The 576,716-nt window shown below is 46.1% G+C and overlaps 1 protein-coding gene and 2 pseudogenes across 3 annotated transcripts; all 3 read right to left on the reverse strand.

Moving 5' to 3' along the window:
* Nucleotides 1-103,781: 103,781 nt before the first annotated feature.
* LOC144755937 (amine oxidase [copper-containing] 3-like) lies at nt 103,782-470,932 on the reverse strand. 3 transcript variants are annotated; one of them, XM_078645346.1, is made up of 4 exons: nt 469,302-470,932; nt 155,499-155,784; nt 128,749-128,878; nt 103,782-110,015 (listed from the first exon to the last, which is right to left on the reverse strand). In XM_078645346.1, the coding sequence occupies exons 1-4, from the start codon at nt 470,875-470,877 to the stop codon at nt 109,728-109,730; spliced, it is 2,280 nt and encodes a 759-aa protein (XP_078501472.1). In that variant the 5' UTR covers nt 470,878-470,932; the 3' UTR covers nt 103,782-109,727. The 3 variants fall into 3 exon arrangements, with proteins under 3 accessions (XP_078501472.1, XP_078501470.1, XP_078501471.1); XM_078645344.1 differs by lacking the exon at nt 469,302-470,932 and adding an exon at nt 348,898-350,531; XM_078645345.1 differs by lacking the exon at nt 469,302-470,932 and adding an exon at nt 281,828-283,452.
* LOC144756729 (28S ribosomal RNA) lies at nt 297,513-299,990 on the reverse strand (annotated as a pseudogene).
* LOC144756872 (5.8S ribosomal RNA) lies at nt 300,437-300,571 on the reverse strand (annotated as a pseudogene).
* Nucleotides 470,933-576,716: the final 105,784 nt, after the last annotated feature.

Genomic DNA, 576,716 nt, shown 5'->3' on the forward strand with positions numbered 1-576,716 from the left:
AACAGCAGTGACCTGAGGGATGCTCCAAAAGACATGCTTGAAGAGAGAATCAAATGGAAGCTTAATAAAGATGGGGCAGCTAATTTGTTTCTCATCTCAGTGGATTGCACACTCAGGGAAAATTGTGTTGTTTGTTTTTGTTTTGTGCGTGTTAGTGTGCACGCGTGTATTCATTTGTGCATGTGTGTGTCCATCTCCTGTTCGCTCTGGCATGGTTGTTGTCTTGTTTCCTCTTAAGTTAGGCTTACTGTTGTCAGATGTTTAACTGGATGTATTTTATATTTTGTTTATACTTTTAGCTTATTAAATGTTATTAACCTGCACTTGTAAAACATTAGCACTTTTAAATAAAACAAACATGGCACATATTCAGTTCTTGGAAAGGTCTCAGTGCTTCCAACCAAGCACATTCCTAAAATGTCCTTGCTGTTGTCTTTAGGAGTTAAGCTAGCCTTTCCTGACTCTGCACAGCCTGAAACAGCTCCAGGGTTTGGAGCAAGCCTGCAAATGATTACATAATCCTCAAGGGAACTAGATCTAGACTCCAGGATGTGACCTTTGACTTCTCCCCCAAGAGGTAACCACTTCACAGCTTCTTGCAGACTTGGTTAAAGAAAGCTTGCCCATGTGTGATGGGTTTGTGGGTGACCTGTTGTAGAGGTGGCTTGTAATTGCCAGTAGTCCAAATAGGTGCTGGAATTCAAAAGGAGCCTCAGACCGCGAACAGAGAAAATATGAGGTAAGCATGCATGCCAACATCACATGCACACAAAGGAAATATTCATACAGCTGTACGTAATATATGAAAGGAACTAAAGTGATATAAATAATACATGATGATTCATCCCTTGTACACATCAATAAGGCAGAGCCAGGTAGATGGAACAAGCATTCATAAAGCCAATAGACCGTGACTATGCAAGATCTACTGGCTTTTTAAATGTTTTTTTTAGCCATGTCCAATAGCAGCATAACTATTGTGCAGCATGATTAAAAGTAAGCTAAAACAAGCATCGGCGATGCCAATAGGTCTCCTCTATATTAGAGCTATTGGCTATGCCAATGCCTTTTAGCTATGTTGTCCATCAGCGTGCTTGCTGTTCAGCATGATTTAAAATTAGTGATGTGGCATGGAGTAGAGTGGAGTGGCGAAGATTATAGTGGAGTGGCGTAGAGTAAAGTGGAGAGGAGTGGCGTAGAGTGGAGTGGCATGGAGTATAGTGAAGTGGTGTAGAGTGGTGTACAGAATGGTGGTAGGGAGTATAGTGGCATAGAATGGAGTGGCGCAAAAGTATAATGGAGTGGAGTGGCATAGGGTGGAGAGGAGTGGCGTAGAGTAAGGTGGAGTAGAGTGGCATAGAGTGCAGTGACATAGTGGAGTAGCATCGAGTAGACTGGCGTACACTTGAGTGGCATAGAGTGAAGTGTCATAGAGTAGAGTGGAGTGGCATTGAGTAGTTGAGTGACATAGAGTAGAGTGGAGTGGCGCAGAGCAGTGTGCAGTTGTGTATATTAGAATGGCGTGAAGTAGAGTTGCATAGGGTGGGGTGGAGTGAAATAGAGTGGTGTGGTGTGGTGTGGCGTAGAGTCGAGTGGTGTACAATAGAATTGATGGTGTACAGTACAGTGAATGTCAGAGTAGAGTGGCGTAGGATGGCATTGAGCGCAGTGGCATGGAGTAGAGTGGCATAGAGTAAAGTGGAGTGACATAGATTAGAGTGGAGTAGAGTAGAATGGCGTACTATGGTGTGATTTGTAAGCAATACTGCATGTGCTGTGTAGGAGAGACCTAAAAACGGGCTCTGGGACACTATTGGGAGCTTCTCCCTTGGCCTGAGTCCCACTGGGGGAAAATACCAGTGTGGTTGAAAGGTCAGTACACCACTTAGGGTCACGCACAATTCACCTTCTTATCCTAAAGTAAATGTTCAGTTATGTTATCAAGAAGTGGCCATCGTAAGAGCAAAGTTCAAACATGCACAGGGTCTCATGGTGTCTCAGAGAAGCGTCCCTACTTCCAGGCTTCTGCCCTTTCACTGCACTACGAGGACACTTGCATCACAAGTCTGTGCTTACAAATAAATAAAGCTCAGAAAAAGGAAGTGCTTCTGTGCCACCGACTTCCTACCTCATGATCTCCTGCTTGGGGAACTAAACTCACGCTCCCAAAACAGTAAAGGTGTTGGGCACCGTTGTCACTTTATGTGAGAAAGTTACACACAAGACCTGTCACAAGACCTGCCCTTTGAGCAAAGCAGCATAACAAAGGATTGCTTTCCTCTAGGCAGCTCTATGTCTGGTTTTAGGCCAGGGTTTGTTTAAGGGTCTTGGCCTTCCTGAGGCCTTCAGTGCTGCCTGTGCACTGATCTTTAATGTAACGAAGTGGTGTCTTCTGTTCTGTAGTACACAGTAGGTTGTATAGCAACTCATCTCCTAATCTGTTGCACCTGGGTACCCATGAAAACAACAGTATTTTTACTCTTGCACTATTGTTATTTTCCAGAGTTAGACCCATGTAGTGAAGCAGTTTATTTCTTACATTGTCCTATTTTCCAGCAGTAACCTTTTGCACATATTTGCCTTCATGACAATGGTGGATCAGTTTCCCTGAAACTAAACTTGTTTACCCATCTAGCTTTGCGCAACATTATCACAATGCCCTGAACATCATGTACAAGGTCTCTTTTTGTACTATGAACAAATGCATTTCTATCTTCATCCACGGGTGACAGTGCTATCTAGCGCCAGATCAATGAATTTATTAAGGTTTTTACAACCTGCTTTTCTTCTAGTAATGCCTAGTATGAAATGCGCCCCCTGAGTTGGAATTGTGGTACCAGTTGTGGCAGACAGTACATAGAGACCATACCCCAGTATATTATAATGCTGGAGCAAGTCCAGACCATGTGTAGAAAGTACGCACCCGTGACATGACACCTGGGACAAATGTCCGTAGAGGTCGAATACATACTCGCCAGTCTGTGCAGAGTTAAGTACGTGTGGTGTAAATAATAAATTGCGTACATTTCAGACGGGCATTTGTTGAGATGGTCTTGGGGTTTCCAAAGCGCTGTTGCCATTGCGTATCAGTGATGTTGGTAGAGAGTGCCACTGCCCAGTATTCACGTAGTGGGGTCAGTGAGGGAGCTGTGTCTATTCTTGTAAATAGCCGTAATAGCTATCGTGCCTGCTCCATGCAACAACAGTGTCAGCAGGGCTTCAGAAGTCGGTGGAGTCGTACTTACATCCCCCCAGCCTTTTATTGCATGTTGCTTTAGTGGCGTGAAGAGAAGGAACGTTCCGGGTGCAATTCCGTAATTGTCTCTCAGTGATTCAAAATCACACAAAGCAGAGTCGACAAATAAATCTCCCCACGTGGTCAGTCCGGCTACCTGCCAGTCAGCCAGTTCCAGGCACCGTAGCCGAGTGTAAGAACCCGGAGCTGTCTCAATGGGGAGGTCTGGGCCATATAGCGGGGGCGACACCAGGATGCCACATAATGCAGTCAGGTGCTACGAGCTACCCCTAGAAAAGTGCAACCCTCTGTCCTTTGAAGCTGAGTTTGAGAGCCCAAGAGCCACACAATCAGATCTGACCTTTATAACGTCATTGCCCAGAGGATGAGTTCAGCTAGCTTCTTCTTAGCGAGCCAGCTGAGCGGCTGCATAGTACAACTCATAATTGGGTGCGCCCAGTCCTCCCTCAGATAGTGGTCGATAAAGATTTGAGAGCACTACCCTCACCCTGGAGTTGCCCCATATCAAAAACACAAACAGTAATTGTAAATCGTGAAACAGTTTCTGAGGCGGTCTATAGGGGAGAACGGCAAAGTGATTTAGGAGCATAGGGAGGAGGAGCATTTTGGATATGGCTATCAGACCCATAGGAGATAATGGAAGGGTGGTCCAGAACGGGAGGGATGCTCTGGCACTGATAATTGCCTTCCCCAGATTGCCATCCATGAGATCAGACGAGGGAATGATAGACCTGGACCCCAAATATTGAAATGTGTCATATGCTCTTTCAAGTGTGGCATGGGGTTGTCACTGCCTATATGCAAGTGGGATGGGTGACATTGGGAATAGAATATATTTGTCCCAGTTGACTCTCAAGCTCGACAACTGTGCATGGGTGTCTAAGAGCTCAACTAAGCCTCGGAGCGCCTCGTCCTGATTGTACAGGTAGATCCGAGCATCGTCTGCATAAAGGGAAGAGTCGACCGGGCGGAAAAGCTGCTAACATGGTGGTGGTGTCTGGGATACACCACCATCCATATTATCATGTCTGCGGGTACATGCCTTTCCGTGGCGGCGTTGTCAATCCATTTTGTTCCATTCAGGAGTCATCCGACAAATGTTCGGAGAGAGACGGACGGTCAGAAAACAGATCGGAAGAGCAAGACAAGCTGAAAAGGGATACACATCGCATTTTGGACTACATCACTAAACAGAAAGACAAACAAAAGACTTCTAAACCTCATTTTAAAAAGAAGGAGGTAGCCGGGATTCAATATAGAAATGGCCAGGCTACTGAGAATGCAAAAGGAACAGGGAATGGGCAGTGACTATGTTAGACAGCGCTGCAGAAGTCACAATGGCTCACTAGTACTTGATAGATTATCTGGCAGCAGTAGCACTGAGTGAGCATATTATGGTGGAAACACCTGATGCTGGGGTAAGTGTCCCGGTGCACAGACAGAATATCGAGTTTTAAATGTCGACATCCACATATATTGAGTCGGAAATATCGTGATGCAGAAATAAAGACAGCAAGAATATTGTGGTCAAGAATATCGACTTGGAAGTAAGAAATATAATTTTTGAAAATATAAAAGTCACATCCATCAAAGTTTTTTGCGAGCACAAATGGTGCGATTCGCAAAAATCGACGTTTGCACCCGCAAAAACTCCTATTGCGATGTATTAAAGCGATAGAATTTATTGCAATTTCTTAAATTGCGATTGCATTGAAGGAATCACAATTTGCTTAAATGCAATGCTATAAGCACTTAGAAATTGTGAATTCGCTATTTGGGGTAGCAAAATACAGAGAAATTACTCTGGTCTGTATTTTGCAAAGCTTTAAAAAAAGCACTAAGGTGCATTTTTCAAGGTTTTAGGTTACACACTCAATTTCCCTTGCGGCATGTGTGTGTGCAACATGGAAGCACATCACAATTTCAGGAGTGCAACAGGGTGTCATTTTCACACCTTTGTCCCCTTTAAATTGCATGCGTCATTTGCGAGTACCTATTGATACTCACAAATTGCGCATGCAATTTCCCATTCATTCCTAAGGGCCTGAAGGCCCATAGTAATGAATAGGAAACCATTCCTTAATTGCGACTCGCAATTTGCGAGTCGCAATTAAATAATGTTTAGGAATGCATAGGCTTTTGAGAGTCCCTAATTGCGATTCCTTAATAATCGAAATTAAGGACTCGCAAAAGCATTTCTTGATGCATGTACCCCATAGTTGTTTAAAATATCAATGTTTTAATTAATTAATGTTATGTATTTCAGTATGTATTTTAAAACAATGTGAACAATTTTTTTGTATAAGTATTGCTTTTGTTTTTTTACTATATGTGTTAAATTTTTTGTAGTTAGCCTCATCGCGCTGCAACGTTGGCCGTCGCGGCCCCGCCCATGCAATAGAACGTTCCGCACTAGCGCAGAACGTTCGGCATAGTTAAGAAGTTTTATGTATTAATATTTATTTAATTTACATTTATTGTGTTAATTGTGGGAATTAATTAATTAATAATTCTTTATTATTGCTTGTTAATTATTATTAATTAATTGATTGGTAATTCATTATGTTAATTGTGTTATTTTTTCTAGGAGGCGGTGGTGGGGTTTATAGGGGAATAGGGTGGGATTTCATTTATTTATAAATAATTAATAAGTATTTGTTAATTAATGTTAGTTAATTAATTAAAATTTAAGTATGGCTATTGTGTAAATAATTTTAGATGTGAGTTGTGGGGTTTATAGTGGTAAAGGGTGGGGAGTAAAATATTTTAAATTAATTAATAAGTTGTTAATTTCTATTAATGTATTAGTGTAAAATTAGTTATGGAAATTGTGTAATGATTTTTTAGATGTGGGTTGTGTTTATTGAGAGTGGAAAGTATTTTTAGTTGATCATTAATATTTATCAATTTATAAATATTTATGGTAATTGTTGATTTTTATTTTGTGAGTGGGTTTCGGTATTATAGAGGTAACATTTGGGGAGTAAATTAATTTTTATCTGTTTTAATTTGTTTTTAATTAATTATATTTCTTTAATTGGTAATTAATTATGTAAATTATGGAGGTAAATTAAAAAGAAATTGATGTGTGTTGTGAATTGTGTGGTGTTATAGGGTAGGAAATAAAAAATTACATTTACATTTAATTAATTTTAATAATTATTGTTTTTGATTATAAATAACTTCTATTAAAATTAGTTATCTGTAAATTATTTTACATTTAAAAAAATAAAATCTTTTGTGGTATTTGTTAGACATTTTTAACATTGTAATATGTTTTATCTTTTGTAAATTTTTACAATATTTTTTATGTTTTCGTTTAAAAAAAAAATCTTTTGTGTTGTAGCTGATATTTTGTTTGTTATAATTTTGAACTGACTCCAATGGGAATATAAATTTTTTACCCCTTTGCTATCCAACACTTTCCCTACTTTTGCACTCACTGGCGTGGGAATAGTAATTTTTACTCCTCCGCTATCCAACACTTTCCCTACTGTTGCACTCACTGGAGTGGGAATAGTCATTTTTACCCCTCCGCTATCCAACACTTTCCCAACTGTTGCACTCACTGGAGTGGGAATAGTCATTTTTACCTCTCCGCTATCCACCACTTTCCCTACTGCGGCACTCACTGGAGTAGTAATAGTAATTTTTCCCCCTCTGCTATTCAACATTTTCCCTACTGATGCATTCACTGGAGTGGGAATCGTAATTTTTGCCCCTCCCCTATCCAACACTTTCCCTACTGTGGCACTCATTGGAGTCGGAAGTTATTTTTACCCCTCCGCTATCCAACACTTTCCCTACTGTTGCATTCAATGGCGTGCAATATGTAAGTTTAAAGACTATTACATTTTTTAATGTTTTAATTCATAATATAATGATTTTTATTAGATTTTATTTTATATGTGTGTATATATATATATATCACAGCACCAAAGTTCCGGTTCAAACCAGTCACGTTCGCGGGTGGGTCGGCGTAGGGTTACCGGTCATCCAACGCGTTGTTTTCCTGCCATTAAACTTTCGTGCACAGCATTTTCCTGAGTGTCGGTGACGTTTTATTCCGACGAATGAAGTTGCTGTTTGGATATATATATATATATATATATATATATATATATTCACTGAAAAAACCATAGGTTTCACACCAGTTATAGTTAGGTGGAAATTTTACTCGCATAAAACCATTGAAATTCCCACGTTATGGTTAGTTGGACTCACTATAACCTGCGCGTGCAATGCACTGCTGATGACGTCACATATTACATCACTCATGACATGGTCAGTGACATCACTCATGACATCACTGATGACATCTCAAATGACATCCCTGATGACAACATCCTTGTGACAAAGTGGCAGACTTCCGATCAGCATAAAATAACCTTTGACACACACATTCAAAAATAGAAACTAAAATTTTCTTAAAAAAGGAGAAACCAATACCAATTACAACAACTTATTAGGTAATTCCAACATCTACATACACATCCACTCATTTACCAACAGTTCTATATAGTCACTCATGCATGTACTTACTCATCATATGTACTCATACACCTATACATCCTGTTACACACTAATACTCATCCATATAGTTACTCACACACAAATTCACACATGCAAATAAACTATCAAAAAAACATTTACTTGATTATACTGCTATATACACACCACTACACATACTTCTACAGAAACGGAAACATATTTACTCTCTTAAACAATCAATTATAAAAACACATACTCACTAACCCACCCATACACACAATCATCCACCCATACAGTCTTGCACACATGCTGTCTTCAAAATACATACAAATAGTGAGTCACTCATTCATGCATCTGTGCTCTAAGTAATATCCCCCACCGAACCATACAGACACTGATACTGATACTCAAAAAAACAACTAATAACCCATATACACACTCATGTAGCTACTCACAACCCATGCAGCCACTTATACACAAAGTGAGACACAGATACAGATATTTAAATATTTAAACATTACTCGCTAATATATGTATTCACTAAGATACATTTAATAAGTCAGTTAACCAATCAATTTTACACAAAAAAACATCCATTTAGACATTTATTTATCCATTTATTCTTCCATCAACCTTTAGATATACATATATAAAAAATATTTATTTTTCAGAAAGATACACATTCACTGGATGATGTCATCAGTGATGTCATTTAAGATGTCATCAGTGATGTCATGAGTGATGTCACTGACCATGTCATGAGTGATGTAATATGTGACGTCATCAGCAGTGCATTGCACGCACAAGTTATAGTGAGTCCAACTAACTATAACGTGGGAATTTCAATGGTTTTATGCGAGTAAAATTTCCACCTTACTATAACTGGTGTGAAACCTATGGTTTTTTCAGTGAATTTAATAGGTTTTTTAAATGCTAATTCCTAACTATAACTGGTGTGAAACCTATGGTTTTTTCAGTGAATATATATATATATATAGATATATATAAAATTTCTATGGCAAAATGAAACCCTACATTTTGTTCCTTTTCAAATTAAATGTATTAAGTGTTACCACTTTATTCCAATCAAGATGACTTCAGGTGTGCCATACTTTTGTCATAAGTAAGACTGTTAGCGTTCTAGTTGTTCTTTAGAACACTCTGGGACATTCTGTCATTGGGCTATAGTTGGGCTACATCTGGCTGATATTTGGGCTACATTTGGGCTCTTTTGTCTCTGGTGGCCATCTTGGGAGACTGCATATCAGAATTTTTTTAATGAAATATAAGAGGATTTGAGAAGTCACTCAAAATGTGCCCTAATTTTTCTTTCTTCAGCACTAATCATAATTTCTATGGCGAAATGAACCCCCTCATTTTGTTACTTTGCAAATTAAATGTTTTAAGTGTTAACACTTTATTCCAATCAAGATGACTTCAAGTGTGCCATACTTTTGTCATAAGTAAGACTGTTAGCGCTCTAGTTTTTCTTTAGAACACTCTGGGACATTCTGTCATTGGGCTATAGTTGGGCTACATCTGGCTGATATTTGGGCTACATTTGTTTTTTTTTGTCTCTGGTGGCCATCTTTGGGCTACATTGGGCTACATTGGGCTACATTTGGGCTCTAACATATATATATAGCCCAATGTAGCCCAATATATATTTTGTCAAAGTTAATTTTCGTAAAAACCACTGGAGCATATATCTTGAGACATAGCAAAGGCACATCGGGGTACCAGTCCCTACAATTTCGCCAAGTTTGGTAGAAATCCATTCAGCCGTTCGGGCTAAAAGTGAGTCCAACCCCCCAATGGAAATTAACATGGGGAAAACACGTTTTGGGATCCCCCTTTTATCTCGACCCCCGCTTGACGGATCCCCCCGAAACTTTCAGGGAAGGAGCAGAGCGCAGCGAGGCAAAGTTAAGGAAAATTACAGGCAGATCCCTCATTCGGCGCCAAAGTTATTCCCAATAGAATGTTGCGGATTTCCTATGAAAACGATCCTAACTATAACTACCTACTGGCGACCGCCAGTAGGTAATATATAAAATTTCTATGGCAAAATGAAACCCCTCATTTTGTTCCTTTTCAAATTAAATGTATTAAGTGTTACCACTTTATTCCAATCAAGATGACTTCAGGTGTGCCATACTTTTGTCATAAGTAAGACTGTTAGCGTTCTAGTTGTTCTTTAGAACACTCTGGGACATTCTGTCATTGGGCTATAGTTGTGCTACATCTGGCTTATATTTGGGCTACATTTGGGCTCTTTTGTCTCTGGTGGCCATCTTGGGAGACTGCATATCAGAATTTTTTTAATGAAATATAAGAGGATTTGAGAAGTCACTCAAAATGTGCCCTAATTTTTCTTTCTTCAGCACTAATCATAATTTCTATGGCAAAATGAACCCCCTCATTTTGCTCCTTTGCAAATTAAATGTTTTAAGTGTTAACACTTTATTCCAATCAAGATGACTTCAGGTGTGTCATACTTTTGTCATAAGTAAGACTGTTAGCGCTCTAGTTGTTCTTTAGAACACTCTGGGACATTCTGTCATTGGGCTATAGTTGGGCTACATCTGGCTGCTATTTGGGCTACATTTGTTTTTTTTTGTCTCTGGTGGCCATCTTTGGGCTACATTGGGCTACATTGGGCTACATTTGGGCTCTAACATATATATAGCCCAATGTAGCCCAATATATATTTTTTCAAAGTTAATTTTCGTAAAAACCACTGGAGCATATATCTTGAGACATAGCAAAGGCACATCGGGGTACCAGTCCCTACAATTTTGCCAAGTTTGGTGGAAATCCATTCAGCCGTTCGGGCTAAAAGTGAGTCCAACCGCCCTATGGAAATAAACATGGGATAAACACGTTTTGGGACCCCCCTTTTATCTCGGCCTCCGCTTGACGGATCCCCCCGAAACTTTTGGGGAAGGAGCGGAGCGCAGCGAGGCAAAGTTAAGGAAAATTACAGGCAGATCCCTCATTCGGCGCCAAAGTTATTCCCAATAGAATGTTGCGGATTTCCTATGGAAAACGATCCTAACTATAACTACCTACTAGCGACCGCCAGTAGGTAATATATATATATATATATATATATATATATATATATATATATATATATATATATATATATATATATATATATATATATATATATATATATATATATATATATATATATATATATATATATTGTTGTACATTTTTATATATTTATTACTGTGTTTTTATCTAGGATCCTAAATCGATATTCCTATTTTATGCACTTGTCCGGTTATAATCAATAATATCCATACAACGGCATAATAATCATATCCATATTCAGTTGTAGCACATGCTGTCACATTAAGCAAGGCTACTTCCCCGGCCCCCTAGAAAGCACAACGAGTTCTCTAAACAATCCAAACCTCCAGCAACCTGGGAAATCCCCCTTGCTTTGTTTTGATTTCATCCTAGAACTCCTGTAAAGCAATGTAAGAACGGCCAGTTCTTAGTGACATCTTTATTGACGTCTTATGTGCAGCCTTACGTCAAACCCGGCACCTTACAGGTATAAATATACCAACGTTGCCTTAAGCACACACACGGTGGTGGTTTTGGGAGCAGCTATCTACTTGCCCGAGAGCCCAGCTGATGCGAGAGCCCACAGACGCTGCCCCTCCCTTTTGGCGCACTGAGAGAGACGCTGTCTTTTCTCCTCCTGAGAAATCCAGCTCCGGTGTTTCCAGATACCTTCGCGGGTTACTGGGATATCGAGTCCTGAGAAAGAGATACAGGACCTCCTGCTTTCTATTACCCAGGTACGGAGCTGACTAAACCCTTAAAGAGAATTCTTGAGTTAAATTCTTGGCAAAAACCAACTTAACTTAAACTGCTAATTACTTACTCCTTCCCACGTATTAGGCTTAGGTCAGGTACACAGGGGTAGGCGTATTTAGAAGCACCAGTTGACTACGTTAGTCAATGTATATATGTATATATATTTTATCTATTTTAAAGTATCATATGGCTAAGAAACCATATCAATGCTTTTACAGTATTATTTTATAATCCTCCTTTTACTGTACGCACTTTACTTTACTATGAGTATTGCAATTGTGGCAATTCATTTCTCTTGTATGAGGAAGAAGTCTGCTCAATAAATTACACCTTTTTATTGAAAACGCCCGTCTTTCTTTTCTCTGCATTCTGGTGAAACTAAGTACGCACATTTGACTGAGTGAAATAGCTGTCTATTGTTTTCACACGACTCTAGAGATACACTCTTATTCTGGGGGAGCAAAGTTGTCATGTTATATGGTTGTCGGAAGCTAATCCCTTCTTGTCTAATCAGGAACGTTAATTCCTTCCTGAACATTCGAGAAAGTTTCTAGTGACCTCTGAGCTAGCTGGCAAAACTTAAGTCTAATATAGTCAGTAGAGACCTAGTCGACCTCAGTCCTACGTCTACACTGCTGAATATATTATTCCAATGCGCAGAGCCTATTGGGAATATAGGAACTACACTACATGGCGCCCAACGTTTGGTAAGGCGATAAATCTAACGCAAGACGTTAGAGTAACTTAGTCGTGCTTTTTCACACAGACCCCTTTTCCCGTAAATACTCCAAAAGACGTCTGGAGTGGGTAAAAAGTTAAAATCCGCCGGAACTTAGTAGGAAGAGATTTCTATGTATAGTTTTTAGGGCTCGCCTGCTGATGCGCTTCAACGCATAGCTGGCGAAGCTCTATAGGGGCTTATCCAGTGTTTAACCACCACTGGCGATTCCACTGGCGATTCCTTCAAGTGCATGTGCTTTTTAGGTCATTGCGCTTGCGCAAGCCCTAAATAGCGCGTGCACAATGCCACCAGCCGCCTGCCTGCCTGCCTCGCATTACCACATCAAAGGCAGCCCTCCGAGGGCATTTCTCACCCCCTAATTATTCACGGCCGGCCGGCAGGCACATCAAAGGCTGCTGCTGCCGTGACTCGCATTTCTCCTCCCTCCTCCCCTATCACTGCCCAGGCCGGCCATACTTTCTCTTTACAAGGGCGCCCATTCCTGAATCACTTGAAATCTCTCCACATTATTTGCATTTTGTTAATTAAAAAAATTAACTACAACACAGCGTTGCACATTTTTCTCGACTTCGGAAGGATGAGTCCCAATCTCATTTGTACAAAGTGTTGTAATGGGATTATTGGAGAGTTAGAGAAACGTGCTCACAATACTTTTACGCGATGCTTGCTTCATTCGGCATTATGCTCAGTAGTGGATCGGATACTTTAATTTATCATGTAGGTCTCCGCTGCCAAAGAAATTCCACATGCCCGACGGCGTCTCTATCAGCCACACATGAGGCAAGGTTAATGTTGATATTTTACCGGACATAAGACTGTATCAACATGTACATGTTGCTGCGCTATGTTTACTGCGCTTTTCAAATAATTTGCTGCGTTTTAACAGAGTGCATCCAAAATATAAGCTGTATGTCTCACTGCTTGTTAAAGTTTTCAATTCTTCTCTACCTTTCCAGAAATTTTCGTTAAGTTGTCTTAAGTGCCATCAATTGGTCACCATCACCGCCCAGGTCGGCCGTACTTTCTCTTTACACGGGCGCCCATTCCTGAATCACTTGAAATCTCTCCACATTATTTGCATTTTGTTAATTAAAAAAATTAACTACAACACAGCGTTGCACATTCCAGAAATTTTCGTTAAGTTGTCTTAAGTGCCATCAATTGTTCACCATCCCCGCCCAGGTCGGCCGTACTTTCTCTTTACACGGGCGCCCATTCCTGAATCACTTGAAATCTCTCCACATTATTTGCATTTTGTTAATTAAAAAAATTAACTACAACACAGCGTTGCACATTTTTCTCGACTTCGGAAGGATGAGTCCCAATCTCATTTGTGCAAAGTGTTGTAATGGGATTATTGGAGAGTTAGAGAAACGTGCTCACAAGTTACATTTTTATGCAAATCATCTGAGTAAATAAACAATAGCATGGTGCCGTTTGCGTCCTTGACTTGATCTGGTTTTTATTTTTATTTTGCTATTATTCTCACAAAGGCTAAGAAGGTCTGCCTACTTTAGTATTAAGTGCTATACGTCGCATAAGCAACAGCTAACCATTCACTCACCCACGCAACGCCACTCACCCATGCAACGCCACTCACCCACGCAACGCCACTCACCCACGCAACGCCACTCACACACGCAACGCCACTCACACACGCAACGCCACTCACACACGCAACGCCACTCACACACGCAACGCCACTCACACACGCAACGCCACTCACACACGCAACGCCACTCACACACGCAACGCCACACACACATGCAACGCCACTCACACATGCAACGCCACTCACACATGCAACGCCACTCACACATGCAACGCCACTCACACACGCAACGCCACTCAACCACGCAACGCCACTCACCCACGCAACGCCACTCAGCCACGCAACGCCACTCACACACGCAACGCCACTCACACACGCAACGCCACTCACACACGCAACGCCACTCACACACGCAACGCCACTCACACACGCAACGCCACACACACACGCAACGCCACACACACACGCAACGCCACACACACACGCAACGCCACACACACACGCAACGCCACACACACACGCAACGCCACACACACACGCAACGCCACTCACACACGCAACGCCACTCACACACGCAACGCCACTCACACATGCAACGCCACTCAACCACGCAACGCCACTCACCCACGCAACGCCACTCACCCACGCAACGCCACTCACCCACGCAACGCCACTCACCCACGCAACGCCACTCAGCCACGCAACGCCACTCAGCCACGCAACGCCACTCAGCCACGCAACGCCACTCAGCCACGCAGCGCCACTCAGCCACGCAACGCCACTCAGCCACGCAACGCCACTCAGCCACGCAACGCCACTCACACACGCAACGCCACTCACACACGCAACGCCACTCACACACGCAACGCCACTCACACACGCAACGCCACTCACACACGCAACGCCACTCACACACGCAACGCCACTCACACACGCAACGCCACACACACACGCAACGCCACACACACACGCAACGCCACACACACACGCAACGCAACACACACGCAACGCAACACACACGCAACGCCACTCACACATGCAACGCCACTCACACATGCAACGCCACTCACACATGCAACGCCACTCACACACGCAACGCCACTCACACATGCAACGCCACTCACCCACGCAACGCCACTCACCCACGCAACGCCACTCACCCACGCAACGCCACTCACCCACGCAACGCCACTCACCCACGCAATGCCACTCACCCACGCAACGCCACTCACCCACGCAACGCCACTCACCCACGCAACGCCACTCACCCACGCAACGCCACTCAGCCACGCAACGCCACTCAGCCACGCAACGCCACTCAGCCACGCAACGCCGCTCAGCCACGCAACGCCGCTCAGCCACGCAACGCCGCTCATCCACGCAACGCCGCTCATCCACGCAACGCCACTCACCCACGCAACGCCACTCATCCACGCAACGCCACTCATCCACGCAACGCCACTCATCCATTTGCAAAACGAAAAATGTCAAACTCTTCTATTGCGAGACCTATTGCATTTTCAATGCTTGTTGGTTTAGTCAACGTTGAAGGATACAGTGTTCCAAAAATATTGTGCACCTAATCTTTGTTTCCTTGAAACTTGATCTGCAAACAAAAACCTTTCTGCCAGTAAAATGACAGAAAGTGAAGAAGAAAGGGAGGCAGCTAGAATAGCAGCTCAACTCCTAGCGCAAGACACAAGTCTCCAAGACAATGACCCGAATGCTATACTCATTCCGGTCAACATAAGAAAAACTATAACTCTTAAACTTATAGAAAATGGACTAACACCAAGAGGTCAAATAGTCGTATTCGTAATTGAGGCTCATGAATATCGGAAGACAGAGGTATTCTATTCATGGATAAACTTTCCAGCAGCAAACGCTGTCACACACGACTTCCACTATTACAAAATAGAGGAACCTCCGGATGAATACCCCCCTTTCGAGGAGGTTGAAATCCCATTAAAATACCAAGAGCACCTGCTCTGGTTTAAAGGCGCCCTAAAACATAATAATCACATCACCAGGCTCGGTCCACTAGGTAGACCAGGAGCAACGTGGCCGGTTCTAGCCAGCTACACACCACATCCCGACATTGAAAAAATATCAAATGAAGAACTTTTAGTTAAAATAAAAGAATTAACAATGGCATATAGAGAATTAGTTTAATTGGGGACAGCGGACATAACATACCTCCAGAAATTGAAAGAAACAGATATAGCAGACCAACCAATTGAACTTGCCAGAATCATAGAAAAATCCTATGAAGAACTAGGAAGAGATAGTTTGGGTGGGAAACCAGTAAAACCCCAACTAACTGAAAATCCTGAAAAGATATTTATTAAAAATAATCTAAACACTCCAAAAAAGAGCTGGGATGGAAATAAACAATCCACTCCCAAAGAAAAACGATTTCAATCCAGAGGAAGGTCTCCTCGGCGGAGAGAAAGATTTCCGGACCAAGGACACAAGTCTCCCCAGAGGGAGCCCTCTGAGAAAAGATACAACCTTAGAAATAGGGATAATCTGAAGAAACCTGATAGATATCAAGATATTGATACACGTCCCTCTCGATCTTTTCAGACTTCCTCACAGAAATCGGAAAGAAGAGGACGGTCATAACACAGGGAAGAGCACGTCAAGTCCAAAGACAAGGAACCTGCTCATCAAAGTAAAAAATTACAATTTCTAAGAAAGAAGGTAGCCAGCATTAAAATAGTTAAACATGCCGAGGATACTGAGGACACAACTGAAAAACGGAGAGTGGGCCCAGACAATGCTAGACCGCGCAGCAGAAGTTACCATAGCTCGCAGGATCCTGATGAATCATCTGGAGAGAGTGGACACGAATGAATACATTCAGGTGGAAACTGCGGATACCAGAGTTAGCAAACCTCATAAAATATACGAAATAACATTACATATAGAGGGAGATAAGACTAGGAAAGTAAGGGGTCTATTTTGGGATAACCTTTCAAAAGGCTATGACATCCTTTTAGCTGAGAAAGACTGGCCACCAGAGTTTGTCAGGGAGTGCCCTCATGGCGAAGAAATGATTATGCCTGCCTTCTCAAACGATATTCCAATTCATAAAAAATATACATATGCAAGAAAATGGGCAGTAGCCCACGCTCCAGCATTATATAAAAATCATGTAGGATGGGATGAGGACTCTCCTCCTCACAAAATCCAGTTAAAATGTCAACCAACTGCACAAAGACAGTACCCAATTAAGCAAGAAGCTAAAAAACAGGTCAGGGAGATCTTAGATCAACTTGAATACCAGGGGGTGATTGAAACATGCACCTCACAAATGAACAATCCTTTGTTTCCTGTCTCCAAGCCAGACGATTCATATCGTCTAGTTTTGGACTACAGACACATTAACTCATGTTGCAAGACATTTGCAGTACAAAACTCACACAGTGCAGCACTAATGAATAACATCGTGCGGAAAAAATACAAAACAACATTAGACATCTCTAATGGTTTCTTTTGTCAAAACATAGCACCTGAAAGCAGGTATTTGACCGCTTTCTCAATAATGGGGTCGCAGTGAAATTTCTGTCGACTCCCACAGGGATTCAAGAATAGCCCAGGATTATTCTCAGCAAGGGTAACAGAGTTACTACAAATGTATGATGATGAGGCATTATCTTATGTCGATGACATCTATCTCACAGATGATGACTTGGATACTCACTTGAAAAGAGTGAACACCATAATACTTGGGTTCGCAGCAGAGGGTTACAAATTCAACTTTAAAAAGTCACGAATTGCCCATATAACAGTCCTGTTATTAGGATATGAATTATCAAGTGAAGGCAAAAGCCTAGCAGACAATTTCTTAGAGAAGTGTGCTGTACTCCAAGCACCTAAAACGCTGAAGAACTTAAAATCAATACTAGGTTTCCTGAATTTCGGAAGAACTTACATTTTAAATTATGCCGAGAGGGTTAAACCTCTCTATGAATTAATAAAACCTGATTTTAAACCAATCAATTGGACTCAAAAACACACAGAAATTTTGAGATCATTGCAAACAGACATGTTAGCTAAAACAAAATTGCAAACTCGCGATAACACACGCAACCTTGTAATCCGAGTCATCCCAGGAAGATGCGGATTCACGTACCTGACCTCTAATGAGGGAGAAAAGGTACCAATAGCTTACAAATCACACTTGTACACACAAGCTGAAAAAACATTCAGTCTTGCAGAAAATGTTGTAAATACGGTTCAAACAGCTGTAGCAAAAGAAAGAGCCCCGGCCCAAGGCAGACAGATTACTGTTTTTAACAGCAGAATCAGCCTTCGAGGCATTAACAAGCCCATGTAATTTAACTACCGTGGCATTAGATCCAAAATGGATACAATGGGAAAATTCTCTTGCAACAGAAAAAGTGAAATACTATTTTGACCCGGAAATGAAAAAACTGAAAGATCTAACATATGAAAAAGAATATCCTCTGCCAATCGAGATTCTGCCTCTACAATTTTACGCCTGTGTAATATATACAGACGGATCTGCTCAACCCTCAGTTTGGGGAAAGCAAGCTTACAATGCTACTTGCTCGGTTGTTAAAAACCGGTGGCACGGAGGTAAATTGAGACCACTGGTAACTATGTCTCAATCCGTAAAAGACAATTCAGGTCAACGAACTGATTTATTAGCTTTAAAAATGGCGCTCGATATTACCGATCGCGAATTCCCCACACTAATAGTGTGCGATTCGCATTACTGCGTCAAATCTTACAATAATGACTTGCAGAACTGGATTCAAAATGGTTACAAAGATGACACAGGTGCCACAATAAAGCATAAAAAGCTTTGGGAACAGGTAGTTCTTTTGCAGAAAGAACTACAAAAGACTCACGTGATACATACACTGAGTCACTAGCATGATGGCGTTCACGCTGCAGGGAATTCATTGGCTGACATATCCACAGCGGAAGCAACTAAACGGGCTTCCGTAGCCACAAAAAAGCATTCAGAAAAATACATAGACGGGGAAACCATGCTGGCGGTAAAAACATCTTCAAAAGGCGACTGTGCAGCATTACCCGTGAACTATCCACTCAATTATACATACATAATCGATGCAAACTCCGTTCCTTTTGCTCAAATCCCTGGAGTGGGGGATAGAGTAATTCCAAACACGAACAGGAGAATCTTCTTAATACAAGAAGCACATATGGGATTAGGTCTAAGGCATCAGATGATCAAAAAATCTCTGACAGAATTACAGTCAGAATACTGGTGGCCGGGAATGAGCTTGCATAATCACAAATTTGCAATAAACTGTCAAAACTGCAACAGAGATCGCAGTGGCGAACCGGCCAAAGTAGTGCCAGAGCACCTAATAGACAGCATAAGGCGATCTATACGCAAAATCAAACAGGAAAAATGTGTCCCAATGTATATTATTTAAGACTAGATTCACTTAAAATGTGGCCCCAGTGCTCGGCTGACGCCAGAACTGTTATAAAAGATTTGCGAGTCTATATCGGCACATACGCAATTGGCATGCTACATTCTGACCAGGGTCCTGCTTTTAGCTCTCGAGCTTATAAGGAGGCCATGACCAGCATGGGCATTGCATTGCGGTACTCTTGTCCCTTCCATCCTGAGGGAAATGGGATTGTGGAAAGAAAAAACCGAGACATAAAGCAATCTATAACGGAGAGGGTATTAGCTCCGGGTGATGGGCGGCCCCAACATTTAACAAGTGTCCAACGTAGTCTTAATAATCTGCCAAGAAATTCTATGAAAGGTTTCAGCCCGTACGAACTATTGTTCGGTACTAGAATGCATATTCAGGACTTAGATAGTCAGACTTCAGTGGTAGAAGAAAAATGCTTTGATATCAAAGATCGTTTGGCTATTTTACAGGACTTAAATGAAACAAGAAAAGACCTGAGCAACATAAAGCTAAAACAGCAGCCAACAGCCACTGAAGAGAAACCACCTGTCCCAGCAAGGCCTGTCTGGATTCCAAAGATTGGGGATCTAGTCAGAGAGAAAATAGCGGTGAAGAAGGAATTTGGGCCTTCTTACAGAAAAGCAGTACCTGTCTTAGCTTTCAACGGAACAAGATCAGTAGTACTACCGCCCCTTGCTGCTAAAAAGGAGAACCGAGTTGTATCCATCGACCTGGTAAAACCACAATCATGTGGCCAATAATAAGTAGTAGGCCCAGTGGACTCCCAAGAAGTAGCAGAACACCAAAACTTGCTACAATACAAGAGGTTCAAACTGAGGGACTAATCACATTTGAAAAAAACTGGTTGTATAAGAAAGGACTATGCAACAATGCCATGGAACTTGTGCCTCTTGAAACCCAAATTTCAACTGTTCGTCAAGAAACACCTGTCTACAACGATGTAGCCTCAGACTATGCTAATGAAACAAAAGAGGCAAAAGCAAATAAAAATCCGGAAGCGATTCCAACAATTGACAGAACTGCATCTGGCTACTTCATCAATTTTGATGACTTTTCTGAGGATCCAAGCGAGCCTGAAGAACAGCCAACAACAAAAACTTTTAAAGACAAAGTAACAGAACTCTTTCATCAACTCAAAGAAACCTATCTGATTTCTCCATGGATTGAATTTTGGATTGTGTTAGGTGTACTTTGCCTCCTGCTTTGGCTCATCATGGTTCTCTGTTTGGGAAATTTTATTGAAGGAAAATACAGTACAATGGACACAGCAAGTCAGAACATCAACTTGGTCCTAAAGCCACACAAGTCATCTCACATCGAGAAAAGAGAACTATCATCCGTGAATGTCACAGCCAATCCAATACCCGGTGGGGTAGCTTGGGACAAAACAGATTACGAAATCTATGGCCCGTTCGAGCTCTTGAAGTATCCACACCAGTTTAAGGTTTCATTAAGTGACTTTGTAAAACCGAGCACATTCTCTGATGATTGGGACTTTGAAAGTATTAATGATATGATGTCAGATTTAGTTATGTCAGCAAAATTTACAGAACATGATTACTTGCAGGGTTCATCGAATTATGAAGAAATGTACTGCTACAACCACTTTGCACATCATTATTTGCATAAATCTGCTCAACCTAGAAATGTTTTTAATTATAATCAATGGGAACATTGTGCAACTCCACCAAAAGGCAGTTCGAAAACATTTTACTAGAAATTCACATACTTCTCAGGGTTTAACACAAGTGATGCAGAAACGTTTTATTTTAAAATATTAAATAAGACAGGAATGAAAACAATGCTGACAAACACTAAAATAATCTATTCAGAAGCATTTTATGAAAAAATGACTACATTTGGTTTTGATTTCTGGAAAAACAACATTGGAACAAAAACCATCTGGGGTACCAAAGATTGGCAGGTCCAAGGTTTAGAATCATTATTTAGAGCCTGCATGATCCCAGAACAAATTATATTCTTGAATGACACCATTCAACAGACAACCTGTCTTGGCCTAGCCAAAATTAAAGACTAAAACAAACCGTCTATTCCAAAGCCAACACCTGACAGTAATACCACTACAGATGTTGAGATAGACGTATCCCATATTTTTAACCAAAACAGAACACATCCTGATTGGAAAAAATGGTTGATCTGGCCCACAGACACAAATAGCTGTCAAGATAGATTCCTGAACAAAATACAGGGGTTCAAATTGACCAGGCCAGACCCTAGATACTCCCAGAGACAACATCCAGGGATAGTTACAACATACAATGTAGGAAAACTCTGCCTCGAATGGCTACACACATCCACACTGGCAGAAATTAAGCAACACTTGACTTTACTTAAAGACGGTGCTGACTTGCGTGATTTCATAATGGGACCATGCAAACAGCGTCAAAAACGTTTCATAGCGGCCGGTGTATACGCTGCATACAACGAAGCTTGGAAAATAATGCAAATTGAAACAGCAGAAAAAATACGAGAAAGTGATCGTATCAATTTGGAAAAATCACTTTCTGTTGTGGACAATAGGTTAATGACTCTGTCTTCCAGAACATATTCACTGGACAGTATTTTATTATCTGCTATTGATATAATAGAGCAGGACTTACTAATGTTACAACACGGTCAGTCCCAATTGCGTTCTATTGTACAGCTTGGCTGGACGTTGCAAAATCTGCGTTCAGGCTACGTGCCCTGGCGTTTAATCAACACAACGTCATTATTCTCTATCTTTAACCTTACTGATACACAAATCAGTTTGGCACAAAAAGGAGCAGAGTATACAATTCTGAGCATTGAAAAACTTGAGAGATTACCATTGACAATGTCAGAGAGACCTGTTATTGAATGGATAATACACGGAATAATAACAATTCCGATAACAACTTTCCAATTTAAATTCTGTCAAGAATATATACCAGCAGGCCAGTATGAAAGGTTGGGTAAAGGGTACATTAAGTCATCATGGAAATTACCTTACACACACACATGTTATAGTGCAAAGGAACAGAATGTATTTCTTAGTGGTAACATGGGGCCTGTGAGGGGACTTCAAATTACCTTTCATGTCACCAGCATGGCACACCTGCAACTCGAATAGAGGCGTTCTTTAGACAGCTTTCTAACGGGAGCTATATTCTAATAGTGGACCACAGATGTTGTGGCATGGTGCCAGGAAAAGCTTATCTCGTGAGCGTTAGTTCCATGGTCACTTGCTGTATGCAAGTATTGTATCCAAACAGCACTCCAGACACGGAGGCGAAGATTTGGCCTTTTTTTAATATCTCTTTTATTCGAATTGATACTTTAAGCAGAATGAAGTCTGTTCTTCTACAGACAACTGTGCCCTTGACGTCATCAAAAGAAATGTATGATCTTCAAGTTGCAAGGACAACGGCAGAGATACATACACTTTTATCAACAAATTGCCCCCTGCATTTCACAGAAATGCTAAGCCAAATCCTAAATATGTCTGATACCAGCGGTATCCCACATATATTTAAGACAATTTTTTCGGGACTGTTAACACCCTTCCAAACAGTTCTGGGCATTTTTCCTAATTTTGTCCATTCTGTCTTTACCGGCCTACCACTTCTGTTGGGACTCGTAGCAGGCATTTTATTTTTGATACTTCTGCTTCGATATGGCAAGCCAAGTCGCAGACAAGACTCCAGCAACGATGGAAGAAATGATCCTAGCTATACGCTATCGGGACCGCATAACTAAAGTCCTTGGATTAGCCCCGCTAAGAGATCTGAATATGACCTGGTTTCTTTCATTCAGACCCATCTGGCAGAATTGCACCTTACCTGTGCTTCGATGTATGCTATGCGGAGAAGAATGCGTGTTGGACGTCTGTCTTACACTACCATCAGCAGTACCATTGGATACAGATACTTTGCTAAGTCCTATAACGGCTCATGCATCGTGTTGTCCCCAGCGGCTACTCATTCTGATGACGGCATTCGTTGAGACTTCACCACTGCGATTAGAGGGTAGTGAAGTACGAGATGAGAGCAACATCACCCAGGTACGACCTTCTGTGAGCATTGCTGATCCTGGCATCGATGATAGCAATCATTCTTACGACTGTACAGTTGCGGCATTTTCGAACTTAATCGAACTTTCACCTGAAGCCGTAGACAACTTTTTTGCGAGTCTGTCTGAAATGATGTTTTCCCCCGAACAAAAAGAATAACTTTTTAAGCAAACTAGTACACAGCATTCCCTGAACTCTGAATTCGGCCTTCGGCTTTGATAAACAAAAGCTACTGAACATATTTGGAACTATATTTTTTTTCTCTCCACCATGATAGCGATTTTTTTTTTTCCCGATTCCAAAATATTTACCTTTTTTTCTGGCACATGTAATCTGCTTGAAGTAGAACTATTCTTAGAGAACAGAGCCTCTATTTTAGGAACTCTAAAGACAATATATCACGTCAGCCTCTAGCACATTTACAGCAACTGTATTTATATGTGATGGAATGGTCTCAACCTTTTTTCTGTATTAAGAGCCATTTTCATGTGTAAATTTCGCAAATCATTCATGCCGATATATATATGCATCCTTTCTAATGAATGATTACACTGCTTGAATAAGCGTACAGTACCGATAATCATTTTTTCGTGTATACCTATGCACCGTTTCAAATGCAAAAAAAAAAATGTATTTTGGGGTGGGTTGGAATACACATGCACCTTTAAATGTTTTCTATTGCTTAGTTTTAGTAATGATGGACATTAGATCGTGGAGTGGGTATTGTGTTTTTATCTAGGAGCCTAAATCGATATTCCTATTTGATGCCCTTGTCCGGTTATAATCAATAATATCCATAGCATCCATATCCGTAGCACATGCTGTCACATTAAGCAAGGCTACTTCCCCGGCCCCCTAGAAAGCACAACAAGTTCTCTAAACAATCCAAACCTCCAGCAACCTGGGAAATCCCCCTTGCTTTGTTTTGATTTCATCCTAGAACTCCTGTAAAGCACTGTAAGAACGGCCAGTTCTTAGTGACATCTTTATTGACGTCTTATGTCCGGCCTTACGTCAAACCCGGCACCTTACAGGTATAAATATACCAATGTTGCCTTAAGCACACACACGGTGGTGGTTTTGGGAGCAGCTATCTACTTGCCCGAGAGCCCAGCTGATGCGAGAGCCCACGGACGCTGCCCCTCCCTTTTGACGCACTGAGAGAGACGCTGTCTTTTCTCCTGCCGAGAAATCCAGCTCCGGTGTTTCCAGATACCTTTGCGGGTTACTAGGATATCGAGTCCTGAGAGAGAGATACAAGACCTCCTGCTTTCTATTACCCAGGTACGGAGCTGACTAAACCCTTAAAGAGAATTCTTGAGTTAGATTCTTGGCAAAAACCAACTTAACTTAAACTGCTAATTACTTACTCCTTCCCACGTATTAGGCTTAGGTCAGGTACACAGGGGTAGGCGTATTTAGAAGCACCAGTTGAGTACGTTAGTCAATGTATATATGTATATATATTTTATCTATTTTAAAGTATCATATGTCTAAGAAACCATATCAATGCTTTTACAGTATTATTTTATAATCCTCCTTTTACTGTACGCACTTTACTTTACTATGAATATTGCAATTGTGACAATTCATTTCTCTTGTATGAGGAAAAAGACTGCTCAATAAATTACACCTTTTTAATAAAAACGCCCGTCTTTCTTATCTCTGCATTCTGGTGAAACTAAGTACGCACATTTGACTGAGTGAAATAGCTGTCTATTGTTTTCACACGACTCTAGAGATACACTCTTATTCTGGGGGAGCAAAGTTGTCATGTTATATGGTTGTCGGAAGCTAATCCCTTCTTGTCTAATCAGGAACGTTAATTCCTTCCTGAACATTCGAGAAAGTTTCTAGTGACCTGTGAGCTAGCTGGCAAAACTTAAGTCTAATATAGTCAGTAGAGACCTAGTCGACCTCAGTCCTACGTCTACACTGCTGAATATATTATTCCAATGCGCAGAGCCTATTGGGAATATAGGAACTACACTACATTATAAACTGTAAAAATAAATTACAATTAATAGTTTAATATTTATTTTAAAGTAAATATATATATATATATATATATATATACATATATATATATATATATATATCACATTTTATATATGTATGTTTAAGATTTTTTTTTTTTTCAATCAAATTTATTAAATCTAATTTTTTTAAAGTTAATTTTATTATTTAATATATTTAACATTATTGTTTACATATATAAAACACATCATCAAACATCAATATTTTTATACTATATAAATATAAGATTTCGATATTTTTGACATCGATTTTTATGACTCGATATTTGTGTATTGGGATATTTTGGGTGTCGATATTCAGTGAACCATCGTTTATAAGATATAATGCTTAAAATGGAGGGAGACATACCCAGGCAAGTAAAGGGTATCTTTTGGGACAACCGGACAAAAGGTTACAACATTCTTTTGGCCGAAAAGTACTGGCCACCTGATTCCATAGTAGATTGTCTAAAGGGGCAAGAAGTTATTTTACCTGCTTTCTCTGATCATGTACTGAAATTAATAAAAAAGTGTTATGCGCAGGAGTGGGCGTTAGTACTAGCTCCTACACTTTACCGCAATCATGTTGGGTTAGATGATGCACCACCTCATCACGTAATCCCATTAAAATCAATTCCTCTACCACAGAGATACCCAATAAAGCATGAAGCAAAGGAACAAGTAAGGGAGAGCCTAGATCAACTTGAGTACCAGGGTGTGATAGAGAATTGCACCACACCTATGAGTAATCCCTTGTTTCCGGTAATGAAACCCGATAATTCATATTGTCTAGTCTTAGACTGTAGCCATTTGAATACTTCCATATGCACATTTGAAGTATAAAATGCAAATAGTGGCGCACCAAACATCGTGTGGAAAAAAATATAAAACAGCATTAGATAGCTCAAATGGCGGGCGGAGCTTAGCTGAGCAGCGAGATGGCCGCCTGATAGAGGGGCTACGCTGGCTGAATACATAAGCAATTTTTATCCCTGTGCATCGGAGAGTTAATAACACCTGCCTATGTGTTACTGACACCTGGCAACCCCATGGGGAGTCTCGCCACAAATCGGACAAGAGGCAGAGGCGAAGGCGGGCCCTAAAACCAGGCCTGGCCTGGCCGGGATGTGTGTGCGGCACTGGTGTGTCGGGCTGTCGAGGCTGCGACTAGGCCCGCAGGAACCTACTGCTAATCCTGGTGCTGACTGGGCCGTACACTGCTGGTTGCGGTGGCCCCTCTATTCCGAGTAGTAAGTCCCGCGGTGCCACCTCATCAGAGTATTGGCCGCCATCGTCTCATAACTACATCTTGCTACTTTACTGTTACAGCTGTGTGGAGTGGTGGTGGGGCGGCCCGGATCGAGTGCTTTGGTGGGATCTGGTGATCTCCGTGCCTGCGCCTCTCCCCCTAGGCGGCTGTGGTTGCCTCTATACAGCAATATCGCAATGCCATGGGTGATCTGTGTCTGCCTGCATCATGAGGCTTTACCTGTGGCCTGTAGCCTGAGGTGAGGAGTGCCTTTGGCGAGCGAGTGGGAGCAGATGTAGTGCATTCTGTCAGCTATTACGACCCGGGACCCCTCGTGGGGCTGTCCTGCTGAGCGCTGGTGATTGCCTCGGTCGCTGTTTACCCGCTGTTGCTACCTGAGTGATACCAGGCAACCCTGAGCTGTGAAGCATGGCTGAGCCCTGTGTGACCTGGTGTAGATCCTCCACTCGGTAATCCTCTACTGTGCGCCCTTGTGGGGGGTGGGATGTGGGGCCTCCCCCTTTCCTGGGGCCTACGCTGGTGTGTGACCTATCCTGTGCCTGCCCGCCTGGGCTGTCTTGGCGCTGTAGCTGCGTAGCCGTCGAACGGGCAACTACGATAGAGGATTGCAGATGCTGCAGAGCTCTTTGCTTCCTTTCTCGGCATGTGGGGCTAACTGTTGACCGGACCTTCCAAAATGGGCAAGCCTAACACGCAGCAAACCAAGCTTCCGTTTGACGGTAAAAACACCAAACGTCAGGCGGACAATGAGCGACGTGGAGTCCAGGATTTGGACTCCTCTACGAGGGTGGCGAGCCACGATGACGATCTCAAGGAGATCCTGTTGGACGTCAAAACCAGCCTCAGAGCAATTGACGCTAAACTGGATAGCATGGCGCAACCCCTCAACAAAATGAGTGAGAGGGACAACAAACATGGAGAGTGCTTAGACCAGCTTGAAACTAGGGTCTCCAACATCAAGGACAATCCGACCGTGGCTCGTGAGCAACTACTCCGCATGGACAGGGTCCTCGACATTACTCAAGCTAAAACTTGGGATTTGGAGGCCCGGTCGAAGTGGATTAACTAGCGCAGTATAGCCTTCCAGGGTCCATGGCTATCAACAATATGGAGGACTAAATCACAACCATGCACAAGGAACTCTTTGGGACCGCTCTTTCCTCAGTGTTCATCACTGAGCGGGAGCACAGTTCTCTGGTGCCGCGGTGCCTCGGGCGCTCCGGTGCGTCCTGTAGCTGGACGCCTCCTCAATTACTAGGATAGAGATGTGATGTTGCACCTTGCCAGGGACCGGGGAGAGGTGAAGTTCCGGGGTAATGTAATTTCCTTCTACCCGGACTGTTTTGGTCTAGGCAGCTCGGCAGGAATTCCTTCAGAACGAGAAAATTCAGCAAAAGCGTAGATTAAATACTCCCTCCTATACCCCGCCAAACTGAGAATCGATCATGCAGGCAAACCACACTTCTTCACCAGCGCAAAGGCAGACCATAATTTTGCCAAGAGTCTGGCCCCAGGTGGGGCAAGAGGGTCTCCGTGCCGCGTGGAGGCAGCAGTAATGGACGACAATGAAGAGTGTCTTTATTTCTGCGGTCCATGCTGGGACTCCTCGGAGCTAACACACGATGACTTAGTGCTATTGACAGCGGGACACATTTGATGATTTAATGTTGCATCCTAAATTTGCTGGGTGTCCTCTCTGATGTACAACACCGTGAGTGACAGGTGTCAGTTCAGATACCCAGTCTTGTCTTGGTTGGGGTGTACTGTTTGCCTGGCTTCCTCTGTCCCCCCTGGGATGAGTTCTACTTCTATGGGATTGTATTTGAGTTACTGACTACTTGGTATGCAAGTCTTTGTGTGGATTTTTGGGTCTGGGATGGGATCTGGTTGGGTTTGGGTATCTCAACCGAGTTTGGGGGTTGGAGTGGGTCGGGGTGGGTTCTTAGTTTACACTGTGTCATTGGTTAATGCACATGTTGAATCTAGCACAGGTCATTTCCTGTTCTTTTTTCTCTCTCCCAGCCTCTAAGAATAGAATGAGAGAACTGCTCTTGATTTTGCTTGCATCCTTTGTCCGCAGGATCAACGATGTCCGCACCATGAAACTGTCCAATGCATGCACCTATGACACTAGTTGCACTCAGGTCAGTCATTTCCTCTACACACCAGCATGACCACACAGATTAAATGTCTCACTTGGAACGTCCGCAGGCTTAACAATGCCAGAAAAACCCACCTCGTACATGCATACTTCATACGTCATCAAGTCGATAACTGCTTTTTGCAGGAGCTTCACCTCATTTCCTCTAATACTGCTTGGCTGCGCACTCATTGGTGTGCAGAGACACACATCTTATGTTACTCTAACTATGCCCGGGGGGTCACTATATTGATTCGTAAAAATCTACCATGGCAACTCACGCAAGCTAAGTTAGACTCAGAAGGTCAGTTCATGTTTCTGGCTGGTACCCTACACAAACCTCTAATCATACTTGCTTGTGTTTACGGCCCCAACACTGACTGCCCCGAGTTTTTTTAGCAAGGTATGGCACCACATTGTGAATCTAGGCCCTGGTGCGATACTCAGGGGATGTGTTTTTATTGTTGTTCTGGACCCGGATATGGATAGGTCAGCACGTCATGCCGTCCGCATCCAAAGGCAGTGATACAACTCCACACCATAATACAAGACCAGCACTTAGTTGATGCTTGGCAATCTCTACATGGGATTCGCAGAGAGGGTACATGTATTACTTCGGCTATGGGAGCATGGTCACTCATTGAGTATTTGCATGTGACAAGGGAAGTCTGGACGTGGACCACCGACACTTAGATACTCCCTGGTACACTCTCTGACCATTCTCCAGTAATGCTGGAATTGGTGCTACCCCAGGCAGTCCAGAGGGCTTTCTCCTGGCGTTTGGTGGCTGGCACATAGCACGACCAGGTCCACACATCCACAGATGTGTGGACTGCTATTGCATACTATTTTGTACTGAATGTTGGTTTGGTCGAATCCCCATCTGTGCTCTGGGAGGCCATCAAGATGGACATAAGGGGGGTCTGTATTGCTAAGCAAGTGGGCATATTAAGGGATATCCATGGCTGGAGTCCTTAGTAAGAGCGATGGAGATTGAATTGTATCAAACTACTCACAGGGGTATTTTGGCAGGAATATGAGAAACGCTCACAGGGCCCGATTCTGATCTCGCTAGGAAAGCATCCCGACTGAATCGGATTGGGAATGCATTCCGTATGATTCGAGTCTTCCGTTCGAAGGAGTACGATGCATTCCATGAGAAACACAACCGAACCGTACAGAACACTATCATTCCAAACGAAGGCTCCGTAAACCACATCAATTCGACCAACATGTTTGTAAACGTTCAAGATTCGCATGCCGGTCACGATTCGGACTTATATCAACACGCGGTGAGATGATGTTTCAGGAGAATTGGTTATTGAACCGTGTTGGTCTGTGTTAATCAAATGTCAATGGAGGAAGTAAAAAACACCCAAAAAAAGCATTGGCAACTCCCCCCCCAAAAAAATATTCGCACCCACAAATCCACCTATATAAAGGGCCAGCACCATGACCATGATCCCTTGCCACAACTGCCAATACTCCCAAGGAGCTTTCACCAAACATTCCTCGCTCTCTGCCTCACACACTCACACACCACATACCCTGCACAGATTCCAATTAATAAAAAACACATAATGACACACCTTTTTACTGATTCACACTAACATCCACACTCACCCTCACCTTCACCTTCACCCTCATCATGTCCGAAAGGAAGCATCCACGTTTTACAGATAAGGAGTTGGAAGTGCTTGTATATGAGATTGTTAGAGTGGAGACACAGCTATTTGGGAGCCTAGTCCAACAGACCCCCCTTGCCCAGAGAAATAGGATGTTGGAGAGGATAGTTAACAAGGTGAAGGCTCCAGCACCTCCCTTGCGCACAATGGAAGATATCAGGACCAGGTACTATGATGTGTGAAGGAGGGTCAAGAAGCTGATGGCCAGGGAACATTTCCCTGTTACAGCTAGGAAGGCCCTAGTCCATGCTTTGGTTACTTCCAGGCTGGACTATGGGAATGTCCTCCATTTGGGAGCTAACGTGAAATGTCTCCAGAGACTACAATATATCCAGAATGCTGCCGCCCGCCTGGTGTTGATGCTACCTAAAAGAGCCGCCTCAAAAAAAGCCTTGGAATCGCTGCACTGGTTGCCCATTAGGGAGCGTGTTCTGTTTAAAGCCCTCTGTGTTAGTCACAGGATTGCGCAGGGGAAAAGGTCCTTGCTTCCTTCGCAATCTGCTAACATCTTACACTCCGACTCGGCTGCTGTGATCGCAAGGGGCTGGCATGATGGAGCTTCCCAAAATTAGAAGGGCCAGAATGGGAGGAAGATCCTTCAGTTTTTTTGGCTGCCCGGCGCTGGAATTCCCTACCCCTTAGGCTTCGTGTGGAAACCTCTGAGGTGGTTTTCCTTAAAGAACTAAAAACCTATTTATTCCCTAGGGACTAGATCCTTTGGGGCGGGCTGAGGGAGGCTGTAACAGTTTGGTGTCTGGGGGCCAATGACTAGCGCGGGGACACACTGGCTAGTGTAACCAAGCGCTGTATAAGCTCAGCATTATTATTATTATTAAATGGGACAAATAATCAGTTCAGAATTATTTCAAAGTTAGAGAATCGCTGTTGACACAAGTCATCTAATACAGGAATCAATTTGTTATTGACGTAGAATGGGGAAAACAAATGACCATAAGACTTTCAGTGCCGATGCGCGTTTTGGTGGGTGACACCGATGTGGGTCTCACCTTCTTCAGGGCGCAATTTTACAAAACAAGCGGTGTATTTTCTTGTATTTTCTCTTATGTTAGTACAGCTAACTGGGCAGCCTTGTTAACCCACTGGCATAGTTGGGGGGGGGGTGAGGGGAGGGGGGCGGATCGCCCCAGGCGGCACTATCTTGAGGGCGGCGGCCGCGCTACACTGGCACATTGCGGCGGCCTTTATAATTTATTTGGGAACACTCACAGTGTCCCCAAATAAATTATAAAGGCACCCGCAATGTGCCAGTGCAGCGCGGCCGACCGACGTTGGTTTAAATACAAGCGCTGCGGCTGCGTACGTGACCTGCTGCTTGTAAAAAGCTCCAGCGCGTGACGTCTAGAGCAGAGCTGCCCACTACGATCTTCAGAAATTAATCCCCTCAGCCCCGTGCCCCAGTGCCCCTCCCACCACTTATATCTGAGGCCTGCAACGCCACTGGAGCCTCGTGGCCTGGACCCTTGAGAGAAGATTGAAGAACAAACGCAGAGGCAAGTGAAGTTAGTTGATGTACTTCAGAGGCGCAACTAGAGCCAACTTTCAGGGTGGGGGTGTTCGGAGGGGGAGGGGGGGTTGCTGAGAAGAAATTTTGGGGAGAGGGGGCTGAACCTTTAATCATTCGGCAGAGTCGAGCTGCAGGGGTTCTGGGGTGAAACAACAGCAAGGCCCCATTAACATTCAAATGGTCTTTTAAAGACCTGTGAAGGGCTCGGGTGCGGCTGTGTGCTGGTGATGGCCCGGGATCTGTCTCATCCCGGGCTGCCACACACGACGGGGTTGGGGTGGGGGCTGCAGCCCGGTGAGTCAAATGGGTGTTGCACGCCTGATGTACTTGCTGCTTCATGTTCTTATGCTGAAAGAAGGCCCTCGTACTGCTCTCAGAGTTACGCGTGTGTTTAGGACGGTGCACTGAAAGCACAAGCACGTAATAAAAATCCAGCTGCAACTCGCACTAGTGACAGATTAATCACTAGTGTACACTCCTCTGTGCAGCACTCTGCTCAGATGACAGTAGGACCGGACCGGACCGGCTGCCGGAGAATCGCGGTGACCGTGGGACATATTGATTTAGGGCTCATTCTCAATATATTTCATTTAAAGCTGAGCGTGCATCTGCATGAACCTGTAGCTCGGTGCTTGTGTCCTCGGTTCCACTGAAATTAATTGTGTCTCTGCAGGCTGGGCAGTGAGGTCAGGTACAGTGGCTCTAGATAACTGATTTATATTATAGCAGCTGAGATCTTTTACTGCGTAACATGGTGACGTTTTGGGAGCAAAGCTAAAGTCCTGCTTAAGATGGCTGCTAAAATATGTTAGCATCCTTCCATTTTGCTGCTTTACAACACTTTATAGAGCTTCTTAGAGTTTCTTGTTGCTCAAATGGGTCTAACTAGAGATATTTATATATTTACCTCGTCCTCATTGCTTGATTTTGCACGTGAGAAAGTGTCACTCATAGTTGTTGAAATGTCACTCATAATTACACCGAAATTATGAAAATGTCACACAAAGTAATCTGAAACCTTGGCAGCTATGAGGGGCAGATTTACAAGCCCCTTGCACCTCTTTTGCGCCGTTGTTGCGTCACTTTTATGATGCAGCGGCGGCGCAAAAGATGCACCATGGTGCGGGGTATTAACAACGTGACGCATCTGGGAGATGCGTCACGTTGTAAAGCCCTGCGCCAGAAGGAGGGGTTCCATCGCAGGGGGGGCGTTCCTGCGCAGGAACACCTCCTAAAAGTGGCTGAGTGAAATCTACAAGATTTCACTCAATCAATTTTAGGCCAATGCTGCGTCAAAACCCTGCACCTGCTTGAAGCAGGCGTAAGGCTTGATGCAGTATAGTCCAGATAGGGCCCCCCAAAGCATTGCTGGAGCTGCGTCACGTTTGCGACGCAACTCCAGCAATGCGCCGCTTTTACGGCACATATGCATGACGCATCTGTGCCGTTTTTGCCCCATGGTGCGCCGCATTGTAAATGCGGCGCATCATGGGTGGCGGAGCTGCGGCGCACAATTACTGGCGCATCCCTGCTGATTTGCAGGGATGCACCAGTAATTGTAAATCTGCCCCTGAGATCCGAGGTCGCTAAAAATCTTTGGGGTGGGGGGGGCGGAGTTAGAGAATTCTCCACACCAATATTGTTCTGACCTCTCAAACTATGCTCCTCGGGATAAAGGAGGCATGAAGGGCTAGAGGGGGTGATTCCTTAATATATGTGGCCATGGCTGTTTTAGTATGTGCATCGCTTTAGCGACCACAGCCTCACACGTTTCAGCAAAGGCAGGGGGCTGGTTTTGCCTATCCTGAATTTAGAAATCGCATTGTATGAGCACAAAGGAAGAAGGTCCAGGCAGAAGGGAAAAAGAATATGGGGGCCCCTGTTGGATTGGGTTTATGCTCTCTGGCTGGCCCCGGATCCTTGGGTAGGATGACCTGCTTTTGAGCCTAAATGCAGGCATGGTTTTTGCACTGTATGGATTTTTGTGCTTACACATGTAAGAGTACAGCACTTTATGATCAGATTAATTTTGATTTTGGTTATATTATACGGGCAGGCTGCTTGAATCTTTTGCAGAGGTGTATATTAGACTCTATCGGGGATTGTGCTGATGTTTTGTTTACATATTTTATTCATGTATGTAGTCTCAAAAGTCCATGCTTTGATAAACGAGTTCTAATGGCCCCTACAGTTTTTTAGTACAGCATCAATTTCGCTCAGATGCTTTTTGTTGTTTTATTTTTGCTTAGTGAGTCTTTTGTGTGCTGTTTTCATAATTGATTACTTACTGATTATGATTCGATTCTTGCTGAATGTGCACCCTCTCTCTCCGTTTACTTATTGTATTGATAAAGTAAATGTTTAAAAGCTTTAATAAAAATTATTGGGAAAAAAATGAAAGGGGTATTCAATTGAAAAAGCAAGAGATCTACAAAGTCAAGGGAAAACAACTCAGGTTGGAGATGGTTCGAATAAAAAGTGGTAATAGAATGCATAATTAAAGGAGTGCTGAGGCGAATTGGACAAGGAATAAATTAGAGATTTAAGGGATACTCTGCCAGGCACACATTTTACTTTAGCTTGTTCAAAGGTTTTAAACTGTTGATGTTGACGTGTGCATGGTGTGACGTGCTTGCTTTAAGGTTGACCATTGGATCGATATGTAAAGGATCCTGAGTGGGCCAGCTGGACAATTTGGTGCGGATTTGAATGCATTGAACTCTGGATGTTAGTATGTTGGTGAAAATGTGGTTGAATGCCTATGACTGATTGCATGGTCTTAAATATATCCTTGACCCTAAGTTTCGCAGTGGACTGAGCATGGTAAAATTATCTAGATGGCATGATGACACTGTCAGTAGTGATAGTAAATGGCACATCTCAGTTCTCTTGGAAGCATGCCAGCAACTCTAATGTATGATTTGGGATGTTTTGTGTAACATGCTTTGTTTCATACAGATTTAGTCACCCCTCATAGCCAACTCCACAGCGTATCTTTATAAGGGATGCTCTCTGTAATGTACTTTATGTGTTGTCTTTTGTTGACAAGTATGACGTGATATGATAGCCAGCTGTAAGGTATGTAGTTATGTTTCTGTCTCTGCACGCACTTGGCATGCTGCAGAATGTGATGAAAATGCAATGATTGTTGACACCCCTACCACCACTCCCCGATTACGGTGGATGAATCAGCTATGGTGCCTGACACCCCCGGATAGGACCCAGATAGGACCTGTTCCCTTGAAGTGTCCTACTGTGCCGCAGGTGGGGTGGTGGGTAGTGGGAGGGGCACGTGGGATGGTTTCTACTGAGCTCTCATGGGGGGCTTGGGTGGAGCGAGTAGGCTTCCACTGCAGGGCTGGTACTGCCCCAACTGCAGAACTCAAGTTAGTCTTGTGATCAGGTGCATTGGACTCACCTGTAGTATTCTGAAGGTGCTGCCAGGGGAATCGTGGTCAAACCCAGTGTGGTTGACTGGTCTGCAGACATTACTGAGGTCTTGGACGGGGCAGATAGGGGACAGGGGCTGTGATGTTATGAGTGAGATGTCACAAACAGGGTAGGTAGAACTGATGTTAGTTTTGGGTTTCCTTCTGCTTTTCCATCAGCGGCATAGCTAGGTGGGGGTGGTCCGCCCCAGGTGGCACTATTTTGGGGACGGGGCTGTCTAGCCCTAGACCGTGTCATGTATGTGCAAGTAACTTGCATGATCAAGGTAACTATTAGCGGCGATACTATGTGTCTCTCTGACCTCTTTCAGGTGTTCGCCGTCCTTTTTCCCCAGCACCCCCCCAGGGGGGCGGCAATCTGAAGGATAGCTCTGGGCGCCACAAGCCCTAGCTACGCCTCTGATGAGATCCCTGCTGGTGGGATGTCTGTGCTCGAGCGCAGCCATGGCCTCCTTTGCCCCCCCCCCGTGCCCTGGGCTTGCATGGTGGCGAGGAGTGACCACCTTTGCGGGGATTCCGGTCGTGCTGCAATCGGGTGGCCTGCCGGGTTCGCTTGGGGCCTTAGTCAATGGGGATTGCTTGCGAGGTGTGGTCCGGCGGATCTGGGGTCAGCAGAATGCGGGTGGACACGTCGAGACTGGCTGGAGACTCTAGTGTCGGCTGTCCTGGCACATACGGGTATGTCTGCTGCCGCCCGTTACCGGTCATGGTCCCCTGATTCGCAACGCTTCCATTCTTCGTTGCGGCGCTCCCCCCCATGAATATTCTGGTTGGTTGGGCTTGCTTCCATTCGTGACACATTTCCAGTGTTGTGGGGTGTGAGGCGGGTGGACCATGACGTGCACCCAATGTTCTGCTGGGCTAGTAAGGGGGGGGGCACGTGCCCAATTCGGCGTTCAAGGTTTAAGTAAAAGGTATTTTCGCCAGCCGTAATAAGGTTACCGTACTGACAACCCCCAGAAACCACCGCAGATCCTAGGGGCTCCCCATCAATTACATTGGATGTGTTGATTTTGGCTCAATTTTAATTGTTAGTGGCGATTCCTCGCCTCACGATAGGCTGGGTAGGCCCCCCAGCCCACCCTTTTTTTGGTGCTTGTACATGGGGGCCTTGTAGGAGATATCTTGGCCCTCACCCCCTGAAGTATGTATCAAGCATGTTTTCTGTGGCGCCGCCTTGTTACGTGACTCAAGAGGGAGTCCATGATACGACAATGCCTAACAAAACTGCTGTCTTTGCCACCCCCCCACAGAGATTATCCTCAAGTGCAGCGATTGAGGATCCTGGTGCAGGCAAACAGTCGAAAGCAAGGCAGAAAGCGGGACAGGGTGGCAGACATACAGAGGTATTCGGGGGGTGACAGGCAGAGTGGGGGGCCTGTTGTGTCAATTTTTCACCAAGGTTACGGATAAATCGCTCATGCCCCGATCAGGGGGACGGAAAGAGGCCACCTGGCCGTGCAAGCGTCTGAATCAGTGAGTTGTGGCGGCTGTGCCAGCTGAGGCTGAAGGGCAGGGCGGGGGGTTGTTGTGGTACCAAGCCACCATGGAATGCCCGTGCTAATCATTCTTCTTTCAGGAAGTTGGTGTTCACGTTTCACCCCTCAAGCGAGCCAACTACCCACCGCTCCGACCCGTTCTTCCCGCGACCGTTCAAGAGTTTAGAGTGTGAGGAATCAAGGGAAGTAAGTACCGGGGACACACGCCGGGGATTGGGAAACAGGGATCCCTGTGGCCCAGCAGTGGGGCGACACCCTCAGGAATGGAATTGATTGTAGTGAAGTGTCTCATTCCATAATTTGAATTGCAGCAACCTGATCACCCTTGGTTCCGTTGTCTTGGCCGACTCGCTCCCACAAGTACGGCAACTACCCACCGCTCCGACCGTTCTTCCCACGACCACTCAAGGATTAGAGATCAGGAATCTAGAAGGAACACGTCTAGGCAGTCGGCTTGACAATCCGGAGCCATGGACAGCCAGGGAACTTCCGCCCCGTTGTTCTCACAAGTCAGCTGTGTAGATGAGTCCCAGCCCAGCACGTCGCAGGAGGCACTATGGGAGAACTTCATTGCCAAGGCTCAAGGACCGGAATGGGCACAAAGATTCCTCGATGCCAGAGGGCATGAGGATTCCGGGGTGGTAGCTGACATCCCACCGGTGACACAGACGGGGCTCGTGGATCAAGGAACAACCAGATCCAAGCGAGTGCGCAAGCCCACCAACAAGGACTTTCCTGTGGACCCCCCCCAGCGAAAGCCAGGGTAGTGATCACCCCGCGAGAACCACAACCCACAGGGGTACCGGCGGCCGTACCGAACACTAGCGAGGCAGGCACTGATAACTTTGATAAAATGGGTAAGATGATGGATAATATGCTGATGGGGAAATTTCAGACGCGGCTAGACGCCATGGCATCAAAGCCTCCATTGCTGGCTGCATTGCCCACGGCACCGGGGGCACCCACAGTATTGCAGGTTTGGGGGGGCCAGGAAAATTGCGCGAATACAGCCGCCTGGGTAGTGAGGTCTGGGGCTACTACGGGTTTAGGGCCAGGGTCCGACGCAGCGTTGGCCTCAGACACCGCAGTACCAGCCATTTCTGCCACTGGCCAGGGGGACAGCCAACTGGCAACCCCCCCCCCACCAAATGCGAGGCCTGGCCGCGAGCGAAAGCTGAGATGACACCCTTCCTAGCACACCTATGGCGCATCCTGCAGTAGAGCAGCAGCTGAGATCGCTGGGGGAACGCTCCTTGGCACCAGGAAGAAGTACAAGGCCCAGATCGACACATTCATAAGCGTTACAGAAACTCTAAGCACAGGCTTGCTTGCCTTGGACCAGCAGGTTCAATTGTTTGTTTTATGGGCCAAAGATCAAAGCCACTCGTGGGTCTGCGGCCACCTGGCGGCGGTGAGCCATGACACCAAGCTGATGGGGGGGGCAGGGCCCAACCAAGTCCTTCTTGATCAGAGCGGCCCTCAAGGGGTGGGCCAGAGATGAGGTTAGGACACCGGATCCCAGGGGCCCCATTGACTTTCCCAACCTCCAGGGGATGCTTGATGTAGTACACCAGGTCATCCAACTCAAAATTCGAGGGCAAGCTATTTTCAGCAGCCTTCTGCCTGGCATTCTTTGGGGCTGTCAGGATGGGCAAATTGGTAGCTAGGTCAAAAACAGACGCGTCTGGTGCTGCCTTGAGCATCCAGGATGTCAAACTAACTGACAAACTAGTGATACGTATCAGGCGGTCCAAATCAGATCAGGCAGGGCGTGGGGAAGATGTAGTTCTGGAACCGCTAGGAGACCCAAGTTATTGCCCAGTGGCCAGGGTTAGGGATTACATGTCCGTGCGTCCTGCGGCACCAGGGTACTTCCTGATACATGCTGACTTGGGTCCCCTGACAAAATTTCAGATTGACCGGATCATGGCCGCCTGCCTGGCTCGCACGGACCTTGCCTTCCCCGACAAAAAGTATTCCAACCACTCATTTAGAATTGGAGTGGCTACAGCGGCATCTAAGGCGTGCATGGAGCCGGAGGGCATAAAGAGGGTTGGGCGCTGGCAATCGCGCTGTTTTGAGCTGTACATTTGCCCATGAAGGCTCAGCATGTAAATATAATGTTGAGTGCCGTGGTTTGTAATGATCTTGAAAAAGTATGTTTCATAGATATTAAACAAGTTTGTAAAAGATGACATCCGTTTATTCATCAGGTTTTTGATCGGCCATTCATTAGTTGCCAGGATGGCTCAGTAGGCGACATGCAGAAATTAGATGCAGGGTTTACACAAACACAGTTTGTCTGGATGGGCTTCCCTGGAATGAGATGGAGCAGCTTCACTAGCAGACTAGAGCAATGGCTGGCTCTAGGTGGCGCCCTCCCCAGCATCTTGGTGATCAACCTGGGGGGCAACGACCTTATTCCCATGGGTAGGAGGGCACTACAAACCATGAAGTCTGATTTGGGGGAAATCAGCAAACGCATGGGTCAATGCAAACTCTGGTGGTCGGAAATTATCCCTCGCAGGAACTGGCACGGGGTCAGGTCCAGCAAGGCGGTGGAATATTCACGTAAGAGGGTCAATGGTGCCATGCGTAAGTTCACAGACCAGAGGGGCCTGGGCTTCATCAGGCATGAGCTGATTCAGTCCAGAGTCGAAGGATACTTTGAGATGGATGGGGTCCACTTATCTCCTGTGGGGATGGACCTGCTCCTGCTTGACTTGCAGGAGGCTCTGGAAATAGCAGGTTGCAGGTGACAGTATAGCTTGTATCTGGCGATGACGGGAGCCACCTCCAGAGCTGTGGTGGGATTACAGGGCGATCTGGAAGCAGACGGATACAGTAAGGGTACCTCTGCCGCAGACTGGTACAGTAAGTGTACCTCTGCGCAGCACAGTAAAGGTGCTAAAGCCAAAGACTAGTAGCCCAGGGCAGGTTCCTGGAAAACTGCGACGGTGCCCCGTTAGTCCTTCGGGTGGTTGGGGGGCCTGACTGACCGGGGGTTTGCCCTGCTATGCTCCACCCTGAAAAGGGTGTGAGTAGAAGAGACCAACGTGTCACGTGATCCGTGAGAGGATCACCGAAGGTAGCACTGCCAGGGTGTCCTACAGTCAGTGCTGGCTCAATATGGCGGGCGGGGGCAGCATAGGTTGGCACCACTGCCCGACCTCGCATCGCCCGTAAGATAACCCACATATTGCATACTCTTGTACGGAATAAACCTGCAGCAATATTTTCCCTGAACAAAAGTTGTCTTGTGTATTTATTCAATCTTGCATGCTCAGACCGGGGGTGGGAGAAGTTGCCGATAATGGCACAATACTTCTGTCCGCAGCCCCTGGCGGGGGCCACTCCAGCAGGGCGGCCCTTTAGTGGCATTTCTGGCACCGCCCACCAACTCTAGTCATTGGGGGGGGCTCCGGAAGAAGTCCTGTCGCCAGGTCACCACTGTGGCGTCAGTTCCGGTGTGCCAGGTTTGGGGAGGGATATAAGCCTCCCCACCCCTCCTGGTGGTCTCTGTCCACTAGCCACGCCGTCTCCCACCCCTCCTCTTACCTGGCATCCTGGCTGGTGGACAGGGTACTCTGAATGTTTTAATGTTTTCTTTTGTGTTGCAGGCGGAGTTACAGGGCAATCTGGAAGCAGACTGGTACAGTAAGGGTACCTCTACCCGCTACAGTAAGGGTGCTAGAGCCAAAGACCAGGAGCCCCAGGGCAGGTGCCTGGAAAACAGCGACGGCGCCCCTTTAGTCCTTCGGGCGGTTGGGGGCCTGACCAACCTAGGGTTTACCCTGCTACGCTCCGCCCTGAAAAGTGCGTGAGTAGAAGACACCAAAGTGTCACATGATCCGGAAGAGGATCATCGAGGGTAGCACTGCCGGGGTGTCCCACAGTCAGTGCTGGCTCACCAGGCGGAGGGCAGCATAGGTTGGCACAGCTGCCCGCCCTTGGATCGCCTGTAAGATAAGCCACATATTGCATGCTCTTGTATGGAGTAAACCTGCAGCAATATTTTCCCAGAACAAAAGTTGTCTTGTGTATTTATTCAATCTTGCATGCTCAGACCAGGGGTGGGAGAAGTTGTCGATAATGGCACTATGCCACGGTCTCAGACCCTCGTTCAGATGCAGGGGAATTTCACAGCTGTATCACTGACATTAAAAACAGATTCAAGAAAAGAGGTTATCCCATACATAACATCAAAGGAGCTGAGAACAGAATTACTCACATGAAAAGGGAAGACACGCTCAAAACCAAAACACAGACACGTACTGAGAATAATAGAGTACGCCTCATCACAGAGTTCAATGCCACACCCTTAGGAGGAGCCTGAACAAACACTGGGGCATCCTACAGTCGGATGATACACTGAATAATCACATCACAGCCCGTCCCTAAATCACTTCAGACGGAGAAAAACCTTACGCAGCCGACTCAGTCCTACAGTTCCACGTCAGGACAACTTGTCCTCATGGCTTACCTCACGCACCATTGGATTCTATAAGTGTGGCAGCTGTGGAGTGTACAGATGGGCTAAACATGGGACGAAAAAATTTACCAGCTACAACAAAATAACCTATGACATTAGATCTAACATCAATTGCACTACTAGATTTGTAGTCTACATAATTGAATGCGCATGTCAGAAACAATATGTAGGCAGCACGATCAGACCTCTTAAGGACAGGATTGGAGAACATATCAGGGCTTTACACCAACAATACGCTAGATACCCTGTCGTTTTACATGCAGCACCATGTCCCTCCCAAAGTCCACGCAAAAGCTTCACCTTTTATGGTATTGAGGTGATAGAACCCAGCTTACGTGGAGGGAACAGAGAGCTGAAACTGAGGAGGACAGAGGCTACTTGGATCATGCGCGTGCACACTGTGTGACATGGGTTAAATAGCGACCATGCAATGCAGTACTTCTTGGGAGATTAACACTGAGATTGTGGGATCGCGAGGATGCAGTGTTGTTGTGCACCCCACTGTAGTCTTGAATGAAATAATTGCTCTAATGATGTCCTATGATGTCCTATGTACATTGTGTTTGAATATGTTTTAGTAACTGGATTCAGTGTCATTTAGAACTATCTTTGGCCTACAATTTTGTATGCTTTATATATGTCACCTTCACTACACTGCCATCATAATTATAATTGAGTTATGAGTGTTTGTATTGCCAATACTACACCATGGTCATTATTATTCTGGCACCATGTTTGTCATCCTACTTGTTTGCTCGACACACTAATGTAGTGACATTTCAATTTTCTTTGACCTATAAGCTTGCATTCATTAAATAGGTCACCTTCACTATACCACCGACAGAAACATAATTGTGTGATTTGACTCTAATTGTAATCAACACAGCGTTGTTACTATTATCCCCTGTTTTGATTAGTAACCCCTGTGGGTTTCAACCTTACCACCTTACAGTGGCTTTCTCTATATAGAGGCCCTGCAGGTCCTTTCATTTGTACCCAGTCTGATGTACATATTTTGTTATATGAGGATGTGGTTACTGCTATATGCTTTTTCCCGCGTACTTGTTCCCCCCCCACCTCTTATTGTCACCTGTCATTCGAGAACTAGTCCTGTTGGAGTCAGTTTTTTTTTATAGTTTTCTCCTTTTTTACTTCGCTAGGGTTTGCCCATCGCCCTCATGGTGTTATCTGGGGTCCACGATCACCCACGTAGTCGAGTATTCCAACACACTCTTAATGAAACTGTCAGTTGCAACATTCTTAATTATTGAAGTGGAGTTTTATTTTTTCTTCTTAATCTTCCATTTTGAGATATACTCATTCCCACGGAAGTCACTGTCATGGAGGTTTCATACCCATACTCGCTGTTATCATCACAGTGGATGCAGCCGGGAACAATAAAGTTCCGCCTTCCGGTTGGCGGTGCGGTTGCACACTCTGGCCTTTGGGTGAGCGTGACTATATAGACACTTCCGGATTTCGTCCCGCCCCAGACCTTGAAGCCACAAACGCGAGCCACGGGATCACGCTCCACTGCTACAATCCAAGTAAGAGCTTTAGATGCACCCGCATTCTCAATGTTTCACATACTTTTAGCAAGACTTTTATGAGCCTGGTGACACTGGTCATGACCCAGGATTTGCTCTTGGACTTTCCTCTCCTTTTGTTTGCAGATTGCAAACCTCCTGACACACAACCGGGTCCCTCCTGTGGTCTCCACTTTGATGGATTCCGTATCCACACATGGCGCTACAGGTTGTTGTGTTGCCATACTTCATTAGTAAGTACTGTTGAGTGCCCATGCGGTTTTATGACACAGGTCTCAGTCTCTCACCGCTCACTGGCTGGTCTTCGTTACTCCAGTCTCCACCCCATTTGTATTCTTTTTTTATTTTAGATCGTTTGGCTCAAAGATACTTACCTGTGTATCTAACCGTGGCGTCCCTTTAATTTCAATTACACTTTCAAGGTATGACTTGTTTCTTACGGTTTCTTTCACATCTTTACTTTCAACCTGTGAGATAACAGGCTGACCTAGACCATTGTTCTTATCCCTGTCATAGATCCTTTTGTACTCGGTCACGTTCTTTCTACTTGCAGTCCAGACCAGCCGGGTTGGAATTATCACCGGCTTGTCGGTGAGTTGTGTCTACATCGACCTGAATTGACGTTTGGCACCTGGCTCTAGTGACTTTAATCACCACTTGTTATTCATATTCCTTTCAGATTCTATTGATCCGCTCACCACACATACTGGTAGACAAGGCATGCTACGTCCATTATCCTTTCTACTCCCGTCCACTCCCTTTCCTCCCTGTGAGTGTTTCCTTTCACTTATCCAGATTTCTTTTCCTTTTCTGTATTTACGCAATGTATAGACATATCACTCTTCCTTGAGCAGATGCTTTCTTCTCTGGTTTCGGGAGAATAGTACACCATTGCAAGTTTTCAGTTTTCCGTTGGGAGAGTTTCCCTTTCACGCTTGCTAACTCCCTCATTTATTTATTTATTTATTTATTTCGCATACTTTTAGAGCGCAGACCTGTCACCCAGAGGGCATCCTGGCGCTTTGATCAGAGAACCCACCGCTCATACGTTTCTAAGGTCACATAGTCATTTTCCCTGGCCTTGAGTCTTAATCCGTTTTACTTTTTCATAACTCTTTCAATTATCTTCTTTACACACTTCCGGATATACAGATCAAGGATCCTTTTTTGGGCCTTTCATGGTCAGCTGCACCACTTAGGACTTCTCCCACAGCCTTTGGCCCTAGTCACCCTATCCCACTTGCATCGTAATTTTACTCTATATTCATTTGTATGGTTCTAATCTCCACCCAATAATGTTAAGATTGTATAGCCTACGTGTAATGTTTTTCTGCGGCACACTCAGGCGCGCTGCACTTCGGCCATGCACATATTTGAGCACCACGTCACCTTTACAGCAATAATTCTGTAACATTATAATGGCTTATGTTGAACCATGTCACGATCCATGGGTTGTTTAGGGTTTCCACAGTAAATGGGTGGTGTGTCACCTATGACTTAAAATCCCTGAACTGGCTGCCTTTTGAAGCCAGAATACATCTGAAAATTGCCTGCATGACACACAGGGCTGTACACCACAACTCACCCGGCTACCTCACTCAGAAGCTGACAATATCTGGTGGCTCAAGAACCACTAGAAGCACAAAAAAATCTTCTTCTGAAACCTCGAAGATTCCGGAAGGAAAAAAACATATAAACGCTCCTTTTCAGGAATGGCACCCAGGATCTGGAATACACTCCCTCCAGAAACCAGGCTTATCTCCTCCACTGCATTTTTTTAAGAAAGAAGTAAAAGCTATCCTCATGGCTAAATTCACCTGAACTTTTACTTTGGATCTATTTGAGACTCTGCACCTATTTGTACTATTTGTTTATCTGATTGTCTACTTGTATAATTGGTTTATCTGATTGACTATGCTCCCTCATGTACCTACCCTATTTTGCTACTCATTTATTACCTACAACTATTCTGTGCTCAAAAGTCTGTTAATCACTCTCTTGTTTTCTTACCCCTTGTTTTTGTAAAGCACTCTGATATCTGCAAAGATCTTGTTCGCGCTATATAAAACTTTCAAAATAAAAATAAAATAAATGTCACCTAGTGGGAGAGTTTACTCTCCATTGTGATTTACCACTCCCTATGACAGAGGTCTTCAAACTTTTTGATGCTGAGCCCCCTTGTCAAACCTTTTTAGGTGTAAAGACCCCCTTCTGACAAAAGTTTCCAGAAACTGGTACTCCTCATCATCAGCAACTATTGACAACCATAAATGCGCCTGTTAGACCTGGCATCTTTTGGCATGTTTCCCCTGTTTTTTTCCTTTCTGAAATCCAATGTTGACTCTTTTTTTCTGGTTTAGTGTCTGAGCAATTTTTCACTGCTGTTCAGTGCTAAAGTGCAAGTGCTCCTATTGTAAATTGTATTATGGAATGGTGTTTCCATGATTGGCATGCTTGACTTACTAGTAAGTCCCTAGTAAAGTGCACTAACGGTGCCAGGGCCTGTAAATCAAATGCTGCCGGTGGGCCTGTAGCACTGATTGTGCCGTTCACCAAAGCAGCCCTGAAAAGGGTTTTCAGACCTGCCACTGCATTGTGTGTGTGCAGTTTGTAACTGCCATGGTGATCTGGCAAGTGCACCCACTTGCCAGGCCCTATTCTTCACTTTTCTTACATGTAAGTCACCCCTAAGGTAGTCCCAAGGTACCCCTGTGGGTAGGGTGCCATGTATATTAAAGGTAGGACATGTACTGGTGTGTGTGACATGTCCTGGAAGTGAATTACAGTGTGTTTCATTTTTCACTATGGAAAGGCCATTTGTCCCATAGGATAGAATGGGAGTTTACTTATAACATTTTTCAAGCATATCTTCCCATTGGGACAAGATGGGGAAATGGGTTTTAGTATACCTGAACTCAGAATATAAAAATTAATCTTTTAGTAAAGATGATTTTTATGTTCTATGTTTGGAAATAGCACTTTTAGAAAGTAGGTATTTTGTTGCTTAGCCATCCTGTGTGTCTTTGTTGGGTTTGTGGATTGACTGTCTGGCTTTGGAGTGACAGGGGCTGGGGATGTGCATTTTCATCAGACAGCCACTGGGAGGGGGAGGGGGGGTCAATGTGTGTTCAGCCTTTCCTGGATGAGTCAGGGCTGTGCTAAATAGACCTGGGCTGTATTTATAGTAGTGGGAGGAGATTTCCTGGCACCTGAATGGGCCTGGTCTGCCTTGGACAATGCAGTCACCACCTCCTGCCAGGAAGCTGGGACAGAGGGGATGGAACTGGTTTGGGCTTGGCACCGGCACTCTCTGCCCAAAAGCACAAAGAGAAACTGAGTATAAATATTGGGGCCCAGACTCCAGAACTGTAGAACTCGCTGCAATCAAGGAACCTGCCAAGAAGAAGAGCTGGAAGAACTGCCAAGACGAGTACTGCCCCTTTGCTGTGTTGTTGCTTTGTTGGGTTGGCTGCAGTTGCTGCTTCTGCCTTGGGCAGTGAAAGGACTGGACTAAACTTTCTTTACTTGTTGCTGAGTATCTCCAAGGGCTTGAAGTCGAGCTTGCCTCCTGTTCTGAAATCAAAGGGACCGCAAAGACTTCACCTACCTCTGGGTACCGCCTCTGGAACCGTGGATTCAGTTGCCACAGAGGGGGGAAAGCAACCGACTCGTCATCGACTCTGTCGTTGGCTCCGTCCCTGGCTCTGTGTAACGAAGGCACAGCAGAGGGCACTGCCGCATCTCGCACTGCAACCCTGGTCTCACTGACAACAACGACCACCGAATAGCTGCTGCTTGCACGTGACCTGTGGCCACCGCACTCTGCACCACCTCGCTGCACTTTGCCGCCCTGGTCTCACCAACGCCGTCGCTGACTTCGAAAACCATGACCACACCCTGGCTTGGGGGCACTGCTCGCAAGTCTTTGACACACCGTCGCGTCCCACACCGCAGTCTGGACCGACCAACACCAGCTCCTCGCAACTAGCACTATTACCTGCACCGTGATCTGTCAGCACAGCAAAGAGCACCGTCTTCACTCCGCACCTCAGCCCTCCATCCATACATACATCCTTCATCCATCCACCCTTTCATCCTTCCAGCCATACATCCATCCTTCACCCATCCATCTATCCACCCATCATTCATCCACCCACCTTTTCACACATTTATCCATCCATCATTCATCCATGCAACCTTTTATCCATCCATACATCCACCCTTCATCAATCCAACCTTTCATTCTTCCATCCATACATCCATCCACCCTTTCATCCATACACCCATCCTTCATCCACCCACCCTTGCATCCTTCCATCCATACATCCATCCTTCATCCATCCACCCATCATTCATCCACCCACATTTTCTGTGCCTCTTTCATGGGGGTGTGGTCAGTATCTCTCTGCGTCTTCTTCCTTCTTCTTCCTCTCTCATGGGAGGACATCTCTGTGCCCCCATGTGGGGGCGGGGGCAGACAAGCTGTAACAACATCTCACAGTGAAGAACAGACTCTCAGGCACATTATCCCCGCACAGGTGCCAGGTATGAGGGCTCGTGGGACTTGAACCAATGATACATGGGACGTGTCGGAGGGGGAGAGGACCTTTCACGTGCTTTACTGGCTGGACCCACAGCTCCAGGCGCGCAACGCCCATTGAACTCAAAGGGCTACAGCCTCCTCCCCCTGCCACCCCCCCTCGTGTATGTGAGCCCGGCTGAAACAGCTTCACGAACACACACAAAGCCACACCTGAGTACTTCACAGGTCTTTAAAAGACCTTTTGCTTGTTTATGAGGCTTTGATGTTTTTCACCCCTCGGTGTGAATTAGACTTCCGCCGTGAGCACGCTCAAAGCAGCCCGACGCCACATGCTCTCGACTGGCCCCTCTATGTGTGTACAATGAGCACAGCACCACTGCGGGAACCTTTAAAAATGCAGGTATGGCGCGTATGGGTTAAGGCAAACCACGAATTTCAAGGAACTGCACGCTCTGACAGAATCTGCGACCCCCTTCCCAGGATTCCACGACCCCCCTGGGGGTCGCGCCCCACATATTGAAGACCTCTGCCCTATGAGTATATATATGTATACATAATGTTTCATATCATTACTTATATCATTCCCAGCCCTGAAGAAGTCGTAAGAGTATCCTCGTAGACGAAATACGTGTCGGCTGGTTGCTTTTGCTGGTTTTCGTTCTACATGATATGAATTAAAAGAAACAAGAAACAACTCTTCTGCGAACTTTATGACACATGAACCCCACACTCCACAAAGATCACATTCCCTCACAAATAACCCCGAACTCCACAAACGTCACTCCCTCACATGCAACCCCTACACTCCACAAACATCACACTCCCTCACATACAAACACACACTACTCTACAAACAACACGCTTCCTCACACACAAACCCACAACCCTCCACAAACACCATGCTCCCTCACATACACAAACATATCAGTCTATCTCACACTTGTCTTATACACCCCACTCTCAGTCACATGTACGCATGACGTGTTCTCGCTGACACATACATGACTCACACCAAACTCTCTCTCACATACAGCTTCTCACATACACACACCACAAACAATATACGCACACATAACTGTCTATCACACACACCCCAGTCTTTCGCGTACCCACAACCCAAAATCCCTCGGTGCCACTGCCCTGCACCAGCCCCAGGTCCCAGAGAGGCCCCATTGGCTGGCACTGTTTACATGTGCTTCACAGACTGGCTCATAGCAACCCGAAACCTTCTTATAACAAGCATTGAAAATGTAATAGGTCTCGCCTTTGATTAAATTAAAGCCATTTGCTTTGCTAATTTTATTGTATAGGAAAGCAAATGGCTTTAACTTAATGAAAGGCGAGACCTATTGCATTTTTAATGCTTGTTCTGGATAAGCCAGCAACCTGCTAAGAGTAGCGTTATGTACCATACACACAATTTTGAATCTGAACTTGCCTTGTACTTTTAACCAATGGAAGGAACTATACCCCTACAAATCATGACCAAATGTATAGATGCCTAGGACCAGCCTTACTCCCACGCTGTATGCAACGTGCAGTTTTTTCAACACCTGGGTGACAATTCCCAGGTACAACATCATCAAACGAAAACCCACTGTCTCCCACCACCACGGGATGGTAGTGTTAGGGAATGAAATGAAACACATGTAAATGCCCAAAAGATAATAGAATAGGGTTTCACCAACTGGCTAATTGGGTGTCTCATAAATAGTTCTACATCCAAGTATGCCCAACATTTCTTAATCTTCTTTTTAGCCAACAGCTCAGGAAAAGAACCGCTTTATTTGGTTTTCTAACCATATTTTTGCTTCTGAATAGAGTAATCTCTCTCTTTGCCTCTTTTCTCTCGATCCAGTGAATATTCATTCAAGCACAGAACTGGTCATGGCAACCCAGCAGGTTCTCACCCTGGTTGTTCTTTGTTCTGTTCTTTACCTAATGTTGAGTATCATTTCCTTGAGACTGATCGAGCGGAATCCAATATTTTATCAAATCTTGGATCAGATGCAGCATGTACACTTTGAAAAGAACTGGAGACATTAGTTAGCCCCTGGGGCCCCAGTATTTCAGTGATGAGGGAGATACTGCATACTTTTGTGAGTTTGAGGCTCACCAAATATTGCTGAGTATAGGGTCAAGCGGCATGATGTCGGCCATGTGCTTTGTATGCTTAAGTAAATTGTGCATATTTGATTTAAACAGACGTATTTATTTCATATTATTAATTTTATCTATTTATAAATAATACTAAAACACCTTTTAACAAATCAATAGAAGGCAAATATTGACCAATTTGTCTCAATGCCTGTATGGCATTTACATAGTGCGAACGTGAGGTAGATGTACTTAAAGACTGGTCACAAAATTCGATTGCTAATTGTGCACCAACGTTTTGTGAACGGTCTTTCGTTTTGCAATGCAGCTTATGCACAAATGGGTCACATCCCAAATCACCTTTTGCAGAATGACATACCTAATAAATATTAATTATATTTAGGCTTTCCTGTTTTCAGTTTCTATTTTTGGTAAATTCTGGTGGGGTTTTTTCAGTGTTTTCAATATCTTAAAAAACAGTTGTTATCAGTGGTTACACATTTTCCCGCCACTAAAAACAACAGAAAAAGTGTTTTTCCGGTGTTTATGGAACGCTTTGCTTTTATTATTGCTTGCTTTCTACACTGAAAGTACATGGTATATAGACAGTGTACTTATAGTGTATATGAGGTCCAAATAGATTTTTGCAAATTAATCTTATTGTAGTACACCATACAATACTTCTTCAGTGAGTCTTTGGGTCATGTGCGCATGCTCAGCATTCTTAGCCCATTTGGCTGAGAACCAGCAGCTAAGAGACACCGTTGGGATGACTCTTTCTTTGATGCCACATAAAGCACGAAATGATAAATATTTGCGGTGTAGTTCCTGTGCATTAGAAACCAGTGCACCAGAATGGACTAAAATGTCAATAGCATCCCTCATTAACTCTTAAGATTGTAAAGATGCTTTCAGCATACCATCTAACAAGTGGCAAGGATCTACTACAGGGAATCACTTCAGCTCGCGTATCAATTTTGACAGGTCACCACACAACTTTTTTATATACGTAGCTGAATCACTGCAAATACAAACAATATCACTCCAATCTTTGTTGAACTTGGAAAGAACCTTTTTTTGCAGAGCATTACAAGTGACACTGCGTTCCATGTTTTCCAAAAGTCTGGTGTCATGTTTTCACCACTATCCCAGATGCTTGGTCATATATATACTTGTCACTATACCTTGCATTGAATGTTTAAAGCCTGAGGTGTTGGCAATTCACCTACTATCAATACTGACCCACTAGAAACTATAGTCTGATGTATTAAGGGTTTTTACCCATTCTCTGTGGGTAAATGTGATGACATATATTAGGAAAGATTTTTATGAAACCAGCCATTTTACCTATCAGTGAAAGAATCAAATGCAGGTAAAATATCAAATATGAGTTTGATATTTCCTGATTCTCTATCGTTTATAAAATAATTAAACTAGACCTAAAACATGAAAATAAACCCTGCTTCTTTAGACCAAAGCCACAAAACTGAAAAAGGAAAAGGAAGAAGAAACAATATTTTAGTGGCATCCCTAAAGAACAAAACTCAATCAGAATAATGTTAGCCAGTCTTTCTGACTGCTAATTGTATAACAAAGTTACATTGTATTGACCCCTTCAAGAAGAAAAAAATGACTTTCACTCTGTTTTTCCTTTCTTTGAATGGCATTTAGTTTGTGGTTGTCCAGGTGTTTTTTCAGTGTTTATATGTTTTCACCGGTGAGGGCTATTTTTCTTTCAGTGGGGTTTTATCAGTTATTATAGGTTGAAACCTAAAACCCCACAGCCTAATTATATTGCTTTTTTCAACCACCTCTGATTGGCAACAAACATATGGACAACTGCCTGAAAGGAACAGAAAAGTACTATGCAGTGTTTACATTTCCAAAAGAAGGAATCTTTTTCTTAAGAAGCACCCTGTGTTCCCTGTGGTCCAAAAAGCAACTGGTGCTGCGGAAACGATTCACAAAGTGGAAGGTGTCACATTCCCCTTTACGAATCAGTTAACATCTTTTTTAAGGTGTTGGTTACTGATCATTCAGTAACTGATCAATAAGCAGAATAAGGTGCTTTATAAAAGCAGGTACAATTACAAGTACAATAATGTTGATGTGGCTGGTGTACCTTGATTTATATTTCCTAGAATCAAAACCTATCAACTCAATAAAATAAGGAGCCAGCTGTCAATCTCTGCATGTCACCACATTCGGCTATTTTTAAAAGGCACCACCGTTTTGGATAGCATTAACCTGCCCCCCATCACAAGATGGTGGCAGCAATCTCTTGGATCAGACTATTCAGTATAGTTGCTCCCGACAGCACTTTATAGCAGAGGGTGTCCCTGCCAATCATTCTAGTGTTTCACCTGATCTGGCCTTATTCATAGCTGTAGTCAAATAGATTGCTTATGATGCCCACCAGGGCTTTATACCTGCCCTATATCATCTGATGACTGTATTCGCAGTCTCCTCTCTCTCCTCTCTCTGGCTGGACCATCTGGGGGCTTTCAGCACATAATTCTCTTTTCCCTCAGTCTTCACTAACTTCTGTTTATCTGGCACGGATCTCTTGGTAGCCCAGCATCCCATCTCCTTTCTGTCTGCATGGACCACATGGCGACCTGGTATCCCATTACTTCTTTCCACTTTGTCCACATGCACTTCATGTCGGCTCTTTACTTCCTCCCTCTCTCCTTGATTTACTAGGAACTCCTAGTGGCCCAGCATAGTTCCTTCTCTGAATCCCCCCATTTTCCTAACTCCTTTCCCTGCACGAGCCTCCTGCTCTTCATGCATCACCTCACCAATGATCCTGCAAAAACCAGGTGGGCACTGTCAGCCACCTCATGACTCCTGCACAGACAACATAGCCACTGTGCATCACCTCTAGACTACAACAATGATAAAATCATAGACTTAATAAACACCTTTTATTAATTATGGTTCCAACTTGAGCAGTGCAGAAAACACATAATAAATCAAAATATAAGCACTTGTACATAGGTTTGACCTAGATCAGTGCTTCCCAAACTTGTTAGAACCACACCCAATTGTTAGAACAACAATCTTTTGCAACACACCTAGCTTTACATGAAGCGGGTGCTTTTTGTATTTAACTAAAGCATGGTGTGGTAGTGAATTGTCTTTAACAAGCAGCACATTTTCCACTGTTATGGACAATGAGTTTACTGGTAAAACTATGTGTGGAAATCGGGTTTCAGTGTATATTTACCATTTGTTCAACACCAAGTAAAGTGTTTCAATCCTGGCAAAATCTTTGTTTCTAATTTCCATCAGACTTTAGAATTACAAAAAATGTGCTTCATGTTTGCTTTCCTAACTGCTGCTTAATGTGTACAATTAATGTACAGGTATTTGCATTTTGTTGTGAGTTGAAAAAATAACATTATACAGCCTTTCCTTTCACACTCTCTGTACTGTACCCCAGCAAGACTGTCACATAATTCACTTTACTTTTTTCCCTGATAGCAAAGTGAAAAGAGTTTGTAAACATCAATCCCCATGTGAAGAAATATGAGCAGCAATTTGTCATAAAACATAGCCTGGCATTTGACCTCTGTCTTTGAAGTGCAGCAAATGTGACATGATTATTATAGAACTTAAAATAATCTTTATTTATTGCTTGGACTTTCGAGACCCACTAAAAATCCACCCAGGACCCAAAGTTCAGGAAACGCTGACCAAGATGTTGGTGGATGCACTACCACATTCCTCCACCACAACCAATCTTTCTTTAGGTGCATTCCTTCTGTCCATGTGTTAGCCAGGCTTTTTCTAACAGTATGTTTATATCTATACACAAACAATTCCTCTGGTAGTCATAATGGATGACTGCAAATCATTAACGACCAGTTCAGCTCTTAAGAGGCTATAAATGCTGCCACACTTTCTTGCTTTGTTCATGATCCACCATATCTAAGCATTGATGGTGACTGCAGTTTAGATATATGGGAGCATCACCAGGCTTAATGCATACGGGACCATTAAGAGTTAGGCAGATCAAGAGGGCTGGTGGACATTGACGGTGCTCCCGACGCTCCAAACTCACAGCTCCCCCATTCTATGCAGTCAGGGAATGCACTGTGTTGAAGATGACATAGTCTCAGCTGGTCCTGCTGCCAGAAATGTCTGAGCTGGCATGCGTATTGCCTGAGGCTTACTAGGTTACAGAAACTGTCCACCCGATTTAAGGGGCGGGTCATCGTCACTCATTTTTCCTGCCCATGTCTGCAATGCTCTACCTACACAGGCAGTAAAATTCATAATGGGGGGGAGTGGCTTGGGTAGCCATCATGGTGGACGTAGCCTGATCGGGCTCCGTTCACCCACGCTGAAATCCTTCGCTATCCTCCACTACTCCTGCCCAGAGGAGTGCATGCCTGTAGTAGCCGATGCCCAGACCACCCGGGAGTGTCGCGATCCGTTCTCACCAGACGCAGCAGTGCCCTAGCGGTGTTCTCTCGGCGAAAGGCGCCGTGGGCTGGGCTGGGTTTTCCCATGGCGGCCTGGCCGGGTGCTACTCAGAGATTCGCAGAACTCTAGCCTGCTTGTAAGCGAGGGAGGTGACTGCGGAGTACACCATCGGCTGCCCTGGGTTCCTGGTGAAGACCGTAGCAAAGACTGAGACCTGGCGCAAGGGTGCAGCCGTCGCTCCCCCAAGCCCAAGGATCCGCCATCTTCTCCACCCGCTCGGCCGCGAGCGCGACTTGGCCGGCCCCCAGCAATGGCCTGCCTTCATCTTGCCGATCGGCTGCCCGTGAAGTCGGGATCCAGCCGGCGCCCTCTGTGACACCGGGGCCAGCTGGACCCGCGCGAGGGACACAGATGGGTTCCGGAGGGCCGAGATCCGGCTGTAAACAGTGTGGATGGCGCTGGGGCTGTTTCATGGCCTTGAAGGGTGAGTGCTGAGCCCTTATCCATGTACGCTCTAGATACTGCTGCTGGCGCACCGGGGCTTCTCCCCCCTCCATCTCTGGGTTTGGTGCTGTGACGTGGAGGACGGGGGTGAGACGCCCCTCTGATGCCTGAAACGCAGCGAGGGTCACCCGAGTGGCCATAAACTCAGTGAAGAGGTGCCGTCGCCACATCCGCTTCACTGGTGAGCCGACATCTTCAAGTGACGCAGGTCGAGGACACAAGTCAATTAGTATTTATTATGATTTAGAATTCCGAAGAATTCCACATAAAGTACATAAATAAAACATCATTCATTACATACAAGAATGCGGAGTAAAAATACAAGTACAATTTTATACTAAGATACCAACAATTAAAAAACAACACCTTTCATTCAGTAGACTAAGCAGTACACTGGGCAACATCATATCAATGCAAAAAGACTTCTTTCAGTTAAAACACACTATGGTCTATCAGGAAAACCTACTTTAAAAAGAGGTACACAGAAGAGTTAACAACAGTTATAGTCGGGATTTAGGGAAAAGGGGAAAGCACTACCTTATCATACAAAAGTGAAAGTGCTCTGTGCCATTTCTGGAGGAGTGTTGACCAAAAGCTCCCCTACAAAAAGTGCAAGTGCTCTGTGCAATTTTTTAGGGCAAATGTTTCCCACCCACCACTAGCAGCAGTATAGATGATTTAACATTGAGATATTGTAAGTTCTCGAGTCCCTTAACAAACGTCTTACAATTAAAACACACTATGGGCTGTCAGGAAAACCTAATTTGAACACAGAAGAATTAATACCAGTTGTAATCGGGATTTAGGGAAAAGGGAAAGGCACTTCCTTATCATATAAAAGTGCAAGTGCTATGTGCAATCTTTGGGGGAGAATTTACCAAAACTCCCCTAGCAGCTATAAAAATATTCTAACCCAAAAATATTAAAAAAGGACCATTTACATGTCATACAAAACGTGCAGGTGCTCTGTGCAATTTCTTAGAACAAATATTTCCCACCCTCCCTTAGCAGCAATATAAATGATTTAACATCGAGATATTATAAGATCTCGAGTCACTTAAAAATGTTCCAATCCTAATAAATATTTAAAAACTCTTTGAAGAACAGAAAGATTTTAAAACACATCAGTTTGGATGGAGGGTACAGAAGACAATTACAGGTCTGTTCAGCTGTTGAGATATTATACTTTAAAAAAGCAAACCTAAAATATCTTCGTCGTATTGAGTGGAGTGCAGGACACACAATCAAGACATGATTAAGATCTTGTATACCGCAATTACACAGATGACAATATCTTTCATTTTTGGGAATTCCCACCCAGGCACCTGTTACAATTTTTAGGGGTAATAAATTCATTCTTAACAACAATATCACCCTCCGAACTCCGTGTTCCAGGTTCCATAGAACATACGGCTGGGGTTTTTTAACAATAGAACTTCCAACAATGCAGTCCATCCTTCCATTCAGTGAACATAGAATCAAATCTCTTTTGCGAGAGACCACATATATTGACTTCTTAATTATATGCTTTGTCGAGCTTTTACATAAAGCTGCAGCCCCTTCCTTATCTAAACCGAATATACTTGAAGCCTTTGTATAATTTCTAAAAATAGCGCTTTCCCCCATCATATTTACAAATATTTCCCTGTGCAGTGCCTCAATAAATTTTCGGGGCCATTTATCAAAGCATTACACCACCTTAAACAGGCCGCCATTGATAGCACATATGTCGAGAGAAGACCAAATTCGAGCCTAAGTGCCGCGATTGGCGCAGCATAATTCAAATTACATATTTGGCGCCAAATCTTTCCTGCCACTTTCTCAAATTTGGTCCATTCACACTCATCTACAGTTTCACTAGCATAATTCAAAGTTGGTGGGATGTTTATTTTGTAAACCGAGATGATGTGGGAAAAGTGTCTTTTCCCACATTGCATATACAGGCGATTAATAGCCGAAGCTTGTGAAATTGCCTGCCCTTTACAATGGTCCATATGTTTTTCCCTTTCCAGAAACCAACTCAGATTTTTTCTAACCTTACACCCTTGATAAGTAAAAATCATAACTTTGCTCTTTAAAATGTTTATTTTTAAAAAGTGCTCTTCTGTGTACCTAACCAGTTCTCTCAATCTTCTTTGCAGCCCAATAGGTGTTAAATCCATTATTATTGCATCATCTGCGTACAACAGACAACTTAGTTTAAGAATACCTAATTGGGGAGGGTCCCCTTTACTCCGTCCTACCCGACCCGGCAAATCTTTGATATAGATAGAATAGAGTAAAGGGGCCAAAAGGCACCCCTGCTTCGGCCCATTGTGTGTACATATTTTCCTTGATAGGCCTTGAGATCCCCCCAACAAAATGTTTGTCCACGTCAAAGAGTGGAGTGCAATTATTAATCTTAAAAGGTTCCATGGGATCCCCATTGTGACCAATTTGCTCCACAGCGTCCCCCTATCTACCCTATCGAACGCTGAGGAGAAATCTATAAAGGCAGTATACAACGGGACCCCTCGGCCCACAGGATATTTTTCAATTAATGTTTGTAGGGCGGAGATGTTATCCAGAGTACTGTGGTAAATTAAATTTACTTATTACCTCATTTCTGAATTTCTATGCTTAATTAATCATAATTTCTTGTCAATGCAAAGCGAGGAGTCCGTGGTGCTCAAATGAAGGAGGAGAAGACCAATAACTCGAGTTAAGGGGAGCGCTTCCAGCACCAAGCGGGCACAGGAGCAATCTCTCAAGTCCCTCTCTTGAAGTGGGGGGTGTCTTTATTTTCAACAGCAGAATATTTATACAGTCTTGGTCACGAGGCAAAATAGAGGAACAAACAGGTCGTGGCAGATAGAGGAACAAAGATCAGCAAGAGGAGCAGAGTGTGAAGAAATGGGGGCGTGTCTTAGGCTTCGTGAGGGGACTTGCGATGTGAAATAGTCCGACAGTTGGAAGGGGAAGGCTTCCTCATTTGGGGGTTTGTGCTCGTGCTTCATGTCAGAAACATGAACCATCTCTGCGGGGGAGCAGGAACTCATGTACTGGTTTCCCGGACTTGGCAGAAACCACAGAGACAGATGGTGAAAATGAGGAAGGCCAGGTGCAGGGGTGTTGTGCTCGTGCTCGGGGTCTTGGGACACCAAAGGGTGAATTAAAAACAAAATGGTGCCGGCTTTTAATGTGGGCAATTATTAATCGCGCAAAGGGGATCGCGCAAAGGGGCATAATTAGATCGCGCAGAGGGCAGCGAAGGGGCATAATTATAGATTTTATTTCCACATTCCCTCCTTGCCCAGAGTGTACCTACATTATATCTCAATTTGCATGAGATCATTTATACATTCTTGTAACATGATTCTTTCCCTTTCTCTCTGCTGGACAAGTGGTTTAGGAATGCATTTTGCAGCGCATAGACCGCACAGGGCAGGACCACATTGGATGCAAAGGCAGCATCCAGTTATTATCAGGAATATTATACCTGCTGCTGACAGCAGTTGCCATCCCCAGGACGATATTATCTTCCAGAACCAGTCAGACCACGTTCAAGTGCCAGGTTCTTGATGTAAACTTACGGCTATCTTGTGTAATTTTGTTATGGCCGTGTATACAGATGGGGAATTATCAGGAATAAATATACAGCAGCTAGAGCCTATAATTTTACAGGCTCTGCCTCTGTCAGCCAAGATGATGTCAAGGACAAGGCGATTTTGGAGAGTAACCAATCGTATGGCAGACTGCTCCTGGGTTAAGCTCCCCAGGGCAGACGCCGTCTGGTTTACAACAGCCTCTAAGGTCCTTGTCAACCTGCGTATAAGCTTGCTGTTCTGTACAGGGCCAACAAAGAAGAAGAACCCTTTGTTAAAATCTGTATACTCTTCCCATGAGGTTTCCGTTTGGTCAACCAAGGAGGTATCGATCGTTCTTTTATGTCTGACATAGGAGGTCTCGGTGGTAAGTGGATGGGGCCACAAAGACAGGGGGTAACAGGAATGCTATATAGCAAGTTCCCCCCCCAGTTCAAGGGCAGCTGCACATAGGCCGTTTGGCCACAGATGAAATAAGTATGGTGAGATGCTAGAAATGAGGACTTTCCTCTGTCTTCAAAACTTATAGTGGTATGACAGTCACTGTGTCCTAATGGAACAGAGCCATTTTTCTGGATGCACAGGTGTCTTTTTACTGGTGAGACCGAGATGGAAGGGGGACCAGCATTCTTTTTAGGTTTGGTATTTAACATCTTGTAGGACATGGTCATGTTCCCTTGCTTGTATTCTTCACTTTCTAGGACTGTACCGGTCGCCTGAGGATCTCCCTCCTTATTAGGGTAACAGGCAGTATTGAGTACCTTGTTTAAATCCCCCCAAGGCCACCCATTCTTGCATGAATTATTTCCGTCAGGGCAGGAGGTGGGGGTAGTATCGTCAGCTGTTATTAGGGCGAACCAGGCTTCACAAGGTCCATTATAAGAGAATGGGAAAGGAAAAAGAGGCATCCCTCCCTTTTTCTGATGAGGTGGGATGCGGCCACATATCCAACAATTGATGCTATTACTGGCCTGCTGAGTGTGGTGTAGCATCTGTATGAAGGTATTGTTTCGCAAGGCTAGTCTATGGGCTTGTTCATGAGGGGGTAGGTCGTGATAGGTGTGTTCCTGAGTGCTGTTGGCTGTATGAGAGGTGTGTTGTGTTGGAGGAAAAACAGTGTGGAGAATCCAACCAAGACACGTCATAACTGCCATGAGGAAAAATAATACTGTCAAACATATAATAGGACCATTATGTCTTTTTCTAGAGTTCATTTTTTTTTTCTCCCACATAGTCAAGGTGTTAAAATCCATTCCCATGCTCCAACCGCTTCACCACTGGACCGACGCCCAATGGACTTAATTAGCCAGAGTCCGAATGGCAGACCTTAACTTTGATTTGTAATCCTGTTGTGGGGTTAGTTCCAAAGGCAATAAAGATTGTTCAGTCACAATGTCAGTGGGATTGGCAAGGCCATCAGCAACAGTGTCTTTTTGTCCAAAATGTTTCCGGCAGTGGCTTGCGTGGAGCCAGCCCTTCCTGCCCTCAACCTTCACTTCTGTCCGTGTTGTTAGTAGTACGAGTCTTGGCTTCTTCCACCTGGGCTGGAGGGGACTGGTCTGGTCGAAGTTCTTCATGAGGACCCAGTCCCCGGGTCGGATGGCGTGTTCTTCCGGGTTGGTTTTGTCAGGGAAGGTGGCAGCAACCTGAGAACGACAAGATTGGAGTGCAGACATCAAGGAAGCCAGGTAGTCAGTCAGCATAGTACTGTCAACATCAGTTATTCTTTTAGGCCTTGGCGTACCTCACATATTTGGTGGTCTGCCAAAGACCACTTCATATGGAGATAAGCCAGTTCTGGAATGGGCTACCATACGCATGTAGAAGAGGGCAACCGGTAAGGCTACCATCCAGTCCACGCCTTTGTCAGTGCATACCTTGGCCAATTTTGTCTTCAAAGTTTGGTTGTGCCTTTCTACTAGACCTGCTGCCTGAGGATGTCTTACACAGTGAAACTTCCAAGTGTACCCTAACAGAAGAGACACTTGCTTCATGAGTTCAGAGGAAAAAGGTTGGCCGTTATCTGAGTAGATGACACGGGGCAACCCATACCTCGGGAAAAACTCTCTAACTAATTGTTTAGCAGTTGTCGTTGCAGTGTAATCTGGGACGGGATAGGCTTCTGTCCATCTGGTCAGAGCACACACTACAACTAGCACATACTTGTGACCTCTACATCTCTCCATCTGGATATAGTCTATCTGGAGAACTTCAAATGGATGGTCAGGGGGTTGGAATCCTCCCTGTTCCACCTTTGTGCCTTTTCCTGGGTTGAACTGATTACAAATCATGCACGTTTTAACTTTTTGTTTGGCTGCAGCTCTCAAATGTTTGTTGTGCCATATATTCTGTATGCTGTCTAACATTGCTTTTTCTCCAAGATGCGCTGGTCCATGTATGGTGTTTACCATAACCTGTACCATGGCATCCGGTAGAAACCATACTGCCCTTTCAGGTGTCATCCTGCCTTGATCTGTAAGGACCCCTCCTTTTTCCTTCCATTCTAGCAGTTCCTGTGGTGTGGCGTGACTTTGCACATCCTGGATGTCAGATAAGGGGTCTCGTATTGTATATTGGCGGTGTGGTATATTTAATTCTGTGTTTGCTGCTAACTTGGCTGCACTGTCTGCAGAATCATTCCCTTTTGATATTTCATCTGTTCCTTTTGTGTGCGCTTTACATTTTAGCACTGCGATTTTCTCTGGTAACTGACTGGCCTCTAAGAGGGCAGTGATGAGTGTAGCATGCTGTATTCTGGACCCATGTGATGTGAGAAATCCTCTCTCTTTCCATAATGTACCGAAGTTGTGTACAACTCCAAAGGCATATTGTGAATCAGTGTAGATGTTAACTGACTTTCCTTTTGCTAAGTGACATGCTCGTGTTAGGGCTATGAGTTCTGCTGCCTGTGCCGACAGTATCTCTATCTTGTGTGCTTCTAAAGTGTCTGTACCATTTGTGACGGCATAGGCTGCTGCTAATTCTCCTGTGGGGAGTCTCATACATGAACCATCAACAAAGAGTGTCATTTCTGCCTTAGCAAGGGGAGTATCTTGTAAATCTGGTCTTGGTTTGGTCACTAAATCAATTATGTCAATACAATCGTGAATTTCTTCAGTAGGAGAGGTCAGTGGCAACAGTGTTGCTGGGTTTAAAATGTTGCAGCGTCTAATCTCAATGTGTGGCTGAAAAAGTGTCATCTCATATCCGGTGAGTCTGGCTATTGTCAGATGCTGTGTTTGTGTTCTGTTTAACAGAAGTTCTACAGCGTGTGGGACCTGAACTATCAGATGATGTCCCAATACAATAGAATCGCTTTGTCTAATAGCTTGTGCAGTAGCTGCTACTGATTTTAGACATGCAGGCAATGCTTGTGCTACTGGATCTAATGTACTTGAAAAATAACCACATGGTTTATGTTTGTCTGCTTGAAGTTGGGTCAGAACTGATAGTGCTGTATCTGAGTTTTCTGTTACAAATAATGTAAAATCTTTGGTGTAATTAGGTGTTGCCAGCACTGGGGCTTGACACATAGCTTTTTTAAGAGACTGAAAGGCCTGCGTGTGTTCATCTGTCCAGGGTAATTGTGGAGTAGCGCCAGCTTCGAGTGTTGTCAGCTGCACTAACGGTTTGGAAATGAGTGCAAATTGTGGGATCCACTGTCTACAATATGAGGTGAGACCAACAAAAGCTCGAACTTGTTTCTGTGTTGTTGGTTGTGGTATTTGTTGTATGAGTTGGATGCGTTCCTGTGTAAGCTGCCTACCCTCCTTTGACAGCAAGTGCCCTAAGTATGCCACTTGCTGTAAACAAAATTGGAGCTTACCAGGGGAAACTTTATGGCCATTTGCAGCTAGGAATTCTAGTACTAGTAGTGATGCTTCAGCACATGCTGCGTCAGATCTGGCAGTAATGAGGCTATCATCAACATATTGTAGTATGGCTGTATCCGTGGGCATTTGAACAGTATCTAGTTGTCTTTTTAATGCTTGGCTATATACGCTTGGACTCTCTGTGAAACCTTGAGGAGCTCTTGTGAATTGGAAACTTCGTCCTTGTAAGGAAAAGCCAAAAAGGTATTGACTGTCTGGGTGAATAGGTATGCTAAAGAATGCGTTTTTCAAGTCAATGACTGAAAAATGCGTTGCTTCCGCATCTATGGCTGTGAGTAGGGTGGAGATGTCTGGAACCACAGGGTGTTGTGGAACGACACATTTATTGAGCTCTCTCAAATCCACCACTAGTCTGTAGACAGGTGGTGTTCCTGGTTCCACTTTTTTATGAACTGGTAAAACAGGGGAATTGCAAATGTTAGAAGTTGTTTCCTTAATCACACCTGACTGTATTAGGTCCTGAATAATTAACATTAATGCTTGTTCAGCCTGAGGTGGAATTTTGTATTGCCTTATGCGTGGTAGTTGGGCTCCCTCTTTCAGTGTAACCTTGTGAGGTGTTATTTCCATACATCCTACTGTGGTGGAATCAGTGGCCCACAGGGTGTGTGGCAAATCTTTCAAATGCTCATCTAATTCTCTACTTGTGTAGTGGCCCTTGAAATCTCGCAGAAATAGTCTGACATCTGTAGGTGAGCAAACAATGACAGCTCCTAATTCTTTCAATGTTTTTATACCAAGCAAGTTTTCTGGACATGATTTTGTCAATATAAGATCTGTAGTTGTCATGAGGGGACCAACCTGCAAGGGCAGTGGCTTTGACGTGACGTTTGTCACAGGTTGTCCCGAGAAACCCAGAGAAATACTTTTTGAACCCGAGAGAGGAGCCTCTGGGACCTCTTGATGGCTTATTGTTGTTTTACTGGCCCCAGTGTCTAGTAGAAACTTCCTATCCTCCCCAAGAAGTCGGACCTCTATAAATGGACCTGTCTGATCTACTGGAATGGGGATTAGGGGCAGTTTGTCATCTTCTCTCTCTGGGCAACATCATGAGAAATCTGGATAATATTCAGTGTAGGCGCTGTCTATAATATTCATTTGGGCCATTTGTGTTGTCAGTGGAACTGAAGGTGTTGAACTGTCTAAGGAACCATTCTGTTTTGGCTGATATGGGCGTGGCTGGGTCTTACCAGTAGCCAAATTGTGCTTTAAGACAGGGCAATCTTTAACGAAGTGTCCCATCTTTTTGCAATAATTACAAGTGCTTTTTATATTTGTCTGGCTACTTGGTGTCTGTTGACGCTGGGGTGCAGTTTGGGCTACTAATGCTTTCATCTTTGTGTCTTTAATGCGTTTCTTATCATTTTCTTCTTCATCCCTAATGCGATTCTGGTGATATTGTAGCATTTGTAACACCTGTGGAGGTGTATGTGCTTGCCAGGTACTTTCTACTTATAGTACTCTGTCCTTAATGGCTGGCAAGGCGTTATCTACTAATTTGGAAACAAACAGATGCGGGTAAGCTTCACTTGTCGGCGTAAGGCCGCTATTTACCGCAAAACACTTTTCAAGTCTAGTGTAATAATCTCCTATGTCTTCACCATGTTTCTGTTTGCAGGAGGAAATGGCATCCCAGTCCTCCTTTTTCACTGTTAGTAACTGTGGTAGCACCTTTAAAATAGTGCCAGGAAGTGCTTTTAGTCTGTCTCCTATACCTTGACCTGCTACTCTAGTATTTTCGTCATTCTGAAGTTCAGTCCATCTAATGTGTTCACCTGCTACTTCCCAATCTTTTTCTCTTAGTTTGTCATATATACCTGATGGCAACAATAATTTCAGAATTGCTGTGATATAAGAAAGAGTATATGTTCCCATCATTAATACATCTCCTAATTCCTTAAAGAATCCAGCAGGATCCTTTGAGTGGGAGGGAACCATCTCTTTAATCCTTAGTAACTCAAGTTTTGTCAAGGGTACATAAATGAAGACGCGTTGTAGCGCTCCATTTGTGTCAGCTCTGGGGTGGACCTCTCTCATGGGGAACTGGCGTGTTTGAGGAAGTCTATTAGTTGATCCACACGTATTATGGGGAGATCTATATCCAGTCACTTTCTGGTATTTCTGTCTAAAATCTATAAATGTGTTGAGAAAAACTGAACTATTGTGGAGGAACATGTTATCAGCGCAGTCAGACAGAAAATCTTCGAGTCTTGGATCATGTTTAAAATGAGTGTCATTGAGTGTGATGAGATGTTGTACCATGTAGAGACTTGCTAATCTTTGATGTGAGCGTGGTAATGCTAGAAAAAGCTGGGCTATGAGGTCATTGTCATATATCTTATGTTGAGAGACCCATAGGGTCGCAGTTCTGGCTATTTCCTCCTCCTCCGGTGTAAGCTGAGGTTCCTGGTCTAACCAGTAGTCTAATGCATTGGATGTATTTTCAAATAACTCATCTGTAGATGACCTTTCAGAGTGACCTTGGAGGAATGTAGGCGGGGGTGTTCGTGAATTAGGGGCGGAAGAACGAACGGGTAGGACTTTTTCAGTAGGTTCAGTAATTTCCTCCTCAAGTTTCTTATTCTCTTCATTTGTTTGCAAGTTTTGCAGAATACGGGTCACATTACGGGTGAACCTGTCTAGTGCATCATTTATAAGTTCTAGACTAGTGTGGTCGGATGCGGAATCTAATAAGTCAAAATGTGAAACTGGTACATTTCTTTCCTCTGCTTGTATGTGTTTTATGAAACAGCAACGGAGGAACCTATACATGTGCATTTTTACAGGGTGTGATCTTCTTGTAGTCATAGCGTTAATGGCTCGTGAGTTCTCTCCAGTACGAAGAAACTCAGAGGCCGCTTGAAGAAACGTGTCAATTGCTGGTAGATGTCTTATTTCTTCCCAGGAGTCATGAAGTATTTTACTTATTCGGCCCGCCTCCCCTGTGTTGCTCGGAGTCGGGTCATAGGGGCAGTCGGGAATTGTTTTATCTGGGTCTGGACCTACGGCACCCCTTTCTGGAGTGAGAGGTGGTGCGTTATGTTGTGAAAGGGGTGGCGGAGGCAGAGGGTTTTGAATGACTGGAACTTCATAGGGTGGTGGAGTATCTAAGAGAAAATTAGTAAAAGTATCCTCTGGTAGTGGGGCTGTAGGCTGTGCTGATGCAATGTTAAGGTTTGCAGGTTCAGATGGCAATACAGGATAAAAACCAGTAGAAATGGCTGATTGTTCCCTTTTATTCCTTTCACTAACTACTTCTTTCCCTATTTCTTGTAACTGTTCTTTCTTGGCCTGCTCTGACATTCTCTTACCCTTTTCAACTTTATGCAATTCCTTCTGTTGCCTCCTATGGGCTTCTTTTCTCCATAATTCTACTGAGTCACTCTGTGACTGGCGGACTCTCTTTTTCTTCCATAACTGTTCCTCTAATTTCATAATACACTCCGTATCAAAACTACAATTTTCAGGCCATCTATATCTGAGTTCTAGGTCTTTAGTATATTCTACCCATAGATCACAATAAATAAGTGCACCGACACCATGTTTTGCATACATGAAGTGTCCTGGAGTATCCCGAGGAGGAAGGGGAATTTCCTTCTCAAGAATACTCCTTTTGGTTGCCATCTTACATATTTTCGAGAAAATAGGCATGATGGCAAGACTTTCAAAGATTTTAGAAGTGAGAAAAACACAAACAGAACAAATATCTTTACCGTACCCACGAAAGAGGTGAGTCCGTCTTTTATACTAGTTTAGTAGTCCTCACAAAATAAGTGAGAAACCCACAAAAAACATGTATCTTTACTGTACCCACAAGGTAATGAGTCCGTCTTTTATACTAGTTTTAGTAGTCCTCACCAAAGATAGGTGAGAAACCAACAAAACGTGTATCTTTCCGCCCCCACAAAGGCGGTGGGTTCATTTTTATACTTTTCAGCAGTACTCAACGAAAAATAACTGGAAGGCCTCTTGAAGATTTTGGGAAAACGCGGCGCGCAGTTTCAAGGTGGGATTTGTAGAACCTCGGACTCGTCTGCTTCGCAGGTTGGGCTTTGGTTCAGGACGTTCCGCTATTTCCTCACCGCCTCGTGTGGATGCTGGGCCGCAGTCGGTCCCCCTCTTCGCCTCGAGGGAGTTAGCGGGAATTCCCCGCGTTGTGCACTTTTGAAGTCCGTCAACGGTCAGGAGGGGACAGTACCGGGTCCAATATCGCCGGCGCGTGGGGGAAAGGGAAGGTTCCTGTTTCGGGCGCCAAATAATGTGGTAAATTTAATTTACTTATTACCTTATTTCTGAATTTCTATGCTTAATAAATCATAATTTCTTGTCAATGCAAAGCTAGGAGTCCGTGGTGCTCAAATGAAGGAGGAGAATACCAATAGCTCGAGTTAAGGGGCGCGCTTCCAGCACCAAGCGGGCACAGGAGCAATCTCTCAAGTCCCTCTCTTGAAGTGGGGGGGTGTCTTTATTTTCAACAGCAGAATATTTATACAGTCTTGGTCACGAGGCAAAATAGAGGAACAAACAGGTTGTGGCAGATAGAGGAACAAAGATCAGCAAGAGGAGCAGAGTGTGAAGAAATGGGGGCGTGTCTTAGGCTTCGTGAGGGGACTTGCGATGTGAAATAGTCTGACAGTTGGAAGGGGAAGACTTCCTCATTTGGGGGTTTGTGCTCGTGCTTCATGTCAGAAACATGAACCATCTCTGCGGGGGAGCAGGAACTCATGTACTGGTTTCCCGGACTTGGCAGAGACCACAGAGACAGATGGTGAAAATGAGGAAGGCCAGGTGCAGGGGTGTCGTGCTCGTGCTCGGGGACTTGGGACACCAAAGGGTGAATTAAAAACAAAATGGTGCCGGCTTTTAATGTGGGCATTTATTAATCGCACAAAGGGGATCGCGCAAAGGGGCATGATTAGATCGCCCAGAGGGCAGCGAAGGGGCATAATTATAGATTTTATTTCCACAGTACCACTATTCTTACGGAATCCTGTTTGCTCCAGAGGTATATGATTATTTCCGAATGCCCACTCTTGCAAATGGCCAAGAATACTCTTCGCAAACAGTTTCCCCGTCTAAAAGGGAGATTTGTCTGAAACTGGCCGGGGAATTTCTTGGGCCCTTCTTATATAACGGGACCAATATACTTCCCTTCCAGGAATACGGGATGTTCCCAGTGTCATAACAGTGAGCAAACAACGGATATAAAAGTTTTGCCCAATCTTCACGATCCTGTTTTATTATGGCTACTGGAACATCATCTGGTCCCATTGCCCCAGAGTATCTTGACTCCTTAATATAACCTACAATTTCCGATTCTGTTGGTTCTCCTACATCAACCCCCAATTCTGAGTTCTCAGGAACCCCCTCAAACTGATCTGCTAATTGATTAGGAGCATACAGTTGGGAAATATAAGTGGACCATTCAGATTCGGAGATTAACATGGGTTGTGATTTTTCCCTACCATCACAAAACTTCGTATTCAATGCCCAATACTTTCTAGTATCCCCGGATAAGGCCACTTCACGAAGGGTTACCCATTTTTCATCTTCAACTTTCCTCCGATCTGATACTATTTTTCTTTTCTGTACCTGTTTTAGTCTGTATATCTCTCTCTGATTTTTTAAACTAGGAACTCTAAATTGGAGTCTGATCAACCCGTTAATCTCCTTATTCAGGTTTATGATTTCCCATGGAATTAATACTGCAGGGGAGGTTCTCATGTCTTGTTTATTTCTTCCCAGTTTTCTAATTGCTGCCAACACTCTCTTTTACCTCACAATCGAAGTCTCGGGAATTGGCCTAAATGCGATATTCTTAAATACCCTCTGAAAGTTCGGAAGTGCATTATGTAACCAACAAGTACGGCCATTATTTCGCGAATAGGTGACATTTTCCTTCCTCTGGTTCCAGAGTTCAGGCTTCTCGATATTTATAGCAATCTTTACCACTAAAATATCATGGTCACTCATCTTAGAGGGGAGCACCATAAACTGTGTACACGCACTGAACAATTGAATGGAAACCGCCATATAATCAATAAGGGTCTGACCGTAAGTTCCGTTAAAAGTACAAGATGCAGGTGAATCCTCAGGAAATCTACCATTTAAAAGTATTAAGTCAAGATTCGTAAGATTTTGCAAGAGGGAAAAGCCGCGTTTATCAGATTTTAACTGGCCCGGAAGTACAGAGTCTGGAATAGCCCACACCTCCTCCAAATCCGTATTAGAGAAGGACATAACAGCACTATTATTTAACTTAGCGTTAAAATCCTCTACCATCAATATGCGTGCATTTTCTTCAGTATTACATAAACTTTGCATGAAACTACAGATGGAGTCAACCAGTGAGTTAGATGCCCTCCCTGGGGGAATGTACACATTTACTAAAAACAAAAACTTTGAAGGCCCTAAGTTATCATTTCCCAATGTCAATTTTGCACAAATACAGCAATTTGAGGGGTGTTTGTATATCACGGGGTCTCATGCTATATTGCAACTAAGTAAAATAGCTAGACCTCCACTTGCGTGCCCTTTGAAGATTTTTTAGCTGTACTTCAATACACATAATAATTCTTTAGCTGGAACTCTTCCGTTGCCCACGTCTCTTGGAGACAGATGATCATGGGATTTAAATCAACCAAAGATTTGAGCTTATAACAAGATTTTCCTAGCCCCGCCACGTTCCCCAGTTGGCTACCCCCGCTCCACGGGTTTTTTACTTGATGTTTTTACCCCATTCAAGGTACCAGCAACCCAACTCCATTTTGTCACCTCATCATCCCCATCCACTCTCGGGGCCTCCTGAACCTCGGGTGTAGGAAACTTAATTTATCTTACTCCTGTTTTACTTCCTACCGTTATTTCCATTTCTTCAAACTTTATGTGTGTATTTTCATCCTTATTCTCAGTAAAGCCCCTCCCTTGCACCTGATTACATGCTCCAGAATTTTTGATCAGGGTACTATGCGGAACAACACTGGGTAAAATGTCTATTCCTCTTTTCCTGAAGCTATCAATATTTGCTAAAACAGGTGCTGACACTATCCCTGAGCAAAAAGTGACTATAGTACTAGGGGGGGAGCTCCGCCAATCTAAGTATACCAATTCAATATCTTTAGTGGTGATTAACCCCAGATCCTCTATTTCAGAAATGAGTCTAAGGGGGGCACTTCTATTCAGTATCATTGGTTCAGTGTCGAAAAGAGAGCCAAAGATTAGAACCCCGTTCACTTGCCTGGCACCTATGTCAGTGTTCCTAGGTGTATTCATGCCTGATTGACCCGTAGGTGAATTACCTTTTGGCTTGCCCCCACTATTGTTATCACCCAACGTTATTCTCGAACCCCCACCCATACCCTGACCAGATTCTGCGCTCATTGAGGGCAGAACAGGCCCACAGGCGTGTTAGGTACACCTCCTGAGGCTACATTAGGGTCTATTACGGGGCTGGGTAATTTGACCAATTTTCTTCCTGAACCAAGGACACTGTTTAAGCCGATAATTTGCTCACTAGCTTCCTTACCCTCTTGAGTCAAAGGGGCATTCAATTCTATGGTTGAGATATTATACTGAAGATCATTTTCCTGCCCATAACTTGGTCTCTCTTCCTATATGGGTTGCACCACGGACCTTGTATACTTTCCGATGGAGGGGGATGTGTAACTAATTCCTATTTCATTTTCCGGATGGAACCGCAGTTTTTTCTGATTACGTTTCGGTAACCGGCGGTTCTTCATCTTCTTCTTCCCCCTACGACCAATTTTAGTATTTCCTTTCCTCACTAGAGAGGCCTCCCCCACCGGTGGACTAACTGAGGAATTGCCTAATTCGTCAGATGGCTCAAGACTTAGTTCTTTTGAATTCATTTTATTAAAAATTGGGAAAAGACGTACTGGGTTTAAAACTGAGGGAACCTCTATATTTATCTTTTCCCCAGAAATAGGAACCTTATCACATTCCTTATGATTAAGATAAGGTGAGCCTACATTTAGGTTACTTTCGAGGGAAGCTCTTTCGGAGCCATCGATAGGCTCTTTTAGTCCCCCCACCACTGTATTTGTACCAATATTTTGTGTCACACTGGGTACTGGGTACTGATGGGCCCATATCCGAGAATAATGGGGCTTGTTTAAGCTGTTTAAGATCTTGAACCCCTATCAATATAGGTGAAAGGACTTCCAGTATGTGATCAGAGTTTAAAGTACTTTTCTCCAACAAAGACAAAATTGCGGACATTATTTTCTCCAATCTCAAAAAGAACTCCTTGATCCCCCCGGACCAAATGTTCTCACTTATATTCAAAGAGTTCAAAGAGTTCACTACCCTTTTGTCCTCAGCCAATGAAACTCCCAATATCTTTTCAACTGAGAGATCTAACAAATCACCAGCCAAAGACAGATTAGTAGGTGTGCTACTGTACAAGGCTGGCATATGTGTTTGAACTCCTATTGGTGGCGGGTACTCATGAATATCCGTAGACAATTCTAAGTCCATCTCCAACATTCCAGACTTTTCCAACTGCTTCATTCGTTCTACATTCTTTTCTATTTGAATAGCAATGTCCGGTAATGTAAGTTCCTCCGATTTCGCCTGCCCGGAATTAAGGCTGGATACTAACTGCCAGTCTATCCTGGACAACGAATCAGTTTCTTTTATGGGCAGACAGGCTGGCACAGATCTCTGAGCCATTTTTGTATTGTCCAAAAGGGTTACCAAATCTGCTAGTGGGGAAAATGAGGTGACTTCCTTTTTTTCGGCGATCTTCTCCCGAGGGTTACCATCTTCCTCCACCCTCAACAAAGCTGTTTCGGTTTCCATTTCCGAGGTATTACCCTCCCTTTCTGCTTGGCAAGAATCCATTTCTCTTGGAGGAAGTACCACATCAGATTCACCCCGATTATTCTGACATATGATTACACCGGGGGGAAGCGCCTCTGGTTTTATAGATTGGCACTCTACCCTATTCCCTGGTACTACATGGATGTCCATTGATTCTTCGCCTGATGTCTCCCTTTTCTCCTCATCTTTTAAGCCTTTTCCACGCTTAGATCTTTTTAACCCTTTTGAGAACATTGTCAACACCGATGGATAAGATTTAATAAGTGTAAGATGCTCACTGTTTCTCCGGCGGCGAATGGTTTTCTGTGGCTTCAGGGAGCTCTTATCTCTCGAGTTACTACCTCCCTGATTTACTGCTGATTTCCCTTTTGACTGTGAGCGTAGAATCCTAACTGGTATTACCATTGCATAAGAAACGTAGGGGCAGCTTACTCTTAATACTTTTCGGTTGATAAGATGTGAGGTATGAAGGATAGGAGATAGGAGATATGGCCAACAGGCCCACCGCTCCTAACCTTCAACCGCTCCTACCGCATTCAGAGTCCAACCGTTCCCACCGCGTTTTAGCTCTTGTTAGTTCCTGTTACACCTGTGCTTTTCAGCGGCTTTCACCTGCTCCCGTGCCTGTGTGTTCAGCGGCTCCTGTGTCTCGAGTAGCTCCACAGGCTCCTCAGACACCTGCCACACTTAGGTCACACTTAGGGCTCTCAAAGGCCCCCTACTCTGAGCCACGGCCACCAACAACCACGGCAGCTCCGACAACAACGGCAGCTCTGGCAACTCCTGCTGCACTCGGGCCTCGCTCCTCCACCAGCCTCACTCAGCTCCCGGAGACTCCAGAACCAACAGGTAACAGGTAACATGGAGATAGGGTGATACAGCGGTACTCACTCACTCACGGCTTTCAGCTTACGGCTTGACTGCGTCGCCCCAGCGACCTCGAGGACCAAAGGTGGACTTTACTCGTTTACAGCAGCGGCTCACGGCTTGGCTCACGGCTTGGCTGTGCGTCTCTCGCGTCACTCCCACAGCAATCTACCACGGCCGTACTGGGGGGTTCTGTGCGCTGTGCTTGCCGGTTTACCAGGTTTTCCGCTTTTACCTCTGAGCCTCTGAGCAGCAGCTCCGCTTTCCCCACGAGCCGCAGCTCCTCTTTCCCCACCTCCGTCTTTCGTGGGTGCGGCTACGGCAAACCTTCACTCAGCCTCCTTTAATTGCTACACCTCTGAACCTCTACACCTCTGAACCTGCCTCACGGCCTACGGCCGCCTACTGCCTTCACTTTGCCCACAGGCCCGGGCTCGTGCACCGGCTCGTGCACCGGCTCGTGCACCGGTTCGTGTTCAGGCTCAGGTTCCGGCACCGGTCCGCTACGACTTGAATGCAGGCTCCCTGCCTGACCGCTACTCAGCAGCAGCAGCGTCTTACAACCGCAGCTTAAGCTTTTCGGCTTGAATGGAAACTGCCATATAATCAATAAGGGTCTGACCGTAAGTTCCGTTAAAAGTACAAGATGCAGGTGAATCCACAGGAAATCTACCATTTAAAAGTACTAAGTCAAGACTCCTAAGATTTTGCAAGAGGGAAAGGCCGCGTTTATCAGATTTTAACTGGGCCGGAAGTACAGACTCTGGAATAGCCCACACCTCCTCCAAATCCGTATTAGAGAAGGACATAACAGCACTATTATTTAACTTAGCGTTAAAATCCCCTACCATCAATATGTGTGCATTTTCTTCAGTATTACATAAACTTTGCACGAAACTACAGATTGAGTCAACCAGTGGGTTAGATGCCCTCCCTGGGGGAATGTACACATTTACTAAAAACAAAACCTTTGAAGGCCCTAAGTTATCATTTTCCAATTTCAATTTTGCACAAATACAGCAATTTGAGGGGTGTTTGTATATCACGGGGTCCCATGCTATATTGCAACTAAGTAAAATAGCTAGACCTCCACTTGCGTGCCCTTTTGAAGATTTTTTTGCTGTACTGCAATACACATAATAATTCTTTAGCTGGAACTCTTCCGTTGCCCACGTCTCTTGGAGACAGATGATCATGGGATTTAAATCAACCAAAGATTTGAGCTTATAACAAGATTTTCCTAGCCCCGCCACGTTCCATGATATGATTTTCCCCAGTTGTCTACCCCCGCTCCACGGGTTTTTTACTTGATGTTTTTACCCCATTCAAGGTACCAGCAACCCAACTCCATTTTGTCACCTCATCATCCCCATCCACTCTCAGGGCCTCCTGAACCTCGGGTGTAGTTAACTTAATTTCTCTTACTTCTGCTTTACTTCCTACCGTTATTTCCATTTCTTCAAACTTTATGTGTGTATTTTAATCCTTATACTCAGTGAAGCCCCTCCCTTGCACCTGATTACATGCTCCAGAATTATTGATCAGGGTACTATGCGGAACAACACTTGGTAAAATGTCTATTCCTCTTTTCCTGAAGCTATCAATATTTGCTAAAACAAGTGCTGACACTATCCCTGAGGAAAAAGTGACTATAGTACTAGGGGGGGGAGCTACTCCAATCTGAGTATACCAATTCAATATCTTTAGTGGTGATTAACCCCAGATCCTCTATTTCAGAAATTAGTCTAAGGAGGGCACTTCTATTCAGTATCATTGGTTCAGTGTCGAAAAGAGAGCCAACGATTAGAACCCCGTTCACTTGCCTGGCAACTATGTCAGTGTTCCTAGGTGTATTCATGCCTGATTGACCCGTAGGTGAATTACCTTTTGGCTTGCCCCCACTATTGTTATCACCCAACGTTATTCTCGAACCCCCACCCATACCCTGACCAGATTCTGCGCTCATTGAGGGCAGAACAGGCCCACAGGGGTGTTGGGGAACACCTCCTGAGGCTACATTAGGGTCTATTACGGGGCTGGATCATTTGACCAATTTTCTTCCTGAACCAAGGACACTGTTTAAGCCGATAATTTGCTCACTAACTTCCTTACCCTCTTGAGTCAAAGGGGCATTCAATTCTATGGTTGCACCACGGACCTTGTATACTTTCCGATGGAGGGGGATGTGTAACTAATTCCTATTTCATTTTCCGGATGGAACCGCAGTGTTTTCTGATTACGTTTCGGTAACCGGCGGTTCTTCATCTTCTTCTTCCCCCTACGACCACTTTTAGTATTTCCTTTCCTCGCTAGAGAGGCCTCACCCACCGGTGGACTAACTGAGGTATTGCCTAATTCATCAGATGGCTCAAGACTTAGTTCTTTTGAATTAATTTTATTAAAAATTGGGAAAAGACGTACTGGGTTTAAAACTGAGGGAACCTCTATATTTATCTTTTCCCCAGAAATAGGAGCCTTATCACATTCCTTATGATTAAGATAAGGTGAGCCTACATTTGGGTTACTTTCGGGGGAAGCTCTTTCGGAGCCATCGATAGGCTCTTTTAGTCCCCCCCACCACTGTATTTGTACCAAAATTTTGCGTCACACTACGCAATTGACCAGCTTGACTGGGTACTGATGGGACCATTTCCGAGAATAATGGGGCTTATTTAAGCTGTTTAAGATCTTGAACCCCTATCATTATAGGTGAAAGGACTTCCAGTATGTGATCAGAGTTTAAAGTACTTTTCTCCAACAAAGACAAAATTGCGGACATAATTTTCTCCAATCTCAAAAAGAACTCCTTGATCCCCCCTGACCAAATATTCTCACTTATATTCAAAGAGTTCAAAGAGTTCACTACCCTTTTGTCCTCAGCCACCGAAACTCCCAATATCTTTTCAACTGAGAAATCTAACAAATCACCAGCCAAAGACAGATTAGTAGGTGTGCTACTGTACATGGCTGGCATATATGTTTGAACTCCTATTGGTGGCGGGTACACTTGAATATCCGTAGACAATTCTAAGTCCATCTCCAACATTCCAGACTTTTCCAACTGCTTCATTCGTTCTACATTCTTTTCTATTTGAATAGCAATGACCGATAATGTAAGATCCTCCGATTTCGCCTGCCCGGAATTAAGGCTGGATACTAACTGCCAGTCTATCCTGGACAAAGAATCAGTTTCTTTTATGGGCAGACAGGCCGGCACAGATCTCTGAGTCATTTTTGTATTGTCCAAAAGGGTTACCAAATCTGCTAGTGGGGAAAATGAGGTGACTTCCTTTTTTTCGGCGATCTTCTCCCGAGGGTTACCATCTTCCTCCACCCTCAACAAAGCTTTTTCGGTTTCCATTTCCGAGGTATTACCCTCCCTTTCTGCTTTGCAAGAATCCATTTTTCTTGGAGGAAATACCACATCAGATTCACCCCCATTATTCTGACATATGATTACACCGGGGGAAAGCGCCTCTGGTTTTATAGATTGGCACTCTACCCTATTCCCTGGTACTACATGGATGTCCATTGATTCTTCGCCTTATGTCTCCCTTTTCTCCTCATCTTTTAAGCCTTTTCCACGCTTAGATCTTTTTAACCCTTTTGAGAACATTGTCAACACCGATGGATAAGATTTAATAAGTGTAAGATGCTCACAGTTTCTCCGGCGGCTAATGGTTTTCTGTGGCTTCAGGGAGCTCTTATCTCTCGAGTTACTACCTCCCTGATTTACTGCTGATTTCTCTTTTGACTGTGAGCGTAGAACCCTAACTGGTATTACCATTGCATAAGAAACATATGGGCAGCTTACTCTTAATACTTTTTGGTTGATAAGATGTGAGGAATGAAGGATAGGAGATAGGAGATATGGCCAACAGGCCCACCGCTCCTAACCTTCAATGGCTCCTACCGCATTCAGAGTCCAACCGTTCCCACCGCGTTTTAGCTCTTGTTAGTTCCTGTTACACCTGTGCTTTTCAGCGGCTTTCACCTGCTCCCGTGCCTGTGTGTTCAGCGGCTCCTGTGTCTCGAGTAGCTCCACAGGCTCCTCAGACACCTGCCACACTTAGGTCACACTTAGGTCTCTCAAAGGCCCCCTACTCTGAGCCACGGCCACCAACAACCACGGCAGCTCCGACAACCACGGCAGCTCCGGCAACTCCTGCTGCACTCGGGCCTCGCTCCTCCACCAGCCTCACTCAGCTCCCGGAGACTCCAGAACCAACAGGTAACAGGTAACAGGGAGATAGGGTGATACAGCCGTACTCACTCACTCACGGCTTGCAGCTTATGGCTTGACTAAGGCTTGACTGCGTCTCCCCAGCGACCTCGAGGACCAAAGGTGGACTTTACTCGTTTACAGCAGCGGCTCACGGCTTGGCTCACGGCTTGGCTGTGCGTCTCTCGCGTCCCTCCCACAGCAATCTACCACGGCCGTAGAGGGGGGTTCTGTGCGCCGTGCTTGCCGTTTTGCCAGGGTTTCCGCTTTTACCACTGAGCCTCCGAGCTGCAGCTCCGCTTTCCCCACCAGCCGCAGCTCTGCTTTCCCCACCTCCGTCTTTCGTGGGTGCAGCTACGGCAAAGCTTCACTCAGCCTCCTTTAATTGTTGCACCTCTGAACCTCTGCACCTCTGAACCTGCCTCACGGCCGCCTGCTGCCTTCACTTTGCCCACAGGCCCGGGCTCATGCACCGGCTTGTGCACCGGCTCATGCACCGGCTCGTGCACCGGCTCGTGCACCGGCTCGTGTTCAGGCTCAGGTTACGGCACCGGTCCGCCACAACTTGAATGCAGGCTCCCTGCCTGACCGCTACTCAAGTTCAAGTTCAAGTTCAAGAATTTGTATGGCGCACTACTCACCTAGAGGGTCTCAAGACGCTTGAGGGATGGGGGGTATTTTACTTATCGAATATCCAAGTTTTTAGTTGCTTTCTGAAGGAGAGGTGGTTCTGTGTAAGGCGGAGGTGGGTGGGGAGAGAATTCCAAGTCTTGGCCGCTAAGAAGGAGAAGGATCTACCTCCCATGGTGGATCTATGGATGCTCGGAATTGCGGCGAGGGCTTGATTGGACGATCGCAGTTGTCGGATGGGGGTGTAAAAGGACAGGCGCGTTTTGAGGCATTCTGGTCCTAGGTCGTAGAGGGCTTTGTGTGCGTGGGTGAGGAGACGGAACGTTATTCTCTTGTTGACGGGGAGCCAGTGGAGGTCTTTCAGGTGATCGGAAATGTGATCTTGGCGGGGGATGTCTAGTATGAGTCTGGCTGAGGCGTTTTGGATGCGTTGGAGTTTTTTCTGTAGTTTAGCTGTGGTTCCGGCGTAAAGGGTGTTTCCGTAATCCAGTCGGCTAGTGACCAGTGCGTGGGTGACCGTTTTTCTTGTTTCGGTGGGGATCCAACTGAAGATTTTTTTTGAGCATGCGTAGGATGTTGAAGCATGATGATGAGACGGCGTTGACTTGTCTGGTCATCGAGAGGGAGGAGTCCAGGATGAAGCCCAGGTTACGTGCATGGTCCGTTGGTATGGGTGCGGTTCCCAGGGCCGGTGGCCACCATGAGTCGTCCCAAGCAGAGGGGGATGAGCCTAAGATGAGGACATCCGTTTTGTCCGAGTTCAGTTTGAAACGGCTGTTCTTCATCCACTCTGCTACATCTTTCATTCCTTCGTGTAAGTTGGTTTTGGCGGTGTTTGGGTCTTTGGTGAGGGAGAGGATCAGCTGGGTGTCGTCAGCATAGGAGATGATGTTGAGGTTGTGTTGGCGCGCGATGGATGCGAGGGGACTCATGTATACGTTGAAGAGGGTGGGACTGAGTGATGATCCTTGTGGTACGCAGCAGAGGACTTCGGTGGCCTCTGATCTAAAAGGGGGAGGCGGACTCTCTGGGTTCTTCCGGCGAGGAACGAGATGATCCAGTCCAATGCTTTTCCTTGTATTCCGACGTTGCTGAGGCATTGTATGAGGGTGCTATAACAGACTGTGTCGAAGGCTGCGGAGAGGTCAAGTAGGATGAGGGCAACTGTTTCTCCGTTGTCCAGTAGTGTTCGAATGTCGTCTGTTGCTGCGATGAGGGCGGTTTCGGTGCTGTGTTTGGCTCGGAAGCCGGACTGTGAGGGGTCGAGGGATTTGTTGGATTCGAGGAATGTGGCGATCTGACTGTTGACGGCTTTCTCAATGACTTTGGCAGGGAATGGGAGGAGCGAGATGGGGCGGTAGTTCTTAAGTTCAGTGGGGTCTGCTGTGGGTTTCTTCAGGAGGGCGCTGAGTTCAGCATGTTTCCAGCTTTCCGGGAAGGTGGCGGAGTTGAGGGAGCAGTTGATGACGTCTCGGAGATGGGGTGCGATGATGGAGTCTGCTTTGTTGAAGATGTGGTGGGGACATGGGTCGGTTGGCGATCCTGAGTGGATGAAGTTCATCAGGCGGATGGTGTCTTCAGTGGTGATTGGGTTCCAAGCGCAAAGGTTGTTGGAGGGGGGTTTTGGTTCGGAGGTGGGTGGAGCGGACTGGTCTCCGGGCTGGGTTTCAAAGCTGTTATGTATGTCGGCGATTTTGTTGTGGAAGAATGAGGCTAGGGAGTCGCAGAGGTCTTGGGAGGGAGTGATGTCATTGGTGCCGGCGGTGGGGTTGGTAAATTCTTTGACGATGTTGAATAGTTCCTTGCTGTTGTGGGCGTTGTTGTCAAGTCGATCCTTGAATGCTGATTTCTTGGTGGAATCGGATCAGTTGGTGGTATATGCGGGTGGTGTTCTTGAAGGTGGTCAGGTTGTCAGTGGTTGGGTTTTTTCTCCAGGCTTTCTCGAGAGTGCGACAGAACTTCTTGGATTTCTTCAGGTCATCGTTGAACCAGGGGCCATTTTTTGCTACCTTGCTTTAATGTATACAGGGGTGCTAGTTCGTCGGCGCTGAGGGTGATCCATTGTGTGACGTTGGTGGCAGCTTGGTTTGGGTCCAGTAATTTGGCTGGAGGGTTTTGGTGGAGCGATGTGAAGAGCTGGTCGGTGGTAATTTTGTTCCAGTTTCTTCGGGGAACTGGTTGTGGGAGGTTGTGGGTTGTGGACTTTTTGTAGTTGAAGTGAACGCAGCTGTGGTCTGTCCAATGGAGAGCTGTGGTGTGGTTGAAGGAGATGTGCTTGCTGGAGGTGAAGATTGGGTCGAGCGTGTGTCCGGCATAGTGGGTGGGGGAATCAACAAGTTGTTCGAGTCAGAGGTTGGCCAGGTTGTCCAGGAGGGCGGTGGTGTTGCTGTCGTTTTCCTTTTCAAGGTGGAAGTTGAGGTCTCCCAGTAGAATGTAGACCTTGGAGGGGAGGGCGTGTGGGCTGATGAAGTCAGTGATGTCTTCGCTGAATTGTGTGCGTGGTCCTGGTGGCCTGTAGATGAGGGTGCCTCTGAGTGTGGTCTTGGGGTCGGTGTGGATCTGGAAGTGAAGGTGTTCGGCGGTTTTGAGGTAGTCGTCGGAACTGGTCGTGATGGGGATGGTGTTCTTATGGACGATGGCGATGCCTCCTCCTGTTTGGTTGGTGCGGTCCTTTCGGATGATCTTGTAGCCGTCCGGGATGGCTATGGCGATGTCTGGGGCTGAGGAGGCGTTCATCCAGGTTTCTGTAAAGAAGGCGACGTCCGGCGATGTAGTGTCGAGTAGGTTCCAAAGGTCAATGGCGTGTCTGTGGACCGAACGGGTGTTGAATAGGATGCATTTCAGGTGGTTAGTGATGGAGCTCTGTTTGGAGTTAGTGGATTTGGTGTGGGTCCTGATGCAGTCGAACTTGCAGGAGCGGCAGGTGAAGGGTCCATGGGTGTGTCCTGGGGCGGCTTGGTAGCAGTTTGGGAATCAGCCGGGGTTAAGTGCTGAGAGGGTAGCGGCGTCGTACGTTATGTGGGCGGAGTGGGATTTGCGGGGGCCAGGGGCTTTGGCGCTGGGCGCGGTCCAGGCGCGGACGGGTGTAGACGGGCTTACCTTTGGCGCACCTTCGGCGCGCATGGGGCTCGTCCGCTGCGCGTGAACACTGCGCGCAAGTGCATCTGACATAAGTGGATAGTGGAGGGGGGTGGGGCGAGAGAGGAGCAGCTGGGAGGCGGGAGCGGGGTGGAGGGACGGGCTGGGAGGCAAACAAAGAACAAAATGGCATCCGCAACAAAAGCGAAACCAGGTGCAGCAAACACACAGGCAATGCGATATAGCGCTACGATGTGGCACAATTCAAATGCAGGCAATATTACAGTCCAGCGCAGCGCTACGATACCAATCTGGCAATGTATGAATCAGGCAATGTAGCAGTCCAGCGCTACGAGATCAGGGAGCGTGGGGAGCGACCATCTCTGCAGGAGTCAGGATGGTCACAGCAGCAGCGGCTTACAACCGCAGCTTAAGCTTTTCGGCTTGAATGGAAACTGCCATATAATCAATAAGGGTCTGACTGTAAGTTCCGTTAAAAGTACAATATGCAGGTGAATCCTCAGGAAATCTACCATTTAAAAGTATTAAGTCAAGATTCCTAAGATTTTGCAAGAGGGAAAGGCTGCGTTTATCAGATTTTAACTGGGCCGGAAGTACAGACTCTGGAATAGCCCACACCTCCTCCAAATCCGTATTAGAGAAGGACATAACAGCACTATTATTTAACTTAGCGTTAAAATCCCCTACCATCAATATGCGTGCATTTTCTTCAGTATTACATAAACTTTGCACGAAACTACAGATGGAGTCAACCAGTGGGTTAGATGCCCTCCCTGGGGGAATGTACACATTTACTAAAAACAAAACCTTTGAAGGCCCTAAGTTATCATTTCCCAATTTCAATTTTGCACAAATACAGCAATTTGAGGGGTGTTTGTATATCACGGGGTCCCATGCTATATTGCAACTAAGTAAAATAGCTAGACCTCCACTTGCGTGCCCTTTTGAAGATTTTTTTGCTGTACTGCAATACACATAATAATTCTTTAGCTGGAACTCTTCCGTTGCCCACGTCTCTTGGAGACAGATGATCATGGGATTTAAATCAACCAAAGATTTGAGCTTATAACAAGATTTTCCTAGCCCCGCCACGTTCCATGATATGATTTTCCCCAGTTGTCTACCCCCGCTCCACGGGTTTTTTACGTGATGTTTTTACCCCATTCAAGGTACCAGCAACCCAACTCCATTTTGTCACCTCATCATCCCCATCCACTCTCGGGGCCTCCTGAACCTCGGGTGTAGGAAACTTAATTTCTCTTACTCCTGTTTTACTTCCTACCGTTATTTCCATTTCGTCAAACTTTGTGTGTATTTTCATCCTTATACTCAGTGAAGCCCTTCCCTTGCACCTGATTACATGCCCCAGAATTTTTGATCAGGGTACTATGCAGAACAACACTGGGTAAAATGTCTATTCCTCTTTTCCTGAAGCTATCAATATTTGCTAAAACAGGTGCTGACACTATCCCTGAGCAAAAAGTGACTATAGTACTAGGGGGGAGCTCCTCCAATCTAAGTATACCAATTCAATATCTTTAGGGGTGATTAACCCCAGATCCTCTATTTCAGAAATGAGTCTAGGGAGGGCACTTCTATTCAGTATCATTGGTTCAGCGTCGAAAAGAGAGCCAAAGATTAGAACCCTGTTCACTTGCCTGGCACCTATGTCAGTGTTCCTAGTTGTATTCATGCCTGATTGACCCGTAGGTGAATTACCTTTTGGCTTGCCCCCACTATTGTTATCACCCAATGTTATTCTCGAACCCCCCACCCATACCCTGACCAGATTCTGCGCTCATTGAGGGCAGAACAGGCCCACAGGGGTGTTGGGGTACACCTCCTGAGGCTACATTAGGGTCTATTACGGGGCTGGTTAATTTGACCAATTTTCTTCCTGAACCAAGGACACTGTTTAAGCCGCTAATTTGCTCACTAGCTTCCTTACCCTCTTGAGTCAAAGTGGCATTCAATTCTATGGTTGAGCTATTATACTGAAGATCATTTTCCTGCCCATAACTTGGTCTCTCTTCCAATATGGGTTGCACCACGGACCTTGTATACTTTCCGATGGAGGGGGATGTGTAACTAATTCCTATTTCATTTTCCGGATGGAACCGCAGTTTTTTCTGATTACGTTTCGGTAACCGGCGGTTCTTCATCTTCTTCTTCCCCCTACGACCACTTTTAGTATTTCCTTTCCTCGCTAGAGAGGCCTCCCCTACCGGTGGACTAACTGAGGAATTGCCTAATTCGTCAGATGGCTCAAGACTTAGTTCTTTTGAATTAATTTTATTAAAAATTGGGAAAAGACGTACTGGGTTTAAAACTGAGGGAACCTCTATATTTATATTTTCCTCAGAAATAGGAGCCTTATCACATTCCTTATGATTAAGATAAGGTGAGCCTACATTTGGGTTACTTTCGGGGGAAGCACTTTTGGAGCCATCGATAGGCTCTTTTAGTCCCCCCACCACTGTATTTGTACCAATATTTTGCGTCACACTATGTAATTGACCAGCTTGACTGGGTACTGATGGGGCCATTTCCGAAAATAATGGGGCTTGTTTAAGCTGTTTAAGATCTTGAACCCCTATCAATATTGGTGAAAGGACTTCCAGTATGTGATCAGAATTTAAAGTACTTTTCTCCAACAAAGACAAAATTGCGGACATAATTTTCTCCAATCTCAAAAAGAACTCCTTGATCCCACCTGACCAAATGTTCTCACTTATATTCAAAGAGTTCAAAGAGTTCACTACCCTTTTGTCCTCAGCCACCGAAACTCCCAATATCTTTTCAAGTGAGAGATCTAACAAATCACCAGCCAAAGACAGATTAGTAGGTGTGCTACTGTACATGGCTGGCATATGTGTTTGAACTCCTATTGGTAGCGGGTACACTTGAATATCCGTAGACAATTCTAAGTCCATCTCCAACATTCCAGACTTTTCCAACTGCTTCATTCGTTCTACATTCTTTTCTATTTGAATAGCAATGTCCGGTAATGTAAGATCCTCCGATTTCGCCTGCCCGGAATTAAGGCTGGATACTAACTGCCAGTCTATCCTGGACAAAGAATCAGTTTCTTTTATGGGCAGACAGGCCGGCACAGATCTCTGAGTAATTTTTGTATTGTCCAAAAGGGTTACCAAATCTGCTAGTGGGGAAAATGAGGTGACTTCCTTTTTTTCGGCGATCTTCTCCCGAGGGTTACCATCTTCCTCCACCCTCAACAAAGCTGTTTCGGTTTCCATTTCCGAGGTATTACCCTCCCTTTCTGCTTGGCAAGAATCCATTTCTCTTGGAGGAAGTACCACATCAGATTCACCCCCATTATTCTGACATATGATTACAGCGGGGTAAAGCGCCTCTGGTTTTATAGATTGGCACTCTACCCTATTCCCTGGTACTACATGGATGTCCATTGATTCTTCGCCTGACGTCTCCCTTTTCTCCTCATCTTTTAAGCCGTTTCCACGCTTAGATCTTTTTAACCCTTTTGAGAACTTTGTCAACACCGATGGATAAGATTTAATAAGTGTAAGATGCTCACCGTTTCTCCGGCGGCGAATGGTTTTCTGTGGCTTCAGGGAGCTCTTATCTCTCGAGTTACTACCTCCCTGATTTACTGCTGATTTCCCTTTTGACTGTGAGCGTAGAACCCTAACTGGTATTACCATTGCATAAGAAATGTAGGGGCAGCTTACTCTTAATACTTTTCGGTTGATAAGATGTGAGGAATGAAGGATAGGAGATAGGAGATATGGCCAACAGGCCCACCGCTCCTAACCTTCAACGGCTCCTACCGCATTCAGAGTCCAACCGTTTCCACCGCGTTTTAGCTCTTGTTAGTTCCTGTTACAACTGTGCTTTTCAGCGGCTTTCACCTGCTCCCGTGCCTGTGTGTTCAGCGGCACCTGTGTCTCGAACCTGCCTCACGGCCGCCCGCTGCCTTCACTTTGCCCACAGGCCCGGGCTCGTGTTCAGGCTCAGGTTCCGGCACCAGTCCGCCACGACTTGAATGCAGGCTCCCTGCCTGACCGCTACTCAGCAGCAGCGGCTTACAACCGCAGCTTAAGCCTTTCGGCTTTTTTGGCTTTTCGGCTTTTGGTTTAAACTTGGCTGTAATACAGACTGAGATATGGGCTTCTTACACGCCACGCCACCTGCGACCGTTACTCAGTTACACCACTCCTCCGCTCCGCTCGTATCGACCCCCCCCTATTGAATGTAGATTGGGGGACAGGCGGGTGGATGAGAAGGGCAGTTCAAGCCAGCAGACGTGGCAAACCAGCGACGCGACAACTCACGGCACCCCGGCTCTGCTCCGCAAAGAACGTGACTCCTCCTCCAACTCTCCAGGACATGGCGAGCCCTTCCCGAGATGGCGGCCGCATTCCATCTGGCTACGAGGACGCCGGAGCCGCCGTGGTGCTAAGATGGCCGAGAGTACCAACGGAGCCAGCTGGGATAGAAACGAGTGAGTGTGGTCCGACTATGAACAGTCTAGCTGCCACCAAAGGGGGACCGAAAGACACTGGGGCCTACTGGCAGCCGCTGGAGGTGAGCACCGGACCTGTGCTGATCCCCGCGCTGCTCCTTGACGCTGCCACCTTCTTCTCTCTGCCTTCCCTCTAGCCGAGCTGCCTTGCGGGCGGAACTGAAATATCTGTTGCTCCAAGGGGACTACATCTTCTTGCTGCCAAAGCTTGCCGGGGAAGGGGCCCGGGTTGGCTCGGATGCCCTGATTGAGGCCCGGAGGGTGCTGCTGCAGTGCGGGGACGGCGACCCGCCTAGGGCTCCACTGGGTGTTCCGCTTGGCTGGTGGTTGCCGAAGGGGGCCTTGAGTTGGTACTGATACTCCTACAGGGATCTTTGACCGCCCACATGTGGCACAGGCTGGTTGCTGCCATTATGGCCCCCGTCGTGATGGTGATGGCCTTCCTAGAGACTGGCCCCTTGGCCCGTGGAGCCGCAGCGCAGCTGTGATGCAAAATCCATGCCTCTGACTGGCCAAGAGCCCCTTTGTGCTACGGTGGTGTTGCCAGGTGACCTGGGTTGGCACGCACGAGGACCCCATCGATCCCCTCCTGCAGTAGAGCTGCCCATCTCTGAACGCACTTCAAATCCTGCGCTGCTGGGCTCACATCCCCTGTGTCCCAGGCTGTTAAGATTACCAAACACTCTTACTTGTAAGGTGCTTGGCTGGATTTCGCAGATACGCTATGAGCCAACTTCCAAAAACCCTATCAAATAACTTGTAATTTAGTAATACACTTAAGGTTACGCGATATAACTCAGGGAGGAGGTCCGGGTACTGGGCGCTGGCGATGTACTGTTGTCGACCTGCAAGGCAATAGTATGTGTTTTAGAATGGAATTTTATGTTTTCAGTTTTAAACGTTAGCAGCAAAGTCCCCGCCCCTGAGTTAACCCAAGAAGCCTTCCTATCGGCGATCTTTAGGAGTAATGAGTAGCGTCCAGTAGTCTTTTGATGGCTGTGAAGTGTAGTATTAGGGCACGGTCAGTCTCGTAGTGAAGTCAGGGTGATTGTTGTTGTTGCGTCTTCTGGTGTTGAAGAGTTCTTGATTTTTCTAGAACATAACAATATTCTGAATAAGTTACTTTATTCCTTTTACCCTAAATTCTTCAACTGACCCTTTTATTTCACAACTGGTTCACTTACTTATCTCTGACCCCCAATCTTTTATACCATCACGATATTCTGAAAAGAGAAATATAGATATACAACAACTTTTGCAAATGGGTATGAAAGTTCGTAGAGAATTACGCTTTCAATAATAAGTATTAATGTCCTTTAGTTTTCTTTAAACTCTTCCAAGGTTCTTCACTAAGAACAATAATGTTGATGTGGCTGGTGTACCTTGATTTATATTTCCTAGAATCAAAACCCATCAACTCAATAAAATAATGAGCCAGCTGTCAATCTCTGCATGTCACCACATTCGGCTATTCTTAAAAAGGCACCACTGTTTTGGATAGCATTAACCTGCCCCCCACCACAAGATGGTGGCAGCAATCTCTTGGATCAGACTATTCAGTATAGTTGCTCCCGATAGCACTTTATGGCAGAGACTGTTCCTGCCAATCATTCTAGTGTTTCATCTGATCTGGCCATAATTATAGCAGTAGTCCAATATATTGCTTATGGTGCCCACCAGGGCGTCATACCTGCCCTATATCATCTGATGTCTGTATTCGCAGTCTCCTCTCTCTCTTCTCTCTGTCTGGACCATTTGGGGGCTTTCAGCACATAATTCTCTTTTCCCTCAGTCTTTACTAACTTCTTTACTAACTTCTATTTATCTTGCACGGATCTCTTGGTAGCCCAGCATCCCATCTCTCTTCTGTCTGCATGGACCACATGGCGACCTGGTATCTCATTACTTCTTTCCACTTTGTCCACATGCACTTCGTGTCGGCTCTTTACTTCCTCCCTCTCTCCTTGATTTACTAGGAACTCCTAGTGGCCCAGCATAGTTCCTTCCCTGAATCCCCCCATTTTCCTAACTCCTTTCCCTGCATGAGCCTCCTGCTCTTCATGCATCACCTCACCAATGATCCTGCACAAACGACGTGGGCACTGTCAGCCACCTCATGACTCCTGCACAGACAACATAGCCACTGTGCATCACCTCTAGACTACAACAATGATAAAATCATAGACATAATAAACACCTTTTAATAATTATGGTTACAACTTGAGCAGTGTAGAAACCACATAATAAATCAAAATATAAGCACATGTATATTGGTTTGACCTAGATCAGTGATTCCCAAACTTGTTGGAGCCACACCCAATTATTAGAACAACATTCTTTTGCAACACACCTAGCTTTACATGAAGCGGGTGATTTTTGTATTTAACTAAACATGGTGTGGTAGTGAATTGTCTTTGACAAGCAGCACATTGTCCATTGAAATGAACAATAAATGTGCACAGACACACTTTTACTGGTAAAACTATGTGGAAATCAGGTTTCAGTGAATATTTACCATTTGTTCATCACAAAGTAAAGTCTTTCGATCCTGGTAAAATCTTTGTTTCTAATTTCCATCAGACTTTAGAATTACAAAAAATGTGATTCATGTTTGCTTTCCTAACTGCTGCTGAATGTGTACAATTAATTTACAGGTATTTACATTTTGTTGTGAGTTGAAAAAATAACATTATACAGCCTTTCCTTTCACACTCTGCAGTGCTTAATTTGTAAAATATTAAGGGCCAGGTCTCTGACCAGGAGGCCACTGCAACTTGCACTACCAATTGCCCTTGTCATCGCTGCCAAAACAACTACTAACCATCTCTATCGTATGTAAATGCGACAGTTCAGATTATTCCAGGTCCCCAAAGCTAAAGGAATGGCTGGGGAGGCAGGTAATTAGCAATTTTAATGTATTTTGTATTACTAAACAACCGTTGTTCTGCTCATCTCTAAATTAGATGAGCAGTGACACCATGTGGTAGACTGTTCTGCGTATGGTGTTGACAATTAGGTGCCGGTCCCATCACCGGAAACCAATTAAGTGCTGATGCTTAGCAGCGGAAAGAACCTGTGATAGAGCGCGCAGGGACCTACTAGCTCAGTTTTACCATACTCACCTGGGCCCATATAACATTCACACTTTGAACTAGCAGTCCTGCCTAACTAATTACTAATTTAGTGTGAGAAAGTGAGTTCCTGTTGCAGTACCCCCCCAATTTATGCCTGATACCTGATGCACTTTCCTAGGTGTGCCCTGGGTCCCTGCCAATCAGGTACCCAGGGCCTGTGTTTCTTCCATAAACACTATACTAAAGCCTAAACCCAATTGACATCTCTGGCCACATATCAGCCCCATGTAAATGGTACCCTAGGTACCCAGGGCATTGTGACCAGAGAAGACCCCTAAGGGCTGCAGCACTTATTGTGCCACACTTAGGGGCCCTGTACCTTGACACCCACACACTGCCTTTGCAGGCTGAGTGTCTAGGTGCAGAACTAAACAAAGAGTCGACATGGCACACATCCCTGTGTGCCATGCCCACAACCCCACTGCCCTGGCGTACATCAGCCACCCCTCTAGCTGGGTGCCCTATGCCAGTGGTGTGGGCACAGGCGCATGAGTCCTGTGCCCCTACAGTACCCAGGGCAATTGCTGGGCATTGTAAGTACAGTTATGCCATTAAGAGTATATGGTGCTGGGAGGTTGTCATTACGAACTCCTCAGCACCATAATGGCTACACTGAACACTGACAAGTTTGATATCAAACTTCTCAGCACATTAAACCCACACTGATGCCAGTGTGGGATTTAATGTAAAATGCACTACAGAGGGCGTCTTAGAGATGCCCCCTGAAACCTAACCTACAATCCACGTCTGGGCTGAGTGGCTGCAGAGGCTTCCACACAGCAGACATGTTGCTGGACCCCTGGGTGGAGAGCCCCCCGCTCTCCTGGGCCTGCAACAATGCACATCCTGGGCGAGGTGCTATGTCTCCTCCCCCAGGATGGACAGGGGGAAGCTTCAAAGGCATGCCGCCTCTGAGAGCTTCTCCAGACCATTTGCTGTACCCAGCAACTGGCCCCACCATTTCTACCCCCACTCTGGCGGGAAGACTGGCGGTAGAGGGGGTGTGCCAACCTTTGCCAACTCCACCCCTCGGGTGGAGAAGGCGAGGTGAAGCACGACCCCGGGCTCTGGCCATCTTGTAGATGGGGAGCCCTGCCCAATCCCAGCTAGGCTCCTGCCCCCCTCCCACAGGAGAGGAGCAGGATAGGGGGAGTACTCACCCCAGGACAGGGACCCATTGGTCCCTGCACTTGCCCTACTGTAAAGCCCGTACATTTAGTATTTAGGGGCTCCCTGAACCTTCCTTCCCCAGATTCAGATACCAAAACAAGAAAGAAGAACAAGAAAGAAGAAGACCTCCCGTGCAGCGGCTAAGAAGAGGAAGACACCAACTGATTTGGCCCCAGCCCTACCGGCCTGTCGACCCTCGAACCTGCTCCTGCTAAACCCCGGCGTCTACAGTGGTCAGCAACCTAAAAAACCCGGAGGACCTGACTGCCTTGTGACTCTGACTACCTGGGTCTCCCACGAGCAGTGGTACTGCTCAAAGCAAGTAACAAGCCCTGGCATCAGCCCGGAACTGCGAACCCTGCACACTCTGCACCCGCCAAGCCTGGCCTGTGCTGGCGTGGACCAAGACCCTGAGGACAGCCCGGTGATTCTGACTCAGAATCCAGTGCCCAAGGACTCTCCTCGACGACCCCAACGACGCCTGCAGCCTCAGGACAAAGGACCCCTCCGACCGCGACCAGCAGGGGATTGGATTTCCCGACCTCAAAAGACACCCCGGCGCCCCACAGCCCCCTGTGCCCAACTCCTGGGTGCCTACCTATCCTCCAAGATCCCAACTTACCCCCCGAAGTGTTGGTCGCTCCTGAAGAACCACCGTCCCCGAGCCTGCAGCCTTTGTTCCCTTTTCAGGATCCTCATTGGATAACATTGAGCGCCCTACGGCTCAAAAGCACCCTGCACCCAGCCGCCCGAGTGCCCCTGGCAGTGCAACCTGTACCCCATTCTACTTCCCCATTTGCCCTGAGCAAGTGACCTGGAGCCCAGCTCCCACAGCCACGTGGCCTGCTAGCCAGCAGCCACCAACCGAAGGCCCCCTGCCTCTCATTGAATAACATTGGGCCTAACTACCTCTGCACTCGGCCGCCCCTGTGCCGCTGAGGGTGTACTAACTGTGTAACTATACCAGTGACTATGAAACATTAGGATGCATATGTGCATCAGTGCTGTTAGTAGTTATTGGAAACAGAAAGTTAGAAAAAAGCTAGAAAAATCCCATCAGACCACCCATTCTGGTGGAGTTTGCGTCACGTGGGACTCACTGATCAAACCATACCACATCCGGCCATGTAGTGCTGGTGTGGAAATGGATGTCAGTAATCTAGCCATGGTGTTTACCATAAAGTGGACAAAATAATGTGCAGTGCTCAAATGATGGTGATAAATGAAAATAAAGATTAAAATTAACTACCCAGGCTCTGGCGAAGCGTACATACAGAGGCCTGTGTGTCAAGAGTTAAAACCACGCCTGGTAGAAAAGCTACCCCATGGCGCTGTGCATGACGGTCGACATGTTTCAGCCTTAGGGGCATTGCCCCGGCTTTCTTCAGGACCTTAGATATGAAATAGCTACTGCAACTATAACCACAAGTGATGTGTTGGGTAAAGAATAACAATAAATTTACTAATAGACAGATACATATCTACCAGGAATTTAGAACGTTTAGGCGTCCACTGGTGGGAGAAGGTTGTCTTCTTCCTATCAACAAACAAAAGTTATTGTACAACAACACTGAATTACAAACATACAACCACCTGAATACAGAGAGACTGTATAGAAAGTACACATCTGCATGAATATACTATATTCTGCATATATAAAAGGAAGCATAATAGCTCAATCACCCAGAGGTATTTCCTCTAAGTGATACTCACCCAGCCTTGTGTGGGTGAAGACCTCACCTCACCCGGCAACCGCTCGGGAGTATGAGGCCCCGCTCTACGGTGTAGAAAAAGAACACAGTAAGTACACAACTCTACGGTGCCCAAGCCAATTGCTCTACACACTAAACCCACCAAACGTGTGATAGGTGCCCAACTGTCAAACCAAAGTCCTCATCCCACATCCATGACGACACAATAGAAATCGCTTGTGCTGCGAAATGCCTCATATCGCGAGACATAATGCAAACCTTTGAGGGTGCCTCTGTACAAGTTATATATTGTCAGAATATTTATCTCCTCATTCAGTTATATAGACTGCTAACTACTACATCCCAATCCTGTGATATTGATGGGAGAGATTGAAAATAGCCCCGAGGTGACCAACTGGTCTGCCCATAAGTGTGGACTTCTTCAGTATTAAGGAAGTGGACCCCACGAGTTCCCCTGTACTACCCAGTCATGTAGAAAATAGGGACCATTTAAGCTCCTATTAATCTAACGTTCTTGGTGTAATCTAACAGGTCTTTTCTCATCATAGAGGGAAGCCATTAGGACACTCACCTGTCCGTCGGTGCCCCTGTGTATGAGCCATGGTGAGGTGAGGTCTTCACCCACACAAGGCTGGGTGAGTATCACTTAGAGGAAATACCTCTGGGTGATTGAGCTATTATGCTTCCTTTTATATATGCAGAATATAGTATATTCATGCAGATGTGTACTTTCTATACAGTCTCTCTGTATTCAGGTGGTTGTATGTTTGTAATTCAGTGTTGTTGTACAATAACTTTTGTTTGTTGATAGGAAGAAGACAACCTTCTCCCACCAGTGGACGCCTAAACGTTCTAAATTCCTGGTAGATATGTATCTGTCTATTAGTAAATTTATTGTTATTCTTTACCCAACACATCACTTGTGGTTATAGTTGCAGTAGCTATTTCATATCTAAGGTCCTGAAGAAAGCCGGGGCAATGCCCCTAAGGCTGAAACATGTCGACCGTCATGCACAGCGCCATGGGGTAGCTTTTCTACCAGGCGTGGTTTTAACTCTTGACACACAGGCCTCTGTATGTACGCTTCGCCAGAGCCTGGGTAGTTAATTTTAATCTTTATTTTCATTTATCACCATCATTTGAGCACTGCACATTATTTTGTCCACTTTATGGTAAACACCATGGCTAGATTACTGACATCCATTTCCACACCAGCACTACATGGCCGGATGTGGTATGGTTTGATCAGTGAGTCCCACGTGACGCAAACTCCACCAGAATGGGTGGTCTGATGGGATTTTTCTAGCTTTTTTCTAACTTTCTGTTTCCAATAACTACTAACAGCACTGATGCACATATGCATCCTAATGTTTCATAGTCACTGGTATAGTTACACATCATCTCTTGACCTGGTCTGCTTTGTTGTATGTTCCGTATTCTGACAAAAGGGGAGGTAGCAGACAGGTCGTTAAATATTCCCCTTGACCCTCCACACACCTATGTTTTTGCTGGTGTACTAACTGTACCTACCTGACCCTGGGGGACCCCTGAGTCTAAGCCCAGAACCTTAACTTCACCAGTCGAGTACTCACCTGAAAACCGATGACTCACTTTCCTGCCATTGGATAACATTGCCTGGTTTGACTCGAAAAATCTTCTTAAGTGTGAAGTTTTGAAACCTTAAAATATTAATCTAAAATCAGCCGAATAACGAATTTCGAATTACTCACCTGGGATCAGGAGGGAACCCAGTACTGTACCTTGTAGCCCAGTACTGGACCGCAAAAGTAATCACAACCGTGTTTGCTAGTAATCTAAATTTCTGCCATAGGAAACCATTGACTGGTTTTCTATGAAATTTCTTCTAAGTGTGAAGTTTTGGAAACTGAAAATATTCATAAAAAATCAGCCAAAGTCCGAATTCGAAAGTACTCACCTGTGATCAGGGGAGAAGCCAGTACTGTACCTTTCAGCCCAGTACTGAACCAGAAAAGTAATCCCTAGCGGGTTTACTAGTAACCTGTATTTTCTCCATAGGAACCCATTGTCTGCTTTTCTATGAAATTTCTTCTGTCTACTTTTGAAAACTGCAAATATTCTTTAAAAATTGTACGAAATACTGAAACGCAATTACCTACCTGTTTTGAGTTAAGCCCCCAGTGCTGGCCCTAGGAGACTAGTGCTGGGTGACAAAAGTAACGTGATCGTACTTACCTGCAACCTGAATTTCCTCTCATTGAATAACATGGTAAGATTTACCTTGAAAAGTTTCTAAGTGTGAACTTTTAAAACAGCTTTATATTCCTGAAAATCCCTCACAGTACCTAAAATGTTTTTGCTAATCTGGTTTCAGCTTAGACCCCAGGACTGAATCTTAGATCCTGTCCTGGAATTACCAAAGTAATTCATAGAGTAATCAACTGTACTTATCCATGAAAAACCCATTGAGCTCAATGCTAGACTGTGTTTCAGAACTGTGTTGCTTACTGTTTGTACTGTAACTATTGTGTGCACAACCTTTATTGCTTCCTTGTAAAGTAACTAAATGAGAATACTCATATCGAGAAAAGTATATTTTTATAACTGTTGGTTCTAAAAATAAAACAACTATATCTTTGGATATACAAACAATTGGCCTGGAGTTCAGTCCTTGAGTGTGTGAAACTTGTGTACAACAAGTGCTTTACACTGTCCTCTGGTCCTGACTTACTGCTCGACCAAGCTACCACTTTGGAGAGTAAGGTCAGTTCTGACTTTAACCTCTGTTATACTTCTGGGGTTGGTGGACTCTATACACTCTGTACTTCCTTCTAGTCCAGTATATATAGAGCCACTTTCTCACATGTAGTCACCCTATCAGTTGCCCAGAGGTCCGTTTAGGACTTATACCTGTAAACCGTGACATACCAATCCTTGTCAGCTTACTATAAGTCCTGGGAATCAGGGGAGTTAGAAAAAACAGGCAATATTTAAACACATTTACTTTTCTTATAATAACCACAGACTTGGGGAAAGTTTTAAAACCTTCATCTATGATAGATTTTCTGAGTCAAATGAAAAGGTCCACAATCTTGTGACCATAAATTTTGCAAGCAAGTATATAACCAGTAGGACATAAAGTTTGTAAGAAATCACAATAACACCTTTAGACATTGGTACCTGGGAAGGGTGAGAAAGGGAAATAGTACAAGGACATACCACAAGGATTATATTTACCTAAAATGGTGCAATGACCAATCCTAGCCACGGGTGGGGCAAAAAGACCAGGACCAGGCTCCTGACTAATCAGGTGCCCACGGGACAAGACAGGTGCAGATCAGGACAGGTGACCTCAGCTAAGTGCAATGCCAGCATCACACCCCTCTCTCTAGGAAGCCAATTAGTAGCCCGATTGGGTAATCGATTCTTCTGACGGAGTGCTCCGCCAGCACCTCTGTTCTCGATCACCTATTGAGTGCGTTGGGGCAGTGACAGGTCAGCTATTCGGACACGTTGGGAAATTTCTCTATCTAAACCTACCTTAGTTATACCATTTCGAGGGCAATGTACCACCCCTAAATGTTGCAAATCTATGTATTACCCTTCAGTGATTGGCTGGAAAGACGAGGAGAGGACATCACACCATACTAAGATGAGATCATCTGAATTAACTTGAATTGATCAAGTTCCCACCCACAATTTACTTTCTCACGTCTTTATTCAGCCCATCAACATTATTTCATTTTTGCATACAATGTAAAAATAATTTGTAAGTCTTCTACTTTTCCCAGGTCATGGGGTGAGGTTCTCAGGCACATTGTTGGCAAGATACTTCTTGGCCGAGGTTCAATGCCAATGCTTCAGCAATTTCAGAGTCAGAGTGCACGTGTGCGACATCGTCTAAGATGGAGGATGTGACAGTATTCAGGCCCAAAGTACGAGCTAGTAGTAAAGTAAAAAAATAAACATATTAGAATACAAAAATAAATGAATGCACTGTATACTACTTAACTCTACTCCATTCCCATTACTTTATTTTAACTTGTGCATTAATAGTTAAGCAAAACAAACAAGCTTAGTACAAGCTGCAGCATAAGCATTAGCATGTGAGATTTAAAGCGGCCATTTCTGGTACTAGTGCGCAGAAGCAAAGATTTCCCACCAAAGCATAGAGGACGTCACACCACATGAGTGTGGCAGACGCATGCGCAGTACAGTTCCCGCGTTTTCAGCAGCCATTTTAATACACTCAAGTTAATGTTAGTAAAAGCACATTGTCAAGCTTCCCCTAGATACTAGAAATGTCGTGTAATGCAGTTATTAGTTGACAAAACATGTTGGTTAATATATTACAGGTTATTTAGAGAGGTCTGAATACAAGCAAGTTTCGGTATATGTGAAACCTTGCTCCATCACCTGCTCAAATTAGGCACTGTCCGTACCCCAGCAAGACTGTCACATAATTCACTGTAGTTTTTTCCCTGTTAGCAAAGTGAAAATAGTTTGTACACATCATTCCCCTTGTGAAAGAATATGAGCAGCAATTTGTCATAAAACATAGCCTGACATTTGACCTCTGTCTTTGAAGTGCAGCAAATCTTTATTTATTGCTTGGACTTTCGAGACCCACTAAAAATCAAGTCAGGACCCACCGTTCAGGAAACGCTGACCAAGATGTTGGTGGCTGCACCACCACATTCCTCCACCACAACCAATCTTTCTTTAGGTGCATTCCGTCTGTCCATGTGTTAGCCAGGCTTTTCCTTACAGTATGTTTATATCTATATGCAAACCATTCCTCTGGTATTCATAATGGATGACTGCAAATCATTAACGACCAGTTCAGCTCTTGAGAGGCTATAAATGCTGCCGCACTTTCTTGCTTTGTTCATGATCCACCCTAGCTCACCATTGATGGTGACTGCAGGTACCTTTAGCCCTAATATATATGGGAGCATCACCAGGCTTAATGCATTAAGAGTCAGGCAGATCAAGAGGGCTGGTGGACATCAACGGTGCTCCCGACTCTCCAAACTCACAGCTCCCCCTTTCTACGCAGCCATGGAATGCACTGTGTTGAAGATGACAGAGTCTCATCGGGTCCTGCTGCCAGAAATGTCTGAGCTGACAGTCCTATTGCCTGAGGGCTACTAGGTTATAGAAACTGTCCACCCGATTTTAGGGGCGGGTCATCGTCACTCATTTTCCCTGCCCATGTCTGCAATGCTCTACCTAGGGGACACAGGCAGTACAATTCTGAATTGGCTGGATCTGGTGGCAATTTTATCTTTTTTTTTTAACAGAAACTGCTTACAGAGTTTATTTTTTAAAAACAAAAAGGTTTGCAGAGCGGGTGCTTTAATCATTGTACCAGATCATCAAACCTTCAGTGGGGTGAAGGGAAGCACCGCCTCCACAGCTTCCGTCATATTACAGAACTACCTACCAGACAGGTTGGGGATCTCTCAACAGAATGGACAGGATTCTCAACCTTTGTTTGAGACTGGCAGGGCGGCTTCTCCATTAGGGCGGAGGAGTTTCGCCCCACTGCTTTCTCGCAGCGCGAGAAGCTGAAACATAAAATAGCTCATGTCACCCTTTCTCTCTACAGAAGAGATGTGCCCAGCAAGAGGATTTCCCACAGATCGCGACAAAGTGCTGCTGTCATCAAAGCACATTTCAAAGAGCAGGAGTGATCAACGCGCCAATTCTACTGCAAGTGTCGCTTATGTTAAAGCCTGCGGAAATCAAACACTGCCTGCAGGAGCTAAGGGCAAAAAATCGCGCCGAGTGTCTTCATGTTGCAGAGTGACGCGGGCATTGAAGCAAGGCACGCGTGGTAAGGGAGGGCCTTCACACGCGCAATAAAAGAATCCAAAAGGCAGCTGTGCACGATGGCAGCTGTGCACGTCACGCGCGCCCTTGTGCGCGTGATAGTAAGCTAGTCACCGGGAAAGTAGTACTTTTTAAAGCAGCTACTAAATGTCTCAGCCAGACCAGCGCATGCGCTGGATCAGGCCGAGACCTAAAAAGTGCCAACCATTTGCTTGGAGTGCCTCAATGTGAAGCATTCCCACTGTTAAGAAATTCGCCTGCTATATACGTAGGGTCAGATTTATGAACACTTTATACCAGAGCAAAGTCATCAAAAGTGACACAAACTGGTGTTAAGTGATGATTTGATATTCATTTTATAGTGGAAAACTTGTTTTGCCCTGGAAAAGTAATAAAAGTAGATTTATGAGCTGCTTTACAACCCTTTGCATGGCTGAGGCGTCCCATGTGTGCAACTGGCTATTTCCTCACTACCACCTATGATTTTTATGTAAAGCCCTATCTACTAACATTTCTAGACCAGACTTTACCTCTATATAAATGCAGCTCCTTGAGGCAGACTCTCAATTTGCATATAGACTGCACTGTACAATGCACATACAAAGTGTGAGATGTTTTAGCGCTATTATAAGCATAGTGGTTTATACTGGAAATGGCACTTCCAGTTCAAAACCTATGCTAGACTCATACACACACCTTTGCACTGTTGTGCAAAGGTGTGTGCATGTGGTGCAAGTCAACCAAATTTTCCACCATCACTTGTGAAGCAAGTAGCAGCACCATATCTTTGTAGATATGGGGCATATTATCAAGAAATGGCATTAAAATTATTGCGCCTTTAGTGGCAGGAAACTGCCGCTAAAGCGGTGATAATGGGCTTGATAATATGCCCTTGTGAATTCCCATAGAAGCCCATGTTCTGGTGTGAACATGGGTGTAAAGTATATAAATCAGGAACAAGGTAAGAATATAAGTTTTGAAGGAGTCCAAACGATCATCGCCAAATTAGTAAAGTATATAAATCAGGAACAAGGTAAGAATATAAGTTTTTAATGCAGGAGTGGCACAGCGCAACCGCTAGTAAGATTACAAGTTAGAAACTGCCACATCAAGAACCTGGAACGCTAGAAGTACACGCAGGTACTTGGTTCCAGTTCCAGAGAAATCATTAATGAAAAGCAACAATGAATGTAACAATGGGGTTCTATGGGAATTCTCAAGGGCATATTATCAAGCCCATTATCGCCACTTTAGCAGCGATAATTTTAACGCCATTCTTGATAATATGCCCCATGGCGCTGTCCTGCTTTCTACCTTTCAAGCAATGTAGCACAGCAACTTACATTTTCCACCTAGTTTTTACCCTTTAAATTGAGCATAACAGTGCAAGTGGTAATGAGAGATCTAATTGAATTAGAGCGTTTACTGTTCGGAGTTCATAGAGGCTTCATTTAGATGTTGATGTTAACAGGACAGTTCTTTAAATTTGGGGCAGTCCTATCTGCCCACCTCTTACATCCCTATGTATTTATGTACATGCATTGTGGGTTTCCAGACAGTTATATTTTGCGTTATTTGTAAAGCACTAAAGCGCGCTATCACCCGCAAGGGTAGCCTCGCACTGAGCAGGTGTGTGGGTGAAAACTAGTGAAAACTACTATATAGATCCAACACCAGTGAGGGTGGTGTCAGAGCAGCCCCAATGTTTAAGATCGCCAATCTAATTCAATCACCCCTAATTTTTTTCTGTCTGAGGCTGGGCACAACATGGAGTCATGGGACTCCCACACAAGAAAAGCGCACACATTATCCCTATGTGCTGGAAGAAATCTTATAGTGAGCCGGGTACATGTTTTTTCAGAAGACAGAACCCTGCATTGAGGGTGTGATTTCGGAAACAAAAGTGCTGACAAACCTATTAGTGCTGCAAGTTATGATGGACCAGTTGCCACTGTTCATATCACCACAGCAGCTTTCAGGTTCTGCTCTGCACAACAGGCCGGCCATGGCTGAGCCAGTGAAAGCAGTGTCTCCATTGCCCCCGCAGTACGCGGCAGGCCTGCTGTACCCTTAACAAGGTCATTTTATGATGTTGATCACTGAGTGGGTGCTAAAAAGGATTCTAGATCTCCAAGATCCCCATCATTTGCTCCTATTAGTAGCCAATGATGGGGAAGCTCCTCCCTGAAAAGGAGGCGAGATCAGAAGGGAATTCTTCCATCAACTCCAAGTTTGGTCTGAGTGATCAAGGAGAAGACAACAAAGCTTTCCTGTACCACTGTGAGCATGGCTTACAAATGCTTGGCATGTGCAGTGACTGGAGGGGGAGCTCTCCCAGGGCGGAGAGTGGTTTGTTGTAATACAAGCTTCAAAGAGGTCTCAAGGAGGTCCCACCAGGAGCAGCATCTTAGCTACTCAGCCCACTCACTTCAACTGTCAATCTCTACACAAGCAGGCACACCAACATTCTACTCTCTCTCTCATCAGGCATTCCACATTCCACGCAGACACCACATTCATCTTGGCTGAGCAGCTAAGGAGAGGATGCAATTGAGGTAATTAAGTTACAACATATCCCCTTCCCTTGGACAACAATAAACAACAATAATTTGCAACTTCGCAGCAAGAAAAGAAAAATGGAAGTACTGTGACAGGGAAGAAAGAAATGAATAAGTAAAAGAAGAAAGAGACTAGAATGAAGGGAGGGTGAAAAAGTGCAAAAAGCTTCAAGATAGCACGTCCCCTTCCCTTGGGAAAAAACAATTAATGGAAATAATTACAACATCGCAAGTAAAACGTTGCATGTAAAACATTGCGAGTACAACATTCGAATAAAGCATCATAAAAATACAGAGAAGAGAAAATAGAATAAAAAGGAGAAAAATGTGAAGAAGAGAAAGAAGCAAGACAGTAGTGTAAACACTACAAATTCTAAAATGTATGGGGTTAACAGCCCAAACAAGTATAGGGTACAGAGCCCATCGTGTATGTACATATAAAGTTGCGAATTGCACATTACATTTCCAAAATAAGTTATGGATTTGAAACCATTGCGCATAATACTTGAAGATGGGTACACTGCCCGTAGCGCAATAAAACCAAAGATGGGTACACTGCCCATAGCGCAACAAAACCAAAGATGGGTACACTGCCCATAGCGCAACAAAAGCAAAGATGGGTACACTGCCCCTAGCGCAACAAAACCAAAGATGGGTACACTGCCCATAGCGCAATAAAACCAAAGATGGGTACACTGCCCATAGCGCAAAAAAACAAAGATGGGTACACTGCCCATAGTGTAATAAAACCAAAGATGTGTACTCTGCCCAAAGTGCAAAATACTAGGTTCACTGCCAATAGGGCACAACAATCTAATGTGTGAACTCAAAACAACACGTACTGTTACATGAGCACATGTAAATGGTAATGCGAGGGAGAGGAGTATGTAAGGCCTAAGTTGCTAGACACACAAATCTAAGGGAAATAAAATCAGTGAAAAGGGTGGATTCGAATCCCATCCTCATCGCCAAAATGTTGTAATAAAAGCTTCAAAGAGGTCTCAAGGAGGTCCCACCAGGAGCAGCATCTTAGCTACTCAGCCCACTCACTCCAACTGTCATTCTCTACACAAGCAGGCACACCAACATTCTACTCTCTCTCTCATCAGGCATTCCACATTCCAGGCAGACACCACATTCATCTTGGCTGAGAGGCTAAGGAGAGGATGCAATTGAGGTAATTAGGTTACAACATGGTTCTCACTGGGAAACCTGCTTGTTACGCTGTGTGAAGTTAGGTAGAGATTATAGCCAGCAGGGTTGATCAGGTGTGGTTCTCAGTAGGTAAGGTTGTTGGGTATAATGTGTAAGGAGTACTAATATTGAAATCACTGTTGTCTTCTCCCCCCCCCCCCCCAAGAAGGGATTAGCGTGAGGTAAAGTATGTACAGTGTAATCCTTGGGAAACCGAATTGGTGTTACAGTGCATGAGACTGGTTAGAAACATACACCCTGCCTGGTTGCCACAGTAATATATACAGTATGATCCCTAGTTAGAATTTAAAACCCAACATAGGTGGTCATCGCTATGCTTTTGCGTAGTAGGAGCTGTGAAACGTCAGGTATGTGCTTTGCATGAACAATGCAGCGATATGTCATTTGCCTGGTTTTTGTGCACAGAAATTGCACGGGGTAGGAATTTGTTTGCATGTGGCACCTGACATTTCTGCCCTTGATTCAAATCTTCTTTGGGAGATTGCTATGGAAGTTAAAGGAGCACCCGTCGATGCACCTGATACATAATTTAAGAAAGCGCCAGTCGACACATCGGTGAACCATGGCATTAAGCTGGATCCCACTTCTCTGGAGGTGGGTCTTCCTGAAGTCCAGAAGGGATAGGTACTTCACCAGCTCCATAGGTAAACGTCGTTTACAACGCAGTGTTTACACCGCATGACCTTTACCACGCTGCCATTAAAACGCAAGTCATTACTACGACTTGCGCTGGAGGGCGCTGTTGGTTAAGGAATAGTGTAATTTTCTATTCCAACATCTTCCCTACTGTTACGTGGGCTGGTGTTGGAATAGAAAATTATAATAATCCTAAAACCGCGCCCTCCAATGCAAGTCATTGTAACAACTTGCGTTGTAAAATCCGCGACGTAAAGTACCGCGATCAAAATGATCATGTTGTACTGTCATACATCCGCTCCATATCTTCTTCCTAACACCCATCCCTCAGGATTGGAGGTGGTCGATGGAAAGAGAAATCCAAAGTGTCAAGACAAAGCTGCTCCAAGAGGAGAAAGACTCTCTCTGTCCTCCACAGGGGTTATTGGTCTCAGAGGATCACTGCAAATATGTATCCCATCTGTTACGAAATTTTGGGGAGAGGGTCCACTCCTGACCAGCTTCCCAGCAAAGATTACTTCATACCTAATAAAGATCAGTAAATATTTTTTACACAAACAGGCCTAATGCCCAGGCATTTTGAATGTGTACGTTTGTTATGCACCTGTTGATGAAAATGCACCTAGATACCAGCGTACTAAAAAGCGATTAAGACACGCGCTGTGTATATATAAAAATGTTTAGCACTGCATGCGATGTAGCTTTTAATGAATGCTCGCATATTTTTTTGTTGATCACCAAAAAACAATCTTTCGCATGAGAGAAAGAGCTCCAACCCGTAAATTGTGCACGGGAACGTGCACATTATGAATTTTCGAAAGATGTAATGATGTCACATTTTGATGTGCGGACTACTACGGCCCAAAACCGAGCCATACTTCCGCATAATCTACGCTATGTTTTCTTAAAATAATGTAATATCAATGCATTTACTCTGCCTGCCCAGAACAGGGGCTTGATCATTATGTACTTGAGCGATCTGCTTACAATAAGGAAGGTTTTATCATACTGTTCGGTGCACGAATTATTGTAATAAAGGGTTTCAGTGGGAACATCGCTCACCTGACCCTGTAAAAGAATATGACCATGTATTTGTCTCACATCCTTCTTTCTTCCTTTTTTAATAACAGTTTTATCTTCGCAGGATACAGTTCGAGAGGTATTGTGATCGGATTACCCACTACAAACACCCTCACCCTGCATGCCTTAGTAAGTGTGCAAGCACTGAAAGACTTGGTCATAATGAAGAAAGCCACGTTGACCCCAGATGGGCTAATAGAGGTGGCTGAAACATGTGGACTACACCCATGATGACCATACCCAGGATACATGGGACAAATGAACTATTCCATAGATATCTACCACTCTTTTAATATTAAGCGAGAATCCTCCAAATAAAAGTACTTCGGATTGGAGGGATTCCCAAGCCAATTAGGTGTCGGTAGCACACCCTGGAAGCATTCGGCAACCAGGATGGGAACCCAATGATGAAGCATGTCACCTACTAGGTAGGCGTGTGAGGGTGCTTTTAAAACACCCTGTGGGTTCCAAACCTCTAAAAACATCAAAGAGACTGAAGGAGTAGACTTGAGTTACTGAAACAAAAATAGGTGGAAGATCCGTTCTAATTGTATTTAGGTTATGGACAAATGGTCGTGGCTTACATGCAAGCTAGAGTCTCTAATGTATACCGTGCGCTGAAGGGGGAGGTACAATATAGCATGGCAATAATACTGCATGCACTATATCGACCTACCAATATATTGTAATTTAACATATTATAGGTACATATTTATATATATCAATTTTATATATACACACACATACACACACACATATATATATATATATATATATATATATATATATATATATATATATATATATATATATAGAGAGAGAGAGAGAGAGAGAGAGAGAGAGAGAGAGAGAGAGACTGAATAGTTCATAAAGTGAAATTTGCCAAAACGTTTTCCATCATACTTGATGATATCATGTATTTTGTCACAATATGACATCCCCTTGCATGCATCCCTTTATAAACGGACTGGCTCTTCTCCAGACAACTGAGAACATGGTGGTCCATCTAGCTTCTGGTCTCACAGATAACGATCATGTGCTAGGACAACCCACCATTATTACCCAACAGTGGTTTGAATTAGTTTTAAATGGCTACATTTACTGTTCAAATGTTAGTAGGGTGTGGCCTGCCAGTAATTCACTATCTTCTTCCCTGGGAGACCCTATTTGGCTGATCAAAATTTCTTATAAAAAATAAAGGTAAACTTTGTATAATTTGAGGCCACAGGCTAAGCCATCTGTATTTCCAGTGGAAAGCTAGTTCCCTGCTGATTGTCTCTTGATTCTAGCTTGGTGTTAGGGGTGCAAACTTTGTGTACGGGGCATTCGGGCAGAGACAAACAGATTTTCCAGCAAGGGACTTTTGATGTAATTTGTTTTCTCCTTCCCACCTGGAATTTTTCACTTGAATTGTGGCCATGATCTCTGACTCATTAGGAAAAAGATAGCCCAAAGAAGTTGGGTCCAAAAGACCTAGAAAATGTACTTCTCAAAAAGAAATAACTAGCACTGACACATTTTGATCTTCCGGAGTCTCATAGTTGACGTGCACATTAGTAAATGTATCAAGAAAGCATTGCAACAAGTACATAAGCCTGTACTACTTTATACATGGACGGAAACTGAGGACACTAATGTAATCCAACAAAGTAATTGAAATCCATAAGTCTTTTACTCACTGTTCAACAATTAGCATTTCTGTTACAGGACAATTCAATTTCTGTGTTAATGAGCACTGTCCTTCTGTGCCCTTCGGATGATGTAAAATTGTAGTCCTTCTTCCATTTTTGCAAAATGTCCCAATTTTTTGTTTTAAAATTCTGGTCACCCTGCTCCCAGCGGAAGAATTTGAAACCACGAGTACTACTTTAAAACAATTACTTACTTTTCAGATAAACGGCAATGTTCATTAAGTTACTCTTGTAACTTTGTGTCTTGCACACCAGGCACATTGCTGAAGTTTCTTTGGGATAAAATCTGTACTTATTGTTTTTGGAATCTGCTGAAATAACATTTGACTTACGTGATTCGAAGATACCCTTCAGCTAGGTGGATCAAAGTCTTCAAAAATGGTGTGTGCACAGAAGTTTAACATTTCCTCTCATTATTCACACACAATACATCATGCTTGCTGGCTAGTAACAGAATAGATCTTATTCCCTGGTGCTGACCATCTGGTCTTGTGTGAATACATTACAATGCAGTGGAATTATGTGTATAATATAGGCAAGCAGATACAGGTAAGCAGGTAGTGGTATAAACCCTTTATTTGATCAATCACCAAGAAGGTTATTTTAATATCACAAAATTACTATTTCCTGATGTATTGACAAACCAGTTTTCAGGATGTTGTAATAACATATTTCATTAAAAAATGTTTTTTCAATTGAAATGCTCTTTGCATTGTTTTGAGAACTTTAACAAAGAGGTGCATTTTTTTTACCCCAAACACCTCCAATATTAAAGGATGATTTCAGATTTACGGCATGTTTCACAAAAGGTGGTACAAGGCTGTGGGATGGTGACCTTGGCTGCGCCACAGAGACTCCATGTATGACGTCTATGTTCAAGTCATTTTAGTGTGATAATGTAGATATTACATAGTGACTCAATGAGGAATTGCACCAGGTCTTTGTGTCCTTCTGTGTTGATGGGAGATGTATGGAGTAACTCTGGAAGCATACAAGCAACCAGGATGTAAATGGGAATTGTGTTGAAACGTCCCAGCCTGGATTTTAAGCAAATTCCCACATAAAGATTATAATCCCTTTCTCGTCTGAAGGAAGTACTATTAAAACACCTCTGCCATGTATAAATATGCCATAAGGTGAGATTAAAACTACCCGGTGGCAACTGAGGAATGACTATGTCTACTATTATTTTCTCATTCCGTAAAAGTGATTTCCATGGGTTTTACATTTGTTTCTCATTTCTCAAACTCCCATACAGAATTACCAAGCAAAAACCACAAACGTGAATCCCATTATGAAGACAAAAGAACCAGTCAGACCAGCTACAGATAATCAATTGACACATAGTACTGAAAGGTCGTTCATCCTCTCAGTTTGTCGCTGTTTATATCCATAATAATATTGATCAGGCTTCACTGTGATCATGTTTAATTCATTTCTCTGCCCCCTCATGGACAAAGTATGACCACCTGAAAAGACAATGAATGCAAACCCCTAAGAGTTATTTAGTTTGGCAAGTTTGGTACCACTGCCATAAATTGGCAGATTTCGGATTTACTTGGTACATATGGGTACATACCTTCTACATAAGGTGGCTGGGATACATCTGCTATTGGCAGATGTGAAACATCCACCAAACACTGGCAGATTATCCCCTCTGCCATGTCCAAGTGGTTAGTGGAGTAGGGTTGAGAATTTCTATAATGGAATTCATGAGGCAACAGGGGGATGATTCTAAGGAGTCCAGCTGCCCTATGGCAGCATGCAGAACTAAAAGATGACACATTAGAGAATATGCTGTAAGCCGTATAGAGACCTGAGTGTGGCAGTAATCTGCCGCAATAGGTGCTAGACATATTATGGCGAACCTGCCACAATTACAATCCCAGCAATAGAGAAAATTTGGTCCACACTTTATAAACATATAGGTTATATTTTATTATGAATGCAAGACATAAAATATTCAGACCAATTAACCAATCAAGTTGTATTATGGTAGAGGGTTCAACATTTTGGAATTTTTGGAGTTCCCTCACAATTCTTGGGCTAAAGATGGACATTAAAAATGAGAAAAGTGGACTGGAATTTGTTGTGATCGCAACATTTGTACATCTCTTTATACTATCATAATTATTTTTTTATATTGTACATCTGTCGGCAAATAATTGAGCATCTAGCTGTTAACAGATTCAAAATTCTCCTGAACATGTGTGCAGCGATCATCATCACCCAGATCAGAAGATGGGGAGAATCCTCTCTACGTTTTCAAAGCATTCTCTAAGTATGTAGGAAACTTCATGTGGATGGGTATTCAACTAAGAAGGAAAAGGTAAGAAAAGCAGTCTAGCCATTTCAGAAAGTAGTAAAATAATGCAAATCTGCTCCCTCACTCATTTGCAAAATACTGCACCTGAAAAGTAACGACCAGAACTTGGAACCAGTGAGAGGAAAACCAAGTGGGGTACATGCGGATGAGGTTTGTCTGGAGAGCTAAGGACCAACAGTGTTTTACAACAGAGCCCCTATATCTTGGTCGCCACACCCAGCATTCCTGGACACATTTCTATGCGGTGGTTTGGTGGTTGCGCACCAGCAAAATACCAGCATGTAGAACAGTAAAATGTTCTGCCTACATTATAATGTAGAGAGACATCATAATATTAGTTTAGTCAAACTTCTGGTTTTAAGAATGAACATTCAACTTGCTGCCTACAGACTTGAATGACAACAGAATTGTTCTTTCGAAGGAAAGGATTATACGGTCTAATCCCGCTACCCTATCATTAGTGCAAGCAAATTCATTTGATTGTACCCTGTGACTCTGAGCTAATCCGAATTAGGTAAGACAGGGAAACAATATTAGTATGAAACAAAAACGTGATATGAGGACTGCTTCAATGAATCTCAAGAACAAGAAATTCTTAAAACTCTACTTTCCAGTCCATCATTTGTTTGCTTACTGTGCCACTACAGCCTGGGACCAACCATATACTAAAAACGTTGGCTCTGACGTGGCTGAGCAAGTTGCATCTTTTGTATTAGCGGCAAGGATGCGGCCCCGAAAGATGCACACTCACCACAGCAGATATGAATTATAATCTTTAATAAGTAAATCTTCAAAAAGAGCACCCTAGAATGTCTAGGGGCATGTCTGGACCAATAACACACCAGGCACCCCTGAAATAAAAATAGAAACATTGTATTCTGAAATTATATAAAAAATTGGGGGATGAGGGATAGTAGTTAGGTACACACAGATACATACTCCAAAACACACATTCATATACCCCATATGAATGCGTGCTACATACACACGCTATTACCCACCATGCTCAGATCCCTTAACAAAAACTGGTTTATATAACAAAAGGGACAAAAATAAACTTCGGATGAAGGAAAATCTCTATGCGCTTGCTTTATCTTGGACCCTTGAAGAGCAAGATAGTGAGGGAAGGAGGAAGAAGAGGCGGAATGGAGAGAGGATTAAAGCTTGATAAAGGAATGATCTCAGGAAGGGACAGCTCTGTTGGAAATCAAAATTTATGACATGCAGGTTATGCAGGGGCTTCCCACTTGCATTACTTTACTAGCTCATGATTCTTGGCGTGGTTCACAAATAAGAACTGCTACTTTATTCAGATGTAGGCAAGGAAAATTCTCCAAACTCTAGGAGATGGGAGACCAAGATCTTGACCTGAATTGGAAGGGCGGTGTTCTCAAAGTAGAAAGGTAATCCTAAATTCCACGCTAAACCCTCTAAAATGTCCAAGAGTAAGTGTTTTACCCTACTATCTTTTTGTGGCAAATGCCTTAGTTGCTATGGCTGGAACATGTGTACATTATTATCAGCAGCCATCATGCATTCCGAATGACCAAGAATTTACGGTTTCTCATCTCAAAACCCTGACTTCTTCAAATTCCCATGACCTCAAATTGCCCTTTCAGTGAACCCTAATGTTGTCTCCATTTCATGCAGCATTCTTCCCTTACCCTACACATCCTGCTTCTTAATTTAAGTTTTCCAGGTTATTTCCACGCCTCTTTTCTTCCTTTGTCAGTGCTTTCCTATCTTTCACTTACTTTTTCCCTTTTTTCCTACCTTTCTCTCTGTTGGTCTGAGTCGAATTCTGAGACTGACAAATAAGTCAGCTCCCAAAAAGGGGTGCATGTTCACCCAGCTACAACCACTGACACAAATAAACAATATCCCCTTCTCAACCACAAGCCAAACTACTATATCGATGTGACTTACTAAAGTCGTCATACCAATTCTGCCAGAACAATTAAATATACCTCCACACTCGCCATGTCATTAGAGCATGCCTCAAACCCTCACACGAGGAGAACTGCCCCCACTCGCCTTACTCCTGGCGACATGCATGGGCATCAAGCAATTCCCAAGAGCATCGATGCAAATCGCATATGTATCATCTACCCCAGTCACGTGCGTTTGGCATGGCATCACACAAATGCTGCGCCTGTGCCAAGTACATTGCAATATAACACGGGGACATCTCTGGTCCTTGCTCAAGCCACCAAATCTTCCCATATGTCACATTTACTCAGAACTTCGGGCAACAGCATTACAAGGCTACAGCAGTGGTCGCCATGCTCGATATGATTGCCATCGACATTTTCTATTTTAAGGTCAGAAATGTGGTGACGGTGAAATGCAGAGAACTACCAATGAAAAACGGAAGTGTGCAATAAACTAAAACATAGCACTTCTGGATGTCTAAAGAGAGACCATGACTAGATGAGACTGTCAGCATCTTCTCTTCCATCCTTAGAAAATGGCTGTTGCACACGCTGTTGAATTGGCAATGCATAGATCTCAACGAAAACCATGGGTCAGATGTGCTAAGCACTGTAATGGTCGCAAATGCTCCAATTAAACGTTTGAGGTTGTTAAAATGACTTTTTCTATGTACTAATTACATTTTAGGAATTGGAAATGTTTTTCCACTTCTTAAGTGGGATTCTGAATGGATATTGATTGGAAATCTGGAAGGGGTGTGTTGTAGTTGCCAATTCAAAATACCAAATTGCTATCAATGTTTTGCACTCACAAAACATTACAAATGTGCCAACGTCTCAAAGGAGGGGATAACTCATTCACAAAATACAAGGGGTGCCCTTTGGACTACTTCATCCTTTGTGATCATAAAAAAAGTTTTGGGGAAAGTGGGCAATGGTCTAGGGGACCTGTGCAAGCCTTTAATAAACTTTAAAAAAAGAAAACAAATTAATGCGCAGCCCCATTTTGTTTAGGGAAATGGGCTGCATTAAAAACATGTTTGCTTTGTTGTAAACCAATCACAGACATGGTGGCCTGCTGACCCTTGCAGGCCACCATGCCTGTGATTCTGGGCATTCGGACTGAGTCACAATTGGCGATCTACCTAATGAACATTGTTTGCAAATATACTGATTGCAAATTGTGATCAGTATTTTGCAAGCACTAAATAGTATATCTGACTCTTTATTTTGTAGCATCACTGACATTATACCTCTATTTATTTTAGCAAAAAAAGAGCAGCTGTTGGTATTAATCCTTAAATATTCATCTTGCCAATATATTTAAAAATAAAAGTGTAAGCAGGTCTCTCATGCACTTCCTGGACAGTTTTAGAGCAAGAGGTGTGGGTGCTCCTTATAGCGCGGGTAGAGTGGGCAGCCAGTCAGGGCTCCCTTGATATAAACAAATGCATGTATGCTTCCTCGTTCCTGGAAACGACTGCCACTTAGCATCTGTGGCCAGCCATCCGGGGATCCAATCAGAGAGCTGCATTGTGACAGGTGTGAGATGGAGGAAGTGGCTAGGGCACATGCCAGATCTTTCTGGGGAGGCATCTTCAAACGCCTTCACCCCAGTCCTATTTTATCTAATGTGCACAGTATAGAAAACATGAAAAAAGTGTAACGTAAAAAGGCAGGTTGTGTGAATCCCACCACTGTTGTGGCTTTCCTACTGCAGCAGAACTGGCTAGTGAAATCAACAATTCCTTTTGGTAATGCACTAAGCAACAGTGGGCAACCACGAACGTCCCCAAGGCGTGTTAACTCTGGCCTGTGGCTAAGCACCAAAAATCATTGCACCTTCCCTTTGCTCAGGGCAATAGTTTAGGAGCTGGATGAGAAACATATCCTGCCATAATATCTTTGTAGCAGGAATAGAACATTTATCACATTCGGTAAAAATTAACTAAAAACAATTAACACGGTTTGCGGGCCCTATCAGAGAAATTACATCAGGCTAGATGGACGGGGCAACGATTGAATGGATGGCTAGCCGGGTGAATTGGTGGATGAACCTCGTAAAGGAGATGAAAATCACAGGCAAACAAAGGTCACAAGGTTGCAAACGTTGGTATGTTTGTCAATGGGAATAGCCTTGTCAACCAGCCTAGGTCAAAGTAACTAATTTCACATGCATGGTGACCCTCTTTGGCAACAGATGCCCTCTTGTGCTTATCGAGGTCCTGCGGCAAAGCTGGGCGACCCTTAGAGTATCAGTTGTTCAATATCCAGTCCGGTGTAGTTGAACGGAGGAATGCTGGGTGCACAAGAGGCAGTCTTTGATAAGCAGGCTAGTGGATTGACAGTGCAACTGGTAAGGTCCATGTCCTTAGTGAAATAGACAGCGTCTCCAGAATTGACAGAGGGATCCTCTGTGAAATAGTTGTAGGGGCGCAGCAGGAAGCTGACTCCATTCCCTGCAGTCACTGTGTTTGGAATGTCCTCAGAGTGTGGAATATGAAGGAAGCCAGTCGTGATCCAGGCAACCAGGTCCTGTGAGAATTCACAAACAAGTAGAAGGGTAAGTTACGAGGTAACATCAAGTAAAGGCCAAACAAGTGTGTGCCATGCAGAAGAAAGGATGAAATATTTCAGGAGATGTCAGTGTCAGCACACTTATTTTTTGTGTTTACGATTACTGAAAGATTAAACTTCCATGGAAAGAAACACATTACAAGGTATCAAGCAGTACATAAGGATGTCAGGGTCATTCGCAGAGTTAAAAATAGCTTTGGGTGTGTGATGAGAGGTGACACAATGCTACCTTTCCAAACATGAAATCTGTGTTTGATATTTAATACATGCATTCGACTGTAGGGTACAGTAGGGTGGAAAAGTCAAGCAAAGGATGAGGATGCTTGAAGGAGAGATGACTTGTTGATCAGACATTGGCATGCCCCGAATGGAGGCAGGGATCCTTCAAGGTGATCTTAAACTGGAGGGAAGGTTCAGACTACCTGCAGGTCAACTGGGAGAGAGTTCCATTGGAGGAGTCCTAGAAGGACCCTTCAGTGGCCAAAGTAAAGGTGGTGCTGAAGGAATTGTAGTTGGTGGATAGCTTTTTTTCTTTTAAGGGCTTAGCGTGAAATAATTTCAGTTAGTTGTCTGGAAGGATTTTTCTGACTAACATTAAAGATTAAGATCCGCAGGTTGCAACCAGCAAATTGCATGTAGCAAACTTAACAACCTTACTTAAGGAGACAATTTATCCCGGAGTAACACTGTCAAGATGCTCCTACAACAAATAGTCAATTGTATACATTACTAGAGCGTTGAATAACAACGTTGCTGTGTGGGATGGAAGATGGGGTGACATTTTACAAATATTCTACTTCCAGTATCTGATTGTGGTGAATGTGGTGAATTTGGATGTTTTAGGCAGATTGTGTGGTTAAAAATCAACGTGGGGTTTGTAGCTGAAGTGGAATTTGTTAGTGTGGCAGCCAGGTGAGAAGAGAATGGGATCAGGAAGAGAGCTTGATGAGTTAGAGGCAGTGAAGTGGTTTCTGGGGATTCCCAAACCTAAAATAGAGGCTAATGGATGAAAGTGTTTGTAATAAAACATTTAACGAGGAATAACCACCACCCACATAGATGATGGCATAGGCTGAAGAACTGTCAGAATGGTTATTCCAAATGTAGTTATCTCTTTAGATTATTGGAATTATAAATCCTCCTTTATATGGTGGGAATGTTTTTAATGAGCAATTATACTATTGTTGGTACAGAAAAAGTTTTCGGGAACACAGAAGGCAAAATAGGGAAGATGGGCACACGTGTAATCTTCATGTATAGTACAAGAACAATACAGTTCCTTAAATATTAGTGTTTGCTATGAATTGCATACGATTTTAATTAATTTACCTTACATCATAGTGGAAATTCTAATATGTTTCTAATTTTCAAAAATATTAAGCAAACTTTTTTTTAAAAGAATGTTCATTTCCATAACGCCAATTTTTACACAATGGTTACATATTACTAACAATAATAATATAAGTGGATGTGATTGTATTAATTGCTGTAATGTTTGGAATAAAGAGTGTTTCTTTTTGATACAAACGTATCTGTACACCTCGTTTTGCTATTCGAGAGTTGTGCTGTGAAAATCTTGAATATCTCTTTTCTTATGACACACAATTTCTAATTAAAATAAGGTGCCCCCCTATTGCTACCAGCTATTTCTCAATTAGGATCAGCTTTTAGAATACAAATAAATTGGAAGGAGCCTTTTTTCGATCGGGCTTGAAAGCACAGCGGGTCCTCCAGACTTTTATTTTTAACAATCATTTCACATATACATAGCACGAGCTTAAGGTCTAACCAGAGGAGCATTCCTATCTCACCTCATATAAATGGCTTTTTGGTGTACAACTTTGGCTCATTTGAAGAGATTTCATCCCAATGCCTGAGAGACTATTTTACATTAAAAACACTGATTCATCAGGCTAAAAATAAAATCTGTACATTGTATACTGTAAAAACTGTGCACAGAAAGCAGTAGCTTTTGTTGTTTTCTACTTTCACTTTAGCAGGCTTTTCTAACGTTTTAAACCAGAACTCAAAATGCAAGCAATCGCTGTTGGCTTTGCCAATGTTTGTTTATTTTTTTAGTTAGGTTATAGCCCACGTCTCTCTGATTGTTGTCCCACTCCCACCCTCCAGTTTAAACAAATTCTGGCAAAGCCAATAGCAAAATGGTGTTCTTTTTTTATTTACTTAAAAAAAAGCAGGCATTAAAAGAGTAAAAGTAATAAAGAGTAAAGAAGTTGCCACATAAAAATGGCCTGCACATGCTGACAAACATAAATAAACAAGAATTGGCGAAGCCAATAGGTCCCACCTTTCTGGTCTATTGGCTTTGTCAAGAATTAGCTACACTGCGGGGCATATTATCAAGGACCGGTGTTACAATTATCGCCATTTTATCGGTAGGAAACTGACGATAAAACGGCGATAATGGGCTTGATGATACGCCCTTGTTAATTCCCATAGAAGCCCATGTTGACATCAGAACATGGGCTTCTATGGGAATTAACAAGGAAGTATTATCAAACCCATTATCGCCGTTTTATCGGCAGTTTCCTGCCGATAAAACGGCGATAATTGTAACACCGGTCCTTGATAATATGCCCCTGCATTACTAACATTTTAAAAACACGAATAAAAGACTTCATTCCGTAGGCGCGTACACAATGAAGATGTGGTGGTGCGGGTGGATGGGGTGTGGGGGAGTGCAGAAGGTGGAAAGTTGGGGGGGTTTAATAATAATAAAACAAAATTTAACTTACCTGGAGCTGCCACCCGCATCGTGCCTCGTCCTTCCTGGTCCCAGCATTGACCTGGTGCAGTGTTACAGAGTCCCTGTGCAATCCCTGCGCTCCACTCATGTGAGAGCAGCGCAGGGATTGGTCTGAGGGGCTGTAAAAACGCTCCGCTCAAACCACAGAGTCTGTGGGGGTTTCTCCAGCCCAGCTGTTCAATGAAGCCGGGTTGAAAAAAACTAAGAGCGTATGTGTGTTTTAGTCGGCCTGAGATGGGCGGCCAAACACATATTTGTATTTGTATTGGGTATTTGTAAAGCGCATACTGTCGCTCCGAAAGGAGCATCCTGGCGCTGAGATAATGTATCATACAGTGATGGAAACTAGAAAGAGGCCATTACAAAGACATCGGATAGATTAAAAATCCATGTTTTCAGTTGTTTCCTAAAAGCATTCTCATGGGCTAAGAGTCTGAGTTCTTTGGGCATGGCATTCCAAGCCTTTGATGCCAACACGGAGAGAGTCTTTCCCCCCTTCGTTTTATAATGGAATCTGGGGGTGGTAATCAGATTTCTGCCTGAGGTTCTCAGACTTCTAGGGGGATCATAACGGGTGTAGCGTTTTGAGAGGTACTTTGGTCCTGTCTTATTAAGGGCTCTGAAAGTTGTCAGAAGGATTTTGAATAAAATCCTCTTATGCAAAGGCAGCCAATGTAGAATCTTAAGTGCAGCCGAGGCAGAGGACCTTCTTGGTAATTTAAGTACCAGTCTGGCCGCTGCATGTTGCACACTCTGCAATTTTCTCAGCGTGGATTTTTTAATCCCGGCCATAAGGCCGTTACAATAATCCAAACGTGAAAGAATGAGAGCCACTGCCACCGTCTTTCTCGAATCAGAGGGCAGGAAATCGAAAAATTTCTTTAGGGATTTAATGATACTAAAGCAACTTCCTGCCACATTCCTTACATGTTGGTCAACAGAAAGAGCGGAGTCAAACAGGACTCTCAGGTTTCTAGCTGTTTCCACTGAGTGAGGAGGCGCAGGCGAGTCCTCCGGCCACCAATCCTTAGGGCAAAAATGAACATCTTTACCCAGGGGTAGGATCTCTGTCTTATTGGCATTGCACTTTAGATGGTTATTGTCCATCCATTTAAAGACTTCTGTCAAACAAGTCCTTAAGTTTTGTTCTGCGTTGGTAGAGTTCTTATCCATGGAGACAATCAATTGAGTGTCATCGGCATACGATGTCACAAGTATGCCGTATGACTCTATTAATGCAATAAGGGGGACCATATAAATGTTAAACAATAATGGACTCAGAATAGAGCCTTGAGGGACTCACCCTTTTTTCCCTAGAACGAAAAGGGCTCAGTGAAATCGTTTGGGATCTGTCTGACAAGAATGACATTATCCAGGCCAAGGCAGTTCCTGTTATGCCTATGTGTCTCAGCCTTTCAATCAAGATTTCGTGCGAGATGGTATCGAACGCTGCTGTGAGGTCCAATAAAATCGAAACAGCGTTCCTACCCTCATCATGCAAGAATTTGATGGAGTCAGTAAGTTCCATAAGGGCCGTTTCGGTTGAGTGTCTGGGCCGGAAGCCTGGCTGCTGAGGGTGAAGGATGTTATAAGTTTCAACAACATTTTTTAATTCTAAATATACCATCTGTTCAGTTATCTTCCCCAAAACCGGAAGAAGAGAAATTGGCCGGAGATTGGAAAGATCGGTGGGGGGTTTATTGGTTTTTTTCATTAAGGGTTTAACATTTGCTTTTTTCCACTCAAGAGGCACTACCCCCTGACTAAGTGAAGCATTGACCATCGCATTGATGAGGGGGTTGGCTACATCGATTATCAGATGTAGTATTTGGGGAGGACAAGAATCCGTAGGTGCTCCTGATTTACAGACCAAGGTGACCTCCCGAGTTTGAGAGAGGGAGACAGGTTGGAAGGCACTTAAGGTATGACCCTTAGTCTCCAGCCATTCCTGATGACTAAATAGAGAAGAGAAAGAGGGAGTTGGGAACTCCTTCTGTAAAAGCTCGATTTTCTCTTCAAAGAAATCGGCAATTTGATTGCAGAAACCTAAGGATGGTGGGATTTCTTGCTGGAGCATTTTAGGGTGGGTGAAGGACTTCACTATGGAGAATACCGTTCTCTGCTTTTGCTGAGCCTCATTAATAGCGTTCACATAGTAATCCTTCTTAGCCATTTTAATACTGGCAAGATAGGATTTCCTATGCTGTATGTACAGAGTTTTAGCTGTTTTTTTTTTTTAATTTTATTTTGAAAGTTTTATATAGCGCGAACAAGATCTTTGCAGATATCAGAGCGCTTTACATAGAGGGGTACATTAGGGAACATAGTCAAACCAATAAATCAGAGGAGCTTACAGTACAAATAAATGAGGGCAAAGCCAATCATGTAAATCAGTAAATCACTAATACAAGTAATGCAAATATGCAGCGGTATCAGACAAGTAATACAGTTCTGTGCATAATCTTAAGGAGACCGAATTAATAGTTCAGGTGTATTTTGCCATGAGGATAGCTTTCACTTCTTTCTTAAAGAGTGTAGTGGAAGAGATGAGCCTAGTTTCGGGGGGGAGTGAGTTGATCATAAGATTTCCTCCATTTACGTTCACTCTTTTTGCATAATAAATTAATAGTGCTTATAATAAATGCTTATCAGCCAGCGTTGGTGAGTACCAGGGGGCATCAACTTTTCCCCTTTTACCCTTACTCGGGGTACGTTTGGGAGGGGCGCAATCCGTGATGACTTGTTGCATCCAGGAATGGAAATCTATAGAGTCCTGGGACACTTCACCGGACAAACTAGGCGCCTGTGAGTGCCGCAGTGGATTAAACTTGATATTATCAGCAACACCTCTCCAATTTGGGTTGGTTACAGGCTGCTGACTGACCCTAGTTCTTTTCCCTGGACAAGAGACACAGACATTGAAAGGGATCAAACAGTGATCTGTCCAAATTTGCGGTACAGGGAAATAAGTTTTCAATGGAGAAAAATTGGAACATATCCCATCCAGGGTATGCCCGGCAGAGTGAGTCGGTTGCGTCACATGTTGATGCAAACCAAAAATATCCAGAGTCTGGTGGAAATTGATCGCAAATGTGTCAGTTTTAGATTCCAACTGAAGGTTGAAATCACCCAGGAGTGTAAACTGTGGATATCGCAACAGAAGCTGTGCTAAACTTTCACTGAGGGAATCTAGGAATGTGGAAGCACTACCCGGAGGGCGGTAGACCAGACCCCCCGAATAAATAGAGGATGAGTTTAACATAATGGAAAAACCCATTCCTTCCGCTCCCTCCAGGGGCCCTAGGTTAAATGTGTGGCACTTCAAAGAGCTTTTAAGGATTAGAGCCACCCCTCCACCTCTTCCACTCTGTCTATCCTGCCTCAGAATGGTAAAACCCGAGGGAAGGGCAGATACCAAGTCTGGATTGCTAGTGTCATTTAGCCACGTTTCTGTTATGAAAAGAGCATCCAGGTTTCGATCTAGGATTAAGTCCCCGATATCCTGACTGTGGCAGACCATCGAACACGCGTTGATCAGCCCTCCCTTAAATTGAGTGGAGCCTATCCCAATAGTATCTTTCCCGGAAGCGAACTCAAGGGTGGGCCAAGGAGTGGTCCATCTGCAGATTCTACAGGTGAAAGGACCCCATATCTGCACCATAGGAAAACAGCAAGGACACTTACCAATAGTGTTAAGCTTATACAAGTCGTTTCCCGTATAAGTTAAGGTGGTAGGCCCAGAATATGCGGCATGTCCTGCGCCTATCGCGGACTTAGCGCGGACGGGCGCAGACGGGCTTGCCTTTGGTGCGCCTTCGGCGCGCCCGCTGCACCCAAATTATGCGCACTTAGGTAGTGCATATAGCGCTCCTACTCCCCATGCCCTGCCCCTCCCTTCACAAACTGGCTCAGAGCCGGCAAGTGAACAATACAACGATGCTAGAACATCGTTTTATTTTTCATTTGCTGGCTCTCAGCCAGGCAGTGGGACAACAATCCTCCTCCACTGCGGAGCAGCCACCGCTGTGTATATGTGTGCCTGAAAAATGAAACAGCCCCTTTGTTTTAAGGTCTCGCTGAGTCAGCGCATTCGCTGCTCTGCGAGAAGTTTAGTAAGGGGATTTCCAAAGTGCTACCAGAGGCTTTTGCTGGCCGAAAGCTTGCGTTCACGTGTGCATGCACGCGCGCAGACGCCATGTGGGTTTCTGTCAAGGCTCACGAGCAGAGGCGCCATATGGCGTCCTCTCGTCATGGGTCATCAGCTTTCAAGATAAGAGAGCTTTCTTTCACATTCCTGAAGCCAATAGCTTCCTTGTTTTTTAAGTGCTCAGGAAGCTTTCAGTGAGACAGAAAATATTGCAATAGATTATTGTGATTGTAGTAAGTCGTAATTTTTTTTTCATCAGCCTTATTAGTTGACCCATGCAGGCCGATGAATTCAGTAGTCACATTTCATGCATGCTGAATGTATTGTATAGTCCGCAGTCCTACATTTATTTACTTCACAGCGTCTCTTGCACACATTGTGAACTGATTGGAGGAAAGTTTTTTCATTTTACCCCTCTATCCCTCTTCTATCTTCTACCTCTCTAACCCTCTTGAACCCCTCTACCCCTCTTGTACCCCTCTACCCCTCTTCTACCGATCGACTATAATCTTCTACCACTCTACCCTTTTTCTAACCCTCTTCTACCCCTCTACCCCTCTTCTACTCTTCTACCCCTCTATCCCTCTTCTACCCTTCTACCCCTCTAATCCTCTTGTACCCCTCTACCCCTCTTGTACCCCTCTACCCCTCTTCTACCCCTCTATCCCTCTTCTACCCCTCGACTAATGTTCTACCCCTCTAACGCTCTACCCTTTTTCTAACCCTCTTCTATCCCTCTACCCTCTTCTACTCTTCTACCCCTTCTATCCCTCTTCTACCCTTCTACCCCTCTTGTACTCCTCAACCCCTCTACTACCCCTTTACCCCTCTACTACCCCCTTCTACTCCTCTACCCCATCTCTACCCCTCTACCCCTCCTCTACCCCTCTACTACCCCTCTACCCCTCTTCTACCCCTCTACCCATCTACACCTCTACCCATCTTCTAAACCTCTACTACCCCTCTACTCCTCTACTACCCCTCTACCCCTCTTCTACCCTTCTATCCCTCTTGTACCCCTCTACCCCTCTTGTACCCCTCTACCCCTCTTGTACCCCCTACCTGTCTTGTACCCCTCTACCCCTCTTGCACCCCTCTTGTACCCCTCTACCCCTCTTGTACCCCTCGTCTACCCCTCGACTACTCTTCTACCCCCTACCTTTTTTCTACCCCTCTTCTAACCCTCTACCCCATTTCTACTCCTCTACCCACGTCTACCCCTCTTCTACCCCCTTCTACGCCTCTACCCTCTTCTACCCCTCTACACCTCTATCCCTCTTCTACCCTTCTACCCCTCTACCTCTCTTCTACCCCTCATCTACCTCTCTACTACCCTCTACCGCTCTTCTACCCTCAACCCCTCCACTATCCCTCTACCCCTCTACTACCCCATTACCCCTCTTCTACCCCTCTATCCCTCTTCTACACCTCTACCCCTCTCCTACCCCTCTACCCATCTACACCACAACCCCTTTTCTACCCCTCATATACGCCTCTACCCCTCTTCTACCCCTCGACTACCCCTCTTCTACCCCTCTACTACCCCTCTACCCTACTACCCCTCTACTACCCCTCTACCTCTCTACTTACCCTCTTCTACCCCTCTACCCTCTAATACCCCTCTACTCCTCTCCTCTTACATCCCTCTGCCCCTCCTCTACTCTTCTACCCCTCTACCCCTCTTCTACCCCTCTACCCCTCTTCTACCCTCTACCCCTCTACTACCCCTCTACCCCTCTACTACCCCTCTACCTCTCTACTACCCCTCTTCTACCCCTCTTCTACCACTCTACTCCTCAACCCCTCTTCTACCCTTCTATCCCTCTTCTACCCCTCTATCCCTCTTGTACAATTCTACCCCTCTACCCCTCTTGTACGCCTTTACCCCTCTTGTATCCCTCTAACCCTCTTGTAACCCCTCTACCCCTCATGTACCCCTCTACCCCTCAACTCTTCTACCCCTCTACCCCTCTTCTACTCTTCTACCCCCTTCTAACCCTCTTCTACCAACTGTAACTAGCAAAGACACTGTGTCACAGCAGCATCACTCTGCACCACCACAGCATCACTCTGCATGACCACAGCATTACTCAGCGCAACAGAAGCATCACTCAGCGCAACAGCAGCATCACTCAGCGCCACCACAGCATCCCTCAGCAACACCACAGCATCACTCAGCACTACCACAGCATCACTCAGCGTCACCACAGCATCAGTCAGCATCAGCACAGCATCACTTAGCACCACCACAGCATCTCTCAAGGCCACCACAGCATCACTCAAGGCCACCACAGCAATACTCAGCACCACCACAGCATCACTCAGCACCACCACAGCATCACTCAGCACCACCACAGCATCAGTCAGCACCACCACATCATCAGTCAGCACCACCACGGCATCACTCAGCACCACAACAGCATCACTCAGGGCCAGCACAGCATCACTCAGGGCCAGCACAACATCACTCGGGGCCAAAACAGCATCACTCAACACCACCACAGCATCACTCAGCACCACAACAGCATCACTTAACACCACAAACCCTCTTGTACGCCTCTACCCCTCTTGTATCCCTCTAACCCTCTTGTAACCCCTCTACCCCTCATGTACCCCTCTACCCCTCAACTCTTCTACCCCTCTACCCCTCTTCTACTCTTCTACCCCCTTCTAACCCTCTTCTACCAACTGTAACTAGCAAAGACACTGTGTCACAGCAGCATCACTCTGCACCACCACAGCATCACTCTGCATGACCACAGCATTACTCAGCGCAACAGAAGAACCACTCAGCGCAACAGCAGCATCACTCAGCGCCACCACAGCATCCCTCAGCAACACCACAGCATCACTCAGCGTCACCACAGCATCAGTCAGCATCAGCACAGCATCACTTAGCACCACCACAGCATCTCTCAAGGCCACCACAGCATCACTCAAGGCCACCACAGCATCACTCAGCACCACCACAGCATCACTCAGCACCACCACAGCATCACTCAGCACCACCACAGCATCAGTCAGCACCACCACAGCATCAGTCAGCACCACCACGGCATCACTCAGCACCATCACAGCATCACTCAGGGCCAGCACAGCATCACTCAGGACCAGCACAACATCACTCGGGGCCAAAACAGCATCACTCAACACCACCACAGCATCACTCAGCACCACAACAGCATCACTTAACACCACCACAGTATCACTCAGGGCCACAACAATATCACTCAACGCCATCACAGCATCAGTCAGCACCACCACAGCATCAGTCGGCACCACAACAGCATCATTCAAGGCCACCACAGCATCACTCAAGGCAACCACAGCATCACTCAGCACCACCACAGCATCATTCAGCAGCACCACAGCATCAGTCAGCACCACCACATCATCACTCAGCATCACTTAACACCTCCACAGTATCACTCAGCACCACCACAGCATCACTCAACACCACCATAGCATCACTCAACCCCACCATAGCATCACTCAGCACCACCACAGCATCACTCAGCACCAAAACAGCATCACTCAGGGCCACAACAATATCACTCAACGCCCCCACAGCATCACTCAGTACCACCACAGCATGAGTCAGCACCACCACAGCATCACTCGGGCCACCACATCATCACTCAGGGCCATCACAGCATCACTCAGGGCCACAACAATATCACTCAACACCACCACAGCATCAGCCAACACCACCACAGCATCAGTCAGCACCACCACAGCATCAGTCAATACCACCACAGCATCACTCAGGGCCACCACAGCATCACTCAGGGCCACCACAGCATCACTCAATACCTCCACAGCATCACTCAGTACCACCACAGCATCACTCAGCACCACCACAGCATCACTCAGCACCACCACAGCATCACTCAGCACTACCACAGGATCACTTAAGGCCATCACAGCAACACTCAAGGCCACCACAGCATCACTCAATACCACCACAGCATCACTCAGCACCACCACAGCATCACTCAGCACCACCACAGCATCACTCAGGGCCACAACAATATCACTCAACGCCCCCACAGCATCATTCAGTACCACCACAGAATGAGTCAGCACCGCCACAGCATCACTCGGGCCACCACAGCATTACTCAGGGCCATCACAGCATCACTCAGCACCACCACAGCATCACTCAGCACCACCACAACATCACTGAGGACCACCACAGCATCACTCAGCACCACCACCTCAACACTCAGCACCACCACAGCATCACTCAGCACCACCGCAGCATCAGTCAGCACCACCGCAGCATCAGTCAGCACCACCACAGCTTCACTCAAGGCCAGTACAGCATCACTCAGGGCCAGCACAGCATCACTCAGGGCCAGCACAGCATCACTCAGGGCCAGCACATCATCACTCAGCACCACCACCGCTTCACTCAGCACCACCACCGCATCACTCAGCACCACCACAGCATCACTCAGCACAACCACAGCATCAGTCAGCACCACCACAGCATCACTCTGTGTCACCACAGTATCACTCAGCACCACCACAGCATCACTCAGCTCCACCACCGTATCAGTCAGCACCACCACCGCATCAGTCAGCACCACCACAGCATCAGTCAGTACCAAAACAGCATCAGTCAGCACCACCAAAGTATCAGTCAGCACCACAACAGCATCACTCAGCACCACCATCGCATCACTCAGTGCCACAACAGCATCACCCAGCGCACCACAGCATCACTCAGCACCACCACAGCATCACTCAGCACCACCACCGCATCACTCAGCACCACCACTGCATCACTCAATGCCACCACAGCATCACTCAGCACCACCACAGCATCAGTCAGCACCACCACAGGATCACTCAGCGCCACCACAGAATCACTCAGGGCCACCACAGCATCATTCAGCACCACCGCATCATTCAGCACCACCACAGCATCACTCAGGCCACCACAGCATCACTCAGCGCCACCACAGCATTGCTCAGTGCCACCGCAGCATCAGTCAGCACCACCACAGCTTCACTCAGGGCCAGCACAGCATCACTCAGGGCCAGCACAGCATCACTCAGGGCCAGCACAGCATCACTCAGCACCACCACCGCATCACTCAGCACCACCACCGCATCACTCAGCACCACCACAGCATCACTCAGGGCCAGCACAGCATCACTCAGGACCAGCACAACATCACTCGGGGCCAAAACAGCATCACTCAACACCACCACAGCATCACTCAGCACCACAACAGCATCACTTAACACCACCACAGTATCACTCAGGGCCACAACAATATCACTCAACGCCATCACAGCATCAGTCAGCACCACCACAGCATCAGTCGGCACCACAACAGCATCATTCAAGGCCACCACAGCATCACTCAAGGCAACCACAGCATCACTCAGCACCACCACAGCATCATTCAGCAGCACCACAGCATCAGTCAGCACCACCACATCATCACTCAGCACCACCACAGCATCACTTAACACCTCCACAGTATCACTCAGCACCACCACAGCATCACTCAACACCACCATAGCATCACTCAACCCCACCATAGCATCACTCAGCACCACCACAGCATCACTCAGCACCAAAACAGCATCACTCAGGGCCACAACAATATCACTCAACGCCCCCACAGCATCACTCAGTACCACCACAGCATGAGTCAGCACCACCACAGCATCACTCGGGCCACCACATCATCACTCAGGGCCATCACAGCATCACTCAGGGCCACAACAATATCACTCAACACCACCACAGCATCAGCCAACACCACCACAGCATCAGTCAGCACCACCACAGCATCAGTCAATACCACCACAGCATCACTCAGGGCCACCACAGCATCACTCAGGGCCACCACAGCATCACTCAATACCTCCACAGCATCACTCAGTACCACCACAGCATCACTCAGCACCACCACAGCATCACTCAGCACCACCACAGCATCACTCAGCACTACCACAGGATCACTTAAGGCCATCACAGCAACACTCAAGGCCACCACAGCATCACTCAATACCACCACAGCATCACTCAGCACCACCACAGCATCACTCAGCACCACCACAGCATCACTCAGGGCCACAACAATATCACTCAACGCCCCCACAGCATCATTCAGTACCACCACAGAATGAGTCAGCACCGCCACAGCATCACTCGGGCCACCACAGCATTACTCAGGGCCATCACAGCATCACTCAGCACCACCACAGCATCACTCAGCACCACCACAACATCACTGAGGACCACCACAGCATCACTCAGCACCACCACCTCAACACTCAGCGTCACCACAGCATCAGTCAGCATCACCGCAGCATCAGTCAGCACCACCGCAGCATCAGTCAGCACCACCACAGCTTCACTCAAGGCCAGTACAGCATCACTCAGGGCCAGCACAGCATCACTCAGGGCCAGCACAGCATCACTCAGGGCCAGCACATCATCACTCAGCACCACCACCGCTTCACTCAGCACCACCACCGCATCACTCAGCACCACCACAGCATCACTCAGCACAACCACAGCATCAGTCAGCACCACCACAGCATCACTCTGTGTCACCACAGTATCACTCAGCACCACCACAGCATCACTCAGCTCCACCACCGTATCAGTCAGCACCACCACCGCATCAGTCAGCACCACCACAGCATCAGTCAGTACCAAAACAGCATCAGTCAGCACCACCAAAGTATCAGTCAGCACCACAACAGCATCACTCAGCACCACCATCGCATCACTCAGTGCCACAACAGCATCACCCAGCGCACCACAGCATCACTCAGCACCACCACAGCATCACTCAGCACCACCACCGCATCACTCAGCACCACCACTGCATCACTCAATGCCACCACAGCATCACTCAGCACCACCACAGCATCAGTCAGCACCACCACAGGATCACTCAGCGCCACCACAGAATCACTCAGGGCCACCACAGCATCATTCAGCACCACCGCATCATTCAGCACCACCACAGCATCACTCAGGCCACCACAGCATCACTCAGCGCCACCACAGCATTGCTCAGTGCCACCGCAGCATCAGTCAGCACCACCACAGCTTCACTCAGGGCCAGCACAGCATCACTCAGGGCCAGCACAGCATCACTCAGGGCCAGCACAGCATCACTCAGCACCACCACCGCATCACTCAGCACCACCACCGCATCACTCAGCACCACCACAGCATCACTCAGGGCCAGCACAGCATCACTCAGGACCAGCACAACATCACTCGGGGCCAAAACAGCATCACTCAACACCACCACAGCATCACTCAGCACCACAACAGCATCACTTAACACCACCACAGTATCACTCAGGGCCACAACAATATCACTCAACGCCATCACAGCATCAGTCAGCACCACCACAGCATCAGTCGGCACCACAACAGCATCATTCAAGGCCACCACAGCATCACTCAAGGCAACCACAGCATCACTCAGCACCACCACAGCATCATTCAGCAGCACCACAGCATCAGTCAGCACCACCACATCATCACTCAGCACCACCACAGCATCACTTAACACCTCCACAGTATCACTCAGCACCACCACAGCATCACTCAACACCACCATAGCATCACTCAACCCCACCATAGCATCACTCAGCACCACCACAGCATCACTCAGCACCAAAACAGCATCACTCAGGGCCACAACAATATCACTCAACGCCCCCACAGCATCACTCAGTACCACCACAGCATGAGTCAGCACCACCACAGCATCACTCGGGCCACCACATCATCACTCAGGGCCATCACAGCATCACTCAGGGCCACAACAATATCACTCAACACCACCACAGCATCAGCCAACACCACCACAGCATCAGTCAGCACCACCACAGCATCAGTCAATACCACCACAGCATCACTCAGGGCCACCACAGCATCACTCAGGGCCACCACAGCATCACTCAATACCTCCACAGCATCACTCAGTACCACCACAGCATCACTCAGCACCACCACAGCATCACTCAGCACCACCACAGCATCACTCAGCACTACCACAGGATCACTTAAGGCCATCACAGCAACACTCAAGGCCACCACAGCATCACTCAATACCACCACAGCATCACTCAGCACCACCACAGCATCACTCAGCACCACCACAGCATCACTCAGGGCCACAACAATATCACTCAACGCCCCCACAGCATCATTCAGTACCACCACAGAATGAGTCAGCACCGCCACAGCATCACTCGGGCCACCACAGCATTACTCAGGGCCATCACAGCATCACTCAGCACCACCACAGCATCACTCAGCACCACCACAACATCACTGAGGACCACCACAGCATCACTCAGCACCACCACCTCAACACTCAGCGTCACCACAGCATCAGTCAGCATCACCGCAGCATCAGTCAGCACCACCGCAGCATCAGTCAGCACCACCACAGCTTCACTCAAGGCCAGTACAGCATCACTCAGGGCCAGCACAGCATCACTCAGGGCCAGCACAGCATCACTCAGGGCCAGCACATCATCACTCAGCACCACCACCGCTTCACTCAGCACCACCACCGCATCACTCAGCACCACCACAGCATCACTCAGCACAACCACAGCATCAGTCAGCACCACCACAGCATCACTCTGTGTCACCACAGTATCACTCAGCACCACCACAGCATCACTCAGCTCCACCACCGTATCAGTCAGCACCACCACCGCATCAGTCAGCACCACCACAGCATCAGTCAGTACCAAAACAGCATCAGTCAGCACCACCAAAGTATCAGTCAGCACCACAACAGCATCACTCAGCACCACCATCGCATCACTCAGTGCCACAACAGCATCACCCAGCGCACCACAGCATCACTCAGCACCACCACAGCATCACTCAGCACCACCACCGCATCACTCAGCACCACCACTGCATCACTCAATGCCACCACAGCATCACTCAGCACCACCACAGCATCAGTCAGCACCACCACAGGATCACTCAGCGCCACCACAGAATCACTCAGGGCCACCACAGCATCATTCAGCACCACCGCATCATTCAGCACCACCACAGCATCACTCAGGCCACCACAGCATCACTCAGCGCCACCACAGCATTGCTCAGTGCCACCGCAGCATCAGTCAGCACCACCACAGCTTCACTCAGGGCCAGCACAGCATCACTCAGGGCCAGCACAGCATCACTCAGGGCCAGCACAGCATCACTCAGCACCACCACCGCATCACTCAGCACCACCACCGCATCACTCAGCACCACCACAGCATCACTCAGCACAACCACTGCATCAGTCAGCACCACCACAGCATCACTCAGCGGCACCACAGTATCACTCAGCAGCACCACTCAAGGCCACCACAGCATCACTCAGCTCCACCACCGCATCAGTCAGCACCACCACTGCATCAGTCAGCACCACCTCAGCATCAGTCAGCACCACCACAGCATCAGTCAGCACCACCAAAGTATCAGTCAGCACCACAACAGCATCACTCAGCACCACCACAGCATCACTCAGCACCACCATCGCATCACTCAGTGCCACAACAGCATCACCAAGCGCACCACAGCATCACTCAGCACCACCACAGCATCACTCAGCACCACCACCGCATCACTCAGCACCACCACTGCATCACTCAAGGCCACCACAGCATCACTCAGCACCACCACAGCATCACTCAGCACCGCCACAGCATCACTCAGCGCCACCACAGAATCACTCTGGGACACCACAGCATAATTCAGCACCTCCACAGCATCACTCAGCGCCACCACAGCATAATTCAGCACCTCCACAGCATCACTCAGCGCCACCACAGCATCACTCAGCGCCACCACAGCATCACACAGCATCACCACAGCATCACTCAAGGCCACCACAGCATCACTCAAGGCCACCACCGCATCACTCAGCACCACCACCGCATCCCTCAGCACCACCACAGCATCACTCAAGGCCACCACAGCATCACTGAAGACCACCGCAGCATCAGCCAGCACCACCACAGCATCAGTCAGCACCGTCACAGCATCACTCAGCACCACCACAGCATCACTCAGCACCTCCAGAGCATCACTCAGCACCACCACAGCATCACTCAGCACCACCACAGCATCACTCAGGGCCAGCACAGCATCACTGCGGGCCAGCACAGCATCACTCAGGGGCAGCACAGCATCACTCAGGGCCGGCACAGGTTCACTCAAGTGGCACTTTTTTATTAAAACTTTTTTGCATGTTGCACAGCAGCCACATTTCTCTACAGCATAGCTTAAACACATTGGTAAAGTCTATATCTCTGCCTATAGACTTATAAGGCTCCAAAGGCAAGACCTATTAGCTATGCAAATGCGTGCTCTATTTAGTAGCTGATCCGACCTGGATCACCAACTTTAAGAGAATAGAATGCTCAAAAGCATTGTTTTTTTCAAACATGGGTGTGGAGGAGGGGAAGCAAACAGGGAGTGAGTGGAAGCAACACAGGGGAGGGCGGGAGGATGCCGAAGCAACTTGGGGTTCTGAAAAGCAACACTGAGGGCGTGGGTGTGGTGAAGCAACAACAGGGAAAGAGAAGGAGGGGGCGAGTGAAGGGAAAGAGTGGAGGGCGTGGGGAAGCAATGGGGAGAATCACACAGGCAAGCACAACAGGCAGGGCGGTGGGGAGAAGTACACAGGCTACAGAGGGCAACATAGTGTGCAAGGGGTTTAAAGTAAACGAGGGAGACAGCAGAAAAACACATGCATTATCATGGAGTACCAGACACAAAAGAACAAGTAGTACTTGAGAACCAAGCAGTGGAAGCAGAGATGACGGTTAATCATAGAACTGGTAATGCTCCAGGGGAGGGATGAACACACCATTAACAAGTTGCAACACGAATAAGTAACAGGCAAATGATAGTGACAGGAATGTTAGTTAATGGTGAGCAACGGGTGGGCTCCAAGCCCCTCTCGCTCCAAGCCCCTATAAGTCTTTCAACAGGCAGCACTTGTGCTGTCTAGTAGGCTCGATCTAAAAAGGTGTTCAGTTGCGTAGCTAGTGTGCCATGGGCGTTAGTGCGAGGAAGAAATGGGCTCATGCTTGAAGTTTGAAATAAAGCAGTATTCTGGTTTGAATGGGTTTTTGGGTACCTGGTGCAGCTGCACTAGCTGTACATTGTGAAGGTATTGTCCAGTAAGTGTAGTTGTGTATGCTCAGGATGGGAGAGGAAGATGGTAAAGCATGTTTAGGGGGGCTGTGAAGAACATATTTTGCTATGTGGGTTTGTAAGAAAGAGATACGGCAGGTTGGAAGGGCATGAAGGGTAGAGTGTAATTGGCAAAGTACATAATTCAACAAATGGTAAAAGTAAAGTCCAGGATCATAAGCAGCTTGTGAAAGTAGATACAATATAATAGAACGCAGTGGCGACTAAATGGTTAAAAGAACAAGAAGGGTGTGAAGTTTAGAAGTGGAAAAGGAAGATGGCGAGGTAGGGTGGGAGGTTAGAGAAAGACAAGAAAATATAAGACTATTGGAACAGCTAATGCTCCATAAAAAGGAAAGTACATGACAGGAAATCTGGTTTTCCACTCTCTCAAATCTGCATTAGCCTTCATGGGATGAAGGTCTGCTCATAGGCAAGCATTCGCATCCCAAACTCATATGCTAGTATGACCTCACCTGGGTAGAAAAGTACTTTGCCCCTCCCTCCCGGTAAGCTGTTGTCAAACCTGGATACCTGAGCCCAGCAAATGACCTTCAGAAGCACTGACCTTGTCTTCAATATCTTCATCATTTATAAAGTTGCTGAAGTTCACCGATGGCGTCCAGGGGTCGTTCTGGTTGTACACGCTGCTACTTTGAGACTCCTCTTCTTTGCGTTGGGTGACTGCTAGCTTGTACCTACAATATCAAAGAAAAGTGGCAAAGTAAAACAGGGTGTGGGGATGCAGAGGTATGTCACTACTGTTGGCTCCCAGCTGAGCTGCAAACTCAATAACATGGGGCACCAAGAAGGTGGTGGAGAGGTAAGTCACTAATGTTGACTCGCAACACAGCTGCAAACTCATTAGTAACTGTGGGGCACCAGGAAGGTGGTGGGGAGGTAAGTCACAACTGTTGAATCCCAACTGAGCTACAAACTCTATAACTTGGGGCACCAAGAAGGTGGTGGGGAGGTAATTTATTACTGTTGACTCCCCCATAGCTCCAAACTCAATAATATCTGTGAGGCACCAAGAAGGCGGTGGGGAGGTAAGTCACTATATCTGACTCCCACACAGCTCCAAACTCAATATTATCTGTGAGGCACCAATAAGGGGGTGGGAAGGTAAGTCACTACTGTTGACTCCCACACCTGCTAACTGGGGCATGATGTTTGCACCTGTCTATTTGAGGATGTTCCTCAGCATTCATGCCTATGCATGTGATTGCATCAGGGCAGTTGAGGTTGTTTCGCCACATCTTAGGCTGTTTCTCAACATCTGAAGGTGGTCCTGCTTAGCATTTGGTACTACAATGAAGCATTTCACACTGTGGCGTTATGCCTGTGTATTTGAAGCTATGTCTGGGCATGTCATGCTGTGTGTGGCCACAGAAGGATGTGCCTGGACATTTATTGCTATGTTTCGGTACCTTGGCATTGGAGGTTGTGCCCGGGCTACTCTCAGCTGCTTCAAGGTATAGGCTGATGTGCCCCTGTATTCGGATATATCATTATAGGCCGTGTCTATGGATTTGTGGAAAATTCTAAGCAAATGATGATTGTGCTAGGGCATTTGGTACTGGCCTGAACACCAGAGACTGTGCCAGCTCATCCGTGTCTGTGCTTGGATGTGCCTTGTCATATTGTTTACAGCTATAATTAGACATATAATAATAGATTTAGGTATATATATATATATATATTTTTTAAATAACATGTAATAGCTGTGTCTGGATATGTGAAAGCTGCACGACTGGCATGAAAAGTGCTGTGCTGCTGGCATAAAATGCTCTATGTTAAGGCTGACAAAAAAACATAACACAACATAGCTACTTCCCAAATTCATAATGGTGGCACTCTGCTTAATACGTGTGCAGGGACTAAAATATTTTCAGAATATTGTTAGTGATTTCAGTTATTTTATTAATCATGCACTTATTTTTAGTTTTTGTTAACATTGGTGAAGTTAATGCGAGCGATGTCACCAGTTCAAAGGTTCTTGTGACATCACCCGGGTGACACTCAAATCTACCTCAAGGTGTCTTCCACACATGATCTTTCACTACTCAATTCTACTCTCAACTCCATTTACAACTGGATATTAGGTCACCAACCCATTCTATATCCTGCCAAAACTGAATTCCTCCTCCTTTCTACCTCTCTCTCAACTCCTCCCGTTCAATCGTGGATGGATCAGCTGAACTTACTAAACAGCAAACCCATCATTGTCGACAGCGCTAAATCCCAATGTATCATTCTTAACAGCTCCTTGAGCCCGACCCTTTTTAATGTCTATGTTTCCTCTCTAGCCCTGATAATTCGAACCTTCAGTTTCAATCTTACAGCTTATGCGGACGACACGCAGATAGTGGTGTCTCTGCTGCCGGGGGACATAGACAGCACTGCGGACAGGTTCAAAGGCTGCATGCGAGAAGTGGGTGTTTGGATGGCTCAAAACTGTCTTAAGTTAAACTCTTCGAAGACAGAAGTGCTACTCTTTGGCTCTAAAGATAACTTCTGGTCCCCAAGATGGTGGCCTGAAGAAATGGGAACTCTGCCTGCCCCAGAGACCAAGGTGAAAAATCTCGGCATTCTGGTGGATGACTCTCTATCTTTTAAACCTCAGATTAATGCCCTTGTCTCATCCACCCATTTTGTCCTTAAAACAATTAGGAAAGTGCTACCATTTTTGGAGCAAGAGCATAGAAAAACAGTGGTCACCGGTCTAATCCTATCTCAGCTAGACTACTGTAACAGCCTTATGCTGAACGCCCAAGTCGGCGTACTAAATAAACTCCAGACCTTACAGAATGCTGCCGCACGCCTGATAACAGATACACCTAAGTTCGCATCGGTGGCTCAGGACCTGGCAAAACTTCACTGGCTGCCAGTGCGGAAACGTATCACCTTCAAAGCACTCTGTGTGGTCTTTAAAGCAGTGCACGATCTGGGCCCTAGATGCATGAAGGAACTATTCTTCTGGTACAAGCCGACAAGATCTCTCAGATCTGGTCAGCAGGCATTGGTATCAGTCCCCAGAGTCAAGAAAGCAAGATGGGGAGGCAGGAGCTTTTCCTTAGGAGCTGCCGTAGCCTTGAATAAGCTTCCCCTCTACATTAGACAATTGCCTGATCTCTTATCCTTCAGAAAGGCACTGAAGACTTGGCTCTTCACCCATTAAAGCACCTACCCACACACCAGTTTAATCTGTTAGCGCCAGGACACCTCCGGGTAACAGTGCGCTCTAGAAAAAAAAAAAAAGACTCAACCTAATCTCCCACATCAACTCTATTACCAAGAACGCACAATACCAGTTGCGCCTCCTGTGGGGGATCCTTTGGTACTTCCAGGAGAAAGACTTAAAAACCTTGGTACAATCTCTGGTTCTCTAAAGACTGGATTATTGCAATTCTCTCCTGAGGGGCCTACCTAAATCCCACCTCTCCCCTCTCAAATCCATCCTCCATTCAGCAGCTCGCTTCATTTCAGGGCCTAAACGAAGCGAACACGTCACCCCTATCCTGTCCGCTCTTCGATGGCTTCCGATTGAGGCAGGATCCATTTACAGAACTGCCTGCAACACTCATAAAGCCTTACACACGTCCTCTCCTCGTTACCTGGCAAACAAATTGAAATTGTCCGGAGGCTCTTGACCCTATCGCAATGCGGAAAAGCTTCTGCTTGAGCCCCCCATCTTCAAAAGGGAAAGATCGATGGCACAATCCTTCTTAGGCAATGCGATGAGAATCTGGAACTCACTTCCCCCATTGCGCCGTGCCACCTCCTCTACCCGGATCTTCAAAGCTGATCTCAAATATCTCCTCTTCCAAAGACACTTTGAGAACTAATACTTTAATTCTCAGGTCCCTCTTGGAAGTTCGCTCCTCATTGTAAAATTTTTTATTTTTTTCCTGTATATTCCTCTCTCCTGCGTGCTTTATCGGAACTTGTGTCTATGTAACCTTCATTTTTAGTCTCCTGTTTTTCTTTGTAATGTTTTATTGTGTTCCGCGGTTCTTTTGTAATGTAACTGGCTCTAGTGTACAGCGCTCTGACACCTTCGGATAATTTCCGCGCTTTATAAAAAGGCACAAATAAATCCCACTGTAAGGTCGCTGGAGGTCAAAGGTTTCATGATGTCACTTGTCATGAAGTCATTTGGTGACATTCACCTTGAGTGAAGAGGTACTTTCATTTTAGTGAATCAAAGTCCATCAGTTGTGCCAATCTATCATTTTTAAGTTATTTTATGGCATTAAAAACCTGCAGTCTCCAAGGGCGTGGGATGAGGCAGAAAACACATAATGGACGCCTCATGTGGGACATCAGAATAATCTTTCATTTGGCATCATTCCGAAGCATGAAATAAAATATATATTTACACCTCAAAGCCCCAGTGGGGAAACTGTACATAGCTGCTCTCTCGGCCTTCATTCTCTCTCCTTACTCTTACATTCTTGGTCCTCACCCTTTCAGCCTGCCATGAAACCTCGCAAACCATTGGACAAATAAAGTATATGTGTAACTCACAGAAAAATCTCACCTTTGAACTGTGCAGTGATGCTGTTGACTTGTGCCACCACTGCTTACAAAGAGATAGCTACACTGGATGGATTTTCAATCCCCTTGAGATACGGTGGGATTCATGCTACATTTGTAACTGAACCATTGTATTGTACTGCAGCATTTCTATATTGCCTACATTGGGCGCCGAAGCGCTTTCTTGAGTTCAGAGGACATGTAAGTTCAAACTTATTGTAGTCAGTAAAGAGCGTTTTGTAAGAGCATTTAAACATAAAAGCCCTAACAGGAAAGTACACAGGAAAACTGATGCGGTAATACTACACCCAGAGTTACCACTGGCCCGGGGTATGGTAACTACTAGCTGTGGTATTAGCGCACCCAAATTTTTCTGAGTTTTACAACGCGATTTACAATGCTGATTTGGACAGAAATGTCAGTTTCCATCGTAGGGGTTAATTACGATGGCGTTTGGAAAGGCTCCATACCGGATTCGGATTCCGCGACCGAATCGGATACCTGTCCAAATGAACGATTACAAAGCAAGGAAACAGTTTGGCCTGTCCGAATCGGTTCCGATAGGCATTCGGACAGACCGAATCGTTCAAAGCCGAATTGTACAGCTCTATGACTCGACCGAGCGATTACGATGTCCGAATCTGACAACTGTTCCCAATCTGTTTGTCTGACACAAACCGCTGTCGGAATCTGACTTTGGTGGCCCATCGCAGGCCCCCTTCACCCGTAGGCCTCTGGATGGGGCCCGTGGGGGTTACCCATAGGACTCCTCTTTACAACCATGCACAGTGTGGCAGGCACCATCGGGTGCCTGCCAAAGGGTGCAAGGTTTTCCCCAGCCACCCCTTTTTCCAATGGGAACCTGTATTTTCGTCGCAACACAGGCTCCCATTAAAGTCAATGTGAGTCCAACCGAACGAGGTTCGGCGGCATCATAATCGGTAGGTCGGACTTGCAGAACCCGATTCGGTTGAAAACCATTACAAAATCAATTTGGTCGGAAGAGTTTCCGAACGACATTGTAATCGGCTTCTAAGTGAGTATTCTCGTGAAACATGTAGCAAGGGGGCCCTAACAGACTCTTATTTTCACAAATAGCAGAAATTGGTAATAGAGTTCACACATAGGATAATTTTGATAGTACCACAAATCCGTCTTTAAATAGTGAATAAGACCCTGAAACAGTGCTTCCACATTTATTATTGGTGCTAATAATCATGTGTTTAATATTCAGTATCAATTCTGGACTGGGTACCAATAATTTCAAGAGAAGGAATACCACTATTCATAGGTAAATTGTACAACTCCTGTTGGCTTCTTAATTGTGTGTAGGCAGAAATGCTTTCATTGTGTAGTGGCGCAAGAGTGAGAGAGAGTGAGAGAGAGAGAGAAACCGAGTTGAGAGTTTGTAAACTTTTAAACTGACAATTACCTAAACAAAACGACCGGTCCTAGGTCAGAGAAAGCGAAAGAAATAACAGGAGCATTATTAATTGGTTTGTGACCCATAGAATAGTCGAATTTTATTACATCTGAACACAGTGCACATAAAGACTTTCGTAAACGTTTATCTTATGTACAGCTGATGTAGTGCCGGAGCTCACCCTGGATGCAAGGCACACACAGAGTAATAATCCTCTTTGGGTAGACCTGCTTTTTACATTTGCAATGAAATGATATATCAGGGCAGCATTAGCACATTAGAGCAAGACACACTGAAGGGAACCCCACTTGCATGCATGGCAGTAGTGACTCGGATAAATGTGGTATGGAGACTGACACAGCCCAGACCACCAAAGTACAGGGAGAAGGGCCAGAGCAGGAAGAAAAGATGGAGGGCTATCGCCCATGCTTTACAGCCACGACAACAAAGTTACAAACGTATTCCACACACTGATGCGCTACAGAGACTCAAGGCAAAGTGAACAGTGGAGGAAAGGGTTTAGCCACCTTCGTCTTTAGTAGCCCCATTGACAGTGCTCTATCCCTCTTTTTTTTGGCAAATTCCTTCAAATTAAGAAAGAGTGTACTCCTGTCTAAGGGGAAGTTTGAGTTTAAGGCTGAACTTCCGAGAAACCTAGCGGAGAACCTAGATTTCCTGGTAGAAGAACAGCAAGAGGCAGAGAAAACCATTTCATCAATTTTATCAACATTCCCCCCATTCAGTTACTACTAAAACGTAAACAGCAGACCACCTCCTCCTCCTCCTCCTCATTGGATGGAGAGGCCCATAGAGGACATCCTTCCCCAAATGTATTTGTGTTGGGATCACACCCTGGGGTTAGACCTCATTCTGCTTAACCTGTCCAGACAAACCTCTGTTGTCTTGGAGGATGTGTTTCAGTGCAGGAGCTTATGCCGCTGACCGCGTGACCCGCAGGGGAACATGGGCGGGACAGCGCCTTAGTCCCACCCGGCATACTCCAGCCGACACTGGTGGGGCGCCCCGCCCCGCGTTCACCATTCATAGGCCAGGGGAGGGCCTATAGGTGGGAGGGGCGAACCCGCTATATCTACCACGGTGGTCAAGGCTCGGCCTCTCTTCATCCCAGTCTCCTCCAGAGCTGTGGCGGAGTTACAGGGCGATCAGGAAGCAGACGGGTACAGTAAGGGTACCTCTGCGGCAGAAGGGTACAGTAAGGGTACCTCTGCCTGGCACAGTAAGGGTGCCTGAGCCAAGGACCAGGAGCCGAAGGAGGTTCCGGGAAAACGCGACGGCTCCCCGTTAGTCCTTCGGGCGGTCGGGGGGCCTGAACTGACCGGGGGTATGCCACACCGCTCCGCCCCGACAGGGGGGGGGGGCGAGAGTATAACGAAGTTGGTAATGTGCTGCACCGTCAGAGCATCAACTCACCGTGCAAGATGGCTCCTTAGGCATGCGGGACAGCGAGGGGCTGCCTGCTTTGGATCGCCCGTAAGATGACCCACCTTAAACGTCATACGTGTGTTGTATGAAATAAACCTGCATCAGTTCTTTCCCATAAATATGTCTCCAGAGTTTCATTGGGGAGGAGGAATTATGTATATGTGCAGGCGGGCGGGAGTAAATGGCGGTGTGGGCACTATGCCGCTGACCGCGTGACCCGCAGGGGAACATGGGTAGGACAGCGCCTTAGTCCCACCCGGCATACTCCAGCCGACAATGGTGGGGCGCCCCGCCCCGCTTTCACCATTCACAGGCCAGGGGAGGGCCTATAGGTGGGAGGGGCGAACCCGCTATATCTACCACGGTGGTCAAGGCTCGGCCTCTCTTCATCCCAGTCTCCCGCGGCTCAAGCGCTGTTCCCACCCTGAACCCTGACCCAGCAGCTTGAGCGGCGGCGCGAAGTAATAGAAGGTTGTAATGTTCTTCTTTGTGTTGCAGGCGGAGTTACAGGGCGATCTGGAAGCAGACGGGTAACGTAAGGGTACCTCTGCGGCAGAAGGGTACAGTAACGGTACCTCTGCCTGGCACAGTAAGGGTGCCTGAGCCAAGGACCAGGAGCCGAAGGAGGTTCCGGGAAACCGCGACGGCGCCCCGTTAGTCCTTCGGGCGGTCGGGGGGCCTGAACCGACCGGGGGTGTGCCACACCGTTCCGCCCCGACAGGGGGGGGGCGGGAGTATAACGAAGTTGGTAATGTGCTGCACCGTCAGAGAGCATCGACTCACCGTGCAAGATGGCTCCTTAGGCATGCCGGACAGCGAGGGGCTGCCTGCTTTGGATCGCCCGTAAGATGACCCACCTTAAACGTCATACGTGTGTTGTATGAAATAAACCTGCAGCAGTTCTTTCCCATAAATATGTCTCCAGAGTTTCGTTGGGGAGGAGAAATTATGTATATGCACAGGCGGGCGGGAGTAAATGGCGGTGTGGGCACTATGAGCAGAAGAGAAGTTGTTGAATGCAGGTCTTAATTTGTCCCAAGGCGCAGTTATGCATCTCAGTTGCTGATTAAGGATTTCCTGACTGTGTAATCTGGTCTGGACAGCAGAGGAGGGCTGTGCAGATCCTCTAGTAAGCATGGAAATTGAAGCAGGGTTCATTTCTGAGATAGCTTTTGATAAGCGGAAGACTGTCTTCCCTACCACTGCCACGGTCTATCCAGTGTGTTGTGTTCCTCTGCATTATTGTAAAGTGGAGGAGGCCAGAGGATCCCTTTTTAAAGGGAAACAACCAATTGGGAGGCAAATGGAAACAGAAGCAAACTTAAGCCTAAGAGGACCATTAAAGGGAAGAGGCCAGGCTGCAACCACGAGAGATGGCACATACTCCCCCCAAAGAAGGGACTCTCCGAACCCATGCCAGCCAAGGGAGAATCTCGCCACTGTTCACCGACCCCCGCAGACAGGGCACAGGAACCACCACTCAGTCATTGGACACTCCTGCTGGGTGGGTAAGCTGTATCGAGTTTATAAAATCTGGTTAGGTTCGATGCCTTCTTCCTTGAGACCATATGGCACAGGTAATCACTTACTCCATATCCAGGCCTTGTTACTTCTCTGATAGACAGGATGCAACTCTTGGTGAGGCATCAGCCACTAGATTAAACGTATCCGCAATGGCGCATGTACGGAGGCAGCCCTGCTCAGAAAAATGACCTAAGAGTAATCCAGAGAGTCCTCTTGACATAGACTTTAATGGGGTCCATAATGGAAAACAAAGGCTTTGGCACTAGGGAAGAGTCAGCCGGCAGTACCAAGGTGGTGCTTGGCCGTGCACTGTCCTTGAGAAGCTTCTCATGCGAGAAGATCCTTGCACTTTGCATAACACCGCCCTGATGAGTTGTCCCCCTTACACTATTTTTGTAACCCTTTTTCAGCGGAACGAGGGTGCGTCATATGACTAGCTTTGTGCAGCATGTACTGAGGTATTTAGGGATTTACCACTCTAAAGCACATTACATTTAATTATTTATCAGTTTTAAAGGAAATAACCTGTCATTGCCACCTATTCTTATTAAGCCAAGTTGCTGTTCCCCTGCACCTTGCATTTTGTATAACCCTGTTTTAATGAGGTAGCTTTCTTTATATATCTACAACTTATTTTTTAGCATAATTTATTTGTTTTAAACATTGAGTTGTCTGCTAGTTGTAATTGTATTATGGATAAATTGAATTTAATGAAGTCTTTGAATTTGAAATTTTATTGTACTGTTTGTGCTATTCTTATTTCTAATCGTTTTAAGTACCCAAACAATAAATGTATTATTATTACTAAATATTTACTTCTCCGATGCGTAAGAATATGTAGTTAAACTGGCACCTTGCTACAAGGCATTGTGAATCTGAGAGAGGCAGAGGGGTGCACTAGATAATCTTTGTCATGCAGAAAAATATCTCTGGGATTCATAGATTCATTAAAGGTTTCATAGGTTTGAGCCAATTCATAAAGATGGTACGGTTCAAGAAGGGTGACCACCACGTCACTCCAGGTAATTACGGACACAGTCTACAGTCCGGAAGTTTTCACTTACAAATTATTAATTTCATGTGTGGTACTGTAATTTGCTCAGCAAAACAAGATTACAATACCCAGAATGCAATAGGACTGGGAATTGTGTTCTTAGTGAGCTGGATGGAGATGGTCACTCAAAACTCTCCGTTTCGTAAGAGTTCTTGAGTAACTTTTTGCAGACATTAGGTAGCTCGGGAGGGGGCGTGGCTTGCACGCTGAGGGTGATGGCGGCGTGAGCCCGGAGCTCCGCGCCTATTCCCCTAACTTATCCTGCCTGCTGCTACGGAGAGCCCGGCGCTGTGCCTGGAACCCATCGGGCCGAGCGTGGGCGTCGCTGGGGCAACAGCGGAGCGATCGCGGGGCCGCCGCGAGGTCCGATCTCCGCCACGTTGCAGAGCCGCCGGGGCCAAGCCGACAGACCGCCCAAAATGGCGTCCGCAGTAACGGACCCGAGAAGCCCGGCTGCCTAACCTGTGGGCTGCCACCTGGGGACACGGCCGGAACCCGCCGAGGACCGGAACCGAGGAGGAGGCGCCCCTTTTCCCCCCCCCCCCCCCCGGGGCCCTGAGGAGCTCCCTCCTGGGGGAGCCGAGGCGCAGCGGAGCGACCGCGACCGAGCGGCCAGGGAGGCTGCGGGAAGAGCGCTGAGCGCTGAGGACATCCTGAGGCCTGACGGCCGCGGCGGGGGCCCGGCGCACCGGAGGAGACCTGCATGCTCCCCCCCCCCCCCCCCTGGACTGTGAGGTGAGCCGCAAATCGGAGCGACACGGAGGGGGGGTTGAGAGAGAGAGAGAGCCCAAAGTCCAGGGGCGCCCTGTTTGACCGCGGGGAAGCAAGCACGCCAGGGAGTGCTTGGGACTGCCTGCTGGAGGGCCACGAGAGCTGGTGAACCTTGGGCCCGAACAGTGGCGGACGACGGCTGGGGGGGGACCTGCCCGTGGCGGCGCTGCGCAATTGGAGCCGCACCATTCACGGCCTGGAGCCCCACGCTTGTGCCCCCTGGAGGCTGTCCCCTACCCGGCGACACTGGCTGCCAACGCTGGAGGCCTAATCAAGGAGGGTGGCCCGGCTCTGTGAGTGTTCGCGCCACGCTAGCGGAGCAGTGAGACGAGTGGGTGCTGCGCCGAGCCCCGGGACCGCGCGTGGGCCATTATGGGGAAGCCTAGAGGCAAGCAAGAGGAGGCGACGGCTTCGGGAGCGGCGGAAGGAGACGGGGGGGAGCCCACGGACCTGCAGAAGCTGCAGGATCGGATCCTGGAGGCCATCACAGCAACGAGAGAGGCGCTGCATGACGACATTGCGCAGGTGGCGTCGGGGCTCGGCCTGCTCCGAGCCGACCACGACAAATTGAAAGACAGAGTGACGGAGACTGAGGGGGCCCTGAAGATACTGGCACCGGCCCACAAGACTCTTGAGGGGAAACTCACGGAGGCTCTGGACCGGATTCAGGTATTGGAGCGTCGTGCAGAGGACGCGGAGAACAGAAGCCGTCGCAGTAACGTGCGAATCGTAGGTGTGCCGGAGAGCGAAGGGGGGACGGACCTACTGGCCTACTGCGACAACTGGCTAAGGACTGTGGTGGCGCCTGAGGGCTTGTCGCCCTTCTTTACCCTGGAAAGGGCTCATCGGGTCCCGTCCGGGCCACCTAAACCAGGCCTCCCACCGAGACCTATCGTGGCTAAACTGCTACACTACAGGGACAGGGACCTGCTGCTACAGAGGGCCCGAGACGATGGCCCGTTCCAAATCGCGAACAGTAGGGTCACGCTGTTCCCTGACTTCACGTTCGAAACGCAGAAGCAGCGGGCCTCCTTCCTGTCGATCAAGAAAGAGCTACGCACAGAAGGTATCCACTACTCGTTGCTGTTCCCTGCCAGACTCCGAATTGTGGTGGACGGCAAAACAATGTTCTTCAACCTGGCCGCAGACGCTTGGGACTGGTGGGAGACCTACAAAGCCGGTACGGATGGCGCCAAGGTCCGGGAGGAGAAGGCAAAGGAGCGGGAAAGAGCACCGGCGGGGCCGCGCCAATCGCAGAGACTGCGCAAGCGACGCCGCGGAGCCGGGAAACCGACCGCTTCACAAACGGAGGCCGAGCGCAAAGCTGCGCTGCAAGCGGTGATTACCATTGGGAATGGGGGCGACTCTCAATCCACACGAGGCACGGACACGGAGACGATTGTATCGGCTTCGGGCTCGGAGTCGGACCTGTCGGGGCTCCATGATGCCAAGGATCCGGTGGTGACGCCGCAAACGGCTGAAGAAATCCTGAACATTTGATTTGGACCTGTTGGGTAAGGGGACTGGGCCTTATGGGAGGTCCGCCTGCTTAGCGGGGGGGTTAGTTCCAGGCGCGGGCGCTGGGTGACCGATTACGCGCTGTTCTCCGTAGTGGGGGGATGGCGGCGGGCCTGGGTCACGCAGCCCCCTCTTGGGCGAGACCTCGCTCCGCACGCCCTTAAGGCGATTGCAGCTTCGGCTGTGAACTAAATACCTGGGGGTTTTGAGTTCAGGGTGTTTGGATGGGGTCTGGTATCTTGATATTGGGGCCTGTTCTGGGGGGAGGGGGAGCACCACAGTTGGGGTTTGGTGATGGGGGGATTCTGCAGACGCTGATTTTGATTTTCTTGAGGGCTGACCAGTTGGGAGGTTCTGTTTTGGGACGGGGAGGGACCATCATCCGCGGGAGTGTGCCCAGGGAGGGGGAGGAGAACCGTGACTCATGGGACAATGGCTAACTCGAATGTTTTGAAATGCATGACCTGGAACGTGAGGGGACTCCACACAATGCAGCGCAGGCATACAGTGCACGCCTACCTACAGAGGAGAGGGATACACATAGCGCTCCTACAGGAGACACACATCACGAAGCAGGAAGGGGCGGCACTACAGAGGAGATGGCGAGGGCAGGTCTTCCACACATCTTACTCGGCCTACGCAAGGGGCGCTCTGATCTGGGTGAGAGCGGGGACGCCTTTTCAAATGTCTAGACAGCTAATAGATCCGGAGGGGAGGTTTGTGGTTGTGGAGGGCAAGTTGCGGGGTAAAGCTATAGTCCTATGCAGCGTATATGCCCCGAACATAGACCAACTAGCCTTTTATGCGAGCTTGTCGGGGACACTGGCGCACTTCCTGGTGGGTCCGATACTCATGGGAGGGGACTTTAACTCCGTGGCGGATGTACGACTGGATAGGTCCCACCCTCCCCTGAGAGATTCCCCGGTGCATCGTATGGCTAAGGGTAGACATGAATGGCAAGAGAGCTGGGGGTTGACCGATGCATGGAGGGCACAGCACTCAGCAGACCGAGATTACTCGTTTTACTCCGGGGTACACGAGCTCCACGTTAGGCTGGATGCGATATTGTGCACACGAGACGTGCTGACGCAGGTTACCTGGTCGGAATACCTGACGAGAACGGTCTCGGACCACAATCCGCTCCTGATCCATTTAGACTGGATGACGGAAAAACCTAGGGTGCCAATCTGGAGGCTCCGGCCGGAGACTTTGGAGGACCCGATATTCGGAGCGGCCCTGGAAGAGGGGTTGACACAATACTTCGTCAATAACGAGGGCTCCACGGGCTCTAGAGCAGTGGAATGGGATGCCTTCAAAGTGGTGATGAGAGGGCAGTGCATCACACAGTTCGTAGGCACGAGGCGGGTGCTGCTGACCGACCTGGAGAGGGCAGACACCAAGCTGAGGGCAGCGGAGAGGGACCGACCAGGCAGGCCGGAGCTGCAGGATGCGGTGTGCTCGGCCAGGGAGGCGGTAGCGGCTGAGGTGGAGAGACTACGGGCTTACGATTACCGAGCATACATGCTGAGATCTCATGTAGAAGGCGACCGATCGGGCACTCTGCTGGCATGGCTCTCCAACCCCACGAAACGCTGCGCCCCTATCTTGCAACTTGCCGGGGAGGGGGGTGATATGTCCTACACCCAGTCAGCCATAGTGGACGGCTTTCAGCGATACTATGAGACGCTCTATAGTAGCACCCCGGGCGACCGGGAAATGGAGGCGGAGGCTTTCCTGAATGACCTTACCCTACCGCGCCTGGAAGACGAGCAAGCGACGGACTTGGGAAGGGACATCGAATTAGGGGAAATCCGAACAGCTATTAAGTCCATGGCCCGTAACAAGACGCCGGGTATAGATGGCCTGCCCATCGAGTTTTATGGCAAATATGTTGACGCCTTAGCGCCGCGGCTTCTGGCTGTGTACAAAGAGGCAGGGACCGCGGGTCGCCTCCCCCCATCGATGCGGGAAGCGATAGTCATCCCGCTACTGAAACCTGGCAGGGAAGGTAGTAGTCCGGCCTCCTATAGGCCGCTCTCGATGCTCACGGCCGACTATAAAATCTTGAGCTCTATACTGGCATCGAGACTCCTACCGCACATGACCGCCCTGGTCCACGAGGACCAGAACGGCTTTATCCCTACCCGGAACACGACGCTGAACATTAGACGGCTTATCCGACTCATGGAAGACCTGCGGGAGGGGAATGGAACTCCACTTGCCCTCTCGGTCGATATCGAAAAAGCGTTCGATAGCCTGGAGTGGGATTACCTCTATGCAGTTATGGCGCGATTCGGGCTGGGCGCAGGCTATATCCGGTGGACGCAGGTGCTTTACACGGCAGCCGTAGCGAGAGTGCGGGTTGGATCCCTGGTGTCCCACCAATACCCAGTGGAGAGGGGCACCCGGCAGGGTTGCTCTCTGTCCCCGTTACTGTTCGCTTTAGCGATCGAACCGCTGGCTATGGAAGCCCGCAGGGGGCGATACTTCACTGGTGTGCAAACTGATGACGGGAGACAGTTTATCTCGCTGTACGCCGATGATCTCCTGCTGTTCCTGGACAACGACGCGACTGAGCTTGTGGGGGCGGAGGAGCTGCTAGGGCGCTTTGGAGACCTCTCGGGCCTCAGAGTTAACTGGGCGAAGACGAGCCTCTTCCCATTGAGAGAGGACGTGGTCCGTCCAGAACACAGGCCGCTGCTTCGTTGGGAGCCGACTTGTCTCCACTATCTTGGAGTATACGTCTACCACACAGCGACGGCTTTATTCGAGGGCAATGTGGAGAGATGCGTCAGGGGGCTGAAGGGTAGCATGGCGTTCTGGGCCACACTTCCGCTATCCATTGCTGGTAGGATAGCGCTGCTGAAAATGGTGGCCCTCCCGAGGCTGCTATATTTCTTCCGAACGCTTCCGATCTGGATCCCCAGCTCCTTTTTCCGTCGACTTCGCTCCCAGCTCACTTCATTCCTGTGGGGGACGGGCAGATGTAGAGTGGCGCTGGCGACGCTCACCCGCCCGAAAGATGAGGGCGGCTTGGCGCTCCCAGACTATGAGCTCTATTATCTCGCTGCCCAATTGCAGATCTTCACGCAGGAGGTGGCACGGGTTTACCGGGGCCCGGAGGATACACGACAGCGGGGCACGCCACGACACATTCTAGCCTATATTGCGTTAGGACAGAAACTCGCCACCCGGGATCTGTCCCTTGAACAGGATACATTTCGGCGTTGCTGGAACAGGGCGCGGAGGCGGGCAGGGATTCAGCACCCCTATGCCCCGGAGATGCCACTGGGCATGCTGACAGCGTTGCCCCATGGAGGCGATTGGTCCCGCCTGCAGCAGTGGGAAGAGGTAGGCATACAGGTGATAGGGGACCTCTTCGAAAACGGGGAGCTCCTCCCGTACTCGGCCCTCCAAGAACGCTTTGACCTTCCACGCGGGGGCTATCTCCTTCATGCTGCTGTGACGAGAGCAATGCAGAAGCACTGGGGACTGGGCCTGGCGGAGCCGGAGACGGCCATGGCGTGCCAATACACCATGATGGCGGCGGGAACGGTGAAAGCGGTATCTTGCTTATACAACAGAATGCTCCGCGAGCGCCTGCCGCCTCTCGATGCACTGAAACTCAAATGGGAAACTGACTTGGGTAAACCCATCCCGGACACGGCGTGGGCGCAGCTGGTGCGGAGGGCACGCAATAGTACGAGGAATGCTCGTTTCCAAGTTATCCATTTTTACATACTGCACAGGGCGTACATGACCCCTGGGAGAATCCTGAGATACTTTGGTGCGACTGAAGCGAGGTGCCCCCGCTGCGCGGCTGATGGAGCCGAGCTGGTGCATATGCTCTGGTCATGCCCGGCCCTGTCGGATTATTGGCGAGCCGTGGGGGAATCCATGAACGAGGTGACGGCCCGGACTGTTGATTTTGATGCAGGGGCGTGCATCCTGCATTGGTTTCCACACACCCCCAAAAACAAGCTCTCGAGCAAGTTCATAGATATGGGTTTGATGGTAGCCAAGCGCGAGATAACCAGACACTGGAAGGCTAGGGCGAGCCCGACGTATAGGAGGTGGTACAATGAATTCCTGAAGTGGGCGGCCTGCGATAGCACGCATAGATATCAGATGGCGCGCAGAACAGCCAATGAGAGAGCGCTGGAACAAGCAACGGCCTGGGAGGTAATGGTACAAGGCCTCAGGGATAGTGGGATAGAGGATGACGAGGAGGGCCTAGACGCGGCAGGGGTCAGCACAGTACAATAATCTGGTGTTAATAGGACCAATGAAGGGGAAAGCCTGGTACCTGAGATTGGAGTTACGCAACGGGAGGTTCCTGAGCGGATGATGGGGGGGAGGAGGGGAGGGGGGGGGAGGGACAAGGGGTTTGGGGACTGAGGGGCTAGTTGGGGGGGGAGTTCGGGGTTTCATTAAGGCGAGAACAGAAAAGTAGGCACACACAATAACCTGAGTCCATACTCCTGAGGAAGACCAACCAGGCATGGGGGTGCGAATTTACTGCCGCCGCCCGGCCCCCGGGATGTGGGCCTGCAGGCTGTGTACACGAGAAGTGGATGAACCTGACTATAGCACTGTGAATGATGCTGAATATGTGCGCCTATTGGCCTGTGTAAAGTGTGTCTACAATAAAAATTACTTTAAAAAAAAAAAAAAAATTAGGTAGCTCGGGCGAGAGTAAAGCACAAATTATACTGACATGAATGAATTACACGGGCCAGATGTGCTGAGATTAGCGGGTGGATGGTCATAACATTTTAGAGGAAGAATAACTTTCAAATATAATTATTTTAACTCTACCATCCTTTAACGAGGTAGTGATCCACAATGTAATAGCAGCAAAGGTAGTGGTGTTGTAGAGGTTATTTTGTTGCAGTAGGACTCAGTTTTGACTATGTTGAAACAGTGCTTAATTTCAGCTGGTGGTTTCCAGCAGTCAGCACCTGCACTTAATTGTCAATACTGGTACTTATGACAGTCTGCCACATGGTGGCGCTGCTTGTCTAATTTAGAGATGAGCACTAAAACAGTAATTTACTAATTCAGTATAAAAAAAAATGACTAATACCTGCCGCTCAAGTCATTCTTAAAGCGGGGGGGGGGGGGAGATGGCGGCCGCTTAGCAGTGGGTGAATACAGCAGAGCAGTGAAGCTCAAGTAATTACCCCGACGGAAAATCTCCCGTATCGCCATTTGAAACTTTAGGAATGCGGACCTTCGGAATTCACGGATGATCTCTCAACTTACCTGCCGAAGCTCGGCATGTCGGCTGCTCTGGGAACTGACGCGGGTGGCTCTCTCGGTGTACGCCAGCAACCAGCGGCAAGCAAGAAGGCGGGGCTCAGGTGAGGCTTCGCGGAGCAGGGCGGCGCTGGAGGCAGAGCGGCCGCGGTCTGCAGGACGCAACGAGGAATACAGTGCAAGAAGGCTCTTGGCGGCTAAGAGAAGGGCTGCAATGGCCCCAAAGGTGAATACAGCAAAATCTGCCATGAAAAAGGAGAAGAAAAAGAAGGCAGGAGCGGAGGTGGCACAGGGTGATTCTGACGTTAAACTACACACTCCCCCGGTAAGAAAGCAGACGGCTGTTAGAACAAGGCAGGCAACTTCTACAGCCCCAATTGCGTATTTTTTCGCCAAGGCTGGCCGAGAGAAGGGGTTGAAACCTACATTATTGGCAGGGGAGAGAGGCGACCCTGAACTAGTGTTAAGTGATTTAATCACCGTAATCCCTGATTTGAGCACCAGGATTGACCCCCCTCAGCCTGCTAATGACATAGATCGCAATATGGTGAAAGGAGTTGAGATGATTGAGTCTGAGCATGTTACCTCCAGCAAAGTGGATGGGGAAGCTGCTGTGACTGGGACTATCAGCAATACTACACTGAGTGAGTCAGGGGGCTCTAATGTCAGATCAAATACCTGTACTACTCAAGGTAGTCCAGCAGACTTGGACGAAGCTGTAAACAAGGCAGAAGATCAAGATGGGCAGAAACCTGATGTGCCCACAAAGGAGAACGCGGGGACCCGCGGGTAAATCGATAAGGGAAGAGAGATCGAAAAAGTCCCTAGTGAATGTTTCTTCTCATTGTCGGAGGGAGGTGAATGGTCAGAGGACGATGATGAAGATGAAGATCTTGGCTCCAATGTGGCTTCAGACCCCGACGCAGAAAGTGATGATGAGCTTGGTTCTCCGGCAACAGCAGTTAAACCTCCAAAAAGGAGAGAGCTCCCCGAAAGTGAGCTTAGCTGGGACCATTCATCAGCAATGCCTTTGCAAGGAAGTCCGGGGGGGCACTGCACAGATGTCGTTATTGGAGATCATTCATGGTGAGATTTTGGCACATAGGGAGGAAGCCCGGCAGGACAGTCGGAAGTCCCAAGTCGCTATAAAGAAAATTCAGGGAGCTGTCAGGAAACTGTCTAAGGCCTGTATTAACCTGGGAGATCGGGTAACCAATCTGGAGGATAGAGTGGTCTCCACGGAGGCGGAGGCAGCAGCCGCTGTTAATAAGGTCGAAAGCCCAAAATGCACAAGTCACAGACATTCAGTGGAAGCTGGAGGACATGGAGAATAGGATGCGACGGAATAACCTCTGGGTTCTTGGGGTACCCGAAGGTGTGGAGGGCTCCGATGTCAGAGCTTTTGTCACTAAATTATTTGAACAGGCGTTTCCGGAGCTCGCAAACTGGGTATGGTCAGCTGAGATCCAGAGAGCACACCGCACCCCGTTTAAAATAAAAAAAAGTACCAAGGAGGGGGACAAACCCAGAGCTATCCTAATTTTTCTGGGCAACTTTCTGTTGAGACAGGCAATTGCGGAGAAGGCAAGACCGGATGCTAAGAGGAATGTGGACGGGATGTCATTCTTCCTCCGTCCGGATTTTTGCCATATAACAGTTGAAAGGCGCTGGAGACTCAGGCAATTGATCAGCCCATTTCAACAGAGGAAAATGCAGGCCTATCTAATAAACCCGGCACAGCTGAAGATCATAAATGAGGGGAGAACTATGTACTTTGTTTCCGAGATCAAAGCCAGGGAATACTTGGACTCTCATGGAAAATAGAACCGTCCACTGATATAGCTCTTGATTTTTGTGGCACTATTGAAGTATCGGTGAGGGGTCAGGCAAGTTCGAAGTCTGGATGTCTATAAAGTCTAGGTTCTTCAAAAAAAAAAAAAGAAGAGGGAAAAAAAAAATGTGTCGAGGGGTAACAGGATGATGATTTGGTTTTTTTTAGGTTCAAGGGCTTCACTGCTCTCACTGTGACCATCAACGCACAGACTCGGTCTGAGTGCTTCACTAGCCAGGGTGCAGGGGTGCTGGGAAAGGGTGGGGGGGAGGCGGGTAAGGGGGGAAGGGGAATGAGGGGGGTGGAAGGGAAGACAGGGGGAGGAGGGTGCAAGGGGTTGGGGGAAAAATAAAAAAATGAGAAAATAATGTGTACTAAGTTGAATTATGTTGTCAGAAAAGCTCTGCAGGGAAGTCCAATACAAAGATATGTCAAGCATTAAAATTTGTTCAGCTAATGTAGGTGGTTTGAATGATGCGAGAAAACGTCAAAGGGTGGACCATTTCTCTAAGTTCAATAATGTAGATATTTTTTGTATGCAGGAGACCCACCTCTCTTGGGTAAAAAGAAACCTGATGAATTTTAGGGGGTTTGAAATCCTAGCGTGCTCATCTCAAACATCAACAGTCAGAGGTGTGGTCATTTTGGCTAAGCCATTTGTTGGGGGAGCCAAACGTCACTAGGTTGATAGCGCAGGGAGATGGGTGATAGTGGAACTTAATTTAGGTCTCACACTATGTGTGATATACGGCTCAAATCAGGATGACCTTGAAATCTTTGACTTTTTGGAAGGGGAACTAGCCAATTGGCCAACGCCCATAATGGTTTGCGGGGATTTAAATATCTCAGTAAACTGGAATGAATCAGCCGACTATTCTGGGCGGAAACCAAAAGTGTTCCGAGATCTGGACTCTCTTATGAAGTCACATGGTCTCAAGGACGTGTGGTCGGTAAAAGAACCCCTAGATCCAGGTTACACCTATTTTTCTAGCCCCAACCAGAGATATACCAAACTGGACTACTTTCTGATTTCCTCCACAGAGCTGAATAAGGTGCACATCAAGAAACTCCCAAAGTCAATCTCTGATCATAATCCTCTAGTGTTGTCTTATGATATGCCTAAAATGGAAAGGAAACAAACTAGTTGGTCTTTCGAGAGAAAACTTTTGTTAGATACCAGATTTGTGGAACATCTCAGAGAATGGGCGGTTGAGTTTTATGATACTAACCGGTATAGCACGTCTCGGAACGGTGTGTGGGATGCCTTTAAGGCCTCTCTACGGGGAGAGACGATAAGCTACTCTGCTAGGCTCAGGAAAGATGATAAGAGAGAGATTGAGCAGCTTATAGATATGTTAGTGGTAGCTGAAGAACAGCATATCAAGGATATAGGCCAGGGACGGGAGGGTCAGGAGAGTTTAAAAAGAATAACTGTTATTAAAGCTGACTTACAGAAAATAGTTATTCAGAAAGAAACCACCGAGTACCAGATGTCTAAGGCAAGACGGTATGAAACAGGGGAACAGGCGGGTAGGGCACTAGCTCTGCAGATAAGGCAAGAGAGGACTAAGAACTTAATTTCCCGCATAAAGGACGAGGACAATGAGTATACGGAGCCCAAAGACATTTTAAGGGTCTTCCAAAGTTTTTACCAAAAGTTGTATAATGATGAGGGCGGTAGTGGTGAGCAGGTCTCAAACTTCGGCTACGCCGATGGTGGTCCGGGCCTAGATGTACAGTCCAGAGAAGAGCTTGATAGAGACCTAGAAATGCTGGAATTAACCAAGGCCCTACAGGAATTAGCCGCAGGTAAGGCTGCAGGCCCAGACGGAATTCCCCTCGAGGTCTATCAATATTTGGAAAAGGAGATCGCCCCAATTTTACTTGATTTATTTAATGGGATTCTGTGGTCAGGTATAACACCTGAGTCCTGGAAGGAGACTAACATCGTTATCTTCCACAAGAAGGGGAAACCTAAGGAATTACCGGGGTCCTATCGCCCAATATCATTAATTAATTCAGACACAAAATTATACTCTAAGATTTGGGCAGTCAGGTTGGGGGGATTATTGTCCGCCTTGTTTCCCCGTGGCAGCATGGGTTTATACCTGGGAGAGGTACTACAGAACATACCAGAAGAGCAGTAGCGCTATTCGATGCCCATGGTGCCAAGGGGGGGGAGGTGGCTATGATCCTCCTCGACGCGGAGAAAGCCTTCGACCGGGTGGTCTGGGACTTTCTCTGGGGCATTCTGGCTGGTAGAGGCTTTGGTAATAACTTCCTGAGGGCAATCAAGGCTATGTACCTGGACCCGATAGCGCGTGTTACGGTTATGGGGGAAAGATCTGATAAAATAGCAATCAAGAGAGGGACGTGCCAGGGTTGCCCCTGCTCCCCGATTTTGTTTTCCCTATATATAGACCCTTTTATACAAAAAGTGTTAGCCTCTTGTCAAATTAGTCCGGTAGTGCTTAATGGCTTCACTACAAAACTGCTGGCGTATGCCGACGATTTGGCGATAATTACGTCTGACCCACATCAAGCAATGCCCGTATTGGTACAACTGGCTAACGAATTTGGGCGCCGATCTGGCTATCGGTTAAATGAGGGGAAAACGCAGATTATATGCACTAAAAATATTGTGAAGACCGATTCCAGATTTGTAAATTCAGCCGTATATCTCGGTGTAAAAATTAATGCAGCAGTTGAGAAGATGGTTGAAGAGAATTACCTTCCCCTCATTAATTCAATCGAAAAAGATCTGAAAAGAATTGATGTGCTACACCCCTCTTTGATTGGCAGAGTGAATGTTTTAAAAATGACCATGTTCCCCAAGCTTCTATATTTGTTTAGGTCTATTCCACTGCTGCTAGAGGAAGGTGTTTTGAGGAAAATTTAATCCACATTCGTTAGGTTTGTTTGGCAGTTTGGTAAAATTAGACGCTCAATCAATCATATGTCATTACCTTGGGATAGGGGAGGCCTGGCTCTGCCGAATCTTAGATTATATCATCTGGCATGCCTCCTCACGCAAATGAATATACTGATCCAATCTGATCCCCCACCATCTGAAGGTCAAACTGAGAGTCAGGATCCTCCCTCTATTTTCGAGCTATTATTAGGGAGGAAGGCCTACGGATTACTGCAGTGTGAGGTGGACCGAAGGTATTATAGGAAGGCAAGGTATAAGATCATTGAAGGGGTCTGGGGAACTTGGAAAGCTATTAGTAAAATCCTGAAGATCCCCAAAATAAATTCCAATGCAAACCTCTGGAAATCCAGCTCATTCCCCCATCTCGGTCAAAGCACATATTGTGCAGTTTGGAGAGAGCATGGGATAAGATGTCTGGGTGATATCATGATAGGCGGCTCTGTCCTGAGCTATGATGAGATACAGAAGAAATATGGGATTCCCCCTAGTCATTGGATTTTATATAGACAAATTGTTCAAACCCTATCGGCATATAGACCAAGGATTTTGCTGCCCCCAGACAGTCAATTGGTCGAATATGTAAAAAGGGGGGGAAAGAAGATAGGTACTGCATACAATCTATTGCTGTCAGGTCTCCCAGATGATCTGGAGAAAACAGAGGCCACATGGGCGCAAAAAATTGGGGGGATCCGGATGTGGATATAGATCTATCCCTAGTTTTAAGTAAGAAAGTGTTTCGAGCATCAAATTTGAGGTCTCAACATTAAAAGACTCTGTTTAACCTCTACCATACCCCCGCGAAATTGTATGGGTGGGGACTTAGAGAAGATGATAAATGCCCTAAATGTAATACAGGCCCAGCTGATCTACTGCATATGTTTTATGATTGTCCTAACTTGGTCTTAATACGCAGTGAGATTACCCTGTTTTTGGAGGGGCTGCTAGGTATTAACATCAACCTATCCCCTACCTTGGTTCTCACAGGGATAGACGACAAGTACAAGATAGGGAGTGACACCCTAGCGCTATTGTTCATCGCAGTAGCGGTACTACGAATCCTTATCTCTGCTGGGTGGAAGGACACCATTGCTCCCACGTTTCAGATGTGGCTGTCCAGGTTGCTAGGTATGCATAACTTAGAGGCATGTCTGTATGAATTTAAGGGTAGGAAAGTGCGAGAATTTGGCAGAGATATATGGGCACCACTGAAGAAATGGAGGAACTAACTAAAAGTTTAGTTTTATGAATACATTAATCATGGCCGTTCTAGAGCTGCTTTATGTATTTTTTTATATTCTGGTATATTGGAAGTTACTATGAGCTATGATTGTATTTATATTGTTATCGTATTATGCTGACTAATTTATTGTGCATTCTGAATCTTAGTTCTTTCTTTATAATGGATAAAGTGAATATGTATTGTATCTTAATAAAATAACACATTATTTCTCAATACAAAAAAAAAAAGTCATTCTTAAAGCTTGGGGAGCTTGGAATACTCTGAATTGTCACACTTGTAGGAGTGTGATGGATAGTAGTTAAGCAGAGCTGGAGGGGGCAATGGGTGGTGCAAGCTGCATTGGCCCCCTGATGCGGGCCCTGGCACTTATTATTATTATTTTTTTTTACAAATTAAGCACTATTTTGAAGGGATGCCGGTATGGTCCGCTCCTGCGGATCAGAGGTTTGCATCACATCAGCAGAGCACCTGTGAAGGAGTCTCCAGTTCTGCCAGCACTGTGGTGCACCCATGCATGCTTTCCCGCACAGATAGCAGGATGTGGGAATGGAGTCCAGATTTCTGGAAAAATGCAAATGGAGTTGAGACAATCAAAAAACCAGGTCAACATGAACAGAAACGTGGACCATGGGTTCAGTCAAGATTCAAAACCTGTAACTTTTAATTAGCTCCGACAAAATAACTTTAATCATGGTTGTTTAAAAGGGATACCTAAAATTGGGAGCTGCTACCCCTTGCCTGCCGTTTCACACCCATAGCACTGGCCTAGCGCCCACCGCCATATGTTAATGCCCTTCAGAGTGAATTTATAACAAGGTAGGTTGTTGTCAGACATCCACATTATGCACTGAATTACACCTTTATCTTTTTTTGTCTTTATCATGTAAAGAAAGAACATCAGGGAAATATTATCCAAAACTTTAAAATGCAGTATTTTAATATATCAAGTAAATGTGGGCATACCCTATTTTGTTTGAATCTTGCTGATCTTACCAAATAATCAGAAATGGTCTTTAGTTTTTGAAGTTTTTGTTGTTGACAGTTTATGCTGGTTAGATAGTATTAAAGTTGATACACGACAATATGGTACCAACAGCTCCATAAACAGGTGCAGCTTTCACTTTATTTTTAACAGAAACTTTACACGACTTCAGGATTCCTTTTTTTAAATAATTTAAATGTAGAAAAATATAGTTGCACAGTATATTAAAACCACTGGTTTAAAGCACCTTGAAGCCTTTGTGAAGGTGCAAAACGCTATGGGTGCAACTCAGACAGGAATCACATGAGAATCAATGAAGGCAGTATATAAAGTAAAAATGAATTCAATTAAAGGATAAGAAAAGAAAATAAATAATCATGTAACTTTTTACATTACTGACACCAGAAACGTTTAGAACATTTTAAAATGAAAAGAAAAAATATGTTTACAAGTGTGCATATAACTTTAGACATTGCTAACACGGATACAACTTACATAAGTAAAAATATTAAAAACATACCAAAAATAAAACCACGATGGTTATATAACTGTAGGAGATGCAGACACCCATACAACTCCTATTGTAAAAAATGTAAACATAACAGATAAACACACACAGAAAATTACAAATCTGTAAATTGATAATGAAGTTTAAAAAAAACACTGCTCATATCACTATTAACCCTACTCTAGACAAACTCAGGATATGTGGCTCCACAGCAACTCGCAGCTTCCAGTGTGTGGGCTTCCTTTATGTGCTTTCATTTCTGATGACTGCAGGGTGTGTACTATTTCCCTCAGTTGCAGGTTTTGCCTATATTTTTCAATTCCTAGTTCTAGGTTGAGTAGGCAGTTTTCTCTGCTATTTTATGTATAACTACATTTTATCGATAGTAATTCTACTATCTATGAGTCGTTTGTGTCCTCACCCACTCATGAAACGAACTAGGGACACATACCTACTTCTAGGTGTGTATCTCCACCCACTGTTTAAGAAGTGAGTCTAGGAAGAGATTGACGCCCAGGTGTGGTCATGAATTGTAATGCGAGAGATCTGCACACATAGATTTATTTACCTTTCTGGATTGCCCCCGTATACTGACAAGGAGTTGAAGGCAGAGACATTCAGGTGCTGACCAGCGAGGGTAGGATCCATTGAAGCGCTATCAGTTGTGTTTTCAGCTCTGTCCTATCACTCACGTGCACCACGTCCTCAAATGGCCTTGGACACGGCCCTTTCTTGTTTCTAAGTGAATTGTGTCTGGCTGTTCTTCAGCACCAAAGTTCAACAAAGTCAGGGACAGGCCTGTCATGTTTACCCGTTTCAAAAATGGTTTTCGTTTGCAATATATTTTTCTTTCACTTCTTAAACACTGCTTTACTAGATACACAAGGATACATTGGCCAGTGTCTCCTACAAAAGTAGTACCTGGACACAACTCACAGCTGTCCTCTGACAAGAAAGTTTCAATGTGTCCTGAAGAAAAATCTATCCATGTCTATGACGTATAGCTGAAAAATTTGGAAAGGCTTTATTTTCTTTATTTATCTAACTAGCTATAGGAATAATGTCACCTTGCATTATTTACGTATCATTCCCTTTACTCGTAGAGGGCATCATTCTGACACATAAACCGCTGATAATGCAGAGCATGTCTATGATTTCTGTGCTAAATGGGAATGTTTGAGAATGCCTTTCTTTTGCTGAAATGTGCACATTGAGAGTGACACTGCCTTAAAACCATACCATTATTCTGAGTTTTGCTTGGACATTGCACTCTGAGAATGTACAAAAATACAATTTTTGCTGGTGCCTTTATTTCGTAGTGAATGTCTACAGAAGTGCATTAAATGAATGGAGAATGTTACTTCTATGATGTACTGTAGAACATGGGACATCAGATCGTTGGGAAATGCAAATTATTAAAGAGATGCACATGAATAGGATCATCCTTCCAAGTTCGCAGCCATTAATCTAATCATTTTAAGATGTTGAATGAGATTGTTAACATTTGTATTGTGTTTGGATTCTAATGGCAGATTTAAAGGTTGGTGGGTGGCCCTCAGTCGACCAGGGCGGTGTCGGAAATTTCGTGTTCCAACCTGATGGATTACCACCCAGCATATTTAGTTATCACCGCCGGCACAGCAGTGATCTCTGTGCCTTAAGAGGAACCACCATCAGTGTGTTTCTCCTGACGCTTTGTGCCTGGCCAGTACCTTCCATGCAGCCACGCACCACCAACATTTTTGTTTTTCAAAAATAAACTCCCAAAGAGAAAAAACCAAAAAAATAAAATTCTCCCTCACTCTAGAGATTTTTTCCCGGGGTGTCAAGATTATTTCACTTTTTGTTCTCATCAGTACCAACAGGTTTTTACTGCCAGTGATGGAGAGCGCAAAATAATTTACGCCATCCGCTCTAAATAGGGCAGGTGATCTGATGTCCTTACTCTGACGGGCCCTACCTCATTTGCCTGTTGAAGTAAGCTTTATGGTGGCAGAGTCAGCAGGGGCACCATCTTCGAATAGGTGGCAGTCTGTCCAACTCGAAAAAGAGCGGGCAGAGCGAAGGTTTGGTGGACAGGGTACTCTGCCAATTTTTTGACGGAGTACCCTGTCCACCAACCTCTAAATCGGGCCGTAAGTACTGAATTTGAGAAGAAATAATGTATTTATTTGAATTACATTATTATTAATTAAAGTAATTAGAGCAGGAGCAGGAGTAGTAGCAGAACCAGTAATAGTAGTAAAAATGTTCAATGCCCTAGCTCCCACATTGGATTGTATTGCCAGGCTTACCTTGCAAAGCTCATCGAGCCCTCCATAGAACTATCTCTTGGAAGAAAGTCCCCTGCGAAGCTGACGATCTGAATTCTGTAGGATCGCTCATGGCCCCATTTGTTGGTGTTCTTGCTAGCGAAGTGCATGTTGCGCGGCATTTTGGAGTGAAGTTCAAAGGCGGCTTCGTTTTCTTTCTTCAGGACTTTCCTGGTGAGTTTTGGGCGATGAATGGTACCACCCTTACGCCAAGGAGCCTCCAGAGTTTCGTACTCCATATCATGCGCCACCAAATGGTTAGCCGTTCCTAGAAACCAAAGATTGAGAAAAGAGGTGAGATATCAGCAAATATCAGCTTGACGGATACAACTATGATGATGATGCTCAATAAATATTATCTCGGAAACTGATACCATATCTAAACCTTGGAGCTCATTCAGAAAGGTATTTTTAGAAGTAAGCATGTCTACGGCCAAAAATACCTCATTGATTCCTTCCATGAATTCACAAAAAGACCCCAGACAGGAGTATATGCATTCCTTTACTCCCGTTTCTTCACCACCAATGTGCAGACATTTGCAGTAGTAAAATCCGCAAGTGGACACTACAAGGTGTGATTTGCCTTGGAAGTTTGGGTTCACTCTAGAAATAGTGGGAGATTTTCTGCCCACTTCTAGGATTGCAAGGTGAACAGATCATCTCGCGATTCGCTGAAGATGTAGGGGTATGAGTTTTTCCAAGGGGGGAAATGTTTTCCACCTGGAGGAAAACAAAAGTTCATTTGCAGAGATGGCGTCATTGCCCTATGCGGATTTCTATGCTGTGTAGATTTTAGTGCACACGTAATAGGTTTCCAGGACCCCTTAGGACATGTCAAATGACATTCCAATTAATACGCCTAAAAACCTGCAGCTAGTGCAGCTTTCCAGGAGTACTACCAGAAATGCTTGTGAACAAAAATAAAAGCGTAAAAATATATCCAGACCATTTAATTTCTGAATAGGCCCCTTTCTCCAAGTTTTAATTCTGCAGATTCTTTTTGCCTTTCTCAAAATTTTTGAGAATTTCAGTGTCATAAAATGTTTGCCAATTTTGCCAGTGTTAGAATTGCGAATTTAAGTGAAAATTTCATATATATGTGTAGGGACAGACATGGTTGTTTTTTTGTAAAATATAAACTCAGCAATTGTATCAATTAATCAGTATTTAAAGTGTTCGACCGTTGCAGAAATGTCAGTTATAATTAGACAATTATAGTAATTTCAGAAGACAGTTGCAAAAAAGTAGCTATAACAATCTTGATGTTCCACTAAAAGTATAAAGATTCAATAGAAAGAAGCAGACAAACATATTCCTGCTTCCTTTAACTTTTTTCCTCAGAAAAAAAGGATAGTTATAACAGAACTTCGACTTAAGAGTTCTCTTAATGCTAATAGCGAAAAGAGACCAGAGATTCAACTGTTTTAATGACTGCTACACATTCATCTTGGAAATGTGGGGGCATATTATGAAGAACGGTGATAAAATTATTCGCGCTTTAGCGGCAGAAAACTGCTGCTAAAGCGGCATCAATGAGCTTGATAATATGCCCTTGAGAATTCCAATAGAAGTCCATGTTCTGGTGTGAACATGGGCTTCTATTGGAATTCTCCAGGGCATATTATCAAGCCCATTATCACTGCTTTAGCGGCAGTTTTCTGCAGCTAAAGCGGCGATAATTTTAGCGTAGTTTTTGATAATATGCCCCATGGATGGCTACGTTTTTGGAATCCTGGGGAATATTGCTGAGAAATGGTAAAGCATGGGGTACATCCCCACAGGAGGAAAAGCAGCACTATAGGCCGGCAACGAGGAAGTATCTGGGATTCGTGGTGATGGAAGTGCAGTCACTGGAAAGAGATGGGACAGGATGAACTAGGGCAGCCTCCTTCATAGGTCTCAAAGAACAGGCCTTGGTTGTTGGGTCAGGGGTAGACCAAGTCATTTTTTGATGGTCACGTGTTGGCGAGAGCACTTGTCATCAAGCAGACTGGATGGACAGAAGAGGTTGGGATCCCATTAGGGTTGTTTTTCTTCAGGGTATAGACTCGCACACTGCACTTACAATAGCCAAATATGTTACATTGTTTTATAGTACTATGTAATCATCTTATACTTTTGGTAGTACTAGTACTAGTAATAATGATAAACGAATCATCTATTTATATAAATGAAGTCAATCTTCCAGTTTTTCCTACTTGCATAGAAAAATCAATATCAGGGTTCTTTACCCTAAATGTGTGCATGAGCATAAAAAGCAGATAGGGTATATGTAAAAGGATCTATTTTATTAGATTGTTAGTGAATTTGCAGTGAATGTGATATTACTGTTTCTACTACTCCGCATGCTGTAATTTTCTTAAGCGTTCTGATACCCGCAAGGGTCATGTTCGTGCTATAATAAACTATTAAAATAAATAAGTCAAGTCTATTAGAGATCATTGCGTTGTGCTGCAGAAACCCAAGGCCATTTGCGGACCTCCAGTTGTAAACAAGGCTGATCACGGACAATAACATTTGACCATATCACCCATCCTTGAAGGGTCTTCACTGGCTTTCACTCATGTCTAGATCTAGTGCTTAACTGTCAGAGGCTTAAACACTGACACCCACAGATATATCCGTGTACTACTGAAAATCTTTTGCAGTGAAAGAAAATCCCTCAGCAAAGATTCCTTTATTCTAGAGCCCGAAATTCAGAACCGGAGATTCTCAAAAAGAAAACTTTTCTGGATCCAAACCCATTATCTGGAACACCCTTCAAACCCACTCAAAAATGGCACCTGACATCTCCTCTTGGAAGAGACTCAAGAATGTTAAGAAGTACTTAACTCATTCCCCTTCTTTAATGGAATTCACTACTGGAATTTCCAATTACTCACTTCGACAACTTTTGGTGGCTCCATGCATCTAGATTAACTCTCATATACATGTTTAACAAATACATATAAACATACATATACATATATATCCTGATAACCTCTCCCGCCCCCCATCCTGCACACTTGATTCCACTTTACCCTCTGTTCCTATCTCCATTGGTTTATGATTGATAATCATTGTGAGGATATTTATATCATATGCTGTTTATGTTTACTCTAAAGCGTCCTAATATCACCCTGATAGGAAAAAAATGCAAATATATAAATAATTAATAAATAAGGCCCAACCTTTGGCCAGTCCTGCCCCTTTTTTGTTTTTGTTGAGTTTTAATAAGGTGAATAACTTTGAGTTGGGTTGACAGTATCCCCTTTAAAGCCCCAAGAATTCTGTTGCAAGCCTTATAACAAAGAACAAGGTATATTTAAACAGACCGCTGATGATGCAGTTCTGGGTACAGAGACTGTTTTTATCTTCACAGGATACAAATGCTAATTTGTTTGGATCTTCCACCTTTTGGGTACTTGAGGGAGACCTTAGATGGTGAATTTAAAAAAGCCACAGCTTGATTATAACACACGCTTCGTTCTTAGTCATCTCTCATTCATTTGAATGAATGTTGCTTTTGCCACATGCGCAGTTCTGTTTCATGGAATCACTAGCCTTAGAAGCTGTGGTCAGATGTTTTTTACGCCTACATTTAATGGTGCTTTATTTTCAACTTTCTTTCATCGCTACTGGCGATTCCGTCTTGGTTTGGTGTTTTGACTCCAACACTTCCCTGGCATACAATAAGCATTCTAGATTCCCCCTATGTTTGATGATGTCAGTTTTGGTTTTGAGAAGCATTTGTACATCATTTACTAAATTGCCCCCTTAAACATGAATAGGTTGAATAGTTTCTGAAAAATTGGCCTGTGTGGTTTGCAGGTGTCCTGCTATTCCTTCTCTATGTCCAAGCATAGGTGTTTCCCTACAAGAAATAAACATTTCCCAAACTACAGAAAATCTTTTCTTTTCTTACTTTTTCTGATCTCCTACTCTAAAATACGTAGATGGTACCTTGATGATCAGCATTTGGGATGCATGTAAACCATGCACTACCTTGCACCGCATATGACTAGATAGCAAAATGTGTGATAAATGACAATCTGGTACAAAATCGTGAAAATCAAGGGTATGCAATATTGAAAGCACTACGGAGCCCAAATTTGCGCATGCAAGTCCAATTACATATATATTTTGAACAAGTTAGGGCCACACAATGCTATGAAACAACAATTGAGCAATTCACTCACACCTTCTGTGAGCATCCTTCATTTTCTTGACAGAAGATATCACCTAGGAAATCTGTCTTCCTGGGTTTGAGACAGACAGCATCAGGACCTAGAGCATCCCTGTTTACTCCAGTCGCTGAACAAGTGTTTATCAAATCTGCCCTACCATCTGATTTGTGGAACGAGTCAGGAGCTGGAAATCAAATCAGCATGAGGGCTCAGAAGTATTATGATCATGGTCATGCATACCAGATTCAGAAAAGAAACAAATGCTTTATTTAGGTTTTGAAGGAGCAGGAGCCTGCAGCAAAGTAGTCAGCCTTCGGCTCCTACAGACCTGTGGTTCCCACCACTCACTTAGAGGTGAGGGAAGTACCCCTAACAAAAAGTCCACTTTGCCTTCACAAGTGGAGCCGGTGGGCATCCAATGGTTGCACCCATTTGCCACTGTGATGAACCTTGGGATCGTTCTATTTACGGTGGCCCTCCCACTGGAGATCTATCCTGCAAAGCATGGTGGACCGAGGCTTGGAGAATCAACAGTGATCTGTGCTCGCAGGGAGAAAACTCCCTTTCTGTGAGGATGAGACCTTGGGGGTCTGATACTGAAAAGGAAAAAAAGAATGCCAAAAGAAGCGCAATAACGTTGAGACTCCTCCAGCATTCAGTTTTGCTGAAATTGCATCCACTGCCATGCCCAGGCGCAGTTACTTCTAGCTGGCTGGGCCAATACAGAGCAAGCATTGGCAAAGTCAATACGTCTTGCCTTTGCAAGAGCTATTGGCTTTGCCATTGTCTCTAAGCCATGTTGCATAGCAGCGCAGCTGCTGCACAGCATGGTTAAAAGTTATTTTTAATATAGCGCTACAAGTCTACCACCAAACAACCATGTACACAGTGTGATCCTCAGGTTACTCCAACAAGGAGAACAAGGCCACAACATCATCATCAGCCATCAAGCAATCATGACCCTGCACATTCAACTCTAAATTGAACGATACTCAAGCCCCATCCCTCTGAACATGCCTTCCCGTGTCAGGAAATCACGCTAGGGGAAGCCAAATTTTGCTCACGCTCGCCAGCTTGCATTTTTGGAGCCTTGTAGGAAAAGAATTGCTCCACGCCGGATTGACCGAATTTTGACCAGAGCTCCGCGTTACAAGAGTAACAAGGAGTCACCAAAATCCACCAGTTCCATGGACGGAATGAAACATTCCGCTCACCCCGGTGACTATGCGTTCTTGCCATGATGCAGACAGCACACCTACTTACACCAAAGAATTGAAGAACAATTACTAAGGAACAGCACAACTAGATTGGATCATAACCTTCTTCTGGACCAGATGGCTACAGTGCTTTAGATGTTTGCCTTGCTGCTTCAATGGCAAATCATTCTTCAAATCATGAGTTGAAGCTTTTTTTCCTGACAAGCTTTGGCAGCTTTTTAGCTGAATCTTTGGCTATCCTATGAATTATCTTTCTTTGCCACTTCAGTTACATGGTTGTGTTGTGTGTACCTTTTATCAAATTATTAGTCTTTCTAAGCTTCCATTGAATGTTAAGGACTAGTTAAAAAAACCTCCACTGTTGAATTTTCCACCTTCCTTCGGTTCCCACTTCTTGTATCTTTTATGATTATTTCATGCATTATGAGCTTTACGGGTTTACTCGAGCAATTACTATTGTTGATGTCCTGTTCAGGGGCAACTAGGTTTTGGTGGATCGACACATTGACAATGCATAAAGTATTGGACGTTTGGAATTGATCTCTCTGAACTGATTTATTCACTTGTCAGGAGATCATCACACCCTTCTTTTGCTATAAATTCTTTTTTTTGTATTTAAGGAAGTACAATTGAATTCCTGGATGGTATATCATCAATATTTATGAATCATTTATTGTTCCTGTCCCCAATTTTAATATATATCTTGTTTTGTACTGGAAATTTAGTTGATGGGCATTGTAAACTTTAACGGAATATTGTGTTTTCCAATTTGCTGTTTTTTTCCTTTCTCAAATTGGTCATAGGACAAAACACCATTGAAAGTGTTGTTCAGATCATAGCTAGTGGGAAAGTAGGCAATACAAAAGGGGCAGGCGCGGTGCGTCCATTGGGGCGTAGGAGCGTAGCCCCACTAAGCCCCATGGACCTACCGCGTCGACACTAGAAGCCAAATACAAATATTTAAAAAAATCGCGCTATCTGCCGGCCGGGAAACCGGGAGACCCCCGACTTTCCCGGAGTGCGCAGGGCAGGGGGGAGAGGGGGAGGATGGGCCTGCTGCAGCTGCGCAAGTGTATTTTTGGGCACAAACATGCCCGCGCATGCGCAGATCGTTTTCCTATAAATTCCCCCTTAGAGAGAGGACCAGGGGGCGGGCCGCAGCCCCCGGGGTTACACAGGGGGACTGGGCGAGGAGTCATGGTGCCCCCCCAGCCAATCCTGGCGCTGCATACAGCGCCAGGATTGGCTGGTCAATACATAACCCCTGACGGTTAGCCGGCCGACTTTGGTGCTGGGAAACCAGGTTCGAGCCTCTTATCGAACCATAAAAATGTATACATGACTTACTTTGGTGTTAAATAATTAGATATTTTAAAAACAAATAAAAATGATGTTCCGACTAAGATGTGAAATTGGTGTCGAATAAATACATGTTTTAAAAACAATTAATATTAATCATATATCATTGGTGCTGGAGTACGAGGTTCGAGACTGGTTTTGAACACTGACAAGCTGTGTGCAAGTTATATGGTCATAAAAATACATGAATGATGGATGCAGGATGGGTGGATGGGTGGATGGATGGGTGGATGCATGAATGGATGCAGGATGAATGATGGGTGGATGGATGGGTGGATGCATGAATGAATGATGGATGCAGGATAGATGCAGGATGGGTGGATGGGTAGATGAATGAATGATGGATGCAGGATGGATGCCGGGTGGATGGATGGATGTGTGCATGAATGAATGATGGATGCAGGATGGATGGATGGATGAATGGATGGGTGAATGGATGCAGGAATGGATGCAGGATGGATGATGGATGGGTGGATGGATGGGTGAATGAATGAATTATGGATGCAGGATGGATGGGTGGATGCATGAATGAATGATGGATGCAGGATGGATGGTGGATGGATGGGTGGATGAATGAATGATGGATGCAGGATGGATGGGTGGATGCATGAATGAATGATGGATGCAGGATGGATGGGTGGATGGATGGGTGGATGCATGAATGAATGATGGATGCAGGATGGATGCAGGATGGGTGGATGGGTAGATGAATGAATGATGGATGCAGGATGGATGCCGGGTGGATGGATGGATGGGTGCATGAGTGAATGATGGATGCAGGATGGATGGATGGATGAATGGATGGGTGAATGGATGAATGGATGCAGGAATGGATGCATGATGGATGGGTGGATGGATGGATGGGTGGATGAATGAATTATGGATGCAGGATGGATGGGTGGATGCATGAATGAATGATGGATCCAGGATGGATGGTGGATGGATGGGTGGATGAATGAATGATGGATGCAGGATGGATGGGTGGATGCATGAATGAATGATGGATGCAGGGTGGATGGGTGGATGGATGGGTGGATGCATGAATGATGTATGGATGGATGCAAGGTGGTTCGGGCTCGCTCGCTGCGCTCGCTGCGGTGCAATATGCAAATTAGTTTACGTCACACCACTTTCAAATGTCACCAGCCGCCCCTGAAAAGGGGGCCCCCCAAAAAAACTAATATATGGCAGACAGGCAGGGGAAAATCAGAACAACAATCAGAGAAAATATCTGTGGGAAAGTAGGGCCATATATATGAAGGCAATTTTGCGATCGCAAACGCCGAAATTCGCCGAATTTCGGCATTTGCAATCGCAAAATTGCTAAGTGGTATGTATGTAAGCAAAACAGCCTCGCAAAATAAGAAATCGCAAATTTGCGATTCCCTATTTTGCGATTGCATTTAAGAAATCGCAAATTGCGATTCCTTAAATGCAATGTATGAGGCCCAGAAAAAGTGTAATTTGGCCATAAGGAATCGCAAATTACCACCAACTTCAAGTTGGTGGTAATTTGCGATTTCTTTGAAAAATTCACTTTTTTGCATTTTTCAAGGTGCCATGTGGCACACATACATGCCCTTAGGGGCACTCATGCACATTTCAGGGGTGCAACAGGGTGTTCTTTTGACACCCTGGCACCCTTGAAATTGCATTCTCAATTTGCGATTCTCTAATTGAGAATCGCAAATTGAGAATGTCTTCTCATTCATTCCTATGGACCTCTAGGCCCATAGGAATGAATGGGGAGGTATTCCTTAATTGCGAATTGCAAATTGCGATTTGCAATGAAGGAATATGTAGGATTCGCAAAATTATTTGCAAATCCCTCATACATAGCATTTTGCGATTCTCAAATAGCGATTCTCTAAAAATCGCTATTTGAGAATCGCAAAATGTAACTTTCATACATATGGCCCGTATTTCTTACTTGCCTTTATTTCTGGGGTGCCAACGATGTGCATTGCATCTATTAGTTATAGGGAACTCCCCTTTATCTCTTAAAAGAAGAGTAAGGCTTTTATCTATGAAGACAAGTTGCAGGTCAGTTGTAAATGTGCAATTCGTGAAAGGGCAGTCAGCTCTTTCACCGCCATTATTAAGATCTCTAATGTGTAGCATTCTTCACTGTGTTGTGCAATTGTACATTGAGATCCAGCAAAGTTGTTGCAGTATTACCTTTGACCTTTGCAAGCACTATTTATTTAGATGTAGCCAGTAACTATTAATTATTCAACAATCTACTTTGCTCTAGAATTCATCATAGATTGTCATTCATTGTGACCACCAAGTCTCACTATTATTGCTTACTATCTTAATCAAACCACATTTTGCCTCATTTAGAATTAAAGAAGAAGTCATTTAAATAAAGTCACGGCACAAAAATGTTTTGGCAAATAGAGTTCTGTTTGAGTAGACTTTAAAAAAAGTCTATTTAAAAAAATACTTTGGGTAAGTTGTGTTTACATTATACTGTTATACTTATGTATATACATGTTAAATTTAGTAAAAAAAATTGTCAATCCCCAATTCTACAAGAGGTTAAATAGTATTGTATTAAGTGTTAGGTGAACAACCTTTACAATGCAACTTTTACCACGCAGTGCCTTTACGACGCAACTTTTACAACGCAAACCATTACAACGCATTGCGCTGGGGGGCGCTCTAGGATAGGGAATAGGTTTAATGTACTATCCAACACCTTCCCTACTATCCACGTGGACTGGAGTTGGAATAGTAAATTAAACTATTCACTATCCAGCGCCCAAAAGCATTATGCGTTGTAAAGGTATTCGTTGTAAATACCGCGTTGTAAAGGCATGTGATGTAAAAGCATGCGTTGTAATGTCATACATCCAAGTGTTAATGTGACGATTTGGGTTATAATATGGGATTGGAATTAGGTAAGTGAAATGATAATGATTATGATTAAGGGTTAGGATAAAGAGTTAGGATTATGTTAGGATATGGATTTAGGTTAGGGTAAGAGTGATGGTTAAGGAAAAGGGATGTTTTTTTAGCTAGCTTTAGGGTTAGGCAATGGATGTTATATTTAAGAGTTAGGCTTAAAGTTGTGGTAAATGTAACTATTAGTGGTTAGTTTTACAAATAAATCATGGTAATGGACAAGAAATGGAAAATTTCTCTTTGTAACCTCTACACAGAAATGCAGGTCACATTTTTTAATCACAACTTTTTTACCAATATATTTTTTTGTTTTATTTTTTCGAATAGGATTGATTCACTCTTATTTTAACAGCTAATTAGTTACACTTAAAAAAACTACAAAGGACTCCAATAACCATCAAAACCACAAGGAAGAAGGCCCTCCAAGACAGAATCTCCAACAACGCACACCCTAGCAAAGAACTCCAGCATCATCAAGGAGTTCGCCAAACTCAACAGCGAGGCCACAGATGTCCCACCTTCCCATGACCTCTGCGACAGCCTCAGCACCTTCCTCTATCACAAGATCAAGACTATCTACAACAACTTTGACACCCAGGACCACCCCACTGCACCAACAACCACTACAACCTATGTGGACGCCCACGCGACCGACTCTGCACAGCTGGTCCCCACTCACTACGGACGACACCATAAAGACCATGAAAAGCATCCACTCCGGAGCACTTTCGGACCCATGCCTGCACTGCATCGTCCACAGAACAGACTCCCCCACCGCACCCAAGCTATGCCAAACCATCACCTACTTCCTCAAGACCGCTACCTTCCTAGACGACTGGAAACACGATATGATCAACCCCCTTCTGAAGGAACCCTCCGTGGACCCGACGGAGCTCAAGAACTTCAGGCCCATCTCCCTGCTCCCCTTCCCAGTCAAAGACATCGAAATAGCCATCAACGCCCAGTTCGCTGACTTTAACGAAACCACCCACAGCCTGGCCATCTCCCAGTCTGGATTCTGAAGCAACCATAGCAGCAAGACCAACCTCCTAGCTGCCACCGACGACATGCGCTCCCTCTGCGACCAGGGCGAAACCGCAGCTCTCGTCCTACCGGACCTCTCGGAGGCTTTCTACATCGTCTCCCACCCCACCCTAGCCACAAGACTTCACGATGCTGGTATGCGAGACACGGCTCTCAATTGGATCCGCTCCTTCCTCACCGGCAGTACACAACAGGTTATACTCCCACCATACCTCTCGAAACCGACAGAGATCAGCTGCGGAGTACCCCATTGATCCTTCCTCAGCCCCACCCTCTTTAATGTCTACATAGCCCCCCTTGCAGCCATCGTCAGGAAACATGGGTTTAACATCATCTCCTACACCAACGACACCCAGCTGATCCTCTCCCTCACCAAAGAACCCACTGTCACCAGGAACAACTTCTATAAAGGAATGAAAGCCGTCACCGCCTGGATGAAGCACAGCTGCATGAAGCTCAACTCGGACAAGACAGACGTCCTCATCCTGAGAGCCTCCCCCTTTGCTTGGAACGACTCCTGGTGGCCCTCTGCTCTAGGAAGTCCCCTTACCCCCACTAACTACTCATAAAACCTTGGCATCGTACTGGACTCCTCGCTCGCAATGGGCCGTCAGTTAAACACCGTCTCCTCAGCCTGCTTCAACACATTCCACCTGCATCGAAAGACCTTCTGATGGATCCCCACCGAATCCAGTAAGACAGACGCCCATGCCCTCATCAGCAGCAGACTTGGCTAAGGCAACGCACTCTGCACCGGTGTCACCCAGAAACTTCTCCGAAGACTCCAGAATGTCCAGAACGCAGCAGCAAGACTAATCCTCAACATACCCGTCGTAGCCACGTCACTTAACACCTCCACGACCTCCACTGGCTCCCAGTCGAGAGAAGAATAACCTTCAAACTCCTCACCCATGCATACAAGGCCCTTCACAACGCTGGACCCGCATGCCTGAATCACCGCCTCACATTCCAAGTATCCAACATACACCTACGCTCTGCTCAGTTTTCCCTGGTTACCGTCCCACAAATCCGCAAGACCAGAGGAATGTCCTTCTCCTACCTTGTTTCCAAGACATGGAACACCCTGCCCATCCACCTCAGGAAATCACCCTCACTGACGCAATTCAGGATGGACCTCAAGACCTAGCTCTCCGGAAGAACTCAGCACTTAGTCTGATCGCTGTCCCCCTCCCCCAGCGCCACAAGACCCTCACGGGTGAATAGGGGTGCTTTACAAACACCGACTGATTCATTGAATAATACTGTATTAATGGATTGCCTGGACCAGCCTGGTCCCTCTATCACGGTCGGTCACTAGTGCTTGCTCTCCCCACCTTACCTGTCTCAAGAGGGGAACATCCTTTACAGCGCAACTTTTACAACGCACTACCATTACGACGCAACTTTTACAATGCATGTTATTACAACGCATTGCGCTGGGGGGCGCTCTAGGATAGGGAATAGATTTAATTTACTATCCAACACCTTCCCTACTATCCAAGGGGACTGGAGTTGGAATAGTAAATTAAACTATTCACTAACCAGCACCCCAAAGCGTTATGCGTTGTAACAGCATGCGTTGTAAAAACTGCGATATAAAGGTAGGCGTTGTAAAAGTATGCGTTGTAACGTCATACATCCATCTCAAGACTCCTCAAAATGGCACCCACAGCACAAACAAGCTATTTATTACTTGAGTGCGTGGACCTGCCTGGGCCCTCTTACACAGTGCTGCTCACTTCTGATTTTCTTGTACCCAGCCTAAGCCCTCCAGCTAAGGGATGCCTGGCACTCTTAGGCCAGGTATTATTTTAGCCAATGTTACTTTCTCTTAGATTTTATTTCCCTATATCTGCCCCCTCCGAGGTAGCCTTGCTTTGTTTAATTTGCCTTCTTTATTTTAGTTCACTTTATTTGGCAGTTTATTTTCATTCTGACTCTTTTCTCTGGCCTGACCACCTCCTGGTATCTGTGGGCTGTACAAGTAACCAATGCTTGCTCCACCCTCCTGTGGTGTTACCATAGCTGTCTCAAGGCTCTTCAAAATGGGTCCCACATTGCAGGTGTGCAGTGGATGCACCTCTGGCACTGAAAATATGCACCAAAGGCAAGCTTGTCTGCACTCAGCTATGATTAAACCATTCTCAACTGAAGACCCCCGGACCAGAAAATAGAGTGGTAGGTGCCAGCCACCCACTGCTCACTTACTACGCTGAGCTGTTGCACAGCCTCAGGCTTCTGTGTCCTACCCTCCTTAGTGGTGTCAATTCTTTCGGCTGTGTGCATTCTGTTTCAGTTGCAGCACTTCATCTCACCACAGATGCCTCCCCCCACAAGGTCCATACTCATAAATGCTCAATCTCAATTCTCTTTCCTCCTCCAGTAATCCCACAAATTCTGAATACAACAACCCCAGCTACATGGACACCAACATCCACTCTCTTCTTAAACATTCTATTAAAATCTGACTTGCTCAGCTGTAAAGGTTTGGACCTGTTATTTCTATCTGAGAAATAGCTCCATCCCATCACCCTCCCAGATTTAGCCACAGCCACTCCTTCAGGTTTCAAGATCACCATCCAAGACAGACACCACAAAATAGGCAGCAGGATAGCCATCATTTAATGATCTCCTCTCTCTTATCCCACCCAAACCTCTGAATGGCTGGACTATATCATGTTCAAACTTGGTGCTCACAACTCACCGGCCATCATGGACAATGCCCATCTGGCTCCAGGAAAGACTTCAGCACTAGATTTACTGAACTTGTTACGCCTTTTGCCATGATAATTTACACCTTCATCTCGATGACCCACCACCGAGGGCTGCCTTTTTCTGGAAGACTTCAATACCCTTGGCCTCACTCAGTGCTTGACAGGCCATACCCTAACTGATGGGCATCTTCTCGGCCACCCCATGCTCACCAGTGCCAATCTTATCACTGTGGAATCAAATTTCCCTCTGAATTGGATTGACTACTATCTCCCAGCATTATTTTTTCACTTTTCCAACCCTCCCTCAAGCCGACATCTTCACTTCTGCTAAAGAAACTTAGAACATAGCAACTGGTCATGAAGTACAACCTTTAATCATTTTGGAAAAAGGGGACCCCTATATACTATTATTGCACTTGCTATACACAGGGAAAGAATGAGTTAGAGAAGGTCTATAGTCAAGTGACACAATCCATTGGTAGTTTTCTAATTATATAGAATTCATAATTGATATAACTTAACTATAAAATCTAGAGTCCAACTATATATAGAAAGCTTTAAACATTGAAAAATTCACATTTGCTTTTTATTGGTATATATTATGTATATTCATCATTTCTTTAAAGGTATAGATGTTTATATTCTTTTTTTGTTTTTTCTTTTCTGTTTTGTATTCTTTTCTTATAGTTGTTTTTCAATATAACAAGATTCAGTTAAAATCATAATAGAAAAAATACATAACCAATAGACATGAGACTGTACAAATCGTTGAAGGCAAAACGGTAGATATCACTACGCGCGTTTCGGCTCTTGAGCCTTCTTCAGGTGACCGTCTATTGCTAACAATTGATATGGACCCAGACCTGATAAATGGCGTGGATGTGATAGGTCAGTCGATAATTGGGGCTTCTTAGTATCTTCGAGCGCAGGTCGATGAAAGAGAAAACATATATGTTGTGGCCGTTGAGAGATGTAGTTGAAGTCTAGGAGTACGACACTGCGGCAATAGATGTGATTCTGTCCAATATTTTTAGTAGTATTAGCATTGAGGGTAATACAGAAAGGTTCTGGCTTAGCTTGGAATATAAGTGATATCTCCACATGTGAGTTGTATTGCAAATAAGTAAAGATGATATCTGATAGTGAAGTCGAAGGAATAGTTCATAATCTGGGGATAGCCTGTGGATAGCTTCCCAGGAGCCGGGATCTATGTGATAATTTATATTCACATGGCCATATCTGCTGAAAATGGCAGAATGCTTCTAGCTCCCGGTATCTGGAAAAACCGACTGCCTGTGAGTGAGGTCGCTGGATACAAATACCTCGATGACCCACCACCGAGGGCTGCCTCTTTCTGGAAGACTTCAATACCCTTGGCCTCACTCAGTGCTTGACAGGCCATACCCTCACTGATGGGCACCTTCTCGGCCACCCCATGCTCACCAGTGCCAATCTTATCACTGTGGAATCAAATTTCCCTCTGAATTGGATTTACTACCATCTACCAGCATTATTTTTACACTTTTTCCAACCCTCCCTCACTCCGACATCTTCACTTCTGCTAAAGAAACTTAGAACATAGCAACTGGTCATGAAGGACAACCTTTAATCCACACTCTGCATCCCTCCCCCAAATTTACACTGGTTCCATATTATAAGCTTTTCACCTAAATGACTGGTTAACCTACGCCCGACCACCTATTCCCCCTCTCACAACGCTTTCCTCCGTACACCTAACCCCATCCATGACCTGTTATACTGAGGACCACAGATTTTACAAACAACACTGCACGCAGTTAGAAAGCAACTGTAGGCGCTCCCGCCTAGAAGAAGAGAGACTCATTTATAAATCCACAGTCAGAAAGTATCACTTAAATCTTCACTATGCTAAACGCAACACATTTATTTCTCGCTTGAGGGAAGACCTAATTTCAGTAATGGAATTAATACACTCACCCAATCACCTGTGCATGGGTGATCTTGCCTTCTGCTGAATACTGCACCTTATGACCAGAATTCTTTAAATCTAAAATCTTCAAGGTCTACTCTAAATTTGACTTTCAGCTAGCTTGGAGTGTACTGCCTTTCCTCAACACCCCTTCTTCCTCTATCTCAGGGGCAGCTCTATCTTGTTTTACCTCTCAGTCTGGCTAGTGTTATCACCCCTATGCTGCCTGTCAACTCAGGCTCCCCACTCACCCATGCCACAGTTCATCTACAACCTGGCGCAGGCCGCTCATTCACAAACCGCATTTTGTATTATGTTTTGTAACATTACCAAATGTACTACAAAATGCTAAGAACACGTATACTACCAGGGTGTGTAATAAATATACGTTGTAGTAGTAAATGTGAAAGGGACAGAGGGGGAGTGACTGGAAAATGTGGAATACTTAGGGAGGAGTAAGTAATAGTTATTGCTTCTATTATTGATATAGAATAAAATTCTGAAAAACATTATGTTGGGAAGGAACTGTCAGCCACGCAAAGGCACACTGTATCCCACTGGGAATCATATAAATGCATTATTTCTGTTTATACATCCTCAGTAGTCTTCTGAATGAGTGATATACTTTTTTCTTGCAAATACATATGGTTTCCATAAGTCTTCGGGCAGACTGAATTCAATAGAGTATGCACTCTAGGAGAGGTTTCATGACCAAGTGTATTTTACAGGGATGTATGACGTTACAACGCATACTTTTACAATGCCTACCTTTACATCGCAAGTTTCACAACGCATAACATTACAGCGCATAATGCTTTTGGGCGCTGGTTAGTGAATAGTTTAATTTACTATTCCAACTCCAGTCCCCGTGGATAGTAGGGAAGGTGTTGGATAGTACATTAAACCTATTCCCTATCCTAGAGCGCCCCCCAGCGCTATGTGTTGTAATGGTTTGCGTTGTAAAAGTTGCGTCGTAATGGTAGTGCGTTGTAAAAGTTTCGTTGTAAAGGCTGTTCACCATTTTACAGTGGTAGCACAATGACCTCACCTGTGGCTATCGACTCAAGGAAACCATTGAGCCAAATAGTTTAATTTACTATTCCAACTCCAGTCCCCGTGGATAGTAGGGAAGGTGTTGGATAGTACATTAAACCTATTCCCTATCCTAGAGCGCCCCCCAGCACTATGTGTTGTAATGGTTTGCGTTGTAAAAGTTGCGTCGTAATGGTAGTGCGTTGTAAAAGTTTCGTTGTAAAGGCTGTTCGCCATTTTACAGTGGTAGCACAATGACCTCACCTGTGGCTATCGACTCAAGGAAACTATTGAGCCAAACACAGAAAATGACTTATGCCTGATTTAGCTGTAACTAAAGTGCCATATTATCAAGAAAGGGTGATACATTATCGCCACTTTTATCGTCAGGAGGAAACTGCCACTAAAGCGGCGATAATGAGCTTGATAATATGCCCTTGTGAATTCCCATGGAAGCCCAGGTTAACACCAGAACCTGGGCTTCTATGGAAATTCACAAGGGCATATTATCAAGCTCATTATCGCCGCTTTAGCGGCAGTTTCCTGCCGATAAAAGCGGCGATAATGTATCGCCCTTTCTTGATAATTTAGCCCTTAATTCTTAATTTCTTACAGAAAAGATATTGTTTGTGAATCTAGTCAATAGATAACATCAGGGACATATTTTTCAAAATGCATTGTTATAATGGTGTGAGTTAGACTTCGATTACGCGGGTGGGAGCACAGATCTTAGAGTGAGGCTGTACAGACAAGAAGGAGCAGGCAATATGTTGGGCTTGGTGGGTACCACTGTACACCATCCTGAGAAAGTAATGATGTGAGGAAGGGATTGGGAGCCCGGTGGGATTACAGAGCCTGGGGATCACAGGTGGTAGGTGTTGTAGGAACATGTATGTCTTCATTTCTTTTCTGAGATGAAGAAGGGAGGGACAGTCTTAGTGACAGGGGAGATGATGTCAAAGCCTGGAAGCACACACTGAGGATGATCATTCCTTGTCAGCTCTCTCCATCTTCTATCAAGCAGCAGAGTGGCTGCCAGCTGATCTTTGGTGAGCAGATACGCACAACTTGTTGACAAGATAGTATTGAGAAGATGAAGGATACAGTAAATCAGTCCCTGATGCCTTTATTCTGGATCCTCAGCATACTGCCTAAAGTCACCACCTTGCTCATAACATAAGTATTGTAAAGCGCATGTTCACCCCAACGAGGACTCTTGGCGCTGAATAACAGATGTTTACTGTTACCCAACGGTGCTCATTTTATCTACCTCAGATGGATGAAAGGCTGAGTGAACCCGCCGGGATTTGAACCTGTGACCATGAGGTCGAACCCAGGCCCCTGCAGTGGATGCATTAGTCCACTGAGCCACCATGCAAGGATCTACCCAACGCTCTCAGAAAAAAGGGATACATGAAGAATTGCCAAGTAAACAAGACTGGCAGAACAGCGTGAAAGAACACAAACTCACCACAACACATTCCAAGAGACCAAGCCATGCGATAAGAAAACCAAGACAAAACACTCAGTTTGGATTTTAGTGTGGCTTGTCTTCTGCTTGTAGGGGCCTGAGTTAGAGTAGACAAAGTGTGCACGTGAACAGCTCCAGACCTGGATGAAATGTTTCTGTTATCGGCCCCATCTCATAATTAGACCCTTGTGCTACACCAGCAGCAGCCGGTGCATGTAAGCGAGGTGAGACTGGTGGGGGGGGGGAGGGGGAGTCCACAGACGATGGAATAGGTAACATTAAATAAATAAATCCTATTCCGCAGTCTGTCGACATCCTAACCCCCCCACCTCCCCACCCCCCGCTCGACCACACAGTGCTTACCTGCACCAGCCGCGGCAGGGCTACACCGCCTTGACATCTGTCAACCATCCCCATTAATGAGCACCTGATGCAACAGTGTCAAGTACTCCTGGGTGTGATTGTTTGTGCTTAATAAATGTCATTTATTAATTCATTCATTCAAGCATTCCTGGAAGTTTCTGTGATAACATTTCAGAGGCCTGCACTATCCCTGCTTTGGAGCAGGCTATGATTGGGATCCCACCTACCGTCCACCCACCGGAGGGCTTCATATTCATCATTCAGATTACTCCGACCAACCAACCCCACACCTCTCCACGCAGGGGACACACATTTCTCTAGTATTCTGTGAATCGATTTAGCAATCTCAAAGGTCAATTGTCACCACTTTTAAGGTAGTCTGTCTATAGCACCAAGAGTTTTAAAGAGTAGCATATCCTGTCCTTAGGGATACCCCAAGGGCTCTGCGTCCCTGTTCATCACTTTTCTCTTTCACAAAAAGTCTATTATGAGCTCTCTGCAGGGCGGAGAGGGCAGTGTAAACTGGCCTGTCTCCTGTCCTGATGGGGAATGTTCCCACCACCTCCAACACCACAGCCCGCCTCCTGGCCGCATTCATAAAGTCCTCTCAGCCACAGAAGCAGTATCTAATGACCTGAACTGATTCTTGCACACCAGGGAATCTCATTCACCAGAATCCCTACTGCCTCTCCCAGAATCATCCAGAAAGCCCGACTGCCTGCTGTAGCCTGCACCTTGCTTACTTCCCACACATCCTATCTTCGGTCTCAGCACCCGATCTCTCGGCCCCGTTGCAAAGATTTCTACCCCTCTGAACATACTTCTATTAAAAAATGGCTAGGGAATTGTATGCTGTGAAAAGTTAGGTGTCTCACAAATTTCACACATTCCCACTGTGAACACTGAATGTCTCAAAGCATCCTACTCACGTGACCTCAACATTTGTTGTGTGTTAGTTACTGGGTTAGTTACTGGTCTCAATCAGGGTTGGAAAGAATTGTGGTGAAAGAGGTCACATCTGTCATGTTGTACATGAAAGGATACCATTCGTTCCATGTTAATACAAAACCGCGTTTCGTGCTCTTTACTTTCCTTTAGCAAATTCTTCGCTGAATCAATTGGACGTGCACGCCTAAAATAATGATTTGCAAATGGCTTAGAAGTGAATACAGTGTGATGCGGCAGTCGTATTACCACGGCCACTGAAATGCGAAGCGGCAGTCACTGCATTTTCCACACAATTATGAATTTTGCAAGCACGTCACACAATCCACCACCTGCATCATAATCTGTAGATGTAACCACATCAAAAGTTTACATAAGAGAAAAGACACCTGATGCCATACAAAGGCAGACCCTTTGGAAAGCTTCACTGGTCATTTTTCCGTTGTTGACTGCGGTTTCCCAGTATTAAACTAGTAATAATAAGAGAGCTTTGTCTCCTAAAAGTATTGAAGTATCAAGTCTGCTAAAATAGTAAAATAGTGAAATAATAAAGCCATAGAATGTGCCACATTATGCTTCATAACTTAACTTTTTTGCCACATAATTAAGCCATCGCTTTTGAATAATGTGGTCCACCATCGCCCCACCGCCACTACTTTACGCCTTCAACCGCTGAGCCGATCGCCTGTCCCTGCTGCAGCGGTGGTCTAGTGGTGGCCCCTGGGCCGAACGGCTGTCCCGCTGCAGCGGTGGTCTAGTGGTGGCCCCTGAGCCGATCGCCTGTCCTTGCTGGAGCGGTGGTTGAATGGTGACCCCTGAGCTGATGCTGATCCCCTGTCTCTGCTGCAGCAGTGGTCTAGTGGTGGCTCCTGAGCCGATCGCCTGTCTTTGCTGCTGCCCTGGTCTAGTGGTAGCTCCTGAGCCGATCGCCTGTCCTTGCTGCTGCCCTGGTCTAGTGGTGGCCCCCGAGCCGATCGCCTGTCCTTGCTGCAGCCCTGGTCTAGTGGTGGCCCCTGAGCCGATCGCCTGTCCTTGCTGCAGCCCTGGTCTAGTGGTGGCCCCCGAGCCGATCGCCTGTCCTTGCTGCAGCCCTGGTCTAGTGGTGGCCCCTGAGCCGATCGCCTGTCCTTGCTGCAGCCCTGGTCTAGTGGTGGCCCCTGAGCCGATCGCCTGTCCTTGCTGCAGCGCTGGTCTAGTGGTGGACCCTGAGCTGATCCCCTGTCCCTGCTGCAGCGGTGGTCTAGTGGTGGCCCATGAGCTAATCCCCTGTCCCTGCTGCAGCGGTGGTCTAGTGGTGGCCCATGAGCTGATCCCCTGTCCCTGCTGCAGCGGTGGTCTAGTGGTGGCCCCTGAGCTGATCACCTGTCCCTGCTGAAGCCCTGGTCTAGTGGTGGCCCCTGGGCTGATCACCTGTCCCTGCTGAAGCCCTGGTCTAGTGGTGGCCCCTGGGCTGATCACCTGTCCCTGCTGCAGCGGTGGTCTAGTGGTGGCCCATGAGCTGATCGCCTGTCCCTGCTGCAGCAGTGGTCTAGTGGTGGCCCCTGAACCTAGGGCCTGTCCCTGCGCAGCGGTGGTCTAGTGGTGAACCCTGAGCCTATCGCCTGTCCCCACTGGAGAGGTGGTCTAGTGGTGGCCCATGAGCTGATCCCCTGTCCCTGCTGCAGCGGTGGTCTAGTGGTGGCCCCTGAGCCGATTGCCTGTTGTTGCTGGAGCGGTGGTCTAGTGGTGGCCCATGAGCTGATCACCTGTCCCTGCTGAAGCCCTGGTCTAGTGGTGGCCACTGAGCCGATCACCTGTCCTTGCTGCTGCGCTGGTCTAGTGGTGGCCCATGAGCTGATCGCCTGTCCCTGCTGCAGCAGTGGTCTAGTGGTGGCCCCTGAACCTAGGAACTGTCCCTGCGCAGCGGTGGTCTAGTGGTGAACCCTGAGCCTTTCGCCTGTCCCCACTGGAGAGGTGGTCTAGTGGTGGCCTCTGAGCTGATTGCCTGTCCTTGCTGCAGCGGTGGTCAGGGGCTGATCATCTGTGCCTGCTGCAGTGATGGTCTAGTGGTGGCCCCTGAGCCTGTCGCCTGTTCCTGCTGCAGCGGTGGTCTAGTGGTGGCCCCTGAGCCTGTCGCCTGTCCCTGCTGCAGCGGTGGTCGAGTGGTGGCCCCTGCCCCTATTGCTTGTCCCTGCTGCAGCGGTGGTTGAGTGGTGGCCTCTGAGCTGATTGTCTTATCCCTGCTGGAGCGGTGGTCTTGCCGTGGCCTCTGACCTGAACAACTGTCCCTGTGTCAGCTGTAGTCTAGTGGTGACCCCTGAGCCTATCGCCTGTCCCTGCGGTAGCAGTGGTCTAGTGGTGACCCCTGAGCCTATCGCCTGTCCCTGCTGTAGCAGTGGTCTAGTGGTGGCCCCTGAGCCTATCGCCTGTTGTTGCTGGAGTGGTGGTCTTGCGGGCGCCTCTGACCTGAACAACTGTCCCTGTGTCAGCTGTGGTCTAGTGGGGGCCCCTGAGCCAATCGCCTGTCGTTGCTGGGGGGGTGGTCGTGCGGTGGCCCCCCTGAGCCGATCGCCTGTTCCTGCTGCAGCGGTGGCCTCCTCTTTCTGGGAACAGCCCAATTTCAGTGAATGCATGTTTGATTTTCTCGCCGTTGTATTTCTGCAAACTTTTGATACCTCATTTCAATGGATGCAATCTCTCCATTGAGAGTCATACCCTACAAGCTAACAATACTTAATTTCCTTTTAATCCCATCTATCATTTGCATGAATTTACATAGCCCACACTAATAATCTCACATATCCCCGTTTAATTTAATCTGCTGGAAAGAAACTGGGCAAATGCATGCAATGGAATGACAACACAAGACTGAACACAATAACCAATAATAATAATAACCACTGGAGTAACCAAAACCCTGCGTTCCGAGCAGTGTGCTGCCCGATGTAAAGCACGTCAATGCATCATAAGGGGGTAGTAAGTGCTACTTAAATGCAATGACAATACAACAATACACTAAAGGGGATATTTACAAAAGAAGTGGCGGAGCGTGTCGTTAGCAATCTTGGCTTAACGACACGCTCTGCCACTTCAGAAACACAGGGCCGCACCGTATTTACAAGAATATGGTGCAGCCCTGCATTTTACCCTGTGCTGGCGCTACGCTTAGCAGTGTAGCGACAACGCAGGCACCCTTGCACGGGTGTCTGCGTGTAGGGGTAGATTGTTTATATACTGGAAGGTATCCTTCCTGCACATAAACAATCTTGAAATGCGTTTTGTCACTCCTTCATGTGCTGCTTAATGCAGCACACATGGACGTTACAAAATGTCATTTATTTAAAAGATTGTTTATGTGCAGGAAAGGACACCTTCCTACACATAAATAATCCAAGGCGTTTTGCTTTTTCCATGTGTGCTGCACAATTTAGCACACATGGAAAAAGCAAAAACGAGGCGAAATAAAGCATTTCTCCTCGTTTTGCCATTGTTAAGACCAGGTTTTCCCTGGTCTTAATTTTGGCAACGTCTCCTATTTAAGCTGCCCTTGTAACTAGGAGGCAGCGTCAAAATGAATGGGTATGGTGGTGGAACGCCGACCGCAACACCCACTGCCCACCCATTTCACTCTAAGCATAGTGTGAATTGGAGCCTTATTCACAAGGCAGGGTTAAGCCATGTTAAGTGGCTTAACGCTGCCTTGTAAATAAGGTGAAGCCCCCTATCGCCTCGGGAACGTCACAAAAAGTGAGGTTCCCGTGGTGATAGGAGCTTGTAAATATGCCCCTAAATTCCAGGAGCCCTCCGTGTTCCACGCAGCAGGCATGGAGCCCTTGTATAAATCACATTTAACATACTTTAAAAGTGTCAAAAGCATAACAAAGCACCAGAGATGATTAAGTCACAGAAGGGCGAAGGACGCACTTTAAAGTAATTGTGTAAACAACTAATATATACATAAATGGGCAAGACTCCAACACGGGAAGTGTGTGTCAGCGTTAAGAATAACAAACAATTTGGAAAAGTTACCCGCTAGCGCCACTTAGTGTTCAATACTAGGATACAAGGAGCACATATGCAGCTCGTTGAAATTACGTCTAGGATGTGGCTACTGCAGTCTAAGATCAAGGCGTCTGCCAGCATTTTATCAAACCTTGCTTTTCCCGTGAGACGTGTAGCATAACTGAAAACAAGCCCGATGTGGTGATGTTTTTATTTTTTAAACAAGTTCTTAATTTTCAGCCAATCGGGTGACGGAACCTGCAGGAAAATACTTAAAATAGAGACTGAAATTACTAAAAATGTTTAGTTGGACGAAATACCATAAATGATTTTGAATTTCCCTTTACATGTTATAGATATTTACCTTTAAAATTGGTTAGTGTCACCAGCAATGCAGGACTGTGACAGGTGCACAGACTCTTTTAAGTTTTAGGGCATCCCTTAAACGGATATATCCGGATCAACCATTTCGGAAAAACCACAAGGGTAGTAAAAAATGGCGTCACTCTGTCTTTGTTTACAAAAATCGGGGGAGGTTTGATACAGTGTGATCAGAAGGGCTGATTTACCACTCAGAGAGAGTGGAAGGTCCAACCGCGGTCCGTGCCCTACAGAATATAGTCAATCAAAAGGTTGGACGGGGCTGTTTCTAAAGGGGAGGGGGGTATGTGTGGGGGGGGGGGGGGGGGGTTGGGTGGGTTTTGGTGTGCTGGTCACTCTGTCTTTGCCCTTTATAACAAGAAATGTACGCCACATAAACTTTCCTCCTTTGACCCTCATAACTAACATCTTAGAAAGGAATATTACTGAACTGGGAAATCAAGCAAAAACATTCCTCAAACGTGAAATGTATGTAATAATTTAAAAATCTCAGAGATGCTAGCAGACACAGCATCCGATCCATCTACTATGACGCATAAATGCTGCAGGAAATCTGCCTTTCAAAAGGTTAGGGTCCGATTGACTATTCAAAGGTGCTGTAAATCACTCACCTGTAGCTGAAAGCAAAGAAATCCAGGGAGCATGTGTTACCCTTAAACACCTATTAATGATAGCGAAGGACTAAGTAAAGGGGGTGGTTGAGGGATCCAGACGGGGGAAGGGGTAGGCAAAGAAAAGGTACCCACTACAATATCATGAAGATAAGTATATATAGGTAAGTATAAATGTAATATCTTTAACATTACCGATATGTACCCTAGCAATATATACATTCAAGGTATACAGATGTGGAGAAAGAAGGTAAGGGGAATTGTATTGTTACCTATAGATACTTTCCTTGATATGGTGGTACTCAAATTTTGGTTAAGATATTTTGTCTCTTAGATTTGTTTAGCCTTGCTATTCTGATTTACAACCATTTAGGCTTCTTTTCGATGATACAAAAATCCTGCCTGCACTTTAGAAAACATGAGAAAATCCTGTTAAGTTGAAACTAGACTTCAACTAGCAACAATCATCAATATTTTATCTTCCTTCCTGAGACACACAGGTTGGGGGTATGCCTATGACCACATCCGTGCAGTTCCAATCCACAGCGGCTAGTGTTTTGGGCCCCCATTAGGATGGCGGACGGATCGCCCCCGCCAGGCCGGCGGTAGCCGCCGCCGGCCTGGCAGTGGCGATCCACCTGCCATCCTACCCGGAATGACCCCCGCACCATATTAGGATGGCTGGGGGGTCCGCGACGGACAGGAAGACCGTCTGCCGCTTTTCCGCCCCGGTCGCCTTCCGACCGGGGCGGAACAGGGTTCTTATGGCTGGCGGTGTCTATCAGACACCGCCAGCCATATTAGGATGGGCTTTCACAGATGCCTTTCCGTGGCGGACAGGCATGTGGAGTCTGCCGTGGGGGCCCAATGCGGGCCCCCATGGACTCCGGGGCGGTGGGGGGTGCACATGGGTGGTACCTATGGTACCCCCCAGCAGTTCGATGCACAGCATGGCAGGCACCGGACGGTGCCTGCCAGGCTGTGCACGAAAGTGCACAGCATGCCTTCCTGCCATTGGGGCGGGAGATGGTGAGTGCACCGCCCGCCACAATGGTAGGAATGCTGGATGCGCCCGCCACTGTGGCAGGCGCATCCTAATCCCACCAACGGGACCCCCGCCCTTATGGCGGGTGGTCCCTTTCACCGGTAAGATGACGGGCGGACTTTGTCCGCCCGTCATCCTAATGGACCCCTTGGTGTCTTTACATGAAAATGTCTTATGAAGATAATCGCCCATTAATATTTCCACAGATGTGATGGTCGCAGTGGTTTTGTAAACTGCACCAAACTCAGATTTTGATGGCCAGCATACACTGCATTCGGGAGGGCTTTTGCGAGGCACAGTTTTGGGGGTTCACGGGGCAGTCTGGGCAGTCTGGGCCTGGGGTTTCAAGGCCCCACCTGTGGTCATTTGTGGTGTGTATCTGATTGCCTCTGGTGCTGAGGAGCCCTGGTACTAAATAACTCACAGTGGATTGAGGAGCACCGCCTTTAGCATTGGACACTCACTGGAGCACAGTAGAGCCTTCTGAATCTTACTGAAGGGGGTTGTCTGGACTAGAAGCCCAGAATACAGTAAAGCAGCCCAAAACCTGCTAATAAATGAATGCCCAGTCAATGCTTCAACAGAACAAGGAAAAGACTAAACGATCTGGGTGAAGGAAACCGGCTGCAGTGATTGCTCTATAAGCCAAGCCGGGGTCTTGAGTATCTCTGCATGTCAGGCTTTCAGTGCTCCAGGAGTGCAAGGGCACTGTGGGAGCCTTGTGATGGTGCTGGGGGCCACCCAGGAGACATGGTGCACACCCTTTCAGCCAGAGGGCCCCTTTTGCCTTTAGGTTGCAGCACTATTTCTGGCAGGTAAGAGGATCTATGATCCCAGAAGAGATTGTCTCTGTCATAAGGGTTGTATGTCATTACAACGCATTCCATTGCAATGCATGCCTTTACCACACATGCATTACAATGGAATGCTTTTTCCACGCATAACCTTTACCACGAATATTCCTTTACCACGCATAGATTTGCGATTTTTCGTTGTAAATTTATGCATAGTAAGGGCATACTCTCGGTAAAGATTATACCCCTCCCCTGTACCCTTACGTGACCACCCAGCCCCCACTCCTTATAATTACCCCTGCCCTTAACCCTTAATCTTTTTGTTTAACTAAATTTCCCCTTACCTCTTCACGTCGTCTCCTCTCCTTCATCTTCCTTGGTGTCGGTGACGTCAAACGTCGTAAAGAGGAAGCGGAAGTTTCTTTCCGTTTCCTCTCAAACTAAGCCGATTGCCTCCACTTCGTCACATTAGGTGCGTTTTCTTGGGGGGGAGACCCTCCCAACCCCTTTCTTTATTCCCACGCTTTTTTTGGGGGGGTGGGTGACCCCCCAAGCCCCCTTTTTCTATTTTTAGCCTTTACCACACATGCCTTTATTACGTATCTCGTAGTAAAGGTATGCGTGGTAAAGGCTTTCGTGGTAACCACGCATGCGTTGTAATGCATGCTTGGTAAAGGTTTACGTGGAAACAGCTGCGTTGTAGTGGCCATTTCCCATCATAAGTATTCATGGAGCTAGGACTTTAGTCTTGTGTTTCTGTGGTATATGGTCCTTTGTTTCTAGGTCTTGTGGCTGTTCTGCATCCAGGTCAAAGGTAGAACTAAAACTCATGCACTGCATAGTTTTTGACATTCAAACTTTACTGATATGCACATTGATGAATGTCGTTAAAAGGTGGTACCATTCTAAAATGTTTGAATATTAATTGCACTGTATTGAACTCAAGAAGTTTGTCTTCGAATGATTATGCCGACATCTGACAAAACCAGTAGGCCTCACTTTTGTTAAAATGCACGCCCTTCATGTTGTGAAAGGCATATTGCAGGGTATTGTGTTTTTAGGGTTCAGGGCTTGCTGGTCAACAGCCCGTTAGATGTGGCTCCAGCGCTGAGGGCACAGGGGGTTACCTGACCACTGGCACTTGTCTTTAGTGTGCACTCTCTGTTGGTTTAGAGGCCCTTTAGAGGTGTCCACCACAGGTATTTCCACCTGTAATTCTGCATGTATGTATATTTTTGTGTGTAGATGCTTAGTAGTGTGTGTAAAAAGTGTGTTTCCTATTTATAAGAAGAAGTCCTGATTAAGTATTGATTAAGTGTTTGTTACATTGCTAAGCGTTGAGTCTCAAGCCCACAACACCTCCACTAATAAACCTTGGAATGCACTGATTCGAGTCTAGAACACAGAAGTGGTACTTGGTAGCCAATAAGAGGTTCCACAGCACAGGGGCCCAAGACACAAGTAGTGATAGACCCCAGTTGTTACAGTTGAAGCCAAGTGCTCTCTGTCTGTCTTGAGAACCTTTGACCAGGATACCTGCAGGGTCGGACTGGCCGTACCGGGCACTGGGCTTTTCCCCGGTTGTCTGCAAGGGTGGAGTCCGGTTTTGAACCCCAGGGGGCCGTTTTTGTTATCGGGGACAGTTTTGCAGCATAGCTGCAATATTGCCCCCCTGCAGGTCCTGATCAGGTACTGAGTGAACCATGCTGCTGTTCTCCATGCTAAAGCACCGCCTTGCCTCCTGTTGTATTTGAATGACGATCCAACTCCAGGATAAGCTTAGGTAGTATTTATTAAGATGGTAAGATCAAAAGTAAAAGTACAGAGAGCCCCAAAAGTAGCAGCATTCCTGCTGCTCAGGCCATACACCAACGCTCCAACATTCTACACCACATTCACACTGGCTGAGCAGCAAGTGTAACACATCTCCCTTCTTTATGGTGAACAAGAACACAATGCAATGATCCAAGGAAAAGTATACATTGGTAAAAGATACATGCATAACTATAACATGAGGACCCTTTGCAAAGACCTGAAGATGACAAAAGGGCACACAAGTTAACATCAAAATGCAAAGAAAGCACAGAAGAATGTAGCAATTGACTTGAATGTTAACATATGATATGAAGTGATGAAAAATGACAATGCCCACCCATGTGCTCACATTAATGAAAACAACGAACTGGCAAAGATACAAACAGTCTTTAAGAAAGCAAAAAGACTATACTTACCCACATCTTATCCCTTTCCACACAAAACAAACAAACCCTCATTCTACCACACCACACATAACCAACCAAACCAATTATGCCACAAACAAACCAGCTGGCCAGACTTGAATGAACGTGAGCACACAGAAAACCAAACCCCAATGGTGCAGTAGAGATCACCCCACAGCAAAACAAATACACCAACGTGAGACCATCCCACAACCACATTTAAGTGGAAGGAATGCGTGTACAAGCACGCTAACAGTTCACAATTGCAACACCAATATTAGGGGTGATACCTAATTCAACCACCAACAACACAGAGGTGGTAGACCAATTGGAAGCCTGAGAGGCTTAGCATATAAAAGCCTTATCACACACACACCGGCAGTGGGTGATTTACCAAAATCCTCCCACGACCACACAATAGTGATAACCCTGAGTGACTTAACACCTAAAAGTCAACTCACACATGATATCACCAGGGTGACTTACCTAAATTAACCCACACCCACAGAAAATAATGGTAGACCAGAGGATTAGCACCTAAAAGCCTTCTCATACACACACCAACAGAGGGTTATTTACCAAAATCTTCCCACAACAACACAATAGCGGTAACCCCGAGTGACTTAACACCTAAAAGTCAACTCAAACACAACACCAACAGTGGGAGTCATCCTACAACCACCCAGTGGTGGTAAACCGGAGTGACACACCCATGAGCATTCAAACTCACAACACAACAGTAAAACTACAGAACATACACTTTGATTGTAAACTTCTCAAATACCACACCAACAGTGGCTTAAGCAATGAGTGACTTAATCCATGCACTCATCAGAAAACACACAGAACAGACAATTTGACTGTATACTTATAAAACACAACACCAAACGTGGGTGAAATCACACAAAATAAAAACAAATTACAACACAATGCACAAGAGTATGCAAAATATGGTTTAGTGCTAATAAACCCAAAATTGGAAAAGTACAGCTCACTGCATAAAAACAGTTATTGGATAACGGCCTCTCACCCACACCATACGAACTCCGGAAATTCCTATGATGAGGGTGCACAGGATGATAAAGCACATGTGCAGGTAAAGGAAAACACAGCTGCCACAAGATCCCAACCGCAGGGCAAGTCCAAACGAAGAAGCACAGGTACAGGTGGTACAAGGAAAATGCAGCAGTCACACACTTCAATCTGCAGGGCAAATCCAGACAAAGAAGCACAGGTGCAGGTAGCACAAGGAAATTCGGCTGCCCGAGGCCACGCAGTGGCCATTAGGAGGGGGGCCTCCTAGTCACAGTGGGTTCCCCCCGCCCCTTCTAGCTCCCTCCCATCCCCGGGGCAGGAGGAGTCCCGAGGGGAGCGTAGGAGGAGCTGTGTGGTCACGTCCGGTGCGGCCGGCAGGGCGAGGGGTACTTAAGTCCCCCTCACCATTTTCCATGCCTCTTTGCCGCACTGGACGCGACATGGTGGCCTCGCCAGCAGGGACACACCTTACTGTTGGCAGGGGGGCGCCACGAGGGGCGCGTCCCGTCTGCTGCCCGAGGCCCCCTTGCCCCGGACAACTTTGTCGGGCAGCTCCGCTCGATGGTGCGGGCGTAGGGTCAGTATTGTCGGGCCGCGGGTCCGGTCCCCACGCGGTTAACGGTCACTTGTCCGTTGCCATGTGGTAAATAGGGGTCGTCCGGTCTGTGCCGGGGTGGCGCTGTCTCGGCCCTGTGCGCAGACGCCTGAATATAGACAGAATATAGGTCCCAGGTCAGGTAGTGGGCCCCGGCCGCTCGTCGTTCTCTTGCTCCCCTCTCCTGCCTGGCCGTGCGTGAGTGGCCCTCGGGCGGGAGCCTGGGTGTGGAACGCGGGGCAGGGTGAGCGGGCTTGGCTGGGTTGCCCACACTGTCCCGGTCTCCCCCCCGGCAGCGGCCAGGGCTCAACCCCCCCCCCCACTGGCAGTGGCTCCTCCGGCGGACTTTGCCACTCGGGAGGACCTGGGTAAGCTTACGAACACCCTTACGGATTTCATGTCAGAGGTCAGAGCGGGCTTACGGGCCTCCTCCCTGCCGGCGAAAGCAGCTGCGGGGTCCCTTGGGGCTGGGTCTGTGGCAACAGCGCCAGCCCCCGTGGCCTCAGCTGACGCATTGGTGGCACAGGTGTGGGGTGGGCTCTCGGCCCAGGGAGGGGCCAGCAGTGCAGCATCCATTCCTCCCACTGCCAACGCTGCAGCGACGGCCATTAGCGCCCAGCCTAGCCCGCTCCAGCGCTGTCCCTCACCCCTACAGCTGCCCCGGCGTTGCCCGCGCACCCGGCTGCACCTGCTCCCGTGCAACAAATGGAGGCCGTTTCCTCGTGGGGCGCATTTTAGTCGGTTCAGGTGGCAGCGCGGGAGCCGCACGGGCAACCAGGACACAAATGACGACTGTCCCGGACAGCATTATTTGCCAAAGAGGCCTGCGCATGAGGCCATACATTTGATGTCTAGATTGATTAGCCTTAATGTCGCGAGCATCGGGAGGTGCTCTGGAGGCGGAGCTTCTTCCTCGGGATCAGTGGTCGAGTGCATGCTTAGCATGTATGAGGCCCCAGGTCGATTCCTGGCATCTCCCTTAAGTGAGTACCTGCAGCCACAACACCTGAGGCATGGCGGGTGTCGAATTCCAGGTGGCGGGTCCCTGCTGCCTTGGTGCCCTCGGGCCGTGCCTCGGCATAGGTAATTAGGGGCCAGCGTCATTAGCTTTGTCCCGCCCTGGGACCCTGCTATTCTGGTCCGACGTTTTGTGGCTCGACCCCAGTTCTGGGGAGAGTTACGGGGATAGGGTAAGGGCGGGTTCCGGCAGCACCAACATAGGTGTTTGAACTCCCTTTGCCTTGTAGGCATATTGCCATGGTAAATCCAGGCTGCTATCGGCACCCAGCAGCGGGCAGTGGGCCCGAGCGGGAGGCGCAGTCCCACTTCTTCCCCAAACATGCGGGTCAGGCTGTCGTGGCTGGGGGGGGGGCGTCTGTCCTGTGGCAGACCTCCTCCTCCAGGAGATCTGAGCTCCTCGCCCGAGTCCTCCTGAGACACAAACCTTTCATGTCGGGGGGAGGAGGATGCCCAGCTCGTGGTGAGTATCACTGTGCAAGGCCACCTATCCTCGGCGGATCAGGTCATCGGGGCTACAACGGAATCGGCTAGATCGCCGACTGTGATGCTGGAGACCACAGTTCGAGCCTAGGGGTCGTGGACTCCACCGCTGTCTCCTGGCAATCACAATAACATCCCCATGCCAGAAACGTGTATGGACTAGGCGCTCAGGGTAGTGGTCCAATACATCGGGTATAGTAATAGGAAAATACATTCATCCGAGTTCTGGCGGGTGGCATTTCTTTCAAAATCCTCCATCTTGCAGCGTGTAAACGTTGCCATGTGTGCCAGATCGTAGTTTGTTAGCATGCCTACTTGCCCTACTGATTCCAGATAGCTTCAGTTAATTTCCTATATGGCGGTCCCTGTTCGGTCTAGCGCGGGTCAGTATTTATTCCATAACGTGCGTAATAAATGTTTCGAGACAGGAGCGAGGACATCGGGTTGGTTCCACCCCACTGCGGATTGGCTGCCATCAGCCATAGAGGCCGTTTCGGAGCTGCTGTGTTTAAAGGATTGTGTCCCCCCTTTTCTGTGTGCACTCAGGCTTTGCGGGGGTTGCGGCCGTGGGTGCTCTGGGGTAGCCTACAGGGCTGGGTGCTTGCGGCAGGGGTGACAGGTAGTGTTCAGTTCCTGCTGATGTTACAATTGTATGAGCGCAATATACAGAAACTGTTCCCTCTTTTTCCCGGCTCGAATTTTAACAGTGATTAATGTTTAGAAATATTGCATCATTCGAGGGTGGATGTAGCTCATGAGAGGTAGAGAGCAGGTTTTGAAGGTATATGGCCCCGGGTTCGATCCTCAGCATCCCCATTACTTTGGTCAGACCGAGGAAGTAATGTTCTGCATTAATGTTTAGAAATATTGCATCATTCGAGGGTGGATGTAGCTCATGATGTAGAGAGCAGGCTTTGAAGGTATATGGCCCGAGTTCGATCCTCAGCATCCTCCATATCTTTGGTCAGACCGAGGAAGTAATATTCTGCATTCTATGGATCGGCAGGCTATTAGTGAAATATATGTACTAATTGTTACTGACAGACATTACTGGCCACTATTAGCCAGTTCTCAAATGTACATGGAACGAACTTGAAAGTTCTCTGTAGAAGTCCAGTAGACATCTGAAAACCCATGAAACAGCTGCTTGATCTAGTAGAGACAATTTCTACCAAGTCCATGATTTTGATTACCAATCACTGCTTTCCTCTGTCTCACTAAGTAGGGCTATGGGTGACAGACTGGCTTCCAGTGTGGCGGTCAATATTGCTGAACCAGCACGCACGAGGATGTCGTACGCTGCAAAATCCCAAAATAAGAAGATCCATATCCCCGAGTATTATATAAGTCTATAGTGAAATTATGTCACCTGCCTATAGAATGTAGTGCCTGGTGAGGTACTAGGATGACTTTGGCTTAATTTATTTATGCTACACTAGAAGTAGCAAAAGGGCTTTAACTGGAAGAAAAGTGACTTGGGGATTGTAGCTAATTGGTAGAACACTTGCTTTGCGTATACGAGGCCCCGGGTTCCATCCCCGGCATCTCCAGAGCTTCTAATGCAAGCTACAAAAGCTTCAATGTTCTAGTAGAGGTCATTTCAGGAATGTATGGCAGGCAGTCTAAGACATGCTCTAAAGATTCTGTAGGCAATGGTGGCACGGGTGCAAGTACTGGAAGCTAAGTCTATGTTAAGAAGTAGCAATGCTCATATTATAAGCGATACATGAAGCGTGCATGTTACATAAGAGTACCAACCGCAGGTAGTAGGTTACCACTGCACTCATTGGCAGACACCTAAGCACAAGTACACACTAGTAAGAAACTTCCATAGTCAAGGGAAATATCTCTTCTATATTTAGGGTTCCCCTTTATTCATTAGAGGGCATTAATTGCATTTGTTCGAGGTCGGTTTGTAGGCCTGGGATGAGGTGCGCTGGGTAGTTTGGTTTGGGGACGAGTTAAGATGTGAGTATCTTTCACACTCTCCTCTGTGCACCGGGCATGCCCTGTCTGCAAATTCCATTATTCAAGCCTGCATGTCCTTATCATGCTCCACGCAAGGGGGCAGCTCCTGGCTTGCTCCTTGCTGTGTCAGCACGCAACCACAATACATGTTTTCGGACGGGCAGGGTACAGCATCACAAGTGCATACTACACACGTACTCAGTACCTCCAAGTTCCAGGCATGCCCACTTTTTTAACACTACGGAAGGGTTAGCACTTCCGGGGGCCACTATTGAACCAGGACACGCTTTAGGGGATATTTAGGGGTCACCCCACATGGGAGACAGTGGCTGCCTCTGTCTGGCAACGGGATTGCAACAGGTTTTGTACGTGTCAGGGGGTGACTAAATCATACTTTTCCACTTCTTTCAGACCAAGCATTACACCCATGGGTAATTGAAGCATGCTTGGAGTAACTGCCTTCCGGATAACAATATATGTTATTCCGGGCCAGGTTGCACCAGGGGGTATCGCAACGATGGCGGGATAAAGCTTAGCGCACTGGGTTGATGGGCATCCCCCTTTGATTTGTACTAAGAGTAGTTTTATGCCTACAAGTTGCTAATTATCCCAAGCGCATGTACTGTCAGGCTCCACTTGTGCATCCACGGCGTTACAGCCACTTTTCTCTCCTCTCTTCTCAAGCCTATAAGTAGCGCTTTGGCTTTCTCCATGTGTCTGCTCCTATGAGCGTTAAATATTTGATAGGTATCAAACGTTTCCTATTGATGAGCCCAGTGAGAACAGCCTTTTACTGTTTTATATGTTTTGTAGGCCGGGAATGTGGGCCACTTCTCGGAGGGGTTCCGGGACCGCATGGTGGCCCTAACCCTCCCTGCTGGTAGACAGGCCTACCCAGGAACGAATGTAAGGTCTGCCATCAGACATGGGCGAGGGCATGTAGTATCATTGGAAGTGTCTCTTTAGGAGGAGTTCTTTTAGGTCAGTTTGAAGGCCCATGCCTTTTCTTTCTTATGCCTCAGGCGCTGGAGGCACGCATGCATTTGCCCACTTATCTCCCTTCGGGAGGGCAAGGTGGACATACTAGTACTTGCAACTGACAATCAGGCCGGATCTGGGTAGCGTGGGGTCATCTACGGCCCCCTTCTCATTGCTGTATACAGATTAGTATGTGAGGGGGGGCAGAGCTTCTAATGGATGTTTTCTCTCCAATACAGGAACAGAGTTGGAGAGCTGCCCTACCCTTGGGGGGCCAAAGGAACTACCATCCGGTATAAGAGTTAGCTCATGGGGGGCAGTCTGCTAGGGGCAGGGTTTCCCTCTGGTTCCCCCCAGGTGTCATTATGCCATGTTGTGGGGTAAGCAGGTTACACCGCTTGGAAGTATTACAGTAGTAGTCATCTGGGGCCTCGGAGCTTAGCAGGTAGCTCCTGTACTATAATCGGATATGTGCTCTTTAGATCTTTGTATGAGTCTGGGCTTTTGTTGCTTTACTGGGCAATATTGTGGTGTGTTGTCCGTAAGCAGCGGCAGTATGGGGCCGATCATGCAGAATCGAGCGGCCTCATATTAGTAACGGAGTGTGAGGCGTCCTTACCCTCGAGCATACTAGAGTACCAGCCTGGTCCTGTAAAATCCTTTGTGGGAGGTGCAAGGGGGGGACCTGTAAGTTAGTTGCCCGGCCTTCAGCACGCTTGCGGGGAACCCGGATCTGTAACACCTTCGGGGGTCGGCAGCAGCCCTGGACAGGGTTGGACGACAGTCCCTGCAGTCCTGTGTTTGCCGTCAGCCATGCTAGCGGGGTGCGGTACCCATGCCTATACCTGGTGAGTTACGCTCTTCCATCAGTGTGCCCGGGCCCGTTGTCTACCCCTAGGTACACCACGTGGTCTCCTCCTAGGTGTACAGGAGAGGTTCATTGTGCTTGTCAATAAAAAGAGCACACTCAATACACAAGAACCCACGTTACATATGCAAAAGGTGGCACTTGTGCAGGTACCGGAACCAAACTCAGTTTATGTGGTAGCAATCGGTGTGCATAGGGATAAGTGACGCGTGCTGTTACTGGAGAGTTACCACCACAGGTAGTAAGAGTATACTTCATACAGGGCAGACTCTCAGCCACTAGTACACACGGGCAGGACACTTCCAAAGTAAAGGAGAATTGAATTTATTCATTATAGGTCTTCTATCAGATATGAGGGTTTGTATGATATGGGGAGGTGTCCTTGATGGTGAAGAATGTCGAGGTCAGTTTTGAAGGCCTGGGAGGAGGAGGTGCCTAGGCGAAGAAGTAGAATGGGAAGAGTTAGAAGTGACTCTAAATCACACACTCCAAAGTGCAATGGTCTTCATCAGACTTCGCATGTGAATCATTTTCTTAGTTTCACAATGCTACTCTTCTGTATCTGGCGCTGGAAGTACGCAGTACGTGCCACACCCATCTCCTCACAAGAATGTATTGTGGGCAAACTAGTTCTCGTACCCGACTAATAAGCTTGGCCTCTGTAGCGGGGTGGGGGGGCATCTTGGCCCTGTCTCACGGCAGAGTATACATATTAATTACAAAGGGGAGCACGGCTTCTAATGGATGTTCCATGTCTCAGATGCATGAACTGCCCTGGAGAACCACCTTACTGTTTGGGAGGGTCTACCTTCTACCAACAGGTATAAGGGGCAGAGAACGCGGGGGGCAGTGTGCGAGGGTCTGGGACTCCCAGGTCCTCCACAGGAGTCAGGTCGGTACCTTTGAGGGGCACGCAGGTTACACCACAGGGAAGTTGTACATTCATAGTCAACCTCAATTAACCCACACCCACAAAAAATAGTGGTAGACCAGAGAGGCTTAGCACCTAAAAGCCTTCTCATACACACACCAACAGAGGGTTATTTGCCAAAATCTTCCCACAACAACACAATAGCGGTAACCCCGAGTGACTTAACACCTAAAAGTCAACTCAAACACAACACCAACAGTGGGAGTCATCCTACAACCACCCAGTGGTGGTAAACCGGAGTGACACACCCATGAGCATTCAAACTCACAACACAACAGTAAAACTACAGAACATACACTTTGATTGTAAACTTCTCAAATACCACACCAACAGTGGCTTAAGCAATGAGTGACTTAATCCATGCACTCATCAGAAAACACACAGAACAGACAATTTGACTGTATACTTATAAAACACAACACCAAAGGTGGGTGAAATCACACAAAATAAAAACAAATTACAACACAATGCACAAGAGTATGCAAAATATGGTTTAGTGCTAATAAACCCAAAATTGGAAAAGTACAGCTCACTGCATAAAAACAGTTATTGGATAACGGCCTCTCACCCACACCAGACGAACTCCGGAAATTCCTATGATGAGGGTGCACAGGATGATGAAGCATATGTGCAGGTAAAGGAAAACACAGCTGCCACAAGATCCCAAACGCAGGGCAAGTCCAAACGAAGAAGCAGAGGTACAGGTGGTACAAGGAAAATGCAGCAGTCACACACTTCAATCTGCAGGGCAAATGCAGACAAAGAAGCACAGGTGCAGGTGGTACAAGGAAATGCGGCTGCCCGAGGCCACGCAGTGGCCATAAGGAGGGGGGCCTCCTAGTCAATTCAATTTATAATCTTTATTCGGTTCTTAAAAAGACACCATAAAAGCACATGCACAGAATACACACAAAAATGTTTTAAAACGGAGTAAATTTCATATTTTAAAAGAGATTATAAAGAGATAAAATTGTCTATCATCCTTGTTCTTAAAACAAGAGTTAATTATTCAAATGGGCAGATAATATTAGGGTCCAGATTCTCTGGTGTTCCTCAGCCATATTGCCATCCGGATTAAATTTATGGTACAAAAAAGAGTGTAAGCATCCTCGGCTTCCTGTAAGAACTTGCAAGGCCAATTTTGCATGTTTGAATTTTAGGTCTTTCAAAATCCCCACCAGGAACTTACGTCTTGGGACAGAGTAGAATGGGCACAATAAAACAAAGTGAAGGGTGTCCTGCAGAGACCTGTGGTCGCAGCCGCAGGGACCCTTCTCTGCCACTGTACGGGTGAACCCGACTGGGACCGCAAAGAGGTGGTGAAGCATGTTAAATCTGAAGCGGGTCATCATGTACCGGTCTTGGGCGTTGTACATGACCCTCAAGTAAGGTTCCATTCCTTGCTTTGTTATAAGCTCATTATAACATGCACTGGTGAGTTTCTGGCTTTCTTTCTCTGCCCTTAGTGATTGAAGCCGAGCCGGAAAAAGATTTTTCACCAGAGCTTTGCTCTCGTTTGTTAGACAGTGTGGGGCTGTGAAGAAGTTTGTGCAGTCAATCTCTGCAAATGATTTTTCCACGTACTTCAGCCAGGGGATGACTAGGCCTTTATCTCGTGTGAGGCAGTCCAATATAATTTGTCTTGTTAGGGCCGCCTCAGGGTTAGTCCATATTTTGACCTATGCCAAGAGAGGTTTAATTTTAATCTTATCTTCCAAAAAGGGTTCTCCCACTTCCTCATGAATGATGTGAGCTGATACGCTCTGGGGCACTTTCAAAATTCTTCTTAGGAATTTGTTTTCTTCTGTCTGAATTTGCTGTACTTTATTATCCAGGAAGCCCCACACTTCTGCCCCGTAGGATACCTTCGTGCAGCAGATTGACCTATACAGATTCAATATTTGTTCTGGAGACCATCTTCCTAGCCTTTGGCCATACCCCATGATGGCTCCTACTGATGCTGCCAGTTTTATTGAGTGCTTTTCTGCCAGGGGTTTGAAGTTAAGATGATCATCGAACAATACCCCCAAGTATGAAAAGGTCTATCTTGTGTGACCCGATGTGGTAGGTGAAGTTCCCTTTTTTCAGTTGCCCCGATGACATGATATAGGATTTTTCTAGGTTTGTCGCCAGGTCCAGCTTAGCCATGAATATGACAAACCCATCGATCAGTTTTTGTAATCCTAGAGGGGTTCTGGCAAGCAAAACCGCGTCATCGGCGAATAGTAGTACAGGCACAGCACAATGACCGATTTGAGGTGAATCCACCTTGAGTTTAAGGAGGTCTCTTTCCAGCGAATTAATATAAATGCTAAAAAGGAAGGGCGCCAGAATGCATCCCTGCCTTACTCCACTGGTGCAGGTGAAGGGATCGGTCTTTTTTCCCTCTTGGCTATACCTCACACTTGCGGTGGTATTCCAGTGGAGATTTTGCAGGGTGTCAACTAACGGTTGGTCCACTCCTAGTTCTAGCAGCATAGACCAGAGCTTCCTCCTGTTTACGCGGTCGAACGCCGCTGAGAGGTCCATAAACCCCATGTGAATGGACCCCTTCCCAGCGATGGTGTATTTGGCTGTCAGGAGGTATAAATTTAGGCATTGGTCGGTGGTGGATCTGCCCTCCCTGAAGCCATATTGGATTTCCGAGAGGACCTGGTGCTCCTCGGCCCAATCTTGCAACCGCTGTAAAATGACTCGCCCCAATACCTTTGCCGTCACATCAATGAGGGAAATGGGTCGGTAGCATTGAGGGTCATCTCGGTTCCCTTTTTTATAAATGGGGACTATGGTCGCTGTTGACCAGGACCGAGGCAGTCCTGCCACCACTGCCTCATTCAACACCCTAGTGAGCAGTGGGGCCCATAGCTCAGGTCTGCTTAGGAATAAGTCAGGTGGAATACCGTCCGGGCCCGGTGCTTTGTTTTTACTTAGCCCTGCTATTCCTAGTTCAATTTCCTTCAATGAGAAGTCCAGTTTAGCCGGCTGAAAGCTCCTTAGTGCGTCCCCCTGGGTTGAGTGACTTGAGTGATTGTATAGATTCTGGAAATGGTTCTGCCATTGTTCCGGCAAGATAGTGTTCGTGATTTTTGGTACCCCTTGGTCCTGGAAACATGGGGAGTTTATCACTTTCCAGAAGCTTGCAGAATCTTTCCTCTCAGCAGCGTCCCTTAGGTCCTCCCAAGCTTGTTTTTGAAGGCTTTGTTTGCGTTTCTTCAGGGCTTTTTTGTATACGGCTCTATTCTGTGCAACCATAATCTTATCCCTTGGTTTAGCGTGTAGACTGGCTTTCAGTTTTTTAAGTGCCTTACTACAAGTCATGGCAAACCAGCGCGGGTTTGAGGACGCTTTGTTAGTCCCAGAGGTCTTGAGGGAGTTATTTACATGAGACGCAATTTCTTCAAATGCCCTGATCACCGATATTCCATCCATGTTTGGGTCAAGGCATGTGTTTATTGCTTCTGAGGCCTCTGCTATCAATTCTTTATAAAATCTCTCCCCGTCAATCTTAGCCCATTTGATTCTTCTTCCTTGGTCCACTGCTTTTTCTATGGCAACAGCTCTATTTGAGCCCAAGTTAAAATCAAAGCCTTCAATTGTGATTATGACCGGGTTGTGGTCACTAAAGATGCTAGCGTCAATAATTGACTTACTGATATTTCTTTTAAGTATGGACGAGACTAAAACATAGTCAATAAAGGACTGGCAACCTCTTCCTTTAAACGTTGGGGTTAGTTCTCCTTTTTCACCTAGCTCGACAAGGTCTAAGGTTTGGGTCAGGTTGTGCCTTTTTGTTAGTCTCTCCAGGTCCCATCCCTCCTTAGAGTGAGTGAAGTATGGGCCTTTCATTATGGTGCATCTTGACCAGTCTTTGCTAAAAGGTTTTAATTTATCACAAAGGTGGCAATTAAAATCTCCAGTAAGAATTAAACTTGGGGGGTTTGGTGTCTTGTTTAAAAAGTTCAAACTTCTTAGACAGGCCTCCAACTCATTTACAGCTGTTCCCTTTTCCAGCGTGCCAGGGGCATTATACCAGTTGACTAAGTAAAAGGTTAGTCTCGTAGAAACAAACCTTAATACTTGGAGATTGTGTGAGGCCCATTTGATGTTCGAACAGATGCCCTTGATGTCTAGATTAACATATATAATGAGCCCCCCACTGGCTCTTCCCGAGGCTACCTTTTTAGCTGGAACGGAGTAGCTTTTATAGCCTTCCAGGCTATAGTCATTTAATTCGGTAGCCCATGTTTCTTGCAGGCATATGATTTGGAATTTGTTTATATAGCTAAGCCATTCCTGGGATTCAAATTTGGCCGCTAGTCCTGCAATATTCCAAGATACAATTTGGCAGTTTCCGTGAGTCTTTCCCTTTGAGGTTCCTGTTGGGTCCTTGCTGGGGGAGCTGCCTGTTTTCCCACTTTAGATGAAGTAACAGGGCTGAGTAGTGAGCTTATGTGCGACCATTTAATGTTGCCTCCTTCGCTTAGGTCGGTTTCTAGTCTATTTCCCACCCTCGTTCTCCTTCCTGTTTTAGTTGGGCTTGCCTCCTTCCACCTTGCGTGATTAGGGGAGTATTTTTCCCGTCCCTGTCAATCAACCTCTTCAAGTGCGCTGAATCTATTCCAATGTGCATGCTGCATTAGAAAAGAATCATAGTTTGGAGGCACATAATGTGGCCTTTGCCACTGAGGGGGTCCATATTGGAAATCCATGTGAGGCATTCCAATTGTCGATGGTCTGTTACTCTGCCTGGGCCTTTGGGTTGCAAGAGGATAAAAATAAGACAAGTGTACCGGATGAATTTGTGAGTGGGTGGGACTGGGGGGGCATTACAGATAAAGTTGACTGCTGACATGTCTCTGAAGTTTATCGTAATTATGTCCCCTGCTATAGTTTTTGTGCCTTTACCGATCCACTCCCCCCTTCGTACCGATAGAATCTCCCCATAGATATTGGGGGGCAGTGGTCTATGTATTTGGAGCCACTGTGCACATTTATTTTTTAGCTCTGCATGTGTTTCCTTTTGCCCTCCTTTAAAGGTGGAACTCCTGTTAAAACTACTACGAAAGGTAAGGCTTCAGGCGGGAGGTTAATTGTCCTGAAGCGAATTGCTGTTTTAGTTTCTTTGGTAGTTGTTGTAAGGGTTGTGGGGTTGATCTTTGAGCTAATTTTGGGGGTTTGAGCGTTGTTTCTTCGCACTATTTGGGAGGGTCCAGGAGGTAATTTGTTAATTTCAGTGTTTAGTTGCTTGTTAGTTTTGCCTGTATTCAGTGTGGTAGTGACCTTTTGTGTTTCTTTGATGCTTTTTTGCGTGACTCCGGTGGAGTTTTTTGCTCCTGTGTCAGGTGTTAAGTTCGCCTTGTCTTTGGTTGGTCTTTTAGGTGTGCCCTCGGTATGTTTTGTTAGGGCGCCATCTTGTGCTGCTTGGCCTTTAAGGCCAATCCCCTTGTTATTTACCAGTGATGTTAATCTGTCGATTTTCGCTGTGAGGGGTTTTATCAGCACGGAGATAGAATGTTCAAGGTCCATTTTAAGGTCAGCCACCATGTTGGTGATCCAACAGGGTATTCCTGGAGTGGGTGGATTTATAGGCGTTACCAGGTTGTGATTTCTGGTTGGTCCTTTATTTCCCCTGCATTTAGGGCCTTCCTTAGGCAAGAGTTTATCAGTGGTTTTTGGTTTCTTGTTATAGTTGTTTGTTTCTGAACCCGTCCTCTCTCTGCTCGTTGCAGCAGACACCTGGGCGCATGGGAGATCAGCGAGAGAGGGGGGGGGTGAGGGCCAAGCTAATGTCAGGGTCCTCTGCAAAGTCTAGGGAAGCATCAGTTAAGTTAATGAGGGCTTCCTGTGTTTCTTGAACAATAGTCACGGGTGGTAAGGACAATCTTCTCTCGGTGTTTGCAATGGCGTTAGATACCGCCCCCATGGTTTGTTTGAGCATTATGTCAATAGCAGTTAATGTTGGTAATGGTGAGGGCTGGTCTGCTTTGGGTTTTGAGCTTGATCTTAAAGTGGGCATCTTGGACTTCTTAGCAGTCTTCCTCATAATTAACTGATAGAGGATGCGAGGGCGGTGGATGGCTTTGACTAAGGTAGAAGAGTCCCAGTTAGATACCTAATTTGCGCAGTGACTTTGGTTAATGATATTGGGGGGGTGGCCCAGCCCAGCCTCCTTTGGCCTCTGAGGGCAACAGAGGGCCCGCCCTTTGCCCGGGCTTCGCTCGGCGTTCCGCTCGCGTCCCGCTGAGCGTTAGGGTGCTGTTCTTAAAGGGGAGCGTTGCGGCCAGGGGGCGTGTCTTGCTGGGGGCGCGGCCGTGCACACCTGTGCAGCGCTGGGACTTCTGGTCTAGAGAGTCCCTGCAGCGCGCGCCCTCCGTTGTGAACGCTGTGCTCCCTCCTTCTTCCTCCAGCTCCCGGGCCACTCCAGCCGCCTCGACCCCACGCCACACGCCACGCAGCGGCACCCGCGAAGCGGGTGCTGCAAGTTGTTGATTTGCGGTGGGGCGGTCAGTCCCTCCTGGGACACAGGGAGGCTGCGAGAGTAACCTGGCGCTTTTCCTTCGTTTCTTTAGCGGCAACAGACGGGTAAGATTCTGAGCAGCAAAGGGTCCCACTTCAAACAGGGTGACTTCCTGCTTTAAAGCTCTGGTCGGCCGGGGGGCGTGTCTTGCTGGGGGCGCGGCCGTGCACACCTGTGCAGCGCAGGGACTCCTGGTCTAGAGAGTCCCTGCAGCGCGCGCCCTCCGTTGTGAACGCTGTGCTCCCTCCTTCTTCCTCCAGCTCCCGGGCCACTCCAGCCGCCTCGACCCCACGCCACACGCCTCGCAGCGGCACCCGCGAAGCGGGTGCTGCAAGTTGTTGATTAGTGGCGGGGCGGTCAGTCCCTCCTGGGACACAGGGAGGCTGCGAGAGTAACCTGGCGCTTTTCCTTCGTTTCTTTAGCGGCAACAGACGGGTAAGATTCTGAGCAGCAAAGGGTCCCACTTCAAACAGGGTGACTTCCTGCTTTAAAGCTCTGGTCGGCCGGGGGGCGTGTCTTGCTGGGGGCACGGCCGTGCACACCTGTGCAGCGCAGGGACTCCTGGTCTAGAGAGTCCCTGCAGCGCGCGCCCTCCGTTGTGAACGCTGTGCTCCCTCCTTCTTCCTCCAGCTCCCGGGCCACTCCAGCCGCCTCGACCCCACGCCACACGCCGTGCAGCGGCACCCGCGAAGCGGGTGCTGCAAGTTGTTGATTTGCGGCGGGCGGTCAGTCCCTCCTGGGACACAGGGAGGCTGCGAGAGTAACCTGGCGCTTTTCCTTCGTTTCTTTAGCGGCAACAGACGGGTAAGATTCTGAGCAGCAAAGGGTCCCACTTCAAACAGGGTGACTTCCTGCTTTAAAGCTCTGGTCGGCCGGGGGGGCGTGTCTTGCTGGGGGCGCGGCCGTGCACACCTGTGCAGCGCAGGGACTCCTGGTCTAGAGAGTCCCTGCAGCGCGCGCCCTCCGTTGTGAACGCTGTGCTCCCTCCTTCTTCCTCCAGCTCCCGGGCCACTCCAGCCGCCTCGACCCCACGCCACACGCCGAGCAGCGGCACCCGCGAAGCGGGTGCTGCAAGTTGTTGATTTGCGGCGGGGCGGTCAGTCCCTCCTGGGACACAGGGAGGCTGCGAGAGTAACCTGGCGCTTTTCCTTCGTTTCTTTAGCGGCAACAGACGGGTAAGATTCTGAGCAGCAAAGGGTCCCCTAGTCTCAGTGGGCTCCCCCCGCCCCTTCTAGCTCCCTCCCCTTCCCGGGCAGGAGGAGTCCCGAGGGGAGCGTAGAAGGATCTGTGTGGTCACGTCCGGTGCGGCAGGCAGGGTGAGGGGTACTTAAGTCCCCCTCACCATTTTCCATGCCTCTTTGCCGCACCGGACGCGACGTGGTGACCTCGCCAGCGGGGACACACCTCACTGTTGGCAGGGGGGCGCCACGAGGGGCGCGTCTCATCTGCTGCCCCAGGCCACCTGCAGGCTGCAGCGCAAGCCCCGGGCGTTCGCCCCCTTTGGTGGTGGGGGTCGCTGGCGACACCCGATCCTCCATCCCCCGCACAGCCCCAAAAGCCGCACACCCCCCCCTCGCCCAGGACAACTTTGTCGGGCAGCTCCGCTCGATGGTGCGGGCGTAGGGTCAGTATTGTCGGGCCGCGGGTCCGGTCCCCGCGCGGTTAATGGTCCCTTGTCCGTTGCTATGTGGTAAATAGGGGTCGTCCGGTCCGGTCTGTGCCGGGGTGGCGCTGTCTCGGCCCTGTGCGCAGACGCCTGAATATAGACAGAATATAGGTCCCAGGTCAGGTAGTGGGCCCCGGCCGCTCGTCGTTCTCTTGCTCTCCTCTCCTGCCTGGCCGCGCGTGAGTGGCCCTCGGGCGGGAGCCTGGGGGTGGAACGCGGGGCAGGGTGAGCGGGCTTGGCTGGGTTGCCCACACTGTCCCGGTCTCCCCAGGGCTCAACCGCCCCCCACCCCACCCCACTGGCAGTGGCTCCTCCGGCAGACTTTGCCACTCGGGAGGACCTGGGTAAGCGTACGAACACCCTTACGGATTTCATGTCAGAGGTCAGAGCGGGCTTACGGGCCTCCTCCCTGCCGGCAAAAGCAGCTGCGGGGTCCCTTGGGGCTGGGTCTGTGGCAACAGCGCCAGCCCCCGCGGCCTCAGCTGACGCATTGGTGGCACAGGTGTGGGGTGGGCTCTCGGCCCAGGGAGGGGCCAGCAGCGCAGCATCCATTCCTCCCACTACCAACGCTGCAGCGACGGCCATTAGCGCCCAGCCTAGCCCCCCTCCAGCGCTGTCCCTCACCCCTACAGCTGCCCCGGCGTTGCCCGCGCACCCGGCTGCACCTGCTCCCGTGCAACAAATGGAGGCCGTTTCCTCGTGGGGCGCATTTTAGTCGGTTCAGGTGGCAGCGCGGGAGCCGCACGGGCAACCGGGACACAAATGACGACTGTCCCGGACAGCATTATTTGCCAAAGAGGCCTGCGCATGAGGCCATACATTTGATGTCTAGATTGATTAGCCTTAATGTCGCGAGCATCGGGAGGTGCTCTGGAGGCGGAGCTTCTTCCTCGGGATCAGTGGTCGAGTGCATGCTTAGCATGTATGAGGCCCCAGGTCGATTCCTGGCATCTCCCTTAAGTGAGTACCTGCAGCCACAACACCGCAGGCATGGCGGGTGTCGAATTCCAGGTGGCGGGTCCCTGCTGCCTTGGTGCCCTCGGGCCGTGCCTCGGCATAGGTAATTAGGGGCCAGCGTCATTAGCTTTGTCCCCCCCTGGGACCCTGCTATTCTGGTCTGACTTTTTGTGGCTCGACCTCAGGTGTGGGGAGAGTTACGGGGATAGGGTAGGGGCGGGTTCAGGCAGCACCAACATAGGTGTTTGAACTCCTTTTGCCTTGTAGGCATATTGCCATGGTAAATCCAGGCTGCTATCGGCACCCAGCAGCGGGCAGTGGGCCCGAGCGGGAGGCGCAGTCCCACTTCTTCCCCAAACATGCGGGTCAGGCTGTCGTAGCCGGGGGGGGCGTCTGTCCCGTGGCAGACCTCCTCCTCCGGGAGATCTGAGCTCCTCGCCCGAGTCCTCCTGAGACACAAACCTTTCATGTCGGGGGGAGGAGGAAGCCCAGCTCGCGGTGAGTATCACTGTGCAAGGCCAGCTATCCTCCGCGGATCAGGTCATCGGGGCTACAACGGAATCGGCTAGATCGCCGACTGTGATGCTGGAGACCACAGTTCGAGCCTAGGGGTCGTGGACTCCACCGCTGTCTCCTGGCAATCACAATAAACTCCCCGTGCCAGAAACGTGTATGGACTAGACGCTCAGGGTAGCAGTCCATCGGGTATAGTAATAGGAAAATACATTCATCCGATTTCTGGCGGGTGGCATTTCTTTCGAAATCCTCCATCTTGCAGCGTGTAAACGTTGCCATGTGTGCCAGATCGTAGTTTGTTAGCATGCCTACTTGCCCTACTGATTCCAGATAGCTTCAGTTAATTTCCTATAGGGCGGTCCCTGTTCGGTCTAGCGCGGGTCAGTATTTATTCCATAACGTGCGTAATAAAAGTTTCAAGACAGGAGCGAGGACATCGGGTTGGTTCCACCCCACTGCGGATTGGCTGCCATCAGCCATAGAGGCTGATTCCAGATAGCTTCAGTTAATTTCCTATAGGGCGGTCCCTGTTCGGTCTAGCACGGGTCAGTATTTATTCCATAACGTGCGTAATAAAAGTTTCGAGACAGGAGCGAGGACATCGGGTTGGTTCCACCCCACTGCGGATTGGCTGCCATCAGCCATAGAGGCCGTTTCGGCGCTGCGGTGTTTAAAGGATTGTGTCCCCCCTTTTCTGTGTGCACTCAGGCTTTGCGGAGGTTGCGGCCGTGGGTGCTCTGGGGTAGCCTAGAGGGCTGGGTGCTTGCGGCAGGTGTGACAGGCAGTGTTCAGTTCCTGCTGATGTTACAATTGTATGAGCGCAATATACAGAAACTGTTCCCTCTTTTTCCCGGTTCGAATTTTAACAGTGATTAATGTTTAGAAATATTGCATCATTCGAGGGTGGATGTAGCTCATGAGAGGTAGAGAGCAGGTTTTGAAGGTATATGGCCCCGGGTTCGATCCTCAGCATCCCCATTACTTTGGTCAGACCGAGGAAGTAATGTTCTGCATTAATGTTTAGAAATAGTGCATCATTCGAGGGTGGATGTAGCTCATGATGTAGAGAGCAGGCTTTGAAGGTATATGGCCCCGAGTTCGATCCTCAGCATCCCCCATATCTTTGGTCAGACCGAGGAAGTAATATTCTGCATTCTATGGATCGGCAGGCTATTAGTGAAATATATGTACTAATTGTTACTGACAGACATTACTGGCCACTATTAGCCAGTTCTCAAATGTACATGGAACGAACTTGAAAGTTCTCTGTAGAAGTCCAGTAGACATCTGAAAACCCATGTAACAGCTGCTTGATCTAGTAGAGACAATTTCTACCAAGACCATGCTTTTGATTACCAATCACTGCTTTCCTCTGTCTCACTAAGTAGGGCTATGGGTGACAGACTGGCTTCCAGTGTGGCGGTCAATATTGCTGAACCAGCACGCACGAGGATGTCGTACGCTGCAAAATCCCAAAATAAGAAGATCCATATCCCGAGTATTATATAAGTCTATAGTGAAATTATGTCACCTACCTTTAGAATGTAGTACCTGGTGAGGTACTAGGATGACTTTGGCTTAATTTATTTATGCTACACTAGAAGTAGCAAAAGGGCTTTAACTGGAAGAAAAGTGACTTGGGGATAGTAGCTAATTGGTAGAACATTTGCTTTGCGTATACGAGGCCCCGGGTTCCATCCCCGGCATCTCCAGAGCTTCTAATGCAAGCTACAAAAGCTTCAATGTTCTAGTAGAGGTCATTTCAGGAATGTATGGCAGGCAGTCTAAGACATGCTCTAAAGATTCCGTAGGCAATGGTGGCACGGGTGCAAGTACTGGAAGCTAAGTCTATGTTAAGAAGTAGCAATGCTCATATTATAAGCGATACATGAAGCGTGCATGTTACATAAGAGTACCAACCGCAGGTAGTAGGTTACCACTGCACTCATTGGCAGACACCTAAGCACAAGTACACACTAGTAAGAAACTTCCATAGTCAAGGGAAATATCTCTTCTATATTTAGGGTTCCCCTTTATTCATTAGAGGGCATTAATTGCATTTGTTCGAGGTCGGTTTGTAGGCCTGGGATGAGGTGCGCTGGGTAGTTTGGTTTGGGGACGAGTTAAGATGTGAGTATCTTTCACACTCTCCTCTGTGCACCGGGCATGCCCTGTCTGCAAATTCCATTATTCAAGCCTGCATGTCCTCATCATGCTCCACGCAAGGGGGCAGCTCCTGGCTTGCTCCTTGCTGTGTCAGCACGCAACCACAATACATGTTTTCGGACGGGCAGGGTACAGCATCACAAGTGCATACTACACACGTACTCAGTACCTCCAAGTTCCAGGCATGCCCACTTTTTTTAACACTACGGAAGGGTTAGCACTTCCGGGGGCCACTATTGAACCAGGACACGCTTTAGGGGATATTTAGGGGTCACCCCACATGGGAGACAGTGGCTGCCTCTGTCTGGCAACGGGATTGCAACAGGTTTTGTACGTGTCAGGGGGTGACTAAATCATACTTTTCCACTTCTATCAGACCAAGCATTACACCCATGGGTAATTGAAGCATGCTTGGAGTAACTGCCTTCCGGATAACAATATATGTTATTCCTGGGCCAGGTTGCACCATGGGGTATCGCAACGATGGCGGGATATAGCTTAGGGCACTGGGTTGATGGGCATCCCCCTTTGATTTGCACTAAGAGTAGTTTTATGCATACAAGTTGCTAATTATCCCAAGCGCATGTACTGTCAGGCTCCACTTGTGCATCCACGGCGTTACGGCCACTTTTCTCTCCTCTCTTCTCCAGCCTATAAGTAGCGCTTTGGCTTTCTCCATGTGTCTGCTCCTATGAGCGTTAAATATTTGATAGGTATCAAACGTTTCCTATTGATGAGCCCAGTGAGAACAGCCTTTTACTGTTTTATATGTTTTGTGGGCCGGGAATGTGGGCCACTTCTCGGAGGAGTTCCGGGACCGCATGGTGGCCCTAACCCTCCCTGCTGGTAGACAGGCCTACCCTGGAACGAATGTAAGGTCTGCCATCAGACATGGGCGAGGGCATGTAGTATCATTGGAAGTGTCTCTTTAGGGGGAGTTTTTTTAGGTCAGTTTGAAGGCCCATGCCTTTTCTTTCTTATGCCTCAGGCGCTGGAGGCAGGCATGCATTTGCCCACTTATCTCCCTTCGGGAGGGCAAGGTGGACATACTAGTACTTGCAACTGACAATCAGGCCGGATCTGGGTAGCGTGGGGTCATCTACGGCCCCCTTCTCATTGCTGAGTATACATATTATACATATGTTCCATGTCTCAGATGCATGAACCGCCCTGGAGAACCACCTTACTGTTTGGGAGGGTCTACCTTCTACCAACAGGTATAAGGGGCATAGCACGCTGGGGGCAGTGTGCGAGGGTCTGGGACTCCCAGGTCCTCCACAGGTGTCAGGTCGGTACCTTTGAGGGGCACGCAGGTTACACCACAGGGAAGTTGTACATTCATAGTCAACTGGTGCATCGGAACTTAGCAGGTCGCTACTGTACATTTATTGGATGTTTCACTTGAGATGTCAGATGTACCGGGCAATTTGTTAGGTACTGTGCAATATTTGGGCTGTTCTGTCAGTAAGCAGTGGGAGTCTGTTTGCAATGCAGGCATGCCCTATGACAAAGTGAAGTGCGTTTCCTTTGACACATGTGTTGTGTCTAGGCATATTGGCAGCCCATGTGCAGTATAGGAACGTTTTCTTTTGTACAGCAATTGGGGCAGATAAGGGGCTCTGATTCAATTTGAGGTAGGATGGCCGGAGATCGTGCTACGCAAGGTGGCAGGGTGACTAATCCTTTGACGCAGTAGAGAGGTGGTGACGATTCAACAGTGCCTTGGGCAAGTTCACCGAGCGGAGGGCTCCGGGACTCGCAGGCATGGGTCGATTCAGGAACAGATCTAAGGCTACCACGAGGTGGCGGGGTTCACCTCTCACTGGTAGGGATGGACTTTTTTTGTTCCAAATCTGTTTTATTTTTGAACACAGCGTTAAGCCTACAACCTCTTGCCGAGGCCGGCCGCGCAATATGTATCTCAGCGAGTTCTGTGCCAGTGTAGTCGGGGAAAAGCTTTAACACAGCGCCTCGCCTACAACCCTCCGAGGAGGGCCGGCCGCATGGCTTAGGGGTGCCGTGGTCAAAGTCTTGCCATATTCATGAGTGTATTCGCTTTGGCAAGTAGGATATGTGGAGGGATGGACTTTTTCTCCTAGACCAGCAGGTAGCACTGCAGCTAAGAGGTTGCAGGTAGGAAGGAAGCTAAGTAGTGGGGGGCCCGGGCGGCGACGGTGGCCGCCGGCCGGGCTGTGGTGGAGTTACAGGGCGATCCGGAAGCAGAGAGGTGCAGCACTGTACCTCAGCGGGCACATAGGGGTGCCAGAGCCTAAGACCTGGGGCCTCAGGGGAGGTTCCGGGAATTCGTGTCGGCACCCCAGTAGTCCTTCGGGCGGTTGTGGGCCTGTGCAACCGGGGATTTGCCTTGCTACGCCCTGCAAGGGGCGTGAGTATAATCATTACCACAAGGGGCAGCACATAGGTGGTTCGCCACGGTGCTGCCTGGCTCAGCAGGTGGGCAGGTGGCGAGAATGCGGCCTGCCCTTGGATCGCCCGTAAGATAACCCACTATGATTACATAACGTTGTATGTAATAAACCTGCAGCAGTTTTTCCCAATCTAACACTGGTGTCTAGTGTCTTATTTGCAGGATGCATGCTTATGTTTTGGGGTGGGGGGTCCTGTTGACATGATGTGACTAATGCTGCTGTTACGCACTTCAATCCTCAGAGGAAGTCCAACTAATAGAGACTCTGAAAGTTACTATCTCGGAAGACCAAACTGTATGAAAAACAAAACATGCCAAAAACAAAGATGAAAAAACCAAGATGGCGGCACACTCGGAAGCGCTGTGCCAGGTGGCTCCAGGCACTTGGGTGCATGCAACGTCCTTGCGCAGCTGCGTTCCAGAAGACAAACAAGTTGCAGTCGACCTGTCCCAGCTCCTCCTGGAAATGGAATGCGTGGGTGCTCAGCCAAGAGCAGCATCTCGCGGCTCAAGGTAACGGTGGCAGCACGCGCCAATAGACTGAAATGCCGCACTGTCCACGCACCATAACGGACAAAATTACAGTGAGAAAACAAAACTCACCACAGGCATGGCTTCTCTTTGTAATTGTGTCTTTTCTTCTCTGAAAATCACGTGGGTGCCATGGTGAGTGCTGAAAACTCGGTATCACTTGAATTACTCAGGTACACAAACACAGCTGGCTGGATATGTGCCGGCAAGTTCTCCCACACTGTAGTTGTGGCAGACCGATCCAAAGGTCATAGGTGGGGCAGGACGCCGGTGGTCCAGCTACAATCACCGCAGGATGATGACGCACGAACTTCTGGCACGCCCGGGTTGGGGCCGACCGATCTTGAAGTCACTGGTGGGGCACAGGGCTGCCAAACTCACTATTACACTCGTTATTAGTAGTTTCAAATAAGGTACTTCCTTTTGTAGTTTGTTTAGGCTCTAATTACTTGAAGAACTTGTTACCATAATTTCTTCTCTGAACCAGTTCCCACACGCAGGTTCTTCTTGGTCAAATTGTTGCCAAAAATGTTGTATAAAATTGATTATCCAACTCCAGGATAAGCTTAGGTAGTTTTTATTAACATGGTAAGATCAAGAGTAAAAGTACAGAGAGCCCCACCAGAAGCAGCCTTCCTGCTGCTCAGCCCATACACTAACTGCCAACCTCACTCAACCAACATTCCACAGCAGCATCACGCTCCAACAATCTATACCACATTCACACTGGCTGAGCAGTTCGGGCTGGACTGTTCCCATTGGGAACAGGGTCATGACTGATTTGCATAAGGCTGGGTCCAAACTGGATTGGCATGGTGAGCAAAAAAACGATGGATTTAGGCCCAGATCTCTGTACTGGGGTGAATGGAGAACATTGATCTGCATTCTGTCCATCAATTGTTCTTTTTGCATTTGTTACCCCGAGTGGGATGGGTATGCTCAGACGTGAGTCCCGTGCTCTCCATGCCACTGGAGTCAAGCTATCCTGGCTGATGAGGGCTGAAAGCCTGAAACCGGTTCTAGGATGCTTATTTCCAGTGCAGGGAGGACCTGGCCTGGCAGTTCAGGCTGGACTGTTCCTATTAGGCGCAGGGTCAAGACTGATTTGCATAAGGCTGGGTCCAAACTGGATCGGCATGGTGAGCAAAAAAACGATGGATTTAGGCCCAGATCTCTGTACTGGTGTGAATGTATGACATTGATCTGCATTCTGTCCATCAATTGTTCTTTTTGCATTTGTTACCCCGAGTGGGACGGGTATGCTCAGACGTGAGTCCTGTGCTCTCATGCCACTGGAGTCAAGCTATCCTGGCTGATGAGGGATGAAAGCCTGAAACTGGTCCTAGGATGCTTGTTTCCAGTGCAGGGAGGACCTGGCCTGGCAGTTCTGGCTGGACTGTTCCCATTGGGCGTAGGGTCAAGACTGATTTGCATAAGGCTGGGTCCAAACTGGAATGGAATGGTGAGCAAAAAAAACGATGGATTTATGCCCAGATCTCTGTACTGGGGTGAATTTATGACGTTGTTCTGCATTCTGTCCATCTTTTGCAATAAAGATAGTAGGCCATAAGTTTGTGTCACATGGTGTTTAAAGGATGAGCGTAGATCAAAAGCATGATTTGTCGTTTGAAAGTGCTCTGCTGGCATGTGGGATGGAAAGTGTATTTCCCTGTAACATCAGTTCTCTTTCAATGCTATCTTTATTAAATTCAGAAACAATTGTTGGTCCATCCCAGGTCTGGAATCCTGGTACAAAATGGAAATAAATAATCTCTCCAAATAAGGAAAAAAAAGGAATGCTTATGTAAAGTCTGCCTTTGATTTCTATTGTTTACGTTTTTCCAAAACAACTCTATGAGCAAATATCGAAACCCTGTTATTATAAGCTAAAATAAACGCACAAACATATATATCAGTACTGCTGTACACATTCCTTTTCTATTTCTCCCTATCAAGTGAAAGAGGGAAATGTTTTATAGGCATGTATGCTCCCGCAGAGCAAACCTCTCACTTTTAAGGGTGCCCACAGACCTCCACAGTGCCAGCATGCATCACAATGCCAATTAGACCTATTAGACAGCTATGGCTGAAAATGTCCTTGAATACCCACATTCCATGATGTCAAAATGTAAGATTTTGTTTCACTCCCTGCCGCTCCCTCTGTGCATAGAATCTCTGCTTTCTGGCACGAATCTCGGCAGGATATATCGGTGGGGAAATCTGAACTGTGGTAATTTCCGAGAAAATTCATAGTTAAAAGTAAATTCACTTCAAATGTACTATTTAAAGGTCTCGACTCTCCCTCGCCTCTCCCCTTTGTAGACAGATGAATGTAGATTTTTCCTGAGCATTACTCTTCCTGCTGTCTAAGCCAGCCCTTGTTTATAAGGTTCCTTTCATCTCATTGTTTTATTTATCCTGCCGTCCCCATGCTGTGAGCTGTTTATTCATAGTGCCAGAAGTATTAAAATGTCTCGTCTCAGTCCAACTATGCAGTGATAGCATCACAATTGAATATTTGGAAAGGGATGTTTGGCTGTCCAAAAGGCCTATTTGAAACATATCAGGAACATGGTAAATGGAGCTAGATTTATTTTTAGAAGCAGCTGCTCTCAATATAGTTTTACAATCTGATCCACAGCAGACCAGATACATTGGCGGCAAGAGCCGTGGCGACATATTTTTTTGTACAATTTTTAATGAGCACACGTCCCTCGAAGAATCTCTGCACTAGGCAGAGGCCGATTACGGTCCACAGAGAGCCCCAAATAGGTGACACCACAGGCTCATCTCCTTGATGAAAGTGTGACTACATGAGTGGCCCCTTCCGACATGACCAGTGGACCATGCTCCTCCCTACAGTAAAGGGTGGCTGTTTCAAGACAGACCTGTTTGGTAAGACCCATTCATACCTTGTGCCCAGACTGATTCAGGGCAGTGCCTTCGTAGGCATCCTATTAACACTGATGAAGGCCCAAGATCCCTTTGGATATAAGAGGGCCAAAACATGTTGGTTGAAGAGGTGAGGGAGACATAATAGCTCATTTACTCTATTTGTATTATTTTTAATCCTACCTGGTGTTCTTGTTAATAAAAATATATTTTGGGGTTCAACACCAAGGTAGTTTTATTGTAATATCTGGATCCCGTCTTTATCGAGAAACGTTTTTCTTATGATCTCCCTCTCCTAATAGGTTGAGGCTATCTTTGTAGTACCACCCACCAAGATGGGATGGAATCACATATGATGAAGCATGCCACGACAATCTGGGTGAGGCTTTTCTGTCCACCCTTCTATTTTTAGTATATCTCTATATTACATTTTGCATAGAGAAACAAACAATATAATACACCCTCCCAACATTCGAAGACATATAGGCAAATACACAAACAGCAGTACATTGAATCTCCCGGCGACTGGGGCCAGAGCGGGACAGCAGGGTAGCAAACATAACTGTTCTCCACTTAATGTTCACATCAGGCTTGGAAACCCTCGCTTTCAGCCTGTGTTTGATGCCCGGTTCGCCCATCATTAAAGTAATGATCCTCCTTTCCTCCCTAGCATCTCTTCACTCCCTCCAAGGGCCCCAGATTCTGTCAAATGTGCAAGAACAACCTCACGCCTGAGACACTAATTTTTCCGTCCCCATGTACCAATCCAAGCCCACCTCCCATTCTCGCATGATGGGCAAAGTGGGCACCCCCTCAGTGTTTCAGAATATCTCTACTAGCCACCACCAGGGCCAAGTTACAGAACAGTAGGGAGTAGCGGTCCAGGGGTTGTTTGCCGCAAATTCCCAATAAAACCACACTTCATAACCCAGGGTCTTTGATATTGCATCGCCCACCATGTCCATTTATTAAGTAGGCTGATTCAAGAGAGGAAATATGGGCCGAAGCCCATTTTCCAAAGAACAACCATCATCTAGGGCCATTCCAGGGAGTCAAAAGCCTTCTCAGTGTCTAGGGCAAAGAGAACCACCGGTTCCTGCAGGCATTTGCTGTGCGCCAAGCAGCCCATCAACCTTCTCAGGTTATTTATTTGTGTATTTTGTAAAGCGCGCAGCGGCCCCAACGGGGCATCCCGGCGCTGAAAACTCTGAAAACAGGAGGTACTGGGTCGGGGTACCAGACTAAGAGGAAAAGAGATGGGTTTTCAGGGATTTGCGAAATGCTGGTTCTGCTTGGCAGGTGCGTAGAGCTACCGGGAGCTTGTTCCAGTGCTGAGTAGCACAGACCTCAAAGGTTTTTCCACCTGCACGGGATCGTTTAAATCGGGGGGGTTTCCAGAAAAAGTAGTGAGTTGGAGCGTAGTGCCCTGGATTTGACGTATGGACGTAGGGTGTTTTTCAGATGGGCCGACCCGTTGCCTTTAGATGCACGGAAAGCCAGGGTCATTGCTTTGAAAACGCATCTTTTTGCAATGGGTAGCCAGTGCAGTTTACGGAGATGTGGAGAGATATGATGTCTGGCAGGGATTCTCTCCACCAGCCGAGCGGCGGCATTTTGGACCGTCTGTAGTTTGTGACACAGGCCAGCTGTGATACCAAAGTAAAGGGCATTGGCATAATCGAGATGGGATATGATTAATGCCTGGATCACAGTCTTACGGCAGTCCTCCGGCAGATAATAATGAGCCGTTTGATTGTTCTGATTTTAGCGAAACAGGAGGCAGCTACTGTTTGTACCTGGGTGTTGAAACTGAGATGGTTGTCCCAGCGTACTCCTAGGTTTCTCACCGAGTCTTTGGGCGTGGGGGCTTGGCACAGGTCTTCCGGCCACCACAGACTAGAATCCAGGGGAGAAGGTGAGTTGAAAAACAGGATATCCGTTTTACCTGCGTTGAGACGGAGGGAATTGGCATCCATCCAATTAGAGATATCTCTAAGGCAGGATTTCAGCGGGTCGAAAGCAGAAGCGGAGGGGGTATCGAACGTAAAAAGTAGCTGAATGTCATCAGCATAGGATGTGGATTTAATCCCAGTCTGAGCAATCAGCTTGGCCAAGGGGGTGAAATAAACATTAAACAAAAGCAGGCTTAGGGAAGAGCCTTGTGGGATTCCCCATTTAAGAGGTCTAGCAGGGGAAGTGAAGGGAGGGGTGAAAACTTGCTGTGTGCGGTCGGACAGGTAGGATGATAGCCATTTCAGCACAGAGCCGCCCAGCCCTAAGTCCTCCAGCCTTCTCAGCAGGATCTTGTGAGAGACGGTGTCGAATGCTGCTGAGAGATCCAGCAGCACTAACACCGCCCTCGACCCTCGGTCAAGTGTCCACCTCACCGAGTCGGCCCTTTCAATAAGGGCCGACTCCGTGCTGTGGCCCGACCTAAAGCCATGCTGGGAGTCGTGGAGAAGCCCATTGGACTCGATGAAGTTCGCCAGTTGACAGTGAGCCAGCTTTTCCAGGATCTTAGCTGGGGCAGGCAGAAGGGAGATGGGCCTGTAGTTGCTGGGAAGGTCGGGGTCCAAATTGGGCTTCTATGCCTCGTGGCCCTGTATTGCATGAAGCCAGATGGATTGGGATCAACCAGGAGATCAATCCCCTGCACTAGGCGGTTTTCTAGAATCTTGCACAGGATTTTCATTTCAGTATTAATCAGGGAGAATGGCCTAAAAGAGCAACAACCTTCAGCCACCTTTTCCCATCCATTCTTTAGAATGCTTTCAGAAGGGTTTTGGGACTCTCTTCAACCTCTATAGTGTTGAGCCCACTCCCATACCTTTTGTGTTTTTGGAGCTAGAAAGACAGACCAACATAAAAAAGAAAAAAAAGCCAATGAAAAAAAACAAGAAAACAAATATCACAAATAAATATGCCTGATCTATGCAGGAGGACATACTAAGTCTTGGGCCTGACTGGAGGCGCACACAGCACAGACTTCTAAAACATTCCAAAGGTGCAAACTGATATATTAAGAGGTATCTCGCTCCAAATGTTGGATCCTACAACATTGAAAATCTTACTAACAGCTTACAAATTCTTTCAAGGAGGGAGTTGCTGGAGCAAATAATCCTTATAAGGCAATAGGGCGTTATCTATTCAGTGAGAAATAAGGTTACAGTCTTGTAATAAGCTCTGCGGACCAAATAGACTAATTGATGGCTAATTATTTTGTTTTCTGGCAACAAGTTCAGCCTTAGTATTCAGCGCACTAATGTATAATTGCAGCAAAAGCGGGCTTCTGAGCATAGCTACGGGCGTCGGCACTCATTCATTTACAAATTAAGCACCGGGCAGGCCTAATCAGATAGAATTACAATAGTCAATGTGGGAAAGTACACATGCCACAAAAACTAGGCTAAATCTCCATTTAAGTAGAAAAGGGTAAACATTCTACATAAATGTAAGGATGCAAAAGTCTGTGGTCGGAACCTTTTGTATCTCGGCAAAGAAAGTTAGGTATCAAAGGAAGATAACCCCCAAGTTCCTCAACATAGTAGCTGATGAGAGGGTGTCTCCCAATTGTTGTGGCCAAAGGTCTGAGGTCTAGTGATTCACATTCTCCCCAACAATCAGCCTTGCTGTATGAAAAAATTATGATACTAACGGCTTTATTACGATGCCAGTCGGAACGGCTTCCATGGTCGAGTTGGAGGAGGTCAGACTGACTGCCGGATACAATACATGCATCGACTGATGACTGACCGCCGACTCTGACAGCCTTTCTCTGACCACTGAGATGGCATTTGTAGAAAAGCAGCAGCCATAGAGCTGTACAAGGAGTTCTGACTGCCATTCGGATTACAATGTGCATTTCTGACGAGCCAACCGTAGAGTTCCGACCAGCTGCCTCGACTCGTAGGAAATGAAGGATTTGTATTACATACTCACCAGTGGCAGGTGCTAAAGAAGGGGGGTGGAGGAGTTGAAATAAAATCACTTACCTGGTTACGGCTGCTGCCTCTCCTCCGTCCACTTGGAAGCAGGTAGTTCCCAGGCTCCCCTAAGCCCATCATGACGCCACTGTCCCAAGCATGACAGAAGTATCATGATTGGTCTGAGCGGCCTGTTTGGCCACTCAGGCAGTGCCTGGGAGCCTTGGGACAGTTCTCCACACGTCTGGTTGGAGAAATGCTAAGTGCGCATGACAGTTTGGCCGGCCCAAGACAGCTGGCCAAACTGTCATGCGCACTTAGTAGTGCCCATATCACTCCTCCTCCTGTGAACCAGCCCGCCCGCCCCAATCTGGCTCCATGCAGAAAAATAAAATTATAATAACAATGTGGTATTATCATTTTATTTTTTCTTGTTGGACTGCTCTGAGAGCAGTGGGGCGCTGATACTCCACCTTAGCAGAGGAGCCGCCGCTGATACTCATCTAAGTCAGCTTCTAAGCGACACTCTCTGGCATGGATACCTTTCTCCAGTTCTCACCTACACTGCGGCGCCGGAATGCAGGCAAGTCCGTGGTGGTATGTATCCACATTTAATGGACTGTGCACAGATCGCCACCCTCCAGCAATGAGATACATGCAGCACAAGGCATATCCCCACATATGTCATGCATTTATGTACATATCAAATATTTCCTGTGAGTTTGTACACACTTGCAGAGGCATTTTCAGGGTAATGTGAACCACCGTAGATAAGACTGCCCTGGTAGCAGTGGTTGCATCGTAATACAGTAGGGGGAACACTACTGACCTCAGCGATTGGAAGAGACCCGGTTGATCCGATCGGAATTGTAATGAGGCCTTAAGTGTCAGCCGCGGCCGGCAGTGGGAGTAAATGCAGGGCGGTGACGTGGGGAGGGGGAGGGGAAGTGTGGTGGTAGGAATGTATGGATTACGGAATTTTACAGGTTAGTAAACATTTAAATAAATAAAATGTACACTGCATCCCAAAATGCGATGCAGTGTGCGCAACGAAATTCGTTTTATTTATTTAAATGTTTACTTACCTGTAAAACTCCGTAATCCATACATTACTACCCACACCCCACACTGCCCCTCCCCCTCCCCACGTCACTGCCCTGCATTTACTCCCACTGCCGGCCGCGGCTGCTAAGGGTGTGTTTTTATACGTGCACCTATTCTGCTCCAAGTGTAGAAGTGTCTGTGAGTGAGTGTTATGTTTGCCAATGTCTGTCTGTGAGTGCATGTGCTTGTGTGAGGTGTGCTGACTACCTAACTTTTTGAAATGTTTGCCCCTCCGGCGATGGTGTGCAAGTTTAGTCAATCTTACCAACCTTCTCTCTAATACCTAAGATAAAGCACATCCCTCCTGGTTATGGGGAGCGGCTTCGGTGAAAAGCAACACATTACACTTATTTGTTTTCTTTTATGTTTCACAGCACATTTTAAATGTGTTCGCCTGTCTAAGCATAATTGTAGCCTACTATTCTCCTGTTTTATTGCTCATGCTAACATTGCCAGCAGGAAGCACCTGTCTGCATTTTGGCTCTTGAGGCATGAAGATTTTAAATTAGTTAATTAAAAAACTGTTTACATTTGTATTAATTTTGAAGGCCACTTTCATGATTTCAAGAGTTCAACTGAGGAACCAGCATATTTCTTGGTGCGAATTCAGTCATGTGATACTAGAAACTTGATTTTAATAGGGTATACATTTGAAGCGGGCCTTCTAGTGGGGAGCTCATCTGTATGGTTACGAAACCGCCGAATGGTTCTGGGATTCTCAGATTAATGATTTTGTTAATGATTTATGTTTTCTCAATGAATCATTTCAGATTCAACCAAAACGTAGGCCAACATGTTCTTCTACTAGCTCATGAATTTCCAGCATACCCTTGCCATGTTTCATAAGATTCGGAATTCTTTGCGACTCTTGAGGGGGCTAATCACAATTTTTTTTTTACATGTGGAGATTTACTCACATATAAACCTATTACTGCACCTAGAAGTATCTTTAAACATGTTCGCTATTCACCATTTCAGAGTGTAAATTTACCTCTATGTGCAGACGTACATGTATCCACCCCCTCATAACAGAAGATGGAGCCCGCTAGAACAGGATTTACAGGTGCAAAGTTACAAAATAAATAGTTACATAATTATTAAAACAAATATAAACATATTTGACTGTAAAATAAAAAATGTGAATTAACATAAGATTATTATTATCTAAAACTAAAAGAATGAAATATTATAGCACATTAACTCATTAAATTAAAGGTTTAATAAATATTTAAATAAATCAAATACACTAATTTCTTTTAAAATTGTTAATATTTAAAATACATTTTAAAAATCTAACCCTCCCTGCCACGTATATATTTAGTACATTTTATTGAAACTCATTAAAATGTAAATAATAATTAAATATACAATTGTACATATAACATGTGCATTTGTAAAGTGTACGTTCAGCAAAACTGAATTACAGATGTTTATAGTTGCCCAACGCTACTCATTTTATCGACCTGATAAGGATGAAAGGCTGAGTGGATCTGCAGGATTTGAACCTGTGGCCATGAGGTCAAACACAGACCCCTACAGTGGGCGCATTAGTCCACCAAGTCACCATATATGGCTAGCTATATATATATATATATATATATATATATATATATATATATATATCAATGCTTGAAGGTGTCCACCTTTGAGTAGCACGCGAACAGCAGCTTGGTTTATGTATAGGTGAGGACGGGGATCCACTCGTAGACGCCGCTCCGTATGGGATCTGCCCGACGCGTTTCGAAGCTCCATATGCTTCTCTTCAGGGGCTTTAACGGAAGCGGTGTGCGCAACCGCCGACCCACTTCCCCATTTTATATATAACACACCCACCGATGGGAGGCTCAAATGAGACTGTGCATTCTGGGAAGTGTGGTCCGGGAAGCACACAATCAAGTCCTGTATGGACTCCACAAGTGGGCCCGTCCTCGATTCCAAGTACGACTGCGGCTTCACTTTCGTGACCCCCAGGGTACCGGGGTGGTGCATACTCCGCGGCTGGACGGCCGCGTATAAATCAATGCTCGAAGGTGTCCACCTTTGAGTAGCACGCGAACAGCAGCTTGGTTTATGTATAGGTGAGGACGGGGATCCACTCGTAGACGCCGCTCCGTACGGGATCTGCCCGACGCGTTTCGAAGCTCCATATGCTTCTCTTCAGGGGCTTTAACGGAAGCGGTGTGCACAACCACCGACCCACTTCCCCATTTTATATATAACACACCCACCGATGGGAGGCTCAAATGAGACTGTGCATTCTGGGAAGTGTGGTCCGGGAAGCACACAATCAAGTCCTGTATGGACTCCACAAGTGGGCCCGTCCTCGATTCCAAGTACGACTGCGGCTTCACTTTCGTGACCCCCAGGGTACCGGGGTGGTGCATACTCCGCGGCTGGACGGCCGCGTATAAATCAATGCTCGAAGGTGTCCACCTTTGAGTAGCACGCGAACAGCAGCTTGGTTTATGTATAGGTGAGGACGGGGATCCACTCGTAGACGCCGCTCCGTACGGGATCTGCCCGACGCGTTTCGAAGCTCCATATGCTTCTCTTCAGGGGCTTTAACGGAAGCGGTGTGCACAACCACCGACCCACTTCCCCATTTTATATATAACACACCCACCGATGGGAGGCTCAAATGAGACTGTGCATTCTGGGAAGTGTGGTCCGGGAAGCACACAATCAAGTCCTGTATGGACTCCACAAGTGGGCCCGTCCTCGATTCCAAGTACGACTGCGGCTTCACTTTCGTGACCCCCAGGGTACCGGGGTGGTGCATACTCCGTGGCTGGAGTGAATATATATATATGTGTATATATATATATATATATATATATATATATATATATATATATATATCACGCTGTATGGCTCGTTTTTTTCCCCGAACGGCGCTGCAAATTGTGGCCGCGGTATTCCTGCGGATGAGCCCGCCCGCTAAATTATTCAAAACCAAGGATTCCTCCGTCAGAGGATATCGTGGAGTCGCGGGAAAAACCAATTGCAATCCACAAGGTTTACTTCAAGTTCGTTTTATTTATCATCCATTTTGCCTCGGTCTGACCAAGACAGCGGAGGCTGTCGAAACCCGTTGGTTTTTGCCTTGTTTTTTGACACAAAATGGATGATAAATAAAACGAACTTGAAGTAAACCTTGTGGATTGCAATTGGTTTTTCCCGCGACTCCACGATATCCTCTGACGGAGGAATCCTTGGTTTTGAATATATATATATATATATATATATATTCACACATATATATATATATTCACTGAAAAAACCATAGGTTTCACACCAGTTATAGTTAGCTGAACATTTTACTCATACAAAACCATTGAAATTCCCATGTTATAGTTAGTTGGACTCACTATAACTCACGCGCCCGCAATCAGTGATGTCATCAGTGATGTCATTTGAGATGTCATCAGTGATGTCATCAGTGATGTCATTTGAGATGTCACCAGTGATGTCATCAGTGATGTCACTGACCATGTCATGAATGATGTAATATGTGACATCATCAGTAGTGGATTGTGGGCGCGCGAGTTATAGTGAGTCCAACTAACTATAACGTGGGAATTTCAATGGTTTTGTATGAGTAAAATGTTCAGCTAACTATAACTGGTGTGAAACCTATGGTTTTTTCAGTGAATTTCAAAGGTTTTTTAAATGCTAATTCCTAACTATAACGTTTGTGAAACCTATGGTTTTTTCAGTGAACTTCATAGTTTTTTTAAAAGCTAATTCCTTTGTATATCGACTTTGTAACCTACGATTTTTTTTTATTAGCTGTTTTTTACAACTATTAATTATATACATATATATATATTTTTAATTATTTGTTCAATGTATATATTTTTTTTTATCATTTTTTCCTGGTGCGCTCAGGGTGCACGCACCGGTAAGCTTACCCGTACCATTTTGTCCTGGAGCGCTCAGGGTGCGCGCACTGGTAAGCTCTCCCGAGAGCGCAGCGAGAGCGCTATTTCTGCGTTCGTAAAGAAAAATAAATATGAAAACTAAATAATAATGCAAGACATTCTGTACCATACTTATAAAGCAGTATTTTTGATTTTCCGAATGAAAATGATTTTGCATTTCCGTAAAGCTTCCAAAACGTCACTCAGGTGCGCCGCATAAGCGCCCCCGGAAGCGCCTACGTTCGCGCCGCGTAAGCGCCCCCGGAAGCGCTCCGGTGCGCGTAGCGTAAGCGTGTCAAGTCATGTGACCTTAAAATAACAATTTTCATTGGTTGCTAACAGATTTTTTTTCCAAAGAATGAAAACCCCACCCTTTTCCTTCACTTCTTCTTTCACTTTGGTGAGAGCAAGACCTCTTTTTTTCTGTGCTAACAATCTGTGGATAGAATGGCTGCCAGTGCATCCAGCAGCAGTGAGGAGTCAGATGGTTTCATAGATGAAGAGCCTCCTCAGCCGAAGGTGAAAGAACATTTCATTTGGAAATTTTTTGATATACCTGAGGGACACAAAAAAGTAAATGCTCCAAAGGTGGAGTGTAAGATCTGCCATACTGTACTTTCCCGAGGAGACCCCAGAAGGAAGTACAGTTTTGGTAATTCTACTATGATTCGACACGTCCAGAGGAGGCACCCCCAGAACTATACCCGGGAGAGTGTCAGGGCTCTGGCACGAGAGGCTCCACGGGATGGTGCCTCTACTTCAACTGGACGAGCAACTGCATCGGTGAGGGGGCGACCAGAGCAGCTGATCCCAAATATTCAGCCTGTTTTTAATGAGGCCTCAATCAAATGCAAACATTGTGATGCTCTACTTTGTTACGGGGAACAAAGTATTATGATCATTGTTCGAGCATTAGAGAACCACCGCTGCCGTCCCCAGCCCTAATTTTGATTATTTTTTTTTGCTCCTGTTGAGCAGTTTGCCATTCCCTGTTTTTGTTTTTGTTGAAAAAAAAGAAAAAAGAAAAAAAAAAAGTTCTTTTCAGAACTACCTCCAATTCTCCAAAAAGAGCTGTATTCTTAAAAAAATGAAAAATAGTAACTGAAGTAGAGTGCAATGAGAGAGGAGAGGAAAATGAGTGAGAAAGCAAAGAAAGGGACGACAGGGGAAGGGAAGTGAAGTAGGGGGACTGAAAGAAGGTGAGTGTGGGGAAGAAGAGTGAGGAGAAGGAGAGTGAACATGGGGAATGAGGATAAGTGAAGAAAATGTAGTAAAGGAACGGGGGTGTGGAAGGGTAAGAAAAGAGCAGTGATGTTTAGGAAAGAGTGGAGATACAGACTGCATAAAGGCAAGTGAGTGTGAGACAAGGTGAGTAAGGGAGTGAAGAGACAGAGAAAGTGAAGAAAAAGTGAGAGTAGAAGACTGAAGGCCTCATTTATGAGGCCATGCGTCACTTTTACGCCGCCGGTGCGTCACTTTTTATGATGCACCAGTGGTGTAAAAAATGCACCTTGTTGAGTCATATTTACAAAGTGACGCATCTAGGTAGATGCGTCACTTTGTAAACCCCTGCGCCACATTATACATGCGCCAGGTGTAAAGTATGCAAAGGGGGTGTATTGACGCAAGGAAGGGTCGTAGAAGTGACGCAGTGAAATCTATGAGATTTCACTGCGTCACTTTTAGGGCTCCGTTGCATCAAAATCTTGCGCCTGACTCACAGCAGGCATAAGACTGACGCAGGCCCTTTCACATGGGGCTGGCCCCATGTGAAAGGATGCATTGCTGGAGTTGCGTCACTTTTGTGACACACTCCAGCAATGCATCACTTTTGCGCTTACAGATACGTCAGAAATACTGATGTATCTGTAACTCCTTGCGACATAATGCGTCATACATTAAATATGACGCATCAGGAATGTCGCAAGGAGAGCAGCATTAATGTCAAACATTGCGCACACGGCTTGTAAATATTTTTTTACTATAATTTTTTACACTGATTTTCCCTGTGGTGCGCTCAGGGTGCGCGTACCGGAGCGCACACCTGGGAACGCACCCAGCGCTTACCCCGCGAAAATTTTAAAAAAATATGTTTTTTTGCCCTTCAGGGTCCTTCTAGGCCCCCTCATAAAACCTAGGGGGTGTCTACTCTGCCCCCTTTTAATTATTTCCCCCTTTCTTTTTCACCTCTTGTGTCTCGATTCTACCGAGACACAAGATGGCGGACTCTCCAGACTGTTTAGAATGTTGACAGACACCCGACAGCCAATCAGCTTTCCGCTCGCGCACTCCCGTAGCGCGCCGGGTGCGCTCCCCGATACGCGTACCGGTGAGCGCTCGGAGCGCGCCTATAGATATATATGTGTTTTTGAAGTTAATTTAAAAAAAAAACACTGGAGCAATTTTCACCAAATATAGCAAAGGCACATCTGCGTACCAGTCCCTACAATTTTGCCAAGTTTGGCGTAATTCCGTTCAGCGGTTCGGGCTGTAGACTTGTCAGACCGTCCTATGGAAATTAACATGGGGAAAACACGTTTTGGGACCCCCCTTTTTTCTCAGCCCCCACTCCACGAATCCCCCCGAAACTTCCAGGGAAGGAGCGGAGCGGAGCGGAGCTGGCCAAAATTTTGGAAAATTACACACAAATTCCTCACCGGCGCCAGAGTTATTCCCAATAGAATGTTGCGGATTTCCTATGGTAGCCAATTCTAACTATAACTACCTACTGGCGACCGCCAGTAGGTAATATATATATATATATATATATATATATATATATCGAAGAAGCAAATCCTGACCACTGCATTAACAACGGAACCAAGCAGGTGCCGACCTCTCCCCCAAAAATCAATCGTTTAGTAACGAGCCATTAACACACCAGATAGTGTGAGCAGTTGCAGATCTTTATTGTGATATTTTCGGGCAGCTGCCCTCCATGACGCGTTTCGCTCCGCAATATATATACACATATGTATAACTATCTATATATATATAGATATCTATCTATCTATAAATCTATATATAGATATATATCTAAATATGTGTATATATATATATATATATATATATATATATATCTATTAATATATATATATATATATATATATATATATATATATATATATATATATATATATATATATATATATATACATATATAGATATATATTTAGAGAGAGAGACAGGGCCAGACTGGCCATAGCGGGCACCAGGAAATCCCACGGTGCGCCGCACGGGTGGGGGCCGATTTGGGCCCCTGGGGCCGTTTTTGTTACAGGGCCGTTTTTGCAGCTTAGCTGCAAAATCGGCCCTGTACCAAAATCAGCCAAAAAACGGCCCCGGCAAAAAGCTCAGCGGCACCTCCAACCCCCCCAAGTGGAGGGGGGGGAGAACTTTGCCGGCCCCGGTTGTGGTTCCCAGTCCGGCCCTGGAGAGAGAGAAAGAGAGCGCTATAGATATAAAAATAGATTTAGATAGAGATAGATAGAGACTGTGGCAGCCAGTAATTGTAGGAGGGAGGTGATGGACGAGACACACACGTACACATACACACTCACAACCATGCATTCACACACATACTTATCCATTCACAACACTAATGGATAAATATTCAAACATACACGCAAGCAAACACCAAACATTAATTTGAAAAAAAATCACACTTACCTGCAGCTCTGATCCGGGGGTCCCGGAAGGCTTGGGACAGCTTCCTGCAGCCAATGAGGAAAGGCAGCAGTCCCTACGTCATCACAGAATGGAATGGGGTCAGTGAGACTGCTGCCCCCACCCCACTCTGTGACAAAGTGTCACTGATTGACAATCAACCCTGGGCGCTTCAGGGCTTAAAACTCAAGCACCCAGGTGTGAGGCAATGAGTAACGCTAGCCCTCCTCACTAAGGGGGAGGGCCTCAAGGACCTTTGCTGAGCTGAGGAGGCCAAGCTCACAGGAGTTACGACATTCTCAGCACAGGAAAGTTCAGCTCAGGCAGCCAAGAGCCTGCGCATTTAGACAATGTCTAGCTCCTGGCTGCCTGACCCGAAAATGAACCATGTCTGTGAGGCTGACCTTTGCTCAGCCTGACGGACACTATTCATGAGGGGCAAAACGTGAGGAGCGTGGCTCCTCAGCCCCAATGGACCAGCGGCAGCTGATGTAGGTATATTTGAAAGCAGCCGCGGGCCGTGGAGGGAGTTACGGTGGGGCAGGGAGGCGGGGAGGGGGAGGGGCGGGGTGGAGGGTGCTAAAAACAGGCATGTGGATCATTGCAGGTAAGTACACAATTTAATTAATAAAACGAAATTCGTAGCACGCACTGCATGGCAAAAAGCAATGCTGTGCGCGCTCCGAATTTCGTTTTATTAATTAAATTGTGTACTTACCTGCAATGATCCATATGCCTGTTTTTAGCACCCTCCACCCCGCCCCTCCCCCTCCCCGCCTCCCTGCCCCACCGTAACTCCCTCCACGGCCCACGGCTGTTTGAAAGACTTGTAGCCCATTATGTTTCTAATATTTTTGTTGGGCGTGGTACCCACAACAATACATACTTTAGTCCATTTCCCCAAGAAATGAGCCAGGAGGTATGCACTCTGGAGCAGGCCGTGATTTATTGATGTGCTGCTGAAAATAGCCCCACTCTTCCTGCACCCAGTGGCACTCTACTTATTTGTCTGTACTACATTGACACTGTGTAAAATTGTTCACTGTGACGTGTGCCGTTGAGAAGCTCATGTGTTATACACAGATGTGGTCACACTTTCATTTGCAGTCCAGTGGTAGCGTGTAGAAGCTTTTATGATAGTTCTGTTTTGTAAAGTTTCCTTGAGTGTGTGATGCTTGGTTCTGGTCTAAGAGAGCAATCAGGGGCATTCCAGAGCTTTGGACCTTGAACTCTCCCATGTCCAGGTGTTTGGATACTACCACGGTGATAGGGTTGGGCTAGCTGATTTCAGGGACCTGGTGGTGCAAGTGTCCATAGGTACCCTCAATCTTTGCTGCAATAAACTGAGCATTGTGGGCAACATTTCAAAAGTGATCCTTGCCTTCAGGAACTATGAGTTCTCACTTTTATATGATGAGGCTGTGGAAAAGTAAATTTTGCCATGTTCTGTGTCCCTACGTGTTCCCCATCCTATGTTATATGTGCATGATTAATATGCATATGTATCCCTTATGATTGATTAAAGACGCAATCCAGTTGTGTCCAACTCCAGTATGCCAGTTTCCAGTTCTCGTGAAAGCTACGAGTATTAGGCCTATGTAAATTTATGTTGCCACGTTTCACAGTGTGCACGTTAATTCAGAATAAAGTCCCTGTTTCTAGGCCTCAAAAGGGCCCGGACACCAGATTCAGCTCCTGTCTCCTGAACTCTCTTCAAGGAGCGATACAGCCCCCACCTGCATCCCTGACCCTTCACTTACTTCCTGCCTCACAGTGCTCGACTCGGCCTGGCTCTGCCTGCCAGTCTGCCAAGAGTATGTTATGTTTCTAGTTATCAGTCCAGCTCTCCTTCTCTGCATTCCTAAGCTACTGAATCGCATCAATAGTTTCCGTCATGGTCTAGCCTTTATGTCTCCATGTAAGAGAAATACTGTATTAATGGTCATAGAATATTCCTCGACCCGCACTACATGTAGAATAATGCATGCACCAGTCTTAGAGTCTGTTAGCCTTTACCCTGATAACTTTTGGATTCTATCAACATGTTCTCTAAACATCAGATACTAGATAGTGTTTAGGTACATGTCGCTCTGACACTCCAGACTTTAGTCTCCTCTTCTAGCGCAGAAGTCAAAGCCCCCAGTTCTCCCTAGTAACACGTCATTGCCAGCTTGCGCGCACCACTAGGTTAGAGGTCCCGGCTCCTCAGGTAGCCCCCTCCATGTTTCCGCCCCGTTTATGACACTTCTGTTACGTTTACATCACATGTCTATGTATACGCCCTGTACACGCCTCTTGTTACACCTACTTTCTGCCTTATCTTTCGCGACTGCTACGAACCCCGCCCACTGCTACGCCTACTGTATTGACTGTAATGCAATTGTTTTAGTATATATATGTTATGCACTGTTATTAAAGTTGCTCTAGCCTTTTCCAGATCCTGCCCCCGGCAGCTGCCATCCTTTTCCCGTGCAGGTTGTCCTGTTCCTGTCCCTTATGCTTTATTAAAACCTGCAAAACTCAAGATACCTCGAATCCTGACTCTTATTTATTGAGCTATCTGTTTATTGATTATTCCGAAAAATAGAACAGGTATTTAATTATTTATTTACCACATAATGGCGCCCGAATAGGGACTTGCCCTTTCCCCACGCGCCGGCGAAGCCACGCAAGCCCCCTGACCCTCTGCAGCCGTGACGGAACCATCCTGCGCAGCGGCAGATATTTCTGCTTCACGTATCCCTCAGGTCCACGGAGGAGACGGAGGTTGCGGTCCAGCATCCAGACGAGGCGGTGGAGGAACGCGGCGAGTCCCGACCAGAGCCCAAGCCGAGAGTTCAAGGTTCGAGGTATCCAGAGGCCCACCTGTAACTGAAGTCCGAAGTTCGTAGTCCGTCGTCGTAGCAGTCCAGTCCAGTCCGAGGCCTTCCGTTCTTGCTGCCCGGTGAGTACCGTTGCTGGGGTAGTATCTAGACAGGGTCAATTGATTTGTCTCTGGTCCGTGGGTTTGGGTACACAGATCCAACACGAAGTGTCCACCTAGGTGGATGCGGGTCCTGACGTGTCTCTTTAAGGGACCGGTAAGTTTCGTACTGTTTTAGCAGTGCATCTAGTAATTCTAGTAAGTTTCTGTTCCAGTAAGTTCTGTTCTCGAGAAATTCATGTGTTTCTGTTCTCAGTATTCCAGGTAGTATTTTGTCCGAACTGTTATTTTAAATGTTATGTCAATATGTTTTCAATGTCGTGGCATGAGTGATTTGTTTCTTCAAGTTATTATTGTGTTTATCGTGTATTGTATTGTGTCTAGATTCCAGTCTAAGTCATGCCTTTGTTCTCAAAGTTACGTCAGTTAAGAACTAGAAAAGGTCTGCTCGAGGAAGCAGTTCCTGTCCCGCCAAGGGACAGTCCAGGTCATTTTATGTATCATAAGCATGGCATAAGTGCCATATTATATCTAGACTTATGGGTAGAGTACACCAAGGAATTAGAAGAGAAATATAGATGGCCTGTATCAGGCACATGGGATGCCGAGTGCATCATGCGAGTAGAAGAAGCATTATGGAAAAAGAAAGCCAGACAGTCACAGAAAGATGCCATCGAGTTGTGGCGCAAAGAATCTCATAAAAGAACCGAAAAAGAAATCAGAAAGTCAGAATTAAGTAGAGAATCCTTAGAAAGAGCCCAAGAAAGGGAATTAATCGAAATAGGTGAACGAGTTAAAGCCGAACAGTCAGACAGACAGAGGAATGCCCTCATTAAGGGTATGTACCCTCTTCTTGCCGAGGGCTTGCCAAAAGCAGCCCCGGAGGCATCCAGTAATTTCCCGCCACCATTAGTTCCGATCAAGCTACGTCACAAACCGACCGCAGCTGATATTTTTCTCTCGTCCTATTTGGACGACACAGTTCCAGAATATGCAAATCCTGCTTCGCTAGCTCCTGTAAATAATGTAGTTCCTGTTCCGCCTGCTCCCGGGGCACCCGTTGCAGCACCTGTTACGGTACCCCCGGTCCAACCCACAGTACATGTACCCGCTACATCAGTCACTCTCCCAGCCCGTACAGTACCCACCGACGATTCCAGTTTAGGAGCCGCGGGGGGAGGTTCTCCTCGTACCCCGCCCCAACACAAACGTGTGACACTACTTGAGTTACATGAACGTGCGTTACAGCGTACGCCTAAATCTCAGTCCGTTGCAGATATTAAGCGAGCTCTTACCGAATGCCGTTATGATTCAGTCCCAGGCGATGATAATATGGTTATATATTCATTGCGTGTAAGACGGGTGACCGAGTATTTGGACACCCTACCGAATATGAAAGAAGATCTAGACAGAATATATCGTTTCATTCGTACAGGAACAGACCCAGAAAGTATTGGCGAAGCCATGTCTCAAAGGAAAGCCGAGACCCAGCTCATGCTTTTAAAGTTTCTAATTAATTGTCTAATAAGGGAACAAGATTATCCGACTAAAGATCCGACCGAAATGAGAGTTCTGACAAAATGGACTGATCATATAGCTGAGGGAAGACACAAGACACTCAGTAGTATAGAGAGTATGTACAAGAAAATTCGTAAGGAAATAATAAGGTTACACGAGAAACGCAAAGCAGCACAAGTAAGCGAGAAAGAAGACGACTCTCCTACCGAAGAGGTAGACGACGAGAATCCTTCCAGAATAGCGTATGTAGGTAGAACTAGACTTCCCGACCGACATTCACGCCTAGAACACAAGAAAGTTTTCTCTCTTCCAGCACTAGAACAAGGTTCTCTAGAGCAAGTATTTCAAGCTACCGATCACATTCTGAAATCACGAATCGGTTATAGTGAACTTAGTACTATGCATGAACAAGAACTAGCCCGATCAGCAGTCCGATGGGCTACTGATTCTACCACTTTTCCAGACGAAATAGTGGCACAATCGTTTCTGAAACTGCCCCCAGCCGAGCAGCGACTGGTGGGTATGTATATGATCCAGCACCTTATCACTCTGTATGAGGGTCAACATTCTGATCCAGGTCCGTTACATGATGTTTTAAACGAGTTACTACAGTATAGATGGAAAGGTCTAGGTACCGATTTAATTAGTGTCATTCTAGAACAGCGCCACAAATACCGAACGTTTCTGAATCCGCATTTTGTTCATGTCTCACCCCCCGAAAGTAAACCATTCTACATAGACAGACAGCATCCGTTACGAGAAGTCCACCCAGTTAGAGGAACGGGTGGCGATCTAGAACGAGTATTTGTTTACACCCCTATTACCAAGATGGAACTCTTAGAGATGAAGAAGTTAATTCCCTGTCACGACAAAGATCCAGCAGGGTTCCACCGTAAATTAAAAGACATGCTCCGTATGGGAGAATACACATATCCAGATATCATTAAAATGTTAAAGGTCCTGTTGCCCGCAGGGGTATATGAAAAACTCAAGGAAAAAGAATGGGAGGTGGGAGAGAAAAAGATAGATTGGACAGCTCTAGAAGCTGAAGATAATACACGTGTACCAGGTACCGGTCTAGGAGACAAATGTAAAGAATTGCCCGAACTATTAATACAAGTTTTGCCAAGATTACTAGCCACGAAAAAGGAAGACTGGGATGCAATCTCAGCCTGTAAACAGAAACCAGACGAAGACACTAGTGATTTTTATTCTAGATTCGAGAAATGTTTTATTATTAACAGTGGTTTGAAGACAAGTAGCGAGTCATACCCTCATCTTTTTGTTACTAAACTAGTCGAGAATTCAAGTCCACAAGTTAAAAATCGAGTTTTGAAAGTCGAAAGTACCTGGCAAGCTAATACTCCGTCCCAAATGCTTCAAATGCTCCAGTATCACCAGAATAGAATCAGGGAAGAGCAAGAACACGAAAAGAGACGTATGAAAGACACGAAAATGAAAGTATTAGTTGCACAATCTGTTCCTCAAGACAGTCAGAAGAGGGGTATGAATCAAGCCAGTCATCCTGCAGCTCCCGTTAAAGGAACCTGCAATTATTGTAAACAGCCAGGTCATTTTATAAACGAGTGTGCAGTTCTGAAACACAACATAGCTACCGGTAAGACTAAAGAAAGACCACGTCCGCCTAGACAAGAACAAGTTTCACAGACTTCCCAGTCACCACAGAATGCACAACAGACAGTTACAGTACCGCAGCCTATAGCTGCAACACAGCATGTTACACAGCAAATGTACCAGTATGCACAGTCCGAGTATCCAGATTACCAGCAGTATTCATGAAACAGCCTAGAGAGGGAGGTAGGCTTGCCTCTCATCGAGATACCTGTAGATCAAGAGGGTCCCTATGTTCACAGTCAAGTATTAGGGAAAGACAGAAAGTTTCTGATTGATACAGGGGCAAGTAGGACTACTATCAGTCATGACGAGGTTCCAGGGGCTCCGCTCTCAGGCTCTAGAAATGTTTCCCTTGGATTTTCAGGAAAGCCAATTGTTAACGAGATTTCCAAACCAGTTTCTCTAGAAGTTGGTCCATTGTCCCGAACTACTGATTTGTTACTTACGAAATCATGTCCAGAAAATTTGTTAGGCATCAAGACATTAAAAGAATTAGGTGCAGTAATTTGCTGCTCCCCAGAAGGAATCCGATTGTTTTTGCGTGACTTTAAGGGTCACTATGTATTACGTGATTTTGATCCAAGATTACTGAATGTCCCCCAGCATCTATGGGCACAAGGTCCAACTGATGTTGGTTGTATGAAAATCACACCCCATCGTGTGACTCTGAAACCAGGAATAGTCTTGCCACGAATCAGACAGTACAGATTGCCACCTGAGGCTGTAGCAGCCTTATCCAAAATTATTGACGAGCTCATTGTTCAAGGAGTGGTTGTAGAAACTGACTCCAATGTATGTAATTCTCCTATCATTCCAGTCATGAAACGCACTGATCCAAATGCACCTCCAGTATATCGATTAGTGATTGACCTTCGAGAACTTAATAAATGTATCATACCCCAGTACCCAGTAGTCCCAGATATCTCATCCCTATTGACAGCCATTGATTCTGAAGCCACGTTTTTCACTGTCATAGACCTCAAGAATGCATTTTTCAGTGTCCCGATTCATCCAGACAGCCAGTTCCTTTTCGGATTCTGTTTAAATGGAAGGAGCTATAAATTCACACGAGCTCCTCAAGGTTTCACAGAAAGTCCTAGCATTTACAGTCAAGCACTTAAAAGACAACTAGACAATATTCACATGCCAACTGACACTGCCCTGCTCCAATATGTCGATGATCTACTGATCACAGCCCGTTCTGAACGTGACTGCGAGCGAGCGTCACTTACAGTCCTGTATTTTCTAGCCGAGATGGGGCACAAGGTGTCCCCTTCGAAGCTTCAATTCTGTGTCCAGCAAGTGATCTATTTAGGCCACTTACTGTCCAAGTGGGGTAGGCAGTTGACACCAGACCGTATCCAGTTGATAGCGAGTCTTCCACAGCCCAAGACACAGAAGGAGGTACGAGCCTTTATTGGCCTCACTTCTTATTGCAGACAATGGATTCCTCAGTATGCATTTCTAGCCAAGCCACTGATACAGTTAACGACACAGGAGGCAGCCGTATCGACTGTCCTCCCTTGGACATCCGAACATACACTTGCTTTTAATGAATTAAAGAAAGCCCTATGCCAAGCTCCTGTTCTAGCAACACCGAACTACAATAAGTCTTTTACACTTTTTGTTACTGAACGTGATGGTACAGCATTATCTGTTCTCACACAAAATCAAGCAGGACAATACAAGCCTTGTGCTTATTTTTCGAGCACACTAGATCCAGTAGCCCAGGCTCTGCCTGCGTGCCTCAAGTCAGTTGCAGCCACAGCACTAGCTATTAGACAAAGTGATTCCATAGTATTAGGACACTCCCTGACAGTACAAGTTCCACACTCCGTGGAAGTTCTTTTAAACCGAACACAGACTCAACACTTGACAATTGCACGTTTAACAGGTTATGAATTGACACTATTCCAGCCACACATAGAAATCAGACGCTGCAACGTCCTAAATCCCGCTACACTGTTACCGTCAGTTACTTCAAATCCTGCCACACATGACTGTGTGGAAGTAGTTAACACCATGACAAAGCCAAGACAAGACCTGACAGATATTCCATTACCTGATCCCGACCTGACACTTTATGTGGATGGTTCATGTATGAGAACAAGTACAGGAGAACTAGTAGCCGCGTATGCAGTGACTACTGACACTGAAGTTATAGAGACACACCGTATTGATATCCTGTCTGCTCAAGCAGCGGAGCTAGTCGCTCTGACCCAAGCCTGCATACGTGCCAAGAACCTGAAAGTTAACATATACACAGATTCACGTTATGCATTCGGAGTCGTACACGACTTTGGAGTGCTCTGGCAAGAAAGAGGTTTTATGACTTCTCATGGAACCAAGATTCAGCATGATCTCCTCATTCAAGCTCTGTTAGATGCAATACATTTACCGACAGCTATCGCTATCATGAAGTGCAAAGCACATACGAAAGTCACTGACATCATTTCCCAAGGTAACGATCTAGCAGATCGAACAGCCAAGCTCACAGCCCAGACTCCAGACATTCCAGTTAACATGACACAGACATACACTCCAGATCAGACTACTTGTATGACAGTTAAGGACCCTACACAAGATGTCATAGATATCCAGTTATATGCTACTCCCTATGAAATCAAGAAATGGTCCGAACAAGGAGGGGTCCAGACAGATCAGGGATGGTTGACGAAGGGAAAAGCCACATGGTTTCTCCCCGACTCAATGGTTCAAGTCATTATTAATACCGCACATAGTCCTGCACATTTAGGAGAAAAAGCTATGTTAGACAGTATCCAGAACATTTGGTTCAACAAGCATTTACGAGCTGCAGCCAAGCAGAAAGTCCGTACCTGTATGATATGTTGTCAGTTCAATCCAGGTAAAAGTGTCCCGGTGGAACAAGGGGGATTCCAACCTCCTGACCACCCTTTTGAAGTCCTCCAGATGGATTATATTCAGATGGAGCGATGTCGAGGTTTCAAGTATGTCCTCGTAGTTGTATGCGCTTTGTCCAGATGGACAGAAGCATATCCAGTCCCAGATTACACAGCCGCGACCACTGCCAAGCAGTTGGTTCGTGAATTTTTCCCCCGTTATGGACTCCCTAGGGTCGTGTATTCAGATAACGGCCAGCCATTCTCATCTGAGTTAATGAAACATGTTTCCCTTCTGTTAGGGTACCAGTGGAAGTTCCATTGTGTACGCCATCCTGAAGCAGCAGGTCTCGTAGAGAGACATAACCAGACATTAAAAATCCGAATTGCCAAAGTTTGTCAAGAGAAAGGAGTAGACTGGCTAGTAGCCCTGCCAGTCGCTTTATTTTATATGCGCATGGTCGCACATTCCAGATCAGGTCTGTCCCCTTACGAGGTCGTATTCGGCCGCCCCCCAAATATGTGGGGTACACCTAGACCCCGAAGTATTACAGATGTTTCCAGTAATATGCTGACAGATTACCTAGCTTCCTTGATGTCTGCCCTACACTCTTGTCGTTCACAGGTTGCCGCCGCATTTCCAGACAATACCGAGGTGAAACCGCATGAAATCGTTCCAGGAAACCTTGTCCTTGTAAGGAACTTTGATCGTTCAAGTCCGCTGGAGCCTCGTTGGAAGGAGCCACGACTTGTCCTTCTGACCACCCGCACGGCCGTGAAGTTGGAAGGCCGCAAGGGGTGGGTCCACCTGTCCCACGTCAAGAAATTCCATGGAGTTCGTGAAAAAACATTTGCCAAGAACATTTCTAAGGACTGCCTAAAAATTGACTCTGAATCCAAGTCTCCCCTGTTAGAGGAAACTCCGCAGCAGGAGTATAAAAAGAAACTCAGGTCTAGTAAAATAAGTCAGCCAGTTTAATTGTCTAAGTCCCCCTCGGGTGAAGCGGTTAGACAGGTTTCTGACATGTATGAGATAGACCCCCATAGTGAGAGAGTTAGTCAAAACTCTATCAGATGTATCGTTATTCTATGTTTTCTTATATTTTTGAGTTTAATGGTTACCTGCACAAGTTATGCATTACATTTATGTTTCCCAATTTCTCATGTAAATAAGTATTCTAATGCTACAGTAGAGCACACATTTAGTGATCTGCCTCCTCACGAGCTATCCTATCGTCTTGCTATGCGTAATAACACGTTTATTAGAATGTTACATTATTCACACCAGACCAGCAATGCCACTAATTGTTGGGTGTGTGGTCGACTCCCCCCTTTCCAGACACCGAAGGGAGTTCTGCCACTCTTTCCTTATCCGTTTTCACATAATGGTTTGTGTGGAGCATGGTCCACGTTAACGTCATCCTCAACTGATATGTCCCTTCTGAATAGTACATGTTTTCCAGACAAGCAAGGTCTCACCCATAGAACAGGGTTAGATCTAGAAAATGAAGTTTATAATTTAGGTAATTATTCTTCGAATTTTATGGTCCTGAATGTTCAGTCTGATACTACTCCAGATCTGCCTACTATTTCAGTACTACCAGTCAAAGGCGAATTATGTGTCCGAAAGAATGGTTCCACACATGTAGGACATAGTGATTGTACTACTACTGTCAAGTATAGTGACAGTGGGAAATCTATTTTCAAAGCCTCACGTCATTCTTATTTTGTTTGTGGTCAGACCGCATATGTTCGTCTGCCCCTCGATTGGGATGGAACATGTTATATTGCCTTCCTACTGCCACCAGTTTTTCTAGCCCCCTCTGATTATCATAGAAACACACATCTAGTACACATTAGACATAGAAGGGAGATCGAGTCCCCAATTGTCGATCAAACTGAAACTACTCTAGAACAGTATACAGACTTCAATAAAGGTTTCTTCTTCTTTATAGGACCTATCCAGAATAGTAAGTTAATCCGTAGGTTAACCAGAACCCTTGAAGCAGTAGTGAATGAGACTATTTCCGCCCTAGGTAACTTAACCGAAGAGCAATCTGCTATGAGATTTGTCGTGCTCCAAAATCGTCTCGTTCTTGACGTCATACTGGCCGATAGAGGAGGAGCATGTAGAGTCATCGGATCTAGTTGCTGCATTTTCATTCCTAATAACGCGCCGTCTGTTTATTCAGCTATAACCAGACTTCATAAAATTGCCCATCAGTTACACCAGAATCCAGGCACCTGGACATGGTCCGGTTGGCTCTGGAATATAATTTCTGCCTGGGGATGGAAAGTATTGTCATTCCTAGGTATAGCAGTAATGATCATTTTCAGTTGCTGCCTCTGTTTACAATGTGGCCCTGCGATTTGCGGCATTTGTGCTACATCCTGTATTCCTATTCCTAGTCCTAGTCCTAAGTCCCGTTCCAAGCCAATTCGAGACGAGCAAATGATACTGTATGAAATGATAGATGGTATCATGAATATTGATGTTTCCTGATGGAAACGTAGTGACAAGGAGGGAATGTGGAAAAGTAAATTTTGCCATGTTCTGTGTCCCTACGTGTTCCCCATCCTATGTTATATGTGCATGATTAATATGCATATGTATCCCTTATGATTGATTAAAGACGCAATCCAGTTGTGTCCAACTCCAGTATGCCAGTTTCCAGTTCTCGTGAAAGCTACGAGTATTAGGCCTATGTAAACTTATGTTGCCACGTTTCACAGTGTGCACGTTAATTCAGAATAAAGTCCCCGTTTCTAGGCCTCAAAAGGGCCCGGACACCAGATTCAGCTCCTGTCTCCTGAACTCTCTTCAAGGAGCGATACAGCCCCCACCTGCATCCCTGACCCTTCACTTACTTCCTGCCTCACAGTGCCCGACTCGGCCTGGCTCTGCCTGCCAGTCTGCCAAGAGTATGTTATGTTTCTAGTTATCAGTCCAGCTCTCCTTCTCTGCATTCCTAAGCTACTGAATCGCATCAATAGTTTCCGTCATGGTCTAGCCTTTATGTCTCCATGTAAGAGAAATACTGTATTAATGGTCATAGAATATTCCTCGACCCGCACTACATGTAGAATAATGCATGCACCAGTCTTAGAGTCTGTTAGCCTTTACCCTGATAACTTTTGGATTCTATCAACATGTTCTCTAAACATCAAATACTAGATAGTGTTTAGGTACATGTCGCTCTGACACTCCAGACTTTAGTCTCCTCTTCTAGCGCAGAAGTCAAAGCCCCCAGTTCTCCCTAGTAACACGTCATTGCCAGCTTGCGCGCACCACTAGGTTAGAGGTCCCGGCTCCTCAGGTAGCCCCCTCCATGTTTCCGCCCCGTTTATGACACTTCTGTTACGTTTACATCACATGTCTATGTATACGCCCTGTACACGCCTCTTGTTACACCTACTTTCTGCCTTATCTTTCGCGACTGCTACGAACCCCGCCCACTGCTACGCCTACTGTATTGACTGTAATGCAATTGTTTTAGTATATATATGTTATGCACTGTTATTAAAGTTGCTCTAGCCTTTTCCAGATCCTGCCCCCGGCAGCTGCCATCCTTTTCCCGTGCAGGTTGTCCTGTTCCTGTCCCTTATGCTTTATTAAAACCTGCAAAACTCAAGATACCTCGAATCCTGACTCTTATTTATTGAGCTATCTGTTTATTGATTATTCCGAAAAATAGAACAGGTATTTAATTATTTATTTACCACAAGGCTCTGCCTGGCAGCCTGGTTTTGAACCTGCTGTAGTAATTAACTTTTTGAGGGGTCTGGTATAGATTAATTTGGAATATCCAGGCCTTACCATCACCAAAGCTACAATTTTTTCCACGTTTGGTTAGTTTGGAAAATGGAAGAATCTTTCTAAGCAAAGAAAATTTAAACTTAGGGGACTTAGGCGGACTGCTGGCACATTGCGCCAAGAACCGTCTGTCCTGTTTAGAGTCCTCCACCATTCAGGCAGGGATCTCTGGGTTCAGAATAAATCGGTGGTAGCTCTGAAGGTTTGCAGCTTAGGTGCAATTTTTAAAGTGCCTATTCAGCAAACTCTTTTTATTGAGGGAATAAACTTCCAAACCAGGAGTTTGAGCGTTTTGGTCAGTGCAAAAAAAATGGTCTGTGGTTTCCGGTGCACGGCACTAACACTTAATTGTCAACACCTTGGATGTGACAGTCTGCCACAAGGTGGCGCTGTCTGGCTAATTTAAGGTGACCACATCAGCAGTACAATAATTCAATTTACATTGAAAAGGACTATTACTTACCACGTAAGCCATGCTTATTGCTTTGGGGGCCTGGAATAGTTCGAATTGTCACACACCTGCAGGAATGTGATGGTTGGTAGCTGTGTAGGTACTGTCTTCGGCAGAGCTGGTGGGGGCAATGGGTGGTACAAGCTGCAGTGAACAAATTAAGCACTGACCGATGGTAGCCACATCCTCAGTAGAGCAAAAGGGCCGTCGTTGTAACATGGCAACCCCTTAACTTCTTCGCCTCGGTGGACATTCTGACGGGGTGCGCCGAATCTGATGCGTGCGCAGATCGGTCAGGCATGGAAAAGGGTAACAGTCAGGCCACCAGGTTACACGTTTACATTGGCAGAGCCAACGAGGTACTGCCAGCGTAAAAACTGTACTTCCCACAACTCAAGAGTGGAACAGTACCCATTTATGGCCCTACCGCCATCTTCCTAAATGAGGCCCTTCGAATGTTTGGAGCGTGAAGGTGAGGTCTTGTTCAAATGGATGCATATAAATTACACTTTACATTTTTTGTGTAGGCTGTGGTGTCACACATTTTCTACGTAGTTGAAGGGGCGAAGGTTGCAATCAGTGACATCGATTCTTCTGTTCTGTTGCCATTCAGGAAGAGGTACTTTACATTCGCCCAGAAGCTTTTATTCTGTCATCTGGATGTGCTTTCCAGGTTGCTGTAGATCTGAGTATCATCTGGCGCGGAGACTGAGCAACTCGATCACCTGAGCTAAAGGGAGGATGTAAAAATGTAACAGAAAGTCTACCAGGGCAGATCCCTGGTGACCAGTTATGTAGTGCACACTATGAACTGAATTGTGCTTTTATGGTCTGCCAATAGTTAGTATTTGCCCAGCTTGCTGCTACTCATTTTTTGATTGGGCCCCACAAACATAGGCACCAGTGACATGAATATTCCACACTGATCACAGCAGTAGGCACCTAACCCACACTAGATAGGAACACTTAGGATAAAAAAGGCCTAAACATCCAGATGCATTGGTGGCCCCGAAACTGGATCCAAATCTCTGAGACTAAAGTGTGGGAAGAGGAAAATTAAGCAAATCGTGATCTCATCTGAGAACTTGACCTTTCCCACACTCTTCTGGGGCATGAGACAGCCCTCCATGAAAGTGATTTTTTGGCAAGGCAAGTTTCAGAGGTGTTGTCAATGTTAACGCCCCACATGAACAACAAACAAGAGGATTAGCAACACGAGACTTCCCTCTCCTTTCTAATCCATGTCTCAGTGGTGTGTGCTGTCACCTCTGTTTATCTCTTTCTCTCGAGAATTATCCACACCACAAACACTTAAGGCCCTATTCACAAACTGCATTTTGTAATACATAAAGTACTTGCTCAACACAAAGTTCACAGACCTATGGGCCTATTATCAGACTGCATTTTTAGTATGTTTAGCAGTACTACAGTAGTTATATTAAAGTACTACAAAATGCAGTCCACAAATCTACGAGTATAAATCTCCTACTCCACCTGGCCTGAGTTTTCTAAGGAGAGATTCTAAGGAGAGATTCTCACACATTTAAGTTTTACCTAGTTGTAAATATTGGTGGGTGCAGCGGAGTGGCAGGAAAAAGGGAGGAGTGTAGCGGAGAGTGAGTAGGGGTTTAAGGAGAGATATGCACCCATCCACAAAAGAGTAAACCAATTGCATTAGTAAAGTTACTACAACCAAAAAAGACCCAAAACAGTAGCAAAAGTGTTGAGCTTTAGTTAGTCCAGCACCACACATGGCCAACCCCTGATAATGCAACATCCTCCCATTGAAAATAATAGAGGTAGGGAAGTGAAATTAAGCCCACCAAGAAATACTGTTACATTAAATTACATTATTTGGACTAGCAAAAAATAAATAAGGGTAATTTAATGTTTAACCTCATCAATGCTACAGCAATTCCCCCTGAGTGCTGTTACTCATGATTTCCCATTGTTCATGACGAGCTGAAACACGAGCAGTGTACTGCATGACGAGCTGAGCTCGTCATGAGCATGGAAGGGGTTAAAAAGCATCTAAAAAGAAAACATTTCTGATTATATTTTAAAATATTTTAATAATGTTTTTGATTCTAAAAATCTTTAGTATCAAAATATATATAAATTAGTTAACATTCTATAATTCACTTTTGATAATTTGTATACAATTATATCTATTTAAACTGATTTTACTTTAGGTGGGATTTTTTAAATGTAAGCTTCAGAATAATAATTGTAATTTAGTTTATTGTATTTAAATTAATAATTACATTTGAACTTAAATGTAACTTAATTGTGCTCTAACATTACATTAATATTTGACATAAAAGTATTTGTACTAATTATTTTAACAAAATAAAAATGCTTTTTCCATAAAGCAAAACAAAAAGTATTTAAAGATGGCCACCCATGCATGTGCAAGCGAGGACCTGCGCAGTCAAACATTGTCAACTGGTTTTGCCATAAAGTATACCAAAGTATACCAAAGCAAGCAAGCAGTAGTAAAGGCGTTGGCTCCCCAGCCAGATATTACTGTTTATAGGTGTATGTGAGGTACACAGTCACATTTCTATTTTACCTGAAACTCTAAATTCCCTCGCACTGTTCCACTGTCTATCCATCTGTTCATCTGGTTACCTACTGCTGCAGCATCGCACTTTCCGTCTTCATCTGTAGATATATCAGTCTATGAATGCGTACACTGAATGACCTGACAATCTGTCTACAGCTCTGCTAACCTCTCTATGCAGTTCCTCGCATACCTTAGTTCCACCTAACCCATCCCATGGCTGTGCTCACACTCCTCACCAGTGCCCTTTGGTCCCTCCCTTCGGTCCCTGCCTCTCTGTGCCTACCCTCTTCCACCCTTTCCTGCTCAGCCCACTCTCCTTTCTCTCCCTTGCTCTTAAATGACTGTCTTCACTCAATGCCTCCCTTTCTCTCTTCGCCTCTTTCCCAATCCCTCTTCTACTGTTGCTCGTTTTTTTTTTCGTGAACTCTCTCTTTTTAGTTTTCTATTCTCCCGACTTCCAGTCTGCTTCCAAGCGCTCCAAACTTCCCAGGCCCTGCAACCAGCCAACCGGCCCAACTATTTCTCTCTGACATACTCACCAGGTTGCAACGTCTATGGTAATGTATGTATGAGATTTATGTAACTCCCCGGATAGCGCTATGGTCACATTCCAGCAGCCCCCTGGGGATGGCAAGCGCCGCAGTCCGAGGAGATGGATGTGTGTGGAAGGTTGTTTGGCCTGAGCTCTGTGAGTGCACTCTGGGGAGCTCTCAGCTTGTCAGTCTTGGAAGCAGAGGAGATTCCTAAGGAGTAAAGGCACAGAACTGATGGGAACGAAGCCTTCTTTCCAGTTCTGAGACTGCTGGGACCACTCGCTCAGGTTACGTTCCAGCAGATTTCGGACCAGATTCTCAAAAAATCACGAAACACAGCGCAGCAGCCAAAAATGTTGTACTGTATTGCGTGACAGTGAGAGAGCAGGAGAACGCCACATTCACAGAGATCTGGCATCCCCCTCCCCTCTCCCTAGTGCCGGCGCTTTCAGCTGCTGTGCGCCAGGCACACACCTTAGCGCCACAGTGCTCGTGCGCGTGCCTGAGTCTGAGGGAACCCTTCCTGCTCAAAATACTATGGCCAGGGGGCTCCTCTGTTAAGGCAGAGGAGCGTTGCCCCATTAATTAAATTACCCCAAGAGATGAAAAATAAAATGGTAATAAAGTTAATTTAATATCATTTTATTTTTCAAAACCCCGTCCTGAGGCGAGCATCATGACATATGGGGGTTGTTGGGAGGGGGGGGGGGGGGGCTTCTGGTTTCTGCAGCTGCCAGTCACACAGCAGCAGAAAGCAGTGATGAGCAGAGCACTTTAAGTTTAAAGTGTGCATGTCTCTTTGGCCGGATGTCTTTCGACGGCCAGTCAAACATGTGCATTTTAAACCTCGTTAACCCTGCTGTCTACATCTGGGTTAGAGAAAGCATAGGGTTCCAATGTCCTCGGGAGCCAATGGAGGTCGCTCCCTCCAATCCTGGTGCTGCTTTCAGGCTGCATGAGAGCAGCGCTTGGATTGGTTAGTGCAGTTTCCTGGATCCTGCTGGAGCCTGCCTACATGGAGAAGACTGGAGCGAAGAGGAAGTCGCACCAGGAAGGTAAGTGTGGTTATTTTGTACTTTTTTAATTTACTTTTATTTTTCTTCCACCTGCCCTTCACTCTCTATGCATGCCAGCCACCCCCAGCCGCTCTCCAGTGCCGCCGTCACAGGGCAGCAATGGCAATCAGAGGGATCGCCAGTACCCCATACCCCACCCTCTGCTCTTCAATAAGTCACTAATTCTATATCACCATTGCACAGTATATCACTGCACACTCAATATCACGATCACTCTGGTTTGATGCGCCGTTTTGTGAAATATACTTGATTTGTAATGTATATATTGAAACAGGGTACTTATGAATGCAACTAAATTCATAAAATAATTTGTTTATACCCTACTTGTTGTTTTGGATTTGCATTTGGTTTATACAGAGCAATTAAGATTGCAACTCGACAAATCACTGTAAGAATTAATGTTAAAAGCTTGAATCAATCAGTTTTTACCCAACAGAACCACTGTTTATATAAAACTTCAATGCTGTGGGACAACAAACGCAGGGACCGCCACAGGCGGCTAATGGTCTAACTACGCCACTGACCTGAATGTGTTCTGGATCAGCACAGCTCTGGCAGTTCACCTTCTAGCGCAGTTTACTTTCATGTGTTCCTAGTGAAACCAGGCTCATCTCCTCCAACAAACTGTTTAAGAAAGAAGTAAAAGCGATCCTCATGGCTAAATACACATGAACTATTATTCTGCATTTCTCTTGAATCCGCTTTGTACTACCTGCCTGACCTTGGTTTATTTGTATTTCTTGTATTATCATCTTATTTGATTATATTCGCTCCCTCCTTGTATATTTTTATATTGATGACGCACCTGTTTAACATTACACACCTTACCTACTCCACCTCAACTATCCCTACTCTTGTACCACTGATGCACCTGTGTGACTATACACCCTGCACACACCTACCTCAACTCTGCCTCTATGCTATCTTCAAAAGCATTTTAAGCACGTTTAAACATGTATAGGCTCTTTAGTTTTGTACTTTTATGTTATTGGCGCAACGGTTTGACTATGCTCCTTGTACCGACATTACCTCACCTGCGACCTACCTCTTGTATTTTGACCTTGTACCTGTAAAGTGCTCTGATATCTGCAAAGATCTTGTTCGCGCTATATAAAACTTTCAAAATAAAATAAATAAATGTATTGTTCATCTCATGTTCAGATCGTATATTCGTTTGGCTAGACTGCAGTCAATCTGTTACAAGTAGTGGTTAATGTATGGTGGTGCATGAAAACGCAGGAGGTAGAAAAGAAAGTCTTGGTATATGACAAGAGCTACATTTAACAGTTCGCCTGGCATGCTCCAAGGTAAAACTATGGGACCAGGAACTTATTTATTTATTTTTTACAAAAAAGGCACAAGTTACAACTGGAATCTGAGGTGGGCTGGGCCACTTACAGGGCTACAAAATAAAATAAGCCGTCAGAATCAACTAGAGAAGAAGCGTGGCCTAATTCTTGTAACACCAACTTCCAACTATGTGGCACAAGAAGGAGATGCGGTTGAGTAAGGGGGTGAAGTGCGGTTTGTGGAATCCAGCACTTGTATTCATAACTTGAAAGTCCTTCTTTGACCAAACCAGTGAAGCTTATAGAGCTCACAGTACTTCTCACGGAGTAAATATATTCTTTACAATATCCTTACCCAGTGGATCTGGAGCTCGAAGCTGACTCAGAAGGATGTAAGGCGGAGGTATTCACGCCTGAGACCCAGAGGTAAAACACAGATCATCTCTATGACGTCACTAACGGAAGGAGCGCAGTCATTCAGATGCTACTTCCATTGGCATGTAAGATGGCCGCCCTTGCCATCTTACTCTTCTCTCTCTTCAGCTGATTTCAATTTCCCAAACACAGTCACGTTGGGCTGCATCCCCTCAGCCCTGATATATAGGTGTCACATAATCTACTAACCAGCTTTTAAACTAAGTAGATGGAGGCAATCTGGTTGAAATTCAGCAGTGGAAAAATGAAACTACCGCCTGTAGGATTAAACAAGCATTTGCAATGCAATAGGTCTTGCATTTACGCGAGTTTGAGCTACTGCCACTGAAAATGACAATGCCTTTTATTTATGTTTTGATTTTTAAATGCGAGACCAATTGCATTGCAAATGCTTGTTTTCTACAGTAAACCAAACAGTATAGTCCAAGGTTGAACTTACAAATTGGAATAAACATTTCCCTGTTTGGAAAAAAACTCAAGCTTTCAAGTTTGATACCCCAAAGTAAACATACAATATAAAGAAACATATAGGCGCAGGTAGCATGGTCCAAAACTCTCATTGTGGGGTGGTGGTGACTCTATTTTAAAAATGAAAATAAAGGTGCCACTCTCTAGCCCCTCCCATCTGTACCGGGGGCTGCTTCTCCTCACACGTCAACTCCCCCTAGGAGTCGAGGTAACCCGCACAGGGCTGACGTCTCTGCCTCGAGTCCCTTTGATGAAGACAAGGCGGTATTTTTTTCCCAAATGAGGCCAGAGACGTAACGCCAAAGGGCGCAGTGAGTAGATTGGGGAGCCTCTCCCTGCGGGCTGCAGTTAGGGGTCGTGGTAATGATATCAGTGAAGCCTGGGCAGTGGATCTGAGGGACACTACTGTGGAGCTGGGGGCAGTGGAGAGCTGCATGCTGCAGACTGTGGGGTAAAAATGTGAATAAAAGCACTGTATGTAAGCAAAGCACATCGTGCCTGCAGTAAGAGAAACCCATTAAAGAAAATAGTGCTTACAAGACGTAACGTGTAACAACCGAAGTAATGCCGCTGACCGCGTGACCCGCAGGGGAGCATGGGCGGGTCAGCGCTTTAGTCCCACCCGACAAGCTCCAGCCGACACCGACGGGGCGCCCCTCCCCGCGTCCACCATTCACCGGCCAGGGGAGGGCCTACCTGTGGGAGGGGCGAACCCGCTATATTTACCGCGGTGGCCAAGGCTCTGCCTCTCTCCATCCCAGTCCTCCCGCGGCTCAAGCGCTGTTCCCACCCTGAACCCTGACCCAGAAGCTTGAGCAGTAATAGAATGTTGTAATGTTCTTCTTTGTGTTGCAGGCGGAGTTACAGGGCGATCTGGAAGCAGACGGGTACAGTAAGGGTACCTCTGCGGCAGAAGCGTACAGTAAGGGTACCTCTGCCTGGCACAGTAAGGGTGCCTGAGCCAAGGACCAGGAGCCGAAGGAGGTTCCGGGAAACCGCGACGGCGCCCCGTTAGTCCTTCAGGCGGTCGGGGGGCCTGAACCGACCGGGGGTGTGCCACACCGCTCCGCCCTGACAGGGGGGTCGGGAGTATAACAAAGTTGGTAATGTGCTGCACCGTCAAAGCATCGACTCGCCGTGCAAGATGGCTCCTTAGGCATGCAGGACAGCGAGGGGCTGCCTGCTTTGGATCGCCCGTAAGATGACCCACCTTAAAACGTCATACGTGTGTTGTGTGAAATAAACCTGCAGCAGTTCTTTCCCACAAATATGTCTCCAGAGTTTCATTGGGGAGGAATTGTGTATATGTACAAGCGGGCGGGAGTGAATGGCGGTGTGGGCACTAAAGGCCCAGTCGTTAGGGGCAGTAACAAATGGAGACAAGGCGGTACCAAGGAGGGACTAACAAGCCTCATGATGAATCGGAAGCTAGCACTCACTAAGGACAATGGCACAAGCCAATTAAAATAATGGGTGGGGTGTAGGCAGGGATTCAAAGCCATACTGTACTACTGCATGCTTTGCAGAGCGAGCAGCGAATGAATGCGCGCTGCCGCTAGGTTCAACCTAAAAAACACAAGTCTTTCATTCCACTACCCTGGAACAGGGTTGGTTATATTATACATTCACATACTCTGAAAATCAAATAAATCAAGTCTCTCAAGGGACAATTGCCCAGAAAAGAAGTCTCCCGCATAGGTTGACAGGCTGTGCTGCCCAGGCCAGTTATGCTTTTAGCATCTGGCTACAGACAGCTTCATCTGTATGCTGCCCGAAGCACTAACATCATCAATACAGTGACACAAAATTTCATGGATGTTTACATGCTGTGCATGCTGCTCTTACAGTCCTTTCCTATTTCATTCTTTCCCTTTCATTAAATATTGGTACCACCTTGCGCCTACTGGTGTGTATTAAACGCATACATTACAATGTAAGCCAGATGTGTTAGTGTTGCCCATGCTTGTTTTGACTTATTTCATGTTTTTCGTATCGTGTGCTTGACAGTATGTGATCTCACAAATTATGCTCCTTTTTTTTATCAAAAAACCTGACAGCTGAATCTAGTTCAGATGAAGAGAAGTGCACCCAAAGTGTGCCCCAACCACAATGAGGTTTCCGTCCCTTCATATTATGTCATTGTGTGACTAGTGATGGAGTCTACTGGCAAAACTGGGGAGAGGATGTGGTCTGATGGCTAGACTTTTGAGCTGGGAAACCAAGGTTCGAGCCTCGAGGTCACGTCCACATCCTGTGATTCAGGGCAAATCACTTAATTTCCCCGTGCCTACCAAAAAAATGAATGTGACCAGTGCTCATGTAAAGCGCTTCGATACCTTCGGGTCGATTTTGCGCTATATAAATCTGCAAAATAAAATAAAAACTCTGCTTACATCATTTGAGACCTGCAGCCCCAGCGGAGAGCCTGCCCAATGACTCTCCTGGGTAAAGTACGACCAGCCGCTCCTACCTGGGTCCCTGATATGTACTGTGCAGTGTGTATATTCCACATATGTGTAGTCGGGGATCCATGCACTGGTGTCCATTTTAATCACACAGTAGGGTTCCCTACATACGTGCCTTGTCCTTGATGGGTGTGACATTTTGCCTGTTCTTTTGTTCAAGGCCTTCTCACAAACTGTGATATGATACACTGGACAGCATCCGTAATCTGTTCCCATAGAGCAGTCTTCCATTCTCTCCACAGAAAAACCCACTCCCCCATCCCTGTGTTGTGCAGGCTGTCACCAGGAAACCATAGTACGGTGGCTCACACAGACTCACTCACACCCACAGCTTGAAACCGAAAGGGCCTACACTACCTGCCTAAAGAAGTTTAGGGAAAAATAAGACAAAGAAGCTAAACAACAAAGTCTCTAAACCACGGAATAGTCCAACTTTGACCCCAGACCTCAAAATCATATAGCAGAGAGCAGAAAGATTACATCTTGCTTTGTATATTTCTCTCAATCACTTCTTCCCTATAGACTGAAATCTGATTACAAACACCATTATAACATTGTTTGAATCAGAGCTGGAACAATACAGTGGAAATAAAGTGAACTGGTTGAAAGTTAACCCATAGGTACTCATGTCGTTTGTTTTTATAGCACCTCACACAGAAAAGCTGTAACGCCCTTATCAGATGCTGAGAAGGGGCTAGTTCCATCTAGTATCCTGGTTGTATCATACAAGTACCCCATACTATGGTTTACAATGTCTTATTCTTTTTATATGGTATTGTACTGACGGGGCATCAATCGAAATGCCATTGTAATACTGATTTTGACAAACACAGAACTTCCCACCAGAATGAGTATTGCAGGAAATGTGTCAATGACGCTTGCAACATGATCACACCTGGTTTTCCGAGGTCACACCTGGCAGAATATGGCCAGAGAAAACAGACGAATAAACAGTGGAAATCCGTTTAGAAACACCAATTGCCCTCATTAGAATCCATTCCCTAGGTAAACAAGCATTGGAAATGCAATCGGGCTCGGATTTATTTGAGTTTGAGCTAATGGCATTGTAAATGGCAATGTGTTTTCGCCATGTGTTATGGAGTGTGTGCATGTGGTGTGTAGTGAAATTATGTGAATTAGATTGGAATTGTAGCAATGGTGGCATGCTGTGCTTTACATGAATATGTTTAAAAGTAAAGCGTACCATACTGAGATTGCTACAATAGTTAATTGTGGATGTTTTAACAATTGATGCATGCACTGATGGCTGGTGGTGTGTGTGACTGCCTGTAGAAATTGTGCACTGATGGCTGGTGGTGTGTGTGCTTGGTAAAAGACTGCACTGCTGCCTGGAGGTGTGTGTGCCTGGTGGAAGGGTGCACTGATGGCTGGTGGGTGTGTGGTTGGTAAAAGCGTGCACAGATGGCTGATGGTGTGTGTGTTTGGTGAAAGCGTGCACTGACAGTTGCTGGTGAGAACGCCTTGTAAAAGAATGCACTGACGGCTGGTGTTGTACGCCTGGTGGTGTTTGTGGTTCGTGAACGCGTGCATTGATGGCTGGTGGTGTTTGGCCCGGGTGAAAGCGTGCACTGACGGCTGGTGGTGTGTTGTTGTGTGTGTGGTTGTGTGTGTAGTGGTGAGTGTGTAGTGGTGAGTCTGTGGGGGTGAGTGTATGGTAGTGAGTGTGTTGCACCAATGTGGCGCACTGGTGCCACTGCACCTGCTCCACCAATGGTAGCTACGCCTACGCCGCACTGGTACCACTGCACCTGCTCCACCAAATATACTTACACCCCACCGGTACCACTGCACATGCTGCACCAATGATAGCTACGCGACACTGGTGCCACTGCACCTGCTGCACAATCATAGCTAAGTAACACTGATAACACTGCACCTGCTACACAACGCCATCTACCACACACTGGTGCCACTGCACCTGCTGCACAATCATAGCTAAGCAACACTACCACTGCAACTGCTCCACTAAATATACTTACACCACACGGGTGCCACAGCACCTGCTGCACAATTGTAGCTATGCCACACTGGTGCCACTGCACCTCCTGCACAATCATAGCTAAGCAACACTACCACTGCACCTGCTCCACCAATGGTAGCTACCACTCACCGGTACCACTGCACATGCTGCACCAATGATAGCTACGCCACACTGGTGCCACTGCACCTGCTGCACAATCATAGCTAAGTAACACTGAAAACACTACACCTGCTACACAACGCCATCTACCACACACTGGTGCCACTGCACCTGCTGCACAATTATAGCTAAGCAACACTACCACTGCAACTGCTCCACCTATGGTAGCTACCACACACTGGTACCACTGAACCTGCTGCACTAAACTGGTACCACAGCACCTGCTCCACCAATGGTAGCTACGCCTACGCCACACTGGTAACACTGCACCTGCTCCCCCAAATATACTTACACCACACCGGTACCACTGCACATGCTGCACCAATGATAGCTACGCCACACTGGTGCCACTGCACCTGCTGCACAATCATAGCTAAGTAACACTGATAACACTGCACCTGCTACACAACGCCATCTACCACACACTGGTGCCACTGCACCTGCTGCACAATCATAGCTAAGCAACACTACCACTGCACCTGCTTCACCAATGGTAGCTACCACTCACCGGTACCACTCCACATGCTGCACCGATGATAGCTACGCCACACTGGTGCCACTGCACCTGCTGCACAATCATAGCTAAGCAACACTACCACTGCTGCCAATCTCTTAAAAATCAAGCCCTATTTAGAATGGTTGCTTTATGGAGAAGAATTTGGTCTACCCCAGAACTGATAATGTTTGCTAATGAGCTTCGGGAGGTTCAACTGTCTTTTGGCTCAGGGTATATACCCTGGTTCAAAAGTATTAAAGCAACCCTCCTTAAGATGGGTCTACCATTACATTGGTCAGATCCAGGTAATCAAACCTTTCCCTCAAAGAATGAGTTTAAACAGTTGTTCTGGTCAGTTGTCAAAAATGATATGATTTCACTCTCAGCTGGTTCTTCACTTACCAGTACTTTCTTGCTTTATAAAGTAATTCCCCAACTTGAGACGTATTGGGATAACATCATCAAAGGCCTAGATAGAAAACTCTATCATCAATTTAGAGTAGGCACCTTACCAATTAGGGAATTTACTAACAAATGGCAGAATAGTCTGAAAATGTATTGCCCCTTCTGTTTGGAAGTTAACGAAACTGAGAGCCATTTCTTATTCGAATGTCATGCCTATCGTGCACCCCGTCTGAAGTGGCTCAAACCAGTTTGTCGACGTACTAAATTACGGGTGTGTAAAGAAGCAATACACATTCTAAGAACAAATACAGCTGAGTGGGTGTCCATTGGTTTGGCAAAATATCTTGGATGGGCTTGGGTAATCCGAGCAAGGTATATCAAAGAAGCTAGCAAGTAGCGTCCACCATTAATTTAACTAGATTATTTTGAAATTGACTGATTATGATCTAGGACATAATGTCTGTTATATTCGTTGGTTTTAACATTGTGTAAAATGGAAACTGTTCCAGATATTGTTGGTATAGCTTTTTGTTGATAACTGCTAAAGAAAAAAAATGTATTATGTGGTTATTTGCTTATATTAAGGTTTATCCTTTTTACATTTTGATTAATATCATTTTCTTCTTTTTGTTTCTGATAAATTTATATGTATGTTATGTCTTTTATGAAGGAAAACTTCGAAATAAAGACTATAAAAACTGAAACTGAAACTACCACTGCACCTGCTCCACCAATGGTAGCTACCACTCATGGGTGCCACTGCACATGCTGCACCAATGATAGCTCTGCCACACTGGTGCCACTGCACCTGCTGCACAATCATAGCAAAGTAACACTGATAACACTACACCTGCTACACAACGCCATCTACCACACACTGGTGCCACTGCACCTGCTGCACAATAATAGCTAAGCAACACTACCACTGCAACTGCTCCACCTATGGTAGCTACCACACACTGGTACCACTGCACCTGCGGCACTAAACTGGTACCACAGCACCTGCTCCACCAATGGTAGCTACGCCTACGCCACACTGGTAACACTGCACCTGCTCCACCAAATATACTTACACCACACCGGTACCACTGCACATGCTGCACCAATGATAGCTATGCCACACTGGTGCCACTGCACCTGCTGCACAATCATAGCTAAGTAACACTGATAACACCTCACCTGCTCCACGAATGGTAACTACGCCACACACTGGTGCCACTGCACCTGCTGCACAATCATAGCTAAGCAACACTACCACTGCACCTGCTCCACCAATGGTAGCTACCACTCACCGGTACCACTGCACATGCTGCACCAATGATAGCTACGCCACACTGGTGCCACTGCACCTGCTGCACAATCATAGCTAAGTAACACTGATAACACTACACCTGCTACACATCGCCATCTACCACACACTGGTGCCACTGCACCTGCTGCACAATCATAGATAAGCAACACTACCACTGCAACTGCTCCACCTATGGTGCTATGCCACACTGGTGCCACTGCACCTACTGCACAATGGTAGCTATGCCACACTGGTGGTACTACACCTGCTGCGCAATAGTAGCTAAGTAACAGTGATAACACCTCACCTGCTCCACGAATGGTAACTACGCCACACACTGGTGCCACTGCACCTGCTGCACAATCACCGCTAAGCAACACTACCACTGCACCTGCTCCACCAATGGTAGCTACCATTCACCGGTACCACTGCACATGCTGCACCAATGATAGCTACGCCACACTGGTGCCACTGCACCTGCTGCACAATCATAGCTAAGTAACACTGATAACACTACACCTGCTACACATCGCCATCTACCGCACACTGGTGCCACTGCACCTGCTGCACAATCATAGCTAAGCAACACTACCACTGCAACTGCTCCACCTATGGTGCTATGCCACACTGGTGCCACTGCACCTACTGCACAATGGTAGCTACGCCACACTGGTGGTACTACACCTGCTGCGCAATAATAGCTAAGTAACACTGATAACACCTCACCTGCTCCACGAATGGTAACTATGCCACACACTGGTGCCACTGAACCTGCTGCACAATCACAGCTAAGCAACACTACCACTGCACCTGCTCCACCAATGGTAGCTACCACTCACCGGTACCACTGCACATGCTGCACCAATGATAGCTACGCCACACTGGTGCCACTGCACCTGCTGAACAATCATAGCTAAGTAACACTGATAACACTACACCTGCTACACAACGCCATCTACCACACACTGGTGCCACTGCACCTGCTGCACAATCATAGCTAAGCAACACTACCACTGCAACTGCTCCACCTATGGTGCTATGCCACACTGGTGCCACTGCACCTACTGCACAATGGTAGCTACGCCACACTGGTGGTACTACACCTGCTGCGCAATAATAGCTAAGTAACACTGATAACACCTCACCTGCTCCACGAATGGTAACTACGCCACACACTGGTGCCACTGCACCTGCTGCACAATCATAGCTAAGCAACACTACCACTGCACCTGCTCCACCTATGGTAGCTACCACACACTGGTGCCACTGCACCTGCTGCACAATGATAGCTAAGCAACACTACCACTGCACCTGCTCCACCAATGGTAGCTACCACTCACCGGTACCACTGCACATGCTGCACCAATGATAGCTATGCCACACTGGTGCCACTGCACCTGCTGCACAATCATAGCTAAGTAACACTGATAACACTACACCTGCTACACAACGCCATCTACCACACACTGGTGCCACAGCACCTGCTGCACAATCATAGCTAAGCAACACTACCACTGCAACTGCTCCACCTATGGTGCTATGCCACACTGGTGCCACTGCACCTACTGCACAATGGTAGCTACGCCACACTGGTGGTACTACACCTGCTGCGCAATCATGGCTAAGTAACACTGATAACACCTCACCTGCTCCACGAATGGTAACTACGTCACACACTGGTGCCACTGCACCTGCTGCACAATCATAGCTAAGCAACACTACCACTGCACCTGTTCCACCAATGGTAGCTACCACTCATCGGTACCACTGCACATGCTGCACCAATGATAGCTACGCCACACTGGTGCCACTGCACCTGCTGCACAATCATAGCTAAGTATCTGTATTAAGGACTGTCTGAATTGTGAACATGGCATGAACATTCCCTGGCTCACAGAAGTTTCTAAATCTCTTAATGACTTTGACAGAGGTACTTTGTTCACTGATCCAACGTTAATTGAATTAAAGGACAAGGTGGAGGTTCAAAACGCACTCTATGCACTTTACAGAAATGGTCGCTTGGAAAATGAATCCCAGAAATCAAGTGTTACAAAATATATTGGAAATGGACTGTGTGGGCAAACCCTCCCGCCATATCTCTCCCTCCCTATGTCCAGTTGGGAGAGATCTTTATTGTTTCAACTGAGGGCGGGAACTCTTAAATTTTTGCTGTCTTTTCCTCTGGGGTATCGACACAGTGCTGATCTTACTCCCTGTCCCTGTGATGGAATGAGTACTCAAGATGATTTGCATTTTTTGTTTTTTGTTTTTTTGCAAATTGTATACAAGATTTATTAAATGGTTTTTAACCCCTTATTTTAAACAAGCATTTACAATGCAACGGTTTCGCCTTTGGAAAAGTTAGACCTATTGGCAATGTAAATGACAATGCCATTTATTTATCTGTTTTCAAAACCAACACATAAATACAAATTTTGTCATTTACAATGCCAATAGCTCAAATTTTTCCAAAGTCGAAACCGTTGCATTGTAAATGCTTGTTTCTTTATTGGTGGTGAATACAACATAACCAATGTTCCTATTAGTGCATTACTCTGCATTGTGTATATATAGTGCGTAGCGATCATTCATGACCTCAACAAGGATCATCGCTGTAGAAGGGCAACCTTGTATTCGCAAATCATTAACTTCCAAAGTGGCTGTAGACATTTCTGCTGGACTTTCATTTCTTCTTGGAGGAAAGACTGTCAGTTTAGCGACTACCATTTTAATGAATGTGTTAGCAGATCAAACAGACAACTCAACTGTAGGTAGATGAGAGCCTAAGAAAAGCCTTTTGATATCCGTTTTGAATATGCATTTCTTGTGGTATTTTTTCATAACACTAATATTAAGACTTATTTTTCTAAAGTTAGTTTTCCTTTTTCTTGTCAAACCTATGCACGTTGTTCAGGCTGTAGCTGCGGTACCTTTAAGGTACACATCCCTATAATCCCTCAGCATTACACACATTAAAAGACAGTACCTTTTTATGTAAACACAGCCATGTCTGTTGTCAGTGGTATAGCATTTCCAACCTGCCGGAATGACGCAGTCCCTAGCACCCTCCCGCAGACTCTTTAAAGGTCAAAGGAATTGCCCTGCTGAGCGAGTAATTAGTTGTAATTGGACTGAAATTGAGTTAAAGTGCATAATTGGAACCGCCCTCAGTGATGCAGCTTGACTTAGGGATGTATTTATACCAAAGGGTTTATTTCGGAATCTGGTATTAGTTTTGAAACGCCCACCCTTGGTCACTACCGATGGATTGCAATGCCCTGCCACCAAATAAATATATAATTACACTAATAATTGATGCAAAGTACATCATGAAAAGCAAGCCTTAAAAAAGGTAAACCTAAAAGTTTCTTAAGAAGAGCAGGACATAAGCCTTAAGGATCTCAGCCATGTTATTGCTGCATGAACTAAAACCCATACATGAAAAGGCAAGCGCTGCTGATGTATTCATAGGGCTATTTAGGGTTTTTGCCAAATAGATAACCACAGCCCACACCTTTAGTATATTTAAATCAACGTTGTGAATCCTCCTTTCTGAAGTGAAAATCGTGTGTATATACAACTATAAGTTAAATTCTAAGCCATTGACAAATATCACATTTATTTTGGATTACGAGGAGTTCAGGCTCCAATCGCAGAACTGTTACATTATAGAAGCACCTTTAATGCAGTTGTCTTATTTGATCTAATGAGGGTCTTTTTCAGGTGGGACTACACCCCCCCCCTCAATAGGCACAGTGCTTACGAGTTGATAGACTTGATGTTTGTGCCCGAGACCATATGTCAGGACGTGGTCTAATGGACTCAGAATAAGAAATTGCTGTTTAAAGTACAGTGATTTGCTTTGAGAGGTTGTTAGTGTGTCGGCTGTGCATTAGTCACCATCTGAACCTAAGGAGCTCACATGAGATAGCTGCTGTGAGCATACAAAAGCAAGCAACGTCATATAAATCTGTTGAAGCACAGAGCGATGGGATATGGATTGACATTGTATTGTGTTCCTTGGTGAATAGACAGCATGTGTTGTGCTAATCCAACCCATAGAAATGAGATCCATAAAGCTATGTATACACATTCAGAAGGGTACTTTGCTGTCTGTATGCGGCCTGCCTTGCGGGAGGGGGCGGGAGTGGACACGGACGGCGGGAGGGGGCGGGAGGGGGCGGGAGTGGACACGGACGGCGGGAGGGGGCGGGAGGAGGCGGGAATGGACAGCAAATGTGAATCACGGACGGCGGGAGGGGGCGGGAGAGGACACGGATGGCGGGAGGGGGCGGGAGGAGGCGGGAATGGACAGCAAATGTGAATCACGGACGGCGGGAGGGGGCGGGAGAGGACACGGACGGCGGGAGGGGGCGGGAGGAGGCGGGAATGGACAGCAAATGTGAATCACGGACGGCGGGAGGGGGCGGGAGAGGACACGGACGGCGGGAGGGGGCGGGAGGAGGCGGGAATGGACAGCAAATCTGAGTCACGGACGGCGGGAGGGGGCGGGAGAGGACACGGACGGCGGGAGGGGGCGGGAGAGGACACGGACGGCGGGAAACGTGCACAGGACAGCGAGGGGGGGGCGGAAAGGCACACGGAGGGGGCGGGAATGGACAGCGCATCAGTGAAAGGGGAGGGAACGGGCAAAAACGTAACTCCGCCCTGGGAAAAAATCTCGGGAACGCCCCCGAATCTGGTCCGGCCTTGACGGACAGATCTCTGTTCCAATGGCTAGCCTCCATTTATGGAGCTAGCCAATGGGACAGGGGGGCGTATTCCATTCTCCTTACTGGAAATCAAGAGATTTCTCTGGAGGCGGAGCTAAGAGCTCCGCCCTCCAGCCGAAACCTAAAAATACAGACCACTCACCCTCAAAGACTCATATATAATGTTGCTTTCTCTGGACTCTGAAGAATTGACTTTTCGCACCAGCACTTTCTTAAGAATGGCTATACGAGCACGCAAGACGATGGAAAACCCTTGACACCAGCAATTTCAGAAAATAGATGTCACCCTGCACTTTGTAAACAATGTAATGAAATGTAACTTATTGTATTGCACAAAATTTTGGGTTGTCCCTCTGCACAAAAACTTTTACTATTTGTTTGTATGTATTCTATTTTAACGAATTGTTATTGTAATCGGTACTTTTATGGATTTTATGAAATCCGAATAAAGGTCTTTTGAACTTGAACATAGCTAAGTAACACTGATAACACTACACCTGCTACACAACGCCATCTACCACACACTGGTGGCACTGCACCTGCTGCACAATCATAGCTAAGCAACACTATCACTGCAACTGCTCCACCTATGGTGCTATGCCACACTGGTGCCACTGCACCTACTGCACAATGGTAGCTACGCCACACTGGCGGTACTACACCTGCTGCGCAATAATAGCTAAGTAACACTGATAACACCTCACCTGCTCCACGAATGATAACTATGCCACACACTGGTGCCACTGCACCTGCTGCACAATCATAGCTAAGTAACACTGATAACACTGCACCTGCTACACAACGCCATCTACCCCACACTGGTGCCACTGCACCTGAGCTAAGCAACACTACCACTGCAACTGCTCCATCTATGGTAGCTACCACACACTGGTACCACTGCACCTGCTGCACTAATGATAGCTACACCACACTGGTGCCACTGAACCTGCTGCACAATGGTAGCTAACACACACTGGTACCACTGCACCTGCTGCACTAATAATAGCTACACCACACTGGTGCCACTGCCCCTGCTCCACTAATGATAGCTACACCACACTGGTGCCACTGCACCTGCTGCACAACTGAAGCCACTGTCTCTATAAACACAGCTGTAGTCAGTAAAGAAAACCAGATCTGCATGAAAAGAGGAAATGCGAGACACAGACTGGTGAACGCGCCCCGACCATCTGGATTCTATTACGGCGGCACCCTGACAGCTCCTAATTGAAATTCATAACACTCCCCTGTGCGCGTAACCACACAGAATATGGCGGAAGTGCCCAGAATGATTTACACATGGCCTATTGCTTGAAGGCTACTAGAAAGACAGCACAGCGAAGACGAATCACTATGCAGATGGCAAACAAAAGGACTGAAAAAGCTCGCGCACTGAGGAATTTTTCCTGCACGATTCAAAAGCCCTTAACAAAAGGAGCTCGGAGATCCGCTCCCCTGCTCACGCAGGGGTGACGTAGGCCGAGCCCTAAAAATGATATTCCTATGCTAATTTTGAATGCTAGAATTACCAATCCCTGCAGTATATATGCTATAGTTAAAAATATCTTGAAAAAAGTTATAAGTAGGAAATAATTAGTAAGGCAAAATATAAGGCATGCGCAGACTCAAGAACACAGTTGTTAATGTTAAGACCAAAAACAGGTCATTCTGCCACAACTGGAAAAAAATAAATCGATAATGATGATAATTATAGAAGAAAAATCGATTACTGAAAGGCTCTATATTCTAATGTCCCACCAATATATTCTATTTTTGCGTCAAAAGAAAAAAAAACACACAAACCCTCAGAAAATTTCAATGGCTAAATGGTGCCTTAATTTTCAGGACACATCTCATCAAACATAAAGTCCGATAGGTGCACGCATGTTCTGTTACTGGTATTCGTATAACACCCACTGGTCTTTGGTGTGGCCTCTTAACGCTTGGGAACTGTTGCTCCTATCTGAAAATCAGCCACTTGTCCAAAGTGGGCTCCCTGAATGTGTTGCCACTCAGCCTCTTGATCGCTTACCTTCACGCAGTGGAAACTGCCACATTGTGAGAAGGAACCAGAGGTAAACCGAAATTCACAGAAAATGGAGGCAGAGTCTGAGCTGCTCCGCCACTCACCCGCCGGCCTAAAATACCAAGGCCCTCATTACACGCTTTGATGAATTCCTAATTTGGGTGGTAGCAAATGCTTCCGCCTGAAGGCAAGTCTTACGATAAACCCACAGCTTCAAGCTTTTCCCTGGATACCTTCCACCAGGAAAAACGGTATACCCAGCTGCATTGAGGGCTTATCATCAGGAGTCATCACATTGCAAGCGCTACATCAGGATTCATTACATTACAGGCGCTATAATAGGACTCATTTAATTACAGGTGCTACATCGAGAGTCCCTACACGGCAGGTAAGTTTTATTAAATCTTCAGTACGTGCGGCAATTTTACAAGCCCCTTGCAACACTATCATGCCGCCATTGCATCACTTTTGTGATGCAGCTGCAGCATAAACAATGCACAACTTTGCGACATTTACAACGTGATGCATCTAGGGAGATGCGTCACGTTGTGAAGCCCTGTGCCACATTATACCTGCGTCAGGTATAATGTATGCAGGGTGGGCGTTTCAGCACAAGAAGCCTCGTAAAAGTGAACCAGTGAAATCTGCAAGATTTCACTGCGCCACTTCTACAACACAGCTGCAAAAAAAAGTCATGCCTGCTTGAAGCAGGCATAAGGCGTGAAGCAGCACAATAGAAATAGGCATTCCTGAGCATTGCTAGAGTTGTGTCGTGCTTGCAACACGACTTCAGCAATGCATTACCTTTACGCCAACAGATGCGTGACACATCTGTCAATCCTTGCGCCATGGTCCGCAGCATTGTAAATGCGAAGCATCCATGGTGGCGCAAGCTTTTTTTTTTGAGTGACGCAAGTAAACTGATGCATATCTGCTATAATGCAGAGAAGCGTCAATTTCTTGTAAATCTGCCCAAGTGTCTAATTCACATGTAACCATAGATCTCAGTATAGGTGAGTTTCAACATTGAAAAATATATTTACAAGGTGAGGTCATAAGCATTACATGTGGTGCGTGAGTTATGGTTTGGATGGCTGTTTTGCGAGTTATTGATTGTGGAGTTCATCATAAGCATAATTATGAGATTAATTGATTAGGTTAGTTGACTATGGCTTGTTTGAAAAGCCACACTCTTTTGCCATTTTTACAGTTTTAAAAAACTGAGGAGCATATTTACAAGCCCCTATCGCCACCACAATGTCACTAATTACGTCGTTGTTGTGGCTATAGGGGCTTCGCCTTATTTACAAGGCACCTTTTCATGCTAGCGTGAAAGGGGTGGGCAATGGGTGTTGCGGTGGCCGTTCCACCGCAACACCCATTGATTTTGATGCTGCCCCGTATTTACAAGGGTGGTGTAAATAAGGGGCAGCACCAAAATTAAGACCAGGGAAAACCTAGTCCTACCCTGGTGCAGCAAGGAAAACGGTGTAATGTCTCCTCGTTTTTGTTGTTTCTATGTGTGCTGCATTGTGCAGCACACATGGAAACAGCAAAACGCCATTGATTGTTTATGTGCAGGAAGGTGTCTCTTCCTGCACATAAACAATCATTAAAAGAAATTGCGTTTTGCAACTTTTATGTGTGCTGCATTAAGCTTACAAAACGCCATTTACAGATTGTTTATGTGCAAAAAGGGAAACCTTCCGGCACATAAACAATCTTCCCCTGCAACGCAGACACCCTTGCACTATGGTGCAAGTGCCTGATTTGGCGCTAGGCAGCGAAATTTAGCTCCAACACAGGGGAAAATGTAGTGCTCCATCATAATGTTGAAAATATGGTGCGACCATGCATTTCCGAAGTGGCGGAGCATGGCGTTAAGCCAGGAAGGATAACGCCGCTCTCCGTCACTTCTATTGTACATATGAATCAGAATGTTTAATCTGAATCTGTTTGTGGCACTGTTTTTTGCGCCTAAAGTGTTTGAAACTAATTTATATCGAACTAATAGATGACTGATCACTTTATAACTTCACTTTCACGCGTGTTAGGGGTCTTAATCTGCTGCTAAATGTTGGGGCACAGGTTTTAGATAGCATTTATTCTTTATATTAGGAGGGCAGTCGCAAGTAAGTTGAGAAGCCATTTTTTCTACTTTGGCCACCATTTTGGGGATAGCAGGTGGTCTAGTTGTGGGCGGGGGATGTCTCTACCTTTCTTAAGGAAATCTGGTGCACTGGCGCCGAAGGCGTGCCAAAGGCAAGCCCGTCTGCACCCGTTCACGCTCGACCATGCTCAGAACCAGCCATGCTGCCGATCTCGTCAAGGTCATTGCGTAGTCTACTGGAGCTTCATTCTTTACACCCTGGTTCACATTGTTCAGGTATGTGCTCTACGCTGATTTCTTCCCTCCTCCCGGTCTGCACATATTGGTCCTGTGCTTTGCCAGGATTGGATCAGCCTGAGAATCCCGCTCATCTGCCTCTTAGACCCACTATGAAGTCTGGCAATGTTTTAGAGGTCCAGGCAGCGCTAGTTAACATCTGTTCCCTCCATATGAATGCATTATATGTTCATGGCCTACTCAAGGAGGAACAGCTGGACATCCTCTTTCTTACAGAAACTAGATGTCTGAAAGCTCAGCACCAGACATGGCATTAGCAATTCCTGAAGGGTACACAATATTTCAGCATGATAGAGTAGACACAAGAGGCAGGGTGAAGCTATTATTATAAGACAATCTTTTAAGTGCACAACTTTTGAGCTAGCTGGACTCCAGGGGCAGAATCTCTCAGCTTTTGCCTCACACCATCAGCTAAACAAGCATTCCCTAGTACTTAGCTAACTAGACTATTACTAGTAAATCTCACTCAGTATCCCTTAATCCCACCAGAAAAGGTGCTTCATTCCACAGCCAGGTCCTGGTCCACCAGACAGAAACACAGTATACTACGGTTAAGCATTTCTTAATTTATACAGATCTTACATCCCAATATGAGGAATTTGCTCAGGAACATACCTGGCTAAAGCTGTGCAAGATAAATGACTAAATCTAATTAGTCTCAGAAGCATTTGTGAGGGCTCACATCTGGCACCAACAACTGTCAGCATTAGAGGCACTTTATACTTGAAGACCAGCTAAGGCACTAAGCAACTGTTTTTAGGAAACCGTTCTATCTACACTACACAGTTTGAAGTATTTTCTGGATACCACTTACATAATGATACTTTGTTGCAAAGTTGATGGTCCTGAGGCACAGCTGGCAGGAGATTATCACCATAAAAAGAAGCAGGATTTTATATTCAGCATTTGGTGCATGCCTCGGAAACACGCATTTTAATCTGCAGAATGGTGACATCAGTGATGCACATCTCCGTTAATGGAATATCCATCCTGTTGAAGACACATAATAAGGTAGCAATACTTACTATGACAAGAAAAATAATCCAGGACGCTTGGAAACAGGTGTATACGTGCCGGATCTGAATATTTGAACAGAGCACATTTTAATCAGCACTGTCGCTTATTCTTGGGATCGTTGTCGTTTTTAGGTCGAGACTAGCGGTAGCGCACATGCGCTGCTCTCTCTGCGACACCGCTGTAGTAGAGTATGGGAGAGAAGCCGCGCCCACTCTCCTCCCATATTTTTCATTGGTTTGTGTCATTGTCTTTCGTAAATGCTGCCTTTGGGTTCGTTAATAGGCTTGTTAGTCCCTCCTTTGTGCGGCCTTGTCTTCATTTGTTCCGTCCCATGGCTACTGGTCCCTTTACTTTGGTTGTTACTGGGGACCTGTTATTTAGTCTGTAAGCACTATTTACTTTATTGAGTTTCTCGTACTGCAGGCCTGACATGCGCTGCTTCAGCTGAAACCGCTTGCCTTTTTTAAGCATCACGTGGACCCCCATAACACGGGTGCCTGCTTTCAATCACTGTACTCAGCATTATCCTGTGTCTGTTTCAACCCCCCCAAGTAAAATGGATTTAGAAATGATTAGCACATTCAGTCATGTGAAGTTCAGGTAGCACATAATCCTGTGCTAATGGGCTGTAGCTGACAACAACACATCTGTGTTACATGTCATCTGTACTAAAGCCACCTGATGGGTTGTTTTCAAAAGCCTGTTTATTAACAAAACCATCGCCTCCAATACCACCATCACCAATACCAACACCACCACCAATACAACCACCATCAATACCACCACCACCACAATACTACCACCACGCCAATACCACCAATACCACCACCACCAGGAACACCACCACTAACACCACCACCATCAACACCACCAGTATCACTACCACCACCACCACCACTAATAACACCACCCCCAATACCACTACCAACAATACCACCACCAATACGTGAAGTAGTGTGGCTCACTGGTTAGAGGCGGCAGACCCGAGAGCAGAGGACGGCCCGGGACCAGGGTTCGATTCCCGGCGCGGCAGGTTTCTGGACCAGGGTCAGCGGACTCGATAATTCTCTCGCCTCGGTGCCCACTCTGATCAGCGATCACACTCGGCAACTCTGGGCATTAGCTTGCCTCATCTTCACTAATGGCCCCACCAGACCGCCGGGGATGCCTGGTCTCACCCTGGAGATACCCATTAAGGGACCATCTCTCAGGGAAGCCAGGAAGGGTTTCGCAGCGGTCGAAGCGCCTTGGGACCCTACGGGTAAGTAGTGCGCTATATAAATGCCTATACATTTACATTTACATTTACAATACCATTACCACCAATACTACCACCAATACCACCACCACAACCACCATCAATACCTCAACCTCCACCACCAATACTACCACCAATACCACCACCACCAATACCACCACTACCAATACCACCACCAATACCACGACAACACATACCACCACCACCAATACCACCACCACTAATACCACCACCAATATTAACACCACCACCAATACCACCACCACCAATATCAATACCGCCAATACCACCACCATCAATATCAATACCACCAATGCCTCCACCACCACTAATACCACCACCAATAACACCACCACCAATACCTCCACCACCAATACCACCACCATTACCACCATCACCACCAGTATCACCACCACCAATACCGCCATCACCAATACCACAACTAATACCACCACCACCAATACCGCCACCAATACCACCACCACCAATATCACCACCACCAATACCTCAAATACAACCAATATCACCACCACCAATATCACCACCACCAATACCACCACCACCAATACCACCACCAATACCATCACCACCAATACCACCATCACCTCCAATACCACCCAAACCACCACCACCAATTCCACCACCAATACCACCCCCTATACCACTACCATCAATACCACCACCACCAATACCACCACCGATACCACCACCAATACCACCACCAACAATACCCCAAAACCAATACCACCACCAACATCAATACCACTACCAATACCACTACGAATACCAGTACCACCACCAGACATACCACCACCAATACCACTAATACCAATATCGCCACCACCAATACCACCACCACCAATACATGTACCACCACCAATACCACCACTAATACCAATACCACCACCACCAATACCGCCACAACCAATGCCACCACCACCACCAATACCACCACCACCACCAATACCAGTACCAACACCTCCAATACCACCACCACCAATACTAATACCACCACCTCAGCGTCTCTCACTCACGAGTAATAGCAGGGGCACTGTACGAGGCCAGAGCTGCAGTCGAGACCATCCCTCCCTCCCTCCATGCCTGCCATAAAGCACAGCCCGTACTGCACCAGGAGGTAAAGCCAGGGCCCTACTACAGCTGGAGTGTTTTTTATTAGGCCAAAGATAGAAATGACATTACGCAATGCCACACTGCACAGTCAAATCACTGAAAGGGCAGGAAATAGTCCCCCCCCTCTCTTCCTCTTGAGCCCTGACAGTGTAATCACAGAGCGAATGGTGTTGGAGCGCTTTGTTAGTGTTTATAGCTCGGTTCATATGTAACTCTCACTTCACACTTTGTGTCTGTGTAATTTACAACACTTACACATCTTCACTGCACTATTTATCAATACTTTGAAGACGTTGCAGGCCGGTCTCTTCCTCTGATATTTACAATCTAACAAGCGGTCGAGAAGGCCCTTTATTGAAATGCAATATGCCTCGCATTTGCAAGAGTTTAAGCTAGTTGTATTGTAAATGACAATACCTTTTATTTATATTTTAAAACCCAAGACATAAATAAAAGGCATTGTCATTTACAATGCCAATAGCTCAAACTTGCATGAAGGGGAGACTTGTTGCATTGCATATGCTTGTTGTTTATGTTAGCATAAGTACTCGCCATTGTGGTTCACGTATTTAAAGAATGGACTGCCTTTAATTTAAGTTCTGGTTCTTAACTGTTGGTACCATCTTTTCCTGAATGGCTGACAGACGCTGAATTAGAAGTGCCATGGCTGTCAGTCAGAATTTAAAGTTTGCCCATTGCTTACACTAAAAGGATCGTTGACACGGCCAATAGGTCCGGCCTTAGCTAGCTCGTTCAATTATTATTAGTTGTTTTTACTGCACCTACATGCTGCAAAACAAAAAGGACTGGTTGCCATATGCTCGCAATAAGTATGTTAGAAAAATAACCATCACACATCATTTTTACAGAAAAGTATGAGTGTTTCCTGGCAGACAGGTGCATTTATGAAAGGGACACATTTTAATCTCAGGAGAATATAATTCTTACTGGTGTAAAAAGAAAGGTACTGTTGGCTACACTAACCTAAACTTATAGTTTAAACAGACACGGATAATGAAGAATTAAAGGAAAACAGTATTGACAGCATAAAGCATTGGCCCACCAGCACTGAAAGTGCACTTCTTTTTAGGCAGATGTGTTCATGTGATCAGGACAATTGCACCAACTCACTGAGCAATACAGTCAATGTAATGCCGTGCTGTGGTGATGGGTGGAAGCAAACTGGGACTCACTGTTGAAAAGAATGGACTAAGAAGGCTAACCAAAGGCCCCTTTGTGTACATATAAATATGTATATTTTTAATGTATGAGTTTTTTTTAAATCCATGAGTCTGATGATACTGCTAGCCCAGTCTCTTGGCTAGACCTAAAATATATGGTATGCCAGTTTAAAATAAATAAAAAAATATATAATAAACATAAGGAGCTACTAGACTATTAATACACTCTGAAAAGTACCTCATAGCATATGATGTGTCTGAAGGCCTGATTATAAAAATATATCACCTCCAGATGGACAGCCTCTCACACACCAGGTGGCCTTCCCAAACACAATAGGAAGCAATGGTGGAGAGGGAATTCAGTGGGACAGAATGAGAGTATCCATGAGGCAACCTTCATAAAGGCTTCAGAAGAATCTAAATTTGTGAGGCAGAACATAATTTAATTATGAGATAGTATCTAACAGACTGAATCAAATGTGCCCAGGGACCCACGATGTCTGCTAGTGATATGGCCCTAAGTGCGTCTGTTGGTGATGCGACACAAGAAGGATACCTATTAACATATATGCCAGAACAGTGAGAAAAGCAAGCCCATCTGGGATGAGATTGATATGATCTAATATGACAACATTTCCAGAACTCCATCCATAATGTTGTTAAACGTGGAAGGGGAGCAGGATAAGTGGGGCAAGTGTAGCAGTAAATTCCTCTAAAATCACCTTCTGGGGCGGCAAAGTGTCTGATTACACTGTACGGGAAAGATGAAAGAAATCCCATTGGAGGTACTTGTCATGTCGTGACATTAAAATAAAGACAGACGCTTAGTCTATGTTTTATATTGCTGAGCTTTATTCATACATCTGCTCCCGTCCCTGTCCCTACTCTATCTGCCCCTTTCCTGTCCTCGCTCCTCCTCTTCCCCTCACCCCCTAGCTCCACCCATGCCCAACCACTAGAATGCTTCACGATCTCACATCTCCCCCTTTGTTAACAAAAAACAAACAAAATGAGCGTCCCACATTTGTATAGTTCCTCCGTCAGCCACATGCGTCTGTAGGTTGCTCGTTAAAGCTATGGAGATGCCAGTCCATTTCCTTGGTGTGGCCTTCTAGTGCTTTGATAAGAGTCTCATTGATTACCGGAGTACATCTTTGAACTTGCAAAATGTCTCTTGTGATCTTCTTGTTCCCAGGCTCATGACGGTTTCTGATAGGATCATGTACCGACCACTCATCTTCAGTCTCCAAGTCAATCATGATCGCCTCTTGTAAAAGGGCTGTGAAGGGTTCATCGTGAGGGTGACAGTTTTGCTTCCTTGATGGCTCTTGTTTGATTGATACACGATTTCCTTCATGAGTGGAGGTTGCTCCGGTCCTCTTCCGACTATCCATATGTCGTTGTACTTCCCTCGATCTTATCTGGTCGAAGGCAGCATTGTCTTGCGGTTCGACGTCAGGCATCCCAGACAGTGATGCACTGTTTGGAGAGAGAAGTTTGGTTTGGTTCGGAGACTCGGTCGCTGCCTCTGATTGGTTCGCCCACTCCCACTCGCAACTGGGATTGTAGAGTCCTTTAACTATCTGAGCAGGTGCATGGTCTCCTCCCATCTGAGGATGATCTGTCTCCGTTACGGCTTCAAGTTTCTTCTGTGGGGTGACTGGGCAGACTTGTCTTGCCCCGTGCGTAGTGTCCTTTCTATCCATTTTTATTCGAGAGATCCTTTGAGTCAGCCTCGCTGACCCCATTCGTGGTGATGGTGTATTCTTTATGTCAGGAGCTGTCTGCGACTGACATGACAGGTTGTCTTGTGCGGTGATAGAGGATTCAAAAACATTAGTTTGAGATAGGTTGACCTTGATGGGGAGAAGGTCCTTTGGTTCTATGGCGTGTTCGAGTGATTGACGCCATGGCCGTTGTCGGGCCCATGACTCGGTCGACTCGAAAGATCGGACAGACATGCTTTCTGACTCAGAGGATCCTTGTGTCAAATCCCAGGAGCGGACAGACATGCTTTCTAACTCAGAGACTTCCTTTGTCGATTTTCTCCGAGGACGTTCCAGTGGGCGGGTCCGGACCGATAGATCTTTGACATGAATAGGCCAGGACGAACTGCTCTTCACATCGGAGTTATCTTTAGGATGTTTCTCCGAGTACTTCTCTTTAAGTGTCTGTGGTGTCCTTTCACTGGAAAGGTTGCCCGCCACCCACGTGTTTGTTTCTCGTGTTTGATCCCAGGGTGTTTCACGTCTGCATCGCTCGCCCGCTGGTAATAACCTCCTCTCAGTTTCCCCATTGTCTCGGCTTCCATGGAGGCGTTTATCATCCCTATTTCGGTGTCTGAGTGAATCAATCCATCTTATGCTATTGGCTTCTTCTTCCCACTTGTTTTGTGTAGTGGCGTCTGTGCTGCAGGTGTGATGTGTTCTGCTGCTTGATGCTTCCTCATACTCATATCCCGAGTTTGTTAGGCAGTGCGGTACTTGGGAGTGATTGTGTATCAACTTCCACTGTTGACTTGACTGGTCCATTCTTTCATAGTTTCTCTTTCTTGCCCGTTTGTTGGGCAGACGATCTGTCCCACTTGACACGTTATCGTCTTCAGAATAGTTTGTGCCATGCTTTGAATGACTCCTTGATGTTGAATAACTCCTTGAGGTTGTTGACTCGGAGTATTCTATGTCCCTTTGTCTCTCCCATTGTCGTATCTCTGATCTACCTTCATCCTCCCTCTGTTTGGTTCTATTTGCTTCCTGGAGTTTATTCCCATGCATGAGTGATGTCTCTTTCCTGGTGTACTTGGTTCTTGCATTAAGGTGCAATTTGTTTGATCTGTCTCTTGCTTGGATCCGTACTCCAACATCAGCCTTCCTGATAATTTCTTTTAGTGACCAATGCCCTCGAAGGATCTTGTGCTTCGTGCTAGAACTTGAACATCCTTCAATTATCCGGAGACGAACTGCTTCCTCATTTGTAAGTGAGTTGAAATGGCAATACTGTACCAGACTTTGCAGCCGGATGATGAAGCTTGGCAATGTTTCTCCTGGTTCCTGTCGTGCTTTGTTGAAGGCGATGCGATCATAATCCACATCTGCTTGTGCATGGAAATGTGAGCGTAACTTCTCTTGGAGTCTTTCATAGGTCTCTGTGTCCTTTTCAGAAAATGTGTTGATCAAGCGTCAGCCTTCATGACCCACCAGCTGGAGAAGTAACATTAGACATTTTCCGTCTCTTCGTTCACCGATTGCGTCAAGAAACTCCTCCAGTGATTCTAACCACCGGTTCCATTTGGGACTCAAACTCTGGGTATCAGTCTGTGTCACTGGGGGTGGTATTCCAATGCAGGGATTGAACCTCTGTGTTGCTTTTCCCACCGCCATGAGAGATGAAGATTCTGTTCTGTTACGGTCACAGGACTGTTCACTTTGCTCCCCGTCTTCTTTGCAGACTCTCTGCAGCCGAGATCCTCAGTCTGGTCGTCTGCTTGGAGGTCAGTAAACTTTGCAGCTAGGTCAGTATGCTCCAGTGGGTGAACATGGATTTCTGGAGTTCAGGCGGGTCACCACTCAGCTACCTGTGCGTGACTCGTGGCTCCCTTTCTTCTTTAGAGTCTATTGCTAGCTGCAGGTGGTTGATGGCTCTTTCACGATGATGCCTGACACATTTGACACCTCATTCATTCATGCATCTCTTCTGGACTAGCACAGGTCCTCCACTCCCTTTGCTGATGAGAGAAAGCTTCCTCACTGCTTGCGTTTGTCGCATTCACGGTTTGTGCAGACTTGAGCTTGTTTTCAGCGCGTCCCTTGTACTTGCCAGTGTCCGCTATGTTTATTGACCCTTGACTCCTTTCGCGTCACGTTGCTCATTTGCATTCATTGGTTACATTCGATGCGGTCTTCGCTTATTTGGAACTGTCTTCTGCAGTTCGGTCCCCTTCTGGTCGTGATCGATGTTATCTTTGTTTATCTCGGGCACTCGCTTAGGCTTATGCATCTGCTTCTTACGTCTACTTGCATTTGCATGTGCTTGTCTGTGTTGACCCTTGTGTTCGCTTGTGCTTGTTTACTTGTTCCATTCACTTTTAATTGGCTAAGGCTTGTTTGTTAGTTCACGTTTGCGTTGACTCGTGCTGGTTTATTATTTCTGACTTGCATTTACTTGTGCTTGTTGATGGCTTCACATTTGCTTTGCTCGTGCTTGTTTATTGTAGCAGATTTACATTTGCTTATACTTGTTTCCTTTGTCCACTTGCATTGATCAATGCTTGTTGTATTTTCTTATTGTCTTTGCCAGTGCTTGTTTTCTTATTTTTTTCATTCGCATTTACTTGGGCTTGTTATTTTACTTATTGTCTTTGCCAGTGCTTGTTTTCTTATTTTTTCTCTTGCATTTACTTGGGCTTGTTTGTCGACTCTCGCACTCGCCAGTGCTTGCTTTCTTCTAGGTGCCTGACTTCAAAATGGCCGTTCATGAATCACACAGGGATGTCCCTCTGGGTTGCCTGACTTCAAGATGGCCGCCCGGAAATCTCACTCTTCACGAGATTTGGGATACATTCAGTCTCCAGCTCACCAGACCCTCACCGGGAGCTTCTTCCACGGCCAGCAGGTCTTTTACGGCGCAGCCCACGATCTTTGGCCACTTTCCACCCTTCAGGTAGGCCAGGGATAAATTCCCGACTTCTTCCTTTTGCCCACGTGCCGTCTCTCACGCATCGGGGGTGAGCCCCGATGTCGGCAAAACGGGGTTTCTCTTCCGGCGCCTCCACAGGGGTCCCTCGCTTCTCTGGACACCCTTTACTCCTCGGGGCGCTTCAGGAGGGCTGGGGTGGGCTCCCAGTTTCCTCTTTGACATCAAACCCTCCAGGGGTACTCACGGTGCACTCGCGCTGTTTTGGCGCGAACCAGCGCTCTCGGGGCTGCAACTGCAGCGCTCTGCCACGCTGGTCAAGCGGGGGCTCTACACGATCACCTGATCGTGGGGCTGCTCATTTAGCGCTGGCCTCAGTCTATGGGCGGCGGCTTCGTGGGGCACATGGGTCGCGACGGCGACCACGTCCTTGCTGGTGCCCGGGACAGGGCTTCTTTCTTGTTCTTCAGGGGATGGCAGGTCACCTCATCCCACCCTCGTCGCCAGTTGTCATGTCGTGACATTAAAATAAAGACAGACGCTTAGTCTATGTTTTATATTGCTGAGCTTTATTCATACATCTGCTCCCGTCCCTGTCCCTACTCTATCTGCCCCTTTCCTGTCCTCGCTCCTCCTCTTCCCCTCACCCCCTAGCTCCACCCATGCCCAACCACTAGAATGCTTCACGATCTCACAGTACTATGGGTGCAACAACATTTATGGCTTTCGATTGAGGTGGAAAATTTAACCCATAATCTTTTGAAATCTGACCCGAAATTCACCCACAATTTGGTCTCAAGCAGTCAAATGCCTGTCACAATTTCCCTGCCTGCGCCTTGTTCCACCTAAGATGTGTGCCAGGTAAACCAGAGGATGAAACAAACTATATGGTGGAAGAGGTGTGGTGCAGCGGCCAGGGTGCCTGACTCTGGACTTCGGGGTACACGGTTCGATAGCCGGCGGCAGGTTAGCCCAGCACCATGTGACTCTGGGCAATAGCTTGCTTAATCTTTCCGACGGCCCCCAGCGCCGGGACACCACTTCGGGGGGTAGCTGTGCGCTTTACAAATACTGGTATTTCATTTCATGTACAATAGTCAATGAAATGTAAAGTTACAGAGGGGATTGCAGAGGTAACACTGAACAGGTTTTGACTGATGTGAGGTGCCGGAGGGGGGAAATGGGGGACATTTTACTGAGTTGAGTTCTACACGGTTTATTAACTCTCAGTTAGATAAATTATTATGTTTTTAAACACAGAGCAAAAGGAGATTAACTGCATGCAAGGATTATACTTTGCAAGACGTTGAGGTTTAACCAGGTCTGACAGATTTTCTTAATTCGTGTACAGAAATAGGTTGGCTCTATGTCGGAATATCACTACCTCCCAAGTGACTTTGTATGGAACTACCAAATGTGCATAGACGTCATTTTGGGGTCGCCAAGGGTCCTATCTGTGACTCCTGGCAAGTTCCTTGCTACCCCTCTCTTCAGAACAAAACTAGATTTTATAGGTTTGCTGCTCTGCAGCACTGAATACCTGTATCTTGGATTCCGCTTCTGTTTAATTTATTTTTTACAGTTTTTCCTGGAAAACGATATTTAACGCACAGATTTGTCCTGGCATCTGCTAATAGAGTTATGGAAAGTCTTAGGGAAAATTTCCACTGTTCACTTCACCTACTTCTTAAAACACCACATTTGGGGAAAGGGGAGCTTCTAAACTCTCACATGCTATCTGTGATGACTGCATTTTTGCAGTTTTATAGAGCACAAACTCTGCCCAAGGCCATTCGAGAGCTTTACATGAGCACTAGTTCCATTTAACACGGTCATATTCTTTTTAGGCACAGGGAGATTAAGGGTGAAGAATATCCCGTCTGCTGAAATATCAATCCCATTATATCCTATGTGATTTACATTTTGGCAGATGGAATATCCATCATTGTTGTGACAGGGTAACCCGTCCGCTCAGACCTACATCAGGCCCTAAGTGATATGCCGAGAATCAAAGAATGTTGAGCAAGACTCAAACCAGCTTCCCCTGTTCCAAAGCCGGCAGCTTTGATATAACGCAACCTCCATGACTGACGTTACGTCACAAGCCACTGTTCGCAGGCATAGACAGTAGCGCTCTGGATGTAGCAGAGGGATGTATGGAAGACTAGGGAATAAAAATGCAACTATAAGAATACAAATATATATTTTTAATCTGCTCTTATCTGGCACTAAGACTTTATTAGTAAAAAACGTTATTGTCTGTGCATTTTTCTATCCATTCAAAATTGTAACATGAATAACACCCTTTAAGCTGTGAAATATTGGGCAAATATGAAGTTTCAATTGAATGAAGGACTGGGACCATATTGCAGCTCAAGATAACAATGAAATGAGTGCATATGTGTAGAAAAGCCTCATAATTATTATGCGTCCTAAAAAGTATACTAAGGCCCTAAGAATAGCAATTTAAATCCAAAGAATCCGAAATTACACCACCGCTGAAATTTAAGGATCTGCTGGGAACACATTCAATTTAATTGAAGTTGGGCACAGATTTATTAACACTATGCATCAAGTTTGCTTTACTTTTGTATAACAAACCTGGTGAAAAGGGTTTTGGTGGGATTTCCTTTCCAACTGAATCATGATTTGTGTTGAAACGTTGAATAAAGTGAGACAAAACAGCCTTCTGCCCTGCTTTGTCCTACTTTGCGTCAATCGGGTGTACCATTGGTGGTATATTTTATCATCTTTACATGTGCGCTGGAAAATCCCCCAAAACATATGTTTAAAAACAACGTAATTAATTAAGTGGTAAGATCCAAGGAACCATCATTCAGCTACTAATTAAGTCTCAATATGCTCAGGGCCATTGGAATTTTGTGCTTGTGTGGCTGTGGCGATTTTCACATAATTATAGATTTGCCGCATAATGCATCATCTGCCACATATTCTGCAGATGTTTACAAAAAAAAACTTGCTTCTACCTCGAATGGGTCAAAAGTTACTAAAAATACACTGAACTGTGTTGCCATGCAGTGAAAGGCCCTATGCAAAGCTGGACTCCACACCTTTCTGTTGCTCATTGCTATATTTGGGTGTTAACCTGGAATTAATGAGGAGCACCCAATACCCCACAGTGTTACCAAGTTTAAAGATGATGAAGTAATGAAGTAACACTATTACGAAATGTACGGCATTATGCCGCACAATTTTCCCTATCTTTGCACATAGTTTTTTCAACCCTGCCGCATAATTTGGCACTTTCTTCCCACATAATTCCACTGGCCCTGCATATGCTATACTGTCCAGAAACACTGCCTCCTGCCTTTTTAAGCCCTCTTCATACCTAGGCCTCCACATCACTCCGGGGTTTGAGCCATCTTGGCCGGCTTCTTGTTGGCTACTCTATAAGGGGCCGTAATTAGCCACTGCACGCAGGGTGAGAAGGTGCCTGCCTGCTTTTTAATGGAAGTGTGCAGCCAGCTTGTGTCCAGTGTCCCTCAGGGAACCTCTTTTCATTCGCTCAATGTAGCGTAACATTAGGTCGCAAGCCCTTGGCCATGAGTAGTTTTCATCGGAGGCAGTTGGGGGGGGGCCACCTGAACAGGACTTCAGTGGCCTGAGGCTGCTGCCTCTACAGGCCTTTACCTGCAGCCTCCTAGCAACATTTATTACTCATTAGAACATTGGAATGTTGGGAGCTCCATTGAAAACAATGGAGTGCTCCAGGCTTATAATAGCTGACATAAGCCTAGAGCTCCAACATTCCAATGTTTCTTTGTTCACAGCTCTGGCTGTGAACAAAGGCTTCAGGGAGCCTGAGGGGATTCCAATCCCCTCACGCTCCCATAAGGCTTTGTTCTTTCCTGTTAGAACATTCTGCCCTCTAGTGGCAGAATGTTCTAATAGCCTTATAGCCCTTCATAGCTGGGCTATACCGGCTATTAAAGTCCCTCTCCCTTGTTAAAGGCCCTCGCCAATGCTGGAGCGGGCCTTTAATAGCCGGTATAGCCCTCTACGGCGGGCTATAAGGCTAGTGGCAGAATGTTCTAATAGCCTTATAGCCCTTCATAGCTGGGCTATACCGGCTATTAAAGTCCCTCTCCCTTATTAAAGGCCCTCGCCAATGCTGGAGGGGGTCTTTAATAGCCAGTATAGCCCTCTACGGCGGGCTATAAGGCTATATTATCTTATAACTTTATTTGAATTTTTTTTAAATCATACAAGTATATATAAAAGCTCAAGGCCCAAGAGAAATACTAAACAAGACAAGAACAGTGTTAAACGCATCTTCATTGGTAAAATAGAAGAGAAAAAGCAGCGTTATTTACAAACAATCTGTAGACAAGTGTTACTATATATGATGACTCTGGAAGAATCTTTAAAAACAGACGGAATGGGGATAGCAGCGTCATACAAAGAATATATATCAAAATAGGTTCATATTTAGAGCTGAAAACCCCAGCCAGAAACCAGGACACATAAAAACAAATTGTGAGTGTAGATAAAAGCAGTAAATACAAAAAGGCAGACCTAACTTGTTTCAGGTCCGTGATTGACAGGAGCAGCCTAATTAATTTAAGGTGAAGGATAATAAAGCTTGGGCATTAAAGAACCCTGATATCTGACATTTTGGGAGCGTGCATGCTTCAACAAAATGATATCAGCTTTGGTAATGTCCTCAGGACTAGGAAATACCTCAGGCCTAAATACAAAAAGGCGGGCCTAACCTGTCTCAGGTCTGTGAACGACAGGAGCAGCCTAATTAATTTAAGGTGAAGGATATTAAAGCTTGGGCATTAAAGAACCCTGATATCTGGCATTTTGGGAGAGTGCCTGCTTCAACAAAACGATATCAGCTTTGGTAATGTCCTCAGGACAAGTAAATACCTCAGGCCTGAAAAACTCGGGGACTATATCTTCTTATGGCCTACCACCATAAACTGAGAATTTTAAAAATGAGTTACCAAATCCAAACTATTCATAAATAAGATTAAAAGATCTAAGTCTCTGAATGTTTCTGGCTGTGAGTAAGCCATATTGTGTTAATGGTCAAGTCAAGTCAAGTCAAAAAAAGTTTATTTAGACCATTTGATCTATAAACTACAGTTCATCCTTTATCATTTAAAATCACATAACACAAATTCATATTCTTAACAGTAAAAATTATCCTGAAAACAACCTTTATACAATTTAAAACCAGAGTTCTAATTCTAATTTAAAACATTTATAAAGCGCATCGTGCACCGTACGGTTTCTTGGCGCTAGAGTTCATTTGGATTATAGGGCTATTGGCTATTTTGGGCCTCCAGTCGGAACGGGAACTTATATACCACCTGCATAAATTTCCCGATGGCTATCGCAATGTCAAGATTTTCCATATCAACTAGAAGCTCCCGTGCTTTAGTGCGATCCTCAACCTCATATCTTAAAAATATCGGGCGAAGAAACTGTTCACGTAAATTTAAAAACATATAACAATCCAGTAAGATGTGCAAAATATCACATTTCATTCCAATTTTACACACATATTTACCATCAGGATGCATTAGGGCAGTTTTTATTGCACTATTTGTAAATAACGGATTAATACCTATACGTAATTAAAAAACTTCTGCTCTTATCCAACGGTTTGGTAACAAGTCTATATAAGGGAAGTTTGAGTCTTTCTCCCATCCTGAGCTCATAAACTTTACAGAGTCTTTCTCTCTCAGGTACATTTGGTATGTCGCCCTAGAAGTTTCTTTACCCTGCACTTTAAGAACATTCTTTATTACATTAGTTTGGAGTGTCATAAGGTCGATGTTCACAATCAGGTAATCACAAACCTGTCTCAGGTCTGTGATTGACAGGAGCAGCCTAATTAATTTAAGGTGAAGGATATTAAAGCTTGGGCATTAAAGAACCCTGATATCTGACATTTTGGGAGAGTGCCTGCTTCAACAAAACGATATCAGCTTTGGTAATGTCCTCAGGACAAGTAAATACCTCAGGCCTGAAAAACTCGGGGACTATGTCTTCTTAGGGCCTACCACCATAAACTGAGAATTTTTAAATGAGTTGCCAAATCCAAACTATTCATAAATAAGATTAAAAGATCTAAGTCTCTGAATGTTTCTGGCTGTGAGTAAGCCATATTGTGTTAAAGGTCAGTTCATCCCGCGTCCACCTTAAAGACCCACTCTCAGCGCTTTAAATGGGCCGGTCCTGTCCAGTACAGAGTAACTGAACTTCTTCCATTTGAAAGGGAGAGCACCGGAACTTATGAGCACTGCAACAGTACATTTAATAGGAGAGTACCTGCACTTCTCAGCACTGCCACAATACTTTTAAAGGGAGAGTACCAACACTTCTCAGCACTGCTGCAATACATTTAATGGGAGAGTAACTGCACTTCTCAGCAGTGCTGCAATACATTTAACGGGAGAGTCCCAGCACTTCTCAGCACTGCGGCAATACATTTAACGGGAGAGTCCCGGCACTTCTCAGCACTGCTGCAATAAATGTAATTGGAGAGTACTTACACTTCTCAGCACTACTACAATACTTTTAATGGGAGAGTACCTGCACTTCTCAGCAGTGCTGTAATGCATTTAAATAGAAAGTCCTGGCACTTCTAAGCACTGCTGCAATACATTTAATAAGAGAGTACCAACACTACTCAGTAGCAAACCGGTACTGTATGTAGTGAGTATTTGCACTTCTGATTGTCCAGGCTGGAACCAATGAATTCATAATAACTCATGGGAAATAACCTTTTGTCTGTCTTTGTACACATCGAACTTATCTCATGTTCATTGTATTAACATTATTGTTTTGCCTTATCCAGGAATAAAAATTAGATTATAAATTGCACAAAACATGATTCAATTATGTAAGAATTAGGTTAACAGTGGTAAAAGTGCATAGCAATGGAAGAGTGCCATTCAGTTTCGGGAGGAAATGGGAAGCGTTGGTGTGGTCCATATGACTGGCCTGTCTGCTGTTGCACCATCAGCCTGCCCGTCAGTGCATCTGGACCGTCAAACTGACGGATGCACGGGGTAACATACGGACGGACAGGGTGGCAGTTGTATGGACTAAGATCCAGACGGATAGGACAAATGGGCCGAAAGGCTGGAGGCTGCAAGGGGGCCGAGAAGCACCCACTACACCAGCTTGAGAGGAGGGGTGTCAGTGGACAGATTTACCCAGCTTTACGGCTCTTGTTAAACTTGAACTGTGACTCTAAGTTCACAAGACAGAAGCAGCAGCTGATAAACGATAGAGAGACGAGAGAGTGACACCGGCGAGGGGTGGGGACCGAGGGCCGGCAGAGGAACCAAGTACGTTATCGAGGGACAGGGGAAAGATAAAAATCACAACCAACTGGTGAGGTGAAGGGAGTGAGAGCACGAAACAAGGAAGGAAAGAAAAATACAAAGAGGGAAAGAGAGACAGGAGGAGAAAGACGGGAACGAAGGTTGTCCGGAATGAAAGAACAAGCACGCGCACCTCGCGCTCCATGAAAAAAAAAAATGTAAAAAAAGTTTGATGCGAGGCAGCAGGAGGAGGGGAGAGAGGAGAGGGCCTGCGCCTGTTTCCCTTGCGGGAGCGAGCAGGGGCACCATATGTTTGCAAGTTAATTGCAAACATATGGTTTCAAAGCTCGCTCCCGCAAAGGAATCGCACGCGCTTGGGCACGTAACGGCAAGCTCTAGGCTGCAACAAGCAAAAGCGTGTGGTAGCATTTTCTGGAGCCACACACTAAAAGTCTTGCACGAGAGCTCCAGATAATTTTCCTGGTGCTTGTAATCTACATCCAACCACACTGTGCTATCTCCATACTTAAACAGATTGGCAAACTACCCTGTTTACAACAAATCCAGTTCACTCTTCTGTTTTAATGATTGTAGATTTGTTTTGAAGGGTATTTGTACAGTGACAGACCTAGCAGCAGTGTGGTTAGGTGTAACAGGGACCCTTGTGTATGCCTCTCCACAAATCCGTGCCTTAGAACATGTGACCAAACTAGCTACTTAGGACCTGATTATGAGTCAGGTGGTCCACAGACTGCCAGACTTGTGGGGGCGCAGCCATGTCGCTCTCCCGACTGCCTTATTACAATTAGGGCATTTGGACCACCATTGCCCCGCCCCAGCCGCCAGGAAACTGCCATTCCCTGGCGGTGTTAGGGACTTCAGGAGGCAGCAATGTGCTTTGCAGGTCCACCGAAGTCCCGCAAAGCATATTACGAGTTTCCTCTCCATGAACAACATGGTAGAGAGGAAACAAAGGGGGCCCCTTCAGGGCCCTCTTGTGCCTCTGCGCCATTGGGTGCATGCAGGGGGTGCATGTTATGCCCCCCCCCGTGTGCATGCACCCCAGTTCATTTTCAGTCCATGCCGTGCGGAAACTGCTTTTGATGCTCCCATTGCAGTGCCCATTTTCAGGGCACCGCTGTGGGAACATACATTTCAAAAAAACACCAAACACGAGAAATACTCGTAACCTGGCAGGGCCCAGCACTGCACCGCCAAACTCGTATTCAAGCCTTAAGTATCATAGCTGAGAAATCAGAGCACAAAACTTACTAAGTAAGCTAAAGTACAACTAGGAACTAAAGCGTATCTAACAATAGCATTCATGGCTAATACTCAAAGCAACACTGAGTACAAACACTAATAAAGGAATCTGCAGGTGAAGTTGCAAGATGTCCTCTGCAATGACAGCCTTGATTTTATGATTGTGTGAGCAGAAAGCCTGGCCCCTGCGTCTGACTGCGCATATCACCTGCTCTGTTTTTCAACTATGCATGTAATCCTTCTACTGTGCTGAGAGTAACAGAAAGGCAGTTTCATGATTTCTGGTACAGAAAAGAAGAGGTTCTTTTTAGAAGAATCGTAAAGTATATGACCGCCACAATCCAACATCTTTTCGACTCTACTCTGATTTGTTGTTTCCTGAAATGGGTCCTCTCCACCTCACTTGTTCCCCGTGGAAGCTTCAAAAAGCTGAGTTTCTTAAACTCTTCCCAGCCTCTGGCACGAGTTTTACAAAGAGATAATATTTCATGTTAATGGTCTGTGGCTCAAGATATCTTTCTAGCCTTATATGGGCAGAGTTTCTATTTCGTATGCTACTTTAAAACATGGTCTCCCCTGTTTTTCTGTGCTTTAGAAACAACAAAGGAATGAATACACTGTATTGAGTATATTGGCACAGGCAGAATGAAAGGCTGAATGGGCCCTGCTTGAATTCCTGCTTTCAAGTTATGAAAGACATCTGGAGAACATGCTTATCTACCTGTTTTTAGCGATGGTTTACCACTGTTCGCTAATACAATCTACACCACTGCACTCTACTACACTACTCTGCAACACTGCACTATATGATACTGAACTCTATGCTACTTTACTCTGCACTACTGCATTTTATGCCAATGTGTTCTACGCCACTACAGTCTATGCCACTCTACTCTGCATCACTCCACTGTATGCTACTGCACTCAGAAGTACTCCACTCTACGCCACTGCACTCTATGCCACTGCACTCTTCACCACTCTATGCCAAAGCACTCTCTGCCACTCTACTCTATGCCACTCTACTCTACTCTACTCTGCACACTATGCCACTGTACTCTCTACTTTGCACCACTCTGCTCTGCAGCACTCCACTCTGCACTACTGAACTCTATACAACTGCACTCTAATATGCACCACTCTAGTCTATAACACTGCATTCTACAATGCTGCATTGTACGCTGCTGAAGTCTATGTCCCTGTACTCTATGCCACTGCACTCTATGCCACTGTACTCTCTAAAACTCTATACCAATGCACTCTACATCAGTCCACTCTATTCCACTGTATGCAACTCTATCCCACTGCTCTCTATGTCACTGCACTCTACTCTGCACCACTGCATTCTACAACACTGAGCTCTACGTCACTCTACTCTGCCCTACATTCTATGCCAATGCACTCTCTACCACTGCACTCTGTGCCACTCTGCAGCAATTCACTTTATGCCATTGCACTCTAAGGCACTATACTGTACTATGCACTACTCTAGACCACTGCACTCTAAGCAACTGTATTCTGCACCACTACACTCTATACCAAGTTTACTCTGCGCCACTCTAGTCTATTCTGAATCACTGCACTCTACGCCACTGCACTGCAATGATGCATTGTGCGCCTCTGAAATCTATGCCGCTGCACTCTACTCTGCTGCACTCTACACCACTGTGCTAAGCAACACTAAATGCCAATGCACTCTAGACCAGTCCACTCTACTCTGTGCTACTCCACTCAACAACACTCTGATCCAGACTTCGCCAATCCACTCTGACATTCCACTCTACTCTCCTCTACCCCACGAACTTTTAGCCATGCTGAACTGCAGCCACACTGGTGTACAACATGGCTAAAACACATCGGCAAAGCAAATAGCTCATGCATAAGAGAGATTTATTGACTTTGCCAATGCTTGTTTATGCTCTTGGCGACCCCGGCTGAGAGGTGCGTGATGACATCGGGCCCCTTTGGTAGAGGCCGGGATGCCCTCCACATCAGGGAGTAGTGCAATACAAAAGCGGAGAGAGTAGGGGCAATCTGGTTGAAAAGAAGTGAGAGAAAGATAGGGTGTCTCCGGAAGAGAAGTGATCGGGAGAGCTGCTGGAGGGAAGAGGAAGAGTTACAGGAGGAGATGAGAGACAGCAGGTCTATAGTGACAGAAGGAAGGAGAAGATGCGCGAGCAGAGGTGAAAGGGGGAGCTGTACAAAGTGAGATGAGAAAGGACAGATGTGATGACAGAGGAATAAAGCAGATGTGTGTGGAGGGTTTGTGCTCAGCCAAGGCAAACAGGGCATCAGCACCTCGACCCTACGCTACTACTCACACTACAGACGGCCTGGATGGCAGATTCAAGGGAACTGTAGGCAGCTTGTGAGGCAGTGAAGAGAGCAGAAGATAATCAGGAATCCTGCAAGAATTTTGAGGTGTGGTAGTCTTAATAGCCTTTCCTCCTCTGCAGCGCTGTCAATACACCTAAAAAGGCATTTTGAGGCTATTTTTCAGTAATTTGGCGCCACTCTAAGGTGGAGTCCTGGTGCCTTATCTTCCTTTATCGAAAAACAGTCCTGAATACGGTGCGGCATTTTCCAATATTACAACGCCAGTGTCAATCATAAATGCGTGTGGCCCCCTCCTCTCAAAGCCCACCCAGACTGTATGGCACAGATCCAAGCTTCTACCAGGGTCGCTTTATTTGTTTTCGGTATGAACCGAGTTCACGTGTCACAGTTGTTTTGGTGCTTGAACCTATTTTCTGTCCTAGGTAAACCTGGGTGCTGGTGACGTGTGGGGTGTTGTGGAGCACGTCACCAGCTCCGCTCCTGACAGCAGGCCCGCTGCATTCCTCAGCACCAGAAATGGACGCCCTACCAGTGCTTAATATAATAATTTTTTTTTAAACATAAGCGTCAGGGCCCTCTCAGGGGGCCAATCCAGCTTGCACCACGCATTGCCCCTGCAATGCTGCCAACGATAGTACCAGCACAACTACTAACCATCACACTCCTACAAGTGTGACAATTCGGACTAATTCGGGCCCCTAAGCTGTAAGGGCGGCAGGGAATAGTCATAAATAATGTATATTTAATTAATAACTAACTGGTGTTGTGGTCATCTCTAAATTTGCCAGACACACCAGACTGTCACGAGCACCAGTGCTGACAATTAAGTGCAGGTGCCGAACACCAGAAACCACTGGTTCAAATTAAGCACTGGGTCCCACAGCATGTTATGTACATGTGTGGCTTTGTGTGTTTGCTTTTTTTGGCAGCGCATAAATTAACTCCGATTATGTCTGTATTGATGAATGAGCTGTATACTACATAACGTGGAGAGTCACGTGCACCCCAGAAACCACGCAAGGCCGAGCACCTGCTTTTCCGCATCTGTGTCAGTGACAGACCATTTACATGTTTACATACCTTTGTAAACTGGTTAACAAGGCTTCGTTTTTTTTCTGGTTCCCGTACCCCCTACACCCCCACTCTGCCTATTCCTTACATATGTATTTTGCTTTCACTGCCATAGTGTGAGAATGCATTTCATGAAAAGGAATATAAAGTAGGGTTACCAAAAGAAAAATTCCAGCCATTTGTTGTTTAAAGAGCCTGCAAAGGCCTGGTCTGGGACATCAATATAATGAGCTGGCAACTCTAATCACAAGACTGTAAGTTTGTTGTTAGGTGAGCACAATATTTATTTCCTCCACCTTTGAACCCTGAATAATGCCATAATAGCAATAGTTTATTTATATATGAAACCTACACCTCCGGCAATAACATGCTGAGTTACTTCAAATGTCTGGGAATGCACCCTGCATTCACACAACTCACTCCTCATTCTAGCCCTTCACTTTCACACTCACAGCAATCACAATGTACTCACAATGATCACCATGCGCTCATACCATTCACCCGCTCACCCTGCACTCACACTGACCACACTGCACTTATGCCACACACCATGAACTCACACTGCTCTCCCTCCACTTACCCTGTGGTCACGTGCACACCGCTCACTCTGCACTCACAGTGATCACTCTACACTCACAGTGCTCTTGTGCTGTTCACCCGGTACCTCACCCTGCAGTCACACGAGCACACTACTCACCCTGCACTCATGTGAAATTTCACTCGACTATCCCCCTAACTGCTCACTCTGCAATCTCACTCAAACAAGCCCATCACTGACCATACATTCATTCATCCCACTCTGCCCTTACATCCGCACCCACATTCATATGGTTACCTCACTTACCTTGCTGTCACTCCTCTCACCCTACTCACACACTGTTGCATCACTCACAGTGCACTCACATGGACATTCCTGTCACTCACACGGACATTCCTGTCCCTCACACAGTGCAGAGGGTTAATGTGCCTGCTACAAAGAACGTGTGCCATGCAGATCACAGAACTGAGTGTGAGTACACAACAGGGAGCCCTATAAAAAAATGAAATGTTTTTCAGAAAGGTGCTATATAGAGATGAGTTGCATTGTTGGCAAGTGGTAGTGAGGGAATTCAGGGAGGAGGAGGAAATGGGGGAAGGGTGCCAAAATAGACGGTTGCATCATACGTGACCAGTGTTGGGGCCAGCCCTGGCTGGGAGTCTTAGCCCTGCCCCCACTCCCCCACCCACGCCCCACCCCCCAACGAAGTTCGGGTCTAGTTGCACCCCTGCCTGGGCTGCAGGACATTACATGGAAAGGCATCTGCAGCTCTGCTTTTCGGAGCTGTTCTTTCACCCCTCCCCTGCTGGTGACGGAACCGCTCCGTCACCAGCCTCGGTCGCACAGTGTTGGTGACGGAGCGGTTCCGTCACAGCCCGCTCGGCACGCCTGCGCGGCGCTGATTTCGTGCCTGCGCTGGACGTTCCATTGAGCGGGCGGGGCCGTGACGGAACCACTCCGTCACAAGCACAGCGCGCCAGAGGCATGGGAGCGCCGCGCGGCCCCCCCTCCCCCCTAGCGCTGCGGCAGAATTGCCGCCGCAGCGAAGGGGTTAAATTGCTCCTGCACTAACTCTGAAATTCTCCCACCTAATCTACGCACTGAACCCAGGGACATGTTAGGAGAACATGCGCACAAACCCCATCTTCATCTGCGCCCGCACTGAATGACGTCATGATACTCCCCTGGATGAGGTGACAAACGCAGGTAGTGAATGTAGCGCGGCCACCTCCATGACACGCACTCCTTTGGAGAAGAAAAGTTAACCTGAAAGTTCCCTTTCTCGCTCAGCAAAGATAAGGTCCGCCTCACATGCGACTGACTGCCGACACCTCGCTGCTCTGTCAGTTTTACCGGTCAGGTGAAATCTGGTGCCTTTTCCCCGGAGCCCGCTCGGAGATCATTCCCCAGTAGAGCAGGACGAGGGTTTATCTTTGTAGGTTGGCATGGCAGGGCGGACCGCCTGCAAGTACAGCTCTATATAGGGCACCTCAAATAAACACTCCCAGCGCCACAGGGGCTCTAAGGTCCTGTGTTACACCCCTGGTGAGAGCACTGAAAAAGACGTGCATGGTGTGCCTGGGGCAGCAATCACAGGAGCAATCAAATACCCAGGGCAGGCAGGAAAAGAGTAAATTGCTTTTGCAGATGCTTGGCAGCAAGCCTGGAAGAATTCTTCGTTTCCAGTCAGCCTGCAGAATACATATCTGATATGCACACAGCTGCAACTATATGATTTAACAATAAGTATCTCAAATATGTCTTACGGTATAAAATTGGATGTTTTGTAACAAATATATTAGGTATTCTAAAATGTACACGAGAAGCAGCGGGGGCAGAGGCGTGTAATAGCTCTTCGAGTGCTATAATAACAAGTAAAAAGATTCAGGGAAACCATGCTGAAGAAAAACGAAGGATCAAATGCGAACATTGGAGCTCAGGGAATCCCACCATAAAAAGGGAAGGAAGGTGAAATAAAGCCCCCATTGATCATTTCGACATTAATGTTTTCCACATTGTGTTTTACATACTTTTATGTTGGGTTTTGGGATGCATAGATACGAATTCTTTAGAAATATATGTGAAAACCATAAATCAGAAAAAGTCTGCCAAGCGCATCTAGCGAGACAGTTTTCCTCTCTACAGTGGCGCCAAATTACTCAAGTCTCTAGCTCTGTCTTTCTCTATAAATTATCTCTAAGGTCTTTATTTGTTTTATTTTTATCTGGTGCTGTTCGTTTGAGAAAAGTGTTATTCGAATCATTCTGTTTAGTCAATCTGTTACCATGTAGTTGTAGACATAATGTCAACTTGTATTTTATTTCAGAACTTTTTATCTGCATTTTTTCATGCTCTTATGTATGAAAGAAACAGAATAAAGATTGCTGACTGACTAATAGAAACATGCATAAAACATACACTTTACCTCTCTAGAGTGGAGCATCCCTTTCTCTACTGAAGTCTCCATCTCGGTCTTTATCTTTAAACTATAACTAAGGTCTAGGGTCTTTTTAAAGTTGATCTTAATGTCCACCCCCCTAAAAAAGCAATGATTCCACTGGAAGGCAGTTACAGCATCTACCAAACTTTCTGGGAAGGGAGGAAAGACTTCCTGTGATCAAACAATGCACTGCATCTCACCCACCACAGTGAGGCACATAGGTAGACCTACCTGCGATATCCAGGTCTGCTTTATAGTGAATGAAGTGGTTGTGAATTGTTCCCAAGGTGTGCTCACCGACACGGTTGCCATAGTCATTGCCATCCGCAAAGTAAAATGAGGAGGATATATATCCAGTTGCATGGACTCGCGACTCAATAGCTCCACTTGAGTAGAAGAGAAAATCGAACACATAGTCGTAGTTTCCCAGGGTGGCGATAGTCCTAATCACCAGGGCTGTATTTGGAAGACCTCCGTAGTATAAAGAGTAGAGGTTGGAATAGTGTCTTCTCAATGGTAAGCCAATGTTATGTTCGAAGATGCAGATAGACTTTATATTTGTGGCCGGCTTAGCATCGTCGATGAAATAGTGTGAGTCAACATATGTCGCCATGTAGGGGCAGTCAACTCCCTTGACGAGCTGAAAGGCGAATCTCCCAATCCCAAAGCTACTGTCTATGTATCTGGTCATCATCCCACCTGGAGCATTGGAGCCATATACTGCGATGGCCTCCTGGACGCTAAGTTCATAGACAATCCTTTCCCCATTAAATTTGATGTCAAAGAGACGCATCCCTGAGTTCACATTGAGGCCGAAGGCAAAGCTCCAAGACTGGAAGAGGACTTGGTTGTTCTTGACACTGTAACGTGCTCCATTGGGTTCAAACTGGAAGGGCACGGTAGGATTAGTACCAGACTTGGTTTTAAGAGACCCCATTTCATCCCCATGGGGTAGTTTTGCAATTTTGACACTTTTCACCCTGCCGGCCTTGTACTGCGTCTCCAGCTCTTCCATGCTGTCGTAGTACTGGCCATTGTAGAAGACCTTGTCCACGGTCCACTCAGAAGAGTTCAGGCTTCTGTGGTTCACCAGTAGCTCCAGGCCCAAGGGGTGGATGAAAAATCCGCTGCCAGGGGTGTGCTGGCAAACGACCGACCAGGTGCTGCGGTCTCCGGAGTCGAGGCCTCTGGGGGCTGTGGTCATCATTGCCAAATCCTTCTCGCTGGAGGCACCCAAGACCTCCTTCAAAAACAGCGGAGACTTAGGGAACTCCTTCTGTCTGACGTAAGCGTACATCAGCTCATACTCCTTGCTGTACACCGGTCTCCGGTGGTAGGGGAGGCCTCCTTTGTATTTCTCTAGGGTGACGTCTCTGTGGTAGGTTAGGTTTGGGAGCGGGCCCACAATGAATTCTGTGACATTGGGCATAGGTTGCTGCCCAAAGAAAACCACAGCCAAAGCCTCTCTCGCGGGCGCCTGACCTCCACCATCCAGGAACCTCAGGGTCTGATCCTTTTCTGGGAGCTGACGATCAATGGAGTAAAGGCAGTTCTCCCCCGGGTCCGCTTTGGTACAGTCCAGGAGGTCAGGCCCCAGGCTCCTCTGGAGGTAGCCCATGACTTGGGAGAGCTCCGCGAGGCTCAGGTCCGAGAAGACCAGGCTCTTGTCATCGTGCTTGGCCCAGAGGTCGCTCTTTGGTGCAGGGGCGCACGTGCCGGGCTTGGAACCAGACAGCAGGACACACACCAGCGCCAACACGGTGGCCAAGGCGAGGGCGAGCAGGATGAGGACGAGTTTTAGATTCATTCTCGGCCTCCTCCGGCTGCTAGCGGTGCTATGGACCTTCCTCCCCCAAGACCGCCTCGCAGAGCGGCTCTGCTCACCGGGCACGCCTATATAAGCGGCAGGAGCACTGCAGGAAATGTGGAAAGTGGGGGAGGGCTGGTATTTTGTGGGACAGAAAAAGCAGTGTTTGCTTTTCTTTCCAAACTGAGCCAAACCAGATCACAGGGGGTTGTGCTCACATTGCCATATCGTAAAGTTCAATGTGAACTATTAGATTGAGTAGGTTGAGAAAACGTCTGTGTGCAAGTTTTAAAACACTTAATTAAACAAGGAGAGGATAACAAAAGCACAACATTACTTTTGCTTTTTCAACGATCATATTAGGCGCACAAACTGGTTTCTAAGTCCTGATAACTGTCCACTGTTCATTATTTAAGCCGGCTCCTCAGTGACAGCCTCCGACCGAATGCCAATGCCCTAAGCATTTTGGGTCAGAGCGAAATTTGGACTAAATTAGTTAATTCTCTCACTCACTAATGTATTAATCTCTCAACGTGTCTTGCGTTTTTTTCATTTTTAATAACCTTTTGCTTAGTTTTGCATTGTTATTTATCATTGTCCTGCCACTTACAGAACTAAATTGTCCAGCAGGGAAGTTTGGAATAAAGGCGAGCAGATAGGTGGAAACCATTACCCAGCATTCTTTTGTTGTACTGTTTACAGCCCTGGACTTCAAACGAAAGGCTAGATTCAATATTCATTCATTCGTTCATTCGTTCATTCATTCATTCATTCATTCATTCATTCATATGTCCTAACGTTATCCTGTGTAAGGTGTGAGTAGCCTAACCAGTCCTATTCCTGGTTTTGTGTTTTGTACTTCTAGTTTTGGTGTTTCTATTGTGAAGGCAAGACTAAAGTACCAAACTTTGGGGAGAGAATGTAGCCTAACGGCTAGGTCGGTCGACCTAAAATCTGGAGAACCAGGCTCGAGTCTCGGCAATGACGCTCAACATCCTGTGATTCTGGGCAAATCACATAATATCCCCGTGCCTAACAAGAAGGACGCAACTGGCGTTCATGTAAAGCGGCGTCAAGTTCGCGCTGTGTGTAAAGCTCCCAAAAATGTGCACAGAAAACAAGCAGCAGCAGTGTCAAATATGTTGGCTTTTGTAAGTTGAAAAGATGGCAGCAAGCTTGAGTAAAACATAAAAGAGATAGCACCTAGAAAGTCGAATTAATGGGAGGCACAGGATGCAAGAGAGAAGCATAGTGCAAGCAAGGAAGGGAGTCTGCGAGAGAGAGGTGGAAGACAAAGTGTAAGGCTGCAGACAGGGTGTAGGGCATGTTACTACGGGCACGGGTGAACCCAAGGTGAAAGCTTACCTTAGACACGCAAATAGGCACAGGGTAGTCAGCATCAATATATTCTTATCCCAACCTCAAATACATACAAATCAAGGGTGAGAGAGACCCCACAACCCCAAAACCCTTGTCCCTGCTCACAAACTAAAGCATGAGGCGCCATGTGTAGACTGCCATCTGATCCATTACACCTTTAAAAACACCAGGGATATATATATATATATATATATATATATATATATATATATATATATATATATATATATATATATATGTATATATATATATATATATATATATATATATATATATATATTTGTATATATATATATATATATATTAACAACACAGGAATCCCCCAGTCCTCGGGATTTCCAACAATTAAGAGCACTCAGAGCCAGTACAGCGTGGGTTCGCCAAGTATTTTATTTCAGAATTTTTCTGCAGATAGAGTCAGCTTACAGACGCGTTTCGGCGTTGCCGCCTTCGTCAGTGTAAACTGACGTTTGTTTTTACCATTATTTAAATGCAACCATGGTGACCATATGTCACGTGTTACCAACAAAATATACAACAACATAAAAGAAGGCACAAAACTAGTAATTTCATGTTTGCTTATGCGGCAGCCATCTTATAATGGTTAGAACAAAATGCTAATCATCATTCACACTGCATTGAGTACCAGTATGTGGTTCAAATATGTAGGTTTAGTGTAAATCATACTCCCATTGTTTCTCAGAATTAAATCATTCAAATTTACCGGTACCTTTTACTGCATATTGTCGTGTGGTGGCGCCTATATGGGTAGTGCCTTTAAAACGTGAGGCTCATTGCAATTCTTTCATGAGCCCTCAAGAAGGGTTCACAGTTTATATGGTACACAAACGATCAATCTACGTTTCTACAATCAGATGCAATCACGCCCTGAATGGGCATAACGTTCTTCGTATTATGCATTCGAACAAACATATTTTTAGAATTGTCCTTGTGATTCACCATATACAAATTCATTTTTATGAAATATAGGGTAGAGGGGCAGGCATTACTGAGTATATGTTGATTTGTTATTCCAGGTTTCTAAGGAAACAAAGCACAGTAAGATGAGATTGGGTCCCGGATGGAGTTTTTTAGATGTGGGTCTACATCTCTTCCTCATTATTCATCCCACCCGGGGTCTTGGTCTGTAACTGGATGATGAATCTCGATTCTAAGGTTCTCAGTTTTTTCACCCAGTTACCCCCTCTCTCTGTTCTGACTAATTGATCCAGAATAAAATACGTCAACAGGTTGCTGTTGCTATTGTGTTTCTGCTCGAAATGACGAGCTACAGGGTAGCTTGGATCTTTTGAGGTGATCGCCCTCATATGTTCAAGGACCCTTAGTTTGGTAGGTTTTACTGTGCTCCCTATGTATTTTTGTCCACAGGGACACATCAAGCAGTACACTGTGTAGTCAGAATTGCAATTCAGCAATTTTGTTATCTTACTCTTTGTTTTCTTACCTGGAATTGAGTATTCTTTGACTTTTTTCGAGTTTCTACAGGCCTTGCACTTCATGCAAGGAAAGAAGCCTGAAACAGTAGTTTTTTTCTTTTTCTTCTTCTCATAGTGACTGTTCACTAGATGATCTCTAAAGGAATTCCCCTTTCTATATGTGATGAGAGGATAATCGGATAGGGACTTTCCGATTACAAAAATCTGATTTCAAGATTTTCCAATTTTTCCGCATTATGTTGAAAATTTCTGGAGATTTCTCTGAATAGTCAGTAATCAATCTGATCTTTGAATCTAGGGATCTGCGTTTGTCAGTTAGCAGATCTTTCCTCCCCACTAGGTCACTTCTCATTTCTGCTCGGTCCAAAATCCCCTTCCCATATCCTCTCTGTGAGAATCTTTTTTTCGACTGTTCCTTTGCTTTTACAAACTCCTGTACAGTTGAGCAGTTGCGTTTTATTCGCAAAAACTCTCCCAGGGGAATGTTATTTATGACACTGCGGGGATGATAGCTGCGTGAGTGCAATATGGTATTGCCCGCGGTTGGTTTTCTATAAACCGCGGTTTGTATTGAATCATTCTCCACATAGACCCGAAGGTCCAAGTAGAACACCTCACTTTTGCTGATGTTGCTTGTGAAACTGAGGTTCAAACTGTTTCTATTTAATTCAGCAATATATTCCTCAGCTTAAAAAAAAAAAAAAAATATATATATATATATATATATATATATATATATATATATATATATATATATATATATATATATATATATATTGATATACGTGCAGCCTGGCGCTAATTTATGGTGCCTAGCGCCAACGCAAGCACCCTTTCACCGTAGTGCAAGGGGGCCTGAGTTGGGGGGAATGATTGTTTATGTGCAGGAAGTCTTACTTTTGGCGCTGCCGCCTATTTACTCCACCCTGTAAATAGGGGGCAGCGTCAAAATCAACAGGTGTTGCGGCGGAACGCCCACCGCAACACCCAATGCCCACCCCTTTCACAGCAGTGTTAAGCCACGTTAGGTAGCTTTGCACTGCTTTGTAAATAAGGCGAAGCCCATATTGCCACAGTAACGTAAAAAAAAGTGACGTTCCCTTGGCGATAGGGGTTTGTAAATATGCCCCAGGGTTTTTAATCTCTACTCGTGTTATCCATAGTTGAACAGAATTTCACATTTCTGGTGATGAGTTCCACAGTTGAGGCCCAGAACTCGAAAAGCTGTACCACTAGCGCACACCCCTGCATCTCTCTGTCACTAGGTGTCCGTGTTTTTTCTCCCGTCACTCAGGAGGCAAGGTCAGGGTTTGGTTAGTGAGAACATGTGTCAAGGTTGCAGAGAAGGTGAAGTGACAAACTATGTGGCGCATGTATGATTCAGTGGCGGCTAGTAACCTCTGAAGATGGTATGCCATAAATTGTCACTCTGAATCACAGAGAGGAAGCAAAGCAAGTAAGTCAGACACCTCCCATGTCAGTTTGAAACAAGCATTGGCAATGCCAATAGGTCTCAGCAATACCCGGTCTATTGGTGTTGTCCCTGTGAATGTATTTTAGCCATGTTTTATAGCACCACATAGCTGTTCAGCATGGCTGAAAGTTACGGAAAAAGTGCTATGATGTGGACAGCACCGGCCACGTCCTAGTGCTTTTTTGTATGTCATGAGGGGTAGGACAATGAACTCAACACCAGCAGTAAAGATACAGTGAATGCCTTGCCCAATGGAAAACAACGACTGTGTAGAGGGATACGCCTACTGCTCATACAGAATATGGCCCGGTGAGACATTAGAGAGTCTGACTTTATTGAAGTAGGAAGAAGATGGTGATGTCAATTAATAATCATAAGGGCTGCTGCCCAGGTTGTTTATTACAACTTTAGGCAGAAACAAGTTTACTCAGCATATGGCTGAAAAATCGGCTCGCAATGGGTGAGGCTGCATCATGCTGAGTATGCATCGCTTGCACATAGCTCCTCTTGGGCAATCTAATTAACAGATGTGATCTGTAAGGGTCCAAAGCCGGTAGCTGTGGCCATTACGCCACACAGTGACGGTGCATCCATTGGGACGTTGGGGCGTTGCCTCACTAATGCCACGGCCCCATTCATCATTTTAATAAATTGCATATAACAAATTCTTCGTTCTACTTCTGATGCTAATTCCAATCAGGACTCCTGATTGGAATTAGCGTCAGAAGTAGAACGAGGGACGTTGAAGGGGGTGGGGCTGTGGCAGCACTCAGTGACAGCGCCAGGATACCCTTTGGGTGATATTCACGCTATACAAGTGCACCTTACATTACTAGACGGCAATAGTGCGCATGTTCAGTTTTGAGCTGGTCATTTTTACGACCAGCCCGAACATGCGCACTAGCCTTCCCCTTAGGAGAGCGAGGGTTGCTTCATGCCACAGCCCCAGTCTCCTAATGGGCAGGGAGTATCCCTGTTCAAGCCAATCCTGGCACTGCTGGAGCAGCGTCTGGATTGGCTGAGAGGGGTTGCCAGCCACTCCAGTGATGTAGAAGACATTGAAGGCACCAACGCGGGACCCCTACCCAGCTGCAGAGATGGCGCGGGTCAGGTCCGTTTTCTTTTTTTAAACTTTATTTTCTAAGCTTCCCCCTGGCCCCCGAGCGACCCCCCTTCCCCCGCGAGTATTGCGTGCCGCGACTGACAGAAGTTGTTGCTGTAGGTCGGGCTGTGGACACTGCTCAGCAGAGAGCGCACACCACAGGTTCAGGGATGTAGAAGAGAGGGCCCGGGTGCAGTGGGGATGCTTCGGGTACCAAGGCGAGACTTTTACAAAGCACCACATTGCTACTTATTTTTGCTTCGCAGTGCTGAATAGAACAGTTGTTCTAGAGTCTGAGCACTGCTTTTATCGTTGAGGCAGGAGGACATGCAATGGTCACTTCTACCGGAGGAGGTTGTTTCCCCCAAGTCTGTAGCCATGCCTGCCTGCCTCCCATTTCCCACTCTGCCCATGGTATGCCTGCGCCTCCCTCCCTGTGCCTGCCACTGCTTGTGACGTACTGTCTCCCCTGTCCACAGGCTGCCTGCGTATTACTGTTCTTTCTTACTGCCCTGCCTTGTTTACTCTTCCTTAAACAACCCTGGTGCTTGTATCTTCCCTAGTTGTTTCCTTCTGACTGCCCTCCTGCTTGTATATCCTTGCATTCTTCCTGTATCTTCCTTGTTCGCCTGCACCTCCCTCTGCCGGTTCACCAGCCTGTATCTCTGTAAGTGTACCATTTGCCCACTCTTTTTCTTAACATTTTCTCTCCATAGGTGGTTTAGGTTCGCTTGCTAAGCTCGCTCGCCGCAGTGGAGTACGACAATTGTTTTACAGCTCACCACTTTCAAATGTCACCAGCCGCCAATGACGCCACATCCTCACTGAAAGCATGCTATCAGCTTGAGAGGGGAGATAAGCAGAAGGGATGGGGTGGGTGGGACAGGGGATGAATCAACAGGGATGGGGTGGGTGGGAAAGGGAACGAAGCACCAGGAATGGGAGAGGGTGGGAGGGGCAATGAAGCAACACAAATAGAGGGCAGGTGTTCGGGGACAAAGCGAGTGATAAGGGTATGGCTGAAAGATTGTCTCGCAATGGACGAGGCTGCATGTTGAGTATGCAACACTTGCACACAGCTCCTCTTAGGCAATATAATTAATAGATGTGATCTGTAAGGGTCTAAAGTCAGTAGCTGTGGCTGTTACTCCACATTCACTCTGCATAAATGCGATCAGCTCGAGAGGAGAAATAAGCAACATGGATGGAGCGGGTGGGAAAGCAACAGGGAAGTAGGCGGGTAGGAGAGGGAGAAAAGCAATGAAAGGGGATGGGTGGGAGGGAGAACAAAGCAACACAAATGGAGGGCAGGTTTGTGGGGACGAAACTGGTGAAAACAAGAGCACTCAAGAGTGCCTAAATAAAACAAAACAAGCATTTACAATGCAACGGTCTCGCCTTTGCAAAAGTTAGAGCTATTGGCATTGTAAATGAAATGTTTTTATTTATGTGTTGGTTTTAAAAACAGATAAATAAATGGCATTGTCATTTACAATGCCAATAGCTTAATCTCTTGCAAATGCCACACACAGACACAGACCCACACAGAGCCCCCCACACACACACCTACAGAGCCACACACAGAGCCACACACACACACACAGAGCCACACACACACACAGCCACAGACACACACACAGCCACAGACACACACACACACAGTCACACACACACACACACACAGCCACACACACACACTTCATCCACCCACACACACTTCATCCACCCACACACACTTCATCCACCCACTAAGTCCATCCACCCAGCCACCACTCAACTCCATTCATCCACTGATTCCATCCACCCAACCACACATTGTCCGGGGTAGTAAGCACTATATAAATACAGTTACAAAACAATACATAAAACAAACTTGTGCAAGTACATGGCACCACTTTAATGAATCACAATCACTTGCTCTGTCTTGATCTAGGCGTAAAAGCAACTTAAACAAGATAAAAGCTTTGTAAATGTACTCCATTGTAACCATCGATTTGCCAGTCTCTCCCTTCCTCATTGCTCTTACTGCCAACTTTACAATAATGATCCTCAATCAGAAAAGAGAAGTATATAATTGAATGGCACAAAACAGACAACTGCGCGCTATATAATATTTCACCACAGACACAGGTGAGATAATGGCATGGGAAGATGTTTTTACGTTAGCAGTTATGTACGCAAAAGTGCTACGGATACCAAAGAAAATTGGCACATTTTGTAAACTCATACCTCATGCTGTAGGCTCCAGCTCCCAACTCTTGGCCAATCCCGGAGAGGCTGGCATCGAAGTCCTCTACCAATCCTGACTCGATTACTTCATCTGCAAGCGGCAGTTTGAGACCCCAGGACACAAGTGAGGGGGTCTATGTTTTCATACAGACTGCGGACTCCCCCCCAAACTCTTCTACGCAAATTTACTGTGCCTGATTTCTGGCCGATGCGCTCGAAGTTTTAAATTGGATTTTGCACACACGGTATTCGTCACGTGTAGTCATTTCATGACAAGAAAACTGACCTGCTTACTTTTTTTCTGACCAGAATACAACAAATTCTGTCTTTTTTTCCAACTGAAGAAGGACGAGGTACGCGGTGGAGTGGAGCCCTGCCCTGTCACGGAGCTGCCTTCCGAAGATCAACGAATGCCGGTCAGGTCCCAGGACCACAGAGCTTCAACTTGTCTAAGTGAAATAGTAAACAGTGACAGGCAAATCGCTCGGTGTATGGTGGTTTAAGATTCACTCCGATACCACCAACTCAGTCCAAGAAGAAATGGACTACACAAACAAATGCACATATAAGTACAGGATCAATACATAAAACACAGCTTTCTTTTTGTCTCGATCATTTTATCTATCTATAATTTTGAATGTTTGCAAATAGATAGACGGTGACACACTAAAGCTATAACGGCACAATAAAATTACATGAGAGAAATGGCACAGGTCCGTGCACAGCGAACAGGCAGATGAAGCGTTATTGGACTCATATGCAGAAATATTAGGTAACACGTGAATGCAGATAAACTGACTGTCACACTGATTAATGCACGTTAGACAAGCAGTTACACGTGTAGACAGTACAAATCACTGGAAAGGCAGACAAGTATACATGGGTTGACAAACATAACTGGGTAGAAGGAACGGACAGACCGACGGACAGTTGGATGACGGGCAGGCAAACAATTAGACGGATAACATAGTAAACAGTCAGACAAGTAAAAACCCATACAGATAAGAATGCAAACGGTGAGATACCTGGCATGTAAACAGACACTTGAGAGGAAAAAGAAAAACAATAAACAAATAAATGACAGACAGGTACATGAAAAGACCTGTAGTTAAACGATTGAACAAACTGAAAGACAGGATAAACAACAAGAGCTAAAGGGATAGACACAAAAGAAGCACAAAAACAGAACAATGCGCGTGGGAGTCCCGCTCTGGAAAGGGACTCCGACGCTGTGCCTCGCTCTCGCGCCCCCCTCCTCCCTGGCAGCTCCACTCACCGGACTGCTTCCTGGAGGCGGCGGGGGACGCTGGCTGTCTCCTTGGTCTGTCGGAGCTCTCGACTTCTTGCGGGAGCCTCGGCAGGTTCACGGGTGCCACAGGCGGGGCTCTCCTTCACCGGAGCCTCGCTGGCGGCTGCACCTCTCCTTCGGCACCGGGACATCCTGGGAGGCGGCAACTTCCTTTCTCACGGCGACGGCTGGCTCAGAGGGTGCGCAGCTCCGCCCACGGGCAGGGACACTTCCGGGTTGCGGGGGTGATTTTCAAACAGCATAGAATGAGGGGTAGGCTCCCTCGAGGATGAAGATAAACAGCGGGGTGGGCACCCGCTGTAATTTAAGATATCAAACAGGGTGGGCACCCGTGTTGCAAAACTCGGCAAAATACGGGGTAGGCACCCGTGTATGGTTACATGTAACCCTGACGCTTCAAGTGTTAAATTTAGAAACTCGGGGAGAGGCGCTGGGGTCGGGTTGCAGCGAGTCAAACAAGCGAGCTCTGCCATGACACCAACACGTTTCTCCGAGGCAAGGCAGAAATGCCTCGGAGAAACACACGGTCATTTTGGGATTCGGGGGCGTGTTTTTCGTTCTCTCCTCTTCCCATTGGCTGGAAGGTAAAATTCTAGCCAATGGGCAGAGGAGAGAAAGAGAAGAGAAAGAAACGAAAAAACACACCCCGAATCCGGCTTGAACGGAGTGACGCCCCTCTCCTCCAATGGCTGGCCTCTGTTTAGGAAGCCAGTCAACGGATTAGAGGGGCCGGTTCAAGCCCCCACACTCTAAACATAAGATCTCCCCTGCGAGACTGTGCAAGCGTAGCCTACGCAGGTCTCGACCTAAAAAGTAGCTCCAAAAACAGGAGCAGTGGTACTTGGTCCATGCTGTAGGTGAGGGCCAAACACAGGATGAGGTTTGACACATACATGCCCTGGACAAACAGGAACGAAGGATTATTTGCAGGATATTTCGGCAGCCGACCTGCGTAGACAGAGAATCTATGTTGTGACATTGTGACGCAACGCAACAAGGAGGACTCACCGGAGGAGCTGGAGGAGCCGCAGCCACAGCCCGCCGCCACCAATTTCCATCTGTCCGGAAGGCCATAAACCTTAAGAAAATTGCCCGATATCTGCCCACGGGGACTAACAGGCCCCCCGCCGAGTGGCAGAGGCTGAAGGCTGAGTGCCGCCATCACCACCGCTGCCGTTGTTGCCAGCCCTGACCCTTGTGTGTGCCGGTTTCCGGAGAGTGAAGTGCTGTAGGTGCAGTTGGCCACTGGGGGCATGTGCAGTGTGCAGTGGCAAGTAGAACATTGAATCCAATCACCAATTCACCTTAAAGTGAGTTAGAAGATAGCAGTGGAGCAGCGTGGAAACTGCAGAGTGAAAGCAGAGTGAAAAGGAAGGTGGACTGAACAATTGGCCTGTTTGGCCTGATTATCCTGAAGCGGAGCAGTGAGGTGGAATGGCAGAGGGGGGGCTGATGGGCTCGGAGCATAGGAGATATTGGAAAGCCTGTTACCTCACCCCCTCCCCTGTGGCTTAGCCCGGTTTTTGCTGTGTTTTTGCCTTGTTTTTTGCCCTGTTTTTTTTCTTTTTTTGCATTTAAAGAACTCTAAGCATGTTATACAATTTACGCATCTTAAGCCTCTCAAGGCCACCAAGACTCCAAACACTCAGGCCATCCAACCCCTAAGCTGCAAAGCATTTAAACAGGTAACCAACTAAGGATCTACTAAGGACCTACGATCCTGTCTAACCCCACTACAATTATGCCACAACCTCTCTAAGCTTTTATCAGTCATTGGTATTTTCAAAAACTTCATCTGTAATCTGTCCTTGGTTAAAAGATCTACTGGAGGTATGCAGAAGCTAGAGGGTGCCTGTTGAGAGTGGAACCTCAGCGCTCATTGCTTGGTGCTCGGTGTAGCATAAACGACGCATCGGCGCACTAGCGCATTGGAGCCACTTGAACCCTATCTCTCTGGCTAAGATGGCCGGCCTGGCTAAGGGTCTTGTAATGTAAGAACAGAGATATGACCGCAAAACAATTAAGCTCTGGCATATTGGTATATACAATAGCTTGCAAAAAAACTAGAGCTAGTCCTCTAAGGAACAATTCACTGCAAATAAACTTCTTGAAGAGTTTTAACGCCATCCCTTCCTTCTTTCCTAAAAAGGAAACAAGTTTAAAATCAATAGGGTTGCCAGAGTCTTTCCAAAAAGAATACAAATATCATGTAGAGGCTAAAATAATTCCTGGAAATCCATTACCAATAGCATCATCCCTACCACCAGCCAAAATCGGGGGATCATGGCCTACAGATCAACATTCAGAATCTGGGATGGCTGACTCTTTACTGGCAAATTTAACCACTCACTCCCTGGTCAATGGAGTCTTTGAACCCGAAGGAGTTTCTCTACCAGTACCAAAAGTGGGAGAACACATAATGGAAGACTTTACGTTACCTGACATTAACTTAGATCAGTCTCATAAGATGTCTCACGCCCATAACCTAGAATCTTCTAGCATTCTTATTCCTGCCACATCATCTTCCTCCAAGGATCATCCTGTGAAACTGCAACTGTTCAGTAGTACACCCAGCGGAACAAGCTTATTAGATTCACAGGGTTCACTAACTCCTGATTTATCCCGTACTTTCTTCCTTTAATTAATAATTAGGAGTCAAAAATGTTGATGTCGGAACCGTTACTTTGCCTAGAAAGAGTGCTGCATCTATCCTATTCCTAATAGAGAAATCAGTAAGTAACTCCGACTCTATTTTGGACTCTGTCTTGACCCTGACAAAGTTTATAGCCTCTGAACAAAAACTATTGTCAGGCAAAGCCTGCGTACTTCCCCTCAATATGTCTAACCCAGGGAAGGGATCTTCCACTCCCCTTCTTTTGAAGGAAGACCCGACAAGCTAGACTCTATTCAAACAGACTCTTTTCCACATGTTAAATGGCGGGACTTTGGCATCCAGGCTGGTAAGCCTTTCTTTAGTTGAAATAATAAATCCAAAATGAAAGAAAACAAAGATATACTTGATAAGTTACACTTCTCTTATCTATAGCAGCTCTTCGACTCTGAGTCTTCAGCTACAGTGGTTGTACCTACGTTCCGCCTTCAAACTAAGATGGAAAATACAAATTCAAATACAATTCGAAATGCCTTCCCTATCTTTCTAAAAACTGGCGTGAATTCCTCAAAGCAGCCTATAGAAGAAGGTCTTAAACTCGGAAACTCCCCTATTAAGGAAAACGTTATCAAGAACCAAAGTAATAAAGTCTGTAAGAAAAAGATGAAGAAAAAAAGGGAAAAACGCCGAAGGATAAATATAAAAAAGGTCAAAATGGTTACGCCTCAACCCTAACTTTATCCATAATATATCACCAAAACTGGATCTAAATGTTACGTAGAAAGAAGATGGACAAACAGAGTACAATCCATCGGGTCCTTGTTCCTCTTCTCTGGATTCAAGTGTACCTATTAACTCTACCAAAGATGCTGTGACATTAGATATAAGTGTTCCTCCTATTGCTCAGAGTATTTTGAACCCTCATGCTTCTCTATTTGCTTCTTCTCTTGGAAATAATGTTATTTATAATTCCTCTGAGGTATCTAGCCCAGATATTAACTCCCAGCCTGCTCCTTATTGCCTGGATTTTCCGTTTATTTTTTACCACGAACTATATATGAATAGAACATTTTTGTTGGGTTGCTATGCTGAAGTTTCGGGCCTACAGATGATTGAAAGTAATGACATCGCTATGGTTGAGTTTTAAACATATAACAATCTTAGGGGTGCAAGAGTAACATTTGCATCCAAAGCTATCTCCCATCTGATTACAGATCAACGTTGAAGTGCACAAATGGTAAGCCTGTGGACTGGCTCTTGTCCACTGAATTGAAAACACCATGTCTGTTTGAGACAACACACGCGCTGTCTAGCTGAGACCTAAATATGGGGCAAAACTGTGCCTTCTACACTGCAATTTCCATGAGAAAAGGAAAATACAAAGCCTTAGAAAAATGCACTAATCTGTGTATGCAACACTACCTTCCCTTATTTCGTAACTATTGTTTACACTAAGTGGGCTTGGAGCCTGCCCATTGCCTAGCATTTCTTGGCTTCAGTGACACCCTTCTTGGCTGCCCCATTATTGGCCAGCAGAGACCAATCGTCACTTCTGTTCATTTCTTTGCAGCACGGGAAAAACACAGACTGATTCAACTTACTTAGGGTCCGTCCGCTGCTCGCGCTGTGATTGAGGTACTATTTCTTCTTCCTCACTGCCACTGCCCCGCCTGGTGCTCCCTCACTCGTCGTGCCACCTTCCTTGATTTGTTTACCCCATATCTCCTACTCCCACCGTCTGTTAGAACTGCTACCCCTCCCCCACACAGAAGTATGAGCAGGGAATGGTTTAAAAAAAGTGATATGATGCAGTCAATGTTGGCCGTGTCATATTGCTTTTTTCTTCTTAATTGATGGCGCAGTGCTTGCCTGAGCTTTAGCATTGGCAAAGAACCCAGGGTAAACTCAACCACTTCGCCCTATTTTCTTGAAACATCCCTGGTTTTGTGGCAAAATGCTATGTGGTCATCTGTGATCCTCCCTCTACCTAGTGTCTCATCACATGCCGCCATGTGACATTTGTATACCTATTTGCAACAAAATGTTTTCTTTCAAATGCTTTCAAATGGAGATGGTACATTGTGATGTTCTATCATTTAACATTTCCAATTGCGCTTTCAGTTGTTGTTATCCTACGGCAGCACCTTCATCATGGGAAACAGCCTTTACCATGCATCCATTACCACGCAATGCCTTTACCACTCATGTTTTTTGCCACAGATGTTTTTACCATGCATATGCCTTTACCATGCATGTCTTTACAACAAAATGGTAAGTATAGATAAGGTAAGTGTGCACGTATATATGTGTATATATTACTCTATGGCAGTCACTACTGCGTAATTATAGTTCGGATCCTGTTTCTATAGACAATACATTTTTGTGGTGCTAGTAACTTTGGCGCTATTTGAAAAATTTCCATGAAGCGTCCTAAAAAAGTGCTACTTATTGAAAAGGTTGCGCAGGGAAAGTTTCGGAGTGCTGTGTCAAGAGAGGTAACAAAATACAATTGTCCCTCGAGGAATTATTTCAACTTCCTTATTATTCAAAATTATGCCACAATCGTGATCAGTAATTAACCTGCAGGAGAAGAGTATACTAACATATGCATATACCCCAATGTATCAAAACATCATGTTTATTTTCATTTGCCCCTATTTTTCTTTTTCATGTATTTTTTTTATATTTGGCAACCAACACAATACTGATAATTGTACACTTATTTACAGTAGTTTAAAAACACCTTTTGCTAGAATTATGGACAACTGAAGTACCCATATCAGATGAAAATCAACCATAACATTTCATCTAGTACATAATCTCAATAATGGAAAAATAGGCAAAACGGTGCTGGGCGTCGACGTTTCGGTCCCTCGTTGGTCTAACCGATCCACAGGACCATCATCAGGACGATGAAGTTGCACATATATACATCTAATCTAAAAAACATAAACTTACACTTAATACTCCCTGCATAAAAAGGTATCATTTGTGCTACACACAGAAAGAAAACAAAGATCCCAGAAGCATACTGAAAATCGAGATCAAGGGAGCTTTTGCCCTTCTGCTCTGCGGGAGGTTTCTGTCCTCCCTGCGCTCGCCTTAAGACACCTGCGTTATCGTTTGACAGGTGTACCACCCCAGTCAAACTCCCCACCTGCCACTGTCCCTGGAGCGGGTCGCGCCCGGCGGGCGCCGGGTGCTTGGAGCCAGAAGCGAGAGCCCCACGGGGCATGCCCGCCCACCTCACCGCGTAAGTGAAAAAACGATAAGAGGGCCTCCCACTTATCCTACACCTCTCATGTCTCTTCACAGTGCCAGACTAGAGTCAAGCTCAACATGAATTTCTTTCCCCGCTGATTCTGCCAAGCCCGTTCCCTTGGCTGTGTTTTCACTAGATAGTAGGTAGATGACGAGGCATTTGGCTAATCTGTACCACCTCGCGGTGGCTCATTCTGGGTTATTATACTGCCCATCAGCGCCGGCGACGGCCCGGTATGGGCCCGACGCTCCAGCGCCATCCATTTTCAGGGCTAGTTGATTCGGCAGGTGAGTTAGTACACACTCCTTAGCGGATTCCGACTTCCATGGCCACCGTCCTGCTGTCTATATCAACCAACACCTTTTCTGCGGTCTGATGAGTGTCGGCATCGGGCGCCTTAACCCGGCGTTCGGTTCATCCCGCAGCGTCAGTTCTGCTTACCAAAAGTGGCCCACTAGGCACTGGCATTCCATGCCCGGCTACACGCCAGCGAGCCGGGCTTCTTACCCATTTAAAGTTTGGGAATAGGTTGAGATCGTTTCGGCCCCAAGACCCCTATACCCAGGTCGGACGACCGATTTGCACGTCAGGACCGCTATGGACCTCCACCAGAGTTTCCTCTAGCTTCGCCCTGCCCAGGCATAGTTCACCATCTTTTGGGTCCTATCATGCACGCTCATGCTCCACCTCCCCGACGGAGCGGTCGAGACGGGCCGGTGGTGCGACCGCCACTGGAAGCGTGGCGGGATCCCACCTCAGCCGGCGCGCGCCGGCCCTCACCTTCATTGCGCCACAGGGTTTTGCTCGGCCCTCCGACTCGCCCACGTGTTAGACTCCTTGGTCCGTGTTTCAAGAAGGGTCGGGTGGGTAACCGACATCGCCGCAGACCCCTGGCGCCCGGCGTGGGCCTCCCCGCCCAGCGGTACGACGCGGTCGGGGCGCACTGAGAACAGTCCGCCCCAGTCGACAGTCGCGCCGGGAGCAGGGGGCCCCGTCCCCCCTTCAACCGCCCCAGCGCGCCCCGAGGGGCGGACCGGGACGGGTGCCCGGGGGAGGGCGCGGTCATGGTCTAATCTCCATCGACCCCGCGGACACAGCAAAGCTGCTGCCAGGGGGGCTGTAACAGCCTCCACCGGAGCGGAGGGCCACCTGCCACCCCGAAGCCTTCCCAGCCGACCTGGAGCCGGTCGCGGCGCACCGCCGTGGAGGAAATGCACCCTGCGGGGGTCGGGTAGGGCCCGAGCCCCGTCCCGCGGAGGGGATCCAGAACTCCCGGACCACCGACCTTCCCGCCGTGTTGAATCCTCCGGGCAGACTCCACAGACCCCACCCGTTTACCTCTCGCCGGTTTAACGCCCTCTTGAACTCTCTGTTCAAAGTTCTTTTCAACTTTCCCTTACGGTACTTGTTGGCTATCGGTCTCGCGCCCGTATTTAGCCTTAGATGGAGTTTACCACCCGCTTTGGGCTGCATTCCTAAGCAACCCGACTCCAATAAGACCTGATCCCGGCGCGTCGGAGGCCGCTACCGGCCTAACACCGTCCACGGGGTGAGCCTCGATCAGAAGGACTTGGGCCCCCTGAGCGACGCCGGGGAGTCGGTCTTCTGTATGCCACATTTCCCGCGCCCACCACCGGGCGGGGATTCGGCACTGGGCTCTTCCCTCTTCACTCGCCGTTACTGGGGTAATCCTGGTTAGTTTCTTTTCCTCCGCTTAGTAATATGCTTAAATTCAGCGGGTCGCCACGTCTGATCTGAGGTCGTAGTCGGAAGAATGACGCCAGAGCGTCAAAGGGGGTTGCCGGGGAAGGCCGGGCCCCCCTGCCAGAGCAGGGGGGGGATCCGGCATCCCGGCAGCGCACGCCCTCTTTTCCCAGATCACATCCCGATGTGTTTCGCCCTCCCCGGGAAGGCGGCCGCAGAGGTGGGCACCCGAGGCGCGTGCGCGCAGGCAGCCGGTGCAACACCACAGACAGCCTCGCGCGGCACGCCGCCAGGCGCCCCGGGACGGGTCCCGGGGCGGACCGGGCCCCTTTCTCGGGGGGCCAGGTGCGCCGGCAGCGTACCTCTGCGGCAGGACCCGGTGAGGGACCCTGCCACGGGCAATCGGGGGGGTCTAACCTTGTGGGGGGACGAAGGGGAAGCGGAGCTCACCCTGTGACGGCCCTAGCTGCGTCCTGGGGAAACCCCGGGGCGATTGACGATCGAGCGACCCTCAGACAGGCGTAGCCCCGGGAGGAACCCGGGGCCGGAAGGTGCGTTCGAAGTGTCGATGATCAATGTGTCCTGCAGCTAGCTGCGTTCTTCATCGATGCGCGAGCCGAGTGATCCACCGCCATGAGTCACAGGCAACTTTTCGAAAACGTTCACCCACCTGCGGGTGCAGGAGAGGCGGGAGGAAGGCGACGCCGTCCGTACGTCGCCCACATGGCAAGACGGCCCGGGCGCACCGCTCAAGGCTTCCCCTCTGGGAGTCAGACTGCACCATTGGGAGAAAAAAAACATTGCCAGGCTCCAGGGCTCCGGGGCTGCATGGCTGCAGGGCCCCAGGGCTCCCAGGCTCCAGGGCTGCAGGGCTTCTGGGCCGCAGGGCTCCAGGGCTCCGGGGCCGCAGGGCTCCAGGGCTCCGGGGCCGCAGGGCTCCAGGGCTCCGGGTCGCAGGGCTCAGGGGGGCTCTGAAACCCCACGCTGGAACTCAGGCACGGGGAGGACTGCCAGGGACCCATGGAGCCCGTCCCGGTTAATTTGCCACACTGCGGGCTGGAGGAGGGAGCCCCGGACGCCTGGGAGGTGTTGCCCGGTCATCGCCCATCTGGTCCCTGGCAAGGAACCGAAAGCCCCGGAAGGGTGTCCGGGCATACCCTTGCCCCTAGTAATCCGGAGGAAGGCTACCCCTCTTTCTGGGAACCCGTTCATGCCGATTGACGGAGGGGACCCAGGGCGCCAACGTGCCCGACCTCCTGGAGTCCTGGCTGGGATCCGAGAGGCGAATGGCACCTCATCGGGACTTCCAGGGAAGCCCGGCCATCTGGTCGCCCCAGTGGGAAGCATTGGGTGCGACCAGATGGCCGAGTGGAAAGGTGCGACCAGATGGCTCCGGGGCTGCAGGGCTCGGGGGCCGCAGGGCTCCGAGGCTCCAGGCCTCGAGGCTCCAGGGATCCGGCGCTGCAGGGCTCCCGGGCTGCAGGGCTCCAGGGCTGCAGGGCTCCGGGGCTCCGGGGCTGCAGGGCTCCGGGGCTCCTGGGCTCCAGGGCTGCAGGGCTCCTGGGCTCCAACCAGGCCGGGGAGATCAGGGAGTCTGCCCTGGCACGAGGGACCCCTGTTCCGGGCACACGCACCCTCAGGATGCGCCCCCGTTTTCCACGATTTTTTTTCCAAAATTCTGCGTAGTGTGCGTAGTGGCACTATGCAAACTACGCCCAGCCCTAATCACAAGACGTTTGATAGGCCGCACTGGGACTATGATTCAACAAGAAACATTTTTGAGGTTTCATTCAAAATCCCCCATCTTTCAATCAAGGCAATGATAGAGATTACATTGATTTGGGTAACAATAAACATTGGGGATTTCAGGGTCAAGACTTGGGTTAATGTGTGCTTTACATATACGTGTGTTATAATATTAGAACTTGGCTCTGTCTAATTTCTACAGAACCTCTCTAACAACCAGAACTTGTGCTAAATGTACTGAAATTTCCCAGTGCAGATGGTGAAAAAACAGGTCTGGCCTGGCAAATCTGGTCAGGTTGTTCATGGTACCTCCATGTGTGAGGCCATACAGCTATCTCCCTACTGTCTATGCCGCACACTGAAGCTCAGTGGAGTGCCAGACTTCATAATTCTCCGAAGAGCTGCTACAATCCACCCAGAGAAAGACTTCTTTGGACCAATCACCAGTGCAAAAAGTTTAAAGGTGCCATTTTCTTGTATGTCGATCCAAATATGAAAGACACTTCAATGATGCAATGGACAAAGGGTACTGACTCATACAGACCACTGTTTGCAGGAGGTTGAACAACTTTTCTGTTCATTGTTTCACAACATGAGGGGTTTGGCAGCAGCAGATTTAAAAATCGATGCTTGTGTGGTTGACTACTTACATGAGACAACATGAGTCCGGCAAGTTTTTAAACAGTGCTACCTTTAAATAGTGTTGTAACTGCAGAAGGAAAGGTGACCACTAGCAACATAGGGCCATATTTATCTTGGGGCACTGTCATTTTCAGTTATGAAATGCTTACGAAGAATTCAGAATGCAGCAGCATGACAACTCTTCCGTGTACACCTGAGACAACATTTAACCTATTTTATGGTTTAAATCATTTTATTCAATTTAAAGGGTTACACATACACTCACCTACATCCAACGGCGGGTGCGGAACATAAGCGAGGGAGTAGAGGGCGTGAATGGGTGGAGGGAGAAGAGAGCGGTCACCACAACGTAGTAGACAGATATTATTTGGGTAACTTGAGGGAGGTCTACACAGAAAGAGAGGTAGAGTCCACCACTAGGGCGACATCTCTGACTAGTGCTTAGGTCTCCTGTCTGGGCGATGTGGAGTGCCAGGGTCAGGCTAGTCCCTCTTGATCATATTGGTCGGGCACAGGCTCCGGCTGTGGGAGCCTGAGGACTTGGAGGTATTCTGGGCAGGAGAGTATGCGATAATCTCATGGGAGGAATCAACTGCACAGGACCAACATTTTATCAATTGAGGTGGCAACTTTTTCCATTCCTATACTGTCCCTAAGTCCATGCACACAGTCAGCATGCGCTGATGTAGAATCTGTTCCCCACTTCGAGGTGAAAACTTTCTTGGCCGCATACGGTGCCATGGTGATAGCCTCTCCTTTTCTGAAGGGCAGTGGATAGGTCAAGGCGTTCTGGAGTCCTAGCAGGATATACCTGGGGGAAGCAGGGACCTCTGTGTCAAACATCTCTTTCCGGTATCTTTTAAGTTTTGGGCCTCCCCAGAGGAAGTGTGTCAAAGTGCCACTGTGGCCGCAGTTGTGCCAACAGTTCTATTTGCTTCAGAGTTTCCATTTCACTATAGTACCAATAGTGCATTGATTTAAGGATCACCTCTTTGCCGGCTGCACTGAAAGAAGAGGCCCATGCTCTGTGAATGAAATCAGTCCATTCTTTGGGAGTAAATGATCTTTCCAGCTCCGCCTCCCTTCGTCTTTGTGCTGGAGATTTGCTAGTGTCCACTGTATTGTCCAAAAATGTGTATAAAGGATTGGCGGTCAGCCCTAATGTCCCCCAGGAAGGTGCCATCACTCTTCGCTTTCGACTGATACAGCTTAGGATTTTGCATTGGTCCTGTATGACAGGGTGCACCTTGGCTAAAATAGGCGCAAGACCTGATGATCTCTGTCTGAAGGGCTGCCAACAACCAGCCACCTTCTATCACACTATCTGGGTTTGCCCTGCTATCCAACATATATGAGAGGGTGCCACAAACTACATTCAGACCGCACTGGGAAAAGAGGTAGCTCTCACACCACAGCTGGGACTGCTAAACATCTGGGCGGCAACTGACCTTACTGAAATTGAACAACAGCTGGTGACGCTAGGATACACACTGGTCAAGTGGGAACTGGCAAGAGGATGGGGGTGGGGGGGGGGACCCCACCTTCCACTCCGGAATGGGCAAAAGAATTAGACAAGTGCATGATAGCGGAAAAAGAAGTATTTATAACCGAGGGCCCCCCAAAATAAAGGGACAGGAAATGGACCAAATGGAATGTCTATCGTGGAGACATATGTATATCCCTAATGGTGGAGTTGTAAATGCGCAGAAGTGAGAACAGAGATGTATTCAATTATTGTATATGTTTTGCTGACCCCTGCATAATATACAAATGTATGAGTAACTGTACTATCTACTAATCGGTATTATATGTATGATTACTATTGAATTCAATAAAAAGTTTTTTAAAAATGTGTATAAAGTTGTAGCCAGGCCTTTGTCTCCGGTTTTCGTTCTAAGTCATTTTTTGAACTGAATAGGGGTATGTTGCCGCATTGCAGATCTGAGTTTGGGTGACCCAATGTTTAATGCTGGAGCCGATGTACTTCCAAAATGTGAATCCCAGCCATGTCTTGGTCTATGAAACACCAGTGATTCTCTGAGATCAGCCTGTTCCATTCCACTATGTAGCCACATTGAGTTGCTAGTTAGTAGTGGGTAAGGTGGGGAATGTCCAGGCCCCGGTCCACCACTGGCAGGTATGCCTGATTTCTAGCCATGCAAAGGTTCTTGCCTCCCCAGATAAATATCTCTATCATATACTGTAGCTTTCTGAGTAGGTGCAAGGGAGGCTGTAAGTGAAGTGGTTACGTAGGTAAGCTATTTTAGGCAGCAGGGTCATTTTCACTGCAGCTATCCTGCCTAGACATTAAAGTGCTCCTCCCTTCTAGGTGTGCAAGTCTAGATGGGCCGTGGCTATGAGCTCAGCATAGTTGGATTCCACTGTTTTCTCCAAGGAAGGACATATTTAAGTCCTAAGCAGAGCGCCCAATGCTTTGCCTACAGGAAAGGAACTTGTGTTTCAAGTGAAGTGTATCTTGTTGCATTACTTTGAGATTAAGGGCCTTTGATTTCTGAATATTTACCTTAAACTCAGAGACTGTGCCAAATGTCTCGAGCTCTTACAGGAGGGCTGGTAGGGAGGCGGAGGGTTGGGGGAGCACCACCATGACATCATCAACATATAATGGTATTTTATGTTCCTGACGACTGATAGCAATCCTGTTGATCTGCCCATTTACCCGGATCCGTTCTGTGAATGGTTACATATGTAGGACGAGCATGAGAGGGGAGAGAGGGCAGCCCTGGCAAGTGCCTCTAGATATAGAGAAGGCCTGCAAGGTTAAGCTGTTAACTCTCACCTTCGCTAGAGGCCCAGTGTAGATGAGCTTTACCCATTTCACATAAGGAGCTCCGAGGCCCACCATATTGAGAAATCTCCAAATAAGGGCCTAATATACACAAACAAATGCTTTTTCAGCTTTAGATATTAGAAGCGCAAGTGTGCGGGTGGCTTTATCGATAAGATATAGTAGCCCTCTGGTATTATCTCTGCAACCTCTCTCCAGTATAAAACTGTCCTGGTCTGCCCTTACTAGTTGCGACTCGCAATTCCTAAATAGCGAGTCACAATAAAATAGCGACTCGCTATTTAGCAATTGTATATGCCAGCAGTGATTTTGCATGCGCAAACGAGTTCGCATACCCGTTTGCGCATGCAAAATCACGTCGTACATCAGGCCCTATATTCCTAATTTACAGTTGGAAGTCGTGGAAATTCCTTCAATTTCTGGAGGAAATCCCAACTCTGAAGGAGAATTGAGTGGCGGGATACCATACACTAAAGCTATAATAAATATACTGAAGGAAAATCAACAGTTGGATTCTTTGCACTATTTAGAATTTTTGCATGAAATCGCAACATTTCGCTATAATCACGCAACACAGAATACTGCTACACTACTTTTTGGTTCCCCTTGAATTGCTTAGTTGTTGCTAATTTTTAGGGCTCGCGCCCTGCGTTGCACGGCGCAGCAGTGCTTGCGCAGGAGCGAGACCCTTTTGTCCGGGGTCTGAAAATAGACCCTGGAATCGCACACGCTTGTGCGTGTGCGATTCCTTTTGGGTTCCGCTATTGGGCTTTGTGTGCGTGTATTTTTAAAATGAAGCACGCAAAAGGCCAAAGGCGGGTGCATTGCTCTGTCCCTGGCCTATTGGTGTCTGTTACGTGCACACAAAGCCCATATGTATTAAATTATCGTGCCCAGACACAGGCGCAAAAATTGAAAACATATGCTCACAGTGGCGCGCGCGCGCACACCACTCTCTGGCGCGTTTTTTACATTTACACTGAAATGCTCAGTGTTCCATTTCTCCCCAGCCTGTTGGGGTGCCCCACGCCACCTCCAGATGGCGCACTTGGCTTTATTATTATATGCAGAAATATCCTGAGCTGCTTGAAAACTCGCGGATTGAAAGAATTGGAAACACTGGATATATGTATTCTTACATTTCCCAGTGTGCTGGGTTGTCATCCAATGATTACATCAGATGATTACGTAGTGGACGAAATGTAGATGATCGAGGGGAAAAAAAGCAAAAATTAGCGCAGGTATTCTCGAACTTGCGATAATGTCTAACTCTGGATATTTGTGTGAAATGCAGGTGTAAGTGCCTTTCCAAGGTGGGAAAGGAAATGGTACTGTCTGTTCAATTGGGGCTATAAATGAAGGAGTTTCTTTACACAGGATAAAAAAAGGCGCTTGCATCCTGAAAAGTAAAAAAAATCTAACTTCGACTGTGTACATTTTCGTTATTTTGTGCAACTTCTTTTAGTTTGTAAGTACTTGACACCAGGTGTTTATCACCATTTAGGCAAATCTATCAAAAATGGGGATTAAATATTGTATTGTACGAAAAAAGTAGCATTCAAGGATGCTTTTCGGTTCTTGTAGCCGAACTAGGGTCTAGGGCAAACTGTTCAAGACCAATGGCAACTTCAAAGGAAAGTTTATTTCGGTAGTTGTTTTTTTTATTCGAAGTTCGGTGAAGGGCTACTGTGCGGGGCTTCACGCACCTCCTCCGCTGCCGTATGATGGGGGTTCCTGTGAGCACCTCCGGGGCAGACAAGTGGCTCCTCCGTGGGGTGGGTGGGTGGGCCGCAACTATGGTGGGGGGGTCCCCTCAGCAGACTGTCTGTCTGAGCCTAGGCTCCCCCAGGTGACGCGGCAACCCCACCCCCCAGGCTGGGGGTGGATTGTGTCTGTCCTGGTGCTCCCCATAGAGAATTGTTTTCGGGGAAATGTACGGTGCCCATTTTACCTTATTGGCAGGGGATGGGGAAACGTTTCCCTGCTACGGGCGAGTTTTCTCCAATCACAACTGGGCGCGGGCCCCGGGCACCCCTGGGTTGAAGAGAGTGCACCCCCTTGGTGGAAAAGCGCACCCCAAGGTGGCCTTGGGCTACCGAGGCTGGTCATTGGCGAATGTTTATTGCTGTCTTCTGCAGCGCGGGACCTATAAATTTAGAGCACTTTAAGTGTAACGAGAGAAGTAACTAAAAGTAGTTTCAATTTCATAGCGCCTTGAGTTTATTTCTTAGAGGTAGTTGATAGGGAGCAAAATCAAGCCCAATATAGAGTCTGTCAATGAAAATGTACCGCCACCGCACCAGGGCCACTGATGAGGGAGTCCCTGCTGGGTGCCTGATAGGAAGCATCTGAAGCATCTACAGGGGTAAGACCCCACCCCGGCCCGTGAGATGTAAACAGCAGGAACAATGAATGGGCTGTATCAATGGGGGCACAGGCCCAAGAGTCTAGTGGCCCCTTCCCCCCATCAAGTGCTATGAAGCAGCCGAGGGTTACTAAGGTATGTAGTTCCGATATGGGGTGCGGAATGCTGCAGCTACTCTGCTAGAGGCCTACAGACCTGCACTAGGTAAGGACACCCCATGGTTTTCATGGGTGCTGCTAGTAAGGGGTAAAAGTCAACATATTATGGATATTCATTTTCTCCTCGCTGGCTCCATTAAAGAACTCAGGCCTGGATTCATATATCCTAAAGCTTGCCCTCATGTCCTGGAGGCGTCATTAAAACATGAATCAGTTTCTACTACCCACCATCCAGGTTACCTATACTATAATCACCTGCATGCTATTCATGCAGTAGTTGGCATCGCCTCGGTTCTCCTGACTAACCTGACCTGTCCACTGCCCTCTTACTCCCTGGCCTAGGTTTCTTCCCATCAATGAGTACACTATCCTCACCTTCTGCTGACTTCCAGTGGTTTACTTCCACCAGTTCATCAGCGCCAGCCCGTCAGAGGGGGGCACCAAGACTCATCACCCTCTTTCACAGCCGGACCTCAAACATCGCAAACCTGCGTCAGCAGCAGGGCTTCTGGAGACCCCAGCAGCCATGGGCTTCACTGAATGCCTTCCTTCAGTTGCCGTTTCTTATTTGAAGGGGCAGGAGATGGTGCTTACAGACCTTCCTCCATTCCCATTCAACTCCTCGGCCAGTGTCGGAATACCTAGGCTGGCATCTGCCCTTGCCACAGCCCGTGATGTCACCCGAAGCGGTGAGCACCACGAATCCCCATTTAACAAAATTGACAAATGGCAAAGCTCCAGCAGTGGAGAGTAAGAGAACACTATTATTCATGTGAAAGAGGAGGTTATGTATTATCTGGCCCACCTCACTTCCCACTGCAGTTAAACAATCTGCTCCTACATTGTAGTAATGTATTTTATTTTATTTTTTAGATTATTTTTTTTAAACAATTTTTATTGAAACAAAGAATTATACAGAAAAAAGAACAAAACTCACAAGGCAAAAGTACAGTGACATATGATCACTGGTCCATGCAGGCAAAGCTCTGGTGCTAGATACATATAGTGCAAATGATGAGCATGGGGTGAAAGGGGCAGGCAAGGAGACAATCAAAGAGTTGTTAGCAAAATGGAAAAACTGAATGCCAATTAGGGGGACGTAGAAACGTCAGGGTTTACATCATGTGGGGGGGTACATATATTCCCACGATAGGCGTTCCATTGGGACCAGATTCTACCCCATTTCCTGGGCCGGCCCCGGGAAAGGTACACCGTCTTTTCCCGAAACATGCACCAGTCCATGTTCTCCTTCCATTGAGATACAGTGGGAGGCCTATGCGATCCCCAAAGCTGAGCAATGTCCCTTTTTGCAACCATATTACCAAGGGTCGCCCATGCAATCTGTGCCGTGCTGTAGTCATTAGGCTCCCACACATTCAACAGACAATGCCTGGCCTCGGGCAATAGCGACACACCCGTGACATTCTCCATCACAACATGTATCCAGAATTCAACCACCTCCGGGCATCCCACAATATATGGAGGAAGGTGCCAGACATTCCACATCCACGCTTACACAGCCCATCCAAAGAGTAGCCCATCCGTACCAGACACAGCCCAGTGACATACACTCAATGGAGTACCTTAAGCTGAACGAACCTCAGGCGAGCGGGAATAACAACTTCCTTGGGCGAGGACAAAGCAGATTGCCAGTCCTCATCATCCAATTCAAGTCCGTCAGCACTCCACGAGGCCCTAAGGCGCACCAGCAAGTCAGCTCTATTGTTAATAAGTTTCTTGTAAATCAAGGAGATCGTGATGTCGGGCACATGACCATCCAGAATGCGGTCCTCCAGAGGGGAGGATTCAGGAATCTCATCCCCCGCAGCAAACACGGACAACAGAGCGTGACGGACTTGGGCATACCTGAAGAATTCCGTGTCACGAAGGTCGTACTCCACTTTCAACACGTCAAATGACTTGACGGCACCCTTCGACCACAGATCACCCATTCTACTTATACCAATCATGTCCCATTTATCAAAGCCTTTCGTTCTCCATAGGTGTCCCAAGCATTCGGAATCATACAACGGGGTAGCCCGAGTAAATCTGCCACGCCAACCCAATGCAGCATTAGCATCACGCCGCTCACAGCAATTTTAGTGGGACCAGTCAGTGTTCCATGGAGTCCCTCGGAGTACAACGCTCTGTTAAAGGTCCCCCCAGGCAAAATAAATTTATCCATGGAAAAAGCCGGTGCAGGGCCCGGGGCGTAGGTTGCGTGGTTGATAGCACTCAGCTGAGATGCCCAGTAATAACGCCTGATGTCTGGGAGGGCGATACCGCCATCATACCACGGAAGTGTGAGTTTGGAAAGAGCGATACGGGCACGCCCATCCCAGACCAGTTGTCTCCGTAGGCTGTCCACTTCACGAAAGTAGCCCGAGGCGAGCGGGTCAAAGGAATTCTGAAGTGCATATAAAAATCGAGGCAGAGACATCATCTTAAAAAGCGCCGCTCTACCGAGGGGCGATAGGGGCAACCTACGCCAGTGCGCAACATCCAGCTTGAGCCGTTGAAGGGGGGGTAGCAGATTACGCTCATACCGCATAGAAGGGTCCAAGGAAACGTAGATCCCCAAGTACTTAAACCCGGTCTCAGCCACTTGAATCGGAAAACTACGAGGCAATGGAGGGAGTTCTCCAGCCAAAACGTAGACGCAGGATTTAGCCCAATTAATAACGAGACCCGAGTTCTTCCCAAAGGAGGTAAGAACATCGAAATGTACATTCAGGGACTTCCGAGGAGAGGTGAGATAAAGGAGGATGTCATCCGCATAAAGCGAGACTCGGTCCTCAAAGTCGGGAGTCCACCGGATACCTCGCATGGAAGGCTCCCAACGGAGCCACTCCGCCAGAGGCTCCAGGGCAAGAGCAAAGAGCAATGGAGACAGCGGACAGCCCTGCCGGGTACCACGCCCAAGCGTAAAAACGCAAGACACCTTCCCATTGACTACCACCTGAGCCAGGGGCAACTCGTAAAGGAGTTTTACCCAGGCGATGAACACCGGCCCGAACCCGAACTTCGAGAGGGCCGCCCAAAGGTAAGGCCACTCGATGGTGTCGAATGCCATGGTAGCGTCAAGGGAAGCCAAAATGGCCGGTTTAGTGAGCGTCTCAGCTCTCGCGAGAACACCATGGAGCCTGCGAAGATTCAGAGCTGTATTGCGATGCGGGATAAAACCGGACTGGTCTGGATGGATCAAGTCCCCGACCACAGTGACCAAGTGATTAGCCAATAATTTAGCCAAAATTTTGCTTTCGGCATTGAGTAAAGAGATAGGTCTGTACGAGGTACAACGATCCCGTGGCTTACCCTCCTTATGGATAACTACAATGGTAGCGAGTCGTTGGTCTGCGGGGAGGGAGCCAGACTCCAAGGCCTCGAGGAACATGTCCTTCAAGTAGGGCGCCATTTTGTCGGGGTGCAGCTTGTACAATTCAATGGGCAAACCATTGGGGCCCATCGCCTTACCGGAACGGAGGGAACGTATAGCAACAGCAACCTCATCAACCGTGAGCGGAGCGTCCATGAGGTCCCTGTCAGTGTCAGAAAGGCTAGGTAGAGCGATATCTCGCAACAACAAACGAGAGTCCTCCTCATCCCTACCACAAACCGAGGTGTACACAGTCCTAAAGTGATCCACGAAACACTGAACGATCCCAACTGGATCCACAACACATTCTCCATCAGGCCGTTCAATCACGGGAACAACACGATTCACTCTCTCTTTCTTGTCCAACCACGCTAGCAATTTACCCGCCTTGTCTCCCACATCATACAACCTGCCCTGCTGCTCCCTATACATCATTCTCGCAGCATCAGTCACAAGAGCCCTGTAATCAGCTCGTTTCAAGGCATGGGAATGCAACTTTGCACTGGAGACGCCTGTCTCGAGATCGTCTTCAAGCACAGTTATCTCAGACTCCAATCGCACAACCTCCATGGTGGAAGCCCTCTTAGCGGCGGCAATCAGGGAAAGGGACTGCCCACGCACAACAGTCTTGAAAGCCTCCCACAACGAAACAGCAGAAGAAACAGACCCCACATTTTCGTCAAAATAATTGTCAATAGCTTTCACAAGTTCGGAGCGGGTTGTAGGGTTCCGGAAATACCAGGGGTTGATAGGGGCGACCCTACTCTCACTGCCCGCCCCGACCTCATAACGAAGCCACAAGGGGGAATGATCGAAAATACCCCTAGGGAGATGATGAATCTCTCTGATGGAGGAGGACTGGACCTCTGGCATTAAGAAGTAGTCCAGCCTTGAAAGACTACCATGTGCCCCAGAGTGGAAAGTGTACTGTAGTTGTGTGGGGTGCAGTAATCTCCAGCCGTCTACCAGCCCAAAGGTTTCAAGCAAATCATTCAGCCACATGTGGGCCCTGGGAAAATCCCTGGGAGGATAACGATCAGAAGTGCCAGAGACAACCGCATTAAAATTCCCGCCCAGGATCAAAAGGCCCTCAGGAAGCTCCAAAATTACCCTGCTGAGATCAGCGTAGGTCGAGGTCTGTAGACCCGGGGGACATACACAGAGAGTATGGATAATGTTTTGCCCTCCCATCTACCAGTGAGCGCCGCGTAGCGCCCCCTGTCATCAATCCTCACACTATCAACTTCGAGAGGGAGGGAGGACCGGATAAGAATACCAGCCCCCCTGGAACCAGAAGTAAACCCAGAGTGGGCCACCAGTCGGTATCCGCGCCTATTCAAGGCCTGACATGCATTACCTATTAAATGCGTCTCTTGCAGAAGGACTATATCGGGCGTATGACGCCTAAGGAAACGCAACACGATCCCTCGCTTTATCCTGTCACCCAGGCCATTGACATTCCAGGATAGCAGTCTCAACTCGCCACCCCCCATCCCCAAGAGATAGGCAAAGCAGAACCCACACAAAACCCAACAATCAGAGACAAGGAAGAAAACAATACGACGCCTTGTGAACAAAAGAAAACAAATACACACCCCCCCTCCACCCCCCAACTTGAACCTGTTACAACACCCCCCACCCTGCACCCCTGCGTACGACTCATAAGCCACCCCAACTTGCAGTGTGCCTGTCGCCCCATTATCAAACTAAGCTACGCAAAGAACCCAGGAGGAGGAAGAGTCCCCAGTCACCCCCCGCCACCCCCAGGCCAATCTAAACTGAAAAAACAGTAGGATCAAAGTCCAGACTCAGCTGAAGAGCGGCAAAAGTTCAGACGCCAGAAACCACGACACAGCCTTCACTCTGGCGCACCGCCGACGGCACCTCCGGGGTGCCCAGTACGTTCGTCTCTTCTAGGCAGGGAGTCAAGCCAGTCACTAACGTTTTCAGGGCGATCAAAGAAAAATGTACGGTCCCCATATTCAATCCGAAGCCTGGTCGGGAACAACATGGCGTACTTGAAGCCCAAGTCCCGCAATCGTCTCTTTACTCCCTGGAAACTCTGTCTTTGTCTCTGAACAAGAGGTGAAAAGTCAGGATAAAAGGAAACAGAGGCATTTTCAAAGTTCACAGGGCCCTTATCCCGCGAGGCTTGAATAATAGCATCCCGATCTCGAAAGTGGAACAATCTGGCAATAATGGGCCTCGGAGAAGCGCCCAACTTTGCCTTCCCACCTGGGACTCGATGAGCGCGTTCAATAGCAAAGAACTTGCTAAGTCCTGCGGGAGCAAGATAGTTCGTGACCAGATCCTCCACCCAAAGATCAACCGCTAGTATCTCGGGATTATCCGGAACACCAATGTGGTTGTATGTGTGGTTGTGTGTGTGTGTGTGTGTGGTTGTGTGTGTGTGGTTGTGTGTGGTTGTGTGTGTGGTGGGGGGTGTGGTTGTGTGTGTGGTTGTGTACCTGGGTGTGTGTGTGTGTACGTGTGTGGTTGTGTGTGTGTGTGGTTGTGTGTGTGTGGCTGTGTGTGTGCTTGTGTGTGTGGGAATAATGGAGTGGGGTTGCTGCGCTCTGTGCTCCTTCAGTCACTGGCCCCTTTGCTAAGACTGTAGAAATTTAGTCTGTTTTCCAATGTGATTTTTTGTGAAGTGCACCTCGATTCCCCAAAGCTCCTAATTCTTTGTGTGACGGTCATGTTAAAGTTAAGCATGGGCGTAAAATCCGTTACGCTCGCGGAGTTTTCTTATTTTCGGAGAATCCGCAATCCGCGAACTCTCGCGGATGTGGCGAGAATACGCAAATCCGCGCAAAGCGGATTTTTTGCTTGTGTTCGCACTGCTCGCGGTCCGCGGCGCTGGCAGCAACTATCTCGCACTCGCGAAAGTACAAAAATTACAAGGGGAGGGGTAAAGGAAGTGGCCCAGTCTCCAACTTCCTGTTCCTGTCCAGCAAGCTCCTCCCATAGGGGTGGGGTGAAGGAAGTGCCCCAGTCTCCAACTTCCTGTTCCTGTCCAGCAAGCTCCTCCCATTGCTTAGTCCATTTCCTGGCCACTTTGATTTCGATCTTGACTGGGAAGGATTACTTTTTGTGGTTGCTGCTGGATATTTGGATTTGAGGCCTTTTGGATTACTTTTGGATTCGAAATTTGATTTCACAAAGAAGTAAGTTGATGTTGTTTGTTTGTGGTGATTTTTGTGTGTGTTGCTTTTTTTTCGACTTTTTTGGGGGGAAAATCTGCAAGTTCGCGAGCTGAGGATGTTTTTGCTTGTGTTCGCACTGCTCGTGTCCCGCGCAGCAACAATCTCGCACTCGCGAAATTGTAAAAATTACAATTCTGCACATGAATTGAAAACCACCATGCTTAATTATGGGTGCATGCATGATACAACTGTTTTGTTGAATTTTTTTTTTAACATGATTCTGGCCAGGGCATGGATGGCATTGGATTGTGGTGATTTTTGTGTGTTTTACGACTTTTTGGGGTGGTGTTGGGGGCTTGCTATGTGGGTGGGGGCCATTTTATTGCCTGGTCCCGTGTGGGTGGGGGTCTAGGGGCCATTTTTAAGCCAGTTTGTGTGCTTTGTGCCATAGGCCTGCACCCAGTGTGCTCTGATGTCATCCATTATGCCCAGGGGGCCCAGAATCGGTCTGTTCGCGGATTTTGCTGGTTTTTCGCCACGTTCGCGCCGTGAAGCAACAATCTCGCACTCGCAAAATTGTAAAAATTGCAATTTTGCACCGGAAAACCACCAGCAGGCAGCATAAGCCTTCTGAAACTTGATGGATGGCATTGGATTGTGGTGATTTGATTTGTGTTGTGTTTTTTGACTTTTTGGAGTAGGGGTTGGGGGCTGGCTATGTTGGTGGTGGCCATTTTGAGGCATGGTCCTGGCCATGTGGATGGGGGTCAAGCGGCCATTTTGAAGGCAGGCAGTGAGCTTTGAGACATAGGCCTGCACCCATTGTGCCTTGCTTTCACCCATTGTGCCCAGGCGGAGTCAGGGGTACATGAAAGTACAACCCTCTCTGTGTGTGCTCTCTTGGATCAATGTTAAATTCCTGTTTCCCAAAAATTTAGCAAATCCTAATTTTGAAATTTCCATATTGTGTGGTGTGCACGTGTGTATTCATAAATGCCTACTTGCAAACTGTTTATTGAAGCGCTACATATGCAACATATATTTACTGATGTTCCTCTGTCTTCGTTTGCTTTTAGGTGCACACAACTCCGCATCATCGTTGAGCATCAGTGCCAGGAAGAAGTCCTGCTGCGGCCTGTTGTTCCGACATCTGAAGAAGATGGCTCCAAAAAGAGGTGCCCGTAGGTCCTCTTGCAAGAAAGATGTCTCTACTAAGGAGAAGAAGAAGCAAGTGGCACCACTTACCAAGGAGACTGGTGGCTCAACCAATACATTTTTTGGGGAAAAACAACAAAAAAAACAAAGGCCCACCATGAGTGCTGCACAGGTAGCCTGTTTAGTTGTTGAATCACCAACGACCAGTGATGTTGGTTCATCGCAAGAAAGTAGCAGCACACCATCAACACAGGTTGTAACTCATCTCACAAGTACTATTCAACAACCAAAGCCGCAACAACAACTGCATGGGCTACTAGTACAAGCAGAAGTACATGCGCAAGGAGCTGTCCGAGAAGGAGCTGTCCGAGAAGGAGCTGTCCGAGAAGGAGCTGGCTGTGAAGGAGCTGGCTGTGAAGGAGCTGGCCGAGAAGGAGCTGGCCGAGAAGGAGAAGGCCGAGAAGGAGAAGGCCGAGAAGGAGAAGGCCGAGAAGGAGAAGGCCGAGAAGGAGAAGGCCGAGAAGGAGAAGACCGAGAAGGAGAGGTCCATGGAGACTTGCAAGTAGAGGTCAGTGAAGATGCCCATGTAGCGGCGCATGGAGCGGTGCAAGTGCCCACAATGGTTGTTCTTCCAGAAGTAGGGGCACAGGAGGAAATTGACTTTGGAGCCGGGGTATCATGTCAGGAAGACGAAGCCACTCCACCTGATGATTCATTTTCTCCCAGCTCCCCAGCAAGGAAAAGATCAAGGAGGGTGTGTAGAAGTTCCTCTTCAAGCCCCGCTCCATCAGATGATGATCTGGATCTAGATTGGCAACCATCTCCGACGTCTGAGAGGGAGGCACACCATGAGCTGCGAAAGGTATCAAATGTTAAAAGGAAGGGCCCCGGAAAGCTCATACTTATGGATCCGAACGTCGGACTTGATGAAGTGGTGCATTCTGATGTTGTTGAACAGGATGACAGCAATGACCTAGTCATCACACATGTCATTCCAGCCACACCGGCCATGCAGCAGACAGACATTTATACCCTATCCCGACGTCATGCTGAGCGTGACCCTGGCGACGTGCCACTGGTAGCACCACCAACGCAGTCAAGTAGTACAACAAGTTCAACAAAACCTACAGCTCCCATATTTTCACCCCAGAGGGGGACTCCATCCAGCTCGACTCCCTCAAGTAGGGTTGCTGCAATAATTGCACAACCCAGTAGATGTCTGCAAGGCTCATCCACCACTGCTTCATCTGGCATTGGCAGCAGTATCACCTCGTGCGGCAAAACCAGAAGTTTCCAGTCCCCAGTTTGGAACTTTTTTAGTGTTCATGAAAAGTATGATAACATAGCCGTTTGTTGCATTTGTAAGACTAGTGTTAGCCGTGGTAAGACTGGTACCAACTATGGAACCGGAGGCCAGATAGGTCATCTTGAAAGAAAGCACGCTGTTGAATGGTTTCCGCACCTAGCAAACGTCAAGGGAAAGCGATCCCAAAGGGCAAGTGGCCAAAATATACCCATACTAGGTGTTTCATCTGAAGATGACGGGGAGGTAGAAGAAGCGTCAGACATGTGTCCGGTTGCACCCAGTACCCCTGGCAGCACCACACCCTCCGGAACACATAGAAGGCACACTGAGAGTCTGGGAGACACACCAATGCGGAAAATGTCAACACTGATCAGAAGTGGGTCGAAGAAGGCATCAGCATCATCCCGTAAATTTGTCCAGCGCACCATTTCAGCCATGTTCTCCTCAGATGTGCAATTTCAACGCAACCACCCAACTGTACGCCTGTATAACACTAAGCTGGCTAAAATGCTAGCGGTGGACCTTCTCCCTTTTTCGTTTGTCGAAGGTGTGGGTTTCCTTGAACTCGTGGCAACACTGGCCCCTAAATGGAAGGTTCCTAGCCGGTTCTATTTTGCCAGGGTTGCTGTTCCAGCACTACATAAAGAGGTGCTTGAGTTGGTGGGGGCAGCTTTGCAGAAGAGTGCTGTTCACACTATACACCTGACAACAGACATGTGGACCAGTTGCCAAGCCCTTGATTACATGTGCATCACTGCACACTGGGTCTCTTTTTCAGGGGTTATAAAACAGATAAATGCAGGTGGTGACTTGGTCGAGATTTTTAAGGGTGCTCGTAAACATGCAACATTAGCCATGTTTGGCATGGAGAAAAGTCATACTGCAGTCAACATTTTGGCTGACTTTAACAAAAAGGTCTCGCAATGGCTGCCCCCAAGAAATTGCAAGGTTGGTTATGTTTCTACAGATAATGGCAGCAATGTAGTTAGGGCCATGGAGGACGGTTTCTATTTCAGAGTGCCGTGTTTGGCGCACTGTATCAACCTTGTTGTGCAAAATTTTTTGAAAAAAGAACTTGCAGTCGACAAAACACTGACCATCTGCAGAAGAATATGCACACATTTCAACCATTCTTTTAAGGCCCGGAAGGAGCTGAGGCGCAAGCAAAATTAACGTAGAATGCCAGTGAAAGCACTTATCCAGGAGGTGGCAACACGTTGGAACTCAACCTTCTACATGCTTGAGCGTCTGCATGAGCTGTTTCCAGTTGTCAATGAGTATTTCTACAACCTGGGTGGTGATACGACAGAAATGATGCTAGCGGTGGAGCAATGGCAGCTAGTTAAAAGCCTGACAGACATGCTTCGTCCTTTTGAGGTCTTCACGCATGACGTCAGCAGGGAGGACTGTTCTTTGAGCAAAGCTATCCCATTGTTGCTGAAGCTCGAGCACCAAGTCAAGGTGGTGTCTTCACAATTAAAGGACGTTGGAAAGAACGAAGCACATGAGTTGGCGCAGAGATTATTACAACGCCTAGTTAGCAATGAACGGCTTGTAAAAATCAAGAAACAACAGCACTACATTTGTGCTACTATTCTGGATCCACGTTACAAAAAGCCATTGTTTGGCAAAGTAATAATTCCTTTTGAAACATCGGATGTTACAGAGTACAAAGGTTGGCTAGCTCAGTCAGCCATTCGTTTTGAAAGAGAGCGGAAGGAAATTGTAGGAGAAGACAGTACTACTAGTGAATCAGTAGGCCATCAGGCGTCCCAAAAAAGCACTTCTGCATCTGTGCCTGTGGCAGAAGTGAGTGTCTTTTCCTCTGAGCCGTTAACCACACCAGCAACCGTATCATCTGCACCAGGCCCAGGCGATATGTCTGAAGCGGGTTGGCTAACTCAGCTAGGGTTTCCTTGTCCTAGGAAGGACACAGAAGTGCAAAGTACAGGAATCCGGGAGGACATTCTTTCAATGGTGCAGGCCTATCTGGATGACTCAACAGAGGTCAATATTACTGAGGACCCATTGGCGTATTGGCATGGGAAAAGAAAAATATGGCGAGAGCTCACCAACCTGGCTATCAATTACTTGTCTTGCCCACTCGCAAGCGTGTCCTCAGAACGTGTTTTTAGTTCTGCTGGTGGCATTGTGACTTCCAAAAGGTCCCGCCTATTGCCCGCAAATGTGGAGCGGCTCACCTTGATAAAGATGAACCAGCACTTCATACCACCAGATTACAGAGTACGAGAATCCACGCAGGAAGAAGAGGACACCGACCTACCTGAGGAAAGTTCTCCTCAGTTACCAGAAGTAACCCCGACTGATGATTTAGCAGAGTATGAGGACGAGTTCTGCTTCCCTGACAGCGAGTTCTGAAAATTAGTCAATCATTCATTAATTGTAAATTTAGTCCTCCTTATTCACTTTTATTCCTGTGTGTCTGTCTTTCTTTAGCAAGTGCTTCATCACATTCCCAACAAAACTGTAATCAACCAATAAAACAACAAGCCCATCAACAGAACTGTCTTGATTTTGATGCCGCAGCATTCCTCAGGTTCACAACAGTTAGTTGACAAGAACTCAGTCCTGGTCGTCTATCCTGAGTCCTCCTCCTCCAGACTCACCCTATCCATTACCCATAATGCTGATGCCTGGTTTCTGCACAATGAAGAAACTTACGTTGACGAGTCCCCTAACGCCTTAGGACACTGTGAATTCCAGGTGGAGCCAGCCCTCAAACACAAATTACAGGTAAGGTAAGCGTTTGGATGGGAGGTAGTATAATGGAGTATTCGGAGAGGCGAGAGAGTGACAGTGGTACTAGCAGTAAAGTCCTAGGGCTCTTGAATTAACAAACTCTGTGACAGGCATTTACTTTGGAAAACATTTGGCCTATTACACGTGAACGTTTAGGCGTTATTATTGCTCGCTTGCCTGTCTCAGGGGTGCTGTCTGTGGGGCTTCTAGTTTTTTGGGTTGTGTGAGCACCGCTGCCACATTTCTAATGTTGATTGCTTTTGTTTTGCAGAAAATCCACGCCGGGAAACTCCAGTTGGGGCCCTGCTGCAGAACGCCTTAGGACACTGTGAATTCCAGGTGGAGCCAGCCCTCAAACACAAATTACAGGTAAGGTAAGCGTTTGGATGGGAGGTAGTATAATGGAGTATTCGGAGAGGCGAGAGAGTGACAGTGGTACTAGCAGTAAAGTCCTAGGGCTCTTGAATTAACAAACTCTGTGACAGGCATTTACTTTGGAAAACATTTGGCCTATTACACGTGAACGTTTAGGCGTTATTATTGCTCGCTTGCCTGTCTCAGGGGTGCTGTCTGTGGGCTTCTAGGTTTTTGGGTTGTGTGAGCACCGCTGCCACATTTCTAATGTTTATTGCTTTTGTTTTGCAGAAAATCCACGCCGGGAAACTCCAGTTGGGGCCCTGCTGCAGAACGCCTTAGGACACTGTGAATTCCAGGTGATGCCAGCCCTCAAACACAAATTACAGGTAAGGTAAGCGTTTGGATGGGAGGTAGTATAATGGAGTATTCGGAGAGGCGAGAGAGTGACAGTGGTACTAGCAGTAAAGTCCTAGGGCTCTTGAATTAACAAACTCTGTGACAGGCATTTACTTTGGAAAACATTTGGCCTATTACACGTGAACCAACACGATGACAGTGTTCAGTAAAACGAACTTACTGCAAAACCACCACCCACCAGGCTCAAAAGTAGTAAAAAACAGGTATGCTCAGATAAAGTTTGAAAAAGTATATTTATATCCCTAACAAAATAATCTCCCGCAAGACCCTCCCTAACCCCAAATAAATAGTCCATCAAAAGTCCCCAAAAAACCCAACTCCCAATTCCCACCCCCCAAAAGTCTCTAAAAAAGGGGCAAGGGACACTCTATGGATGCAGGTTGTTCACTTTGGCCTCCAGGGCATCATGCCTTAGGGCCAGGGCATCGTACTCCTCCCGGAGCATGGCGTGATCTAAGCGGAGGCCCTCCATCACCTTTTTGTACTCTTCCCATTTCTTGACCTCCACACTCTGCGGAGTGCACGGCGCAAGCGAGCCTTTACAGTACTGTGAGGAGGTGCAGCCTTTGCTGCTCGGCGGTGGCGTCTTCCAGCACGGCTCTGGTTGGCTGGAGCACTGCGCTTACCGGCAGAACGTGGGGTCACGGAGGAGGATGCAGAAGATGTAACATTTGATGCACTTGAGTGCGTGTCGTCCCCCTCCATTTCCACCAGCCGGCGATATTGCGCAACAGTGGCATCCAGCCTCCGTTGCCGGGCCAGTACAGCCAGCATACTCCTGCTCGGTTTTGCAGTTTTAGTATTACCAACTATATGAAGAAAGAAAGACATAATCTGTAACGAATGCTCTTTAAAAATATGATTAACACAAAATGATTCAGCAGGAAGTTGTGTCACAGTACAACTAGCAACTAGCCAGCGCAGTACAAATCTATTCAGGCCCGTATCATGGGCGTCTGCATGGAGGGGCAAGGTGGGGCGCTTATGGTTTGGTGCTCTTTCATATGAAAGAGATCTGGCAGAAGTGAGTGACTTTTCCTCTGAGCCGTTAACCACACCAGCAACCGTATCATCTGCACCAGGCCCAGGCGATATGTCTGTTTCCCTCTCTCTCTCGCTCTCTCTGTCTCCCTCTTTCTGTCTCCCTGTGTCTCCCTCTACCTCGCTGTCTCTCTCTCTGTGTCTCCCTCCCTCACCCTCCCTCTGGCTCCCTCCCTCTCTCTCTCTCTCCTTCTGTCTTCCTCTCTCTCTGCCTCTATCTGTCTGTCGGTCCCAGCCTGCTGTAATTACCATATTGTAATTTGTCACTGGGCCAGCACTGGATACACATCATATGCTATCTAAGAGTCATATAGTACCATGATCCAGCTTACCTGTACTCGCCACCACCACTGCCTGCTTCCTCACAGTCTGATTGTCCTCTGGCGCCGCATCCTCCACAGAGTAGTCCTCAGACTCGGAGTCGATCACGATCACGTCCGAGCTGGCCCCGCCACCAGATGTTCCACCTAAAAAATATATTTAAGACTGTTAGATTACACCACTCACTAGTATTTGGTTTAGGAAGGAAGAAATTTGAAAACAACAGAAAAAATAATTGACTGTCTACTCTAGTCTAAAGTAAAAATGTCCCTCCTTCCAGGGAAGGCTGTTGTCTTGCTGCTTTTTTTTGTCACAATTGATGAATGCTTGCTTAATTTTAACACACACCATTTTTCTCTGAACAGACAGACGCTGGACTTCTACGGACAAGAGCAACATCAACTAAACCAGGTGAAAGCTCGGCTCGACCACAAGAAATGTGTTCCATTACTCATCAACTCAGCACCAAGCACTTTTCCTTTTCCAGCTAACTTTATTTTAATATATGTGTTTACTTTTACTTTTAATAAAGCTTTTAAACTTGAATAGACTCTGTGGTTTTTGGGCCTCCAGACTAGAGTGACTGAGCGAAAGGTTTTGTAATTTTTGCAAGGAGGAGTCCGTGCCGCTGACACTACCAGGTTTATACAGTATGCCAAACACACCACTCTGAAATATTATGACTCTGGTCTTTGGTGTCCATAGTTTGGTTTGTGGAGAATTGTCCCTGCAACAGTAGTATTATTGATTTTGCTCCTATCTAAACACTGTTTCGAAAAAATTAAATTAGGAACGCTTGGACAACAATAGGTCCTCTATATTTAAATGAAAACTTACTGGGGCCAGCAAAGGAGCACTCGCCGCCCTGGCCTGCATCCTCCTCCTTTGGAGCCACTGCATCCACTGTTTCTGTCCGCTTGCCCCTGGGCGGACCTGACGTACAACATGAAAGAAAGAACAGAAAAAATTGATGATTGCTGCGTGTCGATGTCCTTGTCAACCAAATCAAACATTTAGAAAGAACAAGAACCAACTATTTCAGCCAAAAAGAGGGCTACAAAGGAAGGACTGCACCTGAGCCTCTACTCTAGGGGCAGATTTACAAGCCCCTTGCAGCTCTTTTGCTCCGTTCTTGCGTCACTTTTGTGACGCAGCGCCACAACAAGAGAGGCGCCATGGTGTGGCGTATATTAACAACTTGACGCATATGGGAGATGCATCCCATTCTAAAGCCCTGCGCCATAAGGGAGCGTTCCAGCGCAAGGGAGGGCGTTCCTGCGCAGGAACGCATGCTAAAAGTGGCTATGGGGAATAGATACAATTTCAATCAGTCATTTAGGACAATGATGCGTCACTGAAACCCTGCGCCTGCATGAAGCAGACTTACGGCTTGACGCAGCATTGCTGGAGCTGCGCCATCGTTGCAACGCAACTCCATCAATGAGCCGCCTTTACGGCACCGATGCGTAACGCTTCAGTGACGTTTTGGCACCATGGCGTGCCGCATTGAAAATACGGCGCACCATGGGTGGTGCTGGCGTGCCTCACACTTTGCAGGGATGCGCAGGTAATTGCTAATCTGACACTTAGGGGCATACTTAAGAGTTCTGAGCTGGACACCTCCAGATGTGCACCAGAACAAATGCGTAACGCAAAACTAACCTTGCGTCACGGCAGATGCGCCGCAATTACAATGCGGCAAACCCTGGCGCAAGGGTAGGCAGATGCGTGACGCATCTCGTGACGAAAGAGGGGTGCATCTCTAGAGTCGCGTCGCAGGCGCGATGCAACTCTAGCAATGCTCAGGGCTGCCCAATACTCAACATACCGCATCAGTCCTTACGCCTGCTTCAAGCAAGCAGGCATAAAGAATTGACGTAGCAGCGTCGCGGAAGTGCCTGCGTTAAATCTTGTAGATTTCACGCAGGCACTTTTGCGAGGCACACATCTGCCTGACCGCCACCCCCCCCCCTCCCCCTGCGTGGGAACGCTCCCATTGTGGCGCAGGCCCAGGTCTTAACGTGGCGCATCTCCCTAGATGCATCACGTTGTACATGACTCGCAGGGATGCGCCACGTTTACGTCGCTGTGCGTCAGGTAAGGCAGCGTAAACGTGGCGCAAGGGGCTTGTAAATCTGCCCCTTTGTGTCTAGCATTACGCAGTTCTGTAAAGTACACTCATACATTACTCAGCCCAAATAAATGAACACAAAATAGAAAACAAATAAGCAGTGGCACCGCCACAGAGAAGGAGAGCAGTGCACCTGAAATGCACAGAAGATTTTGAAATATTAATTTACCTCTCCTATCAATGTAATCAGCAGCATTATTGCTCTTTGTAAAAAAGTTAAAGCAAACATTTGCAATATTATATAACACACAGAGCAGGAGAAAAAACAGAGTAGTGACGAGTGATGAAAAAATTGCTACTACTACTCACCAAGCCCGGGGACCTCCACTCCCAGCAGGTCGAGCAGGTCGTGCTCCCGGTCCAGGATATCGGTCCAGCGGTGGGTCACCTGATTATAGGTGCGCTGGACCCCCGTGATGTTAAAAAGGGCCCGGCACACCTGCCCCCACCGCTTCCGTCGCTCCTGGCTGTTGGTGTAACCGGCAGCGATCCTGCCGCCTGCCGCGATGGTCCTGGGGAGACGGCGCTGCACATAATAAACCAGTGAGCCCACCTCCTCAGGGCTGAAGATCTCCCGGGGCACCACCATTTCCGCCCTCAAGCGGCCACACGGGAGCTGGGCACGGGCTGCGGCGCCCGTCTTGGGCAGCTTGACTGCTGTCTTCACCATGTTCTGGGCAGGTAAGGAGATAAAATGAAAAAGAATAAGAGTAGAGAAGAAGGAAATACAAGTTTAAAAAAGTAGTTGAAAAGTAAACAAAAGTAGACTAAAACACAAAAATATAGACCTAGAAAACAAGAGGGATAGAAAAAAAGTTTAATAGATAAAAAAAAAATAAAACAAGCAAAGGATGGCAGAGATATACAGAGGATAGAAACACCATGCCCAGACACATAGGAATGAATAAAAAACAAGATGGCCGCCCGAACACGTGCGTGTAAGTAAGTTCGCACGCGATTTCTCTCGTGAACCTGTGCGAACTTGTATTCGCAAGGCGCTCATCGCGCGAGATTACACATAGCGGGCGGAAAAGGAAATACGTCACGCAAACAAAATGGCGGCGCCCATACTCAATCTTGGGGTAACTCGCACGAGTTCGCGGCTTCCACGGTCGATTTCGCACGACGCCGCGCCTCGCGAATAGGGCGAAATTACCGAAAAACGAGTTTTGCAAAAGCAAAACCAACGAGCAGGTGCAAAAGTTCGAGCTCATCATTTGTAACCATTTACCTGTAGTGCTTCCTGAAGGGGCCCTCCAGAATCCGGTTGCCTACTTGCAACTATTGTGTGACCCTGCTCTGACAGTCACAGAATAGTTACAAGTATGCCATTGCATCCTGTTAAATTTTTTTTACATTGCAACAAAAAGGAAAGGGAGCAGACAAGCAGGTGCCAGCCTTCATTAATGTCAGTTGGGGCAGGGCAGGTGTTGTTGTTTGCAAAACTTAAAGCACTTAGCAGGTGTGCTTTGCTTTGCCTCAATAATGTACACTCACTGGTCAATCAGAGGGTGTTGTGATGACACCGAGGGTGGCATGGGTGTGCCAGCCAGAGGGTGGCATGGGTGAACCAGAGTGCCAGTGTTGACAGAGGATGGCAGTGCTTTGCTTTGCCCCAATAATGTACACTGGTGGACCAGAGGGTGCTGTGATGACACAGAGGGTGACATGGGTGAGCCAGAGGGTGGCATGGGTGACCAAAGAGAGTGCCAGTGGTGACAGAGGGTGGCAGTGATGAAGAAAGCCTTGCAAACAGGCTGGGCACGTAGAAACAACAAGTTCGCAAAACTGGCGACCCGACAAGTAAGTTTGCAATTTGCAAAATTGTACAAAACCCTCGCGAACTTGCAGGAACCCGTGCGAACACACCCCCTCCAAAAAATACGCAAATCCGCGAGAATCCGCGGAATTTGTGGATTTTCGCAATCCGCAAATACGCAAATCCGCAAATTCGCGGATTGCGAATCCGCAAAATCCGCCCATGCTTAGTTAAAGTGAGAGTTCAAAGGTTACCGCAATACATGCTGGCGATGAGTGTTTATGTGCTTGTCCCAAGACGTCAGAATCTGCACCACTTCAACATGGCTGTTATTTTAATGACGTACCAGCTGCTTCCTTTAGGTATTTATTCAAGCACATGGTTTGCATGTAATTAGCGCGTGTGTTTAGCCCCCTCCAAAAAAACTATTCCATGGGGATTGTTGCGCTCTGTGGCCATTCCGTTACTTGCCCCTCTGCTGAGACTGTTTTAAATTTAGTCTGTTTTCCAATGGAGCTTTTTGTGAAGTCCCCAGAGCTCTCAACTCTTTGCGTGACAGTTATGTTAAAGTGAGAGTTCTAAGATTATCACGCAGACCACCAACGATAATTAAAAGGGAAACATTAACATTTCTACAATGTAACAACCACATTACAAGAGGTGGCATCTTTCCTATGAGGAAACTTGTAAAAAACAAGGGTTCCCTGAAGGAATGGATAAGAACACAACCCCTAGGTCAGGGAGTAACACAGTGAAGGTATCAACCTAGGCAGTAGAAGGAAACTTGCCCACGTAATAGTGGTAGGACAGGGACAAACCACTTCCAACTAAAGGCACTTTTTATTAAACATAAATCAACAAAACATAATTACAAATATGAAGTTAAAAAACATGTAATCATACAAATCAGATACAGAAATAAACCAATTGGTGGTCGTTAGATAAATATGGAACAAATTACTTTATAAAGTAAAATACATAAAAAAACAATAATTCATAAAAGACACATATGTACTCTATAAAAAACATATAATGAGTATTTTGTCAAAATACTCATTATAGGTTTTTTATAGAGAGTTGATTTTTTTTTGATTTATGTTTAATAAAAAGTACCTTTAGTTGGAAGTGGTTTGTCCCTGTCCTACCACTATTACGTGGGCAAGTTTCCTTCTACTGCCTAGGTTGATACCTTCACTATCTTTCCTATGAGGAGCAGGCCTGCTTCTGGAGATCTCAACATGAGAGCAGAGGTGGGTAAAGGAAGACTACGTAGTGACATTTGAAGATATATTGAACCGAAGGGGTTAAGAACGCAAAGAACAATGGCACAACGAAAGTGATGGATTTGAAAACAGGAAGAGCATTTAAAAAGACTAGAGACTGAAACATAGAGTAATAGAAGCGAGAAAGCATGAGTAAAGCTGGAGACCCGAAAAAACAGAAATGTGTATGGTGGAAGGGCATTCCTTGTAGGGTGGGCAATGGCATAAACTGAAAAACTGAACAACAGCTGCTTGGTGAGCCGCCCCCTGATGTAGAGAACATGAGACCAACTGCAGCCACGACTTTGCATCTTCGGGGGACTCTGCAATCAGGTGAAATGTCCTGTCCTCCATGACTATGTCTATACCATTCCCTCTGCCAGTGTTGTCTATGATCTCTTTTGCCGACCAGACAAATGCAACCCTCCCTTTCTCTTCCACCTTTAGTGCACATAATTCTTTATCTACTGCACAGATGAAGACAGGCACGTTTGTACCATCTGAGGAGTCATTCTGAAAATATTCTAAGAAATGCATGCTTTATTATATTGTAATTTTCCATCAAGGTTGAACACAACATCAACAGTCCAGAGATGAAAGGAGAATGAAAACTCGGGGATAGGCAGTGGTGCCTTTAAAATTGTCAGCGTCCCTCAGGTTAGGCAGCTAAATGGTTGCAAGAGGGACGCTATTTTTGTAGCTATAATAAGAAAATCTGAAGTCATGGAAATATCAAACATGGGGGCACAGATATTGCTGGTGATCAGATTTCCTCCTTTCACGAGGAGGAGGAGGAGGAGTCACGTTACGAGCAGCGGCAAGCGGCAAGCGGAGAGAGGGGAGAGGAGAGAGGTGCGGAGCGGCGGAGAGGCGGGGAGCGGAGAAATGGTTAGTGTGGTGTATGGCAAGCGGTGTGCCTAAGCCCACAAGACACAAGACACAAGCAGACCGTAAGACAAGAACCCCACACCCGCAGCCGTAGTCCGCAGTCCCCGCAATCTCCTGTTTTTCTCCCGTCTTTCTCCCGTTTCCCAACCACTCCAGCCCCTGCTCCGACGAACAATTATAGAGCCACAAACATTAACCTTCAGGAACGCAAGCCGCGAGCTGTGGCAGCCTACCACAGAGCACATACCTGTCCAAAACCGAAACAGCTGAAAGCCATCCCCGCCGAGGAGGCTGAGGCGTGGGCGAGAGGAGGCGAGAGAAGCTCGAAAGGAGAGGAGAGGAGCTCGCCTCGCTCAGCCAGTGCAGCCCCGAGGAACCAGAGGATTGATTAATTTTTGGCAATACAGAGCCTTGGCCACGGCCCCAGAGCAGGGGGTCGTCCCAGCTCCACCGAGGCGCTACTGCACTCAAGGCGCTTGTTCAGGGAGTAGAAGTCTCTCTCATGGTGGAAAAAGTGGGATCTGCAGGCTTGCGTAGGCTTGCGCACTCGCTTTGACGACCACACTGACCCTAAGAGAGACTGAAGTGGCAGCAGAGGTGGAGCAAGAGGGGGAAGTGGCGAGTCAAGGCAGCTCCCTAGCGGTTGAAGTTCCATCACAGAGGAAAGGACTGCACCGCCAATCGCAGGAGGAGATAGGTCAGTGACCAGCAACAATAGTAAAGGAAAAAAAAGGGCCACTACTTTCATTGCAACCGATTTCCATACGTACTACCACTGCTAAACGCAAGCCTTGACAAGCCTGAGCTAGCAGCCAGCAGCCGGCAGCCGGCAGCACGCAGTTTGCTGCTCTCCGACCACAGCAAGCAGTGGTACTGGGTGGAACATAAGTCAACACCAGGGGTAAGCCTAGGGGAAAGCCCAACCCCCCAGGCGGTCAGGCGGCGAGGCGGTAAGGTGGAAAGGTGAAGCCATAGGGGGTGCAGGCACTCTAATCCCCTGATCCCCAGCACTTGTACCACCCGTACCAATCTAGCACTAGCTCGCAAAAACTCCACATCATGAGATCGGGCAGAGTTAGATATTGCTTTAGGTGATGGAAAGTCTTTCAAAATGCGACACGCTGGAAATCATGCACATTGTGAAAACAACTTGCTGCCAATTACTTTGATGACAACGATGAACAAGCATTAAGCGTCCGAAAGGGAAGAAAGGAGGGATGAGTGCACGCCGAGGTGACAAGAAGGACTGGGCGAGAAGGGAGGGGGGAATGCCAGCAGCAGAGGAGCCCGATTAAAGCTGACGAATAGGGATGGGGAGAAGGGAGGAGGGAGTGCGATGCGAGCAGCAGCTGTAAAGCCATATGGCTGCTTTGCGAGCATGCACGCCTCTTGCACTGTAGTTCTGTGCCAGCCATGCAAGAGGTAGCACTATGAAAACCCCCGTACTAAATGTCTCGCTAGCAGCGCATGCGCGCTGGCTCAGTGAGACCTAAATAAAAGAGTCCTGTTTTAACTACTGGGTCACACATTTTGTGTGTGAATTTGCCAGATGTCACTGATAGGCCGACATAAGTGGAGAATTCAATATATCAGTGCTCGCGCAATTAAAAAAGTCAGTTCTCCCAAAAAACAAACCAACAAAAAATTGCAAAACGAACAGCGTCTGATGCTGAAAATAATCCTTCCCCTTTTTCTGTAATTAATAAAAAAATATATATGTATCGATTACATGCAATATCGCTATACAATAACTCCGTTAGCTCTGTACGTTGGACCTTAATGCCTTGTTTTTCGACATTCTTGTTTTACTAAATATAAAACAGTGTTTATGCTTAAAAATCAAAGTTTCTGTAAGAAAGTATGACTTTATGTGTCGACGGTCACCGTGGCTGGTCCACTTTAAACTGGAAAACCAGAATTTCGTTACCAGTTCGTCCTCAACGCAAAAATACGAACTCGATGAAACTTCCTAAATCCACGTAAACTACAACGGTTGTGAATTAGTGGATGTTAATCAGAACTTCATAACAGTACTAATTTTAAGAATCGAACATTGTGCTTTCTAGAGCTTGTTTACTTCCCATATTTAGAGTTCAGACATATTTAAATGATAACTTGAAGGAGCGGACTGTGCTGAGTTAGTGAAAAACGAACTCTTAAAGCTGCAAGATGTTCCCATATTCAATATGTTTCGAAGAAAAATATGCAGGATTTTGTAACGGTTTAAAAACACAAACAAAAAACTTTATGCCACATTATCAGATAAAGCAGATTCTAGGTGTTACCAACACCTTGCGACACTTGCTAAATGTAAACGGATTTTTGTTTAGGTGAAATCGGATGTAGCCGCTTAACAAGTTTAGGAAAGGCACCCACTTTTTGGCTCTCTCTATTTAGGCGCTGCACAGTAGTCGTTAGTTCCCAGGTAGGCATAAACATGGTCTAAGACTAACTTCCTGCTCCAGACTACTTTTTTTTTTTTTTTCTTCCCTTGTTTTTCTCCCTTAATTTTTTACTTTTTATTTTTCTGCTTTTAGGATAAATAGGCTGTCTAACATGATGTTAAGCTTCTTTTAATTTTGCTGCTGCTACCTCTCCATGGATTCTTGCGTCTTGTCTTTAGGACGGAATCTCTGTTTTAACACGCTTAAATTTGATTTATGTTTTATTGAATCCTTTTTGATTTATATTGTAAAGGTTTTAAATAACCATGCACAATAAAGTATTTCATTTCCTCATTTCCACAGGGAGCTGCATTTCATAACTAACCATAACAATATTTGTTTATCCTTATTGTGGTGGACTGCTCGTTAAGATATACTAGTTCCTGAAAGGTGTGGTTAAAGCTTTTTGAAAATTCTTAACACCTTCTCAATACCTTGGAGGGTAGATTTCTAAACTGCGTTTTTTTTCAGGTCTCCAGAAACCGGTACGCCTAATATTTGTGGTGCACTCTGAGACATGTGGCTGTGAAGCCACCACAAAGTTATGACACTTCACTAGCAGAGTGGCTTCTGTGTGGCAAAATACAACACATGGTGCATTCTTCACTTCTATAAGACACTAACGATTCTTCACTACAGCTTTGCAACACTATAACACGTTGTGTACTCTGCAAAAAACATCAACAAACAAGAAAATAAATGTGCTCCGTCACCTACCCTTATCAAACACCAGATGCATGGAGCCATATTCAAGCTGCATCTCTTCATAGATGGGACATACTGTGATTGGGAAACAGCCCGTACACCTGCTAACCATTGGTAAAGGGGAAACAGCCACTACAACGCGGCCGTTTCCACGAATGCAGTAACCACGCATGCTTTACAACGCATGCGTGGTTACCATTATAACCTTTACCACGCATTCCTTTACTACGAAATACGTAGTAAAGGAATGTGAGTTAAAGGTCCAATAAAAAAGAGGGGGCTTGGGGGAGCTGGGGGGGTCTCCGTCCCCAAAAAAAAACTAAAAAACGAGCGGAATTAAAAAAAAAGAAGAAAACTTACATAAAAACGCTCTTCAGTGCCTCTGTCATCAATGAAAGAGCCTCCACAACGTCGTAGCGTAGCGTGTCCGTCATTATAGAAGTCCTTTTTTAATTTTCTTAGACGTGTTTTGACGCTTGTTTCTGTGGTTGGTGGAAGTAAGGGCTGCTGATGAAAGACGTGCAGGTGTCAGGTAAGAAAACAAATCTTTGTTCTTAAAAATTACCCTGACTTAAAAGTATGAAGTGTTTCTCTCCTTTCCTTCTGTAGACTGACCCCTCTCCATGCCTCATTTCACTGGATATAGCCTACTAACGCTAATAATAATATACACATATTTTTTAGCCTATCACTATCATTATGTACAATGGAATGACATATGTGCCTAAGGGACGTAAGATGTTTCGTAGATGTTTTTTTCCGTAGAATAATCCTGCGTTCAAAAATGCTGCGTGCTAAAGCCACTTGCGAAGTAAAATTTGCGTGGTAATGCCATGCGTGGTACTGGTTAGCGTTGTATAATCATATAACCTTGGTAAAGTGCCTGGGATCCCCCTTCCCCCCCCCCCCCCCCCCCCCGGTCAGATTGGCATTTCCCTTATTGTGGTTTTTTAATTTTCCTATAAGTCCCTACTATATGACATATGGTGTAGCCAGGGAATGTAAGTTAGAAGGCACTAGTGGACTGCAGCACTTATGGTGCCGTCCACAACAGTGGTAGTTCAAACATGGCTTCATTCATTCATTGGTATTTGAACTAGGGATGGGCGGAACTCATGGAGTTGTACTCCGTGGAATTAAGCAGCATTTCATAAAAACACTGATTCCGCCGAGTTCCTCGGAAGCATTTTAGTGTAACATACACCTTGTAATAGGTTTTCACATTCAATACCAAGGCTTTACCAACAAAAATAAAACACATAGCAGGCTCCCTGAAAGACCAGACAGACATATTCCAACATCACAGTTGTCGTTATTGTCAACCACATCTCAAACCTATTGTCTTGCTGTTTTCAGGTCCTTCTCTTTTTGTAACCCACATAGTGCCCCAAATCAACCAGAAAGCCAGACACACTACTTATTAAAAGATGAGCAGTAATCCAAATAAGTGAATTAGGCTGACAAATACTTTGTATTTCCTTACTGGCTTTTGTAGCACTAAAGTTCTTGTCACATGTTTCACTAATTCATTTTCCATAGAGCGCTTAGTGCTTGATTTTCCAGCGTCAAACCCATCTTGTACGTTGATGTGTTGATTTTAGCAATGAAAATCAGCAGCTAAATCTTATCCAAGGCCTCGAATTCCCTATAGACCAGCGAGAGAACAGGGAGCTGCCCGGAGATGAGGCAACTATGAAAAATATCGTCCAGCTGCTCCCGAGCAACATTTTAAAAATGCTCTCTTTTAACAGAAAGTGTTTACCCAAGCTAGGACGACCTGCAGGCTTGGGGGAGGTGCTGCCTGCGTTTCTGGGACAGGAAAGGGGGGGGGGGTAGCAGGAGGTTTCCTCTGAGGATGAGGCGCAAGTCCCTTTTTAGGTCTCGCTAGACGAAAGCAAAAGCAAAGCTTTTGCTGTCTATGCGAGACAACTTATGTAGTTACTTTTGGGGGAATGTGGACAGCAGACTGTGACGAGCTTTTTCTGGCCGAGATTGTACCTCGTGGGCGCGCACGGCGCCGTGCCCAACGAGGCTCCGCCCACATGGTTACCAGAGCTGCTGGTTGAACGCCGCCTCGCCCATGCGGGCAGCCGGTTCTCTGGTGCGTCCCTACGACCCCCCCACGCGCTCACACGTCCCGGGAGCTTTCTAGTAACACCCGCCGGCAACCCCCCCCCTCCCGCGCACGTCCGGGGATCTTTCTAGTAACACCCGCCGGCAGCGCGGTCTCTCACCCTCCTGTACAGCTCGGGGACAAAGAGGCAGCCTCTCACCTGCTCCTAATCGCAGCGCGGTCTCTCACCCTCCTGCACAGCTCGGGGACAAAGAGGCAGCCTCTCACCTGCTCCTAATCGTACTTCTCGTCATCGGCGCTGACAGACATGTCATCGCCCGGCGGAGCCTCCTTCCTGGAGAGGCGGCAGGCCCCTCCCACCGAGGACTGCCTCATGAATAACATGCACCCGCGCGAACCAGGAAGAGGTTGAGCTCGGCTCTTAACCAATGGCAGCCGGTCCAGCTCGCCGCGGCTCCACGCAAAGGCCTGTTTTTTTTTGTTGTTCCTACTAAATTGCATTGGACAGAAAGATTATATAAAAAAAAAAAAAGAATTCCAATTGGCGAAAGCCACGCCATCTCTTCCGTGACTTGTTACCCCTTGTTGTTAGCCCTTCGGCTCTCAGTCATGCTATATCTCTGGTTATCTGAGCGTTGATCAGAGGCTAGCTGACCCTGCACTGACAGCTGGAGTCAGTCCGAGCGGCCCCACTTCACGTGTCACACAGTCACCAGCCCTGTGTTTCCCCCCTCAACCGCAAATGCATTTTGGGACATTTATTTTCGCTTTTAACTTGTACGTATGGGCTCACAAACTATAGTATGCAGAATGCCTCTTGGCTGTGGAGGTGCCACCGTCCCTCTTAGCAAGTACGGCTGACACTAACCGGCCTGTACTTCGCTCACCTCCTGCATGCGCCTCACCCTATCCCTCGATAAACATGAGCGGGGGGAGGGGGGTGCAGCCCACTCATCCTCCAAGGAAAAACACCAAACTTCTCGAACTGCCAGCTTAAAAGAAATCTTCCATGAAGTACCATAGCTCGGCGGGTATCTGCGCCTGCACAAACATCGCCAGCAGACCACAGGTTCGAATCTCACCCGGCAATATAGTGCGATGGAATATTGACACACACATGCTGACCTGCATCCACACACAGCAAGACAGAGTTGTAAAAGCGCGGTAAACAGTCAGACTGCCTCCGTTTGCATAGTAGGGCTGGCACAGGGTCAGTCTCGCGTCAGAGGGGCCAGAGCAGCCGTTAGTGCAGGGAAAGTCAGTCATGTGTCTGAGGGTCTGCCTGAGAAGCGCAGCCGGTAGGGATGAAACAGTCAATAGCATGTTCCTTTCAAGGATACCAGGACTTAGGAAGAGACAGTCCAGGCAGCCCAGTGTTTCTAAACAGCCGAGGTAGTCAGGCACATTCTGGCGGCGTCTCTCAGAGACTGAGTCAGTGACTTTCCACGGGTTGCCTGCCCCGTGACTGACAGCCTGCCTCGTCCCCAGCACACATGCAAACGCGAGGTGTGGGGTCGCTCACCTAGCAACAGCAGTAGGGACCCCCTGCAGGCAGGTCCTGGGTCCGAGGTGCTGCCCCTTGCAGGTGACACCATCTTCATGCAGTCCAGCACCCAGAAGAGGTGAGACAAGAGCCTGAACGCCGAGCCAGAATGCAGGAGACGGTCAAAGGCGAAGGATAAAAATAGTGCAACGGTAGGTAGAGGCCGGAGCCCGAGCAGTTCGCAGGGCGAGTCTGTCTAAAGTTTTAAAAGGGAAATAAAGTCCACGGGCCATCTCCCTTCCCCCAACCCCTCATTCCTGTCTGGTTCTCGCTGCTAAGCCACCTCTCTCCCCACCTCTCCCTTCTGTCCCTCCTCCTCTCTCACTTTGTCTCTCTCCTTCTCGTCAGCGCTCTGTCTCCATCCTCTCTCTATCTCTCTGTACCTTCTCTCTTCCTCTCCCCTTGCTTATCCTCTCCCTTCTCTCTCGCTGCTGACCGCCTCCCTCTCCTCAGTCTCTCGACAAGGCGCCGTCTCTCTGCCTCTCTTGCCCACCCCCCCTGCCTGTCACCCTGCAGCCCAGCTGTCTTCGGCACATTACAGGTAAGGCACTGAGAGAGCCGGCCGCCCAGATGCACACTGCAGCCCGTGCCAGTCCCTGCAGTGCACGCGCTCCGCATCTCCAGGCGTCAGAGGAGGAGCTGCCGGACAGGCTCTGCCTCTCCCTGCCAGGGCTTGCGCTTCACAGGCCAGGAGATGCTGGGAAGAATAAGCATTTGCAATGCAATAGGTCTCACAGTTGTGAGAGTTGGAGCTAATGGCATTGTAAATGGCAATGCCTTTTATTACGTGTTGGTTTTTAAAACATAAATGAAAGGCATTGTCATTTACAATGCCAATAGCTTAAACTCCCGCAAATGCGAGACCTATTGCATTGCAAATGCTTGTGTTACAGATGCTGTTGCGCTGCGGTGCTACGAGAGGAGAGTGTTGGGACCCGAAACTTATGATTTTACCTTCTGCGGCCAATGACCTGCGATCACTTCTTACTGCATGTCAAAGGTTCGGGGATGGCAGTAGCTTTTGTTTTTTTTAATCATTTGTACTGCGGTTATTATTATGTGGAGAAGTGTGGCTCAATTGTTAGAGCGGCAGACCTTGATGCAGAGTTCTGACCCGGGACCAGGGTTCGATTCCCGGGTCTCGGGCTCAAAATTACTCTGACCTGATATTCTCGCCTCAGTGCCTATTCTAATCATGGGTCCTACGCTGCAACTCTGGGCAATAACTTGCTTAATCTCCACAACGGCCCCAACAGTGCTGGGATGCCTGGTTTCACCATTGGGGTGCCCAGGAGTGGACACTTCACAAGGAAAGCCAGGAAGGGTTCCTTAGTGTTATGAGTACAAGCGCCGGGAGACCCGGTCTGGTTAGCTGCGCGCTATACATATAAAAAAACATTTACATTTACATATTTCCACCCACCCCACGCGAGGGGGGCATGCCCCGCCTCACGCCCCCACCCCATCCTCTCCAGCTATTTATTATTCCGTGGACTTCCCTCCTCTACACACCCTGTTTCTCCGGTTGTATGTCGTTACTATGCATGCTTTTACAACGCATGCCTTTACCACGCAACTTTTACAACGACTTGCGTTGGGGGGCGCTGGATACTGAATAGTTTAATTTACTATTCCAACTCCAGTCCCCGTGGATAGTAGGGAAGGTTTTGGATAGTAAATTAAACTATTCCCTATCCTACAGCGCCCCCCAGCGCAGGTCGTTGTAACGAATTGCATTGTAAAAGTTGCGTGGTAAAGGCAGTGCGTGGTAAAAGTTGAGTTGTAAACGCTGTTTACCGTTTTTCCTCTCACCCCCTGCAGCTAAAAACATAAGTTTCGGAAGAGCGCACTCTGAGTCCCCCCTCTTTTAGAAGACCTCGGGCTTGTGCCTCCGAAAAGTCAGACATTTAAACATCAATAAACAGAGGAAGGTAGTGTTCAGTGCACAGAGATTCGATCTGCACTAGCCCCATCCAGCTGTAGCTTCTCTGCTCCCTAACCACCAGCTAGTCTTGAAACCACGACACCCGGACGAGATGTAGCGCCCACAGAGATGTAGCGCAGAGAAGTATGATTCAAGACCGAAGGGTCGGTTCCAAGTGTACTACTCACTCACCTTTCCGCTTAAAGAGCGGTTAACGTTACGAAAGACCATTCCCCCTCCCTCGCTCCACGTTATTCAAATCATAAAACATAGATCCATATATACTAGAGTCCCCAAAACAATTTGGATAAGTAGAGGTATAGTACACTTGGCGCCGAGGAGCACAGACACCTCACCCAGATTTCCCTCGGGTGTACAATTGTGTTACAATGATTTGTGTTTATTTTGAAATACGCGCGAAGAAAAAGCATCATGCACACACAGGGGTAAAAGTACAAATAGATTGAAAAGTGCTGAAACATTGCAGTGCCCGAAAAGTTCTGACGCATTGCACAATGACCACTCTCCCCACTACTAGGCTGCAGTAGGCTCTGAGGTCATGCCGTCTCCTACATTTGTACTTGTCCATCTGTATGAGGAAGGGGAACCGGTCGGATGCCTCCATGTTTACGACTCCTGGTCCGGTCCCTGGCGTGGACAGGACCAGGAGTCGTCTAACTTTTCGAAGGCACAAGCCCGCAGTCTGCAGCGTGGTCCGCTGTGTGAATGTGCCTGTGTGTGTCTCCGGGTCCCTCCCTCGGCCAGCCGCCGAGTGGGGGGTAGTAATGTATGGATTACAGAGTTTTACAGGTAAGTAAACAGTTAAATAAATAAAACGAATTTCATTGAGTACACTGCTTCCCAAAATGCGATGCAGTGCGCGCAACAAAATTAGTTTTATTTATTTAAATGTTTACTTACCTGTAAAACTCCGTAATCAATACATTACTACCCCCGACCCTGCCCCTCCCCACGTCACCGCCCTGCATTTACTCCCCACTGCCTGCCGCGGCTGCCCTTGGCACCTCCCCTTGAACTCACTCGGTGAATGGAGCCCCATGCAGATCATTCACCGGCAGCCCTCATCCCGGAAGCAGTGATCGTATAGAGGTCGTGTGGCTGCAGCAGACATCTTCGTAATTGTGAGCACGTTTCACTTTCTTATGCTCCTTCAACCCCTCCTATCCCAGTGACACGCGACAGCCATTGCAGTGAACCCAGCGCGACACCAGCAGGGCACACATCGCAAGGGATTAATGCACTTGCAGCGAGTATCTCGCTCTGCCGCGGCCTCTTCCCTCTCAAACAAACCGGCAGGAACCCAAAGCAGCAGATTTAGAGCAGCTCCAATCCCAACTAAAAACAAGTGGTGCGTGCCCACATATGCTTCCAATTATCTCGGCCCGTTTCTGGGCACGATAATTTAAAGCATAGGTCAGGAAATGTGCGCAATAGACACCAATAGGCCAGGGGTGGAGCTATGCGCCCGCCTTTGGCCTATTGGTGTCTAATTTACAGAGCAGCAAGCAGTGAAAGGCCAATAGCAGGCCGCAAATGAAAACTCACACGCACAAGTGTGAGGAATTTGCAGGTCCATTTTTAAACTCCCCTCAAAAGGGCTCTCTTCGCTTCGCGGGCCCTAAAAACAGCAGGTGCCTTATTTTTAAAGCAAGGGGTTTTATTACACTACATTGGTGCACACAGAAGACGTGTTACACAATGTCTTTAGCACATGGTGTATTCTGCTTTTTATTATCTCTTTAAGACAGTAAATTCAATGCTCTATTTCTGTACCACATAACATATTCCAACTATTATTCTGTAATACGATATACCTACACTGTGTTAAAATACATTGTCTGCAGCATTATCTTACAAATATACAGACTGGCATATTCTGCACTCTTTCAAGGGTTATAATCTATATTTATTGAACAATGGTGTGCCCTCTCTCTGTTTTGAGACTAAATGACAACTTCTGTGTGATATATCCATAGCACACGCGTACTGGTGCGTGTTACAGTCAATGACGCGTTCACCGCTATAATATGGTCCTTTCACCATGCATTCTATGCTATGTGTTTACAAAGCACTGGGTTTCTGCTCTGTATTTCTGCAATGGGAGATTCAGAGCTGTGTAACGGGCAGTTATGAACTATCCACCACATATGACGTGTCTTGTGCGGCATTACTATAGAAACAATGCTTGACCTATACTATGACGTAGTCTTCACTACCCTATGTTTTTATAATCAGGACCATATGCACTATATTGCTGGTCCCAATGGCGTTTGGTCTACGCTCCACAAAATGGCGCCCTACACTATGCCACTGCAGGACGCTCCTTTCTGAAATATCTGACTACAACCTAAGCAGTATTTTCACTATGTTACATTAACACATTATGTGTGCTGCAGGGTATTATACAAAAGTTCTCCTGAGCGCCATTAATGTTCCACCTGGAACGTTATATGCTGTATGGCAACAGCATGACTGGTTCTGCAGCTGCCATGATTGCACAGTGTGTCTTCGCACCAGACCACACGTTAACTTAAAACACCATCTGCTATTGTACTGGTCACTGGTGATCCATTAAAAAAAGTCTGCACTAGTGTAGCAGAGTACATTTGGCTATATTATTTTATACCATGGTCTGGTGGTATTTCAGTAACAAGCATTTGCAATGTAATAGGTCTCGCATTATTAAAGTTTGAGCTATTGGCCTTGCTAAATAATGCAACGCCAATAGCTCAAACTTTACTAATGCGAGACCTATTGCATTGCAAATGCTTGTTATGATCATGTTCCTGTTACATATGCTCAGGTGACAATATCTTCTCATACTGGCATATACACTCCTGGAAAGAGCTTTGTGAAGCAGGCTCCTTGTTACAGAAGTACCACGTGCCTTATGCATTGTCATCCACAAGACTCCTTATGTGCAGCCCTTGATTGTCTTGCCAACAATTTCAAAGATTTCTGTTCTTGATGTAATGTAGGTTTGGACTCCTTGAAACTCATAGGATTGCCTTCCTTTCCCAAGTATGAATTTGGAGAAAATTGTTTTTAGAATTCAAGGGCATCATGTTAAAAAAACAACTCCCAAGGCCTTAGCCGGAATTTAAAATAACTAGCCTGCGGACTTAGGCTCCGATCAAAAGTTTTGTTTAGTGAATGAATACCCTTTTGTAATTCTGCTCCTTTCAATTATATATTGGCTGCTGTTCCCATTTGGGAAAGGGCTGCATTGCAGTCCAGACCAGTTCCCAAACCCCCACCCAACACTCACCGAATCACCAGGGAGCATATACAGCCCCTCCCTGGCAGGTGACATATTTTGCTTCTCTTTCACACACCCCCAAACGCCTCCTTCTCCCCGCTCTCCACTCAGAAACCCTCACAAATATTTTAAAAATATTTAAAATTAAAATGTCAATATTAAACGCCACAGAATTGGGAATTCCACGCAGTTTCTAGATTGAAAACAGGGATTCACACAGACCATGATTGGCAATTTCGTTTGCTTGGAATCCTTGCATGAAATTCCGCATTATTCTGAATAAGGCCCTTAATCCGAAGGAACAGCTGTTGAACCTTCCCATTTCCTTATCCAGGGACTACCACAGAGAAGAGAAGCAACCCACTCCTGGAGTCAACTAGTTGAAAAGGTCTAGGGCTGTGCTTTTATCAGTTTCAATTTATTGACAGTTTGATATCATGCCTAAAAAGGCAATACATGCAATGTATATACACACATAATACAGAGAAGCAGTGCACTTTTATCGTATTTTGGCACTGTACTGAGGCATTACGCTGAGGGCGAAGGGAGCAATGTCTAGGGTGCTTGAGCGTAGACTGGTATAAAATGTGAGTCCATTATAGAATTTGTCAGAGGTGTTTTTGTGTCATGCATGTGTGGGAGAGAAAGCTCAACCATTGTTGCAAGCATGAGGCTATGCAACTGCAACAATTTAGTAACCATGTGTGAATGGAGGCTCATGTCTACTATCTTACAGTAGGTTGTATCATGCAGTTTAAAATACTTAGCATTAGAAGCTCATGTGGCGGTGCGCTCTTCCATTAACCATATTATAAACCCTGAAGACTATACAACCGTAGCAGACAAGAAACAAAAGAGAATGGATATTTATACAACCAGCCATAGTAAGTGCTCCGGGGATTATTCTACTGGGGCAGTGAAGCAACCTATGTATCATAGCCATAACGTGTACTCTTGGAGTCTACCCAGGATTGTCAGAGGGGTAATCCATGTGCATGGGCATTATGAGAGAAGCAACCAATTATATAGCTTAGGTTTATGATCTAGGAGCCCATCCAGCAGCAGCAGAGGAGCAACCCATGAGATTGGCCATTAATCAACCGGTCATAGTATGTGCTCTGGGGGTCCACCTAGGAGGAGCAGAGAAACCTATGCGAATGGACATTAATCTGCCAGCTACAGTATATGCTGTGGAGTTCCACATAGGAATTTCTGAAGACCTACCCCTGGGAGGGGGCTTTCTATAAGCCATCCTGACGATTCCACTCGAGACCGGCAGACAGGGCGTATTCTATGGAACTGGGCAGTATGCTACCAGCCATGATGTGCGCTGTAGGAGGCCACGAGGACCAAGAGCAGGTGGATTATGAGGTCAACCCACGAGCCGAGTTTGGGGGATCCTAAGAAACTAAATACCATGGAGGTGTGCTTGTGAGCAAAGGCAAAGCGCTGTGAATGTTAGATAGAGCTCTCAGTGGTGGGTCTAGGAGTTCACCCTAGGAGCAGATGAGGACTCAGCACTACTCTAAACTCTGACTGCACCTGTTTGCTGATGAGGAGTGTACACTAGGAGCCAAAGGAGCTTCGAGTTTATCCTTATATAGAATTTGACGCATTACTGGAGCTTCAACAATACTCATCAATCCCGACTGAAGCCTGACCTACACAGAGTCCTTTGAAGATTTACTACAGATCGCCTTCGTCAAGAAGAGCCCCAGGCACTGTCACACCCCTCTCACAAGCACCTCTACCTGACCTTCACCATCCAATGTCATTCAAGTACTGAGACAGCCAGGGATTTCAGAGTACTTCTGTCCAGACCTTCACCGCAGACTGCTCTGCATGCCACGACACACCTATCCAGAGAGGCATCTCTACCCTGACCTGAACATAACACGAATATAAATTAATCTACCAATACCAAAGCTACCATGTAGTATCTGTCCATTATCCCACCCAAACCATTGGAGCCATCAATGAGATGGGGAACTGTACTCTAAGATCGTCGACAACCCAGTGCCCATTAAACCTGGTGTCTCTGTCCCAGAGTTCACATTGAGGCCAAAGGCAACACTCAAGACTACAAGAGCACTTGCTTATTCTTGACACTGTAACATGCCCCATTGGGTTCCGAATGAAATGTTACAGCAGCCATCAACCTTAACCTGCTTCGAAAGGGCCCCAGATCCTCCCCAAGAGGTAATTTACTAAACTTGACCATTTTCACGTTGCTGGCCTTGTACTGAGTCTCTGGCTCTTCCATTGTGTTGTAGTACCGGCCAGTGTTGAAGACCTTGTCCAGCGTCCACTGAGGGACCTTCAGGCTCTTGCGGTAACCAGTACCTCTATGTCCACACGGTGGGTGAAAAAGCTATTGCCAGTTGAGTCCCGGAAAGAGAAGAATTAAGTGCTTTGGCTCCGGATTCAAAGCCTCTGGTTGCTGTGGTCAAGATTGCAAAATTATTGTCACGAGGGTAACCAACTAAAAACTAGTAGCACCTTAGGGCGCAACTTAACCATAATTTTTTGAGTAGATCAAGACCTACACTGTGGCTGTAATAAGAGAGGCCTTCTTGGCAATTCTCCTGGTTAGTGTGTCTGTGCAAGTGTTTGCACATTAAACCCACACCTGTTAGCTTTACTTGTTTTCTATTGGGGAAGGTGGAGGGAGAGATATGAGATCTTTTGGCACTGAACATGTCTTTCTCTCTGAGTTTACCAAGGTCAGATCATGTCTTTGCTTTGGTCTTTCTCTCTGAATGTGTGAAGATCAGTGGTAGGTGCTACCGGGCAGCAGTAGTGGGGGAGGGCAGTTAAAAAAAAAGATCTCTTACCTGCTAGCTGTCTGGCCAGCCTCTGCCTCGCCTCCCTCCTCTTCCTTCTGTGTGGACCGGAAGCAGGAAGCACTCAGGCTCCCATAAGGCAATCACAGTGCTGCTGTTGCCATGACAAAAGCATCGTGATTGATCTGAGTACCGTGGTACGACACTCAGACAGTGACTGGGAGCCTGGGCATGTTCTCCACCCAGGCTACACAATACAGCCGGTGTAGAACATGACTGTTTGAGCATGACTGTTTGGCCGGGCCAAAATGGCCAGCAAAACAGTCATGCGCACTTAGAGTGCAACCACTCCTCCCTCCTGCTCTGCTCAGCCCCGCCCCACCCCACGAAACTGCCTAAGCACTAGGCCTGGGCAAAGCACTACGCTACGCTCGCGTAGTTTGCGAAGTTTGCGCAACTTCGCACTACGCAAACTGCACATAACACAGTGCGAACACATGTAGCGTAGCGGTCATTTTTTGCTTGCTCACGATCCTCAACGTCAAGTTGGCGACCGCGAGCAAGCAAAATGACATCCTGGCGAGACTTTTTCCTCGTTCGCGATCAGCAACATCAAAATGCCGATCGCGAGTGTGGAAAATAAACCTCCCTGCGAGATTCTTAACGCGGGGAGGTCTGATTTCTCATTGCGAGTGGTCGCGTATGCACGCGACCGCTCGCGATGAGAAACTACCAGTCCGTGTTGAGAAAGCTGCCGCTCGAGGAAAATTCTCCTTGAGCGGCAAAAAACTACAGCTCGCACTGTGCAAGATGCCGTTTTCAATGATTGCAGAGTGCCGGATGCTTGTCCGCACTATGCAATCATTGAAAACGGCATCTTGCACAGTGCGAACATGCTACTACGCAGTTCGCGTAGTGCTACACGTAGCTCGCCTAGGCTAAGTGCACTTTGCGTAGCTTCGCGAAGCGATACTTCGCGAACTACGCCCAGCCTTACTAAGCACAGCAAAATAAAATGATGATAACATTGCATTATTATCACTTCATTTTTCCTTTTTTGCAGTGCCTTAGCGGAGGAGCCACCCTTGGTAACAAGACACACTGGATTCTACATTAGTGACATCCATTGTTGCAAAGCTGTACCATCCGTATGTGAAAATTACAGGACACAATAATTACTCATTATGAAAAAACAGGACTTGTTCAGATATTGGCAGTGGGGAATACTTGAAACTTAGAATCCAAATTATAAAATGTTGTACCCCATCAGCACTTGTCAGTGAGCACAAAAAATGTGTATTTTATTCATTTCTAATTTCTATCTGCACAGGAATCCATTCAATGTAAAATGTGCTCTTGATCGTGGGAGCAGTTTCAGTTCTGCGCATGTTTATCATTCACAGAGCGCGTGCTGACCGTCTACACCTAACCCCCTTTCCTGATTGGACTCGCGCGTAGAAAGGAGCATGGACCCTGCAAGCATTCTAGGCTCTCGTACTGATGCACCAAGGGATGGATGCTTTTTATTACATTTTCTGACACTCATTAACGTGGTTAGAAGACCATGCGGCACGTTGACGCAAACAGGCCTCTTTCTCATTGTAGCGTATCACGTAACCGCCGTAGGTATGCACACTCTGCTCTTTGATGGCACAGCACAATGCTGCTACCAGACAGATCTTCATTTATGCATGTTACTGAAGCCCTATTGTGGCTGACTCGTTTCACCTGAACCCCGAGGAATGATGTTAGTTAAATATTCGAAATACTCTAAACATGCAGTAAGAGAAAAGAATAGTAAATATTCTTCTTCATTTGAAAATAAACATGACATAGTTGCCTGTGTGTGACATCACAGGTAGTGACATGACTGGACGTGACATGCCAGGAAGTAATAATAATAATCCACATTTGTAAAGCGAACAATCACCCGTAAGGGTCTCTAGGCGCTGGGGGCCGTCGGGAAGATTAAGCAAGCTATTGCCCAGAGTCACATGGTGCTGGGCTAACCTGCCGCCGGAGCCGGGGATCGAACCGTGGTCCCCAGATTCCAGCGTCAGTCGCCCTGGCCGCGGCGCCACACCTCTCCCTGTGTGTGGCATCACAACCCATGACCTCACAGAAAGTGACATCAGATCTTAAGACCTCACGTATGCTTAGCTCGTCTATCATGAGAACATTTGAGCGCATTACAATATTTAACTAATAAGATTTTGCATTGGGGTGGTACCAAAATATTGACGCAACCCAGATGCAAAATCGGGCCTCAACGTATGGATTTATTATTTTTAAACCCTGCCACATGGATATTGGCCACACTGAGAAATGTGGCAGTAAAACTGCCCTGCTTAATTGGTTGCAATGTCTGTATTTTAAAAATATCATATGAGGGTAAGGCACCTGCTGCAGAGATCTTTGTGTGCCAGCTATATCTCAGGGAACAATAATAATAATAATGGTAAAATAACTCTGGAGGATAAGGTATTTGCTAGAGTGAGCTGTGTTTTGCCTAGTCCTAGTTATGAATCACAGTAGCATAGAGGCTTAATATGTCTACTGCAAAGCACATTATGTAGCAAACAGATGACAGATTTTTTACTTTATGTAAATGGACAAGTGGGTTACTGCTTTTAAGAAAGAGATCATTTTGTTAATTGCAGTTCATAAATTCTTCTGATATATATAGGATAGTGAGGTACGAAGGCCATGTGGCTCCTACAACATGTAACCCTCACTGTCTTATGTAACACATCCTTTATTTTGATGTACACACAATGGGGTCGATTAGGATCGCGGACGGACTTGAGTCCGTCCGCGACCCCTGAGGAGGAGGGAACGTCCGCATGGGCTGCGGCGTTCCCTCCGATCTGATTAGGATGTGACCGCCAGGGTGGCGGTCACATCCTCTATCTCTAACATTGCGGTGGGTGCAGCTTCAAGCTGCACCCGCCGCAATGTTAAAAATGCATGCACCGCATTTGCATGCACAAAGCGGCAGGCACCGCGCGGTGCCTGCTGCATTGTGCACGCAAATGCAGGGGGTACCATAGGTACCCCCCATGTGCACCCCCCACCACCCCTTCACCCAGGGGGCCCGCAACGGGCCCCCGAAGTGACGGTCCGTATGCTTTTTCACGGCGGAAAAGCCGCCGTGGAAAAGCATTACTTTCCCTACATCCTAATATGGCTGGCGGTGTCTGATAGACACCGCCACCCATGTTAGTGCTTTTCCGCCGTGGTCGCCTTCCGACCGCGGCGGAAAAGCGGCGGACAGATTGTGAGACCCACCAGCCATCCTGATTTGGCGGTGGGTCTTTCAGGCCTCCTCGGCGGATTTCCCGCATACTCCGGGCCGGCGGTGGCTTCCGCCGGCCCGGAGTATGCGGAAAATCCGCCATCATAATGACCCCCAATGTTTTGTAAATGTATAATCTGTACATGTGATGTAAAGCGCTCTGTCAAACTGCATTGGGATGAGAAGTGCTAAAGCTCTCTAAAAGAAATAAAACAAAATAGTTAAATTGTTATTTGCGTAAATACTTGGTCGACCAACACGTCTGATATTCTTACAGTGAATGCATATCTCTTATATACAGGGAGTGAACAACGTCAAAAGCATTTCTCTCTTGAGTAACTGTGAAGTGATAAGATGTGATCCTTTGTTCCCCTCGATTGCATCTAGCTGTGAGGCTCCCGATAGCTCCCAACCAAGATACTCCAACAAGTATTTGCAATGCAATAGGTCTCCCGTTTGCAAAACTTTAAGCTATTGGCATTGAAAATGGCAATGCCTTTTATTTATCTGTTTTGCTAATTAACACATAAATAAAAGGCATTGTCATTTACAATGCCAATAGCGCAAACTCTTGTAAATGCGAGACATATACAAAGAAGCGGCCTCCGTTGTCCCGGGCTGCTCAGAAAGTGAAAGCACGCACGGCGCGCTGAATGTTGCAGGAAAGCATGTTGTGCCGGCAGTAGGAGAAACTCATTCAAGAAAATAGTGCTTACAGACTAAAAAAGACATACTGTGCAGGCCCAAACTGGCCGTTGCGGGCACCGGGCAAATACCCCGGTGCGCCGCAAGGGTGGGGGGCGGTTTTGGGCCCCTGGGGGCCGTTTTTGTTACAGGGCCGTTTTTGCAGCGTTGCTGCAAAAACAGCCCTGCAACAAAACCGGCCGAAAACCGGCCCCAGCAAAGAGCTCGGCTGCACCCCCATACCCCTGGGGGATGGGGGGGCCGGTCGAGCACTTTGCCAGGGCCAGTTTTGGTTCCCAGTCCGGCCCTGATACCGTGTAACAACCAAAGTAAATTTGCCAGTCCTCATGGAAGGTTACAAATGAAGACAAGGCGGTATAAGGAGGGACTAACAAGCCTATTAACGAATCAGAAGTCAGCATTTACAAAGGACAATGACACAAGCCCATGACAAATATGGGTGGAGAGTGACCGGGGCTTCTATTCTATACTCCAATACAGCATGCCTCGCATGCGCTGCCCAGGCTCGACCTAAAAAGAGGCCTGATGGACTCCTAGCTTCGGCTTTTGTTATGGGCAAAGCTTTAATCGGGAAATCACACCGAGACAAGCTCAGCATAATTTTGTGGGGCCCATCCTCTGGGCAGGGTAGACTACATCTACCCACTGAAAATAGTCGGGAGATGGCGTCTACCATCTACCCTCGACTCGAGCCCTGCAGGTCAAACAAGTCTCCTGTCATGAGACCTTTTGTTCTTGAACCCAGAGTAAATGCCTGAGGACTAACAAATAAAAGTCTCTTTGTTAATCTTAGATGCCTCCTCAATGAAGGGTTTATGAGGGTGCTGTGTAGCACCTCCCGCACTTCAGCACCCCTAGTTCCAGCGTCACTGGCTGGACTGGTCCCCCTCTTCACCCAGATCCATTTGTAAATCGGAATGTACTGTGGGGAAACACATTCGCATGGAATTGGAGATTAATCACAAAGTGACAGTGTATCGTTGTGGTGAAAGATTATGTAGCGCTACTTACTTACTATTGGTATTTCCGAACCACATAGCAGGAAAATGTGAAAAACTCAAGGGATCAAAATATGACCGTGTGCCCTGATGCAGAGCATAGCTCTAAATGTGCTTTTAAGACATACATTTATATGAGGGGTTAGTGCACGAGCTGCACACACTGCCCCTTCAAACATGGCTGTTTCCCAGCTGTGCTTTCTGCAACTCATGCACTAACTCTGAGACTTTCGGAGATAAGTGTACTCACTTTAGACCTGAAAATATCTCAATAAATACACTTATGTGCAGAGACGGCCTGGGATAGAAAATAGGCTCGGGCACCAAAGAAAAAGTGGCCGACAATAGAAAAAGTGGCCTACAATAGAAAAAGTTGCCTACAATAGTGAGTTGAAGCTACAAAAAAAGTGGCCCATGTTTGCAAATTGTTGAGGAAATGTCAAGACCTGCTCTATAAATCTTTTGCACGGTATGTGAGACTTTATGAACAGTGCTACAAATAGCCAAAAAAACAACCCACCCACTGATCTGAGACCAGCCCGTCGGGCACTTCCTGACAGCCAAATAGGCCAGTCCCGCCCTGCTGATCTGAGCCACACTGGGAACCCAAAGCAGCCCTGTCAACAGTATACATAGCACCCTCACATTGCACGGAGCAACCATTCATAAAAGGTAATTCAGGAGTTCTTTCCAATAGAAAATTTGTAAAAGTGGATTTAATGGGACATTTCATAGCAAAATTCGTTAGCTTAAAAGCCATAGGTAATGCAAGCAGCTGTGAAGTGGAACCAAAGAACCAGTCCAACATTTAGGAGTCTACTAGAGTACACAGAACTATTTCTTAACAGCTGCCTGTGCTGATAGGGGAGCTGAGTACCCTATACAACCACTTGGTATCAACCTGTAAAGGAAAATGTTTTACAAAAATAGCCCTATTAGAGGCACTGTACCCCAACAAAAAGGCTCCAAACATAGGAGCTCCTGCTATCCTACACTGTGCAAAACTATTTCACTTCCAAGACATCCTGAACTCTCGCAATGTTTGCGTTTTGTCTTGTATCTTGCACTGATATTCAGATGTGTGGAGCTGTATTAATGACCTGCAGAGAACTGGGGCACCCACAGAACTCTCGCGATGCAGAGGTGTCAGCTAGTGAACATTAAAAACAGTGGGGTGTCGCAGGGGAGTATTCCCCAGAGACAATTTTGAGCCAAATCGTGCATTTTAAAGCACGATGTTCAGATAATTTGCCGCCTCACATATGACAGCTTTGCCAAGCAAGCCTGATCTCTGGTATAAATCAAACAGAATAAGGATGATAGTGTAACCGGGTCAACAGCACTCTGGCACAACAGGCAAGCACATACATAGATTGGAAGAACATTGCAAGACTGGACCTGCCTCTGGAAACTGATTTTGAGAAATCCACTAACAAGTACATTAGTCACCCAACCTGTCAAAAGAGAGTTGGGAGGGACTATGCAACAAAAAGCGCCTTTCCTAAGGAAGAATTACCCCAGTGTAAAGTTTCTAACCTAGTTACATCTTACCCACTATAACACAGCATAGACGTACCTGCTACATCCAAGTCCACTTTATAGTTGATAAAATGGTTATGAATTGTCCCCAGGGTGTGCTCTCCGACTCGGTTCCCGTAGTCATTGCCATCCGCAAAGTAAAACGAGGAGGTGATGTACCCAGTGGCATGGACTCGGGACTCAATAGTTCCACTTGGATAGAAAAGAAAATCAAAAATATAGTCGTAGTTACCCACGGTAGTGATAGTCCTGATGACCAGGGCTGAGTTGGGAAGACCTCCAAAGTAATGGGAGTAGTAGTTGGAATAGTGTCGTCTCAATGGTAAGGCAGGATTATGCTCGAAAATGCAGATGGAATTCAAGTTTGCAACTGGCTTAGCCTCATCCATGAAATAGTGTGAGTCAACATAGGTAGCTAAGTAGGGGCAGTCAACGCCTTTGACGAGCTGATAGGCGAATCTCCCAATACCAAAGGTACTATCCATGTATCGGGTCATCATTCCACCTGGTGCATTTGAACCATACAACGAGATGGCATCCTGGACACTTAGTTCATAGACAATCCTTTCCCCATTAAACCTGATGTCAAAGAGACGCATCCCTGAGCTTACACTAACACCGAAGGCAAATCTCCAAGACTGGAAGAGCACCTGGTTGTTCTTGACACTGTATCGTGCCCCTTTGGGTTCAAAATGAAATGGCACAGCAGTCATCATCTTTGACCGAGTTATAAGAGACCCGATTTCTTCCCCAGGAGGTAATTTAGTGATTTTGACTGATTTCACCTTGCCTGCCTTGTACTGAGTCTCCAACTCTTCCATGCTGTTGAAATATTGGCCATTGTAGAAGACCTTGTCCAGGGTCCACTCAGATGTGTTCAGACTCTTGTGGTTCACCAGAACCTCCAAGCCTACGGGGTGGATGAAATATCCGCTGCCAGGGGTGTCCTGGAATAAGACAAACCAAGTGCTTCGGTCTCCAGATTCAAAGCCTCTGGGTGCTGTGGTCAAACCAGCCAAATCCGTGTCATTGAGTACACCCAAGACCTCCTTGAAAAAGAGTGGTGCCATGTCGTCCACCTTTTGCCCGATGGATTTGTAAACTAGACTGTACTCTTTGGAAGTCACTTGTCTCCGGTGGTAGGGGAGGCCTCCTTTGTATTTCTCCAGGGTAACATCTCTAAGGTAGGTTGGGTTTGGGAGCGGGCCCACAATAAATTCTGTAACGTTGGGCATCAGTTGCTGCCCAAAGAAAACCACAGCCAGAGCCTCTCTCGCGGGTGCCTGACCTCCACTATCCAGGAACCTCAGGGTCTGATCCTTTTTTGGGAGCTGACGATCAATGGAGTAAAGGCAGTTCTCCCCCGGGTCTGCTTTGGTACAGTCCAGGAGGTCAGGCCCCAGGCTCCTCTGGAGGTATCCCATGACTTGGGAGAGCTCCGCGAGGCTCAGGTCCGAGAAGACCAGGCTCCTGTCATCGTGCTTGGCCCAGAGGTCGCTCTTTGGTGCAGGACCACATGCAATTGTCTTTGGCCCAGACAGCAGGACACAGACCAATGCCAAGATGGTGGCCAAGGCGAGGGCGAGCAGGATGAGAATGATTTTCAAATTCATCCCTTCTTTCAGCGGACAGCCTAACAAGGGAACCTCTCCGCTCCCTGGATTTCCTGGCGAAACTGCTGTGCTAACCTGGCAGCCCCTATTTAAGTGGCTTGATATCTACAGGAAATGTGATGGTGGGTGGGGGGAAAGCTGGGATTTTTTGGCAGGGAAAATATGTTTTTCTCTCTTGAGTATAAGCAGATCAGATGACTTTCCCTCCGTGTTGCTCTTAAATGTGTATAATGAAATACTTGATTTAGCATTAATGATATTAATTATTGTAAAGTTGTGCTTCCCTGTATACAATATTTACATGATTTACAACTTTTCTGAATTTCTGAACAATTCCTTCAAGCACACGTATGTATTTATGCAGAGCTCTGGAGACGTCTTTTGCCAGATGTGAGCAGTTCAGCTATTTGTCGGTCTTTGGTTTACATACTTGAACTCGCAGTTTTGAATTTTCCTTTCTAAGTAAAAAAAACAGGTCTGACTGGAGGACAAATTCAAACTTGGGATCAGAAAGCCAGGATCACAATTCTTTTAACACAGATCTGAAATAAGCACATTATGCTTATTCACAAAACAGAATTATTAATGTGCAAAATTGGATGTGCATGTGTAAAATGGCCAGCGCACATTTGCTCAGTGACACATCTGAACTTGGGTGCAGGTCAAGGGTGGGGTCAGTGCAGAAATGTGTGTATTGTTAATTGATAAGGGGATGCTTCGGCTCGCCATCCCATACCAGCGTCCAGACCCAGTGGAGTACTCCTGCTGGGAGAGACAATAGAATCCGTCAGGTAGTAGCACAGGACATATTCTACTGTGTTATCCACATAATTATGAGATTTCTTCAATTTCCACAAAATTCACTGTCTTCTGCATAACTTGCAGATTTCATAAAACACAAAGGGGCATATTTACAACCGAATGGCGAAGCGTGGCGCTAAACAAAAATTGCTAACACCACACTTCGCCATTTGGAAAGTGCCAGCGCCTGGATTTCCCCTAATGCTGGCGCTAAATCTAGATGCGCCAACGCAGTCACCCTTGCACCATAGTGCAGTGTCGGTGTTGGGGGAATGATTGTGTATGTGCAGGAAGGTGCTCCTTCCTGCACATAAACAATCCAGAATGACAATTTGTGGCAGCGCCAAAATTAAGACAAGGGAAAACCTGGTCTTAACATTTCTTTTGCTGTGTCTATGTGTGTTGCAATGTTAATCACACATAGAAGTTGCAAATTGTTATTTTTTTTAATGATTGTGTAGGTGCAGGAAGGGACACCATGGGGATTTGCTGTTTCTATGCATGTTGCACAATGCAGCACACAGAAACAGCAAAAACAAGGGGAAATTGGGCATTTCTCCTCGTTCCCCCATGTTAAGACCAGGTTTTCCCTGGTCTTAATTTTGGTGCTGCCTCCTATTTACGCCTCCCTTGTAAATAGGGGGCAGCGTCAAAATCAATGGGTGTTGTAGCGGAACGCCCACACCAACATCCATTGCCCACCCCTTTCATGCTAAGTGTAGCGTGAAAGGGGACTGTGAGGAGGACGAGTTCGGGGCAGACTGGAAGCACCGGTCAAACGAACAAGCCCCTCCCATCCCGCCGACGTCAGTAAGCGGGCTGGTAGCAACCGGAGTTCACAGGGAGGAGCCGGTGACGTCGGAGGAGGAGCCGGTGACATCAACGGACGGGGATATCCCAGGAAGCAGATGAGATGAGGCGTGGAAGCCGAATCGAGAAGGAGAGGAGAGAGAGAAGGTGGAAGCGAGCAAAGGAGGAGGCGGAGACGAGGACGGAGCAAGCGGAATGACGAGGAGTACTAGTGGCAGCAGCCATATACCACGAGAACCCGGTGGGCTGTTGCGGAATGAAGATGCCCCGGGTCCATACGCCACGGTCCTGGAGATGGGCCGTGGCCTAAGGCGAGTACCGCTCTGGGGCTCATTCAGGTGGGGCTGATGCGGGAGCACTAAGCAGTGAGGGCACGGGTGGCGAATTATTGAGCACACATCACTCCCTCACGTTCCCTATTTCCCTGGTGAAGGTAGCACAAGCTGGTGAGAAAAACCCAGAGGACCCAACAGTAACCTGACCTGTTTTTCTTTCCTCCCTGGGCCTAAGTGAGACAAGAAACAGAAGCCCCTAGTCCCGAAGAGGTCGTCCGTCCTGGAAGGAGTAGAGAAGATATTTGATATTTTTTGATATTTATGGATATTTGTAGAGCGCGAACTTTCGCTCCGAAAGGAGCATCTTGGCGCTGAGCGTGTGTGTAAGAGATACATGGTGAAAATCTAGATAGCTGCCAGTACAGAGGTGTCTGATTGTTGATACACCCATGTCTTCAAGAGTTTCCTGAAGAGACTCTCCTTTTCAATTAGTCTGAGGTTAACGGGCAAGTTGTTCCACGCCCTTGCTGCCAGGACGGTGAAGGTTTTCCCACCCCTAGTTTTATACTTGAACCTCGGGATCGTGATGAGATTGGTACCTGAGGATCTCAGACATCTTGTGGGGTTGTAGTACGAAAAACGATTAACAAGGTAGTGGGGCCCAGTATTTTTCGTGGATTTAAACACGGTCAGTAAAAGTTTGAAAAGGATTCTTTTATGGAGTGGCAGCCAGTGGAGGGAGTTTAGTGCTGCTGAGGCTGATGACCTTCTAGGGAGTTTCAGTACCAATCTGGCAGCCGCGTGTTGTATACTTTGTAACTTCCTAAGAGTGGACTTCTTCACACCAGCCATTAAACCATTGCAGTAGTCGAGTCGGGAGAGTATTAAAGCTACCGCGACCGATTTTCTAGCTGCAATGGGGAGGAAGTCGAAGAATTTCTTTAGGGATTTAATAAGTCCGAAGCAGCGCCCAGCAGTGATCCTGACGTGGTCATCGAAAGAGAGGGATGAATCAAATTGCACGCCTAGGTTCCGAGCGGAAGCCACTGCACTGGGTGGGGCCTCTGATCCTTTGGGCCACCATTCTTTCGGGCAAAAAGATAGATCCTTACCCAGTGGTATGATTTCGGTCTTCGCACTGTTGCACCTCAAGTGGTTTTTGTTCAACCACTGGAATACATCAGTGAGACAATTCCGAAATCGCAAGTCTGCGTCCGTACACTTTTTATCGATGGTGACGACAAGTTGGGTGTCGTCGGCGTATGACGTGACGAGGATCCCATGAGACTCTATCACAGCGAGGAGGGGAGCCATATAGATGTTAAAGAAAAGTGGGCTTAATATGGACCCCTGAGGAACTCCTGATGTAATGGGTTTTTCGCTGGATAGGTAGGGACCCAATGACACAGTTTGGGACCTGTTAGACAGGAAAGATTTTACCCATGTCAACACTGTGTCTGTCACGCCAATCTCTCGCATTCTATTAATCAGAATGACATGAGAGATAGTGTCGAACGCTGCTGTTAGGTCAAGCAGGATGAGGACGGCTTGCCTTCCCTCATCCTGCAGGAACTTGATGGAATCGGATAGTTCTATCAAAGCTGTTTCGGTGGAGTGGCCGGAGCGAAACCCCGACTGTTGAGGATGCAGGAGGTTGTGAGTTTCTACAAATGTTTTTAACTCTCCGTGCACTAGCTGTTCCGTGATTTTACCTAGAACAGGTAGTAGTGAAATAGGGCGCATGTTGGTAGACTCCTGAAGAGGATACAAGGAGAGGACGTTACCCTGTTGTTTTGTGTTTTTTGTTTTTGCAGCAGAATTTCCACAGTCCTAAAGTTGTAGCCGCGACTCGCTCAAGGAGAACTTACAATTGAGCCATAAAAAGTAAAAAAATAAAGCATTTTAACTCCACACCCCACGACTGAGTTCTGTGGTCCCTCCCTTATTCCAGTTCTGGTCAGTCCAATTCCTACAGGGACCTTATTTACAAGGGGACGTTAAGCCACACTAAGTGGCTTAACGCTACCTTGTAAATAAGGTGAATGGTTTATTGCCACGGGAACATCCTAAAAAGTGACTTTCCTGTGGCAATAGGGGCCTGTAAATATGCCCCACAATCGTTCTAGCTGCAGTGGATCAACAATGACCTAACCATTCGTACGCACTTGCCCGACATGGTGCGGCTGCAAGACACACCTACTAGGCAATACTTGTAAAGCAATGTCCGGAAGGGGCTACATCAATTCGACATCAATTCAACTCCCTAAATCCGGCACAAGTCATGGGTTGACCCCCAAGGTAACTATGTGGCTCAGACTGGTACCTGGGAGGGGGTCCCGGTCAACCTGTGTTCAGTATATGTCCCACCCTGACATCATCGTCTCACGCTGCTGAGGCGGAGTGAGATGTTGCTCCAGTTGCCGGAGGGGGTCCTACTTCAATGCCCTTGTTTCAACCAATCTAGATAGACACTCCCGTCCCATGCTAACCAGTGGGATCCCACACTGTCTGATTTTGGCACCGCCCTGGGCCTGACCAACATCTGGCGTATGAGACATCCGGCAGAGCGTCAGCATACCTTCTTGTCTGGGGTCCACCACAGCCTCTCTAGACTAGACTATGAATTTACCTAGTCCACCCACTTGGCACGGATGGCCAAGATCCGCCACCTGGCATGGAGAGTCTTAGGTCACTCGCCAGTATGGTAGGCGATTTAGTGGTGTGCCAACACAACAAGGGCCCATGACCTTTTAACGGATAGCATCTTAAGGATGCCAAACTCATTGTCGATCTTGCCCAAACCACAACTTCCTACTTTGAGCTCAATGAGGGTTCGGTTGACTCTAACTTGACTATAAAGCGGTCATCCGGGGTTGAGCGCACTCCTTGACAGGGAGCAGAAAAGAGACAAGCAAGCACAACTCCTGGCACTGGAGAATGAAATGATGGCCTTGGAGAATATGGGGCATCAATAGGCAAACGAGGAGAGCTTACATGCCCTCCGCCTCAAACAGAAGGAATGTAGGGACCTGCTGGAGGACAGGGCAAGGGTCTCCTACATTCTATCTCAATGACGCCATTATGAAGTGGGCAATAAAATGAGTACGCTACTGGAATGGCTTGAGAAGAGAGATCAAATTAGGGGATGTGTCTCACACATCGACTCTGACTCGGGCGACACCATCTCTGACCCCGAGGGTATAGCAAATGCATTGGCACAATACTAAGCACACTTTTATTCTCCCAAAACAAACTGCTCCATCTCGGATATTGGGGATTTCATGAGGGACATCAAACTTCCTAGTGTAACAGAAGAACACCAAACTTTCTTGGAGGCGGACATAGATTCACAGGAAGTGAGCCAAGCATTGAGATCATTGAGCTTGGGCAAGGCAATGGGACCTAACGCCTACCTATCTAACTCTATAAACGTCTCGCCTCCAAAGTGGTCCCTCAAATATTTAAAATGTGGAGGGAGTCATAAGGGGTGTGCGTGCTCTCTGAGGACAAGCGCCTTGCAACTATAATCATAATACATAAGACAGGGAAACACCCGGAGCGATGCAGCTCATATCGCCCCATTTTCATCCTCAATGTTGATATCAAGCTTCTTGCCAAGCTTCTGGCCAATAGACTCTGACAGGTGATCACCTCCCTGGTCCACCCAGATCAATCTGGCTTCATGCCAAACAGCGGGACACCCCTAAATCTGCATAGGCTGTGCGAGGTTATGGCAGGTTCACGAAACAAGGATGTATCAACAATGGTATTATCTATGGATGCCTCAATGGCGTTCAACCCCTTGGAATGCACTTACATGTTAGGGGTGCTCGAACAAAAGGTATTTTTGGTTCCATTATATAAGGAGTAAGGACCCAATAGCCCATGTCAAGGTCAAAGGCACCATTTCCCGCAATTGTGCACTGCGCAAGGGGACCAGACAGGCGTGCCCCTCTTCCCACTGATAATCGCGCTCACCCTGGAGACACTGGCTGCATGGGTTCAACAAGCCCTGCTCATGAGGGGCATTAGTTGGTGGGCTCGTGCAAGGAGCATATATCCCTATACGCTGATGACATCCTCTTCCATGTAACAATCCGCCGCCACGAAAATCACCCGACTGACCCACATCTTGTGGATCTTTGGCCAACATTCCGGATACACCATGCCCACACTGCCCGGATGTGCCCATCTCCCCCTGTCCACTGGGAGCTTTAAAAATCTGGGAATCCATGTTACTATGGACACCCTCCTCTTCTATTGACTAAACCTGGTCCCATCCTTGAGGGCTTTGAATCTGATGTGCAACACTGGATGGCTCTCCCACTCTCTCTATTAGGACGAGTGGCAATGATTAAGATGATGACATTGCCCCATATGCTCTATGCATTGCAGAACACTCCTCACCGACTTCCTGATAAATTCGTTTGTAAAATAGAATTTGTTCTTCACCTGTTTTTGTGGAACACAACCCCAGCACTCTCCAAGTTGATGTGGGAGTGCACGATGGTGGCATTGTCTTCCTGACATTAAGAAATACTATTGGGCAACACAGCTAGCAGTAGCGAATGACTGGGCATTCACCTCCTGGGACGATCCTGCCTTTAGATTGGAGAGGTTTTCAATGGGGGGTGGTGAGTACCCGAGTGTGCACTTTAGCTCCATTAGAGCCAAGACTCTCCTTCCTCAGACGCTTGAAGTGGCCCGGGTGGAAGATGGCCACATCATTTCTGGGCTGGAGGGAGAAACCCACTGAAATAACCCCACTGTGGTGTAGTGATTCACTTAATTAAGTGTGCAGGCTTTAAGCCTTGGAACCTCATAGGTATATCCGAAACGGATGATGTATAGAGGGATGGCACCATGCTTACTTGAGCGGAGATGCAGGCCCAATACGGTTTGGCAGCCACTGAGGCCTTCAGGTATGTACAACTCCAACACACCCCCCGAACGCACATCCCTAGTGGTACTCCTGTCCCAGACTCCGTGCCACTGGAGGACAGAGTCCTCTAAGACGCACTACTAAAGAAAACTGTCTCACTCATTTACTTGAAGCTAATTAATAATTCACCAAACATCCTCATTACACTCAGGACTAAATGGGAGGGAGGTATTGGGTACATTGATGACGGGGAGTGGGAGGAGGCATTAGGAGCCTTTTAAGAGGTGGCCATAAATTCAGGGTAGCGCTTGACTTATCTACGTATCCTGCACCGTTCATATTACTCCCACACTGAGGTCCGAGCCATGGGCTGCTGTCAGACGGGTCTCTGTCTCCGGGGCTGTGGTGAAAGGGCCACCTTCTTCCATATGATATGGTCCTGAACGGTCACAGGGGTGGTGGTGCCCCCAGACACAGCTAAAATATGTCTCCTGCAGATATAGGGAGACGACCAACCACTAAGATATAATAAGTTGTAGCTCTTGCTGGGTCTTGTGGTCGCCAAACGAAACATTGCAAGTTTATGGGGTGCTGGAGAAGCCCCGACGGTGGTGGAGTGGGATGGGACATGGATTGGTGTATGACAAATTAAAAGTCAATTTATCTGGGGAGGTGTTGTCCACGCAAATGAAAGCGGGTCTGGGCCAGATGGCGCTCCTACAGAGGCATAAACCCTGGTCTGGGCCATGAGGGTCATGATCAGGGCTCCCCCTAGCATTGGGAAATAGTCATAAAGGGCAGGGGCTTCACTCGATTTCTTCCTGCTATGATACTGTACATATCCTACTTGTAAGGGGTTCCTCCACAAAAAACTACGCACATAAATGCTATATGATGAACTGCCGCAAGCCTTTCAGCAATACTTGTTTTGTTTTGTCATAGTTTTTTTAAAGCATTGCTGTTCAGGAATCTGCTGAGTGATAAAATCTAAAAAAAAAACATTGGCAAAAGGCAAATATGTTTTTTTTGTCTCAAAAAAGTAGACATTACCATAGTAATCACTGGCACTGAAGGAACTACTTTGTGTGTGGAAGTAGTCCTTTTAAAAGGGCAGCATGCTGTAACTTATTGTGAAGTGGGCTGAAGCATTGTCCCTTTATGCATGCTGGATTTGGTGGAAGAAGAATGCAGATGACACAATCAAAGACGAATGGATAATATCTGGCTAAAAACCTCTACAAGTAACTATGTTGTACATATTTTAAGTGAAAACTAAATGTCTTGGCTAACACATTTCTTAAAAAAAACAATTCAGTCTGGTATTAGCCAGCCTCTTTCTTGCAAGCAAGAGGGCAAGAAAGAAAAATGGCAACTCAAAAAGGAGAGAAGGATGGACGGGAGGAAGGAAATCAAAAAGAAAGGGTGGAAGGAAAGTAAAAATTAGAAAGAAAGAAAGAAAGAAAGAAAGAAAGAAAGAAAGAAAGAAAACAAAGGAAGAATAAAGAAAACAAATGTAGAGAGAAGGAAAGAAGGCAAGACAAGGGAAAAAGAAGGACGGAAAGAAGGCAGAAAAGAAAGAAAGAAGAAAAAAAAGAAAAGAAGCAGGGAAAGAGGCAAAAAAGGAAGGAAAGAAAAAAGAAAAGAAGTAAAAACAGAAAGAGATAGGGCAGAAATTAAGGAAAAAAGAATTTGAAGACAGCAAAAAGAAAGAAGGAAAGAAGACAAGAAAGAAGGATGACAGGAGGGCATAAAGGAAAAAGACATAAAAGAAAAGAAGGCAAAAAAGAGAGAAAAAGGAAAGAAAGAAATGCAAGGGCATAAAAGCAGACAAAAAAGAAAGAAGGAAGGAAAGAAAGAAGGCAGCAAAAAACAATGAACGACGGAAAGGAAAGAGAAAAAGAAAGACAAGGAAAATGAGAGAATGAAAGAAAAAGGAAACAATACAAAAAAAGTGAGACAAAAAGAATGAAGAAAGATTGAAGTCAAAATTTAAAGAAAGAGGAAAGAGAAAATTTAAAGATAAGGAAGAAGGAAAGAATGAAGAAAGAAGGCAAAAAAGAAATAAAGAGGGAAAGCATTTAAGGAAAGGAAATAAGGCAAAAATTAAAGAAAGAACGAAAGAAAGAAAAACAAAAAGAAAGAAGGAAAGAAAGAAGAAAGAAGGCAAAAAAGAAAGAAAGAGGGAAAGAAGAAAAGAAAAGGAAATACGGCAAAAATTAAAGAAAGAATGAAAGAAAGAAAAACAAAAAGAAAGAAGGAATCAAGGAAAGAAAGATGTAAAGAAATAAGGAGAAGGCAACAGAGAATGAATGAAATAGTGAAGGAAAGCAACAACTGAGGAAAGAAGGAATGAAACAAAATAAAGAAAGAAGGCAGGAAAGAAAGAAAAGAAGGAAAGAATAGACAAGGGAAAGAAAGAAGGGAGAAAAGAAAGAAAGAAAAGGCAAAAACTCAACAAAAAAAGTAAAGAAAAAGAAAAAGATAAATAGGTAAGAAAGAAAAAAGAAAGAACGAAGGAAAGAAGTGGAGATAAAAGGAAAGAAGGACAAAAATGAAAGAAAGCAGGAACAAATGAGCAAAAAATGAAAGAATGCAAAAAAGAGATAAGGAAAAAGAAAAAAGAAGGCAGAAAGAAAGAAGGAAGGAAAGGAAAAGAGAAAAGAAGCGAGGAAGTAGGAAAGAAAGAAGGAAAGTGGTTTCACAATATAAAATAATGGATACTAAAACCTAACTTACACCCCACCTACATTTAAATTTAAAAAAGTGTGCTGCAAATTAAACACAATGAAGTTTTGTTTTCTTCCTGGGCAAAGTTTATTAAAGAACCATTGATGAAACTGAGTTCAGGAACACAATATATTATGCTGTGAAAAAGCAGCCATCAGATAAATAAACAAAAACCATTTCCAAAGGAATTTACAACAGCATTGGCAGGAGAAAGGAATTGATAAAGCTGGAAATGTGCCATGCGGTAAGATGAAGAGCTAGTAGAAAGCATCCTGCTATCACAAAGACGACACTAAAGTAATAGAGTAAAAACCAAAAACTCTGGCAATGAAGAAAACTAGCTTATGAGCATATGTGCTCATTGTGAAAGAGCAAAATGAAGTCACTCAAAGTGAAGTTAACCAGTGGCTTAAGTAGGCTGACTTATCATTGTCCCACGCTGTATACTGTAGTGGGAGGAGGCAAAATGTGAATGACCCAACCACAGACCAATGGATGAAGAGATATGACTGAGAGCACCTTTAAATAAGACGATTATACATATTATTTTAGTAAAATCAAAAGGTCTTGGCTAACGCCATACCTAAAAAGGCACAAAAATATGTTTGTGTGAGAAATGGTTCCATATAGTGTTTTTATTCCTTTCCTAGTAAAAATACATTGGGAATGGTCTCAATCGGAGTTGGGTGTGGCCCATTGTGTACACTGTAAAAAACTGGCAACATAGAAAGTTCAAGAACTCATGAAGGACAATGCTGGATTTTTTGTGTGGTCAGATGTGTCAATTATTTGTAAAGAAATGAAGAACTGACTCCATCCAGCATTTCTGCTTGGATGGGGTGATTATAATTACAAAACAAAAATGGTGAACGGAATGTTTGAATGAATATGAACCACTTGTATTTGTTCTGGGTAAAGTCACACCTTGTTCTGTTGTTAGAAAGGCGTTCCTGGGGGAGGCAGAAGATGTCTGACTGACCACCCCTAGGATCACCCCTCCGTTGGGAAGTAGGCGAGCGTTATCGAGAGGCCTCCTGGGTGAGGGTCCTCTCCTAGCATCATACAGCAGAATAATTACCACACTACAAACGGACACCACACAAGAGGATAAGTTCTTAGGCTTTATCAAGAATAATGGTTGCTTGTTCTTCACGATATGTACACAATAGATCGAGGGATCTGTAAAGTCTCGTAACCAAGGGACAGGGTAGCGGGACAGTCTTGGTTCGGGTGTAGGAAGGGGTACCCTACGCACAGCTCTCAATCCTCGAGCCGGGGATCTCCGCGAAGTGGAGCCGCGGCAGCGCCAGCAGGCTCTCAAGATGGTTCGAAGGTGGGCCGCGGCAGCGCCAGCAGGCTCTCAAGATGGTTTGTAAGGTGGGCCGCGGCAGCGCCAGCAGGCTCTCAAGAAGGTTCGAAGGTGGGCCGCGGCAGCACCAGCAGGCTCTCAAGATGGTTCGAAGGTGGGCCGCGGCAGCGCCAGCAGGCTCTCAAGATGGTTCGAAGGTGGGCCGCGGCAGCGCCAGTAGGCTCTCAAGATGGTTCGAAGGTGGGCCGCGGCAGCGCCAGCAGGCTCTCAAGATGGTTCGAAGGTGGGCCGCGGCAGCGCCAGCAGGCTCTCAAGATGGTTCGAAGGTGGGCCACGGCAGCGCCAGCAGGCTCTCATGGTAGCTTCAAGTTACAGGCAAGGGAGTTCTTCTGGTGTCGGCCGCGACAGCGTCAGCAGGGCTTCCAGTCCAGGATACAACTCCCGTCCTTCTCCGGGGCTGGCCCAGATATAGGACTGGAGTCCTTTGATGTCCGGACCCTCGTGCCTGGGGGCCAGAGGGGCCGGGATGATGGTGTCCAGACACCCAGTAGGGGGGTGGAGCCAGCGCCCAGGGAGGCCGGAGGGCGATCGATACCAGGCGTCCGGGGACGGCTGGAGGCCCATCGAAACTTCCCTCCTCTCGGATCTGTTGAGTGGCCACTTGACCACCTGGGCGGATCTTGGTGCCTCGATGTCGGGGCTTCGCTGGGGCCTGGGCCGGGGGCCGAGGCCATGTGTTCGTGACGTGGTGGGCCCAAGATGGAGTCGGGCGGGCCTCGTGCTCAGGATGTGCTGGGCCCAAGATGGAGTCAGGCCGGTAGAGGTGGTCCGGGATGGTGTCCGGACCGGCAGTGTGGGTGTTGGGGCGTGCAGGGTCGGGCAACAGGCGTCGCCCGAGGCTCGGCGGAGGACTGATGTCGTTCTGGGCCCGCCATGCGGGAGGGGTAGGGCCACGCAATGCGGCCGATTCCAACACGCGTCCCCCCCAGCTGAAGGCAGGGGAGAGTCACCCATCTTCTTGGGGGTTCTCCTCGCCGAGGAGGAAGAACCTGGACAGGCCATCAGCATTGGCGTGGTCGTTGCCGGGGCGATGCTCCACAGTGAAGTCCATCCCTTGCAGGGAGATGGACCATCGCAACAGTTTCGGGTTTTCTCCTCGCATCTGCATCAACCAACGCAGGGGCCGGTGGTCGGTCTGGACCCGGAAGTGGGTGCCGAAGAGGTAGGGCCGGAGCTTCTTTAGGGCCCACACGACGGCGAAGGCTTCCCTCTCGATGGTGCTCCATCGTTGCTCTCTGGCCAGCAGCCGCCGGCTGATGAAGGCCACGGGAAGGTCGACTCCCCCAGGGTTGACTTGTGAGAGGACCGCCCCGATGCCATGCTCCGAGGCGTCTGTTTGGACCACAAACTCTCGGCTGTAGTCGGGGGCTTGGAGCACTGGGGCGGTGCACATGGCGGTCTTCAGTGTGTCGAAGGCGATCTGGCACTCGGGGGTCCAGCGGACCTTTTGGGGTAGTTTCTTGGAGGTCAGTTCTGTGAGGGGCCCCACAATGCTTCCATAGTCCTTTATGAAGCGACGATAGTATCTGGTGAGCCCCAGGAAGGCTCGGACCGCTGTTTAGGTGACCGGGGGCTCCCAGGCCCGGATGGCGTCAATCTTTGGCTGGAGGGGAGCCACCTGGCCGCTCCCTACTTGGTGTCCCAGATAGGTCACGGACCCTTGGCCTATCTGGCACTTGCTGGCCTTTATTGTCAGTCCGGCCCGTCGAAGGGCCGTCAGGACCTCCCAGAGGTGCTGCAGGTGCTCGGCCCAGTAGAGGCTGTATACCGCAATGTCGTCTAGGTAGGCGGCACTGAACTCTTCTAGCCCGGCCAGCACCTTATTCACGAGTCTCTGGAAGGTGGCCGGGGCGTTTTTCATGCCGAAGGGCATCACTTTGAACTGGTAGTGGCCATCCGGGGTCAAGAAGGCTGATCGCTCTTGTGCTCCCGGGGTGAGGCCGATCTGCCAATACCCGGCCGTTAGGTCGAAGGTGCTGAGGTATGTTGCGGCCCCCAGGCGATCGATCAGTTCATCCGCCCGGGGGATTGGATGGGCGTCGGTCCTGGTAACGGCATTCAGTCCCCGGTAGTCAACACAGAACCGAAGCTCCGGGGGTGAGCCGGGGGCGGCGGCCTTAGGGACCAGGACAACGGGACTGGCCCAGGGACTGTTGGAGGGTTCGACTACCCCCAGAGCTAGCATCTTGGCCACCTCCGATTGAATGCAGGCCCGCACTCGGTCGGGCACTCGGAAAGCTCGGTGTCTGACAGGCGGGCTGTCCCCGGTGTCTACATCGTGGACACACCACTGGGTGACTCCAGGAGTGAGGGAAAACAGGTCTGCAAATTGTCCCAGCAGCTTCCAGCAGTCTTGGTGCTGTTCTGGGGTCAGGGTGGAGGAGAGCGAGACCCCTTCGATGGAGCCGTCTTTCTCGGTGGTGCTCAGGAGATCTGGTAGGGGTTCGGAGTCGTCTTCAGCTCCGTCATCGGTCGCTAGCAGCAGACTTAGTTCAGTGCAGACAAAGTGCGGCTTGAGCCGGTTAGCGTGTAGAACCCGGAGGGGGTTCCTGGGGGACTCCATGTCCACCAGATAGGTGACGGGGCTCTTGCGCTCCACCACTTTGAAGGGCCCCGTCCATTTGTCCTGGAGGGCACAAGGTTCGACCGGGGACATGACCCAGACCTGCTGACCCGGCTCGAACTCGATGGACGAGGCGTTCTGGTCATACCAGCGTTTCATCTCCTCCTGACTGGCCTCAAGGTTGGCCTCGGCAAGTTCCCGGAACTTCCGAGTCTGGTTGCGGAGTGTCAGGAGGTACTGGTAGACATCTGGTGGAGCACCTCGGACAGCCGTCTCCCAGCCTTCTTTGACCAGGCTGAGGGGGCCTTGGACCGGGTGCCCATACAATAGTTCAAAGGGGCTGAACCCCAGGGACTTCTGGGGTACCTCGCGATATGCAAACAGGAGGCAGGGCAGCAGGACATCCCATTTGCGTGGTAGCGGCACCTCTAGGCTCTTGATCATCCCTTTCAGGGTTCGGTTAAACCGCTCCACAAGTCCATTTCCTTGGGGGTGATACGGGGTGGTGAACTTATATGTGACCCCGCACTGTTGCCACAGGGATCGCATATATTTAGAAATAAAGTTTGTGCCCCGATCACTCACGACTTCCCGGGGGAAGCCGACTCTGGAGAAGATCCCCATCAGGGCTCGGCCTACTACTGGGGCCGTGATGGTTCGGAGGGGGATGGCTTCAGGATAGCGGGTGGCATGGTCCACCAGGACGAGGATGAAGCGATGCCCCTGAGAGGTGCGGGGGTCCAAGGGCCCCACTATGTCGATCCCCACTCGCTCGAAGGGGGTGGTGACCACGGGAAAGGGTTGGAGTGGAGCTTTGACTTTTCCCCCGCTTTTCCCGCTGGCTTGACAGGTCGGACAGGTTCGGCAGTGGTTGTACACATCGTTGCGCATCTTCGGCCAGTAGAAAAGGGTCACCAGGGGGCTGTATGTTTTGTCCTGCCCCAGGTGCCCAGCGAGGGGCACGTCATGTGCCAAGTTCAACAGGAAGTCTCTGAATCGGAGGGGAACGACCAGCACCCGGCTGGCCCCTAGTTCGGCAATCTTTTTCTCGCTGTAGAGAAGGTCGTGGTCCCAATAGACCCAGTGGGACCCTGAGGGGTCCCCGGCGGCTTGAGTGGCTGCTTGTTGTCGGATTCCCTCGAGGGAGGGGCAGGTTTTCTGTTCCTGCTGGAATTGTTTGCGGGTGGGGCCACCTTCTTGGCGCCATTGAGCTAGTTCGGGAAGGTGGGCGAGCTCGGCAAGGTCTTCATGGCTGGGCCCCTGGGGGCCGGGTTCAGGGTCGGCGGGCGGTGGAGGTGCGGGCCACTCCGGTTCTTCCGGCAGAGCATCTTCGAGCGGGGCGGCGGCCCGGGCGGTCATGGACTGAGTGGTCGCACAGACCCATTCGGGAAGGCCTAGCATCCCCAGATGCTCTCTCCGCTCGACGTGGGCCCAGGCGGAACTTTCCAGATCGTTCCCGAGGAGGCAGTCCACGGGGGCATCGTCTCGGACGGTCACTTTCAGCATGCCCGACACCCCAACCCATTCGAAGGGGATGCGGGCCATCTGGCACAAACTCTCGGAATTGTCCGCCGACCGTACCGGGCACAGGATATTGGGTAGAATTTGTTCCGGGGTTACCAAGTGGGAGCGGACCGCTGTCATGCTGGCTCCAGTGTCACGGAGGGCTTCGGCCCGGCGTCCATTGATGGTGACCCATTGGCGGTATTTCTGGGTGTTGCCTGGGATCGGGTCTCGGGGGATCATGTCTCGATCACCCAGGCATGCCAAGATCATCGCGGCTGGCTCCCACTCGGCCTGCTCGGGGTCGTTGTCTTCTTCCTCGATTCCTTTGGTACCCAGGGCGTCTGCCGCGATCTGGCGGTTCGGGGGGCCGGTGGTGCCGGGTCGCTGGTTCATCGGGCAAAGGGGGTCACTCGCATAATGACCCTGTCGCTGGCATCTATGGCACGTAACATTCGGGCGGGGCCCCGGTCTCGCTGGAGGGACCCCCCCTCGTCCCAGGGATGGAGAAGCGGAGGTAGGGAAGGACCCCGTGGGGGGATCTCGGCCTCTGCTCTGGCCTCCCCCGCCGCCTCGTGGTCGGTGGTTCCCCGGGGAACCCCGGCCGCAGTCTCCCATCGGGCTTCGGGGGACTCGGGTGCTCACCCATCTATCAGCCTCGACAGCGAGTTTTCGTGGCTCTGTCAATTTGCTGTCGAGGAGATGCTGCCGAAGTTCAATGAAGCAGTTGTTGGAAAGATGTTCCCATATGATGAGGTCAACCAACTGTTGGAAGGTGGTGACCTGGCTGCCTTTGATCCACCCCTCGAAGGCTCTGCTGTAAAAGCGTCAGCAGGGCTTCCAGTCCAGGATACAACTCCCGTCCTTCTCCGGGGCTGGCCCAGATATAGGACTGGAGTCCTTTGATGTCCGGACCCTCGCGCCTGGGGGCCAGAGGGGCCGGGATGATGGTGTCCAGACACCCAGCAGGGGGGTGGAGCCAGCGCCCAGGGAGGCCGGAGGGCGATCGATACCAGGCGTCCGGGGACGGCTGGAGGCCCATCGAAACTTGCCTCCTCTCGGATCTGTTGAATGGCCACTTGACCACCTGGGCGGATCTTGGTGCCTCGGTGTCGGGGCTTCGCTGGGGCCTGGGCCGGGGGCCGAGGCCATGTGTTCGTGACGTGGTGGGCCCAAGATGGAGTCGGGGGGGCCGAGGCCATGTGTTCGTGACGTGGTGGGCCCAAGATGGAGTCGGGCGGGCCTCGTGCTCAGGATGTGCTGGGCCCAAGATGGAGACAGGCCGGTAGAGGTGGTCCGGGATGGTGTCCGGACCGGCAGTGTGGGTGTTGGGGCGTGCAGGGTCGGGCAACAGGGGTCGCCCAAGGCTCGGCGGAGGACTGATGTCGTTCTGGGCCTGCCATGCGGGAGGGGTAGGGCCACGCAATGCGGCCGATTCCAACATCTGTTTTTCCCAACATAAAGTCAGAGGATCCTCTAGATTTATTCACTACAACAGTGCTGTAAGTGAAAAGACCACTCAACCCCTGACAAAGTCATTCTATTGAGCCCGTTTTCTCAAAATGTTGTTCGGTGACTCAACTTAGTGACTGCCTTAAATTCAGAAAAATCGATCACCAAGTTGCTTGGCTCATAGTCACAGAGATCTTAACTCGAAGTCCTCTTTTTTTGCGACATTTCTTTATTGGGGTTTTCAAAACACAAACAGGTGATACAGCGAGCAAACATTATGCATATAAAACAAGGACACTAACCATCTGGGGCATCCACTGGGAGTTTACACAGCCCAAAGGTGATGAAAATAACCCACTCCGGACATTCACAAAAGCAATAGTATGGGCCAAAGCACAGACCAGGGTGTTGGGATCCACCCCACCGGGACATAGTGGGCCGGAATTGCACAGCGCCCAGAGGCAGGGTCTGGGGAGGGTGGGAAACATCCATTACAACGCAGTCATTACATCACACAGCTTTTACAACGCAACTGTTACAACGAAACTGCCTTCACATCGCATGCTATTACAACGCATGCCATTACAATACATGTCACTACAATGCATGCCATTACAATGCATACCAATACCATGCATTATATGATAAGTAATGGAGATTTTTTAGTTTTAGGATGGGTATGGATTTTGGGATCGAAGGGAATAGTAATTTGTACCCCTACACTATCCAACACTTACCCTACTGTTGCACTCACTGAAGTGGGAATAGTAATGTTTACCCCTACACTATCCAACACTTACCCTACTGTTGCCCTAAAAGTATTATGCTTTGTAATGGTATGCTTTGTAATGGTATGCATTGTAATCGTATGCATTGTAATGGCATGCATTGTAATGGTAGTTTTTAAAAATGCGTTGTAATGGCATGCATTGCAAAATCATGCGATGTAATGGTAGTTGTGATGTAAAAGCCACATTGTAAAACCATGCGTTGTAATTGTTTGTGTTGCAACATCATATATTCTGGGAGGGGAGCTAAAAGTGAGTCACAGACCCAGGGGAGGAGGCACATGGGTCCTATGGAGTTGCGGAACTCTACAAAGCATCCAAGGGGGGGAACGTCCATGGAGGGAGGTGTAGTGGATAAGGGAGATAATACCTAAGTGCGGTAGGAGCAAGGCATGGTGCAGCTAAGATTTTTGGGGCTCAATGGGGAGAGTCCATGAAGTCACATCAGGGCAGAGCCGAACCATCAAGAGCAAGGAAGGGACCCCGGATCACCTCAAAGGCATCTAATTGTTGTTGAGTTTGTACATAGCACGTTCATGAGTGACAAATCAGTGGCGCTCAATGGATGAAAATGCAGGGATTTGATGAGGACCCTATAGAGGCAGAGACCAGGCCCCGGTAGCAGCTGAGGGCATGAAGTATTGCAGGACAAGGAAGGTGGGGAGCTCTGCCGGAACTATAGATACTGTCAGGTAATGTGTCTGGCAAAATTGCCAGTGGTCCACGGGGCTGGAAGCTGAATTACACACACAGGGAGCCAGGATGGTCTTAGGTAGGGCACCATCATAAACTTGGTCCATTGAGTGCAAGCCCTTCACGTGCCAGGACTCCCAAGAGAAGGGCACATCTCCAATGCACAGGGTAGAATTGTGCCACAACGGGGCCTTCACATGCAATAATGGAGGCCCACAACTATCAATCTGCATGTGTCCTTCCAAGCTGCCAACGTCAATGCCAAGACTGGATTAGTGGACACTGTGACGAGGGAGGTAGACATGTTTGGCAGCAGGCGTGGGGACAGGACACCAAACAAGTGATTCTCAAGCCATGTTCACTCAAATGGGCTGCCACCTGGGAGAACTGGAACGCCAGGCAATAAGACTCCATGTGTGGTAATCATAGTTCATCTGCCTCCTTATCTACCCAGAGATGCATCACTCTGAGCCTCGGCTTGCAGTCATTCCAGATCAGATTTAGGTTGTGGATATCCGTGTCAATAGATGCAAGGAGGGTCCTCGGTACAGGCAGCGGTAGCATCCCGAACAGGTAGTTGAAGCAAGCAGTGACAGTCATCTTAATGGTTCGCACCCTGCCACAGCGGAAGGGATGCAGGAGGGACCACCTCTGAAAGTTCTGCTGCACATGGTTCCGCAGTGGGATCAGGTTATCCTTCCCCATACGGCTGAGGCCTCTGTTGATCTCAACTCCCAGATAGGTGAGGCCGGTCAAGACCCAGTGTATGGGGTAGTCGTGGACACAGACGACAATGGTCGAATGGGACAGAGGAAGGGTCTCGCTCTTGGACTAATTAATTTTGTACCGCAATAGCAAGAAAAAGTCATCTATGAGTGACATTGCAGCCGCTATCGATATCTCAGGATAAGTTAAGAATAGTAAGATATCATATGCGTACAGAAGTGCCTTGAAGTCACCCACAGAGGTGGGGATACCGGTCACTCCCATTGATGTCCAAATCAAAGCAGTCAGGGGCTCAAGGGCAATAAGGAATAGGAAAGAGGACAGAGGGCAGCCCTGGTAGGTTCCATGCCCACAAGAAGGAGGTATGTCAGAGGTCCACATCAAGATGCCACAGCCTCCGGGGCATCATAATGGAGACACACCTTCCAAATTAAGTCCACTTCCAGACCCATATGCGAAATGACGTGGAAAGATAATGACAGTGGACATAATCAAATGCCTTCTCTGCATTCCATGAAAGCGCCAGAATTTCTGAGGAGTCTTCTGTCCTCTACCACATCACGTAGAACAGAAGTCGAAGATGGTCTCTGGAGCTACAGCCCGGAATGAAGCCCACCTGGGACTTATGGATCAGGAGGGGTATGACTCTGCTCAAACTGGCAGCCAGTATCTTTGCCAGTACTTTTGTATCGACATTGAGCAGTGATATTGGGTGGTAGCTGGTGCAGTCCAGGTTGTCCCTACTGGCCTTGGGGATAAGCGTGATGGTGGCCTTGTTGGACAGAGCCCCCAGTGTACCCAACTTCTCAGCTTCCAGAAATGCCCTCATCAGGTGGGGGACCAATGGGTCCTTTCCCGCTTTATATGATTACCCGGGAACCCATGTTCACCAGGGGATTTGGGTGTGGGGAGGGCCGCTATCGCATCAACCACCTCCTCCTCGGTGATAACCCCCCACAGAATCACCCGGCCCGCAGAGTACAGTACTGGCAAATGTAAAGGGGCCAGGAAAGCCTCTACCTGTTCTGGGGTGACCCCTTAATCCGCAGAGTAGAGGGAGGCATAGTAGAAAGAGACTCAAGGGCGTATGAGGAGGGCACCTGCAGGATTACAGATCACCTGGGATGATGATGAGTTGCGATTCCTTCTGATTCAGATGGACAGCAAGGAACCGACCTACCTTCTCTCTGTGGTCCTAGCGGCACCACTGCAACTTAGCCAGGGCCTTTTTGGCATCCCTTGTGAAGAAAGAATTCAGTCGGGTTTTAGCAAGTTCCAGCTGCCTAAATAAAGATGGTGTGGGGTAAACCATGTACAGGGTCATAAGAGTGCGTATTTCCAGGTCTACAAGAACTCTGGTCATGCGGTCTTTCCGTTTGGCAGCCACCTTATAAGCCATCATGAAGCCCCAGAGCACAGCCTTACCGGCTATCCACAGCATTCTATTAAAGGACACTGTGCCCTCATTACCTGAGAAGTAGGATTGTAATTGGTCATGTAGTTGAGCCTGCCCCTCAGCATTCAATATCCAGCCCGAGCAGCACCAGGCCATGATTAGACAGACCTGCCTCCAGAATGGTACAAAAAGTAATGCAGGGTAGAAGTGGACTATGCATCAGGAAGTAACTGTTCTGGCACTGAGTCCCATGTGGGCAGGAAAGAAACATGTATTCCTGCCCCCCCGGGTGTAGTAACGCCCACACACCCACCAGAGCATGGTCGGACACCAGGTCCCCAAAGAGTGCTTTGTCCTGTCTGTTGTACCCCTCATCCCAGCCTGTTCGATCTAGTACAGGTGTCCAGCACAAGGTTTTAATCACCACCCAACAGCACTGAAGTTCTGCAAACCCACACTTCTTAGAGTCATTGCACGAAGGAGAGGTAGCACCGAAGTCAGTTAAGGACTTGGCCTACCCATTCTCATTTGAGCCTGGCTGAATGCGATATTCAGACAAAATATCGAAATTAAAATATTATCATAACAAAACATCACCTCCAAAATCTCTTGATATAGAAATATTGTCTCCAAGAAAATCTTTGCCAAGAATATCGATTTTAAGATAATATCGATTTTTTTAATATCGAAGTAATTAATATCATTTACAAAATATATATTTGTTTATAATAAGTTTATGAAATTATTGTTTATATTTTAGTATGTATTTTAAATTTATATCGTGAATTTTTTGTATAATTATTGTTTTTGTTTTGTAATATAGTTGTTACATTTTTATTAGTTATGAAATGTAAATTAATATTTTTTTAGATTTTTATTACCGCAGCTGGTTGTTGGTTTATAGGAGTACAGGCTTGGAAGATTGGGACAGAAAGGATCATTTTCAGATGTATGGTGGGCGTGAAGGAACGGAGAAGGACAGCATGATTGGTTACTTCATGTCATTGTTGCCTGACCCTCTACACCTCTAGCTGCAAAACCTCCTGGAACTGCAGAGGGCACACCAGGTTCATGCCCAACAGGCCCTGCTACTTAACTCTCTGTGCTCCATCATTGCATGAGCCCTCGGCAACCAGCTCAGAAGTGCTAGCCTCTCTGGTGTTCACCACTTCACAATACCCTTACTTATCGACGGCAGCCGCATTTCCTTCTTGGCGGACTTCTCCGCTGTCACCAACTCTAAACGCTGGCATTTTCTGGCACACCGCCCCTGCCTGCAACAACGCTGCATCAAATATGGCCACATGGAACCTACGCGGATGGTGCTTATGATCGACGGCCCTACGAGGGCCTTTATGCATCATGGAGAGCTCAAACTCTTTCTGGACTCCTTGGATGACCCTGCTATGGAAACGACTGTGCTGTGCTCCTCTCCTCGTGTGAACAGCCTCCCCCCCTGGAAACCAGAGTTTCAGCCCCTCCACAAGGAACAGACAAGGACAAGTCCAGGTTGTTGTTGAAGGAGAGGAAGGCTGTCTTTAGCTGATGGCGATGGAGAGATTTGAGCATATGCTTTGTTTGAGCTGTAGTGTTTGTTGAGTCTTGCGGCCGCATGCGCAGGTGGTCTAAGCGCTGCGGCATTAGAGAGACTCGGGACACCAGTTTAGCGTTATCGCGTGGTCCGGACTAACCCTTGCCGGCCACGCCTACTTTATTTTATAGTCACCAGGCGTGACGTAACACGCCGCGCATACGCACCCTTACGTGCGCAGCTAACTGGACCGCTAACCGCGGTCGCGAACATTACATTCCTTTTAACCTTTATTTAAACAAACAATAAGCATATAAGTCATTTTGTGGTTACAGTAGAAAAACCATTACTGGGCCATCCGGCCTTTTACCAGTCTGATGGGTGGAAAGTTCCTGATCAGCCCACGGCAAAATCCGCCAGTCGGGAGGACGGGGCTGGATTTCTTCTTAGCCCGTATCCTGCTGCTTCTCCCCGGGACGGGGCCCTCCGCAGGGTCTCTTGAGGGGATCCTCTTGCACCCCAGAGGTTATCCGGGGACCGGGGAATGCTGGTTCTGGGAGTTACCGTGACTGCGAGGTTCGCTGCCATGTCCTCACCCAGGGCATCACTTTCACCCCCTTCTGGACTGGTGGATCCCCCGGGTTGGCTGGACAGTTCTCTCTCCGGTTCCTGCCCTTGGAGGCTTGGGGAGTTTGGGGAGGCTTTCTTGAAGAAAGATATATTGCGTGTGACTGTTTCCATTCCTCTTTGAGCCGTCACCATGGTGCCTGTGCGGCGCATGACTGTCCATGGTCGGGGTTCGAATGGGAGTCGGAACTTGCTCCCTGGATATCTGTCTCTTACGTAGACCTGGTCCTGTTCTCGGATTGTCGGTTCTCTGGCCCTTCGACGAAAACTGGCATAGTCATTGGACCGAGTTCTGTTGGATAGAGTCTTCCTTGGGTCGATGTTGGTTGGGGTCCAGTTTGGGTGGCTGGGAATAGTGTCTCTGACTACCCGCCCCATTGCCGCAGGGCCTGGAGCTGCTTCTGTGGTGCGATGTGGAGTGAGCCGATACTCTCTCAGGAATGTGTAGATGGCTTTCTCCAGGGGGGCTTCCTCTGCATGGGCAATTCGGATCACTTTATTCAGCGTGCGCATGAACCTCTCTACCTCCCCGTTGGCTTGAGGCCAGCGGGGGGTCACTTTCCGGTGATGGATTCCCCAGTTCTTTAGGTATTCTCCGAACTCTTGACCTTGAAACGGCGGCCCGTTATCCGTCTTGACACACTCGAATATCCCGTGCGTGGCGATTGCCTTCTCAAATTTTGCAATGACCTCCTTGGCAGTGAGTATTGTTACGACTTCCACCTCAGGGTATTTGGTGAAATCGTCTATGATGACGAGTACGTATATTCCATCAGGGAGGTGCCCAAAATCCCACGGTCGCTGCGGGTTGTCTTCTGTGATGACCGGGGGCGGATGTTTGGGTTGCCCTGCGGCCTGGCACCATCAGCACTCTTTGACTGTCTGTTCTACTTTGGTGTCCATGTCCGGAAACCACACTTTGGCTCAGAGCCTACTCTTGGTCTTCACTATGCCCTGGTGTCCACGGTGTGCTAGCTCGACTGATTTCTGGGTGAGGCTTTCTGGCATCACGATCCGTGGTCCTCTCAGTAGGCATCCTTGGCTGTCGACTGACAGTTCGTCTTTGACCCTCAGGAATGTCTCCAGGGAGTCTCTTGCTTGTGGTGTCCTTTTGTTTAGTGAATCTTGAACAGATTTCCGTCGTTGGCTTGTAGGGCCTTCATCACCAGCTGGAGTACTTCATCATTGCGAGTTGCTTCAATGATCATTTCTAAACTCATCGGCAGGGGCCTTGATCTTTCCAGCACCACTTTCATATATTCTTCTGTTTCCTCTGCGTCCGCCTTTTCCACGTTGGTGGCAGCTCGGGGATGCCTTGAGAGGTAGTCCGCCGGGTTAGTCGCTCCTGGTTTGTACTCTACTTGGTAATCATATTCCTGTAGTTGGAGAATCCACTTTTCATTTCGGGGCGGCGGTTTGGACACTGACCCTCGGAATAGTGGGATCAGAGGTTTGTGGTCAGTTGACACTGTGAACGGGTGTCCATATACGTAGACATGGAAGTGTCTGCAGGCCCAGTGGATCGCGATCGCCTCTCTCTCTATCTGGGAGTATCGTTGTTCTGTTTCGGTCAGTGACCGACTGGCATAGGCGATGGGTGCCCAGTCATCCTCTCCTTGGCGTGTCAGCACGGCTCCCAGGCCGTAAGGGCTGGCATCCAGGGCTATGTTGGTGGGCTTCGCGGGGTCAAAATATGACAGGGTCTTGTCTGCCGACAGCGCGGCTTTAGTGTCCCGGAAAGCTGTGTCCTGTTCTTCGCCCCACTGCCAGGGGGTGGTGGCCTTGGTGAGCTCTCGGAGGGGTCGGGTGAGGTTTGACAAGTCCGGGGATAAATCTCCCACAGAAGTTCACCATCCCCAGGAAGCTTCTCACTTCCAATATGTTTGATGGCGCCGGGGCTTCCTGTACATCTCTCACATTGTCCGGGTCGGGGGCTACTCCTTGATCCGAGAAGATGTATCCGAAGAAGCTGATCTTGTTCTGGAGGAATCGACACTTCTCACGGTGCAGGGTCAGGCCCGAGTCCTTGATTCTCCGTAGCACGCCTCTCAATCTCTGGTGGTGTTCTTCCATTGAGTTGGCATATACCAGCAGGTCGTCGCTAACATTCAGGACTCCCGGGAGCCCGCTTAGAACCTCTCGGATGGTGTTCTGGAAGACTTCCGCGGCACTGGAGATACCGAAGTTGAGGCGTCGGTACCGTCTGAGGCCCACATGGGTAGAGAAGGTGGTGATGTAGCGGGAGTCGGGATGAAGGGGAAGCTGGTGATAGCCCGACCTGAGGTCCATCTTGGAGAACCACTTTGCTCCGTTTAACTCCCCTAAGATGTCATCGATTGTGGGGGTAAGATGCCGTTCCCTCTTGACTGCCGCATTGGGTAGGCGCATGTCCACACATATGCGGACTTGACCAGGCTGCTTGGGCTTGCGCGCCACCACGATAGGAGACACCCACGGGGTAGGCCCACTGACCTTTTCAATGATGCCCGCTGGGGGCGGTACTCACGCCACTTCCTCTTGGGCCAAGGCGCCAGCTGCGCCACTCGGGCACATCACGCCCGTCGGCCGCCCTCACTTCCGGCAGGAGCATCGGCGGGGGTGGCCGCCCGTGGCTGCTGTTGTCCGCCGGTATCAGGCGCGGAGCAGGCAGCCCGGTCTGGGCTCGCCGAGCACGGGAGTCAAGATGCCTGCCGTGGGCCCCTACACCGTCGGGGCACGGCCGAGGTGGAGCAGTGCGGGGCACAGCATGGGTCGACGGACCCTCGTCGCCAGTGTTGAGTCTTGCGGCCGCATGCGCAGGTGGTCTAAGCGCTGCGGCATTAGAGAGACTCGGGACACCAGTTTAGCGTTATCGCGTGGTCCGGACTAACCCTTGCCGGCCACGCCTACTTTATTTTATAGTCACCAGGCGTGATGTAACACGCCGCGCATACGCACCCTTATGTGCGCAGCTAACTGGACCGCTAACCGCGGTCGCGAACATTACAGTGTTAATTAATTTTAGTGTCTCACACTGATGTCCTTTTTTATGCCCACTCTGCTTCTCTCTCAGATTCATTATTGCCCAAGTTCTCCACAATTCTGTTACCTGTTATCCCATTCATCCTGGCTGCCACACTTTTTCCCTGGACACCCCCCTTGGATGGGATGTTGCGAGCTCTTGCCACCCCTTTCATGTAGTCTCTTCCCCATCTCTTACATGGCGTCATAGATAGGGGCGCTCGACCTGTGCTGCCGGCGCACTCCTGAGCCCAGCTCCAAAGAAGTGAACCCCATTGATCCCTGCCCTGTTTTGGTTTGCTTTTGGCTTAGTCTTTCTTGTCCCTGCCCCTGTTCCCTTCCTGACCCAGCCAGTCAGACATCCTGGGGCCACCCTCTGTACAAGTCGGGTGTGTATTCCCCTCATTCCCTGCCCAAAGCACACTTACAGCACCCCTTGCCTCAGGGCCATCCTCCCCCTCCCATCATTACAGCATGTCACACGCACCTCTCAGCCTGGTCTCCATGAACATTAACGGCCTGTCCCACTATGGCGTAGGAGATCGGCATGCTGCATATTCACGGATTTTAAGGAATACTGTACTGACAGCTTTTATATTTCTCGGGCCGCGATGCAATACCCGTGGCATCATTGATTTGCAGTCGTCTTGTGGCAGTCACTAGATGAATCGGCTATAGACACTGGTCATTTTGGTTCTTTATTTAATTATTATTGCTATTACGGACTGCTTCGACCTCCCACTCTGGATTGATTGAATTACGATTACAGATACTGGCCGAATTTAGCCGCTCTTACTGTTGCCATACTGATTAGACACCTCTTCCAATCCTCAATTTACTTTGGGCTGCCTATCCTGTGGCGGCTCAACCTTGAGTGCAGCGGCTTACGGACTGCTGATCCCAGTCGATATTTACAACGGATAATTATAGGATTTACTTCTTTTACTTGGTTGCGGATTGAATTGGATACTCAGTTATTTCTTAACAGGAGCATATGGGAATACCACAAGCGCTTTGGATACAGTGACGCGTATACTGCTGGACAACGAGCGCTTGCATATTGTATAGAAGTACGCTGTGACTGGTAAATTGCCATCTGATACTGTTTTCGCCCTGAGGAAGCTCCCTATGTGGGAGCGAAACGCGTTGGCTGATGATTTGAATGGAATGTTTTTAAAGTTAAATAATTTCAAATAAAGAAGTGACTTTTTCATCTACTCTGTCCTACTGGACTTTGTGAGCTGCGCATCGCCATTTGTTATATCCATCTCTTGATCTGGAGCACAGCAACGCCACTCAACGGCTGGCGTAGGGGTTGGCTGCACAGCATCTTCACATTTAGGAACTGGCGCGAGGTGCAGCACTGAGGGTCCGCAGTTGCTGTTAGCTTCTTGGTTTTGGCCTGTCCCACTATGTCATGTGCAAGAAGATCTTGCACTATCTTCATACTAAGTGTGTGGACGTATCTCAACTGCAGGAGACCCACCTGTCATATGCTGAATCCAGTGCACTGACAAAATATCACCTATGAAAATATCTTCATACCAAAATATTGTGACCAAAATATCAATGTCAAAAATATGGTCATCTTATACTTATAAAGGTAAGTACAAAAGTGTTGAATGTTTTCATCATTGTCATTAATATCGTTGTATTAAATATCGTTTTTAATATATATACATTTAAATATTAAATATATTAAATAGTAACATTCATTGAATGCAACAAAAATAGATTTAATATATATTTCAACAAATATAACAAATAATGAAATAAACTTTTTAAAGACACATATATTAATATATATATATTTACATATATCTAGTTAAAAAACTATTATTAAACTAATAATTTAATTCATATTATAATTTCTGAATGTTTTGAATAATGTAACAATATGTATTAATATAACAAATAACTATTAACAAATATATATATATAAATATATATCAATAACAAAATATTTTAAATAAATAAAACCACTTTAAATAAAATAAAAAAGTAAAAAACACAAATTTGTTATAATTTTATACAAATATTTTACACATCAAATACATTATTAATTATAAATATTATACATTTAGACAAGCAAAAGCATAATAATATAAATAGCAACAATATAAAATAAATATATAATTTTATATTTAATACATATACTATTCCCACTACAATATATACAAAAGTAAGCAAATTGTCCGACTAAAGATGTATAAAATGTACTACTCCCACTTCACACAGTGCAACAGTAGGAAGACTGTAAAATGTACTATTTCCACGTATCATAGACAACCCTACAGAATGCCTACGAGTAGGGATCATTAGCATGGTGGAGGAGGTCATCTTGCATGATTGGATTAACAAGAAAGAAAGGGCTTTCCAGATCAACACCCACCCGATAACCCCATATTTCTACACGATTCCCAAGATACACAAGGCAGTGGAGTATCTGCCCGGATGACCCATTGTTATATCCCATAGGATCCATACTGGAACACAGTTCAAAATTCACCTATGCCTTTTTCTGTCCTCTGATACAAGGAACAAACACATACCTACAGTACATAAAAGGCGGTAGTCTGTCTTCTTAAAGACTTGCAGTTCAACTCAGGAACTAGCATCCTCATAGGGTTGGACGTCGAAAGCCTGTATACCAGCCTACCACATTAGGAGACCCTAGACATCATTGAGGAGGTCCTGTATGAAAATAACTGGATTTACCACACACAGAGACATCTGGTGTTGGAGTGCTGCAAGTGGGCCCTGACAGAGAACTTTTTCCGTTTTGAGAGCACCTTGTTCCGTCAACAGCACAGAACGAGTATGGGCAGCACATTCGCCCCAAGTGTGGATGGATTATATGTGCACTACCTTGAGAAGCACAAGATCCTGACAGACACCAACCCATATCGCCAACACATCATACTTTGGAAAAGGTACATTGATGATATTCTGCTGGTTTGGGAAGGCGAAGAGTCCAGAGCGGATGAAGTTATTGCCTGTCTGAATCTTCAAGTCATTTTTCTCAGATTCACTCACACCATGACAGATCTCATTTGGTATTCCTGGACCTCAATATTTATGCAGTGGAAGGGTACCTGGAGACAACGACATACGAAAAACCCACTGCCAAAAACTGTTTACTCCTTTATGATAGCTACCACCCAAAACATTTAAAGGAGAATATCCCTTTTGGCCAGTTCCCCAGGCTGAGGAGGAATTGCACTGAGACCAGAGACTTTAAAACACAAGCCAAAAGGCTATCAGATAAACTACTAACAAGAAAATACCCAGCAGGTCTGGTATCAAAAGCAAAGAAGAGAGCAGCCAATAACCACAGGGATGCCCTACTTGAGACACATCCAAAACAGGACAACGAAAATGACAGAAGACCTATCTGTATCACAACCTTTAACATTGCCTCTGATCATGTTATCAAGATAGTCAAAAAACACTGGCACATTCTAAGCAGCGGAAAACTCAACATCCCAAAACCGATGTTCTCCCACAAGAGTGGGAGGAATTTGAAAGACATTTTGGTGCATACCCGCCCAAAATCAGTAACGAACAGAGATAGGAATCAATTGGTTTGGGGTACACCACCCAAAGGCCATTACCCATGTGGTAATTGTAGTGTTTGCCACCTTACCATTGCTACTGAGAAAGTGTCATTCAATAACACGATGAGCTGGGAACTACGTAAGCTAACGAATTGTAACACTACAGGGGTGGTATACATGATAACCTGCACATGCAACCTACATTATATAGGTATGAGTACAAGGAAAGTAATCATCAGGATATGCGAACACCGCAGTAACATCAGGTGTCACCGAATTACCACAAAAATGTCCTCACATTTCATGCAACAGAAACATACACCTAACGATCTGAAATGGGTGGTTTTAGAAGACCTTAGTCACATTGATAATTTGGAACACAGACTATTAGAAAAGAAGCAGCAATGGGTGTATAAACTCCGCACAGACACAGAGGGATTAAATGAAAATATCCCTCGGGGGCTCTTCGTTGGCTAATCCATTAGGAGTAGCCCATCTAGATCTCACCAAGCCTCAAAAACCATTTTCTGTGAAGATATACAACACACCTAAATGGATGTATGACGTTACAACGCATACTTTTACAACGCCTACCTTTACAACGCGGTTTTTACCACGCATACCATTACAACGCATAGCGCTTTGGGGTGCTGGATAGTGAATAGTTTAATTTACTATTCCAACTCCAGTCCCCGTGGATAGTAGGGAAGGTTATTGGATAGTAAATTAACCTATTCCCTATCCTAGAGCGCCCCCCAGAGCAATGCGTTGTAATAGTTTGCGTTGTAAAAGTTGCGTTGTAATGGTAGGTCGCTGTAAAAGTTTTGTTGTAAAGGTTGTATACCCACCTAAATACCATTGGTGTAGTGGTATAACCTGCATAATCCTTATTCATGAGCACCTGATGATCCAGCCCGACTGATTATATTCTCCGCCTAGCGACAAGTGTTACATCTATGACTCAATGTACCAGAGGCTACACAGTGCACCAGAGGCGTCATAGAAATGCCCTGGACATCATAAGCAGAGTCCGTAACCGGGCTGGTGCATGGAACATCAGAAGTCATCATGAGTAAAGCTCAAAAAGGACACTCCCAGGTTCAGGTCTACTGTATACGAATTAATACTTTCAGGGGTCACTTACAAACAAACAAAAAATCACCTCCCCGTTGTTTCACTACGGATGTTTCTAGAATCAGTTTTAAACGAAAAGTAAAGGATCGGTATACTACTAAGAAGGCCCCACCATTGTCCCAATGGGTGTGGCCAATTTGTTTGGTAGTACACAGTCTTGTAGTTCAGCAGGATGACAAGGCACTTCCACGCCGACTGCTTCAAATAGAATCCCGGCAGACTCACGCATTAATATGTGATCTCCAGGGACAGAAGACCGAGAGGTGTGCTTTGGTGAAGTAAGTACAAAGAGAAGGGGCCTTGCTGTACTCCGATGAGGAATTGCCACCCCTTCGGTTTTTATCTTTAGAACAAAACGGCTAAATAAGTGTCTTACCTCCATTTCTAGGGTGTGACTACAAGCCCCTCTACCCCGTTGTTGACCATGATGCAATAGTATTCCCTAACTAGAAGTATGTGTCATCGTATGCTACATATATTTTTCATGTTGTTTGTCACGTGGTGTCTTTTCTCACTAGTTTTCAATAAGAGTGTTTTCACAGGCATCGAGTGTGCCACTTTCACTTCACACCAGATGAGGACACAACATAGACACTAGGTGCACCCACTTTATACGAGTGTATTGTTCTATGTAAAGAGCTGTATGTATTTACAAGCCTATAATTTTGTCCGGTGGGCAGCAGTTGTTTCAAATTTATCTCTTTGCTTCTTCTTTTACAGATACAGAGTATCATTAAGTAACCATATTTGTTTTGTGTATACACATTAGGTGTGAACTTCACTGTATCCTCATTATAGGATGTATTAGGTGTTGTACACATGGGCTGGACCCCGTGTAGTCCTGATGAAGAGCGTATAGGGGACAGCTTGAAACATGTTCACACAGACGCAATACTAGGGGAACCAAACTCATTCAGGTCAGGTTTCTTCCTTGTATTAACCCCTGATTTTAACAATACCAGCTAGGGGTGGGAATAAAATAGAGGCTCACTAGTTAAGTATTTTTAAGACTTATTTTCCTTCCGCTCCACAGCACTGCACCTCACATAGTCCATAACTACTATGTAGTTCGCAAGTTGCAGCATGCTTCAATCCATAGAGGATTGAGAGGAACTTGAATGATGATGCCACCTAGGGGAATCCGTGGTGGGTGAGGGGTCTCTAGAAAAAGAATATTTTTTTCTAGGAAGGTGATTACAATGAACTTTCGTTGAATGCTAGTTCCCCCATAGGTTAGTTTTTTTTCGATATACTCGAATTTTGTGAAACTATATACAGTAAGGAGGGTAAACCTAGCCTTAACCTCTGCATCCCCCGTTTTTTGGGTTCTATTTCCACTCCAATCAATGCAGCAGTAGGGAAAATGTTAGATTGCGTAGGAGTCAAATTTACTATTCCCACTCCAGTCAGTGCAACACTAGGGAAAATGTTGGATTGCAGAGGGGTAACATTTACTATTCTAACTCCAATAGCTCCAACAGTAGGGAAAGTGATGGGGGGGGGTAACATTTACAATTCCCACTGTAGTCAGTGGAACAGTAGGGAAAGTGTTTAATTAGGGAGGGGGGTAAAATCTGATATTGCCACTCCATTCAGTGCAACAGTAGGGAAAGTATTGGATTGCAAAGGGGTAAAATTTACTATCCCCACTCCTCACTGTACAACAGTAGGGAAAGTGTCAGATTGTGGAGGGCTAAGATTTACTATTCCAACTACAATAAGTGCAACAGTAAGGAAGTTAATTGATTGCGGAGGGGTAACATTTACTATTCTTACCCCAATGAGTGCATCAGTAGCGGAGGGATCACATTTACTATTCCCACTCCAGGCAGTGCAACATTACAAACCACCAAATTATCTTCAACACAAAAATACAATTACAAAAACATAGTAAACAAATAAAAATATAAATATGTAAAAAAAAATACAAATATATTTTATGTACAAAAAATAAATTAAATAAAAGCATATGACAATGTTAAATACATCAAGTGAATTTCGAGGTTAAAGCGCACTGCACCTAGGTTGGTGACGTTTCAAACCAACAGTCTCTCAATGTTCGAACGTGCTGCCCGGGTGGCGCCTCTTGTCTATGGCAGTATCAGAGTAGTACTAACAAACCTAAATTGAAAGCATCCCCTGGCGCACAATTCAATAATCTCCTGGAACAACCAGGATTCCTTTATTCAAATGATCCACGATCAAATCGAAAGTTCATTTTCTCAAATCAAAATATTTATTTCATAAATCATTAGAGTCCTTTAACTCATGATATCCATTTTATATCAATCAACAGTATTTCATCTGTCCAATGCATTTCGGGCTTCAGAGCCCTTCATCGGGGACATTTAGCTGAAACAAAATATGATGATGACATTATAAAACCCAAGTACATGTCACACATAACGTCAAAACAAGAACAAAAATCACATTACATGCTTGGTAAACATGCGGTGCACGCATTTGTGAAAATGCCCAATGTGACTGTGTGGTATAATGCAAAAGTAAACTGCCCTCAGGCACTCACATGAAGCTGTGATATACTGTGCTATGTCGTCGAAGCTATCGACTATCAAACTCTCCAAGCTGTTAGGGTAAAATCGTAAGCGTTATAATATCAGTAAAATAACAAGCTGATATGAAACAGAGGTCTCCGTTCACACGCGTTCTGAAAACTTACTTGTAAGACGCTAAACGTCTCCCTCACAATCTCACCATCTGTTTAGTATAATCATAGCATTTCTGAGCCGTCGCGCACGACCGCCAATCATTATATAGGTATCAAAGAGACATCCTGCAGGATAAGTTAAATAAGTGTCGGTTGGTCTGGTTCCCGGTCACGTGATTGGAAATCAGCCAATCAAATGTCAGATGTGTTGAATGTGGAAACCGAGTGTGACGAAAGTTCGCACTGTGTAAGCCTGAATGTCAATGAAGTTGAAACAAGAAAATAAAAATGAAAATAACAATAAATAAAATAATAAAAATAAATGAATAATGGGTGATCTGTGCATGTATGTGGCAATGTCAACAAACCTCACATTCTACAATATAGATACCAGGCAAAATCGAAAGTCAATGATTACAGATAGCATGTAAATTCTGTTCGGTCATTAAGACCAAACGGTTTGTGAGAATTTAACAGATACATCCAGTTATTCTCTCTTTGTAGTAAATAACAGTTATTGTCTCGCTCTTCTTTCTTTTCAATGACTTCTAGAATCAAAAATTGTAATTGAGATACATTGTGATGTGCTTCCTTGAAGTGCATAGCTACACATGATTTTACATTACCAGTTCTAATGTTGGATTTATGTTCATGCAGTCTCACTTTGATCTTGCGTGTGGTCTTCCCAACATATACCTTACCACATGGGCATTTCAACATATAAATTGCATTGACAGTATCACACGTAGCGTTAACACGAAGTTTGATTTTATGCCCTTTCATTGGGTGGGTTATGCTGTTTCCTCTGATAATGTTGTTACAGTGACCACATTGCAGACAGGGTCTTGTTCCACGATATAACACTTCTGGGTTGGCATTGGTCTTCAATAGTTCACCAAGATTTCTAGCCCTTGTGAAAGCGAAAATAGGTTGTTCATCAAAAGCGTTTTTGAAGTCTGGTTCAGATTTAAGAATTTTCCAGTGGCTTCGAATGATTTTTTTAAACTTATAACTCACAGTGGAGTATTTAGACACAATGGTCACTCTGTTTTCTTTGTCTTTGATGCGTGTCTTCAACAAGTCGGCTCTCTGCATATTATTCACTTTCTGTATTGATTGATTAATCAAGGTGGCTGGATAACCTCTGTTGCGAAATCTGTCACCCATTTCTTTTAACTTCATCTCGGCTTTATCCGGATCTGATGTGATTCTTTTCACCCGCATCATTTGAGATGTTGGTAGATGATGTTTTAATGGCTCTTGGTGAAAACTCTGGAAATGTAGAGTGATATTCCGGTCTGTTTCTTTTCGGTACATTTCCGTTTCTATACCCCCTGAACGTACATTTACTATTCTTACCCCAATGAGTGCATCAGTAGCGGATGGATCACATTTACTATTCCCACTCCAGACAGTGCAACATTACAAACCAACAAATTATCTTCACCACAAAAATACAATTACAAAAACATAGTAAACAAATAAAAATATAAATATGTAAAAAAAATACAAATATATTTTATGTACAAAAAATAAATTAAATAAACGCATATGACAATGTTAAATACATACCATAAATAACTACAAATATTAAAATATAAATAAAAAAGTCATTTAAGAAAATAATTTCATTTAAAAATGATTTATTTTAGTTACTTTCTACCCTTCACCCCCACAAAACTCACAACCCACACTAAAACTTAACTTTAAAAAGTACAATATTAACATACTTATGAATGAGCTAAATATCATTAATTAAAAACTATTTAAGACTTAATTAGAATTAATTTACTACTCACAATATACCCCACAAAGCATACAACACACTCCTAATATTTTACTTAACAAAAAAATATTTACACAATTGACACAGTTAATTATCAATTTAATAATTAATCTCAATAAAAAAATTATTATAACATAAACAAAATGACTTTACTTCCCAACCAATACCACTATAAAACCTGCAACCTACACCTAAAATTTAAGTAAATTAAGTAACAATAAATGTAATTGCACAATTAGCACACATATTTATCAATTCAATATTAATTATTCATTAAAAACTAAATGTAATTGCTTACAATTACTTTACTTCCCTCCCTGTACCCCTATAAACCTCACAAACCACACCTAAATAAAAGAATAAAAAAGTTAATTACACAATTAATACAATTGATTATCAATTAAATAAATATTATTAATTAGCAACTGATTAGTAATCAATTAGAATTGATTTAGTTCCATTCCTGTACCCCTATAAACCCCCAACCTGCAACAAAAAAAATGTTTTTTACACATTTAACATAATTAATGATCAATAAATAAATAATACTAATTAACAAATAATTAGTAATTAATTACATTTAAACTACTTCCCACCCTGTACCCCTAAAAACCCCACAACCCACACCTAAAATGCAAAACAAAAAAATAAATTGCACAATGAACATAATTCATTACCAATTAAATAATTAGCATGAATTAAAAACTAATTGGGATGGCGAAGTGAGTTAATGAACAATGGTTGACTCAACCCAAATCTGTGACTGAGGGTGAGTGTCTGAAAAGTTTCCACGCTCCGTCCATCATTTCCTTGTGTTTGTTTTGTTTGCCCTAAGTTGGCAGGGTATGCCTTGACGTGTGTCCCTTTCTCACTCTAACACTGGATTCAAGCTAGCCTGGCTGATGAGGGGTGTTATCCCGAAACCAGTCAAAGGATGCTTGTTTCTGTCCAGAAAGACCTGGCTTGGCAGTTCTGGTCGGACTGTTCCCATAAGGACAGGCTCAAGACTGATTTGCATATGGCTGGGTCTCAAATGGGGTGGCGAAGTGAGCTAAAGATCGATGATGGATTCAACCCAGATACAGAGGCTAAGGACTCCTCCCGCGAGCTTTTTGCCATATTGAAGGAATTTACTAATCCTAGGGCAAACAACCCACTCCTGCCATTGACGCAGGAACTATGCAATAACCTAGCGACTCACTTTATTAATAAAATTGATATAATTTATTACTCTTTTGGGCCGAAAGAGAATGAGGGAATTCCCCTTCAGGAAATCCTACACTGCCCGACTTTAGAATGCTTTCCCATCATCACTAGTGAACAGGTAGGCGCTCTCTTAGCCCAAGTGAAATCAGGGTCTGTCCTGGACCCGGTACCACCTGCGGTCATGTCGGAACTATCCTCGGTCGTAGCGGATTCACTTGCAGAGATATGTAACATCTCAGTAGCGACTGCGACTTTCTCACGTAAATGGAAGAACGCACATCTTAAGCCTTTGCTAAAAAAGGCCACAGCAGACCCTATGGACCTCCAGAATTATGGGCCAATACCTCTCCTCCCGTGCTGTTCTAAGATCTTGGAGACAATAATTAATCGACATCTCTCTAGTTATTTAGAACAGAACAAAATACTAGACCCATCCCAGTCTGGCTTCTGTGCCTCCTATAGCACCGAGGCTGCTCTTTTAGAGGTTACGGATATGCTTAGGATGTCATTGGACTGGGTCTCCCCAGTCATGCTGGTGCTGCTTGATCTGTCGGCGGCCTTTGACACCATCTATCACCATATCCTGTTGAACAGGCTTAGGGAGATCGGTGTCAGAGGCCGGGCATTTGACTGGTTTCAGAGTTACCTGTCAGAATGAACTCAATGTGTGCAGTTGGACTCATTTGTGCCTCCTACAACTGCAGTGGACAAGGGGTTCCCACAGGGTGCTATACTGAGCGCCACCTTATTCAATCTTTATGTGGCTCCCCTCGCCTCTATCATCAGAGCGATCTCCTACGCTGATGATACGCAGTTGACAGTACACATTGGAAAAAAAACGCAGACACTGGGGTTAAGTTTATTGCGTGTATGAGGAATATAGCCAGCTGGATGAGGAAGAACATTTTGCAACGTAACTCCTCTAAAATGGAGATTTTGTTGTTCGGCAAGGCAGAGGAACTGTGGAGTGCTGATTGGTGGCCGACAGAACTAGGAGAAGCCCCTGCCCCCAGGGGCTGGGCCAAGAACTTAGGGGCAAAATCGATAATAAACATTCTATGGAAGAGCAGGTTAAAACCCTCGCAGGTACCTGTTTTGGGAGCATGCGGTTACCCAGAAAGATCTTCCCCTGGATTCCACTGAGCGATAGAAGGACCCTTATCCAGTCGCTCCTTATGAGCCGCCTTCATTACGGCAATTCCTTGTTGGTAGGAATTAGGGAAGACCTGCTATCTAAGCTGCAGGTGGTGCAGAATACCGCAGCTCGTCTGGCCCTTAACAAACCAGCACAAACCCCTTCTCTCCCTCTCCAGTGCCTTTTACATTGGCTTCCTGTTAGGAAGCGCGCCATCTTCAAACTACTATGCATGGTGTATAAGTCTCTACACGGGCTGGGCCCGATCTATCTGACATACAAAATCACATGCTACCAACCTGCGCAACAACTTAGATCCAGCAATCGCAGCCTGCTCTGTGGTAGGAGAATCAGGAAAGTTAAAATGGGAGGCCGGGCATTTTCCTATCTGGCCCCCAAACATTGGAATGAGCTTCCCGAATCTCTCCATGCCTGCCCTAATTTTGCACAATTTAAAAAGCTGCTCAAGACCTGACTATTTTAAAGAGGGGAAAGTCACCTCTCCTCCTACTGCCTTCTTCTCTGGGCGCCGAGAGATTCCCTTGGGGATGATTTGTGCGCCTAACAAATGAGTAAAATAAATAAATAAATCTGTGACTGGGGGTGAGTGTCGGAAAAGTTTCAGCACTCCTTCCATCATCTCCTTGTGTTTGCTTTGTTCACCCTAAGATGGCAGGTTATGCCTAGACAAGGGTGCCTTTGCTCACTTTGCCAATGGATTCAAACTAACCTGGCTGATGAGGGGTGTTACCCTGAAACCGGTCCCAGGATGCTTGTTTCGGTCCAGGTAAGACCTAGCTTGGCAGTTTGGGCTCGACTGTTACCATGAGGAACAGGGTCAAAAATGATTTGCAAATGGCTGAGTCTGAACTGGGGATGGCGAAGTGAGCAAAAGAACAATGGTGGATTCAATCCAGATCTGTAACCGGGGGTGAGTGTCTGAAAAGTTTCAGCACTCCATCCATCATCTCATTGTGTTTGCCTTGTTTGCCCGAAGTTGGCCGGGTATGCCCAGACGTGGCTCCCTTGCTCACTTTGGCAATAGATTCAAGCTAGACTGGCTGATGAGGGGTGTCACCCTGAAACTGTCCCAGGATGCTTGTTTCCGGTCCAGGAAAGACCTGGTTTGGCAGTTTGAGCTGGACTGCTCCCTCTCTAAGTGTCGAAATAGATCTTCTATTTGTCTTTTATTACACATAATGAAAGTTTATCACTTACCAACATGGTGCCGAACTATGTTCTGCTGCAGTCCCCTGATGTCCCAGTGTTTCTTTTGAGTGCCGTCTGCCCTCTTCCTCCTGAGTACAAACCGCAGGGCTCACTGAGGCAGTGTAACTGCCCTGAGTGTTTTCTGGCACATCAGCAGCTGATGGGTCATGTCATACTTGATAATGCTCATCTGTGGTGCCCCCAGGAGACATTTGAACTCTGTTTCGCTTCCTGATGGTTTTTTTTGGGTGTAGGACACCGTGGTCCAGGCGGTTGTTTTACAATTCATTGTTTTTATGTGTATCATTGCAGTCCATTCACTTGAAATTAACTGAGACTATAACTCCCAGAATGCAATCGGCTGTTAAAGATTAGGACTGGAAAATGGTGTCCCTGATGTCATTTAATGACCTGATATCCTTAAGAACAGGGCCGGTTCTAGGATTTGCGAGGCACTGGGCCAAAATGGAATGTGCGAGGCCCCTCTAATGTAGATAAGTGGCACCTTGCAAGGTGACCCGTTCACAGACACTGTGGGAGGCCCATTGTCCAGCATTTTAGCGCCCCCCCCACAGATTTAACTTTCAGCCCACAAGCATTTCTCACACCTTCAGTTGAAAGTTAAAACTGTGGGGGCGCAAAAAATGCTGGATAATGGGCCTCCCACAGTGTCTGTGAACGGGTCTCCTTGCAATTGATGGGAGCTTCTCCCTCCCCTATGCCTCCAGACACCATCCCTGACAGGCCCGGGGAGGGGGGCCCCTCCGAAGGACCTTAATTGCAAGGCGACACCTTTCTTTGAAATAGATTGCCAAGGAAACAACAGGGCACATCACCAGTGCGTGGCCCCATGCTAGTGGGCTGAGTGCGAGGCCCTGGGCAGCTGCCCATGCTGCCCATGCCTAGCGCCGGCCCTGCTTAAGAAATGGTGTGTTAGGTGAAAGCATATGTATGGAAATTAGGATATCTGTGACTTGGAGTCATGCTTGGCGTTTGACAAATGGTTACTGCAATAAATTGAGTAACACAGAGCATGCGCGAATGATCAAAAGAACAAACATTGCAGACTAGGGCAGTTGATGCTGCCCTTTAAGTAGAATTGAAATAAATGCATTTGTATTACTGATCAAATAACAAAATCAAATTCATTGCATGCAAACCATGCATATCATAGGTGTCTTTTCACAGTAAAGACAGAGCAAGGTTTGAGGACACTACCAAACCGTACTGAAATCAGGCTAGTTTCCCTATACCAAGCTTTCATCGGCCTGTATAGAGACTGCACACTATTTTCATCTGGTGACCTAACTATCTTATTTGTGATGGGAGAACTGCATTTCAGCTTTATTCATCATTTAAAGACAGATAATCAAAAAGTAATGACATTGGCTGACACCAAGCCCTGTACTCGAATGTATTGTGTAATTGAGCATCGCAGAGCATGTGCCAGATCTAATCGATAATGAATATATTATGTCAGTAGAAACACCTCAGTGAGATTCAGAGGAAATATGGGGAGGTGATTGCGGCCATGACATGGAGGGTCACAGTTGCTGGGCTGATTTACTGATGGAGTGATTGTGTAATTTGACAATCAGTGAAGGTGCTGCAGTGTTTGTGGGCAGACTTTGACAGAAATATAAGGACCACACTGGCCTATTGCTCAGTGCACTCTACATTGTTTTGAGGAAGCTCTTTTTTGAGGGAGTCTGGTTAGGGTGAGCGCACGTCAGTAAACTCAGTTTCGCCGGCAGTTAGCAGAGTTTTTTGCAGAAAACTGTGCTTCAAGAGGAGCATGGAGGGGCAACACTCTGTTAATTTCACTGGCGGAGCTGAGTTTACCGCCGAGGCCTAGTGGTTTGTCACACAGTGGCCTGTCCGCTAACACCTCCCTACTGGTTGTATTTTGTGTAAATCAGACATTTGTACTAAAATCTCTTTCCAAATTCACGAATTGTGCTGTTGTGGTTTGCAATAGACTAGCCTATACAGATAGATGTTTTACTTTGGTCATTAGTATTTACAGTAGTAGTTTAGAAAACACAAGACTATCCACTGAGAACAGTCTCTTACGTGATAAGTGAGTGTAGTAGCTGATAAGGTTACAGTGAGCTCTGTGTTGTATGTCTCCCACCTGTGTCTTCATACTTCTAAAATATTGATATGTTATTTTTTCATGAAGTATATTGAAGTTAACTTTGCTGTATGATGTCATTAACAATGTCATCAGTGATGTCATTTGAGATGTTATCACTGTATTTATCACCGATGTTAATTGCCATGTCATAAGTGATGTAATATATGAAGTCATAAGAAGTGCATGATAGGAGCGTAAGTTACAGTTAGCTTAGGTAACTAAAACTCCTGAATTTCTCGGCTTTTGTATGTGTAAAATCTGAACCTAATTATAATGTCCCTGTAATCTTTGTTTTTGTTCAGTGAATTTTTAAGTTTTTTTAATTCCATTTCCTAACTATAACACTCTTGTAACCTTTGTTTTTTTCAGTACATTTCTACGGTTTTTCATTCTATTTCCAAACTATAGCGTCCTTGAAACCTTTGTTTAGTGAGTTTCACCATTTTTTTAATTATAAATTCTACTAGCAGCCCGTCCCGACCTTGTCCGGGAGCAATCAGGCTTCCCGGACCCCTGCCCGCCCAGACATTGTGCAGCAGCAGCCCGGCCCCCCGCCCGCCCCGACATTGTCAAGCAGCCCGGACCCCCGCCCGCCCCGTCCCCCGCCAGCCCCGTCCCCCGCCTGCCCCGACATTGTCAAGCAGCCTGGGCATCGGCCCGCCCCGTCCCGTCCCCCGCCCGCCCCCCGCCTGCCCCGACCCCCGCCTGCCCCGACCCCCGCCTGCCCGGAGCCTTACCTCAGCCGCCGCTCTTCCCCCGCGCTCCTCATTTCACCGCTCCTCGCCGCTTACCGCTCCTCCTGCCTGTCCGCCGGTCCTCACCGCCATTCCGCCGTTCGTCAACGCTCCTCCCCCGCGCCATGTTCGCCGCTCCTCCCCGCGCTGCTGACGTCAGCACGCAGGTCGCGGCCGGTGCTACTTCGAAGGGACTACTTTTTTTTTTAATGTTACATTTTTAAATAACGCATATTTTTATACTTTATATAGCCTATGTCCATCTGCACACCCTGACAATTACAATGATGTATCGGGTGTGTGGATTGGCGCTGTGGTTCCCGAGTTTACCCGCCTCAAAGGTGCAAAGTTCTTCCTTTATAATAGTAGTATAGATTTAAAGAACAAATCACCTATTATACACAAGTTATGGACAGCTATCTTGGCGTCTTATTTAAGAACCCAAGAATGAAAGAGTAAATCATCTTTACCATGGATAGAGGACGTATTAAAAAAAACACGCAAATTTCCGTGGTATTACAAAATCTGCATGGGTCTATTCGTATAGATACTGTGAAAACTGTGCAATTATAAAAAATATATTAAAAAAAATATACAAAAAAATATAATTTATTAAACATTAAATTTGTTCAGAAATTAGTTGACGAACTTTGTGGACTTTGTCTCATGTTAAAGGTATTGACATAAAGGATTGATGCTTATTTAACATTAATTGATGAACAAAAAGAAAGGGCCATAAAACCATTATAGATGTGCAATGATTGTATGTGATCTTCTGTTTATCAACAATGATGTCATCTTTTTAACAAAAAAGTCTGCTAGACCCATCTTAAAATGTGTCTAATCCCATGAAGAAATAAGAAGCTGGAATCAAAGTCACGCATTTTGTCTGCAGGCACTAAACAAATGAAAGAGACACGACAATGATGTCATGGAAGCCTTACCTCACTTCAGTTAATCAGTCCTTTAAGACTGTTTACTTTGTCTGGAACCTATGATAATGTTCCTCTAATGCACCAGATCATCAAAAACCAATTTCAGAATATTCCAGGCTAAAGATGCAGACTTGGGTAATTTGAATGCGTTACAGCCTGATGCAGTGTTGAAGCCATTGTACCGGCAGAAACAGCTTTGTTAAAAAAGAATCTACTCTAAATCTTTAGGGTATCATGTTGAAATGCATGTATGCATGTATGAACCACAAGGCAGCCTGTAACCCCCATGTACAACGTCTGTCTCTCATTTTCTTATTACAGTCCTCTTCTGACATCTGCTGCTGAAAGTCCGATTTACCCGTCCAGCGCCCGCTCTCTCCCCTGCGCCCGCTCTCTCCCCTCCGCCCGCCCTGGAAAGCAGAGACGAAACCAAACTCGGGCGAACAGCAGGACGGGAAGTGCTTGGCGTGCCTGGGACCGGGTACGGAGCGCAAACCTGCCAACAGTCTTTGGACATTTCCCGTTTTAAAACCACAAATTCACAGAAAAGAAACCACATAACTTTAACCCAAGATGAATTTACTGAAAATCGGACTATACAACATGAAGCCCTAATCAGTAACCATGTCCGCCCGGTCCGCTGCTCCTCACCGGCCGCTCGTCACCGCTCCTCCCCCACGCCATGTCCTGACGTGAGCACGCAGGTCACGGCCGGCACTACTTCTCAGGGACTATTTTTTTTTGTATGTAATTTTTTTTAAATATAATTTTTTTACTTTATATAGCCTATGTCCATCTGCACACCCTGAGGATTACAAAGATATATCGGGTGTGTGGATTGGCGCTGTGGTTCCCGAGTTTACCCGCCTCAAAGGTGCAAAGTTCTTCCTTTATAATAGTAGTATACATTACAATTTCAGCTATAAGTTATATTTAGTAATATAGATTTTTACAAATTTTATAATTATATTTTATTAACACATTATTATACAATTTAAAACAAACAATTATCAAATTAACATAACTTATTAAACTTTTTGCAAATGCAAAACACAAAGTCTTTCTCTGTTTTCCATTCATTTAATGGACCTGTAGATTCGCTGCGATGCCACTACAAATCTGGCCACCCAACCACATTTTACCGAGTGTTTTGGTTGTTGCTGTGGGCTTATTCAGCCGTTTATTTCTACAACTTGCGGTACCCGCTCCGCGGGTCCTGCTGCGCTGCTCTTACCTTCAGGGACCTTGGGACTGTGCTTGTGGGCGAACTGTGTGCAGCAGGGCTGCGAGCGCTTGGGACCGGACTTCGTTTCCCAGAAGCCCCGGTAACCCGCGCCTCCCGTCACCTGGCCGCTCTCCCTGCTAGCCACGCCCCGACTCCACCTTGAAAAGGACCCTGGGAGCTGAGTTCACTGGGACATTTTGCCGAGTGTGTTGGTGGTTGCTGTGGGCTTATTCAGCCGTTTATTTATACAACTTGCGGTACCCGCTCCGCGGGTCCCGCTGCGCTGCTCTTACCTTCAGGGACCTTGGGACTGTGCTTGTGGGCGAACTGTGTGCAGCAGGGCTGCGAGCGCTTGGGACCGGACTTCGTTTCCCAGAAGCCCCGGTAACCCGCGCCTCCAGTCACCTGGCCGCTCTCCCTGCTAGCCACGCCCCGACTCCACCTTGAAAAGGACCCTGGGAGCTGAGTTCACTGGGACATTTTGCCGAGTGTGTTGGTTGTTGCTGTGGGCTTATTCAGCCGTTTATTTCTACAACTTGCGGTACCCGCACCGCGGGTCCCGCTGCGCTGCTCTTACCTTCAGGGACCTTGGGACTGTGCTTGTGGGCGAACTGTGTGCAGCAGGGCTGCGAGCGCTTGGGACCGGACTTCATTTCCCAGAAGCCCCGGTAACCCGCGCCTCCCGTCACCTGGCCGCTCTCCCTGCTAGCCACGCCCCACCTTTACTCCTACAGCCCACGTATTTAAGGCAAGTGCTAATCCCGCTGTGCGGGAGCGCGCGGGAGCATCCCGGGAGAAGCCCGGGACAAGGGCGGGACCGTCTGTGGCCGTCAGGGGCCGAAGGAGGCCGGGCTGGGCCAGGTCTCTGATATTTGATAGATCCCTGGTATTGGTTTATATAGTTCATCTGTTTAATACCTTGTTGGCTGCAAAGAATGTCTATTCCCTTAAATATCACTGCCCAGGTTCATACCCAGGCTGATGTGGGGGTTGCAGTCATGGGTTCCCTGGACAAATATTTTAGCCGGGTAACACAAGATATTGACAAAGAAATTGCTTTATCTGAGAGACGTGCTGAGCGTAGGCTATCAATAGAATTACTCAAAATATCCTTGGAAAAACGGCCACCCCAGGGCTTTCCAGCTTTGGCTTTGGTTCCTTCCTTGACTTCCCTATCCTTGCCAGTTGTACTAGAAACGCCCTTTGCTTTTCCCCCCCCAATAGATCTGTTGACTGGCTCGATTGAGGGGCAGGAGGTGTCTACCTTGCCCCTCATCTCGCCCTCACTACCATCAACTGACCTATTTATAGGGCTGGAGACCATTGATTCCTCGAGGGTATCGACTCACGTAGAGAAAGCTAAACCAAGTTCAAAGAGGAAAAGAAGTGCAGCCCCGAAAAAGTGTTATCTTCCCAAACACCCGAAAAAAATTAGGAAGGTAGGAGCGTTAAGGCGCCCCTCCTGTGAACTTATTGGGGATGGATCTGTAGGGGTTGAGACTGTCAAGGAGGGAGCTATACAGGCTATACAGGCTAGCCCGATATCCAACACGATTGGCCCTTCATCGGTGGAATCGGTTGAGATATTATCTCCTGCTTCAGTTTTGCTTGGCGAGCTGGAGAGGTTGATGAGGTCTCTCCTGAGCCCTATCGAGGAACGAGTCAAACAATTAGCAGATCGGTTGGATCATTTCGAACAGGCCACTTTGGATAATTTTTTTCAACCAAAGTCTTAATTAAGACTATCCCTAGGAGGGGGGACAGTAATAACTCCTCGAAACAGAATGGAAATGGTGTGCCTATTATTGTGTCTCCCCCTAAAAATAATACAGTAAGCAGACCCCAGTTGAAGGAGCAAGACCCCAAGATTTACTCAAACCTGCTGGATTGCTCAAGTAGTAATTCCACTAAACAAATTAATAGGCCTGGCAGTCTAGCGGTGGGTAACAAAGAAACCTCTAAAAGAGGTAACGCTGCATCTAATGGCGCCCAACAATGATAGAGCTCCCTAAAATCTAGTAATGGAGTTCCGGGAGCTCTTGGAAAGGGCAACCGGGAAATTTCTAAAACTTACACCAATGTATCGAATAACTCCCATCCACTCCTAAATATCCCAACAATCCGTTCTACTGCTTCTACTAATAGCTTTCCTAATATTCCTCTGGCGAAGGTATCTCGCACAACTCCACCTATGGACCTTACACCAGACTCCTATCCCTATGTGGCTGTTCTTACAAATGTACCACCATTGTTGGCCGGGCAAAAAGAATCCTTCCAGATGTTAAAAAATAAGGTTATGCACTGGTTGAAGGTAAACAGACCACTGCCCGGGGGAGTGGACAGGCTAATTATAGGAGTGAGAAGGACGAACTGGATAGGTCGTACGACCAAGAACCTAGGGGGGGAGTGTATAGTGGTTAAATTTCAAGATCCTAGGGTGGTACGCCTGATTACGAACCAAAATGTTGGCATAAGTAATGGTGGAATCGGTGTTGTTGATCTCAAATTTTTTTACCCCAGACCAATAGGTGATCTGTTTGGTATGACTAGTGTACAAAGTTATTGTAATAAACTCCCCTCCATAGGGTTAATTCCTTATTCTGTACCTTTGGAATGGGGCAATTCCTACAATGGTAGAATGTACAACTGCTTTGAACCAATGAAAGATCCAGGTTGGTTCCATTGACCAAAATTTGACTGCTGCCCGATTGAAAAGGAATGTATGACCCGTTGGAGTACAAGTGGGAAATCGATTGTAACTGTTTTATCTAAAAACGTGGAACCGAATGATATAACAACTGGCGAGGTCCACGAACTGATGCCATCCAGGTCTTATCATGGAGGACTTGATATTGATGCAGGAGATGTTCCATTCCTAAGGCAAGTGACTGAAACTCCTGCTTCCCCAGTAACAAGTCCAATAATTAGGGCTAGCAATAGTGTGGTTGCGAAAAAGGGGGCACTACTAGTAGGGAATAGCCCAATGCTAGCTAGGGAAAAAACACCTACACAAGAAAAAATTACCATTATATCTTGGAACATTGCCGGTTTGAAAAAAAACTTTCTGATCCTGATTGGTCTAAATATATAGACGCCAGTGATTTTTGCTTGCTCCAAGAAACATGGTCCCTCGAAACACCACATAGGGTGGGTTACAAGACATTCAACATTGAGGCAGTTCCTTCAGTTAGAGGTAGACCATCGGGGGGGCTTACGGTGTGGGTTAGTGTGTCACTTGAGGTAAAAACGACACAAGTATATACAGATTCAGCGGATATATTAGGTCTTGTAGCTATCACGAAGGATGGTAGGCACATTGTTGTGTTTAATATTTACAACCGTCCATGTGGGCTATCTAACGAATCTGTTATTTTTGATAAACTGGAAAAGCTTTTCTTAGATCATGTAGATGTGACTAGCAGTGTAATAGTTTGTGGTGATTTTAACTGTAATTTTGAACCAATCATAGGGTTTGGAGATCTTTTTTCTGAGGAGGATAAGGCTAACAACATTCCCTCTCTATCCTATATGAAGGGTGTGCGTTGCACTACATTAGCCACCCAGATAATGAGATTGGTATCTGTACATGGTCTGAGGGCCTGTAATGGCCGATTTCCATCAGATTCCCCAAAAGCACCAACCTTTGTTAAAAATTACTCCCAAAGCAGTATTGATTACATTTTGGTATCTTTTGATATCTGGTCTTTCTTATCTGACTTTGTAATTGACCCTAGGTTCGAAAGCGACCATCGACCATTGCACTTGACTATAGATCATAGATTAATCTCTAGTACTAGTAGTCCGATCGATTACACCGTGCTGGATAATCCAACTATTAATGGCCCTTTGATGAGTAACAATAGGCGTTCACTCAAATGGGCTAGCCTATTGAGTAACAAAGAGGCATTATCCAGCATTTATTTACTTTTTGCTGACACTTTTGTTAACTATTTGTCCCAACCAGTAGAGGGTAAGGTTTTTACTGACCTACATACTGAATTCTTTAAAGCCTTGGTACCTCTTGTGTCGAAAATGCCAAAAAAAACAATTGAAAAAAACTAGCTTTATTGGCATCAAAACCGTGGTACAATAAAGAATGTCGTAATTCCAAGGGTTTGCTCTTAGAGGCAATTAAGAGCAAAAAAGCATGTGTTATCAGGACCCTAAGACAGGAATATAGGAGGGTACAGAAAAAGGCTAGAATCAGTTGGGATGAGGAATGCTGGGACAATATGTTAACAGCTGTCAAAGCAAGGGATAATGTGGGTTTTTGGAAACTAGTGGCTAATGAGAAAACTGGAGAAAGGCAACCGGATGACGTGTTTATTGATGAGCAAACTTGAGTTGATCATTTTACCCTTTTGTACGAAGCACCAGGTAGTGAGGTGACTGTTGATGGAAACAGCCCATGGCTGGCAACACCTGTAAATATTATAGAGTTCAGCCAAGAGGAAACAGAGCTGGCAATAACCGCGGTAAAAAGCGGAAAAGCCCCGGGACTTGATAAAATACCGGGGGACCTATACAAGCACGAGACCAGTGTTTGGGTGCCTTATATAAATAAGCTTTTTAATTTGCTAGCGGCCGGAGGAAACCTACCAGATAGCTGGCGAGGAGCAGAAATTATTTTACTTTTTAAGAAGGGAGATAGATATGATCCTTCTAACTATCGTCCCATTTGTCTTTTAGACATTTTACAAAAAATCTATTCAAGGCATTGTAGTGTAGTTCCTATTTTCCCAATAGGCTCTGCGCATTGGAATAGTACCTACAGCAGTAAAGGCCTAGGCCAGACGTTAACTAGGTCTACTACTGTCGATACTAGAGTTAATTTTTGGGTTTGCCAGCTAAGCTCAGAGTTCGCTAGAAACTTTCTCGAATGTTCAAGGAAGGATTAACTCCCCTGATTAGACAAGAAGGGATTTAGTTTCTGACAACCATAGAACATGACAACTTTGCTCTCCCCTAATCAAGAGTCAATCTCAAGAGTCGTGTGAGCACAAGGCAATTATTTTACTCAGTCAGTACGTGCATTCTTAGTCTCATCAGAATGTAGAGAAAAGGAAGAGACGGGCGTGTTCAATAAAAGATGTTATTTATTGATCAGTCTCTTTTCTCGTACAAGAGAAATGGATCGATATTATTGCGATACTTATAGTTAAGTAAAGTGCATACATTAGAAGCAATAGTATAAAATAATACTGTAAAAACATTGATATGGTTTCTGAGCCATATGATGTTTAAAATGATTAAAATATATTTACATACACATATACATTTGACTAAACGTACTCAACTGGTGTTTCTAAATACGCCTACCCCGTGTACCTGACCTAAGTCTAATGCGTGGGCGGGAATAGAAAGTTACAGTTTAAGTTAAGTTTGTTTTTGCCAAGTGAATAACTAAAGAATTCTCTAGGAGGGGTTATTCAGTTCTGTACCTGGAATTTAGGATGAATGAGGAATGGTATCTCTTTCTCTGCTCTCGATATTCCAGGCTGCCTGCGAGGGCTACCCGGAAGCGCCGGTGCTGGGTCTCTCGGCTTGAGATAGCAGCGCGTCTCTCAGCGCGTCAGGAAGGCGGGGCTGCTGCCAGCGGGGTCTGCTCCTGCTCTCGGCTTCGGCAAGTGTGGCTGCTCCGTCTTGTCACCACGCGTGTGTTTTGCATAGGGCAAGATCGGCAATATTTATACCTTAAAGGTGCCGGGATTGACGTAAGGATGGACATAGGTACGTCAATAAAGATGTCATACGACTTGCTCGTTAGCACATTCTTTACTAAAGTTCTCTGTGAAATCAAAACAATGGCCGCACGGATTATCCAGGTTGTCATAGGTTTGATTTGTTATGAGAACGTCGTATGCCTTATCAGGGGCTGGAGGAATATCGCTTGTCTAATTAGATCTCAAGCGTTATGACCTAATCAGATAACACGTTCCTGTGCCGTAGTGTGACTGCGTCAGATAACGGTATCTGCATCATGGGGAATTTCTTGCCTCATGGGCTGACTGTTAGTTAACTAGCTAGGTAGTTTAACCAGAATAGGGTCAGGAATAGGGGGATCGCTTCAGAACCTATAGAAATACACGACACCCACTCCACGCTAACTATGGTCATATCTACTAATCTATGCATAGTATAACATAGTACAACATACTATAGAGTATAGTGTATACCTTACCACCCCAAAATACATAAATGCATTTTGAAATTTTCAAATATACTGAAAAATTGCAGTCATATATATCGTATGCACTTAAGCTATGAATCAAATGCAAAAGTAAACACGCATTGTTATGCATTATTGTTTGTTGGTATATGAGAAATACACATGAAATGGCTCTTAATATGGCTATACAGAAAAAAAGTCGAAACCATTTCATCACATAAAATATATTGTGAACATACCAGTGGGCAGCTAAAGTCTATATAAAGTCCATAAAGAATCTAAAAAAATAGAAATCTTAGTTCTCTAGGAATAGTTTCTTACTTTAAGCAGAAGGTCAGTGTCCCGGGGAAAAATATATAGAAAAATATTTTAGGGGCTTGCTGAAAAAGGTTGCTGTCCGTGAACTGGATTATAATTGTTCATGTGACTTTATTATTAAAGTTGAAGGCCGAATTCAGGGAACGCCGCGTGCGAGTTTACTCAAAAGTCTCTATTTCTGTTCCGGAGAGAACATCATATCATTCAGGCTTTCGAAAAAACTGTCAACAGCTTCATGGGAAAGTTCCACTAAGTCGGAAATAGGGGTAACCATGCATTCGTGCGCATGATCGTCTCCATTGACATTCTGATTTGCATTGCTGACAGAAGGTCGTACCTGTTCGATGCTGCTTTCATCTTGAACTTCACTACTCTTCAATCGCAGTGGTGAAGATTCCAGGAATGCCGTCATCAGAATTGGCAGCCTTTGAGGGCAGCACAGTGCGTGAACCTTGGTAGGAACCAACAGTGTATCTGCATCCACTGGCGCATCCGATTGTAGCGTCAGACAGGTGTCTAATACGCATTCTTCTCCGCATAGCAGACACCTTAGTACAGGTAAAACACACCTTTGCCACATTGGTCGAAATGATAGAAACCAAGTCATGTTTAGGTCTCTAAGCCGGGAGAGTCCCAGGATTTTTGATATCCGGTCCCGGTATCCAATGGCTAGGATCGTATCTTCCATTGTCGTGAGAGTTTGATCTGTGACATGGGTTGCCATAACGAAAAATAAGGACTAGGAATAGGATTCCTGCAATTAGTCCTAGGATCAGGGGAAGTCCGCCAAAAATCGAATGGACGAAGTCTGGAAAAATACCCAGTATGGCTTTGAATGGTGTTAATGCCATCGAAAATACTGTCTTAAATACCTTTGAGACCCCAGTGGTATCAGAAATATTTAAGATTTCGCTCAGGATTTCCGCGAAATGTACGGGGGAATTAGTTGATAATAATGTATGTATCTCTGCAGTCGTCCTTGCGACTTGTAGATCATACGTTTCTTTAGATGACGTGAGCCTTGTAGGCGTCTGTAGAAGCACTGTTTTCATTCTGCTTAAAGTGTCTATTCGAATAGAAGTAATTTTCAGACCGGGCCATGCCCTTGCCTCCCTGTCTGGAAAGGAGCTGGGGAACAAAGAACGTCCACAGCACTTGACCTTCGCCGTCGTAGTGACGAGATAAGGAGTCCCGGGCATAAGACTACAGCATCTGCGGTCTACAATAAGAATGTAACTCCCATTATAGAGTCTTTGAAAGAATGGTTCTATTTCAGTTGCAGGTGCGCCTTGCTGGTGACATGAAAGGTTGTATGAATTCCCTTCACAGGCTCCGTGCAAACTAATACCGTTACACAGAAGCGTGCCGCTCAGTGACATAGCACAATTGTTGCCACTAAGAAACACTTTCTGTCCTTTGTTACTGACACATGCATGTGAATAGGGCAGGTTCCAAGTTGTTTTAAGGTACCCTTTTCCCAATTTCTCGTACATGCCAGCCTGTATATATTTTTGGCAGTATTGAAACCTGAAGGTTGAGATTGGAATATTTATGATTCCGTGTATTATCCATTCACTGACAGGTCGTTCTGACATTGTCATTGGTAATCTTTCTAGTTTTTCAATGCTCAAGATTGTATAATCAGCACCCTTCTGCGCCATACCGATTTGTCTATCAGTAAGGTTAAAGATTTGGAATAGTGACGTTGTGTTGATTAAACGCCAAGGCACATAGCCTGAACGCAGATTTTGTAACGTCCAGCCAAGCTGTACGATAGAACGCAATTGTGACTGACCATGTTGTAATAACAGTAAGTCTTGCGATAATATATCGATTGCTGAAGACACAATGCTGTCCAATGAAAAAATTCTGGAGGACAGAGTCATTAACCCATTGTCCACTACAGAAAGTGATTTTTCCAAATTAATACGGTCAATTTCCCGTATCCTTTCTGCTGTCTCAATTTGAGTAACCTTCCAGGCCTCATTGTATGCTGCATATACAGAGGCTGCTATGAAACGCTTATGACGCTGTTTGCGTGGTCCCAGTATGAAATCACGCAAGTCAGCACCATCAGTAAGTAAAGTTAGGTGTTGCTTAATTTCAGGCAGTGTGGAAGTTTGTAGCCATTGAAGGCATAATTTGCCCACACTGTAGGTTGTTATTATCCCTGGGTGATGTCTTTGAGGATATCTAGGGTCTGGCCTGTTCATTTTGAAACCCTGTGTTTTATTCAGGAATCTATCTTGACAGTTATTTGTATCTGTGGGCCAGATCAACCATTGTTTCCAATCAGGATGTGTTCTGTTTTGGTTAAGTATATGGTTTATGTCTATTTCTTCATCTGTATCAGAGTTATTGCTAAACATTGTTGGCTTTGGAATAGACAGGTTATTTAAATCTTTGATTTTTGCTAGGCCAAGACAGGTGGTTTGTTGGACGGTGTCATTTAAAAATATCATTTGTTCTGGGATCATGCAGGCTCTAAACAAAGCTTCTAAACCCTGTACTTGCCATTCTTTTGTACCCCAAACACTTTTCAAATCAACATGTTTGTCCCAATAATCAAATCCAAAAGTATTCATTTTTTCAAAGAAAGAATCTGAATATATCAATTTTGTGTTGGTTATCATGGTTTTCATCCCTGTCTTGTTTGACAATTTGTAATAAAATGTTTCAGCATTAGTTATGTTAAAACCTGAAAAATATGAATATTTGTCATAAACGGTTCTAGAGCTCCCTTTTGGAGGTGTAGCACAATGTTCCCATTGATTATAATTTAAAACATTTCTAGGTTGTGCAGATTTATGCAAGAAATGGTTACCATAATGGTTATAGCAATACATACTATCATAATTTGTAGAACCTTGCAAATAATCATGTTTTGTAAATTTAGCAGACATTACTAAGTCAGACATCATATTGTTAATACTTTCAAAGTCCCAATCATCAGCAAATGAGTTTGGTTTTGCAAAGTCACTCAAAGAGATCTTGATTTGGTGTGGATATTTCAGGATCTCGACCGGACCATAAATTTCATAGTCAGTGTTGTCCCAGGCTACCCCACCAGGTATTGGAATTGCTGTGAAGTTGGCTGAAGAAAGTTCTGAAGAAAGTTCTCGTTTCTCGACGTGTGAAGATGTGTGTGGTTTGAGGACCAAGTTGATGTTCTGACTTGCTGTGTCCATTTTAGCATATTTTCCCTCAATGAAGCGTCCCAAGGTAAATACCATGATGAGCCAAAGTATGAGGATAAATGCACCAAAACCCACCCAAAATTCAATCCATGGAGAAATCAGATATGTTTCTTTTAGTTGTTTCAAAAGCTCCTTTGCTTTGTCTTTAAAGGATTTTGATGATGGCTGTGTCTTTTGTTCGCTGAAGCCTTCAGAGGAATCATCGAAGTTGATGAAGTAACCGGATGCAGTTCTGTCAATTGTTCCAATTGGTTCAGGATTTTTGTTTCTTGCATTTTCACTTGGTACTTCTGTATAGATTGGTGTGTCTCTACTAAATGTCTTTATTTGGGTTTTCAGAGGTCTAAGTTCTATTGCATTGTTGCATAGTCCTTGTTGTTCTTCTGTAGGCGTTTCGAATGTGATGAGCCTCTTTGTTAGGACCTCTGTACTGGTAGCAAACCTTGGTGTTCTGCTACTTATTGGGAGTCCACTTGGCCTACTGTTTGTTATCGGCCACATGTTGTGGTTTTACCAGGTCGATGGATACAACTCGGTTCTCCTTTTTTCCAGCAAGTGGCGGTAGTACAACTGATCTTGTCCCGTTGACAGACAAGACAGGAACTGCTTTTCTGTAAGAAGGCCCAAATTCCTTCTTTACCGCGATCTTTTCCCTGACTAGATCCCCGACTTTTGGAATCCAGACAGGTCTTGCTGGGACAGGTGGTGAATCTTCAGTGGTTGTTGGCTGTTGTTTCAACTGTATGTTGCTCAGGTCTTTTCTTGTTTTGTTTAAGTCCTGCAAAATAGCCAAACGGTCTTTGACATCAAAGCTTTTTTCTGTTACCACTGAAGTCTGACTATCAAGGTCAGAGATCAACATCCTAGTTCCGAATAATAATTCGTACGGACTGAATCCCTTCAGAGAATTTCTTGGCAAGTTATTTAGACTACGTTGGACACTTATTAGATGTTTGACCCACCCAGCTCCCGAACCTAATACCTTTGCCGTTATAGATTGCTTTATGTCACGGTTTTTTCTTTCAACAATTCCGTTCCCCTCAGGGTGAAATGGACAAGAGTACCGCAATTGCACGCCCATGCTGACCATGGCCTCCTTATAAGCCCGAGAGCTAAAAGCAGGACCATTGTCCGAATGCAGAATGCCAATTGCGTATGTGCCGATAAAGACCCGCAAATCTTTTATAACAGTTCTGGCGTCAGCCGTTCGCTGGGGCCACATCCATATGAATCTCGTGCATGAGTCCACTGCGACCAAGATATATTTATAGTTACCGTCCCTTTGTAAGGGACCGCAGTGGTCTAGATAAACACAGGCTAATGGTTTATCCGAGATTAGAAGGGGCGTCTGTGCTGGACGTCTCACAGTTGATACTTTCATTTTTTGACATATTTCACATGCTAGAACATAGTTCCTTGTTTGTCTTCTCATTTGCGGCCACCAGTATCTCTGTTTTAATAATGATACTGTGGCTGAGACGCCAGCATGGGTAGAAGCAAGCCCTTCGTGTGCCGCTATTATTAGTCCTAATCTGTGTTCCATGTTTGGAATTGCCCTATCCCCCACTCCAGGGATTTGAGCAAAAGGAACATTGTTTTCATCTGTTATGTATGAGTACTTTAATGGAAAGCCTTTAGGGAGTGGTTCTATCGAATCCTTTTCAGAAGCGCTGACAGCTTGTAATATTTCGCTGTCTATTTTTGTTTTTGACCGGGTGATGGCAGCTACGGAAGCCGTTTGCACAGCTGCCTTCGCGGCCTCATCAGCCAATGAATTCCCTGCAACGTGAACGCCATCACGTTGATGACTCAGTGTATGTATCACGTGAGTCTTTGGTAGTTCTTTTTGTAAAAGAGCTACTTGTTCCCATAGCATTTTATGCTTGATTGTGCCTCCTTTCGCATCCTTGAAACCATTTTGAAGCCAGATCTGCAAGTATTCATTATAAGATTGAACGCAATAATACGAATCGCACACTATGAGTGTGGGGAATTCTCGATCGGTATTTTCAAGCGCCATCTTGAATGCTAGTAATTCAGCTCGCTGAGCTGTGCAATCTCCTAGAGATTGGGTCTTAGTTAGGGTTGGTTTAAATTTCCCTTCGTGCCAACGACCTTTAACAATCGCGCACGCAGCACTGTAAGCTTGTTTACCCCCTACCGCGGGTTGTGCTGATCCGTCTGTATATATTATACAGCCGTATTGGTCTAGAGGCAGAATTTCGGTTGGCAGAGGACATTCGAATTCATATTGTAGAAATTCTTGTGTTTTTAAGTAAGGATCAAATTCGTACACCACGTCTGTTGCAGCAAGAGAGTTAGCCCATTGTATCCATCTCGGATGGAGTGCTTTCGCATTTGGAATGCTTGCCTTTGTTACTGCCTCTAAGGCTGGTATTGGTGTCACGATTATTATTCGTTTACCTTGTGCCAGGGCTCGTTCTTTTGCTATAGCTGTCTGTGTTGCTGTAAGAATTTTTTCCGTTGGGCTAAATTTCATTTCAGCCTTAGTGTACAAGTGCGATTTAAATGCAATTGGTACCTTATCTCCCTCATTAGAGGTTAGGTATGTGAATCCGCATCTCCCTGGGATGACTCGGATCACAAGGTTGCGTGTATTATCACGGGTTTCTAATTTTGTTTTAATTAGCATGTCTGTTTGTAAGGATCTCAAAATTTCTGTGTGTGTTTGAGTCCAACTGGATCTTTTAAAGTCTGGTTTAATTAGATCGTAAAGGGGCTTGACCCTTTCTGCGTAATTAGCAATGTAAGTTCTTCCGAAATTTAGGAAGCCTAGAATTGACTGTAGGTTTTTTAGTGTTTTAGGAGCTTGGATTACGGCACATTTCTCTAGGAAATTGTCTGCCAGGCTTTTGCCTTCACTTGATAACTCATATCCTAAGAATAGGACCGTCAGATGGGCAATTCTGGACTTTTTGAAGTTGAATTTGTAACCCTCTGCAGCGAAACCAAGTATTATGGTGTTCACTCTTTTCAAGTGAGTTTCCAAGTCATCATCTGTTAAGTAAATGTCATCGACATAAGATAATGCTTCATCATCATATTGTTGTAGTAATTCTGTTACTCTCGCTGAGAATACCCCCGGGCTATTCTTGTACCCCTGGGCTAACCGACAGAATTGTTTTTGAGTGCCATTTACTGAGAATGCAGTTAAATATCTGCTCTCTGGTGCTATGTTTTGACAAAAGAATCCGTTGGAGATGTCCAAGGTTGTTTTGTATTTTTTGCGCACTATGTTATTCATTAGTGCAGCACTGTGTGAGTTTTGCACTGCAAAAGTTTTGCAACATGTGTTAAGGTGTCGGTAATCCAAAACTAGACGGTACGAATTGTCTGGTTTGGAGACCGGAAACAAAGGATTGTTCATTTGTGAGGTGCAAGTTTCAATCACCCCCTGGTATTCTAGCTGATCTAGTATTTCATTTACTTGTTTTTTAGCTTCTTGCTTAATTGGGTACTGCCTTTGTGCAGTTGGTTGTGATTTTAACTGGATTTTGTGAGGAGGAGAATCCTCATCCCATCCTACATGATTTTTATATAAAGCAGGTGCTAAGGCCACTGCCCACTTTCTAGCAAGTGTGTATTTTTTATGAATCGGTATTTGATTCGAGAAGGCAGGCATAATTACTTCTTCGCCATGAGGGCACTCCCTGACAAACTCCGGTGGCCAGTCTTTTTCAGCTAGAAGGATGTCATAGCCTTTGGATAGGTTATCCCAAAATAGTCCCCTTATTTTCCTAGTCTTATCTCCCTCTATACGTAATGTTATCTCGTATATTTTGTGGGGCTTGCTAACTCTGGTATCTGCAGTTTCCACTTGAAGGTATTCATTCGTGTCCACTGTCTCCAGATGATTCATAAGGACTTTGCGAGCTATGCTCACCTCTGCTGCGCTGTCTAGCATTGTCTGAGCCCACTCTCCGTTTTTCAATTGTGTCCTCAGTATTCTCGGCATTGTTAACTACCTTGATACTGGCTACCTTCTTTTTTGGAAATTGTGATTTCTTTTTCAGTTGAGCAGGTTCCTTGTCTTTGGACTTGGCGTGCTCTTCTGATCGTCCTCTTCTTTCCGATTTCTGCGAGGAATTCTGAAAAGATTGAGAGGGACGTGTATCAATGTCTTGATATCTATCAGGTTTTTTAATATTATCCCTATTTCTAAGGTTATATCTATTCCCAGAGGGTTCACTCTGAGGTGACCTTTGTCTCGGGTTTGGAGATTTCTCTCTTCGCCTAGGAGACCTTCCTCTGGACTGGAATTTCTTTTCTTTTGGATTGGATTGTTTGTTTCCATCCCAGTTCTTTTTTGGTGAATTATTATTATTAAAAAATATTTTTTCTGGACTTGTAGTCAGTTGCGGTTTTACCGGTATTCCACCTAGACTATCTCTGCCTAGTTCTTCATAGGATTTTTCTATGATTCTGGCAATTTCAGCTGGTTGGTCTGCTATATCTGTCTATTTTAACCTCTGGCGGATCGCCACGTTTGCTGCTTCACCTTTTATGTTGGCTAGTAATATAGCCGAGACCTGCTTGAAGTCTTTCAGTAATTTCATACCAAGAGTTAAAGCAGGTTCTGGACCGTATTCATCTTGAATTTGTTTTAGCACATCTGGTATCACCGAAATGGATGGGACACCGTGCCTTTTTGTGTAGATGGAAGCAAAGACTGTACCCCAAGTGTCACAGTCCTCAATGTGTGGTGCGATTCCCATTGGGAGACATATAGTCAGAATCCTGTGTTTTTCTAGCGGGGTGGTGTCAGGAAACACCGCCTCTATTTGGGTGATTTTCTGTGCCAACCAGAATGGTATCTGTTCCCGTTTAGCTGGAACCTTACCTAGGCAGGATTGGATGTTCTGTGGTGTAATTTTATTTGTGTTCCCCTGGTGAGAGGTCAGCTGTGGTAGTTTAATCGCTGGCTGAATTGTAGAAGTCCGCATTACATACTGAACTAATTGTCTGTGAATTTTTAGTAGTTGTTTTAGCTGTATTAATAGCTCTGGTGCAGGCATCTCGTCGATGTCTGGATGTGGTGTGTATCCGGCTAAGACCGGCCACGTTGCTCCTGGTCTTCCTAAAGGACCGAGCCTTGTAATGTGATTATTATGTTTTAGGGCGCCATCAAATAAGAGCAAATGCTCTTGGAATTTGAGTGGTACTTCCACCTCCTCGAAAGGAGTGTACGTTTCTGGAGGAACCTCTATTTTGTAATAGTGGAAGTACTTTGTTACAGCATTTGCTGCTGGAAAATGTATCCATGTATAGTATATCTCTGTCTGCCGATATTCGTGTGCCTCGATTACGAATATGACTGTGCCACCTCTAGGTGTCAGTCCATTTTCTATAAGTTTTAAGGTTATAGATCTCCTTTTGGCGACCGGAATGAGTATTATATCCGCGTCTGCATCTAGTGCAGCATTATCAGCTGCTGCTATTTCAGCCGCTAATCTAACTGCTTCTCTTTCTCCATCACTGTCTCCCATTTTACAGACAGGATGGTATTATGTTTATTTGCAGATCAGGTTTCTTTATGGAAACAGAGATTAGGTGCACAATATTTTGGAACTGTTTTATCCTTCAACGTTGACTATACCAAGAACCATACATAGGAGTTCCCTCCTGCGAGGTTTTGGAGGATATTATAACCTTTCACCCACTCCAGACGTCTTTGGAGTATTTGGGAAAAGGGGTCTGAGTGAGAAAGCACGACTGAGTTACTCTAAATGTCTTACGTTAGTTTTATCACCCTTTCCAAACACGTTGGGCGCCATGTAGTGTAGTTCCTATTTTCCCAATAGGCTCTGCGCATTGGAATAGTACCTACAGCAGTAAAGGCCTAGGCCAGACGTTAACTAGGTCTACTACTGTCGATACTAGACTTAATTTTTGGGTTTGCCAGCTAAGCTCAGAGTTCGCTAGAAACTTTCTCGAATGTTCAAGGAAGGATTAACTCCCCTGATTAGACAAGAACGGATTTAGTTTCTGACAACCATAGAACATGACAACTTTGCTCTCCCCTAATCAAGAGTCAATCTCAAGAGTCGTGTGAGCACAAGGCAATTATTTTACTCAGTCAGTACGTGCATTCTTAGTCTCATCAGAATGTAGAGAAAAGGAAGAGACGGGCGTGTTCAATAAAAGATGTTATTTATTGATCAGTCTCTTTTCTCGTACAAGAGAAATGGATCGATATTATTGCGATACTTATAGTTAAGTAAAGTGCATACATTAGAAGCAATAGTATAAAATAATACTGTAAAAACATTGATATGGTTTCTGAGCCATATGATGTTTAAAATGATTAAAATATATTTACATACACATATACATTTGACTAAACGTACTCAACTGGTGTTTCTAAATACGCCTACCCCGTGTACCTGACCTAAGTCTAATGCGTGGGCGGGAATAGAAAGTTACAGTTTAAGTTAAGTTTGTTTTTGCCAAGTGAATAACTAAAGAATTCTCTAGGAGGGGTTATTCAGTTCTGTACCTGGAATTTAGGATGAATGAGGAATGGTATCTCTTTCTCTGCTCTCGATATTCCAGGCTGCCTGCGAGGGCTACCCGGAAGCGCCGGTGCTGGGTCTCTCGGCTTGAGATAGCAGCGCGTCTCTCAGCGCGTCAGGAAGGCGGGGCTGCTGCCAGCGGGGTCTGCTCCTGCTCTCGGCTTCGGCAAGTGTGGCTGCTCCGTCTTGTCACCACGCGTGTGTTTTGCATAGGGCAAGATCGGCAATATTTATACCTTAAAGGTGCCGGGATTGACGTAAGGATGGACATAGGTACGTCAATAAAGATGTCATACGACTTGCTCGTTAGCACATTCTTTACTAAAGTTCTCTGTGAAATCAAAACAATGGCCGCACGGATTATCCAGGTTGTCATAGGTTTGATTTGTTATGAGAACGTCGTATGCCTTATCAGGGGCTGGAGGAATATCGCTTGTCTAATTAGATCTCAAGCGTTATGACCTAATCAGATAACACGTTCCTGTGCCGTAGTGTGACTGCGTCAGATAACGGTATCTGCATCATGGGGAATTTCTTGCCTCATGGGCTGACTGTTAGTTAACTAGCTAGGTAGTTTAACCAGAATAGGGTCAGGAATAGGGGGATCGCTTCAGAACCTATAGAAATACACGACAGCATCCTTTAAATCGAATGGATCTGTGGATCAGTGAGAATGAGATCTTTACAAAGTTCCAAGCAGGTTTTAGACGGAACACGAGCACGATAGATCAAGTATTTAGGTTTTGTTGCATTTGTTGGAAATATGGTTCTTTACTTAAAGGACATATTTATGTAGCTTTTGTTGACCTTAGGGCAGCTTTTGATTTAGTTTTGCGGGATCGTTTATGGGATTGTTTGTTTGCACTGGGCCTACCATCATGTATACTCCAGCAGATCAGACGATTACATGACAATAATTTTGCTAGAGTACGCTGTGGCCCAAAAGGGGAACTGACTGAACCCATACCTATTAGACGGGGAGTCCGTCAAGGATGTGTGTTGGCCCCTACACTTTTTTCTTTATTTGTCAACGACATCCCAGAATACCTAGACAAATGCAATAACGATTCCCCAAAACTGAATGGTGAGAGGATCCCCTCACTTTTATTTGAGGACGATACAATTTTGAGTTCGCAAACGCCTATGGGTCTCCAAACACTCTTAAACTCCTTTAAAATGTATTGTGATGCAAAAGGCCTAGAAATAAATACAAAAAAAACTAAATGTATGTCGATAAATCCCCATAAATCATTTAAAGGGCAATTCATCTTAAACAACCAGAGGCTTGATCTGGTTCCAAACTTCTCGTATTTGGGGGTTTCCCTAGACTCAACTACCTCATGGAAAACGCAAATTGAAAAAAGTAAAACAATATTTAACCAGAGTACCTTTCCTATTATTAAGCGCCATGGGGCAAGTTCAAGTAAGTCCATCTCACAAGCACTAGAAGTTTTTAAGTTTAAGGCTCAATCTGGTGCTTTATATGGAGCAGAAATCTGGGGTGTAAAGGCAGGTAACATCTTTACGACTAGTGAAAACACCTTTTACAGAAGGCTTTTGAGATTGCCCAAATGTACTCCACTTGTACCACTATTTATGGATTTAAATATGAAAATGACAGACCACATTGCATTACTTAGGCCACTTTTGTTCTGGATTAGACTCTGGAGTATTCCGGGTCTTGAAGATTATAGACATGGAATCTTGGAAGTCAAGAATCTTGATGTTTATACTACCAATCCCTGGCTTAAGTATGTTAAAAATTGGTTCTATCGTTTAGGCCTTGCCCATTTTTGGGATGATCCAACGTGTTTGAGACAAAGATGCAAGACTTTGGTAAAGGCGAGATTTTGGTCTCATATAGCTCACAATCTCCAAAACGGTGATTCATGTGGATCCATTACACGAAGTTTCCTGGATTTTAAGGACTCTCCGTTTTTTGAAGATTTTTTAGACGAGATTGAACCACCCCTAGCAAAAAGCCTGTATTTAAAATTCAGATATGGTATACTAAGAACAAAATCTGTATTAGCAAGATGGGACAAGTCTCCAGGGCAACTAGGAAATGTAACTTGTACATGCTGTCAGTTGAAACAGAGAGAGGATGACAGCCATATACTATTTTTTTGTACAGTTTATGAACAAGCGAGGAGAAAATGGATCAAACCCTTGTGTAAAACATTAGGTATACGCTCATATCTTGAAGCATTTAGAATTATTAAAACAAACACTGGACGTCTCACAGTGTTTTGTGTTAGCAGATTTTTATTAAGTGCTAGCTACACTCGCAAAAATATGGCTCTTGACCTGTAGAAACAAACTGTGGTACATTGAGTTGATACTGGCTAGTGGTGGCTTTGTATAAACATTTGCTTATATGCCTTTTTTTATATATTTGTATATTTATTGTATTCGATGATGCATTGTATACTTTCTGCTTCCTATTTATATATGAACTGATTGTTGTGTATCCTCCGTGCTAAATGTATTGTTGATGTTATGTATCTTTTATGGCCGAACGAGCCGAAATAAAGATTAAATGAATGAATGAAAACCAAACCCCAAATTTCAGTTTCACATCTCTCTGGAGACAGTATCTGCAACACAGCTCCATTGTATTTCTCCCTTTCCTTTAAAAGAAGAGAGTTTCCAAGTTAATATATCTTCTGCTGAAGATCGAAGAGAACGAAAAGAGCAGGACGTAGAAGAACACTTACCATCTCCAAACAATTTCTCCGATGTTATGGAAATATTTCACCATCCCTTCAGGAAAAAAGAAAGTTCTCACAAAAACTGTCCAATGCAATCTATGCAGAAATAGACTCTGAGGTGTTCACATGGCACGTAGTCTGTTTCGAAACACCTTAAAACCATACATTGAACAACCTATCAGAGGATAAGAGAAAGGGAAGGTAATGCACCATCATCAGTAGTTGGACCATCTATGGGATCCTTGTCATCTAACCAGATACTTACCATCCCCACTGTTTCACCAAAACTGCAAAACATGGCCACTCATTGTGCCAAAGGCCATTTGCCAGTTGAACTAAACTATTGCCAGTTTATGGATTCTGTCAAGAAACATAATTCTTAATATTTTTTTACCTCATCCTTCCATCCACCATTACTCTTTATACACAAGATATCTGAACAGCAAATATAGAATGCATTTAACTTGAGATTATATACATTGAGCAAGTGAGTCGCCACATAAGGGGTTATGTCAGTGCGTAAGAGGCTATGTAAGTGTCTGAGTATGGGTGCATAAATGAGTATATGAGTGACTGTACGTTAGATGACTGGGTGTGTAAATGGTTGAGTAGGTATATGAGTGAGTGCATCAGTAGATGACTGGGTGTGTGTGGTTGAGTAGATATGAGTGAGTCAGTACATGTGTGCCTATGTTGGTGTGTCACTGTATGTGTAAGTAGCTGTGTTGGTGTGTGACTCGGTGTGTTAGTAACTGTATGGATAGCTAAATGCATATGTAAGTGGCTGTATGGATTTGTAACTGGCTGTGTTAGTGAGTGTTTGTATGTGCAAGTGAATCTATTAGGGGTGGATAAATACATGTGGTGTGGGTGAGTGAATGTATGTGTTAGTGCGTTCGGTGCTGTTTGACGGGGTATGTGACTGGCTGTATGGGTTTGTTAACAGGTATGTGAGTGACTGTATGAGTGGGTGACTTTGAGTGTGTAACTCGGTGTATGTATGTGTAAGGGCCCATGCAACTGACTATCTGTGTGCTCGGTACATGAATTGCTGTATAGGAGTGTGAGTGGTTGTGCCTGTGCCAGTGTGGGTGTATGAATGACTATGTAAGTGGATGTATAGGTGAGTAAATGGGTATGTGAATAGTTTTATGGCGTGTGACTATGAGCCATATGTATCCAAAAGTAATTTTGCGATTCTCAAATTGCAATTTTTTGCGAATCGCTATTTGAGAATCGCAAAATGCTATGTATGTAGGATTTGCAATAAATTTTGCAAATCCTACATATTTCTTAATTGTGAATTGCAAATTGCGATACGCAATTAAGGAATACCTCCCCATTCATTCCTATGGGCCTATAGGCCCATAGGAATGACTGGGAAGACATTCTCAATTTGCGATTAGCAATTAGCGAATCGCAAATTGAGAATGCAATTTCAAGGGTTCAGGGGTGTCAAAAGGGCACCCTGTTGCTCCCCTGAAACAAGCATGGGTGCACATGTGGCACACATACATGCCCTAAGGGCATGTATGTGCTTCACATTGCACTTTGAAAAATGCAAAAAAGTGAATTTTTCAAAGAAATCGCAAATTACCACCAACTTGAAGTTGGTGGTAATTTGCGATTCCTTAAGGCCAAATTGCACTTTTTTGGTGCTTCTTACATTGCATTTAAGGAATCACAAAATTTGCGATTCCTTTAATGCAATCGCAAAATAGGGAATCACAAATTTTGTGATTCCTTATTTTGCCTTAATGCATACCATTTGGCAAAATTGCATTCTGCGATTTTCGGCGTTTGCAAATGCAATTTTGCTTGATACATATGGCCCTATGTGTGTTAGTCACTGTCTGGCTATATGAGTGGTGGGTCCATAAGTGCCTTTGTGGCAGCGTAACTAGTGTAAGTGCCTTCTTGGCTGTGTGACTGGGTGCAAATTACATACTATTAAATTACACACTATACGCAAGCACCCACATCTAATTTCTAACACATTCATTCATACTGGCTTAATAAAATACCTACACGTTCACTATAGCAATTCTTCTCCCTCCTTTGCTTCTGAATACATTTTTAGTTAATGTTCTCATCTAAGCTTCCTTCCATTTTGCCTTTAACTGTAGGGTCTAGAAGCTACACTTTTTCTTTCAGTTTATATACACTCACACTTTTTTAAAACTTACATTTTTATAGTACAACCAAATCAATATACCTATAACAACTCTTTGCTGCTGTCCAACTTTTAGTGTAATATCAGTTAACATCTGTATCCAAAGCAAATCTCAAGTCAAAACTATGGCAATCGCCCTCCACTCTCAACAGAAAAGTACTTAGAATGACTACCCTTTCCCATGCGCTCTTACTCATACTCATATACTTAGCAAATCACAAACCTTCTTTCACTTTTTATTTTTACTCACACTCATATATTTAGCAAATCACAAACTTCCTTTCATCTTTTGTTTACCACTCCCAAATGCTCACTATTTTTTAACCCTTTCCATGTTTCCTGTGAAGAAGCCCAATTTGGTAGGTTTTTCGTGAATCCAAAGCACCGCTCTGTGCGTTCACCATCTTAATCCGTGGTGGATCAGTGGATCCACACGGAAGCCCATAAAAGCATTCAACAATCTGCTGTTAATGCTTTTCATATATGTTTCATTTCCTAAAATATTTTCAGTAACATACATACACTCCCTACCGAGCAATTTATGTGCACCAGTCTGCTTTCAGTTTCACAATGAAGCCTCTTTTGTTACCTTCACCCACACTCTTTTACCTCTGTTTCCATACTAACCATGTTTCCAGTAGACTCTGCCTACCAGTGGGTGAAAGGTTCACAGCATGCTAGCTTCACATTAACTGTAGCAGGTGCGGTTCATTGTTACAATTCCCAGTATAAGCCAGACAACATAACATTTTTTTTATTTTTCCAAAGCCACTCACAGAAATAGTTACTTTTTTGAAAAAGTAACTGCCTCATCTTAGTTCCCTGCACATCTCCACCATCCAATCAAATATTTTCTTTTATATTTTACTTGCTGTTCTCCATTTTAGCTCCCTTACATCTTCAAAACTGTCTCATTCTACTGCAAACTTTTTATCTGTGTACTCTTTATCTCTTGCTTGTCTCCGGAATGGTCAGAGTCTGGATTGTGGACCATAGTTTTATGTTTTGGGCCAGAGAGAGTGCTAGAAAGAGTGGCATTGACAGGGACCAAGGTTGTCTAATGTAGACATTACTTGGGTTCGCCAGAGAGGGTTAACGTTGCGTCAATTGCTGCCTTTGGTTGAAAGCATTGTGGATTGCCAACATCCAGACCTCATGATTCTATACTGTGGTAACAATGACCTAGTCACAATTACTGGGGTAGAACTGGAAATCCTAATGAAGCATACCTTTGGTAAAGTAATGTCACCTTTCCCACATACTGTCTTGGTGTTATCCAACATTTGCCAAAGACAGGAGTGGCAGTGGTCATCGAAATATTATCCACAGTTAGAGAAATCCAGGAAATATGTCAATAAACAATAATGATGACTCAGTGACTATATGGGTATCCTAGATGGTGTGTTTGTGGCTGTATGGATGTGTGACTAAATGTTTGAGTGTCGGTATGGGTGAGTGAGGGGTTTTCTGGGACTCTGAGTGGGTGCAAGAGTGGCTGAATGGCTGTGTGAGTGGTTGTATGCGTGTGTAAGTATGAGTGTATGGTAGGTAGGCATATGACTGGGTGTTAGTGGCTGTGTGAGTGGTTGTGGCAGTGGCTTTGCTGTATGGGTGTGTGAATAGCTGTGTAAGTTGCTGTGTGGGTCTGTGAGTGGTAGTTTAAGTGGCTATATGAGTATATATCTGGCTGAGTGAGTATGTGTGTGAGTACCCATGTGGGTCTGTGAATGGCTCTATCGGTCTGTGAGTGGATGTGTGAGTGACTATATGGGTGTGTGACTGGGTGTATGGATGTGTGAGTAGGTGTGTGAGTGGTTGTGTGGGGGTGTGAGAGTAAGTGAGTGGGTCTGTGAGTGGGTGTATTTTTTTTAGCTGGGGTCTGGATCTGAGGATACTTTACAGATTCACACAGGTGTTCATGCTGAGTGCTGAGGTGGATATGCGGATCCTTGCTCACCCAAAAAAAGAATTCGGGCGATTTCTTGCCCACGGAGGGTCCCTCACAGGCCCCTCTATTAGTCCCATGAGGTCAGGTACCTCTGCGCTGACCCCTTCTATCAATTAGTGTGTGAGTGGTCACTGGGTGGTTGCATCGATGACTGTATGAGTGTGTTAGAGGGTGTGCTAGTGGCTGTATGGATGTTTGACTGAGTGTGTCTGTGCCTGTATGGGTGTGAGTGGGTATGTGAGTGGTTTTCTAGGATTCTGAGTGGGTGTGTGAGTGGCTGTATGGGTGTGCGAGAGGTTGCGTGGATGTGTGAGTGGGAATGTGAATGAGTAATGGGTAGGTTTCTGACAGGGTGGGTAAGTGGCAGTGTGGTGTGAGAGTGGCTGTATGGGCGAGTGAGTAGCTGTATCTGTGGTTTTGCTGTATGGGTGTGTGAATAGAGATAGGGTTTGTGAGTGACTGTATGGGTATGTGAGTGGGTATATGGATGAGGTTGTAGGTGTGTTGTTTTCTTTTTTATTGGGGGATGGATCCACGTATCTGTCCCAATTTCACATGGGGGGTCACACTGAGCATCGCAGTGAATCCGTGAATCCTCGTACAAAACATTTTTGGGCACTTCCTTACCCATGAGTAGTCCTGCACAGACCCCTCTATCAGTCCTATAGGGTCAGGGTACCTATAGCTCACCCCTTCTGTTAATTTTAACTTTTATTTCCACCCCTGGCGGCTGCAGCTTTCCTTTCTGGTTGCAGCCAGGCAATCATGGTATTGCTGTTGACTTGTGAATCCTCAGATCCACCACAATGGATCTACGTCTCTAGATATACATACATCTTTTTTCTTTATTAACTTGAAACCTACTGAACAGATTTACACCAAATTACGAAAAGCACTCTTTCTGGACCAAGATCTATCTTTCTGCCAAATTTGTAGTAATTCCAATCAGCAGTTCGGACTGTAGTTGTGTCTTAAATCCCTATTGTAAATTGCATGCGGAAAATGCTTTTTTAGACCCCCCCCCCCTTTTGTCAGTCCCCACTTGACAGATCACCTAGAAACTTTCCAGACAGCAACTAAAGTGAGTGGCAAACTAGTTTTAAAGATCCGTCAAACAGTACCAAAGTTATTACCAACACAAAAATGTTCTGTCTTCGGAAAGTAGGTCCTAGAAACCGGTCCTAGGAAGCTTGTTTCCGGTCCAGGGAAGGCATGGCTTGGCAGTTCGTCCTGGACTGTTCCCATGAGGCACAGGGTCAGACTGATTTGCATATGGCCATGTCTGAACTGGGGTGGCAGAATGGGCTAAAGAACGGTGATCGATTAAACCCAGATCTTTTGACTGGGTGTGAGTGTTTGATTGGTTCAGATGCTCCGTCCATCACCACCCCCTTTTGTACCGGATGGATATGAAAGGCAGCCTGCAAACTAAACCGGAAAATGTGGCAGAAAGGTAGCCCTTCGTTCAGAAAGTAACCTTCTTTTAAAATGGTGTAAATCCGTTCAGTAGTTCCTGAGAAATAAAAAATAGAAAAATATCGATAGCTAAGGACCAAGGAGGAGTCGCGACTCCGTCGGAGCATGAGTTGACTTCTGATTGGCTGCCAACACTCCACACCAGGAAGTGTTGGCAGACAACTTGTGACTCGGTAACCGAGTCACAAGAAAACAGTGTAAAAAAGGGTGAAAAACAAGAAAAGAGGGCAGGGTAGAAAACCCTGACACCCTTGGCCTGCTCAGGGGGTGGCCCAATAAAAGTATTTTTTATTTTAAAAATGGCCTAATTTGCGATGGGTTTGTGAATCCGGCTGAGAAGATTTTAAAAAAACAAAGTGCGGGCTCCCGCGCTTCCTTGTACTTAAGCCCACGTTTGGGTCAGGTCCCTGGGTTAATGCTTATTTATGTAGTAGGGCCTGCGGGGGTCCCCACAGCCCTGGGGACCGCCACCTCCCTGGGGCTTAATTGTTTATGTGCAGGGGACACGTGCCCCCCTGCAACCTCGGGGACCGCCACCTTCTCAGAGCTTATATTTAAAATGCGTGGAGGCTCCTGTCCCCCACCGTTGCCCCGGGAACCGCCACCTACCTGGGGCAATACTTATTAATGTGCAGGTGGCCTCACTGGCCACCCCGGGGACCACCACCTCCCTGGGGCACACTTTAATTAAATGCAGAGGTCGTTGCGGACCTCGAGCCCCGGGGACCACTACCTCCCAGGAGGCTTTAAACAGTAAGGGACCTTGATGGCCCTGGGGATCACCATCCCCCAGGGCCAGCTACCTGCAATGACCTGGGGTACCCACCCACAGGACATTGCTATTTGCTGTGGCAGGGCGGGAGCACGGCTCCATGCCCTGTCATAGCAAAATCCTGCTTTGGTTTTTGGAAGCGAGAGCAGGACACCTGCTCTCGCTTCCAAAAACTAAAACAGTTTGCTTTTGCACAAGGGGAGTTGCATGTCAGCAGCTCCCCTTGTGCAAAAGTAATGCCGGCTCCCGCAGGAGATGAGGAGCGGTCAGGTACCACGGGGGCATTGGGCCTTCCCCCACAGTCCCCAACGGAGAGGCCAGGCCTCGGTGGATGGGGTCTCTGGGGCCAGACTCTGGCCCAGGAGGGGGACCACAGGGCCCCCCTCCCCTTTATTTATACATTTTTAAAAACAGAAAGGCCGGCCCCGGGGATGGTGTCTCCGGGGCCATAATTGGCCTGTGAAGGGTGGCCACGCGGCCCCACAACCAAAGAATTATTATTATTTTTTTTAAAAGACTGGCTATGCCCCGGGGGATGGGATGCTAGGGGCCAAAACTGGCCTAGGAAGGGGGGCCACATGGCCCCATTCCATTTTTTATTATTGTTTTTATAAAAAGGGTTTAGGCTCTGGGGGATGTCGTCCCCGTGGCCCAAAAAATGGTGAAAGAAGGGGGGCCACACTACCCCCTTGTAAAAAAAAAAAAAAGGACCTCAGGACACAAGTGGACTACATCCTCCGAACAGCAGTGCGCCAGGAGCCGCGTTTGTAGAGGGGTGTAAAAAGGGGGCCAAGTACCCCTCTCGTTACCTCCAGTAAGTCCCACACAGTAGGATTGCTAAGTCGTCTTCGGAAGTCATGTCCCTTTTCTCCACCACTCTGCAAACGCGCCTCCTGGCAGACTAAGGGATGGGGGATGAAGGTCACTTTACTTCTGAGGGACTTTGGGGGCCAAGAAGCCCTTCTGGTACCTCCTGTAAATCGTACGCGGTAGAATTCTTGAGCGCTGGTCGGAGGCCCAGAACCCTTTCTTCACCACTCTGCAAACGTGACTACTAGATAAAGAAGTGTTTGCAATGTAATAGGTATCGCATTTGCGAGAGTTAGAGCTACTGTCATTGTAAATGTAAAAAAAATGTTTTGGGGTGGAGTGGATGTATGTTGTGTGTAGTGGAATTATGGTATGTTGTGCAGGGAAATTATGTGGATAGAAAGTATGTGGTATTTAGTGTATAGGAATTATGTAGAGTGGGATTATGTGTTATGGAGAGTAATTATGTGGTATTGTAGTCTGTGTTGTGGAGTGGTAACCTCAGGTTTAGTCTTCCTCATTTCTAAAGAAGCTCAACTATGAACTCAGTGAGACAAAAATAGAAGGAATCACTGAGGAGCACTTGTGGACCTAGTCAGAGGTATGAGCAGGGCCACTGGAATTATGTGACTGTTCGGCTGCATGTGTTGCACAGTTATACATTTTCTGCATTAGCCACATAATCCATCATCTGCTCCCTAATCTGCAGATTTGAACACAAAAAGCCTTGTTTCTAGCTCAAAGGCCTCAAAATTACCAAAAATGCAGCGAAGAGTATTACAGTGTGGCAGAAGGCCCTTTGCTAACCTAGAATGATCACCTGTTATTGCTAAATGTGGGTGTTAATTGTCACTAATGGTGTGCGAGCCACCCTTGCTTCTTTCTGCTCTTCTCTTGCATCTTTCTGCATTTCTGTTGCTTCTTTTTGCACATTTCTTTTTCTGCACTTCTCTTCCCTCTTTCTGCACATCTTTTCTACTTTCTACACCTCTCTTCCCTCTTTCTGCACATCTGTTGCCCCTTTCTGCACCTTATTTGCTTCTTTTTGTACCCCTCTTTCCAATTTCTGCACCCGTCTTCCCTCCTTCTGCACCTCTCTTGCCTTTTTTGTATCCCTCTTACGTCTTTCTGCACCCTTTTTGCCTCTTTCTGCACCTCTGTTAATTTTTTCTGCACTTCTCGTCCTTTTTTCTGTACCTGACTTGCTTCTTTCTGCACTTCTCTTACCTCTTTCGGCACCTCTGTTGCTTCCTTCTGCACTTTTCTTGCTCTTTCTGTACCCTTCATACCTCTTTTTGCACCTCTGTGGGTTCTTTCTGCACTGTTCTTGCTTTTTTCTGCACCTCACTTGCCTCTTTCTGCACCCTTCCAGCCTCTTTCTGTACTTCTCTTGCCTCTCTGTACACTCCTTCTAGATTTTTCTGCACCCCTTTTGCCTCTTTTTGCACCTCTGTTGCTTCTTTTTGCACTTCTCTTGATTCTTTCTGCACTGCTCTTGCCTGTTTCCGTATCCCTCTAGCCTCTTTGAGCACCTCTTTTGCTTCTTTCTGCACTTCTATTTCCTCTTTCTGCACCTCTCTTGCTTCTTTCTGCACCTCACATGCCTCTTTCAGCACCTTTGTTGCTTTTTTTCTGCAGATCTCTAGCCTCTTTCTGTACCTCACTTGCGTCTTTCAGCACCTCTGTTGCTTTTTTTGCAGATCTCTTGCCCCTTTCTGCACCCCTCTTTTCTCTTTCTGTACTTCTCTTGCCTCTTTCTGTAGTCCTGTTCCCTGTTTCTGCACATTTCCTGCCTGTTTCTGCACATCTCCTGCCTCTTTCTGTACCTATGTTACCTCTTTCTGCAGTTCTTTTGCTCTTTCTGCACCCTTCACGTCTCTGCAGCACCTCTGTTAGTTCTTTCTGCACTGCTCTTGCTTTTTCTGCACCTCACTTGGCTGTTTCTGCACTTCTCTTGCTTCTTTCTACACCTCTGTTGCTTCTTTCAGCAATTCTCTTGCCTCTTTCTGCACTTCTCTTGCTTCTTTCTACATCCCTCTGGCCTCTTCCTGTACCTCTCTTGCCTCTTTATGCACCTCTCCTTCCTTTTTCGGCACCCCTCTTGCCTCGTTTTGCACCTCTGTTGGTTCTTTATGTACTGCTCCTGCTTCTTTATGTACCTCACTTGCCTCTTTCCGCACTTCTCTTGCTTGTTTCTACACCTCAGTTGCTTCTTTCAGCAATTATCTTGCCTCTTTCTGTACTCCTCTTCCTTCTTTATGTATCCCTCCTGCCTCTTTCTATACCTCCCTTGCCACTTTGTGATCCCTCCTACCTTTTTTGCACTTCTCTTGCCTCTTTTTGCACCTATGTTGGTTCTTTCTGCACTGATCTTATTTCTTTTTGCACCTCACTTATCTCTTTCTGCACCCCTGTTCCCTGTTTCTGCATTTTTCCTGCCTGTTTATGCACCTCTTTGCCTCTTTCTGCACCTCTGAATTAGAAGACGTTTTAATCCCCCTGCCCTATTATGTACTGGGGCCTTACAGGGAGGTCATGGCAATCACAGTGGTACCCCAACCCATAATGTACCCTAGTGTATGTAGGTGTTTTCACTGTATTCTAAGTTTCTTTCAGCATAGCACAGGCTCTGGGCCTGGTTAGTCAGTCAGTTACCACCAATACCAGTCAGTAAAAAGATGGGGGCACATGATGAATTTTGCTACAGGGCCTTTTTGTGCAACTCTGTTGGTTCTTTCTGCGTGTCTCTTGCTTCTTTCTGCACTTTTCTCTGTCTTTCTGGACTTCTGTTGCCTCTTTTTGCATTTCTCCTGCTTCTTTCTGTTCTGTTATTCTTTTTTCTTCACATGTCCTACCTCTGTAGGCATAGTTAGAAATTATCATTTAAAAAACCTTAGAAATTCACTGAAAAACCTTAGGTTTCAGGGACGTTATAGTTTAGAAATTATCATTTAAAAAATCTTTGAAATTCACTACAAAAACAAAGGTTTCAGGGATGTTATAATTAGAAATTATCATTTAAAAAAACTTTGAAATTCACTGAAGAAGCCATAGGTTTCAGGGACCTTCTAGTTAGTTGGACATTTCACTCGTACAGAACCAGAGAAATTCAGCTGTTATAGTTAGTTGGGCTAACTGTAACTTGCGCCCCGCAATGCACTGCTGATGACCTCGCATATTACATCATTCATGACATGGTCAGTGACATCACTGATGACATCACTGATGATATTTCAAATGACATCACTGATGACATCACTGAGACATCATCCACATGATAATCTGATGCACCTCCTCGCACCCTCATATAACCTTTAACACACCCACTCTAAAATACAGACTACCATTTTGGAAACCATAGACACATCAATATCAGTTACCACATACCCACTCACTGATTCCTAGGTCTACACACATATCCACTCGTTCACCCATACAGTCAGTCATACATGCAGTCACTTATCAATAAAGCACTATCATTTGAACTCATACACTTATACAGACACTCACACATCACCACTCATCCATAGAGTTACTCACACACCTAGTCAATCATGCAAAGAATCATTCACACTCCTATTTACTCATCTATACAGTTATATACATACCACCTCACTTATTCATACAGATACTAACACATACTTACTCTCTTTTACAATCACTGATACAAGCACACACTCATCCATACTGCCACTCTCACAATCTCTCACTCTCACATTTAGTGATCTATATACTCCAACACCCACACAGACAATCAGGCACCCATACAGATACTCAGACAACCAATCAATAACCCATATAGACACTTATGTGGCTACTCACCAACCTATGCAGCCGCTTACACACCAACTGATAGACTGATACAGACATTTACACAGTTTACTCACTAACCCATGCATTCATTAAGACACATTTAATCACTCACTTATACAGTCATTCACACATTCACACACCTGCTAAATCATCCATTCAGACAGTCATACACCCACTCATAATTCAAAACACCTTGGCGCATATATATATATATATATATATGCAAAGTCACGTACTATAAATATACATATATATATATATAAAACATATTTCAACTTTACAGAAACACACAGTCACTGGATGATGTCATCAGTGATGTCATTTGAGATGTCATCACTGATGTCATCAGTGATGTCACTGACTGTGTCATGAATGATGTAATATGTAGGGTCATCAGCAGTGCATTGAGAGGGCACGAGTTATAGTTAGCTCAACTAATTATAACGTCCCTGAAACCTATGTTTTGTTCAGTGAATTTCAAAGGTTTTTTAAATGCTAATTTGTAACTTTAACGTCCCTGAAACCTATGAATTTTTCAGTGAATTTCAAAGGCTTTTTAAAAGCTAATTTCAAACTATAATGTCCCTGAAACCTATGTTTTTTCAGTGAAATGTATATATATATATATATATATATTACCTACTGGCGATAGCCAGTAGGTATATATAGTTAGGATTGGCTACCATAGGAAATCCGCATCATTCTATTGGGAATAACTTTGGCGCCGGTTGAGGAATTTGCGTGTAATTTTCCAAAGTTTTGGCCAGCTCCGCTGCGCTCCTTCCCTGAAAGTTTCGGGTGGATTTGTGAAGTGGGGGCTGAGAAAAAAGGGGGGTCCCAAAACGTGTTTTCCCCATGTTAATTTCCATAGGACGTTCTGACAAGGCTACAGCCCGAACCGCTGAACGGAATTACGCCAAACTTGGCAAAATTGTAGGGACCGGTACGCAGATGTGCCTTTGCTATGTTTGGTGAAAATTCCTCCAGTAGTTTTTATGAAAATGAACTTCAAAAACACATATATATCTATAGCAGCTCACCCTAAGCTTACTCGTAAGCTTACCGGTACCCTTACGTGTACGAGCTGCATGCTGATTGGCTGCCACTGTCTGTCAACACTCTAAAACAGAAATTGTGGGCAGCCATCTTGTGCCTCGGTAGAGTGAGGTACAAGAAAGCAGAAAAACAAATGTGTAGAACTCAAAAAGGGGGCAGGGTAGAAGCACCCTGACCCCCTAGGCCTGCTCAGGGGGTCCCACAAGGACCTCCAAGGCAAAAAAAAATATATATATGGTTTTTTCATTGAATTTCAAAGTTTTTTTATATGCTAATTCCTAACTATATAAGGCCTGAAACCTATGGTTTTTTCAGTGAATTTGCAAGTTTTTTTTAATGCTAATTCCTAACTATATAAGGCCTGAAACCTATGGTTTTTTCATTGAATTCGCCAGGTTTTGTAAATGCTAATTCTCTTAGCGGATAACGTTTATATATTCAAACGTTTTTTTAATGCTAATTCCTAACTATATAAGGCCTGAAACCTGTGGTTTTTTCAGTGAATTTCAAAGGTTTTTTAAATGCAAATTCCTAACTATATAAGGCCTGAAACCTATGTTTTTTTCAGTGAATATATATATATATATATATATATATATATATATATATATATATATATATATATATATATGCAAACGCAAGATTTCCTTGTAAGAAACACGCCGCACACCACTGTTTAGATTACGCTGTTCGTTTTATTTCTTGTAGGTCTCCCACCTACGCGTTTCGGACTGCACAGAGTCCCTGTTCACGGTGTCAAAACCAATATATATATCCAACAAACAAGGTTTCCCTTTTCAAAAAGCCACAAACAGGTAGGTATAAATTTGATTTTATTCCAGGAAGCTGCAAACACCAACCAAAGGGATTCTTTTCAAAAGTTCAAGTGCCTGACGCGTTTCATGCACTCTCGCATTTCTTCAGAGGCACAAAATCGTCACTGCGTGCAGCCTCAGGCAGCCATTAAGTATGCAATCACCTGCCCCAGTGGGCGTCGTCTTGCGCTAACCCTGCTGGTCAAGGTAGTGCCAGAATAAACCTTCAGTGAGGGACTTACAACGCAGTGAAAGTGTCAATAATTAAAAACCCCAGTGGGTCAGAAAAGAGCCTCTGTTACCTCGCCTTGCACTGTGTTCCTTCCCAGAAACGACCTTCCTGCCCTTGTTAGTGCTGTTCACGCTGATTACAGCACTGGTCCAGTCAATCATGGCAGGGCTCTTCACACGACCGGGGCAGCCGTTGTAAATCCAACAAACAAGGTTTCCCTTTTCAAAAAGCCACAAACAGGTAGGTATAAATTTCGTTTTATTCCAGGAAGCTGCAACACCAAGCAAAGGGATTCTTTTTAAAAGTTCAAGTGCCTGATGCGTTTCATGCGCTCTCGCATTTCTTCAGAGGCACAAAATTGTCACTGCGTGCAGCCTCAGTTAGCCATTAAGTATGCAATCACCTGCCCCAGTGGGCGTCAGCTTGCGCTAAGCCTGCTGGTCAAGGTAGTGCCAGAATAAACCTTCAGTGAGGGGCTTGCATCGCAGTGAAAGTGTCAATAATTAAAAACCCCAAGCAGTACAAAGGGCAGAAAGGTTGTGTGGCAGGTTTGAATAAGCAGCGCTCAGTTTGTGAGAGATTTTCCAGACCCAATGGGGTATTTCATTTAAGAACATTGATAATGCGAAGGAGCAGCTCACTGTAGCGATATCACGGCACTACTCATACCAGAAGGCTCTGGGTGAGCCAACGCCCACTGGGGCAGGTGCAAAGGATTAAAATGAGGCTGGTGCTCCACGCAGAGTTTTAAAAAGAAGCCTCTGAGGAAATGCTAGAACAGCATGAAACGCGTCAGGCTTACAGATTTCTTTGGACTATGTTTTCTTTCACTGCGCTGTTTCCTGTTCAATAAACACAGAATATTTACCTACCTGCAAGTTTGGCTCTTCCAAAAAGGGTGCTTTTTGTTGCGAATATTGTAACGGCCGATTCCCGGTCGTGGAGGAGTCCTGCTACTGAAACGTGGACCTGGCTGCAGTCATTTGGCAAGCAGTGCAAAGGGCAGAAAGGTCGTGGGGGCAGGTTTGAATAAGCAGCGCTCAGTTTGTGAGACATTTTCCAGACCCACTGGGGTATTTCATTTAAGAACATTGACAATGCGAAGGAGCAGCTCACTGTAGCGATATCACGCCACTACTCATACCCGAAGGCTCGGGGTGAGCCAATGCCCACTGGGGCAGGTGCAAAGGATTAAAATGAGGCTGGTGCTCCACGCAGAGTTTTAAAAAGAAGCCTCTGAGAAATGCTAGAACAGCATGAAACGCGTCAGGCTTACAGATTTCTTTGGACTATGTTTTCCTTCACTGCGCTGTTTCCTGTTCAATAAACACGGAATATTTACCTACCTGCAAGTTTGGCTCTTCCAAAAGGGGTGCTTTTTGTTGTGAATATATATATATTTGTGATGACTGGGAGCACCGAAGCCTGAATAAATTACTTTTTGCACTGAAATTGGGTTCGTGTCCGTACTTGCAGCCTGGGAGAAGCCTGCGCCGTGCTGGATTATTCTTGGAATATATATATATATATACACACATATATATATATATATATATATATATATATATATATATATATATATATATATATATCCCGAGCTCCGTGGTTCAAAACCCCCAGAAGAAGCACTCGCAGCAGGTTAACTCCGTTTGAAAGTTTATTGCGCAAAATAAACAAACGCGTTTCAGCTATTGCCTTCGTCAGTGTCAGCTGGCGGCAGCAAAGCGGAAGCAAATTAAAGCAGCGTCCATTGAAACAAACAATGGACTGCAAACTCAAATATGTGGGCGCCATCTTACAGTGGTAAATAACCCAACAATTTTATACAACAAATAATGCAATGTTAGAGTGGTCAATATAATACTCGTAATCAAAGCGGCTCAACTTCAATAGAGAGAGCAATTATTTATACAAATATTTACAATGTTATACACAATTAAGCCCTGGATGGGCTAGTCCATCTTGTATATACACAATCCTTTCGGTGTATATCGACCTCATCCTGATTGCAATCGATCAATACAGGTTCTCAAAATGGAAGGGACATATCTAGGCTGAATAATACATATAGCCTAGAATTATTGTAATCAACAGAAATACTGTGTACCAATGATGACATGCATCCTCGTACCTATTCTTACTAAACACTACGTGTCAATACTAGCCCCTACTCCAAAAGAAATTCCAAGTTAATTCCTAAAACAAACAAACAATTCTTAGGTGTTGGACCCGGTCCTTTGGGCAGGTCTACCCCGTGACTTTTTGCTTTTTCCTAGCCTGTTTTTGGAACCTGGATTGGTGATTGTAGGCCTCTGCGCACTTTTTCACTGTGGTACAGTGTAAAGTGCGTGTGCTTTCTGTGTATGGATGGTGAGTGACCTGCCCTCCCATAGGAATGAATGGGGAATATGTATGCCCATGGTAGATTCCTGATGCATGGGGAGTGCAGGGTCGAGTTTGATATGTATGAACTCGTGAGAATGAATGCTGCAAAATGATGTATGCAGCATGACTGTGTCTAGTCCAGAAGTACCACTTTTGGAAGTTGGCATAATTGTGTAAGTTGGTGCTAGCGTGTGATTGGCTGGTGAGTCTGCCCAGGCATGCCTGGGCCTGTTGGTAGATGGACTGTCTGGTTTGAGTAGAACAGGGTCTGCAGGGTCCGCAAGGCCCCGGAGGAGGGCGTAGATGAAAGGCCCCCCATCTGCTGTTAGGGAGGAGTGGAGAGAGCTCTGGTGGTGCCAGGCTGTGTCTGTCGGCCCACCCTGGATGACTCTCCCTCCCGATGGCCCCCTGTCACCTCTGACCTGAGGCTGACAGGGGAGGGAAACCAGATACTCCCAGAGCTTAGGGCTCGCCTTGCACGAAAGCTTAAAAGGCTTCAAAGCTTTTTCTGTGGATAAGAAGGGGCTCTGCCCCTTCCAAATTGTTCTTGTCCTGGCTCTTGTGGCTGAGTCGGATCTACCAGGGGTGGGCGCTGCCCAGCCCCTGGGTGCCTGGATTCCTGGACTCCTGGGGGGACCCTTCTGCCCTGCCTGGGCTGAAGGGGGGACTTTGCTTAGCCCCCTGGGACTCTCTGGGACCTTTGTGCAGCATGGTGGAGCTGCATTGCTGAAGGACTTGGCTGGACTTGTCCCGGTAGCGCTGAGGGAGCGCTTCATCTGCATCTAGCGCTGAGAGAGCGCTTTACTGCCTTCCAGCGCTGGGAGCGCTGGACTTGTCCTTCCTAGCGCTGAGAGCGCTTTATTTCCTGCCCATGGCGCTTGGTTGCACTTCTAGTGCTGGAGCGCTTTGTGTGCCTCTATAGCGCTTGGAAGCGCGCTGCTGCTGGAGGCCGGCGGCGGATCGGCGCGGGAGCCCACTCCGCTTATTTGTCCGGCTTGGATTTGCCCAGGTTTATGTAAGTTACGAGTGCCCACCTCGCGATTGCTGCCCGCCTGCCTGCCTAGCGAGGGCCGCCGCGCTGCCCGCGGCGACCCGGAAGTACCTGGCCGGCCGGCCAATCCCTGCGCGGCCGGCCGGAAGTCCCGCCCCGCAGCCTGTGAGGCGGGAGGAAGAGGAGGAAGGCGCGAGGGAGATGGCGGCCGATGCCGAGGAGAGGGGAGAGCCTGGGGGCCCGAGGCGCATTGTCGGCGCCTGCCCCAGGAAGACGGAGGAGCCGCCCCGTGAGCCCCGGTGAGTCTGGGCTGAGGGCGGGCCGAGTGGGAGGTCCCCCTTCGTCAGAGCGGCCCCGTATGGCAGCGGGCCGCTCCAACGGTGTGTAGAGCCTGGGAAGGCTCGAGGGGCCAGGCTTTGTGTTGAGCCCTGCAAGGCTCCAACGCGGGGGGCAGAAGATAGGAGGGGCGCCGGGACACGTTGTCGGTGTCCGCCCCCCCCCCCCGCAGTGGCGCGAGCTCGCGCCTAGTGCCAGTAGGAAGCCGTGAAGGCTTCCTGGGCGGCCCCGGTTGGCAGTGGGTCGCCCCAACGTGCACAGAGCCCGGAGAGGCTCTGGGGGCATTTTTAGAAGTTAGAGTTCCCCGTGGGGGACTCCCCCGCGACGAGGGCTTCAAGGGCGGCCCCAGTTGGCAGTGGGTCGCCCCAACGCGCATGAGCCTAGAGAGGCTCAGAGGGGCCGCATTATGTTTACGAGCCCGTTTGGCTCCCGAGAGGGCCATATTCGAGAGGGGGGCTTCGGGGCATATTTTCGGTGCTCGTCCCCTCCTGCCCCTGAGTGTGAGGGCTAGAGTCCGGTGAGGCTCAGGGGGGCATCGGTGTTTTAAGAGCCTGTGTGGCTCCAACGGTTGGCATCATTGCTTTAGGGCCTCTGTGGCTCCAACGTCTGGGGCATGTGCTATGCCCAGAGCCTGTGTGGCTCCAGCGGTGGCGCAGTTGGCGCCGAAGGGCCAGTGAGGGCCCTGGCTCAGTTCTGTTGTTCTCCAGGTGCCCAGCACTTAGTGGGCACCTGCTACGTTTAGGCTTTTTGGTACTTTGAGACTGGCGCTGCATGGCAGCGCACCCTGACACTGAGACTCAGGGCGTCTGAGCCCCAACAAGGCCGTTGGCCTAGGGACTGCCACAGGTAGTGGCTCATGTGATAGTATCTGCCTAATGTGAGTTTTGCGCATTGTGATGTGGTGCTAGGAAATGTAATGCTTTTAGTATGATTACGCACCTTGATCTTACACCTCTGAATGTTTTTAGACATCATGTGATTCTTGCGCTATTGCTTTACTTTGACACCCCTGAATGTTTCATGCATTATGTGTCTTTCTCTTCTTGCGCTACACCTCTGAATGTTTAGTCATCATGTGTCTTCTGGCGCTGCACCCCTGACTGTATTTTAATTGCATCATGTGCTCTGTCCTGAACACCGCTGAATGTGTAGGTCTATACCTCATGTGTTTTCTTTCTTTACTACTCCTCTGAATGTATATTCATGCATCATGGGTAGTGTGTTTTGAGCTATACCCCTAAGTGGATTTCATCCTTAGGTGGTTGTTCTTTCTAGTACAGGTGGTCCTAGTGAGGTCCTGGGTACCTGCGTGACATGCTCCTAAGGTGTTTAGGGTTGCGTAGTATGTACTTACCTGTTCCCAGTAGTTACTGGGTGTGATCTATAACTGTTACTTTGTGTTACAGTGAAGTTTATATACTTTTATTCTGATTTCTGACAAGTATTTCTATATCTGCAAAGTGTTGATTCAGACAGTGGCCCATGTGGCCCTGTCTTGTAAATAATCCCTTGTGAATACTGCCGTGCCAGTTGGCACAATGTACATGTGTGATTTCTATCTGATATGTTTTGACAATACAAAAGTTATTTTAATATAACCTTGTGTGGAGTCTCTTTTGTGGTGGGCCTAATATGTGGTTGCTGTCGTGCGCTGACGCAAATGCTTTACACATCGCCTCCGAGTTTAGCCTAGACTGCTCGCGCCATGCTACCTAGAGGGTGAGCAGGGGTTATCTTGGCGTGTGACTTCCTTGCCCTGACTGGAATGGTGGTTTCTGCCTGGCTTTGGCATAAGCCTTAGCCTACCAGAAATAGCCGGTTTCCAACATTGGTGTTTCAGCGGTGCGGATTTGGACTTGCATTTGCCCAGTGCCATAGCGACAACTGGCTACATTACAAAAACTCTGCGTTTTTCAGATAGTCACATATTTGGGATTATTGTTTTTGATTTTATTTTTCCTCAAAAGTGTCATTTTCAGATGGTGTTCCTGCGCTTTATGGTTAGTGGCAGATGAGAGAAAATGACAGGGCGGGACGCCAGTAGATAGGGGAGGTTCCCATAGGTTAGGAATCCCTTGCTGGGTCCAGTGTCCAATCCCTATTCCTGTCCCTGTGTGGGTAGAGGGAAGAGAGGGAGGGTGGAGGAGAAATTGCTTGCTCAGGAGGGTGGTTATTCTCTGAGTGTAGTGTGTGTGTCTGGATTCCCCAGTATGGTAGGATCCAGTGGTGGCAGCTTAAATGTGTCCAGTGCGTGAATTCCCATTCCCAGTTCCCAGAGTATGGTGCCTGGTGCTCAGTAAGAGAGTGACAGGTTGAGAGTCAGAGGCAGTGAGGAACTGTCTCACCAGTCTGGAGGGGGAGTGTGTGGATGAGTGGTGTCTTGAACTGGAGGAGTTCGTGTGAGTTTTTTTTAAGGAGCTTGCACGTGAGGTGTACCTCTGGTGGTGTGCAGGAGATCCTGCCGAGGCATTGGACAAGAAGGTGGATGTCTGGCGGTGTGCTGGATGTCGTGCAGAGACATTAGAAAGTGATTCTAAAAGTAGTGGCTTGTGTATCTGATGATCCTGTGTAGGTGAAGAGGTTCATGTGTAGCCCAGCTATGTCCCATTAGGATGATAGGGGTGTAGGGGCTCACGTCCTGTCTCAGTGGAGACGGAGTGAGTGTGGGACGGTGTGTCCCACGTTAGCCCGAAACCTTGTCTCGGGGCCTGGAGGGTTCCCTAAGGGAGCGCCAGGTCAGGGGCCTAGGCTGTACTTATAAGTCATTTGAGGAGGATCTTCCTGTGTCAAGAGGACGGGGAGTTTCTGTAACCAGAACTCCGGCGGTCCTGGTGTTGGGCTGTACTGCTCCTAAGTGGAGGGTGCAGAAGTCCTGGTTCGCTGGGCATTTGTCCGTCTAGAGTGCTTGACCATTTGTGGGGCCTCTGGAGGTCGTTCCCCGAGGAGGGGGGAGGCCAGGTTCAGGTTCAGCCTGATCTGGAGGGAAGGGCATCTGTAACCAGTGTCCTGACCGGTTGTTGGCTTCCAGGGGTACCGCTCCCAGGTGGGAGGGTGCAGAACTCTGGAGGGGGGTGCAGAGGGACGGTGTCCTTACTTCTGACCCCGGTGAGAGGAAAGTGTGTTGCTGATACGCCGCTGGCGTGTGCTCTGTCTAGCCTGGAACATACTGAGAATCACTCTGTGATAGGGAGTACTGGAGGAAAGTGTGTTGCTGATACGCTGCTGGCGTGTGCTCTGTCTAGCCTGGAACATACTGAGAATCACCCTGTGATAGGGAGTACTGGAGGAGAGTGTGTCGCTGCTACGCCGCTGGCGTGTGCTCTGTCTAGCCTGAGACATACTGTGCCTGTGATAGTGGAACTGGAAGGGGGTGCAGAAGGACGGTGTACTTCTGACCCCGGTGCAACTTAAGGGTGTAAATCCTAGGTTGGGAGATTAGGAAACTTCTAGGTCAAGAGGAGTCTCTACTAAGGTGGATCAACTGAAGAGACTGAGGAGGCGGCCCTTGCTGTGTGTTCTGGGGCCCACCTGCAGTTTGTTGTTTCCACTAAGGTAGAGGAAAGGGGGCTTTGCTGGGTGCTGTGTCCCCCCACCTGCTTGAAGAGGGACTGTGCGGTGTGCTTTGTACCTCAGAAGTGGAATCGTTTCCAGGTGATAGACCAGTGACGGAGTGAGGTCCTGATCTGGTAGGAGAGTTGTGTTCTGGTGAGTGCTTCGCTGTGAGGGTTATTCCTTCACCCTGACAGGAAGCCAGGGTCCCTACTTGGTCTGAGGTACTTACCTCTGCCAACTGGAGACCCCCAGTTCTAACATTGATGGAGTAGAGGTAGGGTGGGGCATGCTTGCCCGTGACCTCTAGTCAGCCTGGGGTGTGGTCCCTAGGTTGTAGGATCAGTGGTAGTGTAGCTACCCTGAGAGAGAGAGTGGAGATTGGCTATTGTGTGCCAGGGGCTTCTGCCCCCACTCTGTGGATTGGTTAGGACCTGTGATCTTTGGATGGCCTAGGGCCTGGTCCTGGCTGTGGATGACTAGTGTGTACCAGTGGGGTATCCTAGTTGTGTCAGAGAGCTTTTGTTGAGGGAAATCCCTGTGGGTTCCGAGTGGCGAAAAACTGTAAGGTGGCCCTGCCCTGCAGGCCCGTCTCCGTGGTTTTGTCGCCCAAAGCATTGAAGACCATCAGTGTATTGATTGGTCTACCCTGCGTTTTGGCTGGAAGGGGGATGTGTTGGACCCGGTCCTTTGGGCAGGTCTACCCCGTGACTTTTTGCTTTTTCCTAGCCTGTTTTTGGAACCTGGATTGGTGATTGTAGGCCTCTGCGCACTTTTTCACTGTGGTACAGTGTAAAGTGCGTGTACTTTCTGTGTATGGATGGTGAGTGACCTGCCCTCCCATAGGAATGAATGGGGAATATGTATGCCCATGGTAGATTCCTGATGCATGGGGAGTGCAGGGTCGAGTTTGATATGTATGAACTCGTGAGAATGAATGCTGCAAAATGATGTATGCAGCATGACTGTGTCTAGTCCAGAAGTACCACTTTTGGAAGTTGGCATAATTGTGTAAGTTGGTGCTAGCGTGTGATTGGCTGGTGAGTCTGCCCAGGCATGCCTGGGCCTGTTGGTAGATGGACTGTCTGGTTTGAGTAGAACAGGGTCTGCAGGGTCCGCAAGGCCCCGGAGGAGGGCGTAGATGAAAGGCCCCCCATCTGCTGTTAGGGAGGAGTGGAGAGAGCTCTGGTGGTGCCAGGCTGTGTCTGTCGGCCCACCCTGGATGACTCTCCCTCCCGATGGCCCCCTGTCACCTCTGACCTGAGGCTGACAGGGGAGGGAAACCAGATACTCCCAGAGCTTAGGGCTCGCCTTGCACGAAAGCTTAAAAGGCTTCAAAGCTTTTTCTGTGGATAAGAAGGGGCTCTGCCCCTTCCAAATTGTTCTTGTCCTGGCTCTTGTGGCTGAGTCGGATCTACCAGGGGTGGGCGCTGCCCAGCCCCTGGGTGCCTGGATTCCTGGACTCCTGGGGGGACCCTTCTGCCCTGCCTGGGCTGAAGGGGGGACTTTGCTTAGCCCCCTGGGACTCTCTGGGACCTTTGTGCAGCATGGTGGAGCTGCATTGCTGAAGGACTTGGCTGGACTTGTCCCGGTAGCGCTGAGGGAGCGCTTCATCTGCATCTAGCGCTGAGAGAGCGCTTTACTGCCTTCCAGCGCTGGGAGCGCTGGACTTGTCCTTCCTAGCGCTGAGAGCGCTTTATTTCCTGCCCATGGCGCTTGGTTGCACTTCTAGTGCTGGAGCGCTTTGTGTGCCTCTATAGCGCTTGGAAGCGCGCTGCTGCTGGAGGCCGGCGGCGGATCGGCGCGGGAGCCCACTCCGCTTATTTGTCCGACTTGGATTTGCCCAGGTTTATGTAAGTTACGAGTGCCCACCTCGCGATTGCTGCCCGCCTGCCTGCCTAGCGAGGGCCGCCGCGCTGCCCGCGGCGACCCGGAAGTACCTGGCCGGCCGGCCAATCCCTGCGCGGCCGGCCGGAAGTCCCGCCCCGCAGCCTGTGAGGCGGGAGGAAGAGGAGGAAGGCGCGAGGGAGATGGCGGCCGATGCCGAGGAGAGGGGAGAGCCTGGGGGCCCGAGGCGCATTGTCGGCGCCTGCCCCAGGAAGACGGAGGAGCCGCCCCGTGAGCCCCGGTGAGTCTGGGCTGAGGGCGGGCCGAGTGGGAGGTCCCCCTTCGTCAGAGCGGCCCCGTATGGCAGCGGGCCGCTCCAACGGTGTGTAGAGCCTGGGAAGGCTCGAGGGGCCAGGCTTTGTGTTGAGCCCTGCAAGGCTCCAACGCGGGGGGCAGAAGAGAGGAGGGGCGCCGGGACACGTTGTCGGTGTCCGCCCCCCCCCCCCGCAGTGGCGCGAGCTCGCGCCTAGTGCCAGTAGGAAGCCGTGAAGGCTTCCTGGGCGGCCCCGGTTGGCAGTGGGTCGCCCCAACGTGCACAGAGCCCGGAGAGGCTCTGGGGGCATTTTTAGAAGTTAGAGTTCCCCGTGGGGGACTCCCCCGCGACGAGGGCTTCAAGGGCGGCCCCAGTTGGCAGTGGGTCGCCCCAACGCGCATGAGCCTAGAGAGGCTCAGAGGGGCCGCATTATGTTTACGAGCCCGTTTGGCTCCCGAGAGGGCCATATTCGAGAGGGGGGCTTCGGGGCATATTTTCGGTGCTCGTCCCCTCCTGCCCCTGAGTGTGAGGGCTAGAGTCCGGTGAGGCTCAGGGGGGCATCGGTGTTTTAAGAGCCTGTGTGGCTCCAACGGTTGGCATCATTGCTTTAGGGCCTCTGTGGCTCCAACGTCTGGGGCATGTGCTATGCCCAGAGCCTGTGTGGCTCCAGCGGTGGCGCAGTTGGCGCCGAAGGGCCAGTGAGGGCCCTGGCTCAGTTCTGTTGTTCTCCAGGTGCCCAGCACTTAGTGGGCACCTGCTACGTTTAGGCTTTTTGGTACTTTGAGACTGGCGCTGCATGGCAGCGCACCCTGACACTGAGACTCAGGGCGTCTGAGCCCCAACAAGGCCGTTGGCCTAGGGACTGCCACAGGTAGTGGCTCATGTGATAGTATCTGCCTAATGTGAGTTTTGCGCATTGTGATGTGGTGCTAGGAAATGTAATGCTTTTAGTATGATTACGCACCTTGATCTTACACCTCTGAATGTTTTTAGACATCATGTGATTCTTGCGCTATTGCTTTACTTTGACACCCCTGAATGTTTCATGCATTATGTGTCTTTCTCTTCTTGCGCTACACCTCTGAATGTTTAGTCATCATGTGTCTTCTGGCGCTGCACCCCTGACTGTATTTTAATTGCATCATGTGCTCTGTCCTGAACACCGCTGAATGTGTAGGTCTATACCTCATGTGTTTTCTTTCTTTACTACTCCTCTGAATGTATATTCATGCATCATGGGTAGTGTGTTTTGAGCTATACCCCTAAGTGGATTTCATCCTTAGGTGGTTGTTCTTTCTAGTACAGGTGGTCCTAGTGAGGTCCTGGGTACCTGCGTGACATGCTCCTAAGGTGTTTAGGGTTGCGTAGTATGTACTTACCTGTTCCCAGTAGTTACTGGGTGTGATCTATAACTGTTACTTTGTGTTACAGTGAAGTTTATATACTTTTATTCTGATTTCTGACAAGTATTTCTATATCTGCAAAGTGTTGATTCAGACAGTGGCCCATGTGGCCCTGTCTTGTAAATAATCCCTTGTGAATACTGCCGTGCCAGTTGGCACAATGTACATGTGTGATTTCTATCTGATATGTTTTGACAATACAAAAGTTATTTTAATATAACCTTGTGTGGAGTCTCTTTTGTGGTGGGCCTAATATGTGGTTGCTGTCGTGCGCTGACGCAAATGCTTTACACATCGCCTCCGAGTTTAGCCTAGACTGCTCGCGCCATGCTACCTAGAGGGTGAGCAGGGGTTATCTTGGCGTGTGACTTCCTTGCCCTGACTGGAATGGTGGTTTCTGCCTGGCTTTGGCATAAGCCTTAGCCTACCAGAAATAGCCGGTTTCCAACATTAGGGAAGACACAGTCCAATTCGGATCCATCATAACAGATACTGCAACTCAAAGGTGTGATAGGAGTTCTTCTCCTGCATTAAGGCCCCCAGGTGATTTTGTCTGAAGATCCACAATATATCTAGACTCGAGTCGCCTTAATTTCATTTTCAGATCCCCGCCCCTTATATTTTGTGGGACACAATCTAGGCTGAAAAAACTGAGGAGGTTCCTATCACTACTGTGACACAAGGCAAAATGCCGGGCCATCGGGTAGCTTTCATCTCTGTTAGCGATGGCCCGTTGGTGTTCCAAAACACGTAATTTAACTGCTTTCGTGGTGCTCCCCACGTATCTGAGTCCGCAGGGGCATGTTAAACAGTAGACTACAAAAGCAGTCGAGCAAGTGATAAACTTGCTGATCTTAATCTTGCTCTTTCTGTGTGGAACCTCGTACGACAGTACTCTCTGGCTGTTGTGACATGCCTTGCATTTCCCACACGGGTATGACCCATGCATGGCACGTAAATCTCCCTTGGGCTTCTCTTTCTCAAGGTGACTTGTGACCAGCCTGTCTTTTAGTGACCTGATCCTTCTAAAGGTGATCATGGGATGTCTTTGTAGGTCCTTCCCTATTACGGGGTCGGATCTCAAAATGCCCCAATTTTTGGACATGATGGCTCGAACTCTATTCGCTGCCACCGAATAGTTCGTTATCAGCCTGATGATACCACTCCCACCTCTAGGGGTTCCTGTCTTTTTGTCAATCAGCAGAGTTCGCCTGTCAATGGTTTGCACTTTGTGTTCAGCTAGTTGGAGTGTTTTTTCTGAGTAGCCGCGAACTTTGAAGCGTAAAATGCTTCTGTCAGCGGCTTCAGTAAAATCCCTATTTAGTGAGCTGTTGCGCTTAATCCTCAACAGCTCCCCATAGGGGATACTTTTGATTAGGGAGGCCGGATGGCTGCTCCGCCCGTGGAGTACAGAGTTACCCGCCGTCTCCTTTCTGAATAGAGATGTATGGAGCACGCCAGATTCCACAAAGACCCGAAGGTCCAGGAAATTAACTTCAGATTTACTGATATGATGGGTAAATTGCAGATTCAAATTGTTCTGATTGAGTATATGTATGTACTCTAAAGCAGAAGACTCTGACCCTCTCCAAATCAGGAAAAGGTCATCGATGTACCTTCTCCAACATATTATCTTCTCAACAAAATCAGTTTTGTCATCAGCCCAGGCTACCTGCTTCTCCCACCAGCCCACGAATAAATTCGCGTAGCTGGGGGCGAAGCAGGTACCCATGGCAGTCCCCCTAATTTGTCTGTAGCGTTGGTTCTGAAAGACAAAAATGTTATTCATTAGGCAAAAGGACATAAATTCCAAAAGCATTTTGCTGTGCTCCAGGTGGCATGCCGGGCGTAGATTTAGAAAAGTTTTCGTAGCTGCAATTCCATCTTGGTGACTGATGCTCGTATAGAGACTTGAAATGTCCATAGTTATCATTACAAAATCCTCTTCCCACTCCACGTCCTGTATCTGCCTGAGGAAGTCCTTCGTGTCCTTGATATATGAGCTCAACTGAGCTACCCATGGGGCCAGAAAGGAGTCAATGAATCGCGACATCCTTTCCGTCAATCCTCCTATGGATGACACTATCGGCCTCCCTGGTGGTGCTGTGGAGTCTTTGTGTATCTTTGGGAGATGGTAGAAGCTTGGAAGCCTGGGCTGTTTGTTTTGTAAGAAGATATACTCCTCTCTCCCCAAGATGCCTTTTCCATACCATTTATCTATAAGAGAATGATAGCCATGGATACTATCCAAGTATTCCTTCTCAGTCGCTGGCATGTAGTTCGTTTTGTCCTGTAACTGGCGGAGTGCCTCCTTGCAGTAATCCACTCGACTCTGAATCACCACGTTGCCGCCTTTGTCCGACGGCTTAATTACTATTGAGTCGTCCTGTTCAAGGTTAGTGATGGCCTCCCTCTGTTGGAATGAGAGGTTCCATCTAATTCTGCTCTTTTGATCTTCTTCGAGTCTAGACAAATTTCGCAAGTCTTGGATGACCGCTTCAGAGAAAATATCCATAGCATCCGTGGGCGTTTGCGGGAGGAAGCGAGAGGTCGGCCTGAAGGTGCTTGGTTCCCCTACTTGACTTATGCCTAAGGTGATACCTCTTTCAGTCACATTCATAGGTAATGTAGGCTGGGAACCACTTTCTTCCAAAAGGTCCTCTAGTACAGCCATGCTCTCAAGATCATTAATATTCATCTCAGTTGTTGGACTTACAGTTGTACCTGTTGCCCTTGATGGGGTCACATTCTCTCTCAGGGCTTTCTGTTTGAAATATTTCCAAAGTTTTAGTTTGCGGACGAATAGAAAAAGGTCTATCCGAGTTTGTGCATATTCATATCGACCTGTTGGACAGAACGTGAGTCCTAGTTTCAGGACCCTTTGCTCATTTTCTGTGAGGACCCGTGATGATAAGTTAATGATATTCAAATTTTCATTTAGTTCTTCTTGGCCTTGGTCTGCCGACTTCTCAGCCTTCTGGTGCCTCGCCCTCTGTCTCCTCCCTCCGCGCCTTGTGATGCGTCTCCGCTTACGAATGAAGATTGGTCCGGGGGGCGCTTCTTTCCATCCCTCAGCCAAGTCTGGCGGATTAAGTCGCATTCCTCGCGAAAAGAAGGCGGCTCGCGCCTTGCTCTGGTTTCTTGCTCCGCACCTGTTCTCTCCTCTTCCGATTGTTCTGCACTGGTGGCTTCGGATTCGGAGGTATCTCTAGGTACAGGTGGTTTCTGTTGTCTTGCCCTCAGATCTCGACGGGGCGCATCATACTTTCGTGCGAAAGTCAGTATCCTTCCTTGTTCGTAGTCGCGAGCGTCGCGTTCAAACTTTTGTTGTTTTCTCAATTGGATTTTCTTCTCATAACTCGTGAGTCTTTTTTTCATGAGCTCCTTTTCTTTGTCTAGTTGCTCTTGATCCGTCAGTTCCACAATCTCTTTCTCCAGTGCATCAATATCTTGTAATGCTCGCTCCCTATCTTTCCAGGCAAACTTGATGAGCAAAACGAGCATCCCCTCGCATGAGTGCGCTATGTATTCAGCCCATTGGCTCAACAGTTCCGGGTCCGGATTCTCATATGCCGGAATTGTGTAGATGCGGAGACCGCGTGGGACCCTCTTAACCTCCACGTAGTGTTGCAGCGAAGTGGCCTCCCACCACTTTCGCGTTTCTCGCTCATACAGTCGCTCCAACCGTTGGTATTTACTTTTGAGTGCCGATTGGGCTGTGTCTGATCCCTGTGAGGTGTCACGTGCCTGTTGCCCCGGACGTCCCCCAAAAATGCCACTTGCCGCCTCACGGCGCGCTGTATCGCTGAACATTTAAAAGTTTATTAAATCCCCTTGTAAGATTGATATTGCGCTGCCTGCTTCAATCGTGCCAAATGTCTTAGAGAAAGTCGGGTATCTCCTACCTCGCGCTGACCGTCTGGGTAGAGCCGCTTCAGCAGTCCGTAACCCTCAGGACCAGTCCGGGTAATAATGACTTCTCCTGGCGGTGCGTTCTCCTCTTCTAGTTCTCGCTGCTCCAAGCTCGCCACATGGAGACCGCACTCAGCCGAGTGGGTGCTTCTTCAAACGGCGGCGTGCCGTTTCATATGTCCCGAGCTCCGTGGATCAAAACCCCCAGAAGAAGCACTCGCAGCAGGTTAACTCCGTTTGAAAGTTTATTGCGCAAAATAAACAAACGCGTTTCAGCTATTGCCTTCGTCAGTGTCAGCTGGCGGCAGCAAAGCGGAAGCAAATTAAAGCAGCGTCCATTGAAACAAACAATGGACTGCAAACTCAAATATGTGGGCGCCATCTTACAGTGGTAAATAACCCAACAATTTTATACAACAAATAATGCAATGTTAGAGTGGTCAATATAATACTCGTAATCAAAGCGGCTCAACTTCAATAGAGAGAGCAATTATTTATACAAATATTTACAATGTTATACACAATTGCATAATATGTATATATATATATATGATTGTGAAGATTGTTGCCCCTGTATATATTTTCATATGTATATTTTTCTAAATATCTGTATTTATACAGTAATAGCATAATATGCAAAATACAGGGGTGTATTTGATCTCACGTACTTTCAAATGTCTTTTCAATTGTTGTTAAATGTCGGGTGAAAGTTAGTATTTCCTCAATGTTGATGACCACATGATATTGTCACATGGTGTTTGGGGGGATTACACTACCTAAGCATTTAAAAAGAGATTTGTTTGCTGTGGCCGTCATGTGATCAAGGGCTTTTCACGCCCGAAAAGCGTCATCTTTGACAAACTTGGCGAAAGGAAAATAAACAAAACATCTTGCCGATTTGCTGTGGTCTGTTCTTCTTCTTCGCCGGCTTTTCCTGGTCGGAGGTGGTTTGAGGACTTGGTAATTGATGTCAATTACGGAAGTGGGTTTGCTTCCGACAACAGACTCCCTTCCTGAAAGCGGCAGCCGTCTTCAAACCTCGTGCTTTTTGACTCCGTGGTGGAATTTGTGACGACTGCCCCCTGAGAACGCCGAACGCCGAAGCAGCAAGACTTGTCTCACTGAAGCGAACAGGGCAACGGAAACCCGAGGGAGTTGGAGGACTTGTCGGGCAGACATTACCTCATTACAGCGGTGAGTGGAATGGGCGTAATCTCAGGTGGGAAGGTCACACCGGCAATTATTGATCTGTAGCAGAGACTATCGTGAGCTACAAAGAATATAAGCCTGAGTGTCAATAAGTCGGGGGAAGCTGTCCGCAAATGCGAGGAGGCAGCTGATCAATTATTTGGAAGCCTGCCAAACAATTGAACCACACAGAGTATAAATCAAAATAACACCACCACCAATCCTAGTATGAAGGGTTTAATTAAAGATTTGGAGAAGAACAAAAAACTTGAAATTACGAAATGGTGGGAGCATCGCTCTTTAAGTAAATATGCGGAAGTGGGCAGGGTCTCGCGGGGATTACGCATTCTCTTGGCCCCAAGCTTTGACAAACCGAATCCAGCGATGCTGAAGGAATGGGGAGAGAGTAATTTAACCGCGTCAATGAACCGTGTGCACATTTTGATTAAGTACGCAGCAATTGACCGCATAGCAATTTTGGAGCAAATTGAGAAAATAAATGTGGATATAGAGAGTAAAGAAGATGCTGGTTCCCCTGAAACCAAAAAATTGTTGGACGCAATGAATGATCGCATTAATAAACATGAAGAAAAAATCAAATTTAGGAAGGCGCATAAATTTGCTAGAGATGAAGCTGATTATCGGAATGGACCCATTTTCACTTTCTCTCGCAAGTATAGTACCAGCAAGAGGCAGGAGTTTAGTAAAAAAGTGTCAAGCGATGTGCCACATCAAACAACAACTGTTAATCTGAGATCAATTGAAAATGAAGATAGTGCAAGCGCTGATATCATTTCTCTGACTAGTGACTCCAGCTATGACTCTGATGGCACTAGACAACCAGCTTCAATAACACTGAATTTAGAGCAAGAGATGGATTTTTTAGTGGAGGAGAGACTGCAGACTCTAAGACCGAGACAAAAGAAGCAAGAAGAAAGAGAAAAAATACGAGAAAGGAAACGCAAATGCAGACAAAAATCAGCAAAAGAAAAAGAAAAAAAGCACCTGGAAGAGGAGGTGAAAATAATTGACAACAGTATCATAAATGTATCAATAATAGCTTGATCTAAGGCCGAAGAGCAGCTGTTATCTCTAGGTTTGAGTTACTGTCCAGGCCAAACTTTCAATTATGCAAATACATGCATTGATGTTTTTTGCTTTATTAGAAAACTGAAACTACAAAAATTCTTTAACCTGAAAAAAGTAACAGATAACCTAGACCCTACAAAGGCAAATGATACTGATATAAGTGTACCATTTTTGGAATCTGCAGATGTACCTAATCTCTTAACGATGCATGATTTAAATGCCACATCTGCATCTCAACCATTCGGACCTGACGCTGATCTAACTACACAAACGCGCCTCCAAAAAATCAACATGACACAGAAAGGAGCAGGTTTGAGTCCTTATAAAATTAAGTCCAGTTTTTTTCCTTTGATGCCCAAGGACGCAGTGGATACATTTCATGACTGTGTGATCAATGATATTAAAAAACTATATCAACATACTAATGGCAAACAGAGCAAGAAAATTCATTTTAAAAAATTGGAATATGCAAATCTGATGAAGAAACTAAGCAACAACAATGAGATTGTTATTAAAAACTCTGATAAGGGAGGAAATTTGGTGATCTGGCCAAAAAAGGATTACATTAAAGAGGCCAATAGACAAATGAGTGATAAAGAATGTTATGAAAAAACGACTCACAAAGAATATTCAAAAGCGAAGGAAGTCCTTTTTAAACAACTGTCACTATGGCGCAGGGAAGGTTTGATTTCTAATGATGAATTCAAGTTCATGAATAATGAATTTCCTGTCCTCCCTGTGCTATATTTGATACCAAAGATTCACAAAAAAATTATGCCCGTTCCGGGCAGGACAATCATATCTGACATTAAGAGTGCCGGGAAACAAGTGAGTCGGTATATTGACTTTTTTTCTACAAGATTTAGTCAAGGACTTACCAAGCTATGTAAAGAATACAAGTGATTTCCTAACTAAAATTGATGATTTATGCTGGAGTGATAACATGTTATTGATAACACTTGATGTTGAATCATTATATACCAGTATCAATCACACACAGGGAATGAATGCTACAGAATATTTTTGGGCAAAAAGATCTGTATAATTTTATGCACATAACAAAGCTTTAATCAAACTTATTGAGTGGTGCTTACACACAACTTCTTCCTTTTTGGAAGGGACTTGTATAAGCAATTGAGAGGTGTGGCGATGGGGTCTTGTTTCTCCCCCAGCTATGCGTGTCTTCACGTTGGCTGGTGGGAGGAACAAGTCCTAAAAAAGCAGCATAAGACATGGTACCAAGAAAAAATCATTTGTTATCTCCGCTATATTGATGACATCTTTATTCTATGGCAGGGAGATGAATCTGAAGCCCGTGTCTTTGTGGAGATCAATCAAAATGATCTCAATCTTAAATTTACTTCCCACATAGATAAAACCAGTGCGAAATTTCTTGATGTAAAAGTTTATATCAAAAATGAGAAGATTTAGACAACATTACACAGGAAATCCACGGCTGGAAATGCCACCCTCCATGCCACAAGTTTGCACCCCAAACACTTAATTGTCAGTATCCCTTATGGTGAGATTTTAAGACTGAAGCGTATATGCAGTACTGAGAGAGACTTTGATGGTTGCCTTAATGAATTGATGGCCCGGTTAAGAGCACTGGGTTACTCTGATGGATTATTGCAAAAAGCAATCAATAAGTCAGAATTAAGATCTAGAGAAAGTCTTTTTGACACTATAGATCCTATCTTTGTGAGCTCTGAAACAGTTGCGGCCACGGGAGAAGAGGTTGTTGAAAAGAAATGCCCTAGACTTATAACATCTTTTATGAGGATAAAAGGATTCAAGCCATTGTTAAGGAAAACTGGCCAGTTCTTTTGACTGAAAAATAGAAAGTCCCTAGACACAGAGAGCATAAGTTCTCAGACTAACAGAAAAAAGGTACCAGTGCCATACTGTTAAATAAGCCACTGTGCAATATTGACAAATCAACAAGATAAAAACTGTTTGCTATTTTACCAAAGTATATTTGTTCATTTTATCAGATACAGTACACATCAGGAAAAAAACTTCATATACATTTCAATTCATATACTACATTAAAAAGTTGCAAATTAAAATTACATAGTAAAATTCATTACATAAAAAACATTACTTATACAGGTTAAAATATTCGAGAAAGGTAGTTGTCGACGCAGCGTTTCAGTGTTTTTTTTTAATTCTTAAACCTTCTTCAGGACAGTTTCTCAAAGGTAGACACTTTAAAAGATGATCTTAAGTAAAACTTGAAGGGTAGGTTTGATCATGAGCCCTTCGTTGAATGTGTGCTAAATTCTGCTACTCACATCCGATGGTTCTGGGCTTAGAGTGTAGATATAATTTCTTTGTACGTCCAGTGGAGTCACCGATATTTATAGGTAGATTCGGGATAAAATCAAATATAAATCAAACAATGGTTTCTGTCGCCGCAGCCTTTACTGAGATCGTGCTTATATCGACGGCACATGGTACTTTGATTGTACTCTAAAAATGTGATTGGCTATTAATATCCAATCGTAATTTAAAATGACGGCCTCCCTGCTCCCTCTGGCGTGAAATTAGCAAATTCTTTTGACTGACAATGTACTTGGTCCTAGACTATCCAGCAGTCCTACCATAACTTTTAGAAGAGCTAATAATATGGGAAAGATACCAGATAAGGGCAGTCCAGAAACAATTTCTGATAATATGTGGCTCGAACCTGCCAAAGGGTTCCGTAAATGTTCCAGTTGCAGAGCCTGCAAGTTTGGAATCAACACAACCCATTTTCGACCCCGTTCAGTACACAAGAAGTGGCAATCTCTGAGAGCTATGATTGTAAAACAGAATATGCTGTGTATGTCTTGACGTGCACCTGTGGATTGAACTACATTGGGAGTACCAGGCTACAGGTGCACGTCAGGATTTTGCAGCATCTTCGGGCAATTCTTCACACTGATCCAGCCTACCCCGTCGCTCGCCACTTCAAAAGATGTCATAATAATGATGTGGCATGTTTAAAATATTTTGTTGTAGGTGCTATCCCTAAGCAACGCAGGGGAGGCAACCGTGAGCAACAATTGCGTCAACTCGAAACCAAAATGATATTAGAGTTTGACAGCAAATGGCCAAATGGATTAAATAACATGGAAGAGTTGCATCATTTTTTGAAATAGTACGGCTCAGCTCTCTGATATTCTTAGTCAGTTTGATGCTTTTCTGAACTTTGATGAATATTGCTATTTATTGAATGGCTGGTGTGGACGGATTAAGTGTGTTTCTCCGCTTGAAACATAGGTTCCCTAATTTCATGAGAAATGAGTATTAATGATATGGAGAATACACTTTTTGTAATTAAGATGAATTCCGTTTGGCAATATTCCACATATAGTTGTGAAAGTATAAATTATGTAAATAATCAAATTATAATCTTTTTTGTACTACATATTTTACCTCCTCTTTTGTATCAATGTTACCGTAAATTATATTTTAAAACACTATTTATATATTCATTGCAATGTTTTATCCTGTTTATTAGGATTCATTGTTGTTGAATATATGATCAATAGATGTTATTTATCATACGGTTTGCACTTTATAATAGCTATTTTTGCACAAATGGTTTGCACAGTTTTTTGGCACAGCTAGTTAAAAATCGTACATGGTATGACATGAATACAAATTAAAAGACGTGATAAGTGAATACACATCATTGGATCTCTGGTTTATAGATAGCTTGAGGCAATGTAGTTAGCGCTGTATTGAAACAGAAGATAGTGATAATATGTATAGGTATATTTATATTCAAATTCTAATTTATATATTGAAATAATATATCTTGCCATGTGCTATGCCTCAATCCAATTTATGTATTTATACAGTAATTCAAGTGATTGTGAAGATTGTTGCCCCTGTATATATTTTCATATGTATATTTTTCTAAATATCTGTATTTATACAGTAATAGCATAATATGCAAAATACAGGGGTGTATTTGATCTCACGTACTTTCAAATGTCTTTTAGATTGTTGTTAAATGTCGGGTGAAAGTTAGTATTTCCTCACTGTTGATGACCACATGATATTGTCACATGGTGTTTGGGGGGAGTACACTACCTAAGCATTTAAAAAGAGATTTGTTTGCTGTGGCCGTTATGTGATCAAGGGCTTTTCACGCCCGAAACGCGTCATCTTTGACAAACTTGGCGAAAGGAAAATAAACAAAACATCTTGCCGATTTGCTGTGGTCTGTTCTTCTTCTTCGCCGGCTTTTCCTGGTCGGAGGTGGTTTGAGGACTTGGTAATTGATATATATATATATCCATCCACTGGAAAAAACCAAAGGTTATAGGGATATTATAGTTAGGCTGACATTTCACTCATACAAAACCAGAGAAATCCAGCAGTTATAGTTAGCTGAGCTGAATTTCTCTGGTTTTATATGAGTGAAATGTCAGCCTAACTATAACATCCCTGTAGCCTTTGGTTTTCTCAGTGAATTTCTAAGATTTTTTTTAAGTCTATTTCCTAACTATAACACCCCTGTTATCAGAAAGTACATTAATAACTGGATTTATTTTAAACAATTTTTTGAGTCGGAACAATATTGTCACATTTACTGTGGAGAATCTGTGATCAGTAAATGTATTTCACATACTGTAGAATACACATAAAGATATTTTACAAAAAAAGTTTAAATCTATGTATTTAGTAGGATATTGGTTTAACTTTACTTTCTGTGATCAATTTACGAGAAAAGCACCTTTACAAAAACAATTATATTTGCGACTACCGATGTCGTTGTGGTGACGTCGGTAGTCACGAAGATCATTTTGGGATGCACAAAGTGTAAAACCTAATATATTCCAATCACTAGATCCTGATCTATTGTAGCTCTCCAGCTACCCCGGAGTAGCTCACCTGTGTGCAGCCCAGCTTATTAAATTAGCAATCTTTTGCGTGGTTGAATTAATATACATATAAGAAAATTGAAATTATACAACACTAATAATATCAGTAGCTCTCAATGAGGTACATTGAACATAATTAGCTCTCAGTACAGAAAAGGTTGGAGAACCAATAATAGAGCTTTATTAGTGTACTTTTCATACTCATATTTTAGTTGTGGGTTTCCAGAAAAATCGTCTACAAAGACTATTTTCTGTTTTAACTGTGACGCCGGGCATCGAGATGATGTCGGTAACTGTGATCACCGTGGATATATCACAAAATGACAAAACAAATGCAGGCATTCAATAGCCACCACCACATTCAAAACTTACAACAGCAGAATGGATTATAACCAACACTCTAAACACATAACTATCTAAATGAATTCATAACAGCATCTACAACATCCTTAATATCTCTATAACACAGTGCATAACTTTTTCAGTGTAAGCTATGACTGCATGCATCACTGCATCACTAAGTGTATCATTCAATGTATAAGTGTTTGACAGGATTTGTTCGAGTATAATTCAGTCTAGCAATACTTCTGTAATGAAATGCAGGGGTGCCTCAGTACATCCATGAGTTGGTGAATCGGTGTCACAATGGGTGAATTGTACGTTTGTAAGTGTATGACTATCTGACTGGACATGTGAGTGGATACATGAGTGTCTAAGTGGGTGTCTGAATGGGTGTGTGAGTGGGTGTATGAGTGGTTCAGTATATCTGTGAGTGGGTGTATGAATGTCTGAGTGGGTCTGTGAGAACATATGTGAATGTGAGAGTGGGTCTGTAAGTGGGTGCATGAGTCTCTGAATAAGTCTGTACATGGGTGCATAGCTACCTGAATGGGAATGAGAGTAAGAGCATCAGTATCTGAGTGGGTGTGTGACTGGATGTATATGTGAGTGGATATGTGAATGGGTGTATAATTGTCTGAGTGAGTTTGTCAGTGCATACATGAGTCAGTGACAATGGCCAGCAAGTGTGGAAAAAATAATATTTTTTTAATTTATATTTTTCCCAATATTCGCAACGACATCGGTAGAAGCGACGTCCCCGCCATGGTACATGGGGAGCTGCGCAGGCGGTCGCGGCGTCATCGTGAATATCGCGTGTGATGAAGAAAAATCTATTTTGGACTCATAATTAGTGTCACTAACACACCCATTTCTCAAACATGAGATCAGAGTATCTCCAACCTGACCCCTTATGTTAGCTTCTGCACAAACTTTCAGCCCCAGGAACCATTCCTGAATGATAAAATGGAGGCTGCAACTTTGCATTCAGGTTGCGTCCAGCCAATCAGAGAATTCCCGTTGGCGCGTGCATTCAGCATTCATCGCGAAATCATCATGAAATATCTACAGCCAGAAGTATAACTATAATTTTAGGCTCAAATTTCTCAAAGATTATTGGACGAACGGTTCGGGCTGTAGGTTCGATAGCATGTTCCTATGGGAATTAACATTACAAATGCACCCTTTTTCCCCCCTATTTTTCAGTCCTCACTGCACGGATCACCCACAAACTTTCCATGACACACAGAACCTACTTTGACACTTTTTTTTTCAATTTAATGAAGATTGGTCGAACGACGCCAAAAGATATAGGCAAATCAAAATATGATTTTTCTATAGAAACTAGTTCCTAACTATGACTACCTACGGGCGACCCCCAGTAGGAAATATATATATATATATATATATAAAATCCTGTGAGTGATCCCTCAGCGTGGAGGTAGATATCCTGTATTTGCAGATTTACATGTGCAAGTGCAAGTGCATGAAAATTACAAGCGAGTGCCCAGCCTGACGCGTTTCGACTGCCAAACTTGATCACAACTTTTGATCCATTTGAATTAGAAACAATTTTTCTGTTGAAATGTGAAGATTACGCAGCAAATGGTGAATTGTGTGGCGACACCATAATTATGTTAAAAACGATGCAGCCCCAGTAATGCATAATTTCAGTAGCTCTGATTATGGACTTTGGTAAAATATCGCTTTTAATGAGGGGTGTGTGGATTTCGCAATCATTCACAGGTCAGATCCCCTCATCCCTCCTCCTCCCCCCTCCCCTGAATCATCTCCCAGCTCCTAGGTGAGGGGGCGAGAGGGAAAAGGAAAGGAACGAGATGGAGGTTAAAGGAAGGGAAGGACAAAGGTCATCACCCTGCTTTTAAAGGGAAATATGGCCAGCTTTCAGCAATGAAAACTAGATTTTCTTTTTCACAACATAACGGTTCTCAGTTTGTTGTTATGTTATGTTATGTTATGTTAATTTTGTGCTTCTATAGCGCACGGCCACTCCACGGAGCATCCCGGCGCTTTAGCGAAGGTACCCACCAAAAAGGGAGCAACATAACAACTGAAGGAAACATAAAAGCAGAAACAACGCCAGTTAAGGGAAGAGCCATGTTTTGAGGGCCTTTCGGAAGGAAAAGAGGCTGGAAGCCTGTCTTAAAGAAATCGGGAGGTCATTCCAGGCACGGGGAGCTAAATAGCGAAAGGAGCGGCCTCCTGCTCTGGCGCGCTTGATAATGGGAACAGTCATTTTGGATAAGGAAGAAGATCTAAGGGACCTAGATGGCTGGTACCAAGAAAGTCGTTTTGCAATATATTTAGGGCCTATGCCATGTAAGGCCTTAAAGGTCGTGGTCAAGGTTTTAAAAAGGATCCTTTTGGCGATGGGTAGCCAATGTAGAGTTGAGAGAAGATCCGTAGCTCCGGCCCTTCTTGGAAGACCAAAAATGGCTCGGGCCGCTGAATTCTGGGCGATTTGTAAGCGTCTAACCAAATATTTGGGAAGTCCCAGAAATAAAACATTCGCATAGTCCAGCCTTGAACCAACTAGCGCCTGGACGATGATTTTCCTGTGCTGGATGGACACTAGGGGGAGAAATTTACGAAGCATCCGAAGGATGCCAAAACATTTCCCGGTGAGACAAGAGATGTGTGGTCCGAAAGATAGGTCACTGTCGATAATGACTCCCAGATTTTTGGCCTTCAAGGACACACTGGCAGGGGGGAACATGTCCTGCGGCCACCAGGGTTTCCAGTCTGGCTCGGAGGTGCAGCCAAAGAAAAGCAACTCCGACTTGTCGGAGTTGCACTTCAGTCCATGACATCCAAACCACTCAAAGACCGCACTCAGACAGCCCCTAACCTGGGCGTCATCAAACAACCCACCACTGTCGCTCGCGAACAGGAGTTGGGTGTCATCGGCGTAGGAAACAATCCGAGCGCCAAATGACTCCGCCACCACCGCCAGAGGGGCCATAAAGATGTTAAAAAGGAGGGGGCTCAAGATGAAACCTTGGGGAACCCCCACTTCTAGCGGTGACATCTCGGCGGAGTAGGGAGGCGCCCAGATTGTTTGTCGGCGGTCTGCTAGAAAGGATTTGAGCCAACTCCACACCGTTCCCCGCAGACCAAAGTCCCAGAGTCTAGAAAGGAGAAGCGTGTGGGGAACGGTGTCGAATGCCGCCGACAGGTCAAGCATTACCAACATAGCTTTTCTTCCCGCGTCTAGCTCCTCCCTGATGGCGTCCGTGACTTCAAGGAGGGCAGTCTCCGTGCTAAAATTAGCACGGAAACCAGATTGAGTACTGTGCAACAGGCCATTTTCCTCGATGAAATTAGAAATTGACCTGTGCACAAACCTCTCGGTCACTTTCGCCAGAGCAGGGAGTAGGGAGATAGGTCTATAGTTGGCATGGACCAGAGGACATTGGAAAGATGTGACAAGTTGAGTTGGCATTGTCAGCAGTTTCTCTTGCAAATTACACCAGATATCAGCAATCAGTGCTTAGCTCACTGAGTTATCTCGGTGGTTAAAAGCCAGTGAATTTTTAATTAGCCCATCGCTCCACACCCTCTCAGGTCTGGGCAGTGAAAGCGGAAATACACATTTTCAGCAAACAAACATTTATTGTCTCAGTTTTAATGAGTCTTTGTTATTTGTACACCTATTTAGCGCAGTCTACATCTTCCATTTCTGTACCTACTTGGAAAATCCACAGTACAGTGAGCTATTGAACAATACAGTTATTCCGGATTCAACAGTTTCACGTGAAAAGAGATTCAAATGTTTAGAGTTGTAAAGGAAGGTTAAGTGGTTGAAGCAGCATTATAAGCGTGCTGTTACAGTCACTGTGAACAATTAGCCACTGACCTTCTGTAAGTAATGAAAACCCAAGGGCAGACTGGACCGCTCTGAAGGTCATCTATATACATATCCCAAAGATGAAGATGTGTTCTTGTATAACCTTTCACCATAGTGAATGTTAAAAATAGTACTGTATTTGCAGAAGTCTCCTCACAAAGTTACTAAAAAGCGAGATAATGCATCCAATAGGGAAAATAAGGAAACCGTTTGAGGCCATTATCTGAAGGTCGCAAGGAAACTGGTGCTGATTTAGTGGTGGGATGGAGCAGACCTGTCCAAACTTCTGTTCTGTACTTTGACAGACTTACAGGAACAATGTCTAGGAAGATTTATTAAAGTTGACCAAATTTGGTGCAAAACCAGCTAAACTGTTCAAAGGTTATGGAAGGGCTCCCAACATTTTTTCAGTCTCCTTTAAAATATAATTTTCAATCGGAGGTTTTAGCCTCTTATAACACTAAGGGGCATATTATAGAGGGCCTTATCTCTGCTTTTTTGGCTTCAAAAGCCAAAAAAGCGGAGATAATATTTTCGCCCTATTTATAAGTCGTTGCTAACATGCATTAGCACGGTAGCAGCCGTTTTCCCAACGCCTTGCTCTACATCTCTAATGAGATGCATCATGCAAAGTGGTTGTCACTGGGCCTACCCCTCACGGAATACCATGTAAAATATCACTATGTGCACATCGCAATATTTACAAGGCGGCCCACAACACGGTTAGCAATTTTAAAATTCACGCTATCTGCTGTTTTTGCCGAAAACTAACGTCTGTTGAAAACCTGACTTACTTGCATTATCCAATGGCAGGTGGATCGTCAGGCTGAGTGCACTTTGGCCTATCAACAAAGTTTTCGCCATTCCTGTGGACTTTTCGCTGGATTTCCGGAGATATTTTCCTCCTATAACACTGCTATCGCTGGAATTTTTTCGCCCTGTAGAAACGCCTTGTTAATAACGCGCTAACCGGGCGATACATTTCAGCCAAAGCCAGTGATAAATAAAAAAGCGCTAAGCACTCTTTGCGATATTTATCGCTGCCTGTTGCTAATATGCCCCTAAAACTCCTGATCACGCCATCACCTCTCTCCTCTCTCTTATTTATACTGCCTGCTCACACATCCTACCATCCTGTACCACCTTGCGCTGTGCAAAAGTCCACCTCGCACCTCCCCCCATCCTCTGGGTTCCCCTTCTTCTCGTCCCTCTCCCTCTCACCTCTTGTTCTCTTGTGCACTCTTGCTGCCACTCTCATATTTATTCACTTCAGATCTTCAAGCTCAATTTGTCTCCCTTGCCTTTTGACTATTTCCTTCCCTCAAACCCACAATCTCCTACACTTCTTAGGGTCTCTTCTGTGTATGCATCTGCGACCTACTCTCCCCTTCTTTCGCGCTTTCTCTCACACTCTTTCGTCTCCTCCATGTAGAATTCATTCACCACTTCGTGCACAAATGACCTATATATTTACTTATTTATTTAACCCCTACGCTGCGGGGGTTATTCCCCCGCTGTGCTGGGGGAGAGGGGGGCGCGCACAGCGCGCACAGCGTCATGCTCATGACGAGCTCAGCTCGTCACAGGTGCATTGGCTCCCGTGGAACACTCTGCACAGCAGGGGAATTCTTCCCGCACCTGAGCGTTCCACGGGCCATGACGAGCTCAGCTCGTCATGAGCACCGAAGGTGTTAAAAGGTTTTATATAGCGCTGGCTAGACCAGGGGGTATAAGTGTGCTTTACAAGAGTATGGATATAGTACAGGAATAACACAAATTGTTCATAATGTAGAATTCAAACAGGTTGGATTATAAAGAACAAATAGCATAATACAAATTACATATGTCAGAGGGGTAAGAAGGGGCTATCTACGTAAATAAAATGGATACAGGTAATCACATTTTATACAGTAACATGAGATGGACGTAGGCTTGCCTATCTCTCTCTCTATCTTCCGTTCTATTTATTCCGTGCATCTCTCACCCTTTTCTATTCACCATGTCACATAAGTCCACTACACAAATTCACTACACACCACACAAATCCACTACACACAATTACACAACTAAGAATTCCAATTCAAACCACATAATTCCACTCCAACAACATACATCCACTCCTCTCTAAACCAAAACACATAAAGACATTATCATTTACAAGACAAATAGCTCTAACTCTCGCAAATGCGAGACCTATTGTTTACAAATGCTTGTTTAATATTCTGAGAACTCGAGTTTCACTTTGCAAAGTCAGTTGTTCTGTTTGCTCGTCTTTTGTTTGTGAGAGAGCGCAAATTGACTTAAATGTATGAGTACATCACACTTACCAGTAGTAAGCACAAATCATGAGGAGAAATGCCATGAGTGCTAATAGTATCTGCAATTATATTCTAAATGTATAGCTAATGTAGGGATTTAAGTAGAAGTGGAACTAATACAGAAATGTGTGACATTATATGACTTTATTAGACGTGATTATTTCTGAATCCATGTCGTGTAGCTGTTAAAATGTAAGATGGTATGTGTTTAAACGCATAATGTGGTAGGCCTCAGGGCCAGAGCTAAAAGGGAAGGTGGTTCTTTTCACGACACAGATTGTATTATTGTTTTGGTCATCGCATTAAATAGGCCATGATTTATAGAGATATTTACTGTTTATTGAATAATAGAATAAGAATATTAACATGCTTTAATTAATGAAGAAGTTGAATGCTATAATCATTGTGGAAAATATAGTAGGCCTGAAATGTTTTAACATTGCTTTACACGTACATGTCTGGGCCAAGAAATGTTGCAGGCCTTTTTGGAAGTCTATGAGAGTTGGGTTCTTGGCTACAGATATCTGTCTGCAAAGGGAAAGGGGGAATCCAATTATAAATGAATGAATAGAGGTCTGTTCAGTAGACGGCCCAGACATGGAGGAGGGTTCCGGAATGTTTGAGGGGTATCAGCGGGCCGGAGAAGAGTCTGAGAAGCAAGGTCAACTCTAACGTATGAGGCCCAATACAAAGCATCATGGAAAAAGCCAGAAGCTACACCACGTGAGAGGCGTCTCGCAAGGGGCGTCTCAAAAGTTGTTGACTGTTTTGTATTAGGGACAGCACCCCTGGGTGGAGTTAGAGCAGAGACCTGAGGACCCTTTAGAGAGCGGATGGGTAGGCAGAGAGGGGTCATGACTGGAGAACTATAGGTTTTCACCAAGAGACTTAGAGTGGGTGACTTCCCTTGGGGGTCATTCACTGCTGACACCTTTGTTAGGTGGGGTTTTGGTTAAGTAGGGATACCATCTAGAGCAGGGTAGGGACAGCCTAACCTTTGCGTTTTACTCCAACCTAAATGAAGGAGAGATATGCGTCTATGCTGATAGCTTTATTATTTTTAGAACTTGTGTTAGTGATTTCTGTTGCTCGTCTGAGGGCTTTCCGAGAGCACATGTATGTAATTGGACCTGTGTATCTCGTGAATCTCATTCTGAGATGTCTGTATTTGCAGCTTATCATATCTTTACAATAAACTTTTGAAAGCTAGAAGTTGTTTGTGATCTTTGGGAGCAGAGTCCTTTTCTTTGGGTGAGCTGGTTTGGTACAGGGGCACTTGCATCCTCCAAGACAGGCAACAAAGGTTCAGTCGACCAGATCGAGGTTTGGATCAATAGATATAAGGTATCGATCAAAATCTCGCCCTTTCAGTTGGTAGCTATAGAGGATGGTTGCCTTCTTGAGGACGGTGACCTAGGCCAGGTTAGCTTACCCCAAGGCCCCTAGAGATCGACGATCGGAAGAACAGCCCGTTGAAGAAGATCCGGATGACGTGAGACAGAAAAAGCAGCAGTATCGGTCGAGAGTGAGTATAAAGGGTTATGCGTGTTAGATTGCGGTGTTTTGTATTGTATCTATGTTGTAATGTCTGGCGGAGTTGAATGTCTGTAGAGTGACTGTGGAACAGGTTGTGAGCGCGCGCAACCGGTGGAAATCTTAAGTTCAAGGAGAGCTTAAGTGGTTCGGGTGTATCGGACACCCAGAGTAATTGTCAACTAGTGTGAAGGGGGTCATGAGGTACCATTGATCACCCGAGAGACCGAGATAGGGGGAACGTAAGAGTGAGTGCGTGAGTAACGGACGCAGGTCGGAAGTTACTGTGTGTGTAAGCAACCTATCAGAGAGACATTTCGTCAGTTGTGTTGACAATTACAGATAGACTGTGGACGTACAGTCGAGAGAAGTGACCGCTTGGTCGGAAGTAGTCATTTTTCGGTGTATGAATGGGACGCATGCATAACCGGGAGACGAGTTGAGAAAGGAGGGGTGCTGCTGCGAAGCGGAGAAAAGTGACGTCAGGTAGTGTCGCGCAGTGATTGGCCGACCGGAGAAAGACCGCGCTGTGATAGGCCAGCTAGCAAAAACGTCAGACAGGGTCGCGACGTGATTGGCTGACCGGAAAAAGACCGCGCTGCGATAGGCCAAGCTAGCAAAGCCGCGACAGGATTGGTGGATTGTCATCAGGAAGTAAACAGAGTAGCGAGGCTGGATATTGTGCGCATAATTATGAAGTGTTTTAAATGGCTGAGAAAGGTGTTTAAAAAAGAGAAGCGGGGATCGTATGAAGGGGAAGAAGCCCCGCCGGAGGGTACGCCAGCTCGTTACATGGCAGTGAATGTTGGGTTGCATACGATCCTTTGGATATCAGAGTGGAGTAAGATTACTGAAGGAAATGAGGAACTGACGTTCCCGAAGTACGGGACGTTCAGATTAGAGGTGTTACATCGATTAAAATCAGTCATGACCTCAATGAGACCCTTGCCTAGACCGACCCAGTTTGAAGCTCTTGAAGCATGGATTAGGGCAGCGCATGAAAAGAATATGAACAGACGACAAGAAAGGGTGAAACGATCGGTAAGGGCAGTACAGGATGCCAGGTGGGATGCGGATGCTAAAAGATGGAGAGTGCATAACCTGGAAATAAATAAACTGTACCCAGTGCTAGAGGTGCCCGTAAATAAAAGCCTCATAGAAGAAGATGATGAGAGCGAAACAGAGGACAGCCTGATAAACAGATTATTGACAGACAGGCCACCCCCGTATAATAGAGCAGGGGGAGAGGTCGAGCATACTGAAGGAGAAAAGGGGGGCAATGCAGGAGAGCATAGACCGCTTCCGAGTTCAGAGTGGGATCCTGAGGCAAAGAAAGAGCTGTCCCAGCCTAGTCAGGTGCAACAGGTAGTCGGGAGGTTTGTGGTACAAAGAGCGCCGGAAACGGAAAGCGCCACATCCTACGCATTACCAGATGCACTACAGGTACCTGTTACCATAGGTCCTATAATATCGATATATGACCAAGAGAGAGCAAAAGGGGAAGAACGGGTACGGAAGGAAAGAGAAAGAGCAGAGAAGGCAAGAAGGAACGATACGATCAATTCCCCAAGTCAGATGCCGATACCGAGAGAGTGGAGCACCCCGATGCACACAGCAGGGGACCCAGGAGGAGATCCTGGGGGCCCTAGATGGCCAATGGATCTGAGGGGATCTGGACGAAAATCCTTTCAAGAGCTAAATGAGTACATGAAGCAGTGGGATGAGGCAGTGAAGGCTCAAAAGAGCATCAATGCTGCGGAAGCTGAAAGGGAAAGTCAGGACAGCCGAGCTCGGACTCACTGCGGGGCTGGGGAGAGCAGCCCGGAGTGGGACTGTAGAGGGAGTAGGGGAGTCACCCATTGGGCCCGAAGAGGAGATGGAACAGACTTGGAAAACAGGGGCCCCGGGAGTGAAGGGGTGGCGCGCCCAATACTCAGTGAAGGGGAGAGGAGAGCGCAAGAGTACAGAAACAGCTTTAAGTGTCCACACTGTGTGCCCGGCACCAGAGAACTGAATGGGAGTTGTGAGAGGTCGCACCATAGTCCCTGTGATGACGGAAATGAGCGCAGCCCAGGGAATATGGGGAACCAGGAAGGATCGTATCGGATACTGAGCGATACTAGGCAAAGAGAGAGTAGGGACCAGAGGGAAAACAACAGAGAGGTGTGCGGTGAGAGGAGAGAAGCAGGAGAGAGTGGGGGTAACAGGCCCGTGTTCCATCACCTTCCAAGATCGGATGGCCGAGCATGGGACCTGGAGAGATGGGAACAAGGGAGACCACCCATTAACTCTCCCGAGCCCAAACGTAGAGCTCGAAGTTGGGATGGTAGGGAGACCGGTGAGCCCCCTTCGAAAGACATATTGCGAGCTGAAATAAAAGCCAAGAGACTCGATGTCGCCAGTTTAAGGTCAGATCTGGATGACATGGTAGATGGTACCCTGCCTTTAGAAAGAATGGAAATGTATGAACAGGATGAAATACTGTACATGGCAAAGGACATTACTCGAAAAGCGAGAGCAGTCCATGAGAAGTTAGTCGAACTAGCAGGCAAATATATGGTGGACTTGTCAAGAACCAAAGCATTACAGGGTAACCACAGGCTACATTATACAGATCGAGACCTAGATGAGAGGAGAACGATTGGGCTGAAAACGCACATAAGGGAACTGATTACTGGAATAAGGACATGGAGGGCACTAGATAAGTGGGAAGAGAGGTGGTCCAAGAAAGGGACCGGCAGGAGAAGCATGATTGGTATGACACCAGGACAGCAGGGAATAGAAGCTTACCCTTTGCGTGAAGTCGCAAATGGGAACTATGTACATGTCCCTTGGAGTAGGGGAGATTTAGCTGCTTTTACCACCTCCTTCCCCAAATTACGGGAAAATCCAGTGGAGTGGTACAAGCAAGTAGAGAGATTTGTAAAAATCTCAAAAGTCCTATGGATAGATCTGAACACGCTGTTTGACATTGTAGTACCAGGAGATCTGTGGACAGCATGCAAGGTTAGCGCTGAGTGGCCCACAACGGAGCCAGAGAGAGATGCTAAGACTAATGGGCCGTCCGAGATTGTGATGGCAAAATTCGAGAGAGTGATGACTTGGCTGAAAGAGAAAGTGCCAATGCAAGACATAGATTGGGTCAGAATAGACCGAACAAGACAGGAACCCAAAGAGACCGTCCACGAATATTACGAGAGATTGCTGAAGGCGTTTAAACAGTATAGCGGCTTGGATGTAATGGATCCAAAAGACATAGGGCAATTTGTGTCCAAGTTCGTCCTGGGACTGAGACCGGATATTAGTTTAATGATTCAGCAACACTCGATTTGTTGGCAAAGTAAACCCCTAGATGAAATACTGAGATATGCCAGGTATTGCTGTGATGAGATAGACTCCAAGGCTAAGAAACTAAAGGAAAAGTTGATGGTGGTACAGATGCAGGCAGCAGGGAAGGGGGGACAACAGCAACAGCAGCAAGGAACAGGTACAGGAGGAAAGAAGCAGTACAGTCAGAATAAGGGCAATGAGGAGAGTTCCACCTTTAGACCCAGAATAGATATAGCTGCCTTGAAGAAAACGACTAGGTGCCACCAGTGTAACGAGGTGGGGCATTGGAAACGCGAGTGCCCCTACAATGTAGAGATAGGAGAGCAAGAGATAGAGGAGGAAGAGGTCCAAAGCGCGCCTACAAGAGGGGTAACGCCATACCAAGGAAAGGTGCTCAAAGGGGGGGGGGCTCCTCCCCGAGCCCAGTTCCCGCAACCTCCTCGAGTAGGGAGTATGGGTAAGACCTATAGACAAATGCCCCTGTTTGTGGAAGGGGAAGAGTGCTATTATGTGGACCCATTAACCGGACAGAGAGTGGAAAGAGAAGACTGCACCCTCGGGGCAGCCTTGGAGGTAGACCAGAGGGGACCCTATGTGGAAGCAGAAGTAGCAGGGTGCCCCACGACATTTCTGGTGGACACAGGAGCCACTAGATCCACGATCAGATCAGCTGCAGTTCCAGACCTGCCCATGTCTGGAGAGACCATACAGGTGGTAGGGGTCGCAAACAGGAGAATAACCAGCCAATTGACAGAACCGGTACAGGTGAAAATAGGGAAATACAGCGATGAGCACCAGTTTGTGGTTTGCGATTCAAGTCCTGTGTGTCTGCTAGGGAGAGATCTGTTGTGTAAATTGAATTGTACTATATATTGTACACCTCAGGGAGTGGAGGTATTGACCAATGATGATGACGCAGATTTCAAGGTTGCAAACTCAAGAATATGCGTGGAGCTGTACCCTACTTTGACAGTAGACGAGCTCCCCTGGGACTTGAGAGAGACAGTGGCACCAGAAGTATGGGATTTCACTGGGGAGGAGATTGGATTGGTCAAAGGGGTGGACCCAGTGAAAATAGTAGTGAAACCGCATGCTGAGTTCCCAAGAACACCCCAATATAAATTGACTCCAGAAACGATTGCAGGCATAAAACCCGTGATCGAGTCCATGATTAAACAGGGAATACTGAAAGAAATCGTGGGTAGTCCATGCAACTCCCCGATTATGGGTCTGCAGAAACCAAATGGGAAATTTCGGATAGTGCAGGACCTTCGAAAGATTAATAACATAGTCGTTTCATGTTGTCCAGTGGTACCGAATCCATCAGTGATACTGTTTCAGATTCCATTCCAAGCTGAGTGGTTCACTGTGATCGATCTTTGTCAGGCTTTCTTTTCGATCCCTCTGGACGAAGAAAGCCATTTTCTTTTCGCATTTAAGCTGGAAAATCGCGTCCTAACATGGTGTCGTATCCCTCAGGGGTATACAGAGAGCCCATCGATCTTTAACCAGCTTTTGAAGAAAAATCTTGAAAGTCTAGTGCTGCCCCAGAAGTCAGTTCTGGTCCAGTACATAGACGACCTCCTTGTGGCGTCAGAAACAGAAGAAGCTTGCAGGGAGGACTCCATTGCTTTGTTAAATCACCTAGCTGCTAATGGGCACAAGGTGTCCCCGGGGAAATTGCAGTACTGCCTGACAGAAGTGCAGTACTTGGGACACAGAATAGAGAAAGGCAAACGAAAGGTGTCACCAGACAGGATAGAGGCGATCATGAAAATGAATGCGCCTAAGACACAGAGAGAGGTCAGGATGTTCCTAGGGATGGTGGGTTATTGCCGACAGTGGATCGTGAACTTTTCACTGAAAGCAAAGCCCTTGCAAAAACTGACGCACAAGGAGGTGAGCGATCCGGTACCATGGGACAAAGACTGTTTGATGGCGTTCCTACAGCTGCGAGAGGACCTGTGTCGTGCTCCGGCATTGGGAATGCCTGATTACAATAAACAATTTTTTCTTTACTGTTGTGAGAGAGAAGGTTGCGCGTTGTCTGTGTTGGTCCAAATCCATGGGAATGCCCGTAGACCAGTTGCGTATTTCTCGGCTACTTTAGACCCAGTAGCCGCAGCGTTGCCCGGATGTCTCAAATCCGTTGCTGCAACGGGTGTCAGCATTGAGAGATGTGAAAATATCGTCATGGGGCACCCGTTAGAGGTGTGCGTGCCCCATTCTGTTGAACTGTTGATGACCAGGACCAAAACACAGCATCTGACCAACAGCAGGCTCACGCGCTATGAGCAAGTTATTCTTGCTGCAGAGAATGTGACCCTCAAGAGATGCTCTGTTTTGAACCCTGCTACCTTGATGCCACTTCCAAATGATATCGAAGATGATGATGAATATACAGACCATGACTGCCTTGATGTGACTGAACTATGCACCAAACCCAGACCTGACATCGTAGATGAGCCACTGACTGACCCAGATGAAATTTTCTTTGTCGATGGCTCATGTGTAAGAGACGAAGTTGGGCAGTTGAGAGCAGCTTATGCTGTATGTACAATTACTGGAGTTGTGGAAGCTGGGTGCCTGGAAGGAGTACACTCCGCTCAGGTAGCCGAGATTATTGCCCTGACACGTGCTTGCTTGGCAAGCAATCAAATTCGAGTCACCATATACACCGACAGCCAATATGGTTATGGGGTAGTTCATGATTACGGGCAGTTATGGTCTCAAAGAGGGTTCATGACCTCTTCAGGCTCTCCCATTCGCAATGGAGAGTTTGTGCGCCTGTTGTTAGAGGCGTTGCAATGCCCAGCAGGTATCGCAGTTGTAAAGTGCACCGCACATACCAGAAATGAGGACTTTGTTTCGAAAGGCAATAGATATGCTGATGAAGTTGCGCGGTATTGCGCAGAACAAGGTTACTCTTTCACAGAGGTGGAAGTGGGTGGAATAAATGTAAGAACTGAATTAGCCATGATACTGGAAACTGTTGATACTTGGGATGAACTGTCAACCATGCAAGAAAATGCTCCTGATTCTGAAAAAGAAACATGGGAAAAGGCAGGATGTGTAATGGGTGAGACCCATTTTTGGGTCTCAGCAGACGGCAGAGCAGTGTTGCCCAATGAGATGGTGAGTCCAATGGCTAGACTCATACATGGTCCCGTACACTTAGGGAGAGATGCTATGCTGAGAGTGTTTAGACAAACTTGGTACAATCCTAAGTTTAGAATAGCAGCAGAAGCAGTGTGCCAGCGTTGTGTGACCTGCCAGCAGCTGAACGTAGGGAAAAGAACACCAGTTGCACTAAGTCACATAGGAAGGTCTGGAGGTCCATTCAATCGAATGCAGATAGATTTCATTGAAATGCCAAGGTGCAACCGCCTCCGCTATGTCCTGGTGATTGTTTGTGTGTTCTCCAGATGGGTTGAGGCATACCCTACACGTAGGTGCGACACCCTCACAGTGGCCAAGTTTCTGCTTAGGGAAATCATTCCGCGCTTCGGGGTGCCGGCCTTTTTGGAATCAGATAGGGGAACACATTTTAACAGCGAGCTTGTGAAGATGGTTTGTGTAGCGCTAAATATTGACCAGAAGTTGCATTGCAGTTACCGACCAGAAGCCTCAGGAATTGTGGAGCAGATCAATGGCACAATCAAGGCCAGAATAGCAAAAGTTTGTTCCTCAACGACCCTGAGTTGGCCTGATGCCCTGCCATTGGTTCTCATGAGCCTTCGTAGTACCCCAGACAGAAGAACGGGGTTATCACCACATGAGGTGTTAATGGGGAGAGCAATGAGGCTGCCATCTGTCCCAGCTACTGCACTGTTAAATATCACAGATGATATGATCCTGGACTATTGTAAGGGGCTGTCTGACGCCATTCGTTCTGTGTCCCTTCAGGTGCAGGCTGCTGAGGTTCCAGCGTGCCAGGGCCCTTGCCATGACCTGTACCCTGGGGACTGGGTCCTGGTGAAGAAACATGTGAGAAGAAGCTGTTTGGATATTCGTTGGCGTGGGCCCTTCCAGGTCATCCTGATCACGAACACAGCTGTGAAGGTGGGAGGCCTGCCCAATTGGATCCACGCGTCACATACGCGAAGGGTTCCAGCACCTCTGGAAGAAACAGCTCCTCTCTCGGATAGACGTCCAGCAGAGGACCGAGAAGCCATAGAGGGGGCTAGCCAAGCTGTAGAGGTGCCAGCGGAAGCAGGGAACGAGTCTGACCAAGCTGAGGACGGTCAGTACAACAGCGAAACAGACGACGCTACAGAAGGAGGAAGTAGCTGGGAGTACGAGTCAGACCCTGACAGGTCTGAGAGAGAGCGAGAACAGACAAGAAGGAGAAGGAGTAGAAGGGCACGTGGAGAAGCTAATTGGCCGCAAAGAAGGAGCTCTAGCCTGAGGTCAACTCCAGAGGTAACCCTTCCTCCGATATCAGAAGACTCAGACCCAGAAGAAGGTGCTCAGGGCGCTGAAGCACCGGACCGAAGAAGGTCAAGAAGAGTGCGTGTGCCTAACAGAAGATACTCCACACCTGAGTGGACATATCTGGCGACAAATGTCTGTGAAACCGGAGACAGGGAGGATCCGAGCGGTGGTGGTGTCCAGTTCTGAGCCCATTATCACCGTGGAAATACGACTGTTGGTACCCGGAGTCGAACAAGAAGGGTCACTAACATTCATGCTCCCCAGACCTCCCCGCCTCAGCAAGTTAAAACACATGTTCCTTTCAGAATTGCAATTCCCCGACTTTGGTACAACGATAACAGCACATGAAGAGCACAATCTTCGTTTGGAAATACTGAACTATGCTATTGAAGCTGCAACCACAAACCTGATAGTAGACTGTTAAAGGACTTTGTAAATAGAGCAAGCAGAAAAAGAAGATTACCTAGCGCCCAGGAAGCAGAGAATTTTAGGGAACGTCCCTTGAGTTGATGGAGAAGGGCTAGGGTTGTCTTTATTGAACTGTTAAAGGACTTTTGCGAAGAAGGTTGTCAGCCTCCAGTTGTGTGGATTCAAAAGACAAAAGGATTAAAAGGAGACTGTAAAGGAACGAGAGGAAAAGAACTTTTTGCTAAGATAAGAGAGAGCCATATTGTCTGACGAAATGGAGGCCGGCACCCAGAACCGCAGAGCTAAATGTATAATAGGTACACTAATAGTAGGAGTGATAATATTAATAGCTTTAGTGGTAACAATTTCTTATGTAAAGGGACATGAGGAAGAGGTAAAGGTAATTGATGTGAATTCTGTAGAAACGCTTACACCTACTGTTGCTGGTGAGAAAAGGGAAAACACTCAAGAGAAAGCGTTATTAGCTGCAGAAGCCCGCAGATTACACGTAGATGAGTCCCAAGGAGACTTTAGGTCAAATGCTTATGCTAAACTTTTATATGAATACGTGGATGCCATGGAGGTTAAGGATTGCTACGTCTGCATGCAGTTGCCGGCGTCTGTAGATGAAGGAATCAGATACCATCACCTCCCTCTGACATATGGCATTACATGTAGCTTATTGCTTAGTATATTTTATGAGAGAGATAGTTTTGAATACTATTTCTCCAATTATGATTCAGTGTTGCCAGAAGTCCCAAATTATAAGCAGATGAACAAATGGGACTACTGGAAGAGTGAAGACAGATTGGCCAAGTTCTTCATTCCTTGGATTACTTTAGATACTTCACATGCCCGTAGAAATAACCTGACATGCAAGGTGTCAGAAGTCGAGAAGAAGTTCATAGGGCAGGTGGATGATCGTTACAGGAGACAAAAGATTTTGAAAAAATCAGGACAATGGAAAACAGATTGGACCGAGGAAGAGAAGGCACACAAGAGAAAGGGTAGTAGTGGTCCAATAGCTTTAGATAAAACGCAGAGAGGAAAGCTATGTCTTCACCGAGCCAAAACGTATTATGAAAATGTATACGTGGGTGAAGTTGACTGTGAGCATGCTTTCAATATAGAGTACTATACCAAGGATTTCCTGAAGGGAATGCAAGTGATTCCAAATGTGTATTTTGTATGTGGAAGAAATGCTTATGTGAGACTACCTGACAACTGGTATGGATCATGTTATTTGGCAATTGTCTTCCCCAAAATATATCATGCACAAGACTTAGTGATCATTGAGGGCAAGACATCATCGAGGGGAAGGAGGGATGTAGGCGATGCAGAAATGGTTGGAGATGTCTTTGGAGCTATGTTCCCTCTTTTGGGAGTAATCCTTAATGATGTTAAAATTAGACGACTGGCAACAGTTGTCGACAGGTTGTCTGCCAGCACTGCTCAGTCCTTAATGCTGGTAGAAGGAGAGATGCAATCGATAAGGGCTATGGTTCTTCAGAACCGTCTTGCATTAGATGTCCTACTAGCAAAAGAGGGCGGAGTCTGTAAGGCTTTGAAGGTCCAGGAATGTTGCACTTACATTCCAGACAATTCAAAACCCCTTGAAAAAGTTATTAGGAACATAACTAATATTCACAAAGAGATCGAAGATTTGAGTAGAGAAAATGTCTGGGAAAAGGTGGGCCACGGAATGAGTACAGTTGGAGGGTGGTTTTCCACCTTAGGCAAAAGCTTTGTTTGGTATATCCTAAAGCCTATCATCATAATATTGATCTGTGGGATTATATTGTGGGGATTGGTGAGGGTATTCAAATGGTACAGAGCAAGAAGGTCAGAAAGGGCCCAAAGAGAACAGCTGCAGAGATTGGCTGCCATACAAGATAATCAGTACAGGAGCCTGAGGGCTCTGGAAGCGCAGAGAATGCCAGCAATAACTGCAGTTTAAATGTTAGTGATGACCCCGAGAGGTCATCAAAGGGGGGAACTGAGAGAGCGCAAATTGACTTAAATGTATGAGTACATCACACTTACCAGTAGTAAGCACAAATCATGAGGAGAAATGCCATGAGTGCTAATAGTATCTGCAATTATATTCTAAATGTATAGCTAATGTAGGGATTTAAGTAGAAGTGGAACTAATACAGAAATGTGTGACATTATATGACTTTATTAGACGTGATTATTTCTGAATCCATGTCGTGTAGCTGTTAAAATGTAAGATGGTATGTGTTTAAACGCATAATGTGGTAGGCCTCAGGGCCAGAGCTAAAAGGGAAGGTGGTTCTTTTCACGACACAGATTGTATTATTGTTTTGGTCATCGCATTAAATAGGCCATGATTTATAGAGATATTTACTGTTTATTGAATAATAGAATAAGAATATTAACATGCTTTAATTAATGAAGAAGTTGAATGCTATAATCATTGTGGAAAATATAGTAGGCCTGAAATGTTTTAACATTGCTTTACACGTACATGTCTGGGCCAAGAAATGTTGCAGGCCTTTTTGGAAGTCTATGAGAGTTGGGTTCTTGGCTACAGATATCTGTCTGCAAAGGGAAAGGGGGAATCCAATTATAAATGAATGAATAGAGGTCTGTTCAGTAGACGGCCCAGACATGGAGGAGGGTTCCGGAATGTTTGAGGGGTATCAGCGGGCCGGAGAAGAGTCTGAGAAGCAAGGTCAACTCTAACGTATGAGGCCCAATACAAAGCATCATGGAAAAAGCCAGAAGCTACACCACGTGAGAGGCGTCTCGCAAGGGGCGTCTCAAAAGTTGTTGACTGTTTTGTATTAGGGACAGCACCCCTGGGTGGAGTTAGAGCAGAGACCTGAGGACCCTTTAGAGAGCGGATGGGTAGGCAGAGAGGGGTCATGACTGGAGAACTATAGGTTTTCACCAAGAGACTTAGAGTGGGTGACTTCCCTTGGGGGTCATTCACTGCTGACACCTTTGTTAGGTGGGGTTTTGGTTAAGTAGGGATACCATCTAGAGCAGGGTAGGGACAGCCTAACCTTTGCGTTTTACTCCAACCTAAATGAAGGAGAGATATGCGTCTATGCTGATAGCTTTATTATTTTTAGAACTTGTGTTAGTGATTTCTGTTGCTCGTCTGAGGGCTTTCCGAGAGCACATGTATGTAATTGGACCTGTGTATCTCGTGAATCTCATTCTGAGATGTCTGTATTTGCAGCTTATCATATCTTTACAATAAACTTTTGAAAGCTAGAAGTTGTTTGTGATCTTTGGGAGCAGAGTCCTTTTCTTTGGGTGAGCTGGTTTGGTACAGGGGCACTTGCATCCTCCAAGACAGGCAACAAAGGTTCAGTCGACCAGATCGAGGTTTGGATCAATAGATATAAGGTATCGATCAAAATCTCGCCCTTTCATTTGCATTCTTGTACTTGCAATTTTGAGTTGCAAAAAAATAGAACTGGCTCAGATAGTCACACCTGACAGTGGTGGCATACAACACAATGATGTGGCCCGCAGGGCTGTCTTAGCGGTGCGCCAAGCTTAGTTGGCACCACTCATGACCTCCTTCTCAACGAATTCCCGCACTAGCACCTCCAGCAGAGCTCCTCATCTCTCATAGCCCCTCTCCCACATTTATTATTTTTTTGTACAGCGCAACTCATTCCATTGTTGGGTGTCTGAGCGCTTTACATTACTACCCGAGGGAGCCCTTTTTTAGCAACCTTAGAATAATGAAAAATTGAGGAGAAATAATGCGATTTGAGGTTCATAGTTCAATGTGCTATATTATAATAGCTTATGAACTGCAAGAAATAAAAGGATCTTTTTGTCAAAAGCAGTACCCACTGAATATCTACATAACATACACATCTGCGACCTGCATGTAACATGCTATGCTTGCAGCAGGCAAAATAACCCTCTGGGCTACTTTATGATGAGTGAAAACTGTGACTGGATATAACACAGATCTCTCTAGTAAGTACATTATCCCCCAGTGTTATCTTGCCTTTTTTATTCCCTCCTGTCAATTGCTGGGCTGGGCTCTCAAAGATGTCTGCGGGCTGCTCCTGCCTCGTCTGTCATGACGGACCTGTCTTCCCCATCCTCCCCTATCACGAGAGTGCAAATGGTGCCTCCCCGAGCTTGGTGCCTGGTGCGGGGGGCACTGGTTGCACCGCCCTCAAGTCCGCACTCCCCCCCCCCACCCACTCAAGCCTCCCCCCTACCCTGCAGAATGTGATGAGGGGCCCCGGGACTCCTGTATCTTGCAGAAGTTCATAAGCTTTTTGACGACAGAGGGGGTTCCTGAACGGGAAGGATCCCAAATCTCCAGGGGTTTGCAGTGGCGTCTTACGCTCTTGCCTGACAGGGAAAACATCAAACTTGAAATCCAAAATGTATCCCATCTATGCTAGTTTGGTGCACAAAAATAAAAGCATATTTCATTCACATTCACAGAATTACCAGGAAAAGTAAGGTCCTGACGAATGTGATAGTGTATCATGGTGAGGGATGGTATAAAGCACACTTGAAGGGGAGAGTGTGAAAACACAAGGGGTCGAGACACGAACGTGTGCACTGGTGCAGACTGCAGAGCATAGAGATGCACGTGTTTTAGAGACTTCCCAGTGGCTAGAGAGCCTACCCTGAAATCATGAATTCTCTGGAGTTACTGCACGAGCTGCAAACCGAGGTCCTCGGAACAAGGGCGAGGCAACCACAGCTCCTTGTTTGCGAGCTATGCTTTCTGCAGAGTCTCGTGTATACGCTCTAGGCCACACAGTGTCCTACCAAATATACTTATCTGAGCCAGACTGGGAACCCAAAGCAGCCCTGTCAAAAGTTTGCATAACAGTCACACGTTCCATAAAGTAACTAAGCAGAGAAGAGGTTCTTCCCGATTGAATTTATTTTAATGTAGAACAAATGGGATATTTTACCGCAGAAATTGTTATCTAAATGAGTTAAAATGCCATAGGTGCTACAAGCAATTCTAAGGGGGAACTAATGGATTATTGATGCAAATAAGAGTCACTATAGCGCACTGAACTGTTTCTCTAAAGCAGCTGATGTGCTGATTGGAAAATGAAGTGCCCTTTACAACCACTTAATGTCAACCAAGAAAGGAAAATATATTACAATATATCCCTACTACATGCACTCTGCCACAATGCAACACGTAGGCCCACACCTGTGTACTATCCTGCACGATGGAAAACTATTTAATTTGCAAGACATCCTACACTTTCTCAATGTTTACGTTTTGTCTTGTATATTACACTGAAATCCAGTACTAAGAGATGTGTGGAGCTGCATTAATGCCCTGCAGAGAAGTGGGACATTCACAGAACTCTCACAAGACACAGGTGGCAGCTAGTGAACTTTAAAAGCAGTGGTGTGTGAATACCCAAATTGCCCCAAGCGAGCAAAAAAAGTCTGACTTCCATCAGGTACGCTTGAGGGTATAGTCCCAGAAGCAATCTTGAGCCAAACTGTGAATTTTACATTATTATTTCTTATAACTTGCCTAACATATCACAAGTTTGAAAGAGGCACTCAATAAACATTTTACTGCTTTTAAGCTCTTCCAAGAAAGCCTCATCTCTGCTAGAAAAAACCACAGAATAATGAGGACAGTGTAACAGGAACATGGCACTCTGACACACACATGGGCATGGGCATATCACATAGATTGGAAGCACTGGAGCTTCCCACCCTATTGGAAGATAGGGGTCAGGAGAGAGGGGATCTACGCAACAAATTACTTTTCCTAAGGAATAATTTCCTCACCCTAAAGATCCTAACTTGTTACGTCCTACTCACCATTACATGTGGATAGACGTACCTGCTACATCCAAGTCTGCTTTATAGTTGATAAAATGGTTATGAATTGTCCCCAAGGTGTGATCTGCGACTCGGTTCCCATAGTCATTGCCATCGGCAAAGTAAAACGAGGAGGATATGTACCCAGTGGCGTGGACTCGCGACTCAATAGTTCCGCTTGGGTAGAAGAGAAAATCAAAAACATAGTCGTAGTTACCCACGGTAGAGACAGTCCTGATGACAAGGGCTGTGTTCGGAAGACCTCCATAATAATTAGAGTAGAAATTGGAATAGTGTCGTCTCAAGGGCAAGGCAGTATTGTGTTCAAAAATGCAGATGGAATTTAAGTTTGCAGCTGGCTTAGCCTCATCGATGAAATAGTGTGAGTCAATATAGGTAGCTAAGTAGGGGCAGTCAACGCCCTTGACGAGCTGAAAGGCGAATCTCCCAATACCAAAGCTACTATCCGTGTATCGGGTCATCATTCCACCTGGCGCATTTGAACCATACAACGAGATGGCCTCCTGGACGCTAAGTTCATAGACAATCCTTTCCCCATTAAATCTAATGTCAAAGAGACGCATCCCTGAGTTTACACTAAGGCCGAAAGCAAATCTCCAAGACTGGAAGAGCACCTCGTTGTTCTTGACACTGTATCGTGCCCCTTTGGGTTCATATTGAAATGGCACAGCAGCCATCATTCTTGATCTGGTTTTAAGGGAACCAGTTTCTTCCCCAGGAGGTAATTTAGTGATTTTGGCTGCTTTCACCTTGCCAGCCTTGTACTGAGTCTCCAGCTCTTCCATGGTGTTGTAGTACTGGCCATTGTAGAACGTCTTGTCCACGGTCCACTCAGATGTGTTCAAACTCTTGTGGTTCACCAGAACCTCCAGGCCTACGGGATGGATGAAAAATCCGCTGCCAGGTGTGTCCTGGAAAAAGACAAACCAAGTGTTTCTGTCTCCAGATTTAAAACCTCTGGGTGCTGTGGTCAAAAAAGCCAAATCCTTGGCACCGTGGACACCCAAGACCTCCTTGAAAAAGAGTGGTGCCACGGCGTCCACCTTTTGCCCGATGAATTTGTAAACTAGAGTGTACTCTTTGCCAGTCACTTGTCTCCGGTGGTAGGGGAGGCCTTCTTTGTATTTCTCCAGGGTAACATCCCTGTGGTAGGTTGGGTTTGGGAGCGGGCCCACAATAAATTCTGTAACGTTGGGCATCGGTTGGCCCCCAAAGAAAACCACAGCCAAAGCCTCTCTCGCGGGCGCCTGCCCTCCACCATCCAGGAACCTTAGGGTCTGATCCTTTTTTGGGAGCTGACGATCAATGAAGTAAAGGCAGTTCTCCCCCGGATCCGCTTTGGTACAGTCCAGGAGGTCAGGCCCCAGGCTCCTCTGGAGGTATTCCATGACTTGGGAGAGCTCCGCGAGGCTCAGGTCCGAGAAGACCAGGCTCTTGTCATCGTGCTTGTCCCAGAGGTCGCTCTTTGGTGCAGGGGCGCACGTGCCGGACTTGGACCCAGACAGCAGGACACACACCAGTGCCAAGATGGTGGCCAAGGCGAGGGCGAGCAGGATGAGAATGATTTTCAAATTCATCCTCGCTCCCTTCTTTCAGCAGACAGCCTAGAAAGGGAACCTCTCCGCTCCCTGGAAGTCCTGGCGAAACTGCTGTGCTAACCTGGCAGCGCCTATTTAAGTGGCTTGATATCTACAGGAAATGTGAAGGAGGGGGTGGGGGGGTGCGGGGGTTTTTGGCATCGAATATGTGTTTTTCTCTCTCTGAGTCGCACCATATCGGATGACTTTCCCTCCGTGTTGCTCCTAAATGTGTATTATGAAATTCTTGTTTTTGCAGTAATTACATAAATTATTCCAAAGTTTTGCTTCACTGTACACGAAATTTACATGATTTACCACTAACCTGGAACTCTGAACAATCCCTTCAGGCATTCTTATGTATTTATGCAGGGATCTGAAGACGTCCTTTGCCAGATCTGAGTAGTTCATCTAGTCGTTGGTTTTGCTTTACATTCTTGAACTTGTAGTTTTGAATTTCTATTTTAAAGTACAAAAACACGACTGAGTGGAAGACAACTGTAGACATATGATCGGAAGGCCCAAATTAGAATTCTTTTAACACAGATCTGGAAAAAGCAGATTTTAATCAATGGTAAGTTCACAAAACAGAATTATTAATGTGCAGAATTGGATGCGCATGCATAAATAGGTCTGTGCACAAGCATTTGCTCACTGACAAATCTGTGCTTGGGTGCAGTTGTATGACGTTACAACGCATACTTTTACAATGCATGCCTTTACAACCCATTTTTCACATCACAACATACACAAATCAAGGTCTTTTTCCCAGTCGGTGACCATGAGCATATGCGAGGCCCCCCAGAGCTGAGCGATGTTCCTCTTGGCGCCCATGCAGCCGGGTGTGACCCATTGTGTGGTGTGTGTGTTGAGGTCAGTGGGTTCCCAGATGTTAAGGAGGCATCTAGGGGCTTTTGGCTTAATTTCGACTCCTATTGTTTCGCTCATTACTTCGTGCATCTTACGCCAATATTCCTGGATTGGTTCGCAGTGCCATATTATGTGCATGAACGTGCCCATTTGGGTGCATCCCCTCCTAAAAGACCCATCTACCGGACCACCCATGTGTGTCAATTGGGGACCTCTTATGTAAATTCTGTGTTGTATCTTTAGCTGCACCAGGTGGAGACACGCCGAGATAGCAACAGTTTTGGGGGAAGAGACCACCGTCTGCCAGTTTTCATCATCTAATTCAATGCCATCTCCAGACCATTTTTCTCGTAGTGACAGCAGGGTGTCTTCCATGTTGATAATGAGTTTTCGGTAAGTTAGGGAGATAGCTTTTTCAGGTATATGACCATCCAGTGGTCTGTCCTCCAGTGGGGAGAAATCTGGTGGGGAGCAGTGGCGGCTGGTGACATTTGAAAATGGTAAGGCGTAATATTATTATCATACTGCACCACAGCGAGCAAGCGAGATCGAACAACCTAAGGTGGTTCGGGGGGTTTTCCCCCAGGAAAATTTTGAAAAAAAAGTGGACGAATGGTGCATTTTCCAGCAAATTTGAGAAAGCAAGACGGTTAATATAGCAATTGTGAAAGTGCAGTTATAACATTAAGAGATGTCATATAACATAGGTAGCTGCTTATTCAGTATAACCACAAAGCTTCATAACAGAATTCAAGATACAATGCATTGCTGAGTAATATCAAAGGGTGCATTTATTTATTAGCCACAGTGCTGTACGAAGACTCCAAGGGGCAATATGGAAACATGAAAAAGGATCAAGGTGCTGAAAAATAGCCTTGAACATAAGGTTCCCAGCCCAGGACATGAGCTCAGCAGCACACACATGTTTAACGGGCATACCTGCCTCACCAGGGAACTGGAAACCAAACACAGGGGAGTATTACATGTTTAACACGCCAGAAACCAGCTCCCCACCTTCAGTCTTCATGCGGAACAAATTAAACATTCACACACAGTCACAGATCTTGGTTAAATCCATTTTTTTCGCATGCCGCACCATGCAAAAAGTCCCAGAGTGACATAGTGTGATGGAACAGCTTCCTTCCAGCAACAACTAAAAATGTATTCCAGTCAGCATATCGCCTCCATAAATCAGCACAACACTATTACCTGCTCAGATAACTACAAGCAAACAAGCAAAAATTCTTGAAAAGACGTTTTCCCCAATGCTGGAAATCAACTAAAAACTTCAAAGCACTAGACTTAAAATCAGATGAATTATGCATGTATATATTAAATAGATTCACCTGGCCCTTCACTGATGGGCATCAAGTCTTATAATATATATATATTGTTTTGAGCAGTTACATTAATGAATTTCAGCTAAGTTGTAAAGTCATACAGAAGCGCCATTTACAGCTTCAAGCATCAGACTGGCCGGTTTCGATCTTACCCTGCATTTTCTGAAATGATGGTCTTTTAGATTCACTGCTCAGACCATTCTTGTTTATGGCCCAATCACGAGTTGCACTGTGCAGGGGTGCTGCAATTTCTGCCGACTCCTGCCAGTAACTACAACTCCATACAGTCCAGTTACAAGTTATTCTGCCTGGAATGGCTAATAGCACGCAGACCTGCTTCACTGGGTCAAAAGCAGCATGGGGATCCCCATTCCAGGCTGAATAACAGACTATTTCTGCTCCCTGCTACCTCCATTCAGCAGGTGGTATATGGAAGTGGGGGATTGCTGCAGGCCAGGGACATGGGCGAGGAGGGTATCTGGGGCTTGGAGGGGGGGTTGTCAAACGGCATGCAGAGTGTTCCATGCTCTCCCTGTGCTGTAGGAGGGGTGAGGTGGGGGCTAGGCAGCGCTTGTGCCCAAAACCTCTACTCAAAATGCACTCAATTTTACAAGGTACATTCCCCCCTAGTAAAATTGTGCTCAGAGTTCCGGCACCCAGTATTCCCCATACCATGCCACATGACTTGTTATTGGTCATTAAATTGTCCAAATTTTGAATTTCCCACGGGACCCCCGTTTTAATTCACATTAATTCACTGAGCAAGAAAGCATTGTTCAAAAATGCATGTGTGATTCCAGGCAAGCTAAAGCAATAAAATAGGATTTAGCCTTTTAAATACCTTTCCCTGTTTCAAATTGATATCATGATTGTACCCGAATTTAATAATGCAGTGGAACCCATAATTAAAAATCGAACATGCTTTCTAACATTTGTGCATGTGTAAAATATTCCATAGAGTGGTCGCCCTTACAAATTGTGCTAGCAGGAGGAACGGTACAAAAGCAATGCCTTGCTTTTTATGATCAGAAACAGTTTGTAGACAAGGGGGAAAAATGAAAATGTTTTCAGCGTATTTGAAAAAGAAAGAATGGCACATATGGACAAAAATACACTGCTACACTACAGTCCATCTACAAATAAAATCCGACATGGAAGGTGTGATTGGTTAATCAAGGCTTTATGCGAGCTTAAAGTACTATCAACGAATCCAACCCTTCGTCATAAGCAAGTGTGAATCAGGCCCTTCACAACAGGCGCTTCAGGACAATTAAACAAGTGTGAGAGGGGAGAGATTTAAATAAACGCCGCCACCGCCGAGAGTCACTTACCTGCTGAGAGGGCTCCTGTTGTTTCAGCCGCCACCGCCAAGAGTCACAAAGGCACTTTGACTCCGCGCCGCCGCTCCGGGGGACTACAGCACCCGGCAGGCCTCGCGGCGGCGTGTGCAGGGTGACGCAGGACGCGCCAGAGAGCGCCAACGGGGCCATAAAGGAGGGAGAAGCCCGGCAGAGCGGGGGAGAGATTTAAATAAACGCCGCCACCGCCGAGAGTCACTTACCTGCTGAGAGGGCTCCTGTTGTTTCAGCCGCCACCGCCAAGAGTCACGAAGGCACTTTGACCCCGCGCCGCCGCTCCGGGGGACTACAGCACCCGGCAGGCCTCGCGGCGGCGCGTGCAGGGTGACGCAGGACGCGCCAGAGAGCGCCAACGGGGCCATAAAGGAGGGAGAAGCCCGGCAGAGCGGGGGAGAGATTTAAATAAACGCCGCCACCGCCAAGAGTCACTTACCTGCTGAGAGGGGTCCTGTTGTTTCAGCCGCCACCGCCAAGAGTCACGAAGGCACTTTGACTCCGCGCCGCCGCTCCGGGGGACTACAGCACCCGGCAGGCCTCGCGGCGGCGCGTGCAGGGTGACGCAGGACGCGCCAGAGAGCGCCAACGGGGCCATAAAGGAGGGAGAAGCCCGGCAGAGCGGGGGAGAGATTTAAATAAACGCCGCCACCGCCGAGAGTCACTTACCTGCTGAGAGGGCTCCTGTTGTTTCAGCCGCCACCGCCAAAAGTCACGAAGGCACTTTGACTCCGCGCCGCCGCTTCGGGGGACTACAGCACCCGGCAGGCCTCGCGGCGGCGCGTGCAGGGTGACGCAGGACGCGCCAGAGAGCGCCAACGGGGCCATAAAGGAGGGAGAAGCCCGGCAGAGCGGGGGAGAGATTTAAATAAATGCCGCCACCGCCGAGAGTCACTTACCTGCTGAGAGGGCTCCTGTTGTTTCAGCCGCCACCGCCAAGAGTCACGAAGGCACTTTGACTCCGCGCCGCCGCTCCGGGGGACTACAGCACCCGGCAGGCCTCGCGGCGGCGCGTGCAGGGTGACGCAGGACGCGCCAGAGAGCGCCAACGGGGCCATAAAGGAGGGAGAAGCCCGGCAGAGCGGGGGAGAGATTTAAATAAACGCCGCCACCGCCGAGAGTCACTTACCTGCTGAGAGGGCACCTGTTGTTTCAGCCGCCACCGCCAAGAGTCACGAAGGCACTTTGACTCCGCGCCGCCGCTCCGGGGGACTACAGCACCCGGCAGGCCTCGCGGCGGCGCGTGCAGGGTGACGCAGGACGCGCCAGAGAGCGCCAACGGGGCCATAAAGGAGGGAGAAGCCCCGCGTCGCGGGACGCGAGCGGGACGCCCGGACGAAGCCCGGACAAAGGGCGGACCCTCTACGGCCCTCATCGGCACGAGGAGGCTGGGCTGGGCCATAAACGCTGCAGAAAATTGAAAAAGACGCCTCTCCAAGTAAGACTTGCTCTCTAGTTGCTTCTTTGCTTAGCTAACATACCGGTTTTGTGTGGAAAACGCTAAAGATGCCTAAGAAACAAGCGGAAGCTCAGTCAAACACTATTAATAATTATTTGGTGCAGACCATTAAAAAGATTAACACGCAAAGAAGAGAATCCCTGGGACTGAGCCAGTCCCCTGACATGCGATGTTTATCACCTTCTGCATCTATCTTGATTGATGATACTATCCTGCAAGAAACTCATTGTGTGGATATTAGTAGCGGTTCTATTCCCCAAGGCTCTATTGACACATCTGATAATGTTACTCCAGTACTTGAAGGATTAAACGAAGAGGCTGAGGGAAACATAGACACAGATACCGAACTTGAACTAGAAAAACAGATCTGTGCCTCAGCGGATGAACAGTCCCCCACAAGACAAAATGCCAGGCCAAAACGACAATGTACTAAAAAAAAAACAAAGCGGGTGGGGCTACGTCCAGGGGCAAAACGGAAGAGGGTTACTACTCCAAACGCTAAGTCAGTGGTTTGTGATGAGGACTCACCCAAATTATCTCTTGAGGATGCCTTCTTCGAAAAAATTAGTGAATTCCTTATGACAAAAATTAATACCATCATCAAACCTCTAATATCAAAAATTGATAAATTGCAAGCAGAGGTAAAAAAGTTGGGTGGACTTCATACCTTGGTCGCTGATGGGGTAGAAAATATAACTAAAATTGTCACACATTTAAATAATAATATAGGGGGAAAATCTACTGGAGATGTTGTAACTGAACAAGCAGGTAATCAATTGCCAGAGGAGATTCCATCTTCTTATCCACCAACATTGCTTGATAACAGTGAGGGTTCTCTGTTAGTCAACATTCCCACAGATATAATCCCTCCGGCAAACAACCCCTCAGCACAAACGCACACACCAGACCCCCTACAATTCTTAGTAGAAGCTACACCTGTGGTCTTGGTCTTAGCAAATGTCCCTCCATTGGAAGAGGGAATAGTGGAAAGCCCTACTTCCCTTAGTAGCAAGGCGCTACATTGGATGACTAGTAATATGCGATTTGCACCAGGGGGAAGCATCACCTGGCTAGGGTTATTAAGTCAGTAACTAGGGTCCCCTGGTTGGGAAACCGCCCGAAAAAATTCAAAGGGGATCGCGTGGCAGTGAGTTTCTCAGCAAATGAAGTCCTCCCCAATATTCTTGCTAATATATTCCCTCCCCAACGCAGACGGGGTAACGTTGTTCCCTTGACTCTTAAGTTTTTTTATGGTGAGCAGCAGAAAGTCACCTACCCAAGGACCCCAGCCCCAGGGTGGGATAGTAATTGGGATTCGACTTTTAGATGGGATCAGGAATCAGGGCAAAACATAGCAGCTTATCACCACCATCCAGCACAATTTAACCCGATTGCACATCCCCTTCAACTGTCCAACCGCTATGCTCCACTGTCTTTTTTGGATCAGAATGATTGACTCCCCCCAAGACAGGAAAATGGAGGCGATGACCTTCAGCCTGTACTTAGTCCATCAGTGCGGAGTTTTGCAGGCATAGGGGCATGCAAAATTATGAGCTGGAACATCGCTGGTCTCAGAGCCAAAATTAATGACAAGAATAGGCTTGATATAATTAGATCCTACGATGTTCTTGCCTTCCAAGAAACTTGGGAAACGTCAGACAGCTTGGCTCTGGACGGCTTTTCCCATTTTTTTGTTCCTGCAGATCCTAGCAATGCAGGAAGGGCAAAGGGAGGCTTGGCCATATATATTTCATTAGACCTCCAAGGAAAGCCAAGATACATTAAATCTAGCTCAATTAATTGCTTAGCGGTTGAACTATCCATATCGAATTCCTCTCCCATATTATTAGTTAACTTTTATAATTCCCCTGTCAGTCAAATTCTCAATGAGCATTTGGCATCTTTAGAGGAATTCCTGTCTACCCACAGTGAGAACAGTACCCATGGATGCGAAGTGATCCTCATGGGAGATTTTAATATTCATCCATGCCATGCGGATTGCTATGTGGAACAAGAGGAATTTTCCTCCCCTTCCTCTCCACCACATTTTGAACATACACCACGTGGGCAGATGTTGGAATCGCTTCTAGCCACTTTTAACCTTTATGAATCATCTAGTCGCCCTATAGGCCCGAGGTTATGGGCAATAATACAGGCACAATTATAGATTATATTTTTTTATCTTCTAGCCTTCTACCTGAAGTTAACATCTATAAGGTAGAAACGACAGTTTTTAGTGATCACAATCCTGTGATTTTAGAGATTATATCTCAGGGAGTCTTGGGAAAAAGAAAGGCTGATATCTTATGTGCTACAAAATTAGTCTTAAAAGATCAGAATCGGAGACTGAAGTGGGACCAAGTGACCCCTATTACCTTTTTGCAGGAAACCCTGGCAAAGGTAGAGGGTGAGGTTGCAATCTGTCTGGACAATAAGAATTCTGGCTCCAACATGATCGAGGCCTTTGATGCCATTTGCCGACAGGTCAACTTCGATCTGACCGTCAAGACTAAGGCAAAAGCAGATGGGTTCAGGGACCCCGGATGGTTTGATTCAAATTGCTCCAAGGCTCACGCTATTCTCTTAAAGGCTTTAAAAAATAAACCTAGAGACAAAGTACAGATAGCGTTACTTAGGAAGCAGTATAACCACGCTATCAGAGTGAGGAAACTCGAGATAAAAAACGAGGCCTGGAGCGAATTATTATTGCCCGAAACACAACGAGACAGTGCCAAATTTTGGGCTATCATAAATCACCCATATTTCGTAGGACAAAATAACCAGAGAGCAGATTGTGTTGTACCAGACGATAAATGGGTGACACATTTCAGCAACATTTACAGTTGCCCTGATATCCCCTCAGATTGCGAGACGCTACTTTCGCAAACTAAAACCATAATCCCAGCCTTTACTCCAGAGGAGGTTAAGAAAGCAATTCACGACACACTCTGCAAAAAGGCACCGGGGCCTGATGGGGTCCCTCCAGATTTTTTCAAAAGCGCTCCTGAATTTAGTACCAAGATTCTTACAAATATTTTTAATGCTACTAGGGACCATATTTTTCCTATCAGTTGGACAAAGTCCACAATAGTACCTATTTTTTAAAAAAGGACAAAGGACAGACCCAGCCTGTTATAGGCCAATCTCCCTTATAGATTCTAGCTTCAAAATCCAGGGGAGAGTCCTTTTAGGTAGACTGACCCAGCTCATAGAAGGGAAGGACATTTTATCAAATGCACAGTATGGCTTTAGGGCCATACGAGGCACTATAGACCAATGCCTAAACCTGGAACTAATCCTAAATAAATATGTGATCGCCAAGGGGGACTCTCTGTACATGGCCTTTATGGACCTCTCATCAGCTTTCGACCTGGTTAACAGGGCTAAGCTGTGGAGGATCCTTCTGGTCATGGGCATTGATCCTCCTTTGGTTGAATATCTAGCTGAAATACATAGGAACCCTAAAGACCTCAGTTAGAGTGACTAGGGAAGGAAGATGCACTTGTTACTTTAACTCGGAGAGGGGGGTTAGGCAAGGATGTATCCTTGCCCCCCTACTTTTCACTCTTTATATAAATGACCTGGAGAAAGTTATGGCTGCATCTCATATTGATATTCCGCGTGCAGGTGAAACAAAGTTACCTGTCCTCCTGTACGCGGACGATGCAGTCTTACTAGCACGCTCCGGAGTGGCACTGAACAAACTCCTCTCATCCTTTGGGGATTTCATGACCTCGTTAGACATGAAAACTAATACAGAGAAATCCCATGTGATGATCGCAGGAGTCGCAGGCAGGAAAAGAAAGACTAAAACATTTTTCTGCACAGGGAAAGAGGTTAGGAGAGTCCCATCTTTCCCATGCTTAGGGGTGACCTTTGATGAAAAGGGCACTTGGGGCCCCCAGCACTCTGTTAAAAGTAACGCTGTTGCTAGAGCGGCAGCGGGGTTGCTTGGATTTGCTAAAAAATTAGGTGCCCGTCCCATGGAAAGCATTATCAAAGTCTACAAAGCAAAATGTGTGTCCATTGCCCAGTACGGCTCTGCTATTTGGGGGTATACTAGTCACGATAAAATTCAAAAAGCAGAAAATACATTTTTGAAATCTCTGCTTTCAGTCCCCCAATCGACTCCCACTTACGTATTACACGCAGAGCTAGGTTTGGGCTATATAACGGACACCCTGAAATTAGCCCCAGTTATTGGACGGATGAAAACTTGGCTTCACCAGGAGCTCACATTAAATCACATTATTTTAAAAGATTGTTTAGCCCTGGATAGAGCCCTACATATCCCGTGGGTAAAATTTGTACAAACGCAGCTGACTCTTGCCGGACGTCCGGAGCTTTTTTCTTCTCCAGACTTGATTAGCCAGGATGATCTTAAAATAGTAAAAAATACCCTGACTAAGTTATATGTTCTGGAGAGGGAAGCTATAGAGCTTAGAAAACCCACGGTAAGGAAACATTGTATGTTGTCATCTGTTCCAGGAATGGAACCATACCTTGTCCTGGTAACAAAACCATACCATCGTTTCCTCCTAACGAGATTTCGTCTTGATTTGATCCATCTTTTCTTGGGCAATTATAAAAATTGGTGTAGACCTGATGATGCTGAACCATGTGATTGTGACCACTTTTCTACTCAGGACACAACACATTTTATCATGTTTTGTGGACATTATATTGATATCAGAAAAAGATATTTGTTTCCAATCCTGCGTAACCAAGGTTTTATTCAGGTCAAACCAGCATTGATGTTTTTGCAACTCCTTCCAAGTGTTAAAGTAGCTTTCCATGTCGCTAGTTTTTTAGTTGCAGGAGTACGGATAAATAAGAACCGCACTAGAGTTAGGCATCTTACTGAATATTGAATACTGACTTCCCTTTTTTCTTTTAAAATTTTGTTTTATGGAGGGTCTCTTTTTAAACTTTTTAAACTTTAAACTTTTTAATACCTTTTAAAAATTTTATATGCTCTATTTTGTATATTGTGATTTTAAAATGTTTTCGAATATTGACTATTTGTTGAATTATGTATTAACTTGTGCCTTGATGAATTGCTATGTAATTATGCTCATTCTTTTATGATTTTTAATAATCGAATAAAGATAATTGACTGACTGACTGACTGTGTGCCTTAAGCACTTCATTAAAATGTAACATGTCTATCGAGCACTTCATCTGCATATAACAGGTATGTTTCATGCTTTTATTTGCCAATAAACGTGTGAAATGCACCTCTTCCCAATTAATGGTGTGTACATAAGAAATTTCGTAACAAATAAACATGAGTGTGCGTGTGCATAGCAGGCACCTCATCACCATTAAACACAAGTGTAGAAAGCATTTATCATCGTTGGCATGTGTGTACCATGCAGGCATGCACATAATCTCTGTGCGTCAGAAATGTTATCATCAGTGATCATGTGCATATCAGGCACGACATTAGAATCACATGTATGTTTATCAGGGCACTTCTTCACCAGTGACCGTGTGCATCAGTACTTCGGCCCACGACGCTCCGGTGTATTATTAAACAGGTGCTCCTTATCAGTGAACAAGGCTCACTCGTGCACTTTATTCTAATTAAAGGCAGGCGCGGCTTGCAATAACCGCGGACGCGGTGGTACCAGCATATTCTGAAAGGCCTTTATTTCAACCCACACAAGTTTCTGCCAAGCTTCACTTGCCTTCAGTGCCATCCTGTGAAAGGAGCCTCCCGCATTCCACATGTAAAGCAATCAGTCATTAAACCTTCCGAGTGAGCAGCCTACTGATAAGGCACAGTACTCCGGAATACCAGCCCGCGTAGAATGAGGGTTTAAAATGTACTGCAGCCATGCCTAGAAGTGTTGGGCCGCTTTCTCAAATTTAAGAACAGCAGCAAGTACTCCTTTACTGTCAATTTGAACGACTATCGAAATTTGATAAAATAACCTTTATACCGGAGCTATTCCTTACAGAGGTTTAGAAATGCAGACTTTTCAGTTAGCAAAATAAAACAACTCATTTACGTAACAAGTCAAAAAGCCTACGGAAGCAAATACGATTTTAAGCAAATAATGTAGGCCAACGCATACACAGGGTTGTTAGTTTCCGTCCATTTGAGTAAAAGGGTCATACGTCCTCTCTGCCGGCGGCAAACCAGCAAAAACGGTGGGGCAGATTTATGAAGGCCTTGCGCCGCCGGTGCGTCATTTTTAACATGGGAAAAAGTGATGCACCGGCGGCGCAAGGCCTTCATAAATCTGCCCCATGTGTGTTTATCACAGCAGCCCCAGAGCATATCCCCTGACAAAAAACATTGGGGGAGTCGCAGGAGGGGGGTGGTATCGGGGGCGGGAATATCGCGCAGGGGGGGGTATCGCACGGTGGTGGAGGGCCAGAGATTAAAAATAAAAGTTAAATAATGAAACCCCTTGAAAACTTACCTGACGTGGTCGTCCGTGCAGTGTGACTGTGTGCTCTTGGGCCGGAGTCCGGGTTGGCGCAGCCGCCTTCGTAGTGACTGGTTGCAACCCCTCTCTCAGCCAATCCAGACGCTGCTCCAGCAGCGCCAGGATTGGCTTGAGCAGGGACTGTCCCCGCCCATAGGTGACCGGGGGATGCGGCCACTGGCCATTAGCAACCCTCGCCCTCGCTTGCTCTCCTTATGGAGAGCAATGCAGGCTATACTAGTGCGCATGTTAGGGCTGGGTAGAAAAATGAACAGCCCAAACCCGAACATGCGCACTGGACCTGCCCGACTGCTGCTGTCTGTCAGTCAAACAGAAACAACAAACGCAACCCTGCAGTGAGTGCTGCCCCACCCCCTTCAGCGTCCTTACTCCTGACGGCCGATTTCGCGTCAGGACAGTATGAGGAGGAATGTGGCCATGCCAGTTAGTGGGGCAACGCCCCAACGCCCCAAATGGACGCACCGCCACTGGGGAGGAGTCACGGGGCAGCACTGTTTGCAATGCGTGTCGGACTTGCAGGTAACGAAAACGCTCCGAATCTGCCAGTGCATACTGATGCTGGAGGGTGTTAAAGGGCTTCACGCCCTCTTTGTCCCAGAGGTCCCTAATGTGGGAAATGCCAATTAGATCCCATTTGTCAAAGCCTTTGGAGTTTCCCAGGTCCCCTAGTTTTTGTGAGTCTCACAAAGGTGTGGCAAGAGTCAGTTTATTGTTTCAGCCTAACGATTTGGTTGCTGAGTGCTAAATTTTAACTGTGTGGTTGGTAGGACCAGTAAGTGGGTACATGTCTGGTTTGGAGTACAGTGCTCGGGTGTATGTCCCGTTTGGAAGAAGCCATCTGTCCATATTGAACCCTGGGTCGTCGGGCCGGCCGTAGGTACCATGATTTATTGCTATATGTTGTGCTGCCTAGTAATATTTTTTAATGTTGGGCAGTGCAATTCCGCCGTTGTGCCAGCTGAGTGTGAGTTTTTGCAAAGCAATACGCGGCCTCCCACCCCAGAGAAGGTCTCGCTGGAGTCCTTCTATTTCTTTAAAATATGAGTCTGGGACAGGGTCGACCGAGTTCTGTAGGACATAAAGGAAGCGGGATAGGCACTTCATTTTAAAAAGGGCTGCCTTGCCCAATAGAGAGAGCTGGAGTGACTTCCAGTTTGCGATGTCACATTTGAGTCTTTGCAGTGGGGGAACAAGGTTATGGGCATACCGGAGTGAGAGATCAAGAGAAACGAATATGCCTAGATATTTGAAGCCTTCTGAGACTATCGGTATGGGGCAGTTTCGGGGTAGAGGAGGAGGGCCCCCACAAAGGACATATAGGAGAGATTTTTACCAGTTGATACAAAACCCGGAGTATCTGCCAAAAATGGCTAGGATGTCAAATACAGCAATGAGGGACCTTTTAGGGGACGTGAGGTATAGGAGGATGTGGTCTGCACATAAAGAAATACGGTCTTCCCAGTCCGCCGACCATCGCATTCCACGGATCATCACGTCTCTACGGATCCATGCTGCAAGGGGTTCGAGGGCCAAAGCGAATATTAAGGGAGAGAGGGAGGATCCTTGACGGTTCCCTTGGCTAAGTGTGAAGGTCTCAGATTTTTTGTTATTCACGACTACTTGAGCCATAGGTGTGCTATACACCTAACGCACCCACCAGCTGAAACTATGTCCGAATCCCAATTTTGTGAGCATGGCAAAAAGATAAGGCCACTCAAGCATATCAAATGCCATAGTGGTATCTAGAGAGACTATGATTGCATCCTCCTGTATACGGTACCCTGCCCAAGACCACATGCACTCTATGCAGATTTAGAGCAGTGTTTCTCTTCGGCATCAACCCCGTTTGATCAGGGTGTACTAAGTCCCCTATTAACTTAATCAGCCTATTGGCAAGCACTTTGGCTAGGATTTTAGGTTCTTCATTAAGCAATGAGATAGGGCGGTAGGAGGCGCAGTCTGTTTTGGATTTCCCTTCCTTGTGAATTGTGACAATGGTTGCGATTCTCTGATCTAGAGGCAGTGATCCCTGCTCAAGGCTATCTTCAAACATGGATTTCAGATATGAGGCTAATTTATCTGGACGGAGCTTATAAAGCTTGATCGGGAAGGCATTTGGGCCGAGGGCCTTACCCAATTGGAGCACTCGGATTGCGATCGCTATTTCGTCAGTGGTGAGGGCACTAGCCATGAATGCTCGGTCAGCGTCCGAGAGCTTTGGAAGGGAGATATCTCGCAGGAGCTCCGAGGAGTCCATCTCAGTGCATGGCGCTACTGAGCTGTAGGCTGTGTGAAAGTGTGTTGCAAACTGTTTGGCTATGTCCTGGGGGTCTGTTATTGGGGACTTGTCAGTGTCTCTAAGTTCTGGAACAAGTCTACTAGCGTGTTCTTTTTTTATCTAGCCAGGCGATCAGTTTTCCAGTCTTGTCCCGCCAGTCATAGAGGAGGCCCAGCCTGTCCTGTCCCATTATTTAGGCTCAGTTGGTGACCAGTGCCTGGTAGTCGTCCTGGTGGAGGTGGAGTGTGTGAAGGGCTTCAGGTGAAGGGTCAGAATTCACGTCTTGTTCAAGACGATAAACCTCTTGTTCTACATCAGAGATGTCTTTTGTTTTGTCTTTTTTTATCCCGCTATTAGGGAGAGGGCCTGGCTCTGGACACCGTTTTAAAGGCTTCCCATAGTACTTACGGGGAGTCAACGGTGTGCTTGTTCTCCAAGAAGTAGTTGTCAATGGATTTACTTAGGTCTTTATGTATTTTCGGGTTTTTGAGGTACCAGGGATAAATTGGGGCAACGTGTCCTACTTGTGTGTGGTCCAGGACTATGTGGACCCATAGTGGGGAGTGGTCGGAGAATTATACCCCTGGCCAGATGCCGGATCTCATGGATATCTGTAACCTGTGGAGCTGGAACAAATATATAGTCCAGACGGGAGAGGCTATTGTGTGCCCCGGAGTGAAAAGTGTGCTGGATCTTGCCATTATTGTATGTTCTCAATCTGTCCACTAGCCCCATCGCCTCCAAGAAGCTGGAAAAGGAGTGTGCAGTGTGGGGGATTGTACGAGGGGGTTCTCTGTGTAGTGAGCCTGATATTATTGAGTTGAAGTCACCGCCGAGCACTAGGTGCCCATCTGGTAGCGCTAGCAGCACAGCGCTCAGGTCAGCAAATGTTGTGGCTTGTAACCCTTGAGGTGCATATATCGACATGAAGATAATGGTTCGGCCCTCCCAAGTGCCCGTGATCCCGACATATCTGCCACGGTCAACAACATAGCTGGACGCAAGTGATAGGGGGAATTAATTTTTTTGCATGATGCCCACCCCTTTAGAGTTAGACGCAAAACTTGTGTGCGCTACCATTGAGTAGCCCCATCTATGCATAGCCTTGCATGTGTTACCTACAAGATGAGTTTCCTGAAGTAATACAATGTCTGGTGATAATCTCTTTAATATATTGCAATACCACACATCTCTTAATTTTGTCCCCCAACCTGTTAACATTCCAATTTAGGATTTTAAGTTCTTTGTTCCATTGCACACCCATTGACTTGTATGTGGAGCGTAGCAGCTTTTGGTTGCACAAACAGGGACTGTACCATCGAGATAACGCAAAAAATAATAAACAACAGAAAACAACAACCCCTCCCAACAACCCCCCACCCTGCTCCCCTGCACTCTGGGCTCAGAACTGCTCATGATAACCAAATGCAGAGTGCCTGTCGCCCAACAATTTACTAAAAGAAGAAAGTGGGGGGAGGCCTTAGCGCCTTAATGACCCCTTTCCTACCGTTACAAGGTACAGGTGCATTTTGTAGTAGTGAGTCAAAATATAGACTAACAAGTACTTCAGTACACTGGCTTACAGTTCGACGTCTTCAAGTGTCAAGAGACCGTGAGTGATGCTCAACGTATGGAAAGAACAGGCGGTCCGGAGTGATCAAGAGTCTGTCCAATGAAGACAGATCGTCGGCTTCAATAGTCGCTGGGGCTCCGTTCCGGTGAGGTCCTCCAGCTGTCCAGCCAGTCACACCAAGAACGCGGATGTTATTACGTCTCAAGCGCCCCTCATAATCATCCAGCTTGTCTTCTGTGAACTTACGGAACGCTTGGAAATCCCTGATGTCTGTCTGTAGTTGTGAGGTGTCTTCCACAAGACTGGTGGTGGTGAGCTCCTGCTGCTTGACTTTCTCCGTGTACTTTGTGAGGTCAGCCCTAATCAGTGTCACTTCGGAGGATAGAGTGTCTATGGATGTGTGCACTCCAGTGATAGCTGCCATTAAGTCCTTCATTGTGGGCTCTGAAGGATCATGTTCCGCTCCACCTTGTTGTTTGTTGCCAGTTCCCCTCCGCTCGGGCAGGTCCACCTTCGGACAGGTGTTGCGGTCAAGCCTGCTTTGCTGGGATGTTTTTGTACCCTTTGCATTAGACATGATTGGGCCTTTGTCCACACCTCAGGCCAACTGCGCACTGTTTGGGAGGTCTGCCGGGTTCAGATCCGTTTCCCGAAAACGCGGGACCACAAGCAAAGGCCACTTGGTGTGGGGGCCTCCAGGTCATAAGCCGCCAGCCAGCGGCGGGTACAATAAAAGCGCAAAGGAACAAGAGTGCCTGCTCCTTACTCACAGTATAGGCCCTTCCTCAGCCTTCATGGTATGGGCAAGTGTCCATTTAATTTAAGACCAGTGTTCAAAGGCTGAGTAGCTGGGAAGAGTGCGGACTGGTAATGTCCCAGGATCCAGGGCCGCACACGGCATCAACAAGCTCTGTGCTGGAGGCTAGCGACCTCTCCAGGGCAACATGTGGGGAGCGTGGTGGCGCAATTGGGTCTCGTTGCAGTGGGCACACTTGCACTGGGCCTCAGTCTGCACTGCGGGGGGGCCCCAGGTGATAAGGGTCACAATCCCAGTCCCAGGCGTACTTACAGGCGTGGGACTGCAGGGCCAGGCACTCCTTCTGCTTCGGTGTGCAGAAGCACCTCTCTGCTGGCAACCAGCTGAAACTCCCAGGACTGATCACCGGGGCTGGCCCCAACACAGCAGATCTGGTTGGCAGTTTCCAGGCAACGGGGCAGAGCCCAGGTTTACGGCGTCTCCAAATGTGGGTCGTCACTCGGTGATGGTAAACTTCCACTTCGATGATTTGCGGCCCCCCGGGGATGGGGGTCCGCCGGTGAGCTAGGCGTCTGCGACGGTGGGCGCACCCACTCGAGGTCCTGGCTTCTTCAAAGCAGTAAGCCGCAAATGCCGGACGGAATATCTGTGTCTCCGACGTCCGTTGAAGATCAGGATTGCAGCAAAATGCACAACTGCTCCTCCGGTGTACGAATCCGACACCGGAGGATCGGATAAGTGTGGCGGAATGGCGGGGCTGGAAAGGGGGCCTCAGAGATACCCTAGCAGGTGGCCATGTTCTTTTGCCGTGAAGCCATGCACCCGGTCTGCATCGCCCTTACCTTCGATGTTATCACTGGTCAGGGGAGAACTCCCAAACCCCCATCTCTGCCTTGATTCCCTCTGGTCTCATCCTCCAAACACCTTCTTTCCTCCCTTCCCTTGTGTTATCCTGATGGTTCCTTGTACCTGTGTATTTCCCCTCCCACATAGATAGGCAATTCCTGAACATTCGCTGTGGAAAAACGTGAGTTCTGCAGGTCATTGGCTTGACTATCAGCTAGGCTGACTCAGCATTTAATCCTTACAAGGATAATACAATGAGTACCAATACTGATTGGCTTTCTTGTCTTATTGTAGGTGTGCTGTGCCTAACAACACAACAGCATAATGGAGCCATATTAAATGTCAAACAGGTAAATAGACAACTAAAGATATGTAAGGAAAGTCTCAATCCCAAATAGTTTAGCCAACTCTGTTTATTGGCAGGATGCAGCCTTTGAAGATGCACTCCCTGGATGTAGGTGAAAGGTGAGTCAAATGGCATTGTGGGAATATTTGGTGGAGGGTGGAGATACCTACCAGATCCCAACTTCATCTAAAATCTGTTTTTGAAAGGCACATTCACAGAATGCTATGACTGAAAAGGAATCTACTTTCAACTCTAGGCTATGCTGGAATCCTGGCTATGGGCCTCACTACAAGTTTGGAGGTGTAGGCCTGCCCATTCATGCACCGCCAAACCCGTGGTTGAACCGCCTGCTAGTTTAGAAGTTTTCTCCTGTATAGCGGGTGTTTTTATTTGGCTTTCCCACGATGGTGCCCATGAAACAAGCACCACAATGGGAACGTCAAAATCAGTACCTGCACGACATGGATTGCTGCAGTCCATGCCATGCAAGTACTGGGGGTTCATGCATATAGGAGGGCACAACATGTGCCCTCCTGCATGCACCCCATGGCACAGAGGCAAGGGCCCCTTTGTTTCCTCACCGCCACGCTTTTCATGGCAGTCGCACCCCCATGAAAAGAGTGGCGGTGAGGAAACCAATAATATGCTTGGCAGGGCCTCAGCGGCCCGCCAAGCACATTGCGGTCTCAAGACCGCCATGCGACCGCCAGGGATCTCTGATCCCTGGTAGTTGTAGTGGTCCCAAGGCGGCCCGACCTCCCTGGTCTTAATAGGACTGTCGGAAGACCACCACCGCCGTGCCCTCTTGAGTCTTGCGATCCGTGGACCGCCAGACTCGTAAAACCCTTGTAAATAGGCAGAAGTGTAACAAACGCCACTGCAGACACTGCTGCTCAGGGGAGGGCCAAACTGCCCCACCCTTCGGGGTCCACAATCCATGACTAGCTGTAAGAAATGGAAGCCTCAGAGGCCTTTTCTGAAATTCCATAATTAGATTTCCCCTTCGGAGAAAAAAGTGTTTATCTCTACCCCACTGAAAGCAGTTTTTTTTATTCAAACGTATATATTGTCTTTGCAGTGCACCCCAGCAAGGAGGAGCAGTCCACACAAGGCATAGCTTACAGATAAAAGAATATATAGTCTACAAACAGGGGCCCAGTTTGCAAGAGAAGTGTAGGTGTTCTATGAAGTACACATTGAAAAAATATCTGGGGCACCAAACCAAGGAGTGTTAGCAAGATGATGCTGCAGAGATAATCGGTTTGGCCAATTAGAAGGAATTGGGAAATAGGGTTTGAAAAGGAGGGGGGCAGAGGTGGGGGGTAGACTTTTTTTCCCCTGCAAACCAAGAAGGAGGATTTAGCAAACTAGGGGATAGTAGGGGAGCAACTGAGTTCATGCAGTGTATCTTCACTCAGGTAATCCATCAATTTAAGAGCAAGGCCCAACTACATGTGGCTCGAGAGTGTGTCAGCGAGGGAGTGGCCAAGAGTCTTCTTTTGTTTGTGTGATTTCCAGCCGCGGCCGGCAGTGGGAGTATCTGCAGGGTGGTGACGTGGGGAGGGGGAGGGCAGGGTGGGGGGTAGTAATGTATGTATTACTGAGCTTCCCAGGTAAGTAAACTTTTAAATAAATAAAACGAATTTCGTTGAGTGCACTGCATCCCCAAATGCGATGCAGTGCACGCAACAAAATTAGTTTTATTTATTTAAATGTTTACTTACCTGTAAAACTCCGTAATCAGCCACGGCCGGCAGTGGGAGTACCTGCAGGGCAGTGACTTGGGGAGGGAAGGGGCAGGGTGGGTGGTAGTAATGGATGGATTTTGGAGTGTTACAGGTAAGTAAACATTTAAATAAATAAAACGAATTTCGTTGCGCGCACTGCATCGCATTTGGGGATGCAGTGCACTCAACGAAATTCGTTTTATTCGTTTAAATGTTGAAATCGGAATTGCGGGCAGAATTCTGCCCGGAGATATAGCTCTGCCCGACATTCTGCAATGGGTAATGAGGGCTAAATAACTAAAATTCAAATGTTTTTTCTATTGTAAAACAATGCCGATCTGACACGAGATTGTGACGCTGCTTTTAATACTGAATTTGTTTATTTTATTAAGACGCTCAGAGACAGGCTGTTTGAAATACAACTTAAACTGTGCTTTTCCTAAACTCAACGTCCCCTGCGTCTTAAAACAGAGGTGTTCTCATTCAATGTCTTCTCTAAAAGCAAGCATTATAGCCCCACAAGCTTACGAAACGGTGAATAGCGGGAGTCAGAACAAGCAACGGTTTCGCCTTTGAAAAAGTTAGAGCTATTGGCATTGTTAATGACAATATTTTTATGTATGTTTTGGTTTTGAAAACAGATAAATAAATGGCACTGTCATTTACAATGTCAATAGTTTAATCTCTCGCAAATGCCACACACAAACACACAGACCCACACAGAGTCCCACACACATACAGAGCCACACACAGAGCCACACACACACATACACAGACACACACACAGCACCCCCCTACCCCCCCGTCGGGACGCACCCTCCAGGGCCAGCATGGACGGGAAGTCCTTGCAGTTTGAGATGCCGGTGGAGTCGGTGATGCAGGTCTTCCACAAGTTGGACCAGAAGGTGGCCGTGGTGATGACCGTGCCGTCGATGCTCGACACCTTCTAGTAGTCGGTGGGCAGCATGGAGCAGACCAGCACCCAGCCCGACAGGGCCAGCAGGAAGGCCACGATCTCCCCCGCCATGCTGGACTTGGTCACCGGCGAGGGTCACAGGCACAGGTGTCAGAGCTGAGGGCACGGGTAAGGCAGAGGGCACAGGGGTAAGAGCTGAGGGCAGAGGGGTGAGAGCTGAGGGCACAGGGGTAAGAGCTGAGGGCACAGGTAAGAGCTGAGGGTACAGGAGTCAGAAGCGAGGGCCTAGGAAGAGCTGAGGGCACAGGGCAGGGTAAGAGCTGAGGGCAGAGGGGTAAGAGCTGAGGGCACAGGTAAGAGCTGAGGGCACAGGTAAGAGCTGAGAGTACAGGGGTAAGAAGTGAGTGAGGGCCCGGGGTGAGATCAGATGGCAGAGGATTTAGAGCTGAGGGCACCTGAACTGGACTACTAAATCACACGCAAATTTCAGTCCACAAGGGTTTATTTCAGTAATGCTACAGTGGAGCAGCTTTGTCTATAAAAGGTGCTATTGGTCAACACACACTGTCACATTTCATTTACAATGCCTTTCATCTAAATGGCTGATTAAAATCGTTTTGGGGGAACAGGAATGAGTAAGAAGCATCAATATATACATATCTATGAAGTACAGTGGTTAATGTCAATATCGAAGCGTTATAGTTCTAGGAAAAAGAACGTGGATTTCATATTGTGAGTTAAGGGCAACAATAGGAATTGATGCTAGAGGGCGCTATTTGTCGTTTATTGTGCACGAAAGTTCCGAAAATGAATGTTTTCCCTTTTATATGTATTTGCGAAGGTGTTTGTAAGGTAAAAGTTCATAACTTGCTTGTCAAACGGGGACAAGCATTTACAAATTCAACCGTTTTGCTTATACGATTTACAAGAATTACTACACTTGGCACAGGCGCCAGTGAAGAACGTAGCAGTGCAAGCTTCTTCACAGCAGAATTAATAATTCCCGCATTTTTAGAATGCTGTTTCTCAGGCGCCAATGTAAACCGATTTAAAAATGTGAATGTAGAGAGAAGTAATAATACAGGGGAACACGATAGAGGAAAGGTTGGATCTTGGATTCCGGGCGTCTGCTCAACATCCCGTGATTCTTGGCTAATTACGTAATCTCCACGAGCCTATAAAAAACACGAGTATGTGTTGTGTAATGTGGTGCTTCAGCCGAGTTCGCGCTATATATAACAGCAACGAAAAAATAAAACCATCAAAAAATGCTGTGCATTTGTTTTCACGTGGCGTCTATAGTAAGTGATATTGAAGTACCGGTAAGACAGCAAGGTGTCGTTTTGAACACTTTTTGGGGTGTTAGCGTGGGACAAAACAAATGTAGGTGTTGATAAAAATCTTTTTACACAGATCTGCAAGTGTTCTGACACGGTGCATTCCTGTGCGCAGTACGATGTCAGGGGTTTATCTCTGTCTCTTAGCAACGCGCGTCCTCAGCACACAGAGATGTTGTGTATGAACACATATAATAACAGTATCTCCACAGAGCGGATTAAATCTGCTCAAGTGCTAAACCCTCCGACCCCCCTGGCCTCTGACGTCAGCGGATGGCTCCGCCTCCCCAAAGCGCTGCTCTGAGTCGCTGTGCCTAGCGCCGTTAGTGGAGAATGTTTTTATGCCCAAAAGACAGCTGACTATGGCGGGCGCTGGCAGAGGAGGAATTAAGAACTCAAGTACGCACATTTTAGTGTCACACGCAAACACCACTCCCCACACAGCCAAGATGGCAAAGGGCCACAGTTTCACCCCTTCCTTCCACTCATTCAGTTTAAAGAGCCGCACTGAACACTGCCTCAGAAATCACGAGTCACTGTGATTACCGAGTGAACAAATTACAAAAGCAGACGTTAAGTTACATGAGGCAAAAGTGACAATTGTGAGCAAACAAAATATACGAGGTAGCAAAAGGTACATTACATATACGAACTCGAAAGTTTCAAGACGGAGCTTCGCAAGTAAGCTACTGCCCGGCCGCCATCTTCGGCGGAATGACAAAAACACGCCTTTGCTGAAAAAAAAAAAAAGCAACCGCCCACCACCGCATGACGTTCTAAAAGGGGCGGGATGAGTAAAAATCGCCGGAACGCCCATGAATCTGCTCAGGCAATGACTGACAGATCTCTCTTCCAATGGGTAGCCTCCATTTATGGAGCTAGCCAATGGAAGAGAGAGGCGGGACAAAGCCCCGTACAGTTCTAACATAAGATTTCGCCTGCGCGAACACTGCTGCGCAGTGCTACGCCAGGCGAAACCTAAAAAGGAGGCAGGGGAATAAAGTTACACAACACAGATTGTCCTGAGGCGGAAAGCCGGGAGGAAGCTCTTCAGAAATCTGCCCATTTTAAAAATTTGTATTTGATTTTAAAAAGTACCTGTTGTTTGTTTCTTGGGACCTGTGTCCACCGTGAATTCTTGCCGCCGCCATCAGCGGCGAGGCCGCTAGCCACGCCCACTTTTAGGCCACGCCCCCCGCCCACTAGCTTTTAACAGCGCTGACTGCGAGCGCTTGGTAAAATCACTTCTCCTGAGGCGGAAAGCCGGGAGGAAGCTCTTCAGCAATCTGCCCATTTTAAAAAATTGTATTTGATTTTAAAAAGTACCTGTTGTTTGTTTCTTGGGACCTGTGTCCACTGTGAATTCTTGCCGCCGCCATCAGCGGCGAGGCCGCTAGCCACGCCCACTTTTAGGCCCCGCCCACTAGCTTTTAACAGCGCTGACTGTGAGCGCTTGGTAAAATCACTTCTCCTGAGGCGGAAAGCCTGGAGGAAGCTCTTCAGCAATCTGTCCATTTGAAAAATTTGTATTTGATTTTAAAAAGTACCTGTTGTTTGTTTCTTGGGACCTGTGTCCACCGTGAATTCTTGCCGCCGCCATCAGCGGCGAGGCCGCTAGCCACGCTCACTTTTAGGCCACGTCCCCCCCCCTTATCCATCTTCCGGCACACATATATAAATGTGCAACCCTAGGAAGCGCAGCGGACGAGCGCAGCGGGCGCGCCGTTTGCGCGCCAAGGGCGCGCCTAAGGCAAGCCCGTCTGCGCCCGTCCGCGATGGGCCGGGACTAGGGGCGATGGCCCCTGGCCCTTTACTGCCAGGGCTATCCTACACTTATTCCAGGGAAGCCCTCCTTAGACTCATGCCTTCCCAGCATGCCCACTGCACTACCCTGAACCCTCATTGTGCCCCTTGTACCTGCCCTATCTGCTTGCTCCCTCTTACCTCCCTCCCCTCTATAACCAACATAGCCGCCTCGAACTTCCCTCCCTTACGCCCCAAATCTACAGTTACTGACCAGACCCAAACTAGGACGCTGATCAGCCTAAACTGTAGATCACTAGGCAAACATAAGAGAGAAATTTTCGATCTTCTTGTCTCGGAGAAACCCGCAGCTCTCTTTCTTACAGAGACATGGTTAAAAGACCATTCTGGCCCGGATATTGCTGCCGCTCTCCCCGACAACTACACTTATGTTGGGAAAAATAGACCAACGAAAGAAGGTGGAGGTATAGCCATAGTCTACAACAGATTATACTCCTGCAAATGGGAAGACTTTGTATTACCCAACTGTGAGGCAGGTCTGTTTAAGCTTTCGCTCTCTCCCAACTTCACTCTCTCTGGGCTGCTTATCTACCGCCCCCCGGGCCCAGCGAATTCTTGGGCAACCTCCCTTCCTGAGTATATAGCACCGCTAATTCAGAACTCAACAAATGTTTCCATTATCGGTGACCTCAATCTGCATCTGAATGATCCCTCATGTACCACCAGTAGCAATCTCCTACAAGACTTGGCTGCTTTAAACATTTCTTTACACAATTCTGGTCCTACGCATAAAGCAGGGAACCTTCTGGACCCCATCCTTTCTAATCTTGAGGCCATTAACTGTAAGGCTCCATCTCCTATTGTATGGTCTGACCATTACATGGTGACCTTCATTATTAAACTAGGTCAGCAATTGAACTCCCCCTCTAACCCCACAGAACCTAGACTATCCAGAAATTGGAATAAATTGGACCTTAACAAATTCAACTCCTGTCTCGAGAACACTAGGCCTCTCATGGAAAATTCTAGTACTGCAACTTCTGCCGCTATAAACATCTGGCTTGCACAGGCTGCCGATGCATGCCTACCTTTGCGAATGCAAACGCACAATTTTCATCATCCACCTGCACCCTGGTTTACCGAAGCCTTAAAAAAAGAAAAAAACATTTGCAAAAGCCTGGAGCGCAAATGGCGCATACAATATGACTCAAGTTCTAAGCAAAGCTATAAAGCCGCCTTGACAAAATATCACTCCCTATGTAAAACTGCCAAAGCTGAACATGTTAATCATACCATCCTTGAAGCAAAAAATCGTCCAAAGGCACTCTTCAAGGTAGTACAGAAACTCTCGGGCACACTGTGTCAGCCCAAAGCTCCCTGTCTTAACATGGCACAATGCAACTCACTGGCTGAATTCTTCATCGCCAAAATTGATACCATCTATTCCAATTTTGAGAATTCATCTCCCCCCCCTCTCTGCCCAACTTACCCGCCACAATTTCATCTCTCGATCGAGGGACACCAGAGGACAACAGCCCCACCCACTCTCTGTCGATCCCCCCCTCTCCACCCACGTTCTCTTGTGACCTTAGGCTCACATCTGATACCTGTCCTCCGATCGCACAGCTGATCGACACATGGGATCCGCTCAATATTGAGACCCTCTCCGACATCATCAGTAAAATCAAATCCGGTTCCCCACTGGACCCTATTCCCCCCCAAATTCTAAAAAAGCTGGACAATTCCTCCCTAGAACTCATCATGGACCTTCTAAATTCCTCCCTTAGAGAAGCTACTGTACCCTCCGCATGGAAACACGCGATGATAATGACTTTATTAAAAAAGCCTAATCCCGATCCCAGCATTCTAGCTAATTTCCGTCCTATCTCGCTTATTCTGGCATTTTCTAAAATCTTAGAAAAACACATCAACTCTCAACTCTCCACCCATGTTGAGTTAAGGGGAATCTTACATCCGTCACAATCCGGCTTTAGATCCGGTTTTTCGACGGAATCTACTTTGCTGGGAGTCTCGGAAAACATCCGTTACCGAGTTGATAGGGGGGAAACCGTGGCACTCATTCTGCTTGATCTGAGTGCCGCATTTGACACGGTTTCCCATCCCATTCTTGTCAATGCCCTCCGATCATCTGGCATCACCGGCTCAGCTCTCAAATGGCTGGTCAGCTTCCTATCTGACCGCACCTTCCAAGTCTTCTCTTCCTCATCCGCTTCCTAAACTTTTACATCTGCGTATGGAGTCCCACAGGGTTCCATCCTGAGCCCCTTGCTCTTCAACCTATACGTCAGACTTCTGGCATCTATTGCGGAGCAAGCTGGGCTCACCATTTACTCCTACGCAGATGATACCCAGATCATCTACTCTCTTTCCTCAGACTCTCTTGCCCCCTCATCCGCCCTCTGTTCAGGATTGAGCAACATCGCAGCATGGATGTTGGACAACAAACTGCAACTGAATGGGGGGAAAACAGAACTTCTTCTGTTTGGCCACAATACCACTCTATGGGGACCCCAACACTGGCCCGCTCAAATGGGCACTCCACCCACTCCTTCTAAATCAGCACGCAACTTAGGCGTGATTCTCGACGACCAGTTATCTATGAAAAGCCATGTGGTCAAACCTTCATCCACCTGCATCACAATCATCAAGTGGTTGCGCAAGATCATCGGGATGCTGCCTGTGGATACTCAGAAAACTGTAGTCCAGGCTCTAATCACTTCTAGACTAGACTACAGTAACATTCTTCTCTTGGGTGCCAGCAAAGAGGTGACCCGCAAACTGCAGACAGTCCAGAATATGGCAGCACGACTGCTGTGCAAACTACCTAATACTTCCCCTACCTCTAACTCCCTTCGCACACTACACTGGCTCCGTATTGAAAACCGCACGAAATTCAAGGCTCTCTGCATCATGCACAAAATAAATACTGGTCTGGCCCCACCTTACCTCACATCCTTGGTTCACCACCATTGCCCCCCCCGCACTCTGCGTTCATCTAACCAACACCTTTTCTCAGTGCCTAGAATCAGAAAGGCCAGAATGGGAGGCCGTTCTTTTGCCTGGCTAGCCCCTTCACTTTGGAATTCTCTTCCCCTTCAATCACGAAAAGAACCCAATTACCTTAGATTTCGCAAACAGGTAAAAAATTGGCTATTCAACATGTAGCTTCCTCCCTTCTGACTTCTGATTTCCCCTCTCCTTTTTGCTGGTTTTAGCGCCGGGAAACCTACGGGTAGCTGAGCGCTTTATAAAGTTAAATATAATAATAATAATAATAATAATAATTGGGCGGTTGGAGAGAAGGTAAAAAAGCAAAACAAGCGATGCGTGCTCTGTGCTGGGGGAGGGGGAGGGCCATTAGCCTGTAAGAACTTGCGGCAAGATCAAAGAATAGTGGGAGGGACATTGGCAAGCGAGGGGTGGGGGGGTGTGCAACCTGGTGAGCTGAAGTGGCAGCAGAGGTGGAGCGCGGAGCACGCGTGCACGAAGTGTCTGGTGGCAAATGGCCGCTGTGCACAATGTGCGTGGTTGTGCTCACATGCACTGTACCTAATCTGCAATTTGGGTGCACGTTTGAAAGCCCCACTAAATATCTCGCCAACAAGCCTTGCTAAAGCAATGCCTAGGCTCGACCTAAAACTACATCCCTTGGATTACTGGGACAGTGCAAGGTGTTCTGACCTGCTGGTGGAGGTACAACAGCATTAAGGAAAAGTTCACGAACATACACAGAAAAATAATTATTTCATTGTACTTAGAAGGTAGGAAAGAACAAGGTGGTTAAAAACAGAGGAAGCTTGGTCACTCCGACCACAATAAACAATAAATCAGCAGCAAAAGGCACGAGGGCCCTGTATTAACTACATGGAGAAAGAATCATGGGGCAGATTTACAAGCCCCTTGCGCCACTTTTGCGTAATTTTTAACATGGGAAAAGTGACGCAAAAGTGGCGCAAGGGGCTTGTAAATCTGCCCCCATGGGTCCTTAGTTAAACGTATGGAAAACGTATTTCCGCTCCTGAAACAACTCCCTTCTCAGAAAAGCATCACAAGTAGATGTTGTTTCACATTGTTTTACTGGTTCCGCTTTAAAACCTCTGGAACTGTTCCTTGGTGCCAGCAGCCTTGGTCACTTTCGGTACATTGAAGCGGACCGGTTTGCTATGGTGCAGACACTGTCCACTGTCAAGTCTCCCACTTGGAAATCTCAGAAAATACCACAGAGGTGCTGGTGATTCCTACTTGTACAGAATAGCTTGTTGAAGCTTGTCCAGTCAAGGTCAGATAGGAAGCCATTTTGAGCTCCCGGCCTCATGTTAATGTGATCTTATATACTCATGAACTCTTTGGAAGTACATGCAAATGAATTTATATGGATATTCATATATATTTTGTAACAATCCCCCCTTTTGGATATACCTATCCAACATTAATGTAACACCAAAATATATATATGTCTATATATGTAGGAAACATTAGTTACATATCTTTGAATGGCATTACACAGTCTTTGCATAAAATGCATATATTGTCACATTGATACATCTTGAGGATATCAATATTATATCAGCAGGCTGTTGTGATACCAGCAGTAAGTGTCCAACAAATATTTTCTCCGTTTAATGCATAGTGCTACAGTGACACTTTTTACTCAGTTCCTGGGCATTTTTTGCAAGTGTCAGTAATTTAAAGGCACGCAGTGAGCGGTCGTCTTCTTCTCTTCCTGGTCCGCAGTCGTCTTGTTCAGGGGCTGTGTCACAGACCTGCCCTGCGTTGTCCTCTTCAGTCTATTTTTCTGCAGGTGCAGGTGCAGACCATCATGTGTACTTCACTCAACAGCATCAGTAGATGTAGATGTTGTGTCCCTCTGACACTGTATGATGGGCCCTCATGGATCGTGGAAATGGTCTGGTCTGTCCTCTTCTTGACTGCTGTGTTGCTCAGGTCCTCTGGTGACAGATGGTCATCAATTTCTGGTACTGTCCTCTCAGGCGTTGGGGCGCTGCCTTGCATCTTCTCCCCTCAATCCATTCATGGCGTTTGTTCACCGTCTGTGGTCCAGTCCACCTAGAACTAAAAGAAACAGCTTTTATTTTTCTCGCAATGACCATGTATCCATAATCACTTTAGAAGTCTTTGCCACATTGCAGGCAGTCCTAAATTCAGAGCACCAGGCCCTTTCAGGAATGTTCCATCAGTTTCTTTTACTAATAATTTATTTTTATTTTTTATTTTGGAGTTCATTTACTCCTCCTGGCCTCAAGTTGGAGGGTGGTATGGGGTATGCATGTTATACTTTATTCCCAGATATAACCTCTTCAGTATAAATGTAGTCACTAAGTGATCTCCTTTTATCGCTATTTATGCCCTGGTGGGTCCTAACCTTGGAGAGATGGCTTTACTGAAGTACTGTGCCCCAGTAGCTGCATCATTCTTCCCTGTTTGATACACCTCGATTCATTTTGAAAACATATCCACCCACACCAGCAAATATTTAAATCCATTCACTGGGAAGCAACATGCATCTGCGCATTCATCCTCCCTTGTGCAATATCAGAGGTTCCCTTTCACTGGGAAGCAACTTGCATCTGCACATTCATCCTCCCTTGTGCAATATCAGAGGGTCCCTGCTCCAGTCTTGTAAGGGAAAGTAACATACTGCGTGGGGACACAGGCATCTATCTCATCCTGGTAGGCCCACACTCTCTTCATTATTCGGCTCACATCCATCATCAATCCTCCCTCTATATCTGTTGTTGGAGACCATTGTTCTTCCTTTACATTAGCTTACAACAATTGTCTCTGAATGAGCTGTATTTTTGGAATGTTTGTTCATTAGTCCCATCTGCACTGGCTGTAACATGCTTTCATTTAATGCTGTGTCAGCAATGGCATCATCTTTGGCTAACTTAGTATTAGCTCCTGTGTATGCTTCACATTTTATTACCGCTGTCCTAGTGTACAATAGTATTTCCTTTCACAAGATCCTTAATAAAGGACCATTTTTAATAAGGCGCCCCGTTTCTGTTATGAATCCGTGATACTTCCACAGCTGGCCACAAATAAGAACTGCAAAGCATAATGTGAGTCAGTTTAAATGTTAACAGTTTTACCCTTGACTAGTATTCCTGCTTTTGTCACAGCAAACAGCTCATCTTATTGGGTAGAGGTTCCAAGTGGCAGAGCTGCACTTCAGCTATTGCTATGCCATACTCTGCTCTGTAATCAGTGACTATCGCTATGGCATACCCTGCTCTGTAATCAGTGGCTATCAGTCTGCTGGAGGAACCATCAGTGTACCACTCCTATAGTCTACTTTTTTTAATGTTGTCTAATCTTGGCGGGGTGCCGTTTTCTACAATCTCAAAACCAACTTACTTAGGGGTCATATCTTTTCCTAAGAGAATGGATCTCATCAGAATAGCCTATTGCAGGTAATACTTTTGACAAATTAACAGGTGGGCATTTTACATGGTGCCATTATAACCTGTGTGCCTGCTAGCAGAAAAATGTTGTGTCGATCCAGACAGCAACAACTGCACCAAATATGGCACCTAGACAATACAGGTATAGTCCAACACAATGAGAGCCGTCCTCTCCACCATCACAGCTGCTGACCCCTAGTCACTGCAGAAAGCAAAGTCACATAGTTGTGTCCCACAGGCCTTTCTTTTCCAGCTGTGTCAGCACATCATTGGCAGCATCACTTCATTTGCAATGTTATTTTGCTCTGAAACAGAGATGGAAAGACAGTTTGTAGTCAGGCAGTCCAGCAGTCCCCATGAAGTTGCAGTACACAATGTCTCTTTAAATTTCTTGAAACAGTTTGCAAGTTCATTTTGTAACAGTCATAGCATCTGCATTCATTATCCATTGGTGGCAGCAGTTCATCATCCCCAGGAAGGACATCATTCCTTTCTTGGTGGGCAGGAGCTGAATGCCCTGATACAATTCAATTATGTCAGGTGATATGCTGCGGGTACCTTGGAATATCACAAAACCCAGGTAGGTCATCTCATTTTGGCAGCACTGGCATTCTGACAATGAGGCTTCTCTTCTCTCCTGGAGGTAGTTCAGCAGAGCTACAGTGTCTTTTGTCACAGGCTTTCACAGGCCTCAAGTGATGGAGAGGTCACAAGGAGGTTATCAGCTTACTGCAAGACAATGTACCACCTTCCAGGCATCGGTGGCCCAAGTCTCTCTTTACTGCGTGCGCCTTGACATTGGGACTCACAGTGAACATAGCAGATTTGGTATCTCAGTATGATGGCATAGAGGTTTCCACCCAGTGGATGGACTTTAATGCTAAAACCCACTGAGGAGAGAAAAATACTCTGCCTCTACAGGTATAAATAATAATATTGTACTGGTGTCAGGCACAACAGGCTGTAAGGGGACCACAAGTTCAAGGTAATCACTTTATGGGTACTGCATTTTTTCACCAGCCTCTCTTTTTTTTTGTTGAACTTTTTATTTATTTACTTTAAATATCACTTTGTTGTGAGGGCATTATATCCTTCAGTATCAAGTTTGCGCTATATAAAACCTTATAATAAATACATTTATCCAAAACCTCGCTGTTCCCTATATCTATAAACTTCTTGTTAGTTATGTGTACATCCATCCATTTCCTTTTCATATGCAACAAACTACAGTCTAACAGCATCATTCATCATCTCTCAACACATCCATACGTGCGCTACAGAGGTTGTATACAACAGAGAATCCTTACTGAAGCTGTAAGCAGTACTTGCCTTGTTCTAACCTATCATTAGGCATTTGTGAATAAATTCCATTTATTAAAAAATATATATACATATATACTGTTGCAAAATTATATTTATTTATATTAAAGTTCTGAAATGTATCCCTTTATCTCCCACATTAGTGGAAACACCTTCCACTTTAGTGGAACCATGATATTCTCCTTGGGCATGTCTGATATCTTCATCCTGATACACTGTGCAACAATAAAACTGATACCATACTCTTATCTACTCTCTGGTATTTACGCTGCACCCCTTGATAATGTTATTCAGTGGAATAAACCCACCCTGTATATCTCCTGCAAAGTTATTATTTCTCAAAAAACAGTTACATCCCCATCTGCTCCTAAAACAATGTAATTTATCCTTTAGCTAATGGTACCTAAACAGATCTTTGGTGTCCAATGTGGTTCCAGGAAGGCTAATGTGATATCCCTAATATTATTACTATGCATTGAGAATTAATTTGGACCCTAATTTCCATAGGCACATTATATATTTAGACATCATTAGAACAAAATGTACATTTACCTGTAGTGTTGTACCCTACAATGGTAGAATCAGTATATTTAATTAATATAAAGGAATTTTAAGTTGTTTAAACTACTCTTCAACATTACAAGCAGTGCATTTCCTTAACACTTATTTGCTGTAGGCCAAAATAGAAACAAATCTACTGAAAATGTATATGTTCCCCCTTCAATCAAACACAGCCCTGTGCACACACACACAGTGGCTAACCTCAGCAAAAAATGCTCAAAACTCCCTGCGTGGACAGACTTCACATTACTTGTACAGGACTGCAGACACTTCTGAAAATTATTTCTTTTAATAAAAGTACGTACAGCAGGAAAATCCCAAACTGCTAATTTTACAGGCATTCTAGTGGGTACATTTTCTTCAAGATCCAAACTATGCAACATCAGCTCTAATAAGCATGGTCAGCTTATTTACACAGACTAGCTAATAAAGCAATGTAGACTACTTATCACCTCAATAAAACATCAGACAGGATGGGCAGTACCATAGCATATACATATATATATTCATTTTATTAATGCTAATACTTCTTAAAACAGTATTACTGAATAGCCGATTAAATGTCTCATGGCTATTTCATAGACAATTTAGACAGGCTCAAAAGATATTGAGAAAAGGAGAGAGCAACCACATTTTTTCTGACCCTTAACTTGGACAGGAGCTAACCACCTTGCTCCATTTTGAAAGTAGAAAACCTGAAACAGTTTTCACTTGTGTCAAAACTATCACCCCTATATGTAGAAACTGGGCATTAACAAACTCTGAGGAAGTAAATAGCATATTTAAACAGCATTGTTCCTTAGCATGAGTGCATATAGTTCTTTCTTTAGAGCAAACTTCTCGTTTTCTCTCCCTGTGCTGCCATCTCCTCTTTCAAACTTTTTAAGAGGTCAAAAATGTCAAAGACAGCCCTTGCTCTTGAGCCCTTTTAGGCTTCTAAATGTGGACCTCGACCTTCTAACCTATTAGCAGCTGTTCTTCCAAGGCGTTCCCTGTGTGTGTTATTTGTTGAAGGAACTTCTCCAGAAGCAAGACTGAGGGTCCGTGCCTCCGTGGTGATATTTTAAAAGGTACGATCACATTTGAAAGTATCTCTCAAGAAGCATGGCTGAAAAATATTGCTGCTCCGCGCCAGCACGCCCATATATCTTTCTTTTAAGGTAGGATCTTTATTATTTATTTTTTATTCTTGTGTACTAAGCTTTTCTAGTAACCTAAAAAGTGGCTCAAAATATTTCACTTTTCAGAATGCTTTAATTTTCTCCCAGTATTCTTGTGCATGAAAGCAAAAAAAATGCATAAATGCAGGTTTCTAGATCTACTCTGCATTTCTTTTGAAAGCCTTTGTTTTTGACACTGCAGCCATTAGGCCATACTACATTTTAAGTTTGTCACTAAGAGACAGTAATATTTGGGTTGTTAGATAAATCAATATCCACACTTTTCATGTGGTGCAACAACATAGTTTAACCATTTGGAGATACATTTTAATGTGCACATTCAAAATCTGGATATATACTTTGATATACTTTGCACAGAATATTTTTCAACAGTGCTAAATATTCCAAACCAGTCTAAATCTATTGTTAGCAGTTTTTTTATTTTTTATTTTACAGCAGCTCATCCTCTGAGCAGCCATCCTGAGCAGCCACCCATTAATGTGAATGCCTTTTAATATGTAATATCATGTATCTAAGGATAGTCAAATCTATTCCACATCAATGTCTATTGTTTATATTTGTTATGTCCTAGTTTTGTAGAAACACACAAATTCTATTTTCTCCGTGAGGCCTACTTTTTCCTATTTATTGCCTTTTTAGATGGCACAGCAATGGAGCAGCAAAAGCACCCACCCAATCCGTAGTTAGAATCCTACCTCCTACAGAGCGGTAGCTAGTCTACAAATATCTCCAAATACAACAGGATGTAGAGAAAGCACACAAAGAAACATTTCAATTAACTGCCATAGATATACAATACAACAATGGTATAGATATTGATATCAAAAAGGAGGGATATTGACGGGAAAAATATATCTATATGTTTGCATCAGCTAATATTCTCCTCCGCACTATCTTGCTCCGTGCTCCTAAACACCCCTCCCTTCACAAATCTATTAAAGCTTGACCCCAGGCCCTGCACTGCCCTTTCTGTCACGTCCTGGGCCAACAGCTGCTGCCAAAATCTTCTTATTCTACTGAAGGTTATTCCAGTGAGGCTATGTATAATGCTCCTAGTAACATGAGGATGTATGCTAGTATTTCCCAAAATACTTATATTGGAAAATCAGTTTAACTAGTCTAAATACATTTATAAAAAAAACTATATTAATGAGCATTGCCAAAGCCAGTAGGTCTGAAATTGGAGGTCTTTTTATTTATTTATTTATTTTCAATGCATGACTTTTTCTAAGCATTGTTTTTCTAAACCCATATCAGTGTTGGAGCTACTGGCATCTCACCATTCTAACAAGCATTGGCAAAAGCAAAAATCGTTTTTGGTCTCAAAAAGTACTCATTGCAACAGGAATTCTGTGCACTGTACAAAACTACTTTGTGGGTCAATATGCTCCTTGTGCAAGAGCAGAATACAGTCACTCACAGTGATGCCAGCTGAGAGAGAGAGTGACAGGCATACTTTTAATATACACAAAAAGTCATGGCTAACGCCAGGCCTAATTAAAAGCCCACTTATTAACCAAAGTCTCAAAAAGTGCATGCATGGTGTTTATCCTTGCATATATAGGCCAAGAAATAGTACCCCTAGAAAATATTTGTGAACTGCATTTTTCCATGAGCGACTCTGCATGTGTACATTTGCTCATGTGAAAATCTAAATCTTTCCAAGTTCACTTTTCCTTCACCCACTTTTTCCTAACACTGGAAGAACTTTTATGTCTGCCACTGTCAAGAGTACATTTCCAACCCCTCTCATTATGAGAATATTTTAGAAGAATTGGTGCAAACTCTTAAATACGCAAGTCACTAGGGTTGCACAGACTCAAAAGGGCATTCCAACCCTACTTTGTACTTGCTTCACTGTCCATATTACTTAACTTCATATTCTTACCTTCATTTGAATTTGTATCTCCTGACGGCTTTTTAAACAGCTTTCTAGTGCGCTTAGCATTATTTTCATCTGAGATCCTGTCTTGTGATGTCTGCTTTGTACTTACAATGTGTGCTTACCCTGAAAGATAAATTCAAAATATCTCCTGCAAAGGAAAAAGTGTTTAGGGCAATTTCTTTCTTTCATGCACTAATGCTCTTTATTTTTATATAAATCATGAAGCATATACGTTCAGTACTGAAGATCAGTAACCTATTCAAATGCAGTCATTCCTACGCATATTTCAAAATGATTTCCCTGTGTTCCGGTGCAACCAGCAAATCAGAAGCTCCACTCACTATATTCTGGGAGTGTTTCTTTTTGTGGGTAAAATTAATACTCCCTCCTAGCAGAGCTCTCCTGAAATGGATTTTATAAAACTCCCAAAGAGTCTAGCCATTTGTCAATATTTATTGACATAAAGTAACTTAGTTACTTATCAGTCACCTGCTTCACTACTTCTTATATGTGTAGGTGCACATACATTATTCTCTAACCCAGGCTCTCTTGCAGTGTATCCACATACCAATTAGTTTATTGATACAGAGAATATTTTTAAAAACATTCTCTACAGTCCCCTGTCTATTTTAAATGCCAGTCAATGTCCCTTTTTATTAATACTATGAGTTAAATACATATTTGAAAGACTGAAAGGTCACTTGCAGCAAGGCAAGGTAGTTATTTAACTTACATCTCACTTATCAACTGGTGACATCACAGTCCTCCAATATGTCCCACTTTTGACACCATTCTGATAGGGAAATACTGGCACCCTCCCAGGAGCATATCATGAATGAAACTCACCAGACATAGCAGGTTGCTCAGAAACAGAGTGAAATTTATTAAATGGTACCAAAACATGCATCATTGCTAATTAGCAAGGAAGAAGTCATATCTGCCACCTTAGGGGCTCTCAGACCACTTCTTCCCAGAGTGACAAGTTTCTAGGTATTATATACTGTATGCAATGCCATGTCAGCGGAACTTAGAATAAGGCACCAAGCCAAATATGGCTGACATGGATGTGCAATGTCTGCACCATGCAAAACAGCCAGATATGGGCAGACCAGAAAGGCAGGCTCTGCACTGTGTAACATTTGCATATCATGTAGTCAAGACAAGCAAGGTGACCTGTAAGGGTGTACAGAATAGCTTGTTGAAGCTTGTCCAGTCAAGGTCAGATAGGAAGCCATTTTGAGCTCCAGGCCTCATGTTAATGTGATCTTATATACTCATGAACTCTTTGGAAGTACATGCAAATGAATTTATATGGATATTCATATATATTTTGTAACAATTGTGTCATAGCTAAACTGGCTGACTCACAATGGGAAACAACCTTTTGTACGCGGTCATTACACCACGTACCATTACTACGCATGCTTTACTACGCATGCGCTGTAATAACGCGTAGCCATTTCTATGCATGTTATTACAACGCATGTGTTGTAAAGCGAGCCACATCATTGTGAGGAAACTGAGGAGTTTCCTCACAACGACGTGCAACAATGACCGCCTCTCTGAAGACGCAGGAGGGAGAACAAAGGACAGGAGGAGAGAGAGGTAAGAGGGGCTATTTTTAAGGGTTTAGGGTAGGGGGAGGATTAAGGTAGTGTTGTGTTTGATGAGTAGCGTTGTGGGGTTTAGGGTAGTGTCGGGGGGGTCATGTAGGGGAGTGTTTGTGTGTAGGGACAGGATTGGAGGGAGGGTCGTACTGTGGGTAGTGTTTTAGGGTTTAGTGTAGTGTTGTGGTGTTTGTGTAGTGTAGTGTAGGGTAGTGTTTTAGGGTTAAGGGTAGTGTTGGGGTGTCGTGTAGGGTAGTGTTGTAGTGTAGGGAGCGGACTGGGGGAAGGGTGAGGGACGTTCATGGGGTAGTGTTTTAGGGTTTAGGGTAGTGGTGTGATGTAAGTGTAGTGTAGGGTAGTGTATTAGGGTTTAGGGTAGTGTTGGGGGGTTGTGCAGGGTAGTGTTTGAGTGTAGGGACAGGAGTGGGGGTCGGGGGAGGGTTGTGCAGGGGGTAGTGTTTTAGGTTTAGGGTAGTGTTGTGGTGTAGTGTAGGGTAGTGGTTTAGGGTTAAGGGTAGTGTTGTGGGTCATGAAGTGTAGGGTTTGAGAATAGAGACAGGACTGGGGTAGGACAGGGTCGTGCTGGGGGTAGTGATTTAGGGTTTAGGGTAGTGTAGTGGCCTTTGAGTAGTGTAGGGTAGTGAAGTGTTTGGGTGGTTGGTTAGTTTCTTGGAGTTTGTTTTGTGTAGGGTAGTTTATTTATTTTTAGTATTTAGTGTAGGGTGATAAATGTCTGTTTTATATTAATATGCACGTTTTAGTGTTTTGTGTAGTGTCGGGGGTTGTGATGGGTAGTGAATGAGTGTAGGGAGGTGAGTGGTGGAATGCGTAGGTTCGTGCAGGGGGTAGTGATTTAGGGATAAGGGTATTGTAGTGGTGTTTCAGTAGTGTAGGGTAGTGTAGTGTTTGAGTGTTTTGGTAGTGTGTTCCATTTTTAGATGTGTAAGGTAGTGTATTTCTAATTATTATTTAAAGTAGTGTTGTCTTTTAAACATTTTTAAAATGTGCTTCAATGTCTTTTTTTAATATGACACGTTGTACCGCATACCATTTTTATTACTAGGCAAGTTTTTACCTCGTAAGCATTAACCCTTTCAATGTAATGGTATGCAAAGTAAAAACTTGCGTAGTAACGGTTATTGCTAAGTAATAACCACGTAGTAATGGCATGCGAACTAACATGTCATATTCAGCAAAGAACCGACCCCGAGGAGGTGACCCCCAAAAAGGGATTTGATAGCCCAGGCCAACAACCTGCAGGACCAATGAATCTGAAATCGAAGCTTGCCAATGATGATAAAAAAAAAGAAAAAGGCGAGCCTCCACACTGGGATATTCATTTAGGGGAATGCTCATTTCCAGACTGGAAGTTTTGTCTGGTTTTTCTGGAAAACGCAGCCCCCAAACCTCAGGCCCGGCCTCAAAAGGGACATCTGTCAGGAGAGACCTGAGCCAGCTTCTCTGGACAAAAGATTGTCTACCCATTGAAAATTGGACTGTAACTACATATTTGCCAGGACTGGGGTGCAATTTTCGTCAGACTGCATCATCTCATACAAAGTCAGAAAATCCATAAGCAAGGCTTGAAAGGCATAGGCTGCATATGTACTGGCCCAGGTGGAAAGGCTTGCAGCAGCGTAGGACCTTTCAAGAGACACCCCAACATTTGTATCCACCACATCCGACAATGTTGAATCCCCTGAGGCCAAACTAGAAGTGGGCGCCATGTGGCCAATATAGACTTTACCTTAGAAATCTGGGGAAACAAATCCTCAAAGTACTGTAGCATATAGCGCTGAAGCCCTGCCCTACATGGGTACCACGGTACACCGTGTAGGATGTGTGGTTGGAAGGATGTTGTCTTTGTTTTGATCTGTATGGGTAGTGCTGATATGTTGTGTATGAGGTCCATTAAGGTTCAATTATCATGTAAGGGACACAGCGCTTAGCAGTCTGATGGATGAAGAAGTGTGAGAGATACGCACGCAGTTTATGTTTTTAGTAAGCCATTAGCTTTGAACAGCTCTGCAGGTCCCTTCTTGGTATTTAGTTCATAGCTGGTTACTGCACTGGGATGCCCATTCTGAGATATTTTGTTTAAAGACTATGGTCCTGAGCTGCCATAGGTTAGGGAGAGAAGTGGTGGAGAAAACTTCTGGGATAGACTTTGTTAACATCATCCCTAATGTCATTGACAAGTGACATGCCAAGACGTTGCCATAGTATGTAGCTAGTCGGGGCCTGCAGAGGTGGACTAAATTAGAGTTGTCTGTTGTCCAGTTGTGTCTGGCAGATCTCTTCCATTATTTCATGCCTGTTCAGACAGTAATGGATGTTTTAATGCTGTGGACTAGTACACTACTGGGTGATGGACATGACCATTAGCAGAATTGTCTCATGTGAGTTTAAGAGTGTTAAGCAGTAAACTGCGTTATTAGACAGCTCGCATGAACTATAATCACCAGCCTGACTATTGAGGGTTATGATGTTAGTTTTAGTGTATGTCATATATTGTATTATGGTTGCATTAATTTGCACTTTTGACCCCCAATGAGGCATTGTACTTTACGCTGGGCAGCTCGCTGCTCAAGGTCCAAGATTAGTGTTTATGTAGTTATTGTTGGTTATTGGGATAGGTCTTGTTTTCTCCAAGAGCCATTCCACGCCTTTCTATGTGGTAGATTATATTACTCGAAAATTAGGTGTGATAATTGGTGGGGGGGAGTATGGGAATTTAATGGATTGGTTGGCAGCATTTTTAGTTGAACTACAGAAGATTAGGTATTGCTAGGGTGCAGGATATGACTTTTAAAAGAGAGGTTGTGATCTTTAAAATAAGGTGTGGGCAATATGTAGAGGTACAATAATAGAGATTTAAGCAAAGTAGGCTGTGTTCAGAGAAAGGAGGTCTGCAGAGATGGAGAGGAAGAAGATGGTGATTAGAAGAAAAATGAGAGTCAACAATCAAGAGTTTTAATTCATGGATGGTTTTTCATACAGTACTTTTTTAGGTCTCGGCCTGCGTAGGCTGCGCTTGCGCAGTCTCGCTGGTGAGAAATTTTGTTTTTCAGTATGGGGGCTTGAACCCGCCCCTCTTCTCCATTGGCTGGCTTCCTAAATGGAGGCCAGCCATTGGAGGAGAGGGGCATCACTCCGTTCAAACCCGGATTCGGGGGGGTGTTTTTTAGGTTCTTTTTCCCCTCTTCCCATTGGCTGGAATTTTACATTCCAGCCAATGGGAAGAGGAGAGAAAGAAAAATACGCCCCCCCAGTCGCAAAATGGCAGCGTGTTTCTCCGAGGCATTACTGCCTCGCCGAAACATGGTCGTGCCAGCCGGAGCTCGCTTGTTTTCATACCTAAGCTTGCATTTCAAATGCTGATGAACATATGCCCATACTTGCTATTTTACCTTAATACCGCGAGGTTATGGACGGCGCCTCGCGCATGCCCTTTAAATTACGGAAATAAAACACGAGGGGAAAGAGACTGATGGAGAACACGCCGGCAGCGCGGGTCGGAGTAGATCCGTTTTCTCAAATGCCGACCACTCGGATTTCAAGTAAGCTAAGGCACCCCCAGATTAGGGTAGGGCTATCATCATTCACCTACTCCAGCCCAGCTTTAGTCACATGAGAGATTGCTCGTATGTTTCGGCAGTCTCCTAGATGTATTCTGTGTCGCTATCTGTGCCCAACATCTGCCCGCTCCACGAGTTATAATAGCAGCCATCTCGAACACTACGTCGACTCTACAAAAGATCACCACTCTTGACTATCCATGTCCAGCCATCGCCTTGCTGCTAGTTTGGTGTCATTTAAGTGCACTTTATAAAGGAACCAAGTGCTACCGCGGGGACCTTCGTGTAGGCTTAGTTGCACTTTTTTTAAGCACAGCCACTCTCACCATGCACTTGCTAGTACCATTAGGGACCATGCTGAAATGGATTACTGGAGTACTTGAGCAGGCCGAGGGGAAGAAGAGAAGCTGTAGCTCGGTACTTGGCTGCTTCTGCCTGGCGGAGCTCGCTGGCTTCTTGCAGGGGCCCGTGAACAGGCCCTTCTGTTTCTGCCACCGCCGTCGGTGCCTGGTGAGCCGGGGGAGGGGTGAGGTGCTCCGGGGTGATGGCCCACGCTCCTTTCCCCCGGTGTTGCAGCCACTCATCCTTCGAGCTGGCGGTGCTTCCCCAGTCTCCCCTGAAACCGCTGACAGTCTCGAGTGGGGGCACTGGCGGCCTTGCCCCGATGCTGATGCGCTCCCCTGGAGGAGGTCCTTGGGCTCCAGAACTCTGAGCAACAAGGCAGACCCCGCCCGTGGCTCAGGGAAACACACACCAATGGAGAGTTTAGGGTTGGGGACGGGTTTCAGGGTTGAGGCAAATAAGTGCAGGGGTGAGGAAGGTTTAATTTCGATGGGTATTTCTTATGCCATAAGTGCAGTGCTTTAACGAGGTGCTTTACTGTTCCCTGCTTGTGATCGTTTTTAGTGCCTCTGTTCCCTGCTTGTGATCGTTTTTAGTACCTCTGTTCCTGTGCCTCTGTTCCCTGCTTGTGATCGTTTTTAGTGCCTCTGTCCCCTGCTTGTGATCGTTTTTAGTGCCTCTGTTCCCTGCTTGTGATCGTTTTTAGTGCCTCTGTTCCCTGCTTGTGATAATTTTTAGTGCCTCCGTTCCCTGCTTGTGATCATTTTTTCTTGCCTCTGTCCCCTGCTTGTGATCATTTTTAGTGCCTCTGTTCCCTGCTTGTGATCGTTTTTAGTGCCTCTGTTCCTTGCTTGTGATTGTTTTAGTGCCTCTGTTCCCTAGTTGTAATCGTTTTTGCGTGCCTCAGTCCCCTGCTTGTGATCGTTTTTTCTTGCCTCTATTCCCTGCCTGTGATCGTTTTTAGTGCCTCTGTTCCCGTGCCTCTGTCCCCTGCTTGTGATCGTTTTTAGTGCCTCTGTTCCCTGCTCTGTCTGTGTGTGTGTGGCTCTGTGTGTGTGTGTGGCTCTGTGTGTGGCTCTGTGTGTGTGTGTGTGTGTGTGTGTGTCTGTGGCTCTGTGTGTGTGTGTGTGGCTCTGTGTGTGTGTGTGTGTGTGTGTGTGTGTGTGGCTCTGTCTGTGTGTGGCTCTGTCTGTGTGTGTGTGTGTGGCTCTGTCTGGGTATGTGTGAGGGTGCCTCTGTGTGTGTGTGGGTGGCTATGTGTGTGTGTGTGGGTTCTGTGTGTGACTGTGTGGGTGCAAATGCAATAGGTCTCGCATTTGCAAGAGTTTAAGCTATTACTCTCTACTACTCTCCAATGCTTACCTATTGCCATTGTAAATGACAATACCATATATTTGTGTGTGTGGCTCTTTGTGTGTGTATGTGGCTCTGTGTGTGTGTGTAGAGCTCTGTGTAGGGCTCTGTGTGTGTGTGTGTGTGTGTGGCTGTGTGTGTGTGTGTTGCTCTGTGTGTGTGTGTGTGTGTATAGGGCTCTGTGTGTGTGGGGGGCTCTGTGTGGGTCTGTGTGTTTGTGTGTGGCATTTGCGAGAGATTGAGCTTTTAGCATTGTAAATGACAATGCCATTTTTCAAGCCCAACAGATAAATAAAAATGTTGTCATTAACAATGCCAATTGCTCTAACTTTTGCAAAGGCTGGGAAACGCTGTTGCCATTGCCACATGTTTTTTATTGCACACTTATTGCTTTCTGCACATCGAAATTAGCACTGTCCTTTTAATATTGAAAACGAGTGAATTTTAAATTTCTGTTCTTTACCCGCTATTCCCCGGTCCATCGCTGCTGGTGCAGTTTGTGTGCTGGTGCAGTTTGTGGTGAGGCGGAGCTTCCGGCTTGGAGGCGGAGCTTGCAGCCCAGAGGCGGAGCTTGCGGCCCAGAGGCGAAGCTTGCGGCCCAGAGGTGGAGCTTGCGGCCCAGAGGTGGAGATTTCAGCCATGGCTAAATCCCCACCTCCGAGCCAGAAGCTCCGCCTCCAAGCTGCAAGCTCCGCCTCTGGGCCGGAAACCCCGCCTCCGGGTCGGAATTTCCGGCCCGAGTGCGGATGTAAAGTTAGTAGTCTTAAATCTATTCTGTGAATACCGAAAGTAGTATATTCATTCTGTGAATCCCGAAAGTAGTAAGTTCACTCTGTACATCCCGAAAGTAGTAAGTGCATTCTGTGAATACCAAATAGTAGTAAGTTTAGGATTTAGTCTTAAGTTCATTCTGTGAATCGGGCCCTAAATTCTTAAATACCCTGGGACATCTTCTTGAAGCCAAGGTTTTGACTCAAGATTTTACTATCCTAGGGGATTTAAAGTATCACTTAGATAATATAGAAGATAAAGATTCTCTTGCCTTGCTGGACCTGATGTCAGGGGCAAGCATGGTACAAAAATTACAAGGGTCTACCCATTTAGCCGGTCACCTATTAGACGCAGTCTTTACCGACTCTTCCCGGCTTGAATTTCGGGAGCTTTTGAGTCTTCACTGTTCTGACCATCAGGCTGTATCTTTTACCCTCTTACAATTTACTGAATCTAGGGGACACAAGAGCAGGTCCGCCCCAGTCGTTACGCCTGGAACCAATTGGACAAGGAGCTGTTTCTTTCACACTTAACTTCTACCCTACCTTTAGGGGCTGATGATGCTGAATCTGCATCATTGCAATTTCATGATTGGTTAAAAAATGCGGTACATTCAGCAGTCCCCCTAAAAAAGTGTAAAAATTGTAGACTCGTACCTACTGAACCTTGGTTCTCGGAAGAAATCAGAACCTCTAAAAGACATTGTCGTGCAGCGGAGAGGCGCTGGCATAAATCTTATAAAGACTGCGACAAAGAATCTTATAAAAAATGTGTGATCGAATATAAAGTCTTAATTAAACATGCTAAAATAGATTATTTTACGGAAAGGATTACTCAGACAAAGAATAATTCAAAGGAACTCTTTGCCACGGTGCTTAAGTTAAGTAATGCCCCAACTATAGACCAGCAGTTCTGTAATGAACTGGCTTTAGCATTTCGTAAGAAAGTATCTGATATCTTCGATACCTTTTCTAGTCAAGGCCCTTCAAATCTACAAAAATCCGATATAGTCTTAACTGTCTCAATGCCCCTTCCCTCCCGAGGCCTCAATCATAATGAAACTGACCCTATTTTTAATGAGTTTCCTACACTATCAACCGAGCAAACTTATAACCTGCTAGCAATGATAAAAACTGGCTCCCCCCTGGATCCCTGTCCTCCCAGGGTGTTTGGCATAGTTGCAGAATTGATATCACAGCAACTTACTCCAGTTTTGAATTTGGGTGTGGAACATGGCGTGTTTCCTTTAGCTTGGAAACAAACCTCGATTCTACCACTTTAAAAAAATCTAATCTGGATAAAGCCAAGACAGGTAATTATCGTCCTGTTGCTCGCATCCCCCTACCGGCTAAGGTTTTGGAAAAACACTTGAATTCTCACCTCTCCCTCCATCTTGAGAAAAATCACAAACTAGATCCCTCTCAATTTGGATTTCAAACATCTCACAGTACTGAGCTGGCTCTCATTACTCCCATTGAGGATGTTAGGAAGGCGGTCGACTCAGGAGGTACTGCTGTATTGATCCTCCTTGATTTGTCGGCCGCCTTCGACACGGTGGATCATGATCTTCTTTCCCATCGTCTTCAAGCAGCAAGTGTTGGAGGCACTGCTCTTGCTTTGCTGATTTCCTTTTTGTCCCATAGGTGTCAGTATGTTGAAGTGGGAGGGTTTAAGTCTGAAGAGTTTAGACTTCCTTGTGGGGTTCCTCAGGGTTCTTCCTTAAGCCCTACTCTTTTTAATGTTTATGTAGCCCCCCTTGCTAATTTAATAAGAAGTCATGGTTTTATTTAGTTTCCTACGCTAACGATACACAGATCATTGTGTCTGTCTCCAGTAACCTTTCTGAGTCAGCTTCTAATTTTCAAAAATGTATGAGTGATGTCAGCAGTTGGATGGACACCAAATGTTTAAAGCTCAACTCTAATAAGACTGAGGTACTAATTTTCGGAAAGGATGCCTCAATATGGTCTGCTGATTGGTGGCCCGCCGAGCTGGGCCCCACTCCATCTCCGGTAGTAAAGGCTAAAAACCTTGGTGTCATTATTGATTCCTCCCTTGGTTTTTCTCACCACATAAACATGTTGACATCCTCTACTACCCTTCGTATTCTTCGGAAAGTGTTTCTTTTTTATTCCAGTTGATCAACAAAGAACAGTGATGGCAGCGTTGGTCATGTCCAAGTTGGATTACTGTAACGGGCTGTTGGTGGGCGCCTGCAAATCTGTTACTGCCAAGCTACAGGTTCTCCAAAATGCAGCGGCCCGCCTTCTGTTCGGTCTTCCCTGTTTCTCTTCTGCAAAACATGCCTTAAATTAATTACATTGGCTGCCTATTACAAAGCGAATTCGCTTTAAAGCCCTGTGTATCGCCTTATAGGCTTTTTTTCAATGGTATCTACCCTCTAGGATGCTTCGTTCCTCATCGGCCAATAATAGTGTGTCCTCATGTAACGTAACTGGTGCTATGTAAAGCGCTCTGATAACTGATTCGGTTCGGTTCTAGTTCGCGCTATATAAAACTCTGCAAAAAAAAAAAAATGTCAAGATTCCCAATTATCGCCTACAGAGATGGGGAGGGAAAAGCTTTCATCTCATTACGGTCAGGTGGTGGAATGCACTTCCTATTCATCTTAAATCAGCCCAAGATCTTCTGCCTTTTAGAAAAGATCTAAGAACTTGGCTCTTTTCCATCTAATCTTTTGTGCTCTTTCTTACGTGGCTGTTGTGATTTGTTTCCGCCAGGCTAGCGCCTAGACGCCTTCGGGTCGTAGTGCGCTATATAAATAAATAAATAAATAAGGCGAGACCATTCCCTGCTTGTGATCGTTTTTAGTGCCTCTGTTCCCGTGCCTCTGTTCCCTGCTTGTGAACGTTTTTAGTGCCTCTGTTCCCTGCTTGTGATCGTTTTTAGTGCCTCTGTTCCCTGCTTCTGATCATTTTTTCTTGCCTCTGTCCCCTGCTTGTGATCGTTTTTAGTGCCTCTGTTCCCTGCTTGGGATCGTTTTTAGGGCCTCTGTTCCTTGCTTGTGATTGTTTTAGTGCCTCTGTTCCCTAGTTGTAATCGTTTTTGCTTGCCTCTGTCCCCTGCTTGTGATCGTTTTTAGCGCCTCTGTTCCCTGCCTGTGACCGTTTTTTCTTGCCTCTATTCCCTGCTTGTGATCATTTTTAGTGCCTCTGTTCCCGTGCCTCTGTCCCCTGCTTGTGATCGTTTTTAATGCCTCTGTCCCCTGCTTGTTATCGTTTTTAGTGCCTCTGTTCCTTGCTTGTGATAGTTTTTAGTGCCTCTGTTCCCTGCTTGTGATCGTTTTTTCTTGCCTCTGTCCCCTGCTTGTGATCGTTTTTAGTGCCTCACTTTTAGTGCCTCTGTCAACTGCTTGTGATCGTTTTTAGTGCCTTTGTTCCCTGCTTGTGATCGTTTTTAGTGCCTCTGTTCCTTGCTTGTGATCGTTTTTAGTGCCTATGTTCCCTGCTTGTGATCATTTTTTGTGCCTCTGTTTCCTAGTTGTAATCGTTTCTGCTTGCCTCTGTCCCCTGCTTGTGATAATTTTTAGTGCCTCTGTTCCCTGCTTGTGATCGTTTTTAGTGCCTCTGTTCCCTAGTTGTGAACGTTTTTTCTTGCCTCTATTCCCTGCTTGTGATCGTTTTTAGTGCCTCTGTTCCTGTACCTCTGTTCCCTGCTTGTGATCATTTTTCTTGTTTAAAACTTCCTGCTTAAACATGGCTCACTCATTGCAAGGTGGCAGCAGCCCTCTTTTTCTGCAGAAAATTCTTGCCATTGGGTGTTCCCAAATGTTGACAAGCATGCTTCAGGTCTGTGCATGCTAGTAACACCCAAACGCAACAGCTGTGTGTGTGGCTCTATGTGTGTGTGTGGCTCTGTTTGTGGCTGTGTGTGTGTGTTTGGCTCTCTGTGTGTGTGTGCATGGCGCTCTGTGTGTGTGTGTGGTGCTCTGTGTGTGTGTGTGGTGCTCTGTGTGTGTGTGTGTATGTTGCGCTCTGTGTGTGATGCTCTGTGTGTGTGTGGTGCTCTGCGTGTGTGTGCGTGGCGCTCTGCGCATGTGTGTGTGGCGCTCTGCGTGTGTGCGTGTGTGGCGCTCTGCATGTGTGGCGCTCTGCGTGTGTGGTGCTCTGCGTGTGTGGCATTCTGTGTGTATGGCGCTCTGTGTGTGTGTGTGGCTCTGTGTGTGTGTGTGTGTGTGTGTGTGAGTCTGTGTGTGTGTGTGGCTCTGTCTGTGTGTGTGTGTGGCTCTGTCTGTGTATGTGTGTGGGTGCCTCTGTGTGTGTGGGGGTGGCTCTGTGTGTGTGTGTGGGTTTTGTGTGTGGCTGTGGGGGTGCAAATGCAATAGGTCTCGCATTTGCAAGAGATTAAGCTATTACTCTCTACTACTCTCCAATGCTTACCTATTGCCATTGTAAATGACAATACCATATATTTGTGTGTGTGGCTCTTTGTGTGTGTGTGTGTGTGGCTCTGTGTGTGTGTAGAGCTCTGTGTAGGGCTCTCTCTGTGTGTGTGTGTGTGTGTGTGTGTGTATAGGGCTCTTTGTGTGTGGGGGGGCTCTGTCTGGGTCTGTGTGTTTGTGTGTGGTATTTGCGAGAGATTAAGCTATTAGCATTGTAAATGACAATGCAATTTTTCAAGCCCAACAAATAAATAAAAATGTTGTCATTAACAATGCCAATTGCTCTAACTTTTGCAAAGGCGAGACCGTTGCATTGTAAATGCTTGTTAGAATATTGTGGAGGCTTTTTGAGATAGTATGCAAAAATGAAACAACATTATTTGCATGAGTTACAGTGCCACTGTATACCACAAGAACGCAAGTGTTCACACACCTCCATCACCCACCGAGAAAATACAGTTAAATAAATATGGTTTGACTTTAATATAAAGGAAACCACAAAACATGAATGTTGTACTTTAAATGTTTGTGCTTGAGATGCTCTTCCACTTTCCATCTGGTGATCAGGGCGGCATGAAGAATAACAGTCTGCTTTAGTCAGTGCTTTAACGAGGTGCTTTACTGTTCCCTGCTTGTGATCGTTTTTAGTGCCTCTGTTCCCTGCTTGTGATCGTTTTTAGTGCCTCTGTTCCCTGCTTGTGATCATTTTTAGTGCCTCTGTTCCCTGCTTGTGATCGTTTTTAGTGCCTCTGCTCCCTGCTTGTGATCGTTTCTTCTTCCCTCTGTCCCCTGCTTGTGATCGTTTTTAGTGCCTCTGTTCCCTGCTTGTGATCGTATTTAGTGCCTCTGTTCCTTGCTTGTGATCGTTTTTAGTGCCTTTGTTCCCTGCTTGTGATCGTTTTTAGTGCCTCTGTTCCTTGCTTGTGATCATTTTTAGTGCCTCTGTTCCCTAGTTGTAATCGTTTTTGCTTGCCTCTGTCCCCTGCTTGTGATCATTTTTAGTGCCTCTGTTCCCTGCTTGTGATCGTTTTTAGTGCCTTTGTTCCCTGCTTGTGATCGTTTTTAGTGCCTCTGTTCCTTGCTTGTGATCGTTTTTAGTGCCTATGTTCCCTGCTTGTGATCATTTTTTGTGCCTCTGTTCCCTAGTTGTAATCGTTTTTGCTTGCCTCTGTCCCCTGCTTGTGATAATTTTTAGTGCCTCTGTTCCCTGCTTGTGATCGTTTTTAGTGCCTCTGTTCCCTAGTTGTGAACGTTTTTTCTTGCCTCTATTCCCTGCTTGTGATCGTTTTTAGTGCCTCTGTTCCTGTACCTCTGTTCCCTGCTTGTGATCATTTTTCTTGTTTAAAACTTCCTGCTTAAACATGGCTCACTCATTGCAAGGTGGCAGCAGCCCTCTTTTTCTGCAGAAAATTCTTGCCATTGGGTGTTCCCAAATGTTGACAAGCATGCTTCAGGTCTGTGCATGCTAGTAACACCCAAACGCAACAGCTGTGTGTGTGGCTCTATGTGTGTGTGTGGCTCTGTTTGTGGCTGTGTGTGTGTGTTTGGCTCTCTGTGTGTGTGTGCATGGCGCTCTGTGTGTGTGTGTGGTGCTCTGTGTGTGTGTGTGGTGCTCTGTGTGTGTGTGTATGTTGCGCTCTGTGTGTGATGCTCTGTGTGTGTGTGGTGCTCTGCGTGTGTGTGCGTGGCGCTCTGCGCATGTGTGTGTGGCGCTCTGCGTGTGTGCGTGTGTGGCGCTCTGCATGTGTGGCGCTCTGCGTGTGTGGTGCTCTGCGTGTGTGGCATTCTGTGTGTATGGCGCTCTGTGTGTGTGTGTGTGTGTGTGGCTCTGTGTGTGTGTGTGTGTGTGTGTGTGGTACTCTGTGTGTGTGTGTGTGGCTCTGTCTGTGTGTGTGTGTGGCTCTGTCTGTGTATGTGTGTGGGTGCCTCTGTGTGTGTGGGGGTGGCTCTGTGTGTGTGTGTGTGGGTTTTGTGTGTGGCTGTGGGGGTGCAAATGCAATAGGTCTCGCATTTGCAAGAGATTAAGCTACTACTCTCCAATGCTTACCTATTGCCATTGTAAATGACAATACCATATATTTGTGTGTGTGGCTCTTTGTGTGTGTGTGTGGCTCTGTGTGTGTGTAGAGCTCTGTGTAGGGCTCTCTGTGTGTGTGTGTGTGTGTGTGTGTGTGTGTGTGTGTGTGTGTGTATAGGGCTCTTTGTGTGTGGGGGGGCTCTGTCTGGGTCTGTGTGTTTGTGTGTGGTATTTGCGAGAGATTAAGCTATTAGCATTGTAAATGACAATGCAATTTTTCAAGCCCAACACATAAATAAAAATGTTGTCATTAACAATGCCAATTGCTCTAACTTTTGCAAAGGCGAGACCGATGCATTGTAAATGCTTGTTAGAATATTGTGGAGGCTTTTTGAGATAGTATGCAAAAATGAAACAACATTATTTGCATGAGTTACAGTGCCACTGTATGCCACAAGAACGCCAGTGTTCACACACCTCCATCACCCACCGAGAAAATACAGTTAAATAAATATGGTTTGACTTTAATATAAAGGAAACCACAAAACATGAATGTTGTACTTTAAATGTTTGTGCTTGAGATGCACTTCCACTTTCCATCTGATGATCAGGGCGGCATGAAGAATAACAGTCTGCTTTAGTCAGTGCTTTAACGAGGTGCTTTACTGTTCCCTGCTTGTGATCGTTTTTAGTGCCTCTGTTCCCTGCTTGTGATCGTTTTTAGTGCCTCTGTTCCCTGCTTGTGATCATTTTTAGTGCCTCTGTTCCCTGCTTGTGATCGTTTTTAGTGCCTCTGCTCCCTGCTTGTGATCGTTTTTTCTTGCCTCTCTCCCCTGCTTGTGATCGTTTTTAGTGCCTCTGTTCCCTGCTTGTGATCGTATTTAGTGCCTCTGTTCCTTGCTTGTGATCGTTTTAGTGCCTCTGTTCCCTAGTTGTAATCGTTTTTGCTTGCCTCTATCCCCTGCTTGTGATCGTTTTAGTGCCTTTGTTCCCTGCTTGTGATCGGTTTTTTCTTGCCTCTATTCCCTGCTTGTGATCGTTTTTAGTGCCTCTGTTCCCTTGCCTCTGTCCCCTGCTTGTGATCGTTTTTAGTGCCTCTGTCCCCTGCTTGTGATCGTTTTTAGTGCCTCTGTTCCTTGCTTGTGATCGTTTTTAGTGCCTCTGTTTCCTGCTTGTGATAGTTTTTAGTGCCTCTGTTCCCTGCTTGTAATCGTTTCTTCTTCCCTCGGTCCCCTGCTATTGATCGTTTTTAGTGCCTCTGTCCCCTGCTTGTGATCGTTTTTAATGCCTTTGTTCCCTGCTTGTCATCGTTTTTAGTGCCTCTGTTCCTTGCTTGTGATCGCTTTTAGTGCCTCTGTTCCCTGCTTGTGATCATTTTTAGTGCCTCTGTTCCCTAGTTGTAATTGTTTTTGCTTGCCTCTGTCCCCTGCTTGTGATCATTTTTAGTGCCTCTGTTCCCTGCTTGTGATCGTTTTTAGTGCCTCTGTTCCCTAGTTGTGAACGTTTTTTCTTGCCTCTATTCCCTGCTTGTGATCGTTTTTAGTGCCTCTGTTCCTGTGCCTCCTTCCTGCTTAACCATGGCTCACTCATTGCAAGGTGGCAGCCGCCCTCCTATTCTGCAGAAAATTCTTGCCATTGGGTGTTCCCAAATGTTGACAAGCATGCTTCAGGTCCGTGCATACTAGTAACGCTCAAACGCAACAGCTCTGTGTGTGTGTGTGGCTCTGTGTGTGTGTGTGGCTCTGTGTGTGGCTGTGTGTGTGTGTTTGGCTCTGTGTGTGTGTGTGTGGCGCTCTGTGTGTGTGTGTGGCGCTCTGTGTGTGTGTGTGGCGCTCTGTGTGTGTGTGTGTGGCGCTCTGTGTGTGTGTGTGTGTGGTGCTCTGTGTGTGTGTGGTGCTCTGCATGTGTGTGTGTGTGTGTGTGGGGCGCTCTGCATGTGTGTGTGTGGCGCTCTGTGTGTGTGCGTGCGTGGCGCTCTGCGTGTGTGGCGCTCTGCGTGTGTGGTGCTCTGCATGTGTGGCACTCTGCATGTGTGATGCTCTGCATGTGTGGCGCTCTGTGTATGTGGCGCTCTGTGTGTGTGGCGCTCTGTGTGTGTGGTGCTCTGTGTGTGTGGGTGTGTATGGCTCTGTGTGTGTGTGTGTGTGCGTCTCTGTGTGTGTATGTGTGTGGCTCTGTGTGTTTGTGTGTGTGTGGCTCTCTCTGTGTGAGGCTCTGTGTGTGTGTGTGCAGGGCCGGTCCTAGGATATGTGGGGCCCTGGGCAGAATAGGAACATGTGAGGCCCCTAAGCAGAGACGACGAGGGATCGGATCGGGCTGGCTAAGGAAAGTTTATTGTTTTTTTAAAATAATTAAAATTAAACCAACCCCCGCAACCCCCTCCCACCTGAGCCCCACACCCACGAGTCATGCTGGCCGCAACTGGGTTTTGTCAATGGTTGTTAGCTGTTTAAACTAAATTAGTAACAACAATAAATTATTTTCCTTTTACCTTGTTGTTTTGACCAATAAGTAGCTCCTTCACGCACATTTGCATAGACTCACAACTGGAATGCAGGACAATTGCTCTTTGTGCTCTGCAGAGAGGCCATATTTTGAATGATCATGAAATCTGAACACCTTTTTGACCCACAGACAAGCACAGTGTGAAATGTGTACTGCCTGCATCCTCAACTCTAAAGTGTTCAACTGTAGCCTGTTATAAACACCTGGAGGTGACTCAGTACAAAGGGTATATCTTCCAAGAGTAATATGCTGTGAAATGAAATACAGAAACGCTGAAATAGTTACCACTCTTGGGGAATGCAAGATTAAGTAAAGAATGGGAAATATAAACAGGAACAAAATCACTGCCATGGATTACCCTAACATCAGGACCACTGAAATTATGCGGCAAGAGAGGGCTAATTTATGTGGCAGGTTGAGTAAATTATGTGGCAAGAAAAGACCAATTATGAGGCATAATCCGGCACATTTTGAAATAGTATTACCTCATTTTTTAGCCATTTTTAGGGCTCGGCCTATGTCACCACGAAGTGGGGCGGAGCTCCGAGCTCCTATTGTTAAAGAAAAAAAAAAAGTTTCTTTAGGGCTCGGGAAAGAAACATTCCTTAGTGCGCGAGCTTTTTTTATGGCATCTGTATAGTGATTCGTCTTCGCTGTGCTGTCTTTTTAGTAGCCTTGACACGATAGGCTATATGTAATGGTCGCTCGCCATTTTGGCATTTTCTGTGCGGTTACGCGCACAGCAGTCCATTAATTTCAATTAGGAGCTGTCAGGGTGCCGCGATAATGTAATGCAGATGTTGTGGGCGCGTTCACCAGTCTGCTGTGAATGGCGGCGTTCGTGCTTTTCCTGTGTTTTCTTTCCGTGTAGGGCAGACGTGAAAGGCATGGTCTTAAGAGCAGAAGGCCATATATCTTCAATTATCTCGCCATCAAGGTGGAGATAATCGAAAACATATGCCTGCAGTGGCGCGCGCGCGAGGCCGAGAGCTGAGCAGGATGACTCCATGCCACAGTGTAAGAAAGCGTCCGCATCAAAGCAAAGTGTAAAACTTCTCGCTTTTTCACTTTTTTTTTAAAATGGCGAGCGAAAATTACATATAGCCTATCGTGTCATATTACCTATTTGGAATTCTGGCATTTGGAATAAAACAAAGAAATTACCATAAATACGGACTGCTGGATTTACTTTGAAATGGGCATTTGTTCAGGATAAGATTTTGTTTGGCTTGCACTGATGTTGTTCACTTTTGTCGTAACCAATTTATGAACCCAGGTAGTAAAATAGTGCTGTGGTTTAAAAGGTGGTGTACCACTGAGTTAATGGTTGAGCGGTGCAAACCTGTTATCTATCCCAAAACTCTCATCCAAAAGTGTCCTGACTGACTAAAAAGCAGGCAATACTGAAGTGATCAGTGAAGGCAGACACCTGGCACCTTAGGAAAGACCACACATGTTTGACAAATACAGGGTAAAGTAATTTATAGAGCAGTGGTACCATAAAGTAACTTATTTTTAAATTCGCATACAATTCCAAAACAAAACTTGTATTTTAATTAAACGGAAACAGAACTATTTTAACAAGGCTGGGGCTTATAAAAAGAAAGAAAAAACACAAATAACGCCTTTATTACATCTGTATGGGGCAACATCTGAAAAGAGAGGATTTGGTTAATCCGCATTGACAAGTAAGTTACCCGGCAGGAGGTCGCTTTTTTCAATGGAGACAGACAGGAAAAGTACCCATTGACACTTATTCCACACAACAAATGCTACGAAGGGGGTGACAGCAGACAAAAATACGTGTTTGTTTATCACGTTTAGTTGACTAATTGGACCTGGCTACAGTAGGAACACCATCCCAACATTTCATGTGGCATAAAACGCACAAGCGTCTGAGAGATGCCCCGTTTAAAGTTTTTTCCATAGAAAGACAATAATCTACTATTTCCGAATCCGTGAGAGAATAACACATCTATAAAATGAAAATGTACACCGCCCACAGCTACCAGCGATAAAACGCCTAAAGTGCAGGACTGGGCCCCAGATTACCAGCGAGGGGTTAGTTCCCCGTTTGCACTGGTATGCTAGTTTGGGTCCGTGTGCCACATTACTGAACAAGATTCAACAAACAATGCCAGAGAAAAAGGGACCCCGAGGCAAAGATATAGGCAGGGACTCTCGGGACAAACAGAAAAGAAGCACCACCCTCGCGTAACCACGTCTTCAACATTCAGAGTGCAGTTTGATAGTGCAGTTTGATAGTGCAGTTTGATAGTGCAGTTTGAGAGTGCAGTTTGAGAGTGCAGTTTGAGAGTGCAGTTTGAGAGTGCAGATTGAGCAGTTTGAGAGTGCAGTTTGAGGGTGCAGTTTGAGAGTGCAGTTTGAGAGTGCAGTTTGAGAGTGCAGTTTGAGAGTGCAGAGTGCAGTTTGAGAGTGCAGAGTGAGAGTGCAGAGTGCAGATTGAGAGTGCCGATTGAGAGTGCAGAGTGCAGTTTGAGAGTGCAGTTTGAAAGTGCAGATTGAGCAGTTTCAGAGTGCAGTTTGAGAGTGCAGATTGAGAGTGCAGAATGAGAGTGCAGTTTGAGAGTGCAGATTGAGAGTGCAGTATGAGAGTGCAGTTTGAGAGTGCAGATTGAGAGTGCAGATTGCAGATTGAGAGTGCAGAGTGCAGATTGAGAGTGCAGAGTGCAGATTGAGAGTGCAGATTGCAGTTTGAGAGTGCAGATTGCAGTTTGAGAGTGCAGAGTGCAGATTGAGAGTGCAGTGTGCAGATTGAGAGTGCAGAGTGCAGATTGAGAGTGCAGATTGCAGATTGAGAGTGCAGAGTGCAGATTGAGAGTGCAGATTGCAGATTGAGAGTGCAGATTGCAGTTTGAGAGTGCAGATTGAGAGTGCAGAGCGCAGATTGAGAGTGCAGAGTGCAGATTGAGAGTGCAGAGTGCAGATTGAGAGTGCAGATTGAGAGTGCAGATTGAGAGTGCAGTTTCAGAGTGCTGTTGCTGAGTGCAGTTTGAGAGTGCAGTTTGAGAGTGCAGTTTGAGAGTGCAGTTTGAGAGTGCAGTTTGAGAGTGCAGTTTGAGAGTGCAGTTTCAGAGTGCATTTTCAGAGTGATGTTTGAGAGTGCAGTTTGAGAGTGCAGTTTGAGAGTGCAGTTTGAGAGTGCAGTTTGAGAGTGCAGATTGAGCAGTTTCAGAGTGCAGTTTCAGAGTGCAGTTTGAGAGTGCAGATTGAGAGTGCAGATTGAGAGTGCAGTTTGAGAGTGCAGTTTGAGAGTGCAGTTTGAGAGTGCAGATTGAGAGTGCAGAGTGCAGATTGAGAGTGCAGAGTGCAGATTGAGAGTGCAGAGTGCAGATTGAGAGTGCAGAGTGCAGATTGAGAGTGCAGATGAGAGTGCAGATTGAGAGTGCAGATTGAGAGTGCAGAGTGCAGATTCAGAGTGCAGAGTGCAGATTGAGAGTGCAGAGTGCAGATTGAGAGTGCAGTTTGAGAGTGCAGATTGAGAGTGCAGTTTGAGAGTGCAGTTTGAGAGTGCAGAGTGCAGATACAGAGTGCAGTTTCAGAGTGCAAATTCAGAGTGCAAATTCAGAGTGCAGATTCAGAGTGTAGATTCAGAGTGCAGATTCAGAGTGCAGATTGAGAGTGCAGATTGAGAGTGCAGATTGAGAGTGCAGATTGAGAGTGCAGATTGAGAGTGCAGTTTGAGAGTGCAGATTGAGAGTGCAGATTGAGAGTGCACTTTGAGAATGCAGTTTGAGAGTGCAGAGTGCAGATTGAGAGTGCAGATGCAGAGTGCAGATTGAGAGTGCAGATTGAGAGTGCAGATGGAGAGTGCAGATGGAGAGTGCAGATTGAGAGTGCAGAGTGCAGATTCAGAGTGCAGATTCAGAGTGCAGAGTGCAGATTGAGAGTGCAGAGTGCAGATTGAGAGTGCAGTTTGAGAGTGCAGATTGAGAGTGCAGTTTGAGAGTGCAGTTTGAGAGTGCAGAGTGCAGATACAGAGTGCAGATTCAGAGTGCAGATTCAGAGTGCAGTTTCAGAGTGCAAATTCAGAGTGCAAATTCAGAGTGCAGATTCAGAGTGCAGATTCAGAGTGCAGATTCAGAGTGCAGTTTCAGAGTGCAGATTGAGAGTGCAGATTGAGAGTGCAGATTGAGAGTGCAGATTGAGAGTGCAGATTGAGAGTGCAGATTGAGAGTGCAGTTTGAGAGTGCAGTTTGAGAGTGCAGATTGAGAGTGCACTTTGAGAATGCAGTTTGAGAGTGCAGAGTGCAGATTGAGAGTGCAGAGTGCAGATTGAGAGTGCAGATTGAGAGTGCAGAGTGCAGATTGAGAGTGCAGATTGAGAGTGCAGATTGAGAGTGCAGAGTGCAGATACAGAGTGCAGATTCAGAGTGCAGAATCAGAGTGCAAATTCAGAGTGCAGATTCAGAGTGCAGATTCAGAGTGCAGATTCAGAGTGCAGTTTCAGAGTGCAGATTCAGAGTGCAGATTCAGAGTGCAGATTGAGAGTGCAGATTCAGAGTGCAGATTCAGAGTGCAGATTGAGAGTGCAGATTGAGTGCAGAGTGCAGATTGAGAGTGCAGATTGAGTGCAGAGTGCAGATTGAGAGTGCAGATTGAGAGTGCAGTTTGAGAGTGCAGATTGAGAGTGCAGATTGAGAGTGCCGATTGAGAGTGCACTTTGAGAGTGCAGTTTGAGAGTGCAGAGTGCAGATTGAGAGTGCAGATGCAGAGTGCAGATTCAGAGTGCAGATTGAGGGTGCAGAGTGCAGATTGAGAGTGCAGATTGAGAGTGCAGAGTGCAGATTGAGAGTGCAGATTGAGAGTGCAGATTGAGAGTGCAGAGTGCAGGTACAGAGTGCAGATTCAGAGTGCAGAATCAGAGTGCAGTTTCAGAGTGCAAATTCAGAGTGCAGATTCAGAGTGCAGATTCAGAGTGCAGTTTCAGAGTGCAGATTCAGAGTGCAGATTCAGAGTGCAGATTCAGAGTGCAGTTTCAGAGTGCAGATTCAGAGTGCAGATTCAGAGTGCAGATTCAGAGTGCAGATTCAGAGTGCAGATTGAGTGCAGAGTGCAGATTGAGAGTGCAGATTGAGAGTGCATATTGAGAGTGCATATTGAGAGTGCAGATTGAGAGTGCAGATTGAGAGTGCAGTTTGAGAGTGCAGATTGAGAGTGCAGATTGAGAGTGCAGTTTGAGAGTGCAGAGTGCAGATTGAGAGTGCAGATGCAGAGTGCAGATTCAGAGTGCAGATTGAGAGTGCAGAGTGCAGATTGAGAGTGCAGATTGAGAGTGCAGATTGAGAGTGCAGATTGAGAGTGCAGATTGAGAGTGCAGTTTCAGAGTGCAGATTGAGAGTGCAGAGTGCAGATTGAGAGTGCAGATTGAGAGTGCAGATGCAGAGTGCAGATTGAGAGTGCAGAGAGCAGATTGAGAGTGCAGATTGAGAGTGCAGATTGAGAGTGCAGAGTGCAGATACAGAGTGCAGATACAGAGTGCAGTTTCAGAGTGCAAATTCAGAGTGCAAATTCAGAGTGCAGATTCAGAGTGCAGATTCAGAGTGCAGATTCAGAGTGCAGATTCAGAGTGCAGATTCAGAGTGCAGATTCAGAGTGCAGATTCAGAGTGCAGTTTGAGAGTGCAGATTGAGAGTGCAGTTTGAGAGTGCAGATTGAGAGTGCAGATTGAGAGTGCAGTTTTAGAGTGCAGATTGAGAGTGCAGATTGAGAGTGCAGAGTGCAGATTGAGAGTGCAGATTGAGAGTGCAGATGCAGAGTGCAGATTGAGAGTGCAGATTGAGAGTGCAGAGTGCAGATTGAGAGTGCAGATTGAGAGTGCAGATTGAGAGTGCAGGAGTGCAGATTGAGAGTGCAGATTGAGAGTGCAGATTGAGAGTGCAGAGTGCAGATACAGAGTGCAGATACAGAGTGCAGTTTCAGAGTGCAAATTCAGAGTGCAGATTCAGAGTGCAGATTCAGAGTGCAGATTCAGAGTGCAGATTCAGAGTGCAGATTCAGAGTGCAGATTCAGAGTGCAGATTCAGAGTGCAGATTCAGAGTGCAGTTTGAGAGTGCAGATTCAGAGTGCAGATTCAGAGTGCATTTTGAGAGTGCAGATTGAGAGTGCAGATTGAGAGTGCAGATTGAGAGTGCAGTTTGAGAGTGCAGAGTGCAGATTCAGAGTGCAGATTCAGAGTGCAGAATCAGAGTGCAGAATCAGAGTGCAGTTTCAGAGTGCAGTTTCAGAGTGCAGATTCAGAGTGCAGTTTCAGAGTGCAGTTTGAGAGTGCAGTTTGAGAGTGCAGTTTGAGAGTGCAGTTTGAGAGTGCAGATTGAGAGTGCAGTTTGAGAGTGCAGTTTGAGAGTGCAGTTTGAGAGTGCAGATTGAGAGTGCAGATTGAGAGTGCAGATTGAAAGTGCAGATTGAGAGTACAGATTGAGAGTGCAGAAAACTACACAGAAAACAACACACACAACAACACACCCCCAGCCGTCAATGAATGCTTTCACCAGGCACAAACACCAACAACCATCAATGTACGCTTTCACCAAAAACAAACACGACCATGTATCAGTGCCGCTAAACACCCACGCACACAACAAACAATGTCAGTGTAACTTTCACTAAACACACACACAACAACAGCTGACAGTGCACCAGCCACTCTTTCAATTGGCACAATAATCAACAGCTGTCAGTGCACTCCAAAAAACATGGCTAAAACACATTACCATTTACAATGCCATTATATGAAACTCAAACAAACCCGAGCCCTAATGCATTCCTAATGCTTGTTAAACTTGGTAACACTGTTTGTGCACTGGTTATACCCCATTAGTACCAATTTAACACCCAAATTTAGCCATGGGAACAGAAAGTAGACTATTCCAGCTTTTCAAAGGGTCTTCCCACATGCAGCAAGATGTGTCGCTGCATTTTTAGTAACTTTGGAACTGTTTGATATAGAAAGCAATTTTGTTGTTAAAATCTGCAGATTATGCAGCAGATGATGGATTATGTGGCAAACGCATAATTTTGCAGAAATTGCAGCTGCCGCACAATCACATAATTCCAGTGGTCCTGCCTAACATGCAGCATTAGACTGGGAAAGAAAATAGGCCAGTACCAAAATAAAAGTGGCCCCAATTAGTGAGTTAGTTAGCTACAAAAGTGTCCCATGTTGGCCAACTAGGGCAGTTTTAAACTTGTAAAGATATGCTGTATACGTTTGTTTTAAGGTATGGAAGACTACATAGATTTGAGTTGGTGCAGGCAATGTTTGCTTTAATATCATAAAAATCAACGGTAAAACCGGCTCATCTGACCATAAAGCAGGTCAACAGCTAGCCAATAAAGGGCCTACATACTGAACTGACAGCAGGGCTTTAAGTGGGATGAAAAAACTGGGGGGGTCTTTCAACGGGGCATAGCTGATGTAACTAAGGGTGTGGCTTAAAAACATGTAAGCTAAACAATCTGTGTTTAGCATAGTGCGCCGCCCGACTGGTATTTTGCTGCCTCTGTCTTTGCCTCCAGATAAATATTACGACAAGTAATATTACACCTACAACAAGCCAGTACTATTGACTTTGTCAGTGGTTATTAGTTGTATAAGATGAATAAGCAACATCTACGGCTTACTTGTCTATAATATTGAAAATGCTTCAGTTCTGAAATGATGAGACTGTGAAAGTACTATAACGCGTCACGCTGAAATTGCATCAAAGGCAGTGAAGGGGGCACTGCTGCTAAGTTAAGATTTATTTTTTCACTCAGGGTGATGGTGAAAATGGAGAAAGGGCCCGTCTCATCACCTGCTTTTTAGAACTTTCATTCATTGTGCAGACACTGGATCAATGTTTTTGCAGGCAAAGCTAAGGACATGCATATAGGGCCCCTTTTCAAGGTCAATTTTTATTAACTACCGGTCTGAGACTTGCGTGACCCAGCACACTTTAAGCCCTGCTCCATTCACTTTTACTTGCTGATTCTACTCCTCAGCATGCATCTCTTGTCTCACATAATCACACCTATCTGCTCCCCCTTTATTCTGTTTATCTTACCCCTTTAATCCCCCTCTCTCCTCCCTTTCCACTTGTGCAAGGTGAGCAGTTTCCCTTGTGATGCGCCGCCATTCTATCTTTTGCTCTGCGCGCAGCAGGATATTCTGCTTCTCAGTGATAGAGGGGCAGGGCGCACTTCACATGCAAGGGCACTTCAATTAACTGTCTAATTGCTATCATCAACATGCAGATGCAGCCATTAGGCCCACAGAGACCGGCCAGCAGGAGAGATTGATTAAAAAAAGAAAATATATAAACTCTTAGGGGGCCACTTGGGCCTCAATACTCCGGAGTCTTTAGAGGTGCGAGGCCCCATGGCTTGTGAGCAGGTGCGGGGCCCTGGGCAGCTGCCCACGCTGCCCATGCCTAGGGCCGGCCCTGTGTGTGTGTGGCTCTGTGTGTGTGTGTGTGTGGCTCTGTGTGTGTGTGTGGCTCTGTCTGTGTGTGTGTATGTGTGTGGCTCTGTCTGTGTGTGTAGCTTTGTCTGTGTGTGTGTGTGGCTCTGTGTGTGTGTGGCTTTGTGTGTGTGGGTGGTTCTGTGTGTGTGTGTGTGTGTGTGTGTGTCTCTGTGTGTGTGGCTCTGTCTGTGTGTGTGTGGCTCTGTCTGTGTATGTGTGTGGGTGCCTCTGTGTGTGTGTGGGTGGCTCTGTGTGTGTGTGGGTTCTGTGTGTAGCTGTGTTGGTGCACATGTAATAGGTCTCGCATTTGCAAGAGATTAAGCTATTACTCTCTACTACTCTCCAATGCTTACCTATTGCCATTGTAAATGACAATACCATATAATTGTGTTTGTGGCTCTTTGTGTGTGTGTGGCTCTGTGTGTGTGTGGCTCTGTGTGTGTGTGTAGAGCTCTGTGTAGGGCTGTGTGTGTGTGTGTGTGGCTCTGTGTGTGTGTGTGTGTGTTGCTCTGTGTGTGTGTGTATAGGGCTCTGTGTGTGTGTGGGGAGGTGCTCTGTGTGGGTCTGTGTGTTTGTGTGTGGCATTTGCGAGAAATTAAGCTATTAGCATTATAAATGACAATGCCATTTTTCAAGACCAACACATAAATAAAAATGTTGTCATTAACAATGCCAATTGCTCTAACTTTTGCAAAGGCGAGACCGTTGCATTGTAAATGCTTGTTAGAATATTGTGGAGGCTTTTTGAGATAGTATGCAAAGAAGAAACAACATTATTTGCATGAGTTACAGTGCCACTGTATGCCACAAGAACGCCAGTGTTCACACACCTCCATCACCCACCGAGAAAATACAGTTACATAAATATGGTTTGACTTTAACATAAAGGAAACCACAAAACATGAATGTTGTACTTTAAATGTTTGTACTTGAGATGCTCTTCCACTTTCCATCTGGTGATCAGGGCGGCATGAAGAATAACAGTCTGCTTTAGTCATTTTGTGTAAATGTAATGCTTCGCAGGGCAGGTAGCACTGGGCTGTCTCCATACTGAAGCACAATGAAGTGTTAGATCCTGCACCTGGCTGTCATTTGGCCTTCAAGTCGCAGTAATCAGACACAAAAGGAAAGCCCCTTCTAGTAACGTCCTCAGCTGAGAAATAGAAACAGCAGCCCCGCCCTTCACACATCTCCCAAACCTGCAGTGTTCAGGAAGAACAAGTAATAAAGTTAAAGTAATCAGCAGCCCCTCACCAATGACACCCTCTTTGAAATTCAATGGAAAGGCCTGACCCCATTCCTTCCCAACCAAAAGTCTGGTAAGCCATAGGAATAAAGACAAATGCTATATTTACAGTTCCTCCAGAACGGAGGATCCCTTACAAGAAAGACATCAGCACCCATTCAAGTAGAAAGCTATAAACATAGACTATTGTGTTTTTTTGAGGAAGTGGTGTAAAGAGATGTGGTAAAAGTCCATGCAGATTCTTGGTGTAATGAGAAGGAATCTGTATGCCATGTTGCTGTTCTACTAAAATCCTGAGATGCACACTTTAGTGCTTCCTTTGTAATGTTCTGTCTAGCCTCACTGATGTGAACCAGTTTATTTCACAGTTTTATGTATGTCTGTACACATACCTAAATATATACGTGTATAGATATATATACAAAAAAGCTGCATTCAAACCTAGGGCCTGCAAGGTTTATCTGTGGTCAATGTGCCCCCCACCCATAAAATTAGACTCTAGAAAAGGCACTGAATGTTCTCCCCCTTCACCTGATAATAATATTCATGTGGAAAGCAGCATGCACGCAACCAATACCTAGTTGTCCATTGGAAAAGATTTTTTTTGGCAGGATCCACCTTCCAGGACATGATCAGTGACTTGAGCTTCTTATTATAGTGTGTACGGGTCAGGGATACCAGATGGCACAGTTCATTTACACACATACACAGACAGATGAGCATGCATGCCAACATTTTAGAAGAGGAAAGCGGGAGATTTTGAAAAAACCTAATCGGGGGAATGTATTTCTCCCATTGACTTCTATTGAGGACGAGGCCTTTATTGGGTCTATTGTCATGTATGGGACTTGCTGCAAGGTCGGATATCAGAAAAGCAAAAATACATATTTTTTCTTGCCTATCAGAAGCGAGGAGAAAAGTCTATAGCCAGGAGAGAGAGAGTGACACAAATGTGTACTGGGCCTGCAGGAGCTGATTCCTGGAAATTCATACTCCAAGTCACACAAGAACAAGTCCCTGTCAGCCAAAGCCCGTTGAAGGATCGGGGTTTTGAAAGCAGGAATCGAGAGGCGGGAGACTAGCTGTGAAATTGGTCATCTCCACCCCTGAATCAGGAGGCTTGGCATGTATGGGATCAGCGTTCTGCAAATACAAAAGTAGACGGATGGTGTGCGCCCCTTGGTGTGTGCCCCCCTTGCCCTCCTCTCTCCAGGAACTCACCAACTGCTCACACTTTATAATGTGTGTGAATTAATAATGCACCAAACACTACACAGGGGGCTAAATGCTTTTTTGCATGAAAAGCTATCTAAAACATTAAAGCATGTTGTTGTGTGCGCTGTATTAACTGTGTGTGCTTTTAAAATTTACACTAAAGCATGAAAATGCTATGTTGCACATTGCACATTTATTTTGCATGTTGTCATAAATAATAGAAAAGCTGCTTGAAACTAATAGCTTGGCTAGGTAAACATTTATAAGGGGTATTAGTATGGAGTTGGGAAACATAATGGGCTGATTTACATGAAATTAATATTCTCTTTGTGTCTGTTTTATTTTTGGGCCTACCATTAAATGGCTGCCTGTGAATCCAGCAAGGCTATGACTTGTAAAGAGAAGGGTGCGTGTGCAGACTGAGCCAGCTTTCCTCATGACAAGAAGAAGTCAAGGACATTTTGAACTGTACATTCTTGTGATTGTGCCAATGTACCAGTTATTTAAAATATCCGTCCTACTGCGCGAATTAGAATGAAACATTTTTCTTAGTTAATGTTGCAAAAACAATATAAATGTATTTACTCATGTATGCTTATTTTGTTAAAACTGGTATAGTCAGGATTTTAGAATGAGTCAGGAAAGTGAGACTTCATGCCATCATGGCTGACCAATCACGTACAAGTCTTCCTGAAGATGCAACATTTTTGTGTAGTCTGCCAAGAATTAGAGTATAAATAATGACCTCTCTGGAGGCGGGTTTGGCTTCTAGGTTCTTTAGGGGGGGTGTGAGCTCTTGAGAGAAGGAACAGATTAGACCAGACATTCTATGGGTTAGTTACGAGAAACGTCCCGGGAGATTGCTGAAGGGCAGAGTTTGCGTCCGAGGAGAGTCAGGGGAGGTTTCTTGCTTCCACGTCATATTTTGGCACAGCAGGCCACATTCCTTTGAGGTCGGGTGAAGGAGGGGCTGCTTGCTCCTTAGACACAGAGAGATGCAGAAGAGCAGCAACAAATAAAAAGGCTTTTTAGATTAGATGCTAAACTTTAAGTTATGCTTTGACTAATTAATTAGGTCTGAAAAGATGTATTTGTCTTATGCATTTATTCCTCTTAATGGGAGATTTTTTGCAAACTATTTCATTATTGATTAGCTTTGCAAGACTATTTTTCTTAGAAACTCTTTAAGAATTTTGACTGATATTTTGCGCCACATTTTCTTTCCTACATGTAATGCTTATATGAAGACTGTAATGTGTTCTGTATTAATGCTATTTTTTCTGTTTCCAAATTCTGTAACCTGATTGATTTTACTAATGAATAAAGGGCCAGAAAAAAACTTAACTTTTGACTAGAAAATAAAACCCTTTAAAATACTCAACAACTCTCTTTATTGGCTTGAAATAATAATTGCATTTTTGACTGTTCAGGCTTATTTAAATCTCCTGAAGGTAATACATGGGTTGAAGGGCCCAACACCTTTTTTCAGCGGTAAATTAGCGGTAGCATGAGGGTTTTGATTTGAGGAATTACCAGAAGAAATTACCGCTCCATCAGCGTAACCCCCAATCTTATTTCTTGAGTACCTTAGGTGTCTTTCAAGTTTATGAATATTACTTTTTAAAATGATACATTCTTTATCAAACCAGGTATTCCTGGTCTGTTTGAAGGATTTACATTTATTATGTGCAGAATTGAAGGCGACAACCTTTTTTATTATTTCATCATACAAGGCTAAGCGATCTAAAGGTTCATGCCCATAGACTAATCCTCCATAGTTGTGTTGGAGGGCATTCAGTAGGTGTAAATGCTTCTCTGACAGTCTCGTTCTTAGATGATTTGAACAGCCGACCTTTAAGCGGAGTTCTCTCATCTGCCTAGGTACAATGTCTAATTTCAGGGGTGTCCTTAGGGGGTAATAATCACTCCACTCCAACTGAAGGATCTCACATTTCTCAATTAACTAAAAAGCCCATACATGTACAAACAAGTAATCAATAGGATAATTCTGATTATCATGCTGGAACGTTTTCCTTGCCAGGGTGTCTACGGGCACTCGACCATTTAAACTCACCAGACCATATAATAAGAGGAAATGTAACAGGGCTACATCTTTCCTTGAGGCCATGTTTGACGGCAAACAAACCTGCTGTATATTAAAAGCAGGTAAACAGTCCTCATATTTTCCATCCACAACCTCAGAAAGCAGCTTTTGATTGAAATCTCCCATCAAAATGATTAGATTGTGGGGGTACAGAATACCTATATTAGCCACATCTTCTTTAAACAATGCAATATTTCCATTATAATCATGCATATAGATATTTTAAACAATAATACATTGCTTCTCCCTGAACATGTTCACCAATTGCATACCACAGGCTAGTATCCTTTTACATCTTGTTTTAACTTGTCACACAATTGAGGCAATTTTAGTGAATACCAATGTTGCCAGTCCCCCTTCCTCCTCCTGAGGGCCGTCCTGAGGCTTTTTCTACTGTCTTCAGATAGACCATCATAAAGCCAACTATCTGCGGAGGCACAGCCATGTTTCCTGGAAGCATAACATTAAATACTACTGTGTAATTTCTCTGAATACCTGCAATCTCATTATGTTGTTTAACCCATGAGTATTCCAGGGTCCCTTGAGTATTCCAGGGCACTTTCCTCTCCAACTTCAGGCTCAGGCTGACTCATTGTGTCTACCTTCTAGAACCAAGAAATGTTTGGGGGACGGTTTCACTCCTTTTTTTGGTAGTTAATATGGTGTCTTCCACATTGAACACTGTCAATCAATCAGGTACTTGTATAGCATGGCTTATCACCCATGAGGGTATCCAGGCGCTGGGCTGTGGGATTCAGTCGAAAAGTCAGGTCTTCCTGAAGTCTGTCAGAGTGGGTGATGTTCGGAGGTGGAGGGGGATTGCCTTCCAGGACCTGATGGCAAGGTGGGAGAAAAAGGTCCTCCTGAGTGGCGTATGTGGGGGGCCTGCATAAGTGCGAGGTGGGCAGAGCAGAGGTTTTTGGAAAGTTGGTGGTAGTTCAGGTGGTGGTTCATGTATGCTGGTCCGTATTTGTGGAGGACTTTGTAGGCATGGATCAGTAGCTTGAACTTGCATCTCTTGTAGATGGGAAGCGAGTGGAGGTCTCTCAGGTGCTGGGAAATGTGGGACCTTTTCTTCAGGTTGAGAATCAGTCTGGCTTCCTCATTCTGTATCGTCTGGAGTTCGCTGGTGGTGCCTGCATAGAGTTTGTTAATGTAGTCAAGATGGCTGGTGATGAGTGTCACTGTTTTTTTGGTGCCATTTAGTGATTGTGCAGAGCATGTGGGGAGTGTGGAAACAGACTAAAGAGACAGCGTTGACCTGTTGTTTCATGGGGAGTTTGTTGTCCAGGATGATGCCGAGGACCCAGACAGGGTCTTTCGGGGTGGGGGTGGGTCTGAGTTCCGATGGCCACCAAGTGTCATTCCATGGAGAGGTGGGGCTGTCAAAGATCAGCACTTTAGTTTTATCCGTGTTAAGCTTCAGGCTGTTGTCCTTCATCCAAGAGGAGATGTTTTTCATATAGTTGGCGAACTTGGATTTAAATGTGGTGGGGTCCATTGAGAGCGAGAGGATGAGCTGGGTGTCATCGGCGTAGGAAATTATGTTGATGTCGTGGGCTCTGGTGACATCTTGTAGCGGCGTCATGTAGATGTTGAAGAGGGTAGGACTGAGGGACAAATCTTGAGATACACTGCAGATGGTGCGAGGCGGATTCTTTGGGTGTGCCTGTGAAGAAAGATGCTATCCATCTAAGAGCGGCGTCTTCGATTCCAAAAAGGTGTAGTCGTTTGATGAGTGTGTGGAGGGAGATGGTATCGAAGGCTGTGAAGAGGTCCAGGAGGATCAGTTTGGCAGATTCTCCTTGGTCAAGTAGGGTAAGGATGCCATCTGTTGCGATATTCAGGATTTTCTCTGTGCTGTGGTTGGTCTGAATCCTGATTGGTAGGGGTCTAGCCGGTTCTTTCTCTCCAGGTGTTGCGTGAGTTGGAAGTTGATGGCTTTCTCCAGGACTTTGGTCAGAAACGGGAGCAGTGCGATGAGGCAGTAGTTCTGGATGGAGATAGCTGGGATCTGCTGAGGGTTTCTTGAGGTGGAGTCTGATCTCTGAGTCTTTCCAGGCATCAGGAAAGGTGGCTGTGACATTGGAGTCGTTGAAGATGGTGGTGTGTTGGTGTATGATTTAGTCGCTTCCGAGGTTGAAGAGTCGATAGGGGCATGGATCGGAGGGTGACCCCGAGTGAATAGAGTTCATTAGGGCCATAATGCCCACACTCCCAGTTCAAAAGGTGTTAAAAATGTCCAACCTGGCCTCCTGTCTTGATAATCACTTTTCCCCCTCGTGTGATATAACGTGTTATTGCTCGCCTCTTCAGATGGGGATCCTGTCTCTTCTGGGTCCTTCGACCAAGGTGGGCATTGTGTGGTGCAATGTGGCATTCCTTGGTATTCACGCAAGAACCTTTGGAGGCTCAGTTCGAAGTTGAGCCCTTCCACATTGGCAATTCTAAGGGATTTGTTCAGGGTACGCATGAAGTGCTCGGTCTTCCCATTTGCTTGTGGCCACTGTGGTGTAACGCAGCGATGTCAGATCCCCAAGGTGTTCAAGAAAATCTCTAAATTCTGACCCTTGGAAGGGTGGTCCATTATCTGTTTTGATCTCCTCCGGCAGGCCAAATAGTGCGAACACCCTTTCTAGAGCAGCAGCTACATTGGCGGACACTGTAGGGTCCACCACATTGACGACTGGGTATTTTGAGTAGCAGTCTACCATAACCATCGGTACTCTCCTGTCTGTGTAACACCCAAAGTCCATACCCACTCTGGACCATGGGGTAGTGAAGGGTTCTTCCGTGATGACAAGCGCTTGGGCTTCTTGGGAGCTGGTGAGTTGGCACGTAGGGCACCGTTGTACCAAGTCTTCTTCTGTGGCTTTGAGGTTGGGAAACCAAACTTTCTCCCGCATATGTGATTTCATCTTAGCAGTTCCTTGGTGCCCACCATAAGCCAGTGTTGTCACTTGGAGTTGCAGACTTTCAGGAATCACCAGCCTGCAAACTTGCAGTATAAGGCTGTCATGAGTGGCACTGAGTTCATTGCGTACCCTCCACATTTGGGTGGGTCTATACACGTCTGGGCCATTCAAGCTATAGGTGTCATGTAGGAAGTTCTGCCACGAGCCTTGTTGTAGAGCATCTTTCACCTTCATCAGCACTGCATCCTGCACTGTGGCTTCCTCAATTTCACACAGTGCATTTAGGCAAGCTCCTCAGGACACCATGCTGATGTATTCTTCAGTCGTTCCAATGCCGTTATCACTTTCTTCAGTAACCTGGGGTGGATGGTGTGAGAGGTAATCTGTCAGATTTTTGTATCCCTGTCAATAACCACTTCTAGGTGGTAGTGTGGAAGCTGAACGGTCCCGCGTTCAATCCGAGACAGCGAATGAGGTGCTGTACCTCAAAAGTAATGGGACGAGTGGTTGGTGGTCTGTGAGCACTCTGAAGGGCCTCCCGCACAGGTATAGGAGGAAGTGTCCACACACCCATTTAATGGCTACGGCTTTCCTTTCGATTTGGGTGTACCAAGCTTCAGTTGCAGTGAGTGCTTTGTGTTGCCAACGGTGCCCATCTCCCCGGTTTTACCTCTTGGGAGAGCATGGCTCCCAGCCCCACCAGGCTCTCATCAACAAGCAGCTCAGTACTCTTCTTCTGGTTGAGGTATGCCATCATTGTTTTGCTCAGGAGAGCTGCCTTTACCTTCTGGAATGCTTCCTCCATTTTCTGGCTTCACATCTCACCAGCATCGACCTTGGTAAGGGCTCTCAATGGCTCAGAAATTGATTACGAAGTTGGGAATGAGCCTTCCACATTATGTGGCCATTCCCCGGAAACTGAGCATTTTAGATCCAGTGGCCGAAGCTGGGGCCTGCCTGATGGCGTGGGATTTCTGAAGAGCGACCTGTACCCTTTCTTGATTAAAAATATATCCAAAGAACCCTATAGATGCTTCTCTCAGTGTAGAGTGACACCATGTTCCCATAGACATTTTAGTGTTACTCTGAGATGTCTGTGATACACCTCAGCACTCGCAGAATTTATCAGGTTATGCTCACTTGGGTTCATGATGCTCTGGAGTCCTGATAGATTCTTTCGTATGGTATCCTGGGATACTTCTGCTGCTGAGGATACACCAAAATGTAGTCTTTTGTAAAGGCGAAGCACAAGGTATGTGAAAAATGTTGTTATGTATCTGCTTTCTTCTGAGAGGAGCAGTTGGTAGTGTCCAACGTTGAGATCTAAATTAGAGAACCACAGTGCTCCGTTTAAATCTGCGATATCGTCCATTGTGGGGATGAAGTGTCACAGGCGCACCTTTTGAGGGTGCTTTGGTTTTTTCAGCTATGACCATAGGGGATACCCAGGGCGTTGAACCAGAAACCTTCTCAATCACCCCATGGCTCTCATGTCAAGCTTTAGCTCGACTAGTGGCCTTAGATCGAACGGTACACATCGATGGCAGAGGGGTATTGGTTTGACTAATTTGATAAGGTGTCATTTAACAGGCGGGTCTTGAGACGTCCCAGGCCATTGAATAGTTCGAGGAATTGGCTGAGCAACTTGTCAACCTGATGGGCCTGATGAGCCGTCACACTCCACCCAATGAGATGATCACTAGGTCTTCTGCTGTATGGCTCCCAATTAGGGTGTTGGCCTCTTTGTCGACCACATGGAATGTCATCAGGGTTTCCTGATCATTCGATTGGACACTTACAGTCAAGCATCCCTTGAGGGGCAGTGGGGACTGGCTCCCCATATGTGAATAGTTTGGTGTGTGATTGGGTCAGTGTGGGTTTTGGCTGGAGGCAACGGTATTGTTGAACGCCCATCATGTTTCTCAACGCACCTGCATTGATAAGGGCTTTGACTACTGATCTGGCGATCTCTACAACGCATGCCGGTTGTGGTCTTCTGTGCCTTTTCAGGTCACTTGTGAGCGATATGAGAAAGGCTTCCTCTTCGCCTTCTGAAAACAAGGGCTCTAACCGCTGTCTGTGTCATTGAAAGTACTTTTCCGATCCTTGGGTCTCAGCTTCATTTATGGACAGCTGTCGCACCACTTTGGTGGGGTTTTGCCTCCCTTTTGGCACCTCTTCCTCATTGCCCTCCTCGGCATATTGTTTCAAAATGATACATTTTGCTACAGTTGAAGCAGGAGCATCTGTGAGCCTTGCAATCGTCACGGGAATGTTCATCGCAATCACAGTACCTGCAGCATGGCCCTGTTTATGGCAGAGCCAGCCCTCTGGGCATTTGTGTTTTTCCTCTCATGTACATATCATCAATCCACTCCTTCTTCATGGTGGGAACTTTCTCTGGAGTCTGGGTTATGGCAATATCCATCACGGTAGATTTTTCTGGAGACAGATCATGGGATCTGGCCAAGTGTTTTGCTCCGGCACCTTTGGATGTTCTGTGCCCTTATTTCTCTTGACTGCTGTGCTTGTGCTGGCTCATTTGTGCAGGCATATGAAGAATACGTCGACTGATTCTCCCTCTTGTTGGCGGGCTTGGCGGAGTTTAAAGCACTTGAAGTCCGAATTCAATTGTGTATCGAAATGCGTGTCAAGGGCTCATACCACTGCGTCATAGTCATTTACTGCACCGGTGTTGGGAAGGTGCTCAAATAATTTATAAATCTCCTCTCCTGCGTAATGGAGTAGTAGTGAGCATTTGACAGGCCCATAGTTCTCTCGGGTGGCAACAAAATAATTGTCCAGCCTGCCTACCAATGTCTTCCAGCGGGGTGAGTTTGTCGCTGGGTCGACTAACACAATGAATGGCTGTAACACCCCCGCTAGTGCATGTTGCTGGGGGACATGTCCTTGTTGCTGCCCCTGTGGGGATGCTGCATTTGTCTCATCAGCCATGCCAGGTTATTGTTTTGTGTAGGGCTCCCCACTCCCTTGGGTGTAAGCTGGGCTGGGTAGTCTTCACTTGCTTATGCTGGGTGTCGTGCTACCTCAGCGAAGTGTTTCTCCTTTTTTCGCCACTGCATCATTCCCCATAGTGTTTTACTGCTGCTAGCTATTCATGCCAGCTTGAGAAGCTCCTCTGTCTTTAGAATGGTGTAATAAATTAGCTATCTTTTTTCAGGAGAAAATTGTTAACATCCAACTCAGTCGTGGAGGCTCTGCACAGGGACTTAGCGGCTTCTCCCTTCTTGAGAAGTAATTAAAGAGGTGGGCTGCTCCCTCTTTTCTTTAGAACCAATCTCTCTTGAGAAGTCACTAGCAGCCATCCTAAGTGTTAAGTCAGGTTCCCTCGCTGATCCTTGCCCCACCAGTGTACTAATCATGGTGGCAAATAAGCTGATGAATGAGTCATTGAATTCCGTAACAGTCCCCATGGATTGAAAACAGGCAAAGATTCTTCCATTGCTAAAGAAGCCTTAGTCCGACCTTAATCTGCCAAGTAATTATAGGCCCATCTCACTGCTGTCAGCAGTCTCGAAGATCTTGGAGAAATAAGTCAACAGGCAACTCTCTTGTTATCTGGAGACTAACAATCTCCTTATTTGTAGTCAGTCGGGCTTTAGGAGGAATGTAAGTACTGACACAGCCCTACTCCAGGTGGCAGAACAAATCAAAGGCACGCTGGATGCCAGACTGTAGTGATTTTATTCATCTGTCAACCTTCTTTGATATGGTTCCCCATGCATTCCTGCTGGATTGCCTTTCTAGGATTGGTGTGAAGAATCTGGCCCTCAGGTGGCTGACCTCCTTCTTAGACAATACAGGGTAGGAGGTTTGCCTTCCTTGTTTGCTTCCGGCAATTGGACAATTTCAGTTGGGGTCCCACAGGGCTCTGTCCTCAGCCCAACTTTGTTACATGTTTATCCTACTCCGCTTGCTTCAGTAGTTGAGTCATTTGGAGCAAAGATTGTATCATATGTAGATGATACTCATATTCTCTTCTCCATCAAGGATGCAGAGGGTCTATATTAAATCATGCTTATCTGTCGTGTTTGACTGGTTGCATCAGGAACAACTGATGTGTAATACTGACAAAACTGAAATACTCTTTTTTGGCACTATGGCACCTACCAGCTGGTCGGCATGTTGGCCAGATGCTTCTGCTCCGCCTGAGTCTTTCACAGAGACAGCCAAGAATTTGGAAATTAAGTGCTTATCTTTCCAAACCTCACATCAGTGCTGTGACTGGAATGTGTTTTGGTATCCTGCAGGCTTTGAAAATGGTTTTGTTCTTTCTGTCCTTTTCAGCCAGGCTTTGATAACTTCTCGCCTGGATTATTCTAATGCCTTATATCTTGGTCTTCTGGAGTGCTCCATTCACAAACTTCAAAATAGTGCAAAAATGCACAGGCATGACTTCTACTGAATTTGTCTAGGAGAATTAGGATTTCTAGGCATCTTTCTTCCTTGCACTGGTTGCTAGTAAGGAAGAGAATTTGTTTAAAATACTGGTGTTGATTTGTCATGCCTTGCTCAATATTGGCCCATGTTACCTGGCCTCCTGTATTCATTTTTACAATCCTGCCAGGAGCCTCCTTGACTTTGCTAGAGTGCTGAGAGTGAGGATGGCAAGGATTAGTGGACACTCTTTTTCCTTCCTAGGCCCGCCTGCATGGAATTTTCTCCCGCTTCACCTGAGGCAGGAAAGGTCGGAACTTGCTTTTAGGTAAAGGGCTAAACACTTGGCTATTCACTCTGTAATCTTCTACTTGGTGTTAGACTAGTGCCGGGACACTCCCAGGAGCATCTGTGCACTCTATAAATCTGTATTCATCATCATCATGTACAGGGTGCATATCCGGGGTAGTGAGCTACTGCAGTAAGGACCAGCTGGCTCACTATACCCAGGATATAGGTGGAGGTGAGAGAGCTTTGCAGTGACACAGTGCATGTGAACAATCGCTAGAAAGAAGGGGCTTCATTTTTGAGAAATGATGCATCGCTGCCTGAAAGCAGCGATGCGTCACTTTTCACTGTGGACTCCTTGCGACATTCCTGATGCGTCATATTTAATGTATGACGCATCTTGTCGCAAGGAGTTACAGATACGTCAGTATTTCTGACGTATCTGTAAGCGCAAAAGTGACGCATTGCTGGAGTGTGTCACAAAAGTGATGCAACTCCAGCAATGTGTCCTTTCACATGGGGCTAGCCCCATGTGAAAGGGCCTGCATCAGTCTTACGCCTGCTGTGAGACAGGCGCAAGATTTTGACGCAACGGCATCCTAAAAGTGACGCAGTGAAATCTCATAGATTTCACTGCGTCACTTCTACGACCCTTCCTTGCGTCAATACCCCCCCTTGCATACATTATACCTGGCGCAGGTATAATGTGGTGCAGGGGTTTACAAAGTGACGCATCTACCTAGATGCGTCACTTTGTAAATATGGCACAACAAGGCACATTTTTTACACCACTGGTGCGTCACAAAAAGTGACGCACCAGCGGCTTAAAAGTGACGCAAGGGCTCATAAATGAGGCCCAAGGTTCGGCGAGAGCAGAGATAAACAGCTTAAATGAGGCCAGGGTAGAAAGCAGGTCTGAGGGAGAGAGCTCAGGAATAAAGACCGAAAAGGAAGATTGAGTGGGAGAAGCAGAGTGACAAGACAAGTGGGAGCGATTAATTAGATGTATTGTTTGTGCCTATTTTGGATAGTTCACTCAAGCTCTACAATCTAATGGCTGTTTTTAATGAATAGGTAAGAAATGGGCAATGACAGGATGAACTCATCACGTCTCATACTTGGAGGATGTGATGACAAAATAAAAAAGATAATTTAAGGGGAAAAAGCAGCGATAAGTCCTTGTTGATGAAAACGGCACACGTGCAGGATGTGAGAGAGAAGAGAGACAGCTATTCTCTGAACAAAAGGTGAGTATCGGATGTGGCACTACCTCCAAAGGCTTTAGTCATTAAAGCTCTTCGCTGCAATATTCCTCAGGACAAGCTTTAGAAGCGCTCTGCTGGTTTATTGAGGAACACACTATTGCAGGCCCAACAGCATTCATTGTTGAATGTTTACAGATGGTTCTCTCTGTGAACTCATGGGAATTTGGGGGACAAATGTTCAAACAAATCAAAGGAGTCAGCATGGGGGCATCTGGTGCCCAAAGGTAGCCAAAATATACAAGGCACAATTTGAAAAGAAAAACATCGATAAGGAAGTCGCCCCATTTTTTGAATCAGTGACCCACTGGTCACGATATATCGATGATATTTTGTTTATTTGGACTTATTCGCAAGAACATTTGGAGGAATTCCTTCTCTGGCTTAATTTCTTAATTCTTAGATATCCTCATACGCCATAATGCCAGTTTCCGCGAAGTTTAACTATATGTCAAGCCAACATCCACGAATACCCTGTTACATTTTGATAGTTACCATCCGCACACACAGAAACAAAATAATCCTTTTAGGCAATTTTTTGCAGTTGTGCAGACATTGCACCAATATAACAGATTGTGACACCCAAGCCATTGAGATGAAAGAATAATTCCTCAATAGAGGATACCCTAAATGCCTAGTGCGTGGTGCCTTTAAGAGAGCGATGTTTTTTTATAAGAGCCACCTCTTACTTGATCAACAGCGACATACTGAACCCCATTTAGTTTATATTAGGAGGCATTCTACGATGAATGAGGAGATCGGGCAAATTATTTATTCCTATTGGCATATTTTAAACAGTGATGCTGAAGACAGTCATAAGCTTCCTAGGCTTATTTGTGTGCATCTTTGCAACAAGAACAGCAAGGATTTTGTAGTTCATTCTCGTTTTAGAACCAATATCCCTTTTATACATAAGGCCATCGACTGTAGTTTACCCATAGTTGGGACCCACAAATGTACACAATGTAAAGCTTGTGATTCAGCCATCGAGACCGATACCATCACACATAATGGGTATACTGTCAGGTTAAAAACGTTTTCACTCTGCAAAACTAAAAATGTCATATATTTGCAACTGTATTGCTGTGCTTTGGGCTATGTGGGCGAGACGGCTCTACCCATAACTATACAACTAACTGAACACCGGTCTGCGATTAGGACAGTCAAATTGACTGCACCTTTGGTGAAACAATTTCAGGAGAAAAAACATGATCCAGAAGACATCAGATGGTTAATTTTAGAGAAAATTGAAGTTGCCCATGAGATTGAAAGTATGATAGTGAGAAAAAGTAAAGACATTTTTTGGATCTTTATCTTTGATATATATAAACGAGGTTTAAATAACAACATCACAGGGGAAAATCCCATAAGATATAATACAGTCAATGGGCCTGATTCACAGAACTAACTTAAGACAAAATCCTAAACTTACTACCATTTTGGTATTCACAGAAGGTACTTGCTCATTTTGGTGTTCACAGAAGGCACTTACTCATTGATGAGTAGTGCCTTCTGTGAATACTCGTTTTGGTATTCACTGAAGGCACTTACTCTCCTCCCACTACTTAACTAGGTCTCTGACTTAGATTTTTTAATGCACCAAGGAACTTCGTACCCTATTTCTTTTGCTAGTCTTTTATCAACCATCAACTTCACATAGTAGGCTGCTCTGAACAGAGCGGTAGCAAGGATCCACCTCTTTGTCTCCTTATAAGGATGATGCCGGCACTCCTCTTATCCTCCATATTCAGACAATTGGAGGCTTTGATACCGTCAGTTCCTGAGTCCCCTGACATTGCCGTTTCCTCTGCATTAGTGGATAGGAGATGCATATTCCACCGGCTCACGAGTCCCCCGAGATTGCCAAGATAAATGCCATATGTGCAATATCATTCATTTGCCTTATTTAACCAACCTGGCAAAATCGTTTCGTCATTAATAGCCTTTCTAGTTATTGTGTAATATCGTCAGGTGGGGTTGCTAATACAATTTGCCCGGGCCATATTCCTTTTAGTAACCTGTGCTACAGAGGTAAGATCTTGTTTACCTTTATAACGCCACCTTGACCTATTTATTCAACTCTTGGGCTTAACCACCAGCTAGTTGTTAAATTCTGCCTAGTAAAAAGTTCTGCATCTGTATTTTCTGTCGTTATAATGTGTGCTCACCATGTGATCTTTTGAGAATTGTTGTTTATATCCTCATTTGCTGTTCATGGGTGATTTGCATGGCATTCCACATGGACGTTATTTAACTATGGTACAGCTGAGGTTTCCTGTAAAATTCCTAATTTCTATTTTTAATGTGATTTTGGGTAAGGTATCATCCTATGCATGTTAAAACATATTTTGGTATGGGGATTTCTTCTTTATATCGCGGTGAAAGTTCTGACCACTCTTTAAAAGAACCTATGTTTTGTTACAAATTAATTCAATATTATTGTTTAGGCTAAGCGGAACATGCAATATATTTGCAGGTACTTACAACAATATATTGTGGCTTTTCTGATGTCCACCGAAATATGAGCAGACCATATTTCTGGATGAAAGAATCAAGAACACAAGCTACAGCTCTTCTGTTCTAAACAAATGAATTGTCTTAATTTATGAATTGTTCAAAAATAATCCTATAAAATAATGTGGTAGGAAGACGTGTTCAGTTTTAGATACTGCTGACACTCAGAACAGTATTTGGTGTTAACTCATTTGGTAGTGTGATAAATGTTGTTTGACGACTGCTTGTCTGAAGGTAGGATTATATTGGTGTTTGATGTTTTATTTGGATTATAGAGATCATATGTTATTAAATCTCAGTAACATGGAATTCATAGATTGATAATAAATTTATCGTACATTTTACTCCATGAATAAATAGCTCATTCGTCCATATACTCATGTTCGCTTAGCCTTTATGTGTTCATTGTGAATTTTATATTTATAGTTGCTGTTTTTTTTTCTGTACTATACTAACTCCAAAGCTGCCAACTTTGTAATTAAGGAACCAAGTTCGCATCTCAGCATCCGTTAAACATCCTATGATTCTGGACAAATCACTTAATCTCCCCGTGACAAACAAAAAATAAAATAATATGTACTTGTGTAATGTAACTGGTGTTCATTTAAAGTGCTCCAAAACCTTTGGGTCGAGTTTGCACTCAGCAAAAATGCTAAAATCACAGTGCGAGAAGTGGACTGACATTAATTAAGATAAATCAATCTGTTCTTGGTCCATGCGCTACAGAATACAAGGAAGTGATACAGGAAGTGACACCTCACATATGCTGCTGAATGAGAAGGCAGCAAAGACGAGTGCTAATGATGCTACGAATGATAAGTAAAGGGTGGTCTAAAAGTCCTTTTTTAGGTCTCCCGTGGCGTTACAGCACAAAGCGCTGCTCGCCTCTGCGAGATTTATTGTTAAAGAGGATTTTCAGAAAAGGGATTTAAGCCCCGCCCTTCATTTCCATTGGCTGGCATCACCGTTTATACTAAACGGTGGCCTGCCTTTGGAAATGAGCTTTTTGGGTTGCCTCCCTTTGGCCTTTTGGTCCGTTCCACCCGGACTGGATCGCCTGCTTTACGGCTGTCGTGAAGACTTTTCTTTTCTGCTTGTTTATTTAACAAGCAGATAGGAAAAGTCTTCAGGACAGCTGTGAAGCACACGAGCCAGGGCTCCGGACTTCCTGCAACCATGCTGACTTCATGCTTGGAGCATGTGCCAGTCGGCACTCTGATTGATTGGTGACTGTCAAGTCAGTGTTGCAGCTTTCTCCTCGTTGCCATTCTTACCTGAGGCTCCGGGCTTCCTGCACCCACGCTGCCTTCATGCCTGGTTTTGGTATTGGCTGGGACAGAAGAGAAACATTGTCACGTGATCAAAGGACGCGGACGCTAATTTATGGAGGTTTTTTTTTTTTGCTGTCCTGCTCCCGGCTACTTGTTGCTATTCATTTTATTTTCACGGCTGTCAAAACCCAAATCCACTGAGTCCCGGTCACGTTCCTGGGGCTTCATTCTTGCGGCCGCGGAGGTCAGCGAGGCTGCTGGAGTGCTCGAGCCGACCGAGAAACCCTGACCGAGTGAGCCGCTCCATGCAGCCCGCAGTGCATTGCTGTGTCAGTGTTCCCCGACCAGCCTTTGGAGCGGCAGGGCACCTGGCGTGCCTCGGTGAGTACCCCGGAGAGCGGTGTGGGTGAAGGAGGCCTTGGTGGGTTATTCTGGGCAGCAGGGGGATGCAGGGTGAAGCGATGGATCTGTTGTGCAGTGTTTGGGCTATTGCAGTGCTGTGATCGCAGTAAATTAATCTGGCTCCTGTCGTTGTATGTTACTGCAAAGAAAAATCATTATTTGGTGCGTAATCTGCAGATTTTAACAACGAAAATTGTTTCTAACTCAAACACTGCAACACGTCCTGCGGTGCTGTGGAAGGCTATTGTGTGGTTGATCTCTTTCCTTTGCTTACTGCTGTTTTTAGGTAATAAACTTGTACTAATGAGGTAAAAAGTTTTGCTGAGACCGTGTTAATCAGTGTAAAAACGACAAAGTAAGGAAATTATACTGTCACGAAATGTAGCGCTTTACGCTGCATAATTTGCCTTTTTCTGCCTCACAATTTTGTCATCTCTGCTGCGTAATTTACACGTCCCCTATTAGTAATTCCAGACACAGTTAGAAGAGCCGACAAGTTGCCTTTTCAGTCACTCCGCCATGCTGCTGTCAGTCATCCTTTTATCGCTTGTGCTGTCATTGTTGTTTAACCTTGAGGTGTTGCTGGGCTGATGCGAACAGGTTGTCTCATTCTAATCCTTATCAGTACCACGCACTCCGACTACACAGCTTCTGTTCTTCAGTCTTGTCCTCCTTTTGGTGTTTGACTGCACAACATGTACTTTAATTTTGTTATTTGACAGTTATAGTTGTTTTATTTTTGCCTTCCCTCTTTTGGCTGCTCTACAGTGAGCGGATCCGCTGGTGGTTTCTTTTTCCCCCACATATAGAAATCTGTGGTCTTGAAACGCTTCTGCCCTGGTGTGCCAGCCAGCAATGCAATAGGTCTCGCAATTACGAGATTTTAAGCTATTGGCATAGTAAATGGCAATGGCTTTTTTTATGTTTTAAAAATCAACACATAAATAAAAGGCTTTGTCATTTACAATATCAATAGCTCAAACTCTCGTAAATGCGAGACCTATTGCGTTACAAATGCTTGTTCTTTACAGTAGGTCGCCAAGCAACAGCACACGCGGCTGCCTGCGGGCTCAATTTAAAAATGTTTTATTAAGAGTTTGCCAGACGAAGTGATAATTGGTCACAAAAGTTTACAAATTATTATTATTATTAATGTGATTTGTAAAGCGCATGGCTGCCCTGAGGCTTCCCAGCATTGCACGGTCAGGTACTGAATACGGGTCAACCATTTCTTAAATGTATTGCTTAAACAGCCAAGTTTTGATCTCTCTGCGAAAATCTAGTTTGATTTTGTTAGCGTCATTATGGTCAAATTGATGGTTTTGCCAGGTGACTACTAAGCTCTGTGGCCAAGAACAGGTTGCACATGGTGTTATCATAGGTCCAACCCTGGGACCAGACACACAAAGTAATGCAATGTTCAGTGGGCTCTAAGAGTACATGGGCTCTTTATGGCTGAATGTCAAGCCCTGCTACAGGTGCATTGTGGACTTTACAACCAGAGTCTGCAGAGCTCTGCAGCCAAAAGGAGTGGGCGCAAGGCACGGCTACAGACCGTGGAGTGTAAGCAGATTCTGATGATACAAAACAAAACCACAATACGATCATAGGATATGTGCTTGCTCCACTGTACACCATTACCCCAGAAAAAAAAACTTTTGTGATGACCAAAATTAATTTAGTTGGCAAACCCAAAACCTGTAGCCATGTGCACAGTACCAACAGCTACAGCTGCTACAATCTGGGTAGTGACACAACAACACCAAGCCTCTGGGCCATGTGACCAAGGCAGTTTAGTGAGGACAGAAATATCATGATTGAGCATTATTGCTTAATAATAAAGTAGCAATAATGCTGGTGGAGGAGCTTTTACTATATGGTTTTGTGAACAAATCTGGTTTTAGGAAACCTATAGCAGTTGCAGACTCCCTGTGGGAAATTACTAGTTGCTCCTGCTTTTCCTGTAAGGCCTTACCTGAGGTGTTTATTGCAGTGGTCTCATCTTTGGGTGGACAGGCTTTTGTGTGAACCAGCAATTAAGGGTAGGATAGGGTACAGCTGCTGAGGAGCACCATTGGGCCAGCACTTTTTAGGTCTCAGCCTGACGTCAGCAGCGCATGCACTGCTTTCGTCATACGAGACTTCTTGGAATCGATACGATTCCAGAAGCCTCATCCCAGCTCTGCCTTCAGCTTTCATTCGGGCGCATCGTTTGGCGTCACGAATTATGCCTAAAGCAGTGCAATGATTGCACTGCTGAAAGTGTACCAATCAATCCTTGTTGCCACCCTGTCTCCTTTTAGGCATGCCCACTGGGATTGGATTGTTTACGGGCGGATTTACACTCTTTCCTTTAAAGAACTCAACGCACTTTTTTTTTATTTCAAATGTTTTTATTAAAATATAAGTTTCATATCAGAAGTTACATACAGTACATTATAATGCAGAAAGAAGAGAGAAAGAAAGAGAAAGAGGTGGGGGGTCTGTCGTTAAGTCCTTCGTGACTCCAGGTATGTGTCGAGGAGCTCCCACATTCCATCTTTGGCATTGTGCTCCTTTGTGAACTTGCTGGTGATGTTGTCTGTGCCTCTGAGGAAAGTGACCCAGTTTATCCATGTTTTGAAGTTTGCTTTGGCTGTGGTCTTCCAGTTTGTTAGGATGATTTTTAGTGCTGCCGTTAGTAGGATGTCTACCAGGTCTCTCTCCTCTTTGCTGTCCAGGTAGTCCGTCATGAAGCCTGTGGCGAGGCTCACGAAGGTTAGCTTTATATTCTTGTTGGTGATGTCATTGATAAAGTTGTTTACTTTCGCCCAGAACTTCTTGACTTTGTGGCATTCGAAGGTTAGGTGTTCCAGGGTCCCTTCCTCTTTATCACAGTTCCACCTTTATGCCTACTTTGTGGAGTCTTGCCGGGGTTCAGTATGCTCTGTGGAGGAGCCAGAAATTAGTTTGTGCCAGTTGTGGCGTGACCTTGTTTGTTGTTGCCGACCGCCACAGTTTGCCCTTTTCTTCCTTGTTTAGCTGCCTTCCAGGGAGTGATTCCCATGTGTTCGTTACTTTCTTGTTTAGCGAGGATGTTTGAGGGTTGAGAAGCTTGTACATTTTTGCTGTGTGGTGGCCAGTCGCGTTGAGAGCTTCCATGTATTTGATGATGGTTGGCGAGATTTTGCTTAGGTCTGCCTTTGTAATGGCCGTTTTGATTTTCAGGAATGTGTATAGTTCCTTTGCCGGGAGGTCGTGTAGTTGTTGCAGGTTTTGGAATGTGATTGGCGAGTTTTTTGTTTCCAGTTGGTTGGGTGTGGTTATGCCTTTTTCCATCCACGTTTCACTGCCTAGTGTCTTACCCTGGTACGTTATTTTTGTGTTTAGCCAGATCGACTCCCAGGTTGAGCCCTTCAGTTTCTGTTCCATTCGTTTGTCTATTTTCATTAGTGCCTCTTTGGTGTGTCTGAGGATTGGGTTGAATCGGTGAGGGTGTTTGTTCGCTGTGAGTAGCGCTATGGGGTTGAGCCCCCCCAAGATGGTTTTTTCCACCTTCAGCCACTCTGGTTCGTATTCCTGCAAGCTGGTCAGCCAAAAGGTGCCCTGTTTCGCTAAGCAAGCCGTCTGGAAGTTTTTGAAGTTCATTAGGTTGAGGCCTCCCAAATTTTTTGTTAGCCTCAGTTTTTTTAGACTTATTCTCGGTCTTTTGTCTCTCCAGATGAAGCCATTGATTAGTTTATCAAGTTTCTTGTGGAAGTTGTCTGACATAGCCAGGGGCAGCATGCTGAGCGTGTAGTTGATAGCTGGTGTAACCATCATCTTGATCGTTTCAATCCTGCCCCACCAGCTTATGTATTTGGGTGACCAGGTGTCCAGTCTCTCCTTTATCTTTTTCAGGATGGCCTCTTCGTTGTGTTCAAGTGTTGTCTTTAGGTCCCTGCCAAAGAGTAGGCCTAGGTATTTGAGCGGCTAAGCACGACTGGCCCAGTACATCTTTAGTGGTGTGCATGTTCATTGGCTTACACTCCGACTTGTCCTTATTGAGCTTGTATCCCGAGGCTGCTGCGTATTCTCCTATGGTCTCCATTAGGGCTGTGATTTATGAGGTGGGCTCTGTGGTGGTGATGAGGATATCGTCTGCGTAGGCAGCGAGTTTCACCGTCTTGTTTTTGATTTTGACACCGGTTATGTCTTTGTTGTTTCTTATTCTGGCTAGTAGTGGTTCTAGTGCCAGGAGGAAGAGACTGGGTGATAGGGGGCAGCCCTGCCTTGTGCCTCTTTCCAGCGTTAGTGTCTCCGATGTGCACCCGTTTACCACCACCTTTGCTCTTGGTTTGTTGTAGAGGGCCATTACCATTGTTCTGTATTTTGTACCTAGTCCGAATTTCTCCATGCATGCGTTGAGGAAAGGCCATGATACTCTGTCGAAGGCTTTCTCAGCGTCTAGAGCTATCATTACTGCCTGGTCCTCGCTGTGTGTTGTGTGGTTGATGAGATGGCATAGTAGTCGCGTGTTATCCTGGGAAAGTCTGTTTTTGATGTAGCCCACTTGCGAGTTGTGGATGAGTAGTGGTAGGACCCTGTTCAGTCTGTTTGCCAGGATTTTCGTGTATATTTTGCAATCTACATTGATTAAGGATATAGGTCTGTAGTTTTGTGGAAATTGCGGATCTTTCCCTTCTTTGGGTATCACAATGATGTTGGCTAAGGCCATGGAGTCTGTCACTCTGCCCCTGTGAATGCATTCACAGGGGCAGTTGCAGCCATGATGGGTCTCAGTTGGCCGATGAATGTCTTGTAGAAGTCTGCCGTGTACCCATCCGGTCCGGGAGTTTTGTTGGGTTTGAGTTGGGTGACTGCTGCGTCGATTTCCGCGTCCATTATGTCTTCCTCAAGTGTATCCCTTTGAGCCGCTGTGAGGGCTGGCAGGTTGGTCTTGCTGAGTAGGCTTGAGCCTCCATCGGCGTCTAGGTTTTTGTCAGCGCAGTATAGTTCTTGGTAAAATTGTCTGAAGACCTCTAGGATACCCTTGTTTGTTGTTTGTGATTTGTTTGATTTGTCAGTTATGGCAGCGATTGTGTGCTGCCTCTGTTTTGCCTTCAGGTAAGACGCCAGTTGTTTCCCCGCCTTGTTGGCTGCGCATTGGTTTATTGCCCTGAATTTATTTATCCATGTACCTGCCCTCTCGCTGAGGATCTTGTTTAGTTCATATTTCCTTTTGGTTAGGGCCGTTAGGGTGTTCCTGTCTGTCAGGTTCGCGCAGTGCCCCTTTTTCAGAAGGGCAATCTCTTCTTCTAGGCCCTTGATTTTCTTGTTTCTACCGCGGTTCATTCTGGCCTTGATGTTTATCAGTTTCCCTCTCAATGTCGCTTTTAGGGCGTCCCAGATAGTGCTCTTCTCCACCTCGTCATTGTCGATGTGGTCCAGGTACTCTCGTATGGTGTCTTCGATTTCTTTCACATTGCTGGGGTTCTGCAGGATGGCGCTGTTCAATCTCCATCTGCTCGTTGGTTTCTCATTGTGTCTTCCGCTCAGTGACAGTGTGATGTGTGCATGGTCTGATATGGTTATCAGCGCTATTTCAGTGTGGTCTATAAGGTGTGTGTGTGTGCTGGACATCAGTATATAGTCTATCCTGCTGTAGGAGTTGTGTGGGTGTGAGTAAAAGGTGTACTCCCTTGCGCTTGGGTGTTGAAGTCTCCATGGATCGGCGAGGTGGAGCTTGGCACAGAGGTTTTTCAGGGTGTTGGTGTTTTGTGATTCGTGGCTAGTTCTGTGTGGGTGTCTGTCTGTTGCCTGGTCCCAAACTTGGTTCATGTCGCCTGCCACTAAAAGAAGCTCATCTTGAGGGACTTCCCGAGCATCGTGCCTACTTCCTGCCAGAAGTGTTTGTCCTCTGCGTTGGGGCCGTAAATATTGGCTATATGTATCCGTTCATCTCCTCTGGCCAGGCTTGCGAGTAGTACTCTGCCTTCCTCATCCGTACGGGAGGTGTTTAGGATTAGGTTAGCTTTCTTGCTCACTATGGTGATCACCCCTCGCTTTTTTTGTTTGGCAGTAGAGCATAGGATTTCTCCTATCCATCTTGCCTTCAGATGGGATGCTTCTTCTTGTGATAGCTTGGTTTCCTGAAGTACGTAGATGTCTCCCTTCAGTTTGGCTAGGTGGTCTAGCACCTTCCTGCGCTTGATGGGGTGGTTGAGACCTTTGACGTTCATGGACACTACTTTGAGGATTGTGGCTCGCCCGGCTTGCGTTGGTGGGTTCATGGTGGTTTCGGTGTTTCGCCGCTCAGTGGGTGGGCTTGGTGTGTGGCTATCTGTGGCATTGTTCTGTTCGTTCCTCCTCTAGCGGCCCCCCCGGGCCGTGGGGTAGTGACAGCGGGGATGTAGATAAGATAGATGTACAGTGAGTGAGATACATATACATGTACTGTGGCGTTTACCCGTAGTTTTCCATTCCCATTTCTTCCCCCACCCCCCTCCCTCCCTCCCCCCCTCCCTCCGCCTATTGAAATGTGAGCATGTGACAGCAAGGGTCCTCCCTCTCTCCCCCCCAAGTCCTTGTCTGTTAAGCAGGTGAGGAGGTCTTGTGTCCCATGCATAGTGGCTTTCCCCCCAATTGTTCGAGCATGTGGAAAAGAGAAAAAGGATATGTCGACTCTGGTGTGTCTTTGCATCCTTCCGCCGCTGCTTTCCATAGTGTCTGCGTCCTTTTTACCCCTCTGCTGCTAGTGTCATGGGGTGGTCGTAGTTGTCACGCTTGCGCTCGTCGGGAACTTGAGGTGGATAGAGGTAGATAGGTTGTCTTTTTGTGTACTTGTGAAAGGGTCCCTCTTGCGGCCGCATGATAGTCGTGTCGCTGCTTTCTCCTGGTTGAGGTAGGTATGTTGTTGAAAGTTCGCAGGTAGTTGTGCATATAGGACTTGCGGTTGGCTGTTGTTTATGTTCAGTGCGCCTTATTCAGCTCCGCCTGTGACGATGCTCTTCTCTTTGCTCCTGGGCTCTGCAGGTCCATTTCCTCCTGGGTTGGTCCCTCTAGGTATCTCCTTAGTTCGTTAGGGTCTTCGAAGACGTTGGTGCCCTTCCTGTCTGTTATTTTCATCTTGGACGGCCCTGCGAAGCTGAACGTGATGTTCCTTCTCATTTTGTGCTTCGAAGAGGGCAACTTGCGTGCCCCCAACTGCTGCACAGCTGCAATGAGGAAGCTTTCCTCCAAACTGACTCATATTTATCCAAGTAATCCATAGTGTTCCATGATAATCTCATACAGTGATCAATGTACTCCCAATCTTTTTAAAGACACTCCAGAGACAGCCAGATGATGCTTGAATGTTTATTACGCATTTTCATTTATCATATGTCGCCTTAAGCTTGAACATAGATATGTGCTTTTTACATTCCTTCGAGCCAACGTAGTAACAACCCAATGCATTTCGAACTCTTATAAGTTCTTCCTCAGGGGTACTGAAATGAATTGAAAAAAGACTGTATAAGCAACAGATAAAAAAATTAAATAAAAAACACATGCCTATATTAACTGTGCATAATTCCATGAACAAAAAAGATTTGTGCCAAGCATTGTCCCACCCTACCCTTTTGCTCCCCTAATAAACTCACGTGTTGCAATATTTGTAATAATCTGCCAATGTATCCAAACCACTAATGCCTATAAACTTCCTGGACCTTCACTGTGCTGTCCCTTTAAATCAACCCACTTGTTTTCTCAAATAATCAAAACTGCACGAAGACACGATGTTGTGCAAATACTCGCCCCTTTCCCCAAGCTGTTCTTACATTTATAAGAACATTGCTGTATTCTATTTACCTTGTTACCGGAACCAGTGGCCAGTGAAAATACGAGTGTTTTTTACTTTAACACATTGTACAAAATAAATGAGTGAGTAAATAGTGACATAAATCCATCCGCACGCAAGTTGCCCTCTTCGAAGCATCTTTGTGAAGCTGTGGAAAGGGACGGTCACGGCGCTGTTTTGCACGCAGTTAAGGCAATTAAAGCTCAAAATTAATTAAAATTAATCGAATGTGAAAAGGGAAGGTGTGCATTCACTATCATGCACTTTGACTTTGTTAATTCCGTCTCAAAAGTGAATTGCACCCCATACGTTCATCCACTGTTGGAGAAAAGAATGTGCCTCAAAGATCATCACCTCGGAGACAGCATCACATCTTATGAACTCGAGCGGATTTTGTTTTTATTAAGATCGATTTAGGACTGTATACTAGACATCATTTTAAAATTTAGGACTGCACATTTGATTTGATTGAAGAGGTGGTTCACTAGCAAAATAAGTCGTGTGGATTTATGTCACTATTTACTCACTCATTTATTTTGTACAATGTGTTAAAGTAAAAAACACTCGTATTTTCATTTATTTGGTGTTTATCATGAAGATTATGTATGCAGCTAAATTCCAGTTCAGGTTTCAGGCATTCGGCACTGAGGCACTGTTTGATGGGAAAGTTAGTCTTTTATGAGCTAGCATCGAGAACGGAGGAGGTCACGGGGTTTCAGTGTAATCAAGGGTTCATTCAGCACACATGAGGGAGCTGGATTTAAAGGAAATTCTGGCGGGTGGTAGGTTGGTTCTTTTTTATTGCTGAACACGCAAGGCGACACACATATTGGGAGCCACTGGTTCCGGTAACAAGGTAAATAGAATACAGCAATGTTCTTATAAATGTAAGAACAGCTTGGGGAAAGGGGCGAGTATTTGCACAACATCGTGTCTTCGTGCAGTTTTGATTATTTGAGAAAACAAGTGGGTTGATTTAAAGGGACAGCACAGTGAAGGTCCAGGAAGTTTATAGGCATTAGTGGTTTGGATACATTGGCAGATTATTACAAATATTGCAACACGTGAGTTTATTAGGGGAGCAAAAGGGTAGGGTGGGACAATGCTTGGCACAAATCTTTTTTGTTCATGGAATTATGCACAGTTAATATAGGCATGTGTTTTTTATTTAATTTTTTTATCTGTTGCTTATACAGTCTTTTTTCAATTCATTTCAGTACCCCTGAGGAAGAACTTATAAGAGTTCGAAATGCATTGGGTTGTTGGTTGGTGGAGAAGCGTGGCTCAGTGGTTAGAGGTGGCATACCCGGAAGCTGAGATCAGCCGTGGACCAGGGTTCGATTCCCTGCCTTGGCGGGTCTCGGGCTCAAAAATTCCACGGACTCGACAATTCTCGCTCCGGTGCCTACTTGACTCACGGGGTCACACTCTGCGACTCTGGGCAATAGCTTGCTTAATCTCCACTACGGCCCCTCGCGGCGGGATGCCTGGCTTTCACCTTGTGAATATGCTGCCAGGGTAACTCACAGGGGAATACCAGGACGGGTTCCCTAAGCAAGCGCCTTGAGACCCCTGGGTGATTCGTGCGCTATATAAATCGAAATACATTTACATTTACATTTACTACGTTGGCTCGAAGGAATGTAAAAAGCACATATCTATGTTCAAGCTTAAGGCGACATATGATAAATGAAAATGCGTAATAAACATTCAAGCATCATCTGGCTGTCTCTGGAGTGTCTTTAAAAAGATTGGGAGTACATTGATCACTGTATGAGATTATCATGGAACACTATGGATTACTTGGATAAATATGAGTCAGTTTGGAGGAAAGCTTCCTCATTGCAGCTGTGCAGCAGTTGGGGGCACGCAAGTTGCCCTCTTCGAAGCATCTTTGTGAAGCTGTGGAAAGGGACGGTCACGGCGCTGTTTTGCACGCAGTTAAGGCAATTAAAGCTCAAAATTAATTAAAATTAATCGAATGTGAAAAGGGAAGGTGTGCATTCACTATCATGCACTTTGACCTTCTCATTTTGTCTCTGAGGGCTAGGAACTCTTTCCTTATCTCCACCGTTATTTTGGAGAAGTCTTGTGTAATTGTTACTTTCTGGCCGTTGCTGTGAAGAGGCTGCCCTTTCCTTGCAACTGCGAAGATTGCATCTGTTTGGTTTGCTCGAAGTGGTTTGCATATTATAGGTCTTGGGCTGTTGCTGTTGGAGGGTTTCCTAGCTGATATACGGTACGCTCTCTCAATTTCAAAGGGCCTGTCGAACTTGATGCCTGTGAGTTTCGGTATTATGGTCTCTAGCATGGCTGCGCACGATCCGGGGGGTTCTTCCTCGCCTTCAGGCACCCCCAGTATTCTTATGTTCCCCTTGCGGCTTCTGTCGTCTTGTTCTGCTTGGATTCTTTGCAGGATGTTTGTTCTTCTTATGACCATGCCCAAGTCTTTGTGCATTACTTCCGTGCGGTCCTCCACGGCACTCACTCTTTTTTCAGCCTCGTCTAACCTCTCATTTGCTCTGCTTTGTTCGGCCCTAATGGCAATTAGTTCCATTTCAATGTTGTCCACATTTTTTTTCGTGGCTTTAGCGAGGTCATTGCCTTCCGTAATTTTATTTAGGAGTGTGTCTAGTGTTATTGTTTCACCGCCTTGACCGTTTTTGATTTTCCCTGGGGAGTCCGGGTATTCGTTCTTGCTTTTGTTTGGTTCGTTTGAGATTCTTTTCTCGTCCTTCCCTGCCACGGTGTCAAAGCCCCTTCTGATTTGGTGAGTTAGGAGCCTGCCCTCTCTTTGCTGCTGTTTAGTTGGGTCTTCTTTCGGAGCTTTGGTTGTTTTGGCGGCCTTAGTGGTGGTATTCTCCTGCGGTGCGGGAACTTCTTCTCTGAATCGACACGGCCACTTGATCGTCCTGGTTCTGGTTTTTGCCCCCGCCAGCTCTTTTGTCTGGTCTTCCTGGCCTGGGGGTGTGTCTAGCTGCGTTTACTGCACCTTGTTCTGCTGCTGTGGCCTTGTTCGTGTGCTTGTCCTTTGGGGGGGGTGTGCCTATGGCCTCGTCTCAGGGTGGCCGCTCTTTGTGTCTGTTTTAAATGTACTCGCTGCCTTTACTCCCTTGTTAATTGGCCTCGGTCTTGAGAGCCTCCCCGAGACACCGTGTTCACTCTTCTGTCTCCTTGTTTGATCTCACTTCCAAATGGCCGCAGCAGCGCTATGTTTGCCCTCACCAAGATGGCCTTCGATGATCGGTGTGTCAATCCGATCCAAGGTGGCCGCTGTGTTACCAAGAACCGGTGATGGGCCGTGTCCGTGAGAGCGCGTCGCGCTGTCTATGCTAGTCGCACACCCGTCGCAGGCCGTGTTCAATCTTCTCTTTTGCCTGTTTGGTCCCCCCTCAAAATGGCCGCCGCTGCATTTGCTCCTCTTATCGTGTGTAGTTCTTGTTAGATCCACTGTGTCACTTCGTGTCCCCCCCAGCAGGTCGCTTGCCTCTTGTGCCTCTGGCTTGGTATGGTGCGATACTGAGAGAGAGCGCGTCGTGCTGTATCCGCGAGTCGCCGTGTTCAGTCTCCCTTCTTCTTTTTTTTTTTGGTCCCACCTTAAGATGGCCACCGCGGCACTATGCTCCTCCCACCTTGCTGCTTTTGGGGATTTACCTTTACCAAGATGGCCTCTGATGACTGTTGTGTCAGCCCGATTAAAAATGGCCGCTGTACGTCCAAGTTCCGTTCCACCTTCCATGCTAAGGTTTGTCTTGCTTGGGTGTGGTGGCTTTACCCGCTTGTTTCCTGTTTGTTGGCTCCGAGGGAGTTGTTAATCCTATCTCCTTTGTTGTTGTAGCCGCGCATATATCGATTCTTCTTCCCGCACCAAGATGGCCGCCGCCTGGTTCTGTTGGTCTTTGGCCGCCGGTGTTATTAGTGCAGGTTTGCGCTTGCTGCTGTTCTTGATTTTAACAGCTGGCTTCTGCGCCTATCTCGCTTAGGCATGGGCCGGTTAGTGGGGGCAGCACCCCTTAATTCGCACCTTGTATCGCTGGTTTGTGTCTTTGCGACTTGGTGTTGCTTGGTCGCACCACCGCTTGCTTCTGTGCGTCTGATCTCCCTCCTCTCCTGTGCTCTGCCTTGCTTCCCGCTCTTCACGCACTGTGGCAAGTGAGGGCTCTCCTGCTTGTATGCTGGGGTGAGACGGACGCCTGAATATGGTCGCACCTTGAGCCTGCTTGTTGGTTTCGGTTTGCCTCATGAGCCTTCCCAGCGCTTGGCTACTTTATATCCCTATTGTATGATTTTTTGTATGATCGCTTCCAGCGCACCTCTCGGCGGTTACCTGCTGTGTGCTGCCAGCGTTGGGTGCGTTTCCGCTGGTGGCTTCTTCTGTAGTAGCTTGATCGCCTACTTCCCTCTCGCCGCCATCTTGGGGCTGCGGTCCCTTCTCCCACAGCCGTTTTTCCGCCGCATAAAACTTCTTCTTTGCGGGTTTCGGGGGTCTGCAGACTGCTCCCTCAGATGACTCTGGCCTTCATACACCTCTTCGTTCCACTTTTATCCCTTTTTGAGGTGTTTCCCCTCGGTTGCTCGCCGTTCGTTCGACTTGGGGGTCGGGACTTAGGTCTGCTGCCGCCTCGCCATCCAAGCCACGCCCCCAACGCACTTTTTTTTTCTAATTTGCAGCGCCGTCCACACGCTTGTAACGGCCGCTGACAGCCTCTCTGGTGTTTAGTTTTTTTAAAGCAATCTATTCACGCTTTCATTTGCACATTGTGATGAGCTGACGAGTATATTTCATGTGAGGCGGAGTTGGACTACAGAGGTATGTTTGAATGGTCAGAGCCTTTAGAGCCAGAAAACTAGGTCAGCAAAGCTGCTTTAGAGCCAGAGAACCAGGTCAGCAGAGCTGCTTTAGAGGGAGAGAACCAGGTCATCAGAGCTGCCTAGAGCCTAAGAACCAGGTCAGCAGAGCTGCTCTAGAGCCAGAGAACCAGGTCAGCAGACTTGCTTTAGAGCCATAAAACCGGGTCAGCAGAGCTGCTTTAGAGCCAGAGAACCAGGTCAGCAGAGCTGTTGTAGAGCCAGAGAACCAGGTCAGCAGAGCTGCTCTAGAGCCTAAGAACCAGGTTAGCAGATCTGCTCTGGAGGCAGAGAACCAGGTCAGCAGAGCTGCTGTAGAGCCACAGAAACCATTTCAGCAGAGCTGTTTTAGAGGGAGAGAACCAGGTCAGCAGAGCTGCTTTAGAACCAGAGAACCAGGTCAGCAGAGCATATTTAGAGCCATAGAACCAGGTCAGCAGAGCTGCTTTAGAGCCATAGAACAGGTCAGCAGAGCTGCTTTAGAGCCAGAGAACCAGGTCAGCAGAGCTGTTGTAGAGCCAGAGAACCCGGTCAGCAGAGCTGCTCTAGAGCCTAAGAACCTGGCCTGCAGACCTGCTTTAGAGCCAGAGAACCAGGTCAGCAGAGCTGCTCTAGAGCCAGAGAACCAGGTCAGCAGAGCTGCTTTAGAGCCATAGAACCAGGTCAGCAGAGCAGCTTTAGAGCCAGAGAAGCAGGTCAGCAGAGCTGCTCTAGAGCCAGAGAACCAGGTCAGCAGAACTGCTTTAGAGCCATAGAACCGGGCCAGCAGAGCTGCTTTAGAGCCAGAGAACCAGGTTAGCAGAGCAGTTGTAGAGCCAAAGAACCAGGTCAGCAGAGCTGCTCTAGAGCCTAAGAACTAGGTCAGCAGAGCTTCTCTCGAGCCAGAGAACCAGGTCAGCAGAGTTGCTGTAGAGCCAGAGAAAGCAGGTCAGCAGAGCTGCTTTAGAGGGAGAGAACCAGGTCAGCAGAGCTGACTTAGAGCCAGAGAACCAGGTCAGCGGAGCTGCTTTAGAGCCAGAGAACCTGGTCAGCAGAGCTGCTCTGACTGACACTGACTGACACTGACTGACACTGATTGACTGAGACTGACTGACTGACTGACTGACTGACACTGACTGACTTACTGACACTGACTGACTGACACTGGCTAACTAACGCTGACTGACACTGACTGACACTGACTGACTGACACTCACTGACACTGACTGACTGACACTGACTGATACTGACTAACACTGATTGACTGACTGACACTGACTGACACCGACTGACGGAAACTGACTGACACTGACTCACTGACACTGACTGACTGACACTGACTAACACTGACTGACTGACACTGACTGAGACTGACTGACTGACTGACTGACACTGACTGACACTGACTAACTGACTGATACTGACTGACACTGACTGACTAACACTGACTGGCACTGACTGACTGACAGACTGACACTGACTGACACTAACTGACAATGACTCACACTGACTGACTGACACTGACTGACTGATACTGACTGACTGATACTGACTGACTGACACTGACTGACACTGCCTGACACTGACTGACACTTACTGACACTGATTGACTAACACTGACTGACTGACTGACACTGACCGACTGACACTGACTGACTGACACTGACTAACACTGACTAACATGACTGACACTGACTGACACTTACTGACACTGACACTGACTGACTGACACTGACTGACACTGACTGACTGACACTGACTGACTGACACTGACTGACTCTGACTGACATTGACTGGCTCTGACTGATTGTCACTGACTGACTGACTGACACTGACTGACTGACTGACACTGACTGACTGACACTGACTGGCACTGACTGACACTGACTGACTGACACTGGCTGACACACTGACTGACACTGACTGTAACTGACTGACTGACTGACACTGACTGACACTGACTGACTATGTCTGACTGACTGAAACTGACTGACACTGACTGACTGACACTGACTGACACTGACTGACTGACAATGACTGACTACTGACACTGACTGACTGACACTGACTGAAACTGACTGACTGACACTGACTAACATTAGGTCTCACCTTTCATTAAGTTAAAGCCACTTGCTTTGCTATACAATACCATTAGCAAAGCAAATGGGTTTAATTTAATCAAATGCTTGTTTAAGGTACAGTCTATGCATGCTTTTTATATGCCGGGTTGCAAGGCATTGCCAAACTTTAGCTGCATCAACAACATGAGATGGAATTCACACCATAACATATGACTTACTGACACTGACTGACTGACTGACACTGACTGACTGACTGACACTGACTGACACTGACTGACACTGACTGACACTGACTTACTGACACTGACTGACTGACGCTGACTGACACTGAATGACTGACACTAACTGACTGATACTGACTAACTGATTGACACTGACTGACACTGACTGACTGACGGACACTGACTGATGACTGACACTGACTGACTGACACTGACTGATACTGACTGACACTAACTGACTGACACTGACTGATGACACTGACTGACACTGACTGAATGACACTGACTGACTGACACCGACTGACACTGACTGACTGACACTGACTGTCATTGACTGACACTAACTGACTGAAAGTGACTGACTGACACTGACTGAAACTGACTGACTGACACTGACTGACATGACTGACACTGACTGACTGACTCTGACTGACTGACACTGACTGACACTGACTGACACTGACTGACACTGACTGACACTGACTGACTGCCAATGACTGACACTGACTGACTGACACTGACTGACTGATACTGACTGACTGACACTGACTGACACTGCCTGACTGACACTGACGAACTGACACTGACTGACACTGATGGACTGACACTGACTGACACTGACTGACTGACACTGACTAACACTGATTGACTGACACTGACTGACACTGACTGACTGACACAAACTGACTGACACTGGCTGACTGACACTGACTGACTGATTGACACTGACTGACACTGAATAACTGACTGACACTGACTGACTGACTGAAACTGACTGACTGACTGACACTGTCTGACACTGACTGACTGACACTGACTGACTGACACTGACTGATGACACTGACTGACACTGACTGATGACACTGACTGACACTGACTGACACTGACTGACTGACACTGATTGACACTGACTGACTGACACTGACTGACTGAAACTAACTGACACTGACTGAAACTGACTGACTGACACTGACCAAAACTGACTGACTGTTACTAACTGACATGACTGACACTGACTGACTGACTCTTACTGACTGACACTGACTGACACTGACTGACTGACACTGACTGACAATGACTGATACTGACTGACAATGGCTGACTGACTGACTGAAACTGACTGATACTGACTGACTGACACTGACTGACACTGGCTGACGCTGACTGACTAAAACTGACTGACACTGACTGACTGACACTGACTGACTCACACTGATGGACTGACACTGACGGACTGACCCTGACTGACACTGACTGACGTACACTGACGGACTGACACTGACGGACTGACACTGACTGACGTACACTGACTGACACCGTCTGACTCACACTGACTGACTTACACTGACTGACTTACACTGACTAACATTAGGTCTCATCTTTCATTAAGTTAAAGCCATTTGCTTTGCTATACAGTACCATTAGCAAAGCAAATGGCTTTAACTTGATCAAATGCTTGTTTAAGGTACAGTCCATGCATGTTTTAGCTGCATCAACAACATGAGATGGAATTCACACCATGGCATACGTCTGAAGAAATTCTGGGGGGGGGCTATTGTTCATGCACAGGGTGGCAAGTGAGTTTTCTCAAATAGGGATGATAACACGTCGTAGTGACAGTGGAGCAGCCACCTTTTACATGGGAAAATGTATTTTCTGAAAATCCATCGATCTTGTGAATTGGAGTATTTGAGAAACTTTTAAAAGCCTTTTACAGAGCCCATGCTTGGTGTGCAGGAGGTACTGCGGGGTTTCTGAGTTGACGTTGATGGGAACTTTTTGTGCCCGAGTAGATTTTTTCACTTTGGCATTGACTGAAAATTGCATCAAAATCCCACTGGAGCACTAGGAACTCTGTCAAACAAAATGTGGGTACTCTCTGTTTAATAGGAGTCTACAAAATGTACTGATTAGACAAAGCAGTGATCACAGAAAATCTGTCAGCTGCAAGTTGAAGAGCCGTCTGAGGCAAGGCAGTGCAGTTTCATAGAAAATGTTGGGTGGTGGGTCACAGATCTATGGGTTTAGATATTAAAGGTGACAGGTGTTAGAAGGAGATCACATATAACAGAGAAAATCAGAACAAGTTACTTTCCTTTGATCCAAACATAGAGGTCAGGATTCCATACATCCATCAATTTGAAAATTCATGTCTGTAGCTTCCAGTTAATACTTAGTGAGGGGTAAAAAAAAATGTATTGTACAAGTTACATAATAAGATGATCCTGCTCGACCTTACACCCGCCTTTCACACCCTGTCTCCCTCAATCTTGGCCAGGCGTCTCGGTGAGATTGGAGTGGAAGGACCGGCTCTGGATCTTCTGACATCCTTCCTCAACCAGCGTGCTCAAAAGGTCAAACTGGGCGACTTCCTCTCTTCCGCCAAGCCATTGCAATGTGGGGTCCCACAGGGCTCATCCTTGAGCCCCACACTTTTCAACATATATTTGGCCCCACTTGCAAGACTTGTTAGATCTTATGGGCTGGAAGTTTTGTTGTACGCTGACGACACCCAGATAATGGTCTCCCTATCTCAATCTGTGGAGTCCACGGCTTTAAACTTTAAGAACTGCATGGAAGCCGTTGCAGGCTGGATGACCTCAAATTTCCTCAAACTTAATGGGGAAAAGACTGAGGTCCTCATTTTTGGTGGCAAACAAGATCTTTGGTCGGAGGACTGGTGGCCGCCCGCCCGTGGAACATGCCCTATACCATCTCCGGCTGCCCGGAATCTTGGAGTCATCATCGACACCTCACTTGCTTTTGATAAACAAGTCAATAGGACTGTCTCCACCTGCTGTGGTGTACTGAGGATCCTTAGGAAACTCGTACACTATCTCTCCCCTGACGCCCGGAAACAGGTCTCGGTTGCCCTCATCTCTCCACGCTTGGACTACTGTAATGCCCTCTACCTTGGCATAAGTAAGAGACTCATCCATCGCCTCCAAGTAGTCCAAAATGCAGCAGCTAGGTTTGTAGTTGATGCCCCGAGACATGCCTCTGGCTCCGGGATTAGAAAAAACCTTCACTGGCTGCCTGTGCAGGCTAGGATTAATTTTAAGGTTCTTGTCCTTACCTACCGTGCTCTACACGGCCAGGGTGCCGAGGACATTGGGTCTCTTGTGTCCTTTTACACCCTGGGTAGGGCCCTGCGATTGGCCCATAAAAACCTTCTGTCCATTCCCCGAACCGTTAGGCTAGGTGGGGAGGGAGGGCCTTTTTCTCCCTTGCGCCTAGACTGTGGAACACGCTTCCAGCTGACCTTAAGGGCCAGCCGTCTCTTACCCTTTTTTGTAAAGGTCTCAAAACATGGCTTTTCGCACAGTCCTATCTGTAATCCCCCTCTGTCGGGTGTCACCGGTCTCTCAGCTGTTTCCATCAGATGCGCCTTGATGCCTTCGGGTTAAGTTGCGCAATATAAATCCAAATTCATTCATTCATTCATTAGGGACTGACCGATACAGGACGGTGCACAGTCTAAATATTGAGTCTGCAATATCGACCTACAAAAATATCGAGTAGGAAATAACGAAGGTTAAGAATATCGAGGTCAAGAATATCGTTGGACAGAATATCGACCCCAAGGTAAGTAATATCGTTATTATTTATATCGATGTAAGTAATATCGAAGTCAGTAATATTGATATCAAATATATCGATGTTACTAATCTCGATGTTACTAATATCGATATATGTATTATTGTTATGTCTTATTATGTATTTAATATGTATGTGTGATATGTTTTTTGTTAAGTATTTTACTTGTTTTAAATTGTATGTGTACTGTTTTTATATGTTAATAATGTTATTTTTAAGTAAATGTTATGTTTTAGTACTGGAGCGGGTTGTGGGTTTATAGGGGAATAGAGTGGGAAGTAATTTAATAATAGTAAGTTAATTATACATTTTTAGGAGTTATAAATTAATTTTCATTAATTTTTGTGTTTAAGTTCTGTAGTGGGTAGTGGGTTAATAGGGGAATTGGGTGGGAAGTATTTTAATTGTAATTAAGTAATGATTTATTTTTATTTATTGGTATTCATAATTTATTTTTAATGAATTAATAATTGGCAATTAAATATTTTAATTGTTAATTACATTTTTTTATTGGAAATTAATGTTTTAATTGGTAATTATTTTTTTAATTGGTAATTTATTTTTTTTAATTGGTAATTATTATTTTTTTATTTGGAAATTATTTTTTAATAATTTATAATTAATTTTTTATAAAAAGTATTTTTGGGTATAAAAAATAAATGTATTGTTTAATTTTAAAAGTTGATAATCAATTTTTATTAATTATTATGTTTTTCTTTAGAAAAATCTTTTATTTTTAATATTTTTTATTTTGTAACTAATATTTATTAATTAATATTTATTGTTAATTTCTTGTTTATTAATTATTCAGTTGTAATTATGTTTTAATAATTATTAATGGGTATTTGTAAATGATGTTGAGTTGTTTAAAATGTAAATTATTATTTATTTTAAATACAAAAGTTATTTATAAGTATGTTATATTTAATTTCTATGCTATCCAACGTTTTCCCTACTGTTGAACTCTCTGGAGTGGGAATAGTAATTTTTACCCCTACGCTATCCAACGCTTTCCCTACTGTTGCACTCACTGGAGTGGGAATAGTAATTTTTACCCACCCGCTATCCAACGCTTTCCCTACTGTTGCACTCTCTGGAGTGGAATAGTAATTTTTACCCCTACGCTATCCAACGCTTTCTCTACTGTTTCGCTGCCTGGAGTGGGAATAGTAATTTTTACCAACCCGCTATCCAACGCTTTCCCTACTGTTGCACTCTCTGGAGTGAGAATAGTAATTTTTACCCCTACGCTATCCAACGCTTTCCCTACTGTTGCACTCTCTGGAGTGGAAATAGTAATTGTTACCCCTACGTTATCCAACCCCTTTCCTACTGTTGCACTCTCTGGAGTGGGAATAGTAATTTTTACCCCTACGGTATCCAACGCTTTCCCTACTGTTTCACTCTCTGGAGTTGGAATAGTAATTTTTACCCACCCGCTATCCAACGCTTTCCCTACTGTTGCACTCACTGGAGTGGGAATAGTAATTTTTACCCACCCGCTATCCAATGCTTTCCCTGCTGTTGCACTCTCTGGAGTGGAAATAGTAATTTTTACCCCTACGCTATCCAACCCTTTCCCTACTATTGCACTCACTGGAGTGGGAATAGTAATTTTTACCCCTACGCTATCCAAAGCTTTCCCTACTATTTTACTCTCTGGAGTGGAAATAATAATTTTTACCCCTACGCCATCCAACCCTTTCCCTACTGTTGCACTCTCTGGAGTTTACCCATTCTCTATCCAATGCTTTCCCTACTGTTTTACTCTCTGGAGTTGGAATAGTAATTTTTACCCACCCGCTATCCAAGGCTTCCCTACTGTTTCACTCACTGTTCGGAAGTCGTGGGGCATTTGAGAAAAAACAACAAATGTCCCTCAGACTCTAAATCAGGCCTTTAATAAAATCCTGCTTTCACAACACTTAGGCAGCAAGATTTCCTGTATGTGATGGAGACCCAATGAAAGGAGGAGGCTGCAAGCTAGGGGCCTGCCTGTAGAGTTAGACAGGCTGCCATAATCCAGCTCTGAAAGGGCATAGCCATGTATTTGAAAAGTTGTGATTTGTTCTCAGTGAGCGAAATATTTCTAAAATGTTATTTGGGGTAAGCACCTCCAACCAACCAAACATCCAGGAGAGGGTCAGGCTTGCTTGCTATGCTCACTTGCAACATGCAATATGGAGCTGACTTCAATATTTTGACCAGGGCTGGATTTGGTACCCAGTCCCAGCCTTGGAGGCACATTCCTTGGGAAGTGGTACCTTGCAAGAATAGCTGGTAGAGGTGCCACCATGTCAGATTTCTTTTAAGGGTTTGTATCTACATATATATCTATGCCTAACCACTTTCCGTTTGCAGGTGTGGTGGATAAAGAGTTTGTTTGCTTCCTACTTTTACTATGCAGGTGTTGGTATCTCACGCTGCATTGTTAACACACGGTTTATGGTTTCAGTGCATTGTGCAACAGCAGGTGTGTTTCTCTAAATCTTTTAACAGCGTTTGTGGGTATTCACAATCAATTTGTCGTTTGCTTTCCACCATGAAAATGGATACAAAACTACTTTTTGAAACCAGTTGTAAGGTTCTATTTAGGACGGAAATTGTAGGGAGCATCCCCATATTTAATGTGCGTCAGTGCGTGTATTCTGTCTGTAGACTAACCAAAATACAAAAAAATGCGTTGCAAAGGCCTAGAATTTTCCATCTGGTGGGAACTGAGTAAGCAAACATTTTTCTCATTTTCCAGGGAAAGATAGTCCTTTTCTGTGCGGCTGTTCCCTTCTTCGCACAAAGTGCTGATTGTCCGCTCATTGTTCTCTAGTAAGATCAATGTAAAAGGTCAACGCTCTTTTGGGGTTTAGCCCGTTGAGCCTCTCCTCCTCCTTAGAGGCGTGGGGCGGAGCATAGAACTGCGGTATGGTGATGGTTTCACTGACATGGAAGGGGGTCACTACTTTGGGAAGAAAAGATGCCTTAGTCCCTGGAACCAGTTTGTCTGGGAAGAAGGTGGTATACCAGGGATTGACACTTAGAGCTTGGCGTTCAGTCACTTGCCGTCCCGATGTTAGAGCAAAGAGGAAAACTGTCTTGATGGTGAAACATCACAAAGGGCAGCTGTGGAAAGAAAACTTTAGACAATATGGCCTAGAGGGGTCTGTCTTTCACGTGCTGCACTAGACCACAAATATGTCCCTATGACAGGAGTATACATTTTTCGTTCAGGAATGCTGGCTACTAAGATAACATCAACCACCTCAGGGGGAAGGTCAAAGGGTTCTAAACTTGAAGGAGGAGATTTACGGGGGGCTGTGTCTGAAAGACCCTGCCTTGTTGCTTGCATAGCAGATCCTCATAAAGGGGCAGCCTGATTGGATGCCTTATGCCCAGGACAGGATCTCTGGATACCATACTAACTGTGCCCAGGCCGTTACAACTTGGATAACTTGGGCCTGGTCATCCTGATCTGCTTCAGGACTCAAGGCAGTGGAGGTATCAGCAGAAAGTCATACAGGGGTCCCAAGTTCCAATGTACGTAGAACTCGGCTCAAAGAGAGAAAGAGAGAGAGAGAGAGAGAGAGAGAGAGAGAGAGAGGCGTATTGGAAGATCCAAAGAGCAGAACTGCTGACATTGCAAGTTCTTGGCGGTAGTGAAGAGATTAAGCCAGATTCGGCCCATGCATGGAAGAGACCTAGAACCACCCATAGGTGTAACTGATACTTGTGATCCAGTAGCCATTGACAGCTGAGTTTGTCTGCTCAAGCATTTAAAGATCCCACCTGATGATTCAACACCAGAAAGATTCCTAGAGGTACAGAGCCTCTGCCCTGTATGTTGCAGTACCACACAGCAATGGTGTTGTCTGTAAGCACCTCCACCAGCCAGGAGGGCAGGAAGGCTTTCAACATCAGGCAGATGGCTTTCAGCTCTAGAAGTTTGATGTGGAGCCAGGCTTCTGCCTCTGATCATCACCTCTCCCCGATGGCCTCCCCAGTCCAGAAGCAATACAATAGTCTCCGCTGTCAGCTCTGGGTGAGGGAGGGCAAGTGGTCTGCCACTGATCCAACGGCCTTCAAGCAACCACTACTGCAGGTCTTTTGCAGTCTCCTCCGTGATCTGGACACGGTCGGAGAAATCCCCTTGGGCCCACTGAGACTTCAGATCTCACCACAGAGTCTGCATGTATCCCCTTGCGTGCTGAACCAACAGGATGCAGGATGCCATCCGTCCCAGCAGCCTCAGAGTCAACCTCACTGACATCCAGGACAGAGGCTGAAAGATCAGGTTTATAGCCTGAATGTCCTGAACCCAACTTTCCAGAGAAAAGGTATGAACCCGGATTATGTCCAGAATAACTTAGATGAAAGGAAAATATGTCATTGTCTGGGGGTGTGTGACGACTGCCCGAAGCCACCTTCAAGCAGTCAGTCGTCGAGGTAAGTGGAAGACTGGGACTCCAACCTTTGAAGATGTTCTTCCACCACTTCCATCAATTTAGTGAACATGCAAGGTATGCCCGTGCTTAGGACAGTTTGCTCAACACATTGATCAACGGGTTGGTCAGGATCCTTTACCCACATCCACTCAAGATTGCATTTGTGGTAAATTCACCACTTGCTTACTAATGAATGCAAACCGGATTGAGACATTCTGTAGTATGAGAGCCTTTACCCTTTCCTTATTACAGGGCCACGCCCTGCTGGTCAATTTACCAGCAGGCTGTACCAATTGATTAGTTATTGCTACTGTCCCAATGACTTTCTACTACTGAAATCGGTGAGAGACGACACCAGAGTCTCCTTCAGGTATAATTATACTCCATCCAGGATTGGAGGAGTGTCAGAATTGGTGAGTGTCCTTGTCCTCCCTCCTTAATTTTTTGATTAGTCTTTACACACCCCATTCATCACTTTAATTTCTTCATTGGAGGCTGCCCACAGTCTGTACATCAGTCCTAAAGAAGACTCGCTGTGACGTTCATTATTTATGCATCCCTCTGAGTTGAAATGTCAACGCTTCATTTATCTGTCCCAATTCCTAAGTCTCTCTACCCTTGCACTAAAAGTAAGGCTTTCCAAGGGGTAGTTTGAACGTTCGATTTTGAAATGGAACAGACCTATAAGTTGTACTGTTGTGTATCCAATTTATATTTATCTCCGTCGTAATTTTCATGAGTACCCTGTTATTTGTTCTCACCAAAGTCACTTCCCTATGTTATTGTATTCTTATCACATGTTTGTACGTGACAGCTATTTACAAAGTTTACTGTTAGAAAAATCATATATATTTTGAGGAAACTGATTCATCATTTGTGGTGCGTTTTTGACCTTTTTTTTTTACTTCTATCCATGTCTTAAATATGTTTGAGACCGTTTATTGACATTCTGTGCTACTTGGGTTTAACAGATTTTTCAATTAATTAGATTTTGCTCAGCAATTGCTTTACCCGACAGAACTTACTGTAGCCCATATCATTAGTTCTAATACTGAGCAGAATCCCTGCAACATGGCACTGCCAACATTTGGTCTGATACTTATTTACAGGTCTCCTAAGTAGTGTGTGTGCATGTCCACAAAACCCTTGCACTTTTTCTGGAGACGTCCATGGTGTTGGGATTTAATCCTTCATAGGTGTCGATTCCGATCCGGTAAAATATTCCGCCGTATGAGTCGTATTCGTATCCGAATCCGTACGAATGGGAAATTACCGTCCGACCTGCGAATTCCGAATCATTTCCGACAATTTCCATACGAATATCTGCGAACCGTACAAACCACAGTCGGTGACCCGTACGAATAAGCATCGTGAATCCTACCGTACGATTCGTAACCAGGCCGTACAAACTCACTAGTACGATCCCGTATGAAAATCCTGTCCGCGATTCGTACGGGCCAAAGTCTTCGCGCATGAAGATTGATTCGTACAGGATAATTCGCCTCACAGCAAGCGGCATCAACAAATACCACACGTGTACCCCTCGCTCAAGCCTACGCGAAGCCCCCCACCCGCCAACGGCCCGTACTAGCCAATCGCACGCACAAGTACGACACGCACACCCCCCCATCAAGCCTACGCGAAGCCCGCCAACGGCCCTTACAACACACCCGCACGCACAAGTGCGACACGCACACCCCCCATCAAGCCTACACGAAGCCCCCACCCGCCAACGGCCTGTACTAGTCAATCGCACGCACAAGTACGACACGCACACCCCCCCATCAAGCCTACGCAAAGCCCCCCACCTACCAATGGCCCGTACAACACACCTGCATGCACAAGTACGACACGCACACCCCCCCATCAAGCCTACGCAAAGCCCCCCACCCGCCAACGGCCTGTACTAGTCAATCGCACGCACAAGTACGACACGCACACCCCCCCATCAAGCCTACGCAAAGCCCCCCACCTACCAATGGCCCGTACAACACACCCGCACGCACAAGTACGACACGCACACCCCCCCATCAAGCCTACGTGAAGCCCCCCACCCGCCAACGGCCCGTACAACACACCCGCACGCACAAGTACGGCACGCACACCCCCATCAAGCCTACGCGAAGCCCCCCACCCGCCAACGGCCCATACAACACACCCGCACGCACAAGTACGACACACACACACACCCATCAAGCCTATGCGAAGCCCCCCACCCGCCAACGGCCCGTACTAGTCAATCGCGCGCAGAAGTACGACACGCACACCCCCCCATCAAGCCTACGCGAAGCCCCCCACCCGCCAACGGCCCGTAGAACACACCCACACACACAAGTACGACACGCACACCCCCCCATCAAGCCTAAGCGAACGCCCCCACCCCCCAACGGCCCGTACAACACACCCTCACGCACAAGTACGACACGCACACCCCCCATCAAGCCTACGCGAAGCCCCCCACCCGCCAACGGCCCCTACAACACACCCACACGCACAAGTACGACACACACACCCCCCCATCAAGCCTACGCGAAGCATCCCACCCGCCAACGGCCCGTACAACACACCCGCACGCACAAGTACGACACGCACACCCCCATCAAGCCTACGCGAAGCCCCCCACCCGCCAATGGCCCGTACAACACACCTGCAAGCACAAGTACGACACGCACACCCCCCATCAAGCCTACGCGAAGCCCCCCACCCGCCAACGGCCCGTACTAGTCAATCGCACGCACAAGTACGACACGCACACCCTCCCATCAAGCCTACGCGAAGCCCCCCACCCGCCAACGGCCCGTACAACACACCCGCACGCACAAGTACGACACACACACCCCCCATCAAGCCTACGCAAAGCCCCCCACCCGCCAACGACCCGTACTAGTCAATCGCACGCACAAGTACGACACGCACACCCCCCCATCAAGCATACTCAAAGCCCCCCACCCGCCAAGGGCCCGTACAACACACCCGCATGCACAAGTACGACACGCACACCCTCCATCAAGCCTACGCGAACCCCCCACCCGCCATCAAGTACGACACGCGCACATAACGCCAACACCTATACCAGCACAAGGACTTTGCTAACGAGTCGCACTACAACACTGAACATGTCTCCTGTGTACACACCATTGAGAATCAATGTCCTGGTTACAGCCAAACAGGCAAATAGAGGTCAACACTAACACCCACCCCATATAACACACACACCACCAATTCAAATTAAGCCACACCCACTATTTGACCAATAAAAGGGTCCACACATACAACCCATCATCCTTTGCAACATACCCATTCTTGCGAAGGCACAGACATCTCACCAACAATTGCAGCCACACACCTTCACACATACACCCTATCTCATCTACACCCACACCACCCCCTTCACAATCAGACCCACACACCATCATCCATACACACCATCACCCCCTCAATCACAAACACCCCACACCATGACCACACCCAAGAATCCAAAGTTCACTAACCCGGAGAATGAGATACTTACACATGACGTCATCAGAGTCGAGCTACAGCTGTTTGGCGCATTGGTCAGACAGACCAACATGGCAGAAAAAACACGCCTGTGGGAGAGAATCATAGACCGGGTCAATGCTGTTGCACCCATCAGGCGCACCAGGGGGGAATCCCAGTCCAGGTGGTATGATCTGTGGAGGATGGTGAAGAAGAAAATGGACCAGGAATATGCCTCTGCACACCACACTGGAGGCGGTGGTCCCCGCAGACCTCCGGTATACCTTCCCTGGGAGCAGAAAGTAATGGCCCTGCTGCCACCGGTGGGAGTACACGGAATTGAAGGAGCCGTTGAGTCTGGTGAGGGTACAAAAATAACATGTTGCATGGGTGGATTTGCAACAGTGCCCAGCAGCATGGGGTGGGTGGCTATGAGTCCCAGCAGTACACAACCGAATGGGGGCAGTTGCAAGGGGGAGGCACACAGGGTGGAAGGTGTAGGGTAAGAGGCTGCTCCCATCCCATATGTCCCAGGAACATACCCAAGCACCATGCCCAATGCACAGGGATAGGGAAATATCACTCAAGATAGTAGACCACAGCTCATAAACTATTTCATGTTGCTGACACACCTTTCGGAGATGCATCATTTTGTGACACAGTAAGGCAGTGTAGCAAGCGAGCGAGCACAAACAACCTGTCGCCCTCCCTCCCTCTGACTCCCTCCATCCCTATCTCCATCCCTCTGTTGCCCTCCTGCCTCCCTCTGTCTCCCTCCATCCCTCTGACTGTCTCCCTCTGTCTGTCACCCTCTGTCTCACTCCCTCTGTCTCCCTCCCTCCCTCTGTCTCCTTCCCTCCCTCTGTCTCCCTCCCTCCCTCTGTCTCCCTCGCTCTGACTCCCTCCATCCCTGTCGCCCTCTCTCTCTGTCTCCCTCTGCCTATGTCTCCCTCTGCCTATGTCTCCCTCCCTCTGTCTCCCTCTATCCCTCTGACTCCCTCCATCCCTGTCTCCAACCCTCTGTTGCCCTCTTGCCTCCCTCTGTCTCCCTCCATCCCTCTGACTGTCTCCCTCTGTCTGTCACCCTCTGTCTCACTCCCTCTGTCTCCCTCCCTCTGTCTCCCTCCCTCCCTCCCACTGTCTCCCTCCCTCTGACTCCCTCTATCCCTGTCGCCCTCTCTCTCTGTCTCCCTCTGCCTATGTCTCCCTCCCTCTGTCTCCCTCCATCCCTCTGACTCCCTCCATCCCTGTCTCCATCCCTCTGTTGCCCTCCTGCCTCCCTCTGTCTCCCTCCATCCAGTACACAATGGGCACAGGTGTAGGCAGCACAAGTCACTCCTGTGATCATTGCAAACACAAACACCAGGACAAGGGCACACATCCTGTGCAGGAACACACAACCACGATTATGCCAGCATGCTACATGAGGGGACAGCCAAATCATGAAGGATGGACGCTTGCAAATCACACAAAAACTACTAGCATGGCCTGTCATACACCCCCTTACAGAAACGCATCCCCTGGGGACAGGCAATGGAGTGCAACACTGTCCCAATTGTCATGTACCACAACTAAACACTCACTCATATGAATACGCATACAACTTTTACATACACATTGCAGATGCTCCAGTCCATTGTGCCTCTCACACAATGCAAAGTGCACCATCTCATGAACGTTGTGGATGCACTTAAGTACCAACATGGACATGGGTATTGACAAGGTGATGCGTCTTGGATAAGTGCCACGTTCCTAAGCCATGATCTAGAAGTGGGTGTACAGGTCCAGGGGCGTTGGCATTGGTTGGGCATCACGGAACAGCAACACCTATCCAAAGTAGAAGATTTTATGCAATTAAATAATGCACTGTCTCTTACATGAACATGCTGCATCTAAACTCTGTGCATGCTTCACGCAGACATAAGGATTAACACCGTATCCTGGATGTTGCGTGAACCTGAGCACTCCTGTATATGTCTTGTGTCGGCAAGACAAGACACAGCAATGGCTGTGTCAGTCATTGTCAAGAGAATGGAAGAAGGAAAATACCCCAGAGTACATGTCAAATTACGACTACTACTATCACAACTGAACAATGACGACAATGTAAAGCTTGTGGAACTGTGATGCAGATAATGGCTAACTAATTAAGATGTCACTTGATAGTGCATTAACAGTGTCTGTCTCTCCCACACATAGGGCAACATGTGGAGCCCCCCCAACCAGGGGGGAGAAGGTTCACAGTCCCAGGCTCAGCAGGACCCTGACCCCACCGACAGCGACGCCATGCAACGCACTGTGGATTACCCTAACCAACCTGGCTCCTCTGGA

Source organism: Lissotriton helveticus, chromosome 5_1 (genome assembly GCF_964261635.1).
Source record: "Lissotriton helveticus chromosome 5_1, aLisHel1.1, whole genome shotgun sequence".
In the NCBI taxonomy this organism is placed as follows: Eukaryota; Metazoa; Chordata; class Amphibia; order Caudata; family Salamandridae; genus Lissotriton; species Lissotriton helveticus.

Bases quoted from the DNA above. Each gene is read 5' to 3' on its own strand.
- LOC144755937 (XM_078645346.1), bottom strand. From the start codon at position 470,877: ATGAATTTGAAAATCATTCTCATCCTGCTCGCCCTCGCCTTGGCCACC. The intron at 128,879-155,498 runs GTAAGCCTGGCA...TTGATATTGTAG, and splicing joins GGCTCGATGAGCTTTGCAAG to GTACAAGCTAGCAGTCACCC. The intron at 110,016-128,748 runs GTCAGTGCTTCT...GAATTCTCACAG, and splicing joins ATGAAGATATTGAAGACAAG to GACCTGGTTGCCTGGATCAC.